Source organism: Pristiophorus japonicus, chromosome 5, assembly GCF_044704955.1.
Source record: "Pristiophorus japonicus isolate sPriJap1 chromosome 5, sPriJap1.hap1, whole genome shotgun sequence".
Taxonomy (NCBI): Eukaryota; Metazoa; Chordata; class Chondrichthyes; family Pristiophoridae; genus Pristiophorus; species Pristiophorus japonicus.
The window spans coordinates 157530514-158107229 of record NC_091981.1 but is presented as its reverse complement, the minus strand read 5'-3'; the positions used below and the strand labels follow the sequence as shown (position 1 = coordinate 158107229).

The 576716-nt window shown below is 46.7% G+C and overlaps 1 protein-coding gene and 2 pseudogenes across 1 annotated transcript; 2 read left to right on the top strand and 1 right to left on the bottom strand.

Moving 5' to 3' along the window:
• The first annotated feature begins 96092 nt into the window (after nt 1-96092).
• On the top strand, nt 96093-99448 carry LOC139264117 (neurexophilin-1-like). The gene is made up of 2 exons (XM_070880209.1): nt 96093-96149; nt 98687-99448. Exons 1-2 carry the CDS (start codon nt 96093-96095, stop codon nt 99446-99448), a joined length of 819 nt encoding a protein of 272 aa, XP_070736310.1.
• Nucleotides 99449-173510: 74062 nt separating this feature from the next.
• On the bottom strand, nt 173511-173748 carry LOC139264918 (U2 spliceosomal RNA; annotated as a pseudogene).
• Nucleotides 173749-295045: 121297 nt separating this feature from the next.
• On the top strand, nt 295046-295164 carry LOC139264920 (5S ribosomal RNA; annotated as a pseudogene).
• Nucleotides 295165-576716: the final 281552 nt, after the last annotated feature.

Genomic DNA, 576716 nt, shown 5'->3' with positions numbered 1-576716 from the left:
ACACTGCCACCCAGCTTAGTGTCATCTGGAAACTTGGAGATATTACACTCAATTCCTTCATCTAAATCATTAATGTATATTGTAAACAGCTGGGGTTCCAGCACTGAGCCCTGCGGCACTCCACTAGTCACTGCCTGCCATTCTGAAAAGGACCTGTTTATCCTGACTCTCTGCTTCCTGCCTGCCAACCAGTTCTCGATCCACGTCAGTACATTACCCCCAATATTATGTGCTTTAATTTTGCACACCAATCTCATGTGTGGGACCTTGTCAAAAGCCTTTTGAAAGTCCAAATACACCACATCCACTGGTTCTCCCTTGTCCACTCTACTAGTTACATCCTCAAAAAATTCTAGAAGATTTGTCAAGCATGATTTCCGTTTCATAAATCCATGCTGACTTGGACCAATCCTGTCACTGATTTCCAAATGCACTGCTAATTGATTCCAACATTTTCCCCACTACTGAAGTCAGGCTAACCAGTGTATAATTACCTGTTTTCTCTCTCCCTCCTTTTTTAAATGTGGTGTACATTAGCTTTCCTCCAGTCCATAGGAACTGATCCAGAGTCGATAGACTGTTGGAAAATGATCACCAATGCATCCACTATTTCTAGGGCCACTTCCTTAAGTACTCTGGGATGCAAACTATTAGGCCCCGGGGATTTATTGGCCTTCAATCCCATCAATTTCCCGCCTAATAAGGATTTCCTTCAGTTCCTCCTTCTCACTAGACCCTCGGTCCCCTAGTATTTCTGAAGGTTATTTGTGTCTTCCTTCGTGAAGACAGAACCAAAGTATTTATTCAACTGGTCTGCCATTGTATAGAATAGTATAGATACATTCAATAGTATAGATACATTTAAGGGGAAGCTAGATAAGGATATAAGGGAAAAGGGAATAGAGGGTTATGCTGATAGAGTTAGGTGTGGAAGGATGGGAGGAAGCTCGAGTGAAGCATAAATGTCGGCATGGATTTGTTGGGCTGAATGGCTTGTTTCTGTGCTGTATATTCTATGTATTTCTATGTAACTTGTCGTCATAATTTAACCCTTTAAACCCTGGTATCTTTCTGGTGAATCTGTGCTGTACTCCTTCCAAGGCCAAAATATCTTTTCTGAGGATCGGTGCCTAAAATTGAACGCATTACTCCAGATGGTGTCTGACCAAGGCTCTGTACACTGAAGCATTGCTTCCTTGTTTTTGAATTCCAATCCTTTTGAGATAAAGGGCGACATTCCATTGGCCTTTTTGATTACTTTTTGTACCAGTGCATTAGCTTTTAGTGATTTGTGTACATGGACACCTAAATCCCTTTGTTGCTCCACATTTCTTTGCCTCTCACCATTAAGAAACGATTCTGATTTATCTTTATCAGCTCAAACTTCATTAGATCAACAGTGGATGACCTCATGCTTCCCCACGTTGAACTCCATCTGCTATAGTTTTGCCCACTCACTTAGTCTGCGTATGTCCCTTTCCAACTTCCTGCTCCCATAGCTTGGCACTAAATGCCATGTCACATCCATTAAGCAGTGCCTTCTGAAAACTGGGCTCCATTACATACTCACGCTAATTGCCTTAATGGGAAATCACCCACAACAAAGATAAGGAAGTACCTCCTCAATCCCCCATGGCTCATGCAACAGTCATCAGGCTATCTCAGAACCTCATGCCATTGTAGATGAAGCAGCATCCAAAATAGTTGGCATTTTTTGTACGCAACACAGCATTCCCATTGACAAAGGCATGAATATGGAGAGGCGAGATAACCATGGCTAAATTGAAGATGTTTCCAAGTGGGAAAACCATTCTGTACTGAAAGATGAATCGCCATTGGCTGCAGAGAGCAACAAGAATGATGAATCAACTGCTTTTTCACCCAAGTCCATCAATAAGAATACAAGTTTACAGGACATTAAAGTTAGAACCTTGGGTTGATCAAGCTGTAAAATAAACTAATGGAATTCCCTAGAAGAGCCTGCCAATCACCTGGCTTCAACTTCTAGAAGTTCTTCCATTTCTAGGTATAGAATGTAAAAGCCAAGCGGTAATGATGAGCTTATATAAAATCATAAGACCTCAGTTAGAATACTGTGTACAATATTGGGCTCCATACTTTCCGAAGGATATTGGGGCACTCTCTCTCTCTCTCTAGCACAATGCAGAGTCACTAAGATGCGACCTAGTATGAGGTAATATAAATATGAAGAAAGACTTGAAAAATGGAGTGTTTTTTATTATAACAGCGCAAAGTACGGGGCAATATGATAGAACTGTTTAAAATTGTGAAAGGATGTGACAGGATAGATAGAAACAGACTGTTTCTAGTAGTTGAGGGGGCTAGAACAAGAGACCTTAGAAACAAGATTATTTGCAAAAGATTTATAACAGGGAGCAAGAGAAACTTCTTTACACAGAGAGTTGTGAGACTGTGGAATTCACTTCCAGGGTTTAGTAGTTGAGGAAAAAACTAACCAACATTCAAGATTAGACAGATGAAGGAAAAAGGGGTGAAGGGAAATGGAAACAGGCCAGGTAAATGTGATTAGAACTATTTGGGTTAGGCTGAATGACCTGTTTCAATGTTGTGACTTCCATATGGGTGCTGACATGCCCTGTAAAAATCCAGCAAATTATTCACAGTAATACTCATCCCAAATCTTTAATTCCCAGGCACCTAAACTGTGTAACTCATCATCCATTATCAGTATGGACAAGCTTCAGTCTTCTCCAACAGAACCTGTTGGTCTTCTAGATATATTTCCATTTCTAGGACACTTGTTACAATCTTGGTGTCATCTTACACAGCCATCATTATCCCATCACTCCCCACACCAAATATTAAGCAATATTAATGTATGTTTACCATATAAGAACATAAGAACATAAGAATTAGGAACAGGAGTAGGCCATCTAGCCCCTCGAGCCTGCTCCGCCATTCAACAAGATCATGGTTGATCTGGCCGTGGACTCAGCTCCACTTACCCGCCCGCTCCCCATAACCTTTAATTCCCTTATTGGTTAAAAATCTATCTATCTGTGATTTGAATACATTCAATGAGCTAGCCTCAACTGCTTCCCTGGGCAGAGAATTCCACAGATTCACAACCCTCTGGGAGAAAAAAATTCCTTCTCAACTCGGTTTTAAATTGGCTCCCCATATTTTGAGGCTGTGCCCCCTAGTTCTAGTCTCCCCGACCAGTGGAAACAACCTCTCTGCTTCTATCTTGTCTATCCCTTTCATTATTTTAAATGTTTCTATAAAATCACCTCTCATCCTTCTGAACTCCAACGAGTAAAGACCCAGTCTACTCAATCTATCATCATCTCTGGAATCAGCCTAGTGAATCGTCTCTGTACCTCCTCCAAAGCTAGTATATCCTTCCTTAAGTAAGGTGACCAAAACGGCACGCAGTACTCCAGGTGCGGCCTCAACAATACCCTGTACAGTTGCAGCAGGACCTCCCTGCTTTTGTACCCCATCCCTCTCACAATGAAGGCCAACATTCCATTCGCCTTCCTGATTACCTGCTGCACCTGCAAACTAACTTTTTGGGATTCATGCACAAGGACCCCCAGGTCCCTCTGCACCGCAGCATGTTGTAATTTCTCCCCATTCAAATAATATTCCCTTTTACTGTTTTTTTTTCCAAGGTGGATGACCTCACATTTTCCGACATTGTATTCCATCTGCCAAACCTTAGCCCATTCGTTTAACCTATCTAAATCTCTTTGCAGCCTCTCTGTGTCCTCTACATAACCCGCTTTCCCACTAATCTTTGTGCCATCTGCAAATTTTGTTACACTTCACTCTGTCCCCTCTTCCAGGTCATCTATGTATATTGTAAACAGTTGTGGTCCCAGCATCGATCCCTGTGGCACACCATTAACCACTGATTTCCAACCCGAAAAGGACCCATTTATCCCGACTCTCTGTTTTCTGTTAGCCAGCCAATTCTCTATCCATGCTAATACATTTCCTCTGACTCCGCGTACCTTTATCTTCTGCAGTAACCTTTTCTGTGGCACCTTATCGAATGCCTTTTGGAAATCTAAATACACCACATCCATCGGTACACTTCTATCCACCATGCTCGTTATATCCTCAAAGAATTGCAGTAAATTAGTTAAACATGATTTCCCCTTCATAAATCCATGTTGCGTCTGCTTGATTGCACTATTACTATCTAGATGTCCCGCTATTTCTTCCTTAATGATAGTTTCAAGCATTTTCCCCACTACAGATGTTAAACTAACCGGCCTATAGTTACCTGTCTTTTGTCTGCCCACTTTTTTAAACAGAGGCGTTACATTAGCTGCTTTCCAATCCGCTGGTACCTCCCCAGAGTCCAGAGAATTTTGGTAGATTATAATGAATGCATCTGCTATAATTTCCACCATCACTTTTAATACCCTGGGATGCATTTTATCAGGACCAGGGGACTTGTCTACCTTGAGATCCATTAGCCTGTCCAGCACTACCCCCCTAGTGATAGTGATTGTCTCAAGGTCCTCCCTTCCCACATTCCCGTGACCAGCAATTTTTGGCATGGCTTTTGTGTCTTCCACTGTGAAGACCGAGGCAAAATAATTGTTTAAGGTCTCAGCCATTTCCACATTTCCCATTATTAAATCCCCCTTCTCATCTTCTAAGGGACCAACATTTACTTTAGTCACTCTTTTCCGTTTTATATATTGGTAAAAGATTTTACTATCCGTTTTTATGTTTTGCGCAAGTTTACTTTCGTAATCTATCTTTCCTTTCTTTATTGCTTTCTTAGTCATTCTTTGCTGTCATTTAAAATTTTTCCAATCTTCTAGTTTCCCACTAATCTTGGCTACCTTATATGCATTGGTTTTTAATTTGATACTCTCCTTTATTTCCTTGGTTATCCACGGCTGGTTATCCCTTCTCTTACCGCCCTTCTTTTTCACTGGAATATATTTTTGTTGAGCACTATGAAAGAGCTCCTTAAAAGTCCTCCACTGTTCCTCAATTGTGCCACCGTTTAGTCTATATTCCCAGTCTACTTTAGCCAACTCTGCCCTCATCCCACTGTAGTCCCCTTTGTTTAAGCATAGTACGCTCATTTGAGACACTACTTTTTTCTGACATCAATTTTGATCCACCGGCATCAGTCCTAGTAGTCTGAAATGTTGTTATGTTGATATAAACGTTACGTAAGGAATTCCATAGAATTACATAGAATGTGCACCACAGATACAGGCCATTTGTTCTAACAGGTCAATACCAGCGTTTATGCTCCACACGGGCTTCCTCGCACCCCTCTTCATCTCATCCTATCAGGATATCCTTTTATTTATTTCTTCCTCATGTATTTATCTAATTTCCTCTTAAATGCATCTATACTATTCACCTCAACTACTCCTTGTGGTAACAAGTTCTATATTCTAACCACTCGCTGGATAAAAAGGTTTCTTCTGGATTCCCTATTGGATATATTAGTGACTATCATACTTCTGGCCCCTAGTTTTATCCTCCCCACAAGGGGAGACATCTTCTCTAGATCTACCCTATCAAACCCTTTCAGAATTTTAAAGACCTCTATCAGGCCACCCCTCAGCCTTCTCCTTTCCAGAGAAAAGAGCCCCAGCCTGTTTAATCTGTCCTGATAGGTATAACCTCTCAGTTCTGGTATCACCTTTGTAATGTTCAAGTGCCATATCTGTAGTACTCTGTGATCTCTGAATTGCTGCCAATGTGAGTGCCAACCACATTTGGAGTGACAGCAAATGAGGCATGTGCTTGTGGTCTGCAGTGTTCTCTGTGAGTAAAGCCTGATACAGTGAAATGAGCTCTTTAAAGATCTCCTGCCCAATTATCTGTAGTCCTTGAGTGTGGCAGATTGCGCTTGGCCTGTCAACATTCCTATATTTGTTTTCCTCTCTCTAGTTAAAGAGCACACACAACATCCTTTCCACATGATTATTATGTCAATAGTTATCTACACACATAATACAATCAAAACAGATTACATTGTACAGCATGCAAATACCACAGTGTGGTGGCAGGTCTTCAGTCTTGGCAACATCAGTGCCCAATAGTGTTTCATGGCCAATGGGAGTCACCATGCCATTCGCAAACTCATTTGCGCCCCATTAGCATCCCCGGGGGGCTAATGGAAGGTGCAAATGCACCCAATTTCTCCCCCAGTGTGTACTATATTAATACACGGTGGTTGTGCTGCCTGCTATATTTATGTGACTTTTATTTGCGTTTAAGTGCTCTTTGCACTTGATGAAACCAAGTGCTCTACATCTCATGTTTATTTGTACACTTTTTAATGGTAACTAAATTATTCCTCTGTTTGAACATAGTTTTTAACATATACCGCTCATTTTTTGATCCTCTGCATTTTACATAGAATTATATAGAATCTCATCATCATAGGCAGTTTCTCGAAATCGAGGAAGATTTTCTTCCACTTTAAAAGTGAGTTCTCAGGTGACTGTACAGTCCAATACAGGAATTACACTTGCTGTCACAGGTGGGACAGACAGTGGTTGAAGGAAAAGGTGGGTGGGGAGTCTGGTTTGCTGCACGCTCCTTCCGCTGCCTGTGCTTGTTTTTTGCATGCTCTCGACGACAAGACTCGAGGTGCTCAGCGCCCTCCCGGATGCTCTTCCTCCACTTAGGGCGGTCTTGGGGCCAGGGATTCCCAGGTGTCGGTGGGGGATGTTGCACTTTATCAAGGAGGCTTTGATGGTGCCCTTGAAACGTTTCCTCTGCCCACCCAGAGCTCGCTTGCTGTGTAGGAGTTCCGAATAGAGTGCTTGCTTTGGAAGTCTTGTGTCGGGCATGCGGACAATGTGGCCTGCCCAACGGAACTGGTCGAGTATGGTCAGTGTTTCGATGCTGAGGATGTTGGCCTGATCGAGGACACAGAAATAGGACATTCAACCCAACTTGTCGATGCTGGTATTTGTACTCCACATGAGAATCTTCCCACTCTAATTACCTTTCCTGTACCCTCCCCCCCGCGCCCCCCGCCCCTGTGTCCTTCTATTCCCTTCTCCCTCATGTATGCCTTAAATCTTCCCTTAAATGCATCAATATCACCTGCTTAAACCATTCCATGTGGCAGCAGATTCCACATTCTCACCACTCTCTGATTAAAGAAATTTCTCTTAAGTTTTTTATTTGATTTGTTAGTGGCTATTTTATATTTATCTCCACTTTGTTCTGGATTTGCCCACAAATGAATTAATTTCTCAATGTCCACCCTATCAAATCCCTTCATAATTTTTAAGAGCTCTATCAGATCTCCTGTTAGTGTCTTTTCTGTTCCACAGAAAAGAGGCCCAGCCTGCTCAATCTTTCCTGATAGTTGTATCCTTTCAATTCTGGTAACATCTTTGTAAATCTCTTCTGTACTTTCTCTAGTGCTTCAATATTGTTTTTGTATTATGGAAATCAGAACTGCACACAGGACGCTAAATGTGGTCTAACAAAGGTACTATATAAATTTAATATTACCTCCCTATTATGTATTTTATTCATCTAGAAATAAACCCCAGTGCTTTGTTTCCACTCATTGGGACTGAAATTGCCCCTTTCCTTAAGGCCTCTTAACACCGGAAAGCGGCTGACACACTGTGGAATGCAATGGCCGCCATTATCAAAATTCCACTTCTGTGTTATCCTGGCTGCGACCACTCCCCCCTACCGCTCCGGTGCTGCCGGTCTGTGTTAAGTGCATCATCACGCACCGCCGATCTACACTCCACCGACGGCAAAATTCCACCATGAAAATCTTCGGCCCACCCGAACGTGCCAAAACAAGCTTTCTCGCGGTGGTCCAGTGAGGCTGAGGCCTTCTGTAATGGTGGCATGGCTCCCCTTAAAGGGGAGGACCTACTGCCTCTGCTGCCATGTTTTTTTTGTTGGCCGACTGCCATGTCAGGCTGACAATTATGCCCCCGAGTTCGGCTGGGCCTGGCACCCAAGAGGATTCTTGGGTAATTCCCCCCCCCCCCCACCCCCAACCCCACCTCAAGATAGAATAACCTCCTGGCACCAACTGTCTTGACTCACATATGAATAATTGTAACATGGATGAGGTACTGGAGAGCTACCAGTGCACATGGAACAGCATTCAATATGGGCCAGCACCTACAGAAGGGAAGAGGAGAGGAGAAAATTAGAAAACAAAAGTTTGTTTAAATTGTGAGCCCTGATGATATCAGGAAGAACTAATGCTGAGCCCAACAACATAACTGAACTCAATGAATATACACAGCTGAAATTTGAAGCTTCCCGAGTTAATTGGCTTTCTATACTAATGTTAGATCAGCATCCTCATGCTGTCTGATTTCTGCTGGCTAGTTTCCCTGATATCATTGGAGTTCATTTATCAAATGTATAATTTTTTATATTGACAAATACAATCAGATAAAACCTAAGATATGATTAGACAGGTCCTGATGACAAGATTCCGTCTTTAAGTATTCTTAATATATACATTTCAATAGCTAAAATAACATTATTTTGACCACTTGATCTCCTAATATTTTATTCAGATAATTTCCCCTTCCTATTGATATTTGATTCACACTGTGATCTTTTAGTCAAGAGACTAAGAGTTACTGCTTTCTATGAGCTCTTTTAGTGTATTTTAAATTGATAACATATCATACATTATTCATATTTTGCAATTATTTTATTTGAATGAATTAAGGTGATTAAAATGATAATGGATTCAGTAGGGTAGGTACAGAGAAATTATTTCCTCTGATAGGGGAATCCAAATCAAGAGGGCATAATCTTAATATTAGAATTAGGACATTTAGGAGTGAAATCAGAAAGCATTTTTTCACACAAAGGGTACTGGAAATCTGGAACTCTCTCTTTCAAAGGTTGTGGATGCTAGGCCAATTTAAATTTTCAAGATTCAGATTGATAGATTTTTGTTAGGTAAGGTTATCAAGGGATATGGATTAAAGATAGATAATTGGAGTTGAGGTACAGATCAGCCATGATCTAATTGAATGGCTCAGGCTGAATGGCCTACTCCTGTTCCTATGCTCCTAATTGCATTGTGAAAGATTGTTACTGCTAGGTGTAACTCCAAAACTAACAGAGATCAGTGATATGAAAACAGAAAATGCCAGAAATGCTCAGCAGATCAGACAGCATCGTTAACTCGGTTTCTCTCTCCACAGATGCTGCCTGACTTGATGAGCATTTCCAGCATTTTCAGTTTTTGTTTCAGATTTCCAGCATCTGCAGTATTAGAGATCAGTGATTGTTGATTTTGAATGAATAAAATCAACATATTGTTGACATGCCAATTGCTGGAAATAGGCAATTGAAAACTTAAGTGTGATATGAAAACAAAATTTGCATCGATCAATTGCACAACATTTGCAACTATTTTATGAATGAAATGTTAGTTATTTCAGATTGAATCACAAACTGTAAGAAATAAAAATCAACAGTGTAAACTGAGATTGGCATACAGCCAAGTATATGGAAATTGGTATCTTAAAGATGATACAAATATTCCAGTTGATTCTAACTGTGCCCTACCATCTCCATTCTCATATACTTCAATAAGTAAAAATTACAAGTGTTGTGCTCTTGGTAGTGCCCAATCAACACAGCTCCCCTTTGTACGCTGCCACCAGGAAGGGAACTGATATGTAGAAGGGAGTCTCATCGACACAGTTGAGGATCCCAGTCTCTCAGCATCTGTACTTCAAGCATCTGCCTGATCCCTTCCCAAATTTGCTGGTATCAAATGCCAATCTCTTCAGATTCATATCCTTGAGGACTGCATTCACCCAGTGTGAATATACAAGTAACCATGGCAAGTTAGTGAGCTTCTTTGCTACTAACAGTGCTGACAAAGCAATTCTGTGTGAACATTAATAAACATATAATAATAAAATCATAGAATTTGGAGCACAAGTGGGAGCTACCTGACCCGTCGCACCTATGTCAATGCTAGCTCTTCAATTAATCCCATTTCGATGTCATATCTTAGGATGATTATTGATGGTTACGTCATCTATCTTGGCTACAGTAATTGTCACCATATCCCAATAGAGAGATGTTTGGATAGTGTTATAGTGTGTGAAGGGGGTGCTCTATTCTGAGTCACATTGCTAATGTGTACTCTTCAGCAAGTGGCATAACTGAACTATTCTACACGATGTATAAAAGAATATGTGAAAGATCGTTAATTGAATTAATTTTATTCATACACTGATGGAGGCTTTTGACGACTGTAGATTAATTGAAATGCAAGAGTTGAACCTCTAATCCTCCTTTCAGATCCTTTCTGTTTTGCTAATTATACTGTCTCCCATTTTGCACCAGATCTTTCAAGCTTTGGCTATGAAGTGAGCTTAATTAGTTTTTTTTCTGGATAACATTCTCAAATTCTGAGGAACCCAGGCTGTTTACTAGCTCAGAAGTAGTTCGTAACTGACATCTGGAGTTGGAAGAATCTATAAAATTGAATAGCTCATTTAATTGTTGGAATGATTGGAGAAATTCTTCTAGCTAAGCATCCACAACATAGCTACCTTCTTGCTCAAATATGGAACAATCATAAAATTAGGCTTCCCCACAGAGAGCCACCATAGAATGTAAAATAACTATTAGTTGAATGTAGAATAAGTCCTTCAGGATATAATGTTGGTGGGTACTGCATTCTTCCAGCTCCATCCTTTATGAGAGGGAAACTGCTCCTCGAATTATTGGGGTATGGATGCCCAGTGAAAGAATTCTGGATCAAGTATGCCCAATAGTCCCCCACCCCACAATGGTTCTGTCTATCTGCAGCTTGATTAAACTTAATCTAGATGATCTATCTTTCATAGAAAATTCACAAACATTAGTTTGATTTTCCTGGGAATTACATTACGAATTTATACTGATACGTCCTTACTACACAGTATAAATGCACACGAGGCCCATGCTTGAGAGAAGGTCAGTCTGTGACCTGTCCTTTATTCCTTAGCACTCCAGTGATGAAGGTGGGTGGAGCTTCCCCTTTTATACCTGAAGGTCCAGGTTAGGAGTGTCTCCCACCTAGTGGTCATTGTTCTCACAGTGTACAACTTAGGTCAGATTATACATGGGTTACAATGCTGGTTGAATACATGACATCACCTCCCCACCAAAGTCTTATTGGGATCACAGGTTGAGTCTCTCTGGTGGTTTACGCTCTCTTGTAGAGCGCCTGAGTTGGGGCTCCAGTTGCTGGGCGCTGGCCTGAGTGTCTGCTGTTTGCAGTGCCTCAGGCCTGTCCAGATTGCCCACAGTGACTGGGCTCTCCTCCCTTTGGTTCGAGTGTTCGGTCACCTGTGGTGGAGTGAACTCTACATCGTGTTCTTCCTCTGCTTCTTCTATGGGGTTGCTGAACCTCCTTTTTGTTTGATCCACGTGTTTGCGGCAGATTTGTCCATTGGTAAGTTTAACTACCAGAATCCTATTTCCCTCTTTGGCAATCACAATTCCTGCGAGCCATTTGGGCCCTGCAGCATAGTTGAGGACAAAAACAGGATCATTTACATCAACACATCGCGCCCTCGCATTCCTGTCATGGTAGTCACATTGTGGCTGGCGCCTGCTCGCGACAATTTCTTTCATGGTGCGGTGTATAAGGAATAGCCGGGTTTTGAGCGTCCTTTTCATTAGCAGCTCTGCGGGTGGAACCCCTGTGAGCGAGTGTGGTCGGGATCTATAGGCCAACAGGAGGCGTGATAAGCGCCTTTGTAGGGAACCCCCTTGGATTCTGAGCATCCCCTGTTTGATTATCTGCATTGCTCGTTCTGCCTGGCCGTTTGAGGCCGGCTTGAACGGTGCCGTTCTGACATGGTTAATTCCATTGCCTGCCATGAAGTCTTGGAATTCAGTGCTTGTGAAGCACGGGCCATTGTCGCTGACCAAGACGTCCGGTAGACCGTGGGCGGCGAACATTGCCCATAGACTTTCTACCGTGGCAGAGGATGTGCTTGAATTTAAAATGTCACACTCGGTCCATTTGGAGTAGGTGTCTACTACAACCAAAAACATTTTTCCCATGAAAGAACCTGCATAGTCCACATGGATGCGTGACCAAGGCTTGGCGGGCCATGGCCAGGGGCTAAGGGGAGCTTCCCTGGGCGCATTGCCCAGCTGTTGCACCTGCGAACACAAAGTTCCAGATCTGCGTCTATCCCTGGCCACCAAACGTGTGACCTGGCAATTGCCTTCATCATGACAATGCCCGGGTGCTCATTGTGGAGTTCTCTGATGAACATCTCTCTGTCCATCTGGGGCATGACTACGCGGTTTCCCCACAGTAGGCAATCGGCCTGAATCGAGAGTTCATCCTTGCGCCTGTGAAATGGTTTAAATTCCTCAGGGCATGCCCTGTACGTGGCTGTCCAGTCCCCATTCAGGACACATTTCTTGACTAGAGACAATAGCGGGTCTCTCTTTGTCCAGACTTTAATCTGACAGGCTGTCACGGGTGAGCCTTCGCTTCTGAAAGCTTCAACAGCCATGACCATCTCAGCAGCATGCTCGGTAGCCCCCTCAGTGGTGTCTAGTGGGAGCCTGCTGAGTGCATCGGCGCAGTTTTCAGTGCCCGGTCTGTGCCAAATTGTAGTTGTAGGCGGCTAACGTGAGTGCCCACCTCTGTATGCGGGCCGATGCATTTGCATTCATGGCCTTGTTGTCGACCAAAAGGGACGTTAGGGGTTTGTGATCTGTCTCCAGCTCAAATTTCCTGCCAAACAGGTACTGGTGCATTTTCTTTACCGCATATACACATGTGAGCGCCTCCTTTTCTACCATCCCGTAACCCCTTTCCTCCTGGGACAGACTCTTGGAGGCATAAGCTACCGGCTGTAACTGACCCTTGGCATTCACATGCTGCAACACACACCCGACACCATAGGACGATGCATCGCACGTGAACACAAGTTTCTTACATGGGTCGTATAGTGTTAACAGAGTGTTGGAACATAACAAATTGCATGCTCTATTAAAAACCCTTTACTGGCTGTCCCCCCAGACCCATTCGCGACCTTTGCGTAGGAGCACGTGTAGCGGCTCTAGCAGCGTGCTCAATTTGGGAAGAAAGTTACCAAAATAGTTCAGGAGCCCCAGGAACGAATGAAGCTCCGTCGTGTTATGGGGTCTGGGTGCTCTCTGGATCGCTTCCGTCTTGGATGCAGTAGGGCTGATCCCGGCTGCTGCTACCCTCAGCCCCAGGAATTCCACCTCTGGAGCTAGTAAGACGCAGTTCGCCTTTTTCAGTCGCAGCCCTACCCGGTCCAGTCTGCGTAGCACCTCCTCCAGGTTGTGGAGGTGTTCTTCAGTATCGTAACCCGTGATGAGGATGTCGTCCTGAAAAAACACCGTCCCTGGAATCGACCTGAGGAGGCTTTCCATATTTCGTTGGAAGATCGCGGCGGCCGAGCGAATCCCGAACGGACATCTGTTATACTCAAACAACCCCCTGTGTGTTGTGATGGTGGTCAGCTTCTTCGACTCACTCACCAGCTCCTGGGTCATGTAACCTGAGGTTAGGTCCAATTTTGAAAAAAGTTTGCCACCGGATAGCGTCGCAAAGAGGTCCACCACTCTCGTTAGCGGGTACTGGTCTTGGAGTGACACCCGATTGATGGTGGCCTTGTAATCACCACATATCCTGACCAACCCATCCGCCTTGAGCACCGGCACGATCGGGTTCGCCCAGTCACTGAATTCGACTGGCGAGATGATGCCTTCCCTCAGCAGGCGGTCCAATTCGCCTTCTATCTTTTCTCACATCATGTACGGCGCCGCTCTGGCCTTGTGGTGTACTGGCCTGGCGTCCGGGTTTATGTGAATCACTACCTTGGCCCCCATAAAAGTGCCGATGCCGGGTTGAAATAATGAGTCAAATTTGTCCAGGATCTGTGAGCATGATACTCGCTCCACAGAGGAAATTGCATTGACATCACCCCATTTCCAGTTCATGACAGCAAGCCAACTCCTCCCCAGTAGTGCGGGACCGTCCCCTGGGACAATCCAGAGTGGCAACCTGTTCTCTGAATCTTTGTGGGTCACGACTACCATGGCGCTGCCTAGCACCGGAATGATCTCCTTTGTGTAAGTCCGTAGCTATGCGTCAATCGGCGATAATTTTGGCCTCCTGGCCTTGGACGCCCACAACTTTTCGAACTGTTTGATACCCATCAGGGACTGGCTGGCCCCCGTATCTAGCTCCATTGATACTGGGATGCCATTGAGGAGCACTTTCATCATTATCGGTGGCGTCCTGGTGTATGAACTGTATACATGCTCCACATGAACTCGCTGAACTTCAGCTTCCAGCGATTTCCCCCAGCGTACATTTCTGCAATTTCTGCAGGTGTTTTGCTCATCTCTGCAAACTCCGGCTGCATTTGTGCCTCCACGCCTCCAACATGAGCTGCTGTTGGAAACAAAAGGTCCCTTGCCAGTCGATCATCCCTGACTGCCCCTGCGACTGTCCTTGAGTGCGCCATTAACAGGTGTTGATGGCCCCATTACTGGCTGCATTGTCCCTTGCAATGGCGTGAATCACCGTTCAACTTGCCATTGTCCCTGTCGAACTCCCCCTCTGGGTTCGACTATATGTTGGGGCTTGTCCGACTGCCCTTATCTGCCTGGAGAACTGTGTGCTGCTTTAACAATGTTGAATCTCTGTCCCAACCATTCCTTAACACAGTACCTCTCGTCTGTTCTGCTAGTGGCCATGCTCGCGTGGTTTAAATCCCAGTTTCTCGTCGCCATTGATACGTCCTTACTATACAGTATAAATGCACACGAGGCCCATGCTTGAGAGAAGGTCAGTCTGTGACCTGTCCTTTATTCCTTAGCACTCCAGTGATGAAGGTGGGTGGAGCTTCCCCTTTTATACCTGAAGGTCCAGGTTAGTAATGTCTCCCACCTAGTGGTCATTGTTCTCACAGTGTACAACTTAGGTCAGATTATACATGGATTACAATGCTGGTTGAATACATGACATATACGTTACCCAGTAATGAGAGTGTGAGAACTTTTCATCTCTCAAGGCCTTTCCAAATGCCTTACAGTATTTGGAAACAGCTGAAGTGCCTGGCATGCTAATATCTAATAAACATTTGGGCTTGGTAAATTATTATACTCAATTAGACTATCCTTTAGAGAACCATGTACAAGCATACTCTGCAGCCTTACTGTGCAGACACCTGCCATTTAATGAAACGGGTAACCTTGAAATAATCCAGAATTAAAGTTATTAGATAAGTGAAGGAGGATCATGGGTTCTGTAACAGCAGTAATATATAATTTATTTGTAAGCGTAGCTTGTGCTCTTTACCCCTTAGCTATATGCATTAAATGCTAGGGTCTCTACTTCTGGCAATTATAGGGACTTCCAATGCAGCCAAAAACAATAATGGAGAAAGCAAGGATCCTTGCCATGTGTTTGCCCAACTCAAACAAAGAGGAGATGATACCGTTTATTATAATTGAAAGAACTTGCCTTTAATTACCTCAGGATATTCAAAAGTGCATTATAGCCCATGAAATACTTTTGAACTGTTGTCACTGTTGTAACATAGGGAAACATAGCAGCCAATTGTCCCACAAACAACAATGAGATAAACGACCATATAATGCACCTTTTGGTGGGTATTGGTTGCAAAATAAATGTTGGCCAGGACACCTGTCCTGCTCTTTTTCAAATAGTACCGTGGGCAGATGGGGCTTTACTTCAACATCTCATTTGAAATGCATCACTCCCTTAGCATGGCACTCGAGTCTCAGCCCAGATTAAGTGTTCTAGTGTCTGCAGTGGAGCTTTGAATCCATGATCTTCAGACGCATAGGCAAGAGTGCTACCACTGAGCGAAGGCTGTCATCTAATGGAACTGTATGCAAAGTTCATATCTACCTCTACTGGAGCTAGCAAGAAAAAGCAAGAGCAAATGCTGAAATCCTGAAAAAGAAAAGGTGCTGGAATACATAGGAGGTTTGCCAAGATCTCAAAAGAGACGAGACATCTGCTATGTACTGCCAGCATTTTCTGTTTCTATTTCTGAGTAAATTAGGGCTGAATACAAATTTCTCCAGTGTATCAAACATATACTTACACATGAATTTATTGAGCACCTTTTGATGGTTGGATACTTAAAATCCAACAGAAAATGAGCAAGCTTCCTCAGGGTGTTAGAAGAGTAACAATCTTGCATGAATCCCACCAGATCACAGTGTTATAATATACATAAATGGATCTATTGGATAGGCAAGTACCTTGGCCAGTATTTTACAGTTGCTGTTAAACAGCAAATTCAGCACATTGTTACTGCAGAGTGTGGGTTCCTTCCCTTTTTTGTGCCAACACTGAAATTAAAGTTACCAAATACATTTGAGAATTGGCACCCTGGTAAATCAGGTAAAGCCCTTCTATAATATTGGATCTAATGTAGACAGGAAGTTTTTGTCGAATTCTACAGAGTGTTCATTTGAGTCAGTTGATTTGCCTCCTCAAAAGCTTCACGTTGCTTTTTGCACCTCAGCTAGTTCTATAGGAGGGTTCAACTGATTACACAGTAATTGATATAGCTTTATCAAACTCAAGAAATCCTGTGCAGTCTGTGCAGTTCAGAATCTATAAATTTCATGGAATCCTGGTTAATTTTAATAGAATCCATCTGTTGTTACTCTACTTTGTTCAACTATTTTAGTTGCGCACTTTAAACAAATGCCCCCTGCAAGGGGGGGGGGGTCACACTCCAAAATACATTTTTTATCCAGTGTCACTTTTTTTTGGTGGGGTGGGGGGGGGTGTGGTTTAGAGCACTAAAAACAGAAATTATACAAATGTCCCCTGGCTAAAGGTGGGGGGGGGGGGAGGGGGGCGGGGGGGGGTCACTAAAACCGGCAAATTAAACAAATGAAATTTTAAACTTAAATGATAAATTTAAAATTTGGTTGCCGGGGGCGATGATACACTCCAGTCCCTCCGGCGCTCACCTCTCATGAGCGTACTGGTGAACACCACGTGCTCCAAGTCCAGGGACACCCTGGCTCGGATGTAACCGCAGAAGAGAGGCAGGCAGTTGGGCTGAATGACCCCCTCGACCGCATGCTGCCTGGACCGGCTGATGGCCCCCTTGGCCATGCCCAGGTGCAGTCCTACGAGGAGGTCTTCGGACCTACCCGCTCCCCTCCGCACAGGGTGCCCAAAGATCAGGAGTGTGGGACTGAAGTGCAACCAGAATTTGAGGAGCAGCCCCTTCAAATAATGGAACAGGGGCTGCAACCTCGCACATTCGATAAAAACATGGAACACGGACTCCTTCAGACCTCAGAAATTGCAGGCAGCCTGGGAACCCGTGAACCGCCTTAAAAACCTATTGCACGGGACTACTCCGTGCACCACCCTCCAGGCCAAGTCCTCAATAAATAGTGGGAGGACTCCCGCATAGAGAGAAATTCCATTGGGGAGACCCGCCTCCTCCGGGCGGCAAGATGGTGCGCCATGGCATGTCTGGACGGCAGACGAGGATGGCAAGATGGAGCATATGCAAGAGCAGCCCGTACAGGAAACCCCTCCGCGCAGAACTGAAAGACACGGAGGGGATTTCCCCGAGGAAGTTCAAGTTGTGAGGCGCCGGCTCCCGAGAGAGGTTTTGGGGCTTGGCGCCGATGAGGAATTCCGTCCGGACGGGGGTCAGTTCGGATGGGATCTCCCCATGTGCTTGAGCCTCTACTCTATTCATAATCACTAGCATTGCTGCAGCTGATTTCGGTTATTTCAATGGTTCAATCAGCAATTTTCCTGCTTACCTCCCTGGTCAAAGAATCATTGCCTAGCCTAAAACAAAATGCATCTGATAGTTCAGGTCAATAGTGTAGTTAAGGGTGTGTTTAGCCTTCTGAGCTCTCTGAGTGTTTTTTTCTGAATGAGAAGCTTTGTGCTGCATTGGCAGCTGGTGGACCTGAGCTCACAGCATGGCCAGTTTCTCTGCTTTCTCTTTTTGGCTGAATAATAGCTTAAAACATGTATCCACACTGCTGCCTTGGGGGCTTCCCACAGAATGTGCAGTTTGTCTTGGCACTCACGCAATCTGAAGATGGTAAAAGTTTAGGGCTGATTTTATGAAACTGTGCATAGAGGAGAACCTTGCCCACTAGGAGTTTAAATTGGATGGTAAACTACTGGGATTGCACCAACATTTTCTCAATATGCGCTTCCAGCAGGCAAGGCTGCTGACTGGGAATACACTTTTAGTCCAGTGGTCACTCTTGTGGGTTTGCTGTGGCAGCAAGTAATGCCCCAGTTCAGTTCAATTTCCAGTTTGGAAGATTATGGAATCCCTTCGATTGAATGGAGATTGCTCCTTCTGGATAGATTCTCCAAACAATCCAGATTATTATCTGCTACCATCGTCTTCTCTTTTAGCATATCGATCACCTTCATGGTCTCGAAACAGTCTTTCATGCAAGGTTGCTGCACATTCAAACTTTGCAATCCTCATTCTTTACATAGGATTATATAAGATATACAACACAGAAACAGGCCATTCGCACAACCAGTCCACGCCAGCGTTTATGCTCCACTTGAGACTCCTCCCATTTTTCCTCATCTAAATCTATCAACACAACTCTTCATTCCCTTCTCCCTCATATGCTTGTCTAGCCTCCCCTTAAATGCATCAATAATATTTGCTTCAACCACTCCCTGTGGTAGTGAGTTCCACATTCTCACCACTCTTTGGCTAAAGAACTTTCTTCTGAATTCCCTGTTTGATTTTTTGGTGACTATCTTATATTGATGGCCTTTAGTTATGCCCTTCCCCACAAGTGGAAACATTTTCTCTGTATCCACTATATCAAAACCTTTCATAATTTTAGGTCACCCTTCAGCCTTTTTCAAGAGAAAAGAGACACAGCCCGTTCATCCTTTCCTGATATGTATACCCTTGCATTTCTGGTATCATCCTTGTAAATCTTCTCTGCACCCTCTTTTTTATAATATGGCGACCAGAACTGTACGCAGTACTCTAAGTGTGGTCTAACCAAGGTTCAATACAGGTTTAGCATAACTTCCCTGCATTTCAATTCTATCCCTCTAGAAATAAACCCTAGTGCTTGATTTTCTTTTTTATGGCCTTGCTAACCTGTGTCACTACCTTTAGTGATTTGTGTATTCGTACTCCGAGATCCTTTTGTTCCTCTACACCACCTAGACTCTCACCCTCCAAGTAATAAGTGACCTCCCTATTCTTCTTACCAAAATATATTACCACACATTTATCTATGTTGAACTTCATTTGCCAATTATATGCCCATTCTGTAAGTTTATTAATGTCCTCCTGTAATTTGTTGAAATCCTCCTCGGTATTGCCAATTTGGTGTCATCCACAAATTTAGAAATTGTGTTTTCGATTCCAAAGTCTAAATTGTTAATATAAATTGTGAACAACAGTGGTCCCAGCACTGATCCTTGTGGTACACCACTACCCACCTTCAGCCACTGTGAATAGCTACCCTTTACATCTATTCTCTGCTTTCTATCTTGAAGCCAGCTAGCTATCCATTCTGCTACTTGTCCCCTGACTCCGCATTCTCTGATGTTGCTCATCGGTCTATTATGTGGTATCTTATTGAAGGCATTTTGAAAATCTTGATAAAGTACATCTACTGCATTACCATTACTCTCTCTGTTACCGCTTCCAAAAATTCAATGAGGTTGGTCAAGCAAAAGTTTCCCTTTTGAAATCCATGTGGACTATTCATTATTATATTTTTGGTTTCTACATGTTCTTCTATTTTCTCCTTTAGTAGTGATTCCATTATTTTTCCTACCGCCAATGTTAAGCTGACTGGTCTATACTTCTCTGGACTTGTTCTTATTCTGTTGTTATTTGTTATTGGCCCTGAAATTCCAGTCGGAGGCTTCCTTCGGACGAACGCCTCCGACCCGAAATGTCTCTACGAATGTACCTGGTGATCCCAGAGGCGCCTTGGGATTCTGGTCGGAGGCCTTCTTTCCACACGTTTCGCAGTGCGTCCACATCTTCTAGATATGGACGGAGAAGCTGGAGTCACGTGGGCCTGGACAATCAATCATGGTACAGTATTCTCATTGATAATAATGGGAACTCCGATTTTATGAGTTTCCATTACTAGCAATGAGAATAACCCCCTAAAAACCCCAAACACACCATAATAAATTAAAAAAACACCTCATATTTAAAATTAACTGAAATTAAAATTAATTAAATGTTTTCGAAAAAAAAATATATTTTTTGGATTTAAAAAAAATGTGTTTTAATAGGGTTTAAAATAAACTTACCTTAATGGACAGGGTTTTTACTATAAAAATGTGTATTTAAATTTAATTTCTAGATGTTTTAAAACTCTTACACTGGTAAAAGTAGGCTATGCAGCTGCTTTTATCAGGCATAAGAGTTTGAAGGACATTCGCTGGGCAAGAGATGGACAAATCGCCCAATCTCGCCTGCGCGGATGTCCTCCTCCCGGAGTTGTGGAAGATCTGCCAAGAGATATCTTGAGACTCAGTGACGATGAAGGAACGACGATATATTTCCAAGTCAGAATGGTGTGTAACTTGGGAGGGGAACTTGCAGTTGTTGGTGATCCCTTGCGCCTGCTGCTCTTGTCTGTCTAGGTGATGGAGGTCGCGGGTTTGGGAGGTGCTGTTGAAGAAGCTGTGGTGAGTTGCTGCAGTGCATCTTACAGATAGTACACACTGCAGCCACGGTATGCTGGTTGAGGGAGTGAATGTTGAAGGTGGTGGATGGGGTGCCAATCAAACGGGCTGCTTTGTCTTGGATGGTGTTGAGTTTCTTGAGTGTTGTTGGAGCTGCACTTATCTAGGCAAGTGGAGAGTATTCCATCACACTCCTGACTTGTGCCTTGTAGATGGTGGAAAGGGTTTGAGGAGTCAGGAGGTGAGACACTTGCCACAGAATACCCAGCATCTGGCCCACTCTTGTTGCACAGTAGTTATCTGGCTGGTCCATGATGACCCCCAGGATGTTGATGGTGGGGGATTCGGCAATGATAATGCCATTGAATGTCAAAGGGAGGTGGTTAGACTCTCGCTTGTTGGAGATGGTCATTGCCTGGCACTTGTGTGGTGTGAATGTTACTTGCCACTTATCAGCCCAAGCCTGAATGTCGCCCAGGTCTTGCTTCTTGCGGGCATGGACTGTTTCATTTTCTGAGGAGTTGCGAATGGAACTGAACATTGGGCGATCATCAACGAACATCCATACTTCTGACCTCATGATGGAGGGAATGTATGAAGTAATTGCATAGCTTTGTTACATTGTACTTACAGGAGAATATTTTGTTATATTGACATGATTGCACACATGCAGGAACCAATGTATTGTTTTGTGTTATGCCCTGAAGTTTGCGTGGATCAGAGGCATGTTAAAGATCCTGCCAGATAGAGAGGGGCACTGCAAAATTAAGTATTGCTCTTCATGATACATTAAGAAGGGATTATTAGTTTGTAGCCTTATTTTGAATTGGCCAGTTTTTATCATTTAAGGGATGGTCTGGATGTATAGGGATGTCTGGATATAGGCTTTCAGGAAAAGACTACCTGGTACAGAAATACAGGTCGAGTCCACCCATGATCTGTTCTAACTGGCACATCTAAGTAAGTTCCTGATGAAACAAGGTACAAGGCATGTTGCTCCTAAAGATATTTCAGCCTGTGAAAAGAAACTAAATACATATAAATTGACATCCCCCTTGTGGCCAAAATATAAAAGAAATGTTTGTCTCTCATGTCTTGTAACAGACACAGCTTGTCTTCTGCTCTAATTCTTTTCGTCTTCCCTCAATCTGTCATATTTTTCTCTCTACGGCTTTCAAATTTTCTCCCACTGTTTCTGTATCTCTGACTACAATTGTTTTTAACACTATTCTCTCTCACTTTTTCTGCACGTATCTCCTTCCAATTATCTCCTGGCTTTTCTGTATATTTCTCACTCTCTCTGAATGGCTTTCACAGCTTCTCTTCTATTCTGTCTGTCTCTCTGTCTGTCTGCCTCTTTTTTTCTCACCTTCCATAAATATCTGGAGCAACATAGGAATGTACAAGACCAGAAAAAACTATTGCAATCAATTTAGCAAGTCCCAGAGATAGGGCTAGAACCTCCACTTTTTTTGCCTGCTTAACGGCCACTTAACGCCCATTTTACTGCTGAAATGATGAAAAACGCCCAGATGTCGCCCATTTTGTCACAAAATGGAAACTGATAGGCTTTTTTAGAAGACTTATCGCCGAACGTTATTTTTCTAATGGGCTTAACGCTGAGAAAAAATATTCCCGCCCGCCCACTTTTTTTGGGCGGTATCAGCAGAATGGGTGAATTCAACACCCACATTATCGCTCAGCGTTACTTTCCTCACGGAATTAACGCTGAGATTCAATATTAACGCCCGGCGACTATTTTTTGTTATAAAGAGCATATTTACCCAAACTAGCAGCCATGGAGATCACCCACCGTCAATTTCACCACTTCGCACACATATCGCCCACAGTATTGCTCGTTCAAAAAACCGCCCAAAAAAAGGGGCACTAACTGGAACGAATCACAGCGTTATGGATGCCATGTTATAGATCACATGCCACGTCCTTTAAAAGGCTGCTGTGCATCAACCTCGGCGGAGTTTGGATGTACTCTGCAGATCGCTAGAGTTGATGTGAACATCTCTGAAAACATCTTGATCACACTGTGACCGATTGGAATTGAAGAGGTGTGCTCGTCGGGACATTCCTTGTTTGTGTGCAATTGGTGGCAGACAGAGAGCTACTGCAATGCAGTCTGTCCTTTCTCACCCTCTCTTGGTGACCAAATACATGCAGCAGACTCGACATCACCGAAGGAAGGCTGCACTGCATTATGTGCCCAATATAAGAAGTGACAGACAGATGAGGAGGACCAGACGTTACACCCCCCCACAAGTACAAGGAGAAGCATTCCTACCTCGACTTGCCTGACACCACCTGACTTCGGAGACTGTGCTTCCACAAAGAGGTTATCACTGAGGAATGCCAGCTGATAAGGGCGGATTTGAAGCCTGCCAGCACCATCAGAACTGCAATGTCCGTCGAGGCCAAAGTCACCGTAGCACTGTCGTTCTATGCCTCGGGTTCTTTTCAGGCCACAGCTGGCGACATTTGCGGACATTCTCAGCATGCCACACATCGCTGCATTAGACAGGTCACTGAAGCCCTGTACACACACAGGAGGGAACTTGATCAGCTTCCTATGACCAGGGAGGCACAGAGTGAGAGGGCTCGAGGTTTCTCCAGAATTGCAAACTTCCCCAAGGTGCAGGGAGCAACAGACTGAACGCACATCGCATTGCGGGCATCTTTTCAGGATGCTGAGGTTGACAGGAGCCGGAAAGGATTCCACTCTCTGAATGTCCAGCTGGTTGTCGACCACCAGCAAATTATACTGGCAGTGAATGCTCAATTTATGGGCAGCAACCATGATGCGCACATCCTGTGTAAGAGCACTGTATCTGACTTGTTTAACAATGAGCCACATGGTCAACGCTGGATGCCTGGGGACAAAGGATATGGCCTCACCACCTGGCTGATCACCCCCCCTGCTTGCCTGCATGACACCCACACAGAGGCCGAGGGGCGATTCAACGAGAGCCACAGAGCAACTCGCAATATTGTGGAGAAAACCATTGGAGTGCTGAAGCAGCGCTTCAGATTCCTGGACCACTTAGGAGGCGAGCTCCAATACCACCCTGAGCAGGTAGCTCAATTCATGATGGTCTGCTCAGAATTTGGCTATCAGGAGGGGACAAGAATTGCCTGATGAGTCTGACAGTCCACCTCACTAGAGAGAGGAAGAGGAGGATGAGGAGGCGGATGCTGACATTGGGCCAGACAATCAGGCTGACGCTGAAGCCATGCCCCCGTCCCCCTGTAGACCGTACGTCAGGAGCTCATCAATGATCACTTTGCCTGAAACAACGTTGGTGTTATTTCCATGGCTGACACACTGCTGGGTGTGCAGGTCATACATCAATGCTGGGCATCACCTTGGTGACCATTAAAGTTTATGGTTGATTGAAGTTAAGTGTGATTATACCCTTTGATGTTAAGGAATCACCAGTGTGTAATGGTACAGCTATCTGAGCCAATGTGCTGCAAGATTTTGTTAAATAAAAAACATTTAAACCCTACATTAGTCTGAAATCATCAGTATTTCTGTACAAACCAACTCTTCTCTCCCTCCCCCCCCCCCACCCCCGCTTCTCCTCCCCACCTCTACCCCTTACCCTCCTGACTCCAAGCCGCCTGGCTCAGGGGGTCCTCAGGCGATGCTTCATTGGGGGGGGGGTGGTGGGGGGGGTGGTTGGTGACGGCCGAAGCGCTGCTTGGACGGATACGGTAGAGGACGGTCCCGAGGTGGGAATGTGCTCCAAGCCAGAAGCAAGATGTTGCTGCTGGCTCTCATGTGTGGTTGGTAATGGGGGTGTGTCATCATGGGGTGCAGTGTGGCGATCCGAGACCATTGGAGCCCTCTGCCATCAGTGTTCCTGGCTACCAGCTCCAGCGCCTCCTCCATCCCTTCCATTTTATATGTTATTTGTTGGACCAAAAACTTGATGCAAACTATGTTCTTGGTGCTTAGTGGGCTTTTTGCTGCTGGTGAATCTCCCTTGTGCCTCCTACAACAGCCAGACAAGCACACACCACACCCACACACACTTTCAATGGCTCTGAGCTCCCTCTCTCTCTATCTCCTCTTCTGCGCATGTCATGGTGACCCTTAACCTCCAAAATCGCGGGAATCGAGCGTTGCCACGCCGTTGCTAAAGATGGCCACACTTTACGACAGAAGGTCAGAAAAATTTAACGCGACTGCCCATTTGATATTGCTCGCGGTAACGCCCATTTTCAAAAATGTAAACGAGGTATTTTGAGAATGGGCAAGAAGCCAGCGATCTGAAAACCCTTTTTTAACGCCCATGCCAGAAATAACGCCCATTTTTGGGCGCTAAGCTCAAAAGTGCCGGTTCTAGACCATAAGCACTGTACTTCAACCCTTTGATAGCTACATCATTGATGTTGTCTCTCCTATGATGTGAAGGAGGGAGTGAGGAGAGGAGTAATAGTTTGTGAGGAAGTGGCAACTTGGATACTCATAATCTCTCTCTCTGTTTCAATCTTTCATAAAACATATCCACCGACATAAACACAAAGGTTCACACTTACAAACATGTTTATATATATTTTTAGAAACACATGCGCACTATCAATTATAAGTTTTAAAAAGAATTCTGCACTTAAATCTGGATTGGTGGTAATTTAAGAGAGATTGACCCTTATGTTTCTTGACCCCTGATCCTTTTTGCTCCTTCCTATACCCAACCATACAGGATCCATTGCTAAGTAAAGAAGAACTCAAATCAGAAACTCACACATTACTAAGTGTTAATGTTTCAACACTAGGAAGAGCAGGAGCAGAGGCAACAAGAAAAATATTATTCAAGGTAGCTAGAGGCTGTTGAACAGTTGGTGTTAATGGGATGGCTGGTGACTACAGCCATTTGGGATTGGTTGGACAGGAAACTGCCAAGTTGGATTAGTGTTCGGTTGAGCAGGGCAGGCAGATGTGGTAGACTTTGGTTGCGCAGAGTGGTTTGGTCAGACATAGAGTAAAAAATAAAAATTAAAGAGAAGATTAAAAAATGGCTGCTTTGTGTGTTCTTGTCAGGATCCGATTAGCTGTTGCTAACAATGTGAGACTACCAACCAATCATAGAATCACAGAATTTCACAGCAAAGAAACACTTCATTCATGCCATTAAATCTGCATTGATATTGTCTCCACATGAGCCACCTTGTCTAATCCAAGTCTCCTGCTTTCTATCATATCCTTTAATATCCTGCTTTTTCAAGCGATTATCTAATTCTCTTTAAAAAGAATTTATAGACTCAGGTTCAACAAGCAATTTTGGGATTTGATTGGTCCATGGTATCACATGATTAGCATGGTAATGCTGATAGTTCTCTACAATTTTATAATATTAAAATATTACAGACACAAAGGCGAAGAATTTCTGCTTTGGACGCAATCGGCGCTCCAGGTGCAAATTGAGCTCAAAATTCATCTAGTTTTCAAAAGTTTTTCTTTGCTCAAATTTCCAGTTAAATTAATTTGCATATCACTAAACATGATATCTGCCATGAACCAGGGCAATTGGGCAGCGTTTTAGAACAAAATTGAAATAAAATTGTTTTTGCATTAAAAGATATTCCTTGATATATTTAAGAGTGGTAAACTGATGCAGTTATATTAATACAGCTGAAAATGGGTTTATCACAAAAAAGAAGTATTATTAATTAGAGTGCCTAGTCCTCTACCTGTGAGCAACCCGGTTTTAAATAACTGAAAATGACTTTAAAAAACGATACAGAATAATTTACTAGTTACACTGGTATACAGTTGTCAGTTTCTTAGTGAATTAAAACAAAAATTAAAAGCTTTTAAAAGGTGTCTATAAGTGTCCTTGCACCTAAAAGAAACAGCTCAATTGTAAGAACCTCTTCGAAGGGTCACAAATGTGTGCAATTAATGGAGAAGTGCAATGGTGGTTAGTTGGATCTGGGGGCATGGCCAGTTCTGTGGACGGAGCTGGCTCCTAGTGCAATGGGGTAAAAATATGGATGGTTAGCGCCACCTGTTACTGCCAGATTTGGGGAATAAATGGCGACTGCCGCTCTTCCGCCTGCTGCTGGCGAGTCCCATGGCAGCTGCCATTTTCAGGTGCCGACAGCGCTGCCGACACCAGCGCATGCCAACATTATGTAAATGATGCAGATCGTGACATCAGTGAGTTTGCAACGCGCACTTGATGCCTGATCTACGAATTTCGACTTTGCCGCTCCACTTACTGGCATGCCTTAAATGCGACCAGCTGAGCAAGCATTGACAATCAGGAAGGAGGCTCCAGCAATGGTATTAAAGTGATCACCAGCAACAACTTGCACCTGACATGTTTCTGCAATTTAACTGGCTGTGTGCAACTTTCTGAAACTACAACAGCTTTATTAACTTCTTTCAAGGTTCTAAGGTAACAGGTAGTGTTGTTGCAAGTGGAGAATGTCTTCATCCTTATTTAAAAGCTTCTGCTCACAGCACTTGCTTATAGTCATGGGTGCTCTATGCTTAGGGAGGGGGTCTGCCAGTATCTTAGGGAGAGGGAGCGAAGGCAGCAAAGGAGATGAGAAGGTGCACACAAAGGAAGGAGGAGGAGGGCCAGGAGGACTCTCAACAGGAGGCTTTACCCACCTAGGATCTTCAGATAGCATTTCTCTTAAGCGAGGAGCAGTGTATTAGGAGCTGGTCACAGAACTCTGCCACCTCCGGCAACCAGACCTGCACCCTCAGAGCAGGGCATCCACAGCTCTCCCAGTGGCAGTCAAGGTCACCGTGGCCCTCAATTCTTCGCCAGCAGACCATTCCAGTCTGTAGCTGGAGACATAGCTAATAACTCACAGTTTGTCATCCATTGCTGAATCTGAGGCTCTCTACTCTAGGAGAAGGGAGCACGTTTTCTTCTCTCTGAGCAGGGAGAAGCACGATTAGTGCACATGTGGATTTGCCAGGATAGCGGGCTTCCCTATTGTAATGTATATAATGACTCGAAAGATTTGTTACTGTAAACTCACTCAGGTGCAAATCTGGTTCAACTTTATTCGTGACCAAAGTGTGCACATGACATGGTAGTCACTCTTATATGCCAGGGCCCGCACACACGCGCGTACAGCCCGATGACCTCTAGTGTCTAGTGACCCCAAGCATCAATACATAATAACATCCCCCTTCAAGATCTTAGTTTCAATCTTTTTACAAATTAAGACGTTCTGGGGCTTTTCGCTCATGAGGTGATCGTCTCAGTTCAACTCCAGTTCTGGGCGAGTGTTCTGAGTCAGCTATGACTGGAGGCTGAGTAACCGATCTGATGGGAGTGGTAATGACCCTATCAGAGACTGAAAGTCCAGATTCAGTAATGAGAGCAGAGTCTTCTGATGAATGAACATTGGTTAGTTGGTCACTGACTGCATCTTCCTCAACCGGTACCGGTTCATCCTTGTGCTGCAGTTTTATCTGATCAACATGTTTCCTGCATGTTTGCCCATTCTTGAGCATGACAATAAACACTCTGTTACCCTCCTTGGCTGTAACGAATATGATATAATTGGGATTACGGAGGCATGGCTCCAGGATGACCAAGGCTGGGAACTCAATATCCAGGGGTATTCAACATTCAGGAAGGATAGACAGAAAGGAAAAGGAGGTGGGGTAGCGTTGCTGGTTAAAGAGGAAATTAACGCAATAGTAAGGAAGGACATTAGCTTGGATGATGTGGAATCTATATGGATAGAGCTGCGGAATACCAAAGGGCAGAAAAAGCTAGTGGGAGTTGTGCACAGAGCACCAAACAGTAGTAGTGAGGTTGGGGACAGCATCAAACAAGAAATTAGGGATGCATGCAATAAAGGTACAGCAGTTATCATGGGCGACTTTAATCTACATATAGATTGGCCTAACCAAACTAGTAGCAATACGGTGGAGGAGGATTTCCTAGAGTGTATTAGGGATAGTTTTCTAGACCAATATGTTGAGGAACCAACTAGAGGGCTAGCCATCCTAGGCTGGGTGATGTGTAATGAGAAAGAACTAATTAGCAATCTTGTTGTGCGAGGCCCCTTGGGGAAGAGTTACCATGATATGATAGAATTCTTTGTTAAGATGGAGAGTGAAACAGTTAATTCAGAGACCAAGGTCCTGAACTTAAGGAAAGGTAACTTCGATGGTATTAGACGTGAATTGGTGAGAATAGACTGGCGAATGATACTTAAAGGGTTGACGGTGGATAGGCAATGGCAAACATTTACAGATCACATGGATGAACGTCAACAATTGTACATCCCTGTCTGGAGTAAAAACAAAATGGGGAAGGTGGCTCAACCGTGGCCAAAAAAGGAAATTAAGGATAGTGTTAAATCCAAGGAAGAGGTATATAAATTGGCCAGAAAAAGCAGCAAACCTGAGGACTGGGAGAAATTTAGAATCAGCAGAGGAGGACTAAGGGTTTAATTAGGAAGGGGAAAATAGAGTATGAGAGGAAGCTTGCTGGGAACATAAAAACTGACTGCAAAAGCTTCTATAGATATGTGAAGAGAAAAAGATTAGTGAAGACAAACGTAGGTCCCTTACAATCAGAATCAGGTGAATTTATAATGGGGAACAAAGAAATAGCAGACCAATTGAACAAATACTTTGGTTCTGTCTTCATGAAGGAAGACACATATAACCTTCTGGAAATACTAGGGGACCAAGAGTCTAGCGAGAAGGAGGAACTGAAGGAAATTCTTATTCGTCAGGAAATTGTGTTAGGGAACTTGATGGGATTGAAGGCCGATAAATCCGCGGGGCCTGATAGTCTGCATCCCAGAGTCATTAAGGAAGTGGCCTGGAAATAGTGGATGCATTGGTGATCACTTTCCAACAGCCTATCGACTCTGGGTCAGTTCCGATGGACTGGAGGGTAGCTAATGTAACATCACTTTTTAAAAAAGGAGGGAGAGAGAAAACGGGGAATTAGCCTGACATCAGTAGTGGGGAAAATGTTGGAATCAGTTATTAAAGATGTAATAGCAGCTCATTTGGAAAGCAGTGACAGGATAGGTCCAAGTCAGCATGGATTTATGAAAGGGAAATCATGCTTGACAAATCTTCTAGAACTTTTTGAAGATGTAACTAATAGAGTGGACAAGGGAGAACCAGTGGATGTGGTGTATTTGGACTTTCAAAAGGCTTTTGACAAGGTCCCACACAAGAGATTAGTGTGCAAAATTAAAGCACATGGTATTGGGGGTAATGTATTGACGTGGATAGAGAACTGGTTAGCAGACAGGAAGCAGAGTGTCGGGATAAACGGCAGTGACTAGTGGGGTGCCGCAGGGCTCAGTGCTGGGACCCCAGCTATATGCAATATATATCAATGATTTAGATGAAGGAATTGAGTATAATATCTCCAAGTTTGCAGATGACACTAGGCTGGGTGGCAGTCTGAGCTGTGAGGAGGATGCTAAGAGGCTGCAGGGTGACTTGGACAGGTTAGGTGAGTGAGCAATGCATGGCAGATGCAGTATAATGTGGATAAATGTGAGGTTATGCACTTTAGTGGCAAAAACACGAAGGCAGGATATTATCTGAATGGCGGCAGATTAGAAAAAGAGGAGGTGCCACGAGACCTGGGTGTCATGGTACATCAGTTATTGAAAGTTGGCATGCAGGTACAGCAGGCGGTGAAGAAGGCAAATGGTATGTTGGCCTTCATAGCTAGGGGATTTGAGTATCGGAGCAGGGAGGTCTTACTGCAGTTGTACAGGGCCTTGGTGAGGCATCACCTGGAATATTGTGTTCAAATTTGATCTCCTAATCTGAGGAAGGACGTTCTTACTATTGAGGGAGTGCAGCGAAGGTTCACCAGACTGATTCCCGGGATGGTGGGAGTGACATATGAGGAGAGACTGGATCGACTGGGCCTGTATTCACTGGAATTTAGAAGAATGAGAGGAGATCTCATAGAAACATATGAAATTCTGACGGGACTGGACACGTTAGATGCATAAAGAATGTTCCCAAAGTTGGGGAAGTCCAGAACCAGGGGTCACAGTCTAAGGATAAGGGGCAAGCCATTTAGGACCGAGATAAGGAGAAACTTCTTCACTCAGAGAGATGTTAACCTCTGGAATTCTCTACCGCAGAGAGTTGTTGATGCCAGTTCATTAGATATATTCAAGAGGGAGTTAGATATGGCCCTGATGGCTAAAGGGATCAAGAGGTATGGAGAGAAAGCAGGAAAGGGGTACTGAGGTGAATGATCAGCCATGATCTTATTGAATGGTGGTTCAGGCTCGAAGGGCTGAATGGCCTACTCTTGCACCTATTTTTCTATTTTTTCTATGTTTCTATGTAGCCGTACTGATGATCCACTTTGGACCGTGATCATAATTCAGCACATAAACTGGATCGTTGGCAGAGATGTCACGTGACACAGCAACACGATCATGATACCATTGCTGATTTTGACGTCTGTTTTCAAAATGATCATTCAAATCAGGATCGACAAGAGAAAGCTTGGTCTTGAGACTTCCCTTCATCAGTAGTTTAGCAGGGGAGACCCCGCTAAGTGTGTGAGATCTTATCCTGTAACTAAGCAATATACATGACAAACGAGTCTGCAGTGAGCCCTGAGTCACCCGTTTCATGCTTTGCTTGATCGTTTGAACCACACCCTCTGCTTGACCATTAGACGCAGGTTTGAATGGAGCTGACCTTACATGTCTGCTACCATTGAGTTTCATGAACTTCTGAAGCTCAAGACTTATGAAGCAAGATCCGTTGTCGCTCACAACAATGTCAGACAAAACATGAGTAGCAAACATGACACGAAGACTCTCAATAGTAGCTGTGGATGTACTGGATGACATAATAACACACTCTATCCACTTTGAATATGCTTCCACCACAACAAAAAACATCTTTCCCAGGAAAGGGCCCGCAAAATCGAAGTGTACCATGGTTTGGATGGCCGTGACCAAAGACTCAGCGGAGATTCCGCTGGTACTTTTCTTAGCTGCATGCAAGTGTTGCACTGATGCACACATGATTCCAGATCAGAGTCAATTCCAGGCCACCAAACATGAGCCCTGGCAATAGCTTTCATCATGATGATACCAGGATGAGTGCTATGTAGTTCACGTACAAATTTTTCTCTGCCTTTCTTCGACATAACAACACGATTGCCCCACAGTAGACAACCTGACTGAATGTATAGTTCATCTTTGTGGCAGTTGTAAGGTTTGGTCTCATCACACATTTCCATAGGTGTTGCAGACCAATCACCACTGAGGACCCAACATTTCACAACCGATAAAATAGGATCATGGCTTGTCCAGATCCTCACTTGTTGAGCAGTGACAGGAGTTCCTTCACACTCAAAAGCATCCATTACTAACAGTGTGGGCAATGGCAGACGACTCAGTGCATCGGCATAATTCTCAGTGCCAGGTCTATGATCAATAACATAATCATAGGCAGACAATGCCCACCTCTGGATACAGGATGATGCATTGGTATTAATACCTTTGTTTTCCGAAAACACTGAAATGAGTGACTTATGATTCGTTTTGAGTTCAAAACGAAGACCAGACAAGTTCTGATGCATCTTTTTGACCCCATACACACAGGCCAAAGCTTCTTTTTCTACTATGCTGTAAGCTCTTTCCATCTTTGATAAACTTTTTGAAGCATACGCAGCATGTGTAGCTTACCCGACTCATTTGCTTGTTGGAGTACACTGCCAATCCCATATGATGAAGCATCACAGGCCAATACAAGATACTTACACGGATCATAGTGAACAAGCAGCTTGTTTGAACAGAGCAGATTCTTGGCTTTTTCAAAAGCTCTATCTTGAGGTACACCCAAGACCCAGTTGTCGCCTTTTCTGACCAGCATGTGCAGTGGCTCGAATAAACTGCTCAATCTGGGTAAGAAATTACCGAAGTAGCTGAGTAGCCCAAGGGATGAACGCAGCTCCATCACCTTCTGAGGTCTGGGTGCATTTTTGATTGCCTTGGTTTTCGAATCAGTAGGTCTTCTTCCCCAGGAATTCAACTTCAGGTGCCATGAAGACACACTTCGAACGTTTCAGCCTGAGTCCCACTTCGTCCAGACGATGGAGGACTTCTTCAAGATTGTTCAAATGTTCAGCAGTGTCGCAACCTGTGACCAGAATGTCATCTTGAAACACGACGGTTCTAGGAACAGACTTCAGTCGACTCTCCATGTTCCTCTGAAATATGGCTGCAGCGGAACAGATTCTAAAAGGACACATGTTGTAGACAAACAGTCCTTTATGGGTGTTGATGCAGGTAAGTTTCTTTGAAGTGTCGACAAGCTCCTATGTCATACAGGCCGACGTCAGATCCAGTTTAGTGAACGACATTCCACCAGCTAGCATGGCAAACAGGTCATCAGCCTTCGGTAGCGGATACTGATCGTGTTTCAAAAATCGGTTAATCGTAACCTTGTAGTCTCCACAGATCCTGACAGTGCCATCACTCTTTAACACAGGGACGATAGGACTGGCCTATTCGTTAAATTCGACTGGTGATATGACCCCTTCACGTTGGAGTCTGTCAAGCTCAATTTCGACCTTCTCCCTCATCATGTATGGAACAGACCAAGCTTTATGATAGACAGGTCTTGCATCAGAATCCAGGTGAATCTGCACCTTGGCTCCAGTAAAATTGACAATGCCCGGTTCAAATAAAGAAGGAAACTTCTTCAGCACTTGAGCCCACGAAGTGTCATCCACCGAGGACAACGCTTTGATACCATTCCAGTTCCACTTGATTCTCTCGAGCCAATTCCTGCCGAACAGTGTTGGACCATTGCTTGGGATGATCCATAATGGTAAATCGTGTACTACACCGTCATATGACACCTTGACTACTGCATTGCCAATCACCGGTATGAGTTCCTTAGTGTAAGTACACAACTTGGCATGACTGGACTCAGCTTAGGCTTCACAGCCTCAGTGTCCCACAGCTTGTCGAATGTCCTTTGGCTCATTATCGACTGACTCGCACCCGTGTCCAGCTCCATTGATACACTATTCAGCTTCACATTAAGCATTATCGGTTGGCTCTTTGGCAGGAATGAATACAGGCCGTACACTTCCTCTTTGAGTATCTTGGGTTGCATATCCGGGCTGGCACTGGACTGGTCATCATCATCAATGTGATGAGCAGCAGCACACTTGCTCAGTTGTGGACATATTTGCTGAAGATGCCCACTTTCGGACAGCCTTTACAGATGTACTGTTTAAACCGACACTGGTGAGGCGGATGATAGCTCCCATAATACCAACACGGTGAAATCGGATTCGTACCAGTTGGCGGACTTTGAGCAGCTTCAGGTTTCACATAAGCAGTTGAGTAGGCCCTGCCATAAGCAGCTCTGCCAGACGATAATCTTGTTTACAGTACTTGCCGTGAAGCTCTGACTCTTCGATGATATCTGCCTTAAATTATCATTAGTCACCGTGCATGCCTGGGCAGTGCGATGGCCTTGCTCAAATTCTGCAGCCAATAATTTCTGAAGGATCACATCATGGTTGATGCCTATCACGAAGAAATCTCGCAGCTTGTCTTCCAACGCGTTTCCGAACTTACACGGCTCAGCCAGACGTTTTAGGTCGGCGACGAATCCCGACACATCCTGGCTCTCAGCACGAACATGCATGTAGAAGCGATAGCGTGAGATGATGATTCCCTCTTTTGGCTTGAGATGTTCACGCACCAGAGCGCACAAATCCCCATACTCTTTGTCCGTTGGATATGCAGGCAAGAGAAGATTCTTTATGAGGCCATAAATTTTTGAACCACAAACGGTGAGGAAAACCGCCCTGCGCCTAACTGCGTCACCAGCTTCCTCCATTTTGTTGGCCACGAAATACTGATCGATAAAATCTGCCCAATCCTCGCCATCCACGAATCTCTCCAGAATTCTAATGGTGCCCATTGTGCATGCGAAGGCTCTTAAGTTACCTCGTCGCCAAATGTAATGTATATAATGACTCGAAAGACTTGTTACTGTAAACTCACTCAGATGCAAACCTGGTTCAACTTTATTTGTGCCCAAATTGCGTACATGACATGACACTCGCTCTTATATACCAGGGCCCACGCACACGTGCGTACAGCCCGATGACCTCCGACAGTGGTGCCCCCTGGTGTCTAGTGACCCCAAGCATCAATACATAGCACCTATGGTGCAGGGTGCCATCGACTGCACCCATGTGGCTTTGCAGGCACTGCATAACAATTCTGAGATCTTTTGTAACCGCAAAAGCTACCACTCACTTAATGTGCAGCTGTTGTGCGACAGTGCTTCCTGATGGTCAATGCTCACTATCTTGGCAGCAGTCATGATACCTTCATCCTGCATTAGTCTGGTATGCTAGAAATCTACCAGCCACCACATGAAACTCGAGCGTGGCTACTTGGATAGAAGAGCTATCCATTCTGCACCTGGCTGATGACTCCCCTTCACAACCCCACCACTTATGCCCAGCACTCATATAATGAGAGCCATGCTTCCACCAGGAAAGTCATAGAACAGACTATCGGGCTATTGAAGCAACAGTTCCACTGTCTTGACCGCTTGGGAGGAGCCCTCCAGTAATCAGTGGAGTGAGTGTCCCATATCATGGTGGTCTGCGGCATGCTTCACAGCTTAGCCATCATGAGGGTGCAGCCCTTGCCACCAGGGATTGTGGGACCACCTCAGGAGGAGGAGGAAGAGGAAGAGGACAAGGAGGAAGGGAGGAAGCAGGCAGCCAATTCCCCTTCCAGTCGGACTGTTCCTGAATGCCTCATCAGACTCCGATTCCAATGAAAGGAAACCCCAGTTGCTCACCATAGCCCCATCTTATCATCCCTCTGTTGGAATATCACAGTGTCCTCCTGGGCACAAAGCTGAAATTAGAACCACCACAAAAGGTTCTAAACAAAATGAATACATTTATCAAAAATCAATTTACACATATGATATCAACTAATGACCCTAGTGCAATCCCTTAGTGCCTGTTGTTCGGATGCCCTTTCCTGATCTAGTGCTCCCAAGCAGAGCTCCCCCAGAGGTTGCATCATGGCTGGTGGAATGCTGATGACTTTCCGTGGGGAAGACTTCAGATAGCCTTGCAGGATGACTTCGAGCAGCTCTGGAATGTTGTCATCTTGAGAGAGGACAGCAGGGTCCAACTCCAATGACCCACTGCCACTCCTCTGGGGCGCTGCCTCAGCATTCCTAGCAATCTTTGGAGCACAGATTGCTGGGTTGCTGCAAGGTGCAACGGCAAGCCCCAGTCGACACTGGTAAACCCAGCCATGATGGGAGGAATCTGCGCTTGGATAACATCAAGCTGAGAGTGGTCTGCACTGCCACTGCAGCACTAAGATGTTGGGTCACTTCTGCCTGTGCTGCAATGACAGCCATGACACTGCCCATCACATGCACCCTCACCTCTGGGTCGACATGGTCTCTCCAGGAGTTTTCCATCATTTCCAGCCTGGAAATCCTGGGCTCCTAGATCTGCACAAAGTCCCGTGAAAGGTTGGAGGTGGATTCCTTCATGCTCCTTGACATTGCCAAGAGGGACATTGCTGGCTTGCCACTGCACCTAGTAATTTGGTGTGCATGCCCATCACCTTCTTCTCATCCTCATCTGAGTCCTGTGCAGCAAAACTCGCACACGAACTCGCCCTCCGGGGAGTTGGCACCCAAACTACCCTTTCCCCCTGGCCTTGCTGTAGTCCACTCGTGCCCTGCGCAGATCCCACTTCTACATTAGCCTCTAAAGTACACTCAGTGCCAGTTTCTGAGCTGGTGTCTGAGAGTGAGCGATGCAGTAACGCTGTGCCTTAAGAACATAAGAACATAAGAAATAGGAACAGGAGTAGGCCATACGACCCCTCGAGCCTGCTCCGCCATTCAATAAGATCATGGCTGATCTGATCATGGACTCAACTCCACTTTCCCGCCCGCTCCCCATAATCTCTTATCCCCTTATCGTTCAGAAAACAGTCTATTTCTGCCTTAAATTTATTCAATGTCCCAGCTTCCACAGCTCTCTGAGGCAGCAAATTCCACAGATTTACAATCCTCTGAGAGAAGAAATTCCTCCTCATCTCTGTTTTAAATGGGCGGCCCTTTATTCTAAGATCATACCCTCTAGTTCTAGTCTCCCCCATCAGTGGAAACATCCTCTCTGCATCCACCTTGTCAAGCCCCCTCATAATCTTATACTTTTCGATAAGATCTCCTCTCATTCTTCTGAATTCCAATGAGTAACGGCTCAACCTACTCACCCTTTCCTCATAAGTCAACCCCCTCATCCCCGGAATCAACCTAGTGAACCTTCTCTGACCTGCCTCCAAAGCAAGAATATCCTTTCGTAAATATGGAAACCAAAACTGCACGCAGTATTCCAGGTGTGGCCTCACCAATACCCTGTATAACTGCAGCAAGACTTCCCTGCTTTTATACTCCATCCATTTGCAATAAAGGCCAAGATACCATTGGCCTTCCTGATCACTTGCTGTACCTGCATACTAACCTTTTGTGTTTCATGCACAAATACCCCCAGGTCCCGCTGTACTGCAGCACTTTGAAATCTTTCTCCAATTAAATAATAACTTGTTCTACACCCCACTCGCTGTCCTTCATCATCTTGGGGACAGGCTGGTCTGGTGCTTGTTCTTGATTAGCTAAAAGCAGATATGCATGCATACAGCATCAGCAGCTTGAAAGTGAGATGTGATTGTGGGATGAGGGAGAAGTGGGATGTGAGAAGAAGAATTAGGAATGACCATACTGTTGTTATCCCCAAGGGCTTTAACCTCACCGGTTGCCATGGCCTCTATGATCTGCTGCCCAATGATCTCCAGCACTCTCTCCTCCAGCTTGCTACGGTCCTGGACAGCAGCTTATCCCCTGCCTGTCTGCTGCTCCTCCCTCCTTGGCCTGCAAGAGAAAGAAAAGTGTGTGACTGAGAGTGGTGCAATGTGTTTGAGTATTGTGCCTGCTATAGCTGAATAGCTGTCAATGTGTGCAAGGTGTGAGATGTGGGTGTGTGTGTTGCAGCAGTGGTAAGGCAATTAGGGTAAAGTAAAGCTATGATTATGAGGTCTGAGTGGTGATAGGTGAGTGCTGGGAGTATGGTGTATTGAGCAGCGTGTGAGGCTTGTGGTACAGATGGTGGGATGTAACATTTGCTGAAGCCATCACTCACCTTGACCTGCTGTGTGAGGTCATTAAACTTCTTACGGCACTGGATGGCTGACCTGGGGACCACAGTGCTTGCCATCACATGTCCAGCTATCTCCTGCCAGAGCTTTTGAAATATATGGGGCGAGGACTTCCTGCCAGTTAGCGGGATCAGGACAGCCTGCCTCTTATTCATGGCCACCACCAGTGCCTTAAGAGCCGCATCTGAGAATCTGCGGGCTCTCTCCTTGTGATGAGGATCAGGCATCTACTTCTGCTAGCGCTGAGATCAAGACTATAATCATGTTAATGAGGACTGAGCATGAATTTTGCCTGCTACCTAGATCACTTTTACCTGGCGCAACTTAACTTCGTTGGGCCATGACACCGCCTGTTTTGTGACCATGTCCAATTTCTAAGCCCTTGTTTTTTAACCAGCGCAAAAGATTGCAAATTGCGCTGAAAAATCCAGCACAAGCTAGCTCTGCCCAAAATATTTATCATCGATCTCCGTTTGAACTTGGATCAATGTAACTGGTGGCAGGAAGCAGAGACATGATGCAAGTCAGAAACTGTAATGGAGAATGTCGGATATGTGCATGGGTGCTGATTTACCAACATTTGCAACTTTTGATTTATTTCATTATGGTGCTGAATAGTTCAGAATTTCTATTTTAATAAAACATGCATCAACATTTTTCAGAGCTAAAAACAGACCTACATTGTTGATATCATTTTTCTTGCTTATGGCATGGCAGCATAACAGATTTGTAGCGCTTAAAGTGATTATGTAAAGACCACTAAGAAGTTAGGTCACAGCTGATGGCAGACATAAACTTGATATGTCACGCCAAATTACGCAGATATAATAATGCCACCTGCCTCTCTGAATGCTAATGTAATATGAAAATAAGGAATGTGTTTTTCAGGCACAGTTTGTTAATCTGTGCAAGAGAGGAACTTTCAACAATGTTTTATTCACTCCAAAAGCTTTTATTTACAGCCATCCATTGTTTTTTTTAATCTTCCTTCTAAAGTATAGAAATTCAATTATATATGAATATAATGAATTACAATTGAATCTGAGATTTATCTCTTATGTTGAAGCTGCTGGTTATTAAGGTAAGTAATGTCACATTATCACTGGAACTTGATGAATCTTTTAATGTGATAGTGATGTTAGATGTACATTTCAAATAGCTTTTGTTGAAATTCACTAAATACAATGCAAATAGTTATTCTTCTAAAAAGCTTTTAAATGTTACCTCGGTTCTATACAAAGAAAAGTGATGCTTAAGAATACATTGATTTTAAACTGTGATCAGTATGTGTCTATTATTTTTGTTTCTGTAAATGCAGTAAATTCAAGGTTGATTTAACAAGAAAATGCATGTCAATCATTGCATTAATTTAGTAGAAATGGCTCATTTTAAAATTTATTTTGTGCTATGGTTGCCACGAAAAAACCTGAAAACAAATGTTGACTTTTATTATAACAGTTTATTTCCATATAGATTTCAGAAAACATATATCATGAGCTGACATGCTTACTGAATAACACCCCCAATGGCTCAGCTGGTTACTGAGCTAATCAGACCAGAATGGTCCCAGGTTCACTCGCTGGTCGGTGTTGAGTCAACTAATTTCAGCCTGGGTACTGATTGGAGTGCTGCAATTGGCTTTCAGTGCTCCTCGATTAGGAAAACAACAACAAGCCAAGGTTCCTGATCACTATCCAGAAACCCTTGCAGCAAGTGCACATAATAGCCCTGAATTCGCAGCCCCTACTGGTGCGACGAGTTGCGCATGCGCCCGTTGGGGGCCCCTCAAGTTCCAGGTTTAGGTATGCAAAGCGCATGCGCCTAGACCCGGAACTTGCGATCTGTCAAGTATCCTCTTGACAGATCGCATGCATCCAGAAGAAAACGTCTTCCTTTGCCCAACTTCTGCCCAGCGAATGCCCTTGAAATTCTTACGAAGGCCAGCTTTTATCAGCGTAAGACTCTTAAAGGACAGAAAATAATTTTTTTTCAATATTTTAAACATTTTTAGACCCTTTAAAATTTATTTTTCAAAAAATTAAATTTTGTTTTAAATAATTAATTAAATTCCATTTTGATTATTTTTAAATAGGTGATGTTTAAAAAAAATGCATTTTAAGTTCTTGTGTGTTTTTGGGATATTCTCATTCATACTTATGATGGGTTCCGTATATATGGAATTCACCATAAGTATGAATGAGGATCCCCTATTTTGATTGGTTGGGCCGTTCGCTGTCATCCCTTGGACGTGTACGAAGATTGTGGATTTGGATTAACATTAAGTTTGGCTGGGAAGCAACCTGTGGTCAGATAGCCTGTGATAGTCATTGCTAAGGGTCACACATAATGATTGGCCACTTGAGTGAGGTGCCAGAGGCCAACAGGGGCACATGAACCCATACTCAATAAGGAGCTTCAAGAGAGGGAAGGGCGAAGGGATGAGATTAGCAATACAACTATGTGCATTAGCAGGTGCGAGCTGCTGCCTCCTACTTCATAATATTTTTTCTTATAGTTAGCCTTGGCATGAGTGAAGCACATTGATTTTGATGATTCACTTGCACTGTCCAGTCTTCTGAAAACCAGGGCTTAATGTGTATGTGTGTGTGTGTGTGTGTGTGTGTGTGTGTATGTTATGTCACTATGTTTGTGTGCTGGTCCTCTGAGTTTCAGGAGAAGATAGAGTGCCAAGTGTATGCTTATGCTAAATGAAACAAAGATTGATGGTATAGTAAATAGTGTAGACAGGAGCATAAAATTACAGGGAGACATTGATAGATTAATTGAGTGGGCAAAACTGTGGCAGATGGATTTCAACACAGGCATGTGTGAGGTCATCCATTTTGGATATTGAAAAAGGAATAGATCCAAGTATTACTTAAATGGTGAAAAGCTAGGAGCAGTGGTGGTCAGAAGAGATTTAGAGGTTTATGCACGCAGATCATTAAAATCAAGTGGTCAGGAACCAAAATAATCAAAAAGTCTAATAGAATGTTAGCCTTTATAACTAGAGGGCTAGAATATAAAGGGAGGAAGTTTTTCTTCAGCTATCAAAAGCCCTGGTTAGACCACGTCTGGAGTACTGTGTACAGTTCTGGGCACCACCCCTTAGAAAGGATATATTAACCTTGGAAGGAGTGCAGCATAGATTCACCAGAATGTTACCAGGGATTAAATGGTTAGATTATGAGAGATTACATAAACTAGGCTTGTATTCGCTGGAATATAAAAGGCTAAGGGGTGATTTGACTGAAGTTTTTAGTATTTTGAAAGGAATTGACAGGGTAAATAGAAAGAAACATTTTCCGCTGGCAGGGAAGTCTAGGACAAGGGGACTTTTGTACTTTTATCACGAGAACTACCTGAGAATGGTAGACAGATTACTAGCTTGTGTCCTGGACTGTGGCAAAGAGTATAGATGCATATGTGAAGAGCCCGTTGTCATAGTGCTGAGCTGGCTTAGTTAGGCATGCATAACCTATGGCGCCCCTGACAAAAAAAGTCACCAGCCACCTCTGATAATGATATTGGTAGAATTGGAAGCAGACAGACAGACAGGCATCTGCATTATTTTAGCTGCTGGAGATAAATAGCTGGAATGTAAGTGTGCACTTCAACTGAAGCATCAATGCAAAACATTTTAGCTTCACACCAACACTGCCATTACAGTGTAAATGCAGCCTGAATCCTGCATCAGGGCCCAACCTGACACTGGAACCAAGCTGCAGGAGATAGTCTCAGTGCACTTCATTTGGGAATCAATTTGCCACTTGCCACCTGATTTTTTTTAAAGTTAAAAGTTGAAATAAAAACAGGGCTTACAACAATACATTGGGAACATGGGAATAATCTAATGATAAATAAAGATGTGCATTTATAAAGTGGGCCTGCTGTGTGTGTCATGCTACAAAATTGTATGTGCGTCATCTCCAACATAGCTACAGGAAACCCGTGGCAGACTCAAATAAAGACATGTGAGATTGATGTAGGTAGGTTGTTTTGTATAGAGGTCCCAGGACCCGACTGTAACATAGGAGAGCTTTAATTCAGATCCGCTCAAAAGTGGCTTATTCTTAACTTTTCTGGGATTAAAGTGTAGGGAAATAGACACATGCACGAGTAATTATTATGTAACATCAAACATCCTATTTATACATACCATAAATAGTCTAGATTTATGTCTCAGGTCCAAGATCCAATCAATAATGCTCAGGACTCATAAAGCTGAAGCAGACTTTCCTTTCTTAAAAAGAGATTTTGAAATTCCTGTTTTCTCTCAGAAAGCTCCAAATGAAGACAAGAATCACCATCTCTTCATCAAATCTGTCAATCAAAAATTTCAGGCAGAGCCATTGTTATAATTTGCACCCCCCAGTTTCCTCTTTTTCAGCCATAATTGCCTTGGTGATGGGCACCATTGTGCCACGAGAGTTTGATTTTATTCAGTAGCAAGAGATTCATAATCACCTTCTTGAGTAGGTTATTAACCTATGGTTAGAATTAAGACTCACTCCACCAGGGCAAACATTTAAAACTCCATCAGAATGCACAGCAGGAATCCATATTTGACAGGGTAAGGGTCAATTCAAACACTTTTTTGAAACATTTTTGGAAGTCCAAAATTCAGATTCTCTATATCTGAATCTCAAATAGTAAATGAATGAGTTTCTACTAGATTGTTAACATTTCAGATGCATAAATACTAGATATCAGAGACATATATACCTCTACATAGAAACATAGAAACATAGAAAATAGGTGCAGGAGTAGGTCATTCGGCCCTTCGAGCCTGCACCGCCATTCAATGAGTTCATGGCTGAACATGCAACTTCAGTACCCCATTCCTGCTTTCTCGCCATACCCCTTGATCCCCCTAGTAGTACGGACTACATCTAACTCCTTTTTGAATATATTTAGTGAATTGGCCTCAACAGCTTTCTGTGGTAAAGAATTCCACAGGTTCACCCTCTCTGGGTGAAGAAGTTTCTCCTCATCTCGGTCCTAAATGGCTTACCCCTTATCCTTAGACTGTGACCCCTGGTTCTGGACTTCCCCAACATTGTGAACATTCTTCCTGCATCTAACCTGTCTAAACCCATCAGAATTTTAAATGTTTCTATGAGATCCCCTCTCATTCTTCTGAACTCCAGTGAATACAAGCCCAGTTGATCCAGTCTTTCTTGATATGTCAGTCCCACCATCCCGGGAATCAGTCTGGTGAACCTTCGCTGCACTCCCTCAATAGCAAGAATGTCCTTCCTCAAGTTAGAAGACCAAAACTGTACACAATACTCCAGGTGTGGCCTCACCAAGGCCCTGTACAACTGTAGTAACATCTCCCTGCCCCTGTACTCAAATCCCCTTACTACGAAGGCCAACATGCCATTTGCTTTCTTAGCCGCCTGCTGTACCTGCATGCCAACCTTCAATGACTGATGTACCATGACACCCAGGTCTCGTTGCACCTCCCCTTTTCCTAATCTGTCACCATTCAGATAATAGTCTGTCTCTCTGTTTTTACCACCAAAGTGGATAACCTCACATTTATCCACATTATACTTCATCTGCCATGCATTTTCCCACTCACCTAACCTATCCAAGTCACTCTGCAGCCTCTTAGCATCCTCCTCGCAGCTCACAGTGTCATCCGCAAATTTGGAGATATTACATTTAATCCCCTCGTCTAAATCATTAATGTACAATGTAAACAGCTGGGGCCCCAGCACAGAACCTTGTAGTACCCCACTAGTCACTGCCTGCCATTCTGAAAAGTACCCATTTACTCCTATTCTTTGCTTCCTGTCTGCCAATCAGTTCTCAATCCACGTCAGCACACTACCCCCAATCCCATGTGCTTTAACTTTGCACATTAATCTCTTGTGTGGGACCTTGTCAAAAACCTTCTGAAAGTCCAAATACACCACATCAACTGGTTCACCCTTGTCCACTCTACTGGAAACATCCTCAAAAAATTCCAGAAGATTTGTCAAGCATGATTTTCCTTTCACAAATCCATGCTGACTTGGACCTATCATGTCACCTCTTTCCAAATGCGCTACTGTGACATCTTTAATAATTGATTCCATCATTTTACCCACTACCGATATCAGGCTGACCGGTCTATAATTCCCTGTTTTCTCTCTCCCTCCTTTTTTAAAAAGTGGGGTTACATTGGCTACCCTCCACTCCATAGGAACTAATCCAGAGTCTATGGAATGTTGGAAAATGACTGTCAATGTATCCGCTATTTCCAAGGCCATCTACTTCCATCTATCACTGAGCAAGAGACAATCAGATGCATACAGCCACCAAGAATCTGACAGCATTGTTTAGATCCATAATTCAGACAGCATGGGGCAATTTTCATCTGTCTGCTGCCTTCCATTTGGCTGCTTGGGTCCCATACAACCTTTTTGAATAGGCCTTAAAATGGGTGAGCAGCACTTCCACTCGAAATGGGGTGAACCTCATTTCAATATCCAAATGGGAATGCTGTGCCGGTTGACTCCGAGGACACATTCGTGGACCAATGGGAGCAATACTCACCGTGCACTCTCTGCCCACTGTTACTAGGCATTGAGCAGCTTAACTAGCTGTCCTTAAAGGAGCCCCTGCAAACCCACTCAAAAAAACATGGCGGTAAAATTTTGTTTTGAGATATTTGTGGGGTCAGGAGGAGCACGAATACTCCTTCTTACCAACACAAATCTTCTGCCCTTCTCCAAGCCCATCCCCATGATTGTCTCCCTCCCCTTAACTGATTACTTATGCCTCCCCTGCACCCCACCACTAACTCTAATCTCTGAGCTGGCATTATGGAAATGAGTCGCAACCATGAAAATCGTTTGGTCATAGGACAGTTACCATCGGGCAGGTGGGCAGCAGACTTTTGCTGCCCACCTGCTGCCTGATGGAATCAGTCCCTTGAAAAGCACCCCCCATAGATCTGAAACACAAGCCCAATAAACCACAAAGTTTAAACAAATTCAAATCAAATTCAAAGGAAAAAAGTTATACTTGTAGCTTCAGCCAGAGATACTGCCTGTGAAGATATTGCACTTTGTATGTGGATTGCAACATTTTCTGATGTGAATATACAAAGTGTCGTGTATCCACGAAGTTAGTTTTGTGTCTCTGGTATGGGTACTGCCATTTTACTTATGATTCTGACTAAATCCAGATTTAATTGAATTAAGACCAATTTAATTCTTCATGCCCATCAGTACAATTTCGATGGATTTCAATATACCTGGTTTGCTAAATAATATCTGAACACATACACATTGGACGATGGCTGATCATATTCATATTCTGTTCACGTTATGTGCTTGGCTGTGATCTCCTTCAGCTTCAAACAACAGTTCTGGTTTAGATTGGAGAATAGTTTTGAGAGAGATTGTGAGTTTGGCCCTGATATTTACGGAGAGGTGCGGAGTGTGGGGTGTGGGGTATGAGGGCAGTTTAGCGGTCGGAAATCCTAGAAGAACTGTTTTCCCTCAGGTCCTGTCAAATTTAACAGCAGGACCTGGTTACCACTTTTGGAATCCGTTTCAGGGCAACAGCCAGCCAGATTAAGAGACTAGCTGGCTGTCGGGTGGGTAGGCCTTCGGCTCGAGCCAGGGAGCATAGAGGAGAGAGTGAAAAATCGGGGTCAGTGTGGGGACATCAGTGGGGGGGTGGGAGAGGGGAACTGGAGAGATGTGGAGAGAAGGTTGTGGGGCTGGGGGGCTCATGGAGGAGATCGCAGAGTTATCCTTTATTTCAGTTTTCAGCCAATCAAAATCCTTCACTATTTTCATGCATGATCTTCTATTTCTAAACACTTTGAGGGATTATTTAACTCAATCAACAGACAGCGCTGAGAATTGGGGAGGTATTTCCTCTGTACACTATAGGTAACAAAATTATACACCTGTTTATAAAGAAGAGGTTTAACATTTCCTTTAGCATTGTGCACAGAGGAAATTTGCCCCCACAGTGTTATTCGATGGGCTAGATTTTTGACAGGTTTACAACTGGTTTTTCGCCTGAGTTGTACATTTTGCGCCCGGGTGGAAGTTGCGTCAATGGTTTTGCAGCTGCGCTGAAACTTAGCGCTCGCCTGATGCTTTCACTATTTGGCTGGCGTCAATCGGCATGCAATGCTGTGCTATCGTCCCGGGCGGAAAATTCGGCGATATCGCCCAATTTATCATCCAGCCAGGAACCCGCCAGCAAAAACTAGTCAAACCCAGGGCGCAGCCGGTGCTAACGGCGCCATCTTGAAAACGGAGTGGAAGTTCAGTGCATAAAAGGATTTGGAGAAGAAGGCTGCGTTTTACACAGTGAAGTTTTATATGAGTTTATAGTTCGTTTTAAAGGATATTTAAGGACATTTTAAAAAATGGGGGCTATACGATGTCAGTCATTATTCCTGGCTGCTGCATTTATACAGTGTCGAGCTAAAAGAAGGCTTATCGATGAGCATTTTGAGTGTAATCGAAGAGGTCGCAGACTTATGTGGAAGAGGCCTTGCCCCCCCCCATGAGTTTACAGGGAACAACGCTCATACCTGCAGCTCTCTGAGGCACAGTGCATTAGAATGCTGCGCTTCCGAAAAGAGGTGGTCACAGAGATATGCCAGCTCATACAGGCAGACCTATAGCCTGCCAACGGCAATAGGACTGCACTGCCCATCGAGGTGAAGGTGACTGAAGCACTTGCCTTCTATGCCTCCGGCTCCTTTCAGGCATCAGAAGGGAACATATGCTCCATCTCGCAGCACGCTACACATTGCTGCATTCGCCAGGTGACTACTGCACTGTAGGCACACAGGATGGACTTGATAAACTTCCGAATGACCAAGGAGGCACAGAATGAGATGGCTGTAGGTGTTGGACAAATTGCTGGCTTTCTCAAGGTTCAGGGTGCCCTTGACTGTACGCACATCACCTTGCGAGCAACTTTACTCAATCCAGAGGTTTACTGAAACCGAAAGGGATTCCACTCCATGAACATACAGATCGTCTGCAACCATACTCAGCGCATCATGGCAGTCAATGCCCAATATCCAGGGAGCATCCATGATGCTTTCATCTTGCATGAGAGCAGTGTCTCATGTCTGTTCGAGCATCAACCGCACTGCCTCGCCACCTGGCCCAGAACCCTCAGACAGAAGCCAAGCATCGCTATAATGACAGCCATATAGCCACATGCAACATCATCGAACAGACAATTGGAGTGCTCAAGCAGCGCTTCCAATGCCTGGACCACTCTGGAGGCTGCCTGCAATACTCCCCTCAGCAGATCTCTGAATTCATTGTGGTGTGCTGTGTTGTGTTCATACTCTATTTGATTATTGCAGCTCACAGGTCAGACATTAGGACCCTGCGGGAACTAGTCACAGTTGCTGTACTCATGCCGGTTTTGGATTCCATTTTGCGTTCTATAAAAGCACAGTTAAGTTAAGTTACTTTACTCCTGGTTCAATTTGTCAGTTATTTACACGTACACAACATAATTTGGCAACGAGGATGACTCAAATTAACCTTCCTAACCCCCCACCTTTCCTCTCCACACCCGGGGATCCTCCAATTCCATGGCCGAGATGGATAAAAAGTTTTTCTACATACATCACGATGAGTGGGTTAGATGGTGACAACATAACACCAGCTCGCCGCCGTGCAATACTTATCCACTGCTTCGGCACCGAAGTGCAACACACCTTTGGCCAAATTGAAGACACGGAGTCCTACGACAAAACGTTAAGCGCCCAAGAGAACTATTTTGGGCCAAAGAAAAGTATTGTGATAGAGAGATACCAATTCCATCAAAGGGGGCAAGGGAACGGTGAACCAATCAAACAGTACATCATTTCATTAACTGAACTGGCCGCAGTGTGTAACTTTGGAGCACTCACAGAGGAAATGATCAGGGATCAAATGATTGAGAAAACAATGATCCCCTGCATTCGGGAACACTTGCTAATGGAGGATGACAAAATGATGTTGGACAAAGCAACTAATTTGGCCATACAAATCGAATCAGCGCTTTCCGATTCAAAAGCGATCGGATTCCCTGCTCCCCCTGTGCAGCAGACTGCAGCTATAGCCCATGTGCAAGGCGTTCGTCCAAAGCGGAAATCACAGCAGAGACCCAGGGCTAGTAATAAGCCACCAACTACGGATCGCAGGCCTAACTTCCACTGCTTTAACTGTAGGGACAAATCACACTCTACAAAGAGTCCTAACTGTCCTGCACATGGGAAGAAATGCTCTGCATGTGGTAAAATGAACCATTTTGCTAGTGTCTGTCGCTCATTACAGTACATTCAATATGTGGACAATCCCGATAGTGATGAACCCAGTATGGTTTACACCGTTAGTGACATTTCGCACATCGATTCGGGCAAATTCAAGGACTGTGAGGTAAACATTGACAGCACACCCTGCTGCCTCCTTATTGACCTTAGAGCCAAAGTCTCCATATTGAGCGAGGTTGTGTACAAAACCCACTTCACGCTCTGTCAACCGCAGCCTGCAACTTCTACATGTTTACTCCGACTCCAAGATTGAGATATTTGGGGTCATATCTGTCCCGATATATCACAAGGACATAACATTGGGAACTTTTCCCTTCATGTCATGAAGGGACGAAGCCTCATGGGTATTGACCTTTTTGAAAAACCCCAGTTCAAAGTTTATGGGCACACCTGTGTACACGGTGGACTTTCACAAGGTTTGGAGTGAAAATAAAATTCTGCCATCGTCCCCGCGTTGACCCTTCCATCAAACCGGTTATGCAGTGACTTTGCCATCTCCTATTCGTGGTTCATGACCAAATATCCACAGAATTAATGCGACTTGAGTCTCAGGGAATCATTGAGACATCGACTCCTCACCCTGGATCTCGAACTTAGTCATTGCTTGGCGTAAAATGGGGAGATCCACCAATGCATCAACCTGAAAGAGGTCAACAAGGTCATCATCCCCAACAAGTACCCTCTTCCTACCATCGATGAACTGTTTTCAGAATTCCACGGCTCAACAGTTTTTATGAAACTCGACATGTGCCGCAGTTACCTGCAAATATCCCGAGCGGAGGACAGCAAACCGCTCACGGCATTCACGATGCATGATGATGTGTATCAGTATCGATGCATGCCCTACGGACTATCTTCTGCATCAAGTGCATTTCAGAAGATTGTCACTACTATGCTAGCAGACATAGAGGGAGCCCTCAATCTGCTTGATGATATCGTCCTCCATGGATGGACAAAGGAAGAACATGACCAGTAACTTCACGCAGTTATGGCTAGACTTGCTACACATAACATTACACTTCATGCCGATAAGTGTACATTCGCTTCTGGAGAAAATAACTTTCTGGGCTAGAGTCACAGCACAAGGTGCTTGACAACAATGACATGTTCCAGGAAATGCAGGAGGCTGCCAATGTCAAAGAACTTTCATCATTCCTCGGCACTTGCAACTTCTATCTGAAGTTCGTCCCGCACTACATACAAGTTGCTGAGCAAGGACGTCCCTTGGGAATAGACAGATTTTCAGGCTCAGGTATTCACCACGCTTAAGGAAAAAATCACATCCCCTCCTATCCTCGCGCACTTTGATCCGAATGCCACGATGTACGTCACCACGGATGCTGTCACCACAGGCACCACCATGGGTGCTGTGCTCTCGCAATGGATTGACGGCCTGAAACGCCCAGTCACCTTCGCCTCTTGCATGCTCTCGTCTGCAGAACGTAAATACTCTACAGGGGAATGCGAAGCACTCGCTTGCATCTACACATGTGAACGTTGGCACATCTACCTCTATGGCAGGAAATTTACCCTCTGCACGGATCACCAAGCGTTAACTACGCTATTTGCTACAACTGGATCTGGGCACAGACCACTGTGAATCAGCCGACGATCAGATCGCCTTCATCGGTATAACTTTGATGTACAGTATATCGCTGGTAGTCGCAACCATGTAGCTGACATGCTCAGCTGCTCGACACTTGCTTCGGACTCTGGTGCTGACTTGTTCACAGATGACGACACATTTGTCATATCGATCATCACTCGGTCCATCAGAAACCTTGTCTCCTGCGACGAGCTCAAAACCGAATCACAGAGTGATGCTACGCTCCAGCACATGTGCCACTTCCTCCAGACTGAGTGTTCTAAGCAAATTCCAAAAGAGCTGAAAACCTTCCACAGACTTTGCAATGAATTTTCCTTTTGGAATTATGGCTGCCTAGCTCATAGTGATAGTGCAGTAATTCCCAAGTCACTTCAACAGCGCGTTCTCTCATTGGCACACGATGGACACCCTGGCATTGTCCTCATGAAGCAGAGATGTCGCGATTCAGTATGGTGGCCTGGGATTGACACTCGCATCAAGTAGTTCGTCTCACACTGCGAAGCATGCAGTTTGAGCGAAAAGGCCACAAACATCCGACCAGCGCCAATGAAGCCCATTCCATGGCCACAAAGACCATGACAACAACCTTAGTTGGATATCTTCGGACCAGTTGAAGCAGCTCCACAATTCCAGTGTTTCCTTGTTGTAGTACATGACCTGCATTCCATATGGCCCAAAATCGCTACAAGTTCAGTAACCTCATCAATGATTGTCACTATTCTGCAGTGTATGTTCACGAGGTGGAGTCTCCCAGAGGTTATAATCACTGACAATGGACCACAGTTTGTGTCCGACCTGTTTGCGGACTTCCTCACTCGTCATGCTATCGAGCATTGCCTTACTGCACAGTACAATCATCAAAGCAACGGAGGTGTTGAGCAATTTAACCGAGTCACCAAAGAGGGTTTGAAAGCCAACCTCGCAGCAGGCCAAACATCTGACGAAGCGGTTCAAACCATTCTCTGCTCATATCGTTTGACAAAGCACTTGCTGATGGGGAAGACACCCGCTGAGCTCATGATTAGGTGGAATCTTCACTGACTACTGGACATTCTCAAACCCCCAGCTAAACCTAGTGCGAAGATAACCACACTCGCATCCCAGATTTCGGAACGCCAACGAAAAGTGAAGTCATACACTGACACAAAACGACGCGCTCAAAAGCCCCAACTGGAGAACGGAGATTGGGTTAGAGTTAAGCGCCCAAACCATAGTCATAAGCTCGCATCTTCACTTTCGCCTCCAAAACAGATCGGGCAAAAGTTCAGCCCTCGCATCTATGAGCACAATGATGGAACTCGATGGAATGTTCGAAGACTGATCCCAACTCACAGGCCAACAGACCAGCAGGATAGAACAGAGGCACCATTCTGTTTCCCAACCGATAACCTCGATCAAACACCGCAAGCTCCATGCCGATCTCAGCCTTTCAGAACACGACCTGGCTACCTCAAGGACTTTGTCTGTACATAGACTGTGGTTTTAAAAAGGGGGGAAATATGTTGTCTTCATAATCTATTTGTTTGTTACGGCTCACAGGACGGGCATTAGGACCCTGCAGGAGCTATTCACAGTTGCTGTACTCATGGGACTCCATTTTGGGTTCTATAAAAGCACAGTTAAGTTACTTTATCCTGGCTCAGTTTGTCAGTTATTTATGCGTACACAACATGCTGCATGCTGCACAACTTCGCATGAGGAGACAGGGTTTGCTAATGGGGATTGCAGAACCACCTCAGGAGAGAGGAGAGAAAGAGGAGGAGGAGGAGCCTGGTGAGGAACCCATGTCACCACCATCAGCATTTCCACCACAACGACCACCACCACCACCACCACAGGGGAGGCCTCATGCAAAAGCCTTACGTCAGCAGCTCATAATTCAATGCTTTGCTAGAAGAATAAACGGCATGTTTGACCATTGCCTGGCATTCTATCCACCATGTTGACTATTCCCCCTCTTATTCTGCAAATGAGACACTAAACAGGAATGGTTAAGGTGAACAAAAGAATTTAATAAACATTGTAAACTTGTTAAACATCATTTTGAAACTTAAATAAAATTTGAACTTGAACAGAATTTGTAAACTTTTTAAATGTTTATAAAATAACAACTCACCCTAACCCCGCTCCCTCGACATGTGACCCTACCCAAGTTGGCACCAAGACGTCGGGCAGCAAGACGGCCAGAGTCCTGCCTTATTGTGGGTAGAGACCACGGAGACGCCATGTGTGGATCCACTGGAGAAGCTCGGGGTATGGAAGGCCCGGCTTCTGAGTGGTGAGCGCCTGGCTCGGCCTTGCCACTCACAGGTGATGTGGGTCTGGGTGTGACACTGGGGACTGCAGTGTCAAAGATCGAGACCATCAATTGCGTGTGGGCATTGATGGCCTCGGTGGTTTCGCGGCTCGCACGGATAATCTGTGACCCGATCTCTGTCACGTTCGCAGATAGTGCCGCGATGCTTGTGGGAATCTGACCCAATAACTCTAGGAGCTGTCAGGTGAGCTGGACGCTCTCCCTGGACATACCCACCATGTCCAGGTGTACGTCTGCCTGTCTGTCTGCAAACCGGCTTTGCTGACTTACCCTCTGGAGAGACTGCATATGAGATTCAACCCCGGGACTGCATTGCTACACGCGACTTGAACTCAGGGCCTCGGATGGCTGAAAGCCCGAGAATGTTTCATCCTCGGACCCCCCCACCCCCATATCCCCCCGGAGTAGGCTGCTCTGTCCGCTCCTCTCCTTCAAGTTCCTCATCCTCAGCCTTGCCCTCGCCCTCCTCCTCCTCCCCTCCCACATGACAGTCTGACGTTGTGGCTTCCATTGGAGGATGTGGCGCATGCGACTCCTCATCTGAAAATAGAAAACAACAGATGAGTGATTAGCAGCAGGGGAGGGGGCAAGGTGACATGAGTAAGGTCACATAGCACAGGCTCATTTGAAGGACCGCCGCTAATCCATTATATGTAGTCTAGAAAAACTACATCACTTTGCACGAACCCTAGTCCATAGACACTATATCACATTGCCCCAACCCAGCCCAGGGAGTGTGCAGGACTTACCCTCACCATTGAACGGGGGGGTCAGCACCCCCACGGGCAGTTGCGCTCTCTGAGTCATTGATCAGACCGGCCACTCTCTCCTCGATGTCTGTCAGCGGCATGCTTTGGGGTGGACTGCCGCCTGTCCGTCGCTGCTCCCGGCGGTTGTGGGACATCTTTCCCTGCAAAGATGACAATGGGAATGGTTATCAGAGGGCCCTTCTGCTCTTGTGATACACATAGATAGCAATCAAAGCACGTAAAACATACTGTGAGCATTTAATACAGTCTTCTGTTTAATGGCCCTGAAAGTTGCACGTGATTCATGAGGAAGACATCGAAGTACAGAAACATCTTTTAAGATCTCAGAAAGCAATCTTAATAACGTGTAAAGATCATTCATGGCAAATAAGGTGCAACCCTAACCCTAAGCCTACCTATACCAACAGCATGAGAATAAATAGTGTGTCAGATTTAAGTAATGAAGGAGTGCATCAATAAAAATATTACTTATTCTAACGACCCTGCAAAGGTCATTAAACCTCCTATGGGTCCTTCGGATGGCATCGATATAGGAGACCTCCTCAGGTATGCTGGTCCAAATTCTATGAAAAACTGCTGGGCGGGACCCCCTCCTGTTTAATTCTGCCCATCTCCTTTCAACAGCAGTGACAAGGGCCTTGTTTGCCTCACTGCTGAACTTTCTGGCTCTCTGCCTGCTCCTTCCATTGTGAATAAAATCTAAAAATGGCTGATTCAACCCTGGGTGCACTGTGCATGTGCGGGCGCTCCCTGACAGCTGACCAGAGGCGAGGGAAGAAAAAAAAATTGCAAAAATATAAAATTTGCGCATGCATAGAAGGTCATATTTTTTTTTCGGTCGCAAATTTAGTCTCTGTCGCACAAATTCAGTTGTGCAATGCCGGTTTATTGCTATCGCTAATGATCTTCACCATTTGCTGAATTTTGTAAAAAAGGTTTTGCCGCAATTATCACTCGAAAACAGGCAAAATCGCTAAAACATGAAATTCTAGCCCATGGAGTGGTAAAAGTAATAGGTATAACTCATGAGATGCAGAAGTGGGTTAGTAAAAGGATCACATTCTTTTGGATTATAGAATTTCCTCTGCCAAAAGGACCTCTCTTGTTCCAATGTATGGAATGTGTGCTCATTACATCTTAAGAAGCATGCTACTTTAAAAAGATAATCACACTTCCTCAAAATATAAATTTGTTTGGTTAAAATCTAATCACTACCGTAAAATGTACTTATTGTGTTCAAACATGCACATGTATTGGGCCATCTACATTTCTAAATCACATATGCACACACTTCAACATGACAGCTGATCTATCCAAATATTTCCATCCTTGTTATGATCTATGTCTCCTACTGTTTGTTTGGCACTTGTAATTACAGATACTTTTTTTAGGAGAGCTTATTTTTTTTCTCCCAGACTACTTGGCATAATCTAATTTAATCTAATTATAGAATATGTATTTGGTTTTAGTGCCTTAGTACAATTCTAGATATTGAATCATTTTATTCCGGTTTATAGCTGAAAAATGTGTGTAATACATATTGTACATTTATTTGTAACTTTTATTTTGCATTACATGTGGAAGGGAAATGTTTATGTCAATGGACAGAACATGATTGGTATGAAATTTGTACCAGAATCACAGTGCTGCCTTTTGTTGATCAATGCAATCTCTTTTATTGTCTTCTTGAGCACAGGAGACAGTTTTTGGCTCCTGAGCAGATTATGAGCTGAGGCTACAGGCACATAATCAACATACCAAAGTGGCTGGGCACTTTTGGATGAATGAAGGATGTTATTATTGTACGATATTTTAAAAAGAGAAATAAAAATATTGCAACTGCAATTTATTGTGAAGTGCAATAATGCTGCTCTCTTGTAATACCATATTTTGTCAGCAGGTGATGCTAGGAGAAGTGTTCAATTTTAAAAACAATCCATGCCAGCACTTATTTTGTGAGGAAATCTTAAAAAAAAATTAAGTTATCTTTAAGGAGAATTAATACATATTTTATTTATTTTGTGATAATTTTTATGATTATCAGCATGAGTTAACATGAATTGCCAGTTACATTGTGGTGGAAAGGATGAATATCCGGCACCTCGAGGCATGGGAGGCACATGAATCAAATCAGGTACTACCATGCAATGGGTTGGTTATAATTGAATCAGCTATCTGAGCGTGATAAAGGAGCAGTGCCTATGGCGGCGCAGGCTCACCAGGGAATCTGTGACTGAGGTGTGCCACCTGGTTTATGAAGACCTACAGGGATAGTTCACCATCTGCAATACACTCCCAGTGGCAATGAAGGTTGCCAATGCCCTTTGAAGTCACAAGCTTCCAGGCACCCAGAAGCAGTGAGCTGCTTTGCCATATACTGCTCTCCTAAGGTTTAAATTATAGTGCATTCTTGCAAACTACAACTTTCTCCTGAGAGCTGTGTTGTGAATTATACTACCACTTTTGTGTTGATGCAATCGCAAAACTACTTTGCATAGATGTCAGTATAACTGCATCATAAGGAGGTAACTGAAGCCCTGGTGCTGCAGTCACAGTGAGCTCAGTAATTTATGAGGTGATTCCTACTATCACCTTTTCACTTTCAGCATTGCCTGCTGTATCTGCTGCAAATGAGTATGGTGCCCATTGGTGCTCAGATGTATCTTGCTCTACTGATGCATCTGTTACTTCACTAGATTGTTCTTGATCTGTGAAGCGAGCAGATAGTGCATTACGAATATTTAAGCTCACTTACCTATTTGCCCATTTGGGTACTATATTGTACACAAGCGTATAATAATTCATGTAATAACAATCAGTGTGTATGAACAAAGCTCTGGTTAGACCACACCTGGCGTACTGTGAGCAGTTCTGGGCACCACAGCTCAGGAAGGACATATTGGCCTTGGTGGATGTGCAGTGTAGATTTCCCAGAATAATAATTGGACTCCAAGGGTTAAATTATGAGGAGAGATTACACAAACTACGGTTGTATTCCCTGGAATTTAGAAGATTAAGCGATGATTTTGTTATACTCATAATAAATGGTGAGACTGAGTACTGTGTGTAATAAGCAAGTGTGGCCTTATCTCCTTTATTAAGGTTCCAGAGTGCAGGTACCTCGTGGGTGGCCTGCTTATATACTGTGTTCCCAAGGGATGCTGGGATCTCTTGGGACTCCAACAGGTGCGCCCTCTGGTGGTCAGGTGTGATGCAGGTTACAAAGGATGAAATACATAACATCACTCCCCTGTGACGTCAATAGCACACTTATTTACAAGGTGAGACGATCTTGGGCTTTGCGCTCCCTTGTCGATCGTCTCGGTACAAATGCAGATGTGGGTGAGTTGGTCAGTTCTTCACTGGGCTGTTGGGCAGCCGGCCTTGCCGGGCTGCTGGGGATGATAGTTCAGTTTCGTGGTCAACTATGATGTCAGTTGCCACTTGTGTGTGTGTTGGAGGATCAAAGTTGGTGGTGTCCTCTTCGGGTTATTCGTAGCTGTTGGTGAACTGCAATTTGACTTGGTCCAAATGTTTTCTGTACGTTTGTCCATTGGCCAATTTGACCTGAAACACCCTACTCCCCTCTTTGGCTGTGACCGTGCCAGCGAGCCATTTGGGACCATGTCCATACTTGAGCACAAACACAGGATCATTGATCTCAATATCACGTAACAAATTTGCACGGTCATGGTACACACTTTGTTGATGCCGCTTGCCCTCCACGAGATCATGGAGATCAGGGTGGACAAGAGAGAGCCTTGTTTTAAGCGCCCTTTTCATGAGCAGCTCAGCTGGGGGAACCCCGGTGAGTGAATGCAGTCTGGTGCGGTAGCTGAGCAGCACTCGGGACAACCGGGTCTGCAGGGAGCCTTCCGACACATGTTTCAAGCTTTGCTTGATGGTCTGAACTTCCCGTTCTGCCTGACCGTTGGATGCGGGCGAATGGGGCAGATGTGACATGTTTGATCCTGTTGCGGGTCATGAATTCCTTGAATTCAGCACTGGTGAAGCATGGCCCATTGTCGCTGACTAGGACATCAGGCAAGCCGTGTGTGGCAAACATGGCCCGTAGGCTTTCAATGATGGCCGTGGACGTGCTTACAGACATTATTGCACATTCAATCCATTTTGAGTAAGTGTCCACGACAACCAAAAACATTTTGTCTAGGAATGGGCCTGCATAGTCTACATGGATCCTCGACCACGGTTTGGAGGGCCATGACCACAAACTTAGCGGTGCCTCTCTGGGTGCATTGCTCAACTGAGAGCAAGTATTGCACTGGCGCACGCATGACTCTAAATCTGAGTCGATGCCAGGCCACCATTCGTGAAATCGGGCTATGGCTTTCATCATTACGATGCCTGGGTGGGTGTTGTGCAGTTCGCAAATAAATGTGTCTCTGCCTTTCTTGGGCAAGACTATACGATTGCCCCACAAAAGACAGTCCACCTGCAACTCGTCTTTGCATCAGTGGAACGGCTTAATCACTTCCTGCATCTCCACTGGGACACTGGACCAGCTCCCATGGAGGAAACAGTTTTTTACCAAGGACAGTAAATGATCCTGGCTGGTCCAGGTCCTGATCTGGCTGGCCGTAACGGAGGACTCCTCGTTCTCAAATGCCTCCATGACCATGAGCAAGTCCACTGGCTGTGCCATTTCCAAGCCGGTGGTGGGCAATAGTAGCCGACTGAGAGCATCTGCGCAGTTCCCTGTGCCCGGTCTGTGACGGATTACATAGTTATATGCCGACAGCGTGCGCGACCATCTTTGGATGCCGGCAGAGGCATTGGCATTAATCCCTTTGCTCTCAGAGAACAGCGATATGAGGGGTTTGTGGTCTGTTTCAAGCTCGAACTTGAGGCCAAACAAGTACTGGTGCATTTTTTTTACCCTGTAACCGCACACCAGAGCCTCTTTTTCAACCATGCTGTAGGCCCTTTTGGCTTTGGACAAACTCCTGGATGCATACGCAACCGGTTGCAAAATCCCCGAATCATTAGCCTGTTGTAACACACACCCGACCCTGTATGACGACGCATCGCAAGCTAACACTAATCGTTTACATGGATTATACAAGACAAGCAGTTTGTTTAAACACAATACATTTCTGGCTTTCTTAAAGGCAGCCTCTTGTGAATTCCCCCATACCCAGTCATCTCCCTTGCTCAGTAGCGCATGTAGGGGTTCTAGCAGGGAACTTAACCCAGGTAGGAAATTACCGAAATAGTTAAGGAGTCCCAGGAACGACCACAGCTCTGTCACGTTCTGTGGTCGCGGTGCATTCTTGATGGACTCCGTCCTGGCATCGGTGGGTCTGATGCCATCTGCTGTGATTCTCCTTCCTAATAATTTGACATCCTGTGCCACGAAAACACACTTCGAGCATTTCAACCTGAGCCCCACGCGATCCAACTAAGAACCTCCTCCAGATTCTTCAAATGCTCCAAGGTGTCCCGACCTGTAACCAATATGTCGTCCTGGAAGACCACTGTGCAAGGAACTGACTTTAGCAGGCTCTCCATGTTCCACTGGAAAGTTGCCGCGGCCGACCGAATCCCGAACGGGTACCGGTTGTAGATAAACAGACCTTTGTGCGTGTTGATTCAGGTGAGGCCTTTCGAAGACTCCTCCAGTTCTGCGTCATGTAGGCCGAGGTCAGGTCCAGCTTGGTGAACGTCTTCCTTTCAGTCAGGGTCGCAAATAGGTCGTCTGCCTTGGGTAGTGGGTACTGGTCCTGCAGCGAAAAACGGTTAATCGTTACTTTATAGTCCCCGCAAATTCTAACCGTACCGTCCTCCTTGAGTACCAGGACAATCGGACTGAATTCCAACGGCGCGATGATACCTTCATGTTGCAGCCTGTCCAGCTCAATTTCCATTTTTTCACGCATCATGTATGGTACCGCCCGAGCCTTGTGGTGGATGGGTCGCGTACCAGGAACCAAATGGATCTGCACTGACGCCCCCGAGAAGCTTCCAATGCCTGGCTCGAATAACAATGGGAACTTGCTTAGAATCTGGGTACATGAGGAGTCGTCGACAGACAAAAGCGCTCGGATGTCGTCCTAATTCCAGTGGATTTTCCCCAGCCAGCTTCTGCCAAACAACCTGGGGCCATCCCCTGGTACAATCCACAGCGGGAGTTCGTGTACTGCTCCATCATAGGAGACTTTGACTTCTGCACTGCTAATTACAGGGATCAGTTCCTTGGTGTAAGTCCTTAGTGCAGGTGGTGGTGGGTCTGTCAGCTTGCCTTCCTGACCAGAACGGTTGCGAGTCGCTCCCACTCCCTGGTTCTCGAGCTTGGATTTATTAATCAGGATGTGATAAAGTGCAGCAGACAACTGTTTTGTACACAGAAGGTATGGATTTTATTCAAGAAAGCAAATAACACAAATAAACTCCAATAAAAATGTTAAATCTTACAATCTCAAAATGGGGAACACTTTAATACATACACAAGAAGAGATATAGCAGACAAACACCTCCCACCTCCCTATCCCACTTTGTAGCTAAATTAGACTCTAGAGCAACAGGGATAATGCTCACCAATCCTTTCTTTGACAGTTAGGGCTGTTTCGCGGTTTCAGAGTTCTTTGGTTATAGCTGGTTTGCCTTGCCGTACCCTGGATGCGGTAGAAGACTTCTGCTGCATATTGAAAGCAGTTGGGGAGAGTTCTTTTCTCTGATGTCAAGATGTTTCTTCCTGCGTTTTCTCGCCGTGTGCTCTCGATCTTGTTGTTCCAAAGTGCTTGGTCAGAAAAGTTCTTTTTGTAATGGTCAGAACAGAGAGTTTCCTCTTCTCTGTCTTTGTGGTACGATAGGCCCCTCCGTTTATATTCTGAGAGGCTCCTTAATCTTTGCGCCAAATCTAAGGTTTCTTTTGTTTAAGTTTTGCTGCCCAGCTCACTGAAACTTGATTAAGTGTTTTTAATCTGTCATTGATAGACTTTTCTGAGCTGACGATCTCTTGTCAATTGTTGAAATTATCCTTTGGTTTTGAGTCGCAATTGTTAAAGTTAGTTTCTGGTGTCGAGTTGTCTGCCTGGGTCCGAGCTTTCTATGCAGGCCGGAAAGGTGATTAGCATTATGCATGTGTTGGATGGGTTTTGTGCTTGGATTGAAACTGTACTTCCTTGGATTGATTGTTGAAATGTAAATGTCTTCTAGGGGACAGATTTTGAGGGTAAACAGTTCCCCAGACAATTTGATTAGCTCCAATATCCCCAGTCAGCTTGCTTAGCTCCAATATCCAAACTGGCTTTTCAGAGTTTGAACCCACCCCTTTTCTTGCAGCCCTTTTCTCACAGACCCAACATGCACCTTTTAAAAATCCCAAACTTGGTTAAAACTCGTAGATTTCTTAGGATCCCAAACTTTCTGTTTAATTGTCCCAAATCGAATTTCCTTTTCAGTGAGTCCAAACACTGGGGAGGGGGATTTCCACGAATTTTGGAATCTTACAGTCCCCCATTTGACACTCTCGCCACAGAGTGTCATCCTAAGTAAACAAAATTCCTGATTCCCGAGAACCAACCTTCCCCTGTGATTTACCTAGCTAAACCCAAACGTACATTCCCCTTTGAAATGTATTGCTGTTTACAGATAAATTCAGTCATTCCAATTACATTACAGCATAGAGGAGGTCCAACGCCCCTCCATTACTCCAGTTTCACAAAAAATACACAGTAAAACACACATAGTACAAACTTTTTACAACACTTGATCTCTGCGTTTTTACAGCAGGTGGAATCGAAACCGGACCTCACCAGGTGACTGCGATATTTCTGCAGTGTCCTATCATATTTTTTGTTTCCCTCCCTGCTACAATCCTTAAGTTCAGCTAGGGCTCGTCCAGCACCCTCTGGTGCTGGGACCGACGACCTCTGCCTCTCACCCTGCAGATCATACACCATAGATAAAGTATAATCGCGAGCTGGCAGATAACTAAAACGTGGGAAGCTATTCTGATCCCAGCAGGGACCTCTATATTCCTGAAAATAGCCCACCAGGGTGGAACTTTGATCTCCGAAATCTCACTCCCTATCTCAACTGTTTTTTGTTCTAAAGTATAGAAATGTTTCTGTGATACTTCTACAGCTTTCAGTAGGGCGCTCAGATGTTCAGGTAGAGGGGGGATTTCCGAACCAAAATGTGCGACATAGTTTTGCAGGTTTGTTATGTTGTCACTTACAGTGAGGCGATCAGTGGAGGGTTCAGGAATGGGGACAATCCGTCCCTGGGCCACTTGAACTTCTGCCTCGGGTTTGAAGCAAAAACTGCTGTCAAATGCGTTGTCCATGTTGGTAGTGGGGTGCACTGGTGGTGACACAATATGTCCCACCCCCTATGTATGTTACCTGTGGGGGAACATGGTCCTGTGCCATTACCTCCATGGTACAGTTAATAGGCTGTGCGCCAGCAGCTTTAAACCCACACTGTGGCTTAGAATAGGTGTTCAAGAGGGAGTTAGATATGGCCCTTGCGGCTAAGGGGATCGGGGGGTATGGAGATAAAACAGGAAAGGGGTACTGAGGGAGTGATCAGCCATGATCTTATTGAATGGCAGTGCAGGCTCGAAGGGCCGAATAGCCTACTCCTGCACCTATTTTCTATGTTTCTATGTTTCAAGTGTTGGGTCACAGTATTATGTGTGCACCCCGGCTCCGGCATCCGGAGAGGTCGGTACCTGTCATAGCGTGCTCCCACTTTATGACATAAGGTGGGGCCGCTGTGAAACAAACATGTGCACCCCCTTGAATGACCCCAGAGTTCTCCACCCTGTATACTGGTGTGGGTCAGCTGTCCCACCCATGACCGGCATCCTCACAACTATTCCCATGATGGTGTGATTGGAACGCTCGCAATCTACTGGGACAGGATAGGCTTCAGCAGCTAGACGGAGCTGGCATGGGCTTAGCGAATTACTATATGGGTGGAGGACTGCGAGGTGCTTGTTGTTGATCCAGGAGGGGACTAAATCTTGTTTTAAATCCTCCAGGTTGTTACGGCCCTCGGCCAACAACCATGCCCCGTACAGCACACACACCTCATTCCTTGCATCCTGGTCCGAGACATTCCTATCCTCCCATATGAGTGCATTTACTGTTTGTGCATGTCTTTCCAGCTCAGCAATAATTTCTTTTAAATGGACCGTCATAGCCTGGTCCTCGTGTAGCTCTGAGCCTACCACTGTGTTCTCATCCCTTAGGATCTTCCGTAGTTGGTTCTTTACACCATTTATTTGTGTCTGCAGTTCTATATCGTCCATGCTATTTATCACAGAAGATCCTGTATTATATGCAGTGAAAATATCTTTCCAGGTTCCCCTCCTTTGTCTCCCCGTGTCCATAGTGTTCCCAGCGTATAGGGTGTATAAATATGCTTTGACTACATTGCCGAAATCTAATTCATAAAATTTCTTGAACATTTCTCTAAGTAGGGCCTGGTATAGCTGCTCCATCTCCTTCAGGCACCATGCAGGTAAATGCACCTCGGTAAGGTTTAAAATTTCTATAGAAACCTATTTTCTATGTTTCTATAGCAGGAATGGGGTACTGAAGTTGCATGTTCAGCCATGAACTCATTGAATGGCGGTGCAGGCTAGAAGAGCCGAATGGCCTTCTCCTACACCTATTTTCTATGTTTCTATGTTTCTATGTTTCTAAAATAACTGAAGCTACTGCATAGTGTACCCCCTGGTATAACACCTTTTTGGTTGGTACTAACACTAACCCATTCCCTGGTCCCTTGGTGGTGGTAGGACACCTCTCTATCACTGTCCGTACTGTCGGGATCGTGGGCAGGGCTTTCTGGTGCGTGCTACGAATTCGGTGGCGTTGACTGGGAACGGGGAATGTGGGACTGTACACACGTGTAGGCTGGAATTCCACCCCATCCCCTTCTTGGCATCTTGCCATTGCCTGGCGAAGGCAATCGATATGCCTGCGGGACAGACCCTCTCTGATCCCCACATGCATACGTAAATCCCCTGGTCTGACTCCCACCACTTATCCCAACACAAACTCACTCCCCCCTGTGTCTCCGTGATGGTCCGGTAAGTATCGCTACTGAGTCGTTCCCAGTTGGCTCTCTGGTCCCCCGTGTCCTTGCTCAGCTTCCTGATCCACCACCACCTATCCAGGGGACTCTGTACCTTACATGTCAAACACACTCGTTTTCCCTCAGTGACACTGACCCGTGCTGCAACGACCTTTATTCTGGGGCATGGGATGGAGGCCTCCCCATAGGTGAACCCAGCCTGGCTGGAGTATCGAGTAGAGTTAGACCCCAGTCACCCTGGCCACCTTCCCTTATGGAAGTAGACAGCGAGCTCCTCCACACCCGGTGTGCCACCCCCAGTAGTAACGATCGGTGCTCTCTCTCCCGAGCACCCATAAATGAGGGATTCCTCCACGTCACCTCGGTCACCAATGCTCACCCCCATTAGGGCGAGCAGGAGCAGGACCCTTTTCATGTCGCTCTCCTTTCTGTAGGGACACACAAAACAGATAGCCCAGCCCTGAGAAAGTTCTTTGGCTTGACAAAAGGGTGATCGAGTTCCAAACTTAAACTTACTTTGTAAAATTTCTAAAATCCTAAGCTTAAACTCCCCAAAATTAAAAAACACCCTTAAAATCATACAGTAAATTATGTACATCCGCCACCCGTCTGCGGGTGGCCAGGCTAATTCCTGCTCTGCTCCTTCCTTTTGTGGTCTCTGGGCAGCTTGTATGGCTGGAGGTAAGTTGGCCTGTACCGCAGGACCCGGAGAGTCCTAACCGGGAGTTTCTCAGAGTCCCAAATGATCGGCGGAATGGCCCCTCCGGTACTACAGCACACTACCCCCTTGTGTAGCTGCTGAGTCTATGTTGTTCCCTGTGGGTTCTGCGCAGCCTATGGCTGCAGGCTGGGGACCCTTGTCCCTAGATTGATCCCTCGCCCTGGACATTCTTTTGCGGGCTGTAACCCTCCCGGGGCTGGACCACTGAAACTGGGTTGCTGGTGTTCAGGGGGTCCTTCTTAGGGCTCCAGCTACTGGGGGTGTGTCCGAGTCCCAAACAATTGGTGGGATAGCCCCTCCAGTAATACAATTCACCGCCCCCATTTGTACGGTCTGTGAGTCTGCAACGTCCCCTGTGGGTCTTCCACAGTCGGAGGCTGCTGGCTGAGGATCCCTGTCCCGAGGACAGTTCAATGCCCCTAATGGTAGCGGGATGGAGAACAACCCAGCCTGTTCGTTCCCTGTGAGACCAACTAGACTGTACGGGACCCCGTTAGATAGAAGTGAGGCGGCTGGGTTATCTGCGTATACAATGGTGCTTGAAGCTCCAGTATCTAGCAGATAGGTCCCCGTCACCTTTTCCACCTCCATCTGAACACACAGTCTCTTCCATGTATCATACTCAAGGGGACACAGGTAGACAGGCTGTGCCGGTTCTAGTCATTGCTTGGTGTTGTACGGGGTGGATGGGGTTTCCCTCCCGATGGCCGTAGCTACCTTCCCTGGGCTGCCCAATACGGACCGGAGCGCGGCCACAAACTCCTCGAAGGAAGAGGGAGAGTTCTACGCTACGGGTCCGGGTCCGGCCTTTTGGGCAGGTGCTGGGGGTTCCTTAGCTACATTATCCTTCCAAGGGTTCCGACAATCCTTTCCCCAATGCCCACTTTTCCCGCACCCAAAACAGTAACGCTTGGTGCCGGAAGAGATACCCACTTCCTGGTGCCATTCCCTCTTTGCTTAGTGGGGCCTTAGCTCATGTACCCACCCCTTGGGTGGGTTCTCCTCCGTCCCTTGGCTGCTCCTAAAAGTCAGGGTTAGTTGCCTAATCACTAACTCCTCGATGGCGTTCGGATCCCTAGGATCGAACCATAGCTCAGCTTTGGCCTTCACGCATGGCAAACTGTTTGCCACCAGGCTGCCGAACCAGTGGGCCCTCTCATCCCATGTCAAGTGATTCCGTTTGAGGGTCCCACTGCAGGCACTCTCATAGACCGGCCACAGCCTGTCTGTGAAAACTGTGGGGTTTCCATCCCTGTTGCATCGTCTTCTCCACTCGGGAGAAGGGACTCCCATCATTTAGACCCATGACTTCCAAGACTTCTTCCTTGACTGCAGTGTATGTACCCTGCCCTCTCTTGCTTTCTGCAGAGAGAGACTGGTATACTCTACTGTCTAGGGAGAATAGGGGCATTTTTGCCGTTTCGGAGTCGTCGCACCCTTCGATGCCTGCCGCTTGGTCTACTTCCAGAAAGTGAACCGAAGGGTCCCCTTTATGGTTGAGCCTGTCCAGGTGGGCTACCATGGTTCTAAGCTGCTGGATGCTGTGGGCGACCACGGAGTTACTTTCGAGGGGCCCTGCTGCCCCACCAAGAGTGGACGCATCGTATTTCTGCTGCCGTACTGGGCACATCGACCCCAGTCCCGGCCCTTGTCGTACTGGTGTCGCTCCCACCTCTCCCTGCTGCCAAGCCGAGTTACAACCCGACGCCGCAGGTGGTGGTGCATCATCCACGTCTGCCCTGCAAACTGTTCACCCCTCCTGCTGCCAGACCGGGATAAGCCCCGGCGCCACAGGTATTCGCCAAACAGTTTCCCCCTGCTCTTCCAGGTCTGCCTGAGCCGTACTCGGGTTTATTAGGCAGAACATGCCTTTGGCCTTGGAAAGAGCAAGGTTCAGACTCTCAAGTTGTTTTTGGCAGGGACCGTGGTCTCCAGTCTCGAAGCATCTGCTGCTTGCTACCTTATAAGTGGCCTGTACATCCCTTAACTTCTCCTCCTGCTCTTTAATTATCCTGGTGAGGCAGGTGTTTTCCTCCCGCAACACCAGTTCTTGACCCTTCGCTTCGGTGACCTGACACTGAAGGTAATCCTGGCAGTTTCTATGGGCCCAAGTTTCCACATGATTCGCGCCTGATTTTTAGGAGCAACTGGTGGAGAACGGACTATTTTAGAAATTGCAATTCTCCACATTTTTTTTTCTGCAGTTCAAGTCAGGTAGAACAGTTCTACTTTAGAACAGAATTTTTTCTTCAAAAGGGGGCGTGTCCGGCCACTGACGCCTGATTTGAAAGTTTCCACAGTGAAAACGTACTCCAAACTAAAGTAGAATGGCGCCAGTGAAGATTTTTGTAGAACTGAAAAAACCTGTTCTACATATTAAAAAATCAGGCGCAGGTTACAAATCAGGTGTCCAGAACGAGGTGGGGGGAGGTGGGGGGGGAGGGGGGGGAAGGGAACTCATTAAATTCGACAATAAATCCTTATTTATACTTCTACAAATATTATACAAATAAATCCAACCTGAATAAACATTTATAAGCCAAATAAAGATTAAATAAACCATCTTCCTACCTGTGTGAAAGTGCTTCAGCCAGGGAGAATTCTGCAGCTGTTCGTGCCGCTGAGCGGGAGGGGGAGGGGGAGAGAGAGAGAGAGAGAGGGGGAGGGAGGGAGAGAGAGAGAGAGAGAGAGAGGGGGAGGGAGAGAGAGAGAGAGAGAGAGGGGGAGGGAGGGAGAGAGGGGGAGGGTGAGGAAGAGAGAGAGAGGGGGAGGGGGGGGGGGGGAGCGGGTGTCGGGTCGGGTCTGGTCGGCGGGGGGGGGGGAGGGGGCGGGGGGAGCGGGTGTCGGGTCCGGTCGGGGGCAGGGGGGGGGGAGCAGGAGCTGGCCGTGGGAGGAGCCTTATTCATGCAGCCCCAGTGAGGCCATTCAGCCAGGGCTAGGGGCTGCGTGCTTCGGGCCCCTCCCACACAGTTCGGCGCCTGGAGCTACTGCACTTGCGTGCCGACTGTAGCGCGCATGTACAGAGGTCCCGGCACTGTTTTCAGCACCGGGACCTGGCTCCGCCCCCCCCCACAGCTCGTGCTGGCTGCGCCGAGGGCCAGAGGACCTGTTAGTAGATGGAGAATACCGAGGATTTTTTTAGGCGCCGTTTTAGGCGCGAAAAACGGGCGCCCAGCTCGGAGGGGCGCCCGTTTTTTTTCTTGTGGAAACTTGGGCCCTATGTGTTTCCACTAACCGTAGTTTCCCTTGCTTTTGCTTGCCTAACTCCTCAAATAATCTCTCCCCTATGATAGCTCTGGCACTCGAGTGTTCCTCGGACTCCCTGAGGTCTGCCTCCAGCGACTCAACTTTCTTGTCCAATTGCTGGACCTGTCGCTGTAGGCAGATTAACCATATTGCTTTCTCCACAGAGCGCTTATGGTCCTTACTCTCAGTCCATTTGGCTGAAGTGTCCACAGGACGCTCAGCGCGCAATAGGCTCAGTACCCATTTCTTTGTTATATTGACTTTGTTGAATATGTAAGAGGAAATCCTCTCTTCCATTTTGCTTCTTTCCTCAACAACAGTGTCTACTGCATCACACCTTTTTGATCAAGCTCCTACCTGGCTCGCATTCTGTAGGGGGTGGTGGGTCTGTCAGCTTGCCTTCCTGACCAGAGCGGTTTCGAGTCGCTCCCACTCCCTGGTTCTCCAGCTTGGATTTAGTAATCAGGATGTGATAATGTGCCGCAGACAACTGTTTTGTACAAAGAAGGTATGGATTTTATTCAAGAAAGCAAATAACACAAATAAACTCCAATAAAATGTAAAATCTTACAATCTTAAAATGGGGAACACTTTAATATATACACAAGAAGAGATATAGCAGAAAAACACCTCCCACCTCCCTATCCCACTTTGTAGCTAAATTAGACTCTAGGGCAACAGGGATAATGCTCACCAATCCTTCCTTTGACAGCTAGGGCTGTTTCGCGGTTTTGGGGTTCTTTGGTTATAGCTGGTTTGCCTTGCCGTATCCTGGATGTGGTAGAAGTCTTCTGCTGTGTATTGAAAGCAGTTGGGGCGAGTTCTTTTCTCTGATGTTGCGATGTTTCTTCCTGCGTTTTCTCGCCGTGTGCTCTCGATCTTGTTGTTCCGAAGTGCTTGGTCAGAAAAGTTCTTTCTGTGATGATCAGAACAGAGAGTTTCCTCTTCTCTGTCTTTGTGGTACGATAGGCCCTCTGTTTATACTCTTTGCACCAAATCTAAGGTTTCTTTTGTTTAAGTTTTGCTGCCCAGCTAACTGAAACTTGATTAAATGTTTTTAATCTGGCGTTGATAGACTTTTCTGAGCTGATGAGCTCTTGTCAATTGTTGAAATTATCCTTTGGTTTTGAGTCGCAATTGTTAAAGTTCATTTCTGGTGTCGAGTTGTCTGCCTGGGTCCGAGCTTTCTATGCAGGCCGGAAAGGTGGTTAGCATTATGCATGTGTTGGATGGGTTTTGTGCTTGGATTGAAACTGTACTTCCTTGGATTGATTGTTGAAATGTAAATGTCTTCTAGGGGGCAGGTTTTGAGGGTAAACAGTTCCCCAGACAATTTGATTAGCTCCAATATCCCCAGACAGCTTGCTTAGCTCCAATATCCAAACTGGCTTTTCAGAGTTTGAACCCACCCCTTTTCTTGCAGCCCTTTTCTCACAGACCCAACATGCACCTTTTAAAAATCCCAAACTTGGTTAAAACTCGTAGATTTCTTCCATGGGCATTTTAGGATCCCAAACTTTCTGTTTAATTGTCCCAAATCAAATTTCCTTTTCAGTGAGTCCAAACACTGGGGAGGGGGATTTCCACGAATTTTGGAATCTTACATTAGTTTAGTGTGAATGTGGCTGAGCTTGGGCCTGTGTGCCTTTTTTCCCCACAGCCTGTTGAAGGCCTTTTTACTCATTATGGACTGACTTGCACCCGTGTCCAGCTCCATAGATACTGGAATGCCGTTCAGTTCAACTTTCAACATTATTGGTGGGCATTTCGTCATGAACGTGTGTACCCTGTACAATTCTGCTTCCTCAGTAAGAGTTTCCAACTCAGTCTGATCCACTGTGGATCAATCTTCCTCTGCAACGTGGTGGTTTGCACGGTTAGCAGGGTTTGCAGCTCACCTGCACATTCGTTGGAGGTGTTCCATTGTTCTGCAGCCATTGCACGCATAGTGCTTAAAGCTGCATTGATGGGGCTGTTGATCACCTCCGCAGTGCCAACAGGGTGTTAACTGCCTCGCATTAACAGATGATGGCGGACTCTGGGTCAATTGAGGTCAGGCCACAACAGCCGGCGTGTACGTTCTGTCATGTACATTTCTGCTCAAAACCTACGTTACTTTATGCACAGTACTGGCCGAAACTTCTTTTTTCTGTGAAATCTACTTGGTGTTGTCGCTGGTGGACATAAATGCCTGGGCTATCGTTATGGCTTTACGCAGATTCGGAGTTTCTACAGTCAACAGTTTGCGAAGGATTGTCTCATGTCCAATGCCCAGTACAAAAAAAGTCTCTGAGCATTTGTTCTAGGAATCCCTCAAACTCACAATATCCTGCGAGACGCCTTAGTTTGGCAAGATAGCTCGCCACTTCCTGGCCTTCCGATTGTTGACACGTGTAGAACCAATATCTCGCCATCAAAACGCTTTTCTTAGGATTTAGGTGCTCCCGGACCAGCGTACACAATTCTTCGTGGGATTTCTCTGTTGGCTTTGTCGGGGCCAGGAGATTCTTCATAAGTTGTTGCCCCACAGACAGTTAGGGGGATCGCCCTTCGTTTGGTGGCGTTCTCGTCCCCTTCCAGCTCGTTGGCCACGAAGTATTGATCAAGTCTCTCCACGAAAGCTTCCCAATCATCCCCTTCTGAGAACTTCTCCAGGATGCTGACTGTTCTTTGCATTTTCGCGCGGTTGTTCATTACCTCGTCGTCAATTGTTAGTCTCACCATTTATTATGAGTGTGAGTACTGTGTATAATGAGCAAGTGTGACCTTAGCTCCTTTATTAAGGTTCCAGAGTGCAGGTACCTCGTGGGTGACCTGCTTATATACTGTGCTCCCAAGGGATGCTGGGATCCCTTGGGACTCCAACAGATGGACCCTCTGGTGGTCAGGTGTAATGCAAGTTACAAAGGGTTAAATACGTAACAGATTTGATAAAAGTTTTCAAGATATCACAGGGAACTGATGAGGTAGATAGCGAGAAACTATCTAGGTCAAGAGGGCATAATCTAAAAACTAGAGCCGGGTCTTTCAGGAGTGAAGTTAGGAAACACTTCTACTCGCAAAGGGTGGTAGAAGTTTGGAACTCACTTCCGCAAATGGCAACTGATGCTTGGTCAATTGTTACTTTTAAATCTGAGAATGATAGATTTTTGTTAACCAAAGGTATTAAGGGATATGGGGCAATGATCTCATTGAATGGCGGAACAGGCTCGAGGGCTAAATGGCCTACTCCTGTTCCCATGTTCCTCTGAACATATTGAGGTAATATATCACCCAAATCATGAAATATCTAATTAATACAATGTTCACTGTGAGTTCTTTGTGGTATTTCATCTGCCACAGACTCAGACATAATAACGGCATGAGGAGAATGGATAGTGCATTGTAAAAAAGATTGAATATAGTACATCTTTATTACTTAAGTAGTGGTCTACGTTGTCGCTGAATATTTATCATGCCTGCATTAGTTGAAAAAGTTGAAGTGTATTGAATAGGGTTAAGCTGGAGTGAGCATGTAAAAAGACTTAATTTTCATTTTAAGACAAATTAACTTGCAATAGATTCCAAAAAGAGAGCAGTTTTGCTTATTGTTTGTGGACCTATAATATATACATCGATTGAGAATCTGATTGTACCTGCCCAGCCTAAAGATTAAACATATGAGGAGTTGGTCCAAGTGGATCAAAGAATATCTGAGCCCAAAGCCGCTCGTTATTGCGGAACAGTTCACATTTAACCAACGAGGCAATGAGATGGTGAAAATATTTCTCAGTTTACGGCGGAACTGAGGAAACTCTAAAACAAGTGATGTCGGCAGGTTTCTCGATGGGGCAATGAGAAACGGCTTTGGCTGCAGTTTGAAGGAAACATCGATACAGAGGAAACTGTTGGTAGAAGAGAGACTCCCTTCTGTTAACGCTCTCGAAATACTTGGGCTGGAGACTGATCCCAGGCATGCCAGTTAGTTACAGGCCGCAGGGTCCAACAGCTCCAGAGTGAACAGAGTTACTCAACGGTGTTGGAGGTAAAAGTAATCATCATCCAGACTGATGTTTTAAGAAACTAATATATTATAAGTGAATGGGATCAGGCCATTTAGCTAAGTGTTGCCGGAACCCAGTAGGTGTCACTAGATTGTAGGCAAAGAAAAGAATACCCCAAGTCTTTTAATAGTACTGTGAGGAATCAACAGAAATAAGACAAAAATCCAGTGTTCATTATGCTAATTCCGATGAGGAACTTGAAGAAGAGACTGTACCACAAGGTGAGATAGATGAGGAAGGGACATGTTTTTCCGTATATTTTGTAATAGGAAAGAGGCAATGTGAAATTGTGGTTTCTGTCTGGATAGAAGGTAAATGTGAATTTGAATTGGAATAGCACTTAATTTTCCGGTCTAAGCACATTTGTTCCCAGCTCCAGATACACTTAGATGGATCTGTAGATCACACCAGTGAAACGGCAAGAAAATTGTACATAAATTCAATTTAAAGCAATCGAGACAATTAAAAGGGGGGTGTCACACTAGGTGCTGAAAAATTCAGAAAGCTTCTGGCATCACAAGCCATCAGCAGTTTTTGTCAAGGCTGAAGGGACAGGAGATTAAGAAGTGGGAGGACACGAGATGGCACAGCCCAGCCCCTCTATTTGATGGTTGCTGAAGTCGGAAAGGTGTTGCATTAGCTGCTTGTGAGGAGGGTTGCCCTCTGTGCACCATCCCATTACAGCTGGCCATTACCATCCTAGCATGCGTCCTTACAACAGATGGTACATCTGTTCTCTGCTCTCTGCTGACCCTACCCCCGAGATCGCAGGACACTCACCGCCATTCCCAGATGGGTTTTCCAGGGCCTTATGAAATGTTTGGTGATATCTTAGTCCAGGAGTGTTCTCCTTGGCCTGTATACTCTGTTTGGAGTTGAGGGCAAGACATTTGTGAGCAAGCCTCCTCCTATTTGCTGGTACTCCACTATGTGCTTCGTGACAAACTCCTCCTCCTCCTCCTCCTCCTCTCAGCAGCCCAAATACAATGGCAGTCCAAGAATAACCTCATTGGAGAGAAAAGGTTGGCTGCCTGCTGGAATACAAGTTAAGAAATCTTCTGTCTGAAACTTTGTGCACTGCTTCCATGATTTTCGTGTGTGACAATTTAGATGAGGAAAGATGGGAGGAGGCTCGAGTGGAACATAAATGGCGGCATGGACTGGTTGGGCCAAATGGCCTGTTTCTGTGCTGCATATCCTATGTAATCCTATGTCGCAGAAATACAATCACTCTTCTCCCTGCTAGAGATCAGAGGATGCTGAAGAGTCCTCTCCAGCCCTGAGTCAGGACAGGGCAATCTGGAGTTGGAGGATCGTGTGGGAAAGTTGTTGTTTTTTGATGAGCAATAGGAAGGGAAGCCGATGGAGGATAAAAAGGAGAACAGGCACAGGCTTAGCTAAGGATTCCCTGGCATCTCATCAGGCGAAGTTCCATGGCATATGAGGATGGAGGATCATGTTGGCATTTCCAATAAGCAAAAGTGCCTCTCCAGTGGGGATGCTGTGCCTCAGATTGTGGGGTCAAACAAACCAGGGCTTCAACTCAGGTAATCGACCAGGGAACGCAGGGAGCCAGATCGCCTCAACTTGCAAATAACTTGTAAATAAGACTTTGGGGGGGGTGGGGTGATGTTATGTATGTATGTAAACCTCACCAATATGTAAGACTTGCCACTAGGGAGCACACCTGTGGGAGACCCAAGGGTCACCTGTGCACCCTGGGGCAAGCAGGTATTAAAGGTGATCCACCATGCTGCTTCCTCGCTCTGGAGTCTGAATAAAGAGACCAAGGTCACAACAGTTTGAGCTTACAATAGTCTTGTGGATTTATTCTGAACATAACAGCCGGGACCTAATAGTAACAGGGAGGCTACCGGCTTCGAGACGCATATGAAGACAGAGGAGTCAACAACATGAGGGGTGGGTCTGCAGAACCGAGTAGCAAGGTTAACAGTGCATGCAGGCCCTTGCAGTGGGTGAGGCTTCAAATGGGAACCTTGCATCTGGCCTCACCCATGTAGAGCATGGATGCTGAAACACTACATTGAGCAGAGAGTTCACATTGAGCTCAGAGCATAGCATGTTGAGAATTCAAATTTAAGATACTCACCCTCACCAGCCGCATCATCTCGTTCCACTTTTGTAGGCATTCAGTGGCTGCCCTGGCCACTGTGTCAATCGCAGAAACTTGTTCTGAGATTTCCCTCCATAGGCCTCTGTGAGTTGGTACCCGCCACCTCTCCAGGGCATCAAAGAGTGCATCCAGGGCAGCATCCGAGAACCAATGGGCATGCTGACGAGCTGCTGCTGCAAGGTCTGCATGCTCATCGTCTGAGTGAATGCGTAGGACGCGAATATACCCACAAGGCATTAAGGCGCCCAATCACTGCCCAATAGAATCCAGTTGGTGCCACTATGTCTGTGGTGCAGCTCCAAATAATGTTCAACGCCCAGATGTTGAGCCCACGCTTAACGGCCCACTTAGTGCTGCGTAGCACCTCCTGTTTAGTGTGCAACGCTGCAATCCACTCTTTAGGCGGCTAAACTTAATTTTGCATTTGGGGCCCGCGCCTAACGCCTGCCATTAAAAATTTATCTCAGCCGCTGACACCGCCTCAAAAATTCGCAGTACCGAATTTCGACCCCTTTGTTTTTTCAAAACTCTTTCAATTCTGGAGGTGTTGAGCAGAACTATTGACATCACACAATGTTAGCCTTGGAGGAAGCTAGTATAATTTACAATGGCACTGAATTTGCGGTCGGCGACATAACTAAGGAATAGGCCGCTGACCGCCGAATGGAATCTGCACTTACCTGCTGCAAATCCCACTTCGAGAAGTTGCTTTGAAATGCTGCGGAGTTGAACGCAATGCAGTGACCTACAGATCCCAGGGGAGCACAGTTGTGTGTAAGCATACCTGGGATCACGAGGGGCAGTGCTCCCTTCACTTCCTGACTCTTAGCCAATCAGGAAACATAGAAATCTCCAATGCAGAATTGCCCCAACTGTTTCTAATTGACTATTGAAGACCTTTTCCTTAGTTTGTGGGTATGCATGACTTTCTGCATGATATTAAACATTCCATTTTTTCATTTTATAATGTGCATTGTGAATCACAAAAGAACTGAATGTGATTAGTAAACACAAATTAAATGCATTTTGTTTATTTATATAATGTTGCTGTTTGGCACAAAGCCTATCCAATGACAGATGATCCCAATAATATCATGAAGCTTATAATGTAATTAATAGCTGACCTTGTTTTATTTTTATTATTCCCACTGCACTTTCCAAAAGAAGTTTTACCTAACACAGTAAATTGAAGTTATTTTGAAGTTTAACCTAAATGCATAGTTATTAAAGTAATTATTAATACTTTAGTGTACTTCAGCAGATAGTTAAATGTTTTACGCCTCTGGACAGGAACTATAAAACTCAATGAGAATGCTTCTTACAGCATAAACCTAGCTCAAAATTAATACCATTTTCTCATCACCCCATCTTTTACGTCATGCAACAGGCTTCTGCGCCTGATTGCACCAGCCGTAAACATTTTCAGAGTAATTAATGCGCAGTAGTTGGGCAATTAGCCCAACTTTTCACCAGCACATCATTTGAATGAGGTCTTGAAAGTCGCAGCAGATTCTCTGTTTGTTCAGAACTTGACCGATCGCAAGTTCAGGATTTAGCATATGTGCAAGCTCATGCAGAAATCCCAAACTTGCGGTCAAATTCAAAGGCGGTATGACAGCTTACTCTGAGAGTACGCCGTCATAACGACCGCAAATTCAGGGTCATTATTTCATCTCTAGCATGTCATAGCACTGGGAAAGCTGGACATTCAGATCCGATTGAATGTTGAAACCACAACATGCTAAACAACTCTGTTGTGACTGTGAGGACATTTTGTACATATTATTTATCGATTTTGTTTTTGGCTTGTGGTTTGTGAATATTTCTTCAAACCATCACTCATTGCCTCTCTGTGCAATGGTTAGTGGGAATAACCTCTCAAGTATCTGGGTTTGTGCTCTGGTCTGAGTCATGCAGAGCCTACAATATTCCCTCCTGATTCTTGGTGTTTTATTTCCAGAGGCATTAGTAGCTTTTTGATACCTCACCAAATTGGTCATTCTTTACGTGTGAGCTTTTGGCAGGCCATTCAACTTTGGTCAGACCAGAGGACCAATAATAAGATATTGGGCACGTGCCACTTTGATTGCAGGAGTGATTCTGCACTCCCAACAGGTAAGCTGTACTCACAGGGAATGCGAGCAGGAAATAGGGCTACAGTGCTGGAGTCCTGAATCTTCAACGCACTATCACTGTGAGCACAGCTCTCTGCCAGTAATGCAGAATTGCAGGATCACATAGCTTCAGGATAATGAGTTTCTATAGTATTGATAGATATACTAGCTTTCAGAAAGATAGCAGCAGTGTAACTTTATTACTGAGAAGCTCCAGCCAATATTCTCTGACTTATAGTGGACAATATTACTGGAGATCTACTAGATATCTTTGAAAATTAGAATATAAATCGTTCCTTCTCAAAACAATGCTTGCCATATATCTTGTTCCAGAATTTTTTTTTTATATCTAAGGTAGAGATTCTTCTTCCTTTGGAGGCAGGTTCACTGTTTTAGGATCAGAATCTGACAGATTTGTAAATAAGAACATAAGAACATAAGAAATAGGAGCAGGTGTAGGCCATACGGCCCCTTAAGCCTGCTCCGCCATTCAATAAGATCATGGTTGATCTGATCTTGGCCTCAACTCCACTTCCCTGCCTGCTCCCCATAACCTTTGACTCCCTTATAGTTTAGGAACCTGTCTATCTCAGCCTTGAATATATTCAATGACCCAGCCTCCACAGATCCCTGGGGTAGAGAATTCCAAAGACTCACGACTCTTTGAGAGAAGAAATTCCTCTTCATCTCTGTCTTAAATCAGTGACCCTTTATTCTGAGACTATGCTCCCTAGTTCTAAATTCCCCCATGAGAGGAAACATCCTCTCAGCATCTACCCTGTCAAGCCCCCTCAGAAACCTGCCAAAGAACTGTTCGGGCCGTCCGGCCCTGCAGAGGAGGATGTCGTCGGGCGGGCGGGCCCCGCCAAGGTTGTCGTCAGGTAGGCCCCATTAAGGAGGTTGTCGGGCGGGCCGGCCCCATTAAGGAGGTTGTCATCGGGCGGGCCCCGCCAAGGTTGTTGTCGGGCGGGCCGAGGATGTCGTTGTCGGGTAGGCCCCTGCCGAGGGTGTTGTCAGGCGGGGCCCCGCTGAGGAGGTTTTCGGGCAAGCCCCACTGAGGTGTTCGGGTGGGCCGACCCCGTCGAGGAGGTGTTCAGGCAGGCGGGGCTCTGCCGAGGAGGTGTTCGGGCGGGCCGGTGGGGGGGCCCTGAGGTAAGGGCAGCGGTAGTGAGGCAAGCGGGGCGAGGCAAGTGGCAGTGAGGCCCTGAGGTCGGCAGAGTCGACGGGTCTGGATTCCGGAACATTTTACGGATTCCAGACGACCCTGCCACCAATTGGTCCGGCATCCGGATTCCAGAACATTCCGGATTCCAGAACTCCGGATTCTCGATGCTGCACCTGTATATCCCTCTTTAAATAAGAGGATCAAAACCGTATGCAGTACTCTAGGGGCTGGACGGTTTTTTGACGTGTTAATGTCGAGCGGCGGATAAATTTAGCGGCGGGAAATGGTTTGCGTCGGCAGCCAAAAGAATGAGCAGCTGTGCCCTGACAGTGGAGTGGAGCACTAAGGGGAGCACTCCACATTTATCTTCGGGTGATAGGCCGAGTGAGCAACTGAATATCCGTTGCTAAAGAGCCGGCTTCGTAGCGCCCTAAGAGAGGCCTCCCTGCGAAAAAAATAATCAGAATCAAAAACACAAAAACCATTCCCTATATATCACTCACCCCAAATAATCTTAAATTGCAAAAAGGGAAAAAAACAATCACACTTGCCTCATGCAGTCATTCCTTCCCTCACCACTGCCAGGACAACACTGCACGCTAGCTTTCTCTGGCGGGGTCATTACGGGGCGCTATGGGTTATGGGTTCAGCGCAAAACAAATTTTGAAAGCTAGTCGATACCGGGGTGGTAACTCTCCGTGCCACCAGTACCAGCACAGTGAAATTGCCGAGCAGATCAAATGCCGGCGCTCGCGGCTGCCAATCCTCGCAAAAGACGGAATTGCAGCGAATTTCCAGCCCTTTGTTTGGTCTTACCAACGCCCTGTAGAGTTGTAGCAAGACTTCCCGACTTTTATACTCCATCCCCCTTTGCAATAAAGGCCAACATTCTATTTGCCTTCCTAATTACTTGCTGTACCTGCATACTAACTATTTGTGTTTTATGTACGACGACATCCAGATCCTTTTTCACCGCAGCATTATGTAGTCTTTCTCCATTTAAATAATATTTAGATTTTCTATTCTTCCTAACAAAGTGGATAACCTCACATTTTCCCACATTATAATCCATTGCCAAATTTTTGCCCACTCACTTAGTCTACCTATATCCCTGTGCAGACTCTTTGGGCTGGATTTTTGATTTTGCCATATTCGGGAGAAAACGGAGGCAGGGTGGGAAAATTACTGCCTGGGTAATGTTTGCGCTGTTTAGGAAAATGTTGCTATCTGGGCCCTGCTCCAGCAGAGCAAAGGGAAGCGTTGTATAACTTTTGCGTTGCAAAAATGGGAACCTCAACAACTAAAGTGCGGGGCCACCCCGCCCCACCCCCTCCACCCATCACTTTGCTGCAATCCCACTGACACAAAGCAGTCCTACAACCAAACATTGGTCCCCATCAATTCACGTCTTCCCATTCACCAACAAGCAACTGAAAAGGCGAGTTGCCACCCGGCAACCAAGAATTGCCAACATGGGAAAGGGGTGTAGAGTAATACATTTTAAGTTATTCTACTAAACAACAGAAATGTAACAACATAACATTTTGTTAAACACCCATGTGCACACCCTTGTGGAACAAAAAAGCTATACTCTTTCTTTTCCTACCACTTCTACAAGGTGCAAACCTTCTGGCTTCAGCAGAGGTAGAGGTTAGCTGCTCAGATCCATGCTCTGACTTTTGGGATCCTCTTGGCCAATGGCCTCTGGGTATTGAATCCCGTGAGGGCCCCCGCAAAGACTGTTCCACCTGCACCTGTGCAGGGGCAGACTTGTCCATTGGGAGATGAGGCAGCATGTCAGGTAGTGACTGAGGGAGGGTTATTGGGTGAGAAGTGGGAACGCTTTGAGTGGAGTCCTCACTTTCTTGTCCCTTTCACCATCATCCCTTTCATGGGCCAGCCAGACTTCACTCCGACCACTCTGCTGGATAGTAGCTTGGTGCAGATCGTCCTGTAAGGCCGAGGCTAAGGTATCCGTCATCCTATTTTAGGCAGTAGATATGTTGGCATCCAAAGTCTACATGACCGTGATCGAGGCCTGCATTGATTGCCAGATTGATGTTCCACGGAGTTGGCCAATCTATACATGGAAGAAGGCACCCTTGCAATGCCCTGTGACTTCGATCTTCTCATGTTTGAGGCGGACTCCTCTATTATCTCTGCAGTTCTGGACAGTGTGCATGGAAGGCCTGTCAGTATGTTGCAGATTTTCTGCTGCCCTTCATTGATTATCCATTTTATCGATGGATCCTGAGGTACAGCATCTGTGTCCAGCTGGGCAGTCTGGACTCTCCAGAGCTGACCCTGTCACCACTGTCTGCTCTTCTACATTTGTGAACCGAGTCATCAGATGAAATCCCAAATAACTGGCAAACTGCATCCACCGAAGTGTGAGTATCTGCGCTGGTGCATGTGCAGCATGCGTCCTGTGACAGTGCACCCTCAGAAGGAATCAGCTTGTCTGAGAGTTCGTTGTCCGGGAGGTCCACCGACTGCTGCTGTGAAGGCTTTGGTGGAGAGTGAAGATACAAATTAGTCCTGGCAAGGTAAGAATTTGTAACTTAGCATTATTAAGTTGATCATATTTCACTCATTGCTGAAACTAAGTCAACATGATTGAGTGTTGTATGACATGTGGGTCACTGATATTTAATTCTGCCACCAGGTAGCTGTGAGGTCTCAATTTCTTCATCTTCACTGGACAAGGGCACTGAAACGCCACTAATCTCCACCCGATATCGCAGCCCCCCCCACCCCACCCTGCTCCAAATTTGCATAACTCCAAAATAATGACCGTGGAGTAAAGGTATTCCAGTTGATTAAAGAAGCAAATGTCTAATGCAGTAATATACTTCCAGTATTGATCAGCATTTTATACTACTTTTATAAGATTCACTTATGCCCTTCACTTTTACCAAGGAGGCAGACAAACAAGCAAGAGACTTTCTTTGGGACGTTCTGTGCGACCAAGCGGTAGCATTTAACAGTAGATCATAAGAGCAAACACTTTCCCATTTTTTCTTCCCAATCGTCACTTGTCAAATCAAGTGGGTGGTTTGTCAATATGTGGAAACGGACTGCTAAAATGTTGCATAATTATTTATAAACCAAAGCATTGTAAACGGATTGCCAGAAATAAATAAATATGGTGGTCATTTGCTCATCCAGCAAGGGCAATCAATGACCTGCAAATAAATTAGCAGGTGAGTTAGTCTGAAGTGTGTTAGTACATCCAAGAAACAGCAGCACTGACATTTATCTGGTGGATAAATACATTACAGCTCCATCTTTAACACTTTCTTTGGCAACTAGACAATAGGGGGTGAAATTGCTTTGCACCCCATTTGGGGGGCGATAACATTCGGGAGATGGGACATTCTGCGGCAGGCACATAAGTCCCGCCCCGCTCGAAAAATTTGGCTTACCACCCCTGAAGGGAAGTGGAGTGCAAAATAACACGCTCCACTTCCGTTCTGGGACGATAGTACAGCGGACGGGTCAGGAGCGGGACGCAGCGCTACGCACTGGGCCGAGTAAGAGGAGCATTTCCCTTCATTAAAGGGAAGGGTCCAAGCTGCAAACTCTGCAGTTAAGAAATGGGCCTCCCGGGACTAACGGGGAGCGGGGGTGCTGTACCAACAGCCCGGCACTCAAGCCACCTCCCCTTTAAGTAGTACCCTGCGAGTGGCCTGCAGCCTGGTTCGCGACCCCTGAAGCTGTCACTGACATCGCCTGGCGTAGCTCCCCAATTTTTGTTTCAGGGTGAAAAATGGTTGCTGCGCACGGTGATGACGTCGTCGCTGCCAGTGCAGCGGAGCAGGGCGCTACGCTTTACCACCACCGCTAAACGCCCAGGAATTTAGCAGGAGTCGTTAGCGGTGCTGCACTCGGATGAAAACTTGTTTGCGCCTCCCGTTAGCACCCCTAAAGAGCTTTATGTTGCCTTCATAGTTCACCCCCCACCCCCCTTTACAGAGCTAACTATATTTCAGCAGTGATGAGAGCAGGCAGCCCTTGTTGCACTGCCCACTCACATTGCTGTGAAGTGTGGCAAGGCAGAACGCTACACATGCTTACTGGCTATTGGCTTCCGACTCTGGCTAGTTTTTGCTGATTGCGATGAACTGATGGAACCATCAACACTTTGCAATCAGTAGAAATTGAAAGGAGGTCAGCTGTGGCACTAGATCTTTGAAAATGTTTAATTTAAAAAGTGAGCCTTCTACTGTGGCAGTTGTTTTGCTTTTGAACAAAAGGAAATGAAACAAGACCACCCCTTGGAGCCGATCTTATCAGCACCAATAGCAGCCTGCACTGGCAGCTTTATACAACTCTGCTGCTACCTGGCCAATGCAAACACCAAAGGTTCAGCATAAATCTGCCATAAGAACATATCAGTTATATACTTTAATATGTTCTATTAAGGAGGAAGTCGTAAACAATAGATGTTATAGTGGTCTTGTGAGAGTACGATAGAGAGATACTACTGCATATTAAAGCATCTTTTATTATTCTGCAGTAAAATTATGTAGTAACACTTTCTTGTCAATGATGAGATTTTCAACTGTTAAATATAAGGGCTTGGATTTTGCGATAGGAATAACGGTGAGGCTATCAACACTGACTGCTATAGAGGAGTAAATCGGACGGCAACTTCTGGCACATGTGCAGTTAAATGCGGAAATCAGGAAGCTGCTGTCCAAGTTATCTTGCTCCTTGTTGAGAAACTCCGCATTCACATACATGCAACAGAATGAAGTTGTGGTACTTACCCATGAGATATCTACTAAACATGCCCTAAAAATTTAGGGTTGTCCATTCACGTGTAATTTAAATTTTTAGCATTGTGATATATCTTAATTACTGCCAAACAACCTCTCTGGGACTGAAAATGTACTTTTAAAAATGTGGAGTCTCATTCCTTCAAATTTTAATTATTGTTAAAGATTTAAAAACATTAATTTTTTGTAACCTTTTCTTTCTGTCTCTTTTATCTCTCTCTCGTAATCCTATCTTTCTTTCCCTCTCTTTATTTTGCTTTCTGGACATGATTTTTCATTGAATTAAATATTCAAACTGACACTTTCTGGTTCAGACTGCGTGGCTCTGTAAAGCTACTTCAATCTGATTGGTTAATGAGATACACAGTTGCTTGACCTATCCACACTAGTCCCAGATCCTCTGTAGAGGGCGCCATGCTGTTTTGGCTCTCTAATAACCACAATCATAGTGTTAAGGCCCACAGAATGTCTGTGGGCTAGTGTAAGTGCAATGAAGGGTATACGCCGTTTGTTCGCCGCTGACTGCAAAATCTGGCCAACATTTTCAGAAAATGAAGTTGGGTAATAAATAGTCTTTGTGTCATTTAGTCTCCCTTCTCCTAAGTGATACTTAGAATTATATTGTACCGACTGTGATTTATTCTAGTTGGGGAAAGACATGTTCCATGAGGTACTGAGTGTAGGCAAAATAAATATTATAATGGCAAGACAGTTTTTATTAGAAGAGGACATTTTGATGCACAAGCAGTAGGATGTTAAACATCCATGTTAGTGCAAGTTATAGCGGAACTGTTCTGGACATATTTATTTCTTGCATAATATTGTTAACAAGAAGAAAATAAAATCAGATTTAGAAACAATTTTTTGGTGGATACTGGAAGTAAACTAAATTTACAAATCTGATCAGTAATTGCATTTTATTCTAATTGACTGCACAAAATTCAAACATTAGTAGCTGAAGGTACAACAGTAGACAAAGTACAGTGCACTGGAAGAGGTATGAAAAATGCTATAAAGACAGGGAATTTTAGTAGTTCGCAAATGGTTTATTTTCTCCCTGACCCGGAGGTGCTGCTTTTGTTGCTGATCAACTCCACTTGTAGCATTATGATAATATAAGAACACAAAAATTAGGAGCAGGAGAAGGCCATATGGCCCCTCGAGCCTGCTCACCATTCAATAAGATCATGGTTAAACTTCTACATCAAATCCACTTTCCTGCCCCATCCACATATTCCTTAATTCCCCTAGAGTCCAACAAAATATCGCAGCTTTGAATATACTCAACAACTCAGCTCTTTGGGGCAGAGAATTCTAAAGATTCACAACCCTTAGTGAAAAAACTCATCCTCATCTCAGTCTTAAAAGGCTGAACCCTTATCCTGAGACTATGTCCCCCAGTATGAGGCTCTCCATCCATGGGAATCAATCTCTCAACATCTATCCTGTCAATACCCCTCAGAATCTTATATGTTTCAATGAGATCAGCTCTCATTCTGCTAAAATCCAGAAAGTATAGGCCCAACCTACGTAATCTCTCCTCATAGGATATCCCTCTCACCCTCTCATCCCAGGGATCAATTTAGTGAATCGTGGGGCGAGGGGCCACTACTGCGTCACCGGGGATGCGGGGTGCCGTGGTCGTAGCCCAGCACAGAGGTGGAATGCCAAGCTGCACCATCCTGGGGTCACTAATGGGAGGCACAAATGATGCAAATTTCTCTCCCTCTGAAACCTAAATCTCTCTGAACACCAACATTTAATAGTTTCTCACCATTTAAAAAATATTCTGTTTTCCCATTCTTCCAACCAAAGTAAATAACCTCTCATTTCCCCACATTATACTCTATCTGTCACCTTATTTCCCACTCACTTAACCTGCCCACATCCCTTTTCAGACTCTTTGTTTCCTCCTCACAGGTTACTTTCCCACCTAGCTTTGTATTGTCAGCAAACTTGGATACACAGCACTTGGTCACTTCATCTAAGTCATTAATATAGATTGTACATAGCTGAGGCCCAAGCATTGATCCTTACGGCACCCCATTAGTTCCAGTCTGCCAACCTGAAAATTACCCGTTTATCCCTACTGTCCATTAACCAATCCTCTATCCATGCTAATACATTACCCCCAACCCTATGAGCCCTTATGTGGCATAACAACATTTTATGTGGTACCACTGATAGGGGAGACTAGAACTAGGGGGCATAATCTTAGAATAAGGGGCCCCCCATTTAAAACTGAGCTGAGGAAGAATTTCTTCTCTCAGAGGGTTGTAAATCTGTGGAATTCACTGCTTCAGAGAGCTGTGGAAGTTAGGTCATTGAATAAATTTAAGACAGAGATAGACAGTTTCTTAATCGATAAGGGAACAAGGGGCTATGGGGAGTGGGCAGGGAAGTGGACCTGAGTCCATGATCGGATCAGCCATGATTGTAGTAAATGACGGAGCAGGCTTGAGGGGCTATATAATCTACTCCTGCTCCTATTTCTTGTGTTCTTATGTTCTTATGTTATCGAAATCCAAATATACTTTATCCAGCCTTTTAGAAATCCAAATATACTGCATCCACTGATTCCCCTTGTAAGGTTCGAAAATCCACGGCCACATTTTATTGGAATACCCTAAGGACAAGAAAACTAAAAGGGATCGTCCTATACATTTTAAATGAACATTTTTGGCCAAGTAGTGCACTGTTGTTTTAACTCTATGTATTTTAAATGAACATTTTTGGCCAAGTAAAATCCTCAAACCAGGCAGGCTGGGAAACGTGTGGGCGGATACAGACATTGTGGAGTCTGGCTCACAAGCGAGACAGAGACACTGGCCAATGGGGGAAAAGTGCATACTGGCAGGCCAATCAGGGGTCGAGTCGGGCCTGAAGCGGGGAAATCCTCAACCAATGGGGACCACCCAGCCCAGTTTGAAAATATGACTCACACCTAATCAAATTATGAATGTGGACCATTATCTACCTAATCAATATGGACAGTGGACAATAGCCCTGAGATCACTGCGGTGATTGTAACAGTCCTGGGAGTCAATGGACCAGCAGACGTTGAGGCACCAATGTGCACTGAAATAATACTTCTGTCCTCACACCTACCTGCACCTGTGACATCTTCTGATTACATTGTGGAGTCTGGCTCACAAGCGAGACAGAGGCACTGGCCAATGGGGGAAAAGTGCATTCTGGCAGGCCAATCAGGGGTCGAGTCGGGCCTGAAGTGGGGAAATCCTCAACCAATGGGGACTACCTGGCCCAGTTTGAAAATATGACTCACCCGAATCAAATTATGAACATCTTCTGATTAAACATTCAAAGCTATCTCCCTGCCCAAACTTACACAATTGGGTACAAATATAGGACCTAGAGAACCACTGGGAGAACAGAGAGGAAGCCGCTGGAGCAGTGAGGAAGGAGAGAAGCCGTTGGAGCAGTAGGAGAAGGAGTCGAGAAGCAGTAGCAGTCACAGACCGACAGAAACTGAGAGAGAACGGAGACGGACTGTTACCGGCTGGGAGACCTACCATCGAACGGGCCCTGGACTATACTTGTGTGCAGAATATACAACCCAACTACCGAGAGGCCCAACATCGTCTCAAGAAGCCGAGCCGCACACCGAACATCGCTCCGAGGCCAACCAGCTGAAGAACCAGAGACCGAAGTAACTGGGAGAGGCAACATTCACTCCAGCTACCCCGTAAACCAACCATCCTAAGGCTAAAAGGAATAACTGTCAAAAAGGGATCGTAAGTATTATCCTGGTGTTTTCTTTTCCCAACTGTCAGCCTAGGTCAGTCAGGTAAAAAGGGGGGTGGGGGTGGTGTTAGAACTGTCTAGTAAAGGTAAAATTGTGTAAGGTTTTCGTTGTGTCCGTTTCTTCCCATAGATTTTCATAGTTAAGTGTGTGTCAGATATGTGTTTTGATGAAGTTTGACCTTGTTGGAAACTTACTGTGGTTAATAAATTGGACTTACTCAGTTTTTTTTTGTTCCAAGTACTACTTGTCTCTGAGTGTTTTGTTTTCCCTTGTGGAAGCTCATAATCCACCAAAATTCTGAGCTTAGAACCAGATAGGGGTGCTAGGGCACTTCGCAACCGCCAGTTTAGTGGTCAGCGAGCCATAAGCTGCTGGACCATCCCCTAGAAGGGACAGAGAGGCCCAATACACCAACAGCCACCAAAGACCCCCATAATTGGGCAGAGCAAAATCCCCTACACCCTTAATCTACCCTGCTAGTTACATTTTAAAAAACTCTAATAAATTTGTCAAACACGATTTCCCTTTCATAAAACCATGTTGACTTTGCCGAATCATATTATGATTTTCTAAGTACCCTGTTAGGCACTTCCTTAATAATGGATTCCAACATTTTCCCATTGACTGATGTCAGGCTAACTGGCCTGTAGTTCCCTGTTTTCTCTCTCCCGCCTTTCTTGAATAGCGCGGTTACATTTGCCACCTTCCAATTCACTGGGACCACTCCAGAATCTAGGGAATTTTGGAAGATCACAACCAATACATCCACTACCTCTGCAGTCACCTCTTTTAGAACCCGAGGATGTAGGCCACCAGGTCCAGGGGATTTGTTGGCTTTTAGTCCCATTAGTTTTTCTAATACTTTTTCTCTACTGATATTAATTACCTTAAGTTCCTCACCCTCATTAAACCCTCGGTTCCCCACTATTTATGGTATGCTTTTCTACAGTGTTCTATTGTGAAGACAGATACAAAATATTTGTTTAAAGTCTCTGTCATTTCCTTATACCCCATTATAAGTTCACCTGTCTCAGTCTCCAAGGGGCCAATTATTACTTTTGCTACTCTCTTCCTTTTTACAGACTTGTAGAAACTCTTACAATCTGTTTTTATATTTCTTGCTAATTTACTCATATTTTATTTTCTAACTTTCTATCAATTTTTTGGTGATCTGTTGATAGTTTCTAAAGCTCTCCCAATCCTCAGGCTTAATACTATTCTTCGCAACATTATAAGCCTCTTCTTTTAATCTAATACTATCCTTAACTTTTTTCGTTAGCCACGGATGGATCACTTTTCCAGTAGATTTTTTATTTTTCAATGGAGTTCTTGAGATTGTTTTATAAGAAGATTCAATCACAGCAGTCTTTTAGTATTTGTGTTAATTTAACATCTGTTTAATTTTTTTGTTTACCTTCTTGATTGGTTTTATAAACACTAGAATAATCGCTAAGAATATTATAATGGCACAAGGAAGTACTTAAGAATATTATAATGGTGCAAGAAAGCACTTATCTCTATATTAAAAGTACTTTCTCGTGATCTTGTTCCACTTGCTAAAATCACTTGGCTAACATCATGCTGCTCTAGAGCACTGCAGAAAATCTCAAGAAGGTTGATGTTTCTGTGTGTTGCACTAAATTAGATAATGAACTAGTTATCTGAGCAAGGAACAGGTTTTGTAGCAAAGCACTGAATCAGTTAGAAGGAAAATTCTGCTGCTTTGCACCTCCTGTTAGCGCCTGCGGAGCGTTTTGGGGTGCTAGGTGGTTACCAACTGGGTGTGGTGAATTCAGCGACGCCCGCGGAACTCCCTGTCGGTTTTGTGCTGGTTCTAGCACTTATTGCCTCGATCTCCAGTGCCCTGTAGATCGTGACATCTATAAGTACGCAGTGCCCCGTTACCGCCCCGGATCTGAAATTCGCTCCCGCCCACATTGCCAGGCGTCAACAACGACAACTGCAGGAGGCATTGTCACCTCAGCTGGCTTCTTGGGGAGCGATAATTAAAGGCAGTGTGGTCAGGTAAGCCAAACTTTATTCTTTGCACCAGTCTGGTGGCAGCTGAATGTTTGTGATGCCTCATTGCCACGCGATGCCTCAGCCCACCACTCTCAGAGTGATTGGGGCTGTAATGGGAGTCGCGCAGGTCCCGTGGCCCCATAAAAATAATAATAAGAATATTGCAACCCAACATTGACCCTTCCCTTTAAGCGAGGGAAGGAACTTCTGATGCCGGTAGCCGGGCACTGCACAATATTATTCAGCGTTCTGCTGCTACTGCCCCTCTCACACACTTTAGCGCCCTAACAGAAGTGGTAGTGCTTGATTTAGCACTCCACATCTCTCTCGGAGCGCTAAAGCCAAAGCTCCCGGGATCAAAAAAAGACTATCGCCTGCCAATACATTTCTCTGTTTTCAAAAAGTTATCACCCTAAGTGGGGGGGCAATGGAATTTCTCGCTCTTAGATTTTGCAGTGTGTACAATCTATCTTCCAAACAGCTTTCATGATTCTATTATACCATAGCAGGTTAAATTACAATTCAGACCTTCTAATGTCAGTATTAATCTGCAATAATCATGAAAGGGTAACATTCATCTTAAGACATATACGTTTCACGTTGCAGCGCAGCGACAGCCGCAGGAAAAATGCAGAGAACAGCGCCAGCCCTTATACATGGCCTTCTTTGACCTTACAAAGACCTTTGACACTGTCAACCACGAGGGTCTGTGGAGCCTCCTCCTTCGTTTCGGATGCCCCCAAAAGTACGCCACTATCCTCCGCGTGCTCCACGACGACATGCAGGCCGTGATCCTTACCAACGGATCCATCACAGACCCAATCCAAGTCCAGACTGGGGTCAAGCAGGGCTGCGTCATAGCCCCAACCCTCTTCTCAATCTTCCTCGCTGCCATGCTCCAGCTCACAGCTGACAAGCTCCCCACTGGAGTGGAACTAAACTACAGAACCGGTGGGAAGCTGTTCAATCTTCGCTGTCTCCAGGCCAGGTCCAAGACCACCCCAACGTCGTCGAGCTACATTATGTGGACGACGCCTGCGTCTGTGCACACACAAAGGCTGAACTCCAGGACATAGTTGACATATTAACTGAGGCATACGAAAGCATGGGCCTTAGGCTAAACATCCGTAATACAAAGGTCCTCCACCAGCCTGTCCTCGCCGCACAGCACTGCCCCCAAGACATCAGGATCCACGGCACGGCCCTGGACAACGCGGACTACTTCCCTTATCTTGGGAGCCTCCTATCAACAAGAACAGACATTGACGACGAGATCCAACACCGCCACCAGTGCGCCAGTGCAGCCTTCGGCCGCCTGAGGAAAAGAGTGTTTGAAGACCAGGCCCTCAAAACTGTCACCAAGCTCATGGTCTACAGGGCCCTCCTGTATGGCTCAGAGACGTGGACCATGTACAGTAGACACCTTAAGTCGCTGGAGAAATACCGCCAATGATATCTCCGCAAGATCCTACAAATCCCCTGGGAGGACAGATGCACCAACGTTAGCGTCCTCATCCAGGCCAATGTCCCCAGCATTGAAGCACTGACCACACTTGATCAGCTCTGCTGGGCAGGCCACATAGTTCGCATGCCAGACACGAGACTCCCAAAGCAAGCGCTCTACTCAAAACTTGTCCACGACAAACGAGCCAAAGGTAGGCAGCGGAAACGTTACAAGGACACCCTCAAAGCCTCCCTGATAAAGTGCGACATCCTCACTGACACGTGGGAGTCCCTGGCCAAAGACCGCCCTAAGTGGAGGAAGTGCATCCGAGAGGGCGCTGAGCCTCTTGAGTCTCATCGCCGAGAGCATGCAGAAATCAAGCGCAGGCAGCGGAAGGAGCATACGGCAAACCAAGACTCCCAACCCACCCTTTCCTTCAACCACTGTCTGTCCCACCTGTGACAGAGACTGTGATTCTCATACTGGACTGTACAGCCAGCTAAGAACTCATGCTAAGAGTGGAAGTAAGTCTTCCTGATTCCGAGGGACTGCCTATGATGATGATCATGTTAATTACACAAACAAAAGACACATGTAGTTTTGATTTTTGGCTACAAAATGTGGCTGCTGGCATTACCAAATACTATGGCCTGAATTCATGCGGTGGGATAACAACGTACACCCAGAATTCCTATCTCCACTATTTTACTGGAAATATTAATCTGTTTAACGTGGTTAATGACTCAGCAAAATAGTGGAAAGAATTTCAATTAAATGCATTAAGTGTTACTCTGTTTGTATATTGGCCCTGAAATTGCGGTCGTGGTCTAACTAAGGAATACACTGCCGACTTTCGAAAGAAATCCGCACTTACCAGGTGCATGGTCCCCGTCAAAAACTTGAGTTGTTTCGCTGTGGAGTTGAGTGCAGCTTAGTGGCCCACGGATCCCAGGGGCGCACCGTGTGTGTATGCGTACCTGGAATCATGTGGGCAGTGCGCCAATCAGAAAACAGAAATCTCCGATGCCCAACATCAATAAAATCTTAAATTAAACTATGTGAATATTGATTTGAATTGAGGACTTATCACTCCCACTGTAAATCACTGAGAATCATTATTACATTCAAGGTAAACTGAAAAGGAGTAGTTTTTGTAAGATAAACGCGGTCCCTTTTCAAGGGATCATTCCAGTTTTACTTACATAAAGTGAAATGAATAAAAGACACAATGGTAAAGAATTAGTAGGCAGCAAATCTTGTTTCAACAATATCCAATTACTTTATTATGCAAAAAGTCTGGTGGCTGGGAATAATTCGTAATCAGAATGGTAGAGAGCAGAGTGAGAACAGTACAAAGTAATGGCAATGTTTGTATGGCAATACAAAGCTACACTGCCCCCACCCCCCGCCGACCCCCCCCGCCTCAACACTGAGCAAGCAGGCTCCTGCGCCTGTTTACACCAGCTGTAAAATTTTCATGCGTAATTGCTGGGCAGTTGGTGGGCAATTAGACAAACTCTGCGCCAGCAAAAAGGATTTCACAGTCCCGGGGATGATCTGTCAATTTAGAACTTGACAGATCGCCAGTTTGGGATTTAGAGCATACCGACTGCAAATTCTGACCCATCATGGTATAATTTGAGGGCAATCGAATTATTGTAGCAGAGCCCTTCATTTTCTTCATGTCTCGTATACTAGAAAGGAGCTGGTTATTGTTATGTATGGAGAAAGAGTCAGACTGAACACTGTGAGCTCAAAGTAAAGTGTGACCTTAGTTTTTTATTGCAGGTCTCCAGAGTGCCTCTCCAACCTGTGAGGCCTCCTTAAATACCTGTGCTCCCAAGGGATTATGGGATCCCTTGGGACTCCAGGGGATGAGCCCTCTGGTGGCTGTACAGAGTAAATACAGCCGCCAGAGTAAATACTCCCTCCCAAAGTCAGTAGTCTAACTATTTACAATGTGAGTCGATCTGGGGCCCTTCTTGTCCTGGTTGATCGTCTCGGTGTGAAAGCTGGTATTGTTGAATCATTTGTTGGGCCCTTGCTGGGCTGCTGTGCAGTTGGCCTTGCTGGGCTGCCTGGTGTGTTTGGTCCTGCTGGGCTGTTGTGGATGTGGGTTCTGCTTCGTGATCAACCGTGGTGCCGGTTGCCACTAGTGTGTATGTTGGGGGATCAAAAAAAGTAGAGTCCAAGGTGGGTTGCTCAGGATAGTCCGTGAATCTGAGTTTGATTTGGTCCAAGTATTTCAGGTGAATGAGTCCATTTGAAAGATTGACCTGAAACACCCTGCTCCCATCTTTAGCCATGACAGTGCTGGGAAACCACTTGGGACCTTGTCCATTAATTCAATACAAATACAGGATCATTGATTTCAATCTCGCGTGACACATTTGCGCTACCATGGTATGTACTTTGATGAAGCTGCCTGCTCTCTACCTATTCATGTAGATCAGGGTGAACTAACGAGAGCCTTGTCTTAAGTGCTCGTTTCATGAGCAGTTCAGTAGGTGGGATCCCAGTGAGCGAGTGGGGTTTCATGCGGTAGCTAAGCAGGACTCGGGATAGGTGAGTCTGCAGTGAGCCTTCAGTTACCCTCTTCAAGACTTGCTTGATGGTCTCCACTGCTCTCTCTGCCTGACCATTGGACGCTGGTTTGAACGGGGCAGATGTGACATGTTTGATCCCATTACGAGTGATGAATTCTTTGAACTCAGCACTGGTAAAACATGGCCCATTGTTGCTCACCGGGACATCGGGTAGGCCGTGTGTGGCAAACATGACCCATAGGCTTTCAGTAGTGGCAGTGGACTTGCTAGACGACATTATCTCACGTTCAATCCATTTGGAGTACACGTCTACAACCACAAGGAATATTTTACCCAAGAATGGGCCTGCATAGTCAATGTGTACCCTAGACCACGGTTTGGAGGGCCAAGGCCAAAAACTTAGCGGCACCTCCCTGGGTATATTGCTTAGCTGTGAGTATGTATTACATCTGTGAATGCAGGACTCTAAGTCCACATCGATATAGGCCACCACATGTGGGATCTGGCTATCGCTTTCATCATTACGATGCCTGTGTGGGTACTGTGGAGGTCATTGATGAAGGTGTCTCTGCCCTTCTTGGGGACCACTACTCGATTGCCCCACAGAAGGCAGTCTGCCTGTATAGACATTTCATCTTTGCGCCGCTGGAATGGCTTTAACTCTTCCTGCATTTCCACTGGGACACTGGACCAGCTCCCGTGAAGCACACAGCTTTTGACTAGGGATAATAAGGGTTCCTGGCTCGTCCAGGTTTTGATCTGCTGGGCAGTGACGGGTGATTGCTCACTCTCAAATGCTTCCATAACCTTGGCTAAATCTGCGGGCTGCGCCATTTCCACCCCCATGGTGGGCAATGGTAGCCTACTGAGAGCATCGGCGCAGTTTTCTGTGCTTGACCTGTGGTGGATGGCGTAGTTGTATGCGGACAATGTGAGCACCCATCTCTGGATGCGGGCCGATGCATTGGTATTCATCCCTTTACTCTCGGAAACAGGGATATGAGTGGCTTATGGTCAGTTTCCAATTCGAATTTTAGCCCAAACAGGTATTGATGCATTTTCTTTACCCCATAGACACACGCTAACGCTTCTTTCTCAATCATGCTGTAGGCTCTCTCAGCCTTAGACAGACTCCTGGATCCATAAGCAACCGGTTGCAGTTTCCCAAAATCATTAGCTTGTTGCAATACACACCCATCGCCATATGACGACGCATCACATGCTAGTACCAAATGCTTACATGGATCATACAACACAAGCAATTTGTTTGAGCATAACAATTTTCTTGCTTTTACAAAGGCATTTTCTTGGCTATTGCCCCAATCCCATTCGTCTCCTTTTCGTAGTAAGACATGCAGTGGTTCTAACAGTGTGCTGAGACCCGGTAAGAAGTTACCAAAGTAGTTCAGGAGTTACAGAAATGACCGCAGCTCCGCCACGTTCTGTGGCCTCGGTGCGTTCTCGATTGTCTCCGTCTTCGCATTGGTGGGCCTGATGCTGCCCGCCACAATCTTCCTTCCCAAGAACTCTACTTCAGACGCCTGGAAAACGCAATTCGAGTGTTTTAACCAGAGCCCCATGCGGTTGAGTCAACTAAGAACCTCCTCCAGATTCTGTAGATGCTCGACTGTGTTCCGACCTGTGAGCAAGATGTCGTCCTGGAAGACCACGGTGTGCGGGACTAACTTCAGTAAGCTTTGCATGTTTCTCTGGAATATTGCCGCCACTGATCGAATGCCAAACGGGCATCTGTTATAAACAAAAATACCTTTGTGCGTGTTCATGCAGGTGAGGCCTTTCGATGATTCCTCCAGTTCCTGCATCATGTAGGCTGAAGTCAGATCCAGCTTCGTGAATGTCTTTCCTCCCGCCAGCGTTGCAAAGAGGTCGTCAGCCTTTGGTAGTGGGTATTGGTCCTGCAGGGAGAAACGATTGATAGTTACTTTGTAATCGCCACAGATTCTGATGGTGCCGTCATCCTTGAGGACAGTAACGATTGGGCTGGCTCACTCGTTGAACTTGATCGGTGAAATGATGCTCTCTCATTGCAGCCGGTCTAGCTCGATCTCTACCCTTTCTCTCATCATGTTCGGTACTGCTCTCGCCTTGTGATGGATGGTTTGTGCCCTCGGAATTAGGTGGATCTTCACTTTTGCTCCTTGGAATTTTCTGATGCCTGGTTCAAAACAGCGAAGGGAACTTGTTTAAGATCTGGGCACACGAAGTGTCGTCAGCAGGCGATAGTGCTTGGAATTCGTCCCAGTTCCAGCGTATCTTTCCCAGCCAGCTCCTGCCGAGGAGTGTGGAACCATCGCCCGGTACCACCCAGAGTGGTAGCTTGTGCACTGCTCCATCGTAGGAGACCTTTAAGGTAGTAATGTCGATTACAGGAATCAGTTCTTTCGTGTAAGTTCTTAGTTTCGTATGAATTGGAATTAAGACTGGCCATGAGGCCTTGTTGCACCACAATCTTTCGAAAGTCTTTTTGCCCATGATGGACTGGCTCCCGCCCGTGTCCAGTTCCATTGACACTGGGAGCCCATTTAGTTCAACATTCAGCATTATCGGGGGATAATTTGTAGTGAATGTGTGCACCCCCTGTACTCTGCCTCCTCAGTCTGAGGCTCTGGCTCATCGTGATCCTCCGTGGATCTGTCCTCTTCTGCAACATGGTGGTTTGCAGGTTTAACAGGATTAGCAGATCGCCTGCACATACTTTGGAGGTGTCGCATTGTTCCATAGCCCTTGCAAACATACCCTTTGAATCGGCATGAATGGAAATGATGATCAGCCCCGCAGTGCCAACAAGGTGTTAATGGCCTTGCATTCATCACCCTTGATGATGGACTCTGAGACATTTGCGGACGTGCAGCTGCAGGCATGTGTGACCTGCCCTGTACGTTGCGATTCAAAAACAACATCACTTTGTTCACAGTACGTGTAGCAGCACTTGTGTGCTGAGAGATTTGCTTAGTATTGTCACTGGTGGCAATCAACGCCTGGGCTATTGCTATGGCCTTACTCAAGGTTGGGGTCTCTACAGTCAAAAGTTTGCGAAGTATGGTTTCGTGGCCAATGCCAAGTACGAAAAAGTCTCTGAGCATGTGCATGTGCTCCAAATGTCCTTCAAATTTGTAATGTCCTGCAAGGCGTCTTAGCTCGGCGACATAGCTCGCCATTTCCTGGCCTTCAGACCTTTTGTAGGTGTAGAACCGGTACCTCGCCATCAGAATGCTTTCCTTCGGGTTCAAATGTTCTCGGACCAGTGTGCACAAATCATCGTACGATTTCTCCGTGGTTTTCGCTGGAGTGAGCAGATTCTTCATGAGGCCATATGTTGGTGCCCCACAGACGGTGAGGAGGATCGCCCTTCATTTGGCAGCGTTCTCTTCCCCATCTAGCTTGTTGGCCACGAAGTATTGGTCGAGTCGCTCCACAAAAGTTTCCCAATCATCTCCTCTCGGAGAATTTCTCCAGGATGCTCACTGTTCTCTGCATCTTTCGGTTCGCTTATCTGTATCTCGTTACCAATTGTTATTTCTGGAGAAAGAGTCAGACTGAACACTGTGAGCTCAAAGTAAATTATGACCGTAGTCTTTTATTACAGGTCTCCAAAGTGCCTCTCCAACCTGTGAGACCTCCTTAAATACCTGTGCTCCCCAGGGATTATGGGATCACTTGGGACTCCAGGGGATGAACTCTCTGATAGCTGTACAGAGTAAATACAAGTTTACATATATAACAGATATGATTTAGTGTTCAACCATTAACAAGGCATTTAGATGAAGATCAGAAAATTGATCAGAGATCAAAGATCAGAGATCAGAGATCAGGGAATCAGAGATTGCATAACCGTAGACTGAATTTAAATGTAAAAATGTAATGAACGGAGCAGTTCAATTTGAAAATAGTTCTTCCTTCTCTCACCAGAGTTTTGTTCTCCTTTAATAGCCCACATCTACCGACTTACACGCTGCATACATTAGATAATATTGTTTTAATATTGATTTAATGATCAGGTAAATTCTTCCTTCTGCTGAGTTAGCAGCTTTCTCCTCCTTCCCGACCACCTGGGCAATTTTGTAAGGTGGTGTCCCTCTGGCAGCTGCCTCCCCTTCCTGTAATTTTCCAAGACTGACTCGACAGCAGCTTCTTCTTTTCTGCAACTTCCTGCAGCTTTGAAAGGGAGCCGCTTTGCACCCTCAGGAGTTTGTCATTGCTGATGAAATTGTTAGTTCTTTGAATCTGCAACTGATTGTTCAATTGGATTTCTGTATCCCATTTTCAGGAGTCCAGTATTGGATTCAACAAATCAGTTGGACAAAAATTAATGCTGTAAATATATTATGCATTAAAATGTTTGTAGTATGTTTTGAAAGTATTTTATGGTACAATATTTATAACATTTTATTTTGCCATCTAGTGTCAGACATCCATAGTGCAACAATCTTTATATAATTGATATTTTAATATTACATTGAATTGACACCTTATTTGCAAACATTTGCTATATAATTGAAATATCAACCATCCATTTGACAGACAGGCATATGAGCAGTCTAAACACTGTTCTTCAATCATGTTTGCTTGAATGTAAAACAAGAAAACGTTTGCTGCCCTCTTCATCTTCTTCTGCTCCCTGAGGGCTGTGTGGAGTTTCTATACCTGAAATGGAAGAATGGGACAAGTGTTAGCATTTAGTGGCATGAGTAAGCAGTGACAGATGAGTGGCTTCTGATAGTAGCAGCAATTTGTCATGCATCGTGTGAGACTTAAGTGAGAAGGGAGGGAGGGGAAGATTGTTTAAAATCCTGCAGGACTTTTTCTCCAGCTTTGCCTGGCTCCACTCTCCTGCCCTCTCCTGTCCATCATCTGTTCTTCCAGTGGTGACAGCACATGGATGTAGAGGAGGCAGACCCTTTCTCCTGGGGCTGCCTGCTCCCTGTTATTGTGTGTGAACTTGGCCTGCAGGAATGAAGGAAGTGTGCGAGTGTGAGGGTGATTTGAGGACATGCATGTCAGGATAGAATAGTATTGCTGGTGTGTGAAAGATGACAGAGGTGTGAGAAGGTGAAGGCAGTAATGGTGAGGAGAGTAGCAGATGCAGATTGCTGCAGTAGAAGTAGAAGGAGGTGGAATGAAGTGTGCTGCAGTGATTGTAGGTGAGTGCTGGTAATCAGGAGCAGCAAGGTTTGAGAATGCTGGGGCTACAGGTAATGCAGGGCTAAACAGAAAGTAATAAGTTAGCGGGCTTACCTTAGGCTCCTAGTGAGGTCATTGATCTTCTTCCTGTACTGCAGCCATATCCCGGGGACGATGCTCTGGCAATGCCACCTCTGCCTACACATGTCAGGCAGGTTGCCTGGAAATCTTCCTGATGCCTGGTGGAAACAACATGTCCTGCTCCTGCCAGCCTCCTCCACCAAAACCGCCAAAGCAGCATCAGAAATGAGGGGTCCTTGCAGCTTCTGCTGTGGCCGTCATTGTCCACAATCTTCAGTGACTGTTGCTGGCAGACAAACCATTTAATAGATGCACGCTGATTTTAAAAGGTATCAGCAAGGTGCGATATTGGCGCCCCTAATTATACGAGCTGCTAATGAACAGAGGGAATAACGCTGGCAGCCCGCCTATTTTATTTTAATTAATGAGGGGGCTGAATGTGGAGCCTTTGTTGTATCCCACGTAATCGGTTGCATACTGCTGATGACAGTGCATAAAATTGTGCTAAAAGCAATTTTGACCTCTTTTTTTTGGACTGAATAATAATAATTGTGAATTTTGCAAGATTACAAAATATAAAAAGACGAGGAAACTTCATCTTAGCTCATCCAACAAGAAAAAAGTATTTACTCTCACTGTCATCATGTTGAATGATTCTAAGATTATCATCTCCACTATCCGACCCACTGCATTATTCTAATAGGTGCCAGACTAGGCTTGTGGCAGGTGGTGAGAGAACCAACACGAGGGAAAAACCTACTTAACCCCATCTTCACCAATCTACCTGTCGCAGATGCATCTGTCCATGACAGTATTGGTAGGAGTGATCACCGCACAGTCGTTGTGGAGACAAAGTCCCATCTTCACAATGAGGACACCCTCCATCGTGTTGTGTGGCACTACCATCGTGCTAAATGGGATAGATTCAGAATAGATCTAACAGCGCAAAACTGGACATCCATGAGGCACTGTGGCCCATCAGCAGCAGTAGAATTGTATTCCACCACAATCTGTAACCTCATGGCCCGGCATATCACTCACCCCACCACTACCATCAAGCCAGGGGACCAAACCTGTTTCAATGAGGAATGCAGAAGAGCATGCCAAGAGCAGCACCAGGCATACCTAAAAATGAGGTGCCAACTTGGCTACAACACAGGACTACATGTATGTAGAAGCAGCATGCCAAAAACTTGGCTAAGTGAACCCACAACTAACAGATCAGATCAAAGCTCTGCAGTCCTTCCACATCCAATCGTGAATGGTGGTGGACTCAACAAGCTCGAATAGACCTACATCCTAGGGTTTTAAAAGAGATAGTGGATGAATTGATTGTCATCTTCCAAAATCCATAGATTCCAGAATGGTTCGCATGGATTGGAAGGTAGCAAATGTAACCCCACTATTTAAAAAAGATGGGAGAGAGAAAACGGGGAACTACAGACCAGTTAGCCTGACATCAGTAGTAGAGAAAATGTTAGAATCTATTATTAAGGACGTGTTAATGGGGTACTTAGAAAATAATAATAGGATTAACATAAGAACATAAGAAATAGGAGGAGTAGGCCATTTGGCCCTTTGATCCTGCTCTGCCATTCAATAAGATCATGGCTGATCTGATCATGGAATCAGCTCCACTTCGCTGCCCGCTCCCCATAACCCTTTATTTCCTTATCGCTCAAAAATCTGTCTATCCCCACCTTAAATATATTCAATGATCCAGGCTCCACAGCTTTCTGGGGCAGAGAATTCCACAGATTTACAACCCTTTGATTGGGCTGAGTCAGCACAGATTTATGAAAGGGAAACTGTTAAGAGTTTTTTGAGATTTTAACTAGCAGAATAGTCAGACCCGATACACAACTTTATGTTCATTTAGTAAATTTTTTAACACTTCTTTAGTCCTGTATAATTGCATAAATCATGGTGTTTGCTTAGCACAGTTGGTAGCACATCCACTTTTGAGTCAGAAGATTGTGGGCTCAAGCCCTTTTCCAGCACTGGAACACAAAATCTCCGTGCAGCACTGAGAAAGTGCTGCATGTTCAAACTGCTATCCTTTGGATGAGGTGTTAAGCAAATGGTTAATATGCCTGTTCCAGTGATTCAGGTGCATGTTAAAGATTCAGAGATTCAATATTCAAAGAACAGGGAGTTCACCCCATGTCCTAGCCAACATTCCTTCCTCAACCAACACAGCACTTTCATCTTATTGCTTTGCAGGATCTTGCTGTGTTTAGAATGATTGCTACATTTGTCTACATAATAGTCACTTCAAAGTAATACATTTTATTTGAAACACTTGGAGATATTTCTGAAAGTTGTGATCAGGTCCTATATAAATACAAGTCTTTTTGTAATTACTATTATGAGTAAAATGATATTATTGGCATAGCAAATGGGACTGTGTACTGATATTCCTTACATTTGTTGAACAAAATCTCATCATTACCTTTTTTTTCATAATTATAGGTTACTTGTGTTCATGGAAATAATCCTCAAAAATCAGAACTTCTAAAAGCTGGCAACCCTAAGAATACGCAAAAGCACATATGGACAGAAAGCAGCAAAGATCTGTCTATTAGCCGCCTGCTTTCACAGACATTATCTGGCAAAGAGAATGCTACTGCTGTGGATCTGCACTATGAAACTCCAGTACCTTATTCTGACCAGGATATATGGGATTGGTTGCGAAATGCTTCAGATCAGAAGGAGCCCCGCCCTCGACCTAAGAGACGACCTATAGTCAAAACGGGAAAGTTTAAGAAAATGTTCGGCTGGGGAGACTTTCATTCCAACATCAAAACCGTCAAGCTAAACCTACTCATAACAGGCAAAATAGTAGACCACGGGAACGGTACCTTTAGTGTCTACTTCCGTCACAATTCCACTGGCCAGGGGAATGTTTCTGTCAGCCTGGTGCCCCCTACAAAAATTGTGGAATTTGACTTGGCTCAACAGACGGTGATTGATGCCAAAGATTCGAAGACATTTAACTGCCGCATTGAGTACGAGAAAGTGGACAAGGCGAAGAAGACTACGCTTTGCAACTATGATCCATCCAAAACTTGTTACCAGGAGCAGACTCAAAGCCACGTGTCATGGCTCTGCTCCAAACCCTTTAAAGTCATATGTATTTATATTTCATTTTACAGTACAGATTATAAACTAGTGCAGAAAGTGTGTCCAGATTACAATTACCACAGTGACACTCCTTACTTCCCCTCTGGCTGAGGGTGACATGATTGAAGTCTGAGAAAGCGGTTATTGTAATTATGTTATTGTAATGAATTCTATATCTTCGTCTTCATTTGTATGAATGGTTTGTACTGTATATAGTTTATCCAGTGTTATTTGAGCTACCTATGAACATTAACGTAACTGTCTCTCTTGCTTGTTTATGGTTTAAAGAACAAATGAAATGAAATTAAAAATAACCTTTTATTTGTGTAGCCGTTATAGCTTACAACAAACTCATGTACAAAAATACAATTATTAAGATTAATGTAACTGGTGAAGGAACAATTTAAGAGGTATACATATACCATATTACTCATCGTCTGTATTAAAGTATTTTATTTCTGAAAGATATGATATGTAAATAGGAATAAAATACTAAAAGATTTCAGTTTGAAAATGTGGATACACTCCAGTGATGTCACATTAATAATTCGTGCACCCTTTCAAGGACTTTCTTTCGTTGATGATGTGTATATGTGGTGCTTCTGCCTCAGGATCTTATCCTGATGGATTTTGCAGAGTGAGGCAGACTCCCAGACAAACACAAATGTCCACTCAGAACAAACACTTGGCATCATTGCTGATACAACTACTTCCACTGGGGACTTATAGATGATTTTTTGCATGGTGACACATGCCACAAAGTTAGCTGCTGCTACATTGGTATTTGACCAATATATTCAACCGCAGCCAAAGCTGACTAAGCTGAATCCAGCCAAGTTTTTCAAGCAACTATTCTCAGAAACAGACTGCAAAAGCACAGCATGTAGCACCTTACTGTCCCACTTTACATTGCAATTGAAATTGTACACAAATCTATCATTATTTAAATGTGGAACTAGGGTCCATTCATTAATGCTCTGACCAAAAATCCTGTTGTCTTTTAGCAAGACACATTATTAAGTTATCAGCGATTTGCTAAACATATTAAAAAAGTATAATGTTGGTAAAGAAGCCCAGTTGAGACAGGAGGAAGGTCAGAGGGATAGATCTTGACTTTGAGTGATAATGTAAAATGAGTTACAGCAAGTTGGCAGTGTGTTTTGCATCTCTCCTGATTTTTATTTTCATTGACTTCACTGGAAATAAACATCAGAAAAGTTGTAAAACAGGCTGCTGACTCACGATCACACATTTTACATTATTGGACAAAGTCAAGATCTACCGCAGAGCATGGTACAGAATCACTAACTATGACACAACCATTGGTTTAATTTCTTAAAAATATTTGATATTGATATACACAGAAAATTCTGGTATTCTAAAAAATTAATTATTTTTCTTGATGAATTATTATTTCATCCACTATAGGTTGGCTTCTACTTCAGTGTTAGTGTGTCAATAAGACATAAACAATCAGTTAAAATTGTTTGATGGGAAAATAATTAAAAAGCAGAAGTGAAGTGACTCGATGGGCATTGTGCACCTGTGGCGCGATCAGTTCACTTCGCTCATAATGCAAGGCCAGCGAATTTACATATTTAGGTGGTGTCCTCACACATGATGCATTGGCAGAACACCAGAGTTGCATTGGCAGTTATCGGGCATCAGCAATTGTTAAATGGCTGCTCGTTGCCCTTAAAATAATAGAACAGTCCAAAATCCAAGATTGGGCGCTGCAGGGCATAGAAAAGGAGATCCTGCAATGAATGGCTGCCCTCTCTGGAGAAGAAGGCCACCCAGCAATAAATAGTAAAATTTTCTCACCAGACCTCCTCCAAAGCTCCTATTTCATATGGACACTGATCATCTAGAACTTTGCTCAGCTGCCCCAGGTGGATTAAGGGGCTTCCCCAGTATTTGCACTAAGCACAGTTGCCTGGAACCGTGGTAGAAGAGCAGTGCAACCCCCAGAAAAATGGAGTAAGCGGCGAAAAAGGGCTATTTGTAATGTTTCTCCAAGGCTTCCAACTAACTTCCACCAAAGTTCTGGTGGGAGATCAGGAGAACCTGCGGAAGTTCTCCCCAAGGCTATCGTGAGCTTGCACAGATTCTAACGGGTCAAAATTCCCCCGTTGTGTGCCTCACGTTAGTGCCTCCGGGGAGGGCCGGGGGGGAGGGGGAAACTAACGAGACATGAACCTGTTTTCGCCTGGGGCAGGGGGGCATTACCGGCTCTTGCAGAATTGCACAGGTGTTAGCGGAGGCGAGAGCACGGTAGCATGGTAGCACTGCGCCCTGCCGGTAGTACCCTCGGCCACCGCGCAACCGGCGATGTTGTCATCGGCGTGCGTGGTGACCCCTTTCCGTCTCATGGTGGAAATTGCCCAGCACCCCGCGAAGCTGTCGTGAATCGGGCCGAACTCTGCTCACAGGGCGGAATTTAAACTGGCGCTGTGCCATGCGCCACTGTCTTGGTGTTCTGTGGCATGGTCCAGGCCGCCATCATGCAGCCCAACACTCCGTTTCGGTGCTGGGCTGTGGCCAAGGCACCACCGCGCCCTGGTGCCCCATTGCAGGCCATCAGAGACTGTGCAGAGTTCGCAGAGGCCCTCCCCTTTAACGGAAGGGGAGGGGCGTTGAAATGCATCAGTGCTACGTGGAGAGGCCGCGTAGCACTGCCCACCCTGCCCACAGTCAGTCTGCCAACATTCACCTTCTAGGCTCATATGTGAAGAAGAGCCATTTAGGTAAGGTACCACAGGGGTTTTCGTGCCTGAGGAACTGTACCCCCAGCATGAACCAAAATCTTCTAAGAGCAGGTGACACTAAAAAACACAGGAAACAATCATTTATTATTAATGCGTTATAATTATTGAGTTTGTAATATATACCTTGCATTGACAAATGGCTTCTTTGGAGACTGAAAATTATATCTAACTGACTATAGTTTTTTTAATAGAAAAAAGGTTTAAGTGAAACTAGCAAAAGAAGAGGTGGTTCAAACTTTTAACAAATTAACATTAAAGTTAGGATTACAACTTAAAAATAATGAACTAAAATTTTGACATTATTTACACAAATTAACAAGATCCCAGTGACTAAATGATATCAATGTTCTTGAACAATAAATTAAAAAGCTGCCTTTCTTTGATCAAAGCATAAATATTTATATATTTTAAAAAGAAACTTGGCTTTGAAATTATGCAGTGAGATAATTGCCTTGAATTTCTCCCGATCTCCTGCTGTTTCTTTGGTGGAACACCTGGAGAAACCTTCCAGTCCAAAAAACAACTACTAACCACTATTCTCCATTTTCTGATCTTTCCAATTGTAGCTAGAGCAGCTCCAGCAATAGCTTCACTTCACATCTCTACACCTCTGGAGTCTCCCAAGGATTCATCCTTGGCATCCTCTCTCTCATCTACATGCGGTCTTTAATGATATCATCCAGAGATATGCGAGCAGCTTCCCCATGTGTCCCCTCTCCCCCCACCATCTCTCTGTTCTCCTGACTCTGGCCTTTTTTGCATACCACCTCCCTTGGTCCCACCATTGGCGGCCATGCCTCCAGCTGTCTAGAACCCATGCTCTGAAATACCTATGCTAAACTCTGCCATCTCTCCTCCTGTAACATACTCTTTACAGCCCACTTCATTGACCAAGCTTTTCATCACCCATACTAGGGAAAGACATTCGGCTGCTTTGCACCTCCCATTAGTGCCTGGGGGAGGGGGGTGGGGGGAGGGTGCGGTAACGGAGCGCTAAGGAGTTAGCGACCGGGCACGGCAAATTTAGCGACACCTGCGAAGTACAGTGCCAGTTTAGTGCTGGTGCTAACACTTACCGCCTGAGTCTCTATAACACCTCGCAGATTGTGACATCATAAAGTGCGCAGCGCCCTGTTACCGCCCCGGATGTGAAATTAGCTCCCGACCCCAGCTGTATTGCCGGGCTTGAACAATGGCAGGAAGCGGAGGCATTGTCACCTCGCCTGGCTGCTTGGTGAGTGCTAATTAAAGGCTGTGGTATTCAGGTAGGCCAACCTTTATTTTTTGCACCAATCTGGTCCTGCTTGAAAGTTTTTGATGCTTCATCATTGCTGCAAGATGTCCAAGCCCTCCACTCTCTGAGAGTGTTTGGGGCTGTAATGACAGTCCCACAGGTCGCCTGGCAACACAGGACTGAGCACCAGCATTGGCCCTTCTCTTTAAGCGAGGGAAGCAGCCGCTGACGCCAATATCATTACACTCCACATTGTTCCGTGCTCTGCCGTTACCACCCTGCTCTCGCACTATAGCACTCTAAGAGAAGTGGTTAGCGCTTGATTTAGCACTCCACTCCGTCCTGGAGTGCTAAAGCTGAATTTCCCAGGAGCAGAAAATCATTATTACCTGGCGGTACTTTTCCGAGATTTCAAAAGTTATCGCCCCAAACACTACGGAATTTCTAGCCACTAATATTTCCTCCTTGATCCGGCATCTACTTTTGGCTGATTACACCTCTGTGATGCTCCTTGGGATGTTTTTCTACATTAAAAATACCACATTAATGTCGTTTTTGTTGTTTAGCCAATGTCCTATAATGCTGTTACATTCCCTTTAATGCCGTATGCTGATGAGCTCCATGTCCTAAAGCATCATCTTCTTTAGTGTTTTCCTTCCCCGTTCCCCAAACGCCCCAACTCTTCAAGATTTCCATTAGATTTAATGGGACTTGACTAACCAGTTTAGGTGCTTCGAGTGAAAATAGTTACATTCCAAAATCCTAAGAGTTCGACTCCTGCAGCAGAATAATTTTCACAATTGACTCGAAGTCTTATCAGCTGATTGTAGGCCTGCAGACAAAGCCACAGTGAAGCACGCCCATTACAAGTCACATAGTTGCTGCAAACCACTTTTATCTTCACATTTGTCTTATCTCTTTAGCACAGCTCTCAGTCTGGTGAATGCATACATTTCAATGCTGTTATAAACATATTGGTTGATAAATTGCTTCTTGACTGATATGTTTGCCAGTGCACATAAAGATCTGCCAGTTTATTAATGTAGCACATTACACCGTACTGTTAGGTTTCACATAATGACTGTACAGCCATTACTGAATCATGGATTGATGCTGTGGTAAATCCGGAACTGAAGTAATCTCAGTGCCAGTTATAAGCAGGGAAATGACTGAGATGAAGCTACGAGATGTTATCTTGGACAAAACAAATGAAGGAAAAAGGAATAGCTTTAAAGATATACAAAAATAGATAAATGCATGTCTTGTGATGCTCAGAGTAAGAAAATAAACTGGAGGAATTCAAAAAAATTATGCCACAGGAAGATATAGATTTAATATCATGAACAGAAACTTGACTGCAAACTGGACAGGAGTAAAAAATAAAAATCTGGACTGATGTACACAAAAAAGAGGTTCAGGGTCAACGGGGTTGATTTTCATTGCCTTTGCCTGGCATTAATGGGGTGGTAGGGTGGGGGTAACAGTTTCAAAATGGGGACGGTAGCATTACTGTCCTGCAATGGGGCTGGCTCCATTTTGAAAGGAGCCTACCACTGGGTATCCATAACGCCTACCTGTCTCAGGTGATAGGCCCCTTTTAACATGGAAATTGGGGTCCAATCACGAAAATAGGACCTCAATTGCCATTTTTGATTGGAACTGGTCAGAGCATGCACTGTGCAGGATCCAATCAGTTCTGTGGGTGATGGAACTGAAGTGGCCCACCGCAGGTAGTGTCGAATAATCTGGGTTGTTGCCAACCCGTGACCCACATGCTCTGTGATCGCAATCCTCCCCCCCGCCCCCCCCCCCCCAACAAGTTACCTTGCAGGCGGTTGTCCCAGCCTGATCGTGAGGCCTCAATCTGCCGAGTTGTATTGTGGTTGCCTGTTGACGCCTTGCAGCTCGCCTTTCAAATTTAAATGAGGCCAGTGCCTCAAAGTAATGTGGGCCAGCGAAGTTCGCTGGTGGGTCGTCCTTAAGTCAAAATTGACCCCAATATGTTTAGAGATCAAAGGTAAACACAGGATTGTTATATTATTGGGTTTGTACTACAGACTTCCTATTTGTAGGAAGGAAATAGAGGAGGGAAGATCAGGGAGATGAGTAGGAAAGAAAATAAATATTGTTCTCGGAGATTTTAATTACCTATTCATTGATAGGGATGGGGGGAGTAAACAGAGAAAGGGGAATGGAATTCCTAAAACATGAGCAGAACTCCTTCCTCAAGAACTTTGTTCGTATGCTTGCAAATTTAAGTCGATGACAAATATGAGTGAGCACCTCAGGCATGGTGACCTTAATATGATGAACTTTAAGGTGCAAATAGAAAGGAAAAAAGTTATTACAAAAACAAAGGCACCATTTGGGGTAGGGCAGATTTTAGAAAGAAGAGGAATGAGCTAGCTGAAGTGAGGTGGAAAGAAATATTGACACACAGGACAATAGATCAACAGTGGGATTTAAAAAAAAAGCAAAATAAATACATACCATTGAAAAGGAGACTACTTCAAGGTTCAGGATGCTATGGATAAATAAAAAGATGAGAAATAAACTAAAATTGAAGAATAAGGTACAGGGTACATGGGACCTGTAGTATGAGAAAAATATTAAAAGTGAGAATATGATAAAATAAAGAGGAGTTAAAACAGGCAATAGTGTGTGTTTTTGGCCCTAGAGGTTGAGTTTTTGGGCAGGAGGGTTGCCGCAGACGGGATTCGGCCTACCGAATCCAAAACGGAGGTGATCCGTCGTACGTCCAGGCCTGGCAACACATCGGAGTTACGGTCATTTCTGGAACTATTGAACTACTTTGGGAACTTTCTGCCGAACTTAAACACATTGTTTGAGGCACTGCACATGCTCCTGCATAAGGGTTGTGAATGGTTTTGAGGGGACTGTCAAGAACGGGCTTTCAATCGGACGCGGAATCTGCTTTATTCTAACAAGCTGTTGACCTTGTACAACCCCTATGCATCATCCTATGGAGTTGGGTGCGTGTTGCAGCAGAGTAATGATGAGGGCCAACTCCAACCTGTGGCTTATGCCTCCAGGTCGCTCTCCCAGGCAGAACGGTGATCTGGAATTGTTGAAAATGAAGCACTCGCATATGTCTACGGGGTGAAAAAGATGCACCAATACCTTTTCGGCAGAAAGTTCGAGTTGGAAACGGACCACAAACCGTTAACATCCCTGTTGTCCGACAACAAGGCTGTCAATGCCAATGCGTCAGCTCGCATACAGCGGTAGGCCCTCATGCTGGCTGTGTATGACTATACCATACGGCACTGGCCAGGCACCGAAAATTGCGCTGACGCGCTCAGCAGGCTCCCACTGGCCACCGCCCAGGGGGTGTCGGAACAAAGCGCGGAGATGGTCATGGCCGTTGAGGCTTTCGACACCACAGGCTCCCCATCACAGCCCGCCAGATCAAAACCTGGACCAACAGAGATCCCCTCCTATCCCTGATAAAGAAAGGTGTCCTGACCGGGGATTGGGCGCCCGCACACGGAGCATGCCCTGAGGAGGTCAGATCGTTTCACAGACGGATGGATGAGCTCTCCATCCAAGCCGACTGCCTGCTATGGGGCAGCCGGGTAGTCATGCCACAGAAAGAAAGGGAAGCATTCATCAGGGAACTCCACAGCGAGCACCCAGGCATCGTGCTAATTGCCCGGTCACATGTATGGTGGCCGGGAATTGACTCAGACCTGGAACACTGGGTTCGCAGGTGCACGACGTGTTCTCAGCTGGGAAATGTCCCCAGGGAGGCCCCACTCAGCCTGTGGCCCTGGCCCACCAGGCCATGGTCATGTATTCACGTAGACTACGCAGACCCGTTCATGGGAAAAATGTTCCTGATTGTTGTCGATGCATACTCGAAATGGATCGAGTGCATCATATTGAATTCGTGCATGACATCCACCACTGTGTAAAGTCTGCGTACAGTATTTGCGACCCACGGCTTGCCGGACATCCTGGTCAGCGACAATGGCCCGTGTTTCACAAGCTATGAATTCTAGGAGTTTATGTCGGGTAATGGTATCAAACTCGTCAGGACAGCACCGTTCAAGCCGGCTTCCAATGGCCAGGCGGAACGTGCGGTTCAAATCATAAAACAGAGCATGCTCCGGATTCAAGGACTCTTCCTTCAGTACCACCTATCGCGCCTCCTGCTGGCCTATAGGTCCCGCCCGCATTCGCTCACAGGAGTCCCACCCACGGAACTACTCATGAAACGCACGCTTAAATCGCGGCTGTCCCTCATTCACCCAGACCTGTCAGACATTGTTGAGGTCAAGCGCCAGTCCCAAATCGAGTGCCATGATCACAACTCAATGGGGAGAGGCATAGAAATTGATGACCCTGTATTCGTTCTCAATCATGCTTTGGGACCCAAGTAGCTTGAGGGCACTGTAATTGGCAAAGAGGGGAATAGGGTCATAATGGTCAGACTTAACAATGGGCAGATATGCCGCAAACATCTGGACCAAGTAAAGAAAAGGTTCAGCATGGACACTGAGGAACCTGAGGAAGATCATGAGATGTCACCCACACCACCGCCAGTGAACGAGCAACAAGGACATTCACCAGCATGCACAGTCCCTGCGGCCAGCCCGGACAGGCCGTAATCACCTCAGGTGACAGAGACGCATGCCGAGGCCCAACCACCAGAGCCCCAACTGTGGCGTTCCACGAGAGAGCGTCGACCGCCTGAAAGACTTAATCTTTGACCCAAAGACGTTGGGGGGAGGTGATGTCATGTTTGTAACCTTCATATCATTGTAACCTTTATGTAACAACAATGTACACTGTAATACACCTGAGTAATGCACACCTTGGCCACAGGGGGTGAACTTGTGGGAGACACTCCTCACCTGTTCATCCAGGTATATAAATGGAGGTCCCACGCAGAGTCAGCACTTCTTGGTCCTGGGAATAAAGGTTCAGGTCACGTAGTGACCTTGTGTGCAGTACATGCCTCATGTGATTCTATAGTAAGGTGTAAGGACACTACAGGAAACATTCACGATGCTGAGGGAAATAAGGGAGGAAACACTGGAGGCCCTAGAAATGACAGCCTCAAATTTACCACCCTCCCCACCCCTCCATCCATCCCCAGCAGGAATGAAAGGGCTGGGCAAGGGATTAAAATGGCGGAAACGGCGATCCCTCTCTCAACCCGGCACGTTCCCTGCTGGCATGAAATTAACAGCGGTGAGTATCAGGACTGATGAGTCTCTGTTAGATCTCTTAATTTCCAATGAAATACGAACTTCGATTGTAGTTTTAATGTCACTTTATTTTAGCAGTAGTAACAAGCTCTTGGCTTTAAGCCAGGTTTTTGTCCTTCTGATATCACATGGCCAAAATGGCTGTATTTATACTGGGTTCAATTTACAGAAAAGAACTCGCCTTCTTTGATCTTATTGGCTCACTACCCAAGATCCTAAAATGTCAAGTTGATTGATGACTTAATGCAACATGCTGAACTGCACGTAGACATGGGAGTCTGTGTTTTCTCAACCTGTCTAAATGCAGCCTGTTTGAATTCTCTATCAATCCCCCCTTTGATTCTTTCACAAACTGAATCATAAAACATCAGGTATCACTGCTTAAACATTCGACAAAATAATTTCATACATGTTAATAGAGTTTCCTTCTAAATTTTGTTGATGTGTTTCGCCACATGTCCGGACTAGTAGCTTCCACACAAATTTACACCAACCCGAGTTCCATCGTGGCCACAATGGAAATCTGGTTTTAGTAGGTTAATTAACCTTATTCCAATTTAATCCAAATCAATATCTTAATTCAACCAGTAAACAACCTTCCCTTAAGCATAACATACCCCTGTGCCCCGTACAGATGGTCTGCTGGGACCTGCAAGGTGTCTCACATGCGGGACAGCAGCTGCAGCCGCCTGGTTGCAACAACATTTAATCAACATAAACAAACAATACAAAAGTAAAATAATTACAACGAATAGAATTAAACCTTCCACCAATGAAGTTCCTATTGAACCTAGCCATTCAGTGGCTCCGCTCCACAAAGTGAATGATGGGGGTTGCTTAACTTTTTCTACCTCCTTTTGGATATGCTCCGTTAAGTGGGTAATTTCTTCGGAGCTATCCGGGATATATGTGCAACACTCAGTTCTGAGTAGGGTGCAAGTACCTCCCTTTTCAGCCAGGATGTAATCAAGGGCCAGTCTATTCTGTAGGGCTACTGTGCGGATTGCTACTATTTCTGCATTGATTTTAACTAGGGCCTCTGAGGTATCATTGGCTACCTGTTCCACAACGGATGCCATGTTAATGGATTCCCTTGCCAGTCTGGCGGTCCCATACCTGGGGATCAGAATGGCAAAGAACCTCTCTGTTCCTGTGATAGCTCTCTTAGGTCGGTGTAAATGTTCCGACAGTGATTTTATATGATACATATAAGGCACAATGTAGGCTAAATAGCAGAATCCCGTCCAATTCTGGGGTAGCCAAGGGTAGGCCTTGTGGCCACACACCCAATAGGTGCCATTATAGGCAATGAAGGTTTGCTGTTTCTTTGTCAGCAACACGCCGGGGCCTGTCCAGGCTTTTCCATCTGTTTTATTCAGAATCCCCGTTACGTTAAAAATTCCCACATCGGCCCAGTTTGGACGGTTCCGTGGCTTGATTATATTATAATTCCGGGAGTAGTTACTATACCCCATATTTTGGCCTCCTTTAATGTTTCTAATCAGACAGAACGATTCCCCCGGTCTTCCTATTCCCGTTGTATTAGTGATCACAAAAAATGGGGGCCGTTTGGAATTATTGTAGCACGGTTGGTATCCCCCTTCAAAGGTCGTCAGATTGTAACCTGCTGACTTCCATTTACGTGCCCAGTTTTCTGTATCCTGAAACGCATTGCCTGTTTTGTTTTGATTAATTATCCACTCAGCCATTTCTGAGATATTCAAGGGAACTGGCCTCAAGGGAATCCCTCCCTTTGAGTGAATAGGAATATGCGCACACACCCAACAACTAGAAATGTTACCTTGTTTGGCATAAATGTATGACATATATAAAAAGGTATTTACATGTAATTCCCTTGTTACCCTACTATTTCCGTTTGGTGCAGAGGATCGGCTAGTAAGAAGTAGGCCTATGCCTAGAATACCGACAATCAGTAATACAGTAAATTTATACATTTTGCAAAAAGTAATTGTCCTTATTAGATTTCAGCTTCAGTTACGGGTGCTTGTTTAACGTGTGAAGCATGGATCCAGGCTTTCTTTCCTTGGACTTTAACAGCTGCCTGGGTGGTCAATAACACTTGATAAGGTGCCTCCCACTTGGCACCCAAAGGTTCTTTATGCAACTTTTTCACATACACCCAGACTCCCGGGATGATGTTGTGTCCTCCTTTGGGTGGATTACCCCAAGCTGCCGATACCTGTCGGGAAACAGAACTAATAGCATTGGTTAAGTTCTGACAGTATGATAACAAAGTGTCACTCATTAAGTGAACATCAGCTTTCCGTAAATCGATAGTTCCTGGCAGCGACATTGGTCTTCCTGTTATAATTTCAAATGGGCTTAGACCTGTAGTTCTGTTCGGGGTTGCCTTAATGCTACATAGCACTATTGGTAGTGCCTGGGGCCATGGTGTTCCTTCTTGGTGATATTTGGTGAGCCATTGTTTCAGAGTTCGATTCATTTGCTCTACTTGTCCTGATGATTGTGGATGATAAGGACAGTGTAAATCCCACGTAATGTTCAGTAACCTACAGACTTCTTGGCAGACAGCACCTGTGAAGTGTGTTCCCTGATCTGAGTCAATGCTACTCGGGACTCCCCATCGGGGAATGTAATCCTTACACAAGACCTTTGCAGTGTGATTGGCTGTGGCTCTTTTAGTTGGGACAGCTTCTACCCATCTAGAGAATTTGTCGACCATGGCAAGAATGTTAGTGTATCCTTGGCATGAAGGAAGAGATATATAATCAACCTGCAGATGCTGGAATGGTCCGACAGGGGCAGGGGGCCTCAGTTGGGGCATTACCGTGATGGGTCCAGAATTATTTTTCTGGCAGACCACACAGCGGTCTGCTACCAGCTGGGCATGTTTTTTAAATCCCCGACCCCACCAGCTTTTCTGGAACCATGCCGTCATCTGTTGTGAGGCCAAGTGTCCCCACGAGTGGATCTGTTGGACTAAAAAAGGCATAAGTGCTTGTGGCGCGACTGGCTTGTCAGTAACTCTTTGTCTCCAGACACCATCTTCACATAGCTTAATTCCTGCCTCAATCCATGTCCATTTTTCCTCTCGGGAGCACTCGCCTTGCATTGTTTGAAGGTCTCGTGTTAGAGTCCTGAGTGCTTTCAATCTGCACATCTGTGTTGGTTCTTCTGGGGGAACGCCCTGTGAGGTGACATCTTTAGCTTCCTGGTCGGCTAGGGCATTTCCCTGTGCTTCTCTGGTATTTTCCTTGGTATGGGCCTTACACTTCAGGATGGACACATCCTGAGGTAATTGTATGGCCTCTAGTAAGTCTCGGACTTCTTTTCCATTTCGGATAGGTGTACCAGCAGCAGTGAGGAATCCTCTTTTCTGCCATAACAGACCAAAGTTGTGAACAACTCCAAAAGCATAACGCGAATCTGTGTAGACATTAGCTGTCTGTCCTTCTGCTATTTGACATGCTTCTGACAGGGCCCGTAACTCGGCCTGTTGTGCTGACGTTCCTGAGGGTAAACATCCTTTTGCCACTACGTCATATAAGGTTGTAACTGCCCATCCTGCTTTTCTGGTACCATTGTCAACAAAGGAGGAACCATCTGTAAACAGGATGAGGTCTGTGTTGTGCAGAGGCTCCTCTGCTGCTAAGGCTGCTTCTTCTGTTTCTTTTAAAATCTCCACGCAGTCATGCTCTTCACATTCTCCCCACTCTTGCTCCCTCGATTCTGACATCGGGAGCATAGTTGTGTGATTAACTGGGCTGGCCCGGACGATATGGAGATTAGGAGCTTCCAAAACTGTTGTCCAGCGGGTCCATCTAGCTGCCGTCACCTGAGACATTCTAGTCATAGACAGCAAAGCATGTACGGTGTGGGGACACTTGACAATCAGCTTTTGGTCGAGGACTAGACCCGCAGTGATCATTACCGCTCGACATGTAGCTTCATGGCCCTGAGGCAACTTCCCCATCCAAGGGCTACCACATCCAGTTTTGCCGAATAATAGCCAATAGGTCTTTGCCGATCCCCATGTTCTTGTGTCAGTATAGCTGTCATATATCCTTCTTTCTCATGGACAAACAGGATAAATGGCTTCCCACTGTTGGGGATTCCCAGAGCCGGTGCCGAACACAAAGCCTTTTTCAAACTCAGGTAGGCCTCTTGCTGTTCCTTAGTGAGGGTGATGGCTTCTTTCGAGGCACATTTCCCCTTTAAAATATCATTAAATGGCTGAGCAAGCTGTGTGAAGGAGTCAATCCAATTTCTGTTAAAGTTACACAATCCCAAAAAAGACCTTAGTTCCTGAATAGTGGGTTTTTTTTTAGCAGCCCGAATGGCTGCAGTTCTATCCTGGGTAAGTTCTCTCTTTCCTTGTGAAATGTATACAACCTCTTCTTGGGATATTTGTGCTTTGTCGATGCTGGTTTTATGTCCTTTCAGCCAAAGGTGGTCCAGCAAAGCTTGTAAATCTTGTTCATGCTGTTCTTCCGTGTTTGAAGCTAGCAGGATATCGTCTACATATTGGATGACTGTGGATGACAGGGGAGGTAATTCTCGCAAATGGCTTTGTAAAGCCATGTGGAATACCGTAGGGCTGTTGTGGAAACCCTGCGGTAACCGGGTCCAAGTATACTGTTGTCCTTGGACCGTGAAAGCAAACCACTGTCGAACCTCCGGTGCCAGAGGCACCGACCAAAATTCGTTGGCCATATCTATAACCGAGAAATATTTATGTTCCGGTTTGAGGGCATTAAAAATGGTGGAGGGATCTGCGACCAAAGGAGCTTTTTGATCAATACACTGGTTAGCTTTCCTATAATCGACAGTCAAACGCCAAGTCTCATTAGATTTCTGTACCGGCCACACGGGGCTATTGGAGGAGCTATGCGTTTTAATAAGCACCCCTTGTTTCTCCAATTGCTGAATAACCGGTAAGATTCCCGCGATGGCAGTTGGACTGATGGGATACTGTTTAGTGCATGGAGGCTTGGTCCCGGTAAATGACGCAGGCTCCATCTGGAGTAGGCCACAATCGTTCTTATCTTTAGCCCATATCGGGTGTTCCTTCAATTCTTCTTTCTTCAAAGTTCAAATTGACCATTTCACCCGACCATCCTCGAAATGCAACGATGAATCTACTTGGATTAGAACGTCCATTCCAAAAAGGGGTTGATCTACTGGGTCTATCCAGACCGGCGTGGTTAGTTCATGTGGACCCAGCCCTATAAGTACCGGTGTTGCCCTTTTAATTTCCATTTTATGGCCCCCAACTCCATAGGCTGTACGTGCCCTACCATCCAACGGCAAAAAGTCTCCATATTGTAGGGGTAAGCATGTTAATTCCGCCCCTGAGTCTAAAAGACAGTCCACATCCTTATCGCCCACCCTCACAGTTATATATAGCCCATCTCCCCTCTGTTGTATTAGTGCGAGGAGGGGGGCCAGGGTGGGCTCTTATCGTTTTTTCTATTCCAAGTAACTCCTTCTGTTGTTGTATTGTCAGTCGCTTAAATGCTTCTATAAGGTCGTTATCTTGTGCCAAGCCTGGTTTGTTGGCTGAATTGTATCCCTGGCTGCGTCCTCTTCCCCAGCCATGACCTTTCTGTTTTGCCCTGCACGTCTTGGCCCAGTGACCTTCTTTCCCACAATAATGACATTTTCCGGGTAATTTTCCTAATGACTGTTTATCAGAATCCTGGGATTTTCATCCCAAAGCCTGTACAGCTCGGACTTTAGCTCCCATATCCCGATCTAATTGGTTACATCGATCCACCAATGCTGCAAAGGTAGTTCCTCTACCTTCCTAGTCCGGTAACACTACCTTAAGCATTTTGGACAGTTCTGGCTTTAGACCTGCCACGAAAGCTGCTTTCAGGGGTCCAAACACTTGTTCATCCACTTCCTCATCCGTATTATTCTACCCGAATGTTCTAGCCACGTGCATCTAAACCGCTCGTCATACTCCAGGACCTCCTCTGTTCCTTTCTCTTGGCAGGCTGCAATTTTTCCCCAGTCTGTCTTAGCTGGACTGAAGGCTTGCAGCCAGTGTTTAATCGCCTCCCATCCTACGTCTAATTCTTGCTCATCCTGCCCCAAAGCTTCTTCTATCTTGCCGTGCAATTTTCTTCCCTGTGGTTTTGGCACCATTATGGTCAAAATTTGCATTCCGTCCCAGGGATGAAGTTGATATATATTTCTTAAGCGGTCCAATTGGTCCCACGTTTTCACTCCCCCTTTCTTTGGATTGGGCAATTCCTTGGACCATTTATCAATTTTCTCTGGCTCTGCCGGGTCATGAACTAAGTATTCTGCATACACCCTTTTCCTCGTTTTTTTGGTTCCGCCCTCATCCGCAGTCTCTTCTGATTTGACTACAACTCGTCTTTTTTTTCAACGGGGCAAAGCGTACCCCTAATTCTTCATCCTCCGACCCTGTATCGTCGGAGGATTCAGAATCCGTATCTATTCCTCGGTCGTGTCTTCGGGTTTGCACTTTTAATTTATCCAAACATAGGTACCCTGGGAATTGACCAATACATTTTCCTTTTCCTATTACTGTCTCTTGACCTAATGATTTTTTCCATTCTTTAATTTCACCTTTAATATCTTTAACTTCCGCTTCCAGCTTTTCAAGTTCAAGCTTTTTCTGTCACAGCTGTGCACAAACAGCTTGCAATTGATCCTTTCTACTGGTCAGTTCTCGATCATGTTGGGAACGCATTATAATTTCATTCCACTTTCGAATCTGTCCCATAACCGCTAGGGACCATCTGATTCGCTCTTTATTTTTCATATGGGTCGTTTTTCCCCAGACCCTTTTAATCTCGTCGAAGGACCATTGTCCTTTGGAGGTTCCGTACTTTTGTTCGATCTTAATATAGGTTTTAGATAAATTGAATTGTATTCTTTCAACTGTTGGAGGATTTCATCTATCGAAACCTCAGGTGGTGCCTGCCTACCTTTAACAGTTGTAGGCAATTCTTTGCTCTTATCTCCTGCTGCCATAATACTGATTTCTTTACTGGGGTCTCGAGTCGTCGGCTTTCTAGCCGATCAATAGGTCGGTGATTAATTAACTAACACACCGCCGAAGTTAGACGTCGATGGGACCTCGAGCCGCCTACCAACCGGAGGGTTCGCAAACCGGAGGCTTTCGGAATCGCGTAGAAGGAGAGGCGAATTTAGAATTTTGACCGAGGACTTTTATAAAGAGGAGTCCTTACCTCAGTATGTAGGTCCGATGTCCAAAATTCAGTTTCTTCCCTCAGCGATCGTGTTCGTGATGCCAAAATTGTTAGTTCTCTTAATTTCCAATGAAATACGAACTCCGATTGTAGTTTTAATGTCACTTTATTTTAGCAGCAGTAACAAGCTCTTGGCTTTAAGCCAGGTCTTTGTCCTTCTGATATCACATGGCCAAAATGGCTGTATTTATACCGGGTTCAATTTACAGAAAATAACTCGCCTTCTTTGACCTTATTGGCTCAATTAATAGTCTTTTAACCTTTTAATTGGTTCGCTATCCAAGATCCTAAAATGTCAAGTTGATTGATGACTTAATGCAACATGCTGAACTGAACGTAGACATGGGAGTCTGTGTTTTCTCAACCTGTCTAAATGCAGCCTGTTTGAATTCTCTATCAGTTTCCCGCTATAGAGAGGCACATGATATGTAAATCGGGGTCCAATGATGCAATTGTGATGCAATGTTATTTTTACTCGTGCAACACGAGAAGTACGGAGTTCGTGAATATTGCTGGGGAACACTGGCAGGATTGGATCTGCACTACTCAGTGTGCTGGATGTAAAGGGGCCACTATGAGAATACAACTGCAGCAATGGTCTTCAACTGCATTACGAGTTATGATTTTACAGTCAGTGTTGTGTTTCTTTATGAGGATTTTGAACACCTGAACAATATGCACAATGTCCTGGCCACCATACACACCACGCTGAAGAAATGGGTGGGCAAGATGAGGATTTCATCTCTTGGATAAATACTTCTAATTCAGATGAGTAGCTCTACCTCTGGCATGGCTTATGTGCTTAACCAACCATGTTCACCAGAGTGAAATAGTACCAACATGGCATCTGCAATGAAAATCATATGACCTAAGGACCAAGCAACATGGGGGAAATAGCCTGGATTAATATGATTGGTGCTCTGTCTAATGCAGGGCCCATCATCCAAGTAACATTGCTCAGGCAGGACCAACTTGAGAATAGATTGTAGTCAGCTCTGAGGCAATACCTTTAATTCTATATATGGCAACTGATCACTGCAATCCATGAACGGATATTCACCAGCAGTGGCTTAAACAGGGGACACCAGGTATAGGATATTGGAATGCAAGCCAGAAGCCTGTCTTTCATATCAGAACATTGCATCAGAACATGTCATCAAGTTCCCCCTTCAAAAGCAATGAGTCCTGCACAGTGACTGTCTGAGGCTCTCTTTACTTTACCGCTACATTATCAAGGATTACAAATGATCCCTCCATCATACTATGTGAACGAGCTGAAAATCCCAAGTTGGGCAAGCTAGCTTCCACCAGTAGGAAGCAGAGAAAGCATAACCACAGAGCACAGAAATACTTTCCGCCAGTGATTTACAATTACTCAGATTTGAGCCCTGACTGAGTATAGCCTCCCTTGAAGAGATGCGCTCGTACTTTATATAGTGGCCGTGACTCCCACTGAAAATTGCATGTGGGTGGGCGGAATACCAACAGAAGCATCAGTTGGCCGGGAAACCCAGAAGTCTTATGTAAATAAGCCCTCGCTGTTAAAATCCGCCAGGCCTGCATGTCTCTTGAAGTTGTGGACTCTCTTTCCATCCGCCACTTAAAATTGGGGCCTATATTTCAGGGTTCTATTGAGTGTGGATGTGTGCCAGAAGACTGGAGAATGGCCAACATAAAACCCATTGTCAGAAAGGGAGACAATCTGAAAAAAACATTTAATACTAGGAATTCGGTAGCGTGTTGGGGCGTTAAATTTTGAAACGTTGAAAAAGTGGCGCCAGCCACTAATCATTCTCTTCTCCAGCGATATTCAGTTTTAGCATTCCAAGAGGGAATTGGAGAGCTATATCAAGCGCTAATCACTTCTCTTAGGGTGCTAAAGTTCGAGAGCGAGACAGTAGTGGCAGAACGCTAAACAATTTTGAGTGCATTGGTAACAGCATGAGGCTGCTTCCCTCGCTTAAAGGGAAGGGTCAATGATGCTGCACAAGCTGGTTGCCGGCAGTTCTGTTTTGCAAGGTGACCTGCGTGACTGCCATTACAGCCCTAAACACTCTCACAAAGTGAAGGGCTTGGAGATCTTGCACCAGTGAAACATGAAAACTTTGCGCAGGCACCAGATTGGTGCAAATAATAAATGTTGCGTGAGCTGAAAACCATTCTCTTTAGTTACCGCTCCCCAAGCGGCCAGCCGAGTTCACAACGTCTCCTTTTGCTGCTGTTGTCATGGCGAAGCAATACAGCAGGCCGCGAGAGTTAATTTCACATCTGGAGCGGTAACAGGGCGCTGCGCACTTTATGATATCATGATCTGCGAGGCGCTAGAGGCCCAGGCTCTACGATTTAGCGCCAGTACTAAAGCGGAATTGAAGTTCACGGTATCGCTGCATTCGCCATGCCCAGTCGCTAACTCCTTAGCGCCCCATTAGCTATCCCCCCATGCACCAACGGGAGGTGCTAATCTATCGAATTTCTAGCCCTAAATTGCTTCCAGCTGATTGCACTCAACATTTAGGAAACAAATAAAAAAGAAAAGCAGGAAGCCGAGCTATGATTAGTGCTAGCAGTGTGAAAGTGCACCGGCCAATTAATTGCGAGCAGCATCATTTTTCACATTCTGCCATTACAATTAAAAGCGTGCTAGCTTCTAATGTTTTTAGATGACAGTGAAACGCTGAATGGTTGAAAGAAGGGCTTTTGAATGATAATTCCTGGCGTATTAGGTAGAATGTGGGGGTTAATTCAGAAATCTGAAACTCTACTTATTACCTATGGAGAATCATGTTAATACATTCAGGGGGCGAAATTGCCCCGTGCCCTGATTGGGGGTGGTAACTTTCCGGGGCCGGAACTTTGAGCGCCCGGCGCAGAAGTCCTGCCCAGACGCGGAATCGCCCTTACCGCCCCTGAAAGGAAGTCGAGCGCGATCTCACGTACGCCACTTCCTTTGGGGGTGGATCCCGGGGCACTACTATAGTGAATTGATCAGCGCTACGTAGATGACTGATGAATATCTGTTGTCATATTGTTAGAGAAAATTTCAGCTCTATGTATTACAAACAATTGTTTAAATATCAAAACCTTCGGGGGCGAAATTGCCCTGTGCCCCGATTAAGGGCGGTAACTTGCTGGGGTTGGGACTTCCTGCGCCCGGCTGCTGAATTGGGCTTATCATCCCTCAATGGGGCACGATCAAGAACGCTACGCAGATGCTCTTCAACGCCCCTCAACTTCGATTAAAGGGGAGGGCCTCTGTGCACTCCATACGGCCTCTGATGGGCTTCACTAGGCTACCAGGGCAGCATGCGACCCAACACGGAGTGCCGAGCTGCCTGCTAGGGTTGCCATCAACGAAGCGACCCAATAGTCAGCCGACAAAAAAAGATGACAGCCCGGGGTGCTGGTGCCCTCCCCTTTAATCACTGCCCCGAGAGCAGATGTCCGCCAGCTTCGCGACCTGCGAAGCTGTGGTTGAAATCCACTCGCACCAGCCGCGCAGTCCACAGGGGCAGTTTCCCCCGCGGGGCATTAAGGGGTCGCCACGGGACAGTGAGGGGTCACTGCACATGGCAATTATGTCATTGCCGGTTGCGTGATGGCTCTCCCTGGCAATTTCCCAGGAGTCGGTACCGCCCCCATCCTTCGGCTGGAAACTATTAGCCGGAGGTGGTAACGGGGCTATAAAAAGGAGCAATTTCGCCTCCTCATTCTCTTCTGGTGTTTAAAGTGAAGTTTCATTGAGAATATGGGCATGTGGAATAGCCAATCATAGCAGTCATAATGGTCAGGGGTCACTGACCAAAGCTAGATATTCAAATGTGAACTTTTGTAAAGATATAAGCAGAGTTATGTCTTTAAATTTATCTTGTAAACTTCACAGACCATTGAACAAAAGGCATATTGGGCTAGATATTCCACAGCCTGACGTTATTTGATAAATACCGTCATTTTAGTGAAGAAATAAGAATAAAAATGTCACCATTTTTTAAGGGGCTAAATTTGGCCACAAAATATGCCTGTCGTTAAAAAACTGGTGTTGCACGAGGACTCGCGGTAAAAACCGCGATCTTGGCAATTTTAGCCCGAGGCCTATCAACGCCAAAAATACAGGCTCTGGGAGGGAAAAAATATTTTAAAAAATTGCAAAAAACAAAAATCACAAAACATTTACAAGACCCAAGTAATCGCTGCAAAAGAATAAAAAAAGTAAAAACTTTAACTTACCTTTTTTGCAGGTGTTCCTACTAACTTAGGTGTTTCTGAGGCTGCAACACCTGCTTTTCGCGTGCATTTTTTTTTCATCTGAGAACGGGTTCGCCGAATGGCCAAACTTAGGTGGTGCGTTTTTTGCATTGCACCAGGGCGATCCGCTTTTCGGCGACATTTTAAAAACACCATTCTCCAACTTTGGGGAATTTTGTGCACTTCATTTTAAGAACAAAAAAAGCACTTTTAACACGAAAAAAAATCACGTTAAAACATGCGTTAGACTGGGGAAATTCTAGCCCTATAGAGTGATAATCACCGCTTTTCAGTAACTGCTTTTTAATTAGCATTTTACTATGTAGAATTTCGATAAAGTCGTTGGATCAAATAATGAAATGGGTGCCTTGCACTCTTGAATGTCTCCATTGTTCCTTTGTTTAATTTAGGACATTAATGTTACCTAAAAATTAGCCACTGCTGCCAACCTTTAAATCATAAATATTTTAGACCTCCAATATAATCTGCTATACAGCTGTATAACTAACTAGATTTATATTACTATGCAAGAAAAGATATGTCGTCAAAGACCAGAATGATGAATAGCAGCAGATCTGGTCGAACACGAGTAGATTTACCATTTATTACACTGTTCAGTCTAGCGAATGAACAGATGTTTTCTGAGGAGGTTTTCCCTCGATGCTCAGTATTCACTGACATTCATTTCTCTGTTGGAAGGAAATCACAGCCTTGCATTGTTAAGTCAATCTAGGCTTCTGTTACACTTCACCAGGTTAAAATTAACTACTTATTGACAAAGTAGTATTGATAGTGAAAACCAAGCGTTAAACATAAGTTCTGATCTGTTTCAAATATGATTTTAAATCTTCAATGACTAGGGCAATATTCTGCATCAGAGTGTAATCCAGTGAGGGCTGCTAACTCTCTACTTTTATTAGTTTGATAAGTTAATGATTAAAAGTTATTATTTTACTTTCTAAAATATAATTGTTCCAAATCTTGAAAATTATTTCCACAGATAAATTAAGTAAACCCCTTCATTGAAATGTCCTGTCTTTTTCTCTTTGTGCAATCTTCAGGTTTTAACACCCAGGCTGGGCATCATTTAATAATTACTTCCTGATATATATTTTTTTCTCTTTTACTCTTTTCAACATTGATAATATTGGGCCCAGTGGGTGTTGACCCTTCGGGGGCGAAATTGCCCCTTTTTCAGAGGCCCATTAACACCTCCAGAGGTCACCCGAGAAATTCCCCTGGAGTTTGCGGAGGCACTGCCATGGCTCACCATGCCCGTGCATAGCGCCCCGAACAGCCCGCAACCAGAGCTAACGTCACCATCGTGCGTGACGACTCCGCAGCACCGCGCGCCAACCCATTGCGAGACATCCGGGAGGGAGAAAGTTACCTGGACCTCTTGCTCCAGGAGGCAGCCACACCCTCTAGATTAAATACTTTAGAATTGACACGTGGTCAGGGACAGGAGGGTGTGACTGTGAGTGAAGCAGGTAAGGGGATCCAGGAGGTAGTATTGCAGGAGCCTCAGTCCCTGCACTTGTCCAATAGATTTGAGGTTCTTGCAATCCTTGAGGACAAGTGTGCAGACTGCGGGGTGGATGAGCAGACTGACCAAGGCACCGTGGTGCAGAAAGCCATTAAAGTCGGGGGAGTAAAGAGGCAGGTGGTTGTAGTAGGGGACAGTATAGTTAGGGGGATAAATAGGGTTCTCTGCAGCTAAGAACGTGCATCCCGAAGGCTGTGTTGCCTAACCAGTGCCAGGGTAAAGGACATCTCCTCGGGCTGGAGAAGAACTTGGAGTGGGAGGGGGAGGATCCAGTTGTCGTGGTACACATAGGTACCAATGACATAGGTAGGACTAAGAAAGAGGTTCTGCTGAGAGAGTTTGAACAGCTAGGGACTAAATTAAAAAGCAGAACCACAAAGGTAAGAATCTCTGCATTATTACCTGAGCCATGAGCAAATTGGCATAGGGTCAATAAAATCAGGGAGATGAATGCACGGCTCAGAGATTGGAGTGGGAGAAGTGGGTTTCGATTCGTTGGGCACTGCCACCAATACTCGGGAAAGAGAGAGCTGTTCCGTGGGGCCGGACTGCACCTGAACTATACTGAGACCAGAGTTCTAGTGAACTGACTAATTAAGGAGGTAGACAGGGCTTTAAATTAAATAAGGTGGTGGGGGGGGTGCGGGGGTAAGAACTGTCGCAGTAGACAGCAGTCTAGACTGCTGAAGAGAAAAGAAAAGGAAGCAATGCAGGAAAGTGATTGTGGTAAGGATAACCAGATTATGTCAGGAAGGGACAAACAAATGAATGCACTAGCAAATAGGGTCCAGGTAAGAAAAAATAGGGCTATAGTACAAAATAATGTTATGAGGTCTAATAATGTTTAAAAGACAAATCTAAAAGCACGAAGCATTCATAATAAGGTAGCCGAATTAACAGCACAAATAGATGTAAACGGTTATGATATACTTGCAATTACCGAGGCATTGTTGCAGGATGACCAGGATTAAGAGGGTTGAGAAATGAATATCCAAGGATATTCGATATTTAGGAAGGACAGGCAAAAAGGAAGAAGTGGTGGTGTGGTATTGTTAGTAAAGGATGAAATCGAAGCAATAGTGAGAAAGGATATTGACTTAGAAGATCAAGATGTAGAATCAGTCTGGGTGGAGTTAAGGAGCACCATGGGGCAGAAAACATTGATGGGAGTTGTCTATAGGCCTCCAAACAGTAGTGGTAGTGTAGGGGACGGCAACAAACAGGAAATTAGAGATGCATGTAGTAAGGGTACTACAGTAATCGTAGGTGACTTTAATCTACATATAGACTGGCTAAACCAAATTAGTAATAATATTGTGGCAGATGAATTTCTGGAGTGTGTACGAGATGGTTTTTTAGACCAGTATGTTGAGGAACCTACTAGGGAACAGGCTATCCTAGATTGGGTATTGTGTAATGAGAAGTCGGTTAATTAACAGTCTTGTTATGCGGGGTCCTTTAGGGAAGAGTGACCATAACATGATTGAATTTCTTATTAAGCTGGAAAGTGAGTAGTCCAATCCGAAACTAGGGTCCTAAATCTAAACAAAGGAAACTACGAAGGCATGAGGAATGAATTGGCTATGATAGATTGGGAAGATTCATTAAAAGGTATGACAGTAGGTAGGCAATGGCTAACATTTAAGGAATGAATGCATGAATTGCAACAGTTACACATTCCTTTCTGGCGTAAAAACACAAAAGGAAAAGTGGCCCAACCATGGCTAACAAAAGAAATTAAGGATAGTATTAGATCCAAAGAGGAGTTATACAAAGTTGCCAGAAAAAGGAGCAAGCCTGAGAATTGGGAGCAGTTTAGAATTCAGCAAAAAGGGACCAAGAGATTGATTAAGAGGGGAAAAATAAAGTATGAGAGTAAACTTGCAAGCAACATTAAAAACCGACTGCAAAAGTTTCTATAAGTACGTAAAAATAAAAAGATTAGTGAAGACAAATGTAGGCCCTTTACAGACAGAAACATGAGAATTTATAATGGGGAACAAGGCAATGGCAGAACAATTAAATAAATACTTCGGTTCTGTCTTCACGGAAGAGGACACAAATAACGTCCCAGAAATGTTAGGGAACCAAGGGTCTAGTGAGCAAAAGGAATTAAAAGAAATGATTATTAGTAGGAAAATAGTGCTGGAGAAACTAATGGGACTGAAGGCAGATAAATCCCCAGGGCCTGATGATCTGCATTCCAGAGTACTAAAAGAGGTAGCCATGGAAATAGTAAATGAATTGGTGGTCATGTTCCAAAATTCTATAGATTATGGATCAATTCCTGCAGGGAAAGTACAGACCGGTTAGTCTGACATCAGTAGTAGGGAAAATGCTGGAGTCTATTATAAAGGATGTGATAACGGCACACTTAGATAATACCAACGGGATTAAACAAAGTCAACATGGATTTATGAAAGGAAAATCATGTTTGACAAACCTACTGAAGTTTTTTGAGGATGTAACTGATAGAATAGATACGGGAGAACCAGTGGATGTAGTGTATTTGGATTTTCAGAAGACCTTTGATAAAGTCCCACATAAGAGGTTAATGTGCAAAATTAAAGCATATAGGATTGGGGGTAATGTATTGGTATGGATTGAAAATTGGTTAACTGACAGGAAAGAGAGAATAAGAATAAACGGGTCTTTTTTGGGGTGGCGGGCAGTGACTAGTGGGGTACCACAAGGATCAGTGCTTGGGCCCCAGCTATTCACAATATATATAAATGATTTGGATGAGGGAACCAAATGTAATATTTCCAAGTTTGCTGACGACACAAAATTAGATGGAATTGTGAGTTCTGAGGAGGATGCAAAGACGCTGCAAGGTGATTTAGATAGGTTGAGTGAGTGGGCAAACACATGGCAGATGAAATATAATGTGGATAAATGTGAAGTTATCCACTTTGGAAAAACATAAGGACAAAGTATGGTAATGGCGATGTACAGAGGGACCTGGGTGTCCTTGTACAGCAGTCATTGAAAGCAAACATGCAGGTGCAGCAAGCAGTTAAGAAGGCAAATGGTATGTTGGCCTTCATTGCAAGAGGGTTTGAGTACAGGAGCAAGGATGTCTTACTACAGTTATACACGGCCTTGGTGAGAACACACCTGGAGTATTATGTGCAGTTTTGGTCTCCTTACCTAAGAAAGGATATACTTGCCATAGAGAGAGTGCAGCGAAGATTCACCAGACTGATTCCTGGGATTGCAGGACTGTCGTATGAAGAGAGATTAGGTCGACTAGGCCTGTATTCACTAGAGTTTAGAAGAATGAGAGGGGATCTCATTGAAATATATAAAATTCTGACTGGGCTGGATAGACTGGATGCGGAGAGGATGTTTCCCCTGGCTGGGAAGTCTAGAACAAGGGGTCACAGTCTCATGTTACGGGGTAGAAAATTTAGGACCGAGATGAAGAGAAATGTTTTCACTCAGAGGGTGGTGAACCTGTGGAATTCTCTACCACAGAAGGCTGTGGAGGCCAAGTCACTGAATATATTTAAGAGGGAGATAGATAAATTTCTAGAAACAAAAGGCTTCAAGGGGTATGGGAAAAAGCAGGAATATGGTGTTGAGATAGAGGATCAGCCATGATCATATTGAATGGCAGTGCAGACTCGAAGGGCCGAATGGCCTACTACTACTCCTATTTTCTATGTTTCTATGTTTTAACCCGGGCCAGGCGCAGGAAGTCCCACCCTGAACACGTTAACAACCCCAATCGGTGCACAGGCAATTTTGCCCCCGAAGGTTTTGATATTAAAACAGTAGTATGTAATACATAGAGCTGAAATTGTCTCTCACAATATAATGACAGGTAGTCATCAGTCACAAAAGTCAAGTTTTCATTCACACCACTTTTGTGTCAGTTTTGAATTCAGTTACAATATTTATTATTATACTGCATAAAGGAAATCATACAATGAGAATGCTTAAAGTGGCCAGTGGACAGATTTAGAATCATTGGGGCAGATCTCAACTTTGTGTGACGGTGTAAAATGGGTGATAGCTGATCAGCAGCCTATTTTATATCTCTCCCAATTTATATTTCCATTGAAGTCAATAGAAATAAAAAGCTGGAGCGATGTAAAATGGGCTGTCGACTTGCTATTAAATAAAGATCTACTCCATTGGTTCTTTAATTGTGATCTTCAGTCACTGATTTATCCTCACAAATCAATAAAACAATAATTCATTCCACACAATGAAAATTAAAAAATCAATATCACAACGCTTAATAATGACTGGAGTCTCCTGTCTGTGGTAATGTTGCGCCTGGTTACTGCTTATACCTGTAGTAGTGTGGATTTTGTGTTGGTAATCCTACTTTTGTGTAATTATTGCAAGTTCCGACTTTGTGTTAAATTAAACATAGCCATAATGGTTTAGAACACAATGACAAAAACATTAATTGAAACACTAATTCTGCCAAACTGCTATTTTCTGCAATTTTTGTGTGCTAAACAGCTGCACTCTCTATAAGGCACAATGAAGTAGGATTTAATACTTCCTACACATTGTTAAACTAATACTTAGTCATTAATCTCTCTTGCATGTTCTGCTATACATAAAATTGTTGTGATTTATATAACTGTAGGGAATCATTAACATAGTCTGTGATGTAATCCTGGAGGAAATGTCAGAATTGAAACCAGTGCCTGACATATAAAGTGATAGTTACACTGATTATATTAGACTGCAGAGCTGACTTAGGGATAATACTAAATATGACATAAATGGAATTTGTAATATAACTACTTTCTATATGGATACAGTAAGAAAATGAGAATCCCAAGGATAAAGATGCAGCACATTAGAGACTGTAGCAAGTGAAAAAGCTGAGCCCAGAGTGTCCCAGAATCAAAGAACAAATTCCTGATTTAATTTTAAGAAAGGAAGTTGGAAGCTCACCTCTGATTATCACCATAAAATTCTAAAACCTGTTTGCAGTTTGAGGCCACCAATCCTGACAAACACCCTGTGAAAAATCTTTCAAGTGTATGTTACTCCCAAAGCTTGGCAGCCAGTACTATATGAATCTTTAAGGAGAACAAAGTTAGCAATTTTTTGTGCATAAATCACGCTAAAAAAGTATCAAATACATTTGTCAGTTAAAACTGCATCAAATCTGAAAGGGCTATTGCCAGACAAGTGAACTTTGGGAGCCTGACCGAGCCTGGAAAACTTAGATTGTAAATGCTATCGTATTTAATTAACCTTTTGGATTGTGCCAACATGTTATACTTGTAGATAATTTGTTTTTGTTCTCCATGGATTCTTCTATTTCCTTCGAATTAAATAACATATATATGCCTGAAACATGGACTACATGTTAATTTGGTTTTGTACATCACTTTCTAGTATTTACCAGCAATGGAAGTTAGGTTGTGCCTTCTAACAAAGATTGACGGGTTGACTTTTCATTATTCAATTTAATTTTGCATTGACTGATTTAACTTAAAATAGGTGGCCACCAATTGGTTGCATAATTGGTTCCTCCCTCAAAAACAGATTAACTAGTCATTTATTTTACTACTCTTTGTTGGATCTTGCTGCATGCAAAAATAGTTGCCACACTAACTGCATAACAACAGTCACTACACTTCAAAGTGATTCACTGTGTGAAAAACTCTGACAGAAACAATACAGAGATTACATGAATGCAAATCTTTTTTTGAGTTAGTATTATTACAAAACCGGCCCAAACTGATGGACGAGAATCTTCTCTGACTTTTGTGCTTCAATTTTGTTTACGCAATTACACAGTACTATGTGAATTAGGAAATGAGTTTGGACAGACTTAAGTTAGTTCCAGTGGATGTGAGTCCTCAGCATGGGCTCAATTTTCCCTGGTTATTTGCGTCGTTTTTTTGGCGCGTGCTATTTTTTCTGGCGTATTTACTTTTTTCCAAGTTTCCCCTGTGATCTGCGTCGGCGTAACTGACTTAGTTACGATTTTTCAAGGCCAGTTTTCTTTTACGTCATAGGGGGCCTGCCCTCATGCCTGCGCCGTTTTTTTCAATTTTTTGCAGTTTGGCCAAGATTTTTTCCTCCTAGGTCGGAGTATCTGGCCACTTCCGAAAAACCTTCTAGACAGTTTAAAAAAACCAGCGCACATTCACAAATCGGTGCTGAAAGACGCCATTGTTTTTAAATTGAAGATTTTGGAGGGAGTCAAGAACACTGTCAAAATCAATAATAAAGTTCAACTTTTTTTTACCTGTCAATGTAGTCAGTGTAAATTTATTGGATTTCAGAAGTTTTCTCATTTTTTTACTCACTCACACGCCACCACCGAACGTCTTGAAGCAGGGCTGGAGGGCCATAGCTTTGGCCGGCAGAATCATACCCACGCCCGGACACAGGGGCTCGGGGCTCGGCTTCAAAACAAGCTATGGGGGAATGGGGGGGGAGGGGAGAAGAGAGAGAGAACGAGGTGCCGATCGGAAGGCTTCGAGCCAGGGGAGCAAGGTGCCAATCGGAAGCTTTCTGCACTGAAGACTGCAATGAGTGAGGGGGGAGAGAGAGAGAGAAGGGGAAAAGTCACAGGACTGCAATTGGTTAAGGGGGGGGGAAAGAGGAGAAGTCACAAGACCTTTGAGTGTGGTCCATCCATACAGTCCTTGAGGAGAGAACTGCGAACCTGTCCTGCCTGCCTGCTTCCCTGCTATTTTGAGCTTCTTTCAAAGGTTAAATTTAAGTATGGGGGCAATACTGACAATGCCATACCTTGTGCGAGCCTTCTGCATCATGGTGCTACGTAGGAGACAATTGATTCGACTTCATCGCATCAGGAACATCAGAACCCGTAGGGTGCTGGGCAGGAGGCCTTACCCACTTTGAGTATATCGAGACAGACGTTTGTACCTCCACCTGAATGATGCAGACTGTGTCAGAAGGCTGCCTTTCTGCAAATAAATTGTAAGTGAGATCTGTGAGTTGGTCAAAACAGACCTGCAATCTAGAAGCATCAGGAGGACTGCTTTGTCAATTGAAGTGAAGGTTACAGCTGCACTTTCATTCTATTCCTCTGGATCGTTTCAAGCTACAACTGGGAATGTGTGCACCATCTCTCAACATGCAACACATGCCTGCATTTGCCAGGTCACGGCTGCACTGTATGTGCAAAGGAATGACTTCATAAAGTTCCCCATGACTGCCCAAACAATCCATGATAGGGCTATGGGGTTCTCCAGGATTGCTGGCTTCACAAAGGTACAGGGCTGCATTGATTTTACCCACATCGCCTTGCGAACACCTTTGGAGGATTCTGTGATGTACAGGAACAGAAAAGGCTTTCACTCCATTAATGTGCAGCTTGTGTGTGATGACATGTATCATATCAGTCGATGTAAGATACCCTGGGAGCACCCATGATGCGTTCATCCTATGCGACAGTTTTATATCTGCCATGTTTCAGCAGCAGCCAGAAGGGCAGAGCTGGCTACTGGGAGACAAAGGGTACGGCCTCGCCACCTGGCTCATGACGCCCCTACGTGTAACCCGGATGGAAGCTGAACGTGAAAAAACATGTCGCACATTGTGACGCACAGTATCATTAAGAGGACCATTGGCATCTTGAAACAACATTTCCGATGCCTGGACCATTTGGAGGCTACTTGCTGTACTCCCCTGAGATTGTTGGTCAGTTCACTGTTGTGTGCTGCATGCTGCATAGCTTAGCCATCATGAGGCAGCAGCACCTGGTAGTGGAAGACCCACCTGCGGTGAGAGTGGTTGATGATAATGATGTGGAAGATGCAGATGACGAGCAGGAGGAGGAGGAGGACGAGGAGGAGGAGGAGGATGATGAGGATGAGGAAACCATGCAAGTGCCTGAGCACAACGGCGAAGGAGGGCAGGCCATCGTGCCCCTTTAACGATTGCTCGAGCCTTGCACCAGCAGCTCATCTGTGAACGCTTTACTGATTCCTGAGGGCTCAGCAACAACTATTCCACATGGACATGTTTACTGATTGGAGCTGTTCCGTAATGTTGTGTTGTGTTAATGGAACATGATTCAGTTTTAATGTAAAATATATTTTATTCAAAAGTTTCATCATCAACATCATAGGCGGTCCCTCGAACAAGGATGACTTGCTTCCACGAGTTCACAGATGTTTCAATGAAGGACCCAATGTTCCAGTCCTGAACTCCAATTGAGGGGGTGGAAGACACCTGTGCGTGAATTTTTTTAATGTGTGGTGACCGTTGCATACCAGCCACTACATGGGCTTGGCAGAGCTAGGTCTTGGTCCAGTGGCAAGGATTAACCAAGACGATTGGAAACCTGCTCTGCTGCACGGACCTAGCACACACACATATCGCAGTGTGGGTTGGCCCATGCTGCTCCTGGGTCCTCGGCTCTTCTGGGCCCCGTACCCTCATCTGTCGCACCTCCGCCACGATCTCTCGCCACTCCTCTGCCACAAACATTCACCGCATCTCACCACAAACACTTGCCGCTCATCCGCCCCGACCTTCCCACTCCTCTGTACCTGGGTCCTGCTGGTGTTCCCGCCCATGCTCCAAAACGGCGACCAGGGTTTTGATGATGTCACCCAGTCGCCCATCTCAAAATCGTTGCACACTTGGAGCAGCTCGCGCTGGAGGTTGAAGTGGTATGCCACTCCAGCTCTTATACTTGCCGACCTGCGGAGCTGTTCTCTCGATTACAATGTACTTAACTTAACTTTAATAAAATTATTCTTATATCAAACTTTACTTTACTTTAAGATCACTCTTTAAGATCACTTAAAAACTTTCAGATCACTTATAAACTTACATAACTTACAAAAAACTTTAAATTTGAGAACAGTTACAACAGTAACAACAATAACAACAACAGCAGCAAAGAAAGGCTGCACCCACCCATCTCTCCTCCCCCTTATTCTAACACCGCCCGCTGCGCTTGGTCATGGACTCTCCACCACCCCTGCCCACAGGCAGTGGCGCAGTGTTTCTGGGCTTGGTACCAAGTTTATTCCTTCTAATATCTCGGATACTGCGCACCTTTTGAGGATCGTGGGCATCAGCATCAGGCAGCAAGTTGGAGGGCCCGGCTTTGGGCTGTTCAGAGACTGGTGTGGGGATTGGAGTGGGAGTGACAGCTGATTCTGTCAGTGGACGTGGGATCTGGGCATGTTCCCTTATTGCAGCAGTTAACTCCAACATGCCGTCCCTCATGCGCCCTGACAGTGTCTCAACGACCTGTAACCTGCCCTCCTCCATGTTGAGCAAAACTGTCTGAACTACCTGCAACATTCCCTCCCTCATGGTCAGTGACGTGGTTTGCACTACCTCTGACATTCCCTCCCTCATGGCCACTATTCCCTCACTGATGGTCCCGGATATCGTTCCCATTTCCCGTGTCATTGCTGTTACTTCTCCTGACAGTCCTGCTACCTCATTACTCACCCCATTGACGGCGTGCAGGAGTGATCGGGTAAGGTCAATGCTCTCCGTGGTCAATGACATCATCTGAACCACATCTGATACATCCTGCACCTCAGGAGAGCGTGATCAAGCTCTCCTTCCCCTCCTCCCCATGGGTGTGCCTCGCTGCACACCACCACTGGGACCTACAAACTCAGAAGATGGGTCCCTGGGTGTGCCTCGCTGCACCACACCACTGGGACTCGCAACCTCGGAAGGTGGGTCCCTGGGTGTGTCTCACTGCACCACAGCACTGGGACCCGCAACCTGGGAAGGTGTGAAACCATGGAATGTCCCACCAACACCCAAACCACTAGTCACGGAAGGAACCGTCACCTCCATAAGCGGCACCTCCTCCAAAGTCAGTACAACAGTGGGGGCTTCATCCAGCTCCATCCCCTCCCCCTCCCCCTCACCCCCATGGATGGATTGGAAGATGTTCTCCTCTTCAGGCTCGTCCGTGTCTGAATCTTCTTCTGCATTGTCAGGGTTGGCCTCAAGTTCTGCAAAATGTAACAGAACAGTCAAATGGTTAGCAGCAGAGGAGGGGGCAGGGTGGGTGGCATAAGTAGTCTCACACATCGCAGGCCAGGCAGCAGGCTGATTTGAAGGGCCACAATGAATTTGCAGCACTTACCCTCTCCCTCGAGTGTGGGCCCAGCTTGTGCAGTACTGATGGTTTTTCTCCAGGCAGGACCCATCAAAGCAGCGACCCTCTCTTAGAAACATAGACATAGAAACATAGAAAATAGGTGCAGGAGTAGGCCATTCAGCCCTTCGAGCCTGCACCGCCATTCAATGAGTTCATGGCTGAACATGCAACTTCAGTACCCCATTCCTGCTTTCTTGCCATACCCCTTGATCCCCCGAGTAGTAAGGACTTCATCTAACTCCCTTTTGAATATATTTAGTGAATTGGCCTCAACTACTTTCTGTGGTAGAGAATTCCACAGGTTCACCACTCTCTGGGTGAAGAAGTTTCTCCTCATCTCGGTCCTAAATGGCTTACCCCTTATCCTTAGACTGTGACCCCTGATTCTGGACTTCCCCAACATCGGGAACATTCTTCCTGCATCTAACCTGTCTAAACCCGTCAGAATTTTAAACGTTTCTATGAGGTCCCCTCTCATTCTTCTGAACTCCAGTGAATACAAGCCCAGTTGATCCAGTCTTTCTTGATAGGTCAGTCCCACCATCCCGGGAATCAGTCTGGTGAATCTTCGCTGCACTCCCTCAATAGCAAGAATGTCCTTCCTCAAGTTAGGAGACCAAAACTGTACACAATACTCCAGATGTGGCCTCACCAAAGCCCTGTACAACTGTAGCAACACCTCCCTGCGCCTGTACTCAAATCCCCTCGCTATCCCCAAGGGTGTCAGTGGGTGCAGATTTCCTGGGCCTCCTCCTGTTTGAGTTCTTTCCCTTTTATTATGTGCCACCTTCTTCTGCAAAGATATGAAAACCTAACTTTTGAAAGAGGGTGTCTTTCTGCTGGGTGGGACATACAGATGGTCACTTTTACAATTGCAATTGCATTGAATAAATGAAAATATTACTCACACTAACTACTTGACCAAGGTCCTGCCACTTCTTTTTACACTGGTCCCCAAATCTCGTGGTGGTCACCATTGCACAGTAATCTTCTGCAACTTGGTTCCAGCGTTTCTTCATTTCTTTGGGTGAAACTTTTATGTGACCTCTGCTGGTGTCCAGCTCCTGCCATCTGTTCTCAATCACAGTAACTAGTGCCTCCACTTCTTCCTGTAAGAAATTCTTGGTCCTTGCACCGCGTTGCATCTTGTATTGCTGCAGCTACAATTTTTCCAATGCTCTTGCACAGCACTCAATGTTCTCACACACACAACTGGATCTTTAAAAATGGCTGATTGCCAAATAGGAGCTGTACTGCACATGCGCATCCATTGCAACGACGCCAAAAACGTAACTTTTTTTCCCGCATATGCGCAGAAGATGCGGCATCGTTTCTCGGTGCAGGTAGCAGGCTCCACCCCCTGGGGTGACTGGACACGCTGCGCAGCGCCAAATTCGAATTGTACATCGGAGAAACTTTGGCAAATTATTTCTGGCGCATTTCTGGCCTAGAAAAACGGGCGTAACTCTGGCAATACGCAAGAAAACGGGCTTGGGGAAAATTGAGCCCCATGAAACTACCTCTACTTCGACACTAAATTGACATTCTCATTTGCCTTTTCAGAAGCTTGCTTTAATAATCCAGTTGTTGAACCTTCCATTATGCCCATTCTTTCATGGGCATAATGCAAGCTGTGGATTGACTGTCCCCCAAAAATATAAATTCATCGTGCATCCAGTTCCCATTGGATTTTAAGATAAAATGAGGTATGCGTGATGGAAAAGCTGCATCACTTTTTTAACTCAAATTGCCCATTACAAGATTGGGCACCCAAATATTTGGACCTGCACCTGCTGCATGTGAGGCTCCACCATACCAGAAAGGCCTTGAAAAATCATGCCTTATAGCTCATCTGTTGTTGGTCTCTGTGTTGTTCATGTGGACAGCAGAGACCAGTCAGATGCAACATTAGTAAATTCCAGCAGTCAACTTGCTCTGAGCCAAGGGCTGTGCAGTACACGGGGCAGCTTGTCCTTGCCTGTTGCTCTTACTCCTTGGTGTCCAGCCTGCTCCTGATCTTTCTGCCCTTCAATTCTGCAGGCTGCAACCTCTCAATTCTGAAGTCCCATCCTTCCTGCTTATTTCTGTACAGGTGGGTTATTAAATAATATGAAACTGACATCTCTTGTGGCATTGCATGTAGTGAATCAGAGGTCGCTGTTACTAGGGCTGTGGATCTCCACTGAAAGAATTTGGAACATGTAAGAGACCAGCTCAGACATGGTGCAGTGTTTCTGAATTTGCTCCTGGGAAAATAATTAAATCTGTTTTCCTCAATCATGAGTAATGGATAAGTAAATGTGTACTACCACAGTGACATGAATAAATATTGGTCTTAGAATGTCATTAAGGACACTTTATGCCAGTGTAGTGCCCCTGAGCAGGAATTCCACCCGCTGACATTGTCCAACACTGAAACCGTTGTAAACTGTAGATGAGCCGAAATTCTTCAAATTAAAGATTGGAAAGACCAAAGCTGGATATTAGCTTGGAGGCAGGCAAGGAGCGGGGGGCAGGGGGGCGGGGAACCCGGAAGTTCTATTTTCCTGAGTGACTTCTGAGGCGGTTTATGGTTGCCCACTTTTTGCGAGGAAAGTTTTATCCTACAGGTTGTACTGTGGTGTCCCCTATAAGGAATCCATTCCTTATGTTGTAGTTCTTCCAAGGATTTCGCCATTTGTCATCAAGGCTAAGGAGAGATCGCTGAAGGGCTTTGGCGAAGGTCCAAATTGGCCTTCCAGATTTGAGACGGGTTGGTGGTAGGTTGTTCAAGTCTGCCTGGATCGGCATGTCTTTGTTGGTGTAAGGGTTGTATTCTCAGGAGACTGCATATTCATGGTGTAGGTGTGGTGGTGCGATGTTTGCAAGCACGGTGTCGATAAAAGCATACCGGTGATAATTCTCATAGTAGAATTCAGCTGGACATCAACGGATTTGACATGCAGACTTGATAGCCATGTTGGAGAGCAGTACTTCGCTGTAGAGTACACCAGGCGAGTGCTGCCGTGTGGACGGTTTGAGCATCTGCTCCCCATGTGGATCCGCCGAGTTTCTGGATCAAATTGACTATACTCTTTAATTTTTTCCCAAGATGCTAGAGATGTTGTGTATATGACAGGGTGCAATTAGGCGTGACTCCTATATAGGAGGGTTTTTTGGCATGGTTTATCTCTGCGCCGCAGAAAGAGGCTTTCAAGGCTTGGTTTGCTTGATGGGTGTTGAGGTGGAATGTTGAGGTGAAAGTCTTTTGTGGGTTTGGCCGTAGACACCATCGGCGGCAGTAGGTCTCCATCCTCTGTACATTACTGGTCAGGGACTCTTCGGTGATGGACAGATTTGTGTTTTGTGTGGCCAAGGCAATGTCATCAGCGTATACGCACTTGCGGGACTTTGTTTCCGGCAGATCACTGGTATAAATGTGGAATAACATGGGTGGCAGGACACAACCTTGTGGGAGTCCGTTGTTCAATGTTCTATATCTGCTCTTCTGGATGCCAGAGCACACACGGAAGTATCAGTTGCTAAGGCATGGAGGTAAGAAGATGGATCGTTGTTCTGCAGGGTCAAATGGTGGAGAACTTGAAAAGCAGCCCATGCTTCCATACTGCAGTGCTGTAAAGGCACCCAGCTCAAGGATTCAGCCCTTCTCACCTCCTTTCACTAGCTGGGTTTCCTGGGAAACATGGCTGCCTGTGGGTAAAAATAGAATCACTTTTAAAATGAAGGCATGCATTCTCATTAAAATATTTAAATGATCATCCCGCCTCCTGTGAGCGAATTGGTCACCCGCCCATTGTCCCGCCTCCATCAAAACCAGAAGTAGCTGGGTTCGAGGCAGGTTGGGTTCTGTTTCAGATTTCTGGCATTTTATCCTCACTCCCGAACCAAACCCATCCATTTTTGGGGGTTTAAAATTCCCCCCATTGTCTTTGTCCTCCATCACAAACTCCGTACCCTAGCAATCACTTCCATCCCGTTCCCTGTCTAAGGCTGAGCCATGGTGTCCTATTTGGCTCTGTGCTGAGCTCCTGACCCGATATCCTCTCCATCACCAAGACTGCCTAATTCCATCTCTGCAACATCACCCGACTCCATTCCTGCCTCAGCCCATTAGCTGCTGAAACCCTCATCCATACTTTTATAACTTCCAGATGCAACTATTGCAATGCTCCCCTGGCTGGCATCCCATCTTCCACCCTTGAAAAACTTGAGCTCATCTAAAACTCTGCTGCCCGTATCGTAACTTACACAAATGCCCACTCACCCATCACTCCTGTGCTCACTGAACTATATTTTTTCCAAGACCACCAATGTCTCTAATTTAAAATTCTCATCCTCAAATCCTTCCAATGCCTTGGCCCTCCATATGTCTGTAAATTTCTCTAGCCCTACAACTATACTTTCCTCCAACTCTGGCCTCTTGTACATCCCCTACTTCCTTCGCCCCACCATTGACTGTGTAGGCTCTGGAATTCTCTCCCTAAAGCTGTTGTTGTTCAGTTGACAGTCAGGTAGCTGTAATGTATGACTCATGTGTGATTTGTGATACCTGTGAAGCATGTCTTCAAGTGGAGGATAAGGAGGCAGAAAAGAAAAGCACCAGTTCATTGAGATTGACCTTCAGACAATACTGAATGAGATGCAATACGGGAGAGAAAGACTGCTAGGTCATGGGCAGCAACTGCAAAAAAATGTGTTGCACCATGTGGAGGAAGGTGACAGTGAGTGCCACCTCTCTCACCCGAGCTGCCCTCTCACCTTGGGCAGACCAGTGTTGAAAAAATGTCAATGACTTTCTGAGCGCAGGCAAGGTAACAGCGGCTTTTATCATTTTTCTTCTTTATGCACCAACACACTGTTGACACTCTGAAATTAATAGCTGGAGAAGTAACCGTGATCACTGTATTTGTGATTAGGAGGGTCACTAACTTGGAAACTTACAATATGTGTCGCCATCTCCCCGAACAGTAATTACTCTCATGCAGAATTATAAACTCCCTTGCTTCACCTGAACATGGTGGAATCAACAAATCTATTACACCAGCTGAATGATGCCATCTGGGAGACGACACTCAAAAGCTAGCCCTCACCTAGGCCGCAATTTCGCCGACCGAGGCGGGCTCAGTGCGGCCGAGGTAGGTGGCGAGCTGCAACCCCTTTGCTGCCTCCACGATCTTCCCCTGATGGAGCTTGTTAAGTCCGCCCTGTGAGGTTCAAGGCCAATTAAAAGGAAGCAGGTCTGATGATGTCATCTAATGATGCGTCATCAGCCGGTTACCTTAAAGGGACCTTGCCCACATTCATTTTGACAGTTGTGCTGTCAGTGTTCTGCAGCATTGAGATGCTGTAAACACTAACAAGCACTGCACAGAGGTGCACAGCTGCACCCAGGCTCTCCCATGACTCCCTCCATATGCTTGTGGAGGGAGTCACAGCACACAGGGAGGTTCTCTTCCCTTCCAATGGGACCAGTATTGGCCTCCTCCACAGAAGCATGGACTGTAGCTCTTGCGGCAATAGGAAAGAGATTAGACTGTGCCCTGTGGACCAGCTTTCAGACTCTGGGGTCAATGGAAGGTAAAATCGGGCAATGTGTAAAACTTGAAGCCAATCTGATTATTTAATTTCCTGCTGGGCGGATTAGATTAAATTACCACCCAAGGGAAACATATCTGAATATTGGCAGACGAGAAACCTTTTTGGTTCATGCAGGCCACAACATTATGCACAGGGGCCTGGATAAGAATATGGGTCCAATGAATGATTGCTTGGAATCCAGGAAAATCCACTGATGGGTAAAGTTGTGCAGTCCTCTCATACTTCTGTTGTTGGTCAGTGATGAATGCATTGGCTCTGCAAAATAATACATCTGTGACCTCCTTGATGCAGCGATGAACAACAAATGGGCTGACACTATGGAGGTTCTAAGTCCTTGCCTAGAAGAAGCCGAATGTATAAAAAATAATGGCTACGGTGACAGTGACAACTACTAGCACTGCTGTACCTACATTAGATGTTCTCTATAGGTCTTTCTGTAGGAAAAAAAACAGCTCTGTCACTTCCCCCATGAAATATTAGCTTCATAATGTGCTCATCTTCAGTCATTCCCATGTAGCTGTGCCTGGCACAGTTGACCTGATGGGCCGTATAGAGATAGATTTTATGCCTTTCAGGTCACCTAATTCTGCTCTTGCTGGTCTTTGTTAGGCTAATCAAATGCTAGAGGACCACTGAATGCATTTTTCATTTTACACGGATTTTAGTATCTTAAAGTTCTACTCTGCAGGAGTTCCTCTCTCATTAAAGACAAGTGGGATGTTGCCTCTGCTGTATGCTCAATTTATATGGTCATCACATGTGATGCATGAGCCTTTGAATATGGTGCACTTTCCCTTGATGACTTGTAATCTGGCCACAGAGAGAAAGAGAAGGAAAGCGTGTGAGAGCTTTACAGAGGATGCAAGACATGAAGGAAAAGAAAGAGGAGGTAGAGTGAAGGAGAATCTTACAAAAAGTGAGAGATCAAGAGTGAATAAAAGAGCCAGAGACTAACAAATATGCAGAAATGGAGGCAATAATGAGAGGAAGTATTTGTGAGCTGTAGAGAAAGAAAGAGAAAGATAGAAAGAATGGAACAGAAACAGAAAACATAGATGGGAGGTGAAATAAATAGAGGATGGGAGACAAGCAGAGGGACAGTTACAGGGAGAGAGAGATGATATTTATATTATTCCTGTTCATGAGCAATGCCACAGGAGATCAATTTGTTGTAGCAATATACTTTAGAGCTAGGAGATTTATTGGCATTAAACTGCCCCCATGACAACAACTGCTTAGAATGTGGCCTGAGGGATTCAGTATTTATTTAACTTCTCTTCTTAGGCAATCCCTCGGAGTCGAGGATGACTTGCTTCCACACTAAAATTGTTCTCAGGTGACTGATGAGTCCAAAGTGGGACCTACAATCTCTGTCACAGGTGGGGCAGATGGTGGGTGAAGGGGCGTTGATTGAAGGGACGGGTGGGTGGGGTGCTTGGGTTGTCGTGCACTCCCTCCACTGTTTGCGCTTGGCCTTCGCTTACTCCCGGTGAAGAGACTCGAGGTGTTCAGCACCTTCCCGGAAGCTTCTCCTCCACTTTGAGTGGTCTTGGGCCAGAGATCCCCAGGTGTCGGTGGGGATGTTGCACTTTTTCAAGGCGGCTTTGAGGGTGTCCTTGAAGTGTTTCCTCTGTTCACCTGGGGCTCACTTGCCGTGTCAGAGCTTGCTTGTTTTGGGAATCTCGTAATGGTCATGCGGACGATGTGGCCCATCCATCGGAGCTGATCAAGCATGGTTAATGCTTCGATTCTGGGGATGTTGGCCTGAGCGAGAACACTGACGTTGATGTGCCTATCCTGCCAATGGATTTGAAGGATCTTGCAGAAGTCCCAAAAATCTGCTGCCTATCACTTTCTGAACCCCGATGTACAGCACTTTCTATATATTCTAGTTATGTGTTCAAAAAATGGGGACAATTTTCTTGACCACCCCACACCCAGGCACTAAATGAGTGCTGTCCTGTGGAAGCACCTGTCCAGGCCTAAGATGAATATGTGGCTTGAGGAATGGTGCAAGAGGGAGGGATTCAAATTCCTGGGACATTGGAACCGGTTCTGGGGGAGGTGGGACCAGCTGTTTTGTCTTGTTTTTCCTACCAGTGCTGACATTAGAGCAGCTGATAAGGAGTGCGAGAGTAGGAGACGGAGGCCCAGAGACCAGCCCAACCAGCTGCAGACAAAGATAGAGGGGTGCGAAATCGAGAGGTGACGTCACAGCCAAGCTGGTAAGTGGTTGGCTGTTCGACTGGTAAGTATAACTCTCTTTTAGATTGACTTTTAGATTGGTTTAATTGGCAGCGAACTACTAAGTAGCTGCTTGGTGTTTAAGTAAATTTTAGTAAGTAAATTAATTTAAGGGTTAAGTCATGGCAGGAGAGCTCGGACCCATGTCATGCTCCTCCTGTGCTATGTGGGAAATCAGGGACACTTCCAGTGTCCCTGACTACTATGTGTGCAGGAAGTGTGTCCAGCTGCAGCTCCTGACAGAACGCATGTCGGCACTGGAGCTGCGGATGGACTCACTCTGGAGCATGTGCGATGCTGAGAATGTTGTGGATAGTACATTTAGTGAGTTGGTCACATGGCAGGTAAGGGTTAGGACAGATAGTGAATGGGTGACCAAGAGACAAGGCAAGAGCAGGAAGGTAGTGCAGGAGTCCCCTATGATCATCTCCCTCCAAAACAGATGTACCGTTTTGGATACTGTTGACGGAGATGACTTACCAGAGGAAGGCACCAGCAGCCAGGTTCATGGCATCATGGGTGGCTCTGCTGCACAGAAGGGCGGGAAAAAGAGTGGGAGAGCTATAGTGATAGGGGACTCTATTGTAAGGGGAATAGATAGGTGTTTCTGCGGCCGCAACTGAGACTCCAGGATGGTATGTTGCCTCCCTGGTGCTAGGGTCAAGGATGTCTCGGAGCGGCTGCAGAGCATTCTGGAGAGGGAGGGTGAACAGCCAGTTGTCGTGGTACATGTAGGTACCAACGATATAGGTAAGAAGCGGGAAGAGGTCCTACAAGCTGTATTTAGGGAGCCAGGAGTTAAATTAAAAAGTAGGACCTCAAAGGTAGTAATCTCTGGATTGCTACCAGTGCCACATGCTAATCAGAGTAGTGGGAGCAGGATAGTTAGAATAATACGTGGCTTGAGCAGTGGTGCAAGAGGGAGGGATTCAAATTCCTGGGACATTGGAACCAGATCTGGGGGGAAGTGGGACCTGTACAAAAGGGACGGTCTGCACTTGGGCAGGACTGGAACTGATGTCCTGGGGGTAACATTTGCTAATGCAGTCCTGGAGTGTTTATACTAATATGGCAGGGGGATGGGAACCTATGCAGCGAGACAGGGCGAAGTAATATGGAGTCAGAAACAGATGGTAGAAAGGTAAAAAGCAATAGTGGAAGGCCGACTAAACAAAGACAAGAAACAAAAAGGGCCTCACTACATCATAATTCTAAAAGGACAAAGGATGTTAAAAAAACAAGCCTGAAGGCTTTGTGTCTTAATGCAAGGAGTATCCGAAATAAGGCGGACGAATTAACTGTGCTAATAGATGTTAACAGATATGATGTGATTGGGATTACAGAGATGTGGCCCCAGGATGATCAGAGCTGGGAACTCAACATCCAAGGGTATTCAACATTCAGGAAGGATAGAATAAAAGGAAAAGGAGGTGGGGTAGCATTGCTGGTTAATGAGGAGATTAATGCAATAGTTAGGAAGGACATTAGCTTGGATGATGTGGAATCTATATGGGTAGAGCTGCAGAACACCAAAGGGCAAAAAACGTTAATGGGAGTTGTGTACAGACCTCCAAACAGTAGTAGTGATGTTGGGGAGGGTATCAAACAGGAAATTAGGGGTGCATGCAATAAAGGTGCAGCAGTTATCATGGGTGACTTTAATATGCATATAGATTGGGCCAATCAAACTGGAAGCAATACGGCGGAGGAGGATTTCCTGGAGTGCATAAGGGATAGTTTTCTCGACCAATATGTCGAGGAACCAACTAGAGGGGAGGCCATCTTAGACTGGGTATTGTGTAATGAGAGAGGGTTAATTAGCAATCTCGTTGTGCGAGGCCCCTTGGGGAAGAGTGACCATAATATGGTGGAATTCTACATTTGGATGGGGAATGAAACAGTTAATTCAGAGACCATGGTCCAGAACTTAAAGAAGGGTAACTTTGAAGATATGCAGCGTGAATTGGCTAGGATAGATTGGCGAATGATACTTAAGGGGTTGACAGTGGATGGGTAATGGCAGGCATTTAGAGACCGCATGGATGAACTACAACAATTGTGCATCCCTGTCTGGCGTAAAAATAAAAAAGGGAAGGTGGCTCAACCGTGGCTATCAAGGGAAATCAGGGATAGTATTAAAGCCAAGGAAGAGACATAAAAATTGGCCAGAAATAGCAGCGAACCCAGGGACTGGGAGAAATTTAGAACTCAGCAGAGGAAGACAAAGGGTTTGATTAGGGCAGGGAAAATAGAGTACAAGAGGAAGCTTGCAGGGAACATTAAGACGGATTGCAAAAGGTTAGGAAAGACAAATGTAGGTCCCCTACATTTCAGGGGAAGTCATAACGGGGAACAAAGAAATGGCAGGCCAATTGAACAAGTACTTTGGTTCGGTATTCACTAAGGAGGACACAAACAACCTTCTGGATATAAAAGGGGTCAGAGGGTCTAGTAAGAAGGAGGAACTGAGGGAAATCCTTATTAGTCGGGAAATTGTGTTGGGGAAATTGATGGGATTGAAGGCCGATAAATCCCCAGGGCCTGATGGACTGCATCCCAGAGTACTTATAGAGGTGGCCTTGGAAATAGCGGATGCATTGACAGTCATTTTCCAACATTCCATAGACTCTGGATCAGTTCCTATGGAGTGGAGGGTAGCCTCTTCAACAATTGTACTTCCCTGCCTGGCGTAAAAATAAAACGGGGAAGGTGGCTCAACCATGGCTAATAAGGGAAATTAAGGATAGTGTTAAATTCAAGGAAGAGGCCTATAAATTGGCCAGAAAAAGCATCAAACCTAAGGACTGGGAGAAATTTAGAACTCAGCAGAGGAAGACAAAGGGTTTAATTAGGAGGGGAAAATAGAGTATGAGAGTAAGCTTGCCGGGAACATAAAAACTGACTGCAAAAGCTTCTATAGATATGTGAAGAAAAAACTATTTGTCATGTATCTTACATTATTATATATAACTGTATCCTAACATGCTATACATGACTGTAATAAGATATGATCTGTAACCACCAGCATACCTTAACACCAGGGGTGCACTTGCAAGAGAGAGGTATAAAAGGACAGGTCTCAGGCAAGTGCAGCATTCCAGAGCTGTGAAATAAAGGTGCCGGTCCAGAGTGACCTTGACTTTACTACATGCCTTGTGTGAATCTGTACTGAGGGGACAGAACTTTATAGTGGCGACGAGTTACGGGATTACAGAATCCACAGAATGGCGAACAATGGATCAGATGAAAAGTATAATGCGGGAGACAATTGTGAGGACTTTATAGAAAGGCTCCAGCAAAGCTTTGTAACCAAAGACTGGTTAGGCGATGATAAGGCAGACAAGAGAAGAGCCCATCTCTTGACCAGCTGTGGCTCGAAAACATACGCTTTAATGAAGGATCTGTTGGCACCCGAGAAACCCAGCAAGCAAGTCGTTTGAAGAATTGAGCACACTGGTAAGAGCCCACCTGAAGCCAGCAAGCAGCCTACACATAGCCAGACACAGGTTCTACAACTACAGACGCTGTGTGGGCCAGAGCATACCCGACTTCGTGGCAGAACTTCGGAGGTTGGCTAGTTTATGTGAGTTCTCCGATGAACTGATGAGAGAAATGCTGAGGGACTTTTTCATTGAAGGAATAGGCCACGCAGGCATATTCCGAAAGCTCATAGAGACCAAGAACCTGACCTTAGAGGCAGCAGCACTGGTTGCACAGACATTCTTGGTCGGGGAAGAAGAAACGAGGTTGATTTACAATGCAGGTACGACAACTAACGAAATATCGGAACAAGAAGTTCACAGCACTAAACAAGCTGCTACCCCCACACACAGACAAAACCAGGAGAACAGGCTCTCGACAGCAGGCAGAAGCCATCAAGGGCCACAGGAACGGCTGTTCACACCTCATCAACCCACAATGCGAGCAATCAACTACAAACTGAGAGAAGCTCAAGAGAGATCAGCCAGACGCAGTTCATTCTTTGGGAACACTTTGAACAATGGAACAGGTCTGTGCTGGAGGTGTGGGGGTGGGCACTCGTCAAGGGGATGTCGATTTCAGCAGGCTGTTTGCAGAAATTGTGAAAATACAGGGCATTTGGCCCGCATGTGCAAAAAAACGGCAGCTCGGCTGGTATACGAATCGGATGGGTCGGAAAGCGGACCAGAAGATGGTGGGGACAGTACCCGGGACACCGATGTACAGCGGGTCAACACGATCAATGGCCGCTGCTCCTACAACAGGACGCCTTCTATAATGATGAGGGTCCTACTCAATGGGATATCTGTCAACATGGAGCTGGGTACGGGAGCGAGTCAATCTCTCATGGGCGCTCAACAATTTGAACAACTGTGGCCGCATAAAAGAGACAGACCAAAACTCACAAGGGTCGACACCAAACTAAGGACCTATACCAAAGAAATCATACCAGTCCTCGGCAGCGCCATGCTCTCTGTCACACACAAAGGGACAGTGAACCGACTTCCCCTGTGGATTGTCCCTGAAGACCCACCAGCACTGCTGGGGAGAAGCTGGCTGGCAAAACTAAATTGGAAATGAGATGATGTCCATGCCATGTCATTAGAGGAATGGACCTCCTGCTGAACAGTTATAAAGCGATTTGAACATCTCTTTCAGCTAGGTGTAGGCACTTTCAAAGGGGCCAAAGTCAAAATCTACATCACAAAGTATGCTAGACCGGTCCATCACAAGGCCAGAGCTGTACCCTATGTGATGAGGGAAAAGATTGAACACGAACGAGACAGGCTTCTGCGGGAAGGCATTATATCACCTGAGGAATTTAGCGACTGGGCAAGTCCCATCGTCCCAGTCATGAAGCCTGATGGATCCGTACGAATCTGTGGGGACTACAAATCTACCATAAACAGAGTCTCCCTACAGGACCAGTACCCGCTGCCCAGAGCGGAGGACTTATTTGCCACATTGGCTGGAGGTAAACTTTTCTCAAAATTAGACCTCACATCTGCGTATATGACGCAAGAATTGACCGAGGAATCGAAGCTACTCACCATCATCAACACACATCAAGGCCTTTTCATGTACAATCGATGCCCATTCGGCATCAGGTCGGCAGCTGCCATATTCCAGTGCAACATGGAGAGTCTGCTCAAGTCCATCCCGGGGACGGTTGTATTTCAAGACGACATACTTATCACGGGCAGGGACACCGTCTCCCATCTCCGTAATTTGGAGGAAGTACTAAAGTGATTGGATTCGGTAGGCCTACGAGTCAAGAAATCCAAGTGCCTGTTTCTCGCACCCGAGGTTGAATTTTTGGGCAGAAGGATTGCTGCTGATGGAACCCGCCCAATAGAGTCCAAAACAGAAGCAATTCGCCTGGCACCCAGGCCCCGGAATGTCTCAGAACTGCGCGCCTTTCTCGGGCTACTCAATTACTTTGGGAACTTTATGCAGAACTTAAGCACACTGCTGGAGCCTCTCCATGTGCTACTCAGGAAGGGGTGCAATTAGTTTTGGGGGGACGCCCAGGAACACGCCTTCAATAAGGCACGCAACCTTCTGTGTTCCAACAGTGTTTTGACTTTCTTTGATCCAGGTAAAAAGCTAGTTCTCACATGCGATGCGTCAGCGTATGGGGTCGGGTGCGTTTTGCAACATGTCAATAGTGCGGGCAAATTACAACCCATAGCTTATGCCTCCAGGTCACTTTCGCGGGCGGAGCGCGGGTACGGAATGGTCGAGAAGGAGGCGCTCGCGTGCGTGTACGGTGTCAAAAAGATGCACCAATATCTTTTCGGGGCCAAGTTCGCGTTAGAAACCGACCACAAGCCCCTCACGTCCTTCCTATCCGAGGGCAAAGCAATAAACGCCAACGCCTCGGCGCGAATTCAACGGTGGGCACTCATGCTGGCGTCTTACGACTATACCATAAGGCACAGACCAGGCACAGACAACAGTGCCGACGTGCTCAGCAAGCTACCCCTGGCGACCACGGGAGGGTCTGACGAACAGGACTGTGAGATAGTCATGGCAATCAATGCCTTTGAGTCCACAGGTTCGCCCATGACGGCTCACCAAATCAGAGCCTGGACGGCCAGCGACCCCACGTTATCCTTAGTAAAAAGATGTGTCCTAACCGATGACTGGGCAAAGGCTCGCGATGCCTGCCCCGAGGAATTCAAACCCTTTCACGGGCGCATGCATGAGCTATCACAACAAGCAGACTGCCTGATGTGGTGCAGCCAAGTAGTCATGCCTCTTCGAGGCAGAGAGGCATTTGTCCGGGAGCTCCACCGCGAGCACCCGGAGATCGTTCTAATGAAGGCCATCGCCAGATCCCACGTCTGGTGGCCTTGGAGCTCTGCGTCCGAAGGTGCACCATTTGTGCCCAACTCAGCAATGCCCCCAGGAGGCTCCACTGAGCCCCTGGCCCTGGCCTACCAAATCGTGGCCGCGGGTGTATGTAAACTATGCGGGCCCATTCATGGGCAAAATGTTCCTCATAGTTGTAGGTGCATTTTCAAAGTGGATCGAATGCACCATTTTAAACTCGAGCACAACCTCCACCACTGTGGAGAGCCTCGCAATCATGTTTGCAACGCACGGAATCCCTGACATATTGGTCAGTGACAATGGTCCGTGCTTCACCAGCGCAGAATTCTCAGACTTTATAATTGACCACGGCATAAATCACGTCAAGACGGCACCGTTCAAGCTGGCCTCCAACAGCCAGGCGAAGAGAGCAGTGCAAATCATTAAACAAGGCATGCTTAAAATCCAAGGTCCCACGCTGCAGGGTCGCCTGTCGCGACTGCTGCTGGCATACAGATCTCATCCGCACTCATTGACTGGGATGCCCCCCGTGCAACTGTTGATGAAAAGGACTTTAAAAACAAGGCTCTCATTAATCCTCCCAGACATGCACGAAATTGTTGACGCAAAGCGCCGTAAGCTGACTGAGTACAATGACAGAAATTCGAGGGGGAGATGGAATGAGATAGGAGACAAAGTGTTTGTACTGAACTATAGCAGGGGTCCCAAATGGCTTGCAGGGACAGTAACGGGCAAGGAAGGAAACAGGCTACTGGTAGTACAAATGGACAATGGCAAAACCTACCAGAGGCATGTAGACCAAGTCAAAAGCAGATATACCAACAACACTGCGGAACCAGAGGCAGACTACAATGTGGAACTCGCACCACACCTGGTGGACAGACAGAGGGAACAACCTGAGGAAAGGGCAATCCCAACAGACAGCCCAGGCGAGTCAACAACAATCACACCAATTGAAACAGACAGCCCAGGCGAGATACCAGCAACCACACCCAAAGAAAAACAGACACCAAGGCAAACAACTGAACCACAACTCAGACGCTCCACGCGAGAGCATAGACTACCTGAGAGACTGAACCTACAAAGACAGTAAGACCTTGGGGGAGGGTGATGTCATGTATCTTACATTATTATATATAACTGTATCCTAACATGCTATACATGACTGTAATAAGATATGACCTGTAACCACCAGCATACCTTACCACCAGGGGTGCACTTGCAAGAGAGAGGTATAAAAGGAGAGGTCTCAGGCAAGTACAGCATTCCAGAGCTGTGAAATAAAGGTGCAGGTCCAGAGTGACCTTGACTTCACTACATGCCTCGTGTGAATCTGTACTGAGGGGACAGCACTTTACACTATTAGTGAAGACAAATTTAGGTGCCTTGCAGTCCGAATCAGGTGAATTTATAATGGGGAACAAAGAAATGGCAGACCAATTGAAAAAATACTTTGGTTCTGTCTTCACGAAGGTAAACACAAATAACCTTCCAGGAATATTTGGGGACCGAGTGTCTCGTGAGAAGGAGGAACTGAAGGAAATCCTTATTAGGCGGGAAATTGTGTTCGGGAAATTGATGGGATTGAAGGCCGATAAATCCCCAGGGCCTGATAGTCTGCATCCCAGAGTACTTAAGGCAGTGGCCCTAGAAATAGTGGACGCATTGGTGGTCATATCCAACATTCTATAGACTCTGGATCAGTTCCTTTGGATTGGAGGGTAGCTAATGTAACCCCACTTTTTAAAAAATGAGGGAGAGAGAAAATAGGGAATTATAGACTGGTTAGCCTGACATCGGTAGTGGGGAAAATGTTGGAATCAATTATTAAAGATGTAATAGCAGCGCTTTTGGAAAGCAGTGACAGGATCAGTCCAAGTCAGCATGGATTTATGAAAGGGAAATCATGCTTGACAAATCTTCTCGAATTTTTTGAGGATATAACTAGTAGAGTGGATAAGGGAGAATCAGTGGATGTGGTGTATTTGGACTTTCAAAAGGCTTTTGAAAAGGTCCCACACAAGAAATTAGTGTGCAAAATTAAAGCACATGGTATTGGGCGTAATGTATTGATGTGGATGGAGAACTAGTTGGCAGACAGGAAGCAAAGAGTACGAATAAAAGGGTCCTTTTCAGAATGGCAAGCAGTGACTCGTGGTGCACTGCAAGGTTCAGTGCTGGGCCCTCAGCTATTTACAACATACATTAATGATTTGGACGAAGGAATTGAATATAATATCTCCAAGTTTACAGATGACGCTAAGCTGGGTGGCAGTGTGAGCTGTGAGGAGGATGCTAAGAGGCTGCAGGGTGAATTGGACAGGTAGGTGAGTGGGCAAATGCACGGCAGATGCAGTATAATGTGGATAAATGTGAGGTTATCCACTTTGGTGGCAGTCATTGAAAGTTGGCATACAGGTGATGAAGAAGGCAAATGGCATGTTGGCCTTCATAGCGAGAGGATTTGAGTGTAGGAGCAGGGAGGTCTTGCTGCAGTTGTACAGGGCCCTGGTGAGGCCACATCTTGAATATTGTGTACAGTTTTGGTTTCCTAATCTGAGGAAAGATATTCTTGCTATTGAGGGAGTGCAGCGAAGGTTCACCAGACTGATTACCGGGATGGCAGGACTGACATATGAAGAAAGACTGGATCGACTAGGCGCATATTCACTGGAATTTAGAAGAATGAGAGGGGATCTCATCGAAACATATAAAATTCTGACGGGATTGGACATGTTAGATGCAGGAAAAATGTTCCTGATGCTGGGGAAGTCCAGAACCAGGGATAACAGTCTAAGGATAAGGGATAAGCCATTTAGGACCGAGATGAGGAGAAGCTTCTTCACTGAGAGAGTTGTGAACTTATTGAATTCTCTACCACAGAAAGTTGTTGATGCCAGTTCGTTAGATATAATCAAAATGGAGTTAGATGTGGCCCTTCCGGCTAAAGGGATCAAAGGGTATGGAGAAAAAGCAGGAATGGGGTACTGAAGTTGCATGATCAGCTATGATCATGTTGAATAGTGGTGCAGGCTCAAAGGGCCGAATGGCCTATTCCTGCACCTATTTTCTATGTTTCTATGTTTCTAAGATGTGCTCAAGTTCGGTAGGCCGGGCCATCATCAGGATCTTCGGCACAGCTTGCCCATGGTACAGACTTGTGCCTGGAAACAGGGAACAGCCTGCAGCTGTTGTCCTGACCACCAACTTCTCTGCCTTCTGGATGCTGTTGCAGCAGACTCCAAGAGACAAAGATCCAATGGTTCACTGTTTAAAATAAACTATTTGGCTTCCCTTACAGGTTCTCTTCATCTTGTCCCCTGTTACATAAGAACATAAGAACATAAGAAATAGGAGCAGGAGTAGGCCATCAGGCCTCTCAAGCCTGCTCTGCCATTCAATAAAGTCATGGCTGATCTGATCATGGACTCAGCTCCACTTCCCTGTCCATTCCCCAGAACCCCTCATCCCCCCATCGCTCACAAAACTGTCTATTTCCGTCTTAAATTTATTCAATGTCCCAGCTTCCACAGCTCTCTGAGGCAATGAATTCCACAGATTCACAATCCTCTGAGAGAAGAAATTTCTCCTCATCTCTGTTTTAAATGGGTGGCCCCTTATTCTAAGATTATGCTAGTCTCCCCCACCAGTGGAAACATCCTCTCTGCATCCACCTAACCCTAACCCTAACCCTAAGCCTAACCCTAACCCTAACCCTAACCCTAATCCCTCATAATCTTATATCTTTCGATAAGATCACCTCTCATTCTTCTGAATTCCAATGAGTAGAGGCCCAGCCGACTCAACCTTTCCTCATAAGTCAACCCACTCATCCCCGGGATCAACCTAGTGAACCTTCCCTGAACTGCCTCCGCAGCAAGTATATCCTTTCATAAATATGGAAACCAAAACTGCACGCAGTATTCCAGGTGCAGCCTCACCAATACTCTGTACAGCTATAACAAGTCTTCCCTGCTTTTATACTCCATCCCCTTTGCAATAAAGGCCAAGATTCCATTGGCCTTCCTGATCACTTGCTGTACCTGTATACTATCCTTTTTTGTTGCAAGCACATGTACCCCCAGGTCCCGCTGTACTGCAGCACTTTGCAATCTTTCTTCATTTAAATAATAACTTGCTCTTTGATTTTTTCTGCCAAAGTGCATGACCTCACTTTTTCCAACATTATACTCCATCTGCCAAACTCTTGCCCACTCACTTAGCCTGTCTATGTCCTCCTGCAGCCTCTTTATGTCCTCCTTACACATTACCCTTCTTCCCATCTTTGTATCCTCAGCAAACTTGGCTACGTTACACTCAGTCCCCTCTTCCAAGTAGTTAATATAGATTGTAAATAGTTGGGGTCCCAGCCCTGATCCCTGCGGCACCCCACTTGTTACTGATTGCCAACCAGAGAATGAACCATTTATCCCGACTCTCTGTTTTCTGTTTGTCAGCCAATCTTCTATCCATGCTAATACATTACCCCCAACCCCGTGAACTTTTATCTTGTGCAGTAACCTTTTGTGTGGCACCTTGTCAAATGCCTTCTGGAAGTCCAAATACACCACATCCACTGGTTCCCCTTTATCCACCCTGTTTGTTACATCCTCATTGAATTCCAGAAAATTTGTCAAACATGACTTCTCCTTCATAAATCCATGCTGACTTTGCCTGACCAAATTTTGCTTTTCCAAATGTCCTGCTACTGCATCTTTAATATTTAATGGACTCCAACATTTTCCCAACCACAGATGTTAGGCTAACTGGTCTATCGTTTCCTGCTTTTTGTCTGCCTCCTTTTTTGAATAGGGGCGTTTCATTTGCAATTTTCCAATTTGCTGCGACCTCCCCAGAATCCAGGGAATTTTGGTAAATTACAACCAATGCATCCACAATCCTTGCCGTTACTTTTCTTAAGACCCTAGGATGCAAGCCATCAGGTCCAGGGGATTTGTCTGCCTTTAGTCCCATTGTCTTACTGAGCACCGCCTCCTTTGTGATTGTGATTGTGTTAAGTTCCTCCCCCCCTATAGCCCCTTGACTATCCACTGTTGGACTATTGTTAGTGTCCTCTACCATAAAAACTGATACAAAATACTTGTTTAGAGTTTCTGCCATCTCTATGTCCCCCATTACTAATTCCCTGGTCTCATCCTCTAAGGGACCAACATTTACTTTAGCCGCTCTTTTTCTTTTTATATACCTATAGAAACTCTTACTATCTGTTTTTATATTTTGTGCTAGTTTACTTTCATAGTCTATCTTCCTTTTCTTAATCATTTTTTAAGTCATTCTTTGCTGGCTTTTGAAAGCTTCCCAATCTTCTGTCCTCCCACTAGTTTTGACCACTTTGTATGCCCTTGTTTTTAATCGGATACCATCCTTTATTTCTTTAGTTAGCCACGGATGGCTTTCTTTTCTCTTGCACCTTTTCCTCCTTACTGGAATATATTTTTCTTGAGAGTTGTGAAATATCTCTTTAAATGTACACCACTGTTCATCACCGGTCCCACACTTCAATCTGTTTTCCCAGTGCACTTTAGCCAACTCTTGCATCCTTCAGTCTCGGGAAGGGGATTTCTTGGGATGCCACTGCATCACAATCATAGGAAATTGTGGCTGGAGGCTGGATCTGTGCCAACTGTAGGTGCAGGGCTTGGTTCATGCCTAGGGGATGCCCCAGAATGCCTGGGCCAATGTAAAGTGGGCAGTGACCGGGGCACAATGGCTCTCAGTCCCTTTTTTCCAGACCTTTGCACTCAGGAATAAGAATTTTACACTGACAGTCAGGAAAATCATCTCTATGAAGTTAATTCAGGAAGTAGTCCTTTTTCTTTACAGTGTGAAGAGTATTTCATTATCAGCAATACAATAGGTCACCTAATTAAGAGCATGAACCTGGGACTGATATTAATCAATTTGATTATCAAATCCAGTGCATCCAACTGATGCTGCATAATTTGCACTATCATGGCCTCTACCCAACTGATTTATGTTCTGAGGGACGTGAATTACTGTAACTAAAACTTCCAAGAAGATAAAGTTCTGTGAGATTTCTCCCTGACTTCTAAATTAATTTAGTAAAACTCCAGGATATCAATTTAAAATTATAATCCTGACCAGTTTCATTTCACAGATGACATTTCCATGGTCCCAGAAGCAAAAGAACCATTATGTTCCATTAAAGCATTTAATCATCTATGTCCAAGTAAACCTTGCAACCTCCAATCCTATTCTGAACCAGATATTCATCCACCCCTTTTTAAAGGTGTTAATTGACATATTAATAACTACTTTTGATGAGAATCTATTCATCAGCTACTACTCTATCAGAAACAGAATTGAATTTAAATCCCTAGACTGATTAGAACTTTATTAATTTTATACTCATATTGTCTAGTTTTGTGATCATAGTATAAGTTAAATAATCTGCTTCCTGCCTCTCAGCATTTAAAAAAAGCTGCATCATATTCTCAGTCTTATTGTGTCCATTTTGAACAGTTTCCCTCAAAAGGCTTAAGACTTGCCGTCCCAGAATCATCGATGTTGGTTTTCACTGAACCTTTACGATGCATCAATGTTCTTTTGAAGGTTGGCAATTTTGAATTACACATAACATTTTAAATGTGGCCTTTTCGTTATTTGGGGTTAGAGTAATCTGTTTTGATGTTTAATCAGGTGTCCTTAAAGCACATTATAGTACTTGATTAGTCTTGTTGATTACAGCTTTGCATTAACTGGATATTTTCAGTGAACAATCAATAATCACACCTAAATCCTTTCCCTTCTTTACGTATGGACATGTATTCATTGTGTATGCAAGTTTCAAGTTGTTTGCAACAAAACGCATTACGTTCTAATTATTCACATTGAATTCTCACTGCCATTCTTTAACTCACCCACTTAATTTTTCAGATCTCCTTAACTGTGACCAATCTCCCTTGTATTAATGATATGACTTCACAAATTATCACATTTTATAACTTTTTTCTTGCCAACTCGCCCGTCTGGCCATCTGTGCTTCTTTGGCATGGTCCAGGCCACCATCATGCAGCCTGGCACTCCGTTTGGGTGCCGGTCTGCGGCCTCGGGACTACACCGCCCTGTTGGCCCAGTGGAGGCCATTGGAGGTCTGGCAAAGTGGGCAGCGGCCCTCCCCTTTAACCGAAGGGGAGGTGTGTTGAAATGCATCAGCGCTACGCGGAGCATCAGCGCTACGCAGAGCAGCTGCATAGTGCTGACATATGCACCCAAGAACTGCCCTGGAACCCACCCCAACAGGAAGTGGAGCGCTCGACATTGCACTCCACTTCCTGTGCGGGGCGGTAACCGCAATTTTGTGGCTGGGGCGGGACTTCCACGCTGGCCGCAGGAAGTCCCGCGCCGAGTCAGTTACCGTGCTGGCGAATTTTGACCTCTGGAGTGCTAAAAAAAGAAAGAAGAAATAACTTGCACTTATATAGTGCCGTTCATGACCTCAGGAAGTGTCAAAGTGTTTTACAGCCAATGAGATACTTTTTGAAATATAGGCCCCAATATTTACCGAGACATGATCTCGGAGCAGGATGGGGAGGGAGCGGGAAGGAGTTATAGTCGGGAAGCCCAGAAATGCAGGTTTCCTCAAATTCTATTGCGTACTTGAAATGTTTTTGACAGGTTTTTCACTCGACAGCCAGCCTGATTGACATCCGCCTATCTGGCGGGAAAAGCTGTAAGTAGGTTTATTGTTGGTAGGGTGGGGAGAGATGGGGGGTAGTGGACACATCATGGAATTGGGGGGAGTGGAAACATTGAAGGTGATTGGTGGGGTTGGTGATCGCAGGAAGTGTGGAATGAGATTGTACAGCTGGTGGTTTGGACAGATCGTGGGAGGGGCTATGGGTTCACAGGATTTGCTTGTTGGGCCTGGAGGAAACACTCCTACTTCTCCTGGCCCACAAGCAGTGCTATAAAGACAATTACCTTATGGATCCAGCCCTTCTCGCCTCCTTTTACCTGCCGGGTTTCCTGAGGTCTTAAAAGGTTTCAATGACTGACACACCTCCTGAAAGCGGATTGGTCGCCTGCCCCTCGCCTGTCTCCATTAAAACCGGAAGTGAGTGAGTTTGAGGTGAGTTGGGTTCGGATTTGAAATTTTTAACATTTTAACTTCCCATCAGACCCAGACCCACCAGTTTATGGGGGTTACAATTACCCCCATAGTCACTGCAGCTAATTTGTGCATGGTCCCACAAACAGCAATGAGATAATGACCAGATGATCTGTTTTATTGATGTTGTTTGGGGGATTCATAAATATTGTCCAGAACAATTTGTCAAGCAAAGCTTTTGATGTCTGGAACAGTCAAGGGTCTTACAGTGAAGAATTGCTAAACGATAACAGTTTGCTGCACGCTGCTTTGAAAAGACAGACTGAATGGAAAAGGAAGGGGATGAGTAAACCTGATAATAAATTATGACATAAGGACAGTAGTAAGAAAGGATCTTGGCTCAGAAAATCAGGAAGTAGAATCAATATGGGTGGAGATAAGAAATAACAAGCGGCATAAAACACTGGTGGGAGTAATTTGTAAACCACCTCACAGTTGCTACACTGTTGGCAAGAATATTAATCAAGAAATAATAGGAGCTTGTAACAAAAGTAATGCAATAATTGTGGCTGACTTTAATCTTCATATAATTTGGGCAAATCAAATTGGCCAAGGTAGTCTGGAGGATGGGTTCATGGAACAAATTCAAGACAGTTTCCTAGAACAATACGTCATGGAACAAACCAGAGAACAGGCTATTTTAGATCTTATATTTTGCAATGAGACAGGGTTAATTAGTAATCTCATAGTAAAGGATCCTCTGGGGAAGAGTGATCATAATATGATAGAATTTCATATCAATTTGAGAGTGAAAAGCTTAAGCTCACAGCGAGAGTCTTAGGGGGGAAAATTGTTCCTTTTTATAGCCTCGTTAGTGACTCCATGGGGGCAAGGCACTACCGCCTCCCGGGAACTTGCCCAAGAGTTTGCAGAGGCGCTGTGTTGGCAGTGCCACACCCTGCGGTTAGCGCCCCAGCTGCCATGCAACTGGCAATGATGTCATCTCTGTGCACAGTGATCCTTGACTGCCTTGTGCCGACCCCTTCACACCAGTTGGGAGAAATTTCCCTATAAGCCACGAGGCTGGGGTCGGCAGATGTCAACGGCAGCTTCGCAGGTTGCTCTCAGGGCACTCAGTATAGGGGAGGGCGTGAGCGCCTTGGGCTCCCATCTATTTTTGTCAGAAAACTCTCGGGTCGGCTCGATGATGGTGGCCCTAGCATGGTCCAAGCTGCCATTGTGCAGCCCAGTACTCCGTCTTGGGTATCGGGCTGCTGGCCCGGTTACACACTGCCCTGTTGGCTTCTGCGTAGCGCTTGACTCACCTTCCCAGTAGCGCCCCGGGACCCGCCCCCAAAGGAAGTGGAGCGCGTGAGATTGCGCTGCGCTTCCTTTGAGGGGTGGTAAGCCCAATTCAGCAGAGGCGGAGGGAATTGCATACCAGCCGCTAAATTCCACGTCCCAGTAGATTACTGCCACCAATTGGGGCGCGGAGCAATTTCGCCCCCTTAATTAAAGCCAATGACATTGGTATGAGGGGCAAATTGGCTAAGGTAGATTTTGAAATTAGATTAACAGAAATGACAGTAGATAAGCAGTGGCAAACATTTAAAGAAATATTCCAAAATTCTCAAGAATTTTACGTTGCATTGAGAAATAAAAACTGCTTGGAAAAGTGATCCATCCATGGCTAACTAAAGAAGTTGAAGATAGGATCAGGTTAAGAGGCTTCTAATGTTGTGAAGAATAGTAGTAATCCTAAGGATCGGGAGAGCTTTAGAAAGCAACAAAGGATAACCAAAAAGATGGATAAATAGGGAGAAAATAGAATACGAGAGTAAACTAAATATAAAAACAGATCATAAGAACTTCTACAAGTACGTAAAAAGGAAGAGAGTAGCAAAAGTAAACATTGGTCCCTGAGAGACTGAGACAGGAGAAATTATATTGGGGAATAAGGAAACGGCAGAGACTTTAAACAAATATTTAATATCTGTCTTTATAGTAGAAGACACAAAAAGCATGCCAAAATTAATGGTGAAACAAGGGGCTAATCAGAGTGAGGAACCTATAGTAATTAAGATCAATAGAGAAAAAGTACTTGAGAAACTAATGGGTCTAAAAGTAGACAAATCCCCTGGACTTGACGGCCTACATCCTAGGGTTCTAAAAGAAGAGGCTGCAAGAGATTGGATGCATTGGTTGTGTCATGTATTCATGGAGGCAAACACCCAGCCAGAGCTTGCAGGTATCAGCAATATACCTGCAGAAACTGCAACGTCAGCAGTCACTTGGCACGTATGTGCAGGAAGCCTGCAGCCAGGTTGATGTACGAGGAGGATGGACCCAATGTAAGCCCTACGAGGCCAAATAAATACTGGGGGAAATCGCTGGAGGCTGAAGTTCAGCGAGTTAATGTGGAGTACATACACAGTTCATATACCAGGATGCCACCGATAATGATGAAAGTGCTCCTCAATGGCATCCCAGTATTAATGGAGCTAGACACGGGAGCCAGCCAGTCCCTGATGAGTATCAAACAGTTCGAAAGGTTGTGGGTGTCCAAGGCCAGGAGACCAAAATTATTGCCGATTGACACACAGCTACGGACATATACAAAGGAGATCATTCCAGTGCTAGGCAGCGCCACGATAGTCGTGACCCACAAAGATTCGGAGAACAGATTGCCACTCTGGAATGTCCCGGGGGACGGTCCCGCACTACTGGAGAGGAGTTGGCTTACTGTCGTGAACTGGAAATGGGGCGATGTCAATGCAATTTCTTCTGTGGAGCGAGTATCATGCTCACAGGTTCTGGACAAATTTGACTCATTATTTCAACCCGGCATCGGCACTTTCATGGGGGCCAAGGTAGTGATTCACATAAACCCGGACGCCAGGCCAGTACACCACAAGGCCAGAGTGGTGCTGTACGTGATGCGGGAAAAGAAAGAATGCGAATTGGACCGCCTGCTGAGCGAAGGCATCATCTCGCCAGTCGAATTCAGTGACTGGGCGAGCCCGATCGTGCCGGTGCTCAAGGCGGATGGGTCGATCAGGATATGTGGCGATTACAAGGCCACCATCAATCGGGTGTCACTCCAAGACCAGTACCCGCTACCGAGAGCAGAGGATCTCTTTGCGACACTATCTGGTGGCAAAAATTTTTCAAAATTGGACCTGACCTCAGCTTACATGACCCAGGAGCTGGCGAGTGAGTCGAAGAAGCTGACCACCATCACGACACACAAGAGGTTGTTTGAGTACAACAGATGTCCGTTCGGGATTCGCTCGGCCGCCGCAATCTTTCAGCGAAATATGGGAAGCCTCCTCAAGTTGATTCCAATGACGGTGGTTTTTCAAGACGACATCCTCATCATGGGTCGCGATATTGAAGAACACCTCCACAACCTGGAGGAGGTGCTACGCAGACTGGACCGGATAGGGCTGTGACTGAAAAAGGCGAGGTGCGCCTTCTTAGCCCCAGAGGTAGAATTCCTGGGGAGGAGGGTAGCAGCAGACGGAATCAGACCTACTGCGTCCAAAACGGAAGCAATCCAGAGAGCACCCAGACCCCGTAACACAACGGAGCTGCTTTCATTCCTGGGGCTCCTGAATTATTTTGGTAACTTTTTTCCCAAATTGAGCACGCTGTTAGAGCTGCTATACATGCTCCTATGCAAAGGTCGTGATTGGGTCTGGGGGGACAGCCAGGAAAGGGCTTTTGTTAGAGCAGGCAATTTGTTATGCTCCAACAAACTGCTAACGTTATATGACCCGTGTAAGAAGCTTGTTTTAACATATGATGCGTCGTCCTCTGGGGTCGGGTGTGTGTTGCAGCATGTGAATGCCAATGGTCAGTTACAACCGGTAGCTTATGCCTCCAGAAGTCTGTCCCAGGCAGAAAGGGGCTATGGGATGGTAGAAAAGGAAGCGCTAGCATGTGTATATGCTGTAAAAAAAAATGCACCAGTACCTGTTTGGCAGGAAATTTGAGCTGGAGACAGATCACAAGCCCCTAACGTCCCTTTTGACCAACAACAAGGCCATAAATGCGAATGCATCGGCCCGCATACAGAGGTGGGCACTTACGTTAGCCGCCTATGACTACACAATTCGGCACAGACCGGGCACTGAAAACTGTGCCGATGCACTCAGCAGGCTCCCACTAGCCACCACTGAGGGGGCAACTGAGCATGCTGCTGAGATGGTCATGGCTGTTGAAGCTTTCGAAAGCGAAGGCTCACCTGTGACAGCCCGTCAGATTAAAGTCTGGACAAATAAAGACACGCTATTGTCTTTAGTTAAGAAATGTGTCCTGAATGGGGACTGGGCAGCCACGTACGGGGTATGCCCTGAGGAATTTAAACCATTTCATAGGCGCAAAGATGAACTCTCGATTCAGGCTGATTGCCTACTGTGGGGAAACCGAGTAGTCATGCCCCAGATGGGCAGAGAGGTGTTTATCAGAGAACTTCACAATGAGCACCCGGGCATTGTCATGATGAAAGCAATTGCCAGGTCACACATTTGGTGGCCAGGGATAGATGCAGACCTGGAACTCTGAGTTCGCAGGTGCAACACCTGTGTTCAGCTGGGCAACACACCTAGGGAAGCCCCCCTTAGCCCCTGATCTTGATCCGCCAAGCCATGGTCACGCATCCATGTGGACTATGCAGGTCCTTTCATGGGAAAAATGTTTTTGGTTGTAGTAGATGCTTACTCCAAATGGATTGAGTGTGCCATTTTAAATTCAAGCACATCCTCTGCCACGGTAGAACGTCTACGGGCAATGTTCGACGCCCATGGTCTACCGGATGTCTTGGTCAGCGACAATGGCCCGTGCTTCACAAGCACTGAATTCCAGGACTTCATGGCAAGCAATGGAATCAACCATGTCAGAACGGCACCGTTCAAGCCGGCCTCAACTGGCCAGGTGGAACGAGCAGTTGAGATAATCAAATAGGGGATACTCAGAATCCAAAGGGGTTCCCTATAAAGCTGCTTATCACGCCTCCTGTTGGCCAATAGGTCCCGACCACACTCGTTCACAGGGTTCCATCTGCAGAGCTGCTAATGAAAAGGATGCTCAAAACCAGGTTATCCCTTATACACCCCACCATGAAAGAAATTGTTGAGAGCAGGCGTCAGTCACAATGTGACTACCATGACAGGAATGCGAGGGCGCGATGTATTGATGTCAATAACTCTGTTTTTGTCTTTAATTACGCTGCAGGGCCCAAATGGCTTGCAGGCACTGTGATTGCCAAAGAGGGGAATAGGGTTTTGGTAGTTAAACTTACCAATGGACAAATCTGCTGCAAACATGTGGATCAAACTAAAAGGAGGTTCAGCAACCTCATAGAAGAAGCAGAGGAAGAACACGATGTCGAGTTTACTCCACCACAGGTGACCAAACACCGGAACCAAGTGGAGGAGAGCCCAGTCACTGTGGGCAGTCTGGATAGACCTGAGGCACCGCAAACAGCCAGTACCCAACAACCGGAGCCCCAACTCAGGTGCTCTACAAGGGAGCGTAAACCACCAGAGAGACTTAACCTGTGATCCCAGTAAGACTTTGCGGGGGACGTGATGTCATGTATTCAACTATCATTGTAACCCATATATAAGTTGACCTTGAGAACATTGACCACAAGGGGCGAACTTGTGGGAGACACTCCTAACCTAGACTCTCAGGTATAAAAGAGGATGCTCCACCCACCTTCATCACTTGAGGTCTTGGTAATAAAGGTAATTGGTTACAGAGTGACCTTCTCTTAAGTATGGGCCTTGTGTGCATTTATACTGTACAGTAAGGACATATCCGGTTGTGATCTTCTAAAATTCCCTAGATTCTAGAACGGTCCCAATGGATTGGAAGGTAGCAAATGCAACCCCGCTATTCAAGAAAGGAGGGAGAAAGAAAACATTGAACTACAGGGCTGTTAGCCTGGCATCAGTTGTTGGGAAAATTCTGGAATCCATTACTAAGATAGTTGTAACAGGGCACTTTGTTCGAACTTTTTGAGGATGTAACTGGCAGGGTAGATACATAGGATTACATAGAATATACAGCACAGAAGCAAATAATTCGGCAAAATAAGACAATGCCGGCGTTTATGCTCCACTCGACCCTTTCCCATCTTTCCTCATCTAACCCTATCCTCATGACCCTCTATCCCCTTCTCCCCCCATATGCTTATCTATCCTCCCCTTAAATCCATCTATACTATTCACTCCAGCACTCCCGGTGGTAGTGAGTTCCGCATTCTCCTCACTCTCTGGATAAAGAAGTTTCTTCTGAATTCTCTATTTGATTTCTTGGTGATTATCTTTCTAGATGGCCTCTAGTTTTTCCTTTCCCTACAAGGGGAAACACTTTCCTGGTGCCTACTCTATCAAAACCTTTTGTAATTTTAAAGAACTCTATTGGTCACCCCTCAGCATTCTGTTTACCCTATCCTGATATCTATTACCTCGCATTTCTGGTATCATCCTTGTAAATATTTCTTGGACCCTCTCCAGCACCTCTATATCCTTTTTATAATATGGCAACCAGAATTGTACACAGTACTCCAAGTTGAGCATAACGACTCTACTTTTCAATTCTATCCCTCTAGAAATAAACCCGTGTGCTTGGTTTGCTTTTTTCACAGCCTTATTACTTTTAGTGATTTGTGTATTTCTACTCTGAGATCCCTTTGCTCTTCTACCCCATTTAGATTCTTATTTTCCAATTAATATATGACCTCCCTACTTTTCTTACCAAAATGTAATCCCACACATTTATCTGTGTTGAAATTAATTTGCTAAGTATATGCCCATTCTGTCAATTTACTAATATCTTCTTCAAATTTGTTACAGTCCTCTTCAATATTGACTATCCCCCCATTTGGTGTCATCTGCAAATTTAGAAATTGTGTTTTTGAATCCCATGTCTAAATGGTTAATATAAATTGTGAACAGCAGTGGGCCAAGCACTGACCCTTGTGCGACCCCACTTTCCACCTTCTGCCACTCTGAATAGCTACCCTTTACCCGTACTATCTGCTTTCTGTCTTGAAGCCAGCTAACTATCCATTCTGCCTTGATTTCGCATTCTCTGTCCTTATCTATTAGTCTATTTTGTGATACCTTATCGAAGGCCTTTTGGAAACCTAGGTAAATTACATTTACTGCATTACCCTTGTCTACTTTCTCTGTTACCACTTCAAAGAATTAAAGGGGAACTAGTAAATCTCGTATAGTTGGATTTCCAAAAGGCATTCAATAAGGTGTCACATAAAATATTGCTATGCAAGATAAGGGCTCATGGGTTTGGGGGTAATATACTAACATGGATTGAGGATTGGTTAATGGACAGAACACCGATAGTAGAGATTTGAAAACGGGTCATTTTCAGATTGGCAGGCTGTAACTAGTGGGGCGACACAAGGATCAATCCTTGGGCCTCAGTTATTTACAATCTGTTATACTCATAATAAATGGTGAGACTGAGTACTGTGTGCAATGAGCAAGTGTGACCTTAGCTCCTTTATTAAGGTTCCAGAGTGCAGGTACCTCGAGGGTGGCCTGCTTACATACTGTGCTCCCAAGGGATGCTGGGATCCCTTGGGACTCCAACAGGTGGGCCCTCTGGTGGTCAGGTGTAATGCAGGTTACAAAGGGTTAAATACATAACATCACTCCCCCGTGACATCAAAAGTATACTTATTTACAAGGTGAGACGATCTGGGACTTTTCGCTCCCTTGTTGATTGTCTCGGTACAAATGCTGGTATGGGTGAGTTGGTCAGTTCTTCACTGGACTGTTGGGCAGCCGGCCTTGCCGGGTTGCTGGGGATGATGAGTTCAGTTTCGTGGTCAACTATGATGTCAGTTGCCACTTGTGTGTGTGTTGGAGGGTCAGAGTTGGTGGTGTCCTCTTCTGGTTGTTTGCAGCTGTTGGTGAACCACAATTTGATTTGGTCCAAATGTTTTCTGTGCGTTTGTCCATTGGTCAGTTTGACCTGAAACACCCGACTCCCCTCTTTGTCTGTGACCGTGCCAGCGAGCCATTTGGGACCATGTCCATAATTGAGCATAAACACAGAATCATTGATCTGAATATCACGTGAAAAATTTGCGCGGTCATGGTACACACTTTGTTGATGCCGCTTGCCCTCCACGTGATCATGGAGATCAGGGTGGACAAGAGAGAGCCTTGTTTTTAGCGCCCTTTTTATGAGCAGCTCAGCTGGGGGAATCCCAGTGAGTGAGTGGGGTCTGGTGCGGTAGCTGAGCAGCACTCGGGACAACCGGGTCTGCAGGGAGCCTTCCGACACACGTTCAAGCTTTGCTTGATGGTCTGAATTGCCCGTTCTGCCTGGCTGTTGGATGCAGCCTTGAACGGGGCAGATGTGACATGTTTGATCCTGTTGTGGGTCATGAATTCCTTGAATTCAGCACTGGTGAAGCACGACCCATTGTCGCTGACTCGGATATCAGGCAAGCCGTGTGTGGCAAACATGGCTCGTAGGCTTTCAATGCTGGCCTGGATGTGCTTACAGACATTATTGCACATTCAATCCATTTTGAGTAAGCGTCCACAACAACCAAAAACATTTTGTCTAGGAATGGGCCTGCATAGTCTACATGGATCCTCGACCACGGTTTGAATGGCTACAACCACAAACTTAGCGGTGCCTCTCTGGGTGCATTGCTCAACTGAGAGCAAGTGTTGCACTGGCGCACGCATGACTCTAAATCTGAGTCGATGTCAGACCACCACACGTGAGATCTGGCTATGGCTTTCATCATTATGATGCCTGGGTGGGTGTTGTGCAGTTCGCAAATAAATGTGTCTCTGCCTTTCTTGGACAAGACCACGCGATTGCCCCACAAAAGACAGTCTGCCTGCAGGGACAACTCGTCTTTGCATCTGTGGAGCGGCTTAATCGCTTCCTGCATCTCCACTGAGAAACTGGACCAGCTCCCATGGAGGACACAGTTTTTTACCAAGGACAGTAAAGAATCCTGGCTGGTCCAGGTTCTGATCTGGTGGGCCGTAACGGGGGACTTCTCGTTCTCAAATGCCTTCATAACCATGAGCAAGTCCGCTGGCTGTGCCATTTCCACCCCGGTGGTGGGCAATGGTAGCCGACTGAGAGCATCTGTACAGTTGTCTGTGCCCGGTCTGTGACGGATTACATAATTGTATGCCGACAACGTGAGCGCCCATCTTTGGATGCGGGCAGAGGCATTGGTATTAATCCCTTTGTTCTCAGAGAATAGCGATATGAGCGGCTTGTGGTCAGTTTCAAGCTCGAACTTGAGGCCAAATAAATACTGGTGCATTTTTTTACCCCATAAATACACGCCAGAGCCTCTTTTTCAACCATGCTGTAGGCCCTTTCGGCCTTGGACAAACTCCTGGATGCATACGCAACTGGTTGCAAAATCCCCGAATCATTAGCCTGTTGTAAAACACACCCGACCCCATATGATGACGCATCGCAAGCTAACACTAATCGTTTACATGGACAAGCAGTTTGTTAGAACACAATAAATTTCTGGCTTTCTTAAAGGCAGCCTCTTGTGAATTCCCCCAGACCCAGTCGTCTCCCTTGCGCAGTAGCACATGTAGGAGTTCTAGCAGGGTGCTTAACCCAGGTAGGAAATAAACAAAATAGTTAAAGAGTCCCAGGAACAACCGCAGCTCGGTCACGTTCTGTGGTCGCAGCGTATTCTTGATGGCCTCCGTCTTGGCGTCAGTGGGTCTGATGTCGTCTGCTGCGATTCTCCTTCCTATGAATTTGATATCCTGTGCCGGAAAACACACTTCGAGCGTTTCAACCTGAGCCCCACACGATCCAACCGACTAAGAACCTCCTCCAGATTCTTCAAGTGCTACAAGGTGTCCCGACCTGTAACCAACATGTTGTCCTGGAAGACCACTGTGCAAGGAACCGACTTTAGCAGGCTCTCCATGTTCCGCTGGAAGATCGCCGCGGCCGACCGAATCCAGAACGGGCACCGGTTGTAGATGAACAGACCTTCGTGCGTGTTGGTGCAGGTGAGGCCATTCGAAGACTCCTCCAGCTCCTGCGTCATGTAGGCCGAGGTCAGGTCCAGTTTGATGAACATCTTCACTCCAGCCATTGTCGCGAATAGGTCGTCTGCCTTGGGTAGTGGGTACTGGTCCTGCAGCGAAAAATGGTTAATCGTTACTTTATAGTCCCCACAAATTCTAACCGTACCATCCTCCTTCAGTACCGGGACAATCGGACTGGCCCAGATGTTGAATTCCACCGGCGCGATGATTCCTTCACGTCCAGCCTGTCCAGCTCAATTTCTACTTTTTCACGCATCATGTACGGTACAGCCCAAGCCTTGTGGTGGATGGGTTGCGTACCGGGAACCAAATGGATCTGCACTTTCGCCCCTGAGAAGCTTCCAATGCCTGGCTCGAATAACGATGGAAACTTGCTTAGAACCTGGGTACATGAGGCATCGTCGACGGACGAAAGCGTTCGGATGTCGTCCTAGTTCCAGTGGATTTTCCCCAGCCAGCTTCTGCCAAACAACGTGGGGCCATCCCCTGGCACAATCCACAGCGGGAGTTCATGTACTGCTCCATCATAGGAGATTTTGACTTCTGCACTGCTAATTACAGGGATTAGTTCATTGGTGTAAGTCCTTAGTTTAGTGTGAATGGGGCTAAGCTCGGGCCTGTGTGCCTTCTTTCCCCACAACCTGTCGAAGGCCTTTTTACTCATTATGGACTGACTTGCTCCTGTGTCCAGCTCCATGGATACTGGAATGCCATTCAGATCAACTTTCAACATTATTGGTGGGCATTTCGTCATGAATGTGTGTACTTTGTACACTTCTGCCTCCTCCTTCCAACTCAGTCTGATCCACTGTGGATCGATCTTCCTCTGCAACATGGTGGTTTGCTGGGTTTGCAGCTCGCCTGCACATTCATAAGAACATAAGAACATAAGAATTAGGAACAGGAGTAGGCCATCTAGCCCCTCGAGCCTGCTCCGCCATTCAACAAGATCATGGCTGATCTGGCCATGGACTCAGCTCCACTTACCCGCCTGCTCCCCATAACCCTTAATTCCCTTATTGGTTAAAAATCTATCTATCTGTGATTTGAATACATTCAATGAGCTAGCCTCAACTGCTTCTTTAGGCAGAGAATTCCACAGATTCACAACCCTCTGGGAGAAGAAATTCCTTCTCAACTCGGTTTTAAATTGGCTCCCCCATATTTTGAGGCTGTGCCCTCTAGTTCTAGTCTCCCCGACCAGTGGAAACAACCTCTCTGCCTCTATCTTGTCTATCCCTTTCATTATTTTAAATGTTTCTATAAGATCACCCTTCATCCTTCTGAACTCCAACGAGTAAATACCCAGTCTACTCAATCTATCATCATAAGGTAACCCTCTCATCTCCGGAATCAGCCTAGTGAATCATCTCTGTACCCCCTCCAAAGCTAGTATATCCTTCCTTTAGTAAGGTGACGATAACTGCACACAGTACTCCAGGTGCGGCTTCACCAATATACGATACAGTTGCAGCAGGACCTCCCTGCTTTTGTACTCCATTCCTCTCGCAATGAAGGCCAACATTCCATTCACCTTCCTGATTACCTGCTGCACCTGCAAACTAACTTTTTGGGACCCAGGTCCTTCTGTACCGCAGCATGTTGTAATTTCTCCCCATTCAAATAATATTCTCTTTTACTGTTTTTTTTCCAAGGTGGATGACCTCACACTTTCCGACATTGTATTCCATCTGCCAAACCTTAGCCCATTCGCTTAACCTATCTAAATCTCTTTGCAGCCTCTCTGTGTCCTCTACACAACCCGCTTTCCCACTAATCTTAGTGTCATCTGCAAATTTTGTTACACTACACTCTGTCCCCTCTTCCAGGTCATCTATGTATAATGTAAACAGTTGTGGTCCCAGCACCGACCCCTGTGGCACACCACGAACCACCGATTTCCAACCTGAAAAGGACCCATTTATCCCGACTCTCTGCTTTCTGTGAGCCAGCCAATTCTCAATCCATGCTAATACATTTTCTCTGACTCCGCGTACCTTTATCTTCTGCAGTAACCTTTTGTGTGGCACCTTATCGAATGCCTTTTGGAAATCTAAATACACCACTTCCATCGGTACACCTCTATCCACCATGCTCTTTATATCCTCAAAGAATTCCAGTAAATTAGTTAAACATGATTTCCCCTTCATGAATCCATGTTGTGTCTGCTTGATTGCACTATTCCTATCTAGATGTCCCACTATTTCTTCCTTAATGATAGCTTCAAGCATTTTCCCCACTACAGATGTTAAACTAACCGGCCTATAGTTACCTGCCTTTTGTCTGCCCCCTTTTTTAAACAGAGGCGTTACATTAGCTGCTTTCTAATCCGCTGGTACCTCCCCAGAGTCCAGAGAATTTTGGTAGATTATAACGAATGCATCTGCTATAACTTCCGCCATCTCTTTTAATACCCTGGGATGCATTTCATCAGGACCAGGGGACTTGTCTACCTTGAGTCCCATTAGCCTGTCCAGCACTACCCCGTAGTGATAGTGATTATCTCAAGGTCCTCCCTTCCCACATTCCTATGACCAGCAATTTTTGGCATGGTTTTTGTGTCTTCTACTGTGAAGACCGAAGCAAAATAATTGTTTAAGGTCTCAGCCATTTCCACATTTGCCATTATTAAATCCCCCTTCTCATCTTCTAAGGGACCAACATTTACTTTAGTCACTCTTTTCCGTTTTATATATCTGTAAAAGCTTTTACTATCCGTTTTTATTTTTTGCGCAAGTTTACTTTCGTAATCTATCTTTCCTTTCTTTATTGCTTTCTTAGTCATTCTTTGCTGTCGTTTAAAATTTTCCCAATCTTGTAGTTTCCCACTAACCTTGGCCACCTTATACGCATTGGTTTTTAATTTGATACTCTCCTTTATTTCCTTGGTTATCCATGGCTGGTTATCCCTTCTCTTACGGCCATTCTTTTTCACTGGAATATATTTTTGTTGAGCACTATGAAAGAACTCCTTAAAAGTCCTCCACTGTTCCTCAATTGTGCCACCGTTTAGTCTGTGTTTCCAGTCTACTTTAGCCAACTCTGCCGTCATCCCACTGTAGTCCCCTTTGTTTAAGCATAGTACGCTCATTTGAGACACTACTTCCTCACCCTCAATCTGTATTACAAATTCAACCATACTGTGATCACTCATTCCGAGAGGATCTTTTACTCGGAGATCATTTATTATTCCTATCTCATTACACAGGACCAGATCTGTTCTGTAACATACTGTTCTAAGAAACAATTCCTATGCATTCTATGAATTCCTCCTCAAGGCTACTCCGTGCGATTTGATTTGACCAATTGATATGTAGGTTAAAATCCCCCATGATTACTGCCGTTCCTTTTTCACATGCCTCCATTATTCCCTTGATTATTGCCCGCCCCACCGTGAAGTTATTATTTGGGGCCTATAAATTACACCCACCAGTGACTTTTTCCCCTTACTATCTCTAATCTCCACCCACAATGATTCAACATTTTGTTCATTAGAGCCAATATCATCTCTCACAACTGCCCTGATATCATCCTTTATTGACAGAGCTACCCCACCTCCTTTCCCTTCTTGTCTATCTTTCCGAATTGTCAGATACCCCTGTATGTTTAATTTCCAGTCTTAGCCCCCCTGCAACCACATTTCTGTAATGGCCACCAAATCATACTCATTTGTAATGATTTGTGCCGTCCAACTCATTTACTTTATTTCGAATGCTGCGTGCGTTTAGGTAGAGTGTTTTAATACTCGTTTTTAAACCATAATTTTTAGTTTTGACCCCTCCTGCAGCCCCTTTATATTCATACAGATTGTCCTTTCCTATCATGCTGTGGTTTACACTTACCCCAGTGCTGCTCTGCTCTGTTGCCTCCTGCCTTTTGCATTCTTTCTTGGGGTCCTGTTCATCTGCGCTCTCACCCACTCTAACTAGCTCAGAGCCCTCTCCTGGGTTTCGTTGGAGGTGTCCCATTGTTCTGCAACCATTGCACGCATCGTGCTTAAAGCGGCATTGATGGGGCCGATGATCACCTCTGCAACGCCAACATGGTGTTAACTGCCTTGCATTAACAGATGATGTCGGACTCTGGGTCAATTGAAGTCGGGCCATAACAGCCGGCGTGTACGTTCTGTCATGTACATTTCTGTTCAAAACTGACGTTACTTTATGCACAGTACTGGCCGAAACTTCTTTGTTCTGCAAAATCTGCTTGGTGTTGTCGCTGGTGGAGTTTCGACAGTCAACAGTTTGTGAAGGATTGCCTCATGTCCGACGCCCAGTACAAAAAAGTATCTGAGCATTTGTTCTAGGAATTATTCAAACTCACAATGTTCGGCGACGTAGCTCGTGACTTCCTGGCCCTCTGATCGTTGGCACGTGTAGAACCCATATCTCGCCATCAAAATGCTTTCCTTAGGATTTAGGTGCTCCCGGACCAGCATACACAATTCTTCGAAGAATTTCTCTGTTGGTTTTGCCGGGGCCAGGAGATTCTTCATGAGGCCATAGGTTGTTGCCCCACAGACAGTTAGGAGGATCGCCCTTCGTTTGGTGGTGTTCTCGTCCTCTTGCAGCTCATTGGCCAGAAAGTATTGGTCAAGTCGCTCCACGAAGGCCTGAAATCGTCCCCTTCTGAGAACTTCTCCAGGATGCCTACTGTTCTTTGCATTTTTGCGCGGTTGTTCGTTACTTCATCGCGAATTGTTATACTCATAATAAATGGTGAGACTGAGTACTGTGTGTAATGAGCAAGTGTGACCTTAGCTCCTTTATTAAGGTTCCAGAATGCAGGTGCCTCGTGGGTGGCCTGCTTATATATTGTGCTCCCAAGGGATGCTGGGATCCCTTGGGACTCCAACAGGTGGTCAGGTGTAATGCAAGTTACAAAGGGTTAAATACATAACACAATCTATGGAGCTAAATTTGGTCAAATCCTCCACCCGCTCAAGTGCCGCCCAAAGTGCCGCCCAAAGTGCTGCCGATGGCCGCCGAGGTACCGGACGGTACTTTTGGCGGGGTTTTCATCGCCGAAATCCCTCGAAGGTTGGCGGGGAGCAAATGAACAATGTAAGCTGTCAATCTGGGCGGCAGCGGACGGGATGTCTCATTCTCGGCAGCAGAGGTACTTGCCGTCCAAGTGTTGCCGAGGATCGATTTGGGTCCACGGAGGGTCGAAGACCTAAAAATAAAAATCATCAACAAAAAAAACCATCTGAGGACCTTCAGGGGACCCCATCCAGGTAAGTACCTGTAAATAAATAATTTAAAAGCATTCTCCTTACCTTTTTTATAGGATCTTGACACTTACCATTGAGGACAAAGCAGCCTCCACGCAATGGTCCACCACCGTCCGGCCGCTGACTCCAGCCGACTCCCGCCCACACCAATCTGGCATCTCAGTGGGTGGGGCTCTACTTACACACATTGGCCATCCACTGACATTGGCAGGTGCTTCCCGGCGGCTCTCCCTTCCCGCCCGCTCCAGGCCACGTCGAAAGTGCCACTGGGCAGATGTTGCAGAGGAATGTTGGCGGCAGTGGATGGCAGTCAGCAGCAGTGGGCGGTAAATTGATCAATTTTGGCTCTATATTAATGACTTAGATGAAGGGACCGATTGTAATGTATCAAAGTTTGCTGACAATACAAAGCTAGATGGGAAAGTAAGCTTTGAGGCGGACACAAAGAGCTTGCAAAAGGATATAGACAGGTTAAATGAGTGGGCAATAAGATGGCAGATGGATTATAATGTGGGGAAATGTGGGGTTATTCACTTTTGTAGGAATAATAGAAAACAGAATATTTTTAAATGTTGGAAAACTATTAAATGATGGTGCTCAGAGAGATTTAGGTGACCTCGTGCAGGAAACAAAGACGTTAGCTTGCAGGTACAGCATGCATTTAGGAAGGCAAATGGTATGTTGGCCTTTATTGCAAGGGGGTTGGAGTACAAGAGTAAGGAAGTTTTGTAACAATTGAACAGAGCTTTGGTGAGACCACACCTGGAATACTGTGCACAGTTTTGGTCTCCTTTTCTGAGGAACGATATTATTGTGTTCCTGACACAGATGAGACTGCACACAGGGAGGTTAAAGTAACAGTGACTTCAGTCTTTATTAAGACACTCCAGAGTGAGGAACAGGCCTTAGGGGCTGGCTTATATACAGTGCTCCCAAGGGTTGCTGGGATCCCTTGGGACTTCAGGGGATGCACGCCCTCGTGGCGGAACATGGGTGCATGCTTTACAGATACACAACATCACTCCCCCCCCAAAGTCAAAGTGAAAACTATTTACAAGATGAGGCGGTTGGGAGTCTTTCTTTCCCTGGTGGACCGCCTCGGTACAAATGTCTGTTCTGGTGTGTTGGCTGTGCCCTCGCTGGGCTGGCATGTTGTTGGCCCTGCAGGGCTGCTGGGTGAGCCTGGCCTTGCTGGGCTGTTGGACGTGATGGGTTCGATTTCCTGGTCCGGGGTGGTGTCGTTGATCCTTTAGGTGTGTGTTGTGGGCTCAAAAAAGGTGGTGTCTGCTGTGGGTTGTTCAGGGCAGTCTGTGAACCGCAGCCTTGTTTGGTCCAGATGCTTTCTGCAAATTTGTCCATTGTCTAGTTTGACTACAAACACCCTACTCCCTTCTTTAGCTATCACCGCGCCGGCGATCCACTTGGGACCATGTCCATAGTTTAGCACATATACAGGGTCAGTCAGATCAATTTCCCGTGACACAGTGGCGCGACCATCGTTTACATTTTGTTGCTGCCGCCTGCTCTCTACCTGATCATGCAGGTTGGGGAGAACCAGCGAGAGTCTGGTTTTAAGTGTCCTTTTCGTGAGTAGCTCAGCTGGGGGCACCCCTGTGAGTGAGTGGGGTCTTGTGCGGTAGCTGAGCAGTACTTGGGATAGGTGGGTTTGGAGTGAGCCTTCTGTGACTCGTTAGAGGCTCTGTTTGATTGATTGTACTGCCCGCTCTGCCTGGCCATTGGAGGCTGGTTTACACGGGGCCGAGGTGACATGTTTGATTCCATTGCGGGTCATGAATTCTTTAAATTCGGCACTGGTAAAACATGGCCCGTTGTCACTGACCAATATGTCAGGCAAGCCGTGGGTGGCAAACATGGTCCTCAGGCTTTCAATGGTGGCGGTGGCGGTGCTTCCCGACATTATTTCACATTCAATCCATTTTGAAAAAGCATCCACCACCACCAGGAACATTTTACCGAGAAACGGGCCTGCATAGTCGACATGGATCCTTGACCATGGTCTGGAGGGCCAGGACCACAAACTTAGTGGTGCCTCTCTGGGCGCATTGCTCAACTGAGCACACACGCTGCATCGCTGTACACAGAACTCTAAGTCAGAGTCGATACCGGGCCACCACACGTGGGATCTGGCTATCACTTTCATCATTGCTATACCCGGGTGTGTACTGTGGAGATCCGAGATGAATGTCTCCCTGCCCTTTTTGGGTAGCACTACATGGTTACCCCACAACAGGCAGTCTGCCTGAATGGACAGCTTGTCCTTTCGCCGCTGGAACGTCTTGATTAGCTCTTGCATTTCAACAGGGATGCTGGCCCCGCTCCCTTTCAGTACATAGTTTTTTACTAGGGATAGCAGAGGATCTTGGCTGGCCTAAGTCCTAATTTAGCGGGCCGTGACAGGTGATTTATCATTTTCAAACGCTTTTATGACCATCAACAAGTCTGCGGGCTGCGCCACCATCAACAAGTTTGCAGGCTGCGGCATTTCCACCCCCGTGGTGGGCAATGGTCGCCGACTGAGAGGATCTGCACAGTTCTCAGTGCCTGGCCTGTGGCGGATGGTATAGTTATACGCTGGGAGTGCGAGTGCCCACCTTTGTATGCGGGCTGAGGCATTAGTATTTATCCCCTTGTTTTCAGCGAACAGGGATATGAGGGGCTTGTGATCGGTTTCCAGCTCAAATTTTAGGCCAAACAGGTACTGATGCATTTTCTTTACCTCGAACACACACGCTAATGCCTCTTTCTCAATCATGCTGTAAGCCCTCTCGGCCTTTGACAAGCTCCTGGAGGCATAGGCGACAGATTGCAACTTCCCCGCAACGTTAGCTTGTTGTGATACACACCCGACTCCGTATGACGATGCATCACATGCTAGCACAAGTCTTTTACACGGGTTATACAATACAAGCAGCTTGTTGGAGCATAAAATGTTTCTGGCTTTCTCAAAAGCAATTACTTGTTTTTTCCCCCATACCCAGTTCTCACCTTTACGCAATAGCACATGTAGGGGTTCTAAGAGGGTGCTTAACCCTGGTAGGAAGTTACCAAAATAGTCAAGAAGTCCCAGGAACGATCGCAGCTCCGTGACGTTCTGTGGCCTGGGCACGTTCCTGATAGCCTCTGTCTTGGCGTATGTGGGCCGAATGCCGTTCGCCGTGATCTTTCTCCCCAAAAACTCCATTTCTGTTGCCATGAAGATGCATTTCGACCTCTTCAGCCGCAGCCTGACGCGATACAGTCGCTGGAGGACCTCCTCCAGGTTTTGTAGGTGCTCGATGGTGTCCCGACCCGTGACCAATATGTCGTCTTGAAAAACCACCGTGCATGGTACCGACTTGAGTAGGCTCTCCCTGTTTCCCTGGAAGATTGCTGCAGCCGACCGAATTCCAAACGGGCATCTGTTGTAGATGAACAGTCCTTTGTGCGTGTTGATGCAGGTGAGGCCCTTCGAAGACTCCTCCAGCTCCTGCATCATGTAGGCCGAAGTCAGGTCGAGCTTGGTGAACGTTTTGCCGCCTGCCAGTGTTGCAAATAGGTCGTCTGCCTTAGGTAGTGGGTATTGGTCCTGTAGCGAGAAACGATTAATAGTTACTTTATAATCGCCGCAAATCCTGACCGTGCCATCACTTTTGAGTACTGGAACAATTGGGCTGGCCCACTCACTGAACTTCACTGGGGAGATGATGCCCTCACCTTGCAGCCTGTCCAGCTCGATTTCCACTCTCTCCCTCATCATGTGAGGTACCGCTCGCGCCTTGTGGTGAATGGGTCGTGCCTCTGGGACCAAGTGGATCCACACCTTCGCCCTGGAAAAGTTCCTAATGCCTGCTCAAAAAGGGAAGGAAATTTGTTAAGAACCTGGGTATATGTGATAGTGCTCGGATGTCATCCCAGTTCCAGCGGATTTTGCCCAGCCAGCTCCTTCCAAGCAGTGTGGGGCCATCGCCCGGGACAATCCAGAGTGGCACTTCGTGCACCGTGCCCTCATAGGTGACCTTGACCAAGGCGCTGCCCAGGACAGTGATAAGCTCTTTGGTGTATGTTCTCAGTTTCGTGTGGATGGGGCTCAGGGCTGGTCTGAGTGCCTTGTTTTTAATTTTTTTTTAATTTTTAAAAACATTTTTATTCGTTGCCAATCTTTCCAATTCTTTGTCAAATCACAAATGCCAGAGGTCACCTTGCACACATCAAGGATCACTCTGCGCCAATGCTCTTAGCCAAAAGGCCTAGAGCCACTGCACCTTTCCTGGAAGTACTGCAATACCAGGTTCATGCCATGGAGGTGGATGGGTCAGGCCCCCCACACACCTCCGTGGAAGTGGATGGGTCAAGCCACCCCACTCACCTCCTATTTCCAAAAAGCATAGGAGAATCACTTTCCTGATCCAGGGAGAACCACGTTGGGGTCATGGTTACTCCCCTGTCAGGTCAGCCACGCATGATCTTAGCCAAAAGGCCGAGAAGCGGGGTCTGAGTGCCTTGTTGCACCACAGTCTCTCAAACATCTTTTTACTCATGATGGATTGGCTAGCGCCAGTGTCCGGTTCCATGGCTACGGGTAAGCCATTCAATTTTACATTTAGCATTATAGGTGGACATTTTGTCAAAAATGTGTGCACCCCGTGTACTTCAGCATCTGCCTCCTCTCTCTGAGGCTCGAAATTGCTTTGATCCACCATGGACCGATCTTCCTCTGCCACGTGGGGGTTAGCAGGTTTTGAGCTGCAAGCTCATTGGAGGTGCCCTATTGTTCCACAGCTCTTGCAAACATACCCTTTGAAGCGGCATGAATAGGCTAAATGGAAGCCTCCACAACGCCAATAAGGTGTGAATTGCCTTGCATTCATCCTTTGTTGTGGACTCTGAGTCATCTGGGTCACCTGAGGCCTGCTGGCAGTTGCAGACTCGTGGTTTCGGCCCTGTGCATTTCTGCTCACAAACACAGTTCCAGTTAATTTATGAACGTTGCTAGCACTTGTGTGCTGAGAGATTTGTTTGGTGTTATCACTGGTGGACATAAACGCCTGTGTTATCGCAATGGCCTTACTGAGGGTCGGTGTCTCTACAGTCAAAAGTTTTCGTAGGATGGTCTCGTGGCCAATGCCCAGTACAAAAAAGTCTCTGAGCATCTGCTCCAGGTAGCCATCAAACTCACATTGTCCTGCAAGTCACCTTAGCTCGGCGACGTAGCTCGCCACTTCCTGACCTTCAGATCGCTGGCACGTGTAGAACCGATACCTTGCCATCAGCACGCTCTCCCTTGGGTTAAGATGCTCCCGAACCAGTGTATACAGCTCCTCTTACGACTTATCTGTGGGTTTCACTGGAGCCAGAAGATTCTTCATGAGGCTGTAGGTCGGTGCCCCGCAGACTGTGAGGAGGGCCGCTCGCCTTTTTGCAGCGCTTTCTTCTCCGTCCAGCTCGTTGGCTACACAGTACTGGTCTAGCAAAATGTGGGCATCCTGGAGAAGTTCCCAGTCCTCACCCTCCGAGAACTTCTCCAGGATGCCCACATTTTGCTGCATCTTTGCATTGGATTCGTATTCTCATCGCCAGTTATTGTGTTGCTAACACAGATGAGACTGCACACAGGGAGATTAAAGTAACAGTGACCTCAGTCTTTATTAAGACACTCCAGAATGAGGAACAGGCCTTAGGGGTCTGCTTATATACAGTGCTCCCAAGGGATGCTGGGATCCCTGGGACTTCAGGGGATGAGCTCCTTGGTGGCGGAACATGGGTGCATGCTTTACAGATACACAACAGTTTTACTTGCCTTCGAGGCGATGCAACAATAGTTGACTTGATTCATTCCTGGGATGAGAAGATTGTCCTCTGAGGAGAGATTTAATAGATTGGGCCTATATGCTCTGGAGTTTAGAAGAATGAAAGCTGATCTGATTGAAAAATATATAAGATGCTGTTGGGGATCAACAGGGTAGATGCTGAGAGGTTGTTTCCCCTAGTTGGAGAGTCTAGAGTCGGGGGCATAGTCTCAAAATAAGGGGTCGGCCTTTTAAAACCGTGATAAGGAGGAATTTCCTCATTCAGAGGATTCTGTATCTTTCTAATTCTCTACCCCAAAGGGCTGTGGATGCTGAATCATTGAGTATAGTCAAGGCTGAGATAGATTTTTGGGCTCTAGGGGAATGAAGAGATATGGAGACAGGGCAGGAAAGTAGAGCTGATGTCAAGGATCAGCCATGATCTTATTGAATGACGGAACAGACTTGAGGGGCCATATGGCCTACTCCTGCTCCTGATTCTTATGTTCTTATAATATTACAGTGGATAGAGACCTCAGACACCATGGACTTGGATGAAACCATGCGAGTGCACGAGGAGAATGATGCACAGCACCCACCAGCAGCAGGTAGTGGGTTGGGTTGGGTAGGTCTCATTTCCTGGCTGTTCCAATCAGCTCTGGTATTTGACCTTATCATTTTCTATTGGACATGTTACAATCATGGAACTGCTATTTGCTTTATCTGCATGTTTATTTTTGTCGTAGCCATGATCATATTGAATGGCGGTGCAGGCTTGAAGGGCCGAATTGCCTACTACTGCTCCTATTTTCTATGTTTCTATGTTTCTATAGAGAATACATTCTGCTAGGTTTGCTTTTAAAATAAAAATGTTCAATGTTGGAAAGGCACAGCAAATCCATTAACATCTAAAAAGAAAAGAATAGTTAATATTAGTAGAACATTAATCAAAAGTTTAGACATTAACCTGTTTTATCCGCTTTGCAGATGCTGACGGTTTCACTGTGTAATTCCACCATTTTCTGTGTATATTTCATATTTCTAATATTTGCAGTTTTTTCTTTTTATCTGTATTTATTGGGACAGCTGGTGCTTTATTTTCCGTACAATGAAAGAATGGCTAACCAAAATATATTAAAACCAATACATTTTACGAGGCGTTTCTATGCATGTGTTTTGTGTATTTTATGTGGTTTGCTATTACATTGTAATTGTTGAAGTGCTTGGCTAGTAGGTACTACCTGACTGAGGTAGTAGCATTTGGGTGTTTACAGAGCTGAGTGAAAAGCTGCAGGGGATACAGAAGGCTTTCCTCGTGCATATGCAACAAACCTTACATTAGTCCTGGTGTCTCCTTTGTTGTAGTCACTGTGGGTTAGGGTTAGGGTTATGCTAATCCATGCATGCCACTTCTGGAAGGAAATTCCTTATCATCTAGAAAGTGGGCATCTATAAGGTCTTGGAATTCTTCTCTCTGTTCTCTCGGTGAGTTGAAGTTGGCCATAATTGCATCTTGTGGACTCCAAACTAGCAGCGGGAACATTCATGAGAGATTTTTTTTCATTCACGGCATGTGGGTGCATTTATTGCCCATCCCACTTGGAACTCCAGCGGACAACTGACCTTCCTAATGCCTGCCCCCAACCAAGCCTTGGGCTACCTACCATCAAGGACACTACTCAGCCAACATCTCACCGTAGGCAATTAGACTCATACAGCAGTGCCTGGTCTCCAGTTGTCTTGGACGCCCTTGCCGCTGGACCAAGACCTTGCTCAGCTAAGCCCATGTGGTGGCAGGTGTGTAAAAGAACTCACGCACAGGCATCTTCCACTCCGTTAACATGAAGTTCGGGACCTGGAACGTCAGAAGCCTCATGGACAACCCCAACAGCACAGGCCGGAACGCTGCACCACCATAGTTGCCCGGGAACATAGATGCTTTGACATCGACATCGCTGACCTAAGCGAGACCCGGCGGACAGGGGAATTCCAGCTCAAGGAACAAGATGGAGGTTACACCTTTTTTTGGAAAGGAAAGGAAAACCAGAGGAAGAACACCACCTTTACAGAGTCGGCTTCGCCATCAAAAATGAGCTGGTCGACCGCCTCAAAGATTCCCCCTGCAGGGTTAACGAACGCCTCATGACTCTTCGACTCACCCTATCCCGGAATCAATGTGCCACAGTCATTAGTGCGCACGCCCCAACAATTGATGCAATGGATGAGACCAAAGAGGGTTTTTATTCCAACTTCGAAACATCCCTGTCCCGCGTCCCCGCGGGTGACAAACTGATCCTCCTAGGTGACTTCAACGCCAGGGTCGGCAAAGACACAGCCCTCTGGGGAGGTATGATTGGCAGAGAGGGGGTAGGGAAAGCCAACTCCAACGGTACCCTACTCGAGAACATGAACTTCTCATCACCAACACCCTGTTCCGCTAGAGTGACAAATACAAGGCATCGTGGCAACACACTCGTTTCAAACACTGGCACCTGCTCGACTATGTCATCGTCCGAACCAGGGATCACAAGGATGTGCGCATCACCCGCGCCATGACAGGAGCTGACAACAGCTGGATGGATCACCGCCTAATCCGATCCATCATCGACATCAACATAGCCCCAAAGCAGAGGGGACAGCAGAAGCAGTGCCGCAAAAAAGTCAATGCCGGGCACTTAAAGACCCAGCTAAGAGAGCCCTATACAGTCAGCGCCTCACGGCTAACCTGGCGTGCCTTGATGACCCTCTGATGCAGAATGCCCACAGTGCTTGGTCTGCCCTCCAGGTCTCCATAACCAGTGCCTGCGAGAGACACTTAGTCACTCAATCAGAAAACACCAGGACTGGTTTGATGAGAATGATCAGGAGATCCAAGATCTAATAGATCGCAAGCGCAGAGCAATTCTGAGCCTCAAGCAACAACCCAACTCGGGAGCAGTAAAGCAACATTACAGGCGGTTCAAGGCTGAGGTCCAACAAAAAACCCAGGACCTAAAGAACAGGTGGTGAATGGAGAAAGCACAGGAGATACAACATGATGTGTGAGGATTCTTCATTGCAGTCAAGGCCACCTATGGTCCAAACTCCCAAGGCCCCACCCCACTGCTGGCCAAGAACGGGGAAACACTAATCAAGGACACCGAGGCAGTCAGGGCCCGCTGGAAGGAGCACTTTGACGATCTCCTCAATTGAGACTCTGCCTTTGACTCGAGTGTTCTCGACTCCATCCCGCAGCATGCGACCCACCACCACCTCAGTGAAACCCCAACGTTACATGAGATAGGAAAAGCCATAAGACAGCTCAAGAACAACAAGGCTACGGGAGCGGATGGAATTCCTGCTGAAGCGCTAAAGTATGACGGAGAGGCGCTGTTGAAGTGGATACATGACCTCATCTCTCTCATCTGGAGGGAAGAGAGCATGCTGGGAGATCTCAGAGATGCAGTGATTGTGACCACCTTTTTGAAAAGGGGACAAGTCCGACTGCAGCAACTACAGGGGAATCTGCCTGCTATCAGCCACTGGGAAAGTTGTCGCTAGAGTCCTCCTCAACCGTCTTCTCCCTACGGCCGAGGAGCTCCTCCTGGAGTCACAGTGCGGATTTCGTCCCCTACAGGGCACAACGGACATGATCTGTGCAGCGCGACAGCTGCAGGAAAAATGCAGGGAGCAGTGCCATCCCTTATACATGGCCTTCTTCGACTTTACAAAGGCCTTTGACACTGTCAACCGCGAGGGTCTATGGAGCGCCCTCCTCCGTTTCGGATGCCCTCAAAAGTTCATCAACATCCTTTGCCTGCTCCACGACGACATGCAGGCCATGATCCTTACCAATGGATCGATTAAAGACCCAATCCACATCCGGACCGGGGTCAAGCAGAGCTGCGTTATCGCTCCAAAACTCTTCTCAATCTTCCTCGCTGTCATGGTCCACCTCACAGTCAACAAGCTCCCCGCTGGAGTGGAACTAAACTACAGAACCAGTGGGAAGCTGTTTAACCTTCGCCGCCTCCAGGCCAGGTCCAAGATCACCCCAACCTCTGTCGTCAAGCTACAGTACGCAAACGACGCCTGTGTCCACGCACATTCAGAGACTGAACTCCAGGATAATTTCGACGTATTTACTGAGGCATTTAAAAGCATGGGCCTTATGCTAAACATCCTTAAGACAAAGGTCCTCCAGCAACCTGTCCTCACCGCACAGCACTGCCTCCCAGTCGTCAAGATCCACGGGGCGGCCCTGGACAATGTGGACCATTTCCCATACCTCGGGAGCCCCTTATTAACAAAAGCAGACATTGATGAGGAGATTCAACACTGCCTCCAATGCGCCAGTGCAGCCTTCGGCCGCCTGAGCAAAAGAGTGTTTGAAGACCAGGCCCTCAAATCTATCACTAAGCTCATTACATACAGGGCTGTAGTAATACACGTCCTCCTGTATAGCTCAGAGGCATGGACCATGTACAGTAGACACCTCAAGTCACTGGAGAAATACCATCGACGATGCCTCTGCAAGATCTTACAAATCTCCTGGGAGGACAGACGCATCAACATTAGCGTCCTCGACCAGGCCAACATTCTCAGGAATGAAGCACTGACCACACTTGATCAGCTCCGCTGGGCAGGCCATGTTGTCCGCATGCCAGACACGAGACTCCCAAAGCAAGCGCTCTACTCAGAACTCCTTCATGGCAAACGAGGCAAGAGTGGACAGAGGAAACGTTACAAGAACACCCTCAAAGCCTCCCTGATAAAGTGCAATAGCCCCACCAACACCTGGGAGTCCCTGGCGACTTGAGGTGTCTACTGTACATGGTCCTGAGTGGAGGAAGTGCATCCGGGAGGGTGCTGAGGGCCTTGAGTCTAGTCGCCGAGTGCATACAGAAAACAAGCTCCGGCAGCGGAAGGAGCATGCAGCAAACCAGTCCCACCCTCCCTTACCCTCAACAACTGTCTGTCCCACCTGTGACAGGGACTGTGGTTCTCGTATTGGACTGTTCAGCCACCTGTGGACTCATTCTAAGAGTGGGAGCAAGTCTTCCTCGATTCCAAGGGACTGCCTATGATGATGATGACTGTGTCCAAGGCCTGCCCTGCCGAAAACTCTATTATAGATGCCACTGGTGTCATCTGAAAACTGGGGTTTCAGGGGTGGGTGGTGGAGGTGGGGGCACCTTGGCTGCCCCATTGATTTAATTTTTAGGGGGCTTGTAAGTTGGCAAGTAGACTACTTGCCATGCACACACTGCCCATTTTTACCACACATTCAGCAGCCTAAAACAGCCATGGAAATGTTTATTTTGGTGGGGCCAAGAGGAGCAGGAATGCTCCTCTGGGCCTACAAAGAAACTCTGGCCCACTGCTGGCCAGTTTGAGGCCCCCCCCCCATTCCCCCCCCCCACCCCACCTCCCCACCCACCTCCCCGGAGCCCCCTCCCACTTCTCTCCCAGGTCCGAACTGCCAGCCGGCTCAACATTAGGCTGTCTAATTTACCACACTCCCACAACTGAGAAGCCGTATGGTGCCTACAGCTTGCCGGTGGCATTCAAATAAGACCCTAACCAAAAATAGTTCAGAGCACGGACATAGCTTTGGGCCGACAGTGCACCTGATTTGGGAATTAGTCAAAGGCCAGTCCCTATTAGGTCTGTATCCCCAGATTCAGCATGCTGGACCTCTGGCCTGTAAGTGCTTGACTTTTGTCAACAATCCCGACTACCATTACCCCATCATTATCAGTGCTCTGTGACTCACCCTATGTATCCTTCGAGAGCTCACTATGATTTTTTTCCTCTGAACTTTAGTATCTGATTCAAGTGGGGCAATGACATATTTTGATGAGGTGCCCATTTTACAGGCATGGGCACGCCATACTGCTATAGGTACAAAAGAGGCATAAGAACATAAGAACATAAGAACATAGGAAATAGGAGCAGGAGTAGGCCATACGGCCCCTCGAGCCTGCTCCTACATTTAATACGACCATGGCTGATCTGATCATGGACTCAGGTCCACTTCCCCGCCCGCTCTCCATATTCCCTTATCGTTTCAGAAACTGTCTATTTCTGTCTTAACTTTATTCACTGTCCCAGCTTCCACAGCTCTCTGAGGCAGAAAATTCCATTGGTCCACAACCCTCAGAGAAGAAATTTCTCATCTCAGTTTTAAATGGGCGGTCCCTTATTTTAAGATTATGCCCCCTAGTTGTCGTCTCCCCTATCAGCGGAAACATCCTCTCTGCATCCACCTTGTCAAGCCCCCTCATAATCTTGTACGTTTTGATAAGATCACCTCTCATTCTTCTGAATTCCAATGAGTAAGTTGGAAAATATGAGATCATGCACTTTGGCAGAAAAAAAATCAAAGAGCAAGTTATTGTTTAAATGGAGAAAGATTGCAAAGTGCTGCAGTACAGCGGGACCTGGGGATACTTGTACATGAAACACAAAAGGATAGTATGCAGGTACAGCAAGTGATCAGGAAGGCCAATGGAATCTTGGCCTTTATTGCAAAGGGGATGGAGTATAAAAGCAGGGAAGTCTTGCTACAGTTATACAGGGTATTGGTGAGGCCACACCTAGAATACTGCGTGCAGTTTTGGTTTCCATATTTACGAAAGGATATACTTACTTTGGAGGCAGTTCAGAGAAGGTTCTGAATTTCAATGACCTCACACTTTCCACCTACTCAACCTTTCCTCATAAATCAACCCCCTCATCTCTGGAATCAACCTTGTGAACGTTCTTTGCAGATGCAAATAAAGGGCCTAATGCCTGCTTGATGCCTCTTTTCCCTGAACGCAATCGGTGGCGGGCTGGCTCTGTTCAGGAATACCAGGTCTACATACAACCCAACAGACAGTCCTTAAAGGGACCACCAAAGAGGTAGGTTTAAAAAAAATACTTACCTGAACTTAGAGTCAAGAGGTGCAGGAATACTCCTCCCAGCTTCACACTGAAACCATGGGCCACTGCTTGCCACCGCTCACTTCTGTCCACCTACTCGACCCTCCTCCTGATCGTCATCTCAACCCTTATTCAGATCGTTGCCTCGCCACCCCCCCCTTCTCCCGAACAAGTCGCTCTCCAAAGACCTAACTGAGGGTTGCTGCCAGTGACACAGCGGCCTGAAATTTAAATGATCTTTGCTGACGAGCTCATTGAGGATGACAATGAGACATCTGCAGCTCGCCAGACTCATTTAAATGAGGCTCGAGGCTTACTATCAGGTGGGCCTTGGGCCTACCTGTTCTGGTACAGGGATTAATTCCTGCGCAGTTTGCACCGGTCACTAACACAAAGCAATTTCTAGGCCTTGTTGTGCTCATGAATAGTGCTCTTCAGCTGTGTTTTGTAGTCCAATTGAACCTCCTTGCATTTTGAACACATGAAGTGGGATATTAGAAGCACATTTATTCAATTAGGCATTGTGTTGTCATTACATGCAAACTTCCCCCACAACAGACCTTTCACAGTCTCCCTTCTGGAATAACTGAATTATTGGGGGTACAGTAGCACACTGGTAACGTTGGTGGACTAATAATCCGGAGGCCTGGACTATTGATCCAGGGACTTGAGTTCTAATCCCAACACAGCAGCTGGGGAATTTAAATTCAATGAAATAAATCTGGAATAAAAAGCTAATATCTGGCCTATATGTGACTCCAGACCTACAGCAATGTGGTTGACTCTTAACTACCCTCTGAAATTGCCTAGCAGGCCATTCAGTTGTATTACGAAGGCACCACCATCTTCTTGAGGGCAATTAGGGATGGGCAATAAATGCTGCCCTTACCGGCGATGCCCGCATCCTGTGAATGAATTAAAGAAAAATTTGATATTCGTAAGTAGGGGCTGTGCAGATATGATCCACCCGCTGTTAAAAGCAGTGCATGGGGTTATGTATCAGTTTTGTTTATAACCATTGTTATGTATGTAAACATAGTAACTGTGTAAGACTTGCCACCAGAGGGCACAACTGTTGGAGGCCCAAGGATCACCTGCACACCTCATGCAAGGGAATATAAAAGGATGTCTGCCATGCAGCTTGGGCACTCTGGAGTTGTATTAAAGAGACTAAGGTCACATCAGTTTTAGCTCACAGTACTCAGTCTTGTGGAGTTCTTCCATACTTAACAATTGGCGACGAGTAACAGATTACGAACTATCACGCGGACATGGCTGCCGTTGGTATTTTAGAGAGATTTGTAGAGGGTGATCATTGGGAAGCCTTCGTTGAGTGTCTCACCCAGTACTTCGTGGCCAACAAGCTGGATGTGAACGATACAGTATCAAGCACAGGGTGATTCTCCTCACCGTGTGTGGGTCCACAATATACAGCCTCATCAAGAATCTGCTAGCACCGGAGAAACCAACGGAGAAGACATATACAGAGTTGTGTACACTGGTTCAGAACCACCTCAAGCCAAAGGAGAGCGTCTTAATGGCCAGGTATCGCTTCTACACGCAACGCTCCGAGGGCCAGGATGTGGCGAGTTATGTCGCCGACCTGAGATACCTTGCAGGAACTTGCAAATTTGCTGGATTTTTGGGGGAAATGCTGCGGAACTTTTTTGTGCTTGGCATCGGCCACGAGGTCTTTCTTCGCAAACTGCTGTCCGCCGAATCCCTAGACCTGAGCAAGGCCATCACGATAGCCCAGGCATTCATATCCACGAGCGATAATACCAGACAGATATCTTCCCAACATCGAAGCTCACCGGCAAGTATTGTGCATAAAATAATGTCGCTAGCAGGCAGAACTGCATATCGCAGGGCCTACACGTCTGTAGCTGCAAGACCTAGGATGAATCAGAGTCCGCCATTGGGCATGAATGCAAATCCATTAGCACCATGTTGGCGCTGCGGGGGTAATCATCGAGTCCATCAATGTCGATTCAAGCACTACGTGTGCAAAGGCTACGAAACAATGGGGCACCTCCAGCGAATGTGCAAGAGTGCTGCGACTCACCACGTGGCAGAGTCGGCAGAGGATGATCGATCCGGAGCAGATCACGCAGAACAAACAAGAAAGGCAACTCAACCCGAGGAAGAGGTGTATGGGGTACACACCTTCACCACCAAGAGCCTTCCTATTATGCAAAAAGTCAAATTGAATGGTATTCCAGTTTCAATGGAGTTGGACACGGGGGCAAGTCAGTCAATTATGAGCCAGAAGGCTTTTGAGAAATTGTGGGGCAACAAGACACAAAGGCCCAAACTGAGCCCGATTCAGACAAAGCTGCGGACCTACACCAAAGAGCTCATACCAGTCATTGACAGTGCGGCAGTTAAGGTATCGTACGATGGAGCTGTGCATGATTTATCACTGTGGATTGTACCAGGCGATGGCCCAACGTTACTCGGCAGAAGCTGGCTAAGAAAGATTCGATGGAACGGGGACGACATCAAAGCACTATCTTCAGTGGATGATGCCTCATGCGCCCAAGTGCTCAGCAAGTTTCCGTCGCTATTTGAACCAGGCATCGGCAACTTCACAGGCGCCAAAGTACAGATCCACCTAGTCCCCGATGCAAGGCCCATTCATCACAAGGCTCCAGCGGTTCCAGATATGATGAGGGAGAAAGTCGAGATCGAACTGGACAGACTTCAACGAGAGGGAATCATATCCCCAGTCGAGTTCAACGAGTGGGTCAGTCCGATTGTTTCGGTGTTGAAAAGCGATGGCACGGTCAGAATCTGTGGAGACTACAAGGTAACAATCAATAGAGTCTCGTTACAGAACCAGTACCCGCTACCCAAGGCGGATGACCTGTTCGCAACGTTAGCTGGGGGAAAGTCTTTCAACAAGTTGGACCTAACCTCCGCCTACATGACATAGGAGCTGGCTGAATCTTCAAAAAGATTGACATGCATCAACGCATACAAAGGACTGTTTATATACCACAGGCGCCCTTTTGGGATTCGTTCATCTTCCAGAGGAACATGGGAGAGTTTTCTGAAATCGGTTCTGTGCACCGTTGTGTTTCAAGACAACATCCTGATCACCGGTCATAACACCACTGAACACCTGCACAACCTGGAAGAGATTCTAAGTCGACTAGACAGAGTGGGACTCAGGCTGAAATGCTCCAAGTGTGTTTTCTTGGCACCAGAGGTCAAATTTTTGTGGAGAAAGATTATAGCAGATGGCATCACACCCACGAACTCAAAGACAGAGGCCATCAAGAATGCACCCAGACCAAAGAATGTGACGGAGCTGCGTTCGTCCCTGGGACTCCTCAACTATTTTGGTAACTTTCTACCTGGGTTAAGCACTTTGCTGGAACCGTTGCACATGTTGCTACGTAAGGGTGACGACTGGGTTTTGGGTAAATCTCAAGGGACAGCCTTTGAGAAAGCCAGAAACCTACTTTATTCTAATAAGTTACCTGTACTGTATGGCCCGTGTAAACGATTAGTGCTAGCTTGTGACGGATCTTCGTACGGAGTCGGCTGTGTGTTAGAGCAAACCAATGTATCGGGCAAACTTCAACCGGTTTCATACGCGTCTATAAGTCTGTCTAAGGCTGAAAGAACCTACAGTATGGTCAAGAAAGAGGCATTAGTATGTGTATATGGGGTTAAGAAAATGCACCAACACCTATTTGGACTTCGGTTTGAGCTTGAAACCGACCACAAACCACTCATTTCGCTGTTTTCAGAAAACAAAGGTACAAACACCAATGCTTCATCCCGCATCCAAAGATGGGCACTAACATTGTCCGCCTATGACTATGTTATACGCCACAGACCAGGCATTGAGAACTGTGCTGTGCTGATGCCCTCAGTCGGCTACCGGGGTGGAAATGGCGCAGCCCACAGACTTGCTTCTGGTCATGGATGCTGTTGAGAGCGGGGGGTCACCCTTCACTGTTCACCAGATCAGGACCTGGAACAGCCAGGATCCTGTGCTATCACTTGTAAAAAGTTGCATCCTCAATGGGAGCTGGTCGGCCGTTCCCGGGGAAATGCAAGATGAAATTAGGCCATTTCACCGACGCAAAGATGAAATGTCCATCCAGTTGGATTGTGTCTTATAGGGTAATCGCGTGGTTTTTCCAAAAAAAGGCAGGGAAACGTTTACACATGACCTACACAGTACCCACCCTGGCATAGTCATGATGAAGGCTATAGCCAGGTCGCATGTTTGGTGGCCCGGCATTGACTCGGACTTAGAGTCATGCGTACACCAGTGCAACACGTGCTCACAACTGACCAATGCACCAAGGGAGGCTCCATTGAGTCTGTGGTCATGGCCCTCCAAACCGTGGTCCAGGATCCACGTAGATTTTGCTGGCCCCTTTCTCAGAAAGATGTTTTTAGTTGTAGTGGATGCTTACTCTAAATGCGTAATCATGTCATCCAGCACATCCACCGCCACCATTGAAAGCCTCCGGGCTATGTTCACCACCCATGGCTTGCCCGATGTCCTTGTCAGTGACAATGGACCGTGTTTCACCAGCTCGGAATTATACGAGTTTCTGACCTGCAATGACATCAAGCATGTCAGGTCTGCCCCGTTTAAGCCTGCAACCAACAGTCAAGCGGAAAGGGCAGTCGAAACTATCAAGCAGAGCTTGAAACGCGTGATGGAAGGCTCCTTGCTGACCCGCTTATCTCGGGTTCTGCTCAGCTATCAGACGCGACCCCACTCACTCACTGGGGTTCCCCTGCAGAATTTTTAATGAAGAGAGCACTCAAAACCAGGCTCTCCCTAGTCCACCTAGATCAAATGATCATGTGGAAACCCGGCGTCACCGGCAAAACATGTACCACGATCGCGAAGCTGTATCGCGTGACATTGATGTTAATGATCCTGTGTTTGTCCTGAATTACGGTCATGGTCCTAAATGGGTTGCTGGCATTGTCTTGGCCAAGGAAGGGAACAGATTATTTATATTCAAACTATTGAATGGACAAACGTGCAGAAAGCATTTGGATCAGACCAAACTGCGACAACCAGGAACAACTTGAAACATAGAAACATAGAAACATAGAAAATAGGTGCAGGAGTAGGCCATTCGGCCCTTCGAGCCTGCACTACCATTCAATAAGATCATGACTGATCATTCCCTCAGTATCCCTTTCCCGCTTTCTCACCATACCCCTTGATCCCTTTAGCCGTAATGGCCATATCTAACTCCCTCTTGAATATATCCAATGAACTGGCATTAACAACTCTCTGCGATGGGGAATTCCACAGGTTAACAACTCTCTGTGTGAAGAAGTTTCTCCTCATCTCAGTCCTAAATGGCCTACTCCTTATCCTAAGACTGTGTCCCCTGGTTCTGGACTTCCCCATCATCGGGAACATTCTTCCTGCATCTAACCTGTCCAGTCTCGTCAGAATCTTGTAAGTTTCTATGAGATCCCCTCTCATCCTTCTAAACTCCAGTGTATAAAGGCCTAGTTGATCCAGTCTCTCCTCATATGTCAGTCCCGCCATTCCGGGAATTAGTCTGGTGAACCTTCGCTGCACTCCCTCAATAGCAAGAACGTCCTTCCTCAGATTAGGAGACCAAAACTGAACACAATATTCCAGGTGAGGCCTCACCAAGGTCCTCGACTACTGCAGTAAGACCTCCCTGCTCCTATACTCAAATCCCCTAGCTATGAAGGCCAACATACTATTTCCCTTCTTCATCGCCTGCTGTACCTGCATGCCAACTTTCAATGACTGATGAACAATGACACCCAGGTCTCATTGCACCTCCCCCTTTCCTAATCTGCCGCCATTCAGATAATATTCTGTCTTTGTGTTTTTGCCCCCAAAGTGGATAACCTCACATTTATCCACATTATACTGCATCTGCCATGCATTTGCCCATTCACCTAACCTGTCCAAGTCACCCTGCAGCCTCTTAGCATCCTCCTCACAGCTCACACCGCCACCCAGTTTGGTGTCATCTGCAAACTTGGAGATATTACACTCAATTCCTTCATCTAAATCATTAATGTATATTGTAAAGAGCTGGGGTCCCAGCACTGAGCCCTGCGGTACTCCACTAGTCACTGCCTGCCATTCTAAAAAGGACCCGTTTATCCCCACTCTCTGCTTCCTGTCTGCCAAACAGTTCTCTATCCATGTCAGTACATTACCCCCAATACCATGTGCTTTGATTTAGCACACCAATCTCTTGTGTGGGACCTTGTCAAAAGCTTTTTGAAAGTCCAAATACACCATATCCACTGGTACTCCCTTGTCCACTCTACTAGTTACATCCTCAAAAAATTCCAGAAGATTTGTCAAGCATGATTTCCCTTTCATAAAGCCATGCTTACTTGGACCGATCCTATCACTGCTTTCCAAATGCGCTGCTATTTCATCTTTAATAATTGATTCCAACATTTTCCCCACTACTGATGTCAGGCTAACCAGTCTATAATTACCTGCTTTCTCTCTCCCTCCTTTTTTAAACAGCAGTGTTATATTAGCTACCCTCCAGTTCATAGGAACTGATCCAGAGTTGGTAGACTGTTGGAAAATGATCACCAATGCATCCTCTATTTCTATGGCCATTTCCTTAAGTACTCTGGGATGCAGACTATCAGGCCCCGGGGATTTATCGGCCTTCAATCCCATCAATTTCCTTAACAGAATTTTACACTTTATAAGGATATCCTTCAGTTCCTCCTTCTCACTAGACCCTCAATCCCCTAGTATTTCCGGAAGGTTATTTGCGTCTTCCTTCGTGAAAACAGAACCAAAGTATTTGTTTAACTGGTTCGCCATTTCTTTGTTCCCCATTATAAATTCACCTGAATCTAACTGCAAGGGACCTATGTTTGTTTTCACTAATCTTTTTCTCTTCACATATCTATAGACGCTTTTGCAGTCAGTTTTTATGTTCCGAGCAAGCTGCCTCTCATACTCTATTTCCCCCCAAATTAAACCCTTTGTCCTCCTCTGCTGTATTACAAAATTCTCCCAGTCCTCAGGTTTGCTGCTTTTTCTGGCCAATTTATATGCCTCTTCCTTGGCTTTAACACTATCCTTAATTTCCCTTGTTAGCCACGGTTGAGCCACCTACCCTGTTTTTTTTATTCCAGACAGTGATGTACAATTGTTGAAGTTCATCCATGTGATCTTTAAATGTTTGCCATTGCCTATCCACCATCAACATTTTAAGTATCACTCGCCAGTCTATTCTAGCCAATTCACGTCTCATACCATTGAAGTTACCTTTCCCCAAGTTCAGGACCCTAGTCTCTGAATTAACTGTGTCACTCTCCATCTTAATAAAGAATTCTACCATATTATGGTCACTCTTCCCCAAGGGGCCTCGCACAACAAGATTGTTAATTCCTCCTTTCTCATTACACATCACCCAGTCTTGGATGGCCAGCCGTCTAGTTGGTTCCTTGACAAATTGGTCTAGAAAACTGTCTCTAATACACTCCAGGAAATCCTCCTCCACCACATTGCTACCAGTTTGGTTAGTCCAGTCAATATGTAGATTAAAGTCGCCCATGTTAACTGGTGTATCTTTATTGCACGCATCCCTAATTTCTTGTTTGATGCTGTCCCCATCCTCATTACTACTGTTTTGTGGTCTGTACACAACTCCCACAAGCATTTTCTGCCCTTTGGTATTCCGTAGCTCCACCCATACCGATTCCACATCATCCAAGCTAATGTCCTTCCTTAATTTCCTCTTTAACCAGCACCACCAAAGGACATCACCATCATCGATCCATCAACATACACCCAACCAGCAATTGACCTCACTGTCAATCAAGAGGATGAACCCACCATTCTCAACAATGCTGTCAGACCAGCCGTGCCGCAGTGCAGCAATGGTTTGACCAACTCACCCATGCCAGAGTTTGAACTCAGACGATCAACCAGGGAGTGTAGGGCCCCGGATTGTCTCAACTTGTAAATAATTAGTATCAAAGACTTTGGGGAGGAGTGATGTTCTGTATGTAAATATTGTAACTGTGTAAGACTTGCCCCCAGAGGGCACAACTGTTGGAGGCCCAAGGGTCACCTGCACACCTCGTGCAAGGGATTGTAAAAGATTGTCTGCCATGCTGCTTAGGCACTCTGGAGCTGTATTAAAAAGACTAAGGTCACATCAGTTTCAGCTCACAGTACTCAGTCTTGTGGAGTTCTTCCATACTTAGCAGCCATAACAGCAGTGTGGATTAAAATAGAGTGATCGGATCAGTGGAAATTTCCTCCATCCACACTTTCTCTGTACAATCATGCCATGTATAATATAATTTGTACAATTCTTCTATTTGTATAACCCTTCTATAATATTAATTTCCACATACTTGCTAACATTTCTCTTTGTCACTAAAGCACACTTTACACATTTCTTTCTGTTATTATGTGTAGTGCTGTGTTATTGTGCAGCAATATTATTGCCTTGCCATTGTGCTCTTCCTTAAGCCATGTAATTTCTTTCAGACCTCCTGCTTAGTCTTCAGAGTTGTTGACATAGAGCTTACATTGCAAGTTACATATTGGCCCAGATTTGCTGCCAAAATAACGGCGAGTTTAATGGCGCTTGCCATTATTAATGTATAAATCATCCAACAACTTGTGGGAAGGGGTGAATACGTCTTGAATCTCTCTTAATCCAATTTTTCCTTCCCTTTCGTTATTTCTCTTTCTATACCTGATTTGACTCTAATTCATCCGGTTTCCTTCTTGTTGTTCCTCTATTTCTTTCTCAATCTTTCAATCTCATTGGTTAAGGAGATAGACCGTTGGTCCCATCGATCACTAAGGTCCCAGATGCCCTGCTGCCCTCACCGTGCCATTTGCAGCTTGCACTGACAGCAACTTACAGGAGAAAATATTTCTGAGCTGAAGGTTGAGGGAAAAACTAACTGAGTACGTCGTGAAATGCCGCACTCCAGTAAATTCTGGGCCACTATCATGTTAGTTGCTCTGTATCATATTCAAGGGCCATTATTTCAAGGCAAGATGTCATCACATTTCTCCATTACACAAATCTGCCCTTTCTTTGTAGTCACTGAGCCATTTCTGAAAACACTTGAACACTCCAGAGGCAAACTTGTTCATATTTATACTGGCTTAGTGGCCTATTGGTTGTTTCACTAGTATTAAAGGATTATTATTGCAGTGCATCATTATTGGCTAAATATTTATTGGTTACTGTTAATGACATTGTGCTTTCTGGTGTTATGCATTTCAAAACCATGCATTCTTGTGATTTTTCAAACAGGTTGAAAATAATCATGGAAAATGGGAATTTAATCACGTTTTGACCGAGGATGAAAATATGGCGCTTTCTGTTCTCTAAAAAGCACAGGATAGTCATTTGATTTCTTTCCAAGCAGCTTCAGTCACATTGTTTTCCAGCTTTCCATGTCAACTACATTACCATAAGGTCTGCTTCCGCTGTGAGCAGCCATCCGAGGTTTGACCAGGTTTTCAAATCTCAGCCAAGTGCAACATATGCCAGGGAATAGGTGGAAATTCACCCATCTTTCATTTGCAAATATGGTCAAACCACAATAACCATGTTCTTTATATAATATCTTCTTCAGAAAAGAAATGCTGCAGTTATAGTCTAAACATTTTTTTTTGCTGCCTTCAGAATCACAGTAGTTAATATTTTTAATGCCAGTATTTCTACTGAGTTGAATCAGTCAGTTCTTTCAGGAATTCAAAAGCAGAAAACAGCAACAAAATGACAGTCATTACTAGTCAGTTTTCCTGAAACCGATCACTAAAAATGATTCATGGCATTATTAGTGCAGTGACAGTTTCATTACAAACCATTTATTTAATTATCAATACCATGTCCCTATCTATAAAGAAAGCCATATGTTGTATTGTACCTGCAAGTAAAGTTATTTGCATTACTGGGCACCATTTCAATACACAACTGAATTCTGAGTAGGGTTTGTTATATCCTACTACTTGACACTTAGCATACAAGTTTATTAAAGACAATTTATCATAAGCAAATAATGTGGAACTATTTAAGCCCAACATTAAAATAACAAGAGAAATGAGATGCACTTTGCCTTTCCGTCATTGTTCGTAGGTTTATATGTAACCTTTAGGGCTGCTGACCAAGGGCCGTGTGGCTCTTTGCAGGCCGGCACGGACATGATGGGCCGAAATGGCCTCCTACTGCGCTGTAAATTTCTGTGTTTTTATGTACAAGCCATTCACACATTATGTTGTAAGTGCATACTTTTAAGCATTTAATGAAATCATTGAGATAGTTGTGTATCCATGTATGGCAAAAACATTGAACACCTGCTGGTTTTGGGAGTAATTGTACTATGCGACCGAGCATGTCCTTCCAATGTCAATGTGAGAACTAAGTGGTTGATAGTGAGGAGGAAAGCTGTAGACTGCAGGAAGATATCAATGGACTGGCCAGATGGGCAGAAAAGTGACAAATTAAATTCAATCCGGCGAAGTGTGTGGTAATGCATTTGGGGAGGGCTAACAAGGCAAGAGAATACACATTAAATGGTAGGATACTGAGAAGTGTAGAGGAACCGAGGTACCTTGGAGTGCATGTCCACAGTTCCCTAAAGGTAGGTAAGGTGGTTACGAAGGCATATGGAATACTTTCCTTTATTAGCCGAGGCATAGAATATAAGAGCAGGGAGGTTATGCTTGAACTGAATAAAACATTAGTTAGGCCACAGCTAGAGTATTGCGTGCAGTTCTGGTCACTACATTGCAGGAAAGATGTGGTTGTACTACAGAGGGTACAGAGGAGATTTACGAGGATGTTGCCAGGACTGCAGAATATTAGCTATGAGGAAAGATTGGATAAGTTGGGGCTGTTTTCTTTGGAACAGAGGAGGCTGAGGGGAGATTTAATTGAGGTGTATAAAATTATGAGGGGCCTAGAAGGATTAGAGGGGAGTTGAGGGGGATTTTTTTTCACTCAGAGGGTGGTGGAGGTCTGGAACTCACTGTCGTAGAGGCAGAAACACTCAGCACATTTTAAAAGTGTTTGGATTTTACACTTGAAGTGATATAACATGCAAAGCTATGGACCAAGAGCTAGAAAGTGGGATTAGGCCGGACAGTTCTTTTTTGGCCGGCACAGACATGTTGGGCCAAGTGGTGTAAGATTTCTAAATCTCTCTGGGCTTACATTTGACAGTGAGACGATTCTCTTTAAAACAATTGGAACAGTTTATTAAAAACACACACATGCATTTAGCAGCAGTCATCAAATATCCTACAGGTCTACCTTAGTTACAACAGAGATACAATGAGGTTATAATAAAGAGTGATATACATTACGTCCCTTTGGCTGGCTGGTTTGAACACACGTCTTGCTGTTTTAGCTGGTCTTAAAAAGGAATATGTTTTCATGCCGTGTGTCCAAGAGAGAGCAACCTGTGCAGCTTGAGTTTTTAAATCCCCTTAAGTCCATTGTCCCTCTGAAAGCCTCATGATTGGATCTTGGCTCCAGAGCAGCTCCTTATTGGCTCTCCTCACACATGTAGCTATCTGGAGGCCAATACACAAAAGCCATGTGGCATCTTTGAGGGCTCTGTGGGCATCCATTTTGTTTCAACACTAACAGGCCTTTCCGTATAATCTACATTTTTAACATTTATACATACACATAACCAATTTTAATAATTAACAAACTCCCCATCTTGAGGGGGAAATATCCATATTGACCCCTCATATATCATAAACATTGAGGGGGAGAGGAAAAAAAGTGGGTGGCCTGACTTGGTCCCCACCTCGTAAGGTGTATGCCACACGTAGGGGATTTACTATAGTACAATAACATCTCCAGCGGAGACCCTCCCCTTCCTGTATCTTCAGTGCACCGTCGCTTCTCGAAGCACATTGATGATTGATGATGTTCGTGAGTCATGCTGCAGCTCCCGCTTCTCCATCTTCCCTCGGCTTCGGTCGTGACCAGTATCGTCCTGACAATCCTGAGGATCCGAAACATGGTCTGTGGGAAACAAGATCAGAGCAGTATTTACTCTTCGGCAGTTTTTAACTGATTAATGTGAAACCACTTCTTGTACTTAACGCCCTTTTTCCCCGGTAACTGAATCAAATAAACCGCGAAGTTCAATCGGTCTATAATCTTATGTGGTCCCCACCACCTGGGCTCAAAGGCATGCTTCTTTTTCCCATAATTTGGCATCATTACTGAGTCTCCCACTTCATATTCAAAGGGACGTACTTTCTTGTCAAAGTACTTTTTAATTTGTCTTTTTGACTTCCCCAATTTGGTGGCCACAAATCGATTGATCTGATCGGTGTGATCTACCACTTGTTCCAGCCACTTGGAACTACATGGTTTCATTGTCAGGGGACTTGTCCTTGTTAGTGTTAGCTGGCTTGGTGTTCTCATGAGCCTCCCTGTCATGGCCTGATATGGGGAGACCCCTGTTGTTCTATGAGATGTGGACATCATTGCCATTAGCACATTGGCAGCATGTTAGCCCATTGAGTGGGGTGGTCCGCCCACAATTTTTTTAACATTAACTTGAGGGTCCTGTTCCCCCTCTCTGTGGTGTCCTTACACCTAACTATGGAATCACATGAGGCATTTACTGCAGACAAAGTCACTACATGACCTGAACCTTTATTCCCAGTGCTGACCCTGCGTGGGACCTCCCTTTTTATACCTGGATGACCAGGTGAGGAGTGTCTCCCACAAGTTCACCCCCTGTGGTCAAGGTTTGCATTACTCAGGTGTATACAGTGTACAGTGTTGTTACATAAGGGTTACAGTTATGTGAAGGTTATAAACAGGACATCACCTCCCCCCAACGTCTTTGGGTCAAAGATTGAATCTTTCAGGCGGTCGACGCTCTCTCGTGGAGGTTCTGGTGGTTGGGCCTTGGCATGCGTCTCTGTCACCTGAGGTGATTCCGGCCTGTCTGGGCTGGCCGCAGGGACTGTGCATGCTGGTAAATCTCCTTGTTGCTCGTTCACTGGCAGTGGTGTGGGTGACATCTCATGATCTTCCTCAGGTTTCTCAGTGTCCATGCTGAATCTTTTCTTTACTTGGTCCAGATGTTTGCGGCATATCTGCCCATTGTTAAATCTGACCACTATGACCCTATTCCCCTCTTTGCCAATTACTGTACCCTCAAGCCACTTGGGTCCCAAAGCATGATTGAGAACGAATACAGGGTCATCAATTTCTATGTATCTCCCCACTGAGTTGTGATCATGGCACTCGATTTGGGACTGGCGCTTGCCCTCAACAATGTCTGACAGGGCTGGGTGAATGAGGGACAGCCGCGTTTTAAGTGTGCATTTCTTGAGTAGTTCCGCGGGCGGGACTCCCGTGAGCGAATGCGGCCGGGACCTATAGGCCAGCAGGAGGCACGATAGGCGGTACTGAAGGGAGGGTCCTTGAATCCGGAGTATGCCCTGTTTTATGATTTGGACCGTACGTTCCGCATGGCCATTGGAAGCTGGCTTGAACGGTGCTGTCCTGACGTGTTTGATACCATTACCCGACATAAACTCCTGGAATTCATAGCTTGTGAAACACGGGCCATTGTCACTAACCAGGATGTCCAGCAAGCCGTGGGTCGCAAAGACTGTATGCAGACTCTCCACGGTGGTGGATGTCGTGCACAAATTCAATATGATGCACTCGATCCATTTCGAGTATGCATCGACAAAAATTAGGAAAATTTTTCCCATGACCGGGCCCGCGTAGTCTACGTGAATACGTGACCATGGCCTGGTGGGCCAGGGCCACGGGCTGAGTGGGGAGTCCCTGGGGGCATTACCCAGCTGGGCACACGTCGTGCACCTGCAAACCCAGTGTTCCAGGTCTGAGTCAATTCCCGGCCACCATACATGTGACCGGGCAATGGCCTTCATTAGCACGATGCCTGGGTGCTCGCTGTGGAGTTCCCTGATGAATGCTTCCCTTCCTTTCTGTGGCATGACTACCCGGCTGCCCCATAGCAGACAGTCGGCTTGGATGGAGAGCTCATCCATCCGTCTGTGAAACGGTCTGACCTCCTCGGGACACGCTCCGTGTGCGGGCACCCAATCCCCAGTCAGGACACATTTCTTTATCAGGGATAGGAGGGGATCGCTGTTGGTCCAGAGTTTGATCTGGCGGGCTGTAATGGGGGAGCCTGCGGTGTTGAAAGCCTCAGTGGCCATGACCACCTCCGCGCTTTGCTCCGACGCCCCCTCGGTGGTGGCCAGTGGGAGCCTGCTGAGCGCGTCAGCGCAATTTTCAGTGCCTGGCCGGTGCAGTATGGTGTAGTCATACGCAGCCAGCGTGAGAGCCCATCGCTGTATGCGAGCTGACGCATTGGCATTGACAGCCTTGCTGTCAGACAACATGGATGTTAACGGTTTGTGGTCCGTTTCTAACTCGAACCTTCTGCCGAAAAGGTACTGGTGCATCTTTTTCATCCCGCAGACACATGCGAGTGCTTCCTTTTCAACCATCCTATATCCCCGTTCTGTCTGGGAGAGTGACCTGGAGGCATAAGCCACAGGTTGGAGTTGGCCCTCATCATTACTCTGCTGCAACACACACCCAACCCTATTGGATGATGTATCACACGTTAAAACCAGTTTCTTACAGGGGTTGTACAAGGTCAACAGCTTGTTAGAACAAAGCAGATTCCGCACCCGATTGAAAGCCCGTTCTTGACAGTCCCCCAAAACCATTCACAACCCTTACGCAGGAGTACGTGCAGCGGCTCCAACAATGTGCTTAAGTTCGGCAGTAAATTCCCGAAGTAGTTCAATAGTCCCAGAAATGAACGCAACTCTGATGGATTTAAGCAAGCTTTCCATATTCCTCTGGAAGATAGCGGCCGCTGGACGAATGCCAAACGGACACCTGTTGTAAACGAATAGCACCTTGTGCGTAGTAATGGTGGTCAGAAGCTTGGATTCTTCAGCCAGTTCCTGAGTCATGTAGACTGAAGTGAGGTCCAACTTGGTGAACAGCTTGCCACCTGCCAGCGTGGCAAAAAGATCCTCGCAGCATCCTTGGCTGCCCTGTCTGCTCTGGAATTTCCCTCACTATGTGGACCCCCTTTTCTATGGGCTGCTACCTTTCCTATGAAGCAGGGCTGGGATCGCTGTTTAAGGTATGACCAGAGCCGTCGTAACCAGGGCCATAGACCAGAGCCTTACTGTCTATCGTACAATAGTCATTTTTATGGTAGAGGGGCAAGGAGAGCATGGTGTTTATAGCATAGGCACTATCAGACCAAATATTCACGGGTCTATCGGAGGTTTCCTTCACAGCAGTTAGAAGTGCGACGATTTCTGCATATTGTGAAGACTGTCTGTTGCATCTTCGCTGGATGGTTCTTTCTGGCAATACCACAGCATACCCGATGTGAGGGCATCCTTCAATGTGATATGAGGACCCATCGATATAGACATCTGGGGCACCCTGTATGGGCTCTTTCTGCACAGGATGGGTCTCAAAATTAATCAGGGGTAACGGACATTCATGCGAGTCCCCCTCAGAAATTCAGAAATTGTGGCAGCAATATGGTGGGTTTGGAAATGGTATCAATGTCTCCCTCCATAAATTCCAATGTCCATTTGCTGAGGCGCTGCGAGGAAACTAGCGAATCTCCAGGTTTCATCAGTAGTTTCAGAGGTGCGTGTCCGCTGTGCAGGACTGTAGCCTATAACTCAATAAAAGTAAAGTGATGTACCGACCAGGAAACGACCAGTAGGTGGCGCTCGCATGCGGTATACGTTTTTTCTGCCCCCTGCAGGATTCGAGATGCATATATAATGGGCTGTCATCGATGAGCTTGCGTTTGGCACAGAACTGCAGTGAGGCTTTGTTCTGTGGCCCCCAACCTCCAAATGGAAGGGCTGAGTGGGGTCAGGAGGGATCAGAGATGCGGCCTGTATCACTGCAGTTTTTAATTGAGCCACAGACTGGGTGTGAGCATCAGTCCTGGCTGGGCGTATGTCATCATCCTGCAGTTTTATTAAATCATACAGAGGCTTTGCACACTCTGCAAAGCCTGGGATAAAGTTCCTTTGGCCAAACCCAAGAATGATCATAGGGCTGTTTTGGAAGTGGGTAATGGCAGTCGCTGTATTATCTCCACCTTGTGAGAGTCAGAGGATGATCCCTCTGGAGAAATGGACCCTCCTACAAAGGTGATCCGTTCTTTTACTAATTGAGCCTTACGGGGATTCACCTTTAGCCTGGCTTGAGCCAACAATGTCAAAAGTTCGTGCAACAGGGACAGGTGCTCCTCCATGCTGTCAGTTGCCAGCAGTAGGTCGTCTGTGTATTGTAGCAAGCGGGTAGGGCGGGAAAAGTCTTTTAAAATTGCAGCCATTTTGTGGACTATCGTGGGGACATTCTGAAACCCCTGAGGCAGGCATGTCCAGGTGTAGCTCTGTTCCTCAAATGTGAACGCAAATTTGTACTGGTCTTCCCCTTTAACAGGAATACTCCAGAATCCATTGGCAATGTCGAGAGTTGAAAAGTACTTCGAACCAGCAGGAATTTGAGATAATATGGTAGGAGTTTCTCTTACTACCGGTGAACAGGCTGGTGTTACAGAATTTAACTTTCTGTAATCAATAGTCAGTCGCCAGCTGCTATCAGGCTTTTTAACCGGCCATGTGGGTGACTTGGTCATGAAAGTGTCTGCCCTAAGAACACCCTGCTCGACTAGGGATTTTATGGTGTCTTGGATGTAAGAGTGACTCTCCCTTGGGATGGGGTACTGTTTAGTGAATGAGTGAGGGGGTCCCTCAATAGATTCCTCGCCTGCCATTTTTCCACAGACTTGCTTGCATGTGGCAAACATCACTAGATGTTCCTGAATTAGTTTTGCCACAGCTTCATTTTCTCTCCCTGGATACTCAGATGACTTTTTAATAGCAAAAACCGAGTGAGTATCTGAAATTTCTATCACTCCTGCCTTATCTCTCAATCCCATCCAAACACAGTCCTGATTATAATCTATCACCACACCACACTGATCCAACAGATCAGTCCCTAAAATTCCCCTTCTGTCGGGGGTGGTCATCAGCATAGGTGCTAGGACCTTACAGGTGAGGACTCTCAACTGAAGTTCAGTGGCCTTCCCTGTAAATGCGATGGTTATATCACCGTTAAACCCTTTAAGTGTCATATAACCCTTGCCCGCAGCTGCATGGCGTTCAGGGTATGGGATGTGGATGATGGTAACAGCTGAGCCAGTATCGATAAGCATAATCTGCTGTCTGCCCCCTTTTAAGACAACAAGAACTACTGGTCTCCCACTATCATCACGTCAGAACCCCACTTCCGACCAATCTTTGGGGGGCTGAACCCTGTCATAGGGTCGATCCTGGAATGGATCTCTCTAATGAATGTGCATCGGCGATTGTGTGTACCGGTAAATGATTTTGCATTCTCCCCGTGGCAATTTGGGTTTGTATAATTGTTATCAATTTATCCAATCTTTGATCTGTCCCAGAGGGCTTGGATTCGTCCCTCTGGAGGTATCTATGCATTGCATCATGGCTCGGTGCTGATCTGGGTCTGCTGCAATCTTTTGCTAGGTGGACTACCATCTTACAATTAAAACACTGTCCCTTAAAGGGGTAGTTTCGAGATCCCTCCACCGTTGACACTGGTTTATTTGCAGTGGGTGGTGACTTCACCTTTAACTGGTCTTTTACCATCTCCCAGACTATTTGAGCGCTGGTCTCTATATCTGTCCACTGATTGGTGAGCCTCATGGCTATTCCCAGGGTGGTTTTAACTAAAGGGTGGAGTTGGGTCAGGAATATCGCTTTAACTTGTTCCTGATCCTTTCCTACTGTAGCATTTGCGGGTGCCTGGTTCTGCATATGTTGATAGATATCGTACAGGCGATTACTGAAGGCTCAAGGGGTCTCTTCTGGGCGCTGCTTGGTCTGATTAAGCAGAACCACTAAGTTCAAGTTTCGGATCCCTAAATGGTTTAGGATCTCGGTCATGAGTGCATTGGCCGCTGTGGCAGCCTGGAGGACTGCTTCTGGCAGATTATCTTTTAGGGAAGTGGAACAGGCTAAGAAGAGGACTCGTGTTAAGTCCCTTTCTTCCAACTCGGGGTGACCCCCCAGAAATTTGCCCACCTTCTATTAACTTCCAGTGGATCGTCCCCATCATTAATGGGCCCCAACTCGTGGCGACACACCGTGGCATCAGCGTCAGATATGGGCCGTTAGTCAGTATGATTACTGGTGATGTTGCCGTGCGCATTATGTCGTTAAGAAGTGGTTACTACGGCTACGATTGGCTCTTGTGTCTCCAAGGTATCCCATTCTACACCACTCTCCTGGGGATTATACTGACTTCCTTCCTCTTCTCAATCTGTTTCCCCCTTTTCCCCTTCTGCTATCTCTGTTATGGCTCCCCGTGTTACTGCGGATACCAGGGCCTGCTGCTCCCCTAACTTACTTTTTAGCCTCGCTATTTCTAGTTGGCACTGGGAGTGATCTGTCTCCCTACGTGGCATCTTAATGACTTCTCTTAATGCACCTCTAGCATCTTCTATCTCTTGCTGGAGCCTCAAGTTTTCCAATTTATATTTTTTTAACTCTAATTTGTTTTCATTTGCTTCAACAACGGTTGCGGTGGCATTTAAGTTTGAAAGGCTTTGTTGCTGTAGCAGTGAAGCTGCCTGTTCGGCCCCTCTTTCTAATTGCTTAATACTGTGGATTAAGTGGCCAATTTCCTGTCTTAAATGCTGCATTTCTCCCTCTTTCAACTGCTTCACAAGTTGGAGGCCTTCTTCCTTTTGTTGTTTTATACCTTCATTCTCTCTTTCTTTTAACTGAATCTTTTTTACTTGCAGTTCTTTCAAATCTTGTATCACTTTGGCATCTTGCCTCATTAATTCCTCATCTCTCCTGCCACAATAAAAAGCGCTAAATACCACAAGACTGTTTGCCTGTTTTGATCTCAGCTTTCTCCTATCTACCTTCTCCTGGATAATTTTCACCATCTCCCCAAATGACGCAGGTCTACCCTCATGTTGTGCCTGTGCCCTTAACTCTTCTACATCTTGTATCGGGAGCTTTTTGGACAACATCTCCTGATAAACTAGCTCAACATTAATTTTTATTGTTGGCTTTCTGTCCATGACTGATTCCTTCATCCTGTGTCTTTTGAATATAACTACTGGTGGATCCCCACTTAAACAATTCCAACCCACCCCACTTAAACAGTTAAACTATCGAGACGACTCCTCCCCTAAGACTCACTCTCGATCCGTTTAATTGTTTCAATTATAATCGCAACACAGGTTAGAATCGCAACTCCCGAGATTTCCAATTGTTCAAAAAAGAATCATCAAAAAGCTGTCTCGCCAGTTGCCTGCATTCTCCACCAATTTTGTAAGATTTCTAAATCACTCTGGGCTTACATTTGACAGTAAGACGATTCTCTTTAAAACAATTGGAACAGTTTATTAAAAACACACACATGCATTTAACAGCTGTCGTCAAATATCCTACAGGTCTACCTTAGTTACAACAGAGATACAATGAGGTTATAATAAAGAGTGATATACATTACGTCCCTTTGGCTGGCTGGTTTGAACACACGTCTTGCTGTTTTAGCTGGTCTTAAAAAGGAATGTCTTCTCGTGCCATGTGTCCAAGAGAGAGCAACCTGTGTGGCTTGAGTTTTTAAATCCCTTAAGTACGTTGTCTGTCCGAAAGCCTCATGATTGGATCTTGGCTCCAGGGCAGCTCCTTATTGGCTCTCCTCACACATGTGGCTGTCTGGAGGTCAATACACAAAAGCCATGCGGCATCTTTGTGAGCTCAGTGGGCATCCATTTTGTTTCAACACTAACAGGCCTTTCCGTATAATCTACATTTTTATCATTTATACATACACATAATCAATTTTAATAATTAATAAACACTTTTATTCTTACAGTGGTCTCCTTCTGTGCCGTAAACTTCTAAGAATCTATGAAGTATGCGGGCTGGGCATTTGTTGTAGTAGTTTTGAGTTCATAGGTTCCAGTAATGTGGCAACATAAGTGCGAGGGAGAAGAAAGAAGAGAATATGAAATGGATAGATAATGATAAATTTGTCAGGTTCACTTTATACTACATTTGTGTGCCATTGACTGGGCATAGCTTCCCCTGATAGCTCAGTCAGCGTACCATTGTGTGTAGTGCTGACCCTTACAGATTAAAAGGCTCATGTCCAAATTCTGGACTGGCAGTTCACTGATCTTAGCTTGGACAGCAGTTAGGGCTGCTACAGTTTGGCTCAGTGCCCTTAGGGAAGTGAAATTCAGAAACCGTTTTAGTGTACAGAAAATAATCAATTAATCTAACAGAAAGCTGGCCCTTATATTTAGAGGTCTAGAGTACATGGGGTTAGAAGTTATAGTACAGCTACACAAAGCCCTGGTTAACTACACCTGGAGTACTGTGAGCAGTTCTGGGCACCACACCTTAAGAAGAATATATTGACTTTGGAGGTTTACCAGAATGATACCTGAACTTCAAGGGTTAAATTACGAGGCGAGATTACACAAACTATGGTTGTATTCCCTGGAAGTTAGAAGGTTAATGGGTGATCTGATTGAAGTGTTCAAGATGTTAAGGGTAACAGATAGGGTAGATAGAGAGACATTATTTCTGCTGGTTGGGGAGTCTAGGACTAGAGGGCATAGTCTACAAATTAGAATGAGACATTTCAGGAGTGAAATTAGGAAACACTTCTACACACAAAGGGTGGTAGAATTTGGAAGTTTGGAACTCTCTTCTGCAAATGGCAATTGAGCCTAGGTCAATTATTAATTTAAAATCTGAGATTGATAGATTTTTGTTAACCAAAGGTATTAAGGGATATGGGGTAAAGGCCAGTATATGGAGTTAGGTCACAGATCAGCCATGTTCTCATTGAATGGCAGAACAGGCTCGAGGGGCTAAGTGGCCTACTCCTGTTCATAAGAACATAAGAAATAGGAGCAGGAGTAAGCCATTTGGTCCCTCGAGCCTGCTCCGCCATTTAATAAGATCATGGCTGATCTGATCATGGACTCAGCTCCACTTCCCCGCCCGCTCCCCACAACCCTTTATTCCCTTATCGCTCAAAAATCTGTCTGTCTCCACCTTAAGTATATTCAATGACCCAGCCTCCACAACTCTCTGGGGCAGAGAATTTCATAGATTTACAACCCTCTGAGAGAAGAAATTCCTCCTCATCTCAGTTTTAAATGGGCGGCCCCTTATTCTGAGATATTGGGCCAGATATTGGTGGCCCTACCGCCCACTGCCAACTGCTGTCGAGTTTTGCCTCCGGTTTCCTTTCTCTCCCAGTTTTCACTTGGGCTGAAGCAGGAGGGAGGGGAGTACCGCCGCGAACCGCCCACTGACATCTTCTGGTGGCCAAGTAGCGTAAATAGCCTCCCGCCCGCTGAGATGCCAGATTGGTGCGGGCGGGAGCCGGCACCAGCAGGGGGAAGGACCACTGCGTGGAGACTGTTCCAACCCCGACGGTAGATACGAAGAAGGGAAAAAAAGGTTAATGAAAATATTTTAAATGTTTTATTTACAATGACTTACCTGGATGGGGTCCCCTGAAGGTGTTCCGGTATTTTTTGTTTCCTATGATTTTTATTTGCATGTCTTCCACCCTCCCTGGGCCTGACTCCATCCTCGGCGGCACTTGGGCGGCAAGAGCCTTTGCCACTGAGATGGAGAGTTCCCGCCCGCTGCCACCCAGATTGATGTCTTAAGCCGTTGTTTGGCCGCCGGGCAGTACTGCCACCTCTGTTAGAGGAATCTTCCAGGCAAAGTATCGCCCGGTCTCTCGGCGGCCATCTGCGGTCCTGTGGGCGGCACTTGGGCGGGCCTTGGCCTTCACCAATTTCGGCCCTTATGTCCCCTAGTTTTAGTTTCCCCTATGAGTGGAAATATTCTCTCTGCAGCCACCTTGTCGAGCCCCCTCATTATCTTATATGTTCTGAACTCCAATGAGTATAGGCCCAACCTACTCAACCCCCTCATCTTTGCTTCATTATTCTTCATTGCTGCTCATTTTCAAACTGCATTATATAAGGAGGTGAGGATGGTTATTCCTTAGGGCATCACAACCAATCCTGTGCTAACCTGAGACTCACAAATTGGCACACTGGAATATAGGAACAGGGTATTGTGAGGCCACACCTAGCGTACTGGGTACAGTTTTGGTCTCTGTATTTAAGGAAGGATATACTTGCATTGAAGGATGTTCAGAGAAGGTTCACTAGGTTGATTCTGGGGATGAGGGGGTTGACTTATGAAGATAGGTTGAGTAGGTTGGGCCTATATGCATTGGAGTTGAGAAGAATGAGAGGTGATCTTATTGAAACATATAAGATAATGAGGGGGCTCAACAAGGTGGATGCAGGGAGGATATTTCCACTCATAGGGGAAATTAAAACTAGGGGACAAAGGATCAGACTTTCCCTAAAGGCCCTCAATGCCCAATTGCCTGCTAAGAAGCACCGCTAACGTTCGGCGAAAAAAGCTGGCGAGGATTTCCATTTTAAAGTTTAAACTAAGTAAAACTAATCGCCCGGCGAGAAAATGTGTGTCGCACACTCATTGTCGGCGGTTTTCTCGGCGGGTAAGCGGAAAGTTAGCCAAATGGGCAGTCGTTATCGGAATGAACGGTAAGTACAAAAATTTAGTCCGAGGCTGTGGTTGGGCCTAGGGAGCAGAGAAAACTTTAAAAAAAAATTTCATAAAAAAGAAATCGAAATGTACAAAGCATTCCCAAGACAGTTTTAACCCTAATCGGCATTTTAAAATTAAAAAAAAAAAATTAAAGAACCTTTAACTTACCTTTCTTTGCAGGGTCCCTCCTTACCGCCCTGTTTAAGCAGCTTTGACAGGACGGTTCTCTCGCCGATCTGGACATTGGCGGTTGAGGCCAAACTTACCCTGGTGGTTGTTCTCGGCATTGCATGTGGGCAGTTTGATCCTGGCGAGCGTCTTCAGATGTGGGCGATAACATTAAAAAACTTACGTGGAAACTCTTGCCAGGCGGAAAACCAGCTGTAACGCCGAGAAAATCGCCGACAATGAAGCTGAAAGTCTGGCCCATTGTCTCAGAATAAGTGGCCACCCATTTAAAACTGAGATGAGGAGGAATTTCTTCTCTCAGAAGGTTGTAAATCTGTGGAATTCGCTGCCTCAGAGAGCTGTGGAGGCTGGGTCATTGAATAAATTTAAAGCAGAGATAGACAGTTTTTTGAGTGATAACGGAGTAAAGAGTTATGGGGAGCAGGCAGGGAAGTGGAGCTGAGTCCATGATCAGATCAGCCATGATCTTATTGAATTGCAAAGCAGGCTCGAGGGGCCAAATGGCCTACTCCTGCTCCTATTTTTTATGTAGCCCGCTGATGCTACTTTTTTGGCTCAGAAATGAAGTATGGTCCTGCGAGTGAGATACTGGAGAGCTGCTGACACCAATGGAATGGCATCTGCTTAGGAGGCATCATCTGCAGGAGGGGAGAGAAGAACATTAGAATAAAAGGCTAAAATCTTATGCTTGTCCCTAATGTACACGGCCCGGCAGTTTGGAGGCAAAAAGTGAGGCCAGAGTGCTTCAGTTCAATACACAAAAGTCTGGCATTCCCTGCCTAAACCTCTCCACCTCCCTAACCCTCTCCGCCTCTCCGCCTCCCTATCCCTCTCCACCTCTCCGCCTCCCTAAACCTCTCCGCCTCTCTAACCATCTCTAACCCTCTCCCCCTCTCTGACCTCTAACCCTCTCTGCCTCTCTAACCCTCTCTAAACCTCTCTAACCCTCTCTAACCCTCTCTCCCTCTCTAACCCTCTCCTCCTCTCTGACCTTCTTTAACCCTCTCTGCCTCTCTATCCCTCTCTAAACTTCTCTAACCCTCTCTGCCTCTCTAACCCTCTTTAAACCTCTCTAATTCTCTCTAACACTCTCTGCCTCTCTAACCCTCTCTAAACCTCTCTAACCCTCTCTGCCTCTCTAACCATCTCTAAACCTCTCTAATCCCCTCTCCCCCTCTAAGCCTCTCTAACCCTTCCTAATCCTCTCTCCCCCTCTCTAACCCTCTTTACCTCTCCCCTTCTCTAACTTGCTCTAACCCTCCCTAATCCTCTCTCCCTCTCGCTTACCCTCTCTACCTCTTCACCTCTCTAACCCTCTGTAACCCTCTCTAACTTGCCTTCTTTAAGACGCTGTGTAAAACCTGCTTCTTTGACCAAGCTTTTTGTCACCTGTCCTAATAACTCCTTAGTGCCTGGTGTCAAATTTTGTTTGCTAATGCTCCTGTGCAGTGCTGTGGGATGTTTTACTATGTTAAATGCACCCTTCACGAAGGAAGACACAAATAACCTTCCGAAAGTACTAGGGGACTGAGGGTCTTGTGAGAAGGAGGAACTGAAGGATATCCTTATTAGGCGGGAAATTGTGTTAGGGAAATTGATGCGATTGAAAGCCGATAAATCCCCAGGGCCAGAGTACTTAGAGAAGTGGCCCTAGAAATAGTGGATGCATTGGTGATCATTTTCCAACAGTCTATCAACTCTGGATCAGCTCCTATGCACTGGAAGGTAGCTAATGTAACATCACTTTTTAAAAAGGGAGGGAGCGAGAAAGCGGGTAATTATAGACCGGTTAGCCTGACATCAGTAGTGGGGAAAATGTTGGAATCAATTATTAAAGATGTAATAACAGCGCATTTGGAAAGCAGTGACAGGATCGGTCCAAGTCAGCATGGATTTATGAAAGGGAAATCATGCTTGACAAATCTTCTAGAGTTTTTTGAGGATGCAACTAGTAGAGTGGACAAGGGAGAACCAGTGGATGTGGTGTATTTGGACTTTCAAAAGGCTTTTGACAAGGTCCCACACAAGAGATGGGTGTGCTAAATCAAAGCACATGCTATTGGGGGTAATATACTGACGTGGATAGAGAACTGGTTGGCAGACAGGAAGCAGAGAGTCGGGATAAACGGATCCTTTTCAGAATGGCAGGCAGTGACTAGTAGAGTGCCACAGGGCTCAGTGCTGGGACCCCAGCTCTTTACAATATACATTAATGATTTAGATGAAGGAATTGAGTGTAATATCTCCAAGTTTGCAGATGACACAAAGCTGGGTGGCGGTGTAACCTGTGAGGAGGATGCTAAGAGGCTGCAGGGTGACTTGGACAGGTTAGGCGAGTGGGCAAATACATGGCAGATGCAGTATAATGTGGATAAATGTGAGGTTATCCACTTTGGTGGCAAAAACACGAAGGCAGAATATTATCTGAATGGCAGCACATTAGGAAAAGGGGAGGTGCAACGAGACCAGGGTGTCATGGTTCATCAGTCATTGAAAGTTGGCATGCAGGTACAGCAGGCGGTGAAGAAGGCAAATGGTATGTTGGCCTTCATAGCTAGGGAATTTAAGTATAGGAGCAGGGAGGTCTTACTGCAGTTGTACAGGACCTTGGTGAGGCCTCACCTGGAATGTTGTGTTCAGTTTTGATCCCCTAATCTGAGGAAGGACCTTCTTGCTATTGAGGGAGTGCAGCGAAGGTTCACCAGACTGATTCCCGGGATGGAAGGACTGACATATGAGGAGAGACTGGATCAACTGGGCCTTTATCCACTGGAGTTTAGAAGGATGAGAGGGGATCTCATAGAAACATATAAGATTCTGACGGGACTGGACAAGTAGGATGTGGGACGAATGTTCCCGATGTTGGGGAAGTCCAGAACCAGGGGACACAGTCTTAGGATAAGGGGTAGGCCATTTAGGACTGAGATGAGGAGAAACTTCTTCACTCAGAGAGTTGTTAACCTGTGGACTTCCCTGCCGCAGAGAGTTGTTGATGCCAGTTCATTGGTTATATTCAAGAGGGAGTTAGATATGGCCCTTATGGCTAAGGGGATCAAGGCGTATGGAGAGAAAGCGGGAAAGGGGTACTGAGTGAATGATCAGCGATGATCTTATTGAATGGTGGTGCAGGCTCGAAGGGCCAAATGGCCTACTCCTGCACCTATTTTCTATGTTTCTCTGTTTCTAAGCAAGAGTTTGCACCTCATTCATATTCATATGACATCTTACCACAGAAACTTAATTATGGTCATCATTGACCATTATACAGGAAACAGCAATGATTTCTTCCTTGGGCAGCACTAGCATTCTGCATTAGATGGATGGCTCATAGGAAATACCTCTCATGGCAAACTGCAGACATTTAAGAGCTATTACGAGTTAGATTTTGCACTCCCCAGCCCAATTTTCTGGGCAAACTTTTCATGTGCCTGTAATATTTTCAAACGAAGGAGACAGTGTCCCATTGGAAGATTCAGTGGGGCATGCTCTCGGAGTTTCCGGCAACACCGAGCCTTGTGTGTGAATCAGTACAACCCATTTTTGCCTGACTCACAAATTGGAGCTAATAATTGGTTACATAAGAACAAATGCAAAATGAATACAATTGTGATTTATACTTATTCCTTAAGGTTGTAATAAGTTCAATGTTGAAAACATAAAACTGATGTGACAAAATAAAATAAAAATGGCACACAATTTTGTGATAGAAAGAATAAATTGTTACAGAATATGGGCTAGACTTTCCATTATTTTTGCATTGATACCGCCCATTTAACGTCCATTTAAACGCTGAGACGAGGTACAACGCCCAGATAGCACCCATTTAGCAACAAAATGGAAACTAACGCCCATGTATTGCTCATTTATCACCCAGCGGTACTTTCGGCTTGTAGTTAATGCCGAGAATTAATAATACCACCCGCACACTTTTTTTTGCCGTAAAGATCAGAATAGGCGAAACTAACGGCCATAATATCGGCGAGCATTACTTTTAGCACCTCGCTCACATATCGCCGAAAATATCGCTTGCCGAAAAAACCACTGAGAAAAGGTTGAGCTAAACCCAGCGGTATGGACGCCATTTTGTAAATCGGAGGTCGGTTCATAAAAAAGGCTGCTTCAACTTCTGGGGAGTTTTGATGTACTCTGGAGTTCTTTTAAGGTGATCTGAACAAACATCATACTGTGGATGATTTGAATTTATTTTAGGTGTTTTAGTAAGTAAATTTATTGTTTGTGAACAATAGGTATACTACTGATTGTGATTGTAATGGGGCCTGTATTTCTCAGCCTGTCTTGATGACTACACACATGCTGCAGACTGGAGATGGCAGAAGGTATATTCAACAGCATTATGTGCCCAGTCAAAGAGGTGGCAGACTGAGGAAGAGGTCGAGAACTTACACCCCACGCACTTACAGGGAGAAGCGGTCTTACCTGAGACAATGCGCAATAAGATTATGTGAAATAAAAAATATTTAATGAGAATATTTGCACAAAATATTAATTATAACTGTAAAATACACCCCACCCCACCCACCCCACAACAAATTGATAACATTTATATAATTCATTAAATTTTTCACATTTCCAACAAAACTTCATAAACATAGAACACAAATGCAAAAAAACAAGGTACTCCCCTCCGCCTTCCCCCAAACCTCCTAACAAAATAGCAACCACAACATGAAAATACTGTGACCAATACAACACCTGCGGCCATGCATCTCACTTTCCTTCCCCGCCCCCGCTTCTCCTCCCCACCTCTACCCCTTCCCCTTCCCGTCCCGACTCCAAGCTGCCTTGCCGAAGAGTTCCTCAGGCGTTGCTTCTTTGGGCGGGATGACGGCAGATCCGCTGGTTGGCCGGATACGGGAGAGTATGGTTCCGAGGAGGGAACATCCTCCGAGCCAGAAGCAAGATCTTCCTCCTGGCTCGCATGTGTCATTGGCAATGGGGGTACGGCGCCTTGGGGTTCAGTGCTGCGCTCCTGGACCACTGGGAGCCCTCTGGCACCAGTGTTCATGGCTATCACCTCCAGGGCCTCCGTCATCCGCGGCATGTACTTGGTCACGGTAGCGGACATGCTGGCCAGCTGTTGGGGTATGTCCTCCATTGTCTGGAGGATCTGCTGACATATTTGAATACTCCTCTTGGACAAGTGTACCATGTCTCAGCTCATATCTGTCGCTCGTGGAGCAGTCCTGCTGCGTCGAACCAACCTCCGCGGGTTCGGCGCCGTCATGGAGAGACTTGGGGTGCCCTGCGGCAAGGTGCTTGGTCCCGCTATCTCCACGGTGGAGGAGGACATGGCCACAGGAGCACTAGATGTTATCGGGGTTGCATACATTATAGAGCTTGTCGATGCAGGCACCTCAAAGTCGGCACACTCATCAGTGGAGAAGGCACCCTGCAGCTCCATGGGTGAGTTACGGGGCTCCTCAGCACCAGATGGACGATCCCCCGGCGAGTCCCGCGCCGGACCCGCAGCTTCTGGGCTCGCTGGTGTTGCATGGGGCCGCGCTGCTGGCTGAGCAACAAAACATAAATTAGGTTATTAGAGGAGAAGGGGGTGCGAGGGTCACAAGGTGATTCAAACGCTGCACACACGATATGCACGACAAAAGCACTACCGCTATTAAAATCATCACAGACATCACATTTCATGACCATGACCAAATTCTGCATTACAATGGTTTTCATGAGGCCTTCATTATTTAGATAACACTTTTATCAATCATCTATCATATATTATTGGTCGGATATGAGTGGGTGTGGCATCTATTGACTTTACATCACGCAATGGTGTATACTTTACTCACGTGGCATCATACCAGGTTCTGCTGCTGCTTGCGTGGCCGACCGGGGGTGGCTCCCCACTAGTGCCAGTACCCGCTCCTCGATATCTGTCAGCTCGCTGATGACTGGTGGCCCGACACCTCTGCGCCGCTGCTCGGCCCAATTCTTCGAAAGCTTCTTCTGCAAAAGGTAATAACAGCACAACATGGCATGAGATCATTGCGTGAGATCATTGCTAGGTACTGTCACAGAGACTGATATAACACATAACCAACAGATGTAATCATGATTATCATGATAATTATCATTATTTACCTAAGGATGTCTACCGTAAATGCAGGCTTTGAGTGAAACATTCCTGGTATAAGTGCAAAACATCACATCTGATTTTAATCACTCATTACACTTACATTTCAAATTATATAAATATCTAAGTAAATGTAAATAAATATAATACTTACTCTGCTGGATGTGACAAGGTCATTCCAGCACTTTGGCACTGGTTGCCCTCACGCACCTTGTGCGTCGCCGATGAGACCACTTCGGCTATGTCGGCCCAACTCTTCTGGTAAACCTTTGGGGTGGGCTTCCCACGCCCATCCCGGGTCAATTGAACCCAGCGGAACTCCACCTACTGCAGACGGGAGGCATTTGCATCATCGGAGCTCGTTTTCGTCCTCCCACTTCTAGTTCCTCGCCTAGCTCACTGCTCTCGCCAGTGTCCTAACCCTCCAACTCGTGCTGTCTCGCCTCCTCTATGCCTTCCATTTTAATTATATATTTTTTCCCAAAATCTCCGTACAAACAAAGTTATTTGTGCTCTCAATTCTTTTTACTGGTGCTAAATCTGTTTCCTTCCTCCCACAAGAACCGAACAACCACACAACACACGCTTTCAGTTCCTCTCTGCTCCCTTTCTCTCTCTTCTCTTCTGCACATGTATTGATGACCCCTGACCTCCTGAAATGCGGGAAACGACCGTTGCCATGGCGTTGATATGGGCGCCAACATTTTATGGCAGAAGGGCAAAAAAATTAACAGTAACGCCCATTTCACATCGCTCCCGGTAACGCCCATTTTATAAAGTGGAAAGTTGGGGTTTTGAAAATGGGCGATAATCCGGCGATCTCAAAACGCATAATAAACACCAACGCTGGAAATAACACCCATTTTGGGGCGATCTGCACAATAATGGAAAGTCTAGTCCCATATGTTTTATGAAGTGTGGTCCAAAAAAAGAGTGTCTTTGTAAAAAAGACAAACTATTCATTTGTATTTAAGTATGATTTTTCTTATGCTGTTGTTATATTACATCTTTTTTTTGGTAACAAAAGAACATTACAAGCTATTGGTGCTGACCCCAATGCTTGCATAAAGGATGTTCATCTGGAGACCAAAAGATAAAGCAAATCAGGTCACTTTACTGCTACCTGGATGAGAGCAGTTCCAAATCATGGTAAAAATAACAATTGAGATATAGGCCGGTGTTTTCTGGGGTTTGTGCGGGCGCAATCAGAGTCGGGTCGGGTGGGAAATTTGAAATAAGTTGGAGCGGGTTGGGAACCTGCCATCATCCCGCCCACACCATCACCACCATCACCATCTTTACTTAACTTGGGCCGTCATCCGCCCTCGGGTGCCTTTCCCTCGGGTGTGTTTGCCGAGGTGGCAGCGACCTGACCTAAATCTAATCATTATCACCTTGCTGTTGGACCCTTATGCGCCTTTTTTTAGCCTACTTTTCAAATTTTCCTGGACGACCACAGGAATCACGCAGCTCGGGAACCACACCTGTCAACCTGAGGTGGGAGTTGAGTGGCCATTGCTCAAGCTGATTAGTTGACAGCATGAAATGTACGATAAAAGCTCCCACTGACAGCTGATCACTTTCCTCAGGCAGAAGCTGTTGCTGACTGCATTCCCAGCACAGATTTAACTTTCTGCAGGCTGCAAGTGTTTCCAGCAAAGTCACCATCCGGTCTCACCTCATTGGTGGAACCTCTCTCACCATTGACAGATTGCTTCTGTCATCTCCTCTTGACTTGCCATCTATTCCATCAGCATGGGTGCTGTGTTTATACTGTCTCACCTTAGTCCTCAGAATCGAACCACGATGAGCCCCAACACCAGCAGCACCAGGCACACCAGCAGCAGCAACAACAACACCAACAACCTTCTCCTCAACCACCTGATGCTTCACAGGATAGAGGGCATCAGCGCAGGGCTGCACCGCGCCAGAGGCAATACCCCAATACAAGGTATAGAGGCAGAGGATGAGCTTCCTCAACATGACTGAGCAGCAGTGCCAAAGGAGGCTCAAGCTATTGCGCCAGGTGATCAAAGACATTTGCAGATTGCTGGAGCAAGATCTGCTGCCCAGAGGAACAGGTGGGCACACCTTACCAGTGGCTGTCAAAGTCACTAACACCCTCAACTTCTTCGTCTCAGCCACCTTCCAGGGTCTGCAGCAGACATTTGCAGCACCTCGCAGTCGGCCACCGCAAGATGCTTCACACAGGTCACTGATGCCCTCTTTGAAATATCAACTTTGCCACAGATGAAGCCCGTATTACTGAACGGTCGTTTGACTGTGCCACTCTGGCTGACTTTCCACGGGTGCAGGGTGTCATCGACTACACACATGTGGCATTCATCACCCAGGAGTGTTTGTCAACTGCAAGAGCTTCCATTCCCTCAACGTGCAATTTGTCTCCAACCATAGGAAGATGTGTGTGCGCCAAATTCCCTGGCAGCTGCCATGACTCTTTTGTACTGCACCTGTCAACCCTCCCTCAGCTCTTCAATCCTCCAAACAAACTTTCCAACTGGCTACTTGGAGACAAGGGCTATCCACTGAAGATGTGATTCCTGACAACCTTGAGGAGGCCAAGTACTGATGCCGAGGAGAGATATAATGAAAGCCACATTTCCACCAGATGTGTCATAGAGCAGACATGTTCAAAATGCACTTCAGGTGCCTTGACAGACCTGGAGGAGCCCTTCAGTATGCACCAGCCAGAGTCTCCAAAATCAGCATGGTCTTGTGCACCCTACACAACATAGCACAGCAGCGAGGATTAGTGCTGCATGAGGAGCAAGGCTCTGAGCGCACAGCCTCTTCAGAGGAGGAGAAGCATCAGCTGGAAGACGAGGAGGAGCAGGAGCTGGAGGAACCTACAGCCCAGATTCCACCAGCACCTAAGCATATAGCTGCCTGGGAGGCCAGGAATGGCCTCAGCATGGTCAGATTTACTTGACTTTACACAGGACACTCATATGGCTGCCACAGGCTGCGCCAGGTTGGCACCACTGCACAGCAACACCATAAAGCATCCCTACAATGACCAAGCCATTCCTTTCACACTGACCCCTAATGCTGGAGGCACAATTATGTCTCACCATTCACTGCAACTCACTGAGCCACTTCCAAAAGTGCTCATAAATTTGTCAAAGATCAGAAAGTGGTGAAAATAAAGATTTTTATAGTTGAAATCACATTAACACAAATTTGTTTTTAACATTGAATAAAGCATGTACCCTTGTGAATCTACTTGTGTGTCATCTTTTTCTTATGTGTGCATCTACTAGGTGCTAACCCTATGGCTTCAGCAGAGGTAGAGGCAGCATGCTCACTTCCCTGCTGCGACTGCTTAGACACTCTTGGCAGACGTCCTCAGGGTTTTGGAGCCTCTGATGGTCCTGCCAAAGCTTGCTCCTCCTGCGACTGTACAAGGGCAGACTTGGTTATTGCTGTCCGAGGAGACATCTAGGGCTCTGACTGAGGGGGTGGCAGTGGGGGAGGAATGTAAGCACTTTGAGAGGAGCCCACACTTCTATGTCCCCTCTCACCATCATCCCTCTCATGGGCCACCCGCACTTCCCTGCGAAAAGGAGCTAGAGAGCATCTTGCTGATCATCAGTGGGGCCATGATGACCCATATCAATGCTGACATCCCTCCAAGAGAGGAGGTCTATGAGCCTCTGCCATCTATTCTCTATAGATAGCATGTGCTCCTGTGAGTGGCACATTAGCTGCTCCATGCAGGTGGCCATCCTTTTCATGGAAGAATCGAGAGTTGCCATTGCCTGCGACATGGTGGTGCTCTTGTTGGAGATGGACTTCTCCATTCTCTGAACATTTGCAGACATCGCGGTCACAAAACCTGTCAGAGCCTCCTGCATTTCTTGCTGCATCTCTAGGATCGCCCTCTTTTGGGATGACTCCCGAGGCCCGGCGCGTCTGCAACTGAGCAGAGCTGGGAGCGCCCTGTGCCCTCTGGTGAGGAGTCTCCACTGTTGTCCCTGTCTCCGCCATCTGCTCTTGCTCACTTGTGACTTGTGACGGACCAGGTGACAACACTACTCTATCTCGTGTGGGATCTATTGAGATGTGCGTCTCTGTGCTGGTGCTCCAAGCGCTTATGTCTAGTGATGGTGCACCCCCAGAGGCTAGAGCTCCTCTGAGGAGTCATCTTCCTCCTGGACACTGGGGGTGGGGGAGTGGGGGAGTGAGGGGTGGGGATTCTTGTTGGACCTGTGGGAGAGTAAAGAGATGAGTTAGATATGTCATATGAAGAATAGGTACAGATACCATTATGCACATGATCCCCATATGAGTGACTGATGTATGCCATGTAGCTATTTGATATGTAATTCTGTCACCAGGTTGCTGAGATGTCCCCCTGTCTCCTATCTCCGGCTGCTCAGCGAATCCTGATATGCCTTTGGAGGCATTCAACCTCCAGTTCTCGCCCTCTCCTTCTTATTGTGGGCTCTCTTTTCCTTCAAGGAGGGCAAGAAGAGAAGGTTGAGTGAGAGTGACGGAATGAGTGTGACGAATGGGTGGTTTAGATCTTTAGAGGGAGACTATGAATGAGCGGGGTGCCAAAGCCAAATGTCCTCGTTATGTGTTATTAGTTGGTGTGAATGCATTATGATGAGGGTGAGTGTGAGGATGGGTTAGTAAGATGGGGATGTGATAATGTAGATAGAGAGGTATGGATGAAGGTGCAAGGTATGTTGGTGTGTATAAGAATGTGCAGGAGTAGGGTTGGGAAGACAGAGTGACGGGGATGTGCTGAGAGGCACAGCAAGATGAAGTTGAGTGTGGCTTTGTGCTCACATTTCCAGATCCAATTAAATATTTGAAATGTTTCCAGCATTGTACCCAGATCCTCCTCGCCACATCTTTGCTGTTGAGCCCTGCTGCAATTTGGAGCCAGGCTCTTTTCGTCTCCTGGGGAGATCTCTTCTGCCCATTGAAGGGAAGAGGACCTCCCTGCCTGCTCTGACTCCCTCCACATCGGAGAACCTATATTAAGGCTGGCGTGCCTCAGATTTAACCAGCATTTCAAAGTTAACTCTGGTTGACCTTGTTTATCAGGCCTTCGGGAACCCACTAGCTAAAGTAAGATGAAGACTGCTGGATCCAGGAGGTAATTGCCTTTACACTGCCTCATCCACCCCCTGAGATCAGAGACACCCACCCCTCCTAAGACTCCAATCCCCCCCACCCGAGGATTCCGATGCACTACATAAGGCCTGTGAAACCCCCACGATCATGATCATATTGAATGGTGGTGCAGGCTCGAAGGGCTGAATGGCCTACTCCTACACCTATTTTCTATGTTTCTATGATACCTCCGATCGCCTTTCCAGACAACTCCCTCCAGCCCTGATGCTCCTCCAGCCCCAATCCTTCCACACCCCGCCAACCCTGCAGCACTGATCCTCCCCCCTGATGCTGAAGCCCCGATCCTTGCACCCTCCTTGCCCCCACCCTGCTGATGCTGTGGCCCCTATCCTTCCTGGCCCCTGATGCTGCAGCTCCCAATGATCCCCCGGCCCCTAACCCGACCACCCTCCTCTCTCCGGCCTAGTGTCGCAGGCCTACCCTGCCAATCTCTCTATGTGGCTGGCTGCGATGGGAATCAGAGGTTTGAAATGCAAATCAGGGGAAACCCGTTCTCCCGAATTTCCTAACCACTTTCTAGCCATCCCTACCCCATAGCCCCGCTCCCAATTCGCCTTCCTATTAAAATTCCAGCCAATCTATTTCCAGACCTTTCTTCTATGGGTCACCAAGTTGCGATAATTCTTATCGAGGTATGTGAGCCTTTCCTTGGAGATAAAACTGCTAACCAGATGTTGTTTAGTTCTTTTCCTTATTCCTTTGTTGATCACATGTTCTATCCAGTGAATTCCTAGAATTTGTCTCAAGCATCTGTTGTTGAAAATCATCCAAGTCTATTTTCTAATATCATGGATCAGTGCAGAGCTGCAGATGATTCTGATTTTATTTCTGTCTAGTGTTCTTATTGGATGAAATGCTATTAAGATGATTGAATATTACACATAGTACAAGTTGATGCATAATTAATCTTTGTTTCCCTTTTTTTTCTCAGTCTCTTCCTCCTCTTTTCTCTCTTTCCTCTGACCTGATTATGCCACGTTTCATTTGTCCTCTCTCGCTTACTTTGCATTGACATCCTGGCTTTAAAAGATCCCATGGCACTATTTCGAAGAAGACCAGAAGAAATCTCCCCGGTGGCCTGGACTATATTTAACCCTCAATCAATATCACTAAAAATAAAGGATTATCTGGAGTAATGTGCACAGTTTTGGTCTTATATGAGGAAGGACATACTTGCCTTGGAGGCGGTGCAATGAAGGTTTACTAGATTGATTCTTGGGATGAGAGGGAGATTGAATAGATTGGGTCTATACTCTCTGGGGTTTAGAAGAATCAGAGATGATCTCATTGAAACATATAAGATTACATAGGATTACATTACATAGGATATACGACACAGAAACAGATGATCCGGCCCAACCAGTCAATGCCGGTGTTTATGCTCCACTTGCGCTGCCTCCTGTCTTTCCTCATCTAAATCTATTAACATAACCCTCTATTCCTTTCTCCCTCATGCGCTTCTCTTGCCTCCCCTTAAATGCATCTAGACTATTCGCTTCAAACACTCCTTGTGGTAGCAAATTCTACATTTTCACCACTATTTGGGTGAATAATTTTTTTCTGAATTCCCTATTGGATTTCTTGGTGACTATCTTTTATTGATGGCCTCCAGTTATGCTCTTCCCCACAAGTGGAAACATTTTCTCTGTATTCACTCTATCAAAACCTTTCATAATTTTTGTAAGGTGTGGTCCCGGGGGTCAGGTTCACCTCTGACATACTTGAGTGGTTCAAATCGCTCCCACTCCCTTGGGTTCTAGACTCTGGATTTATTTGGGCGATGTGATAAAATGCAAAGGACAACTGGTTTGATGCAAAAGAACTTTGACTTTATTAAGGATAAGAAAATACAATGTCACACTTATAATTACACTAATAAAGAACAGTACTTCACACATTCAAAGGGGTTGCAGTGAAAATGACACCTCCCACCTCCCAAATACCTAATATTGGCTAGGTGAGACTCCAGGGCAGACAGGGACTATGCTTACCAATCCTTTCTGGTCAGTTAGTGGTAGTTCGCGGTTTCTGGGTTCATTGGATTCTGTAGGTTCTGCTTCCCGTACCCCGAACGTCGGAGAGGACTTCTTACTGTGCAATCTTCAGTTGGGTTGAGTCCGCTGATGTGGTAGGACGTGTTTTGGATTTGTGGGGTAAGTACCCGATTTCTTTTGTTAGAAATAGGTTTCAAAGTCCTATTAGATAACGTTTTCACCTGTTGATAGTCAGGCCGAGATTGTAGAGTGGAAACTTTCGATTCTTCGGTTTCTTCCTTGTGAAGTTTTGTTTCGAGGTTGGTCGATCGTGGTGGTTTCAGTGGTACCACATTGGCCGTGGTCGGTTGCTGCCGCGATGGTGATGTTCTTCCTTCCTTTTCGATTTCAGGACGTCGAGGCTGGAGAAGTTAGTTTACAACTGTCGCGTTGGTTTCTCTCCCTTCTTGATGGCATAGGCGTAATATGGCACTAGCACTAGCACAAGCAGTGTCTCTCGAGGCAGCAGCATAAGCAGCATGAAAGCATACCCTTTGTTAAAACAGGGGCCCAGTTATACTGTTTAAGCTGTCCTAATCTTCACACCAAATCAGTCCAGAATTCTTTATTTAATTTTGGCGGGCCCGAGAATTCTTTGTCATATTTTGGCGGGCTCGTTAAAAGTTAAGATGTCTCAGGTGGGCTGATCTTCTAAATCTGTTTCTTGATGGAAATATTAACTTGGTAATCGCAATGTTCTTTGTGCTTGGTTTTTGCATGCAGGCTGGAGTGGGCCTTTTGTTTTTATGCATAGACTGAAAATGGCTTTCCAGGTTCCAGTTGATGGCTGGCCATCTCTGAGTTAATTGTTGCAATGTTAATGTTTCCTGTGGAGAAGGGTTTTCGAGTATCCATTTTCCAGACAATTTACTTTAGTCTCAATGCCCCAGTAACTTTCAATAATCAAAACTGGCTTCTTTGAGAGATAGTTCCTTAGCCCTGCCCATACAGGTTCAATCTTCTTTGTAAAATCCCAAATTCGATTAAAGTTCATAGTCTCTTCCATGTGCACTTTAGGATTTCAAACTTTCTGGTAGATAGCTCCAAATTAAATTTCCTTTCCAATGAGTCCAAACACTGGGGGGAGTTTCCTACAAATGTTGCCCTTCTCTTACAGTCCCCGCTGTGACACTCTACACACTTTGAGTGTCATGCTAGGTAAGCAAAATTCCTGATTTCCCGAGAGTCAACCTTCCCTGTATTTACCAAGCTAAACATTAATGTGCACCCCGCCTTGAAATGCAATGCAGTTTACAGGCGAATACAGTCATTACAATTCGGTCACTGCCTAGAGGAGGCCGACGCCCCTCCTTTACTCGGTTTTCACAGTAAACATAGAAACATAGAAAATAGGTGCAGGAGTAGGCCATTTGGCCCTTCGAGCCTGCATCATCATTCAGTAAGATCATGGCTGATCATTCCCTCAGTACCCCATTCCTGCTTTCTCTCCATACCACTTGATCCCTTTAGCCGTAAGTGCCATATCTAAGTCCCTCTTGAATATATCCAATGAACTGGCATCAACAACTCTCTGCGGTAGGGAATTCTACAGGTTAACAACTCTTTGAGTGAAGAAGTTTCTCCTTATCTCAGTTCTAAATGGCCTACCGCTTATTCTAAGACTATGTCCCCTGGCTTTGGACTTCCCCATCATCGGAAACATTCTTCGCGCATCTAACCTGTCCAGTCCCGTCAGAATTTTATCAGTTTCTATGAGATCCCCTCTCATCCTTCTAAACTCCAGTGTATAAAGGCCCAGTTGATCCAATCTCTCCTCATATGTCAGTCCCGCCATCCCGGGAATCACTCTGCTGAACCTTCGCTGCACTCCCTCAATAGCAAGAATGTCCTTCCTCAGATTAGGAGACCAAAACTGAACACAATATTCTAGGTGCGGCCTCACTAAGGCCCTGTACAACTGCAGTAAGACCTCCCTGCTGCTGTACTCAAATCCCCTAGCTATGAAGGCCAACATACCATATGCCGTCTCCACCGCCTGCTGTACCTGTATGCTAACTTTCAATGACTAATGTACCATGCCACCCAGGTCGCGTTGCACCTCCCCCTTTCCTAATCTGCTGCCATTCAGATAATATTCTGCCTTTGTGTTTTTGCCCCCAAAGTGGATAACCTCACATTTATCCACATTATACTGCATCTTTCATGCATTGGCCCACTCACCTAACCTGTCCAAGTCACATAGAAACATAGAAAATAGGTGCAGGAGTAGGCTATTCGGCCCTTTGAGCCTGCACCACCATTCAATAAGATCATGGCTGATCATTCCCTCAGTACCCCTTTCCTGCTTTCTCTCCATACCCTTTGATCCCTTAGCCATATCTAAGTCCCACTTGAATATATCCAATGAACTGGCATCAACAACTCTCTGCGGCAGGGAATTCCACAGCTTAACAACTCTCTGAGTGAAGAAGTTTCTCCTCATCTCAGTCCTAAATGCCCTACCCCTTATCCTAAGACTGTGTCCCCTGGTTCTGGACTTCCCCAACATCGGGAACATTCTACCCGCATCTAACCTGTCCAGTCCCGTCAGAATCTTATATATTTCTATGAGACCCCCCCTCATCCTTCTAAACTCCAATGTATAAAGGCCCAGTTAATCCAGTCTCTCCTCATATGTCAGTCCTGCCATCCCGGGAATCAGTCTGGTGAACCTTCGCTGCACTCCCTCAGTAGCAAGAACATCCTTCCTCAGATTAGGAGACCAAAAACTGTACACAATATTCCAGGTGAGGCCTCACCAAGGCCCTGTACAACTGCAGTAAGACCTCTCTGCTTCTATACTCAAATCCCCTAGCTATGAAGGCCAACATACCATTTGCCTTCTTCACCGCCTACTGTACCTGCATGCCAACTTTCAATGACTAATGAACCATGACACCCAGGTCTCGTTGCACCTCCCCTTTTCCTAATCTGCCGCCATTCAGATAATATTCTGTCTTCGCGTTTTTGCCCCCAAACTGGATAACCTCACATTTATCCACATTATACTACATCTGCCATACATTTGCCCACTCACCTAATCTGTCCAAGTCACCCTGCAGCCTCCAAGTGTCCCCCTCATAGCTCACACCGCCACCCAGCTTAGTGTCATCTGCAAACTTGGAGATATTACACTCAATTCCTTCATCCAAATCATTGATGTATATTGTAAAGAGCTGGGATTCCAGCACTGAGCTCTGCGGCACTCCACTGGTCATTGCCTGCCATTCTGAAAAGGACCCGTTTATCCCGACTCTCTGCTTCCTGTCTGCCAACCAGTTCTCCATCCACGTCAGTGTATTACTCCAATACCATGTGCTTTGATTTTGTACACCAATCTCTTGTGTGGGACCTTGTCAAAAGCTTTTTGAAAGTCCAAATACACCATATCCACTGGTACTCCCTTGTCCACTCTACTAGTTACATCCTCAAAAAATTCCAGAAGATTTGTCAAGCATGATTTCCCTTTCTTAAATCCATGCTGACTTGGACCGATCATGCTACTGCTTTCCAAATGTGCTGCTATTTCATCCTTAATAATTGATTCCAACATTTTCCCCACTACTGATGTCAGGCTAACTGGTCTATAATTACCCACTTTCTCTCTCCCTCCCGTTTTAAAAAGTGGTGTTACATTAGCTACCCTCCAGTCCATAGAAACTGATCCAGAGTCGATAGACTGTTGGAAAATGATCACCAATGCATCCACTATTTCTATGGCCACTTCTTTAATATTCTAGGATGCAGACTATCAGGCCCCATGGATTTATCGGCCTTCAATTCCATCAATTTTCCTAACACAATTTCCCACTTTATAAGGATATCCTTTAGTTGCTCCTTCTCACTAGACCCTCGGTCTCCTCATATTTCCGGAAGGTTATTTGTGTCTTCCTTCGTGAAAACAGAACCAAAGTATTTGTTTAACTGGTTCACCATTTCTTTGTTCCCCATTATAAATTCACCTGAATCTGACTTCAAGGGACCTACGTTTGTTTTTACTAATCTTTTTCTCTTCACATATCTATAGAAGCTTTTGCAGTCAGTTTTTATGTTCCCAGCAAGCTTCCTCTCATACTCTATTTTTCCACTCCTAACTAAACCCTTTGTCCTTCTCTGCTATATTCGAAAATTCTCCCAGTCCTCAGGTTTGCTGCTTTTTCTGGCCAATTTATATGCCTCTTCCTTGAATTTAACACTATCCTTAATTTCCCTTGTTAGTCACGGCTGAGCCACCTTCCCCGTTTTATTTTTACTCCAGACAGGGATGTATAATTGTTGAAGTTCATCCATGTGATCTTTAAATGTTTGCCATTGCCTATCCACCGTCAACTCTTTAAGTATCACTCACCAGTCTATTCTAGCCAATTAACATCTCATATCATCGAAGTTACCTTTCCCCAAGTTCAGGACCCTAGTCTCTGAATTAACTGTGTCACTCTCCATCTTAATAAAGAATTCTACCATGTTATGGTAACTCTTCCCCAAGGGGTCTCGCACAGCAAGATTGTTAATTAGTCCTGCGCAGGTGCAGACCGTCCAGTTTGTACTGATTCCACCTCCCCCAGAACCGGTTCCAATGTCCCAGGAATTTGAATCCCTCCCTTCTGCACCACTCCTCAAGCCACGTATTCATCTGAGCCATCCTGCGATTCCTACTCTGACTAGCACGTGGCACTGGTAGCAATCCTGAGATTACTACTTTTGAGGTCCTACTTTTTAAATTTAGCTCCTAGCTCCCTAAATTCGTCTCGTAGGACCTCATCCCGTTTTTTTACCTATATCGTTGGTACCTCTATGCACCACAACAACTGGCTGTTTACCCTCCCCCTTCAAAATGTCCTGCACCCGCTCCGAGACATCCTTGACCCTTGCACCAGGGAGGCAAAATACCATCCTGGAATCTCGATTGCAGCCGCAGAAACGTCTATCTATTCCCCTTACAATTGAATCCCCTATCACTATAGCTCACCCACTCTTTTTCCTGCTCTTCTCTGCAGCAAAGCCACCCACGGCACCATGGACTTGGCTGTTGCTGCCCTCCCCTGATGAGTCATCCCCCTTAACAGTACCCAAAGCGGTGTATCTGTTTTATAGGGGGATGACCGCAGGGGGCCCCTGCACCACCTTTCTTCCACTGCTCTTCCTGTTGGTCATCCATCCCCTATCTGGCTGTGTAACCTTTACCTGCAGTAAGACTAACTTACTAAACATGCTATTCACATCATTCTCAGCATCGTGGATACTCCAGAGTTCATCCACCCGTAGCTTCAGTGCCACAATGCGGTCTGTCAGGAGCTGCAGTCGGATACACTTCCTGCATATTTCGTCAAACACATCTTTTAGTACAGTAAAAATAAAAGGTACATAGTCAAACCAGACCTGAAGTAATGCTCTTACAACACTTGATATTTATGTTCCACAGCAGGTAAAATTAAACACAAATTAAACATGGTAGTATGGTGTCACCCCTCCCTGCACGATTCCCAAGTTCGGCCAGGGAGCATGCAGCACCCTTTGGTGCCTGATCTGATGGCCTCTGCATTTCACTCAGCAAGTGAGACACCATAAGTAAAGAATAATCGTGAGTTGACAGATAACTAAAGTGTGGGAAGCGATTCTGATCCAGACTGGGACTTCTATATTTCTGAAAATGTCCCACCAAGGCGGAATTGTAATCTTGAGAATCTTTCTCCCGATCTCAATTGTTTTCTGTTCAAGAGTGTAGAAGTGTTTTTGTGAGATAATTACAGCTTTTAGCAGAGCGGTAAGATGTTCGGGTAGAGGGGGAATTGCATAGCCAAAATGTACAACATAATCCTGCAGGTTTGTAATGTTTTCCTTCACAGTGAGGTGGACAGTGGAGGGTTCAGGAATGGGGACAATCCGTTCCTGGGCCACTTGAACTGATGCCTCGGGTTTGAAGCAAAAACTGCTGTACCTCACCGGACACCAGAAGTGTCCATGTTGGTAGTGGGCGCACTGGTGGTGACACAATATGTCCCACCCCCTATGTATGTTACCTGTGGGGGAACATGGTCTTGTGCCATTACCTCCATGGTACAGTTAATAGGCTGTGCGCCAGCAGCTTTAAACCCACACTGTGACTTTGAATGGGCACTCGAGTACTGGGGACACAGTATTACGTGTGCACCCCGGCTCCGCACCACCAGTGCGCCAGTACCCGTTACAGCGTGCTCCCACTTTATGAAATAGGGTGGGACTGCTGCGAAACAAATGTGGGAACCTCCTTGAATAACTCCAATGTTCTCTACCCGGTATACCGGTGCGGGTCGGGTTGTCCCACCCATGACCGGCATCCTTAGTACTATTCCCATAATGGTGTGGTTAGATTTCCCACAGTCTACTGGGACAGGGTAGGCTTCAGAGGCTAGGCAGAGTTGGCACTTGCTTAGTGAATTACTGTACGGGTGGAGGGCTGCGAGGTGCTTGTTACTGATCCAGGACGGGACTGAACCTTGTTTAAATCCTCCAGGTTTTGCGGCCCTCGCCCAACAACCACGTCCCATTCAGCACGCACACCTCATTCTGTGCAGCCTGGTCTGAAGCATTTCTATCCTCCCGTATGAGTGCATTCACTGTCTGTGCATGTTTTTCCAGCTCAGCTACAATTTCTTTTAAATGGACCGTCATAGCCTGGTCCTCGTGTAGCTCTGAGCCTACTACTGTATTTGCTTGTTTCAGGATTTTCCTCAATTGGTTTTATTGGTCCATTTTTCAGTGTTTGCAGTTCTATATCATCTAGGCTATTTATTAAAGAGATCCTGTATTGTAGGCAGTAAAAACGTCGTTTTTAATGCCCCTTCTAGGTCTCCCTATGCCCATGGTGTCCCTAGCGTTTAGGGTGTATAAATCTGCTTTGTCTACATTCCAAAAGTCTAACTCGTAAAATTTCTTGAACATTTCTCTAAGTAGGGCCTGGTATAGCAGCTCTGCTTCCTTCGGGCACCATGCAGGTAAGTGTACCTCGGTAAGGTTTAAAATAACTGAAGCTACTGCATAGTGTACCCCCTGGTATAACACCTTTTCGGTCGGTACCAATACTAATCCATTCCCTGGTCCCTTGGTCGTGGTTGGACACCTTTCTATTATTGTGCGTATTGGCGGGGTCGTGGGCAGGGGTTTCTTAATGTGTGCTCTTAGTTCGGTGGCGTTAATTGGGAGTGGGGAATGCAGGACCGCACATCCGTGTCGGCTGGAGTCCCACCCCATTCCTTCCCCTTCATCTTGCCATTGCCTGGCGAAGGTGATTGATATGCCTGCAGGGCAAATGTTCTCTGATCCCCACATACAAACGTAACTTCCCTGTTCAGATTCCCACCACTTGTCCCAACACAGTTTTACTCCTCCCCGTGTCTCCGTGATGGTATGGTACGTATCATTACCGAGTCTTTCCCAGTCTGATTCCTGGTCCCACGCATTCTTGCTGAGCTTTCTGAGACACCACCATCTTCCCAGGGGATCCTTTCCTTTGCAAGTCAAACATACACGTTTTCCGTCCGTAACACTGACTTGGGCAGCAACGACCCGTATCCGGAGGCATGGAACTGAGGTCTCCCCGTAGGTAAACCTTTCCTGGCTGGAGTAGTGAATAGAATTAGATCCCAGCCACCCTCATGGGCGTGAACGGCGAGCTCTTCCACACCCTGCAGTCACGATCGGTGCTCCCGCTCCTGAGCACCCAGAAATGAGGGATCTTTCCACGTCTCCTCGGCCACCGCTGCTCATCCTTATCAGGGTGAGCAGGAACAGGACCCTCCTCATGTTGTTCTCTTTCCTGTAGGGGCACAAAAACAGATTGTCCAGCCCTGAGAAAAGCTCTCTGGCTTGACAAAGGTGACCGAGTTCCAATTTGGGCTCATTTCTTCTCAGACACACAATACAGTCTTTAACTGACTGGCTGTCTTATTCGGTTCCCTATGGAACTGATGGCTGCCTTTAACTTTTGTCTCACAGCCGTTTCACTCTTAGCTTACCGGTGCTTCTTTAATAGCTGTATCGGTAGATTCTTCATACTCCCGGCTGTTACCCGGCCTGTGCCTCTTTTAATAGCTGCACAGGTGGATTCTTTCTCTTACCCTTGGATGGGCTTTTACACGTTTTCCCCAATAACTATTACATATGTTCCTATCATTACACAGATAATCCTACGCTATGCTAGATCCTTATAAAACATATTTAAATTTTAAAAGCACATATATATATGTATATCTGCCACCCGTCTCCGGGTGGCCAGGTTAATTCCTGTCCTTCTCCTTTCTCCTCTGGCCTCTGGGTTTCCAGCGGGGCTGGTAGTAAGTCGGCCTGTATCGCAGGACCTGGAGTGTCCTGACCAGACGTGGGTCTGAGTCCCACACTATTGGGGGAATGCTCCCTCCGATGCTGCAGCACACCACTCCTTCGGAGGTGGCTGCATGATTCAGCTTGTCCCCTGGGGGTACTGCCTGGTCGAGGGCTGCTGGCTGGGGACTCCCAATTGGTGGCTGGTCCACCACCATTTTTTTTGGGGTTCCCTCGTTGCCCGAGTCTGCTGGCTGGGTGTCCCTGCTCGCGGGCTGGTCTCTGACCTTAGGTACCCTTTCGCGGCTGGTTCCTTTCCTGGGGCTGAACCATTTAAATTGGGGTGCTGGTGACCACGGTGTCCTTGGCTGTGGTGTGCGGGGAATCATTCTTAAGGCTCTGGCTACTGAGGGTGCTTCCGAGTCCCAAATAATTGGGGGGACAGCTCCTCCAGTAACACAGTCCACCGCCCCTCTAGGTGCAGTCTGTGGGTCTGCCATGTCCCCTGTGGGATTTCCACAGTCGGGGGCTGCTGGCTGGGGGTCCCTGTCTTTAGTACGGTTTACTGTTTTTGGCTGTCCCTTACGTTTAGCTGCAGCCCCTGGGTTGAAAAGTTTGCACTGATTTATGTGGAACCACTTTGTACGGCGGGGCATTTTTATGGCGTAGACCATGGATCTTACCTTGTCGACAATGTGGTACGGTCCCATGTACAGTATCTCAAAGACCCCTACTCGAGCCTAGTTCCTCACCATGACCTGGTCCCCTATCTCCCATTCATGGTGTTTGCAGGGTTCTAGCAGCAGTCAGTTGCTCCGATGCTATTTTCCCATGTTGTTAGCGGCCTGCCAGTGAACCTGTTTAAGGTGTTCAAACAGATTCCTGACAAAGCTATCCCAGCTCCCTTCCATAAGCTAACCTTCCATGAGTACTGGGGCTAACGCATGGGTGGGGGTTCACATGGCTCTGCCGGTCATGAGCTCGTACGGAGAGTACCCCGTGCTCTTTGACTGGCTGGCCCAGATCCCCATGAGGACCAGTGCTAGCACCTCTACCCATCCCTTGGGTGAGTCCCCTGTCTCTTGCGCAGCTTTTCTTTGATAGTGCGGTTTAAACGCTCCACAGGACCGGATGACTGCGGGTTGTAGGCGACATGCTATTTCCCTTTGATGCTGAGTACCTTAAGGGTCTCCTGCATCACCTGCCCGGTGAAGTGACTCCCTTGGTCGGACTCCACGTATTGTGATAGTCCCCATCAAGAGAACACTTCTCTGACCAGGATCCTAGCTGTTCCCAGGGCAGTGGCTGTTCGGCATGGGAAGGCTTCCACCCATTTGGTGAATACGTCCACCAATACTAGGCAGTACTTGTAGCCTCCCTGGGCGATGGGTAGGGGCCCGATGTAATTGATCTGGATCGACTGCCAGGGTCCCTCTACCCTCCTGATATGTCCCATAGACACCTTTCTTTTCTGGGGGTCAGGGTTGTTGGCAGCGCACACCAGTCAGCTGGCGCAGAACTTGCAGACATCTTCCCTGAGTCCCGGCCACCACCCTGCCTGTTCCACCCATTGCCAAGTGGTCTCAGGTCCTACTCCTGGACCCTCATGGGCCAGCTGGAGGAATTCTCTCCGGTGTTGTTGCGGTACTACCCATTGCTCCCCCCCCTGAACAGCATGCCTTATTTAATGACAATTGCCGCGGTGCCGTACGGGCCATCTTCCCTTTCCCCTTTAGCTAGTGTGTTCAGGACAGTTTTGAGGATGGGGTAATGGGTCTGAACTGCTTTTAGGTCCGGGGGCAATGTTACCCCTGCCCTCCCTATCGTCCCAATCCTGCCCCTGACTGCTGCAATGGGGCCTGGGTTGTACGGATCCCAGAGCATGCCCGTGCAGGCACCCTGCTTGGCCAACATGTCATGCTGGTTTCCCTCGCTACAGGGTTCTGTGGTGGAATGTGCCTTCACTTTAAGTATGTAAATATTCCCTTCCTCCCCTACGGCTGTCATGATCTTTTCCAGTAAGGGCTCAATTGCCAGGGGTCACCCATCTGCGGTTGTGTATCCGCGACGGAACCAGATAGCCAGGTATTCCGTACACGAATTGCATGTGAACATACTGTCCGAGCATGGGGTAGGGAATTCTTCGGGATGTGTGACTCCATATACCACCGCAGACAGTTCAGCATGCTGGGCGCTCATAGTGCTGGGGAGTTTAATTGCCAGGGCAATGCCTGTCTCTGGGTCATAAACTCTACATCCTGTGAGTCGTTCACCCGCAGATACCGTGCTTGAACCGTCCACATAGATCTCTCGGCCTGTGGGGTGTAACCCAGCCCGAAAGCCTATGTTAATTTCCCATACCCCTTCTACGGAACACTGGTGGGCTGACTATGGATAGATCATATTGGCTGTGTGTTTTGGCTTGCAGAGACGCTTTATCCTTCGGCCCATTTGAGAGAGGAGCAGGGTCCAGCAGGCAATGCGGGCACTGCTCACTGTCCCATCCTTGATTCTCCCATCCAGGAGCATTTGGGTGGGCGTATGGTGGGTAAGGAGTGTGATAGGAGACCCCCCTGTGAAGATCAGTGATCTTTTCACAGTCCAGTGAGTGGCTAGGAGGTGCCGCTCACAGTTGGAGTATCCTTTCTCCACGTCTGTGACTATCCTGGAGGAGTAGACCAGCGGCCGTGCGACTCTTGGAGCAGTACTGCACTGAGGCTGTCCCCACTGGCTGCTACCGCCAGGAAAAACTCTTTACCCCCATCGATGGCCCCTAGAGCTGATGCGGTCTGCAGGTCTTTCTTGAGTTGGATAAATGCTGCTTCACAATCTTTGTCCCATTCCCACTCCATTCCCTTGTGTAGGAGTCAGAGCAGAGGGGCTGCGGTGGCTGCATAATCCTCAATGAAATCTCTGCAGTACCCTGTTAGCCCTAGAAAAGATCTTACTCCTGTTACTGTGTTGGGGGCTGGTAACTCCTGCACTGCTTCCCTTCTAGCTTTGTCAATGGCTCTTTCCCCAGTCCCAGGAATTTTACTTCCTTCAGGCCGATCTGTGATTTTTTGGGGTTTACTTTTAACCCTTCTTCTTTCAGCAGCTCCAGCAGCTTAGCCAGCAGTGGGCCATGCCCCTCCCCTTCATCGGTGAATAGGAGCAGGTTGTCCACATACTGTACCAACTGCTGGGGTCTGCTGAAGCTCTTTAAACAGTTGGCCATACATTGATGGAAAATACTGGGGCTGTTGTGGAAGCCCTGAGGGAGACAGTTCCAAGTGTCTTGCTGTCCCTTAAAGGTAAACGTAAACTTGTACTGATCTTCCCTTCTTAAAGGTATGGACCAGAACCCGTTAGAAATATCTAGCACCGTGAAGGTGGTCGCGGAGGCTGGGATACTTCCAATGAGGTCGGCGACGGCAGCAACGGTGAGTGCACAGGTGGGGATGTTATGGTTGAGTACTCGATAGTCCACTGTGGCTCTCCAGGAGTTGTCCAGTTTCTTAACCGGCCACAATGGAGAGTTCACATGGATAGCTATTGGAATCAAAACCCACTTAACCAGCGAACCCAAGGCTGTTTCCATGTCAGCCTCTGCCTCCCTGGGGAAGTTGTACTGTTTCTGTGGTCGGGTCATGGGATCCCCATCTATGCTAACCTTGACCCCGTTTATTCTTCCACAGTCGTGTTTGTGAGTGGCAAAAGCTGCAAGGTTTTCCCTCACATAATCTTGGTACTCTATCGGAGTGTTACTGACCAGTGATTCAAGGTGAGTAACCCTCCTTTGGTTTCATGGTGCACACTGTCCCTTTATCCCGTTTTTCTGGGATAACTATCACCTCACTCTCCTGTCCCGTGCAGACTGACCACCAAAGACAGTGGTTTCTTAAATCCACTAGGATCCTGTGGCCTAGGATGAAGTCAGCCCCCAGGATCCCTCTCCCTTCCTGTTCCCACTTCATCAGGACACAAGTCCACTTGGTGTGGAGTGTACCTAAATGAATGGAGAGTGGAACGGAGAATGAGCCAGTCTGCTCAGCGCCTGTGAAACCCACCAAGCTGTAGGGGACCCCGCTAGACAGAGGTGAGGCGGCAGGGTTAGCTGCATAGATGAGGGTGCTTGAACCACCGGTATCCAGCAGGTAAGTCCCTTTCACCTTTTCCACTTCCATCTGAACGGTCGGTCTCCCCCACGCATCATACTCGAGGGAACACAGGTGAACAGGCTGTGCCTGTCCTAGTCACTGTTTTGGTTGGGATGGGGCAGATGGGATTTCGGTACCGGTGGCGGTGGCTATCCTCCCAGGACCATCTAGCATTGTACGGAGCGCAGTTAGGAAGGAATCAAACGAGTCGGGAGGGACTGGCTTCTTGGTCTCGGTCTTTTGGGCAGGTGCTGGAGAACTCTTCCCTGCACTACTCTTCCATGGATTTCTACAATCCTTTATCCAGTGCCCACTCTTTCCACACCCGAAGCAGGTATATTTTGTATCGGAGGGGTTGTCACCTCGTGGCGCCATTCCCTCTTATCCTGACTAGGCCTGACTTCGTGGACCCTTCCCTTGGGTGGGTGCTCTGTCATCCTCTGGCCGTTCCGGTAGGCTAGGGTCAGTTGCCTGACCACTCCCTGTTTGGTGGCCTGGGGATCTCTCGGGTCAAACCAGACCCAAGCCTTGATTCTTATTCGGGGTAAGCTGTTTGCTACCAGATTTCAGAGCCAGTGGGCTCTCACATCCCAACTTAGGTGATTTCGGTTGAGGTCCCTACCACAGGCGCTCTGGTACACCGGCCACAGTCTGTCTGCGAAGGCCTGTGGGGTTTCCCCTGTGAGCTGCACTGTTTTCTCTACTCTGGAGAAGGGACTCCCGTCATTACAGCCCATGGCATCTAAAATGTCTTCCTGGACGGCGGCAAATGTCGTCTGCCCCCTTTTGCTCTCGGCAGAGAGGGACTGGTACAGCTTGCCGTCCAGTGAGAGGAGGAGCATCTTTGTTATCTCGGCATCATCGCATCCGTTAATATCCCCTGCCTGTTCCACTTCCATAAAGTGAACCGAGGGGTCTCCCTTTGGAGTTAGCTTTCCCAGGTGGCTTATCACAACCCTAAACTGTTGGGGAGTATGGGGACTACAAACTGACTTTCCAGGGACCCCTGAGCCCCAGCACCGGTGGGTGGACCAAATGTCTGTTGCCGGACCGTGCATATTGGCCCTGGTTCTGGCTCTTCCTGTTCTGGCTCGCCTACCTCTCCTCCCTGCTACCAAGCCGAGCTGAAACTCGGCACCATAGGTGGTGGTGGTTCGCTATCCTTGTCCGCCCTGCAACTTGTTCGCCCCTCTTGCTGCTGAACCGGTGTAGTCACCGGTGCCACAGATGGTGGTTGAACAGTTTCTTCCTTCTCTTCCAGGCTTACCTGAGCCGTACCCGGGTTTATTAGGCATACCATATCTTTTGCCTTGGACAGAGCAAGGGTTAAACTTTTGATTTGTTGCTGGCAGGGACCGTGGTCTCCTGACTCAAACCCGTTAGAGCTAGCTACTTTATATACTGTCTGTACGTCTCTTAATTCCTCCTCCAGCTCTTTTACTTGTAGGGTGAGGCGAGTGCTTTCCTCCCGCAGTATCTTTTCATTATTTTTAGCCTTGGTAACCAGACATTGAAAATAGTCCTGACTGTTCTTAAACCTTTCCAATGCGAGGAGTATTCGGAACCCAGGAGAGGGCTCTGAGCTAGTTAGAGTGGGTGAGAGCGCAGATGAACAGGACCCCAAGAAAGATTGCAAAAGGCAGGAGGCAACAGAGCAGAGTAGCACTGGGGTAAGTGTAAACCACAAGGTGATAGGAAAGGACAATATGTATGAATATAAAGGGGCTGCAGGAGGGGTCAAAACTAAAAATCATGGTTTAAAAGCTAATATTAAAACACTTTACCTAAAACACGCAGCATTCGAAATAAAGTAAATGAGTTGCCGGCACAAATCATTACAAATGGGTATGATTTGGTAGCTATTACAGGGTGGCCAAGACTGGGAATTAAACATACAGGGGTATCTGACAATTCAGAAGGATAGACAAGAAGGGAAAGGAGGCGGGGTAGCTCTGTTAATAAAGGATGATATCAGGGCAGTTGTGAGAGATGATATTGGCTCTAATGAACAAAATGTTGAATCATTGTGGGTGGAGATTAGAGATAGTAAGGGGAAAAAGTCACTGGTGGGCGTAGTTTATAGGCCCCCAAATAATAACTTCACGGTGGGGCGGACAATAATCAAGGGAATAATAGAGGCATGTGAAAAAGGAATGGCAGTAATAATGGGGGATTTTAACCTACATATCGATTGGTCAAATCAAATCGCACGGGGTAGCCTTGAGGAGGAATTCATAGAATGCATACGGGATTGTTTCTTAGAACAGTATGTTACAGAACCTACGAGGGAGCAAGCTATCTTAGATCTGGTCCTGTGTAATGAGACAGGAATAATAAACGATCTCCTAGTAAAAGATCCTCTTGGAATGAGTGATCACAGTATGGTTGAATTTGTAATACAGATTGAGGGTGAGGAAGTAGTGTCTCAAACGAGCGTACTATGCTTAAACAAAGGGGACTACAGTGGGATGAGGGCAGAGTTAGCTACAGTAGACTTGGGAACACAGACTAAATGGTGGCACAATTGAGGAACAGTGGAGGACTTTTAAGGAGCTCTTTCATAGTGCTCAACAAAAATATATTCCATTGAAAAAGAAGGGCGGTAAGAGAAAGGATAACCAGCCGTGGATAACCAAGGAAATAAAGGAGAGTATCAAATTAAAAACCAATGCATATAAGGTGGCCAAGGTTAGTGGGAAACTAGAAGATTGGGAAAATTTTAAACGACAGCAAAGGATGACAAAGAAAGCAATAAAGAAAGGAAAGATAGATTACGAAAGTAAACTTGCGCAAAACATAAAAACAGATAGTAAAAGCTTTTACCGATATATAAAATGGAAAAGAGTGACTAAAGTAAATGTTGGTCCCTTAGAAGATGAGAAGGGGGATTTAATAATGGGAAATGTGGAAATGGCTGAGACCTTAAACAATTATTTTGCTTCGGTCTTCACAGTGGAAGGCACAAAAACCATGCCAAAAATTGCTGGTCACGGGAATGTGGGAAGAGAGGACCTTGAGACAATCACTATCACTTGGGAGGTAGTGCTGGACAGGCTAATGGGACTCAAGATAGACAAGTCCCCTGGTCCTGATGAAATGCATCCCAGGGTATTAAAAGAGATGGCAGAAGTTATAGCAGATACATTCGTTATAATCTACCAAAATTCTCTGGACTCTGGGGAGGTACCAGCGGATTGGAAAGCAGCTAATGTAACGCCTCTGTTTAAAAAAGGGGGCAGACAAAAGGCAGGTAACTATAGGCCGGTTAGTTTAACATCTGTAGTGGGGAAAATGCTTGAAGCTATCATTAAGGAAGAAATAGCGTGACATCTAGATAGGAATAGTGCAATCAAGCAGACACAGCATGGATTCATGAAGGGGAAATCATGTTTAACTAATTTACTGGAATTCTTTGAGGATATAACGAGCATGGTGGATAGAGGTGTACCGATGGATGTGGTGTATTTAGATTTCCAAAAGGCATTCTATAAGGTGCCACACAAAAGGTTACTGCAGAAGATAAAGGTGCGCGGAGTCAGAGGAAATGTATTCTCATGGATCGAGAATTGGCTGGCTAAAGAAAGCACAGAGTCGGGATAAATGGGTCGTTTTCAGGTTGGAAATCGGTGGTTCATGGTGTGCCACAGGGATCGGTGCTCAACTGTTTACAATATACATAGATGACCTGGAAGAGGGGACAGAGTGTAGTGGAACAAAATTTGCAGATGACACAAAGATTCGTGGGAAAGCGGGTTGTGTAGAGGACACAGAGAGGCTGCAAAGAGATTTAGATAGGTTAAGCGAATGGGCTAAGGTTTGACAGATGGAATACAATGTCGGAAAATGTGAGGTCATCCACCTTGGAAAAAAAACAGTAAAAGGGAATATTATTTGAATGGGGAGAAATTACAACATGCTGCGGTGCAGAGGGACCTAGGGGTCCTTGTGCATGAATCCCAAAAAGTTAGTTTGCAGGTGCAGCAGGTAATCAGGAAGGCGAATGGAATGTTGGCCTTCATTGCGAGAGGGATGGAGTACAAAAGCAGGGAGATCCTGCTGCAACTGTACTGGGTATTGGTGAGGCCGCACCTGGAGTACTGCGTGCAGTTTTGGTCACCTTACTTAAGGAAGGATATACTAGCCTTCGAGGGGGGTACAGAGTCGATTCACGAGGCTGATTCCGGAGATGAGGGGGTTACCTTATGATGATAGATTGAATAGACTGGGTCTTTACTCGTTGGAGTTCAGAAGAATAAGGGGTGATCTTACAGAAACATTTAAAATAATGAAAGTGATAGACAAGATAAAGGCAGAGAGGTTGTTTCCACTGGTCGGGGAGACTAGAACTAGGGGGCACAGCCTCAAAATACTGGGGAGCCAATTTAAAACCGAGTTGAGAAGGAATTTCTTCTCCCAGAGGGTTGTGAATCTGTGGAATTCTCTGCCCAAGGAAGCAGCTGAGGCTAGCTCATTGAATGTATTCAAGTCACAGATAGATAGATTTTTAACCAATAAGGGAATTAAGGGTTATGGGGAGCGGGCGGGTAAGTGGAACTGAGTCCACGGCCAGATCAGCCATGATATTGTTGAATGGTGGAGCAGGCTCGAGGGGCTAGGTGGCCTACTCCTGTTCCTAATTCTTATGTTCTTACGTTCTTATTAGCTGGGTCTTTCCCTGTTTTAGCTTACGGAGTTCTCCCCATAACCTTTCTTTTGCCATAGCCTTTTCCTGTGATGTCTCTGCGCATTCCCATAATTCTGCCTGTACTGACTCAACGTTGTTGTCTAGGAGTAGGACATGTCGCTATAGACAGACCAAACAAATTGCCTTCTCTACTGACTCTTTATGATCCTTGCTTGCTGTCCACTGGGCTGCAGCATCAACTGGATGCTCAGCGCGCAATAGAACAAGCACCCATTTTTTAGTGACATTGACCTTCTTATACACATAGGAGGAAATCCTCTCTTCTATCTTGGTTCTTTTTCCCAAACCAACACTTTCTGTATCACATCCCTTATACCAGAGTCCTGCCACAGTCACCATTTTGTAAGGGGTGATCCTGGGGGTCAGGTTCACCTCTGACCTACTTGAGTGGTTCGAATCGCTGCCACTCCCTTGGGTTCTAGACTCTCGATTTATTTGGGAGATATGATAAAGTGCAAATGACCACTGGTTTGGTGCAAAAGAACTTTGATTTTATTCAGGATAAGAAAATACAATGTCACACTTATAATTACACTAATAAAGAACAGTATATCATATATTCAAAGGGGTTGCAGTGAAAATGATACCTCCGACCTCCCAAATACCTAATACTGGCTAGGTGATACTCCAGGGCAAACAGTGACTATGCTTACCAATCCTTTCTAGTCAGTTAGCGGATTTCGCGGTTTCGGGGTTCATTGGATTCTGTAGGTTCTGCTTGACGTATCCCGAAAGTCGGAGAGGACTTCTTACTGCGCAATCTTCAGTTGGGTTGAGTCCGCTGATGCGGTAAGGCGCGTTTTGGATTTGTGGGGTAAGTACCCATTTTCTTTTGTTCGAAATAGGTTTCAAAGTCCTTTTAAGTAACGTTTTCACCTGTTGGTAGTCAGGCCGAGATTGTAGAGTGGAAACTTTCGATTGTTCGGTTTTTTCCTTGTGAAGTTTTGTTTCGAGGTTGGTCGATCGCGGTGGTTTCAGTGGTACCACATTGGCCGTGGTCGGTTGCTGCCGCGATGGTGATGTTCTTCCTTCCTTTTCGATTTCAGGACGTCGAGGCTGGAGAAGTTAGTTTACAACTGTCGCGTTGGTTTCTCTCCCTTCTTGATGGCATAGGCGTAATATGGCACTAGCACTAGCACAAGCAGTGTCTCTCGAGGCAGTAGCATAAGCAGCATCAAAGCATACCCTTTGTTAAAACAGGGGCCCAGTTATACTGTTCGAGCTGCCCTAATCTTCGCGCCAAAATTCTTTATTTAATTTTGGCGGGCCCGAGAATTTTTGTCATATTTTGGCGGGCTCGTTAAAAGTTAAGATGTCTCAGGTGGGCTGATCTTCTAAATCTGTTTCTTGATGGAAATATTAGCTTGGTAATCACAATGTTCTTTGTGCTTGGTTTTTGCATGCAGGCTGGAGTGGGCCTTTTGTTTTTATGCATAGGCTGAAAATGGCTTTCCAGGTTCCAGTTGATGGCTGGCCATCTCTGAGTTAATTGTTGCAATGTTAATGCTTCCTGTGGAGAAGGGTTTTCGAGTATTCATTTTCCAGACAATTTACTTTAGTCTCAATGCCCTAGGCAGTTTCAATAATCAAACTGGCTTCTTTGAGAGATAGTTCCTTAGCCCTGCCCACACAGGTTCAATCTGCTTTGTAAAATCCCAAATTCGATTAAAGTTCATAGTCTCTTCCATGTGCACTTTAGGATTTCAAACTTTCTGGTAGATAGCTCTAAATTAAATTTCCTTTCCAATGAGTCCAAACACTGGGCGGGGGGTTTATCATGAATTTTGCCCTTCTCTTACATTTTGAAGATCTCTATTAAGTCACCCCTCAATCTTCTTTTTTCAAGAGAAAGGAGACCCAGTCTGTTCATCCTTTCCTGATTATGTATACCCTCGCATTTCTGGTATCATCCTTGTAAATCTTCTCTTCACCCTCTCCAATGCCTCTATATCCTTTTTATAATATGGTGACCAGAAATGTACGAAGTACTCTAAGTGTGGTCTAACCAAGGTTCGATACAGGTTGAGCATAACTTCCCTACTTTTCAATTCTATACCTCTAGAAATAAACCCGAGTGCTTGGTTTGCTTTTTTATGGCCTTGCTAACCTGTGTCACATCTTTTAGTGATTTGTGTATTTGTACTCCGAGATCCATTTGTTCCTCTACCCCACCTAGACTCTCACCCTCCAAGTAATAAGTGACCTCCTTATTCTTCCTACCAAATTGTAATACCTCACATTTATCTGTGTTGAACTTCATTTGCCAATTATATCCCACTCTGCTAGTTTATTAATGTCCTCCTGTAATGTGCTGCAGTCCTCCTCAGTATTGACTATTCCCCCCAATTGAGTGTCATCCGCAAAATTAGAAATTGTGTTTTTGATTCCAAAGTCTAAATCATTAATATTACTTGTGAACAACAGTGGTCCCAGCACTAATCCTTGTGGTACACCACTACCCACCTTCTGCCACTGTAAATAGTTAACTTTTTTCCTTACTCTCTACTTCCAGTCTTGAAGCCACCCAGTTATCCATTCTGCTACTTGTCCCCTGACTCTGCATTCTCTGACCTTGTTCATCAGTCTATTATGGGGTACCTTATTGAAGGCCTTTTGAAAATCTAGATAAATTAGATCTACTGCATTACCATTGTCTATTCTCTCTGTTACCTCTTCAAAAAATTCAATATGGTTGGTCAAGCAAGACTTTATCTTTTGAAATCCATGATGTCTATACATTATTATATTTTTGGTTTCTAGATGTTCTTCTATTTTTTCCTTTATTAGGGATTCCATTATTTTTCCTACCACCGATGTTAAGCTGACTTGTCTATAATTCCCTGGATATGTTCTGACCCCTTCTTAAATCTAAGTATTTCGTTAGCTATCCACCAGTCCTTTGGCACTACATCTTTTTCTAAGGAATTATTAAATATGCATAGCAATGACTCTGCTATCTCTTCTCTAGATGTAAAAAAAATGAGTGGATATAATCTATCCGGACCAAAGGTTTTTTCATCTTTGGGTTTGATTAATTTATTTAATATATCCCCTCTTTTTACTTTAAATGTACTTATCTCATTACTAATCTCATCATCCAATGTCATGTCCATTTGTTTTATCTTCCTGGTAAATACTGAAGCAAAATAATGATTTAATATTTCTGCTGTCTCTCTATCGTTACATGTGGTATTATCCTGTCTATCCCTTAATGGCCCTATTCTCATCCCAACCTTCAACCTTCCTTTTTTATTGATGCGCCTGTAAAATATTTTACTATTTTGTTTTTATGTTCGTTGATAATTTGATTTCATAGTTTCTCTTTGCCTTCCTAATTGCTTTTTTCAATTATCTCCTAATCTTTTCATATTCTCCTTTATCATGCACTCCCCTGCTATCTATGTACTGAATGTATGCCTCTTTCCTTACCCTCAACTGTTCCCTTATGGCTTTATTCATTTTTGGAGTCTCATTAGCGTTTAGTTTGATCTTTCCTTTTAGCGGAATATATTGTTCCTGCATTCAGTTGAACTCCATTTTACCAGGGAGATAAATATTTCAGTATTTATTAGGGAGATAAAATGTTTCCCATTACTTCATTTTTTGCCAATATTTTCCCAAGTTCTATTCTCAGCCCCTCAAAATTAGCTTTATTCCAATCAATTACCCTGGTTTTCGTCATACTTATGTCCTTCTCAATTATCATCTTAAAGTGACTTATATTATGGTCACTATTGCCTAGATGTTCCCCTACTTTTACTTCTCTTATCTGCTCAGGTTAGTTCTGAGGGAGATTGATAGGGTAGATGCTGAGAGGTGGTTTCCTCTGGCTGGAGTGTCTAGGACTAGGGGACATAGTCTCAGGATAATGGGGTCAATCATTTAAGACTGAGATGAGGAGGAATTTCTTCACTCAGATGGCTGTGAATCTTTCAAATGATCTAACCCAAATGGCTGTGGATGCTAAATTGTTGAGTATATTCAAGACTGAGATAGATAGGTTTTTGGACTCTAAGAGAACCAAGGGATATGGAGATAGGGTGAGAAAGTGAAGTTGAGGTAGAAGATCAGCCATGATCTTATTGAATGGTGGAGCAGGCTCAAGGGCCATATGGCCTACTCCTGCTTCTAATTCTTATGGTGATTATCACATTGCTGTTTGTGGGGCCTTACTGTTTGCAAATTGGCTGCCGTGTTTCCTACATTACAACAGTGAGTACAGTTCAAAAGTACTTCCTTGGCTGTAAAGTGGTTTGTGACGTCCTGAGGTCATGAAAGTCGCTACTTAAATGCAAGTCTTTCCATCTTTTTTCTTTCTTTCACTCAATGTTTGCTTACTGCTGGTTATACCTGCTGTTTAAGAAGCCTCCCTGCCTGGCTATACATTCCAATTCTTCTCCACTCAAATGTCTTTGGTGATGGGCGTGGCCTTTACCCACTATGTTCCATCCTCATCTCTCTCCCTCTTCTGTTAACATCTGCTCCATCTTCAAGCCTCTCACCCTGTTCTACCCCTCTTACTTCTCTTTGAAAATCTGGGTGGGGGCGCAGTTGAAATGGACTGTGTGAAATACCCACTCTTCTACTTGGCTGGGATTGTTGCCGACATGGGTTGCACTTACACAGGTTGCAAGGCCCTAATTATTTGAAATTTAAATGTGTTTATATTATTTCTAATCTCATCTTCCGATGTCATGTCCACCTGATTGTCACCCTGGTAAATACGGAAGCAAAATAATTATTTAATGGGCTAGACTTTCCATTTAGCTGGCTATCGCCCCAAAAATGGGTGATGTTCCAGCCTTATGAACATAAGAACATAAGAATTAGGAACAGGAGTAGGCCATCTAGCCCCTCGAGCCTGCCCCGCCATTCAATAAGATCATGGCTGATCTGGTTGTGGACTCAGCTCCACTTACCCGCCCTCTCCCCGTCACCCTTAATTCCCTTATTGGTTAAAAATCTATCTATCTTTGACTTGAAAACATTCAATGAGCTAGCCTCAACTGCTTCCTTGGGCAGAGAATTCCACAGATTCACAACCCTCTGGGAAAAGAAATTATTTCTCAACTCGGTTTTAAATTGGCTCCTCCGTATTTTGAGGCTGTGCCCCCTAGTTCTAGTCTCCCCCACCAATGTAAACAACCTCTCTGCCTCTATCTTGTCTATCCCTTTCATGATTTTAAATGTTTCTATAAGATCACCCCTCATCCTTCTGAACTCCAAGGAGTAAAGACCCAGTCTACTCAATTTATCATCATAAGGTAACCCCTTCATTTCTCGAATCAGCCTAGTGAATCGTCTCTGTACCCCTTCCAAAGCTAGTATATCCTTCCTTAAGTAAGGTGACCAAAACTGCACGCAGTACTCCATGTGCGGCCTTACCAATACCTTATACAGTTGCAGCAAGACCTCCCTGCTTTTGTACTCCATCCCTTTCGCAATGAAGGCCAATATTCCATTTGCCTTCCTGATTACCTGCTGCACCTGCAAACTAACCTTTTGGGATTCATGCACAAGGACCCCCAGGTCCCTTTGCACCACAGCATGTTGTAATTTCTCCCCATTCAAATAATATTCCCTTTTACTGTTTTTTTTCCCAAGGTGGATGACCTCACACTTTCCGACATTGTATTCCATCTGCCAAACCTTAGCCCATTCGCTTAACCTATCCAAATCTCCTTGCAGTCTCTCTGAGTCCTCTACACAACCCGCTTTCCCACTAATCTTAGTGTCATCTGCAAATTTTGTTCCACTACACTCTGTCCTCTCTTCTAGGTCATCTATGTATATTGTAAACAGTTGTGGTCCCAGCACCGATCCCTGTGGCACATTGATTTCCAACCGGAAAAGGACCCATTTATCCCGACTCTCTGCTTTCTGTTCGCCAGCCAATTCTCTATCCATGCTAATACATTTCCTCTGACTCCGCGTACCTTTATCTTCTGTAGTAACCTTTTGTGTGGCACCTTATCGAATGCCTTTTGGAAATCTAAATACACCACATCCATCGGTACACCTCTATCCACCATGCTCGTTATATCCTCAAAGAATTCCAGTAAGTTAGTTAAACATGATTTCCCCTTCATGAATCCATGCTGCGTCTGCTTGATTGCACTATTCCTATCTAGATGTCCCGCTATTTCTTCCTTAATGATAGTTTCAAGCATTTTCCCCACTACAGATGTTAAACTAACTGGCCTGCCTTTTGCCTGCCCCCTTTTTTAAACAGAGGCGTTACATTCACTAAATATATTCAAAAAGGAGTTAGATGAGGTCCTTACTGCTAGGGGGATCAAGGGGTATGGCGAGAAAGCAGGAATGGGGTACTGAAGTTGAATGTTCAGCCATGAACTCATTGAATGGCGGTGCAGGCTAGAAGGGCCGAATGGCCTACTCCTGCACCTATTTTCTATGTTTCTATGTTTCTATTAGCTGCTCTCCAATCCGCTGGTACCTCCCCAGAGTCCAGAGAATTTTGGTAGATTATAACGAATGCATCTGCTATAACTTCAGCCATCTCTTTTAATATCCTGGGATGTATTTCATCAGGACCAGGGGACTTGTCTACCTTCAGTCCCATTAGCCTGTCCAGCACTACTCCCCTTAGCGATGTTTCAACTTTCAGAATCGCTGGAGAAATTTGAGAGATTTGAGAGAGATACAGATAAAAATAGCAGTGTTCAACACAAATACTAATCAATAATATGTCCCTCCTGGAGCAAGAGCAAGAGTCAGCGGAGAGTAGCAAGGATGTGAAGGGGAGGAGGAGGGCCAATCCCTTCTCCGACGAGGCCAACGAGACCCTCGTTGGGGAGGTGCACTCGCTGTGGGCCCAATTAACCCGGGGTGGGCATGGGAAACCTCCACCCCGGGCCTACCGGAAGATTTGGGGCGAGATCGCCAATGTGGTCTCGTTGGCGTCCCACGAGGTGGGGGGGTTGGACCAGTGCCACAAGCACTGGAACATCCTGGTTGCTTTGGCAAGAGTAAATATTAAATAGATTTTAAATTGTAATGATCCACATAATATGTAAATCTCCTGGATTGAATTTAAGCTGGTTATTCTAGCATATATTCTGTGCTAATATCTGGACAGGGCTCTGAACCTGCACCCTTTTTAAGTCTAATTTTGACACTCTTTATGGATTACGTTGGTGGATGGGGCACGACTGAGCAATGAGGGGGTCCGGTGACCTTTACCCAGACTGTGTCAGTCTCTCCGGCTGTTGTCACTTACACAGTGAGCCAGCCTGGGCTCGGGGAGAGCTGCCCTGGCTCACTGTCTGCCCTGGGACACTTTTACATTAGCTCCTGTCATTGCCAAGCTCACCAGCGGTCCTGATTCTCCCCCCACCCCCCTTGCAGGCCCTCAAGGAGATTGTAGTCACGATGTTTTGTGTCAAGCATTCGATTCTAAACACAATCTTATGAAATATTTTATCTGAATATAGATGTTATAACATGTATCAATTGTGGATACAAATCGTATGAGCATATAACGTTGGAACCTGTTGTCTTTCCATGATAGTACCTAGTCAATTAGCTTATACCATGCTCTTGTCACATTTGCAGAGGAAGATATCTAAGAATTGTTCCAAGCAGAGGCGTACCGGAGGAGGCCCTGCTCAACTGCAGCTGGTCAGCGACCTCGAGGAGCGTGCAGCGGCACTTGTGGGCACCCACAGTCGCTCGGCCACCACTCATGGTGGTGCAGATCCCTGCCGTGAGTAATGTGTGAAGCAGTGTTAATTCAAAGTAATGTAACGGCATTTCATTATAATCATCATCATCATAGGTGGTCCCTCGAGCAAGGATGACTTGCTTCCACAAGAGTTCACAGATGTTTCAATGAAGGAAACCGATATTCCAGTCCTGAACTCCAATTGAGGGAGTGGAAGGTGCCTTTGCGTGGATTTTTTTTAACGTGTGGTGACCATTGCACATCAGCCACCACATGGGTTGACAGAGCTAGGCTGTTATCCAGTGGCAAGGGTTAACCAGGACGACTGGAGACCTGCTCTGCATTATAATATATGAATGATGTCATGTTATGCATGCAGCTTCTGTGTTACTCTCAAGCTAACAACATAAGAACATAAGAAATAGGAGCAGGAGCAGGCCATCTGGCCCCTCGAACATGCTCCGCCATTTAATAAGATCAGGTTGATCTGATGTAGGGCTCAGCTCCACTTCCCTGCCCGCTCCCCATAAACCCTCACTCCCTTATCTTTCTGTCTATCTCTGACTGATCCAGCCTCCATAGCTCCCTGGGACAGTGAATTCCACATAGATGTACTACCATATGTACTACCATATGATGCATTAATATGTAACGTCTCTCGGTAACATTTATTGTAGTAGTGCTGCTCCTCCTACAAATGCGAGCGCAGCACAAGAATCATGTGTACCCTTCTGTTCTAATAAACACAATAAGCTCAATTGTGTTTTGCAAGTCGCCCAACTCAACAGGCACAAAGGGAGGCCGCACCTGTCCCATTACAGGTGATCATCACCACGGATGCCGAGGAGGAGACCACTGAGCCAGAGGAGGAGATGGAAGTCACCGAGGAGGATGTCCCTTGCAACCCAGTATCTGTTGTACCTGCGGCCACATCGTCTTCTTCGAAAGAAGAAGTAGCGGGCCCAAGCGGCTTGCAGCAGGCAACCCCAAGTCATCCAATAGTGTCCACACCGACCCCACGGAGGTTGAGCCAGCGAGGTCGGCACGCGCTGCGATGGGCAGGTCCGAATAAGGACATGTTTGTCAACAGAGAGTGTTGACCGAAGTCGAGAGCTCCTCCAGGCGTTTGGCGGGTTGACCGGGAACATTGGCACAATGTCCGCTCACATATTATAGGGTCTGGAGCACATGATTGTGGCAATGGGCCAACAGACCACTGCCATCCATGTCTTGCAGCATGTGATACTGTCGGGAGACAGCACTGCATGCCAAGGTGCCGTCCCACCAACCGCCAGCACAGATGCGAATCAGGAGAAAGTACTTCCTTCTGGCTCGGAAGTCATTTCATACGAAACGTCTTCTCCTCCTCCATCCCTGAGAAGATTCTGCCACCGTCATCCCCCCCACAGCACTAGACCTTGAGGTTGCCTGCTGCAAGCCATCCTGGTCCCATTATCCGATTACAACAGGGGGCTAAGGAACGAGGGGGTATATTAAGATCTGGAGGGAAGCGTGGCCGCAGGTAGGGAGGGGGGTGTTATTGTTGCTATTGTTGCTATTGTTGTTGTTGTATTTTAAATTTATTGTTGGATGACTATTGGGGGTGGGAGAGAGTGTTATTCTTACAGGGAAAAACAATTGTTAAATTGTTAAATTATTTAAATATTTTATTGCATTTTACAATTGTTATGCAGTGTCTTATAATAATGTAAGGTAAGGTAAAACATGAATCCAATTGTTGGAAAACAATGGCCAGGCCATGCAAGGATGAAACGTAATGCAACTGCAACGGTTAGTCTTTCTGTAACTGTAACTATGACTGTAACTGTCACCAATGTAAGTTCATGCAAAGTGTTCATTTATGAGCTGCTGACGCAAGAGTTTTTCATCTGCGTCCCTCCCACGGGGCTTTTCCAGTCTTGTGGGGGGGCGTGGAGGCTTGGGTTTATCGCCAGGCTGATTGTCCTCCCCGAGGTCTTTGTCATCCTCCTCCTCCTCGTCTTCCTCTTGTCCTCTCTCCTGAGGTGGACCGGCAGCCCCATCTGGCAATTGTTGTCCTCTTCTTATAGCTAGGTTATGCAACATGCAGCACACCACAATGAACTCAGTGACCTGGTCAGGGTGGTAATGTAGGTTGCCTCCTGAGTGGTCCAGGCATCTGAAGTGCTGCTTCAGCACTCCAATTGTCTTTTTGACAATATTGCATGTATTGCTTTCATTGTAGCGCTTCTCAACAATTGTACATCCTTGTCTGGCGTAAGAATAAAATAGGGAAGGTGGCTCAGCTGTGGCTAACAAGGGAAATTAGGGAAAGTGTTAAGTCCAAGGAAGAAGCATATAAATTGTCCAGAAAAAGCAGCAAACCTGAGGACCGGGAGCAATTTAGAATTCAGCAGAGGAGGACTAATGGTTTAATTAGGAGGGGGAAAATAGAGTATGAGAGCAAGCTTGCAGGGAACATAACAATGACTGCAAACTCTTCTATAGATATATGAAGAGAAAGAGATTAGTGAAGGCTAATATAGGTCCCTTGCAGTCAGAATCAGGTGAATTCATAATGGGGAACAAGGAAATGGGCGACAAATTGAACAAATACTTTGGTCCTGTCTTTACTAAGGAAGACACGAATAACCTCCTGAAAATACTAGGGGACCGAGGGTCTAGCGAGAAGGGGGAACTGAGGGAAATCCTTGTCAGTCAGGAAATGGTGTTAGGGAAATTGAAGGGACTGAAGGCCGATAAATCCCTAGGGCCTGATAGCCTGCATCCCAGATTACTTAAGGAAGTGGCCCTAGAAATAGTAGATGCATTGGTGGTCATTTTCCAACATTCCATGGACTCTGGATCAGTTCTTATGGATTGGAGGGTAGCTAATGTAACACCACTTTTTAAAAAAGGAGGGAGAGCGAAAACAGGGAATTATAGATCGGTTAGCCTAACATCAGTGGTGGAGAAAATGCTGGAATCAATTATTAAAGATGTAATAGCAGCGCATCTGGAAAGCAGTGACAGGATCGGTCCAAGTCAGCATGGATTTATGAAAGGGAAATCATGCTTGACAAATCTTCTAGAGTTTTTTGAGGATGTAACTAGTAGAGTGGACAAGGGAGAACCAGTGGATGTGGTGTATTTGGACTTTCAAAAGGCTTTTGACAAGGTCCCACACACAAGAGATTGTTGGTGCAAAATTAAGGCACATGGTATTGGGGATAATGTATTGACGTGGATAGAGAACTGGTTGGCAGACAGGAAGCAAAGAGTGGGAATAAACGGGTCATTTTCAGAATGGCAGGCAGTGACTAGTGGGGTGCCGCAGGGTTCAGTGCTGGGACCCCAACTATTTACAACATACATTAATGATTTAGACGAAGGAATTGAAGATAATATCTCCATGGTTTCACATGATACTAAGCTGGGTGGCAGTGGGTCTTCGACAGGTTCAGTGAATGGGCAAATGCATGGCAAATGCAGTATAATGTGGATAAATGTGAGGTTATCCACTTTGTTGCAAAAACAGGAAGGCAGATTATTATCTGAATGGCGACAGATTAGTAAAAGGGAGGTGCAAAGAGACCTGGGTGTCATGGTACATCAGTCATTGAAGGTAGGCATGCAGGTACAACAGGCAGTAAAGAAAGCAAATGGCATGCTGGCCTTCATAGCGAGGGGATTTGAGTATAGGAGCAGGGAGGTCTTATTACAGTTGTACTGGGCCTTGGTGAGACCACACTTTGAGTATTGTGTTCAGTTTTGGTCTCCTAATCTGAGGAAGGACATGCTTGCTATTGAGGGAGTGCAGCAAAGGTCCACCAGATTGATTCCCGGGATGGGAGGACTGACATATGAGGAAAGACTGGATCGGCTAGGCTTATAATCACTGGAATTTATAAGAACGAGAGGGGATCTCATAGAACCTTATAAAATTCTGACGGGACCGGACAGGTTAGATGCAGGTAGACTGCACCCAATGTTGGGGAAGTCCAGAACCAGGGGTCAGAGTCTAAAGATAAGAGGTAAGCCATATAGGACCAAGATGAGGAGAAACTTCTTCACCCAGAGAGTTGTGAACCTGTGGAATTCTCTGCCACAGAAAGTTGTTGAATCCTGTTCGTTGGACATATTCAAAAGGGAGTTAGATGTGGCCCTTATGACTAAAGGGATCAGGGGGTATGGAGAGAAGGCAGGGGTGAGGTACTGAGGTTGCATGATCAGCCATGATCATATTGAATGGTGGTGCAGGCTCGAAGGGCCGAATGGCCTGCTCCTGCACCTATTTTCTATATTTCTATGTTTCTATGTTTCCGTCTGGGGATTATGCAGGTCATGAGCATGCTGGCAAGGCCCTATCCTTTATCCCCCAGCATCCAACCGTGACCTTGTGGCTGACTGTTAAACAGGTCAGAGACAGTGCTCTCACGCAAGATGTGCGCATCATGGATGCTGCCTGGAAAATTAGCATTTACTGCCATGATTATTTGTTGTGTTGAACAACGAGCTGCACATTCAGGGAGTGGAATCTCTTTCGGTTACGTAACACCCCCTCCACATCCTGTAAAGATGCTCTCAGGGCAATGTGCATGCAGTCTATTGCTCCCTGCACCTTGATATTCGCGCGAAACCCAAAGCCCTCCTGGTCTGTGCCTCCCTGGTCATAGGGAAGCTTATAAAGTCCATCCTGCGAGCGTAAATGGCTTGAGTCACCTGTCGAATGGAGCAGCCTGTGGCGTGCTGAGGGATACCACAAACGTCACCAGCTGAGGCCTGTAAGGAGCCCGATGCGTAGAAGGGAAGTGCCGCAGTAACCTGTACCACAACGGGCAGTGTGGTCCCGATGGTGCTGGTAGGCTGCAGATCTCCCTTGATGAGCTGGCATATCTCAGTGATGACCTCCGTTCGGAAGCGCAGCCTCCTAAGGCGCGTGTTATCGGACAAGTTCAGGTGTGATTGCTTTTCCCTGTTAGTGCCTCGGGTGTAAGGTCTCCTCCTCCGCAGCAGTCTGCCACCTCTTTGATTGCTCTTCAATATACCTTCTCCCATCTTCAGTCTGCAGCATGTGATTATTGACCAATACTGGTAGAGAAATTACAGACCCCATCAATATAAATCGCTCTAAATGCCCTTAGATTTGTCCTCAACACTTAAGTGTGATTAGAAGATTGCCAACAGGCAATAAGGCCCTTAAAATCACTCACAAGTTATCTTCTCATAAGCTCCACATGGAAACAGCCTTTTCAATTCCTCCGACGTTCAAAATGACGTCCGTAGTGCCGAGTTCTGCCGAGTAGTGCCAGTGGGGACCAGCTTTTCTCCAGCGATCTCCAGCGATTTTCTCGGTGAGCGATCAGCCCGGCGATGTGTTGGCGATGTGGCGAAAATTGCAGTGGGCGATCACCTCGGCGATGGCAGAATCATGTGTGACGAAAGTTGGGCCGGTGATCAGTGGGCGGCAACTTTCCACTTTTAAGCTAAATGGGCGATAGCCTGCCCATTTGGGCGATAGATGGGCGATAGCCCGGCGATCATCAGGGGAAAGTATAGCCCAATATTTCTGCAATTTCGCTATCGCTGCCTGTGATTTTATCCTGTCCATCCCTTAATGTACCTATTGCCATTCTGACTTTCCTTTTCTTATTTTTGAGTCCGTAAAATATTTTACGATATTGTTTTATTTTCCTTGATAATTTAATTTCGTAGTTTCTCTTTGTCTTTCTAATTGTTTTTTTGACTTTTCTCCTAATCTTATAAGGGAACTTATTGCACCCATTTTCAAGACTGTGACTTGGAGAACATGGAGATCAAAGACTTCTGATCTGTAAAGATATTACATTGTCTGTTGTAGATTTATAGATAGAATCTTTGCAATACTCATAGGGGGTGAAATTGGGTAGTGCCCATATGAGGTGTTAACTTTTAAAAGTTTAAAAAATTAGCACCAGGCGCTAATGATTTCAAATTTTAAAAAATGTTGGCGTTTTCACTCCAAGAAGGAAGTGGAGCACTTAATCAAATGCTCCACTTCCTTCCTGGAACACAATTGGCAGCAGGCGGGCGGTGAGCGGAACAGCGCTGCATACTGGGCCGTGCAGCGCTGTCACGTTGAAAGGCTCCTTCCCTGCCTTAAAAGGGAAGGACCATCTCTGCAGGCTCTGCAAAGGAGAAAAACCTTCCCCTCTCCATGACGGCAGCCACGATCCTGCCCGACCAGCCTGGCACACAAGCAGATTGCCGAGCTGATGGATTGCGGGCAGGAACCCATGAAAAAACTTGCGAGCGAGAAGGTAATTTTTTTTTCCTTATCGCGGCCACCTTTCCTTTAAGCATCGCCCCCGAAGTGCTTGGCTGCCTGATGTATGCCTCCTGCAGCTGTCGGTGTTTTTGCCCGGCGATGCTGCAGGGGGCGGAATGCAATTTCGGGCTCAGGGCTATGCACACGGCGATGATGTCACGATCTCCAGGCGAAGGAGATCGGGGCGCAATGCCATGCCGCCGCAAAACTCCCACCGAATTCAACAGGAGGCGCTGCTATCGCTGCGCCCGGTTGCAAATCCATTTACGCCCCGTTAGCGACCCCCCCGGAGGCACTAATGGGAAGTGCAAAGGAACCCAGTTTCGCCCCCTCTTTAGAATTGCTTTTGGTTTGAGTTAAATCTGGCTGTGATTTTGATCTGTGGAACTGAGTGAATTACCAGAGTAGATCTTTTTGCATAAAGCTAGTTCATGTCGATCTCTGTTGGCTCTTTAGTCTCAAAATAAGCCATCACTGTATCACTAGATAGCGATTATTTGATCTGAAACAGGGCATGGTCATGCTTGTCTTCTTACTTGAGGATATTGGTTAGCACTGTGACTCAGCAATTTAGCCTGTTGGGAATAAAATGGAAACATAAGTATCCATGCCTATAAAACTGCAGACTTTCCACCCATTCCTTGAAGGTGTGGAGGTACACCCAGACCAGCATGTTTTGCATAAGTCTATGGTTGCATGACTGAATAATATCCTGTATTGAGGTAATTTTGCCCACAATAATAGTTGACCTGGGTTGACAATGGTTTTTCTCTGGCTTGATGTATTTGTGTTTGATATTTCTCTGCTGACAAAGAATTATTGCTTAGTTTGCACGTCTACTGTATGACATTTGTCTGGATCAAGTGTTCCTGGCATTTCTAAAAGCTCGTTAATGAGGCACCTTTTCTTCAGGGCTCAGCTGCACCAACTATTAGGTGAGCATCCTCCTATAATCTGTGTGTTGATTCCATAATCTGCATTGAGAAATTAAATTTAGCTGTGTTCAAAGGCATCTACAGATTCACTCTTGTGTATTGCAGCCCATCAAAATATGATTGAATCATATGTTGCATTTTGCTTGGGATTGACATGAACAGTTGGGTTTTCTTAGCCTTCTCAAACTCTGCACCATTTCCAGTGTCAGACAGCGTGCCAAATTTACCTTACTGCTCCATATTGCAAAAGCAAAGCTCTCTTTCATGCATTATTGGTGATATCAACATCTGTCATGGAACAGTCAAACTATTTCACCCATTTCTCCCACTTTGAGGGGGCCAAAGTAGAGTTGTGGTGTCAATCGAATGGAAGTATATGAGTCCATATTACTGGTAGGAATACATTGCTACTTAGTCAGAGATAGTCACATGGGATACACTGGATCTATGGTTATTGACTCATTACAAACACAGGCCTGCAACAAGGTGAAGCCTTAGCACTGTACAAGAGATTCATTAATCATATTGAACTCGTCTTTGAGTCCCTAAAATTATCCACAAATTTATCATTAATATTCTTGAACTATTGTCATCGCTAAGATGTGTTTGTCTTTATAAACACTACTTATTTATTTTCAATAATAGTCTTTGTTTTTTTCAATGAATACAATTAGTCTTTATTCTGACAGAAAACTCCCAGTGCCCTTCTCTGGTATCTGGATACAAGCCGTGATTCATTTCTCAGCTCTAGCCTCCATTGCCTCTCTCTATCAATCAATACCTTTCTTGAATCTCTCTATAATTTATTAAATTCTATGGGAAGTGCTTTTCGGGACTTCATTTTATCGTTCCTCTTAAGCTGCAAATATACCCTCCTATAACACTTTCCCCACCACCCCACCCACCGCATCTCCATTTTATTGAAATCAAAGAGTGGATTCTGGGATTGAGTGCTCCTGAGCAGAAGCAACAATGCAAGGTGCCCAGGTTGGGGAATTGTGGGCAATGTGGTCCATGATTTTCGATCCATTAAAATTAATAGACAGAAAATCAAAGGCTGTAGTTCCTCAATTTCCCAACCTGTGCCGTCTGCACCAGGCCAGGGGTGCCCCATTGCACAATCAGTCATTAAGACTCGCTACACAATTGACTACTCTTACCTAATTCTTTCCCAGGATCTCAAAACTGTGGAACTCTTTACCTGCTGTGAACTTTGCTTCCTCCTATAATCTTCAGTATTTTAAAGCTTGGTACTGTATTACCTAATCACTACTTAATGACTTACACTCCCTTCTCTTTTACTATTTTCAACCGTTATGATGTCCTACACCAGCGACATTAGCCCTTTACCATTTTTCTCCAGTAAAAACTTATTTCCCGAAAAATATTTATCATGATCTTGTTGAGCACACTTATAGCGCTCAATTGTCCCCAGTGATTTGCGCTGTTATTTTGGAACAGGCCGCTTTTTTTGGCCTAAGTTAAAAAACCACAGTTTCCCCGATCAATTTGCACCAGTGTAACTCAGTTAGTTACGATTTTTTTAGGTAAGTTATTTTTTCAGTCAAAGGGGGTGTAACCTGCCATCCACGACAATTCTGACCATTTAGAGAAGTTTGGCCAGCTGAGAGTTACTCCAGTTCTGCTTAGGCCAGCGTATGTGGCCTCTGCAGAAAAATCTCTAGAAAGTTAAGGAAATCGGCGCAGGTAAGGAAATCGGTGCAGGTAAGGAAATCGGTGCAGGTAAGTGCAGCAGATGCCCAGACAGCAGCAGCAGGAGAGATAAGAGAGTGGGGGAGAGAGGTGGAGAGTGGCCGTGGGAGAGAGGGGGAGAGAGGGGGGAGGGGGCGGGTGGAAGCCTTTTGGGTGTAGTTAGGTGCGGGAACCGGGAGGGAGGAGGCCATTCGACCTGGGATGGGGCAGGGGGAGCAAACCGGGAGGCCGCTCAGCCAGGGCTAGGGGTGGGGGAGCGGACCGGGAGGCTGTTCTGTCTGGGCTAGGGACAGGGGAGCGGACCGGTAGGCCACTTGATCTAGGATAGGAGTAGCGGAGTGGACCAGCAAGGCACTCGGGGCTAGGAGGCGGGGGAACCGGAGTGGACCGGGAGTCCCTTCGTCCAGGGCTAGGGGAGGCGGATCAGACCGGCAGCTCACATGGTTGGGGAAGTAGACTGGCAGGTCACTCGGTTGGGGGAGGGGGGGGGACCAGCAGGTCACTTGGTTGGGGGAGGGGGGGGGTGTACCGACAGGTCACTTAGTTGGGGGAGGGGGGGGGTGTACCGACAGGTCACTTAGTTGGGGGAGGGCGGGAGCGGACCGGAAGGTCACTTGGTTGGGGGAGGGGGGAGCGGACCGGAAGGTCACTTGGTTGGGGGAGGGCGGGAGCAGACCGAAAGGTCACTTGGTTGGGGGAGGGGGGAACGGACCGGCAGGTCACTCGGCCAGAGCTAGGGGCGGGGGAGCAGTCGGGAGGTCCATCGGCCTGGGATAGGGGCAGGGTTCGGCACCGTCATCGGGAGGGGTGGGGGGACTTTAATAATTGGAGGTAAGTTGCTGTAATGTATTATAATGTGTTTTTAAGTTGCTGCAATGTATTTTAATTTGTTGCGAGCTGGCTGTATGTTTCACTTTGCAGCCTCAGCCCGCATTTTGAAGGGGGAGGGTAAACAGCCAGTTGTCGTGGCGCATATAGGTACCAACGATATAGGTAACAAACAGGATGAGGTCCTACAAGACAAACTTAGGAGCTAGGAGCTAAATTTAAAAAGTAGGACCTCAAAGGTAGTAATTTCAGGATTGCTACCAGTGTCACGTGCTAGTCAGGGTAGGAATAGCAGCACAGCTCAGATGAATATGTGGTTTGAGGAGTGGTGCAGAAGGGAGGGATTCAAAATCCTGGGACATTGGAACCATTTCTGGGGGAGGTGGGATCAGTACAAACCGGACAGTCTGCACGTGGGCAGGACCAGAACCAATGCCATAGAACATAAGAACATAAGAGCATAAGAATTAGGAAGAGGAGTAGGCCATCTCGCCACTCGAGCCTGCTCCGCTATTCAAAAAGATCATGGCTGATCTGGCCGTGGACTCAGCTCCACTTACCCGCCTGCTCCCCATAACCCTTAATTCCCTTCTTGGTTAAAAATCTATCTAACTGTGACTTGAACACATTCAATGAGCTAGCCTCAACTGCTTCCTTGGGCAGAGAATTCCACAGATTCACAACCCTCTGGGAGAAGAAATTCCTTCTCAACTCGGTTTTAAATTGGCTCCCCCATATTTTGAGGCTGTGCCCCCTAGTTCTAGTCTCCCCGACCAGTGGAAACAACCTCTCTGCCTCTATCTTGTCTATCCCTTTCATTATTTTAAATGTTTCTATAAGATCACCCCTCATCCTTCTGAACTCCAACGAGTAAAGACCCAGTCTACTCAATCTATCATCATAAGGTAACCCCCTCATCTCCGGAATCAGCCTAGTGAATCGTCTCTGTACCCGCTCCAAAGCCAATATATTGTTCCTTAACTAAAGTGACCAAAACTGCATGCAGTACTCCAGGTGCGGCCTCGCCAATACCCTATACAGTTGCAGCAGGACCTCCCTGCTTTTGTACTCCATCCCTCTCGCAATGAAGGCCAACATTCCATTCGCCTTCCTGATTACATGTTGCACCTGCAAACTAACTTTTTGGGATTCGTGCACAAGGACCCCCAGGTCCCGCTGCACCTCAGCATGTTGTAATTTCTCCCCATTCAAATAATATTCCCTTTTACTGTTTTTTTTCCCAAGGTGGATGACCTCACACTTTCCGACATTGTATTCCATCTGCCAAACCTTAGCCCATTCGCTTAACCTATCTAAATCTCTTTGCAGCCTCTCTGTGTCCTCTACACAACCTGCTTTCCCACTAATCTTTGTGTCATCTGCAAATTTTGTTACACTACACTCTGTCCCCTCTTCCAGGTCATCTATGTATATTGTGAACAGTTGTGGTCCCAGCACCGATCCCTGTGGCACACCACTAACCACCGATTTCCAACCCGAAAAGGACCGTTTCATCCCGACTCTCTACTTTCTGTTAGCCAGCCAATTCTCTATCCATGCTAATACATTTCCACTGACTCCGCGTACCTTTATCTTCTGCAGTGACCTTGTGTGTGGCACCTTATCGAATGCCTTTTGAAAATCTAAATACACCACATCCATCGGTACACCTCTATCCACCATGCTCGTTATATCCTCAAAGAATTCCAGTAGATTAGTTAAACATGATTTCCCCTTCATGAATCCATGCTGCGTCTGCTTGATTGCACTATTCCTATCCAGATGTCCCGCTATTTCTTCCTTAATGATAGTTTCAAGCATTTTCCCCACTACAGATGTTAAACTAACCAGCCTATAGTTACCTGCCTTTTGTCTGCCCCCTTTTTTTAACCAGAGGTGTTACATTAGCTGCTTTCCAATCCGCTGGTACATCCCCAGAATCCAGAGAATTTTGGTAGATTATAACGAATGCATCTGCTATAACTTCTGCCATCTCTTTTAATACGCTGGGATACATTTCATCAGGACCAGGGGACTTGTCTACCTTGAGCCCATTAGCCTGTCCAGCGCTACCCCCCTAGTGATAGTGATTGTCTCAAGGTCTCCCTTCCCACATTCCTGTGACCAGCAATTTCTGGCATGGTTTCTGTGTCTTCCACTGTGAAGACCGAAGCAAAATAATTGTTTAAGGTCTCAACCATTTCCACATTTCCCATTATTAAATCCCCCTTCTCCTCTTCTAAGGGACCAACATTTACTTTAGTCATTCTTTTCCGTTTTATACATCTGTAAAAGCTTTTATTATCCGTTTTTATGTTTTGCGCAAGTTTACCTTCGTAATCTATCTTTCCTTTCTTTATTGCTTTCTTAGTCATTCTTTGTTGTCGTTTAAAATTTTCCCAATCTTCTATTTTCCCACTAACCTTGGCCACTTTATACGCATTGGTTTTTAATTTGATACTCTCCTTTATTTCCTTGGTTATCCACGGCTGCTTATCCCTTCTCTTACCGCCCTTCTTTTTCACTGGAATATATTTTTGATGAGCACTATAAAAGAGCTCCTTAAAAGTCCTCCACTGTTCCTCAATTGTGCCACCGTTTAGTCTGTGTTTCCAGTCTACTTTAGCCAACACTGCCCTCATCCCACTGTAGTCCCCTTTGTTTAAGCATAGTATGCTCGTTTGAGACACTACTTCCTCACCCTCAATCTGTATTACAAATTCAACCATACTGTGATCGCTCATTCCTAGAGGATCTTTTACTTGGAGATCGTTTATTATTCCTGTCTCATTATACAGGACCAGATCTAAGATAGCTTTCTCCCTTGTAGGTTCTGTAACATACTGTTCTACGAAACAATCCCGTGTGCATTCTATGAATTCCTCCTCCAGGCTACCCTGTGCGATTTGATTTGACCAATCGATATGTATGTTAAAATCCCCCATGATTACTGCCGTTCCTTTTTCACATGCCTCCATTATTCCCTTGATTATTGTCCACCCCACCGTGAAGTTATTATTTGGGGGCCTATACATTACGCCCACCAGTGGCTTTTTCCCCTTACTATCTCTAATCTCCACCCACAATGATTCAACATTTTGTTCATTCGAGCCAATATCGTCTCTCACAACTGCCCTGATATCATCCTTTATGAACAGAGCTACCACACCTCCTTTCCCTTCTTGTCTATCTTTCCGAATTGTCAGATACCCCTGTATGTTTAATTCCCAGTCTTGGCCACCCTGCAACCACGTTTCTGTAATGGCCACCAAATCATACCCATTTGTAATGATTTGTGCCGTAAACTCATTTACTTTATTTCGAATGCTGCGTGCGTTTAGGTAGAGTGTTTTAATACTAGTTTTTAAACCATGATTTTTAGTTTTGACCCCTCCTGCAGCCCCTTTACATTCAGTGGCCCTTTTTGTTTTTTGCCTTGGGTTTCTCTGCCCTCCACTTTTACTCATCTCCTTTCTGTCTTTTGCTTTTGTCTCCTTTTTGTTTCCCACTGTCTCCCTGCATTGGTTCCCATCTCCCTGCCATATTAGTTTAACTCCTCCCCAATAGCACTAGCAAACACTCCCCCGAGGACATTGGTTCCGGTCCTGCCTAGGTGCAGACTGTCCGGTTTGTACATTCAGGAAGGATAGTCAGAAAGGAAAAGGAGGTGGGGTGGCGTTGTTGGTTAAAGAGGAAATTAACACAATAGTAAGGAAGGACATTAGCTTGGACGATGTGGAATCGGTATGGGTGCAGCTACAGAATACCAAAGGGCAGAAAACGTTAGTGGGAGTTGTGTACAGACCACCAAACAGTAGTAGTGAGGTTGGGGACAGCATCAAACAAGAAATTAGGGATGCGTGCAATAAAGGTACAGCAGTTATTATGGGTGACTTTAATCTACATATTGATTGGGCTAACCAAACTGGTAGCAATGCAGTGGAGGAGGATTTCCTGGAGTGCATTAGGGATGGTTTTCTAGACCAATATGTCGAGGAACCAACTAGAGGGCTGGCCATCCTAGACTGGGTGATGTGTAATGAGAAAGGACTAATTAGTAATCTTGTTGTGCGAGGCCCCTTGGGGAAGAGTGACCATAATATGGCAGAATTCTTTATTAAGATGAAGAGTGACACAGTTAATTCAGAGACTAGGGTTCTGAACTTAAGGAAAGGTAGCTTCGATGGTATGAGATGTGAATTGGCTAGAATAGATTGGCGAATGATACTTAAAGAGTTGACGGTGGATAGGCAATGGCAAACATTTAAAGATCACGTGGATGAATGTCAACAATTGTACATCCCTGCCTGGAGTAAAAATAAAACGGGAAAGGTGGCTCAACTGTGGCTAACAAGGGAAATTAAGGATAGGGTTAAATCCAAGGAATAGGCATATAAATTGGCCAGAAAAAGCAGCAAACCTGATGACTGGGAGAAATTTAGAATTCAGCAGAGGAGGACAAAGGGTTTAATTAGGATGGGGGAAATAGAGTATGAGAGAAAGCTTGCTGGAAACATAAAAACTGACTGCAAAAGCTTCTATAGATATGTGAAGAGAAAAAGATTAGTGAAGACAAATGTAGGTCCCTTGCAGTCAGATTCAGGTGAATTTATAATGGGCAACAAAGAAATGGCAGACCAGTTGAACAAATACTTTGGTTCTGTCTTCATGAAAGAAGACACAAATAACCTTCCAGAAATACTAGGGGACCGAGGGTCTCGTGAGAAGGAGGAACTGAAGGAAATCCTTATTAGGTGGGAAATTGTGTTCGGGAAATTGATGGGATTGAAGGTCGAAAAATCTCCAGGGCCCGATATTCTGCATCCCAGAGTACGTAAGGAAGTGGCCCTAGAAATAGTGGATGCATGGGTGATCATTTTCCAACAGTCTATCGACTCTGGATGGGTTCCTATGGACTGGAGGGTAGCTAATGTAACACCACTTTTTAAGAAAGGAGGGAGAGGGAAAGCGGGTAATTATAGACCAGTTAGCCTGACATCAGTAGTGGGGAAAATGTTGGAATCAATTATTAAAGATGAAATAACAGCGCATTTGGAAAGCAGTGACATGATCGGTCCAAATCAGCATGGATTTATGAAAGAGGAATTATGCTTGGCAAATCTTCTGGAATTTTTTGAGGATGTAACTTGTGGAGTGGACAAGGGAGAACCAGTGGATGTGGTGTATTTGGACTTTCAAAAGGCTTTTGACAAGTTCCCACACAAGAGAGTGCAAAATTAAAGCACATTGTATTGGGGGTAATGTACTGATGTGGATAGAGAACTGATTGGCAGACAGGAAGCAGAGAGTCGGGATAAATGGGTCCTTTTCAGAATGGCAGGCAGTGACTAGTGGGGTGCCGCAGGGCTCAGTGCTGGGACCCCAGCTATTTACAATATACATTAATGATTTAGATGAGGGAATTGAGTGTAATATCTCGAAGTTTGCAGATGACACTAAGCTGGATGATGGTGTGAGCTGTGAGGAAGATGCTAAGAGGTTTCAGGGTGACTTGGACAGGTTAGGTGAGTGGGCAGATACATGGCAGATGCAGTATAATGTGGATAAATGTGAGGTTATCCACTTTGGTGGCAAAAACACGAAGGCAGAATATTATCTGAATGACGGCAGATTAGGAAAAGGGGAGGTGCAACGAGACCTGCGTGTCAAGGTACATTAGTCATTGAAACTTGGCATGCAGGTACAGCAGGCAGTGAAGAAGGCAAATGGTATGTTGGCCTTCATAGCTAGGGGATTTGAGTATAGGAGCGGGCAGGTCTTACTGCAGTTGTACAGGGCCTTGGTGAGGCCTCACCTGGAATACTGTGTTCAGTTTTGGTCTCCTAATCTGAAGAAGGGCGTTCTTGCTATTGAGAAAGTGCAGCGAAGGTTCACCAGACTGATTCCCGAGATGGCAGGACTGACATATAAAGAGAGACTGGATCGACTGGGCCTGTATTCACTGTCGTTTAGAAGGATGAGAGGGGATCTCACAGAAACATATAAAATTCTGACGGGACTGGACAGGTTAGATGCAGGAAGAATGTTCCCAATGTTGGGGCAGTCCAGAACCAGGGGTCACAGTCTAAGGATAAGAGGTAAGCCATTTAGGACTGAGATGAGGAGAAACTTCTTCACTCAGAGAGTTGTTAACCTGTGGCATTCCCTACCGCAGTGAGTTGTTGATGCCAGTTCATTGGATATATTTAAGAGGGAGTTAGATATGGCCCTTACAGCTCAAGGGATCAAGGGGTATGGAGAGAAAGCAGGAAAGTGAGGTGAATGATCAGCCATGATCTTATTGAATGTTGGTGCAGGCTCGGAGGGCTGAATGGCCTACTCCTGCACCTAATTTATATGTTTCTATGTTGCTATGTTCCTGGTTACTGTGGCATCCCGATGTTTTAATGCAGATCAAGGCTCCACCCCTAAAACTAAAGAACAGGTTTGGCTGCGCCAAAATGATGAAATCAAATGGGGAAACTTCTAAAAAAAAAAATTTCCGCACTTGTGCCCCCAAAAACGGGCGCAACTCTTCAAGTACGCCAAAAAAATGCTTTGGGGTCAATTAAGCCCATAGTCAACACCACGTATTATGCAATGGTGGACGTTGATTCATTGCAAAGTTGAATTGGCACTCTTATTTCTCCGAACACACAGTCCTTAATTTGCATGCACCAATGCAGCACCGGTTCTGCAAGTTTAGCAGTGAAAAGCTGAACTCACTGATTTCAGCAGGTGATTTATTCAGTAGTGCTGCTAAAAGCACTCCCTCACACACAGAAATATCAAAAAAATTAAATTACAAGCCCTTGCAGGGGTCCAAGAAACAAATCTTCACTTTTTCTGCAGTCCTTTTAAAAATGGCCGAGTGCCAATGTTTGTTTGAGACTGCGCATGCGCGCACGCTCCAACGCGCACGCGCAGGGTTGCCGGCACCACGAAGGCTAATTTAAATTGTATGCACCGCCTGCTACTTAGAAAATCGGCGCGAGTGTTAGGCTCCGCCCCCTGCTGCGAAAAGCGCGCTGCGCCAAGCAGACATCGAGCTCCAAGGAGCTCGAGAATATCGGAGTTTTTTTTAGGCGCAGTTTTCGGCGCGAAAAACAGCCGCCCAGCTCGGAGGTGCGCCGTTTTCGCCGCGGGATGAAACTTGGGGCCTATGACTGGTACGTTTAGCATGCTTGATTGGTGAATAACTCCATTATCATTGTATCACGCTACTAACAATTTTCAGCTCGCAATTCCTATGTCCCTATGCGTGTGCTATCATAAATGTTTAGGAGCTTAACGTATAACATAAAAGTTGGGATGCAAGTTCTAACACAGAGATAGTCTCTGGTGAGGATTGGTATAATAAAAATGTAACTAGGTTCTTCTGTGGTATAATATACAATAGATGGGATCTTCCCTTTTCACTTTTTGTTTGTGAATTTAAAAATAACATCCCCTTCCTCACGGCTGGTGCAAAACTGATGATTAATTAGACTTGATCTTAAAAAATGTTTTGTTATCTGGGTTTGGGAGTGAAAAATCAGCCAGGGTTCCCATTCATAAGAACATAAGAACATAAGAAATAGGAACAGGAGTAAGCCATACGGCCCCTCCAGCCTGCTCCGCCATTCAATAAAATCATGGCTGATCTGATCTTGGACTCGGGTCCACTTCCCCACCCGCTCTCCATAATCCCTTATCCCCTAACCATTTAAGCAACTGTCTAATTCTGTCTTAAATTTATTCAATGTCCCAGCTTCCACAGCTCTCTGAGGCAGCGAATTCCACAGATATATAACCCTCTGAGAGAAGAAATTTCTCCTCATCTCTGTTTTAAATGGATGGCCCCTTATTCTAAGATCATGCCCTCTAGTTCTAGTCACCCCCGTCAGTGGAAACATCCTCTCTGCATCCACCTTGTCAAGCCCCTTCATAATCTTATACGTTTCAATAAGATCACCTCTCATTCTTCGGAACTCATTCACGGTTGAGCAACGCCCTTCTCAGAAGTACTCCTGTGGTTGTGTCAGGTGATGATATAATTCGGCTTGGCTGTGATGCTCCCACAGTTCAATAGGCTGCCAATGTTCATTGCCAAGGTTTACATGTTGAATGACAGCCAGTTGGGCTGGGTGCTGACAGGCAACTGACTCCTGTGGAACCAATAAACAAGTCATTGCCTTCAGTAGTTTATGGAGTTGGGTGCATTGAGAAATGTCTTGTCAAAAGAGTCAGCAAAAATCATTTGAACAGTGCGACCATAGTCCTGAAAAGGTTAATACAGCTACTAGCAATTTTGTGTCGACTGGCAATGGATCAATCAGGCAAGCGTAGCATATTAAAAGGATTATAGATTAGTAATTAGATGAGCTCTTCGTGAAGGACAGAAAATTTCCCCAAGCACTGCCAAAGGTTAACAGAGATGGAATGTCAATTTTCAAGTTTATAATCCAGTGAAGAGTGGAAAAGTCAGAGGATTTTCAATATAAGATTGAATCTAAACAAAGCTTTAGGATTGGAAGATGGACAGTAACCTATCTTGACTGTTAGAAATTAGTAGCAATGAGGTATGAAATCTACAAACCAAAACCACTGCAAATTTTTTAATGACGTTTACATAAATTGTATTCCTATTGCAGGGCTAAATAAACAGAATTAAATGATCTGAATCTTTTGTACATTCTCTAATGAGACCATAGAAAATGACTGTCCGTCAGAATCTTTATGGAGCAATACAAATTAAGTAACAGCATTCAAATACTTATTTATTTTAAGAAATTATCCAAGGAAAGACTGAGATAACGAAACTATATTTCAAAGCAGCCTGTGATCATTTGATGTCTGACCATAGTTAAGAACTGGAGCCCACAATCGCGTGCTACATCACAAAGCCTTTTGCTAAAATGCAGTTTTCAGTAATTTATGATATCTTCAAAGTGCTGAATTTCTCTGCAGGAATATGTAATTGCTCATTGTAAGCTAATTTGTGAAACATGCTTTGTAGTGGCTCAGCAAAAATTTGGGGAAGCCTGTTTTTTCATTTGTTTGCTTACCCATTTCAAGCAAATGTTGGTGACTCTCATTTCCTGTCTCAGTCAAGTTCCTTGCCAGCTGGGTTGTCACTTTATTAAGCATCTTGTTCATTATATGCTCCATTAAGTTTAAAGGAATACATTTTTATTTTAATGACACTGAAATCTTCATTTGAAGAGGAGTTCTTGCTAACACGGAAATGCTCCTGTCATATTTCCTCACATAAGTAGCACCATAATGGTTAGGTATGTAAACCTGTAATTACCATGTCTAACCACCAGCGGGCTCATCCTGTGGAGTCCCAAGGGATCCCACAATCCCTTGGGAGCACCTGTATATAAGGAGGCCTCACAGGCTGGGGAGACACTCTGAGATCTGCAATAAAGGACTACGGTCACACTTACTTTGAGCTTACAGTAGCTAGTTTGACTCTTTATCGAAGACATAACAACTGGCGACGAGATACAGAAAATGAACCCCAACACAACAATGCAGAGAACTGTGGGCATCCTGGAGAAATTTTCGGAGGGAGATGATTGGGAAATCTTCGTGGAGCGACTTGACCAATACTTCGTGGCCAACGAGCTGGAAGGAGAAGCGAATGCTGCCAAATGAAGGGCAATCCTCCTCACCATTTGCGGGACATCAACGTATGGCCTCATGAAAAACCTGCTCGCTCCAGCAAAACCCACAGGCAAGTCATACGATGAGTTGTGCATACTGGTCCGGGAGCATCTAAACCCGAAGGAAAGCGTTCTGATGGCGAGGTATCGGTTCTACATGTACAAGAGGTTTGAAGGCCAGGAAGTGGCAAGCTGCGTCGCTGAGCTAAGGCGCCTTGCAGGTCATTCCGAATTTGAAGGACACTTGGAGCACATGCTCCAGGATTTCTTTGTACTTGGCATTGGCCATGAAGTAATACATCGCAAACTTTTGACTGTAGAGACCCCAACCTTGAGTAAAGCCATAGCGATAGCCCAGGCGTTTATCGCCACCAGTGACAATACCAAACAAATTTCCCATCACACTAGTGATGCTGCAAGCACTGTGAACAAAGTAACATTGATTTTGAATCGAAATGTACATGGCAGGTCTTGCACACCTGTAGCTGCATGTCCGCAGATGACTCAGAGTCCGCCATCAAGGGTGGTGAATACAAGGCCATTAATACTTTGTTGGCGATGCGGAGGTTATCATCGATTCCATTCAAGCTGCTTCAAAAGATACATTTGCAGGGGCTGTGGAACAATGGGACACCTCCAATGTATGTGCAGGCGAGCTGCAAACCCTGCTAATCCTGCAAACCACCATGATGCAGAGGAGGACAGATCCATGGTGGATCATGATGAACCAGAATCTCAGACTGAGGAGGCAGAGGTATATGGCATGCACACATTTACCACAAAGTGTCCCCTGATAATGATGACAGTTGAATTAAATGGACTCTCGGTGTCTAGGAGATTCTATTGTAAGAGGAATAGATAGATGTTTCTGCAGCCACAATCGAGAGTCCAGGATGGTATGTTGCCTCCCTGGTGCAAGGGTCAAGGATGTCTCGGAGTGGCTGCAGGACATTTTGGAGGGGGAGGGTGAACAGTCAGTTGTCGTGGTGCATATAGGTACCAATGATATAGGTAAAAAATGGATGAGGTCCTACAAGCTGAATTTAGGAAGCTAGGAGTTAAATTAAAAAGTAGGACCTCAAAGGTAGTAATCTCAGGAGTGCTACCAGTGCCACGTGCTAGTCAGAGCAGGAATCGCAGGATAGCTCAGATGAATATGATGCTTGAGGAGTGGTGCAGAAGAAAGAGATTCAAATTCCTGGGACATTGGTACCGGTTCTGGGGGAGGTGGAACCAGTACAAACCGGACAGTCTGCACCTGGGCAGGACCAAAACCAATGTCCGAGGAGGAGTGTTTGCTAGTGCTGTTGGGGAGGGGTTAAACTAATATGACAGGGGGATGGGAACCTATGCAGGGAGACAGAGGGAAGTAGAATGGAGGCAGAAGCAAACGATAGAAAGAAGAAAAGTAAAAGTGGAGGGCAGAGAAACCCAAGGCAAAAATCAAAAAGGGCCACATTGCAGCAAAATTCTAAAGGGGCAAATCCTTATTAGTCAGGAAATTGTGTCAAGAAAATTGATGGGATTGAAGGCCGATAAATCCCCGGGGCCTGATAGTCTGCATCCCAGAGTACTTAAGGAAATGCCCTAGAAATACTGCATTGGTGATCATTTTCCAACAGTGTATCGACTCTGGATCAGTTCCTATGGACTGGAGGGTAGCTAATGTAACACCACTTTTTAAAAAAGGAGGGAGAGAGAAAGCGGGTAATTATAGACCGGTTAGCCTGACATCAGTAGTGGGGAAAATGTTGGAATCAATTATTAAAGATGAAATAGCAGCGCGCTTGGAAAGCAGTGACAAGATTGGTCCAAGTCAGCATGGATTTATGAAAGGGAAATCATGCTTGACAAATCTTCTAGAATTTTTTGAGGATGTAACTAGTAGAGTGGACCAGGGAGTACCAGTGGATGTGGTGTATTTGGACTTTCAAAAGGCTTTTGACAAGGTCCCACACAAGAGATCGGTGTGCAAAATTAAAGCATGTGGTATTGGGGGTAATATACTGAGGTGGATAGAGAACTGGTTGGCAGACAGGAAGCAGAGAGTCGGGATAAATGGATCCTTTTCAGAATGGCAGGCACTGACTACTGGGGTGCCGCAGGGCTCAGTGGTGGGACCCCAGCTATTTACAATATACATTAATGATTTAGATGAGGGAATTGATTGTAATATCTCCAAGTTTGCAGATGACACTAAGTTGGGTGGTGGTGTGAGCTGTGAGGAGGACACTAAAAGGCTGCAGGTTAGGTGAGTGGGCAAATGCATGGCAGATGCAGTATAATGTGGATAAATGTGAGGTTATCCATTTTGGTGGCAAAAACACGAAGGCAGAATATTATCTGAATGGCGGCAGATTAGGAAAAGGGAAGGTGCAACGAGACCTGGATGTCATGGTACATTAGTCATTGAAAGTTGGCAGGCAGTGATGAAGGCAAATGGTACGTTGGCCTTCATAGCTAGGGGATTTGAATATAGGAGCAGGCAGGTCTTACTGCAGTTGTACAGGGCCTTGGTGAGGCCTCACCTGGAATATTGTGTTCAGTTTTGGTCTCCTAATCTGAGGAAGGACGTTCTTTCTATTGATGGATTGCAGCGAAGGTTCACCAGACTGATTCCCAGGATGGCAGGACTGACATATGAGGAGAGACTGGATCGACTGGGCCTGTATTCACTGGAAGGATGAGATGGGATCTCATAGAAACATATAAGATTCTGACAAGACTGGACAGGTTAGATGTAGGAAGAATGTTCCCGATGTTGGGGAAGCCCAGAACTTGGGGACACAGGCTAAGGATAAGGGGTAGGCCATTTCGGACTCAGATGAGGAGATACTTCTTCACTCAGAGTTGTTAACCTGTGGACTTCCCTACTGCAGAGAGTTATTGATGCCAGTTCATTGGATATATTCAAGAGGGAGTTCGATATGGCCCTTACGGCTAAAAGGATCAAAGGGTAGGAGAGAAAGCAGGAAAGGGGTACTGAGGTGAATGATCAGCCATGATCTTATTGAATGGTGGTGCAGGCTCGAAGGGCCGAATGGCCTACTCCTGCAGATATTTTCTATGTTTCTTTGTTTCTATGTCCATGCAGCTGGACACGGGCGCAAGCCAGTCCATAATGAGTAAATAGACTTTCGATAAGTTGTGGTGCAACAAGGCTTCAAGGCCAGTCCTGACTCTCATTCGTACCAAACTTAGAATGTACATAAAGGAACTGATTCCCGTAATTGGCAGTGCTACCATAAAGGTCTCCAATGAGGGAGCGGTGCACTATTTACCACTCTGGGTGGTATCGGACGATGGCCCCATGCTGTTCGGCAGGAGCTGGCTGGGAAAGATACGCTGGAACTGGGACGACGTCCGAGCGTTTCGACCGTCGACGACACTTCGTGTGCCCAGGTCCTAAGCAATTTCCCGTCGCTGTTTGAACTAGGCATCAGGAAGTTCCAAGCAGCAAAAGTGCAGATCTGTTCTCTGAAAATAAAGGTATCAATACCAATGCTTCATCCCGAGGTGGGCACTGACATTATCCGCTTATGATTATGTCATTCGTCATAGACCTGGCACTGAGAATTGTACTGATGCTTTGAGCCGTCTGCCGTTGCCCACACCGGAGGTGGAAACACCACAACTGGCGGACCTATTGTTCGTTATGGATGTTTTTGAGAATGAAGGAACCCCTGTCACGGCTCAACAAGTTAAGACCTGGACCAGTCAGGACCCAATTTTATCAGTGGTGAAGAGTTGCATCCTCAAAGGTGATTGGTCTCCCATACCCAAGCAAATGTGCGAGGTGACCAAACCTTACATTTGTCGCAAAAACAAACTGTCTGTTCAGTCGGATTGTATACTGTGGGGCAATCGTGTTGTTATGTCCAAGAAAGGGAGAGAGAAATTTGTACGTGAGCTACATAGCACACATCCCGGTATTGTAATGATGAAAGCCATTGCCAGGTCTCATGTATGGTGGCCGGGAATTGACTCTGAGCTGGAATCATGTGTGCATCAGTGCAACACTTGCATGCAACTCAGCAAAGCACCAGCGGAATCGCCGCTGAGTTTGTGGTCGTGGCTGTCCAAACCATGGTCCAGGATCCACATAGACTTTGCAGGTCCCTTCCTGGGGAAGATGTTTTTAGTTGTGGTGGATGCATATTCGAAATGGATAGAGTGTATAATCATGTCATCCAGCACATCCACAGCTACCATTGAGAATCTCAGTGTCATGTTCACAACACATGGTCTGCCTGACATCGTTGTTAGCGACAACGGATCATACTTCACCAGTCAGGAGATTCAAGAGTTCATGAAACTCAATGGTATTAAACATGTAAGGTCAGCACCATTCAAGCCTGCATCTAATGGGCAAGCAGAACGTGCTGTCCAAATCATAAAGCAGAGAAGGAAGCGAGTAACCCAAGGGTCACTGCAGACCCGCCTGTCATGCATACTGCTTAGTAACAGAACAAGACCACACACGCTTACCGGGGTTGCGCCTGCTGAACTAATGATGAAGAGAGGTCTTAAGACCAAGCTATCTCTTGTACACCCTGACTTGAATAATCATGTTGAATATAGAAGACATAGTCAGCAAAGGTATCACGATCGCGCAGCTGTATCACCCGATATTTCTGTAAATGATCTGTATTTGTTCTGAATTATGGTCAGGGTCCCAACTGATTTGCTGGTACTGTCATGGCCAAGGAGGGCAACAGAGTATTTATTGTCAAGTTCAAAAATGGGCAAACATGCAGGAAACATATGGATCAGACAAAGCTGCAGCACACAGACGAACAGGAACAGTCGGAGGAAGAGACAGTAGACGACCAACCAACCTACCCCCAGTCATCAGAGGACTCAGTGGTCATCAGTGAATCGGGACTTTCAATCACCGACATGTTCAATGAAAATGGACTTTCAATCCCTGACATGGCCATTGCCACTCCCAACAGGTCAGCCACCCAGCCACCAGTCACAACAGACTCTGAACACTCACCCAAGGCTGGAATTGAACTGAGATGGTCAACCCGGGAGTGTAAAACACCGGACCGTCTCAATTTGTAAAAGACTGTGTTAATATCTCAGAGGGGGGTATTGTCATGTATGTACTTTTGGGATCACTAGCCACTTGATGGCATCACTGTTGGAGGCTATTGGGCTACACGCACGTGTGTGCAGCCCAAGTATAAAAGGCCAGCCATTTTGTATTTTAGTCACTTTGGGCCTTAATAAAGCGGAGCCAAGGTCATACCTCGGAGTTAAACAGTACTCAGTCGAACAGTTATTGCATACACAACAAAAGGGAACATTCCACCTTCCTTCCCCTCCTCTTGCAGTCTCCTCAGCCATCTATACTATGCCAAAAAAAAACTATTTTCATACACAGCTTAGCACAGAATATGCGAGTGCTTTTAGGGCAGACTATTGCTACAGAATAATCAAAATAAGGTGACCTCAGAAAATAATGGACAAAAATTTAAAATCTCACTTTATAATGTTTTGTACCTTGCAAAGCTAGAGGCATTTTACTACAAATTTGAATTGAATAGGACATAAAATTTGATTGAAGTATAAATGATACAGAGAATTCAGTGAGCTCAGCCAATGTGCCATAAAGACCAGAAAGATCTTAGGTTCAATCCCTAATCTGTGCGGAGCTAGCTTTTCTCAGCTGCAATAATGATAGGGGCACTATCATTTTCTTTAATGTCCCTGGTTAGGTTGGGCAAAATCAAACAGGGTTCCCACAACCGATTGCTAGCTAGCAATTCCTGTTGGAAATGCACATGTATAAGGTAGGTATAGAATGGGGCTTGGCTGTGAAACCCTTCATCGTCAAACACACCTACCTACCGACATGCCCACCGAGGCTCACACAGAAATAGCTGCTTGAGCGAGTTAGTGGGTGATGCCCAGCACCCGTGGATTCATATTCAGTAAGGAGAGGATAGCTGGGAGAAAATTGGCAGAAAATAAAGGAAAGATTGGCCCAGAAAAGGAAAGAATGTATTACTTTTAGTAGAGGCTGTCCCGATAACAGAAATAGGCACTGCAACCTTGTAACCACCAGCCCGCCACACCACATCATCATTACCAACAGATGAGCATGTTGGCCAGGCACCAGGAAAACGCACTTCGAGAATTTTAGCCTGAGCCCCACACGATTAAGCCGACTAAGAACCTCCTCCACCTTCTGCAGGTGCTCGACAGTGTCCCGATCTGGAACCAAGATGTCATCCTGGAAGACCACGGTGCGCGGGACCAATTTCAGCAAGCTTTCCATGTTCCTCTGGAATATCGTCGTGGCTGATCGAATCCCAACCAGGCATCTGTCGTAAACGAAGAGACCTTTGTGCGTGTTGATGCAGTTGAGTCCTTTCGATGATTCCTCCAGCTCCTGCGTCATGTAGGCCGAGGTCAAATCCAGCTTCGTGAACGTTTTCCTTCCCGCTAGCGTCGCAAATAGGTCGTCTGCCTTTGGTAGTGGGTATTGATCCTGCAGTGAGAAACAATTGATAGTTACTTTGTAATCACCACAGATTCTGACGGTGCCGTCTCCCTTGAGAACTGGAACAATCGGACTGGCCCATTCATTGAATTCGATCGGCGAAATGATGTCCTCTCGTTGCAGCCTGTCCAGCTCGATCTCCACCCTCTCGCTCATCATGTAAGGTACCACCCTCGCCTTGCGATGGATGGGTCACGCCCCCGGAATCAAATGGATCTACACTTTTGCTCCTTGGAACTTCCCGATGCCTGGTTCGAACAGCGAGGGGAACTTGATTAGGACCTGGGCACATGAGGTGTTATCGCCGGATGAAAGCGCTCGGACGTCGTCCCAGTTCCAGCGTATCTTTCCCAGCCAGCTCCTGCAGAAGATAAAGATACGCGGAGTCAGAGGAAATGTATTAGCATGGATAGAGAATTGGCTGGCTAATAGAAAGCAGAGAGTCGGGATAAATGGGTCCTTTTCGGGTTGGAAATCGATGGTTAGTGGTGTGCCACAGGGATCGGTGCTGGGACCACAACTGTTTACAATATACATAGATGACCTGAAAGAGGGGACAGAGTGTAGTGTAACAAAATTTGCAGATGACACAAAGATTAGTGGGAAAGCAGGTTGTGTAGAGGACACAGAGAGGCTGCAAAGAGATTTGGATAGGTTAAGTGAATGGGCTAAGATTTGGCAGATGGAATACAATGTCGGAAAATGTGAGGTCATCCACCTTGAAAAAAAAACAGTAAAAGGGAATATTATTTGAATGGGGAGAAATTACAACATGCTGTGGTGCAGAGGGACCTGGGGGTCCTTGTGCATGAATCCCAAAAAGTTAGTTTGCAGGTGCAGCAGGTAATCAGGAAGGCGAATGGAATGTTGGCCTTCATTGCGAGAGGGATGGAGCACAAATGCAGGGAGGTCCTGCTGCAACTGTACAGGGTATTGGTGAGGCCGCACCTGGAGTACTGCATGCAGTTTTGGTCACCTTACTTAAGGAAGGATATACTAGCTTTGGAGGGGGTACAGAGACAATTAATTAGGCTGATTCCGGAGATGAGGGGGTTACCTTATGATGATAGATTGAGTAGACTGGGTCTTTACTCGTTGGAGTTCAGAAGGCTGAGGGTTGATCTTCTCGAAACATTTAAAATAATGAAAGGGATAGACAAGATAGAAGCAGAGAGGTTGTTTCCACTGGTCGGGGAGACTAGAACTAGGGGGCACAGCCTCAAAATACGGGGGAGCCAATTTAAAACCGAGTTAAGAAGGAATTTCTTCTCCCAGAGGGTTGTGAATCTGTGGAATTCTCTGCCCAAGGAAGCAGTTGAGGCTAGCTCATTGAATGTATTCAAATCACAGATAGATAGATTTTTAACCAATAAGGGAATTAAGGGTTATGGGGAGTGGGCGGGTAAGTGTCCACGGCTAGATCAGCCATGATCTTGTTGAATGATGGAGCAGGCTCGAGGGGCTAGATGGCCTACTCCTGTTCCTAATTCTTACGTTCTTATGTTCTTATGAACAACGTGGGGCCATCGCCCGGTACCACCCAGAGTGGTAACTCGTGCACCGCTCCATCGTAGGAGACCTTTACGGTAGCACTGCCGATTACGGGAATCAGTTCCTTTTTGTACGTTTTCAGTTTACTATGAATGGGAGTCAGAACTGGCTGCGATTTATCGAAAGTCTTTTTGCTCATTATGGACTGGCTTGCGCCCGTTTCGAGCTCCATGGATACTGGGAGTCCATTTAATTCAACCTTCAGTATTATCGGGGGACACTTTGTGGTAAATGTGTGCACCCCATATACCTCTGCCTCCTCGGTCTGAGGCTCTGGTTCGTCATGATCCACCGTGGATCTGTCCTCCTCTGCAACATGGTGGTTTGCAGGATTAGCAGGGTTTGCAGCTTGCGTGCATATACATTGGAGGTGTTCCATTGTTCCACAGCCCCTGCAAACGTATCCTTTGAAGCGGCATGAATGGAAACGCTAATCACCCCTGCAGCGCCAACAAGGTGTTAATCAGCTTGTATTCACCTCACTTGATGGTAGACTTTGAGTCATCTGCGGACATGCAGCTGCAGGTGTGTAAGTCCTGCCATGTACATTTCGTTTCGAAAACAGCGTTACTTTGTTCACAATACTTGCAGCAGCCTTCGTGTGCTGAGAAATTTGTTTGGTATTGTCACTGGTGGTAATAAACGCCTGGGTTATCACTATGGCTTTACTCAAGATTGGGGTCTCTACAGTCAAAAGTTTGCGAAATATTACTTCACGGCCAATGCCAAGTACAAAGAAGTCCCTGAGCATGTGCTCCAAGTGTCCTTCAAATTCGCAATGTCTTGCCAGGCGCCTTAGCTCGGTGATGTAGCTCGCCACTGCCTGGCCTTCAGACCTCTTGTACATGTGGAACCGATACCTCGCCATCAGAACACTTTCCTTCGGCTTTAGATGCTCCCGGACCAGTGTGCACAACTCATCGTACAACTTGTCTGTGGTTTTGCTGGAGCAAGCAGATTTTTCATGAGGCCATACTTTGGTGCCCTGCAAACGGTGAGGAGAATCGCCCTTCGTTTAGCAGCGTTCGCTTGTCCTTCCAGCTTGTTGCCCACGAATAATTGGTCGAGTCGCTCCACAAAGGTTTACCAATCATCTCCCTCCGAAAATTTCTCCAGGATGCCCACCGTTCTCTGCATTGTTGCAATGGGGTTCGTCATTTGTATCTCGTCGCCAGTTGTTATGTCTTGAATAAAGAGTCAAACTAGATACTGCAAGCTCAAAGTAAGGTGTGACCGTAGTCCTTTATTACAGATCTCAGAGTGCCTCTTCAGCCTGTGAGGCCTCCTTATATACAGGTGCTCCCAAGGGATTGTGGATCCCTTGGGACTCCAGGGGATAAGCCCTCTGGTGGTTAGACATGGTATTTTCGAGTTTACATACATAACACAGCCAATGCACCAAGTGTTTCTGTGTGCATGCTCATCACTTTTTTTCTGTAGGCTGCCCCATTGAAGATGTAATCTGAGGCCCCTGCAGCAGAACTTATGTGCGACCTTACCCTCTGGAGAGCTGACACCTGTGCTACCCTTTCCCCCTAAACTGGCTGCAGCCCATTCATGCCCGGTGGCTCACCATGTACATATCCCGCCTCTATGCTGCTCTCTAAATTATGCACAGTGCCAGTTTCTGAGCTGGTGCATGCAAGTGTGCGATCGAGTGACGTGCCTTTTCTTAACCTTCCCTCTCATCTTGCTCTTCCTGCACTAACTATCCAGGTTGGCGTTCTTGGGGAGGAAAAAAGATGTGTATGCTTACACCATCAGCAGCTTGTAAGTGAGAAGAGATTGTGGGATGAGGGGGAAGTAGGACGTGAGAACGAGGATTAGGTATGAGCATACCATCATTTTCAATGATTTCAGCCTCGCCAATTGCCATAGCCTCAGTCACGGCCGATCCAATAATGTTGAGCATGTGGTTGACTCTTAACTGCCTTCTGAAATGGTCCAGCAAGCCAGTCAGTTGTAAAAAACTGCTACGAGAAACAATAATAAGAATAAAACCGGATGGACCACCCGGCATTGACCTCGGCACCGGCTTCGGACATGACAATGGCTCACTCAGCCCAGTCGACCCTGCAAAGTCCTTCTCACGAACATCTGGGGATGTGTCAAAATTGGGAGAGCCATCACACAGACTAGTCAAGTAACAGCATGACATAGTCATACTCATAAAATCATACCTTTCAACCAATGTCCCACAATCCTCCATCACCATTCCTGGGTATGTCCTATCCCACTGACAGGACAAGACTATCAGATGAGGCGGCACAGTGGTATACAGTCGGGAGGGAGTGTCTCTGGGAGTGCTCAACATTGACTCCAGGCTCCATGAAGTCTCGTGGCTTCAGGTCAAGCATGGGCAAGGAAACCTCCGGCTGATTACCACCTACTGCCCTCTTTACTCTTCCATGTCGAACACCACTTGGAAGAAGCACTGAGGGTAGCAAGGGTACAGAATGTACTCTGGGTGGGGGACTTCAATGTCCATCACCAAGAGTTGCTCGGTAGCACCACTACTGACCGAGCTGGCCGAGTCCTGAAGGACATAGCTGCCGAACTGGGTCTGCGGTGGGTGGTGAGAGAACCAACACGAGGGAAAGATCTACTTGACCTCATCCTCACCAATCGACCTGTCACAGATGCATCTGTCCATGACAGCATTAGAAGAAGTGACCACCGCACAGTCATTGTGGAAACGAAGACCCATCTTCACACTGAGGACACCCTCCATCGTGTTGTGTGGCACTTCCATCATGCCAAATGGAATAGATTCAGAACAGATCTAGCAGCGCAAAATTGGGCATCCATAAGGCGCTGTGGTCCATGATCAGCAGCAGAATTGTATTCCACCACAATCTGTAATCTTATGGTCTGGCATATCCCTCACTCTATCCATCAAGCCAGGGGAGCAATCCTGGTTCAATGAGGAGTGCAGAAGAGCATGACAGGAGCAGCATCAGGCATACCTAAAAATGAGGTGCCAACCTGGGCAAGCCACAATGTAGGACTACATACATGCTAAACAATGAAAGCAGCATGCGATAAACAGAGCTAAGCGATCCCACAATCAACAGATCAGATCAAAGCTCTGCAGTCCTGCCACATCCAGTCGTGAATGGTGGTGTACCATTAAACAACTAATGGGAGGAGGAGGCTCCATGACTATCCCATCCTCAATGATGGCGGAGCCCAGCACGTGAGTGCGAGAGACAAGGCTGAAGCGTTTGCAACCATCTTCAGCCAGAAGTGTCGAGTGGATGATCCATGTCGGTCTCCTCCTGAGTCCCCACCATTACAGAAGCCAGTCTTCAGCCAATTTGATTCACTTCACATGATATCAAAAAATGGCTGAGCGCACTGGATACAGCAAAGGCAATATGCCGCGACAATATCAGAGAAACATAGAAACATAGAAAATAGGTGCAAGATTGGGCCATTCGGCCCTTCGAGCCTGCACCACCATTCAATATGATCATGGCTGATCATGCAACTTTAGGACCCCATTCCTGCTTTCTCTCCATACTCCTTGATCCCTTTAACCGTAAGGGCCACATCTAACTCCCTTTTGAATATATCTAACGAACTGGCCTCAACAACTTTCTGTAGTAGAGAATTCCACAGGTTCACAATTCTCTAAGTGAAGAAGTTTCTCCTCATCTCAGTCCTAAATGGCTTACCCCTTATCCTTAGACCGTGACCCCTGGTTCTGGACTTCCCCTCCCCAAAATCGGGAACTTTCTTCCTGCATCTAACCTGTCCAATCCCGTCAGAATATTATATGTTTCTATAAGATCCCCTCTCATCCTTCTAAACTCCAGTGAATAAAGGCCCAGTCGATCCAATCTCTCCTCAGACGTCAGTCCTGTCATCTCGGGAATCAGTCTGGTGAACCTTCGCTGCACTCCCTCAATAGCAAGAACGTCCTTCCTCAGATTAGGAGACCAAAACTGAACACAATATTCCAAGTGAAGCCTCACCAAGGCCCTGTACAACTGCAGTAAGACCTCCCTGCTCCTATACTCAAATCCCGTAACTATGAAGGCCAACATAACATTTGCCTTCTTCACCGCCTGCTGTACCTGTATGCCAATTTTCAATGACTGATGTACCATGACAGCCAGGTCTCGTTGCACCTCCCTTTTCCTAATCTGTCACCATTCAGGTAATATTCTGCCTTCGTGTTTTTGCCACCAAAGTGGATAACCTCACATTTATCCACATTATACTGCATCTGCCATGCATTTGCCCACTCACCTAACCTGTCCAAGTCACCCTACAGCCTCTGAGCTTCCTCCTCACAGCTCACACCGCCAATCATCTGCAAACTTGGAGATATTACACTCAATTCCTTCATCTAAATCATTAATGTATATTGTAAATAGCTGGGGTCCCAGCACTGAGCCCTGCGGTACCCCACTAGTTGCTGCCTGCCATTCTGAAAAGGACCCGTTTATCCTGACTCTCTGTTTCCTGTCTGCCAATCAGTTCTCTATCCACGTCAGTACATTACCCCCAATACCATGTGCTTTAATTTTGCACACCAATCTCTTGTGTGGGACCTTGTCAAAAGTCTTTTCAAAGTCAAAATACACCACATCCACTGGTTCTCCTTTCTCCACTCTACAAGTTACATCTTCAAAAAATTCTAGAAGATTTGTCAAGCATGATTTCTCTTTAATAAATCCATGCTGACTTGGACCGTTCCTGTTACTGTTTTCCAAATGCGCTGCTATTTCATCTTTAATAATTGATTCCAACATTTTCCCCATGACTGATGTCAGGCTAACCAGTCTATAATTACCTGTTTTCTCTCTCCCTCCTTTCTTAAAAAGTGGTGTTACATTAGCTACCCTCCAGTGCATAGGAACTGATCCAGAGTCTATAGAATGTTGGAAAATGATCACCAATGCATCCACTATTTCTAGGGCCGCTTCCTTACCTACTATGTAATGCAAACTATCAGATCCTTGGGATTTATCGCCCTTCAACTATCAATTTCCCGAACACAATTTCCTGACTAATAAAGATTTCCTTCAGTTCCTCCTTCTCGCTAGACCCTCGGTCCCCTAGTATTTCCGGAAGGTTATTTGTGTCTTCCTTAGTGAAGACAGAACCAAAATATTTGTTCAATTGGTCAGCCATTTCTTTGTTCCCCATTATAAATTCACCTGAATCTGACTGCAAGGGACCTACGTTTGTCTTCACTAATCTTTTTCTCTTCACATATCTATAGAAGCTTATGAGGTCAATTTTTATGTTCCCAGCAAGCTTCCTCTTATACTCTATTTCCCCTTCCTAATTAAATCCTTTGTCTTCCTCTGCTGAATTCTAAATTTCTCCCAGTTCTCAGGTTTGCTGCTTTTTCTGGCCAAGTTATATGTCTCCACCATGGATTTAACACTATCCTTAATTTCCCTTGTTAGCCACAGTTGAGCCACCTTCCCCGTTTTATTTTTACTCCAGACAGGGATGTACAATTGCTGAAGTTCATCCATGTGATCTTTAAATGTTTGCCATTGACTATCCACCATCAACCCTTTAAGTATCATTCGCCAGTCTATTCTAGCCAATTCACACCTCATACCATCGAAGTTACCTTTCCTTAAGTTCAGGACCCTCGTCTCTGACTTAACTGTGTCACTCTCTATCTTAATAAAGAATTCTACCATATTATGGTCACTCTTCTCCAAGGGGCCTCTCACAACAAGATTGCTAATTTGTCCTGTCTCATTACATATCACCCAGTCGAGGATGGCCAGCCCTCTAGTTGGTTCCTCGACATATTGGTCTCGAAAACCATCCCTAATACACTCCAGGAAATCCTCCTCCACCGTATTGTTACCAGTTTGGTTAGCCCAATCAATATGGAGATTAAAGTTGCCCATGAAAACCGCTGTATCTTTATTGCACACATCCCTAATTTCTTGTTTGACGCTGTCCACAACCTCACTACTACTGTTTGGTGCTCTGTACACAACTCACACTAGCGTTTTCTGCCCTTTGGTATTGCGTAGCTCCACCCATACAGATTCCACATCATCCAAGCTAATGTCCTTCCTTACTATTGCGTTACTTTCCTCTTTAACCAGCAATGCCACCCCACCTCCTTTTCCTTTCTGTCTATCCTTCCTAAATTTTGAATCCCCTGGATGTTGAGTTCCCAGCCTTGGTCACCCTGGAGCCATAACTCCGTGCTGCCAATTATATCATATTCGTTACTTGCTGCCTGCGCAGTTAATTCATCCACCTTAATACGAATACTCCTCATATTGAGGCACAGAGCATTCAAGCTTGTCTTTTTAACACACTTTGCCCCTTTAGAATTTTGCTGCAATGTGGCCCTTTTTGCTTTTTGCCTCAGGTTTCTCTGCCCTCCACTTTTACTTTTCTTCTTTCTATCTTTTGCGTCTGCCCCCATTCTACCTCTGTCTTCCTGCATAGGTTGCAATCCCCCTGCCATATTAGTTTAACCCCTCCCCAACAGCACTAGCAAACACTCCCCCTAGGACATTGGTTCCAGTTCTGCCCAGGTGCAGACCGTCCGGTTTGTACTGGTCCCATCTCCCCCAGAACCGGTTCCAATGTCCCAGGAATTTGAATCCCTCCCTTCTGCACTAATCCTCAAGCCACGTATTCATCTGAGCTATCCTGCTATTCCTACTCTGACTAGCACGTGGCACTGGTAGCAATCCTGAGATTACTACCTTTGAGGTCCTACTTTTTAATTTAGCTCCTAGCTCCCTAAATTTGTCTCATAGGACCTCATCCCATTTTTTACCTATATCGTTGGTACCTGTATGCACCATGACAACTGGCTCACCCTCCCCCTTCAAACGTCCTGCAGCCGCTCTGAGACATCCTTGACCCTTGCACCAGGGAGGCAACATACCATCCTAGAGTCTCAATTGCGGCCGCAGAAACGTCTATCTATTCCCCTTACAATAGAATCCCCTACCCCTATAGCTCACCCATTCTTTTTCCTGCCCTCCTGTGCAACAGAGCCACCCACGGTGCCATGGACTTGGCTGCTGCTGCTCTCCCCTGTTGAGTCATCCCCCTCAACAGTACCCAAGCAGTGTATCTGTTTTGCAGGGGGATGACCGCAGGGGACCCCTGCACTACCTTCCTTCCACTGCTCTTCCAGTTGTTCACCCATCCTCTTTCTGGCTGTGTACCCTTTACCTGCGGTAAGATCAACTCACTATTCACGACATCTTCAGCATCACGGATGCTCCAGAGTAAATCCACTCACAGCTCCAGTGCCGCAATTTGGTCTGTCAGTAGCTGCAGCTGGATACACTTCCTGCACATGTAGTCGTCAGGGATATCGTCATCCCCGGCAACCAAATTTTAATTTGATTTTATGTTTTAAAGTTTAATTTGTTTTAATTGCCAGTGTTTTTAGTGTCCCCCTCCCCTTTTATAGGGGGCACTTGGAAAAAATTTTGATTTTAGTGCCCAAAAAACCCCCCCCCAAAAAAACAAAAAAAAAATACAAAAAACCCCCCCCAAAAAAACACAAAAAAATGGCCTTGAAAATGTTTGGAGTGTCCCCCAGATCGGGGGTCACTTGACCGAATGTTTATTTGTCTCCTTTAAAAGAGTTGTAGTCGTCAGGGACACTGCCAGCGTCCCTGACTTCCCACATAGCACACGAGGAGCAATCCACGTGTCCGAGCTCTCCTGCCATGACTTAACCCCTAGATTAACTTAAACAATGATAAAGGTTACCTACTGATAAAAGAAAAGAAAAAGAAGAAAAACTACTCACTAATCACCAGCCAATCACTTACCCCCTTGGCTGTGACGTCACCCTTTGATTTTTTTTTCTACATCTTTTTTGCTTTCTCTCTCTGCAGCTGCATCAGCTGGGCCTCCAACATCCCGCTCCACCTCCTCCTCCGACTCCCCGCTCCACCTCCTCCTCCGACTCCCCGCTGGCCTCCGACATCCCGCTCCACCTCCTCCTCCGACTCCCCGCTCCACCTCCTCCTCCGACTCCCCGCTGGCCTCCGACATCCCGCTCCACCTCCTCCTCCGACTCCCCGCTCCACCTCCTCCTCCGACTCCCCGCTGGCCTCCAACATCCCGCTCCACCTCCTCCTCCGACTCCCCGCTCCACCTCCTCCTCCGACTCCCCGCTGGCCTCCGACATCCCGCTCCACCTCCTCCTCCGACTCCCCGCTCCACCTCCTCCTCCGACTCCCCGCTGGCCTCCGACATCCCGCTCCACCTCCTCCTCCGACTCCCCGCTCCACCTCCTCCTCCGACTCCCCGCTGGCCTCTCCAACATCCCGCTCCACCTCCTCCTCCGACTCCCCGCTCCACCTCCTCCTCCGACTCCCCGCTGGCCTCTCCGACATCCAGCTCCACCTCCTCTGACTCCCCGCTGGCCTCTCCGGCATCCCGCTCCACCTCCTCCTCCGACTCCCCGCTGGCCTCTCCGACATCCCGCTCCACCTCCTCCTCCGACTCCCCACTCTACCTCCTCCTCCGACTCCCCGCTGGCCTCTCCGACATCCCGCTCCACCTCCTCCTCCGACTCCCCGCTGGCCTCTCCGACATCCCGCTCCACCTCCTCCTCCGACTCCCCGCTGGCCTCTCCGACATCCCGCTCCACCTCCTCCTCCGACTCCCCGCTGGCCTCTCCGACGTCCCGCTCCACCTCCTCCTCCGACTCCCCACTCCACCTCCTCCTCCGACTCCCCGCTGGCCTCTCCGACATCCCGCTCCACCTCCTCCTCCGACTCCCCGCTGGCCTCTCCGACGTCCCGCTCTGCCTCCTCCGACTCCCCGCTGACCTCTCCAACGTCCCGCTCCACCTCCTCCTCCGACTCCCCGCTGGCCTCTCCGACATCCCGCTCCACCTCCTCCTCCGACTCCCCGCTGGCCTCTCCGACATCCCGCTCCACCTCCTCCTCCGACTCCCCGCTGGCCTCTCCAACGTCCCGCTCCACCTCCTCCTCCGACTCCCCACTGGCCTCTCCAACGGCTGTTGGGCCTTCTGTAGGCCTCTCCGATGTCCTGCTCTGCCTTCTCCGACTCCCCGTCTCCGAATCCCCCACCATCAACATCCTGGGGGTCACCATTGACCAGAAACTTAACTGGATCACCCACATGAATACTGTAATCACAAGATCTGGTCAGAGGCTGGGTATTCTGTGGCGGGTGTCTCACCTCCTGACTCCCCAAAGCCTTTCCACCATCTACAAGGCACAAGTTAGGAGTGTGATAAAATACTCTTCACTTGCCTGGATGAGTGCAGCTCCAACAACATTCAAGAAGCTCGACACCACCCAGGACAAAGCAACCCACTTGATTGGCACCCCATCCACCACCCGAGACATTCACTCCCTTCACTACTGGCTGCAGTGTGTACCAGCTACAAGATGCACTGCAGCAACTCACCAAGACCTCTCTGACAGCACCTCCCAAACCCACAACCTCTACCACCTTGAAGGACAAAGGGCAGAAGGTGCCTGGGAACACCATCACCTGCAAGTTCCCCCTCCCAGTCACACACCATCCTGACTTGGAAATATGTCGTCATTCTTTCATCGTCACTGGATCAAAATCCTAGAACTCCTTCCCTAACAGCACTGTGGGAGTACCTTCACCACACGGACTTCAGCGGTTCAAGAAGGCGGCTCACCACCACCTTTTCAACGGCAATTAGGGAAGGGCAATAAATGCTGGCTGTGCCAGCGACGCCCACATCCCATGAACATATACAAGAAAAAGGTCTCCTTCAGCTGGGTAAGGATTTGTAGGCTTGCCCAGCCCCCGACAGTTAGCTGTTGCTGCCTGTAGTTGTGAGCCATCTTGCCCTCTAAGAGGTAGGGAAGTGTGTCAGTGAGTGTGGTGCAATGTGTTTGGGCGATGTGCCACCATGTTTCAACAGCTGACAGTGTGTACAAGATGTGAGATGTAGGTGTGAGACTTGCAGCAGTGGTAAGAATGTGAGGATGAGATGATGCTATGAATGTGAGGTATGAGTCGTAATTGATAGAGATTGTTGATAGGTGAGTGATGGGGATGTGGGACATTGAGCAGTGTGTGAGGCTTGTGGTGCAGATGGTGGGAGATGGTTTTTGAAGGTGCATTCACTGACCTTGTGCACTTGTGTGAGGTCATTAAACTTCTTTCAGGACTGGATCCAGGTCCATGGGGCAAGACTGTTGGCAGTGACTGCTTCAGCTATCTGCTCTCACTGCCTTCCGACTGTGTGTCTAAATGGCCTCCTAGCTCCCTGCGAGTAGAAGACCTATCTCTTCCTTTCTGGCCCCTGCACTAAGGTCTCTAGTGCTGCGTCCGAGAACCTTGGTGCCCATTCTGTGCCCTGTTGATCCATTACTCAATCACTTCACAAGCAGTTTCAGCAGCTTCTAAGTGCAGAATGAACTTCACCTTTAAGAGGTGCAGACTGTGTTTAAAAGTGGAGGCTAGCTTTAAATAAAGCTAGCCTCCCATGAACTTCGGCCCCCTGTTGTGTATTCAGCCACTCAGCAGCATGCTCAGCACTGGGATGCACACATCAATCATGGTAATTAGCAGGCCATGGTCATGTGCTGCCTGCATCACTTTGAACAAGCGCGGCCCGATCGCGCATCGTGATCACCTGTTAGTTTTTGTGATTAATCGAATTTTTAGCCCCATGTCTTTTCCTCTCAATTATGCTAATAATGCTGGGAAATGATGAATTTCAGGACCAAGGATATTGCACTGTAAAGATAGGCACATATCAATAAATAAGGTAAGTGGAGTAATATTGAGCTGAAAGAAGTATTAAGATTGAAACATATTAGGACACTGGCTTTTTCATCACAGCAGGGGGTAGTGTAAGGGAAGACAATATAAAAAGCAATGTGCAGCTGTAAGAAGAGCATCAAAGGTTGTTTTATAGCAAAGCTATAGCTCGGGAAAATGCAATGATAGGCAGCAACAGTGTGAAAGGGCAAGGGGCCTCTCATTTCTGTTTGGCAATCGGTTTGAACAACTGGGTGTTCATAAATTATTGTATGGTGTTGCATCCAGCAGGAAGAGAACTATAAAAGAGAATGGTATAAAGAGAATGGTATAAAGAAATGCCATATTTTTACTTAATTAGACAAAAAAAAAAGTATTTTGCTACCTTCCGGACCCTATGGCGTGGGCAGGCTTGGAGGAACCATCTTCTCAGGTCCTCATTAATATCCACGTACGTAGTACGTAAGTTTTGGACATGAAGCTAAACATAACTCTGTATGGTTGATTACAGTGTGTTAAGATTCATGTTTTACCAATAATAAATGAAGTGAATTATCAAATATATTACTGTCTCTAGTTGTACGAACCTGGTTAGTGGGTAAAGGATTTATCCAACAGGAAGGAGTTGGTCGGAGAGCCAGCAGGAGGCTTTCTCAACTGCTGAGCTTTGGGATTGGTGCTGTTCAAGACCTGCATGCAAAAGAATACTGCTTTCTGAGCGCTGTCAGTTCCTGGAGTTCTTTGAGAATGTGTGTGTAAAGTCCTGTCCCCTCAGTACAGATTCACATGAGGCATGTAGTGAAGTCAAGGTCACTCTGGACCTGCACCTTTATTTCACAGCTCTGGAATGTTGCACTTGCCTGAGACCTGCCCTTATATACCTGTCTCTTGCAAGTACACCCCTGGTGGTAAGGTATGCTGGTGGTTACAGGTCATATCTTATTACAGTCATGTATAGCATGTTTGGATACAGTTATATGTAATAATGTAAGATACATGACAGTGTGAAGTGCCTGTACAGAGTTGGCAAGTGTTGAGGAGTGCACTACCAGTACCTGTGCAGTGATGTTGACCGTTCACAGAACCGCAGACCCCCGAGAACATTTAATACTTCGAGGGTGAGATGATCTGCAGGGGAATCTCCTCCCTGCTCCCCCGCCTCCTCCGCCGCCCCCCCCCACTTTAAAAGAGTCATAAGCACAACCAGAAAAACAAGATACTGCGTATGCTGGCTATAGCGGGGGAGGAACTTAACAAAATCACAATCACTAAGGTGGTGGTACTCAGTAAGATAATGGGACTAAAGACAGATAAATCCCCTGGACCTGATGGCTTGCATCCTAGGGTCTTAAGAGAAGTAGCGGCAGGGATTGTGGATGCATTGGTTGTAACTTACCAAAATTCCCTGGATTCTGGGGAGATCCCAGCAGATTGGAAAATTGTAAATGTAACGCCACTATTTAAAAAAGGAGGCAGGAAACTATAGACCAGTTAGCCTAACATCTGTGGTTGGGAAGATGTTGGAGTTCATTATTAAAGAAGCAGTAGCAGGACATTTGGAAAAGCAAACCTCGGTCAGACATGGATTTATGAAGGGGAAGTCATATTTGACAAATTTGCCAGAATTCTTTGAGGATGTAACAAACAGGGTGGATAAAGAGGAACCAGTGGATGTGGTGTATTTGGACATCCAGAAGACATTTGACAAGGTGCCACATAAAAGGTTACTGCACAAGATAAAAGTTCACGGGGTTGGGGGTAATATATTAGCATGGATAGAGGATTGGCTAACTAACGGAGAACAGAGAGTCGGGATAAATAGATAATTCTCTGGTTGGTAATCAGTAACCAGTGGGGTGCCGCAGGGATCAGTGCTGGGACCCCAACTATTTACAATCTATATTAACGACTTGGAGGAAGGGACCGAGAGTAACATAGCCAAGTTTGCTGACGATACAAAGATGGGAGGAAAAGCAATGTGTGAGGAGGACACAAAAAATCTGCAAAAGGACATAGACAGGCTAAGTGAATGGGCAAAAATTTGACAGATGGAGTATAATGTTGAAAAGTGTGAGGTCATGCACTTTGGCAGAAAAAATCAAAGAGCAAGTTATTATTTAAATGAAGAAAGATTGCAAAGTGCTACAGTACAGCGGGACCTGGGGGTACTTATGCACGAAACACAAAAGGTTAGTATGCAGGTACAGCAAGTGATCAGGAAGGCCAATGGAATCTTGGCTTTTATTGCAAAGGGGCTGGAGTATAAAACCAGGGAAGTCTTGCTACAGTTATACAGAGTATTGGTGAGGCCACACCTGGAATACTGCGTGCAGTTTTGGTTTCCATATTTACGAAAGGATATACTTGCTTTGGAGGCAGTTCAGAGAAGGTTCCGCAGATGAGGTGGTTGACTTATGAGGAAAGGTTGAGTAGGTAGGTTGAGTAGGTCTACTCATTGGAATTCAGAAGAATGAGAGGTGATTTTATCGAAATGTATAAGATTATGAGGGGGCTGGACAAGATGAATGCAGAGAGGATGTTTCCACTGATGGGGGAGACTAGAACGAGAGGGCATAATCTTAGAATAAGGGACCACCCATTTAAAAAAGAGATGAGGAGAAATTTCTTCTCTCAGAGGGTTGTGGATCTGTGAAATTCGCTACCTCAAAGAGCTGTGGAAACTGGGACATTGAATAAATTTAAGACAGAAATAGGCAGTTTTTTAAACGATAAGGGGTTATGGGGAGCGTGCAGGGAAGAGGACCTGAGTCCATGATTGGATCAGCCATGATCGTATTAAATGGCGGAGCAGGCTCGAGGGGCCGTATGGCCTACTCCTGCTCCTATTTCTTATGTTCTTAAATCTGAAATACAAACAGAAAATGTTGGAAATACTCAGCAGGTCAGGCAGCATCTGTGGAGAGAGAAACAGAGTTACTATCTCAGGTCAATGACCTTTCATCAGAACTGGAAAAGATTAGAGATATAACAACTTTTTAGCAAATAGAGCAGCAGGAAAAGGAGGGAGGGGAGAAATAACAAAATGGAAGGTCTGTGATTGGGTAGAAGGCAGGAGAGATTAAATGACAAAAGGGATGATGGTGCATGGTGACATGAGATGATAATGGGACAAGTAAAGAAACAAAAGATGGGTGTACAGGAGGTATAAATAGAAATATCAGAATCATCAGCAACAGCTGCCATCCGAAAAAAAGAGCTGAAATTGTTGAACTCACTGCTGAGTCCGGATGCTGTAAAGTGCACAATAGAAAGATGAGGTCTTGTTCCGCGAGCTTACGTTGAGCTTCATTGGAACAGTGTAGGAGACCGAGGACAGAGTGGGAGTGGTCCAAAGAATTAAAGTGACAGGCGACTGGAAGCTCGGAGTCATGCTTGTGCACAGAATGGAGATATTATGTAAAGTGGTCATCCAATCTGCATTTGGTCTCCCCAGTTTAGTAGAGACCACATTGTGAGCAGCGAATACAGTATACTAAATTGAAATAAGTATAAGTAAATCGGTGTTTCACCTGGAAGGAGTGTTTGGGGCCCTTGGTGGGAAGGGAGGTGGTAAGAGGGCGGGTGTTGAATTTGATGCGCTTGTACGGGAAGGTGCCATGGGAAGGGGAGGGTGCTGGGGCTGAGAGATGAATGGACCAATTTGCATATATATAACGACTTTAGCGTAGCAAACATCCGAAGGAGTTCACAAGAGTATTATCAAACAAAATTTGACACCGAGCCAAAGAAGGAGATATCAGGACAGATGACCAAAAGCTTAGTCAAAGAGATAGGTTTAAAAGAGCCTCTTAAAGGAGGAGAGAGAAGTGGAGGGGAGGAGAGGTTTAGAAACATAGAAACATAGAAACATAGAAAGTAGGTGCAAGAGTAGGCCATTCGGCTCTTCGAGCCTGCACCACCATTCAATATGATCATGGCTGATCATGCAAATTCAGTGCCCCATTCCTGCTTTCTCTCCATAGCCCTTGATCCCTTTAGCCGTAAGGGCCACATCTAACTCCCTTTTGAATATATCTAATGAACTGGCCTCAACAACTTTCTGTGGTAGAGAATTCCACAGGTTCACAATTCTCTGGGTGAAAACATTTCTCCTCATCTTGGTCCTAAATGGCTTACCCCTTATCCTTAGACTGTGACTCCTGGTTCTGGACTTCCCCAATATCAGGAATATTCTTCCTGCATCTAACTTGTCCAGTCCCGTCAGAATTTTATATGTTTCTATGAGATCCCCTCTCATCCTTCTAAACTCCAGTGAATATAAGCCTAGTCGCTCCAGTCTTTCTTCATATGTCAGTCCTGCCATCTCGGGAATCAGTCTGGTGAACCTTCATTGCACTCCCTCAATACCAAGAATGTCCTTCCTCAGATTAGGAGACCAAAACTGTACGCAATACTCAAGGTGTGGTCTCACCAAGGCCCTTTACAATTGCAGTAAGACCTCCCTGCTCCTACACTCAAATCCCCTTACTATGAAGGCCAGCATGCCATTTGCTTTCTTTACTGCCTGCTGTACCTACATGCCCAACTTCAATGACTGATATACAATGACACCCAGGTCTTGTCGCATCTCCTCTTTTACTAATCTGTCACCATTCAGATAATAATCTGCCTTCCTGTTTTTGCCACCAAAATGGATAACCTCACACTTATCCACATTATACTGCATCTGCCATGCATTTGTCCATTCACCTAACCTGTCCAAATCCTCCTGCAGCCTCCTAGCATCCTCCTTACAGCTCGCACCGCCACCCAGCTTAGTGTCATCTGCAAACTTGGAGATATTACATTCAATTCCTTCGTCTAAATCATTAATGTATATTGTAAATAGCTGGGTACCCAGCACTGAACCCTGCGGCACCCCACTAGTCACATTCTGAAAAAGACCCATTTATTCCCACTCTTTGCTTCCTGTCTGCCAACCAGTTCTCTATCCACATCAATACATTACCCCAATACCATGTGCCTTAATTTTGCACACTAATCTCTTGTGTGGGACCTTGTCAAAAGCCTTTTGAAAGTCCAAATACACCACATCCACTTGTTCTCCCTTGTCCACTCTACTAGTTACATCCTCAAAAAATTCTAGAAGATTTGTCAAGCATGATTTCCCTTTCATAAATCCATACTGACTTGGACCGATCCTGTTACTGCTTTCCAAATGCGCTGCTATTACATCTTTAATGATTGATTCCAGCATTTTCCCCACCACCAATATCAGGCTAACCGGTCTATAATTCCCTGTTTCCTCTCTCCCTCCTTTTTTGAAAAGTGGGGTTACATTAGCTGCTCTCCAATCCATAGGAACGGAATCAGATTCCATGGAATGTTGGAAAAGGCCCTAGAAATCTACTATTTCTAGGGCCACTTCCTTAGTCTGCATCCCAGAGCACTTATCAGGCCCTGGGGATTTATCGGCCTTCAGACACTTCAATTTCCTTAACACCATTTCCTGACTAATAAGGATTTCCCTCAGTTCCCCCTTCTCAATAGACCCTCGGTCCCCTAGTATTTTCGGGAGGTTATTTGTGTCTTCCTGAGTGAAGACAGAACCAAAGTATTTGTTCAATTGATCTGCCATTTCCTTGTTCCCCATTATGAATTCCCCTGATTCTGACTGCAAGGGACCTACATTAGTCTTCGCTAATCTTTTTCTCTTCACATATCTATAGAAGCTTTTGCAGTCAGTTTTTATGTTCCCTGCAAGCTTACTCTCATACTCTATTTTCCCCCTCCTAATTAAAACCTTAGTCCTCCTCTGTTAAATTCTAAATTTCTCCCAGTCCTCAGGTTTGCTGCTTTTTCTGACCAATTTATATGCCTCTTCCTTGGATTTAACATTTTCCCTAACTTCCCTTGTTAGCCACGGTTGAGCCACCTTCCCTTTTTTATTCTCACGCCACACAGGGATGTACAATTGTTGTAGTACATCCATGTGATATTTAAATGTCTGCCATTGCCTATCCACCGTTAACCCTTTAAGTATCATTCTCCACTCTATCCGAGCCAATTCACATCTCATACCGTCGAAGTTTCCTTTCTTTAAGTTCAGGACTGTAGTCTCTGAATTAACTGTGTCACTCTCCATCTTAATGAAGAATTCTACCATAATATGGTCACTCTTCCCCAAGGGGCCCCGCATGACCAGATTGCTAATTAATCCTCTCTCATTACACAAGACCCAGTCTAGGATGGCCTACTCTATAGTTGGTTCCTCGACATATTGGTCTACAAAACCATCCCTTATACACTTCAGGAAATCCTCCTCCACCATATTGCTACCAGTTTGGTTAGCCCAATCAATATGCAGATTAAAGTCACCCATGATAACTGCTGTATCCTTATTGCACGCGTCCCTAACTTCCTGTTTGATGCCATCCCCAACCTCCCTATTACTGTTTGGTGGTCTGTACACAACTCCTACTAACATTTTCTGCCCTTTGGTGTTTCTCAGCTCTACCCATATAGATTCCACATCATCCATGCTGATGTTTGGGGAGGGAATTCAAGAATTTGTGGCCAAAGCAGATGAAGGCACTGCCACCAATGGTGGAGCGATTAAAATTGGGGATGTGCAAGTTGCCAGATTTGGAAGAGCGCAGAGATTTCAATGTCTTTTAGGGCTGAAGGAGGTTACAGAGATAGGGAGGGGTGAGGCCATGGAGGATTTGAAAACAAGAAAGAGAATTGAAAAATTAAGGCTTTGCCGGACTGGGAGTCAATGTAGGTCAGCGAGCTGAGTTTTGGATGAGGCCGGCCAGGAAAGCATGGAATAGTCAAGTCTATAGGTAAAAAAGGCATGGATGAGGGTTTCAGCAGCAGATGAGCTGGGTCGGAGTCAGGTGATGTTATTGATGTTACTATAAATAAAAGAGTGAAACAGAAATAGTGCAAAAAACTAGGTTTACTTCCAATCATATTTCTGTGAAAAATTTGAGAGGGAACTTGCTTTTTCATGAGGATGAGTGGTGTCTTGTTAAAATTTCACTTGAATTCAAATTAAGGAATGTGATTCTGTTTAGAGTGAACTTTTATCTGTGATCAGACTGAATATAAACTAAAGGCTTCATACAAGTTGGCTCTGAAAAACAATTTCTGAAGCAGATGGTCGTCAACAGTGTGAGCAGAGAGTGCAAAACAAAATCTGCTCATTGTTTCAACACATCAAATAAACAGAACATAGCAAGGTTATCAATGCCATGTTGAGATTGTTACAAATGTTTTTCATTAGTATTTCATAACAATGCCATCATGATAAGTAACTCTTAAGAACATAAGTCACAATATCTATGCAGCCAAACTATGCAGTGCAATCACTAATGGAATATAATGAAATGCAAGAGCACAGACTGAAATACAAATACAATGTAATGAAGCATCTTGAGAACAGCCATAGACCTAGGTTCTGATTCACTGTGACAATGCTAAGAGGGCAGCTAGTGCTTTTTCATAGATTATAATTCAGTTACTGAGGGTGGATAAAGGACTGAAATTGCTTGAGTCAATAAATGTACGGAAAAGCAGACATTCAAAAAAGTGGAAAGGTCCAAAGTCACCAGTTCCTTATGGACACGCTACACTTACCATCTGTCATGTCTCAAATTACTCACATACTCTGTCCCCAAATATTATTTTCTGAAAGAAATCAATGTAATTTCCATTTGACTGAATTAATATTATCTGATTCCACCGTCTCCATAGGGAGCCTAACTGATTATTGCTAATTGATTATGTTTAGAATTTGTCTTTTGATTTGTACTATTCTAAAAATGAATAATAGATGCTAAGAAAAAGATAGGAGAGAAGCAGTTTTGTGCTTGTTGGGGGCTTTTAAGATTATTGAAGGAAATCCTGTGCCATTCACGACTGTCAAATTGAAAAGTAAGACATTTACTGAGTTACTGAACTGAATGAGTGGGAAGATTTCAATATATCACCACAGGCACAAGCCTAAATGGGCATGCTTGGATATGGAGGTCAGTGGGCCCTGCATGTTTTCTAGATGTGTCCCAGTGGCCAAAGCACTCCATTGGGAGCTCAATTTGTAAAACTTACTTGATATGGTAGAGCTTCCACGATGGCTGCACAAGCACTGAATAGGTTCAGAGGATCAGATAATTGGGCAAATGAGCTTTCGTCACATTTTACACCCATTTCCACTGCTCATGATTTTCTGGCTGGTTGTATTTTGAGTGCTTGCACACATTTTCTACCATTGCCTCATTAAACTTCCAAAATAGATTGAAAAATATTCAAATAAATACCTGCTATAATACCTGTTGTGTTTTTTCACTTCAAGGTCCATTTTGAATGCATGCAAATTAAACCTCAAATGTGACAGGGGCCCTTAAAGGTGAACTGATTTTGTATGTTCTTTTTCTTGCAGTACCTATTCGTTAGAAATTTTTTAAAAAAGTGTGTGAAATTTTTTATCCACTGGCAGCAGTCACACTTAACAGAAAGGAAGATGGTTGTGGTTGTTGAAGGTCAATCATCTCAGCCCCAGGACGTCGCTGCAGGAGTTCCTCAGGGCAGTGTCCTAAGCCCAACCATAGAAACATAGAAACATAGAAATTAGGTGCAGGAGTAGGCCATTCGACCCTTCGAGCCTGAACCGCCATTTAATAAGATCATGGCTGATCATTCAACCTCAGTACTCCTTTCCTGCTTTCTCTCCATACCCCTTGATCTCTTTGGCTGTAAGGGCCATATCTAATTCCCTTTTGAATATATCTAACGAACTGGCCTCAACAACTTTCAGTGGTAGAGAATTCCACAGGTTAACCACTCTCTGAGTGAAGAAGTTTCTCCTCATCTCGGTCCTAAATGGCTTACCCCTTATTCTTAGACTGTGACCCCTGGTTCTGGAACTCCCCAGCACCAGGAACATTCTTCCTGCATCTAACCTGTCCAATCCCGTCAGAATTGTATATGTTCCTATGAGATCCCCTCTCATTCTTCTAAATTTCAGTGAATATAAGCCTAGTCGATCCAGTCTTTCTTCATATGTCAGTCTTGCCATCCCAGGAATCAGTCTGTGAACCTTCGCTGCACTCCCTCAATAGCAAGAAAGTCCTTCCTCAGATTAGGAGACGAAAACTGAACATGATATTCTAGGTGTGGCCTCACCAAGGCTCTGTACAACGCAATAAGACCTCCCTGCACCTATACTCAAATCCTCTAGCTATGAAGGCCAACATGCCATTTGCCTTCTTCACCACCTGTTGTACCTGCATGCCAACCTTCAATGACTGATGTATCATGACACCCAGGTCTCGTAGCACCTCCCCTTTTCCTAATCTGTCACCATTCAAATAATATTCTGTCTTCGTGTTTTTGCCACCAAAGTGGATAACCTCATATTTATCTACATTATACTGCATCTGCCATGCATTTGCCCAATCACCTAACCTGTCCAAGTCACCCTGCAGCCTCTTAGCATCCTCCTCACAGCTCACATCGCCACCCAGCTTAGTGTCATCTGCAAATTTGGAGATATTACATTCAATTCCTTCATCTAATACATTGATGTATATTGTAAATAGCTGGGGTCCCAGAACTGAGCCCTGCGGCACCCCACTGGTTACTGCCTGCCATTCTGAAAAGGAGCCATTTATTCCGACCCTCTGCTTCCTGTCTGCCAATCAGTTTTCTATCCATGTCAATACATTACCCCCAATACCATGTGCTTTAATTTTGCACACTAATCTCTTGTGTGGGACCTTGTCAAAGCCTTTTGAAAGGCCAAATACACCACATCCACTGGTTCTCCCTTGTCCACTCTACTAGTTACATCCTCAAAAAATTCTAAAAGATTTGTCAAGCATGATTCATAAATCCATGCTGACTTGGACCAATCCTGTCACTGCTTTCCAAATGCCCTGCTATTTCATCTTTAATAATTGATTCCAACATTTTCCACACCACCGATATCAGGCTCACCGGTCTATAATTCCCTGTTTTCTCGCTCCCTCCTTTTTTAAAAAGTGGGGTTACATTAGCTACCCTCCAGTCCATAGGAACTGATCCAGAATCAATAGACTGTTGGAAAATGATGACCAGTGGATCCACTATTTCTAGGGCCACTTCCTTAAGTACTCTGGATGCAGACTATCAGGCCCTGGGGATTTATCGGCCTTCAATCCCACCAATTTTCCTAACATAATTTCCTGACTAATAGGGATGTCCTCTTCAGCTGCTTCATCAATGACCTTCCCTCCATCATAAGACCAAAAGTGGGGATGTTCGCTGATTTGCAATTCCTCGGATAATGAAGCAGTCCATGCCTGCATGCAGCAAAACCCGGACAACATTCAGGCTTGGGCTGTCAAGTGGAAAGTAACATTTGTGCCACCCAAGTGCCAGACAATGACTATCTTCAACAAGAGAGAGTCTAACCATCACCCCATGACATTCAATGGCATTGCCATCGCCGAACCCCCACCATCAACATCCTGGTGTTCACCATTGACCAGAAACTTAACTGGACCAGCCACATAAATACCATGGTAACAAGAGCAGGTCAGAGGCTGGGTATTCTGTGGTGAGTGTCTCACCTCATGACTCCCCAAAGCCTTTCCACCATCTATAAGGCACAAGTCAGGAATGAGATGGAATAATCTTCTCTTGCCATGATGAGTGCAGCTCCAACAACACTCAAGAGACTCAACACCATCCAGGACAAAGCAGCCCGCTTGAAAGGCACCTCATCCACCACCTTAAGCATTCACTCCCTCCACCACCGATGTACCGTGGCAGCAGTGTGTACCATCTACAAGAAGCTTCTTTAGAAATTATTCATTTTTGGGATGTGGGCATTGCTGTCAAGGCCAGCATTTATTTCCCATCAGTAGTCACCCATTTGATATAACTTAGTGGATTGCAAAGCAACTTCAGCGAGCAATTAAGTGTTAGGCACATAGGTGTGAGCCTGGGGTCAGATATAGACCAGACCAGGCAAGAACACTAGCTTTCCTTCCCTAAAAGATCTTAGTCAACCAGTTGGGTTTTTGCGATAATCCGACAGCTTCATGGTCACTTACTGATGCTAGATTTTTTTTTTAACTGAATTCAAATTCTCAAACTACCATGGTGGAATTTGAATTCATGTTCTCTGGTTTATTAGTTCAGGCCTTTGGATTACTAATCCAATAACATAATCATTACTCTACCCCATCAGTCTCTCAGTGTCCTTAACTACACTGGCTCCCATCACATATTTCATTTACAATTATTGTCCTCGTCTATTGGTTCCTCCCTGACTTATCGCCATTCTAGCTTTGCCATCTCCTCCACCCTATAACCCCTCCCAAATGCTCTGACTCTAGCCTCTGTGCATTCCCCTCCCTTATCCTCACCCTTGGCGATAGAACAGTGAGCCACTTGACTTCTCTCGACATAAACCTCTCCACCTCTCTCCAGCTTGTAGGACAATAGTTTCGTCCTGGATTAATTTGTAGCGGGCAAGAACCGTTAGTTAACACTACCGGCTATTCTCAGAGTTCGACACTGGAAAATAATGACAAGACACCAATAAGTATAGTTCCCACTGTGCGTGGCAGTCTTTACTGAGTCTGATCAACTTGTTATCAACATTACACCCATCAGTCTGTCCCTTGAGCTGCTAAGCTATGTTATAGTTAGTTACCAGTTCCTCAGTTCCCTGTGTGCTCACGATCGTCCCAGTGATCCGCTGACGTGCCGTGATGCACGTCTTCTGATGACTGACCAGGTCACCCTTCATTGAAGGCAGCCATGTTCCCACTCGTCTTTGCTGAGTCTCTGCCTCACTCTCCCTATACACTCACAATCGACCCGGTGGTATGATGGGTTTGTGGAGCACAACCTCTGATGACTGACCACGTCACCTTTCCCTGACGACTGCGGGCTGCTGTTCCGTCGTCTCTGTGTTTTGTCCCTGCCTTTTCTCAGGTGTTGTTTCCATGGCTACCTGCCACCCATCGAATCCTTCCGGACCACTTGCCAGCAGCATCACATTTCCCCGCTCGCTTCATGCTCTTCCAGAGAGTGGTCCAGGATGTGCAAGATGTGCAAGAGTGCTTGTGATCCTTGAGATCCTCTCCAGTTTTTTTATTGTTCCTTATGTGGTATCCTGTTGTAGCTGGTGAGAGCTATTCTTGAGATGTTGTAAGTTAAAGGAACTCATACAGAGTGGCAGATATGTCCCCAACCTGAAGCCCATCCTCGGGGTCAGTAAGTGATATTGGGCTAAAAATTCGATTAGGTCCGAAATAGGCACGGGGAACGGAATGTGTGCTCTGCCCACGCCTGTTGAAATTAATGCAGGCAGCACTTGACTTTGATTGATGTGTACAGCCCAGCGGTGAGTGTGCTGCTGAGTGGCTGAGCATTCAGCAGAGGGCCGAGGTTCATGTGAGGCTAGCTCTATTTAAAGCTAGCTTCCCCTTTTGAAGGCAGTCTGCACTTCTTAAAACTGAGGTGCATTCTGCATTCAGCAGCTGATGGAAGTGCTTGTGAATGTAACTGTGACTGAGTAATGGTTCAACAGGGCAGAGAAAGGGCACCAAGGTTCTCGGATGCAGCACTGGATGCCTTAGCGCAGAGTGTAGAAAGAAGGAGACAGGTCCACTACCCGTAGGGGGCAAGGAGACCCTCAGATACAGTCAGAAGGCACAGATAGCTGAAGGGGACAGAGCCAGCAGTCTTGCCCCGAGGACCTGGATCCAATGCCGAAAGAAGTTCAATGACCTCACACGAGTGCATAAGGTCAGTGAATGCATGTTCCAAAGCTGTCTCCCACCAACTGTACCATTAGGCTCACACACTGCTCAATGCATCACACACCTACCAATGATCTCTATCAATCATGTCGCATTTGTCACATTTATAGCTTCACCTCACCCTCACACACATACCACTGCTCCAAGCCTCACAAGCAAATCTAACACTTTGCACACACTGCCAGCTATTCAACCATGACAGGCACATCACCCAAACACACATACTGGCATACATTCCTTCTCTTACAGGCCAAGATGGCTCATAACTGCAAGCAGCAGCAACTAACCAGTGGGGATTGGGAAAGCCTGCATATCCTAACCCATCTGGAGGAGACCGTGTTCGACATTATTGGATGGGCCGGCACTGAGGCTGTGGCGATTGGTGAGGCTGAAACTGTTGAAGATGACTGTATGCTCATACCTAATGCTCCTGCTCACATTCCACTTCCCCCTCATCCTACAATCTCGTCTCACTGACGAGTTGCTGATGGGGTAAGCATACACATCTTGCTTTTCCCACCCCCCTCACCACAACCCTACCCTTGTGCCTTTCTCCTTTCAGCTACCCAAGGTCACCAAACTGGTCAGCCAATGCAAAAGGAGAAGAAGAGATATGGTCCCTCGATTTAACACTCCCAGGCACCAACTTAGAAAATGGCACTTTGTGAACTTTAGAGGGAAGTATAGAGGCGGCATCTACATGTGGTGAGTCGCTGGATATGAGAAGGCTGCAGCCAGGGCATGGAGAAAGAGCAGCGCTGGTGCCAGCTCTCGAGAGGGTGAATTTGCACATGAGCTCTGATGCACAGCACTCAGATGATGACTTTGATGGAGGATGCCTTCAGAAGAAGGGTGATGGGCACGCACACAGAAATGCTTGGTGCAATGGCAGGCCTGTCAGAAAGCCTATTGTTACTGCCAAGGAGCATGGAGGAGTTCTGCACCAACTTTGCACAGGGTTTTGCGCAGGGCTTGGAGCTCATGATTTCCAGGACGGAAGCCATGGGTGTAATGTATGCACCTGTGAGGATGCTCACAGGTTTGTAGAGCTGTTGCCCTATGGCCACACTAGTCTAAAAACGCCTGATCTCGTCTGATCTCGAACGCTAAACAGAGACAGGCCTGGTTAATACTTGGATGGTAGACCGCCTGGGAATACCAGGTTCCGTAGGCTTTGGGGTCAAGCGCTAGTCATAAACCAGCTGGAGGCCGCTATGCTGAGGTACCGGCTGGTCACTTTCACCCCTCCCCCTGCGTTTGTCACCAAGATACAGAAGAAGCTGGTGGACTTCTTCTGGAACAACAGGAAGCACTGGGTCTCTGCCGCGGTCTTGAGTCTCCCGCTTGAGGAGGGTGGTCAGTCGTTGGTGTGCGTCAGCACCCAGCTAGCGACTTTCTGTCTTCAGACCCTGCAGGGATACCTTTATGTTGAGCCACCTCCAAGGTGGCGTGCGCTGGCGACATATTTCTTCCGCCAGCAGCACGGCCTCAACTACGACACGCAGCTCTTGTTTGTGAGCTTGGGGGGGCGTCAGGACCGCCGTCCAGTGGCTGCCTGTCTTTTACAAGGAACTCCAGAGTCTGGAACAAAGTCTCCAACAAGTGCAGCTCTCCACCGGCTGGAGTGGCGGCCGTCCTGCAGGAGCCACTGCTCGGGAATCCGTACCTCCACGACCGAGGTTTTATGTGGCAGTTGGATGAGAGGGCTGTGGCTGGTGAGGTGACCAGGGTCAGGAACCTGCTCGATGGCGGAGGAGCGGGCTGGATGGCGCCAGACACGCTGGCACGGCGCCTAAATTTGGCCGACGTCCGCCGCGTGGCCGATGCCATCGAGTCGCTAAAAACAGCGCTGGGCCCTGACTCCGTTAGGTGAGTCGAGGAGGCTCAAGCACGTGGGGAAATCCCGTCCAAACTGACCCCTGTCCGGACGGACTTCCTCATCGGCGCCAAACCCCGGAACCTCCCTCGGGAGCTGGCGCCTCACAACTTGAGCCGCCTTGGGGAAATCCCTTCCGTGCCTTTCAGTTCTGCGCGGAGGGGTTTCCTGTACGGGCTGCTCCTGCACACTCTCAACCTTGCCATCCGGACACGCCATGGCGTACCATCTTGCTGTCCGGAGGAGGCGGGGGTCCCCAATTGAGTGCACTCTACGCGGGAGTCCTCCCACTATTTATCGGGGACTTGGCCTGGAGGGTGGTGCACGGTGCAGTCCCGTGCAATAAATATTTAAGCCGGTTCACGGGCTCCCAGGCCGCCTGCAATTTCTGCGGTCTGGAAGAGAACGAGTTCCATGTTTTTATGGAGTGTGAGAGGTTGAAGCCTCTGTTTCATTATTTAAACGGGCTGCTCTTTAATTTCTGGTTGCGCTTCAGTCCCACACTCCTGATCTTTGGGCACCCTGTGTGGAGGGGAGCGGGTAGGTCCGAGGGCCTCCTCGTAGGACTGCTCCTGGGCATGGCCAAGGGTGCCATCAGCTGGTCCAGGCAGTGGGCAGTCGAGGGGGTCGTTCAGCCCGACTGCCTGCCTCTCTTCCGCGCCTACATCCGGGCCAGGGTGTCCTTAGAGATGGAGCACGCAGTATCCACCGGTACGCTCGCGGCCTTCCGCGAGAGGTGGGCGCCGGAGGGACTGGAGTGCATCATCACACCCGGCAACCAAATTTTAATTTGATTTTATATGTTTTAAAGTTTAATTTGTTTTAAATGACGGTTTTAGTGTCCCCCTCCCCTTTTATAGGGGGCACTTGTAAAAATGATCATTTTATTGCCCAAAAAAAGCAAAAAAAAACTACAAAAAAAATACAAACCCCCCCCCCAAAAAAACACAAAAAAGGGTCTTGGGAAATGTTTGGAGTGTCCCCCAGATCGGGGGGCACGATTTAATGTTTAATTTTGTTTACTCCAAAAAGAGTTGTAGAACTGTTGCTGCATCATCACCCCCGGCAACCAAATTTAACTTGATTTTATATGTTTTAAAGTTTAATTTGTTTTTTTGCCGGTTTTAGTGTCCTCCCAGTCAGGGGGCACTTGTATAATTTGCTTCTCGGTGCCCTAAAAAAAAAACACAAAAAAATACACAAAAAAACCCCCCAAAAAAAGGGCACCTGAAAAGTGTTTGGACTGTGTGTCCTCCCCGCCCCCCCCCTTTAATAAGGGGGCACCTGATTTAACATTTATTTTTGTTTTGCAACAAAAGAGTTGTAGAGCTGTTGCATGCCTTTCAGTTCTGCACGGAGAGGATTCCTATACAGGCTGCTCCTGCACACTTTCCACGTTGTCATCCTCATCTGCCCTCTACACACCATGGCATACCATCTTGCCGTCCGGAGGAGGCGGGGGTCCCCGATGGAGTGCACTCTACGTGGGAGTCCTCCCCATATTTATCAGGGACTTGGCCTGGAGGGTGGTGCATGGAGCAGTCCCGTGCAATAAATTTTTAAGTCGGTTCACAGGCTCCCAGGCCGCCTGCAATTTCTGCGGTCTGGAAGAGTCCGTGTTCCACGTTTTTATCGAATGTACAAGGTTGCTGGCCCTGTTCCATTATTTAAAGGGGCTGCTCCTCAATTTCTGGTTGCACTTCAGTCCCACACTCCTGATCTTTGGGCACGCTGTGCGGAGGGGAGCGGGTAGGTCCGAGGGCCTCCTCGTTGAACTGCTTCTGGGCACAGCCAAGGGTGCCATCAGCCGGTCAAGGCAGCGGACAGTCGAGGGGGTCGTTCAGCCTGACTGCCTGCTTCTCTTCCGCGGTTACATCTGAGCCAGGGTGTCCCTGAAGATGGAGCACACGGTGTCCACCGGTACGCTCGCGGCCTTCCGTGAGAGGTGGGTGCGGGAGGAAATGGAGTGCATCATCACCCCCGGCAACTAAATTTTAATTTGATTTTATATGTTTTGAAGTTTAATTTGTTTAAATTGTCGGTTTTAGTGCCCCCTCCTTTTAGCCAGGGGGCACTTGTATAATTTGTGTTTTAGTGCCTTCAAAAAAACACAAGGGGGCACTTGTTTGAAAGTGTTTGGTGTCCCCCCCCCTTTAATCAGGGGGCACTTGATTTTCTGATTGCAAGAAAAAATATTTGTAGAGCTGTTGCGTGCCTTTCAGATCTGTGCAGAGGGGATTCCTGTACGGACTGCTCCTGCACACTCTCCACCTTGCCATTCTCATCTGCCCTCCGGACACACCATGGCGCACCATCTTACCGTCCAGAGGAGGCGGGGGTCCTGAATGGAGTGCACTTTACGCGGGAGTCCTCTCACTATTTATTTATTTATTGGGAACTTGGCCTGGAGGGTGGTGCACGGAGCAGTCCCGTGCAATAAATTTTTAAGTCGGTTCACAGGCTCCCAGGCCGCCTGCAATTTCTGCGGTCTGGAAGAGTCCGTGTTCCATGATTTTAATGAATGTGCGAGGTTGCAGCCCCTGTTCCAATATTTGAAGGGGCTGCTCCTCAAATTCTGGTTGCACTTCAGTCCCACACTCTTGATCTTTGGGCACCCTGTGCGGAGGGGAGCGGGCAGGTCAGAAGGCCTCCTTGTAGGACTGCTCCTGGGCCTGGCCAAGAGGGCCATCAGCCGGTCCAGGCAGCGGGCGGTTGAGGGGGTCGTTCAGCCCGACAGCCTGCGTCTCTTCCACGGTTACATCCGGGCCAGGGTGTCCCTGGAGATGGAGCATGCGGTGTCCACTGGTACGCTCGCGGCCTTCCGCGAGAGGTGGGCGCCGGAGGGACTGGAGTGCATTATCACCCCGGCAACCAAATTTTAATTTGAACCTTTAGTGTCTAAAGTTTAATTTGTTTAAGTTTGTCGGTTTTAGTGCCCCCCTCCCCCTTTAGACAGGGGGCACTTGTATAATTTGTGTACTTAGTGCCCCCCCCCCCAAAAAAAACAAGGGGACATTTGAAAAGTTTTTAGAGTGTGCCCCCCCCCCCCACCTTTAATCAGGGGGCACTTGATTATTAGTTTATAACAAAATAGTTGTAGAGCTGTTCCGTGCCTTTCAGTTCTGCACGGAGGGGTTTCCTGTACGGGCTGCTCTTGCACACTCTCCATGTTGCCATCCTTGTCTGCCGTCCGGACAGGCCATGGCGCACCATCTTGCTGTCCAGAGGAGGCAAGGGTCCCGATTGGAATGCACTCTCCGCGGGAGTACTCCCCTTATTTATTGGGGACTTGGCCTGGAGGGTGGTGCACGGAGCAGTCCCGTGCAATTAGTTTTTAAGTCGGTTCATGGGCTCCCAGGCCGCCTGTAATTTCTGCGGTCTAGAGAAGTCCGTGTTCCATGTATATGTTGAGTGTGCGAGGTTGCAGCCCCTCTTCCAATATTTGGAGGGGCTTCTCCTCAAATTCTGGTTGCGCTTCAGTCCCACACTCTGATCCTTGGGCACCCTGTGCAGAGGGGAGCGGGCAGGTCAGAAGGCCTCCTCGTAGGACTGCTCCTGGCCATCAGCCGGTCCAGGCAGCGGGCGGTCGAGGGGGTCGTTCAGCCCGATTGCCTGCCTCTCTTCTGCGGTTACATCCGAGCCAGGGTGTTCCTGGTGATGGAGCACACAGTATCCACCAGTACGCTTGCGGCCTTCCATGAGAGTTGGGCGCCGGAGGGACTGGAGTGCATCATCACCCCCGGCAACCAAATTTTAATTTGACCATTTAATATTTAAAGTCTCATTTGTTTAATTGTTTGTTTTAGTGCCTCCCCTCTTTGTCCCCACAATCCATCTGTACGAGTCGTTCCCCAATCTTTCCCAATCCGTGGATTCATTACCCGTTGCCTTGTCTGTCTTCCGTAACCACCGCCACCATCCCATGGAGATATTTCCCTAGCATTCTAGGCACACTCGCCTTCCCTTGTTCACCTGTACCTGTTTGGTGGTGATATTTAATTTGGGGCAGGGCACTGATGCTTCACAGAATTTATAACCAGCGTGATTGGAATATTTAATGAAATTTGACCCCAACCAACCTGGCCACTTTCCCTGATGGAAGTGTCGCTATTCGATCAGTGCCCCGTGTTATACCCCCTTGTGTTACGGAGGGCCTGGCTCCTCCCATACACCCGTAAGTAAACGACATTTCTATGTCGCCTCTCTCCATCTGTCCTGATCTGATCAGGATCACCAACAGGCTCAGCCACAGAGCGCATTTCATCCTGCATTGTCAGTTCGTTTCACCTCTGTAAATAAAAGGAAAGAAAAATAGCACCGCTCTGTGTGAGGTCTTCCCTCCACAGGTCAGACTTAAGTTATTTACACATTATACATGCTGTGATTGCTACAATCACCACATCCCCTTTTCCTTTCTACCAGGTTGGGGTTTCTTGCGGCTCGGGGTCGGTATGCGAGGAGGCGTCCAAGGCACCTTAGGTCGGGGTGTGCGACTACTCCTTCTTACCGCTTCACTCTGGGTTTTCTTCATCATCCCACAATATGGGAGGAAAACTTACATTGCTCAAACTCATGATCGTTCCCTGGGCTCTGGTTTGTTTTATTCCCCTCTCCCCGGGTCAAAGCTTGCACTTATTAATGTGGAATCACTTTGTCCGTTTTGGCAGCCTCACTGCGTAAACCATAGGGCTTGCCTTGTCCACTATACTGTATGGCCCCATATATAGTGGTTCAAATGCCCCGACCAGGCAAAATTTCTCACAATGATCTGATCCCCTACCTTCCACTCCTGCACTTTCTGTGGCTCTAACAGCATTCTATTCTTCTGGTGCAGGCTTTCCATATTATTTGCGGCTTCCCAATGTATTTTCCTCAGGGTCTCATGCAGGTCTTTTACGAACCTGTTTGAGCTTCGGTCAGGACCGGTACCAACACATGAGTCGGGGTCCGCATCGCCCTTCCGGTCATCAGCCTATACGGAGAGTGCCCTGTGCTTTTGGAGAGGCTGGCCCTGACGCTCATAAGAACTAGAGGCAGGACCTCGTCCCATTTCTTTGAATCCTCCTCTATCTCCTTCCTGAGCCTTCCCTTTTAAGTCCGGTTCATCCTTTCCACTACACCCAATGATTGGGGATTGTGGGCCACATGCCATTTCCCCTTTATCCCTAAAATTTTCAGGGTGGTCTGCATGACTTGTCCCGTGAAATGACTCCCCTGATCTGATTCCACTATCTGGGGCAGTCCCCATCGGGAGAACACGTCCTTGACTTGGATCTGAGCTCTGTTTAATGCAGTGGCTGTTCGACAAGGGAAGGCCTCAACCCACTTGGAGAAAACGTCCACCAACACCAGACAGAAATTGTTGCCTGCTGTTGCAGTGGGCAGCGGCCCGATGAAGTCTGTTGAGGTGACAAAGATAGCCTGACACTTCTGCTGACTTGCATCATCTTTTATCAATGGACTATTTTGTCCTCCAACTGGATACCATACAGTAAAAGGATCACTGTTTTACAGTACTTACAATACTCAACAATAAATATAAAAGGATATAATTTATTATTCATTGGTCTTCTTGTTGCAAACTGAATAAAGATCACCACAGTTTATAGGGAAAAGACATGACTCTAGCAATTAATTGTGTACAATCGCTCAATCCTTTTTTGATCCTTCTTCATATTTTTTGTTAAATTCAAGCGGGTAGAAATTGGTGTCTATGAGCACCTGAGATTCTTCTTCTTTAAGCAACCCAGCAAATCATGGTGGGAACAGTCAATAAGCATTGAGCTAACCAAATGCTCCTTGTTTGACTGAATGATCTTGATACCATGTGCAAAGACAGCACATGAGTTGTTGCTGGACTCCTTTCACATTCAGGTGACATTTTACATAACAAAGCTTTTTTTTATATGGTGAGTGGATGTTTTGATAAACATCCAATCAGTGAGGGTACAGGATCAAGATTTGGCATTGTGTTGTTGGGGATTAATACCAGATGTGCAATGCTGCAGACTGTTTGACATTAGTTTAAGATCACTGTCACTGAAATAGGGAGGCCAAGAAAATGTGGCCAAGGCATTGGAAGACTTTGCCACCAATGGTAGTGTGAAGGTCAAGAGGAGACCACACAGAAGGCTAGAGTTAGAGGACTGAAAGGCGCAGGGAGGAGATATAAAGCTAAAGCAGTTGCAGTGATAAGGTGGGGCAAAGCCCATGTAGAGATTTGAAGATGATGACAAGGAGTTTAAATTGGAGTACAGGGTGCCAGTGTAGGTCAGCAGAGCTGGTCTCCAGTCATCTTGGATAACCCTTGCCACTGGACCAAGACCTAGCTCTGTCATGCCTGTGTGGTGGCTGGTATGCAATGGCCACCACACATTAAAAAATCCATTCACAGGCATCTTCCACCCTTCAATATGTAGTTTGAGACCTGGAATTTTAGATCCTTCATTGAAACACCTGTGAACTCATCCTTTTTGGCGTGGAAGCAGGTCATCCTCGATACAAGGGACCGCCTATGATGATGATGATGCATGCTCTCTGACATTGTGCATAAGCTCGCTGGCAGGTGGGCCAGTGCACTTAGAAGGCATGTGTGTATTGGCATCAGTCTTCTTATGAATGGTGGGCTCTCGAGTCTTCACCTGCGTCTTCTGTAGCAGGGCTAGGATGAGAGTTCTCCCTCTGGCGAGCTGCATCCTGGGCCACCCTAGCCTCCTGCCCTTGTTCCTGTGCAGTAGTGCTGGGTGCACCTGCATGTGCAAACCCATCTATCCTACTCTCTGAACTTCGAATGGTGCCAGTCTCTGTGCTGGTATCTGTAAGTGTAAAGTTGAGTGATGCTTCCTCTTCTGCAATCCCACCATCGTCTTTCTCTGCCCCAGAGGGCTGTGTGAAGCTTCTAGACCTGAAATGGAAGAAAGGGAAAAGGGTTAGCATTTAGTAAGCATTGGTAAGCAATGACAAATGAGTGGCTTCTGGAAGCAGCTGCAATCTATCATTTACCATGTGTAAGGTGATATTTAATTCAGAAGAGAATGAGGAAAGAAATGGTGGATTGACCTGCGGGATTGTCCTCGAGCCTTGCCAGACACCCCACTTCAGACACAGCCCTAACCACAATGTCCATGACTTGTTCTTCCAGTGGGGATAGCAAACGGATGATCAGGATCCCTTCTTATATGGTTGCCTGCTTTCTGTTATTGTGTGCAAGCTCCTCCTGCAAGAAGGAAGAGATTGTGCTAGTGTTAGTGTAGTGAGATGTTTTGGTGATATGAAAGTCAGGGTAGAATAGTGTTGATGGTGCGAAAGATGGTAGATGTGTGAGGAGGTGAGAGAGGTAATAGTGAGGAGTAGCAGGTGAGAATGCTGCAGAAGGAGGTGGAGTGAAGTGCTGCAATGATTGAATAGGAGTGCTGGTAATCAGGGAAGACAAGGGTTGTGAGTGCTGGGGCAACAGGTAGTGCAAGGCTAAGAGGTGAATAAATAAAGATATGAGTTAGGAGGTTTACCTGAGCTACTGGGGCCATTTAACACCTTCCTGCATTGCAGCTATGTCCTGGGTGTGATGCTTCTGGCACTCACCTGCTCTGCCACTTCTGCCCACTTGTACTGGGCTGCTTGCCTGGATATCTTCCTGCTGCCCAGTGGAAAAATGACTCTTTCTGCTGATCTCCACCACCAATAACTCCAATGCAGCATCAGAAAAATGGAAGGGGATGGTGGGGAGCTTTGTAGCTTTTGACTGAGGTTGTGACATGATTTGGCTTTTACCTGGCTGTCTTACGTGAAATGAGTTTGATCAGTCCAAACCAAATTCTGAGGAGGAATAGGTCCAATAACAGAAACTGTACCAAATCTGGCAGTAAATTTGCAACTTTACAAGTTGACCCAGAAAGGTCACAATGATGACCCAGAAAGGTCACAATGATGGTTCTTGTGGTTCCCCTTTTAAAGTTGGGGTTAAGGCATGTCTTTGGAGCAGAGTAGAGAGAGCTTAACTCTGCAACAAACTATACTATGCTTATGATCGGAATCACTGATGCTGAGGCTGGTGGCCAAAACAGAAAAATGTGTATTTCCAAATGATTATATCCCTTATCTTCTGAACACACAAAAAAAATCACAGATTGTTTTTTGGGCTGAAAAAAAAATACTGACAAGACACATGCCAAAATTAATTTCAAGGCTAGAATCATACTGTGTAATTAATGAGTTGCAGCAAATACAGTTTCAGCTAATAATTAAAAGAGTAATAATGAGAATTCTACTAAAAGAGTAATTGTTGTCAAAACAAAAACATTTTGCAACATCCAACAAAGCTTTGAGCACTGGACGTATAATATAACCTCAGCAGTGCCAACACTGCAATGGGCATGTGCATACATTTTTATTTATTTAAAAATAGAGAGTGAAATGACTTGTTGTAAAAGCTATTGAGGAATCTCTTGCCTAAATTTTCTTGCTCTGAAAATCTGCAGCCTGTAAACTGAGCAGTTACTCTGGCATTAAGCGATTGCTGCCTTTCAATGCTGGTCCTATCAGAGTTTGTGGCATCATCAAGAGTGCCCAATGGACATACAAACGTAAGAACATAAGAAATAGGAGCAGAAGTAGGCCATTTGGCCCCTCGAGCCTGCTCTGCCATTCAATAAGATCATGGCTGATCTGATCATGGACTCAGCTCCACTTCCCTCCCTTCCATAATCCTTTATTCCCTTATCGCTTAAAAATCTGTCTATCACCGCCTTAAAAATATTCAATGACACAGCCTCCAAAACTCTCTGGGGCAGAGAATTCCATAGATTTACAACCCTCTGAGAGAAGAAATTTCTCCTCATCACAGCTTTAAATGGGTGGCCCCTTATTCGAAGACTATGTCCCCTAGTTTTAGTTTCCCATAGATTGGAAATATCTTCTGCATCCACCTTGTCGAGCCCCCTCATTCGCTTATATGTTTCAATAAGATCACCTCTCATTCTACTGAACTCCAATGTGCATAGGCCCAACCTACTCAAACTATCCTCATAAGTCAACCCCCTCATCTCCGGAATCAGCCTAGTGAACGTTCTCTGAGCTGTCTCCAATGCAAGTATATCCTTTCTTAAATACAGAGACTAAAACTGCATGCAGTACTCCAGATGTGGCCTCACCAATACCCTGTACAGTTGTAGCAGAACTGCTCTGCTTTTATACTCTATCCCCCTTGCAATAAAGGCCAACATTCCATTTGCCTTCCTGATTACTTGCTGTACCTGCATACTAACTTTTTGTGCTTCATGCACAAGGACCCCCAGGTCTCTCTGTACTGCAGAACTTTGCAAATTTTCTCCATTTAAATCATAATTTGCTTTTCTATTATTTCTGCCAAAGTGGATAACCTCACATTTCCCCACATTATACTCCATTTGCCAATTTTTTGCCCACTTAGCCTGTCTATATCCATTTGCAGATATTTTGTGTCCTCCTCACAATTTGCTTTCCCACCCATCTTTGTATCTTCAGCAAACTTGGCTACATTACACTCGGTCCCTTCATCCAAGTCATTAATATAGATTGTAAATAGTTGAGGACCCAGCACTGATCCCTGCGGCACCCCACTAGTCACTGTTTGCCAACTGGAAAATGACCCATTTATTCCGACTCTCTGTTTTCTGTTATTTAACCAATCCTCTATCCGTGCTAATATAGTACCCCCAACCCTGTGAGCTTTTATCTTGTGCAGTAACCTTTTATGTGACACATTATCGAATGCCTTCTGGAGATCCAAATACACCACATCCACTGGTTCCCCCTTATCCACCCTACTCGTTACATCCTCAAAGAACTCCAGCAAATTTGTCAAACAGGATTTCCCTTTCATAAAATCAGCTGACTCTGCTTGACTGAATCATGCTTTTCCAAATGTCCTGCTACTGCTTCCTTAATAATGGACTCCAGCATTTTCCCAGTGACAGATGTTAGACTAACTGGTCTATACTTTCTTGCTTTTTGTTTACCTCCTTTTTTAAATAGGGGTGTTACATTTGCAGTTTTCCAATCTGCTGGGACCACCCCAGAGTCCAAGGAATTTTGCTGGATTACAACCAATGCATCCACTATCTCTGCAGCCACTTCTTTTAAGATCCTAGGATGTAAGCCATCAGATCCAGGGACTTGTCCGCCTTTAGTACCATTATTTTACCTAGTACTACTTCATTAGTGATAGTGATTGGATTAGGTTCCTCCCTACCTCTAGCCCCTTGATTATCCACGATTGGGATGTTCTTAGTGTCTTCTACCATGAAGACCGATACAAAATATTTGTTCAATGTCTCTGCCATTTCCCTGTTCTCCATTATTAATTTCCCAGTCTCATCCTCCAGGGGACCAATATTTACTTTAGCCACTCTTTTCCTTTTTATGTACCTGTGGAAACTCTTACTATCTGTTTTGATTTTTCGTGCTAGTTTACTTTCATACTCTGTCTTCCCTCTCAATCATTTTTTTAGTCGTTCTCTGCTGGCTTTTAAAACGTAGGGTTACCAGCTCTGCTTGGACGGTACTCCGGGAGGTTTCATCATACAACCCCCCGCCTCCAGCTGCCCCACCCTCACTGTGCCACCATTGGTCGCCTGACACAGGCGGCACACCGCCTTCCCACACCAATTGGAAAGTGAGCAGACTCTTCGTTACCCAAGTGGATGATTCTTGACTGTAAGTCAAATACCTTTTTTTTTAACCTATCTCCAATATTTTTATAATTAATACATAAAAGTGTTCAAAGAAAATAAAGACAGACACAATTTCTTTTAATGCCCCCATGATTTTTCTCCTGGGTTGCATGCAGCAGTGTCCAAGAGATTAATCTTTAATCCCTGGAGACTCCGGAACAATTCTGGAGGGTTAGTGACAATAAATTGAAATCCAATAGAGGAAAATCTACCCTGACATGCTTTATATAAAATAATTGACAATCAACGGCCCCGAACATAGAGAAGAATTTATACATGTTTACTTACACTGCTTGCGATCGGGAGGCCCAATAGTATTATAGTATTGTGTATTATACTTGAACATATGCATAGCTCACTGACATGTTTATGTCAACATGGTGTATTGCAGGATGGTTTTCTTTAATCATCTGCATTACAAACAGATGGTTGAATGAAGCTTCTTGGGGGGGAAGAGGAACAAAGGATGCAGCTAATGATGCATGCCAATTCCTTTTAACGTTATAATTTATGAAAGCAGTTGTGTTTATTATTTACTTAAAATATTGTATTTGTTCCTTCTACAGTTATTTTGCTGATTAAATATGATTAAGCCCTGTTTTTTGATTATGAACACTCTGTTTTAATTTTGATTCCAAAAAGCCATATATTTACTCAAAGCTGAATTGATTCACTTTTTGACTTGAATTCAGAAAGAAAACAAAACCTGCAAATCAGGAGGCCTACTCTTGTCCTCATTCTGCAATAGATTGCAGAACCACCTCTCTCCAGTTTCAGCTGTGGTGGATTTTGTGTTTCAGGCTGTTCCAAGAACGGATTGTGGTTGAGAATCTCCCTTCCTAATGATAACGTGTCTCTAACTGTAAATTCTACTGTAATTATTGTAGTTAATAAAAATGAAATGAAAATTATGAACCAATACAGTGCAGAAATAAGTATGACATTAATTACATTTTGATGCAGGTTTGAGTGTCAATTTTTAAAAAATGTACATCTGCGAGAACTAGGATGATTGGAGCAGCACAAAGCTTTCCTGTTTGCAATAAATGTTATACCATGCCATTTTGCAGCATTTAGGCTGATTCCCTGCTGATCAATGCCTTAATGGTTGCTAAAGCTTGTGAGGATGAGGAATGCCAAGTAGTTCAATAATATCGCAGGTGCTTGTTTTCTCAACCCTCTATTGTTCACACACAATGAGGAAAGATGCTGCCTAAGCATTTGCTACAACATGCTGCTGAAATTTAAAAGGATATATTAAGTGACCTCTCTTTTATGTACTAGATATTTGTTGCCACAAAAGTAATTTGATCTCAAACATTTTCTTCATGAAAATATATCAAAGCAAACAATTATAAATATTTTTGAATGTACTTATAGGGTCATTCTGATTCTTTTGGAGTAATTAATATTAACCATTTTGCATCAGGTCAGCATTCTTGAATGATGCACTCTCTAAGGTGAGGAATAACAGTGCCAGGTAAAGGAACATCAATTAATAGAATATAGGTTGGTGTCAATTAAAGTGATAAACATTGATCAGTTTTGTATTGGAACTAACATTATTTGCAATTGAATTGAGGCCGATTGCACTCATTTCACTGCACTGCACAGTTCTATTGGCTAACACGGGAAATAATTTTTCAATCTTTAGGAAAAAGAAGAGAGCATAAAGCAAGATATTAAAAAGATCTCAAGGGAAGTAGAGAAATGAAAATTTTGCTATCCATATTTACTGGAAAGAGAGAGTAAATTCAATAATATCCTGTTAAAGCAAAGGAGATACTAAAATTCTCAGAATAAATTAGATGCGTGTGGAAAAGTAGGAGGTAGAATATAGGTCAGGTACAGTGAAAAATTCTGTGCTTGATTGACTATCAATTCTGGTTATTAACAATCCCGCATCAACTGTTGACTATGGTACAAACAAATCAAAGAATATACCGAACCTCAACCTGGGATTGATGTGTATCTCAGGGGAACCACGACATACCACATAGGAAAAGTCACTGCTTCATACTCAACAAAGATTTCTGCAAATGAACAAATGGCAAGATGTTTATTGCCATCAATGCTGCCAAACTGTAGAGTAAACTCAACCTAACTGCAAGTGATGGTGTAAAACTGAGCAGAATTTGCTGCTATAGTAGCAAATAATAACTCATACAGTGATGCATTAATTATTATATATGATGAACATGATTTCTGGTTAATTTCACAAGGCTTTGAGTCAGGTGAAAAATATATCTGTTGCATGTAGAAGAATATTTAACCATCTACTATAGGGTTAATTTCTCTCTAAATATTTGCTGACAAGGTTTCAATAATTTTGCCAACTGCTCGTCCTGGAAAGATTCTGAGAAGCAAGAGTCCATAAGGTAATATCCCTTTCCTGTACAGCTTTAAGTACTGAAGGCAGACATTTCAGAGTTGAATTTATATTGACAATAACCAGGCTAATTGCTCATTTCCAATGTCAAGTATTGAAAGTATTTGAACAAGAGCATTTGTTTGGCTTTAGTCAGACTAGCTGGAGTAATGTTTGAAACCAGAAAGTTCCTACTTAGAGTTCAGGGACACAGCTTGCCTTGGAATATTTTGGCCAGGCTGTAATTTATATCTCCGAAGCTTTTTTCCTGGAGTAGGTTGAAGGAGAAGCTATCTATATAAACTAATATCCAAGTACAGGACTGGCTCCCCAGTGTTGTGTTCGGGATAGTGCTGTCTCGCCAGCAGCATGTGAATGCTGCAGAGTCGGGAGTATAGGCCTCAGCACATTTGGCACTGAACTCCTGATTCTCCGGGCCAAAAGGGTTTCTCTGTTTTGGAGGCCAAGCTTCACATATGCACGGGCCTCATTTGTAGCTCAGAAATGATGTAAATACATGATCACTTGCCCCAGGATGAGTTTCCTCGTGCTTTTCTGCAGAGCGGTCCTTCCATCACGAAAGCTAGATTGCTGTATTAGTGACACTTGCACTTTGGTAGCTGTCTCGATAAGTTGACTTGTGTGCATTATAGCCTGTGCATTTACATTCTCTGCCATTTGCTGATGGTTCTTTGCAAATTTAGCACTCAGCACAAGCATTCCATTGAATCCGTCAATATCTGTCCTGGGTTTGGAGGAGAAAGAGGAGAAAGGACAAGTGGCTGAAATCAAGAGGGAGACAATTTGCCAACATTAGAACTACTGTACCCTTTGCAAGGCGCCATTTGAATACAACCATTGCTCTTACACGCATATTCTTTCATTGTGCTAAAGCCGCAAGGCGCATTTTTCTTGAAGATGGAGGCGGCAGCCAAGGAACAGCAAACAGACGCTGAGGCACCAGAATGTTTCTCTTCTGCTAGGGGGTTTCTTAGTGGAGACACCATCTATAGATGCAGAGGTTAGCCCTGATTCTAGGAACCATGTATCTATTGTTCCTTGTCCTTCAAATAATGTGGGCACTATGATCTGCCCTACAATAAAAGCATCATGTCCAATTCATGTATAGTAGGCATTGATGAGCGTGATAATGTTTTTGTAGCCTGATACCACCTGTTCATTCATTAAATGCAAATGATTTCTGTTCATGAAGGCCATGGGGTTCATATGAAGAGTCCCGACACTCACAGAGGTGCCGTCTGTAATAACCTATGCTTGAAGAAACTCTGCCACTCAGTGACAGTTGTGTCCCCTGTCTAGCTGATACCTACTTTCTATTGGTAAAGTGATGAAGGTGACCCTTTCAAGCATAGCATTTATAGGGGGAATTTTAACTCCCACCTGGGAGCTGCATTGCGAGACTGGGTCCATTTTAATGGCCGTGCCTCTTTTACATCTTATTGGCCAGCTGCCAGGCTAACAGCCATATAAGTTGTGCAGAGGGCTTGAGAGGTTTTGGCATGTGGGAAAGGGGGAGCCCAGGGCGGCAGCGGCCCAAGCTTTTTTTTGTGGGACCTACTTTTATAGGTTACTCACATGTATGTGCAAGGTATTAGCTGAAGATTGAAAGACAAAGCCAAAGCAGGAGGAAGAGGACTGCAGATGATTCACTACAGATATACAGCAGAAGTCTAAATCAGCACATCTCAACAAAGCAAAATAGTTGTATGCAGCAATTTGTAAGTTATAAGTTTTTACATTAACATCATCCAAGGTGTAAGGAGTAATTTTCTGACTTTATACTTCTGGCAGGGAGCCTCACCTTTTGGAAATTTGGACATGCTTGCCAAGATTTTGCAATTATGATTTGCATCATTTTTTAATTACGATGCTAGCTGAGATACTTAAAGGAGTGGTGTCTCAGCTGGACATTGGGCAATTTGGCTCAGTTGGTAGCATTGTTGTGTCTGGGTCAGAAGCTTGTGGCGTCACATTCCATTGCAGGATCTGAGTACATAGTCTAGACTGACACTCCACTGAGGAAATGCTGCACTGTTGGAGGTGCCATTATTTGTATGACACCTTAAACCAAGGTTTTGCCTGGTTGTTCTGGTGGTTCAGGTGGAGGTTATAGATCCCATGCCAATATTCAAAGAAAAGTAGGGACATCCCCCTGTGCACTGGACCACATTCTTCCCTCAATCAACACCGGCAAAAACAGATTAACTGGTCATTCATTTCATTGCTGTTTGTGGAATTGTGCTGTGGGAAAAGTGCCTGCTATGTTTGCTTACAAAACCATAGTCATTGAATTACAAAAGCAATTCTTTGTATATGAAGCACTTTGAATCATTTCTGAGAGAAGTAATAAGCTGATAAATAAATTCAGGGGAAATTGCATTCTATCTCACGTAACTGTGAAGCAAATTCAGTGAAGCTGTGCTCCCGGAACTAGATGGGAATGCGAGTCAGAGATATGGTTATAACATTTATAGCCCAAATTCAATGCCTCCAACTCCTGTTGAGCGAGGCTCTGCTGTGGGAGCACAACCTTGCTGAATTTGTTCTCCTATGTGTATTACCTGTGGATTTATCATAGAGTGTGACCATGCAAGTGTCAACAGTTAACATCACTCATCTTAACATACTGAATAAAAAGGAATACTTAGGGCTGGAAATTCCTTTGGAATTCTCTACCATAGAAAGTTGTTGAGGCCAGTTTGTTAGGTATATTCAAAAGGGAGTTAGATGTGGCCCTTACGGCTAAAGGGATCAAGGGGTATGGAGAGAAAGCAGGAATGGGGTACTAAAGTTGCAAATATGATCAGCCACGATCATATTGAATGGCGGTGCAGGTTCGAAGGGCCGAATGACCTACTCCTGAACCTATTTTCTATGTTTCTATGCTTTCTATGGTTTCCCCAACCTTTCACCCGGTTTGTCGCCGATATTTCGCCGTTTTTGGTGAAAAACGGTGAACCATAAAATTTGTAGAAGGCTTGCACCGGCGGTTTTTAAGTACCACTGGGGAGCGGGCCTCCAGCGTGCAAGGCTCGAAAAAGCGAGTGCTTTTGACAAATATTTGGCTCACAGCGCACCCGTAGATAGGACGAAAAGAAAACGCTTGGGAAAAACCTGCGTTACAGCCCTTGGAACAATGGTAGGTATGAAGACCTGCAAAAGAGGTAAGTTAAAGTTTTAATGTTTTAATTTTTTTGCAGCAATTCAATAGTTAAGTGTCTTGTGAATGTTTTGTGATTTTTTTTTTTTTTTTTTGCAATTTTTTGGGGGGGTGTTATTCCCCCCTCCAGCGGTATCAGCCTCGGAGAAAAGTTGCAGAAAATTCGCAGATTGCGCCACGAATCCTTGTGCAATGCTGAATTTTACCGCTGGGCGCATTTTATCCCAAATGTTAGGCCTTGGAATCATAGCGGAGTCATAGCGGTATTTTTGGTGGAAATTTTATTTCTAGTCATTAGATTCTAAAAAAGTAGGATAAAGTAAAATAACAAAGAAATGATAGGAGGAGTAGACAAGGGCAATGCAGTAGATGTAATATATTTTGATTTTCAAAAGGTCTTTGATAAGTAGTAGTCGGCTTATGACTAAGGTCAGAGAATGTGGCATTATTGTAGCAGAATTGATAGCAAGCTGGCTGCAAAACAGGAAACAGAGAGTAGGGGTTAAGGGTAGTTACTCAGACTGACAAAAGCTTGGAAATGGTATTCCACAGGATTGGTGCTGGGACCATGTTGTTCACCATTTACATAAACCTTCTTCTTAAAGATCAGCCTCTGCTATGTATTCTCACCATTTGAATATAATGCAAGTGGATAGATATGTCATTAAAAGCTGGTAATCTGTAAGTAAATCTATCTCTTTTTATAAAATAGCTGATTTATTGGTGACACCTCCCAAACTGCATCATTTAGTTTGCAACTAAACTAATGACTAACATTCTTTTATTCAGTAACGTCTTCAAAAAAACACAACATGCAGCTTATCGTCAAGACAACAGTGTGGTAATGTATCTCAAAATCAGGGACGTGCATTGTGCTGAAGTTGTCTAATGAAACTCGAAAAGACAGCTTCAAATAGAGATAAACTGCGATAAAAGCTAGAGCTCAAAATATCTGTTTAAAAGGTTCTTTTGTCAAGTATTATTAAAATTACTGACTGTAGGCTTTTAGAATTAAATCTATATTAGTTTCAGGAGTTACTGGAAGCACTCCACTTGACATTTCCACAAAAAAACTGCTCATCAGCATCATTCCATGCAAGTTGGAAAGGTTATTACGACATTGTTACAGTGCATTGCAGATGCAATAATACTGTGCTTCAGTTCAACTAAATAACAAGAGAGAAATGTACTTTTTCAATGAACATCAAAAGAAAGGTTTTAATGAAAAATAGTGTACATATTAATCAAAACAATGCTACAAATATCTCACACCTACTATATTAAAATTACCTTGTATTGTATCCTCAAATAGAATACGTTAACTTGTGTTAGCATAGTTTAGTCAGCACAAGTGACTAAACAGAAAATATCATTTTAGTGCTATTCTTTTTTGAAGTATCAGGTTATAGTCACTCTCAGAGCTCTGTGGGGTTAATATTCCTGGCCCGCCCTCTGCCCTGGTGTACTGTGCCTTCCCAGGCTCTGGTGTATCAGAATGCTCTGTGATCCAATGGAGGCCTATTTCCAGCAGTCCAACAAAAGTGGGAGAAAATTTGAGTGCAGCTGCAGACTTGTGTAGCTGTATTCCTGACCACTGGCTTTGGGATCTCTTGGCTATTGCTGTTAGGCTCCTAAAAAACAAATCTGCTGTGCGAGCTTTAAAAATGTAAAACCCCACCTTCTGGGATCCTCTTCAGCCTTCTGCTGATTCCTCTTCAGACTCTTTAGTCGAAGGAAGTTTCGGAAATAAGACCAATACGGGCTTCTGGAGATCTGGGTGCCCTATGGCCGCAATGACAGGAGAAAGAGTGGGAGGCAGGGAATGAGCCCTCCCACCTCATTAACATTACAGCTCCACCTCAGCCTGGGGAAACACCAGAAATCCCTGGGAAAATGAAAGGGCATGGAGACATGGGTAAATGGAAATGCGTGTTACCCATTTGCAAAAGCCAGGAATATCATTCCTATAAAAGGTCCGATGGGATCTTTACAATATTTTACAACAAATCCTGTATGATTCTAAAGGACAATCACAAATCTAAAAAGAAGGTTTTTTTTTTACAATATTGTGTAGGATTTTATTAGCTCCTGCCCAACAGTTCCATAAAGAAAGCAGGATCTGTCTCTGCAACAATTGTCGACGTTTATATTTTTATTTAGAATAATGCATTTTTAGCAAATGATATTGTTCCACTCTCTACTTAGCTCATTATGTCACATCTGCTCAGTACTGCTCCACCTGACAGCCCTACTGTCTAGGAGAAACCTGGCTGCAAATGTGCACAGAGGGTCCATAACATAGATACATTGCACCACAAGACCAGTCTTCTGTTAATTCATTTCAAAACTCTAAAGGAAGTTTTAGCGAAGAAATATGATGGTTTGTATCTGACCCTGAATTTCCGCAATGACACTTATGCCGTAGTTGAGCCAGAAAGTTACCAGCAGAGGGAGTTACACACAAGCTTCCTGGGCTGGCTCAATTTCAATAAACAGATGTCAGTCCTGGATATCATTCACATGCAAAACCTGTGTAAGCAGCTGAACCCCAGCAAACTTGAGCGCAATAATGGTGTAACCGTTTAAAAGCACTCTGCAGACTTGTGTGTTCAGCACAACCCCAAGAGATTGATAAGTTGCAGCAAATGTTTTCTCTCTCATTTCTGCTCATATCTCTCCACCGCATTGTTAACCCATGTTGGCAGCAGCATGGCAATGCAGGTGGAACCTGTGTCCACTGGACAACTATGTAGAAGAAGTGGGAGCAGAACAGTGACAAGAGTTGGAAGAGAGGAGATACAGTTCTTTGCACTATGCTCATGCAAGCCTGGCAGAGGGAGGTGGCACTGACACTGACTGCCAACTCCCTCATCCTCAGCACTTCAGAACGGTGATTCAAAAATAGGGATGGCAAGGTAACACACACATCAGGGTCTCCCTTTCTTTCTTGTACACCCTAGGCACCATCACACTCTTCATCCTTAAAGTAACGCTTGCACTTCAAATGCTTTGTACTTCTCTCTGGTTAAGGGCATCGACTAACTGCCTAGCCTGCACTATGGCTACACACCTCCTCTAAAACATTAAAGCCGTCTTGCACAACCCCAAAACCTCTTTCTCCACTCATTCACTAGGCTGATTCCGGAGATGAGGGGGTTACCTTATGATGATAGATTGAGTAGATTGGGTCTTTACTCGCTGGAGTTCAGAAGGATGAGGGGTGATCTTATAGAAACATTTAATATAATGAAAGGGATAGACAAGATAGAGACAGAGAGGTTGTTTCCACTGGTCGGGGAGACTAGAACTAGGGGGCACAACCTCAAAATACGGGGGAGCCAATTTAAAACCGAGTTGAGAAGGAATTTCTTCTCCCAGAGGGTTGTGAATCTGTGGAATTCTCTGCCCAAGGAAGCAGTTGAGGCTAGCTCATTGAATGTATTCAAATCACAGATAGATAGATTTTTAACCAATAGGGGAATTAAGGGTTATGGGGAGCAGGCGGATAAGTGGAGCTGAGTCCACGGCCAGATCAGCCATGATCTTGTTGAATGGCGGAGCAGGCTCGAGGGGCTAGATGGCCTACTCCTGTTCCTAATTCTTATGTTCTTATGTTCAACAACCCCCATCTCTCACTTCACCTCTCCCATCACACCGCACACGCCTCCAGTGCCTGCCTTACCTTTATATGTCGATGCAGGAGAAACTGGCACATAGCTTAAGAAAACAGAGGCAGGACACTGTAAGAGGCATCCCAACACTACAACACATCACCTCCCATGAGGACAAGGCTATGGCCTTCACGGGGACACACACAGTCATAACTGTGTCAGAGACCAGGTGAATACAGCACCTACAAAGTCGCTCTACCATCTCTAACTGCGTACACACACACAACCTTCTGCCTCATGTCTCCTTCATCCCGAGGGGATCAAGATCATTCCTCCTCAACATCAGCCATTCTTTCCAGCTGATCCCCCACAGTCAAGCAGGAAGCAGAGGGAGAGGAGGAGGAGGAGGAAGACCTGGTCTTACCCTTTAATCTAGTGCCACAGACTAGAAGCCATGACAATAAGGAAAGTCAAGCCATCCCGACTGGGTCACCTCTGGCTCAAAACCCCTTCCCTAATGACAACCTGGGCCACTAGCTTCCTCTCTCCGCAGGCACCAGCTCAGGGACTTTCACCTAGCGGAATTCCGAAAGTGATAGTGAGAAATTGCCACCGGATAAGCCTCTAAGCACCGGGGAATGTTCCAGAAGAGTGAGAGACGGACGAGGATGTGCCATCTTCCCCATGGAAGTGAAGGGGAAGGTTGCTCCTGACTACAGTTGTGGGATCCAGAACTCATGGGCCGTCGCCTCAAAAGAAGAATGTTCGAGCAACATTAAACCTACATGCAGGCTCAGAGGACAATCTCCCAGGGTATGTGGCAATTGGCAGACGTAGCTGTCGCGTCTACCATCTCTACTTTGTGGAAATACCTCAGAAGAATTTCTCTTCCTTGCATGCAACAATGTATCAAGCGGCAGCTGCATTGACATCTGCAGTAGTTCGCAGATGAGTAGTAGCTAACATGTCTGTACTTATCTGTAGAATAACTCCACGAGGCCTAGTGCTGTTCTTGAACTGCTGTGACCTTCAGCTCTTTATTGTAACCCAGAGTGAGGCAGCAATGTGGTGCCCAGTCTTTTATACAGCCGCTGTCTGGGCCTCCCACAGTTGCACCCTCTAGTGGTACCAGCATGGTATGTACAGAGTATACATATATGACAACATTCCCCCCCCCCCAAATCTTTGATGTGAGTTCGTTACAGGTTGAGGTAATCTGGAACTCTGCGCTCCCTGGTTGATCGTCTGAGTGTCATTTCTGGCATAGGTGAGTTGGTCGGGCCACTGCTGTCTTGCAGCGCTGTTGGTCTGACTGGATGGTTGGAGATGGTGGGATCATCCTCGTAGTTGGCAGCTAGGTCTGTTGCTGATTGGGTGTGGGTAGGTGGATCGCTGAAGGTAAGGTTCTCTCCCGATAGTTCCTGGTTACCTGTAAATCGCAATTTGGTCTGGCCCAAAAGCTTTCTGCACGTTTGTCGGTCAAGCAGTTTGACAGCAAACACTCTATTCCCCTCCTTGGCTAAAACCGTGCCAGTGATCCATTTGGGGCCATGACCATGATTCAGCACAAACACCGGATCGTTTACATGATGTCGCGTGATACAGCTGCGCGATCATGGTACATGTTTTGCCGATAACGCCTGGTTTCCACCTGATCGTTGAGGTCAGGATGGACTAAGGAGAGCCTGGTTTTGAGTGTGATACGTCCTTACTACACAGTATAAATGCACACGAGGCCCATGCTTCAGAGAACGTCAGTCTGTGACCTGTCCTTTATTCCTTAGCACTCAAGTGATGAAGGTGGGTGGAGCTTCCCCTTTTATACCTGAAGGTCCAGGTTAGGAGTGTCTCCCACCTAGTGGTCATTGTTCTCACAACTTAGGTCAGATTATACATGGGTTACAATGCTGGTTGAATACATGACAGAGTGCATGTTTCATTAGTAACTCCACAGGGGGGACCCTGGTAAGCGAGTGCAGTCGTGTCCTGTAATTGATCAGCACCCGGGATAGGCGGGTTTGTAAGGAGCCTTCCATGACATATTTCAAGCTTTGCTTTATGGTTTGGACTGCCCGCTCCGCTTGGCCATTGGATGCAGGCTTGAACGGGGCAGACCTGACATGCTTGGTGCCATTGCGGGTCATGAATTCATTGAATTCTGAGCTGGTGAAACACGGACCATTGTCGCTGAGCAGAATGTCGAGCAAGCCATGGGTGGTGAACATGGCCCTGAGGTTTTCAATGGTGGCGGTGGATGTGCTAGATGCCATTATTACACATTCGATCCATTTAGAGTAGGCAGCCACTACAACGAAGAACATTTTTCTTAGAAATGGGCCCGCATAATCTACATGGATCCTGGACCATGGTTTTGAGGCCCAGGACCACAGACTAAGTGGAGCCACCTTGGAGACATTGCTCAATTGTGCGCAAGTGTTACACTGGCGCATGCACGACTCCAAGTCCGAGTCAATGCCGGCCACCAGATGTGGGACCTGGCAATAGCCTTCATCATGACTATGCCTGAGTGGGCACTGTGTAGGTCGCGTATGAAGGTTGCCCTGCCTTTTTTTGGCAGGACGACGTGGTTGCCCCATAAGAGGTAATCTGATTGAATGGACATTTTGTCTTTACGACGGTGAAACGGCTTTATCTTGTTTTGCATTTCTCTTGGGACCACTGACCAGCCCCCATTGAGGACGCAACTTTTTACAAGATATAACACAGGGTCCTGGTTGGTCCAGGTCCTGATATGGCGGGCCGTTACGGGTGACCCTTCGCTTTCGAAGACGTCCATGACTAGGCACAGGTCTGCGGGCTGCACCATTTCCACCCCGGTGGTGGGCAACAGTAGCCGGCTGAGGGCATCAGCGCAGTTCTCAGTGCCTGGCCTGTGGCGGATCATATAATCGTAGGCCGACAGTGTTAGTGCCCATCTTTGGATTCGCGATGAAGCATTGATGTTTATGCCTTTGCTTTCCAAAAACAGTGAGATTAGGGGCTTGTGGTCGGTTTCTAACTCGAACCTGGGTCAGAACAAATACTGGTGCATTTTTTTTACCTCTGTCTTTGAGTCCGTGGGCCTGATGCCATCTGCTGCAATCTTCCTCCCCAGGAATTCTACCTCTGGCACCAGGAAGACACACTTGGATCATTTCAACCGGAGTCCGACTCTGTTTAGTCGACTTAAAGCCTCTTGTAGGTTGTGCAGGTGTACGGTGGTGTCGCGATCAGTGATTAGGATGTCATCCTGAAATACAACGGTGCGTGGAACCGATTTCAACAGACTCTCCATGTTCCTTTGGAAGGTGGTTGCAGCCAAGCGGATCCCGAACGGGCACCTGTGATACAAAAACAGTCCCTTGTGTGTGTTAATTCACGTTAATTTTTTCAATGACTCAGCCAGCTCCTGGGTCATGTAAGCGGAAGTTAGATCCAGCTTGGTGAATGCCTTTCCCCCTGCTAATGTTGCAAAGAGATAATCAGCTTTGGGTAGTGGGTACTGGTCCTGTAATAAAACTGGTCCTGTTGATTGTTACCTTGTAGTCGCCACAGATTCTGACCATGCCATCGACTTAAGTACCGGAACAATCGGGCTGGCCCACTCGTTGAATTCGACTGGTAATATGATTCCCTCGCATTGGCGATGCCTGGTTCAAATAAGGATGGGAACTTGCTCAGCACTTGAGCACAGGAAGCATCATCCACTGAAGATAGTGCTCTGACGTCTTCCCAGTTCTACCGAATCTTCTCCATCCAGTTTCTGCCAAGCAGCGTTGGCCCGTCGCCTGGTACAACCCACAGTGGCAATTCGTGTATCTCTCCATCATAGGATACTTTTACGTTCGCACTGCCGATAACTGGGATCAGTTCCTTGGTGTAAATGTGCAGCTGCATCTGAATCGGGCTCAGCTTGGATATTTGTTCTTTGTTGTCCCACAGCCTTTCAAATGCCTTCTGGCTCATAAGTGACTGACTTGCCCCCGTGTCCAACTCCATGGAAACAGGAATGCCATTTATCTTGACTTTCATCAGCATGGGGGACTTTTGGTAATGAAGGTGTGCACCCTGTGCACTGCTTTCCCGGGCTGAGTCGCCTCTCTAGCTTGTACTTTATGATCCTTGCAGGATCGGAAACCTCCTGCTGACTCCTCTGCCACGTTATGAGTCGCAGTTCTTCTGCACATTAGTTGTGGATGGCCCTTTTGGCCGCAGCCTTTGCACACATACACACATAGGGCCCAAGTTTCCACATGATTTGCGCCTGATTTTTAGGAGCAACTGGTAGAGAACGGACTATCTTAGAAATCACAATTCACATTTTTTTTTCTGCAGTTCTAGTCAGGTAGAACAGTTCCACTTTGGAACAGAATTTTTTCTTCAAAAGGGGGCGTGTCCGGCCACTGACGCCTGATTTCAAAGTTTCCACAGTGAAAACATACTCCAAACTAACTTCGAATGGAGCAAGTGAAGATTTTTGTAGAACTGAAAAAACCTTGTCTACACATTAAAAAATCAGGCGCAGGTTACAAATTAGGCATCCAGAACGAGGTGGTGGGGGGAGGGGGGGAAGGGAAGTAATTAAATTCTATAATAAATCCTTATTTATACTTCTGCAAATATTATACAAATAAATCCAATCTGAATAAACATTTATAAGCAAAGAAAAGATTAAATAAACCATCTTCCTACCTGTGTGAAAGTGCTTCAGCCATCGTTCGTTTCCGCGGGGGGGGGGAGCCGTTCCGTTCGTTCCCGCGGGTGGGGGAGCCGTTCCGTTCATTCCCGCGGGGAGGGAGGGGGGGAACCGTTCCGTTCGTTCCTGTGGGGGGAGGGGGGGGGGCCGTTCCGTTCGTTCCCGGGGGGGGAGGGGGGGAGCCGTTCTGTTCGTTCCCGCGGAGGGGGAGGGGGGAGAGAGCCGTTCCATTTGTTCCCGACGGCGGGTGGGGGTGGGGAGGGAAACAGCTGCCTCAACTTTCTGAGGCTTCCTGCAGCCTTCTCACTGCTGCAAGAAGTCTCAGTGCTGATCATGGAAGGGCAATGTGCTTTTATTAAAAAATTTTCAAAAAGTAAACAGCTACAAAGAACTACAAAAATGGCCGAGTGCCAATGTTTCCTTCACACTGCGCATGCGCGAACGCTCCAACGCGCACGCGCAGCGTTGCCGGCAGGAAAAAAACTAATTTAAATGGTACCCGCCCTCTCCCACTTACAAAATCGGTGCGAGTGTAGGCTCCGCCCCCCTGGGCGCCGCGCCAGGCAGACAAGGAGCTGCAGGGCGCTCCAGAATAGCGCTTTTTTTTTTTAGGCGCCATTTTAGGCGCGAAAAATGGGCGCCCAGCTCGGAGGGGCGCCCGTTTTTTATCGTGTGGAAACTTGGGCCCATAGTGTCTGAATCGACATAGATGGACCCGATGGTTACCTCCGCAACTCCGGCATGTTAAACAATTCACATTTACACTCCTTGGTGGACTCTGAGTCAGACTAATTCATTGATCAACAGTTATTTTCTGCACAGTACTTGCCAGTGAGTTTTGATTCTGAAAGAATCTCAACGTTGAGGTCGTGAATGCTTGGCTTAAGGTGATGGTCCACTTCACGTCCCGTCCTGTCGCGAAAACCTCCCGCAACGCATTGTTGAGGAGTTCGCCAAATTTGCACGGTTCCGCGAGCCTTCGTAGGTCTGCGACATATTCCGCTAAATCCTGGCCCTCGGTGCGGCGGTGTGTGTAGAGGCGATACCTGGCCAGCAAAACCCGAGTAAAGGCTTCATCTCTGTAAACTTTTCTAAACTACCAACAGCAGCTATCTCTGCCTGTAAGTCCACGCTCTGTTCTTGTCGCCAATTAATATGTCTCTACTTATCTGTAGAATAACCACAAGGTCTAATGGTGTGCTTAAACTGCTGTGACCTTCATCTCTTTATTGTAACCCAGAGTGAGGCAGCAATGTGGTGCCTAGCCTTTTATACATCCACTGCCTGGCCTCCCACAGTTGCACCCTCTAGTGGTACCAGCATGTTATGTAAAGAGTATATGTATATGATAGTAGCCAGGGACCAGTCAGGACCTTCATCTCCATGGAAGCACAGACTTCAGCTCTGGAAGTGTCTGGGAACAGATTGGAGCAAAATATTGAACACAGCTAAATGGTGGTGGGTGAGAGCTGCCCAGAAATACCCTCCACAGATGCAGCCAGCAGCAGCTCCCTCTCAGGAGCTGGCTGCCATGAGTCAGCCTCGTGCGCTTTTGTACTGCATGAGTAGCCAATCACCTCTACTGCTACAGGTCCTCAGTGAGCACTTAGACAAAGCACTTGGATAAAAGATAGGAAGGTTCTGTTAGGCATGAGGGACAAGCAAGGTACTAAGAAAGAATAGGAAATCTTATAGATTAGGCACAATGGGCTGGATTTTCCAGTCTTCTGCGCTCCGGGTTTCACCCCAGAGCAACGACAATGGCGGTGGCGAGGGCCTCAGCGCCGTGCAGAGATCCTCCGGTCCGGTTTTGCGATGGCGCTGAGCAGCACCGCCCGGAAGGGCTGTGCTCGTTGTGCAAGCCTCTGGTCGTGACACTATCACGAGTTTGAGCTCCTGCCCGACCTGTCTGCCCGGAAGTGCGCCCCACAATGACCGCCTGGGAAATCAGGACGGTCCTACGATCCTGTCGGCAAAGAGGTGCGTAATGGACTCCTAAGCTAAGTGTGATTGCTTTTTCTTTAAAATTTTTCAGCGATTTGTGTTGTGCTGGTGTGGGCAATGTTTTGGGAATGCTTTTCTGTTTTTTTTTTTAAAAGGTTCCCTCCCCCCGATGTCTCTCGGAGTGCTCCCGGCCCGCCTCTTTATCTCGGAAGTTTCGCATCCTTGCGCCACTAGAGCTGTACAACGCCTCCCTTAGTCCCACGCCCCCTGACGCAGAGCCCAGATGCCCAAACTTAAATACTAAAGCGCAAACAATTCCCTGCCACTAACTTTCTCGCCCTGTCGCCATTATCGCCCCAAAAACATAAAAACCTAAAATCCAGCCCAATATTTTTCAGTAAATAAAATAAATATTTTGTTTCGAATAAACTGTGCAGTTATCTTCTGCTTTGTTACTTATGGCCACGGCAGTCTTTCAGATGAGGGAGCATTTAATTGCTGCGGTCTTCTTAGTGAAGTCCTGTTGAACTAAAGAGGTCTAATGTGGTGTCACCTGCTTGAGTGGTTAGAAGAAGTTAAGCTGCTATCGCTGCAGTGAATCAGCTGATGAATACCATCCTGCAGAATCTGTCCTCTGATGCCCGTTGCAGTGATGAGTGAGACACGGCCTGGCTTACATCAATGACAAGCTTTTTGTTCCAGCAACGGAACTCGTTCCTATTCACACATATCAGTAGCCATCATGGCACCCTGCACCCTTGGGGAATTCAGCTATTCTTTTTGAAATTACAAGGTATAAGGTTTGTGCCTTTGTCACCTGAGGGCAAAGCCCACATGGAAGCATTTGGCCATTCAATGAAACAGAATGTCACGGGCACGATAGCTCTCTAGCTGCTGTCTCACAGGTGCTCAGTGGGATTCTGGAAGGGCACGGAGCCATAAAAGTTGAGGGATGATGTCAAACTTATTCCCATGTTTAGAGCAGTTGTGGCAGTGAAGCAAATTTGTAAATCTCTGTGATAAACTTGACAGAAATGCCCAGTGACATCCTCAGAGAGGTTCCCATAGGACTGGTGAGGCCTGTACACATGTTGGGGAGGATAGAACCTAGTGGGCTGCTGTCCTCAGCTAAGCTGCCTGATTCCCCTAGACACACTGCTGTTGTATTGTGACCACATAGTGTGGTATGTCCATGGGAAAGCCAACATTTGCACAAAGTCGATTGGAATGCAGGTTTGAGGGTGGAGAAAGTCAGTGGTCCCAAAATTCCTTTCTGGTAAGAAAATAAATCACTACAGGAAAATGAGGTGCAGGCTCCCAGTGGCCCGGACAACATTCCTCCCTCAAACAAACCATCAAAAAAAACTGGCTGGTTGTTAATCTCCCTGTTGTTTGTGGGATGTTAGAAACATAGAAACATAGAAAATAGGTGCAGGAGTAGGCCATTCGGCCCTTCTAGCCTGCACCGCCATTCAATGAGTTCATGGCTGAACATGCAACTTCAGTACCCCATTCCTGCTTTCTCACCATACCCTGTGCACACATTGTTTGCTTACATAACAACATTCACTGCACTTCAAAATAATTAATTGAGCGTGAAGACATTTCGGAAAGACGTTATAAGGCACTTTATAAGTCTCCTTTAAATGGGCAATACCATCAAAAACTTCATAAAATTGCAGGACAATAATAGGAATCTATGTGAATGTGCAATTATCTTGATGATGTTTATCAACTTTAATCTCTAGCACCCAATGCTATCTCTGTTTTCCTGGTGTGTTTTGACTGGGCAGTCACCTTTTCTGTCTAGGTCAACAAATTGCTTAAAAAAGTTCTCATACTTTATCATATAATTCTTGTATCATGAAGTTATTAAATATTAAAGAAACATATGGCTGTAACTGACATTACAATAGCTTCTTCTGTGCTTTTGGATATCAAGATAATAAATGGGTCTGTTCATCTGAGAACTATTTCCCTGCTTCATTTCCCATCAGTGTTTGGCTGATGTCGATTTATAATTCTTTGCAGCATGGCTGACATTCATTTAGCAACAACCTGGCAACTATGGTGTCACCATTTGCACAGTGCACAGTTTGGGAAGTAATTGACCAAAACTGTATTACATATAAATGCTGAGACTTATTGCCAGACATTTTGTAGATTGGTGAGCACTAGTCTGCACTGGCAACATCTAATGCAGACAACGAAGAGCATGAATCTACAATAAGAAACACTGGGCTTTACAGAATGCTACCTCTGAGAGCCTGACAAATAAATGGTTCAGAAAGCAATGGAAACTCTGGACCTGATTTTCACAAAGCATGCAGTGCAAGCAGAACTCGTACTTAGGTTTTATTTAATAGGAATTTGTGTGAGACTATGTTAACATTTAGCATTTATGTTCAACATAACCCTTTCACTAGGTTTGAATGAGGCACAGATGGAGGAACCAAAGTAGCTTTTTAATACAGATAGGGCAGCATGTAAATCGCACTTTAATAATACACAGCATAGTTAATTTGGCAGTTTAGTCTTTATATCATTTCACACATGACTGAGTAAGGCCGTAAGACATTTTGAAGTACAAGTTGGGGTCCTAGTAGGATGCAAAATGCCATTTTAGGACAGTACTGGGTGGAGCGTGAGCCTCACATTCAGCTGACGGTCCAGCCAAGTTGGATCCCATAGGAAAGCTCTATTGTATTTTTGTGCAATGCGAGCTCCACAAATCCAACCTGTATAGGGCAGCCAACCAGCACACTCCACCAGTCTACCAGCCTGTCAGGGGATAAAATATGGTCACTAAAGTGGATACTGAAGGTAGTGAATTGATCTGACACATGGTCCAGATTGAAGGGCTTATCAGTATTAAGAGGTTCTGAGAAATCGGGAGTTCCTCTACCTTATGGTAGGGATTGTAATATATCATAACTTGACCGATTGGATGTAAAACTCGTTTATGTATGTAAAGCACGCTTATACACTCGCTTACAATGGGTTTTAAGAAGGGGAAGCAGAAAAGCTTTCTACACAGCAAAGCTTGATGGTTATTGAACCATCCGTTGTGTTTATTTTAATTCAGATTGATTCAATAACACATTGAACAATAACACAATAACAGATTGAATAACACATCCACCAAGGACAGGAGGGAGTCAACAGTCTATTGTAGCAACATCTGAAGGGATGTTTGGGACCGAGATAGCAAACCCTAGGAAGCAAGGTTAATTTACACATCATGAGGAACTGAGGCAAAGTTGACAACACTGAATAACACATTCCAGAAGGGTGACAAGTGATGGGAGATCGACAGGTGGGGGGAACCATTCAGAGCCAGTCTGATGTAACTTCGCTGATAGCAGTAGGCCAATCGGTGGTTTTGTTGGAGGGTCGCACACCTCGGAAACTGTATAACTGTAGATGTAAAACCTTTGTTCTTAGAAAGGTCATTCGTGAACACTTCCCCTGCATGCTTGAATAAAAACTGGTTGAACCGAGGTTTCGTCTGAGTGATTCCATGGTTGCTATATGGGTGGGGATACAGGCGGGTGTCGATTCCTTATATCAGAGAGTCCACCTTGAAAAAAATAAGTCTTCTTTTTTACCCCAATAATTGGTGCTGTGAGCAGGGTACAGACACTCCGACCCGGATGACCTGTATAAAGAACTAAGAGAAGGTAGTCTGTATAAAGAACTAAGTTATAGTGAACCATGGAAGGACGAAAACTGAGGTAAGATAGGTATATCTCCTGAAGCATGACGGATGACATGGTAATAACAGGGAGAAGCCAGTATTGATCGTGTGTGGCGCAAACAAGAAGGAATACAACCTAAAGGGGTGTGGGTGCCGACTCCAGGATTGTTAAGAAAAACTGGCCAGTGGGTTGGAATGGAGACCAGGGGAGTCTCTGATATATGGACAAGAAGGGCCCTGGGTATAAATGCTAGCAGGAAAGGAGAAAAATAAAACCGACACTTAAGTTGCGGAGGAACCAGATTAAGGAGGCAAGCAGTATTGTTAGTCCGGCTGAACATCAGAGGGGTCCAAGGGCTTGGAAACAGTACACGGAATCTAGTAGAGGGGTAGACAGACCCCAGATGAGAAATAAGTTGCTGAAAGTAAAACCAACACAGAAGCTTCAGCTTTTGTACCGAAAAAGAGAAAGATAAGCTGTGTTGAATGAAAAGTTGGTGTGATTGTCTGTCTTTAAATGAAAGTGTTCATGTGGAAGTTTTCTTGACTGTGGAATATTTGAGGTGGGAGTTAATGAATTTTTCACTTGTCTGAAAGCCAGTCTTCTAAAAGAGAAATTCAGTATTTTTTGTATGTCTATTTTAGCTCCTCCACTTTTCGGACATGGAATGCACAAAGGATGGGTTTGTTTAACAAAAGATAGCACTTCAACCATGGAAGTTACAGTTGCTAAAAGAAAAACAAATTGAACGTTTTAATTGGAGTACAAAAAAAATGACGATTGTCGTATATAGTTTAAATTAACAATTTCTCGGAGTTACAAGCCTTCTGTGATAAAGATGTGTAAAATGTTTGTTAGATATAAAAACTAATTCAGTATTTTTACAGTTCATTGGAAAGGCATCTGAAGAAAGGAGAAAATGGAAACTGGTGTAACTTACTAACATATTGACGATGAAAAAGATAATGGTTTAATTGGATTATTGAGGGTAATTAACCAATGAAATTCAGACTTTCATTGTGGCCACAGTGAAGTTCCGGTTTTGTTTCAAAGTGTGAATATTGGAAAAGAGATAAAAGACACTCTGTGTTGATAATAAAAGTTGCCATTTGGTGGTTTGGAAAATGCTATTTTAAATTACGGGAAAGTTTCTGCTTCAGTAAAAGAGATTTAACTTTCGAGGTTGAAAACCTTTTTAAAAATGCTAGAGAGTTTAGAGGCAATATCGGGAAAGGTTTTTAAAAAAAGAATTACGCAAAGTCACGTAATGACGTCATGCCTTCTTACAAACCTGCAAAGGAGTTAACTCTTTCCACTGACAGCTGTTTTATTTAGTTCACCAAACAACTTTAGCATCGCTGCATTGGAAGTGAATGTTTTCCCACGTGCCAGAAGGAAATTAAATAAATTGTAATGATTAGAATGAATATGGAAAGAGTGAAATAACATATCCAGCATACACCATAACACAAGGAAAAAGACAAATGGCCAAGGATAGCAAAGGAGGCTATTAGATCGATACCAAGCCAGGGACCATGAAAGGGGTTAGACCGTGAAATGCTGAGATGGCCCAACCTATACAGGACTGGTCAAAGGGGGGAAACCCTTCGAAGAGCCAGTGGACTGGGGCCCTAATCAGAAAACAGAGTTTGTAAAGTTAAAACAAGCTCTCGCAAGTGCTCCAGCCCTGGGATTGCCCGACCAGAATAGGCCCTTCCACATCTATACGTACCACAGTAAAGATCATTATTACATACCCAGCATACCTTAGTAGAATTACTTAACACAGGAAGGCTAAAAACAGTATAAGACACATGAAGGGCTAGGTGGGAAGCAATGCTCTTACCCCCCAATGGGATGGTAACAATCATTACGGAGGGAAAGGAGCATCAGTGTAGCCCAACAGGAGAAGACGAGGGAAGTAGTCTGGCTAGTGAAACCCTGCTTGAGGAGGCAGACATGGATCTATATGTAGATGGGTCCCGGCGCTATATCAATGGGACATCACGGGCGGGATGGGCAGTGGTAGATAGCAGCGGGCAGGTTAGAAGGGAAGGACGGCGCGAAGGGGGTCTATCGGCTCAAGTGGCTGAATTGGTGGCTCTCACCGAGGCTCTGAGGCTGGCTAAAGGAAAAAGGAGTAAACATCTACACAGACAGTCAGTATACTTTTGGAGTAGTGCATGATTATATGATAGCCTGGAGTAGACGGGGATACATGACCTCAGGAGGTGGGCCAATAAAACACGAGGATATTATTAAAAAATAAAAGTCAAAACGCACATAAAAATTACCGATCAACACCAACAGGGAAACGCATCGGCAGACGAGGCAGTCAAGTGGGTGACGGAGATAAGTACACTGGCCAGGGAAGCCCAGGTCAGAGCATGTACAATCGGGCCTGAGGAAGTAAACATATTTAAGGTACAGGGAGAATCCACAGGAAAAGGAGGGGTGGAAGCAGAGAGGAGCCCAACAAGGGACCGACGGGATATGGATGAAAGACGGGAATGCATCCAGGGGAGCCTATTAAATTTATACCACTGGTATATCCATACAGTTAGAACCAACATGATAAGCTCGATGTCCAGATGCTGGTGGTGGAAGGGAATGGGTAGATATATAGAGAACCACTGTAGGAGGTGTGTGATATGCGCAAAATCAGCCCCAATCGAAAGGACCCTGGGAAAACTTACAGATAGATATTACTGGACCGTTACCCAGCAACAAGGGGAAACATAGAAACATAGAAAATAGGAGCAGTAGTAGGCCATTCGGCCCTTCGAGTCTGCACCGCCATTCAATATGATCATGGATGATCCCATATCTCAACACCATATTCCCCCGGAAGACATACTGCTTAGTTATAATTGACCAGTTTATGAAGTGGGTAGAAGCTTTCACCATTAGAAATGAAACAGGCCTGCTAGGGATACCATCTGGAATCTTCCAGATTGGTGGAACGAATGAATAGGACCTTTAAAAGCGGCCCTAGCCAAGGCAATCAAAGAGACTGGAAAGGATGGGTAGACAGGATACCCCGAATACTGATGAAACTCAGGGCAACCCCTAGTCAGACAGGACTAACACCCTTTGAACTAATGAGCGGAAAGGCCATGAGACTACCAGAAATCTTGGTTACAGGAAGCGAGGATGTAGGATCTTAGAAAGACAGGATATAGAGATTTGTGATGGAACTCTGTAAGCAGTTTCTTATTTAAAGGCACAGGCTAGAGACCAACAAGTATTCAAGCACTTACAGAATGACACTAAAGAACAGAAGGTCCGACTACTCCAAGTAGGCAGTCAGGTGATGGTGAGAACGGTAAGTGACACGTGTGCCTGTGTAGTTATAAGGCGTATCGGCAAATGGAAACACTGGACCCAGTGGAAAAAACATAGTTAGTAACTAACTGGTGACGACCGGGAAATAATTATTTTTTGCAGGACTCTGGTGCTCTTGGGAACAATGTGGGGTAACTCATCCTCATATCAAGGACAACTGGCTGAGGGACAGCAAGGCCTGTATTACAGGGACTCGGGCGACATTAGTTGTGATAAAGAATCAGGAACGCTGACGGTGATGGTTGGAGCAACAGTGGACTTAAATTGCAGCATTGGACTAACAGGCATAAGACAACATGGCGAGTGGTCGGATCGACAATGGGGATGGACCAATATTGCGGGATTAGTAATTTGGGTGAATGAGATCACGGTGTGTTTTATAACCAGGAAGGGGGAGACAAAGATACTGCACCCGGGGGAAGGGGGTGCAGATGAGGTGCACACCAAATTCTCTGGAGTACCCCATCAAGGGAAGGATAAGTGGAAGTTATGCCCGCTCTCCCAAAGTGCAGACGCCTATAAATGGTGTTGAAGGATTATTCCCCAAGACACCCCCCCAGCACCACCAATGTGTCCAACTATGAACGCTGGGGCAAAAGGGGGATTGGTAATAAGGCAAACCAAGGATTAGATACACTTCAGGGTACGTCAGCGAATAATTACGGTGTTCCTAAACTTAACAGACTTAACCATCCCCAGCTTCTGTGAGTCAAAACCTAAAACCTGACCCTGCGAGCATTTGAAAGCCCTGAATCAAAAACCATGAGGTTTAAAGTTGAAAGAGGGTCAGGTAAAAAGCAGGACCAGGGAAAAAGGGGGATACTAGAAATGGTAGGCGTGGGATACACGGCGGGAGTTGCGACAGTAAACACTATAGAACTGCACACGGTGATCGAGTCGACGCCCTAACACGAACCTTACAGAGATTGCTGGGAGGGATGAGGATAATGAAAGGGTACAGGCACAACTGGGTAGTGGTATGGAAAGGGAATTGTTACAAGTAGCCCACAAGTTGCGAGACCTATTGATGGGCAGAGCGGAAAGAAACTTGAGCAGAACCATACAGACAGAAATAGTATGCGCAGGGTACAGAGCATAGTTACCCAGTGGTATCGAACATAACCTAGAGCAACCTCAAAACTGAAAGGTGCCGGATTAGATAACACTTGATGTATTTACCAACTGGACCTTGAACAAAAACATGACTCATGCCTGTGAGGTGCAGAGAAACAGTCATGACTGGGTCTCAAAGGTCGGATGTGTAACCGGACATTTAAATATATCAGGTTTTGTATTATCTATACCACAGTATGATGTGACAAAGGGAGATCCCCTATACCAAACAAACAATATAGGGGAAATAAGAAATCAAACTCCGTGTGTTACCATGACCTATCCAGATATATAATTAAAGAAAACAACAGTACTAAGAGTCTCAGCATGGATGATTGTTATAAAAATAACCGAGTTGTTTTATGTCGAGATTCAATATGTATGATCAAAGATGACTGTGGATGTGACCAAATAGACCGTGAGTCATCATCATCATAGGCAGTCCCTCGGAATCGAGGAAGACTTGCTTCCACTCCTGAAGTGTGTTCTTTGGTGGCTGAACAGTCTAATACAAGAGCCACAGACTGTGTCACAGATGGGACAGATAGTCGTTGAGGGAAGGGGTGGGGGGACTGGTTTGCCGCATGCTCTTTCCGCTGCCTGCGCTTGATTTCTGCATGCTCTCGGCGTTGAGACTCGAGGCGCTCAGCGCCCTCTCAGATGCACTTCCTCCACTTATGGCGGTCTTGGGCCAGGGACTCCCAGGTGTCAGTGGGGACGTTGCACTTTATCAGTGAGACTTTGAAGGTGACCTTGTAGCATTTCCATTGCCCACCTTTGGCTCATTTGCCATGAAGGAGTTCTGAATAGAGCATTTGCTTTGGGAGTCTCGTGTCTGGCATGCGGACAATGTGGCCTGCCCAGCGGAGCTGATCGAGTGTGGTCAGTGCTTCAATGCTGGGGATGTTAGCATGAATGAGGACGCTGATGTTGATGTGCCTGTCCTCCCAGGGGATTTGTAGGATCTTGCGGAGACGTCGTTGGTGATATTTCTCCAGCAACTTGAGATGTCTACTGTACATGGTCTATATCGCTGAGCCATACAGGAGAGCAGGTATTACTACAGCCTGTAGACCATGAGCTTGGTGGCAGTTTGGAGGGCCTGGTCTTCAAACACTCTTTTCCTCAGGCGGCCGAAGGCTGCACTGGCGCACTGGAGACAGTGTTGGATCTCGTCGTCGATGCCTGCTCTTGTTGATAGGAGGCTCCCGAGATATGGGAAGTGGTCCACGGTGTCAAGGGCCGCGCCATGGATCTTGATGACTGGGGGGCAGTGCTGTGTGGTGCGGACAGGCTGGTGGAGGACCTTTGTCTTACGGATGTTTAGCGTAAGGCGCATGCTTTCGTACGCCTCAGTAAATATGTCTACAATGTCCTGTAGTGCAGTCTCTGTATGTGTGCAGACGCAGGCGTCGTCCGCATACTGTAGCTCAACGACAGAGGTTGGGGTGGTCTTGGATCTAGCCTGGAGACAGCGCAGGTTGAACAGATTCCCACTGGTTCTGTAGTTTAGTTTCACTCCAGTGGGGAGCTTGTTGACTGTGAGGTGGAGCATGGCAGCGAGAAAGATTGAGAAGAGGGTTGGGGCAATGACGCAGCCCTGCTTGACCCTGGTCCAGACATGGATTGGGTCTGTGATGGATCCACTGGTAAGGATCACGGCCTGCATGTCATCATGGAGCAGGCGGAGGATGGTGACGAACTTTTGGGGGCATCCGAAACGGAGGAGGACACTCCATAGACCCTCGCGGTTGACAGTGTCAAAGGCCTTTGTAAGGTCGAAGAAGGCCATATATAAGGACTGGCGCTGTTCCCTGCATTTTCCTGCAGCTGCCGTGCTGCAAAAATCATGTCCGCTGTGTCCCATAGGGGACGAAATCCGCACTGTGACTCCAGGAGGAGCTCTTCGGCCACGGGAAGAAGACGGTTGAGGAGGACTCTAGCGACGATTTTCACAGTGGCTGATAGGGAGATTCCTCTGTAGTTACCACAGTCAGACTTTTTTAAAGATGATCACGATTAATGCATCTCTGAGGTCCCCCAGCATGCTCTCCTCCCTCCAGATGAGGGAGATGAGCTCGTGTATTCGCACCAGCAGTGCTTCTCCGCCATACTTCAATGCCTCAGCAGGAATTCCGTCCGCTCCCGTAGCCTTGTTGTTCTTGAGCTGTTTTATGGCTTTTCCTACCTCGTGCAGCGCTGGGGTCTCACTTAGATGGTGGCGGGTAGCTTGCTGCGGGATGGAGTCAAGAACACTCGAGTCAAAGGCCGGGTCTTGATTAAGGAGATCTTTGAAGTGCTCCTTTCAGCAGGCCCTGACTGCCTCGGTGTCCTTGATGAGTGTTTCCCTGTTCTTGGCCAGCAGTGGGGTGGGGCCTTGGGTGTTGGGCCCGTAGGTGGTCTTGACTGCGGTGAAGAATCCTCGCACATCATGGTTGTCGGCCAGCTGCTGTATCTCCTGTGCTTTCTTCATTCACCACCTAAAGGGAAATCATGCTTGACGAATCTTCTGGAATTTTTTGAGGATGTAACTAGTAGAGTGGACAAGGGAGAACCAGTGGATGTGGTATATTTGGACTTTCAAAAGGCTTTTGTCAAGGTCCCACACGAGATTGGTGTGCAAAGTTAAAGCACATGGTATTGGGGGTAATGTACTGACGTGGATAGAGAACTGGTTGGCAGACAGGAAGCAGAGAGTCTGGATAAACGAGTCCTTTTCAGAATGGCAGGCAGTGACTAGTGGGGTGCCGCAGGACTTAGTGCTGGGACCACAGCTATTAACAATATACATTAATGATTTAGATGAAGGAATTGAGTGCAATATCTCCAAGTTTGCAGATGACACTAAGATGGATGGTGGTGTGAGCTGTGAGGAGGATGCTAAGAGGCTGCAGGGTGACTTGGACAGGTTAGGTGAGTGGGAAAATGCATGGCAGATGCAGTATAATATGGATAAATGTGAGGTTATCCATTTTGGTGGCAAGAACACGAAGGCAGAATATTATCTGAATGATGGCAGATTAGAAAAAGGGGAGGTGCAACGAGACCTGGGTGTCATGGTACATCAGTCATTGAAAGTTGGCATACAGGTTCAGCAGGCGGTGAAGAAGGCAAATGGTATGTTGGCCTTGAAAGCTAGGGGTTTTGAGTATAGGTGCAGGGAGGTCTTACTGCAGTTGTACAGGGCCTTGGTGAGGCCTCACCTGGAATATTGTATATTGTGTTCAGTTTTTGTCTCCTAATCTGAGGAAGGACGGTCTTGCTATTGAAGGAGTGCAGCGAAGTTTCACCAGACTGATTCCCGGGATGGCTGGACTGACATATGAGGAGAGACTGGATCGACTGGGCCTTTATTCACTGGAGTTTAGAAGGATGAGAGGGGATCTCCTAGAAACATATAAAATTCTGACGGGACTGGACAGGTTAGATGCAAAAAGAATGTTCCCGATGTTGGGGAAGTCCAGAACCAGGGGTCACAATCTAAGGATAAGGGGTAAGCCATTTAGGACTGAGATGAGGAGAAACTTCTTCATTCAGAGAGTTGTTAACCTGTGGAATTCCATTCCGCAGAGAGTTGTTGATGCCAGCTCGTTGGATATATTCAAGAGGGAGTTAGATGTGGTCCTTACGGCTAAAGGGATCAAGGGGTATGGAGAGAAAGCAGGAAAGGGGTACTGAGGTGAATGATCAGCCATGATCTTATTGAATGGTGGTGCAGGCTTGAAGGGCCGAATGGCCTACTTCTGCACCTATTTTCTATGTTTCTATGTTTCGATGTTTTTGTTCTTTAGGTCGCGGGTTTTTTGTTGGACCTAAGCCTTGAGCCATCTGTAATGATGTTTTGCTGCTCCCGCATTGGGTTGTTGTTTAAGGCTCAGAAATGCCCTGTGCTTGCGCTCTATTAGCTCTTGGTTCTCCTGATCATTCTCATCAAACCAGGTGTTTTCTGGTTGAGTAACCGAGTGTCTCTTTGCAGGCACTAGTTATGGAGGTCTTGAGGGCAGACCAAGCGCTGTGGGCATTCTGCGTCTCGGGGTTGTCAAGGCACGCCAGGTTAGCTGTGAGGCGCTGGCTGTATAGGGCTCTCTTAGCTGGGTCCTTAAGTGCTCCGGCATTGGCTTTTTTGCGGCACTGCTTCTGCTGTCCCCTCTGCTTTGGGGCTATGTTAATGTCGATGATGAATCGGATTAGGCGGTTGTCCGTCCAGCAGTCGTAAGCTCCTGTCGGGTGATGCGCACATCCTTGCGATCCCTGGCTCGGACGATGACATAGTCGAGCAGGTGCCAGTGTTTGGAGCGAGGGTGTTGCCACGATGCCTTGTATTTGTCCCTCTGGCGGAACAAGGTGTTGGTGATGACAAGTTCATGCTCTAGACATTTTGTCAGGAGCAGGGTACCACTGGAGTTGGCTTTCCCTAACCCCTCTCTGTCAATCACACCCTCCCCGTCCCCCCTAGAGGTCTGTGTCCTTACCAACCCTGGTGTTGAAGTCACTGAGGAGGATCAATTTGTCACCCGTGGGGACGCAGGACAGGGATTTTTTGAGGTTGGTCTAAAAACCCTCTTTGGCCTTATCAGCTGCATCGAGTGTCGGGGCGTACGCACTGATGACTGTGGCACACTGGCTCTGGGATAGAGTGAGTCGAAGAGTCATGAGGCGTTCATTAGCCCTGCAGGGGGAGTCTTTGAGGCAGTCAACCAGCTCGTTTTTGATGGCGAAGCCGACTCCGTGGAGGTGGCGTTCTTCCTCTGGTTTCCCTTTCCAGAAGAAGATGTAACCTCCACCTTGTTCCTTGAACTGGCCTTCCCCTGCCCGCTGGGTCTTGCTTAGGGTGGCGATGTCAATATCAAAGCATCTAAGTTCCCGAGCAACTATGGCGGTGCGGCATTCCGGCCTGTCACTGTTGGGGTTGTCCATGAGAGTCCTGACGTTCCAGGTCCCGAACTTCATGTTAACGGAGTGGAAGATGCCTGTGCGCGAGTTCTTTTAACGTGGGGTGGTCGTTGCACACCGGTTACCACACGGGCTTAGCTGAGCGAGGTTTGATCCAGTGGCAAGGGTGTAGTGTATGTAGGCACCTTTAGTAATGACTCCACGAGGCAGGGTATGGTCTTAAACTCTGCAGGCTTGTAGTCTTTTATTAGCAGCTCCTGAGTGCCTGCCAACAAGCTGTGTGTTTCTTTTTATACTGGGTTACCTGCCGTGTGCAAGTAACCCAGTATAAACAGGCTCTCCAGCAACAACACCCTCTAGTGTACGGGTAAGGTGTGTACCGTACAAGGGCGCATTCAATGTTGCATACTGTGTTACAGACATGACACAGTAAACAGGCATGCATAAACAAAAGTACTCTCCCCCGAGCATTTTTCATATCCTAGTTGTCATGACCAGGGGAGGTGATCAGTGGTGGGCTATGGGAGGTTGTGGTGAGGGTTGTGTGGTTGCCAGGTGTGACCCCTGTACTTGAGGCTGGCCTCGTACGCTTCCCCTCCCTCACACACAAACCAAGTGGGTGTTACTGTTGTGGGATCCCTCGGGGAGGTAGTCACGGCAGCAGTGGGTGGTGTGTATACACCGTGATGTGGGTAGTTGTGGGGTGGTGGGCAGGGCCACAAGACTGGGTGGGCTCCTTGTCCACCAATGGGGATGAGGGTCACGTCATCCCAGGATTTGCCAGGGAAGCTGGAGGGTATTGGCCTCATGCTTCTGGTGTTGGCCTTGGTGGCCAGGGGCTGTAGGGTTGGTCTGATGCCGGTTGCCATTGGTGGTGGCTGGGCTGCCCATTGACCACTGTCCCTGTAGTGGGTCTGCTCCCACTGCCTGTGTGTGTGTCTTGTAAGGGGCATCACATTCATTCCAAAGGTCCAGGATACATGGTCAGGTAGCCTGCTGGACCTGGGGGTCTCCCACAGGGTGATTCCATTGGCATTAGCATGGTCCCTGTAGGACCCAATGTCCTTTGGCAATGTGCGACCGGTATACATGACACCTTGGCTCTGATCACACATAGTCGAGCCTGCATTATACATTCTAGCACTTGCATCACTTTTGGGTGTCCTGGTTTCAACAGACATGGTTACATTAGGCTACAATCTCTATCATTATTGTTAAGCATAATAAACTTGTTCTTAACCTTACTGACACCTGCATTCATCTCATTAGTCACATTAGTTAAACCAGCATCACAATTCATGGTTACATTGCATACATTTTCATACTTGCATCCTTTAATTGCATCTTTAGCTGTAAAGTCCTTGTACTCAAATGGTTGGAACTTCCCCTTTAAATTTTTTTGGTTACCGGTCTCCTTTAAGGGAGCTTTCAAGTTCGATTGGCTGCTCGATATCACATGATGCTCCTCCATGTTGACTCGTGGCATGGAGGAGGCCATTTTGAATGCAGGTCTGCTGCAGCCATTTTGTGGTGTTGTTGCAGGCAGGCTGTGGTGCACTTTTCTTCCACATGCTTGTGGTGCTGCAATCTTTCTGTGGTCTTGCTGCAGGCAGGCTGTGATGGTCTTTTCTTCTACAGCACCACTTTGCCTGATGTGGACCCGGTTCATCCAATTCCTGCCCAGCAGCGTGAGACCGTCGCCGGCTACAATCCACAGGGGGAGTTTGTGCAACACACCGCCCTGGGAGACCTGGACGTCTACACTGCCAACAATTTGGATTTTACCTTTGGTACAGGTGAACAGCTTTGCCTGGACAGGAGACAGTTTTGGTCGAGTGGCAGGATTCCTCCAGATTTTTTCAAAGGTCTTTTGGCTCATCACAGACTGGCTCGCTCCTGTGTCGATCTCCATGGAGACTGGGTCCCCGTCGATGTCCACTTCCATCATCCATGGAGAACTTCCGGTGGAGCAGGTAAAGATTCCATACTCCTCTCCCAGGGTTAGAGCAGCTACATCTTCATCTGTGTCGGAGCCCCGGTGATTAGTCAACTCATCCGAGTGTAAGGTTCAAAAATCCACGGCCGCATTTGAAACACCATAAGGACAAGAAAACTAACATGGGATCGTCCCATACACTAAATGAACATTTTTGGCCATGTAAAAGCAGGCTGGGAAAACGTGTGGGCAGATACAGACATTGTGGAGTCTGGCTCACAAGCGAGACCGAGGCACTGGCCAATGGGGGAAAAGTGCATTCTGGCAGGCCAATCAGGGGTCGAGTCGGGCCTGAAGCGGGGAAATCTTCAACCAATAAGGACTCCCCGGCCCAGTTTGAAAATGACTTCCCCCCCCGCAAATCAAAGTACGAATGTGAGCCATTATCTACCTAATTAATATGGACAATAACTCTGAATCAAAACTATGAATCACTGCACGAATGGCCCACTGACTCCCAGGACTATAACAAAGGACCCACAGACTTTCAGGCACCTATGTGCACTGAAACAATACCCTGGTCCTCACACCTGCGTATACCTGTGACATCTTCTGATTAAATATTCAAAGCTATCTCCCCGTCCAAACTTACACAATGGACCACCCACTGGGTTTGAGCGCAAAAAGACCAGAACTGAATTGAATACAAATATAGGACACAGAACCACCAGAAAGACAGTTGTGGAGAAAAGCAGTTGTGGAAAAAGGGAGTTGTGGACCAAAAAGGAGCTGGGAAGAGTTCACAGGGGAGGAAAGGTGTGGAGAGGAAAAGACTCGCAGGAGTTGTGGAGAAAAACAGTTTGGGGTCAGTTCTTGAAAGGGCTGCTGGTTGCTGGGGGGAAAGGAACTGAGAGAGTTTTACAAACTTTGATTTTGGTCGAGACTAAAAAGCCACGAGCCAACCTCCTGGTTGGTAAGTGGCAGCAGGTGCTGCTGTTAGCCCTGAACACACTGGACAGGGTGAGATTAGCCGAAGCATCAGGCTGGGGCACGCAGAGCTGTGCAGACCTGGACACCTAGTTCAATAACCTGGATTCACAGCTGTAGTCTGACGATAACCGAGGGGCAGATAGAAGAAACCGATGCAACATCGAAGAGGAAAACTGAACAATAACATAAAACCCACCCCAGAGGGACCCCGAGCTGAAATAAGTGCTACAGAACCCCGGAGTTGATAGGATTGAGAGTATAGCCCAAACCCCCTCACAGACTCAATTTAGGAGAGGAATTGGCAGGATGGGTGGGAGTGGGAGGTGTGGTTGTGTGTGAGTGGGATGTTTTAAGCTCTTGATTTCCCCTTCCCTGTGGCGAGATTTTTCGTGCTGTTGAATGAGATTCTGCCATTACTGCTATTTTATGACCTCTTCCTATGCCCTCTATCTTTGTGTTTGCTATTCTAAATAAACAACATTAGCCATTTTGTACTCTTACCCACTGTGTCTGGTGCCTCATTACTCACCCACACTCATAAATCGCACGTACAGAACCCAAGGGGCGTGTGGATTCGAACCCACACCACAAGCTCCCCTTACAGAATGGCGACCACGAAGGGACATGCATTGAGTGAGGGTGAAAAGACAGTCAGTCTTGGTGAAGAGGAGTATAAAATGGAGGGTAGGATTGCCAGGTATGTAACAGCAACGATAAACTGCTCAAGGAAGTGGGTGCAGGCGTTGCTGGAGGCTGAACGGCCTGAGAACGCAGCAGCCAGGTGGACCCAGAGTAAAGATCATAAAAGATCGGTGGAAAAGGCAGTGTGGCTGACTTGCTTTCAGGAGCAAATACAGGTTTTGGACAGGCAGGTAGACGTCTTGCAGACAGAATTAGCTGAGCAGAGAAAGGAGCGAGTGAAGACCAGCAAAGAAAGGGAAAAGCTGGATCAGGATTTAAAGTGGGAGAGGCAGGATAGAGAGAGAGATAGAGAAAGCTATTGCTACCACAGGGAGTACCTTCAGTCCCAGGTAACTGAGGGAAAAGGTCACATCAGGGGATTGCAGGAGGAACTTGCCCAGGCTCAGAACCAGGGAAGGTTGGGGGAGGGTAAGACTCTCCAGCTACAGGCTGCGCTTCAGGCGTGCCACAGCAGGGCAGAGGCGGATCATTGTTCCTTTCAGGAACAAATTGATCGGCTCACCCTGGCTCTGGCTGAAGCCAAAGGAGCTCTCGCCAGAGCAAAAGCTCTGGAAGGGCCCGAGACTCGAATCCCCACCCGGCCCGACACCAAAGCTCTGGCCCTAGCTGAGGCAAAAGCCCTTGGCTGGGCTGAAAGCAAGGCACCCAGTAAAGGAGTGGTGTGCCTTATCAGCCCAGCCGAGATACGGAAGGGGGAGCATAGTGAAACAGGCTGTAGGGAGGAAGAATCCTACAGGCCCTCTCTCACAGCCCCATTGGGGATCCCGGAGGAGAGGCAGGGTGAGATGCTGGAATCTAAACCTCTGGGACCAGCCCCAATGTGCCTCATCAGGCAGAGTAGATTCGGACCACCCACAGTGGATCAGGCTGAGGATCCCCTACAGAACCAGTACGTGGTTCCCCACAGTGCGACTCAGCTGCGGCAGATGGTGGCCCATGTGAATAAACTTACCTGAAAAGGAGACCCCTCTGTCCACTTTATGGAAGTAGAGCAGGTAGGAGACATAAATGACTGCGATGAGGCCGAACGGAGCAAACGGCTCCTGTTCTCTCTGGACCCAGCCCTGTGTCAGGCTCTCTCTGCTGAGAGTAAGAGGGGTCAGTAAACAGTGGCCGCTCTCCAGGAGGATATCCTGGAGGCCATGGGGTTGAACGACGGCTGTCCGTTCGACTGGGTACAGGCCACTGTCCAGAGACCCGGGGAGACCCCCAGGCGTTCGCTGATCGACTGTGGCCAGTGTATGAGAAAGCCAGTGGGGGGGAATTTGGACCGAGCCCAGCTGGATGCACACCGACGTGGTCTCTGGCTGCGTGCATTAGTGGCAAACAGCCTACCTGAGTTGCGCGCCCAGGGCAACCTGTGGTTCGATTTCAGAGACCCTTCAAGCCACAGAGGAGACGGGTTGAGGCAGCTGACCCTCTCTTTTCGCAATGGCAGAATCGGGGGGGAGAAACCCACCAAGGGGAAGGTGTGTGAGATCCGCCCCGGCTCTGATGAGAGAGAGTGGAGGCAAGAAGGGAATTGGCAGGCAGGCAGAGAGGTGGTTTTCTACGGGTATGGGAATGCCGGGATCGGAGGCAGGAAAAGAGAGGTCCACAGGCCCCAACCTCAGCTCCAGTCCCCGCGGCCACAAGCCCTCCCAAGCCAGCTGTGCCCAGCCCCGCCGCACTCGAGGGTCTCCTCGCGGCTCTGCAGGCACTCTTTACCCAGACTGGGAAGGTCGCAGCTGTGACCAGGGGAGAAGTCCCTCAGGCCCAGACCAACACCTCCCAATGACTAGACCCCGAGGAACCCGTGTACCTCTGCCCGGTCACCTATGATGCGTGGAACAGACCACGTGTCATGATGGGGGTTGAGGGGCTCCGGGGGGAGTATCTGCTGGACACAGGGGCCTCGTGCAGCCTGGTTCATGTAGACGACCCGACCACCTCATCCCTATCCAGTGGGATCCCCTACTGCCTAATCAGCTTCACTGGAGAAGAATGCGAGGGCTTCTTCTCCAAACCACTGCAGATACACATAGGCACCCTCCACACCATGTGGAAGTGTGTCCTTCTGCCGTGGGAGGGAGTGGGTAAAGGCATCCTAGGGGCAGATTTCCTTAGCGGCCAGAAAATTCTGGTCGACCTGAGGAACCACTGTCTGAGGGGCACAGCTGACACCGGGGAGGGGGAAGGTACAACAGTCATCCAGGGGAAGCACTGTAAAGCCGAAGGAGGGATATGACCTCGGAGCTCTGGTAGACGGCACCCCGATGATCTATCAGGCTTTTGTGTGGGCCAACCTGGCGGCATTTGCCAGGCATAAGCACGACTGTGGACGGGTAAATGGGGTCGAGGTCAGAATAGATGGGGACCCCATGTCTAAGCCCCAGAAGCAGTATAATTTTCTCAGGGAGGCTGAGGCAGACCTAGAGGTCGCATTGGGATCTCTAGTAAGACAGGGAGTGTTGAGACCAATAGCCACACATGTGAACTCTGCACTTTGGCCGGTTAGGAAACCGGACAATTCTTGGAGGGCCACAGTGGACTACCGAGTCCTCAATAAAAATATCCTGCCTGTGCGCCCACAGTGGCGGCCGTAGCCGACCTAGTTGCAGCCATCCCCGCGTCCGCAGCCGTCTTTACGGTGCTGGACATCTCGAATGGGTTCTGATCCATCCCGCTGCGGCGGGAGGCCCAGTACAAATTCGCCTTTACATTCAAAGGACAGCAGTATACCTGGAACTGTCTTCCCCAGGGCTTCCACAACAGTCTGAGCATTCTTCATCAGTGTATGACCAACTGCCTGAAAGAGTTCAGCAGACCCAGACAGCTAGTCCAGTATGTGGACGACCTCCTGCTATTCTCCGATTCAGAGGAAGAGCACGGTCCCCTGCTGGCAGAGCTGTTGGGACTGCTGCACGAGGAGGGTTTTAAAGTAAACCCTCAGAAGGCACAGATCGGCCAGACAGAGGTAAAATTCCTGGGGCTGACTGTGCGGGCAGCGGAAAGAGCCATTGATGAGGCTAAGAGGAGGGCAGTTCAGGAGTTACTGGCTCCGACTACAGTTACAGGGGTGAGGTCGTTCCTGGGTCTGATCGGTTACTGCAGGGACTTCATTGAGGATTCCGCAGCCATTGCAGCCCCCCTACTCCGCCTCCTGCACAAAGGCGTGGAGTGGGAGTGGGATGAGGGCTGTGATGCAGCGTTTACCCGGCTCAAGGGAGACCTGCAGAAAGCTCCGGCCCTGGGAGCGGTAGATGAGGGCGAGGAATTTTTCCTGGAGGTAGCAGCCAGCGGGGATAGCTTAAGTGCTGTGCTGATGCAACAGCGGCACGGCCAGCTGAGACCGGTGGTCTACTCCTCCAGGGTCCTCACTGAGGTTGAGAGGGGTTACTCAAACTGTGAAAGGCATCTGCTGGCCACCCACTGGACCCTCCTGCTTTCACAGATGGATTTGAGAGTAAAAGGGATGTGTGAGCCCCGACTGGCAGCCAACATGCTATACCCCGGGAAAGCCCACCGTTGCACCGTTGAGGAGGTCTGGGACGTGGACATAGGGCTCTGGGCGGGAATCCTCCCCCACGGCCGGGAGATCTATGTTGACAGGTCCAGCACAGTGGTGGCGGGGGAAAGGCTCACAGGGTGTGGGATTTATGATCCCCAGGCAGGTATTGCCAGGGCCGTAATGCTCCCAAACACCGTGAGCGCCCAGCATGCTGAACTGTCAGCAGTCATGTATGTAGTCACCCACCCCGACGAATTCCCACGGCCCTATACTATCTTTTCAGATAGTATGTTCACCTGCAATGCCTGCACGGAGTACCTAGCCATCTGGTCCCGTTGCAGGTATACATCTGCAGACGGTAAGCCCCTGGCCATAAAACCCCTACTGCAGCACATCATGCAGGCAGTAGGGACTGGGGAAGACATTTGCATTCACAAAGTAAAGGCCCATTACAAACATGAGCCCAGGGCTGCGGGGAACCAAAAGGCAAATCAGCTGGCCAAAGAGGGAGCCCGAACGGGAACCGAGTGGAACCCGCTTGAGGCAGGCCCCATAGCAGCTATCCAGGGTGGACAGGGGACACAAGGGAGCGCAGGGATGACTTTGGCCCCGGACCACCAGCAGGTACAGGCACGAGATCCCGTCCTCAAGTCCGTCATGAACAAGCTGACTGCGGGAGAAAAGGTCGAAGGACCGTACGGAGGCACAGGCATCCATGTTAGGGAGAAAATGTTGTTTAAAGCAGAGCAGTGGATAGTGCCCCAGCAGCACCAGAGGGAGTTCCTTCAGCTGGCCCATGCAGGCCCTGGAGCTGGACACCCCGGACCAGAGGTCACCTGGCAACGGGTGGAACAGGTCGGGTGGTGGCCCCAGCTCCGGAAAGACACTCGGGAGTTTTCCGCGAACTGTCTTGTCTGTGCAACCAATAATCCAGATCCCCAGAAAAGAAAGGTGTCTCTAGGACACGCAAGGAGGGTAGAGGGACCATGGCAATTGATACAAATCGATTACATAGGGCCCCTACCTGTGGCTAAGGAAGGGTACCGGTACTGCCTGGTTTTGGTGGACACTTTCACAAAGTGGGTTGAAGCCTTCCCTTGCCGAACAGCCACAGCAGCGGGGACCGCCAGAATATTGGTTAGGGAGGTGTTCTCCAGGTGGGGACTTCCACAGTACGTGGAGTCCGACCAGGGGAGCCACTTCACGGGACAGGTCATGCAGGCAATGCTTAAGGGGATTGAGGGGAAGTGGCAAGTCGCCTACAACCCCCAGTCTTTGGGGCTAGTATAAAAAGGACCTCGAAAGAAAAACTCAGGAAGGAGACTGGGGATTCCCCGCAGAGGTGGGTGGAGAGGTTGCCCCTGGTTTTGATGGGGATCCGGGCCAGCCAGTCGAAAAGCACGGGGTATTCCCCATACGAGCTCATGACTGGAAGAGCCATGCGAACCCCCACCCATGTACTTGCCCCGGTCCCGACGGAAGCTCAGGTAATCGAGGTGAATAGGGACCGCTTTACCAAGGGTCTGTTGGAGCACCTCAAGCAGATTCACTGGCAGGCGGCCACTAACATGGGGAAGCAGCACCAGACCAACCGATTGCTGCTGGAACTGAGCAAACACCACGAGTGGCAGGTGGGGAACCAGGTCATGGTCCGCAACTTTGCCAGGGTGGGAGTCTTTGAGCCACTATACATGGGGCCTTACAGCATCGTCGACAAGGCAAGCCCCATAGTATATGCGGTCAAGATGCCCCGCCGGGTTAAATGGTTTCACATTAACCAATGTAAACTATTTAACGCCAACAAGGCAAAACATCGTGGGAAAGGACAGCCCGGAGGGATAATCCCGACGGGAAGCCCAGGCCCCCAGCCCAACACTGCAGCCCCACCGATCCCACCACAAGGAGCAGTGAGTTGCTTCACAGGTACAAACTATCCACAGATTTGGGACCCACAGGAAGGGGGATTCCCACCTTACATATGGGACGAGGACTCACCTCCACCCGTTAGGAGATCCGCTCGGACTCCGCAGCCAAGGATGTCACCGTCCCTAGCAGCCTGTTTTACTTTCCCGAGAGATACTAGGGGAAAAGGGCCGTGCAGGGCAGGCAGCCAGTCACTGGACGTGACCCCGCAGACAAGGTCTCCTGACGGGGAAGGGGTTGTACCGGAGGAAGGAGCCGCCGACAGTGAGGAGCCTGTCGGGGCTAGCCTAGCCTTCGGTGCAGAGCCTGCAGGAGAGAGGGTGGCGGCGGGTCCCAGTAGTGAGTAGTCCCTAGAAGAGCAGAGGAAACGCTGTGAGAGTATCAGGTGTGGCTGGTTTTGGGTGGAACCCTTGTACAATCCAAAGCCCTCAGAGGATACGGGAGTCCCCGGCAGTGAGGAGCCTGCCGGGGGAATTTTCGTTGCTCCTGAAGGCAGTGAGCCATCCCTGGAGGGGGTGAGGGGCTGTACCAGCCCAGTAAGCACCACCCGAAGCTCGGGGGACACCTTGGCAGGGGAGACAGAGGGGCCGCGGAGGTCGGTCCGGCCCAAGAGGCCAAAGGAGAGGTGGTCTCCCCCCTACATTCCCCCACATAAAAGGAAAACCAAGGAGCATCCCAGGGATTAGCACAGCCACCCGGGAAGGGTGGCAAGCAGGTTAAAAAGGAGAGCAGTAGGTGTGTACAGATATATATAAAGTTTTCTCTAGTGTAGTGGGGGTCAGGTGGCCTCTGCAATATAAGGAGTATAACAGTGAGGTTTTTGAGCCAATAGGATGGGGGAGCCTGGAACCTCTTGACTCTTTCTCACTTCCTCTTTTGGTGTAAGGTTGTTTGTTTTTTCAAGAATTTATTCGGTGAAACCCCTTGACTTTTTTCTCACTTCCTCTTTTGTGTCAAGTTGCTTTTTTAAGGGTTTGTTGCGGTTTGCGGTTAGACTAATTAGTTGAAATGCCTTGACTTCCACAGCAAAAATAAGCACACACAGTTTAAACCCGTGCAGGGGTACTGTGAGGTGCAGACAGAGGGGAAAATGGGGGAGGGATGAGCCAGGGGCTGAGAGTCTTTAAACCAAATGAGATTTTGTCTTTCAGAAGAGGAACCGTAGATGAGGAAAATCCGGCTCAGGTGCACCTACATCAGAATGTGCATCGGCTACCGGGGAGAGACTGAAGAAGCCATTATTTTTGGATGCTCAGGGGGGCAGGCACTGACCATCACCCACAGGGGAAGGTGGCCAGGTTGGGTGGGGTCCAATTCCACTAGATACTCCAGCCACCCCGGGTTCATGTGTGGGGAAGCATCAGTCTCCTGCCCCAGCATTGAGGTGACCGCATCCCACGTTAGGGTAGTGGTTGGGAAGAGGGTTCACCTGACCGGTAAAGGGCACATCCTGGCAAGGACATGGGAAACCCGACAGCAGATTGGGAAAGACTGGACAACAGCACCTACCAGACCATCACGGGCACCCAGGGGGGAGTGTGTGTGTGTTGGGATAAATGGTGGGAGGCGGAGTTAGGAGTGTATGTGTGCAGGTGGGGATCAGAGAAGATATGCCCGGCAGGCATCTCCATAGCGTTCTCCCGACAGTGGCGGGATGAAGGGGAGGGGATGAGATGGGACCGGAGCATGGTCGCATGCATAGTAAGCCACCCCAGCTCCATCCACGCCACCGAGTTAAGCGCACACCTCTGACAGCCCCTGCCCACAGCCCCGACCGAACCAACTGACACGGACAGATGCCCTACCACCACCCAGGGACCAGGCAGCGGTTTGGTTTTGGTTCCCACGGACAAGCTGCTATACCAGGGGGGTCCACTACGCCGTGGCCTCCATCATCCTAAACCTTACCGAGGTGCACCTACCTGAGTGGTGCCCAAAAGAGACAGAACGCCTCTACCAGGCTCTCCTTCGAGAAATGTTCAGGACATTCTACGAGCTCGATTTTGGCTATTTGAATAAGACTTTGCTGTACAGTCTACAACCCAGAGACAACATTAAACCGAAAAAACACAGAAGAAGGATCTGGAATGATGTTTTTACCGGTTTCAACACCGGGGCATCAATGATTAATAGCATGGACAATTATGTAGCACATTTCGGATACCACATTCCATTTTTTTTACCAGAGTACCTGTCAGATCTGTTCAAAGCAGTACAAAATCCCAGAAACATTACTTCACCCGACAACAACAAAAAACCAGTGTAATACTATGATGTGTGACATTATGTGCTATTATGATTTTGGTGAAGGGTATTGGTTGAGATTTTACATTTTCAGTATTCTATTGATTCCAAATGTATGAACACCATTGGTGTATTTTAATGTTTATCGTGGGTTTAGGTAAGATTTGGGGAAGATTGGCTCTGTGAGAGGGAAAAGGTTTTGCTCCACATTCTGAAAACACCCTGAGACAGAGTGTTTTAATGGGGGGAGTGTAAGGTTCGAAAATCCACGGCCGCATTTGAAACACCTTAAGGACAAGAAAACTAACATGGGATCGTTCCATACACTAAATGAACATTTTTGGCCAAGTAAAAGCAGGCTGGGAAAACGTGTGGGTGGATACAGACATTGTGGAGTCTGGCTCACAAGCGAGAATGAGGCACTGGCCAATGGGGGAAAAGTGCATTCTGGCAGGCCAATCAGGGGTCGAGTCGGGCTTGAAGTGGGGAAATCTTCAACCAATAAGGACTCCCCGGCCCAGTTTGAAAATGACTCCCCCCCCCCCCCCCACCCCACCCCAAATCAAACTACGAATGTGGGCCATTATCTACCTAATTAATATGGACAATAGCTCTGAATCAAAACTATGAATCACTGCAGGAATGGCCCACTGACTCCCAGGACTATAACAAAGGACCCACAGACTTTCAGGCACCTATGTGCACTGAAACAATACCCTGGTCCTCACACCTGCGTGTACCTGTGACATCTTCTGATTAAATATTCAAACCTATCTCCCCGTCCAAACTTACACAATGGACCACCCATTGGGTTTGAGCGCGAAAAGACCAGAACTGAATTGAATACAAATATAGGACACAGAACCACCAGAAAAAGGAGTTGTGGACCAAAAAGGAGTTGTGGGCAGAGTTCACAGGGGAGGAAAGGTATGGAGAGGAAAAGACTTGCAGGAGTTGTGGAGAAAAACAGTTTGGGGTCAGTTCTTGAAAGGGCTGCTGGGGGGGGAAGGAGCTGAGAGAGTTTTGCAAACTTTGATTTTGGTCGAGACTAAAAACCCACGAGCCAACCCCCTGGTTAGTAAGTGGCAGCAGGTGCTGCTGTTAGCCCTGAACACACTGGACAGGGTGAGAATAGCCGCAGCATCAGGCTGGGGCACGCAGAGCTGTGCAGACCTGGACACCTGGTTCAATAACCTGGATTCATAGCTGTAGTCTGGCGATAACCGAGGGGCAGATAGAAGAAACCGACGCAACATCGAAGAGGAAAACTGAACAGCAACATAAAACCCACCCCAGAGGGACCCTGAGCTGAAATAAGTGCTACAGAAACCCGGAGTTGATAGGATTGAGAGTATAGCCCAAACCCCCTCACAGACTCAATTTAGGATAGGAATTGGTAGGAAGGGTGGGAGTGGGAGGTGTGGTTGTGTGTGAGTGGGATGTTTTAAGCTTAATAGAGATTGATTCCGTACTGAATAACACATCCACCAAGGACAGGAGGAAGTCAACAGTCTATTGTAGCAAAATCTGAAGGGATGTTTGGGACCGAGACAGCAAACCCTGGGAAGCAAGGTTAATTCACACATCATGAGGAACTGAGGCAAAGTTGACACCACTGAATAACACATTCCGGAAGGGTGACAAGTGATGGGAGATGGACAGGTGGGGGGAACCATTCAGAGCCAGTCTGATGTAACTTCGCTGATAGCAGTGGGTCAACCGGTGGTTTTGTAGGAGGGTTTCACACCTCGGAAACTGTATAACTGTAGATGTAAAACCTTTGTTCTTAGAAGGTTCATCCGTGAACACTTCCCCTGCATGCTTGAATAAAAACCGGTTGAACTGAGATTTCGTCTGAGTGATTCTGTGTTCGCTATACGGGCGGGGATACAGGCGGGTGTCGATTCCTTATATCAGAGAGTCCACCTTGAAGAAGAGAAGTCTTCTTTTTACCCCAACACAGCCCAATAGTTAAAAACTACCTCAGTCATTTTATTGCACCTGTATTTGGTGCTCTAAACACAATATTATATGATAACCTGGGGCTGGAGCTAACATTTTGTGCCAGTGAACTCACTGGCTGGCTGCCAAGCCTACTCCCCTCTCTCCCCCCCCCCACTGTTGATACCCCTCAAGGCTATCACCACCCTGCTTCATTCCCCTCTCCCCACCCCGCCGGGCCCCTGCCCCCATGCCTGTATTTCACATTCCATAGTACCCTCACCCCCACTAGTTGTATTTCTCTTATCCTAATGTCTGGCTGTTGGATGCCTTAATCCCCCTATGCTTACTGATCTGAATTCCCCTTCTTCAGTATTCTCTTCCTCATCCCCTTCCTCTCTCCCCTCACCTTTCCCTTCCTCTCCTCTGTCTCATCCTCTCCCACTGCCTTCTCCATCCTTTTATACTCCCATTTCCCTCACCTTCTCGCTCTCATCTCATGCTATCCCAGCCCTCTTCTCAATCGCTCTTCTTTTCCCTCTTTTGACCCTTACTCTCTTTGGATGCCTCCTCCTCACCCCCTCCCCCTCCTATGTGTCTCCTCCTTGTCCCGTTCGCATCTCCCTGCTCACCCACATTATTTCCATTAATATTCCACACTCCAACCATGCTGTTGGAAAATGTAAAATTCAAACTGGTTAGATTACCTGTGAGCATCACCATGGGAGTTGACTGTAGTTTTATAAATATCTCAGTACTCGTTAGAAGAAAGTCCAATATTTAGCCATTGATGAATGAAAAGGCATATATACTGAGGTACATGACAAGGGAATAATTACTTTGGCATAAAGTGTAACTATGTACTCAAATTATACAGACTTAATGAAGCCTCAGATATATTCATGTCTTCAGGTTCATCATTGCCATTAATTTGAGTTTTGCTCAAATTATACTGTAGTCAGAACAGTACACTGTCAAAAATGAAAGTTACTTTTGGCTATTTGATAAATGCTTAACACATTCATATTAAATTCCGCTTGCTGCTATTTTAACGGAGGCAAGAACCTGTTCATTTTAAATAGATTGAAACCCCTACCAAAATAGAGAAGAGACAAATTTGAGAGTTGAGTGTTTATATAATAGCCACGCTGATAGGAATTTGCAGGCTATACTCACTGAAAATTGCATTCTTTGACACAATAACAGTTTCCAGGTTGAGTGGCTTTTGGGATCAGCAACAGCCTAAAAAGCAGATAAAGTTGATCTTAATGCACCATTCACGATAAGGGGAATTGTTGTGCGAGATGTTTGAGAAAATTATGTGGTTTTCTTGGTTCTCTTATACTGCAGTTACTCTACAACTTTAGCAGAGGCACAAAATAGTTTGACTTCGCATCGACACTAAAGATGTGGTGTAAATCCGATGGTGCAGTGTAATCCTGGATTCACAGTGTTACACTCATAATAAATGGTCAGACCGAGTACTGTATGTAATGAGCAAGTGTGACCTTAGCTCCTTTATTAAGGTTCCAGAGTGCAGGTACCTCGTGGGTGGCCTGCTTATATACTGTGCTCCCAAGGGATGCTGGGATCCCTTGGGACTCCAACAGGTGGGCCCTCTGGTGGTCAGATGTAATGCAGGTTACAAAGGGTTAAATACATAACATCACTTTCCTGTGAAGTCAACAGTACATTTATTTACAAGTTGAGACGATCTGTGGCTTTGCGCTCCCTTGTCGATCGTCTGGGTGGGTGAGTTGGTCAGTTCTTCACTCGGGGGCTGTTGGACAGCTGTCCTTGCCGCGTTGCTGGGGATGATGAGTTCAGTTTCGTGGTCAACTATGATGTCAGTTGCCACTTGTGTGTGTGTTGGAAGGTCAAAGTTGATGGTGTCCTCTTCGGGTTGATCGTAGCTGTTGGTGAACCACAATTTGATTTGGTCCAAATGTTTTCTGTGCGTTTGTCCATTGGTCAGTTTGATCTGAAGCACCCTACTCCCCTCTTTGGCTGTGATCATGCCAACAAGCCATTTGGGACCATGTCCATAATTGAGCACAAACATAGGATCATTGCTCTCAATATCACGTGACAAATTTGCGTGGTCATGGTACACACTTTGTTGATGCCGCTTGCCCTCCACGTGATCATGGAGATCAGGATGGACAAGAGAGAGCTTTGTCTTTAGCGCCCTTTTTATGAGCAGCTCAGCTGGGGGAACCCCGGTGAGTGAGTGGGGTCTGGTGCAGTAGCTGAGCAGCACTCGGGACAACCGGGTCTGCAGAGAGCCTTCTGACACATGTTTCAAGCTTTGCTCAATGGTCTGAACTGCCCGTTCTGCCTGACCGTTGGATGCAGGCTTGAACGGGGCAGATGTGACATGTTTGACCCTGTTGCGGGTCATGAATTCCTTGAATTCATCACTGGTGAAGCATGGCCCATTGTCGCTGACTTGGACATCAGGCAAGCCGTGCGAGGGAAACATGGCTCGTAGGCTTTCAATGGTGGCCATGGACGTGCTTACAGACATTATTGCACATTCAATCCATTTTGAGTAAGCGTCCACGACAACCAAAAACATTTTGCCTAAGAATGGGCCTGCATAGTCTACATGGATCCTCGACCATGGTTTGGATGGCCACAACCACAAACTTAGCTGTGCCTCTCTGGGTGCATTGCTCAACTGAGAGCAAGTGTTGCACTGGCGCACGCATGACTCTAAATCTGAGTCGATGCCAGGCCACCACATGTGAGATCGGGCTATGGCTTTCATCATTACGATGCCTGGATGGGTGCTGTGCAGTTCGCAAATAAATGTGTCTCTGCCTTTCTTCAGCAAGACCACGCGATTGCCCCACAATAGACAGTCTGCCTGCAGGGACAACTCGTCTTTGCGTTAATCGTTTTGCGTTAATTGCTTCCTGCATCTCCGCTGGGACACTGGATCAGCCCCCATGGAGGACACAGTTTATTACCAAGGACAGTAAAGGATCCTGGCTGGTCCAGGTCCTGATCTGGGGTGGGCCGTAATGGGGGAACTCTCATTCCCAAATGCTTCCATGACCATGAGCAAGTCCGCTGGCTGTGCCATTTCCACCCCGGTGGTGGGCAATGGCAGCCAACTGAGAGCATCTGCGCAGTTCTCTGTGTCTGGTCTGTGGTGGATTACATAATTGTATGCCGACAGCGTGAGCGTCCATCTTTGGATGCGGGCAGAGGCATTGGTATTAATCCCTTTGCTCTCAGAGAACAGTGATATGAGCAGCTTGTGGTCAGTTTCAAGCTCGAACTTGAGGCCAAATAAGTACTGGTGCATTTTTTTACCCCGTAAACGCACACCAGAGCCTCTCTTTCAACCATGCTGTAGGCCCTTTCGGTCTTGGACAAACTCTTGGATCCCCGAATCATTAGCATGTTGTAACACACACCCAACCCCGTATGACGACGCATCGCAAACGAACACTAATCGGTTAAATGGATTATACAAGACAAGCAGTTTGTTAGAGGCAGCCTCTTGTGAATTCCCCCATACCTAGTCATCTCCCTTGTGCAGTAGCGCATGTAGGGGTTTTAGCAGGGTGCTTAACCCAGGTAGGAAATTACCGAAGTAGTTAAGGAGTCCCAGGAACGACCGCAGCTCCGTCACTTCTGTGATCGCGGTGTGGTCTTGATGGCCTCTGTCTTGGTGTTGGTGGGTCTGATGCCGTCTGCTGCGATCCTCCTTCCTAAGAATTCGATGTCCTGTGCCAGGAAAACACACTTAGAGCATTTCAACCTGAGCCCCACGTGATCCAACCGACTAAGAACCTCCTCCAGATTCTTCAAATGTTCCATGGTGTCTCAACCTGTAACCAATATGTTGTCCTGGAAGACCACTGTGCAAGGAAGCGACTTTAGCAGGCTTTCCATGTTCCGCTGGAAGATCGCTGCGGCCGACTGAATCCCGAATGAGCACCAGTTGTAGATAAACAGACCTTTGTGCGTGTTGATGCAGGTGAGGCCTTTCAAAGACTCCTCCAGCTCCTACGTCATATAGTCCAAGGTTAGGTCCAGCTTGGTGAACGTCTTCACTCCAGCCAGGGTCGCAAATAGGTCGTCTGCCTTGGGTAGCGGGTACTGATCCTGCAGCAAAAAATGGTTAATCATTACTTTGTAGTCCCCGCAAATTCTAACCACACCGTCCTCCTTGAGTACTGAGACAGTCGGACTGGCCCAGTCATTGAATTCCACCGGCGCGATGATGCCTTCACGTTGCAGCCTGTCGAGCTCAATTTCCACTTTTTCACGCATCATGTACGGTACCGCCCGAGCCTTGTGGTGGATGGATCGTGTACTGAGAACCAAATGGATCTGCATTTTTTCCCCCGAGAAGCTTCCAATGCCTGGCTCGAATAATGATGGGAACTTGCTTAGAGTCTGGGTACATGAGACGTCATCGACGGACGAAAGCGCTCGGATGTCGTCCCAGTTCCAGCGGATTCTCCCCAGCCAGCTTCTGCCAAACAACGTGGGGCCATCCCCTGGCACAATCCACAGCGGGAGTTCATGTACTGCTCCATCATAGGAGACTTTGACTTCTGCACTGCCAATTACAGGGATTAGTTCCTTGGTGTAAGTCCTTAGTTTAATGTGAATGGGGCTGAGCTTGGGTGTAAGCGGTTTTGATCCAAGCCCAATTGCTCGACGAACGGTTCTAATCGCCCCTGCCTTACGAAAATTCTAGACCCGGGAATTATTATTCAGAGTGTAAATGAAATGAGTCACGGACAGGAATGCTTTGGTGAAAAATCGTACTTATATTTATTTGGTCTAACATATACTGGCTAAAACATGCGCTACTAAACGAAATCACTGTCTCTGTGGAGAATAAAATCCAGGTTACAAACAACATAGATACAGTACAGAAATGAGATGTGGTAACATGCAGTAATTTCCTGGTGGATTCTAACTTCACCCCTACCCATGAATTACCCAGTCGAAGCTCCCTCCCCAGAATAGCCCTGAAAAGCTTCACTTCTGAGAAAACCCTGAGCCCACAGTCTCACCCAGCTTGGGACACTCGCGATCATGCTCACCATTATCCACACAGTTGGTTTCCTCGCTCAGCTCAGCCGTGGGAAGTCATTGCCTGGTTTTCAGTCTCGGCGGCTTCTTCTGCAGAACTGCGGCTTCCTCCTGCACATCGATCTTGGTGGAGCGAGAGCGAGAGGGAGAGAGAGCTCTCTCTAAATACAAGCTGTAAGCTTCACTCCCACCTTCAAGCTACAAGCTTCAAGCTAAAAAATAAAGTAGAAAAGGCCCTGTCTTTATGGGAGTTTTGCAATCCCTATCTTTCCCACCGATCTTTAAAACCCCTTTGTTTCTAAGCACGGGTACTGAGTCAGTGATGGGCCATCCAAATCCAACCCATATGTATTGGGCTGATGGCCCTTAATCTGGGCATCTCTCTGAGCCTTTGTGTTGGAAAAGACCCAGCTCCTATATGGCTGGCCAGGCTAGTGGGTTCATTGTCCTGTTTCTCCTTCTGAGATGGGGGTGAGAAGTGCTTTTGCATATTAGAGAGGCTTTGTCAATGGCATCCCCCCGCCCCCCCCCCTTCCTGGCCGACAGCTCTTTTGTCAGTATTTGTGGCCCCTTCCTTTAGCTGTGACTGGTGGGAAAACCCGTTCTGGATAACTAACATTTCTTTTGTCACAGCTAACTGCCATGTGGCCTCTGGAGTTTTAACAAAACCGTTTTTTTTTCTCACTTCTCTGCACAGGGTGATCTCATCACAAGGAAAATACCCTCAGAAAAACCCATAAAGTCCATGAAATATTCTCGACTGAGTCCATTCTTTAAACAGAAACTTTGCTATCTCTTCAGTCCCCCGTTTGATGCTTTTCTTTCCATAAAGCATCACTTGACGAGAGAGCAAAGTCTCCCACAAGTGAAACTGTTCCCCTGATTTAACGATTTAACCAGAACGATACCCCTTACCGGCTGTCATAGTTCCCTTCTACAGAGTCAAGACATCAGTGAAAACAGCTTCTTAACACATGGTCGGGTTCCACTCCACGAGACGTTACAAAAAACACCGTGCACATCGCACCATACAGCATCGACAGGTGGTAACACATTACAAAATAACAACAGTGTACATCGTGCAATACAGAGTGTGAAACTCTAACCAGAATATACAATACACTTGCTTACAGAACTTTGGTGCATTCCAAGTTTTAGCAGGGAGAAATCATCATCAACATAAATCAATTACACCTCTCCGGGTCTATATAGCACCCCTTGCCACCGCGCTCGGAGCATCTGGCTCCGTCGCCTGCAGCTGGTGTAAAACAAGTAGCCTACAAGCAACAATTGTATAATAACTAATGCATGGGAACAGACGCGGATCCAGGGAGGAATCTCTACACTCGGACTGATGTCCCACCACGGTGGCGAGAAAATCCCCTTGATCTCCTCCCCCAGTTCTACTGTCTATTGCTCTAAAGTGTAAAAATGTTTCTGGGAGAGTTCGACAGCCTTTATTAACTCAGTGAGGTGTTCCGGCAGAAAAGGGATCGGGTACCCGAAATGCTCCACATAGTCCTGGAGATGCGTGAAGATGTTATTCACAGTGAGGTGAATGGTCGAAGGTTCAGGGATGGGAGTAATTTGCTCTTGTGCCACTTGAACCTCAGCCTTGGGTTTGAAACAAAAGCTGCTGTCGTTCACCGGACACCACATGTCCTGGCTGTACTGGTAGCGGAGCGCACTTGTGGTGACACAGTATGTCCCACTCCCCAGGTATGCTACCTGTGGAGGTACGTGATCTGGTGCCATCACTTCCATGGTGCAATTGATAGGTTCCGCACCTGCAGCAGCAAACCTACATTCTGATTGAGCAAAAGCAGTCAAGTGCTGGGGACACAGTATTACGTGTGCACCCCGGCTCTGGCATCCAGAGAGGTCAGTGCCCATCATAGCATGCTCCCACTTTATGACATATGGCGGGACCGCTTTAAAACGAACATGCACTCCTCCACGAATGACCCCGATATTCTCAACCCTGTATACTGGGGTGACCCGCCCATTACCAGCACCTTACTACAATTCCCGTCACTGTATGGTTGGACCACCCGCAATCTACAGGGACATGGTAGGCTTCAGAGGCTAAACGAAGCTGGCACGGGCGCAAAGAATTGTTATATGGGTGCAGCGCGGCGAGATGTTTGATGCTTATCCATGAAGGGACACGACCTTGCCTCAGGTCCTCCAGGTTACTGCGGCCCTCGCCCAGCAACCATGCTCCATACAACACACACACCTCATTCCGTGCAGTCTGCTCCGAGACGTTCCTGTCCTCCCGTATCAAATCATTAAAAGTTTTAGCGTGCCTCTCCAGCTCTGCAATGACCTCCTTTAAATGAACGGTAATTGCCTGGTCCTCATGAAGCTCTGAACCCACCACTGTGTTCTCTTCCCCTAGAATCTTACGCAATTGGTTCTTTAATCCAGTGATCTTCATCTGGAGTTGTCCATCATCCATACTATTAACAATACCCGTTCCTGTACTAAACACTGTGGCTACATCGTTTCAAGTCCCTCTTCTCTACCTCCCGGACCCCCCACTATTCCCAATATTCAGATCATAAAGCTGTTCTTTATCTACATTTCCATAGTCCAGTTCATAAAATTCCTGAAACATCATTTTTAATAGAACTTCATAAAGCTTCTCCGTCTTCTTCAGGCACCACACAGGCAGGTGGACTTCAGTCAGGTTCAGGATCACGGATGCCACGGAGTAGTAAACATTCTGAAACAAAACTTTGTCAGTGGGGATTAACAGCAACCCATTCGCTGGACCCCTGGTGGTGGTGGGTCATCTATCTGCAGTCGTCTGTACCATCGGGGCTCTGGGCGGGGGCTTCCTGGTGTATGAGATGAGCTCTGTGGCATTGATGGTGTTCGGGGGATTTGGGGTCACACAGACATTTGGACTCAAACCCACACAGACAAACAATGTACGCTGGGCCTCAAACGCACACAGACGCTGGGCCTCAAAGCCATGCAGACAAGACATTGGGCCTCGAACCTACGCAGACAAGACATTGGGCCTCAAACGCACACAGACGCTGGGCCTCAAACCCATGCAGACAAGACAGTGGGCCTCGAACCCACACAGACGCTTGGCCTCAAACCCACACAGACGCTGGGCCTCAAACCAATGCAGACAAGACTTACAAGACATGACATGGATCCATTGTTTCTCCTTCCACTACTTTTCTCAACACAATCTCGTATCTTTGGCTCGAGTCGCTCCTATTAAGACAAAAAATGAAATAAAAATATTTTGCACTGTTGGGGCCGCCCCCTCACAGGTCCTTCTCCAGTTATTCACATAGTTTTCATCTTTAAATCAATTTAGCTAAGTCAAATTTTTAACACAAAACCCTATGTCAAGCCTTTGTGATCTAAGTTACTGGAGTTCACACAGCACTGCCCCATCCAGGTTCAAGTTCATCTGCACCTTGAGGTAATTTCCCTATAAATCAATTACACCTCTCCGTAATTGCCTGCTTGAAAGAAAAAGAAAAGAACATCCATTGTGGCTTTTCTAACCGCCCAATAGGTTAATTCATCAAGCTGGTTTTCCCTTATTGTTACTGAGGGAAAACATCCACTCCAACATAACTTAAAATATAACTTCAAAATTTTACAAATGCTCGGAATAATTATTTCATTCTTGACAAGATGTTGCTTTCTGCTGGTACACAGTGTTACCTTTTTTTTTGACAAACACGCATACTAATGAATGGTACCACGCATACCAATAGCTTACACATTTCAATGGTTCTCTATTTCATGCATAATAGCAGCACACAGCCTTTTCTCCACTGGTCAACTTCTTGAATTGGTCGGAAAATTTTTATTTTAAAATACCAAATATATGTGATTGCCTCATGTCCAGAACTAGAGGTTTTTCACACAATTTAAATCAATTAAAAATTCCACCATGGCCATAATGAAAGTTTGGTTTTCCCAGATTAATTAACCTCAATAATTCCAAATTAATTCAAACCAATTTCAAACTAACCAGTGGCAGTTGAAAAAAAACGATACAGACACACACACACTTAAAGACAAGTTACAAACCATCCACATGTTTTTAACTTTAACATTCACACTGAAACATCAGAGATTTTTAGTCCAGCATTCCTCCACCCGTGTCCATAACCTGCTGTAATGCGGCCACTAAAATTTGTACTGGGTCGTCGGCTGCCTTCCTGTGGCTCTGGTTTGCCTCAGTACCCTCGTAACCTGGCTTCCCTCCTTTCGGGAGCCTACAATTCCTGCTCCAGTGTCTCAAATTCCCACAGTTATAACTCTCTTGGGATTGACCCACATTACCTTCCTCTTGTCTCCATTCTTTCTTTTGCCTAAACTCTCCTTTAACTTTGTGCACTCTGCTCCCTACTACCGCCCCAGCGTCTGACTGTGCCTCGGACTCCCTGAGCTCTGCCTCTAACTTACCAACCTGCTCATCTAGCAGTTGGACATGTCTTTGTAGACAGATGAGCCATATTGCCTTTTCAATACTGCCCCTATGCTCCTTGCCCTTTGTCCATTCTGCCGCTGCGTCCACTGGACGCTCAGCAAGCAACAAGCATAGCACCCATTTCTTAGTGATGGTAACCTTAAATACATATGAAGAAATTCCTTCCTCCATTTGGGATCTTTCACCAGAAACGCTGTCCATGACTGATTTACACTCCTTTTACCCGTGTCCTGCAGCGGTCACCAAAGATGTAAGCGGTTTTGATCCTAGCCCAATTGCTAGATGGACGGTTCGAATTGCACCTGCCTTACGAAAGTTCTAGACCCAGGAATTATTATTCAGAGTGTAAATGAAATGAGTCACGGACAGGAATGCTTTGGTGAAAAATCATACTTATATTTATCTGGTCTAACATACACTGGCTAAAACATGCACTACTAAACAAAATCACTGTCTCTATGGAGAATAAAATCCAGGTTACAAACAGCATACATACAGTACAGAAATGAGACGTAGTAACATGCAGTAATTCCCTGGCAGATTCTAACTTCACCCCTACCCATGAATTACCCAGTCGAAGCTCCCTCCCAAGAATAGCCCTGAAAAGCTTCACTTCTGAGAAAACCCTGAGCCCATAGTCTCACCCAGCTTGGGACACTCGCGATGATGCTCACCACTACACACACAGTTGGTTTCCTCGCTCAGCTCAGCAGTGGGAAGTCATTGCCTGGTTTTCAGTCTCGGCGGCTTCTTCTGCAGAACTGCGGCTTCCTCCTGCACATCGATCTTGGTAGAGCGAGAGCGAGAGGGAGAGAGAGCTCTCTCTGGATACAAGCTGTAAGCTTCACTCCCACCTTCAAGCTACAAGCTTCAAGCTAAAACATAAAGTAGAAAAGGCCCTGTCTTTATGGGAGTTTTGCAATCCCTATCTTTCCCACTGATCTTTAAAACCCCTTTGTTTCTAAGCACGGGTACTGAGTCAGTGATGGGCCATCCAACCCATATATATTGGGCTGATGGCCCTTAATCTGGGCATCTCTCTGAGCCTTTGTGTTGGGAAAGACCTGGCTCCTATATGGCTGGCCAGGCTAGTGGGTTCATTGTCCTGTTTCTTCTTCTGAGATGGGGGTGAGAAGTGCTTTTGCATATTAGAGAGGCTTTGTCAATTGCCCCCCCCCCCCCCCCCCCACTCCTGGCCGACAGCTCTTTTGTCAATATTCGTGGCCCCTTCCTTTAGCTGTGACTGGTGGGCAAACCTGTTCTGGATAACTAACATTTCTGTTGTCACAGCGAACTGCCATGCGGCCTCTGGAGTTTTAACAAAACAGTTTTTTTTCTCACTTCTCTGCACAGGGTGATCCCATCACAAGGAAAATACCCTCAGAAAAACCCATAAAGTCCATGAAATATTCTCGACTGAGTCCATTCTTTAAACAGCAACTTTGCAATCTCTTCAGGGCCTCTGTGCCTTCTTTCCCCACAGCCTGCCAAAGGCCTTTTTACTCATTATGGACTGACTTGCCCCCGTGTCCAGCTCCATAGATACTGGAATTCCATTCAGTTCAACTTTCAACATTATTGGTGGGCATTTCGTCGAGAACGTATGTACCCTGTACGCTTCTGTCTCCTCCGTATGAGTTTCCAACTCAGTCTGATCCACTATAGATCGATCTTCCTCTGCAACGTGGTGGTTTTCTGGGTTTGCAGCTCGCCTGCTCATTTGTTGGAGGTGTCCCATTGTTGTGCAACCACATTGCACACATAGTGTTTAAAGCGGCATTGATGGGGCCGATGATCACCTCTGCAGCGCCAACAGGGTGTTAACTGCCTCGCATTAACAGATGGTGGCGGACTCTGGCCACAGCAGCCGGCGTGTACGTTCTGCCCTGTACATTTCTGCTCAAAACCGACGTTACTTTATGCACAGTACTGGCCGAAACTTCTTTGTTCTGTGAAATCTACTTGGTGTTGTCACTGTTGGACATAAATGCCTGGGCTTTCATTACGGCTTAACTCAGATTCGGAGTTTCTACAGTCAACAGTTTGCGAAGGATTGTCACATGTCCGATGCCCAGTACAGAAAAGTCTCTGAGCATTTGTTCTAGGAATCCCTCAAACTCACAATGTCCTGCAAGGCGCCTTAGTTCGGCAAAGTAGCTCACCACTTCCCGACCCTCTGATCGTTGACATGTGTAGAACCAATATCTTGTCATCAAAACGCTTTCCTTAGGATTTAGGTGTTGATTTGCCGGGGCCAGGAAATTCTTCATAAGGCCATAGGTTGTTGCCCCACAGACAGTTAAGAGGATCGCCCTTCGTTTGGTGGCATTCTCAACCCTTCCAGCTCATTGGCCATAAAGTATTGGTCATGTCTCTCCACAAAGGCCTCCCAATCATTCCCTTCTGAGAACTTCTCCAGGATGCTGACTGTTCTTTGCATTTTTGCGCGGTTGTTCGTTACCTCATCGCCAATTGTTACACTCATAATAACTGGTGAGACTGAGTACTGTGTGTATTAAGCAAGTGTGACCTTAGCTCCTTTATTAAGGTTCCAGAGTGCAGGTATCTCGTGGGTGGCCTGTTTATATACTGTGCTCCCAAGGGATGCTGGGATCCCTTGGGACTCCAACATGTGGGCCCTCTGGTGGTCAGGTGTAATGCAAGTTACAAAGGGTTAAATACATAACACACAGATTGAAGCAGAATGGCATTCCCTGGAGGAGGGATTCTCACTCCGCTTTGCTCTGTGATCAGGTCAGGCCCTGAATTAGATTTACACTACAACTCCTTGCTGTCAGTGCAGAGCAAAACAGCTACAGTTGTAGTGTAAATGCTGCTTTAATCTAATTCAGATATGTGGAGAAACAGTCAAGGGAGTTTTAATTAACACCATGATATTCAAATTCCACTTATAGAGCACCTTTTTCCATGCTTTTTTCCTTAACTCCAGTCTGTCCAGAGGCGGTAATCCCTCCACCATCTGAGGCACCTGAACCAGCATAATGTATCAACATAGCCCTGGAATCTGAATAACCCTACAAGTAACAGCAATGTTGCCAATCCTCCTATTGTCTCATATTTCACATCCCACTTTGTAAGTTGTATTGTTCTGAAAAAAAGCTTTCTTCTGAGTACAAGAATTATCACAATAAATGGGGTTGAAGTACAGATCAGCCATGATCTAATTGAATGGTGGAACAGGCTTGAGGGGCTGAATGGCCTACTCTGGTTCCCATGTTCATTGAACAAGAATGGCTGTGATTGGACGGAACTATTATTACAGCACAGGATCGGCAATGCAATTGGAATTTCTTTGCAAGATCTTGAAAACAACAACAACATCAATTTGCATGTATATAGTGCCTTTAACATAGTTTAACATCCCAAGGCACGTCACAGGATAGAAAAAACATTATCAAACACAAGTTGACACCCAGCCACATATTAGGGCATTGGTCAAAGAGGCAGGTTTGCAGAGCATCTTAAAGGAGGAAAGAGAGGTCGAGAGGCGGAGAGGTTTAGGGAGGGGATTCCGGAGTTTAGGGCCTTGGCAGCTGAAGGCACGGCTGCCAATGGTGGAGTGATTAAAATCGGGGATGTTCCAGAGGGTAGAATTGGCGGAATGCTGATATCTCAGGGCATTGTAGGGCTGGAGGAGGTTACAGCAATAGGGAGAGGCGAGGCCATGGAGGGATTTGAAAACAAGGATGAGAATGTTAGAATTGAGGCGTTGCTTAACTGGGAGCCAATGTAGGTCAGAGAGCACAGGGGTGATGGACGAATGGGCCCTGGTGCGAGTTAGGACACGGGCAGCAGAGTTTTGGATGACCTCAAATTTACGGAGGGTAGAACATGAGAGGGCGGCCAGGAGTGTGTTGGAATAGTCAAGTCTAGAAGTAACAAAGGCATGGAAAGCTGTTGAAAATGCAGTACACAGAAGTAATTGCTGCTTTATAATAATTCTGATTCCCAAGCTATAAAAAGGAGTGGGTATTCTTTTGGAAATTGAACAAGACATGCCCGTGCATTCCCAGCAATGCTTTCAACATGAACAATATTTGACAGACCACTTTCTTGTTGAAGTCTGCCGAGGTAGAGTACACGACAAGGAGGCGGAAATGACTTCCCACACACCCTTCTGGTGCGAATTGCAGCTGCTATCACAGTGAAACAGACAGAGCTGTGAGCATCTGCAGGGGCTTAGTGCCCACATGACTGGAACACATGACTGATTGCAGTTCAGTACATTGTAATGGGGAATTTTGCAAAAGTGCAGTTATTAAACTCAGCAGGGGAGATAATCTGAAATGGGATCTTCATCAATCAGATTAACTACTTTCAGAGATGAAGCCAGATGAGACACAGTGTGAGCCTGCATAGATATTTATCAAAAATTGTATTAATAACTACTTTCAACCTTTTTCTGACAGTTTCATCTCTGCTTCCATGTTTAACATTTGAACATCATATGTTTTTGTCAAGATGAGGCTAGTCAGAGCATCAATTAATTAATTCTTTATAACTGTAGATGAGGAAGACTCCAAAGACAGCAAAGTGACATTCCCCGAGGCCACGTGAGCATGGCTGAGTGGGTTTATGTGGGTTTATGTTGTTGCTCAGTACAGTACAAGGAAAGAAATTAAATGAAAATAATTTAATTGTAGATTAACAGCAGCGAGCTGTCTTAAAATATTTCAATAAAGATTTGTTGAAACATTTCAGAATATACGTAATTCTTCATGCTATTCTGACAAGCCATACCAGTAACAAAGAAAAATACAACTGAGAATAGTCTCATTAATAGAAAGGATTTGTGCTTCCTACTGAAAATAAAATCACTTGTGAGGGACCTTTGAGCCTTTTTATTAGTTCTTTTTCTCTGAGCCATCTGCACTCCAGTTTAATGTTAGCTTTATCTGAGAAAGGACAGACATGATTGTATCTAATATTGAACTCATGAACAATACAGAATTGTAATCATATTGATCTGCAACACATGTATGACGCCAATTCTCCACTGACTTCAAATATACACAATAGCTTCTGGATTACATTGGATTAACACATTTCTGATAACCTCCTTTTTCAGTGAAAATTCATTTTTAACCTTGAATTCAAAGAGAACTAATCATTTGAACCCAAACCTTTGTTCTGGTTTGATGTATTTATATTGATCAAATTTGGATTAGAATGGTTTCTACGCCCAGTTTGCTACAGACTCCTCTAGTGCCTTAGCTTTTTCAATAGTTTATTCCTCTTGTAGGCTATGAATAGTTAAGTGGGCTGCATAACTTAAAAAAATCTTTCCTGACTGAAGCTGCCAAATCTGCAGATTCACTGGTACCTAATATGACGATTACAGCATAGTCTGCAATAATAATTATTTATCTGTTTTGAACAGTGTGATATATGTAATTGTAGATTGTATTTCAAAAACTAATAAATTATATTGATATGCAATATTCTTAAACACAGTCATAAATATGATGAAAATCTCTATAGTCGACTCCTTTGTTGATACCTCCTATGTGTTTACAACTGTTAGTATATTTCAATAGTCTAAGATATTATTGTAAGACAATACAGTCCCTTTAACGATATTCCTGTCTAATGATTTTCAACACCAACTACACATATTCCCTTGTTCCTGAAAAGGTAGGTAAATATAGGACAATCTGCAATAAATCATACTTGAACTTTAAACATCAGTAAAAGGTTAGTGACCATGTGTATGTATGGTGAAGGGAATGAAAATGGGCATCCCTTTACATTTATCAATAATTACTGTGTTGCTAACTGAGTGTAATCTTAACTAATTTAAAAATGAACCACAAGACTTCTTGATTTAACTTCAAAACCAATTAAGTTTTATTCAAATACACAGTTGAAACAGATTGCCTGAAAAATTAGAACATTTCAGCCTTTTGCCATTTCTGGGTAATTATTATTTAAGAAAGACTTGCATTTATATAGTGCCTTTCATGAACGAAGGATGTCCCAAAGCACTTAACAGCCAATGAATACAGTGGCAGGACTTAAAGGTAGCATACCGTGATAATGATGCACTAGTGCTACAGACTTTGGCATCTGATTTCTGAATCTATAACAGTATTCCTGGCAATATCCACCTGGGATTAATTCTAATTACTGTTCTTTGCTCTGTTTTGGAAGCTGCCTTTCATAAGTACACCTGCTTTTCAGACCATCGATAAACAATACACAATACAACTGAACATATAATTGCTGAACTTCTCTACCACAGAGAAATAATCTATCAAAGGTTTCCAGATGTCTGAGGAGAAAGTGTAGTAGCAGTAATGTAATGAGCTTCAAATCATCAACAAGAGCACAGAAATTAATTGGAACAGTCTTTAACTGTCTACAGGTTTGAGGCTTCCTGATGGCTCATTTGGTAGTGAAATTGCTCACTGTACAGCTGAGCTGTACAGACAAGGAAGATTCCAGAGACCAGAATTTGCTGTAGCAGGGTATCTAACACTGCCATTAGTTAGACATGCCCATATATCCTTCAGCTCAAAAATGTTTTTCCCACAAAGTTGCTGAACGTGCGAGCTGATAATGGAGCAGTGAGGGAAACAGGACAAGCAACTGTGCAACTCCTTAACCAATCAGATTGAAGATTTGGTAATTAACACAGGAAGGAATGAGAAGGAAGTGTAAATTAGAGTGAGTAGTAGAAAAATTTGGCTCTGTAGTGCCCGATTTCTCGGCGCTATGGGTGCTGTTTTTTTGCCAAAAATGCATCTATGCCACACACGCACACTTTTGGTGCGTGCAGTGCCATCTTGGTGAGGGGAGTAGGGCGGACATCAGGAGTGTGCGCCAGAAGTATGCAGAGTGCACAGATTGTGACGTCAATCAGTTTGCAATGGTGATATACCACCAGCATTGCTATTTTCATCCTCAGCACCGGAGCTAATGCCTTGTATTAACTTTGCACAGCTGGATATGTGTTCAGCATCAGCAAGGATCCTATACCTGTACCAGCAGAATTTAAAGAGATCAGCAACCACTTTAAGGTTAATTGCTGATTGATTTCCAGTTGCTCGGTGTAAGTTTTTGGAACTATTCTGGAGCTTCTAGAAAAGCAAAATACTGCGGATTCTGCAAGTCTGAAATATAAACAGAAAATGCTGGAAACACTCAACAGGTCAGGCTCTGTGGAGAGTGAAACAGAGTAAACGTTTCAGGTCAGTGACCCTTCGTCAGAACTGGAAAATGTTACAAATGTAACAGGTTTTCAACAAGTGCTCCCCTTGTTCAGTCTCTTCCCATCTACATCCGCGACTATTCCAACACCCTCCGCCACTTCAAAACTTTCCAGTTCCCTGGCCTAATCGTCTCCTTTTCACCATGGACATCCAATCCCTCTGCACCTCAATCCCCCTCTCCGCTTCTTCCTGGAACAGAGGCTCAACTAGTCCCCATCCACCAATACCCTCCTCCACCTGGCTGAACTTGTTCTCACATTGAACAATTTCTCCTTTAACTCCACTCATGTCATGTATGTAGCTGCTGTTTGTAGCCACCAGATGGTGTCATTGTTGGAGGCCACTGAGCAGCACGCACATGGTGCTGCTCTAGTATAAACAGCCAGCCATTTTGTGAGTCAGACACTTTGGGCCTAAATAAAGCGGAGCCAAGGTCGTACCTTGCTCAGTTAAACAGTACTCAGTTTGAAACTTTATTGCATACATAACATTTGGCGACGAGAATACAAGAACCTTTGTTTGAAAAATGTGCATGATTGAATTTTTAAAGCGATTCATGGAGGGAGAAGATTGGGCAGACTTTGTGAGCCATTTGAACCCGTACTTCGTGGCCAAAAAAAAGATGCAGATCAGCGCCGGGCCGTGTTCCTCACTGTGTGCGGTTCAAAGATCTACAGTCTGATGAAGAATCTACTCTGCCTAGTGATCCAACAGAGAAAATGTACGAGGAGTTGTGTACATTGGTACGGGAGCACCTCAAGCCAGATGACGGCATCATCATCTTGAGATATAGGTTTTATACACACGTTCAATCGGAGGGCCAGAGCGCGACGTAATTCATTGCCAACCTGAGACGTCTAGCGGGGCCGTGGAAGTTCGGGATGATGTTGGCAGAAATGCTGCGTGACTTCTTTGTTATCGGTATCAACCACGAGGTGATCCTGCGCAAACTTCTGGTGGTGGAGGAGTTGGATTTAAAAAGGGCCATCCAGATCGCTCAATCATGTATGACGATGGACAGGAGTTTAAAGCAAATATCAGTGAAGAACCAAACCTCGGCAAGTACTATAAATGCGATTGATTCGGCTTTCAGCAGAGCGGCACATGCCAGGGCCTATCCGGCCGCATTCGCGAAACCTGTGGCTGCCCAAAGTCCGCCAGTGGGAACGTATCCGACTTCTCCATGTTGGCGTTGTGGGGGAAATCATTGGCACCAGCAGTGCCGATTTAAGCAATATAGTTGCAAAGGCTGTCTGAGAGTGGGGCATCTCCAGTGCAAGTGTCCGCAGATGAGCAAGCGAGCTGCGACACACCATGTGGAGGATGAGAGTGAGACTAGCGCGGATCCGGATATGCAATCCAAGATGCCAGAGGAAGAAATGTATGGACTGTACTCTTTCATAACCAAGAGTAAACTAATTTTGATTAATGTGAAGTTTAACACGATACCGGTATCGATGGAACTGGACACAGGGGCGAGTCAATCGATCATGAACAAGAGGGCATTTAATAAGCTGTGCGATACTAAGATTGTGAGGCCCAGGCTGAGCCCTGTTAACGCCAAGCTGCGCACGTACACCAAAGAACTGATAAAGGTGATTGGCAGTGCACAAATTAATGTGTCGTATAACGGTGCGGTTCACGAGTTTCCACTGTGGATTGTTCCAAGCAATGGCCCAACGCTGCTCGAGAGGAGCTGGTTGGAGAAAATCAGATGCGACTGGAACAACAAAAAGACGCTGGCGTCGGAGGAAGATACATGTGCCCAGTATTGAACAAGTTCCCCTTGCTATTCGAACCGGGTATCGGCAACTTCACGGAAGCCAAGGTGCAGATCCACGTGGATTCAGATGCAAGACCCGTCCATCATAAAGCTCGAGCAGTACCGTATATGATGAGGGAGAAGGTCGAAATTGAACTGGACAGACTCCAGCATGAAGGGATCGTATCACCAGTCGAATTTAATGAATGGGCCAGCCCCATTGTTCCTGTGCTGAAAAGTGCTGGCACAGTCAGAATCTGTGGAGACTACAAGGCTACGATCAACAGGGTTTCGAAACAAGATCAGTACCCGTTACTGAAGGCTGATGGCTTGTTTGCGACGCTAGCCAGAGGGAAGTTGTTCACAAAACTGGACTTGACGTCTGCCTATATGATGCAGGAGTTGGTTGAGACGTCAAAGAGACTTACGTGCATTAACACATACAAAGGACTGTTTATTTACCACAGGTGCCCATTTCAAGTTTGCTTGGCTGCAGCAATATTCCAGAGGAATATGGAAAGTCTACTGAAGTCCGTTCCCAGAACCGTCATGTTCCAAGATGACATCCTGATCACTGGTCGTGACTCCAAGGAACATCTGAGCAACCTGGAAGAGGTTTAACTGCGTTTGGACAGAGTGGGACTCAGACTGAAACGTTCGAGGTGCGTCTTCATGGTACCGGAGGTCGAATTTCTTGGGAAGAAAATCTGACGGCATCAGACCGACTGACGTGAAAACCAAAGCCATCAAGAATGCACCCAAGCCGCAGAACGTGACGGAGCTGCATTCGTTCCTGGGTCTACTCAACTACTTTGGTAACTTCCTACCTAAATTGAGCACCTTACTTGAACCACTGCACATGCTATTGAGAAAAGGCAACAACTGGATGTGGGGCACATTGGAAGACACAGCTTTCGAGAAAGCCACCAATCTGCTTTGTTCGAACAAGCAGCTGGTACATTATGACTGTAGGGTCTCTTATATTCTTAGCAGTTGACGAGACTCGAGTCCGGTGGTAGTATGCAGGCAAACTTTATTGGCTCAGTTACATTCAGTTACATCTTGCAGTTACTAAGAATAAAGAGCACTCTACCGCGTGTTACAGCTTCAGTTATATTCCCTGATTGGCCCCCCTGCTGTTACTGGGGTCAGTTTGTCGACTCCAGACTGGCTGCTGGTTATGACCCAGCTGCCCATTGCAGATAGCAATCGCCTTGGTCATGATGTGATTACCACATCATGCCCCTTCCTCCTGCTGTTCACTGTTTCGCAGCATGTTCCTGTTATCTGGTCGGAACAGCACTTAACCCGGTGACTGTGCTTTGGCCCCAACCACGCTGCAACCTTTTCCATTGTTAGTGAGCACGTACACAGCTACTCTATAATTATAAATTAATCAGGTCCCAGTTAATCAGGTCCCACAATAATTAATCAGGTCCCACAATCCCCCCTTTTATTCCCTCCTTAGCCGGAATCATAATGCCCCGATTATATATATATCCTATTCTTAAGGTGCAGAAGTGAGTGGTGAAAGCCCCCTTCCACATTCCTTATTTCGGGGTTAGTCGTTGTCATCATACGCATAGCTAAACATCTCATCAAAGCAAACAAACAGTATAATGCTACTATTACAGCAAATACAAATATAATTCCTTGTACCAATGAGCGGCCCACAGAGCCTAGCCATCCTGTGACCCTGCTCCACAATGTGGTAACTGGGGATTGTTTCAGCTGTTCTATCTCCTTTTTGATGTGATCTGCTAGGTTGGTGATATCCTCGGAACTATCCGGGATATACGTGCAACATTTGGTGCCGATCAAGGCACATGTCCCCCCCTCTCTCCGCCAGGATAAATCTAAGGCCATTCGGTTTTGTAAGGCCACTGTGCGAATGGCCACCATTTTGGCGTTTATTTTAAGTAGGGCTCCCGCGGTGTCATTAGCCACCTTTTCCAGGACGGATGCCATGTTAATGGACTCCCTTGCTAATTTACCAGTTCCATACCAAGGAACCAAAATGGCGAAGAACCTTTCAGTCTCTGTACTCGCCCGTTTACTCCTTTGTGGAGAAAACAACCCTGGAAGGGAAGTGGAGTGGCGAATGTAGGGTATCACATAACCCACATAACAAGATCCTGTCCAGTACTGTGACAGCCAGGAATAAGCCCTGTGGCCGCAAATAAAGTAGGTACAGTTGTATGGGGAATATCGGCCACCTCCTATCACTACACATCCTTGTGTAAAGTTCTGGCCCGGAGTGGTCTTATTCAGGAAATGCAGGAAGCTCTACATGCTTCCTTTCGTCACATTCATGTTTTGCCTACACGTACTATTCCCCATTTCCTGCCCACCGGTTTGGTTTCTGATCAGACATACCGACCCTTGTGGCCTTCCTATCCCTGATGTGTTAGTGAGGGCCAAGAACGGGGGCTTTAGGGTCTGGTTATAATTGGGCTGATACCACCCCAAAAAGGTGTTTAACCCATAACCCGCCGAATGCCATTCGGCCTTTGGTAATGCCACTTCTTCCCCCAGACTATTGGTCCTGTTCCCGCTCGTACGGTTCTGGCTAAAAAACCATTCCGCCATCTCAGATTCGTTGAGGGGGACCGGTCTCAAAGGAATTCCTCCCTTTGAATGGATAGGTACCTGCGCACATATACAACAACTGGAGATGTTGGCTTCCTTAGCATAGCTATGTGACATGTACATAAAAGTATTTACATGTCGCTCCATGTTACACAGGGGTAGGGTCAGACCCACGAGTACAATCAGTCCAAACATTTTGTTGAGTTCAGAAGTTCAGTTCTTTTAGTCTGTTTCTGACACGGATGCCTGTTTAACGTGTGAGGCGTGGATCCAAGCCTTCTTCCCTTTGATTTTAAACACCGATCGGGTCATCAGTAATACTTGGTACGGTCCTTCCCACTTGGCTCCCAGTGGTATTTTCTTTACGTATACCCAAACTCCTGGGACGATATCGTGTCCTCCCTCCGGGAGTTCCCCCCAAGCCGCTTTTACCTGTTGGGAAGCAGAACTGATAGCATTTGTTAAATTCTGGAATATTCCAACAATGTGTCACTCATCAGGTGACAGCCTGCTTTTCTCAGATCGATGGTCCCTGGGAGAGACATTGGTCTCCCGGTGATCACCTCAAAAGGGCTTCAGCCCGTTGTTCGGTTTGGGGTGGCCCTGTTGCTACACAAGACCATTGGGAGCGCTTGAGGCCACGGGATCCCCTCTTGGTGGTACTTGGCCAGTCGTTGTTTCAAGGTTCGATTCATACGCTCCACTTGGCCTGACGACTGTGGGGTGATAAGGGCAATGTAGATTCCAGGTGATGTTGAGCAATCTGCAGACCTCTCGACACACGGCTCCAGTAAAATGGGTCCCTTGATCAGAGTCAATACTTGCGGGGACTCCCCATCTAGGTACATAGTCTTTACACAGCACCTTAGCCGTGTGCGTGGCGGTGCTCCTTCAGGCGGGTACGGCTTCCACCCACTTAGAGAATCGATCCACAATCACTAAGACGTCCGTATACACCTGATATGGGGCAATGAGATGTAATCGACTTGTAAATCTCGGAAAGGCCCTGCCGGGGCCGGAGGTCGGAGAAGGAGCATTGTCGTGGAGGGCCCGGGGTTATTTTTCTGGCAAGTGACGCACCTGTCCACCGTGGCCTGAGCGTGTTTCCTCAAACCCCGGCCCCACCAGCTCTTCTGGAATCGAGCTGTCATTTGTTGGGGGGCTATGTGCCCCCAGGAGTGTATTTGTTGGGCCAAAAAGGGCATTAGCGCTTGTGGTGCCACTGGTTTTCCTGTCTCAGGCTGCCTCCACATTCCATCTGCCCATAGCTTTATCCCTTCACTTATCCATTCCCATTTTTCCGTCCGGAGACATTCCTCCTGCATTTTTGCCAGGTCCTGTGTCAGCATTTGGATCCCCAGTTGACATACAAGGGTGCCCTTCTCTGGTTCCATTAAGGCGGCTTCCTTAGCTGCCTGGTCAGCCCGTGCGTTCCCTTTAGCCTCATCTGTATTCTCCTTCGTATTGGCCTTGCATTTCAGGATAGATACCTCCTCTGGCAGCAGTAGTGCTTCAAGTACATCGCGGACTTCCGCTCCGTTCTGTATTGGGGTCCCTGCTGCTGTCAAAAATCCTCTCTTCCGCCACAACTGGCCGAAATCATGTGCCACCCCAAAAGCGTACCTGGAGTCCGTGTATATATTAGCTGTTTGTCCCTCGGCTACCCTGCGGGCTTCGGCCAGTGCTCTCAATTCGGCCTGCTGAGCGGAGGTTCCGGCGGGGAGCCCCCCCCCCCCGTTCCTTACCACCTCGTGCAGCGTCGTGACTGCCCAGCCCGCCTTCTGGATTCCATGCTCCACAGATGAGGATCTGTCCGTAAACAGGATCAAGTCCGGACTGGGTAACGGCTCTTCGGCTGCCGCAGCGGATCCTTCTGCTTCTTCATACTGGTCTTCATACCCTTCTTCAGGCAGGGGGAGCATGGTGGCCGGATTAACCAGGCTAGCTCGTACAATATGCAGGTTTGGGGCTTCCAGGACTGTTGTCCATCTGGTCCATCTGGCTGAGGTCACCTGGGTGACCCGGTTCATGGATAGCATACTTTGTACTGTATGGGGACACTTGATGATCAGTTTCTGGTCTAAGACTAATCCCGCCATTACCATTACTGCTCGGCATGCAGCTTCCATGGCCCTCAGGCAACTTCCCCATCCGAGAGCCACTGTGTCCAATTTGGCCGAGTAGTATCCGATGGGCCTCTGTTGGTCCCCATGTTCTTGAGTCAGGATAGCAGTCAAGTATCCTTCTTTTTCATGCACAAATAGGGTGAAGGGCTTCTGGTGTCCGGGATCCCTCGGGCGGGTGCCGTGCACAGGGCCTGTTTCAGTTTTTCAAATGCCTCTTTTTGCTCCTCAGCCAGGGTGATAGCTTCTTTTGAGGTCCATTTTCCTTTTAGCAGGTCATTCAATGGTTGTGCCAATTGCGTGTAGGAGTCCGCCCTGTTCCTATTAAAATTGCACAGACCCTAGAAGGATCGAAGTTCCTGGATTGTGGCAGGCTGTTCAGCCGCACGAATAGCCTCGGTCCTATCCTGGGTCAGTCCCCGCTCTCCCATTGAGATCTTTTGTCCAAGGTAAATTACTTTTTCCTGGGCTATCTGGCCTTGGCCATACTGGCCTTGTATCCCTTTTCGATGAGGTGGTCCAATAAGGTCAGCACGTCTCGTTCATGCTGTTCTTCCGTGGTGGACGCAAGTAGGATATCATCGACATATTGTATGACCGTAGATCCCATCGGGGGTAGCTTCTTTAAGTGACCCTGGAGGGCCATGTGGAACACTGTTGGGCTGTTGTGGAACCCTTGCGGTAGTCGGGTCCAGGTGTATTGCTGTCCCTGTATGGTAAAGGCAAACCACGGCTGCACCTCCGGGGCCAACGGAATTGCCCAGAATCCATTGCCCCATATCAATAACAGAGAAGTACTTGTCCTCCGGTGTCAGAGCCTGAAATATAGTGGAGGGGTCTGCTACCAATAGGGCTTTTTGGTCAATGCACTGGTTGGCCTTCCGGTAGTCCACCGTCATGCGCCAAGTGTCTTTACCCTTATGCACTGGCCACACGGGGCTGTTGGATGAGCTGTGGGTCTTAACTAGTACCCCTTGTTCTTCTAACTGCCCGATGATGGGTAATATTCCTCGGATTGATGTTGGGCTGATCGGGTACTGTTTGGTGCGAGGAGGTGGAGTCCCAGTGAAGGTAACTGGGTCCATTTTAAGCAAGCCACAGTCATGTTTGTCCTCGGCCCATATTGGGTGGTCCCTTTGTTCTTCTCTCTGCAGGGATCGGATCGACCATGTGACTTGGCCATCCTCAAAGTCCAGAGAGGAGTCTATTTTCGTCAAGACATCCATCCCGAGTAGGGGTTGTCCCACCGGTCCCACCTGGACCGATGCGATTACTTCATGTGGTCCCAGAACCAAACACATCGGCTGGGTTCGCTGGAGTATCAGCTTATGGCCTCCGACTCCATGTACCGCACGGGTTGTCCCATCGAGGGGGAATTTATAATTTTCGGGCACACACGTCAATTCTGCCCGTGTGTCCAATAAACAATCAATCTCTTGGTCGCCCACTCCCATACTGACATATAGTCCGTCCCTGCGCTGATGTATTAATGTTAACAGGGTTCCTGCTGGGGAGGGGGTGGGCTCTACGAGTTTTTTGCACACTCCAGCAACTGCAGTTGCTGATCGAAGGAAAGTTCTTTAAACCGCTCCATCACTGACCACCCGTCGGCCTGTTTCTGGCCCGTCCCTGAGCTTCCCTGGTTGTTCTGTTTCTTCGCTCGGCACGATTGGGCCCAATGTCCCTCTTTACCGCAACAGTGGCATTTTCCCGGCAGTCTTCCGGACGTCTGTCCCTCCCGGTCCTTTCGTTTCCATCCAGTTTGCATTACTCAGACCTTTGAAGTTAAATCCCGATCTAACTGGTTACACCGGTCTACCAACTGCGCGAAGGAGGCTCCCCGATTATCCCAATCTGCCAGGGTCGCCTTCACTAATTTCGATAGTTCTGGTTTCAACCCCGCCATAAAAGTAGCCTTCAAGGGTCCGACTCTTTCGTCATCCATCTTCTCCTCATCTTGATGCAGACCCGAATGTTCCAGCAATGTAGACTTGAATCGCTCCTCATACTCGAGTATCTCCTCTGTGCCTTTTTGCTGGCACACTGAAATCTTACTCCAATCCGTCCTTGCCGGCCCGTACTTTCTTAACCACCTTTTCACTTCTCCCCAGGCTGTGTCAATCCCCTGTCCAGTGTCTCCAAGTGCCTCTTTCACTGCCCTCTGGAGTTTACGTTGTCGATCGTCCCAGCACCATGACGGTCAGAATCTGGACTCCGTCCAAAGGATGGAGTGTGTAAATACTTCGCAGTCGATCTAATTGTTCCCAAGTTCTCGCCCCCCACCCCCACCCTTTTTTGGGTGTTGGAGTTCTTTTGACCATTTATCTATTTTTTAGGGTTCCGCGGCTACGTGAACTATCATAGTCTCGTATTTTTGTTTACATTTTTTAGTTCCGCTTTCCGCCTTGGTCGTCGTCTCTACTTTAACTCTCGTTGTTTTTAGTGGGGCTAATATAGGCTAATATCACTGCCGTCCGAGTCCTTGTCGGATGACGAGGAGCCCGAATCCGAATCCGACATCACCACTCCCGCCTGTTGCCTTTCCAGCTGTCGATGTTCTTTCCCCACTTGTGCCAGACTTGGATAGACGGCTTTGTACCACAGATGCGGCCCCTGCGTACTGGCTGCAACCGAATCTTTAATCTCACCCTTCAGTTTAGTTATCTCTTTCCTTTTCTTCTCTATTTTTGAATTTTTCTTGGTCACTTGTTCCCCAAGTGCCCTGATTTGATCTTTAGCAGTAGATTGGCGAATGATACTTAAGGGGTTGACTGTGGATGGACAATGGCAGACATTTAGAGACGGCATGGATGAACTACAACAATTGTACATCACTGTCTGGCGTAAAAATAAAAAAGGGAAGGTGGCTCAACCGTGGCTATCAAGGGAAATCAGGGATAGTATTAAAGCCAAGGAGGTGGCATACAAATTGGCCAGAAATAGCAGTGAACCCGGGGACTGGGAGAAATTTAGAACTCAGCAGAGGAGGACAAAGGGTTTGATTCGGGCAGGGAAAATAGAGTACGAGAGGAAGCTTGCAGGGAACAGTAAGACGGACTGCAAAAGTTTCTATAGATATGTAAAGAGAAAAAGGTTAGTAAAGACAAATGTAGGTCCTCTGCAGTCAGAATCAGGGGAAGTCATAACGGGGAACAAAGAAATGGCAGACCAACTGAACAAGTACTTTGGTTCGGTATTCACTAAGGAGGACACAAACAACCTTCCGGATATAAAAGGGGTCAGAGGGTCTCGTAAGAAGGAGGAACTGAGGCAAATCCTTATTAGTCGGGAAATTGTGTTGGGGAAATTGATGGGATTGAAGGTCGATAAATCCCCAGGGTCTGATGGACTGCATCCCAGAGTACTTAAGGAGGTGGCCTTGGAAATAGCAGATGCATTGACAGTCATTTTCCAACATTCCATAGACTCTGGATCAGTTCCTATGGAGTGGAGGGTAGCCAATGTAACCCCACTTTTTAAAAAAGGAGGGAGAGAGAAAACAGGGAATTATAGACCGGTCAGCCTGACATCAGTAGTGGGTAAAATGATGGAATCAATAATTAAGGATGTCATATCAGCGCATTTGGAAAGAGGTGACATGATAGGTCCAAGTCAGCATGGATTTGTGAAAGGGAAATCATGCTTGACAAATCTTCTGGAATTTTTTGAGGATGTTTCCAGTAGAGTGGACAAGGGAGAACCAGTTGATGTGGTGTATTTGGACTTTCAGAAGGCTTTCGACAAAGTCCCACACAAGAGATTAATGTGGAAAGTTAAAGCACATGGGATTGGGGGTAGTGTGCTGACGTGGATTGAGAACTGGTTGTCAGACAGGAAGCAAAGAGTAGGAGTAAATGGGTACTTTTCAGAATGGCAGGCAGTGACTAGTGGGGTACCGTAAGGTTCTGTGCTGGGGTCCCAGCTGTTTACATTGTACATTAATGATTTAGACGAGGGGATTAAATGTAGTATCTCCAAATTTGCAGATGACACTAAGTTGGGTGGCAGTGTGAGCTGCGAGGAGGATGCTGTGAGGCTGCAGAGCGACTTGGATAGGTTAGGTGAGTGGGCAAATGCATGGCAGATGAAGTATAATGTGGATAAATGTGAGGTTATCCACTTTGGTGGTAAAAACAGAGAGACAGACTATTATCTGAATGGTGACAGATTAGGAAAAGGGGAGGTGCAACGAGACCTGGGTGTCATGGTACATCAGTCATTGAAGGTTGGCATGCAGGTACAGCAGGCGGTTAAGAAAGCAAATGGCTTGTTGGCCTTCATAGCGAGGGGATTTGAGTACAGGGGCAGGGAGGTGTTACTACAGTTGTACAGGGCCTTGGTGAGGCCACACCTGGAGTATTGTGTACATTTTTGGTCTCCTAACTTGAGGAAGGACATTCTTGCTATTGAGGGAGTGCAGCGAAGATTCACCAGACTGATTCCTGGGATGGCGGGACTGACATATCAAGAAAGATTGGATCAACTGGGCTTGTATTCACTGGAGTTCAGAAGAATGAGAGGGGATCTCATAGAAACGTTTAAAATTCTGACGGGTTTGGACAGGTTAGATGCAGGAAGAATGTTCCCAATGTTGGGGAATTCCAGAACCAGGGGTCACAGTCTTAGGATAAGGGGTAAGCTATTTAGGACCGAGATGAGGAGAAACTTCTTCACCCAGAGAGTGGTGAACCTGTGGAATTCTCTACCACAGAAAGTTGTTGAGGCCAATTCACTAAATATATTCAAAAAGGAGTTAGATGTAGTCCTTACTACTAGCGGGATCAAGGGGTATGGCGAGAAAGCAGGAATGGGGTACTGAAGTTGCCTGTTCAGCCATGAACTCATTGAATGGTGGTGCAGGCTCGAAGGGCCGAATGGCCTACTCCTGCACCTATTTTCTATGTTTCTATGTTTCTATGTTTCAGATCCCGATCGAATTGGGACTGGGTCACGATTTCTTTTCTCTGTCGAACTTGGCTCATGATGGCCAGGGACCAGCAGGTCCTTTCTTTATCTTTTATACGCGTGGTTTTCCCCCATACCCTTTTTATATTGTCCAGGGTCCACTGATCCTTAGAGGTTCCGTACTTTTGTTCAATTTCGGCACGTCTTTCGTAAATCAAACCGCTGTTTGATGTATTCCCTGAGGCTTTCTAACACTTCCTCGTCTGTGACCTCCAGTGGGGCCAGCCCTCCTTTTTCAGTCGTGGGACGGTTTTTGTTTTCACCTTCAGCCATTGTGCCGATTTAGAACCTTAGTTGCGGTGGGTGCGAGACGTGGACCTTAAGTCCGGGACAGGACCTTATGTTCTGTCGAGTGGAGAGCTCTCAGTTACGGGGGTCTCGACCTTAATACTACCCACAGGCGGTTCTTTTAAAGATCGCGAGAATGACGCCTGCCGCGAAAGACTTCGGACAAGGACTTTATTTAAGAGGTGTCCTTACCCTCGTGTCGACGTGGATCCGAGGGTCTCCCACCGGCTGACATTCAGCGATCCTGCTGACTACGCCAGAATGTAGGGTCTCTTATATTCTTAGCAGTTGATGAGACCGGTGGTAGTATGCAGGCAAACTTTATTGGCTCAGTTACATTCAGTTACATCTTGCAGTTACTAAGAATAAAGAGCACTCTACCGCGTGTTACAGCTTCAGTTATAGTCGTGAACGTGGGGTTTTCCCATTCCCTGATTGGCCCCCCTGTTGTTCCTGGGGTCAGTTTGTCGACTCCGGACTGGTTGCTGGTTATGACCCAACTGCCCATTGCAGATAACAATCGCCTTGGTCATGATGTGATTACCACATCATGCCCCTTCCTCCTGCTGTTCACTTTTTCGCAGCATGTTCCTGTTATCTGGTCGGAAAAGCACTTAACCTGGTGACTGTGCTTTGGCCCCAACCACGCTGCAACCTTTTCCATTGTTAGTGAGCACGTACACAGCACACAGCTACTCTATAATTATAAATTAATCAGGTCCCAGTTAATCAGGTCCCACAATAGTTAATCAGGTCCCAGGTCCCACTCAGGTCCCAGTTAATCAGGTCCCACAATGACCCATGTAAACATTTAGTTTTGGCCTGTGACACATCATCTTATGGAATTGGTTGCATGTGACAACAAGCCAACAAGCCAATGAGTCGGAGAAAATTCAAAAGTATGTAGCTAAAAGTTTCTCTAAAGCAGAAAGAGCCTAGTGTATGGTAGAAAAAGAAGCTTTAGCGTGTGTGTACGGTGTTAAAAAGATGCATCAATACCTGTTCGGTCTGAGGTTTCAATTAGAGACCGATCACAAGCCGCTCATTTCGTTGTTTTCCGAGTGCAAAGGTATCAATACCAACGCTTTATCCCACATCCAAAGGTGGCCGCTGACATTATCTGCCTATGATTATGCCATTCGCCACAGACCTGGCACAGAGAATTGTGCCGATGTTTTGAGCCGGTTGCCGTTGCCCACACCGGAGATGGAAACGCCACAACCAGCAGATTTAATGTTAATCATGGATGCTTTTGAGAGTGAAGGTACCCCTGTCATGGCTCAACAAGTTAAGACCTGGACCAGTCAGGGGATTGGTCTGCCATTCCAAGCAAATGTGCGAGGAGGCCAAACCGTACATTCATCACAAGGATGAACTGTCTATTCAAGCAGATTGCATATTGTGGGGCAATCGTGTTGCAATGCCTAAGAAAGGGAGAGAGAAGTTCATGCGTGAGTTACACAGCACACATCCTGGTATAGTGATGATGAAGGCCATCGCGAGGTCTCACGTATGCTGGCCAGAAATTGATTCTGACCTGGAAGCATGCGTGCAACAGTGCAACACCTGCATGCAGCTCAGCAAAGCACCAGCGGAATCGCTGCTGAGTCTGTTATCATGGCCATCCAAACCTTGGTCCAGGATCCATGTAGATTTTGCAAGTCCCTTCCTGGGCAAGATGTTTTTAGTGGTGGTGGATGCTTATTCGAAGTGGACAGAATGCATAATCATGTCATCTAGTATGTCCACGGCAACCATAGAGAATCTCAATGTCATGTTCGCGACACATGGTCTGCCTGACATAGCAGTGAGCGACAATGGGTCACACTTCACGAGTCAGGAGTTTCAGGAATTTGTAAAACTTAATGGCATAAAACATAGAAACATAGAAACATAGAAAATAGGTGCAGGAGTAAGCCATTCGGCCGTTCTAGCCTGCACCACCATTCAATGAGTTCATGGCTAAACATGCAACCTCAATACCCCATTCCTGCTTTCTCGCCATACCCCTTGATCCTCCTAGTAGTAAGGACTTCATCTAACTCCTTTTTGAATACATTTAGTGAATTGGTCTCAACAACTTTCTGTGGTAGAGAATTCCACAGGTTCACCACTCTCTGGGTGAAGAAGTTTCTCCTCATCTCAGTCCTAAATGGCTTACCACTTATCCTTAGTCTGTGACCCCTGGTTCAGGACTTCCCCAACATTGGGAACATTCTTCCTGCATCTAACCTGTCTAAACCCGTCAGAATTTTAAACGTTTCTATGAGATCCCCTCTCATTCTTCTGAACTCCAGTGAATACAAGCCCAGTTGATCCAATCTTTCTTGATATGTCAGTCCCGCCATCCCGGGAATCAGTCTGGTGAATCTTCGCTGCACTTCCTCAATAGCAAGAATGTCCTTCCTCAAGTTAGGACATCAAAACTGTACACAATACTCCAGGTGTGGCCTCACCGAGGCCCTGTACAACTGTAGCAATACCTCCCTGCCCCTGTACTCAAATTCCCTCGCTATGAAGGCCAACATGCCATTTGCTTTCTTAACCGCCTGCTGTACCTGCATGCCAACCTTCAATGACTGATGTACCATGACACCCAGGTCTCGTTGCACCTCCCCTTTTCCTAATCTGTCACCATTCAGATAATAGTCTGTCTCTCTGTTTTTACCACCAAAGTGGATAACCTCACATTTATCCACATTATACTTCATCTACCATGCATTTGCCCACTCACCTAACCTATCCAAGTCGCTCTGCAGCCTCATAGCATCCTCCTCGCAGCTCACACTGCCACCCAACTTAGTGTCATGTAAGGTCAACAACGTTCAAGCCTGCATCCAACGGGCAAGCAGAACGTGCAGTACAAATTATCAAGCAAAGCATGAGGAGAGTAACTCAAGGGTCACTGCAGACCCACTTGTCTTGCATACTGCTGATTTACAGGACAAGACCCCACACACTCACAGGGGTCTTGCCTGCTGAACTCATGATGAAAGAGGTCTTAAGACCAAGTTATCTCTTGTATACCCGGATTTAAGTAATCATGTTGAATACAGAAGACAGAGTCAACAAGGGTACCACGATCGCGCAACTGTGTCACGCGAGATTTCTGTTAATGATCCTGTATTTGTGTTGAATTATGGTAAGGATCCCAACTGGATCGCTGGTACAGTCGTGGCCAAGGAGGGCAACAGAGTATTCGTTATTAAGCTCAAGAATGGGAAAACTTTCAGGAAACACATGGATCAAACAAAGCTGAGGCACACAGACAAGCCAGAGCAGTCGGACGAAGAAACCGTCAATGACCAACCAACCTACCAGCAGCCTTCAGTGAACTCAAGGGTCATCAGTGAGCCCGGAATTTCCATCACGGACTTGTTCAATAAAAATGGACTTGCAATTCCTGACATGGTCACTGTCACCCCCAACAAGTCAGCCATCCAGCCATCAGCCACAACATACTCTGCACATTCACCGAAGGTCAGAATCAAACTGAGACGGTCAACCCGGAGCGTAAAGCACCAGATCATCTCAATCTGTGAAAGACTGTGATAAGATCTCAGAGGAGGGCATTGTCATGTATGTACATGCTGTTTGTAGCCACCAGATGGTGTCATTGTTGGAGGCCACTGAGCAGCATGCATATGGTATAAAAGGCCAGCCATTTTTTAGTCAGGCACTTTGGGCCTAAATAAAGCAGTACATTGCTTGGTTAAACAGTACTCAGTTTGAATCTTTATTGCATACATAACAATTCACTTCCTCCAATAAAAGGTGTTGCCATGGGAACCTATATGGGTCCTAGCTTTGCTTGCCTTTTCGTGGGATATGTGGAACATTCTTTGTTCCAGTCCTACCCAGGCCCCCTGCCTCACCTCTTTTTCTGATACATTGATGAGTGTATTGTTACCATTTACTGCTCTTGCCCCGAACTGGAACTTTGCTTCCAACTTCCACCCTTCCCTCACCTTCACATAATCAATGTCCAACTCTTCCCTTCCCTTTCTCTGTCCCATAAATGGAGACTTCTCTGTCTCCATTTTTGCGATAGGCTATCGACCAATATCCACTATAAGCCCAATGACTCACACAGCTACCCTGATTACACTTTCTCCCAGTCCGTTTCCTGTAAGGACTCTATTCCATTCTCCCAATTCCTCCATCCTTGTCGCATCTGTTCTGGCAATGCCACCTTCCATACTAGTGCTTCCAATATGTCTTCCTTTTTCCTCAATTGAGGATTCTGCTCCACCGTGGTTGACAGGACCCTCAACCGTGTCTGTTCCATGGCTGCATTTCTGCTCTCACCCTTCCCCTCCCTCCCAGAACCATGATAGGGTTCCCCTAGTCCTCACCTTCCACCCCACCAGCCTCCACGTTCACCAGATTATCCCTCACCATTTCCACCACCTCCAGCATGATCCCACCATCCCTCCCCTCCCCTCCCCTTTTAGCATTCCAAAGGGGCTGTTCCCTCTGCGACACCCTGGTCCACTCCTCAATCACCCCAACATCCCCTCTCCTTCCAAAGGCACCTCTCCGTGCAAGTGCAGGAGATGCAACACTGGTCCTTTTATCTCCTCTGTTCTCACCGACCAGGGCCCCAAACACTCTCTCCCCCCCAGTCGCTCTCTCTCTCCCCCCCAGTCGCTCTCTCTCTCTCCCCCCCAGTCGCTCTCTCTCTCTCTCTCCCCAGTCTCTCTCTCTCTCCCCCAGTCTTTCTCTCTCTCCCCCCTAGTCTCTCTCTCTCTCTCTCTCCCCCCCCAGTCGCTCTCTCTCTCCCCACCAGTCTCTCTCTCTCTTTCCCCCCCCCAGTCTCTCTCTCTCTCTCTCCCCCAGTCTCTCTCTCTCTCTCCCCCAGTCTCTCTCTCTCCCCCCCCCCCCCCCAGTCTCTCTCTCTCACCACCCCCAGTCTCTCTCTCTCTCCTTCCCCCGTCTCTCTCTCTCCCACTCCCCTCATGGCCGCCCGCCGCTTCTCCAGCCCTACTCTTGGCTGCCTGCCGCTTCTCTCCCCACTTGCTCTCCCGGCCGCCCACGGGCCCTCTTGGGGCCAGATAGATCGGAGGCTCGGCGCTGCCCGGGCCTCAGAGCTGCAGTGGCAACATGATGTTGCGGGGTTGCTCGATGGCACAGCGGAGGCAACGTGGTTGACGGATTGGAGGATGGATTGGCACTGCGGATGGGCGCATGCGCAGAAAAGGGTTAGTGTAAATTGGGCTGGGGGTTGGGGGGGCGGGGAATGGAGTTGGAGACTATTTGTCCTAACATGCGTCGGGATGCACAGAAGGGAAACTTAGTATAAATAGTTACTCCGTGTTCCATTACCATTCCATTTTGCCTTGCACCATCATTCCTTTTCTCATTCAATCTCTCCTGCTTCCACCCTATCAGAGACCTTACCTTTTATTCTTTCCTCCACTCCCCCTTTTCCTGTCTCTGTACTTGCTTAAAATCTGTTACATCTGTAAAATTTTCCAGTTCTGATGAAAGGCCAACAACCTGAAATGGTAACTCTGTTTCTCTCCCCCAGATGCTGCTTGACCTGTTGAGTATTTCCAGCATTTTCTGTTTTTATTTTGGAGCTTTCTAGATTTGTTATAAGTTAGTGAAGTGACAGGGAGTGGGCCTGCAAATGGAGAAGGCCTTGATTCTGACTTCAAGAGTTCTGGTCAGGCCACTTGATCCCAGTCATGGGTGCTCTAGTTGTCACCCCCTTGGCCTGCAGCATAACAGAGAGATGGAGCAGAGGCAGCGATAAAGAGGACAAGCTTCTTCCAGAGAGGGAGAAAGGCTCTCAGCAGGATGCCTTGCCCAGGGTTTTCAGAAAGCAATTCTCTTACCTCCGCCTGAGCCAGGAGCAGTGTCTGAGGCATCTGCATTTTATGAAGGAGGTGCTCACAGAACACAAGATCACAAGAAATAGGAGCAGGAGTAGGCCATTTGACCCCTCGAGCCTGCTCCGCCATTTAATAAGATCATGGCTGATTTGATCATGTACTCAGCTCCACTTCCCTGCCGCTCCCCATAACCATTTATCCTCTTATCGCTCAAAAATATATCTCCGTCTTAAATATATTCAATGACCCAGCCTCCATTCTTTGGGGCAGAGAATTCTACAGATTTATAACCCTTTGAGAGAAGGAATTTCTCCTCATCTCAGTTTTAAATGGGTGGTCCCTTATTCTGAGATTATGCCCCCTAGTTTTAGTTCCCCCTGAGTGGAAATATCCTCTCTGCATCCACCTTGTCGAGCCCTCTCATTATCTTATATATTTCGATAAGATCACCTCTCATTCTTCTGAACTCCAATGTGTATAGTCCCAGTCTACTCAACCTATCTTCATAAGTCAACCCCCTCATCTCCAGAATCAACCAAGTGAATCTTCTCTGAACAGCCTCCAATGCAAGTATATCCTTCCTTAAATACGGAGATCAAAACTGCACGCAGTACTTCAGATGTGGCCTCACCAGTACCCTGTACAGTTGTAGCAGGACTTCTCTGCTTTTATACTCTATCCCCTTTGCAATAAAATCCAACATTGCATTTGCCTTCCTGATTACTTGCTGTACCTGCTTACTAACTTTTTGTGTTTCATGCACAAGGACTCCCAGATCCCTCTGTACTGAAGTACTTTGCAATTTTTCCTCCATTTAAATTATGATTTGCTTTTCTATTTTCTCTGCCAAAATGGATAACCTCACTTTTCCAACATTATAATCCATCTGCCAAATTTTTGTCCACTCACTTAGCCTGTCTATAACTCTTCGTAGATTTTTTGTGTCCTCCTCACAATTTGCTGTCCCACCCATCTTTGTATCATCAGCAAACTTGGCTACATTACACTCGGTCCCTTCATCCAAGTCATTAACATAGATTGTAAATAGTTGAGGCCCCAGCACCGATCCCTGTGGCACCCCATTAGTTACTTTTTGCCATCGGAAAATTACCCGTTTATCCCGACTCTCTGTTTTCTGTTATTTAGCCAATCCTCAATCCATGCTAATATATTACCCCTAACCCCGTGAACTTTTATCTCGTACAGTAATCTTTTATATGGCACCTTACTGAATGCCTTCTGGAAATCCAAATACGCCACATCCACTGGTTCCCCCTTATCCACCCTACTCGTTACATCCTCAAAGAACTCCAGCAAATTTGTCAAACATGATTTTCCTTTCATAACACCAAGCTGACTCTGCTTGATTGAATTATGCTTATCCAAATGTCCTGCTACTGCTTCCTTAATAATGGACTCCAGTATTTTCCCTACGACAGATGTTAGGCTAACCGGTCCATAGTTTCCTGCTTTCTGTCTGCCTCCTTTTTTAAATAGTCGCGTTACATTTTTGATATTCCAATCCGCTGGGACATCCCCAGAATCCAGGGAATCTTGGTAGATTATAACCAATGCATCCACTATCTCTGCAGTCACTTCTTTTAGGACCCTTGGAAGCAAGCCATCAGGTCCAGGAGATTTGTCTGCCTTTAGTCCCATTTTTTTACTGAGTACTATGGGCCCAAATTTCCCCAACCCCTTTTTCCAGTGCACTCTCCCAAGATGAGCTGACTTTGTGTGCTCAAAATGGTGCCAAAAAACTCACTAACGATTCTGGCCGCTCTGCTGTGTGTCCCAGATCCTGGTGCGGCATTTCTCGTGGAGTGGGGGGCGGAGCTATAGCCCTGCACCGAAAACAGTGCCGGTAGCTGCGCGCATGCGCAGTGGAGTCTGCGCACATGCGCAGTAGCTCCTCGCCCTCCCAGTGCGTCCTGCAGGCTGTGAGCCGGATCCGATGCTCGCCGACCCTATCCCTGGCCGAAAGGATGACCTGATGTTCGCTGGCCCTATCCCTGGCCGAAGGGATGACCCAATAATCTTCAACAGCACCTCCCGATAAAACATGGGCCAGCAGGCAGCAGTGTGGCGAGAACATTGCATTTTGTGTGGACACATGTCAAATCGTTATGACCCAACACTGATTAAGTTATCCTTGGAGAGAAGTCCAGTCCCTCGGAGAAGACCCATCTCTCTGAGAGAAGTCCAGTTCCTCGGAGAAAAGGCAAGTCCTTCAGAGAAGTCAAGTCCCTCGAGAGAAATCATGTCCCTCGGGGGTCCGAGTTAGGAAGGTAGGACTTAAGTTATATTTTTTATTTATTTATTTATTTATTTATTCATTGTTTATTTATTATTGATGATGTTTATGCTTCTTTAATGTTATTGTGAAGGTGTTTAGTGCTTTGCAAGATCCTCTGTCCTTCCCTTCCACCCCCCCATCTCTGGCTACCTGCACTGATTTCTTAACTCTCTGCAAGGGTTTTCTGTGCGGCCACAAGTGGCCACATACACTGGCCTAAGTTAGTTTGGAGCAATCATTAGCTGTCCAAACTGGCTTAAATGGCCAAAACAGGTGTAGGTGGCTGGTAATGCCTCCTTTTGAAAAAAAAAACGAAACTAAAAAAAAAAACGAACTAACTCACTTACACTGGCACAAATTGAATGTGCAGAATGGGGATTTTTAAGTTATTCCAGAAAAATCAAGTTGCTCCAAAAAAAATGGAGCAACTCCTGGGCAAATTTGGGCCCTATGTCTTTAGTGATGGTGATTGTATCCCTCCCTATAGCCCCTTGATTATTCCCTATTGGGATGTTTTTTAGTGTCTTCCACCGTGAAGACCGATACGAAATATTTGTTCAAAGTCTCTGCCATTTCTCTGTTCCCCATTATTAATTTCCCAGTCTCATCCTCTAGGGGACCAACATTTACTTTAGCCACTCTTTTCCTTTTTATGTACCTGTAGATACTCTTACTATCTGTTTTTATATTTGAGCAGCGTCGAGGAGGTGCGTGGAGTGGCGTGAGTTCCAGGGTCGGTGAGAGGCCTATAAAGGCCCAACCCGGTGGCAGTCGGGAGCAGCGTCGAGGAGGTGCGTGGAGAGGCCTACTGGTACAGCTACAGGGAGAAGGCAAAAAATAAGTAGAAAGAAACAGAACGGTGACGTCACAGCCAAGGGGGTAAGTGATTGGCTGGTGATTGGTGAGTAGTTTTTCTTTTTTCTCTTCTATAACATTGAGTAAACTTTAGCATTGTTGTTGCTTATCAAAGGGTTAAGTGGCAGGAGAGCTCGGTCACGTGTTATGCTCCTCCTGTACCAAGTGGGAACTCAGGGACGACACCAGTGTTCCTGACGACTACATGTGCGGGAAGTGTATCTGCCTCCAGCTCCTGACGGACCGCGTTGCGGAGTTCGAGCTGAGGGTGGATTCACTCTGGAGCATCCACGATGCTGAGAAGGACATGAGTAGCACGTGTAGCGAGTTGGTCGTACCGCAGGGAAAGGGTCCACAGCCAGATAGGGAATGGAAGACCAGCAGGAAGAGCAGTGCAAGGAAGGTAGTGCAGGGGTCCCCTGCGGTCATCCCCCTGCAAAACAGATACACTGCTTTGGGTACTGTTGGGGGGATGACTCATCAGGGGAGGGCAGCAGCAGCCAAGTTCATGGCACCATGGCTGGCTCTGTTGCACAGGAGGGCAGGAGAGCGATAGTGATAGGGGATTCAATTGTAAGGGGAATAGATAGGCATTACTGCGGCCGCAACCGAGACTCCAGGATGGCATGTTGCCTCCCTGGTGCAAGGGTCAAGGATGTCTCGGAGCGGGTGCAGGACATTCTAAAAAGGGAGGGAGAACAGCCAGTTGTCATGGTGCACATTGGTACCAACGACATAGGTAAAAAAAGGGATGAGATCTTACGAAATGAATTTAAGGAGCTAGGAGCTAAATTAAAAAGTAGGACCTCAAAAGTAGTAATCTCGGGATTGCTACCAGTGCCACGTGCTAGTCAGAGTAGGAAACGCAGGATAGCGCAGATGAATACGTGGCTTGAGCAGTGGTGCAGCAGGGAGGGATTCAAATTCCTGGGGCATTGGAACCGGTTCTGGGGGAGGTGGGACGTGCACCTGGGCAGGACCGGAACCAATGTCCTAGGGGGAGTGTTTGCTCATGCTGTTGGGGAGGAGTTAAACTAATATGGCAGGTGGATGGGAACCAATGCAGGGAGACAGAGGGAAACAAAAAGGAGACAAAAGCAAAAGACAGAAAGGAGATGAGGAAAAGTGGAGGGCAGAAAAACCCAAGGCAAAGAACAAAAAGGGCCACTGTACAGCAAAATTCTAAAAGGACAAAGGGTGTTAAAAAAACAAGCCTGAAGGCTTTGTGTCTTAATGCAAGGAGTATCCGTAATAAGGTGGATGAATTAACTGTGCAAATAGATGTTAACAAATATGATGTGATTGGGATTACAGAGACGTGGCTCCAGGATGATCAGGGCTGGGAACTCAACATCCAGGGGTATTCAACATTCAGGAAGGATAGAATAAAAGTATAAGGAGGTGGGGTAGCATTTCTGGTTAAGGAGGAGATTAATGCAATAGTTAGGAAGGACATTAGCTTGGATGATGTGGAATCTATATGGGTAGAGCTGCAGAATACCAAAGGGCAAAAAACGTTAGTGGAAGTTGTGTACAGACCTCCAAACAGTAGTAGTGATGTTGGGGAGGGCATCAAACAGGAAATTAGGGGTGCATGCAATAAAGGTGCAGCAGTTATAATGGGTGACTTTAATATGCACATAGATTGGGCTAACCAAACTGGAAGCAATACGGTGGAGGAGGATTTCCTGGAGTGCATAAGGGATGGTTTTCGAGACCAATATGTCAAGGAAGCAACTAGGGGGGAGGCCATCTTAGACTGGGTGTTGTGTAATGAAAGAGGATTAATGAGCAATCTCGTTGTGCGAGGCCCCTTGGGGAAGAGTGACCATAATATGGTGGAATTCTGCATTAGGATGGAGAATGAAACAGTTAATTCAGAGACCATGGTCCAGAACTTAAAGAAGGCAAACTTTGAAGGTATGAGGCATGAATTGGCTAGAATAGATTGGCGAATGATACTTAAGGGGTTGACAGTGGATGGGCAATGGCAGACATTTAGAGACCGCATGGATGAACTACAACAATTCCACATTCCTGTCTGGCGTAAAAATAAAAAAAGGGAAGGTGGCTCAACCGCGGCTATCAAGGGAAATCAGGGATAGTATTAAAGCCAAGGAAGTGGCATACAAATTGGCCAGAAATAGCAGCGAACCCGGGGACTGGGAGAAATTTAGAACTCAGCAGAGGAGGACAAAGGGTTTGATTAGGCAGCGAAAATGGAGTACGAGGAGAAGCTTGCAGGGAACATTAAGATGGATTGCAAAAGTTTCCATAGATATGTAAAGAGAAAAAGGTTAGTAAAGACAAACGTAGGTCCCCTGCAGTCAGAATCAGGGGAAGTCATAACGGGGAACAAAGAAATGGCGGACCAATTGAACAAGTACTTTGGTTCGGTATTCACTGAGGAGGACACAAACAACCTTCCGGATATAAAAGGGGTCAGAGGGTCTAGTAAGGAGGAGGAACTGAGGGAAATCCTTATTAGTCGGGAAATTGTGTTGGGGAAATTGATGGGAATGAAGGCTGATAAATCCCCAGGGCCTGATGGACTGCATCCCAGAGTACTTATGGAGGTGGCCTTGGAAATAGCGGATGCATTGACAGTCATTTTCCAACATTCCATTGACTCTGGATCAGTTCCTATGGAGTGGAGGGTAGCCAATGTAACCCCACTTTTTAAAAAAGGAGGGAGAGAGATAACAGGGAATCATAGACCAGTCAGCCTGACATCGATAGTGGGTAAAATGATGGAATCAATTATTAAGGATGTCATAGCAGCGCATTTGGAAAGAGGTGACATGATAGGTCCAAGTCAGCATGGATTTGTGAAAGGGAAATCATGCTTGACAAATCTTCTGGAATTTTTTGAGGATGTTTCCAGTAGAGTGGACAAGGGAGAACCAGTTGATGTGGTATATTTGGACTTTCAGAAGGCTTTCGACAAGGTCCCACACAAGAGATTAATGTGCAAAGTTAAAGCACATGGGATTGGGGGTAGTGTGCTGACATGGATTGAGAACTGGTTGTCAGACAGGAAGCAAAGAGTAGGAGTAAATGGGTACTTTTCAGAATGGCAGGCAGTGACTAGTGGGGTACCACAAGGTTCTGTGCTGGGGCCCCAGCTGTTTACACTGTACATTAATGATTTAGACGAGGGGATTAAATGTAGTATCTCCAAATTTGCGGATGACACTAAGTTGGGTGGCAGTGTGAGCTGCGAGGAGGATGCTATGAGGCTGCAGAGCGACTTGGATAGGTTACGTGAGTGGGCAAATGCATGGCAGATGAAGTATAATGGGGTTAAATGTGAGGTTATCCACTTTGGTGGTAAAAACAGAGAGACAGACTATTATCTGAATGGTGACAGATTAGGAAAATGGGAGGTGCAACAAGACCTGGGTGTCATGGTACATCAGTCATTGAAGGTTGGCATGCAGGTACAGCAGGCGGTTAAGAAAGCAAATGGCATGTTGGCCTTCATAGCGAGGGGATTTCAGTACAGGGGCAGGGAGGTGTTGCTACAGTTGTACAGGGCCTTGGTGAGGCCACACCTGGAGTATTGTGTACAGTTTTGGTCTCCTAACCTGAGGAAGGACATTCTTGCTATTGAGGGAGTGCAGCGAAGGTTCACCAGACTGATTCCCGGGATGGCGGGACTGACCTATCAAGAAAGATTGGATCAACTGGGCTTGTATTCACTGGAGTTCAGAAGAATGAGAGGGGACCTCATAGAAACGTTTAAAATTCTGACGGGTTTAGACAGGTTAGATGCAGGAAGAATGTTCCCAATGTTGGGGAAGTCCAGAACCAGGGGTCACAGTCTAAGGATAAGGGGTAAGCCATTTAGGACCGAGATGAGGAGAAACTTCTTCACCGAGAGTGGTGAACCTGTGGAATTCTCGACCACAGAAAGTTGTTGCGGCCAATTCACTAAATGTATTCAAAAAGGAGTTAGATGAGGTCCTTACTACTAGGGGGATCAAGGGGTATGGCGAGAAAGCAGGAATGGGGTACTGAAGTTGCATGCTCAGCCATGAACTCATTGAATGGCGGTGCAGGCTAGAAGGGCCGAATGGCCTACTCCTGCACCTATTTTCTATGTTTCTATGTTTCTATGCTAGTTTAATTTCATCATCTATCTTCCCTCTTTTTATTATTTTTTTAGTCGTTCTTGCTGGCTTTTAAAAGTTTCCCATTCCTCTGGCCTCCCACTAGTCTTGGCCTCATTGTATGCCCTTGTTTTCAATTTGACACAATCCCTTATTTCCTTAGTTAGCCACAGATGGTTATCCCTTCTCTTACAGTCTTTCCTTCTCATTGGGATATATTTTTGTTGCGAGTTATTAAATATCTCCTTAAATGTCTGCCACTGCTCATCAACACACGCACACTTTAATCTATGTTCTCAGTCCACTTTAACCAACTCTGCCTTCATACATTTGTAGTCTCCTTTATTTAAGCTTCGGACCCTGGTTTGAGATCCAACTTTCTCTCCCTCCAACTGAAATTGAAATTCAACCATGTTATGGTCACTCATTCCGAGAGGATTCTTTACTAGGTGATCGTTTATTAATCCTGTCATTACACAGTACCAGATCTAAGGTAGCTTGCTCCCTGGTTGGTTCTGCAATGTACTGTTCAAGGAAACTGTCCTGGATACACTCTGAACTCTTCCTCAAGGTTACCCTGGCCAATTTGCTTTGTCTAATGAATATGAAGGTTAAAATCGCCTATGATTATTGCCGTTCCTTTTTTACAAGCTTCCATTATTTTTTGATTTATACTCCGTCCGACATCATAGCTGCTGTTAGGGGGCCTATAGACTACGCCCAGCAGTGACTTTTTCCCCTTATTATTCCTTATCTTCACCCAAACTGATTCAACATCTTGATCTTCTGAGCTGATATCGTTTCTCACTAACGCACTGATCTCATCCTTTATTAACAGAGCTGCACCACCTCCTTTTCCTTTCGGTCTGTCCTTCCGAATTTGCAAATACCCCTCAATATTCAGTTCCCTGCCTTGGTCACCTTACAACCACGTCTCTGTAATGGCTATCAGATCATACCCATTTGTATCTATTTGTGCCGTCAACTCATCTATTTTGTTATGAATGCTGCGTGCATTCTGATAAAGAGCTTTTAAATTTGTTTTTATACCACTTTTCCCTGCTTTGACCCCATTTTCTGATTCACTTTTATGTTTATACATTCTGTCTCTTCCTGTCATGTTCTTCCTTTCCCACAGTGCTACCCTGCTCTATTCCCTTCTGCTTATTCTTTGACTTTTTAAATTTTTGCTCACCTGATCTCCGCCCGCCCCTCCCCACTCACTAATTAGTTTGATACCTTCTCTACAGCCCGAGTTATTCGATTCGCCAGGACCCTAGTCCCAGCACAGTCTAAGTGGAATCCGTCACACCGAAACAGCTCTCTCTTACCCCAATACTGCTGCCAGTGCCCCACGAACCAAAACCCATTTATCCACCACCAATCTTTGAGCCACGTGTTTAACTCTCTAATCATATTTACTGGATGCAAATTTGCTCGTGACTCAGGTAATAATCCAGAGATTATTACCGTTGTGCTTCTGCTTTTTAGTTTGGCCCCTAGCTGCTCATACTCCCTCAGCAGAACCTCTTTCTTTGTTCTACCTATGTCATTGGTACCCACCTGGACCACAACAACTGGATCTTCTCCTTCCCACTCCAAGTTCCTCTCCAGCCCAGAGGAGATGTCCTTAACCCTGGCACTGGGCAGACAATACAGCTTTCGGGACTCATGCTCTCGACTGCAGAGAACAGTATCTATCCCCCTAACAATACTGTCTCCTACCACTACAACATCTTTTTAGTCCCACCACTTGAATAGCCCCCTGTACCATGGTGTTGAGTTCAGTTTGCTCATCCTTCCTGCCGTCCCTGCTCTCATCCACACAGGGAGTAAAAGCCTCAACCTGTTGGACAAGATCAAGGGCTGAAGCTCCTGCATCACTACCTCCTGAGTCCCCATACCTGCCTCACTCCGATCACACCATCCTGTCCCTGACCTTGGACCAAATTTGAATGAATGAATCTAAGGGGTGTGACAGCCTCCTGGAACGCAGCGTCCAGGAATCACTTCCCCCTCCCTGATATGTCGCAGTGTCTGAAGCTCGGACTCCAGCTCATCGACACGGAGCCGAAGTTCCTCGAACTGTAGATACCTGCAGCAGATGTGGTCACTGTGGACCTCAATGGGATCAACCAGCTCCCACATGCAACAACAGAAACACAGGGCCTGTCCTACCATCTCTAATGTATTTAGTTTATTAAGTTTGCAGGTTTTGCTTTTAATCCCAGCTCTTAATTCAAACCAATGTCACAGAAAAGAGAGAAAAACTCAGCAAACAATCACTTCCCTTCTCTCCTGTGACATCATATTTTGATTTTGATTCATTTTACTTCTTGATTTCAGGTTGTTTGGTGTTTGGGCCTCGCTGCATAGTGTGTCCCTCCCTCTCACACTGCGAGGTGTGTCCCTCCCTCTCACACTGCGAGGTGTGTCCCTCCCTCTCACACTGCGAGGTGTGTCCCTCCCTCTTCCTCTCACACTGTGAGGTGTGTCCCTCCCTCTCACACTGCGAGGTGTGTCCCTCCCTCTTCCTCTCACACTGTGAGGTGTGTCCCTCCCTCTCACACTGTGAGGTGTGTCCCTCCCTCTTCCTCTCACACTGTGAGGTGTGTCCCTCCCTCTCACACTGCGAGGTGTGTCCCTCCCTCTCACACTGCGAGGTGTGTCCCTCCCTCTTCCTCTCACACTGCGAGGTGTGTCCCTCCCTCTTCCTCTCACACTGTGAGGTGTGTCCCTCCCTCCCTCTCACACTGTGAGGTGTGTCCCTCCCTCTTCCTCTCACACTGCGAGGTGTGTCCCTCCCTCTCCCTCTCACACTGCGGGGTGTGTCCCTCCCTCTCCCTCTCACACTGCGGTGTGTGTCCCTCCCTCTCCCTCTCACAATGTGAGGTGTGTCCCTCCCTCTCCCTCTCACACTGTGAGGTGTGTCCCTCCCTCTCCCTCTGTGAGGTGTGTCCCTCCCTCTCACACTGTGAGGTGTGTCCCTCCCTCTCCCTCTCACACTGTGAGGTGTGTCCCTCCCTCTCCCTCTCACACTGTGAGGTGTGTCCCTCCCTCTCCCTCTCACACTGCGAGGTGTGTCCCTCCCTCTCCCTCTCACACTGTGAGGTGTGTCCCTCCCTCTCCTTCTCACACTGCGGTGTGTGTCCCTCCCTCTCCCTCTCACACTGTGAGGTGTGTCCCTCCCTCTCCCTCTCACACTGTGAGGTGTGTCCCTCCCTCTCCCTCTCACACTGTGAGGTGTGTCCCTCCCTCTCCCTCTCACACTGTGAGGTGTGTCCCTCCCTCTCCCTCTCACACTGTGAGGTGTGTCCCTCCCTCTCACACTGTGAGGTGTGTCCCTCCCTCTCCCTCTCACACTGTGAGGTGTGTTCCTCCCTCTCCCTCTCACACTGTGAGGTGTGTCCCTCCCTCTCCCTCTCACACTGTGAGGTGTGTCCCTCCCTCTCCCTCTCACACTGTGAGGTGTGTCCCTCCCTCTCACACTGTGAGGTGTGTCCCTCCCTCTCACACTGCGAGGTGTGTCCCTCCCTCTTCCTCTCATACTGTGAGGTGTGTCCCTCCCTCTCACACTGCGAGGTGTGTCCCTCCCTCTCACACTGCGAGGTGTGTCCCTCCCTCTTCCTCTCACACTGCGAGGTGTGTCCCTCCCTCTTCCTCTCACACTGTGAGGTGTGTCCCTCCCTCCCTCTCACACTGTGAGGTGTGTCCCTCCCTCTTCCTCTCACACTGCGAGGTGTGTCCCTCCCTCTCCCTCTCACACTGCGGGGTGTGTCCCTCCCTCTCCCTCTCACACTGCGGTGTGTGTCCCTCCCTCTCCCTCTCACACTGTGAGGTGTGTCCCTCCCTCTCCCTCTCACACTGTGAGGTGTGTCCCTCCCTCTCCCTCTCACACTGTGAGGTGTGTCCCTCCCTCTCACACTGTGAGGTGTGTCCCTCCCTCTCCCTCTCACACTGAGAGGTGTGTCCCTCCCTCTCCCTCTCACACTGCGAGGTGTGTCCCTCCCTCTCCCTCTCACACTGTGAGGTGTGTCCCTCCCTCTCCCTCTCACACTGTGAGGTGTGTCCCTCCCTCTCCCTCTCACACTGTGAGGTGTGTCCCTCCCTCTCCCTCTCACACTGTGAGGTGTGTCCCTCCCTCTCCCTCTCACACTGTGAGGTGTGTCCCTCCCTCTCCCTCTCACACTGCGAGGTGTGTCCCTCCCTCTCACACTGCGAGGTGTGTCCCTCCCTCTCACACTGTGAGGTGTGTCCCTCCCTCTCCCTCTCACACTGTGAGGTGTGTCTCTCCCTCTCCCTCTCACACTGTGAGGTGTGTCCCTCCCTCTCACACTGTGAGGTGTGTCCCTCCCTCTCCCTCTCACACTGTGAGGTGTGTCCCTCCCTCTCCCTCTCACACTGTGAGGTGTGTCCCTCCCTCTCACACTGCGAGATGTGTCCCTCCCTCTCCCTCTCACACTGTGAGGTGTGTCCCTCCCTCTCCCTCTCACACTGTGAGATGTGTCCCTCCCTCTCACACTGAGGGGTGTGTCCTCCCTCTCCCTCTCACACTGCGGGGTGTGTCCCTCCCTCTCCCTCTCACACTGCGGGGTGTGTCCCTCCCTCTCCCTCTCACACTGCGGGGTGTGTCCCTCCCTCTCCCTCTCACACTGCGAGGTGTGTCCCTCCCTCTCACACTGCGGGGTGTGTCCCTGAGCTATCCCTCTCGCGCTCATTTGTGGCACTCTAGGCAGGCCACATTGTCCGCATGCCAGACACGAGACTCCCAAAGCAAGCGCTCTACTCGGAACTCCTTCATGTCAAGTGAACCAAAGGTAGGCAGCGGAAATGTTCCAAGGACCCCCTCAACGCCTCCCTGATAAAGTGCAACATCCCCACCGACACCTGGGAGTCCTTGGCCAAAGACTGCCCTAAGTGGAGGAAGTGCATCCGGGAGGGCGCTGAGCACCTTGAGTCTCATCACGGAGAGCATGCAGAAATCAAGCGCAGGCAGCGGAAAGAGCATGCGGCAAACCAGTCCCACCCTCCCTTACCTTCAACGACTATCTGTCCCACCTGTGACAGGGACTGTGATTCTCGTATTGGACTATTCAGTTACCTAAGGTCTCATTTTAAGAGTGGAAGCAAGTCTTCCTCGATTCCGAGTGAGTGCCTATGATGATGACTTTTGTTGTCTGCCGCTGAGGTCGGGTCTCATGCTGTTTTTGAAGACTGCCGCTGCTCCTCTTGCAACCAGCCCTGAAACCTCACACCAGTTCAAGGACAGCGCTGCCAATGGCAGTGAAGATGACTGTGGAAATGAATTACATTGCATCGGGATCTTTCAATGTTGGACCAGGTGACATCTGTAACATTTCACAGTTTGCCGTCAACTGCTGCGTGAGAGATTCCCGTGCCCATTCTCAGATGTATCCACATTTTAGCCCTGTGAATTGAGTGTCAAATCAGATACAAAAAGAGAAATAAAGAGAGGGATATTTCACACTGGTGCCTTCAGGAGAGGAGGGGAGAAAATTGGTCAGTGCAAAAACTGACTACAGCTCCCACCGGCAGCCTCAATAGCTTGGGCGTGGGGGTGCTGTCCCTACCAAGTTTCATTTCAAGCAAATTTGCTGACTTATTTAAACAGCAGCAACTTACATTGATATAGAGGGTAGTTTTAAACCCCAAGAATAGGTGGGTTGGGAGCGGGTAGGGTTACAAAAAATTTGATTTTAAGAGCGGGAGCTTAACCTGACTCCAATGTAGCCACTTCCGGGCTTAATGGAGGCGTGTTTGGATGCTGGCAAGAAATCGGGGATTTCCTAATTGGATGCGGGTGAGTATTTATTGGCACAATACTGTCCTTAGGTGATGGTAATGAGGTATTACATTGTTTTTAAATTGGCTTCAAATTTTACTTGAGCTGGACTGGTTCCCCTGGTCTCGTGAAACTGACCAAGGAAACGGAGGCAAGTTTAAGCAGCAGTCAGGTGGGTATTTAAACTTGTCGTTGTCCCATCTGACCAAACACTCACTTGTTGCAACAGCTGTCTCAGTTCCCTCTGGCAAATGTCTGGTAGAGAGCGCAAGTGTGGTTACAGCTTTTTTCAACCTTTGAGGATTTCAAATTGACAAGATCAGGATGAGAGGTGCCTTGGATGTGTTTTGACAACACATCTGAAGAAGTAGGCCATCATCATCCATGGCACCAAGCAAAAGTCAGGTCCTCATCAGAGTCCATGCTTGTGGTGTAATTCCAGTTGAAACGTTCATCCATTCCGGAACCTATGCTAGGAAGCCCCCTTTGCCCTGGACTCCAGGAAATGATGTCGCAGGAGTCGTGGAGCAAGTGGGACAAGACGTCGCGAAGTTTAAGGTAATGTATTTTGTGATATTCTTAAAGTGCCTGCTTCCCCCATCCCAAAACTAATTGTATTTTAAAAATAGTTTGTGGCCTCTTTTGTAGCAAACATTTTGTTTATCTTAACTGACTGACATATGAGGAGAGACTGGATCGATTGGGCCTGTATTCACTGGAGTTTAGAAGGATGAGAGGGGATCTCATAGAAACATATAAAATTCTGACGGGTTAGATGCAGGAAGAATGTTTCCGATGTTGGGGAAGTCCAGAACTAGGGGACACAGTCTAAGGATAAGGGGTAGGCCATTTAGGACTGAGATGAAGAGAAACGTCTTCACTCCGAGAGTTGTTAACCTGTGGAATTCCCTACCGCAGAGAGTTGTTGATGCCAGTTCATTGGATATATTCAAGAGGGAGTTAGATATGGCCCTTATGGCTAAAGGGATCAAGGGGTATGGAGAGAAAGCAGGAAAGGGGTACTGAGGTGAATGATCAGCCATGATCTTATTGAATGGTGGTGCAGGCTCGAAGGGCCGAATGGCCTACTCCCGCACCTATTTTCTATGTTTCTATGTTTCTATGGTAGCAACGATGTGCTGTGGTGGATCAGCACGTGGTCCACAAGAGGGAGGTTTGCAGCTGGAGGAGGATGAATGAATCCATTACTCATCTCGCAGATGACAAGAACTTAGAGGAGGAGGAGCAGGAGGATGATGGTGGGGCACCCATTGCCAGAACAGCTGCTTACATTGCTGCCCGGGATCCCCCAATATCATGGAAGTTCGCCTACTGTGAAACATAACAAATGAAATCCTGTAGTCTGCTCCCACCACAAGCCCCGATATCACTCCTCCAGCCCTCCCTTTGCACTAAACAGTCCTTCAACCACCCATCCACCCATTGCACATCTGCCAAATATTTTGGCATTCAACATGAAAAAAGTGAAAGCGTGAGTTGACCCTCGGGATCCAATAATGGGCAAGATATGGAAGTGTTGTTAATCAATACATTTTATGTGGCATTAGTAAAAAAAAGGACACATAACTACATAACATTTTGTCAAACATCCACGTGCATACCTTTGGTGAATCACGCCTGTTGTGCAGCTTGGCGATGCGGAACCCGGAAGTTGCAATTAATTGGTACAATTGTGTTGAGATTGCAGATTCCGACCCGCTCGATTGACTTCCCAATTTACCTCATGCAATTCCACCCCCACTCTCTGCCTCCTCAAAATCTGCCTTCAGATTACTATCAGGGCCATAGTGTCTCACATTTTGCTTTTTGGAACCTTGGCCTGTGCAAGTGCTCAGAGAGCGTGGTCTTGCAAAAGTTGAAGAGGCAGCCTTCCAACTCTTTTTAAAATTAAGACAACACAGACCCTGACTTTGACCCCATGCAGTGGCTGGCCTGGCAGGTAAACTCGGCCTCCATTTCGGTGGGACTCCACTGAGCAATCCATCTACCCACCAATAAATAACTTTGAGGAAGGAAAGTTTGGGTTGGGTGTCAGTTGTGGCTCAGTGGGCAGCACACTTGCCCCTGAGTCAGAAAGTTGCGGGTTCAAGTCCCATTCCAAGGACTTGAGCACATAAATCTAGGCTGACATTCCAGTGCAGTGCTGAGAGGTGCCATCTTTCAGATGAGATGTTAAACCGAGGCTCCGTCTGCGCTCTCAGGTGGACATAAAAGATCCCATGGCATATTTCGAAGAAGAGCAGGGGAGTTATCCCCGATGTCCTGCCCAATATTCATCCCTCAATCAATATAACAAAAACAGATTATCTGGTCATTATCACATTGCTGTTTATAGAAGTTTGCTGTGCCCAAATTGGCTGCCGCGTTTCCCACATTACAACAGTGACTACACTTCAAAATTACTTCATTGGCTGTAAAGCGCTTTAAGATGTCAGGTGGTCATGAAAGGGGCTATATAAATGCAAGTCTTTTTTTTTTTTAGGGCATCATGTCTCCGCAGATGTATCCCAATTAATTTTGTCTTCCTACATTACCAACAGTGACTGCACTGCAAAAGTACTTCATTGGCTGTGAAGTACTTTGGGACATTCTGAAGTCATGAAGGGTGCCATAAAAATGCAAGTTCTTTCTATCTTTCTTTGTATTCATGGTGGCGGGGGTGGGGGGTGGGGGGTGGTGTTGTGGGGAGGTGAGATGGGAGATAGAAAAACAAGACCTGTAAGTTCTACAAAAAAACTACCAATCTAAAAATCCAGGCAGAAATGTTGATGAACTATCAGTCTACCTTCTGTTTCAAAATGGGATACACAGTGGCTTCAATTTGATTATTTGATTGGGAGCATAGAAAAGCGTTCAATAATCAAAGAAATATAATATTTGAAATGTACATTCCCGAGAGCAGAAGACCTGGTAATGCACGGTTGCACAAAGACTGCTAAATAAAATAGGTTGGCCCACTTGCTTCAAAGATCAAATCCTAAAACAGCACCAAAAAAGGTCCTAGTGAAATCTAAACTAACCAAACAACACAGATTATAGGTAGGCCAAGTTACTTGTTGCAGGAAGTGTGTTTTACTTATCCAAAGCTCAGAAACCAGCATTTTGATTGCCTCTGGTAGTTTATACGCCAAATTTTGCTAGATGTAAATTTCTGGGGTTAGTGGGAGTCACCTCATTAGCATGGGTCAAGTGGTTTAAGCGTCACTTGGTGTACATCTCTGGGGCCCACTTTTCCCTTGCACATGGAAACTCTGGTGCCCATCTACTTGTGGGAGTGGTTGGCCTGCTCTACCCTATTGGCCCCTTAGCAAGGAGGCTGATCTGTAGAAATGATTTCAAATCTTTGGGGTCTAGGCCACTTGCCTGAATGTGGGGCCCTATGGAGGCTAGTATTCTCCACACTCTCAGTGTAGCAGCCACCAGTTCTACACTGGGTCCAGGAGTGGCAACTCCTGCCGTAAAAGGGTCTTAAGAGAAGTAGCAGCAAGGATTGTGGATGCATTGGCTGTAATTTACCAAAATTCCCTGGATTCTGGGGAGGTCCCAGCAGATTGGAAAACTGCAAATGCCCCTATTTAAAAAAGGAGGCAGACAAAAAGCAGGAAACTATAGACCAGTTAGCCTAACATCTGTGGTTGGGAAAATGTTGGAGTCCATTATTAAAGAAGCAGTAGCAGGACATTTGGAAAAGCAAAATTCGGTCAGGCAGAGTCAGCATGGATTTATGAAGGGAAAGCATGTTTGACAAATTTGCTGGAATTCTTTGAGGATGTAACGAACAGGGTGGATAAAGGGGAACCAGTGGATGTGGTGTATTTGGACTTCCAGAAGGCATTTGACAATAAAAGGTTACTGCACAAGATAAAAGTTCACGGGGCTCGGGGTAATATATTAGCATGGATAGAGGATTAGCTAACTAACAGAGAACAGAGAGGTGAGATAAATGGTTCATTCTCTGATTGGCAACCAATAACTAGTGGGGTGCCGCTGTGATCAGTGCTGGGAGCCCAACTATTTACAATCTATATAAATGACTTGGAAGAAGGGACCGAGTGTAACGTAGCCAAGTTTGCTGACGATACAAAGATGGGAGGAAAAGTAATGTGTGAGGAGAACACAAAAAATCTGCAAAAGGACATAGACAGGCTAAGTGAGTGGGCAAAAATTTGGCAGATAGAATAAAATGTTGGAAAGTATGAGGTCATGCACTTTGGCAGAAAAATCAAAGAGCAAGTTATTATTTAAATGGAGAAAGATTGCTAAGTGCTGCAGTACAGCGGGACCTGGGGGTACTTGTGCACGAAACACAAAAGGATTGTATGCAGGTACAACAAGTGATCAGGAAGGCCAATGGAATCTTGGCCTTTATTGCAAAGGGGATGGAGTATAAAAGCAGGGAAGTCTTGCTACAGCTCTATACGGTATTGCTGAGGCCACACCTGGAATACTGCGTGCAGTATTGGTTTCCATATTTACGAAAGGATATTCTTGCTTTGGAGGCAGTTCAGAGAAGGTTCACTAGGTTGATTCCGGGGATGAGGGGGTTGACTTATGAGGAAAGATTGAGTAGGTTGGGCCTCTACTCATAGAATTCAGAAGAATGAGAGGTGATCTTATCGAAACGTATAAGATTATGAGGGAGCTTGACAAGGTGGATGCAGAGAGGATGTTTCCACTGATGGGGGAGACTAGAACTAGAGGGCATGATCTTAGAATAAGGGGCCGCCCATTTAAAACTGAGATGAGGAGAAATTTCTTCTCTCAGAGGGTTGTAAATCTGTGGAATTTGCTGCCTCAGAGAGGTGTGGATGCTGGGACATTGAATAAATTTAAGACAGAAATAGACAGTTTCTTAAACGATAAGGGGATAAGGGGTTATGGGGAGTGGGCGAGGAAGTGGAGCTGAGTCCATGATCAGATCAGCCATGGTCTTATTGAATGGTGGAGCAGTCTCAAGGGGCCATATGGCCTACTCCTGCTCCTATTTCTTATGAGCTTATGTTCTTATGTTGCCCCTCTACATGTGGTCCTAGCTGTCATTTGTCTTGGAAGGGAAAGAACTTTACACAAAGTCAAAGCTCCCGGAAACTTGGAGACCTGGCCGGGTAGTTTTTCTATAGGTTCCGCTGTGCAACCAGCAGAACCCGATGAAATCTCAGCCCTGATACGTGTAGAAATTTACAGGATTTGTTACAGGAAGTCGGATTATTTCAAGTTACTTAACCCAATTATAGAAACAAATATGGTGACAATGTTTCTTCGAACTGTGGTTCTTCTGACCATTTGGCAAGGTTGCACCTAAACACAGAATAAAATAGTGTCACTGTGATATCCGAAAAAAATAAGTACCTTGGGGGGCGAAATTGCCCCTTTTTATAGCCCCGTTAGCGTAAGACAGTTTTCGCCTGAGGGAGGTGGGGTGCCCATATCCCGGAAAATGACCCGCGAGGTTGCGGAGGCAGTGCCACAGTTAGTGCCCTGGGCCGCCACGCAACCGACGATGGTGGCCCTAGCATGGTCCGGTCCGGCATCGTGCAGCCCAGCACTCCATCTTGGTTGCCAGGCTGTTGGCCCAGTTGCATGCTGCCCTAGTAGGGCAGTGGTCGCCATCAGAGGCCACACAGAGTGCGCAGCGGCCCTCCCCGTTAATTGAAGGGAAGGGATGTTGAGGCATACGTGGAGCATCCACATCGTGTCAAAATTTTCACCCCAGTAGTGCCCCGGACCCGCCCCCAAAGGAAGTGGAGCACCAGAGATTGCACTCCACTTAATTTGAGGGGCGGTAAGCCCAATTAGCGGTGGGGGTGAGACTTCTGCGGCGGGCGCTAAAAGTTCCAGCCCCAGAAGGTTACCGACCCTAATCGTGGCACGGGGCAGTTTCGCCCTCTTGGTGTCCTGAAAAAAAGGCTCATGTAAATGGAGATAAAGAATATTGAGAAAAGGAGGAGCAGGATTTCACAATGTTCACACAGTAAGGTATCTGGGCGATGCAAAATATGAAAAATTGACAAATTTGTGCAAAGAGATTTGCTGGTAGCCACTGGTGAAATGTCTAACAAGTAATTTAAGGTTAAAATTAGAAGCAACAGTGTTGAAATTCAACTCGGGTGGGGACGCAAAACCGATGGTATCACATTTGCTGCCAGTTTACACGCCCTGCCCGATTATCCATTCCATTGAAGAAAATGGGACTGGACGAATCACCGTTAGCATCGGTTTTGCCCTGTCCGAGTCAAATTTCACTCCCACTATTTAAGATGTGAATGGTGATATCTACCGAAATCCCTGTGTACCTTATGCTGCTGCCAATGGATGGATCAGCTTGGCTCAGTGATAGCGCTCTTACCACTGTGTCAGAAGATTGTGTATTCAAACTGCAGTCCACACGAGGGTACATAATCTCGACTGACACTTCAGTACAGTACTGATAGAGTGCTGCATTGTCAGAGGCACTGGGGATAATTTTAACACCCAAGGACGCGTGGGTTGGGGGCGGTTGGGAGGTAAAAACGTTTAAAAATCTCAAATACGACCCCAACACTCCCACATCCAGTTTTAACGGAGGCGGGTTGAGTGGCGGGCGACCAATCCTTTCTCAGAAGGTGGGTTGGTCAGTAAAATCTTTTAAGGAGGCTGCGTGCCTCCATTTTAAAAGGATTTTGATTTTTAACTCATGGAGTTCCACTTTCTTCGGGCTCGGGAATCCTGATAAGTAAAAGGTGACGAGACCGGCTGGATTCATGAGGGAAATGCATTTACATCACTACTTGTTTCCGGGAAGAGCAGGATCATGCCCAACAAGCTAACCTCTTTATAAACCCCGTGATTGGACCCCGCGATCTCTAACTCCCCCACTCCTACGATCTCAGAATTCTCCCTTGATCTCCTACTCCACAACACCCTCAACTTGCAATCTCCTACTCATGGGTTTAAAGGCATCAATGCTCAGACCTCCAGCTCTCTGAGGAGCAGTGTGTGAGAAGGCTGCACTTCCGAAAGGAAGTGCTGACAAAGATATGCCATCTCCTACAGGCAGACTCATGCCGACACCACTATGGAGGCAGCCTTCAATACTCCCCTGAACAGGTATCCAAATGGTGTCCTGCACGTTGCACAACTTGGCCATCATAAGGGACCAGGCATTGCCAGTGGGGATTGTATGCCCACCTCAGGAAGAGGAGGTGTAAGTGGTTTTGCCCTTGGTGGTTTCGAATCACCCCACTCTGACAACAATTCTAGACCCGGGAATTATAGTGGTGAACAGAATACACAGTGATAGACAGATCTTTCGGTCTCAACTGTCACAATGCTTTTATTCAAGATAAAGCACACACCTGCACCCAGTAAAACACACCCTGCTAGTATAAAACAAACAAACACAGTACAATACACAACACTGGCCCATCTGAACAGGCCGCTATCGTGAAGATATATAAAATGGAAAAGAGTGACTAAAGAAAATGTTGGTCCCTTAGAAGATGAGAAGGGGGATTTAATAATGGGAAATGTGGAAATGGCTGAGACCTTAAAGAATTATTTTGCTTCGGTCTTCACAGTGGAAGACACAGAAACCATGCCAGAAATTGCTGGTCACAGGAATGTGGGAAGGGAGGACCTTGAGACAATCACTATCACCTAGAGGGGTAGTGCTGGACAGGCTAATGGGACTCAAGGTAGACAAGTCCCCTGGTCCTGATGAAATGCATCCCAGGGTATTAAAAGAATTGGCGGAAGTTATAGCAGATGCATTCGTTATAATCTACCAAAATTCTCTGGACTCTGGGGAGGTACCAACGGATTGGAAAGCAGCTAATGTAACGCTTCTGTTTAAAAAAGGGGGCAGACAAAAGGCAGGTAACTATAGACCGGTTAGTTTAACATCTGTAGTGGGGAAAATGCTTGAAACTATCATTAAGGAAGAAATAGCGGGACATCTAGATAGGAATAGTGCAATCAAGCAGACACAGCATGGATTCATGAAGGGGAAATCATGTTTAACTAATTTACTGGAATTCTTTGAGGATATAATGAGCATGGTGGATAGAGGTGTACCGATGGATGTGGTGTATTTAGATTTTCAAAAGGCATTCGATAAGGTGCCACACAAAAGTTTACTGCAGAAGATAAAGGTACGCGGAGTCAGAGGAAATGTATTAGCATGGATAGAGAATTGGCTGGCGAACAGAAAGCAGAGAGTCGGGATAAATGGGTCCTTTTCGGGTTGGAAATCGGTGGTTAGTGGTGTGCCACAGGGATCAGTGCTGGGGACCACAACTGTTTACAATATACATAGATGACCTGGAAGAGGGGACAGAGTGTAGTGTAACAAAATTTGCAGATGACACAAAGATTAGTGGGAAAGCGGGTTGTGTAGAGGACACAGAGAAGCTGCAAAGAGATTTAGATAGGTTAAGCGAATGGGCTAAGGTTTGGCAGATGGAATACAATGTCGGAAAGTGCAAGGTCATCCACCTTGGGAAAAAAAACAGTAAAAGGGAATATCATTTGAATGGGGAGAAATTACAACATGCTGCGGTGCAGAGGGACCTGGGGGTTCTTGTGCATGAATCCCAAAAAGTTAGTTTGCAGGTGCAGCAGGTAATCAGGAAGGCGAATGGAATGTTGGCCTTCATTGCGAGAGGGATGGAGTACAAAAGCAGGGAGGTCCTTCTGCAACTGTATAGGGTATTGGTGAGGCTGCACCTGGAGTACTGCGTGCAGTTTTGGTCACCTTACTTAAGGAAGGATCTACTAGCTTTGGAGGGGGTACAGAGACGATTCACGAGGCTGATTCCAGAGATGAGGGGGTTACCTTATGATGATAGATTGAGTAGACTGGGTCTTTACTCGTTGGAAGGATGAGGGGTGATCTTATAGAAACATTTAAAATAATGAAAGGGATAGACAAGATAGAGGCAGAGAGGTTGTTTCCACTGGTAGGGGAGACTAGAACTAGGGGGCACAGCCTCAAAATACAGGGGAGCTAATTTAAAACCGAGTTGAGAAGGAATTTCTTCTCCCAGAGGGTTGTGAATCTGTGGAATTCTCTGCCCAAGGAAGCAGTTGAGGCTAGCTCATTGAATGTATTCAAGTCACAGACAGATAGATTTTTAACCAAGAAGGGAATTAAGGGTTACGGAGAGTGGGCAGGTAAGTGGAGCTGAGTCCACGGCCAGATCAGCTATGATCTTGTTAAATGGCGGAGCAGGCTCGAGGGGCTAGATGGCCTACTGTTCCTAATTCTTATGTTCTTATAAGTATCCATGACTAAAACACCTCTGCTTGGCTCAATAGGGCACCACCGAATCTGTCCAACAGACTGTGCGTACGCCTATGATCCATGCAGAAACCTCCCCACTAAACCCCTAAGGCTTGGTTGGGACACACCACACCCCTTCATGCGGTGTCTTAAGGATGTGTCGGCTGGGATAATGCTCAACAGTTAATCCTCTGGGTTACTTGGCTCTCTTTGCTTGTAACTGGTGGTTTCTTCTCTCCGTCCCAGACGGAGTGCTCAGTCCTTGAGTACGTTGAACGAATTAAGCAAGCGTAGAAGAGGAGAGAGAGAGAGATGGCTGCAAACTGCCGTCTTTTTTACCTGAAAAACGCTTCTGAATTCTCGTGCCAAAAACCAGTCCTTTGCCTAAGGCAGTCCAACTAAAGAGCAATGAATCACATCTTCTGCCTGTGCCTTTGTTACTGGGTTGTTCCTGGGGAAAAAGGCTCCAACAAGTCTGGGTGGCCAAATGGCTTCCTTTGTCCTGAGGTTCCCGCACTCTCAGTCATTTTAATATTTTAGCACTGACCAGTTTACATAGAAACAGAGAAAATAGGTGCAGGAGTAGGCCATACGGCCCTTCGAGCCTGCACCGCCATTCAATAAGATCATGGCTGATCATTCACCTCAGTATCCCTTTCCCGCTTTCTCTCAATACTTCTTGATCCCTTTAGCCGTAAGGGCCATATCTAACTCCCTCTTGAATATATGCAATGAACTGGCATCAACAACTCTCTGCGGTAGGGAATTCAACAGGTTAACAACTCTGAGTGAAGAAGTTTCTCCTCATCTCAGTCCTAAATGGCTTACCCCTTATCCTTAGATTATGTCCCCTGGTTCTGGACTTCCCCAACATCGGGAATATTCTTCCCACATCTAACCTGTCCAGTTCCGACAGAATTTTATATGTTTCTATGAGATCCCCTCTCATCCTTCTAAACTCCAATGTATAAAGACCCAGTTGATCCAGTCTCTCCTCATATGACAGTCCTGCCATCCCTGGAATCAGTCTGGTGAACCTTCGCTGCACTCCCTCAATAGCAAGAATGTCCTTCCTCAGATTAGGAGACCAAAATTGAACACAATATTCCAGTTGAGGCCTTACTGAGGCCCTGCACAACTGCAGTAAGACCTCCCTGCTCCTATACTCAAATCCCCTCGCTATGAATGCCAACATACCATTTGCCTTATTCACCGCATGCTGTACCTGCATGCCAACTTACAATGACTGATGTACCATGACACCCAGGTCTCATTGCACCTCCCCTTTTTCCTAATCTGCTGCCGTTCAGATAATATTCTGCCTTCGTGTTTTTGCCACCAAAGTGGATAAACTCACATTTATCCACATTATACTGCATCTGCCATGTATTTGCCCACTCACCTAACCTGTCCAAGTCACGCTGCAGCCTTTTAGCGTTCTCCTCACAGCTCACACCACCACCCAGCTTAGTGTCATCTGCAAACTTGGAGATATTACACTCAACTCCCTCATCCAAATCATTAATGTATATTCTAAATAGCTGGGGTCCCAACACTGAGCCCTGCGGCACCCCACAAGTCACTGCCTGCCATTCTGAAAAGGATCCGTTTATCTTGATGCTCTGCTTCCTGTCTGCCAACCAGTTCTCTATCCACGTCAGTACACTACCCCCAATACCATGTGCTTTAATTTTCACACCAATCTCTTGTGTGGGACCTTGTCAAAAGCCTTTTGAAAGTCCAAATACACCACATCCACTGGTTCTCCCTTGTCCACTCTACCAATTACATCCTCAAAAAATTCTAGAAGATTAGTCAAGCAGGATTTCCCCTTCATAAATCCATGCTGACTTGGACCAATCCCATCACTGCTTTCCAAATGTGCTGCTATTTCATCTTTAATAATTGATTCCAAAATTATCCCCACTATCGATGTCAGGCTAACCGGTCTATAATTACCCATTTTCTGTCTCCCTCCTTTCTTAAAAAGTGGTGTTACATCAGCTACCCTCCAGTCCATAGGAACTGATCCAGAGTCAATAGACTGTTGGAAAATGATCACCAATGCATTCACTATTTCTAGGGCTATTTCCTTAAGTATTCTGGGATGCAGACCATCAGGCCCCAGGGATTTATCGGCCTTCAATCCCATCAATTTCCCTAACACAATTTCCTGCCTAATAAGGATTTCCTTCAGTTCCTCCTTCTCACTAGACCCTCGGTCCACTCGTATTTCCGGAAGGTTTCGTGAAGACAGAACCAAAGTATTTGTTTTACTGGTCCACAATTTCTTTGTTCCCCATTATAAATTCACCTGAATCTGACTGCAAGGGACCTACGTTTGTTTTCACTAATCGTTTTCTCTTCACATATCTATAGAAGCTTTTGCAGTCAGTTTTTATGTTCCCAGCAGGTTTCCTCTCATACTCTATTTTCCCCTCCTAATTAAACCCTTTGTCCTCCTCTGCTGTATTATAAAATTCTCCCAGTCCTCAGGTTTGCTGTTTTTTTTGGCCAATTTATATGCCTCTTCCTTGGATTTAACACTATTCTTAATTTTCCTTCTTAGCCACAGTTGAGTCACCTTCCCCGTTTTATTTTTACTCCAGACAGGGATGTACAATTGTTGAAGTTCATCCATGTGATCATTAAATTTTTGCCATTGCCTATCCAACGCCAACCCTTTAAGTATCACTCGCCAGTCTATTCTAGCCAATTCATGTCTCATACCATCGAAGTTAACTTTCCTTAAGTTCAGGACCCTAGTTTCTGAATTAACTGTGTCACTCTCCATCTTAATAAAGAATTCTACCATATTATGGTCACTCTTCCCCAAGGGGCCTCGCACAACAACATTGACAATTCGTCCCTTCTCATTACACATCACCCAGTCTAGGATGGCCAGCTCTCCAGTTGGTTCCTCGACATATTGGTCAAGAAAACCATCCCTAATACCCTCCAGGAAATCCTCTTCTACCGCATTGCTACCAGTTTGGTTAGAACAATCAATATGTAGATTAAAGTCGCCCATGATAACTGCTGTACCTTTATTGCACGCATCCCTAATTTCTTGTTTGATACTGTCCCAACCTCACTGCTACTGTTTGGTGGTCTGTACACAACTCCCACTAGCGTTTTCTGCCCTTTGGTATTCCGTAGCTCCACCCATACTGATTCACATCATCCAAGCTAATGTCCTTCCATACTATTGCATTAATTTCCACTTTAACCAGCAATGCCACCCCACCTGCTTTTCCTTTCTGTCTATCCTTCCTAAATGTTGAATACCCCTGGATGTTGAGTTCCTAGCCTTGGTCACCCTGGAGCCATTTCTCTGTGATGCCAATTAAATCATATCCGTTAGCTGCTATCTGCGCAGTTAATTCGTACACCTTATTCTGAATACTTCTCGCACTGAGGCACAGAGCCTTCAGGCTTGTCTTTTTAACACACTTTGCCCCGTTAGAATTTTGCTGTAATGTGGCCCTTTTTGCTTTTTGCCTTGGGTTTGTCTGCCCTCCACTTTTACTTTTCTTCTTTCTATCTTTTGCTTCTGCCCCCATTCTACTTCCCTCTGTCTCCCTGCATAGGTTCCCTTCCCATTGCCATATTAGTTTAACCCCTCGCCAACAGCACTAGCAAACACTCCCCCTCGGACATTGGTTCTGGTCCTGCCCAGGTGCAGACCTGATCTCTCACTGATGGGTTTCCATTACATGACAAAGGGTCCTCCATCAGCCACCTTCCTGCGATTTCAGCCATTGACCAATCCCCGCCCATCTAATGTGTATTCCTGTGGGACATGTCTGGACCTATCCCAGTCCGCTGTCTGCTCTTCTGCAGTAACAGAAAATATGGAAAAGCAATGTCCAAAACTTAAAGTCCAAAATTTTACACTGATGCTGTCGATGTTTACGCCGATTCTTACAGAAGATGATGAAAAGGAGCCTGGCGAGGCCCCCATTTGATAGTGACCCCATCCACGGGCGAGGCATTGTGAGATGCTGCCGGACCAACACTCACATGTCTCCAGCTCGTAATAGATGGCTCCACAAAATGGAGGAAACTGAGGGATGGAGCTAATTCTGGAGACGCTATGTACCCCCATGAAGGCACATCTCGGGTGAACGTTGGAATGATGCACAAGACAATGACAATGATGAGTCATAAATTATGACAATGATGAGTCATAAGTTTTACTACAATAAAGTCACAAAAACACACCCCACTAAAATAAAACCATACAATGTACAACGTTCCTTTGCAGGGCACCAAACAACAATGACATTTCTTTACCACCACAAATTTCGGCTCGGGCTCACAAAGTCCGTTGTGTAATGCCTGACTTAACGCCAATGCTTGTGCAACTTACATTTTTGCTGAAACTTGCAGTCGGAGGCGCAAACTATTTTCAGGCGCTAACTTTAACGCTTCGCCACAATTAACGCCCCGAAATCCAAAAAGCCCAAAATCCAGCCCGTTATGTTATTGGACTACTAATCTAGAGGCCTAGACTGATGATCTGGAGACATGAGTTCAAAATACCACTGTGAATGTTTAAAAATGTATAGAGACATTGAAGTTGAGAACGTGGGAATTGTATAGGGACAGTATAAGCTAACAAAGAATTCATGGAGGAATAGCCATGACATCTCAGACTCGAGACTGCGAAATGTTACAACACTAACACATATTGAAACAAAACCCACAGCTTGGAGAAAAACCTCAAGGTCTTATTAAATCATGTTATTAACCTGAAACATTAACAGAAGGTCTTTGTTTAAAATCAGACCATACTTAGGTCGGCTTATGAGTGGACAAAGGGAAAGAGGGATCAAAAGGGATAGGCTGAACTAGGATGTCACTCTAGCCCTATCTTGTTATCTTTTGCCGAAAATGTATAACCGTCGTCCCTTTACAATGTAACGTCACTTTGTCCGTAGGAAGTGGGTGCGTTCGAACAGACTTGCATTCCTTCTGTCTGATAAGGTCCCCGATCGGGATTTGCTTTTTAAATAAAAGCTTGCTTTGTTTAAAGCACAAACGGTATTCGTTTCAGTAATTTTGCTGAACCAGATTGAGGGAAAAGAATCCACATTTACAGTCGGAGGCGCAAACTATTTTCAGGCGCTAACTTTAACGCTTCGCCACAATTAACGCCCCGAAATCCAAAAAGCCCAAAATCCAGCCCGTTATGTTATTGGACTACTAATCTAGAGGCCTAGACTGATGATCTGGCAGTTAATTAATTAAATAAATCTGGAATAAAAAACTAAATGGGCTGGATTTTCGGGTTTCTCCAATTTTGGTTGAAAACATAAGCGATACGTGAAAATTACCGTTTTCGTTGCGTTACCAATTTAAGACCTAATTTTTGCCACAGAGGGTCAAAACGCAACGAAAAACCGGTCGCAAAGCACCCGGAAATCCAGCCCATTATCAGTACTGTTGTAAAAACCCATTTGCTTCAGCAATGCCATTTCATTCCCTTTGAGGGGAACTTGCTGTAGAGTTGCAAAATTCATGGGAGAACCCCCCAGTGTTTGGACTCATTGGAAAGGAAATTTAATTTGGAACTATCTACCAGAAAGTTTGGCATCCTAAAATGCTTATGGAAGAAATCTACGAGTTTTAACCAAGTTTGGGATTTTTAAAAGATGAATGTTGGATCTGCAAGTAAAGGGGTGGGGTCAATCTCTAAATGGTCGGTTTGGACATTGGAGCTAATCAAATTGTCTGTGAACTGTTTACCCCCGAAACCTGCCCCTAGAAAACATTAGCATTTAAAGAATCGACCACGGAAGAAACATTATTGACCCCACCCAGAGGATACATATTCCAACACCTTTTCAACAGGCATAGAAATATCTGGCTCAGGCCAGACTTTCGGAAGCAAAAAACAGCGCTATCACAATGGACAAGAGCTCATCAACTCAGAAAAGTCTATCAATGCAAGATTAAAACTTAATCAAGTTTCAGTTAGCTGGGCTGCAAAACCTAAACAAAGAACCATGTTTGATTTGGGGACAGATAAGGAAGTCTCTCAAAGTATAATTAAGGCCTGTTTTTACAGCCAGGTCTACACTTGGCTTCTACACCTGCTTCGTATGCTTCAGTCCTGGCAGACTTCAAGACCAGCACACCAGCTTCGTTAACCTGGTTCTTCAGAACATCAACCAAGACAGCATCACAAGTGACCAGGACACCAAGCACGCCGCGGCAGCAAGAGGCTCACGAAACAACCACCAAGATATTACCAGTAACCAAATTGGTAATATTGAGCCTACACGACCAACACTTTCCAAACCGAAGTCAACTCGATGAAAGTCCGAAGATTCACAAGCTGTTTCCACTCTACAAGCTATCCCTGAGCTACCAACGGGTAAAACATTACCTAAAAGAACTTTAAAACCTACTACTGAAGGAAGAAATTGGGTACTTACCCCATAAATCCAATACGCACCATACCGCATCAGTGGACACCACCAACTGAGGAACAAGCAGCAAGAAGTCCTCTCCGACATTCGGTGTATGGCTAGCAGAATCGACAAAATCCAACACACCCCGAAACCGTGACCCATTACTGACTGTCAAGGAAGGATTGGTGAGCATGGTCCCTGAAGCCCCAGCACCTAACCTAGTCAGATAGGGGGAATTGGGAGGTGGGAGGTGTTGTACTGCTGTGTATTCTCTTGTGTTTGAGTAAAGGATTTCCCATTAGAGTGATAAGTTTTCTCTCATTTAAAGTGATAAGTTTTCTCAGTTTTAAAAAAACGTGTATTCATTCTTCTTGAATAAAAACCATACATTTCTTTGTACAGACCAGTTGTCTGCTGTACGTTATCACACCCTGATTAATAAATCCAGGCTTGAGAACCAGGGAGTGGGAGCGATTCACAACCGCTCTGGATCAGGAAGGCAAACTGACCCCACTGACACCACCCCCTACAGAATGTCGAGCCAGGTAGGAGCTTGGTCAAAAGGGTGTGATTCAGCAGACACTGTTTTTGAGGATTTCCTCTTACATATTCAAGAAAGTCAATATAACAAAGAAATGGGTACTGAGCCTATTGTGTGGACGCTTCAGCCAAATGGACTGAGAGTAAGGACCATAAGCGCTCTGTGGAGAAAGCGATATGGTTAGTCTGCCTACACCGACAGGTCCAGCAATTGGACAAGTCGAGTCGCTGGAGGCAGACATCAGGGAGTCCGAGGAACACTCGAGTGTCAGAGCTATCATGGGGGACAGATTATTTGAGGAGTTAGGCAAGCAAAAGCAAGGGAAACTACAGTTAGTGGAAACACAGAGAAACTGCCAGGATTACCTTCAGTGCCAGGTCACCGAAGCGAAGGGTCAAGAACTGGTGTTGCGGGAGGAAAACACCTGCCTCACCAGGATAATTAAAGAGCAGGATGAGAAGTTAAGGGATGTACAGGTCGCTTATAAGGTAGCAAGCAGCAGAGGGTTCGAGACTGGATACCACGGTCCCTGCCAAAAGCAACTTGAGTATCTGAACCTTGCTCTTTCCAAGGCCAAAGGCATGTTCTGCCTAATAAACCCGAGTATGGCTCAGGCAGACCTGGAAGGGCAGGGAGGAACCGTTCGACCAGTACCTGTGGCGCCGGGGCTTATGCCGGTCTGGCAGCAGGAGGGGTGAACAGTTTGCAGGGCAGACGTGGATGATGCACTACCACCTGTGGCGTCGGGTTGTAACTCGGCTTGGCAGCAGGGAGAGGTGGGAGCGACACCAGTACGACAAGGGCCGGGACCGGGGTCGATGTGCCCGTTACAGCAGCAGAAATACGATGCGTCCACTCTCCGCGGGGCAGCAGGGCCCCTCGAAAGAAACTCCGTGGTCCCCCACAGCACCCAGCAGCTTAGAACCATGGTAGCCCACCTGGACAGGCTCAACCATAAATGGGACCCTTCGGTTTACTTTCTGGAAGTAGACCAAGCGGCAGGCATCGAAGGGTGCGACGACTCCGAAACGGCAAAAATGCCCCTATTCTCCCGAGACAGTAGATTGTACCAGTCTCTCTCCACAAACACCAAGAGGGTGAAAAGTACATCTTCAGCCATCCAGGAAGAAATCATGGAGGCTATGGGCCTCAATGATGGAAGTCCCTTCTCCCGAGTGGAGAAGACAATGCAACAGGCAGGGGAAACCCTACAAGCTTTCACAGACAGGCTGTGGCCAGTCTACGAGAGCGCCTGCAGTGGGACCCTCAACCGGGACCAGTTGACCCTGGATGAGAGGACCCACTGGTTCCGGAGCCTGGTGGCAAACAGTGTGCCATGGGTGAAGGCCAAAGCCAAGCTGTGGTTTGATCCTAAGGATCCGAACGCCACCGAGGAGTCAGTGATTAGGCAACTAATCCGAGGGATGGAGGAGAACCCACTCAAGGGGTGGGTACATGAGTTAAGGCCCCACCAAGCAAAGAGGGAATGGCACCAGGAAGGGGGGATTCAAATTCCTGCGGCATTGGAACCGGTTCTGGGGGAGGTGGGACCAGTACAAACCGGACGGTCTGCACCTGGGCAGGACTGGAACCAATGTCATAGGGGGAGTGTTTGCTAGTGCTGCTGGGGAGGAGTTAAACTAATATGGCAGGGGGATGGGAACCAATGCAGGGAGACAGAGGGAAACAAAAAGGAGGCAAAAGCAAAAGACAGAAAGGAGATGAGGAAAAGTGGAGGGCAGAGAAACCCAAGGCAAAGAACAAAAAGGGCCACTGTACAGCAAAATTCGAAAAGGACAAAGGGTGATAAAAAAACAAGCCTGAAGGCTTTGTATCTTAATGCAAGGAGTATCCGTAATAAGGTGGATGAATTAACTGTGCAAATAGATGTTAACAAATATGATGTCATTGGGATTACAGAGACGTGGCTCCAGGATGATCAGGGCTGAGAACTCAACATCCAGGGGTATTCAACATTCAGGAAGGATAGAATAAAAGGAAAAGGAGGTGGGGTAGCATTGCTGGTTAAAGAGGAGATTAATGCAATAGTTAGGAAGGACATTAGCTTGGATGATGTGGAATCTATATGGGTAGAGCTGCAGAACACCAAAGGGCAAAAAACGTTAGTGGGAGCTGTGTACAGACCTCCAAACAGTAGTAGTGATGTTGGGGAGGGCATCAAACAGGAAATTAGGGATGCATGCAATAAGGGTGCAGCAGTTATAATGGGTGACTTTAATATGCACATAAATTGGGCTAACCAAACTGGAAGCAATACAGTGGAAGAGGATTTCCTGGAGTGCATAAGGGATGGTTTTCCAGACCAATATGTCGAGGAACCAACTAGGGGGGAGGCCATCTTAGACTGGGTGTTGTGTAATGAGAGAGGATTAATTAGCAATCTCGTTGTGCGAGGCCCCTTGGGGAAGAGTGACCATAATATGGTGGAATTCTGTATTAGGATGGAGAATGAAACAGTTAATTCATAGACCATGGTCCAGAACTTAAAGAAGGGTAACTTTGAAGGTATGAGGCGTGAATTGGCTAGGATAGATTGGCGAATGATACTTAAGGGGTTGACTGTGGATGAGCAATGGCAGACATTTAGAGACCGCATAGATGAACTACAACAATTGTACATTCCTGTCTGGCGTAAAAATAAAAAAGGGAAGGTGGCTCAACCGTGGCTATCAAGGGAAATCAGGGATAGTATTAAAGCTAAGGAAGTGGCATACAAATTGGCCAGAAATAGCAGCGAACTCGGGGACTGGGAGAAATTTAGAACTCAGCAGAGGAGAACAAAGGGTTTGATTCGGGCAGGGAAAATTGAGTACGAGAAGAAGCTTGCAGGAAACATTAAGACGGAATGCAAAAGTTTCTATAGATATGTAAAGAGAAAAAGATTAGCAAAGACAAACGTAGGTTCCCTGCAGTCAGAATCAGGGGAAGTCATAACGGGGAACAAAGAAATGACGGACCAATTGAACAAGTACTTTGGTTCGGTATTCATGAAGGAGGACACAAACAACCTTCCGGATATAAAAGGGGTCAGAGGGTCTAGTAAGGAGGAGGAACTGAGGGAAATCCTTATTAGTCGGGAAATTGTGTTGGGGAAATTGATGGGATTGAAGGCCGATAAATCCCCAGGGCCTGATGTACTGCATCCCAGAGTGCTTAAGGAGGTGGCATTGGAAATAGTGGATGCATTGACAGTCATTTTCCAACATTCCATTGACTCTGGATCAGTTCCTATGGAGTGGAGGGTAGCCAATGTAACCCCACTTTTTAAAAAAGGAGAGAGAGAAAACTGGGAATTATAGACCGGTCAGCCTGACCTCAGTAGTGGGTAAAATGATGGAATCAATTATTAAGGATGTCATAGCAGTGCATTTGGAAAGAGGTGACATGATCGGTCCAAGTCAGCATGGATTTGTGAAAGGGAAATCATGCTTGACAAATCTTCTGGAATTTTTTGAGGATGTTTCCAATAAAGTGGACAAGGGAGAACCAGTTGATGTGGTATATTTGGACTTTCAGAAGGCTTTCGACAAGGTCCCACACAAGAGATTAATGTGCAAAGATAATGCACATGGGATTGGGGGTAGTGTGCTGACATGGATTGAGAACTGGTTGTCAGACAGGAAGCAAAGAGTAGGAGTAAATGGGTACTTTTCAGAATGGCAGGCAGTGACTAGTGGGGTACCGTAAGGTTCTGTGCTGGGGCCCCAGCTGTTTACACTGTACATTAATGATTTAGACGAGGGGATTAAATGTAGTATCTCCAAATTTGCAGATGACACTAAGTTGGGTGGCAGTGTGAGCTGCGAGGAGGATGCTATGAGGCTGCAGAGTGACTTGGATAGGTTAGGTGAGACGGCAAATGCATGGCAGATCAAGTATAATGTGGATAAATGTGAGGTTATCCACTTTGGTGGTAAAAACAGAGAGACAGACTATTATCTGAATGGTGACAGATTTCGAAAAGGGGAGGTGCAATGAGACCTGTGTGTCATGGTACATCAGTCATTGAAGGTTGGCATGCAGGTACAGCAGGCGGTTAAGAAAGCAAATGGCATGTTGGCCTTCATAGCGAGGGGATTTGAGTACAGGGGCAGGGAGGTGTTGCTACAGTTGTACAGGGCCTTGGTGAGGCCACACCTGGAGTATTGTGTACAGTTTTGGTCTCCTAACTTGAGGAAGGACATTCTTGCTATTAAGGGAGTGCAGCGAAGGTTCACCAGACTGATTCCCGGGATGGCGGGACTGATCTATCAAGAAAGACTGGATCAACTGGGCTTGTATTCACTGGAGTTCAGAAGAATGAGAGGGGACCTCATAGAAACGTTTAAAATTCTGATGGGTTCAGACAGGTTAGATGCAGGAAGAATGTTCCCAATGTTGGGGAAGTCCAGAACCAGGGGTCACAGTCTAAAGATAAGGGGTAAGCTATTTAGGACCGAGATGAGGAGAAACTTCTTCACCCAGAGAGTGGTGAACCTGTGGAATTCTCTACCACTGAAAGTTGTTGAGGCCAATTCACTAAATATATTCAAAAAGGAGTTAGATGAAGTCCTTACTACTCGGGGGATCAAGGGGTATGGCGAGAAAGCAGGAATGGGGTACTGAAGTTGCATGTTCAGCCATGAACTCATTGAATGGCGGTGCAGGCTAGAAGGGCCAAATGGCCTACTCCTGCACCTATTTTTTATGTTTCTATGTTTCTATGTTTCTTCCGACACCAAGCGTAACTTCTTTGGGTGCGGGAAAAGTGGGCATTGGAGAAAGGATTGTAGGAAACCTTGGAAGGATATCGTAGCTAAGGAACCCCCAGCACCTGCCCAAAAGGCCGGACCCGGACGCAGAGCACAGAACTCTCCCTCTTCCTTCGAGGAGTTCTTGGCTACGCTCTGGTCCATATTGGATGGCCCAGGAAAGGTAGCTACGACCATCGGGAGGGAAACCCCATCCACCCCGCCAAATCCCGACCCATGACTAGAACCGGCGCCGCCTGTGTACCTGTGTTCCCTAGAATACGATGCACATAAGGGACTGTGCGTTTAGATGGAGGTGGAGAAGATGACAGGGACCTATCTGCTAGATACTGGAGCCTCAAGCACCATTGTATACGCAGATAAGCCTGCCGCCTCACCTCTATTTGACGGGGTCCCGTACAATCTAGTGGGTCTCACAGGGAACGAACAGGCTGGTTCGCTCTCCACCACGCTACCATTGGGAACAGTGAACCATTCTACGGACAGGGACCCCCAGCCCGCAGCCTTCAGCGGTGAGGGACTCACTGGAGAGGTAGTGGTGGACCGACCACCAACTGAGAGTCCCCAGCCTGCAGCCTCCGGCTGCGCGGAACCCACAGGGAACGACATGGACCCAGCAGCTGCACAGAAGTACCGGAGGGGCCATTCCCCCGATTATCTGGGACTCAGGGAATCCCCCAGTTCTCCGGGTCCTGCGGTACAGACCACCTTACATCCAGCCAGACAAGCTGCCCAGAGGCAGCAAAAGGAAGGAGCGAAACAGGATTTAGCCTGGAGACGGGTGGCGAATGTACATAGCGTTACTGTACGATTTTAAGGGTGTTTTAAATATTTTTGGGAGTTAAGTACAGATTTTAGAAATTAAAAAATTTTAAAGTTCAAGTTGGATTGTAGAACTGGATCACCTTTGCCAAGCCAGAGAACTGTCTTTCTCAAGGGCAAGGCTATCTATTTTGTGTCCCTACAGGGAAGGAACCGTATGATGAGAGGGACTTTGCTCCTGCTCGCCCTAATGGGGGCGAGTATGGGTCATAGAGGTGACATCGAGGAATACGAGGGGGTACACTATGCAGTAGCTTCAGTCATCTTAAACCTTACAGAAGTACACTTACCTACATGGTGCCGAAGGAAACAGAGCAGCTATACCAGGCCCTACTCAGAGAAATGTTCAAGAAATGTTACGAGTTAGATTTTGGCAACGTAGACAAAGTAGATTTATATACCCTACATGCTCGGAACACTATGGGCACAGAGAGACAAGAGGGAGTTAATGCGGGTCAATCCCAAGGGTGTTATAACTGTGGGAATTTGGGACCCTGGAGCAGGAATTGTAGGCTCCCGAAAGGAGGGAAGCCAGGTTACGAGGGTACTGAGGCAAACCAGAGCCACAGGAAGGCAGCTGATGACCCAGTACAAATTTTAGTGGCCGCATTACAGCAGGTTATGGGCACGGGTGGAGGAATGCTGGACTAAAAATCTCTGATGTTTCAGTGTGAATGTTAAAGTTAAAAACATGTGGATGGTTTGTAACTTGTCTTTAAGTGTGTGTGTGTCTGTATCGTTTTTTTTCAACTGCCACTGGTTAGTTTGAAATTGGTTTGAATTAATTTGGAATTGAGGTTAATTAACCTGGAAAAAACAAACTTTCATTATGGCCATGGTGCAATTTTGGTTGATTTAAATTGTGTGAAAAACCTCTAGTTCTGGACATGAGGCAATCACATATATTTGGTATTTTAAAATAAAAATGTTCCGACCAATTCAAGAATGTGACCAGTGGAGAAAAGGCTGTGTGCTGCTATTATGCATGAAGGAGAGAACCATTCAAATGTGTAAGCTATTGGTATGTGTGGTACCATTCATTAGTATGCGTGTTTGTCAAAAAAAAAGGTAACACTCTGTACCAGCAGAAAGCAACATCTTGTCAAGAGTGAAATAATTATTCTGAGCATTTGTAAAATTTTGAAGTTATATTTTAAGTTATGTTGGAGTGGATGTTTTCCCTCAGTAACAGTAAGGGAAAACCAGCTTGATGAATTAACCCATTGGGCGGTTAGAAAAGCCACAATGGATGTTCTTTTCTTTTTCTTTCAAGCAGGCAATTACCGGAGAGGTGTAATTGATTTATAGGGAAATGACCTCAAGGTGCAGATGAACTTGAACCTGGATGGGGCAGTGCTGTGTGAACTCCAGTAATTTAGATCACAAAGGCTGGACATTTGACTTCGCTAAATTGATTTAAAGATGAAAAAATGTGAATAACTGGAGAAGGACCTGTGAGGGGGCGGTCCCAACAGAGCAAAACATTTTTTTCATTTTTTGTCTTAATAGGGATGAATCGAGTTAAAGATACGAGATTGTGTTGAGAAAAGTGGTGGAAGGAGAAACAAGGGATCCATGTCATGTCTTGTCTGCATGGGTTCGAGGCCCAGCGTCTGTGTGGGTTTGAAGCCCAATGTCTTGTCTGCATGGGTTCGAGGCCCAGTGTACATTGTTTGTCTGTTTGAGTTTGAGGCCCAATGTCTGTGTGATCCCAAATCCCCCGAACACCATCAACGCCACAGAGCTCATCTCATACACCAGGATGCCCCTTCCTGCCCAGAGGCCCGACGGTACAGGCGACTGTAGATAGGTGTCCCACCACCACCAGGGGTCTGGAGAATGGGTTGCTGTTAATTCCTACTGTCAAAGTTTTGTTTCAGAACGTTTACTACTCCGTGGCATCCGTGATCCTGAACCTGACTGAAGTCCACCTGCCTGTGTGGTGCCTGAAGAAGACGGAGAAGCTTTATGAAGCTCTGTTAAAAGTGATGTTTCAGGAATTTTATGAACTGGACTATGGACATGTAGATAAAGAACAGCTTTGTGATCTGAATGTTGGGAATAGTGTGGGGTCTTGGAGGCAGAGAAGAGGGACCTGGAACGATGTAGCCAGTGTTCAGTACAGAATGGGTATTGTTAATAGCATGGATGATGGTTTTGCTCGACCAGAATGTGGGTTTGCTTCTGCAGGTGCGGATCCTATCAATTGCACCATGGGAGTGATGGCACCAGAAGACCATGTTCCTCCAGAGGTAGTATATATAGGGGGTGGGACATATTGTGTCACCACCAGTGCGCCCCACTATCAGCAGGTGGTCCGGTCAGTGACAGCAGTTTCTGTTTTAAACTCGAGGCATCAGTTCAAGTGGCCCAGGAACAGATTGTCCCCATTCCCGAACCCTCCGCTGTTCACCTCACTGTGAAGGAAAACATCACAAACCTGCAGGATTATGTTACACATTTTGGCTATGAAATCCCCCCTCGACCCGAACATCTTACCGCCCTACTGAAAGCTGAAGAAGTATCACAGAAACTTTTCTATACTTTAGAACAAAAAACAATTGAGATAGGGGTCGAGATTTCGGAGATCACAGTTCCACCCTGGTGGGATATTTTCAGAAATATAGAGATCCCTACCGGGATCACAATAGCTTCCCATGGTTTAGTTATCTGCCAGCTCGCGACTATTCTTTATCTATGGTGTACTACCTGCAGGGTGAGAGGCAGAGGTCATCGGTCCCAGCATCAGAGGGTGCTGGACGAGCCCTAGCTGAACTTAAGTGTTATATCAGGGAGGAAAACACAAAATATGATAGCACACTGCAGAAAATTCGCAGTCACCCGGTGAGGTCCGGTTTAGATTCCACCTGCTGTAAAGAAAACACAGAGGTCAAGTGTTAAAAGGTATTTACTATGTGTGTTTTACTGTGTATTTTTTGTGAAACTGTTGTAATGGAGGGGCGTTGGACCCCCTTTATGCTGTAATGTAACTTATGACAATTTACCTGTAAACAGTAATACATTTCAAAGGGGAATGTATGTTTGGGTTTAGCTAGGTAAATTACAGGGGAAGGTTGACTCTCGGGAGTCAGGAATTTTGCTCACCTAGCATGACACTCAAGGATGTAGAGTGTCACAGGGGGGACTGTAGAGTTGTAAAATTCATGGGAGAATCCTCCAATGTTTGGACTCATTGGAAAGGAAATTTAATTTGGGACTATCTACCAGAAAGTTTGGCATCCTAAAATGCTTATGGAAGAAATCTACGAGTTTTAACCAAGTTTGGGATTTTTAAAAGGTGAATGTTGGATCTGCAAGAAAAGGGGTGGGGTCAATCTCTAAAAGGCCAGTTTGGACATTGGAGCTAATCAAATTGTCTGGGAACTGTTTACCCCCGAAACCTGCTCCTAGAAAACATTAGCATTTAAAGAATCGACCACGGAAGAAACATTATTGACTCCACCCAGAGGACCCAAACAATAAATACATATTCCAACACCTTTTCAACAGGCATAGAAATATCTGGCTCAGGCCAGACTTCTGGAAGCAAAAAAAACAGTGCTATCACAATGGACAAGAGCTCATCAACTCAGAAAAGTCTATCAATGCCAGATTAAAACTTAATTAAGTTTTAGTTAGCTGGGCTGCAAAACCTAAACAAAGAACCATGGTTGATTTGGGGACAGATAAGGAAGTCTCTCAAAGTATAATTAAGGCCCGTTTTTACAGCCAGGACTACACTTGGCTTCTACACCTGCTTCGTATGCTTCAGACCTGGCAGACTTCAAGACCAGCACACCAGCTTCGTTAACCTGGTTCTTCAGAACATCAACCAAGACAGCATCACAAGCGACCAGGACACCAAGCACGCCGTGGCAGCAAGAGGCTCACGAAACAACCACCAAGATATTACTAGTAACCAAATTGGTAATATTGAGCCTCCACGACCAACGATTTCCAAACCGAAGTCAACTTGACGAAAACCCGAAGATTCGCAAGCTGTTTCCACTTTACAAGCTATCCCTGAGCCACCAACGGGTAAAACATTACATAAAAGAACTTTAAAACCTACTACTGAAGGAAGAAATTGGGTACTTACCCTATAAATCCAATACGCGCCCTACCGTATCAGTGGACACCACCAACTGAGGAACATGCAGCAAGAAGTCCTCTCCGACATTCGGTGTATGGCTAGCAGAATCAACAACATCCAACACACCCCAGACCCGCGACCCATTACCGACTGTCAAGGAAGGATTGGTGAGCATGGTCCCTGAAGCCCCAGAGCCTAACCTCGTCAGATAGGGGGAATTGGGAGGTGGGAGGTGTTGTACTGCTGTGTATTCTCTTGTGTTTGAGTAAAGGATTTCTCATCTAAAGTGATAAGTTTTCTTAGTTTTAATAAAAGGTGTATTCATTCTTCTTGAATAAAAACCATACATTTCTTTGTACAAAACACGCTGTACTTTATCACACCCTGATTAATAAATCCAGCGAGTGGGAGTGACTCGCCACCACTCTAGGTCAGGGAAGGCAAGCTGACCCCACTAACACCACCCCGTACATTGCTGTCCTTACCTGGTCTGGCCTATATGTGACTCCATACCCACAACAATGTGGTTGACTCTTAGCTGTCCTCTGAAATGGCCTCGCAAGCCACTCAGTTGTATAAGGTGGCTCGCCACCACTCTAAGGCAATTAGGGATGGAGCTTGCCAGCGACGCCCCGTATTGTGAATTCATTAAAAAAAATTGGAAGGCATGTTTGCCTACAAAATAACAGTGACTTCACTTCAAATTGGCTTTTTGACATCCTGAAGATATTAAAGGTGTTATGTAAATGTGGTGTCTTGACTAATTTAACTGGAATATCAATGCTGTTTTTGAAAATGTCACCAAGAGTAAGGGATCAAAAACTGGAATCAGAAGCAAGGCCTGGACCTCATGATGGGACACAGAGAAATGCGGTCACAGGATTGAGCAAGCCTTAGTTAGGTTTAAGGACATGGTTTAATTCCTTTTTTCTCAGAACTCCCAAAATAGAAGTCATGCAAAATAGATAGCTATCTTGATAAAGGAATGGCTGCATAATTTAACTGCATATAATATCTATAAATTTCATTAAGCTGACTCAACCCTTATTATTTAATAATATGTTACAGGGAACTGAAATCACAATATGAAAGTATTAATAAGTATATGAAAAATGACATGATATTACATAAGTACTAGCATTTCTGTGATTCAACTGAAATTACTGTGAGCTGTAGAGCATCTTATCTTGCCAAAAAGATATAGGACTACACTATGTTTGCCTGATAATAAACCAATGGCAAGCTATTTAGGAATCCTTTTACTGATCTAATTATTTTAGAAATGTGGCTCATTATTACTAATCCAGTGATGCCTGCCAACCGGCACAATGGACAGAAGGGTCAAATTGATACCATTGCCCTTGATTGATAAGCCACTCAACATACTGAAATACATGATTTTTGACCCCTGACATACGACAAATCTGGAAACCATTGTATATTACTGAATCGTTATTGTAGAATTCAAGGCCCAGAAGTCAATAATGTGTGCAGTAGTGAAGTAGAGCTTCTTGCTGAGGTGCTTATATTTATTTGCATGAGTGGATACATCTAAGGAAATCACTGAGTAGGGATAAAACGTTCAGGCCACATCACCAATAGAGCTGTATAGTATGTTTAATATTCTATCTCATGGCAGTTTGAGAATTTGAATTCAGTTTAAAATAAAATCTAGAATAAAGAGCTGGTATGAATAATATTGGTCATGAAGCTGTTGTAAAAACTCAACAGGTTTAATAACATCTGTTCGGGAAGGACCCTGCCGTCCTTACCTGGTCTGGCCTATATTTGACTCTAATCCCACACCAACGTGCTTGACTATTAACTGCCCTTTGAAGTGGCCGAGCAAGCCACTCAGTTGTATGAAACCTCGACAAAAGAATGATAAGAATAAAACCGACGGATAACTCAGCTGTGACCTAGGCATTGAATTAGGACACAAAGGAACATAGGAACAGGAATTGACCATTCAGCCAAGAACCTGTTCCGCCATTCAGTTAGATTGTGGCTGATCGGTATCTTAACTTCATCTACCCGCCTTGGTTCCATAACCCTTCAAGCCTAACAAAAATCTCTTAATCTCAGTTATGAAATTTTCAATTGACCCCTAGCCTCAACAGCTTTTTGGGGGAGCAAGTTCCAGATTTCCACTACCCTTTGTGTGAAGAAGTGCTTTTTGACATCCCCCCTGAACGGGCTAGCTCTAATTTGAAGGTTATCAAAGAATCTTAGAAAGATACAGTACAAAAGGAGACCCTTCAGCCCATCGTGCCTCTGCCGGCTCTTTGGAAGTCCCACTCCCCTGCTATTTCCCCATTATCCTGCACATTTTTCCCTTCAAATATTTATCCAATTTCCTTTTGAAAGTTATTATTGAATCTGCTTCCACCATCCTTTCAAGCAGTGCATTCAAGATCGTGACAACTCGCTACATAAACATTTTTTTCCTCACTTCGCCTCTGGTTGATTTGCCAAACACCTTAACTCTGTGTCTCCTGGTTATCGACACTTCTGCAACTGGAAACAGTTTCTCCTTATTTACTTTTTCAAAACTCTTCATGATTTTGAACACCTCTATCAAATCTCCTCTTAATTTTCTCTGCTCTAAGGACAACAACCCCAGCTTTGGCAGTCTATCACGTAACTGAAGTTTCTCATCCTTGGAATCATTCTCGTAAATCTTTTCTGCACTCTCTCCAAGGCCTTGGCATCCTTCCTAAAGTATAGTGCCCAGAATTGGCCAGCAATACTCCAGCTGGGGCCTAACTAGTGTATTATAAAGGTTTGTAATGGCTTCCTTGCTTTTGTACTCTATGCCTCTATATTTATCCCTTCTCAACTTATCCTGCCACCTTCAAAGATTTGTGTACGTACACCCCAAGGTATCTCTGTTTCTGCACTCCCTTTAAAATTGTACCATTTAGTTCATATTGCATCTCCTCAATCTTCCTACTAAAATGAATCACTTCACATTTCTCTGTGTTAAATTTCATCTGCCATGTGTCTGCCCATTTTCCAGTCTGTCCATGTCCTCTTGAAGTCTGTTACTATCCTCCTCATTGTTTACTACATTTCAAAGTTTCATGTTATCTGCAAACTTTGAAATTATGCCCTGTACATCCAAGTCCAGGTCATCAATATATATCAAAAAGAACAATAGTCCCAACACTGAACCCTGGGAAACACAATTTTGAATCCATACAACCACTGCCCCTATAATCCAATGGGCTTCAATTTTGCTAACAAGTCTATTATGTGGTATTTTATCAAACACCTTTTGAAAGAACACATACACATTATCGTTATCGATCCTTTCCGTTACTTCATGTTCTAGACTTCTCCACCAGAGGAAGTAGTTTCTCTCTACCTACCCTATCAATTCCTTTGATCATCTTAAATACCTCAATTAGATAATCCCTCAATCTTTTATACTGAAGCCAATACAAGCCTAGTCTATGCAACCTGTCCTCATAATTTAACCCAAAGCACGATTAAAGTACACTCAACCCAGTCAACCCTGCAAAGTCTTCCTCACTAACATCTGGGGACTGGTGCCAAAGTTGGGAGAGCTGTCCCATAGAATATTCACAGAATAAAACCAATCATCCAATGTCCCAGGCTCCTCCATCACCATCTCTGTGTATGTCCTGTCCATCGGCAGGCAGACACAGCAGAGGTGGGAATACAGTAGTATAGAGTCGGGTGGGTGTGGCCCTGGGAGTCCTCGACATCGACTTCGAACCTGATGGAGTCTCATGGGCAAGGAAGTCTGGTGCTAATTACTACCTACTATCCTCCCTCAGCTGATGAATCAATGGTCTTCCATGTTGAACAACACTTGGAGGAATTATTGAGGGTAGCAATGGAACTGAATGTTCTCTGGTCGGGGGACTTCAATGCCCATCACCAAGAGTGGCTCGATAGTACCTGTAGACCGAGGTGGCCAGTCCTGAGGACACAGTTGCCAGACTAGGCATGTGGCAGGTTCAATTCTTTATATTAACCTTAGCTTTTAAGTGAGTTTCTGATTGCAATGTTCAATTAGTAAAAAGAATTCTAATCAGACAGTGCTTTAGCAGATACGCATTCAGCTACGCATTCAGATAAGCATTACACATTGGACTCTAGGGGAATCAAGAGATATGGGGGTAGGGCAGGAAAGTGGAGTTGTAGTCGAAGATCAGCCATGATCTTATCGTATGGCGGAGCAGGCTCGAGGGGCCGAATGACCGACTCCTGTTCCTAATTCTTAAGTTCTTATGCACAAGCTTTTTTTGTCCAGCTTCATCGATATCACAGATATTCTCCAATGGATTAATTCCTTCAAGGACACTAAGATAGAATGTGGGAAGTGAGTACAGTTAAAATTCGAGTTCTAGCAGCTAACTGGATCAGGTAATGTAGAAACATGTGGATTGTCACGTAGCTAAAGTGAAAGAAAGTTATAAAAAATGGGGTGTGAGAATAGATACTTTATAATTCAACAAGGCTTGGCAGTTGACCCCCTCCATCCCGAAATCTGTGATATAGAAACATAGAAAATATGATGAATTCTCTGGTATCTGGAAGAGTAAGTGTCTCAAGTATATGTGTGATTATTATTAACAGTTAACAGTTATCATTGTATGTGGAATTATTGGTAATAAATGTTATCGTATGCTTAATTCCTATGAAAACCAATAAATACCTTTGAAACCTATTATCTTAAGGAATTACTTATAAATTTGTAAGTAAAAACACCTATTCCCTATCAGAACCAACATGAGGGAATAATGTACTTAACTTTGTCCTCACCAATGTACCTGTCGCAGATGCGTCTGTCCATGACGGTATTGGTAGGAGTGACCACCATACAATCCTTGTAGAGACCAACTCGTGTTTTCACACTGAAATGTTATGTGGCACAACAATTGTGATAATTGGGATAGATTAAGAGCAGATCTAACAGCTGAAAACTGGGAATCCATGAGCTGCTGTGGCCTCATGGCCTGGCATATCCCTCTTTCCTCAATCACTGTCAAGCCAGATGACTAACCCTGGTTCACTGAGCAGTGTAGAAGAACATACCTGAAAATGAGGTGCCAATCTGGTGAAGCTACAACACACCTATGTGCATACTAAACTGTGGAAACAGCATGCTATAGACAGAGCTAAATGATCCCACAACCAATGGATCAGATCAAAGAGCTACAACCCTGCCACATCCAGTCGTGAATGGGGGTGGACAATTAAGAAACTAACAGGAGCAGGAGGCTCCATGGGCTGGATTTTTGGCTTGGTTATACCTCTGTTTGCGCCCCGGAGGGGCGGTAAATGGTGTTTCTAGGTGTAATGCCCGGTGTCCAGTTTTTTCTGCCCGGCCGACAAACTCGGCTCAGGGTTCGTGGTGGCGCAAAAACTTACTGCCCCGCTGGCTAGTTTGACTGAGATCATGATGTCAATCATCATGCAACACTTCGCTACCGCCCCGGATGCAAAATTCAGCCCTAACACCACATTTACCGCCCGCCCCAGGAAATGTCTGAAATACCAGGCGTTCCCAGAGTGCAACAGGCAGTATTGGCAGCATATTTAAATGGAGGGATGAGGCTCCTACATCGCAGATCATATTGACTGCAATGGCTGCGCACATCATGCTGCGTGAAGCTCAGACTTGCAAACGGCACTTTTATCTGCCATTACTGTTTCCTTACAACTTCAGTGAGTGAATTTAATGGGGGTTTTACCAGTTCACCAGCTCCATGCTATTGCCAGGCGGCGTCAAGCTAGAAGAAGGGCTGTTGGCCATGTCGGCCCACGGATGAGGAGAGGCCGAAGACATCTAGGGAGGAGGGTTTACCCTCCACGGGTTTACAGGCACCAACGCTCAGACCTCCACCTCTCTGAGAAGCAGTGTGTGAAAAGGCTGCGCTTCCGAAAGGAAGTGGTGACAGAGATCTCCTACAGGCAGACCGATGCCTGAAACGTTCTTGAGGCAGCCTTCGATACTCCTTCAATCTGTATCCGAATTCATTGTGGTGTGCTGCATGTTGCACAACTTAGCCATCATGAGGGGCCAGGCATTGTCAGTGGGGATTACTTGCCCACCTCAGGAGGAGGAGGACGATGAAGAGGGGCCTGGTGAGGCCCCCATTCAATAACCACATCATCCACATCGGGGGAGGCAGTGTGGAGATGCTGCCGGACCAACATTTGCACATCGCCGGCTCATAATGGAGGAAACTGAGGGATGGAGCTAATACTGGACACGCTATGTGCCCTCATAAAGGCACATCTCCAGTGAGCATTGGAATGATACACAAGACACCAAAGGCAAAGGATGAATCAGAAATTTCACTGCAACAAACTAACAAAAACTCCCCCTACCAAAATAAAAGCATACAGTATACAATGTTATGTTGCAGGGCACTAAAACAACCAGACTTTTTTAACGCCGTGATTTTTGGTTGGGGTGCAAAAACTTCCTTGTGTAACACCTGATTTTGTGACCCCGATCGTGGAACCTCATTTTTTGTCGAATTTTGCAGATGAGGGTGCAAACTTTTTCCAGGCGGTATCAGTAGCGCCCCGCCGCCATCTCCGCCCCGAAATCTCAAAAGCCGAAAATCCAGCCGCATGAACTGACCCATCCTCAATGATGGTGGAGACAAGCATGTGAGTGCAAAAGGCAAGGCTCAAGTATTTGCCACCATCTTCAGCCGGAGAGCTCTGGAATTCCCTTCTTAAACCGCTATGCCTCTCCACCTCCTTCTGCTCCTTTCAGATCTTCCTTAAAACCTACCTCTTTGACCAAGCTTTTAGTCAGCACTCTTAGGTGTCTAAATTTGGTTGCTACTGCCAGCTGATACCGCCTGAGTGAGCTGGAAACGGGGTGTGAACGGCTGGCAGCAATGTAAGTGGGGATGCCGCCTGATGGGAAATTCCCTTTTCAAGGGCGTAAAGAATTGCCGCCTTGTTGACTAGCGCCATGGAAATCCTGACATCTGTACGGGTACAATGCCTCCTCGGCACCACTCTCGCCAAATTCACTTTTGCCGCCTCACTTAGTGGCTGGCGGGGAACACGCCACATAAAGTTGGCGTTCACATGTCATTGTAAAGATTCTGGGGCGGTAATTAAAAGGAGTTGCAGCTGGGCCACAGAGGTTGCGTTCGGTGCTGTGTTCTCTCCCCGCAAAGCGCGTAAGTGTTGGCGTGCTGCGACGACTCAGCTTCACAACTAGCATTTTGCAAACATTGGTGGCTTTCAGGTCGGATACATTGGCGACCAGCATATCGCGGCTACATACTGTAACTTAATGGGGGCAGTGATGGCACACCACGTCGTCCAGCGGCGAAGACTTGAAAGGCAACGGGGAATCTAAAACTAGGGAACATTGGGCCCAAATCTGGCCCTCCGGTTTTTTTGGCGCACCTCCGAGCCCGCTGCCGACATTTTACCTCAGAACCAGTGCCAAAAAAAATCCGTCCGATCATGGCCGATTCTCTGAAAACAGTGCCGGGACCTCTGCTCATGCGTGCTGGAGTCTGCGCGCATGTGCAGTAGCTCCTGGCAGGCCGTTTCGGCGAACGCGTGCAGCAGGCAGTGTGGGAGGGGCGAAGCACGCCGTCCCTAGCCCTGGCCGAATGGGCTCCCTCATCAGCGGCCCACTGTTTTCCCTAAGGTAGGATTTCTATTTATTATTTGTTATTTACTGATTGATTTTGGTGCTTTAGGTGCAGGGTTCTTTCTATTTTATTTGTTAATTAATTGCTTATTACTTTTTATGTTTTTTTTGGTGCTTGGTGGTGCTTTAAATGTAGTTACTTGCACCGATTCCTTAACTGTAAGTAAGGTCTTTCTGTGCAGACAAAAGTGGACACATACGCTGCCCTAAGATAGTTTAGTCCAACTTTTTTCTGGCCAAATTGGCATAAATGGTGTAAGTGGCTGGGAACACCCCCTTTTGAAAAAAAAACTGACCGAACAAAAAACCTAACTAACTCACTTACACTGGCACAAATTAAATGGCCATAAAAAGATACACCAGAAAAATCAAATTACACCAAAAAAAAAGGTGCAATTCATGGGGAACTTTGAGCCCATAGTCTCAGAATAAGGGGCCACTCATTTAAAAATGAGATGAGGAGGAATTTCTTTTCTCAGAGGGTTGTAAATCTATGGAATTCTCTGCCCCAGAGAGCTTTGGAGGCTGGGTCATTGAATATATTTCAGGCGGAGATAGACGGATTTTTGAGCGATAAGGGAATAAAGGGTTATGGGAGCGGGCAGGGAAGTGGAGCTGAGTCCATGATCAGATTAGCCATGAGCTTATTAAATGGCGGAGCAGGCTCGAGGGGCCAGTTGGCCTACTCCTGCTTCTATTTCTTATATTCAGGCCAATGTGGGTCACGCCAGAGGAGAGGCACGAGACCTCGGGTCAGGAGGCCATACAGATGGAGGGTTTACCGTTCACATTATTCTTATCTTGATTTGTCCGAGGAGCTGTGCCTAAGAAGGCTATGGTTCTGCAAGGAGGTGATCACCGAACTGTGCCACCTGCTGCAGACATACCTCGCAGCTGACATTGGCACCAGGATCTCACTATCAGTGGCAGTGAAAGTGACAGTTGCCCTCAACTTCTATGCTACCAGCTCCTTCCAGTCTCCTTTAATCGACATATGTAATAACTCACAGTTTGCAGTACATTGCTGCATTCGCCAGGTGACCGACGCTCTCCACAGCCGACGTATGGATTACGTAAAGTTTCACATTTCCAGGCAGAGCCAGGATAGTGGGATTCTTCATGGTTCAGGGGGCCATTGATTGCATGCAAATGGTATTGAGGGTCCCGCCTCACAATGGAGAGGTGTTTTGCAATTGAAAGGGCTACCACTCCCTCAATGTTCAGCTGGTCTGCAATCACAGGCATGATGACATGACAGTCTTCAGGCCTACCATGGCGTCGGCTTGGTGCTCAATGGCTACAACCACCTTAGCCATAGCCCATGCCACCATGTATGAGATCCCATGTTCACTTGAAGCATCCAACATCCATTGGTATCTACCAAGGATGGGCTCAACAGGCTGTTGGGAGGCTGTGCAACAGTTGAGGCGGACTGCTCCATCCTCACAGCTAGTGCATCGATACTCTCGGGCAACCTTGACAATGAACCCAGCAGATCGCTAAGAAAATATAGAAAATAGGTGCAGGAGTAGGCCATTTGACCCTTCGAGCCTGCACCACCATTCAATAAGATTATGGCTGATCATTTCCTCAATACCCCTTTCCTGCTTTCTCTCCATACCCCTTTATCTCTTTAGCTGTAAAGGCCATATCTAACTCCCTCTTGAATATATCCAATGAACTGGCATCAACATAGAAACATAGAAACATAGAAACATAGAAAATAGGTGCAGGCGTAGGCCATTCGGCCCTTCTAGCCTGCACCGCCATTCAATGAGTTCATGGCTGAACATGCAACTTCAGTACCCCATTCCTGCTTTCTCGCCATACCCCTTGATCCCCCTAGTAGTAAAGACTTCATCTAACTCTTTTTTGAATATATTTAGTGAATTGGCCTCAACAACTTTCTGTGGTAGAGAATTCCACAGGTTCACCACTTTCTGGGCGAAGAAGTTCCTCCTCATCTCGGTCCTAAATGGCTTACCCCTTATCCTTAGACTGTGACCCCTGGTTCTGGACTTCCCCTACATTGGGAACATTCTTCCCGCATCGAACCTGTCTAACCCCGTCAGAATTTTAAACGTTTCTATGAGGTCCCCTCTCATTCTTCTGAACTCCAGTGAATACAAGCCCAGTTGATCCAGTCTTTCTTGATAGGTCAGTCCCACCATCCCGGGAATCAGTCTGGTGAACCTTCGTTGCACTCCCTCAATAGCAAGAATGTCCTTTCTCAGGTTAGGAGACCAAAACTTTACACAATACTCCAGGTGTGGCCTCACCAATGCCCTGTACAACTGTAGCAACACCTCCCTGTCCCTGTACTCAAATCCCCTCGCTATGAAGGCCAACATGCCATTTGCTTTCTTAACCGCCTGCTGCACCTGCATGCCAACCTTCAATGATTGATGTACCATGACACCCAGGTCTTGTTGCACCTCCCCTTTTCCGAATCTGTCACCATTCAGATATTAGTCTGTCTCTCTGTTTTTACCACCAAAGTGGATAACCTCACATTTATCCACATTATACTTCATCTGCCATGCATTTGCCCACTCACCTAACCTATCCAAGTCGCTCTGCAGCCTCATAGCATCCTCCTCGCAGCTCACACTGCCACCCAACTTAGTGTCATCCGCAAATGTGGAGATACTACATTTAATCCCCTCGTCTAAATCATTAATGTACAGTGTAAAAAGCTGGGGCCCCAGCACAGAACCTTGCGGTACCCCACTAGTCATTGCCTGCCATTCTGAAAAATCCCCATTTACTCCTACTCTTTGCTTCCTGTCTGACAACCAGTTCTCAATCCATGTCAGCACACTACCCCCAATCCCATGTGCTTTAACTTTGCATATTAATCTCTTGTGTGGGACCTTGTCGAATGCCTTCTGAAAGTCCAAATATACCACATCAACTGGTTCTTCCTTGTCCACTCTACTGGAAACATCCTCAAAAAATTCCAGAAGATTTGTCAAGCATGATTTCCCTTTCACAAATCCATGCTGACTTGGACCTATCATGTCACCTCTTTCCAAATGCACTGCTATGACATCCTTAATAATTGATTCCATTATTTTACCCATTACCGATGTCAGGCTGACCGGTCTATAATTCCCTGTTATCTCTCTCCCTCCTTTTTTAAAAAGTGGGGTTACATTGGCTACCCTCCACTCCATAGGAACTGATCCAGAGTCAATGGAATGTTGGAAAATGACTGTCAATGCATCCACTATTTCCAAGGCCACCTCTTTAAGTACTCTGGGAGGCAGTACATCAGGCCCTGGGGATTTATCGGCCTTCAATCCCATCAATTTCCCCAACACAATTTCCCGACTGATAAGGATTTCCCTCAGTTCCTCCTCCTTACTAGACCCTCCGACCCCTTTTATATCCGGAGGTTGTTTGTGTCCTCCTTAGTGAATACCGAACCAAAGTACTTGTTCAATTGGTCCGCCATTTCTTTGTTCCCCGTTATGACTTCCCCTGATTCTGACTGCAGGGGACCTACGTTTGTCTTTACTAACCTTTTTCTCTTTACATATCTATGGAAACTTTTGCAATCCGTCTTAATGTTCCTTGCCAGCTTCTTCTCCTACTTCATTGTCCCTGCCCTAATCAAACCCTTTGTCCTCCTCTGTTGAGTTCTAAATTTCTCCCAGTCCCCAGGTTCGCTGCTATTTCTGGCCAATTTGCATGCCACTTCCTTGGCTTTAATACTATCACTGATTTCCTTTGATAGCCACGGTTGAGCCACCTTCCCTTTTTTATTTTTACGCCAGACAGGAATGTACAATTGTTGTAGTTCATCCATGCGGTCTCTAAATATCTGCCATTGCCCATCCACAGTCAACCCCTTAAGTATAATTCGCCAATCTATCCTAGCCAATTCACACCTCATACCTTCAAAGTTAGCCTTCTTTAAGTTCTGGACCATGGTCTCTGAATTAACTGTTGCATTCTCCATCCCAATGCAGAATTCCACCATATTATGGTCACTCTTCCCCAAGGGGCCTCGAACAACTCTCTGCGGCAGCAAATTCCACAGGTTAACAACTCTCTGAGTGAAGAAGTTTCTCCTCATCTCAGTCCTAAATGGCCTACCCCTTATCCTAAGACTATGTCCCCTGGTTCTGGACTTCCCCAACATCTGGAACATTCTTCCCGCCTCTAACCTGTCCAGTCCCGTCAGAATCTTATACGTTTCTATGAGATCCCCTCTCATCCTTCTAAACTCCAGTGAATAAAGGCCCAGTTGACCCAGTTTCTCCTCATATGTCAGTCCAGCCATCCCTATAATCAGTCTGGTGAACCTTCGCTGCACTCTCTCAATAGCAAGAATGTCCTTCCTCAGATTAGGAGACAAAAACTGAACACAATATTGTAGGTGAGGCCTCACCAAGGCCCTGTACAACTGCAGTAAGACCTCCCTGCTCCAATACTCAAATCCCCTAGCTATGAAGGCCAACATACCATTTACCTTCTTCACCGCCTGCTGTACCTGCATGCCAACTTTCAATGACTGATGAACCATGACACCCAGGTCTCGTTGCACTTCCCCTTTTCCTAATCTGCCGCCATTCAGATAATATTCTGCCTTCGTGTTTTTGCACCCAAAATGGATAGCCTCATATTTATCCACATTATACTGCATCTGCCATGCATTTGCCCACTCACCTAACCTGTCCAAGTCACCCTGCAGCCTCTGAGGATCCTTCTCACAGCTCACACCGCCACCCAGTTTAGTGTCATCTGCAAACTTGGAGATATTACACTCAATTCCTTCATCTAAATCGTTAATGTATATTGTAAAGAGCTAGGGTCCCAGCACTGAGCCCTGCGGCACTCCACTAGTCACTGCCTGCCATTCTGAAAAGGACCCGTTTATCCCAACTCTCTGCTTCCTGTCAACCAATCAGTTCTCTATCCACGTCAGCACATTAGCCCAAATACCATGTGCTTTGATTTTGCACACCAATCTCTTCCGCTGGACCTTGTCAAAAGCCTTTTGAAAGTCCAAATACACCACATCCACTGGTTCTCCCTTGTCCACTCTGCTAGTTACATCCTCAAAAAATTCTAGAAGATTCGTCAAGCATGATATCCCTTTCATAAATCCATGCTGACTTGGACCGATCCTGTCACTGCTTTCCAAATGCGCTGCTATTTCATTCTTAATGACTGATTCCAACATTTTCCCCACTACTGATGTCAGGCTAACCGGTCTATAATTATCTGTTTTCTCTCTCTCTCCTTTTTTAAAAAGTGGTGTTACATTAGCTACCCTCCAGTTCATAGGAACTGATCCAGAGTCGATAGACTGTTGGGAAATGATCAACAATGCATCCACTATTTCTAGGGCCACTTCTTTAAGTACTCTGGGTTGCAGACTATCAGGCCCCGGGGTTTTATCGGCCTTCAATCCCATCAATTTCCTTAACACAATTACCAGCTTTATAAGGATATCATTGAGTTCCTCCTTCTCACTAGACCCACTGTCCCCTAGTACATTCGGAAGTTTATTTGTGTCTTCCTTCGTGAAGACAGAACCAAAGTATTTATTCAATTGGTCTGCCATTTCTTTGTTCCCCATTATAAATTCACCTGAATCCGACTGCAAGGGACCTATGTTTGTCTTCACTAATCTTTTTCTCTTCACATATCTATAGAAGCTTTTGCAGTCAGTTTTTATGTTCCCAGCAAGCTTCCTCTCGTACTCTATTTTCCCCCTCTTAAATTAAACCCTTTGTCCTCCTCTGTTGAATTCGAAATTTCTCCCAGTCCTCAGGTTTGTTGCTTTTTCGAGCTAATTTATATGCCTCTTCCTTGGTTTTAACACTATCCTTAATTTCCCTTGTTAGCCACGGTTGAGCCACCTTCCCCGTTTTATTTTTACTCCAGACAGGAATGTACAATTGCTAAAGTTCATCCATGTGATCTTTAAATGTTTGCCATTGCTTATCCACCGTCAACCCTTTAAGTATCATTCGCCAGTCTATCCTAGCCAATTCAAGCCTCATACCGTCGAAGTTACCTTTCCTTAAGTTCAGGACCCTAGTTTCCGAATTAACTGTGTCACTCTCCATCTTAATAAAGAATTCTACCATATTATGGTCACTCTTCCCCAAGGGGCCTCGCACAACAAGATTGCTAATTAGTCCCTTCTCATTACACATCACCCAGTCTCGGATGGCCAGCAATCTAATTGGTTCCTCGACATATTGGTCTACAAAACCATCCCTAATACATTCCAGGAAATCCTCCTCCACCACATTGCTACCAATTTGGTTAGCCCAATCAATATGTAGATTAAAGTCACCCATGATAACCGCTGTACCTTTATTGCATGCATCCCTAATTTCTTGTTTGATGCTGTCCGCAACCTCACTACTACTGTTTGGTGGTCTGTACACAACTCCCACTAGCGTTTTCTGCCCTTTGGTATTCCGCAGCTTCACCCACACCAATTCCACATCACCCAAGCTAATGTCCCTCCTTACTATTGCAGTAATTTCTTCTTTAACCAGCAACGCCACCCGCCTCCTTTTCCTCTCTGTCTATCCTTCCTAAATGTTGAATACCCCTGGATGTTGAGTTCCCAGCCTTGGTCACCCTGGAGCCATGTCTCCATGATGCCAATTACATCATATACATTAACTGCTATCGGCACAGTTAATTCGTCCACCTTATTCCGAATACTCCTCGCATTGAGGCACAGAGCCTTCAGGCTTGTCTTTTTAACACACTTTGCTCCTTTAGAATTTTGCTGTAATGTGGCCCTTTTTGTTTTTGTTTTTTGCCTTGGATTTCTCTGCCCTCCACTTTTACTATTCTCCTTTGAATCTTTTGCTTTTGCCTCCATTTTATTTCCCTCTGCCTCCCTCATAGGTTCCCATCCCCCTGCCATGTTAGTTTAACTCCTGCCCAACAGCACTAGCAAACACTTCCCCTAGGATATTGGTTCCGGTCCTGCCCAGGTGCAGACCGTCTGGTTTGTACTGGTCCCACCTCCCCCAGAACCGGTTCCAATGTGCCAGGAATTTGAATCCCTCCCTTCTGCACCACTCCTCAAGCCACGTATTCATCTGAGCTATCCTGCGATTCCTACTCTGACTAGCACGTGGCACTGGTAGCAATCCTGAGATTACTACTTTTGAGGTCCTACTTTTTAATTTAGCTCCTAGCTCCCTACATTCATCTCGTAGGACCTCATCCCGTTTTTTTACCTATATCATTGCTACCTATATGCACCATGACAACTGGCTGTTCACCCTCTCTTTTCAGAATGTCCTGCACCCGCTCCAAGACATCCTTGACCCTTGCACCAGTCAGGCAACATACCACCCAGGAGTCTCAGTTGCGGCCGCAGAAATGTCTATCTATTCCCCTTACAATTGAATCCCCTATCACTATAGCTTTCCCACTCTTTTTCCTGCCCTCCTGTGCAGAAAAACCACCCATGATGCCATGAACTTGGCTGCTGCTGCCCTCCCCTGATGAGTCATCGCCCTCAACAGTACCCAAAATGGTGTATCTGTTTTGCAATACTTAAAAAAGTTCAGTAAATGTTTCGGGACACCCTGCTGGCCGTGAACAGTGCTATATAAATGCAAGTCTTTCTTTTATTTCTTACTTGTAATGTATTATCGCATGGTTTGGTATGAGCATGCTCAGTTCGCTCTGGCCTAATAACATGGGCTTGCAACTCATCGTGTCTCTGTCCTTCAGTTGTTCTACCTACGCATAGTACATTTTGGTGATGAGGATGGGATCCCAAAGCCATCTTTAGGGATCATGGAATGTTCAACATTTGAATGGACAAGTTTAAGGTGAATTTGTGATACCGAACTTAAATTTTTGCACCTGCAGAATCGCCTGTGCTTCACCTTTGCATGTATATGTGCACAGCAATAGCAAGTTGAGTTGCATAGGTACAGAGGTAGTGTGCTGAGTCACTGTTTGATGGGATTAGGACAGTTACGGCTGCACTCAGGGGATTCATCAGAAGCCTCGGTATGTATGACTGAGCTCACGAACCATTCAATTCTTACATTCCGAATGGAGATGTTTTTAGGGCCAATAACATTATTGAGACTGAAGGTGCAATGAGAATGTTCAAGCTCAAATTAAAGTAATTCATGAATGGAAGAAAACAACTTTTCTAACGGAGATCGGACCAGATGTCTATGGAACATTGACAAACCTACTCGTGCAAGGGAAAGTGAAGACATTGTCGAGCATCTTGACCCAAAGCTGTTAGAAATAGCAGAGAGCTATAAGTTTGGTACCAGCAGCCAAAAACAAAATGAAACCATCAGTGAGTACATTGTAGCTCTTAAGAGCCTGTCTTTGCATTGTAACTTCAGCAAATTTTTGGATTGCGTATTGCAAGATAAGTTTGTGTGTGGACTGGTGGATGAGCGCACACAGTCCAAGCTACTGAACACTCCGAATCTAAAGTTTGACATAACATGCAAATTTGCCCCATCTGTGGAGATGGTGTCTAAGAATGCTAATGAGTTCTGTCCAACTCAAGTGACTAGTGCAGCTGAGGTCAACAGTCACAAAGCCACCGCCAAACCTACAGTTGTAAAACCGAGTCAAAAGCATGTCGGTGAGAGCAGTTCAGTGAATTGTTATCGCTGCAATGGAAATCACTCACCTCAGTCCTGTTAATACAGAAATGTGAAGTATTTTTACTGCCAGAAGCAGGGCCATATTTCAACAGCTTGCAGAGGTAGATCTAAAGCAGGAAGTAAAAATCATTCTAATGGCAATGCAGAGCAGCGATAACAAAAAGGAAGAGTTCACAATATTGAAGTGAACACACCTGATGTTGAAGAACTAGGCATCTACAATATCTATGTCACTAGCGATAACGCTCGCAGTCGTGAGAAAGACTTCTGTGCAAAAGTTTTGATCAACAAACAATATGTGTATCGAAATGGCAGCGGACTACTCTATCATGAGTAAGATACATATGAGAGTAAGTTTAATCTAGTACCACTTACAAAGAGTACCATAGAGTTAAAAATCTACTGCGGAGAAATCCTAGAGACATGTGGACAAATGGAATGTACAGTTCAACACTGTTATATATGTGGACTTGTATTTACTCTGTACAGTCACCAGAGGGCTCATCCCCTGGAGTCCCAAGGGATCCCATAATCCCTTGGGAGCACAGGTATTTAAGGAGGCCTCACAGGTTGGAGAGGCAATCTGGAGACCTGCAATAAAAGACTTCGGTCACACTTTACTTTGAGCTCAGTGTTCAGTCTGACGCTTTCTCCATACATAACAACTGGCGACGAGATAAGATAGCGAACCCAAAGAAGCAGAGAACAGTGGGCATCCTGGAGAAATTTTCGGAGGGAGATGATTGGGAAACTTTGTCGCCAATCAGCTAGATGGGGAAGAGAGCGCTGCCAAACGAAGGGCAATCCTCCTCACCGTCTGTGGGGCACCAACGTATGACCTCATGAAGAAACTGCTCACTTCAGTGAAACCCATGGAGAAATCATACGACGATCTGTGCACACTGGTCCAAGAGCATTTGAACCCGAAGGAAAGCATTTTAATGGCGAGGTACCGGTTCTACACTTACAAAAGGTCTGAAGGCCAGGAAGTGGCGAGTTATGTCGCCGAGTTAAGACGCCTTGCAGGACATTGCGAAATTGAAGGATATTTGGAGCACATGCTCAGAGACTTTTTCGTACTTGGCATTGGCCATGAAGTGATACTTCGCAAACCTTTGACTGTAGAGACCCCAACCTTGAGTAAGGCCATAGCGAAAGCCCAGGCGTTCATTGCCACCAACGACAATACCAAACAAATCTCTCAGAACACAAGTGCTGCTACAAGTACCGTGAACAAAGTTATGTTGTTTTCGAATCGTAACGTGCAGGGCAGGTCACACATGCCTGCAGCTGCACGTCCGCAGATGTCTCAGAGTCCACCATCAAGGGTGATGAATGCAAGGCCATTAACACTTTGTTGGCGCTGCGGGGGTGATCATCATTTCCATTCATGCCGCTTCAAAGGGTACGTTTGCAAGGGCTGTGGAAAAATGGGACACCTCCAACGAGTATGCAGGTGAGCTGCAAATCCTGTTAAACCTGCAAACCACCATGTTGCAGAGGAGGACAGATCCACAGAGGATCACGACGAACCAGAGCCTCAGACCGAGGAGACAGAGGAACTAGGGGTGCATACATTCATCACGAATTGTCCCCGATAATGCTGAATGTTGAACTAAATGGACTCCCGGTGTCAATGGAGCTGGACACGGGCGTGAGCCAGTCCATTATGGGCAAAAAGACTTTTGAAAGATTGTGGTACAACAAGGCCTCAAAGCCAGTCTTAACTCCAGTTCGCATGAAATTGAGAACTTATACAAAGGAACTGATTCCTGTAATCGGCAGTGCTACCGTAAAGGTCTCCTACGATGGAGCGGTGCACAAGCTACCACTCTGGGTGGTACCGTGCGATGGTTCCACGCTGCTTGGCAGGAACTGGCTGGGAAAGACACGCAGGAACTGGGACGACATCCGCGCGCTATCGTCCGCTGATGACACTTTGTGTTCCCAGGTCTTAAACAAATTTCCTTCGCTCTTCGAACCAGGCATCGGGAAATTCCAAGGAGCAAAAGTGCAGATTAACCTAATTCCGGGGGCGTGACCCATCCATCACAAGGCGAGAGCAGTACGGTAATGATCCATGTAAGCGTTTGGTAGTAGCATGTGATGCGTTATCATATGGCGTCCGGTGTGTATTGCAATAAGCTAATGATTTCGGGAAACTGCAACCGGTTGCTGAGCATTCAGGAGTCTGTCTAAGGCTGAGAGAGCCTACAGCATGATTGAGAAAGAAGTGTTAGCGTGTGTCTATGGGGTAAAGAAAAGGCATCAATACCTGTTTGGGCTAAAATTCGAATTGGAAACTGACCATAAGCCACTTATATCCCTGTTCTCCGAGAGTAAAGGGATAAATACCAACACATCGGCCCGCATCCAGAGATGGGCGCTCACGTTGTCCAACTACGCCATCCGCCACAGGCCAGGCACAGAAAACTGCGCCGATGCTCTCAGTAGGTTGCCATTGTCCACCATGGGGATGGAAATAGTGCAGCCTGCTGATCTAGCCATGGTTATGGAAGCATTTGAGAGTGAGCAATCACCCATCACTGCCTGGCAGATCAAAACCTGAACAAGCCAGGACCCCTTATTATCTCTAGTCAAAAGCTGTGTGCTTCACGGGAGCTGGTCCAGTGTCCCAGTGGAAATACAGGAAGAGATAAAGCCGTTCCAGCGGCGCAAAGTGAAATGTCTATGCAAACAGACTGCCTTCTGTGGGGCAATCGAGTAGTGGTCCCCAAGAAGGGCAGAGATACCTTCATCAATGATCTCCACAGTACCCACCCAGGCATTGTGATGATGAAAGCGATAGCCAGATCACAGATGTAATACATGCTCGCAGTTAAGCAATGTACCCAGGGAGGCGCCGCTAAGTTTATGGTCTTGGCCCTCCAAACCGTGGTCTGGGGTACACATCGACTATGCCGGCGCGTTCGTGGGTAAAATGTTCCTTGGTGGTTGTAGACACGTACTCCAAGTGGATTATAATGTGAGATAATGTCGGCTAGCACATACGCTGCCACTACTAAAAGCCTGCGGGCCATGTTTGCCACTCATGGCTTACCCGATGTCCTGGTGAGCGACAGTGGGCCATGTTTTTACCAGTGTTGAGTTCAAAGAATTCAGGACCCATAACAGGATCAAACATGTTACATCTGCCCCGTTTAAACCAGCGTTCAATGGTCAGGCAGAGAGAGCAGTGCAAACCATCAAGCAAGGCTTGAAGAGGGTAACTGAAGGCTCACTGCAGACTCGCCTATCCCGAGTCCTGCTTAGCTACCGCACGAGGCCCCACTCACTCACTGGGATCCCACCTGTTGAACTGCTGATGAAAAGAGCACTTAAGACAAGACTCTCGTTAGTTCACCCTGATCTACATGAACAGGTAGAGAGCAGGCGGCTTCAACAAAGTACATACCATGATAGCGCAAACGTGTCACGCGAGATTGAAATCAATGATCCTGTGTTTGTATTGAATTATGGACAAGGTCCCAAGTGGTTTTCCGGCACTGTCATGGCCAAAGATGGGAGCAGGGTGTTTCGGGTCAAACTTTCAAATGGACTCATTCACCGGAAACACTTGGACCAAATTAAACTCAGATTTACGGACTATCCTGAGCAACCCACCTTGGATCCTACCTTTTTTGATCCCCCAACATACACACCAGTGACAACTGGCACCACGGTTGACCACGAAGCAGAACCCATCATCCACAGCAGCCCAGCAGGACCCAACACACCAGGCAGCCCAGCACGGCCAGCTGCACAGCAGCCCAACGAGGGCCCAACAAATGATTCAACAACAGCAGCTTTCACACTGAGACGATCAACCAGGGCAAGATGGGCCCCAGATCGCCTCACATTATAAATAGTTACACTATTGACTTTGGGGGGAAGTGTTGTTATATATGTGAACTTGTATTTACTCTGTACAGTTACCAGAGGGTCCATCCCCTGGAGTCCTAAGGAATCCCATAATCCCTTGGGAGCACAGGTATTTAAGGAGGCCTCACAGGTTGGAGAGGCACTCTGGAGATCTGCAATAAAAGACTAAGGTCAAACTTTACTTTGACATCTCAGGTTCAGTCTGACGCTTTCTCTATACATAACAAACACAATGGCCAGTCAGTCAAGCTGCCTATTATTGTAGTGAGCTATAACAACAGGCCAACTCTCATGTCAAAGGACTGGTTGAAAAAGTTAAAACTAGACTGGAAAAACATTTTCAGTGTAGATGCTTCAAAGAAGCAACTTAACACAATGCTGAACAAGTATGAAAGCATATTCACACACAGTTATGAAGACATCACTGGGTATGACGTGCATATTTGCATCAAGTCCAATGCATGACAAGGCTGGTCCCCTATGTGTTGAAAAGTCAGGTGGAGGAAGTTAGCAAAGCTCAGAGAGTGCAGATTGCGAGTAAAAACTGACAAAAGTGAATGGGCTACCCCGATTTTGGTAGTGCCCAAAGTAGACAAAACTGTTGCTTGTGCGGTGACTACAAAATTACTATCAACCAAGCAGTTGAGGATTAGCAGTACCAATACCTACATCGCAAGATTTGTTTGCAGCTTTCTCTGGGTCAAAGGTTTTCTCCAAGTTTGACCTGTCACATGCTTATGATCAGCTGAATGTTGGCAAAGAGAGTCAACAGTATCTCACCATCAATACACACAACGGACTGTACTCATATACCAAGCTGCCATATGGTGTAAAGTCCCCCCCAAAATCTTACAGACTACAATAGATAAGATTTTGCAAGGAGTTCAAAATTGCTTATGCAATCAAGACGATGTGCTGATTGCAACAAGCAGAGAGAAAGAGAATTTAGTAGTGTTAGATATTGTGCTTCAAAGGCTGAATGTCCACAACGTCAAATTTAAAAGGAGCAAATGTGCTTTTGTGCAGCCTGAGGTTGTGTACTCTGGTCTGAAAGTTGATGTAAATGGCTTGCAACCAGTGAAGGAAAAGGTTGATGCTGTCACCAATGCTCCAAAGCCACATAATGTGTGTGAGTTAAGATCTTTCCTTGGAATGGTCCAGTACTACATTCGTTTCTTTCCTGAGTTAGCGAGTATGTTAGCTCCATGACAAGAGCTACTCAGGAAGGATGTCCAGTGGAAGTAGTCAAATATGTAACAGAATGCTTTCAACGCTTGTAAGAGAAGTCGCTCTAGCGATGCTCTATCTGTGCACTACGACACAGAGCATGAGCTGAAGTTAGCATGTGATGCTTCCAGCTATGGTGTGGGAGCTATCATAAACCACGTAATGGATGACGGCCAAGAGAAACCAATCACATTCGCATTGCGAACCCTTACAGAGAGTGAAAATTGAAAAGGAAGCATTCACTAGATTGTTTGGAATCAAAAAATTTCAACAGTTACTGATCACAAACCGCTCCTAGCAATATTGGGGCCCAAATCTGGCTTCCCTGCAATGGCCGCATCAAGAATGCAACATCGGACAGTATTGTCACAATATGACTACACGATTGAATATAGCACTTCAAAGCAAAACGCAATTGCAGATGCCTTGTCGAGGTTGCCACATGAAGACTCATGTTGGGAATGAAGGTATGATTTTCACACTAGGTGCAGTTGACAAAGACTTTCCCATGAATGCAAGTGAGCTTACAGATGAGACTCAAAAGGACTCAGAACTGAAAAGAGTGTATGAAAACACTTTGAATGGATGGACTGATCAGAGTATAGACACAGAATTGAAACTATTGTGTTCCTAACACAGATGAGGCTGCACGCAGGGAGGTTAAAGTAACAGTGACCTCAGTCTTTATTAAGATACTCCAGAGTGAGGAACAGGCCTTAGGGGCTGCCCTATATACAGTGCTCCCAAGGGATGCTGGGATCCCTTGGGACTTCAGGGGATGCACTCCCTGGTGGCGGAACATGGGAGTGCATGCTTTACAGATACACAACATCACTCGCCCCCAAAGTCAAAGTGAAACTATTTACAAGGTGAGACGGTCGGGAGCCTTTCTTTCCCTGGTGGACCGCCTCGGTACAAATGTCTGTTCTGGTGTGTTGGCTGAGCCCTCGCTGGGCTGGCGTGTTGTTGGCCCTGCAGAGCTGCTGTGTGAGCCTGGCCTTGCTGGGCATTTGGGCGTGATGGGTTCGATTTCCTGGTCCGGGGTGGTGTCGTTGATCCTTTGGGTGTTTATTGCGGACTCGAAAAAGGTGGTGTCTGCTGTAGGTTGTTAAGGGCAGTCTGTGAACCGCAGCATCGTTTGGTCCAGGTGCTTTCTGCAAATTTGTTTATTGTCTGGTTTGACTACAAACACCCTACTCCCTTCTTTAGTTATCACTGTGCTCTCGATCCACTTGGGACCATGTCCATAGTTTAGCACATACACAGGGTCATTCAGATCAATTTCCCGCGACACAGTGGCGCGACCATCGTTTACATTTTGTTGCTGCCGCCTGCTCTCTACCAGATCATGTAGGTTGGGGTGAACCAGTGAGAGTTTGGTTTTAAGTGTCCTTTTCATGAGTAGCTCAGCCGGGGGCACCCCTGTGAGCGAGTGGGGTCTCGTGCAGTAGCTGAGCAGTACTCGGGACAGGCGGGTTTGGAGTGAGCCTTCTGTGACTCGTTTGAGGCTCTGTTTGATTGTTTGTACTGCCCGCTCTGCTTGCCTATTGGAGGCTGGTTTAAACGGGGCCGAGGTGACACGTTTGATCCCATTGCGGGTCATGAGTTCTTTAAATTCGGCACTGGTGAAACATGGCCCGTTGTCACTGACCAGTATGTCAGGCAGGCTGTGGGTGGCAAACATGGCCCTCAGGCTTTCAATGGTGGCGGTGGCGGTGCTTCCCGACATTATTTCACATTTAACCCATTTTGAAAAAGCATCCACCACCACCAGGAACATTTTACCGAGAAACGGACCCACATAGTCAACATGGATCCTCGACCATGGTCTGGAGGGCCAGGATCACAAACTTAGTGGTGTCTCTCTGGGCGCGTTGCTCAACTGAGCACACACGCTGCATTGCCGTACACGGGACTCTAAGTCAGAGTTGATACCGGGCCACCACACGTGGGATCTGGCTATCGCTTTCATCATTACTACACCCGGGTGTGTGCTGTGGAGATCCGAGATGAACGTCTCCCTGCCCTTTTTTGGTAACACTACATGGTTACCCCACAACAGGCAGTCTGCCTGAATGGACAGCTCGTCCTTTCGCCGCTGGAACGGCTTGATTAGCTCTTGCATTTCAATGGGGATACTGGCTCAGCTCCCATTCAGTACACAGTTTTTTATTAGGGACAGCAGAGGATCTTGGCTGGTCCAAACCCTAATCTGGCAGGCCGTGACACGTGATTTATCATTTTCAAACACTTCCATGACCATCAACAAGTCTGTGGGCTGCGCCACCATCAACAAGTTTGCAGGCTGCGCCATTTCCACCCCAGTGGTAAGCAATGGTTGCCGACTGAGAGCATCCGCACAGTTCTCAGTGCCTGGCCCGTGGCGGATGGTATAGTTATACGCTGATAGCGCGAGTGCCCACCTTTGTATGCGGGCTGAGGCATTAGTATTTATCCCCTTGTTTTCAGCGAACAGGAATATGAGGGGCTTGTGATCGGTTTTCAGCTCAAATTTGAGGCCAAACAGGTACTGATGCATTTTCTTTACCCCGAACACACACGCTAATGCCTCTTTCTCAATCATGCTGTCGGCCCTCTCGGCCTTAGACAAGCTCCTGGAGGCATAGGCGACAGATTGCAACTTTCCCGCAACGTTAGCTTGTTGTAATACACACCGGACTCCGTACGACGACGCATCACATGCTAGCACAAGTCTTTTACACGGGTTATACAATACAAGCAGCTTTTTGGAGCATAAAATGTTTCTGGCTTTCTCAAAAGCAATTACTTGCTTTTTTCCCCATTCCCAGTTCTCACCTTTACGCAATAACACATGTCGGGGCTCTAAGAGGGTGCTTAACCCCGGTAGGAAGTTACCAAAATAGTTGAGGAGTCCCAGGAACAACCGCAGCTCCGTGACGTTCTGTGGCCTGGGTGCATTCCTGATAGCCTCTGTCTTGGCGTCTGTCCGCCGCGATCTTTCTCCCCAAAAACTCCACTTCTGTTGCCATGAAGACGCATCGTCAGCCGCAGCCCTACATGATCCAGTCGCTGGACGACCTCCTCCAGGTTTTGTAGGTGCTCGACAGTGTCCCGACCTGTGACCAATATGTTGTGCTGAAAAACCACCATACGCGGTATTGACTTGAGTAGGCTTTCCATGTTTCTCTGGAAGATCGCTGCAGCCGACCGAATTCCAAACGGGCATCTGTTGTCGATGAACAGTCCCTTGTGCGTGTTGATGCCCTTCGAAGACTCCTCCAACTCCTGCATCATATAGGGCGAAGTCAGGTCGAGCTTGGTGAACGTCTTGCCTCCTGCCAGCGTCGCAAATAGGTCGTCTGCCTTAGGTAGCAGGTATTGGTCCTGTAGCGAGAAACGATTAATAGTTACTTTATAATCGCCGCAAATCCTGACCATACCATCATTTTTGAGTACTGGAACAATCGGGCTGGCCCACTCGCTGGATTCCACTGGGGAGATGATGCCCTCGCGTTGCAGCCTGTCCAGCTCGATTTCCACTCTCTCCCTCATCATGTGAGGTACCGCTTGGGCCTTGTGGTGAATGGGTTGTGCCTCTGGGACCAAGTGGATCCGCACCTTCGCCCCAGAAAAGTTTCCAATGCCTGGCTCAAAAAGGGAAGGAAATTTGTTAAGAACCTGGGTACATGAGGTCTCATCAACATGTGATAGCACTCGGATGCCATCCCAGTTCCAGTGGATTTTGCCCAGCCAGCTCCTTCCAAGCAGTGTGGGGCCATCACCCGGGACAATCCAGAGTGGCAGTTCGTGCACCGTGCCCTCGTGGGTGACCTTGACCATGGCGCTGCCCAGGAAAGTGATAAGCTCTTTGGTGTACATTCTCAGTTTCGTGTGGATAGGGCTCAGGGCTGGTCTGAGTGCCTTGTTGCACCACAGTCTCTCAAACATCTTTTTACTCATGATGGATTGGCTAGCGCCAGTGTCCAGTTCCATAGCTACAGGTGAGCCATTCAATTTTACATTTAGCATTAAAGGTGGACATTTTGTCGAAAATGTGTGCACCCCGTGTACTTCAGCATCTGCCTCCTCTCTCTGAGGCTCGAAATTGCTTTGATCCACCATGGACTGATCTTTCTCTGTCATGTGGTGGTCAGCAGGTTTTGCAGGGCTTGCAGCTCGTCTGCAAGCTCGTTGGAGGTGCCCCATTGTTCCACAGCTCTTGCAAACATAACCTTTGAAGCGGCATGAATAGGCTGAATGGAAGCCTCCACAACACCAACAAGGTGTGAATTGCCGTGCATTCATCCTTTGTTGTGGACTCTGAGTCATCTGGGTCACCTGAGGCCTGCTGGCAGTTGCAGACTCGTGGTTTCTGCCCTGTACATTTCTGCTCGCAAACAGAGTTCTAAATTAATTTATGAACATTGCTTGCACTTGTGTGCTGAGAGATTTGTTTGGTGTTATCACTGGTGGACATAAACGCCTGTGCTATCGCAATGGCCTTACTGAGGGTCGGTGTCTCTACAGTCAAAAGTTTTCGTAGGATGGTCTCGTGGCCAATGCCCAGTACAAAAAATCTCTGAGCATTTGCTCCAGGTAGCCATCAAACTCACATTGTCCTGCAAGTCACCTTAGCTCGGCGACGTAGCTCGCCACTTCCTGACCTTCAGATCGCTGGCACGTTTAGAACCGATACATCGCCATCAGCACGCTCTGCCTCGGGTTAAGATGCGCCCGAATCAGTGTACACAGCTCCTCATATGACTTATCTGTGATTTTCACCGGAGCCAGAAGATTCTTCATGAGGCTGTAGGTCGGTGCCCCGCAGACCGTGAGGAGGACCGCTCTCCTTTTTGCAGCGCTTCCTTCTCCGTCCAGCTCGTAGGCTACAAAGTACTGGTCTAGCCGTTTGACATAGGCTTCCCAGTCCTCACCCTCCGAGAACTTCTCCAGGATGCCCACAGTTTGCTGCATCTTTGTGTTGGATTCGTATTCTCGTCACCAGTTATTGTGTTCCTAACACAGATGAGACTGCACACAGGGAGGTTAAAGTAACAGTGACCTCAGTCTTTATTAAGACACTGCAGAGTGAGGAACAGGCCTTAGGGGCCGGCTTATATACAGTGCTCCTAAGGGATGCTGGGATCCCTTGGGACTTCAGGGGATGCGCTCCCTGGTGGCGGAACATGGGAGTGCATGCTTTACAGATGCACAACAGAAATCATTCCATAACCGTCATACTGAATTGTCTTGTGAGCAAGGCTGTATCAAGTGGGCAAACAGAGTGGTGGTACCTACTTCTTTGAGAGATAGAATTCTGTCCGAACTTCATACTGAACATCCAGAGATCACCAGTATGAAATCAATTGCTAGAAGCAAACTGGTTTGGAGAGTGATCTTGAATCACTTGTTAGCAAATGCAGCGTTTGCCAAAATTGTAGAAACAAAGCACCCAAAGCTCCACCTCAACCCTGGTCATGGCCAAAGTAGACCTTTTCAGAGAGTACATGTAGACTTCTGTGAGAAAAGAAATGATTATTTCCTGGTACTTGTCGATAGTCACTCAAAGTGGATTGAACTGAAACACATGCGGTCAAATACTACAACTGAACATACCATAGATGAGTTGAGGTCTCTCTTTGCATGTCATGGCCTACATAAAGAGCTAGTTTCTGACAATGGCCCTCAGTTCCATTCTGCTGTATTCCAAGAATCAAACACACTTTCGTTCCACCATATCATCCAGCTTCAAACGGAACAGCCGAAAGGTCAGTCAGAATAGTGAAAGAAGCTCTCACAAAGCAAGTGTTGCAGAGTTGTTCAGGACTCAGCATGAAACAACATTTGGCAAATTTCTTGCTGAATACAGAACTACACCTGGACACACCCAGCAGAACTCTTGATGAAAAGGAGATTGAGAACACTGAGTCGTGTTCAACTGAATTTGGCCTGAAGAGTTGAACAGAAACAGTTGAGTCAGAAACGTTATTATGACACCAATCAGAAAAAACCCAGCTTCAAATAAATCGAGTGTGTTTGTGTTCTCAGTCCCCCTGTTAAGTCGAGTTCACACACGTGGGATGTAGGAACCATAGTAGAGGTTGGTGGAACCAAGAGATATTTGGTTGAAATTGGTCTCAAAATCTGAAGTGTTCACGTAGATCAAATCATTTCTGCTGGAGATGAACCAAGACATGATCGTGAACTACTTGATCATGAACACATACATGAGTTTGACTCAGTACAGACTTCAGTAACTGAAGTACCAGTTTCAAACAAGTCTGAGATAGAAACAGGATCATCTTTGATTTCGGAACCACAATAAACAGCCAGAAAATTGGTGCAACACCAAACCATCTGTAAAGGGAATTAAGGGTTACGGGGAGCGGGCGGGTAAGTGGAGCTGAGTCCACGGCCAGATCAGCCATGATCTTGTTGAATGGCGGAGCAGGCTCGAGGGGCTAGATGGCCTACTCCTGTTCCTAATTCTTATGTTCTTATGTTCTAAAAGATCAGGCAGGCTCTACAAAAACCTGTTATTAAACTGGATTTGTCGTTCATTTAAAAGGAAAAAGCCAGGCATTATTGTTATGTGGTACATGTAATGCTGGGAAAGGTGGGACCATAGGTTTGTTGTATTTGTGAGGGGAATATATACACTTTTTTAAAATTGCCAAATCACGTGGTTTGGTATGAGCATGCTCAGTTCGCTCTGGCCTAATAAAGCAAATACATGGACTAGCAGTTCATCATGTCACTCTCCGTCATTTATTCTGCCTGCGTATATTACATTACTAATTGGTGCCCAAGAAATGATGCTGCTTTAGGAGTTAAAGAGCTGCAGCTTTTTAAATTGGCAGGCAAACTAATCTGACAAATTGTGAAGACTAAATGGTCTAACAAAAAAATTGGCGGAGCAGGAGCAGCTCTGAGGAAATTCCTACCCTATATCTGCAAAGAGTGCAGATAGTACCTTGGGCCAAGTTTCGGGTGAAGTTGCTCCTGTTTTTTTGGAGCAACTAGTTTAGTTTGGAGTATCTTAGAAATTGCAATTCTCAGCAATTAGTTTGCTCCAGTTCTAGTGAGTTAGTTTAGTTTCGTTTTAGTTCAGTTTTTTTTCAAAAGGGGGCGTTACCAGCCATCTACGCCTGTTTTGCAAGTTTAGGCACCGAAAAGTTACTCTAAACTAACAGAGATAGCGGTGACGGTGGTGGCGGGGGGGGGGGAGTCGGGGGAGGTGGAGGAGGGGGGAAGTGAAGTTAGAGGGAAGTTAGGGGATTTTCCAAAGCATTAAACATTTCACTTTTAAAAATAAAGAACCATCATCAATAATAAATGATAAATAAATCAATAACTCAATAAATAAAAAATAATTTAATAAATCAATAAATAAAAAATAAAAAGTTCCTACCTCACCTACCCGTTCGGGAGCACCGGGACCCGGCCAGGGCTAGGGACTGGTGCTGCAGGCTGGAAATCGGCACTCTGCCCGCTCCAGGAGCCCATTCGACCAGGACTAGGGGCTGCGTGCTTCGGGCCCCTCCCACACAGCCAGCAGCACACAGAATCTGGGGGCCAGGAGCTACTGCGCACGCGCGCAGCTGCCGGCACTCTTTTTGGCCCAGGGCTGCAACTCCGCCCCCTCACTATTGTGCTGCATCGCGCTGACTGCTGAACAGGCCTGCTGCACTCGGAGAATCGGGAGGTAAGTTTTTGGCGCGCTTTTCATTCCACAAAATAGGCGGGCCTCTCGGAGGTGCGCCATTCTAGCGGACATCGGAAACCTGGGCTCCTTGTTTCTGTGATGGGGCAATAGAAGTTCACTCGAAGGGAGAAAGGCAGAGGAGAAGGCTCCTCTTTGGCAGTGAGCAGTCAAAAGGGAAAAGCAGGAGGTGTGTACCACTGCCAACACTAAGAGCAACATCCTGTGCATCTGGAAATAATAGAGAGGAATTCAAGGTCATAACCAGCTGTAAAGTCCTTCCACAATACCACAAATCCACACGAGGCACATTCTATGGACAAGGTCACTCTGTGGCCTGCACCTTTATTCACAGGACCAAGAAGTGGGAACTCCCTTTATATACCTGGATGACCAGGTGAGGAGTGTCTCCCACAAGTTCACCCACTGTGGTCAAGGTGTGCATTTCTCAAGTATATACACTATTGCAGTGTTGTTACATGAAGGTTACATACATGATATCACCTCCCCCCCCTCCCCCCACCCCCCTAACGTCTTATTGGGATCACAGGTTAAGTCTTTCAGGTGGTCTGCGCTCCCTCGTGGAGCGCCGCAGTTGGGGCTCTGGTTGTTGAGTGTCTGTCACCTGTGGTGATTTGGGTCTGTCTGGGCTGACCACAGGGACTGTGCATGCTGCTGAATGTTCTTGTTGCTCGTTCACTGGCGGTGGTGTGAATACCATCTCATGATTTTCCTCAGGTTCCTCAGTGTCCATGCTGAACCTTTTTTTTACTTGGTCCAGATGCTTGCGGCATATCTGCCCATTGATAAGTTTAACCACGATGACCCTATTCCACTCTTTGTCTATTACAGTACTTTCAAGCCATTTGGCCCCCAAAGCGTGATTGAGAACAAATACGAGGTCACCAATTTCTATACATCTCCCCCTTGAATTACGGTCATGGTACTCATTTTGGGACTGGAGCTTGCCTTCAACAAGGTCGGACAAGACAGGATGAATGAGGGACAGCCGAGTTTTGAGTGTACGTTTCATAAGGAGCTCCGCGGGCGGGACCCCCGTGAGCGAGTGCGGTCGGGACCTATAGGCCAGCAGGAGGCGCGATAGGCGGCATTGAAGGGGGGTCCTTCAATCTGGAGCATGCCCTGTTTTATGATTTGGACCGCACGTTCCACCTGGCCATTGGAGGCCGGCTTGAACAGTGCTGTCCTGACATGGTTGATGCCATTACCCGACATAAACTCCCGGAATTCATAGCTAGTGAAACATGGGCCACTATCGCTAACAAGGATGTCCGGCAAACCGTGGGTCGCAAAGATCACACGTAGACTTTCCACAGTGGTGGATGTTGTGCACGAGTTCAAAATGATGCACTCGATCCATTTCGAGTGCGCATCAATCACGATGAGAAACATTTTCCCCGTGAACAGGCCCACGTAGTCGACGTGAATGTGTGACCATGGCCTGGTGGGCCAGGGCTACGGGCTGAGCGGGGCCTCCCTGGGGGCATTTCCCAGCTGAGCACACGTTGTGCACCTGCGAACACAGTGTTCCAGGTCTGAATCAATTCCCGGCCACCAAACGTGTGACCGGGCAATGGCCTTCATCAGCACGATGCCTGGGTGCTCGCTGTGGAGTTCCCTGATAAAAGCTTCCCTGCCCCTCTGGGGCATGACTACCCGGCTGCCCCATAGTAGGCAGTCGGCTTGGATGGAGAACTCATCCATCCGCCTGTGAAACGGTCTGACCTCCTTAGGGCACGTTCCATGTGCGGGCGCCTAATCCCCAGTCAGGACATATTTCTTAATCAAAGATAGGAGGGGATCTCTGTTGGTCCAGATTTTGATCTGGCGGGCTGTGATGGGGGAGCCTGTGCTGCCAAAGGCATCGACAGCCGTGACCATCTCAGCGCTTTGCTCCGCTGCCCCCTCAGTGGTAGCCAGTGGAAGCCTGCTGAGCGCGTCAGCGCAGTTTTCAGTGCCTGGCCGGTGCCGGATGGTGTAGTCATAAGCAGCGAGTGTGAGAGCCCATCGCTGTATGCGAGCTGACGCATTGGCATTGACAGCCTTGCTGTCTGACAGTAGGGATGGTAACGGCTTGTGGTCCATTTCTAATTCGAACCTCCTGCCAAAAGATACTGGTGCATCTTTTTCACCCCATAGACACATGCGAGTGCTTCCTTCTCAACCATCCCATATCCACGTTCTGCTTGAGAGAGCAACCTGGAGGCATAAGCCACAGGTTGGAGTTGGCCCTCAGCATTGCTCTGCTGCAACACGCACCCAACCCCATAGAATGATGCATCACATGTCAGAACCAATTTCTTACAGGGGTTGTACAAGGTCAACAACTTATTTGAACAGAGTCGGTTACACACCCGATTGAAAGCCCGTTCTTGACAGTCCCCCCAAAATCAGTCGCAACCCTTACACAGGAGCACGTGTAATGGCTCCAACAATGTGCTTAAGTTCGGCAGAAAGTTCCCGAAATAGTTCAACAGTCCCAGAAATGAACGCAACACCGATGTGTTGCAGGGCCTGGGCGCTCGTCGAATTGCCTCTGTTTTGGATTCGGTAGGCCGAATCCCGCCTGCAGCAACCCTCCTGCCCAGAAACTCGACCTCGGGAGCCAAAAACACACACTTAGACTTCTTGAGTCGCAGACCTACCCGGTCCAGTCGGCGTAGTACCTCTTCCAGGTTGTGGAGGTGTTCCTCGGTGTCCCGACCCATGATGAGGATATCGTCCTGGAATACAATCGTTCCAGGAATGGATTTGAGCAGGCTTTCCATGTTTCTGTGAAAGATCGCGGCTGCTGATCGAATGCCAAATGGGCACCTGTTGTAAACAAACAGTCCCTTCTGCGTGGTCAGTGATGGTGGTTAGTAGTTTGGATTCGTCGGCCAGTTCTTGGGTCATGTAGGCTGAAGTGAGGTCCAACTTGGTGAACAGCTTGCCGCCTGCCAACGTGGCAAAAAGATCCTCCGCTCTCGGAAGTGGGTATTGGTCTTGTAGGGACACCCGGTTGATAGTGGCCTTGTAGTCGCCACAGATCCTGACCGAGCCATCCGCTTTTAGGACGGGAACAATGGGGCTCGCCCAGTCGCTGAATTCAACAGGCGAGATGATACCCTCTCTCAGCAGACGGTCCAACTCGCTCTCAATTTTCTCCCGCATCACATATGGCATCGCTCTGGCTTTGTGGTGCACTGGTCTGGCGTCCGGGGTGATGCGAATCACTACTTTGGTACCTTTGAACGTCCCGACGTCAGGTTGGAATAGCAACTCAAATTGCTGTAGGACCTGTGAGCATGAACTTCGCTCCACAGATGACATGGCGTGCATATCCCCCCATTTCCAGTTCATCTCAGCTAACCAGCACCTTCCCAACAGTGCGGGATCATTGCCCGGGACAATCCAGAGCAGCAGCTGGTTCACTGATCCATTGTGTGTGACCACCAACATTGCACTGCCTAGCACTGGAATGATTTCTTTGGTGTACGTCCGTAATTGAGTCTCAAAGCGTTCTAGTTTGGGTCAGCTGGCATTGAGTGGCCATAGCTTTTCGAATTGTTGAACGCTCATGAGTGACTGGCTGGCCCCCGTGTCCAGCTCCATGTGTACCGGGATGCCGTTTAATAGAACCTTCATCATCACAGGTGGCGTTTTGGAATATGAGCTGTGAATGTTTGCCACATGAACCCACTGAACTTCAGCATCCATTGATTTGCCCCACGTGTCATCCTGCCTCGCAGACCCCTCTTCTGGTCAATCCGCCTCGTAAATTAGTCTGGTCGCAGGCTTCCTGCACATTCTGGCTAAATGGCCAGTGAAGTTACAATTTCTGCAGACGAACTGTTGAAACCTGCAAGTCCTGGCAGCATGTCTGCCCCCACACCTCCAGCATGAACTGAGATTCCCATTGTTGTGAACAAAAGAACTGTTACCAGGCATTCCTTGCTGATTGTCCCTTTGACTATTCTTGAGCACCCTGTTAGTGGGTATCAATGGCCCCATCCCAGAACACATTGTCCACTGGGATGGCGTAAATGTCTGTTCAGCCTGCCATTGTCTGTATTGAAAACCTGTTCTGGGGTCTATTGCTGCCTGGGGTGTGTCGAGCTGCCCTTGCCTGCCTGCTGGGCTTTGAGTCGCATTTATGATACTGACCCCCTGATCCATCGCCACGTTGGAGTCAGAGTTGCGTGCGTATATTATCTTCAATCGTCTTCTCCCTATGGCTGAAGAGCTCCTCCCAGAGTCACAATGCGGCTTCCGTTCACTAAGGGGTACAACGGACATGATCTTCACCACGCGACAACTACAAGAGAAATGCAGGGAACAGCACTAACCCTTGTACATGGCTTTCTTTGACCTCACAAAGGCCTTTGACACTGTCAATCATGAGGGACTATGGAGCGTCCTCCTCCGTTTCGACTGCCCCCAAAAGTTTGTCACCATCCTCCGCCTGCTCCACGACGACATACAAACCGTGATACTGACCAATGGATCCACCACAGGCCCAATCCACGTCCGGCCCGGGGTCAAGACAAAGGTCCTCCACCAACCTGACCCCGCCACTGAACATTGACCCCCCCGATTATCAAAATCCACAACTCGGCCTTGGACAACGTGGACCATTTTCCATACCTCAGGAGCCTACTATCAGCAAGGGCTGACATCGACAACGAGGTTCAACACCGCCTCCAGTGTGCCAGCTCAGCCTTCGGTCACCTGAGGAAGAGAGTGTTTGAAGACCTGGACCTCAAATCTGGCACCAAGCTTATGGTCTACAGGGCAGTAAGGATACCTGCCCTTCTATATGGCTCAGAGGCGTGGACTATATACCACCGACACCTCAAAGCGCTGAAGAAGTACCACCAGCGCTACCTCCACAAGATCCTACAATACTACTGGGAGAATAGACGCACCAACGTCAGTGTCCTCGTCCAGGCCAACATCCCCAGCATCAAAGTGCTGACCACATTCGATCAGCTGCGTTGGGCGGGCCACATCGTCTGCATGCCTGCCACGAGACTCCTTAAACAAGTGCTCTACTTGGAACTTCTACACAGCAAGCGAGCCCCAGATGGGCAGAAGAAACGCTTCAAGAAAACTGTTATGTATGCATTAAAGGTTCAAACTGAGTGCTGTTTAACTAAGCAAGGTACGACCTTACCTGTGCTTCATTAAGTACCAAAATGGCTGACTCACAAAATGGCTGGCCTTTTATACCTGAGCAGCACCATGTGATGCTGCTCAGTGGCCTCCAACAATGACGCCATCTGGTGGGTACAAACTACATGTACATACATGACAATACCCTCCTCTGAGATCTTATCACAGTCTTTCACAGGTTGAGACGGTCCGGTGCTTTACGCTCCCGGGTTGACCGTCTCAGTTCAATTCCAGCCATGGCTGAGTGTGCAGAGTCTGTTGTGGCTCATCATCATAGGCAGTCCCTCGGAATCAAGGAAGACTTGCTTTCACTCCTGAAGTGAGATCTTTTGTGGCTGAACGGTCCAATACGAGAGTCACAGACCCTGTCACAGCTGGGCCAGATAGTTGTTGAGGGAAGGGGTGGGTGGGACTGGTTCGCCACATGCTCTTTCCGTGTCTGCGCTTGATTTCTGCATGCTCTCGGCATTGAGACTCGAGGTGCTCAGCGCCCTCTCGGATGCACTTCCTCCACTTATGGCGGTCTTGGTCCAGTGACTCCCAGGCGCCAGTGGAGGTGTCGCACTTTATCAGGGAGGCTTTGAGGTTGTCCTTGTAGCATTTCCGCTGCCCACCTTTGGCTTGTTTGCCATGAAGGAGCTCCGAGTAGAGCACTTGCTTTGGGAGTCTCGTGTCTGGCATGCGGACTATGTGGCCTGCCCAGCGGAGTTGAACGAGTGTGGTCAGTGCTTCAATGCTGGGGATGTTAGCCTGAATGAGGATGCTGATGTTGGTGCGCCTGTCCTCCCAGGGGATTTGTAGGATCTTGCGGAGACATCGTTGGTGATATTTCTCCAGCGACTTGAGGTGTCTACTGTACATGGTCCATATGGCAGGGGGAGGGGAACCTATGCAGGGAGACAGAGGGGAATAAAATGGAGGCAGAAACAAAAAATAGAAAAGAGAATAGTAAAAGTGGAGGGCAGAGAAACCCAAGGCCAAAAACAAAAAGGGTCACGACAGCAAAATTCTAAAGGGGCAATGTGTGTTAAAAAGGCAAGCTGGAAGGCTCTGTGCCTCAATGAGAGGAGTATTTAGAATAAAGTGGACGAATTAACTGCGCAGATAGCAGTTAACGGATATGATGTAATTGGTATCACGGAGACATGGCTCCAGGGTGACCAAGGCTGGGAACTCAATATTCACGGTTATTCAACATTTAGGAAGGATAACAGAAAGGAAAAGGAGGCGGGGTGGTGTTGCTGGTGAAAGAGGAAATTAGTGCAATAATAAGGAGGAACATTAGCTTGGACGATGTGGAATCGGTATGGGTGGAGCTGCGGAATACCAAAGGGCAGAAAACATTCGTGGGAGTTGTGTACAGACCAACAAACAGTAGTAGTGAGGTTGGGGACAGCATCAAACAAGAAATAAAGGATGCATGCAATAAAGGTACAGCAGTTATCATGGGCGACCTTAATCTACATATTGATTGGGCTAACCAAACTGGTAGCAATGCGGTGGAGGAGGATTTCCTGGAGTGTATTAGGGATGGTTTTCTAGACCAATATGTTGAGGAACCAACTGGAGAGCTGGCCATCCTAAACTGGGTGATGTATAATGAGAAGGGACGAATTGGCAATGTTGTTGTGCGAGGCCCCTTGGGGAAGAGTGAACATAATATGGTAGAATTCTTTATTATGATGGAGAGTGACATAATTAATTCAGAAACTAGGGTCCTGAACTTAAGGAAAGGTAACTTTGATGGTATGAGGCATGAATTGGCTAGAATAGACTGGCAAATGATACTTAAAGGGTTGACGGTGGATAGGCAATGGAAAACATTTAAAGATCACATGGATGAACTTCAACAATTATATATCCCTGTCTGGAGTAAAAATAAAACGGGCAAGGTGGCTTAACCGTGGCTAACAAGGGAAATTAAGGATACTGTTAAATCCAAGGAAGAGGCATATAAATTGGCCAGAAAAAGCAGCAAACCTGAGGACTAGGAGAAATATAGAATTCAGCAGAGGGGGAAAATAGAGTACGAGAGGAAGCTTGCTGGGAAAATAAAAACCGACTGCAAAAGCTTTTATAGATAAGTGAAGAGAAAAAGATGAGTGAAGACAAACGTAGGTCCCTTGCAGTTGGATTCAGGTGAATTTATAATGGGGAACAAGGAAATGGCAGACAAATTGAACAAATACTTTGCTTCAAAAGTAGTAATCTCAGGATTGCTACCAGTGCCACGTGCTAGTCAGAGTAGGAATCGCAGGATAGCTCAGATGAATACGTGGCTTGAGCAGTGGTGCAGCAGGGAGGGATTCAAATTCCTGGGGTATTGGAACCAGTTCTGGGGGAGGTGGGACCAGTACAAACCGGACGGTCTGCACCTGGGCAGGACTGGAACCAATGTCCTAGGGGGAGTGTTTGCTAGTGCTACTGGGGAGGAGTTAAACTCATATGGCAGGGGGATGGGAACCAATGCAGGGAAACAGAGGGAAACAAAAAGGAGATAAAAGCAAAAGACAGAGAGGAGATGAGGAAAAGTGGAGGGCAGAGAAACCCAAGGCAAAAAACAAAAAGGGCCACTGAATATAAAGGGGCTGCAGGAGGGGTCAAAACTAAAAATCATGGTTTAAAAACTAGTATTAAAACACTCTACCTAAACGCGCGCAGCATTCGAAATAAAGTAAATGAGTTGACGACACAAATCATTACAAATGGGTATGATTTGGTGGCCATTACAGAAACGTGGTTGCAGGGTGGCCAAGACTGGGAATTAAACATACAGGGGTATCTGACAATTCGGAAAGATAGACAAGAAGGGAAAGGAGGTGGGGTAGCTCTGTTAATAAAGAATGATATCAGGGCAGTTGTGAGAGACAATATTGGCTCTAATGAACAAAATGTTGAATCATTGTGGGTGGAGATTGGAGATAGTAAGGGGAAAAAGTCACTGGTGGGTGTAGTTTATAGGCCCCCAAATAATAACTTCACGGTGGGGAGGGCAATAATCAAGGGAATAATGGAGGCATGTGAAAAAGGAACGGCAGTAATCATGGGGGATTTTAACCTACATATCGATTGGTCAAATCAAATCGCACGGGGTAGCCTGGAGGAGGAATTCATAGAATGCATACGGGATTGTTTCTTAGAACAGTATGTTACAGAACCTACAAGGGAGCAAGCTATCTTAGATCTGGTCCTGTGTAATGAGACAGGAATAATAAACGATCTCCTAGTAAAAGATCCTCTCGGAATGAGCGATCACAGTATGGTTGAATTTGTAATACAGATTGAGGATGAGGAAGTAGTGTCTCAAACGAGCGTACTATGCTTAAACAAAGGGGACTACAGTGGGATGAGGGCAGAGTTGGCTAAAGGAGACTGGAAACACAGACTAAACGGTGGCACAATTGAGGAAAAGTGGAGGACTTTTAAGGAGCTCTTTCATAGTGCTCAACAAAAATATATTCCAGTGAAAAAGAAGGGTGGTAAGAGAAGGGATAACCAGCCGTGGATAACCAAGGAAATAAAGGAGAGTATCAAATTAAAAACCAATGCGTATAAGGTGGCCAAGGTTAGTGGGAAACTAGAAGATTGGGAAAATTTTAAATGACAGCAAAGAATGACTAAGAAAGCAATAAAGAAAAGAAAGATAGATTGTGAAGGTAAACTTGCGCAAAACATAAAAACGGATAGTAAAAGCTTTTACAGATATATAAAACGGAAAAGAGTGACGAAAGTAAATGTTGGTCCCTTCTAAGATGAGAAGGGGAAATTAATAATGGGAAATGTGGAAATGGCTGAGACCTTAAACAATTATTTTGCTTCGGTCTTCACAGTGGAAGACACAAAAACCATGCCAAAAATTGCTGGTCACAGGAATGTGGGAAGGGAGGACCTTGAGACAATCACTATCACTAGGGAGGTAGTGCTGGACAGGCTAATGGGACTCAAGGTAGACAAGTCCCCTGGTCCTGATGAAATGCATCCCAGGATATTAAAAGAGATGGCGGAAGTTATAGCAGATGCATTCGTTATAATCTACCAAAATTCTCTGGACTCTGGGGAGGTACCAGCGGATTGGAAAGCAGCTAATGTAACGCCTCTGTTTAAAAAAGGGGGCAGACAAAAGGCAGGTAACTATAGGCCGGTTAGTTTAACATCTGTAGTGGGGAAAATGCTTGAAATTATCATTAAGGAAGAAATAGCGGGACATCTAGATAGGAATAGTGCAATCAAACAGACGCAACATGGATTCATGAAGGGGAAATCATGTTTAACTAATTTACTGGAATTCTTTGAGGATATAACGAGCATGGTGGATAGAGGTGTACTGATGGATGTGGTGTATTTAGATTTCCAAAAGGCATTCGATAAGGTGCCACACAAAAGGTTACTGCAGAAGATAAAGGTACGCGGAGTCAGAGGAAATGTATTAGCATGGATAGAGAATTGGCTGGCGAACAGAAAGCAGAGAGTCGGGATAAATGGGTCCTTTTCGGGTTAGAAATCGGTGGTTAGTGGTGTGCCACAGGGATCGGTGCTGGGACCACAACTGTTTACAATATACATAGATGACCTGGAAGAGGGGACAGAGTGTAGTGTAACAAAATTTGCAGATGACACAAAGATTAGTGGGAAAGCGGGTTGTGTAGAGGACACAGAAAGGCTGCAAAGAGATTTAGATAGGTTAAACGAATGGGCTAAGGTTTGGCAGATGTAATACAATGTCGGAAAGTGTGAGATCATCCACCTTGGGAAAAAAAATAGCAAAAGGGAATATTATTTGAATGGGGAGAAATTACAACATGCTGCGGTGCAGATGTACCTGGGGGTCCTTGTTCATGAATTCCAAAAAGTTAGTTTGCAGGTGCAGCAGGTAATCAGGAAGGCGAATGGAATGTTGGCCTTCATTGCGAGAGGGATGGAGTACAAAAGCAGGGAGGTCCTTCTGCAACTGTATAGGGTATTGGTGAGGCCACACCTGGAGTACTGCGTGCAGTTTTGGTCATCTTACTTAAGGAAGGATATACTAGCTATGGAGGGGGTACAGAGACGATTCACAAGGCTGATTCTGGAGATGAGGGCGTTACCTTATGATGATAGATTGAGTGGACTGTGTCTTTACTCGTTGGAGTTCAGAAGGATGAGGGGTGACCTTATAGAAACATTTAAAATAATGAAAGGGATAGACAAGATAGAGGCAGAGAGGTTGTTTCCACTGGTCGGGGAGACTAGAACTAGGGGGCACAGCCTCAAAATACGGGGGAGCCAATTTAAAACCGAGTTGAGAAGGAATTTCTTCTCCCAGAGGGTTGTGAATCTGTGAAATTCTCTGCCCAAGGAAGCAGTTGAGGCTAGCTCATTGAATGTATTCAAGTCACAGATAGATAGATTTTTAAACAATAAGGGAATTAAGGGTTATGGGGAGCGGGCGGGTAAGTGGAGCTGAGTCCACGGCCAGATCAGCCATGATCTTGTTCAATGGTGGAGCAGGCTCGAGGTGCTAGATGGCCTACTCCTGTTCCTAATTCTTATGTTCTTATGTTCTGTATTCACGAAGGAAGACACAAATAACCTTCTGGATGTACTAGGGGACCGAGGGTCTCGTGAGAAGGAGGAACTGAAGGAAATCCTTATTAGGCAGGAAATTATGTTAGGGAAATTGATGGGATTGAAGGCCGATAAATCCCTGGGGCCTGATAGTCTGCATCCCAGAGTACTTAAGGAAGTAGCCCAAGAAATAATGGATGCATTGGTGATCATTTTCCAACAGTCTATCGACTCTGGATCAGTTCCCATGGACTGAAGGATAGCTAATGTAACACCACTTTTTAAAAAAGGAGGGAGAGAGAAAACCGGTAATTATAGAACGGTTAGCCTGACATCAGTAGTGGGGATAATGTTGGAATCAATCATTAAGAATGAAATAGCAGTGCATTTGGAAAGCAGTGATGGGATCGGTCCAAGTCAGCATGGATTTATGAAAGGGAAATCATACTTGACGAATCTTCTGGAATTTTTTGAGGAGGTAATTAGCAGAGTGGAAAAGGGAGAACCAGTGGATGTGGTGTTTTTGGACTTTCAAAAGGCTTTTGACAAGGTCCGGCGCAAGAGATTGGTGTGCAAATTCAAAGCATATGGTATTGGGGGTAATGTGCTGACATGGATAGGGAACTGGTTGGCAGACAGGAAGCAGAGAGTCGGGATAAACGGGTCCTTTTCAGAATGGCAGGCAGTGACTAGTGGAGTGCCGCAGGGCTCAGTGCTGGGACCCCAGCTATTTACAATATACATCAATGATTTAGATGAAGGAATTGAGTGTAATATCTCCAAGTTTGCAGATGACGCTAAGCTAGGTGGCAGTGTGAGCCATGAAGAGGACGCTAAGAGGCTGCAGGGTGATTGGACAGGTTAGATGAGTGGGCAAATGCATGGCAGATGCAGTATAATGTGGATAAATGTGAGGTTATCCACTTTGGGGGCAAAAACACAAAGGCAGAATATTATCTGAATGGTGGCAGATTTGGAAAGGGGGAGGTGCAATGAGACCTGGGTGTCATGGTTCATCAGTCATTGAAAGTTGGCATGCAGGTACAGCGTGCAGTGAAGAAGGCAAATAGTATGTTGGCCTTCATTGCTAGGGGATTTGAGTACAGGAGCAGGGAGATATTACTGCAATTGTACAGGGCCTTGGTGATTCCTCACCTGGAATATTGCTTTCAGTTTTGGTCTCCTAATCTGAGGAAGGACTTTCTTGTTATTGAGGGAGTGCAGCGAAAGTTCACCAGACTGATTCCAGGGATAGCTGGACTGACATATGAGGAGAGACTGGATCAACTGGGCCTTTATACACTGGAGTTTAGAAGGATGAGAGGGGATCTCATAGAAACGTATAAGATTCTGACGGGACTGGACAGGTTAGATGCGGGAAGAATGTTCCCGATGTTAGGAAAGTCCAGAACCAGGGGACACAGTCTTAGGATAAGGAGTAGGCCATTTAGGACTGAGATGAGGAGAAACTTCTTCACTCAGAGAGTTGTTAATCTGTGGAATTCCCTGCTGAAGAGAGTTGTTGATACCAGTTCATTGGATATATTCAAGAGGGAGTTAGATATGGCCCTTACGGCTAAAGGGGTCAAGGGGTATGGAGAGAAAGTAGGAAAGGGGTACTAAGGTGAATGATCAGCCATGATCTTATTGCATGGTGGTGCAGGCTCGAAGGGCCGAATGGCCTATTCCTGCACCTATTTTCTATGTTTCTATGTTTCTATGTCTCTGAGCCATACAGGAGGGCAGGTATTACTACAGCCCTGTAGACTATGAGGTTGGTGGCAGTTATGAGGGCCTGGTCTTCAAACGCTCTTTTTCTCAGGTGACCGAAGGTTGCACTGGCGCGCAGGAGGTGGTGCTGGATCTCGTTGTTGATGCCTGCTCTTGTTGATAGGAGGCTCCCGAGATATGGGAAGTGGTCCACGGTGTCCAGGGCCGCGCCGTGGATCTTGATGACTGGGGGGCAGTGCTGTGCGGTGAAGACAGGCTGGTGGAGGACCTTTGTCTTACGGATGTTTAGCGTAAGGCCCATGTTTTCGTACACCTCAGTAAATACATCGACTATGTCCTGGAGTTCAGCCTCTGTGTGTGCGCAAACGCAGGTGTCATCCGCGTACTGTAGCTCGACGACAGAGATTGGGGTTGTCTTGTCTCTGGCCTGGAGATGGTCTATGTTGAACAGGTTCCCACTGGTTCTGTAGTTTAGTTCCACTCCAGCGGGGAGCTTGTTGACTGTGAGGTGGAGCATGGCGGCGAGAAAGTTTGAGAAGAGGGTTGGGGCGATGACGCAGCCCTGTTTGACCCCAGTCTGGACATGGAATGGGTCTGTGATGGATCCGTTGGTAAGGATCATGGCCTGCATATCGTCATGGAGGAGGCGGAGGATGGTGATGAACTTTTGGGGGCATCCGAAACAGAGGGGGACATTCCATAGACCCTCGCGGTTGACAGTGTCAAAGGCCTTTGTAAGATCAAAGAAGGTCATGTATAACATAGAAACATAGAAACATAGAAAATAGGTGCAGGAGCAGGCCATTCGGCCCTTCGAGCCTGCACCGCCATTCAATGAGTTCATGGCTGAACATGCAACTTCAGTACCCCATTCCTGCTTTCTCGCCATACCCCTTGATCCCGCTAGTAGTAAGGACTGCATCTAACTCCTTTTGAATATATTTAGTGAATTGGCCTCAACAACTTTCTGTGGTAGAGAATTCCACAGGTTCACCACTCTCTGGGTGAAGAAGTTTCTCCTCATCTCGGTCCTAAATGGCTTACCCCTTATCCTTCGACCCCTGGTTCTGGACTTCCCCAACATTGGGAACATTCTTCCTGCATCTAACCTATCTAAACCTGTCAGAATTTTAAACGTTTCTATGAGACCCCCTCTCATTCTTCTGAACTCCAGTGAATACAAGCCCAGTTGATCCAGTCTTTCTTGATATGTCAGTCCTGCCATCTCGGGAATCAGTCTACTGAACCTTCGCTGCACTCCCTCAATAGCAAGAATGTCCTTCTTCAAGTTAGGAGACCAAAACTGTACACAATACTTCAGGTGTGGCCTCACCAAGGCCCTGTACAACTGTAATAACACCTCCCTGCCTCTGTACTCAAATCCCCTCGCTATGAAGGCCAACATGCCATTTGCTTTCTTAACCGCCTGCTGTATCTGCATGCCAGCCTTCAATGACTGATGTACCATGACACCCAGGTCTCGTTGCACCTCCCCTTTTTATAATCTGTCACCATTCAGATAATAGTCTGTCTCTCTGTTTTTACCACCAAAGTGGATAACCTCACATTTATCCACATTATACTTCATCTGCCATGCATTTGCCCACTCACCTAACCTATCCAAGTCACTCTGCAGTCTCATAGCATCCTCCTCGCAGCTCACACTGCCAACCAACTTAGTGTCATCCGCAAATTTGGAGATACTACCTTTAATCCCCTCGTCTAAATCATTAATGTACAATGTAAACAGCTGGGGCCCCAGCACAGAACTTTGCGGTACCCCACGAGTCACTGCCTGCCATTCTGAAAAGTACCCATTTACTCCTACTCTTTGCTTCCTGTCTGCCAACCAGTTCTCAATCCATGTCAGCACACTAGCCCCCAATCCTTTAACTTTGCACATTAATTTCTTGTGTGGGACTTTGTCGAAAGCCTTCTGAAAGTCCAAATACACCACATCAACTGGTTCTCCCTTGTCCACTCTACTGGAAGCATCCTCAAAAAATTCCAGAAGATTTATCAAGTATGATTTCCCTTTCACAAATCCATGCTGACTTGGACCTATCATGTAACCTCTTTCCAAATGCGCTGCTATGACATCCTTAATAATTGATTCCATCATTTTACCCACTACCGATGTCAGGCTGACCGGTCTATAATTCCCTGTGTTCTCTCTCCCTCCTTTTTTAAAAAGTGGAGTTACATTGGCTACCCTCCACTCGATAGGAACTGATCCAGAGTCAATGGAATGTTGGAAAATGACTGTCAATGCATCCGCTATTTCCAAGGACAACTCCTTAAGTACTCTGGGATGCAGTCCATCAGGCCCTGGGGATTTATCGGCCTTCAATCCCATCAATTTCCCCAACACAATTTCCTGACTAATAAGGATTTGCCTCAGTTCCTCCTCCTTACTAGACCCTCTGACCCCTTTTATATCCGGAAGGTTGTTTGTGTCCTCCTTAGTGAATACCGAACCAAAGTACTTGTTCAATTGGTCTGCCATTTCTTTGTTCCCCGTTATGACTTCCCCTGATTCTGACTGCAGGGGACGTATGTTTGTCTTTACTAAACCTTTTTCTCTTTACATATCTGTAGATGCTTTTGGAGTCTGTTTTAACGTTGCCTGGCATAAGGGCTGGGCTGTTCCCTGCATTTTTCCTGTAGCTGTCACGCTGCAAAAATAACGTCCGCTGTGCCCCATAGGGAACGAAATCTGCACTGCGACTCCGGGAGGAGCTCCTCAGCCATGGGAAGAAGACGGTTGAGGAGGACTGTAGCGGTGACTTTCCCAGGGGCTGATAGCAGGGAGATTCCTCTGTAGTTGCCGCAGTCAGACTTGTCCCCTTTTTTAAAGATGGTCATGCTTACTGCATATCTGAGATCCCCCGGCATGCTCTCCTCCTTCCAGATAATAGAGATGAGATTATGTAATCGCGCCAGCAGTACCTCTCCACCATACTTCAATGCCTCAGCAGGGATTCTGTCCGCCCCTGTAGCCTTGTTGTTTTTTAGCTGTCTTATGGCTTTTTCTACCTCGTGCAGTGTAGGGGTCTCACAGAGATGGTGGTGGGTAGCATGCTGCGGGATGGAGTCAAGAACACTCGAGTCAAAGGCAGAGTCTCGATTGAGGAGATCTTCGAAGTGCTCCTTCCAGCGGGCCCTGACTGCCTCGGTGTCCTTGATGAGTGTTTCCCCATTCTTGGCCAGCAGTGGGGTGGGGCCTTTTGCGTTTGGCCCGTAGGTGGCCTTGACTGCGATGAAGTATCCTCGCACATCATGGTTGTCGGCCAGCTGCTGTATCTCATGTGCTTTCTTCATCCACCACCTGTTCTTTAGGTCACGGGTTTTTTGTTGGACCTCAGCCTTGAGCCGTCTGTAATGCTGTTTTGCTGCTCCCGCATTGGGTTGTTGTTGAAGGCTCAGAAATGCCCTGCGCTTGCGATCTATGAGCTCTTGGATCTCCTGATCATTCTCATCAAACCAGTCCTGGTGTTTCCTGGTTGACTAACCGAGTGTCTCTTTGCAGGCACTGGTTACGGAGGCCTGGAGGGCAGACCAAACGCTGTTGGAATTCTGTGTCTCGGGGTTGTCAAGACACACCAGGTTAGCTGTGAGGCGCTGGCTGTATAGGGCTCTCTTAGCTGGGTCTTTATGTGTCCTGGCATTGACTTTTTTGCGGCACTGCTTCTGCTGCCCCTCTGCTTTGGGGCTATGTTAATGTCGTTGATGGATCGGATTAGGCGGTGGTCCGTCCAGCAGTCGTTAGCTCCCGTCATGGCGTGGGTGAGGCGCACATCCTTGTGATCCTTGGCTCGGACGATGACATAGTCGAGTAGGTGCTAATGCTTGGAGTGAGGATGTTGCCACGATGCCTTGTATTTGTCCCTCTGTCGAAACAAGATGTCGGTGATGACAAGTTCGTGCTCTCGACATTTTGTCAGGAGTAGGATACCGCTGGAGTTGGCTTTCCCTACCCCCTCTCTGCCAATCACACCCCCCAGAGGTCTGCGCCCTTGCCAACCCTGACGTTGAAGTCACCGAGGAGTATCAGTCTGTCTCCCACGGGGTCGCAGGACAGGGATTTTTCGAGGTTAGCGTAAAAACCCTCTTTGGCCTCATCAGTTACATCGAGTGTCGGAGCGTACGCACTGATGACTGTGGCGCACTGGTTCTGGGATAGGGTGAGTTGAAGGGTCAGGACGCGTTCACTCGCCCCGCAGCGGGAGTCTTTGAAGGCGGTCAACCAACTCGTTTTTGATGGCGAAGCCAACTCCGTGGAGGCAGCATTCTTCTTCTGGTTTCCCTTTCCAGAAGAAGGTGTAACCTCCACCTTATTCCTTGAGCTGGCCTTCCCCTTTCCGCCGGATCTTGCTTAGGGCAGCGATGTCGCTATCAAAGCATCTAAGTTCCCGGGCAACTATGGCAGTGCGGCCTTCTGGCCTGTCGCGCACTACACTCCAAAAATCGCCGCCGGGGTGGGAGGTTCCTAGGGAGCTCCTCCACTCCAAACAACTCCCACCAGATCTCGGCAACTTTCCCCCCCACAACTTGCCCCCCTCCCACTTTCTAAAACTCCCCTAACCAAATAGACCCTAATAGGGGATCTCAGCATGTAAACCCAAACCCTTACACCTTACCGTAGTCCCAACCCTGCGAGTCCCACGAGTTCGGACCATTCGGGCCTACCTCAGGCTTCCTACCACATCGCCCATCGACGATCTCTGGCAACCCCCGAAGACCTCCGGCGAGTCCCATGAGTTCGGACCATTCAGGCCTACCGCAGGCTTCCCACCACATCACCCATCGATGTTCCCCGGCGACCTCCGATGACCTCCGGCGTCCCCAGCGACCTCCGACGTCCCCCGGCCGACCTCCGGTGTCCTCCAACGTGGCTGGCGGTTGGATGACTGACTTGTTGGGGATGACATTGGCCATGTCAGGAATTGCAAATCCATTTTTATCGAACAAGTCCGTGATGGAAATTCCGGGTTCACTGATAACCCTTGAGTCCACTGAAAGCTGCTGGTAGGTTGGTTGGTCGTCGACGGTTTCTTCGTCCGACTGCTCTGGCTCATCTGTGTGCCTCAGCTTTGTTTGATCCATGTGTTTCCTGCAAGTTTGCCCATTCTTGAGCTAATAACAAATACTCTGTTGCCCTCCTTGGCCATGACCGTACCAGCGATCCATTTGGGACCCTGACCATAATTCAACACATATTCAGGATCATTAGCAGAAATCTCGCGTGACACCGTTGCGTGATCGTGGTACCCTCGTTGACTCTGTCTTCTGTATTCAACATGATTATTTAAATCCTGGTGTACAAGAGATAACTTGGTCTTAAGACCTCTCTTCATCATGAGTTCAGCAGGCGAGACTCCTGTGAGTATGTGGGGTCTTGTCCTGTAACTCAGCAGTATGCAAGACAAGCGGGTCTGCAGTGACCCTTGGGTTACTCTCCTCATGCTTTGCTTGATAATTTGTACTGCACGTTCTGCTTGCCTGTTGGATGCAGGCTTGAATGGTGCTGACCTTACATGTTTTATACAGTTGAGTTTTACAAACTCCTGAAACTCCTGACTGATGAAGCACGACCCACTGTTGCTCACCACCATGTCAGGCAGACCATGTGTCGCGAACATGACATTGAGATTCTCTATGGCTGCCGTGGACATACTGGATGACATGATTATGCGTTCTATCCACTTCGAGTAAGCATCCACCACCACTAAAAACTGCTTGTCCAGAAAGGGACCTGCAAAATCTACATGGATCCTGGACCAAGGTTTGGATGGCCATGACCACAGACTCAGCGGCGATTCCGCTGGTGCTTTGCTGAGCTGCATGCAGGTGTTGCACTGTTGCACGCATGCTTCCAGCTCAGAATCAATTCCTGGCCACCATATGTGGGACCTGGCGATGGCCTTCATCATCACTATACCCGGATGTGTGCTGTGTAACTCACGCACAAACTTCTCTCTCCCTTTCTGAGGCATTACAACACGATTGCCCCACAATATGCAATCTGCTTGAATGGACAGTTCGTCCTTGCGACGAATGTATGGCTTGGCCTCCTCACACGTTTGCTTATGTATGGCAGACCAATCCCCTTTGTGGACGCAACCCTTTACCACCGATAATATCGGGTCCTGACTGGTCCAGGTCTTGACTTGTTGAGCCGTGACAGGGGTACCTTCACTCTCAAAAGCATCCATGATTAATATTAAATCTGCTGGTTGTGTCATTTCCACCTCCGGTGTGGGCAACGGGAATCAGCTCAAAGCATCGGCACACTTCTCTGTGCCAGGTCTGTGGCGAATGACATAATCATAGGCAGATAATGCCAGCGCCCACCTTTTGGATGCGGGATGAAGTGTTGGTATTGATAGAAACATAGAAACATAGAAAATAGGTGCAAGAGTAGGCCATTCGGCCCTTTGCGCCTGCACTGCCATTCAATAAGATCATGGCTGATCATTCCCTCAGTACCCCTTTGATACCTTTGCTCTCGGAAAACAACAAAATGAGCGGCTTGTGATCGGTCTCTAATTCGAACCTCAGACCGAACAGGTATTGATGCATCTTTTTAACACCGTACACACATGCTAAAGCTTCTTTTTCTACCATGCTATCGGCTCTTTCTGCTTTAACCAAACTTTTGGATACGCGACAGGTTGAAGTTTCCCCAACTCATTAGCTTGTTGTAACACGCAACCAATTCCATATGACGATGCGTCACAGGCCAAAACTAAACTAAACTTTTACATGGGTCATAATGTACCAGCAGCTTGTTCGAGCAAAACAGATTGGTGGCTTTCTTGCGATGCACCCCAAACCCAGTTGTCGCCTTTTCTTAATAGCATGTGCAGTGGTTCTAGTAAGGTGCTCAATTTTGGTAGGAAGTTACCAAAGTAGTTGATTAGACCCAGGAACGAACGCAGCTCTGCCACTTCTGCATTCTTGATGGCTTTGGTTTTCATGTCAGTTGATCTGATGCCATCAGCGGCGATTTTCCTCCCGAGGAATTCAACCTCCGGTGCCATGAAGACAAACTTCGAGCATTTCAGTCTGAGTCCCACTCTATCCAAATGCAGTAGAACCTCTTCCAGGTTGTTCAGATATTCCTTGGAGTCACGATCGGTGATCAGGATGTCATCTTGGAACATGACGGTTCTGGGAACGGACTTCAGTAGACTTTCCATATTCCTCTGGAATATTGCCGCAGCCGAGCAAACTTGAAATGGGCACCTGTGGTAAATAAATAGTCCTTTGTATGTGTTAATGCACGTAAGTCTCTTCGACGTCTCAACCAACTCCTGCATCATATAGGCAGACGTCAAGTCAAGTTGTGAACGACTTCCCTCCGGCTAATATCGCAAACAAGTCATTAGCCTTCGATAACGGGTACTGATCTTGTTTCGAAACCCTGTTGATCGTAGCCTTGTAGTCTCCACAGATTCTGACTGTGCCAGCACTTTTCAGCACAGGAACAAAGGGGCTGGCCCATTCATTAAATTCGACCGGTGATATGATCCCTTCATGCTGGAGTCTGTCCAGTTCAATTTCAACCTTCTCCCTCATGATATACTGCACTGCCCGAGCTTTATGATGGATGGATCTTGTATCTGAGTCCATGTGGATCTGCACCTTGGCTCCCGTGAAGTTGCTGGTACCCGGTTCGAACAGCGAGGGGAACTTGCTCAATACTTGGGCACATGTATCTTCCTCCGACGACTACACCTTTATGTCATTCCAGTCGCATCTGATTTTCTCCAACTAGCTCCTGCTGAGCAACGTTGGGCCAGTGCCTGGAACAATCCACAGCGGTAACTCATGAACCGCACCGTTATACGACACGTTAATTTGTGCACTGCCAATCACCTTTAACAGTTCTTTGGTGTACGTGAGCAGCTTGGCGTTAACAGGGCTCAGCCTGGGCCTCGCAGTCTTAGTATCCCACAGCTTATTAAATGCCTTCTTGTTCATGATCGATTGACTCGCCCCTGTATCCAGTTCCATCAATACCGGTATCCCGTTAAACTACACGTTAATCAAAATTGGTTTACTCTTGGTTATGAAAGAGTACAATCCATACACTTCCTCCTCTGGCATCTCGGATTGCATATCCGGATTCGCGCTAGTCTGACTCTCATCCTCCATGTGGTGTGTCGCAGCTCGCTTGCTCATCTGCAGACACTTGCGCTGGAGATGCCCCACTCTCAGACAGCCTTTGCAACTATAGTGCTTAAATTGGCACTGCTGGTGCCAATGATTTCCCCCACAACGCCAACGCTGAGAAGGCAGATACATTACCGCTGGCGGACTTTGGGCTGTCACAGGTTTCGCGAACGCAGCCGGATAGGCCGAGCCATGTGCCGCTCTGCCGAACACCGAATCAATCGCATTTATAGTACTTGCCGAGGTTTGGTTCTTCACCGACATTTGCTTTAAACTCCTGTCCGTCGTCATACATGATTGAGCGATCTGGATGGCCCTTTTTAAATCCAACTCCTCCACCACCAGAAGTTTGCGCAGGATCACCTCGTGGTTGATACCGATAACAAAGAAGTCCCGCAGCATGTCTGCCAACACCGTCCCGAACTTGCACGGTCCCGCTAGACATCTCAGGTCAGCAACAAATTCCGCCGCGCTCTGGCCGTCCGATCAAACGTGTGTATAAAACTTGAATCTTGAGATGATGATGCCATCATCTGGCTTGAGGTGCTCCCGTACCAATGTACACAACTCCTCGTACGTTTTCTCTGTTGGATCACTAGGCATGAGTAGATTCTTTATCAGAGCATAGATCTTTGAACTACACACAGTGAGGAACATGGCCTGGCACTGATCTGCATCATCAACCCCCTTCATTTTGTTGGCCATGAAGTACTGGTTCAAACAGTTCACTAAGTCTGCCCAATCTTCTCCCTCACGAATCGCTCTAAAAATCCAATCGTACTCATTTTGCAAACAAAGGAGCTTGTATTCTCATCGCCAAATGTTATGTATGCAATAAAGATTCAAGTACTGTTTAACTATGCCTGTGCTGCATTTAGTCCAAAGTGGCTGACTCACAAAATGGCTGGCCTTTTATTCCCGAGCAGCACCATGTGCGTGCTGCTCAGTGGCCTCCAACAATATCACCATCTGGTGGCTACAAACAGCATGTACATACATGACAGACACCCTCAAAGCCTCCGTGATAAAGTGTAACATCCCCACCGGCACCTGGAAATTCCAGGCCCAAACCCGCCCAAATTGGAGGAAGAGCATCTGGGAGGGCGCTGAGCACCTCGAGTCTCATCGCCGAGAGCATGCAGAAACCAAGCACAGACAATGGAAAGAGCGTGCAGCAAACCAGGCTCCCCACCCACCCTTTCCTTTCACCACTGTCTGCCCCACCTGTGACAGAGACTGTAATTCCCGTATTGGACTGTACAGTCACCTGAGAACTCACTTTTAGAGTGGCAGCAAGTCTTCCTGGAAGCAAGTCTTCCAGGAAGCAGTAGTAGGGCATTTGGAAAAGCAAAATTTGGTCAGGCAGAGTCAGCATGGATTTATGAAGGGGAAGTCATGTTTGACAAATTTGCTAGAATTCTTTGAGGATGTAACGAACAGGGTGGATAAAGGGGAACCAGTGGATGTGGTGTATTTGGACTTCCAGAAGGCATTTGACAAGGTGCCACATAAAAGGTTACTGCACAAGATAAAAGTTCACGGGGTTGGGGGAAATATATTAGCATGGATAGAGGATTGGCTAACGAACAGAAAACAGAGAGTCAGGATAAATGGTTCATTCTCAGGTTGGCAATCAGTAACCAGTGGGATGCTGCAGGGATCAGTGCTGGGAACGCAACTATTTATAATCTATATTAACGACTTGGAGGAAGGGACCGAGTGTAACGTAGCCAAGTTTGCCGATGATACAAAGATGGGAGGAAAAGCAATGTGTGAGAAGAACACAAAAAATCTGCAAAAGGACATCGACAGGCTAAGTGAGTGGGCAAAAATTTGGCAGATGGAGTATAATGTTGGCAAGTGTGAGGTCATGCACTTTGGCAGGAAAAATCAAAGAGCAAGTTATTATTTAAATGGAGAAAGATTGCTAAGTGCTGCAGTACAGCGGGACCTGGGGGTACTTGTGCATGAAACACAAAAGGATAGCATGCAGGTACAGCAAGTGATCAGGAAGGCCAATGGAATCTTGGCCTTTATTGCAAAGGGGATAGAGTATAAAATCAGGGAAGTCTTGCTACAGTTGTACATGGTATTGGTGCGGCCACACCTGGGATACTGCGTGCAGTTTTGGTTTCCATATTTAAGAAGGGATATACTTGCTTTGGAGGCAGTTCAGAGAAGGTTCACAAAGTTGATTCCAGAGATGAGGCGGTTGTCTTATGAGGAAAGGTTGAATATGTTGGGCCTCTACTCATTGGAGTTCAGAAGAATGAGAGGTGATCTTATCAAAATGTATAAGATTATGAGGGGGCTGGACAAGGGGGCAGAGAGGATGTTTCCACTGATAGGGGAGACTAGAACTAGAGGGCATAATCTTAGAATAAGGGGCTGCCCATTTAAAACTGAGATGAGGAGAAATTTCTTCTCTCAGAGAGCTGTGGATCTGTGGAATTCGCTGCCCCAGAGAGCTGTGGAAGCTGGGACATTGAATAAATTTAAGGCAGAAATAGACAGTTTCTTAAACGATAAGGGAATAAGGGGTTATGGAGAGCAGGCAGGGAAGTGGACCTGAGTCCATGATCAGATCAGCCATGATCGTATTAAATGGCAGAGCAGGCTCGAGGTGCCGTATGGCCTGCTCTTGCTCCTATTTCTTATGTTCTTATGTTCTTATGGTCGTCGATTTCAAGGAACTGCCTATGATGATGATGAGGAACTTATCTCTTCTTGTAGTTTTGTTGCAGGAGAAGAAAGCCCATTACAAAAGGATTAAACAGGATGAGACCCTGCTAACATGAGCTATCTAACCCAATATGATGAAGAAGTCCTGGATATTCTTGGAAGGGAAGCCATTGAGGGTACTGGAGATGGGAAATGGAGGAGGATTGTTTCTAGCTCAGCATTTATGATAGCCCTGTACTGCTCACCCTTATTCACTTATATACTAAAGCTGTTACTGTGTCACTCTTTCCATTGAAAGCTATATGTAAAGACCCATCACACACACACAAATTATTTTTCCTCTGCTGCATTCCTGCATTTTGATATTGCAAAGTACTGCTAGAATCATTCCCTGAATACCTGCTCTGAGATTACAAATGTGACAAGTTGGAGATTAACACACCATCACTATCAAATTCCTGTTCAGAAATTAACTGGGAAGGACAATTGAAAGGCAAAAATGTTATTGAACAAGTTCATACTAAAAGCATTTTGGGACCAATTTTCTAAATGTTTTGTTGTAAAATCTTTGACGCCTTTACAACAGGGATATAGCCTTCAAGTTGCAGGGTTCTGATTCATAAAACCTTTTCAACATTTTTGTGTGGGACATAAAATTATTTTACTATCATCTAACCTGCATTGTACTGTAAGTAAACATTTAGGCTGAAAATCAGCAATCTGTTTCGTGAGATAGGATACATTTCCATCTTGAGGTTCAGATTTTCATGTGGGACCTGTTTACCTTGGGGTTCGTCCTGTATTCATTCTGATGAAATGCATGATCTGGGTGTGAAGGGCCATTTCCTGCTCACTAGTTTCCTCTGGTATTTGGGACGGATGGTGTAAAATGTTGGAATTCCTGACATTTCTGCCTCCCTTGGACATAAGGGAGTTCAATTTTCAAAGGGGTTTTCCTGATTATCAGCTTTAACGTCTGTCTAAGATCCGTGGGAAACCCGGCAAAGCAACCTAAACAACTTTTCCACTGCTTCTCTGGGCTTTCTGCGGATCTTTCACCGAACTTACAACAAATGATCGGAAAGGCCCCTGTGAAAATTCTGTCATTTGAAGTGCAACTCAGTAGCTCCCCAAAGCATAAGCATTTCTCGAAATATGCAGATACACCTGAGATATGGGCAAATGTTGTTAGGCAGCAAAGACTTCACTTCTGTGGTTTGGTAAGCTCCTGACAGGTTACACCTCTTTTATCTGTTTGTTACACCAACAGATATGGGGCTGAATTTACGCAGGGATCTTCCCAATCATCTGTCATAACTTCGGTGAAATATCTGCAGAAAACCTGAAGTAACTGTGCAAACAGTGTTTAAGTTGCTTTGCCAGGTTTCCCATGGATCTTCCATTGAAGTAACATCAGATGGTCAGGAGAATCTCTGTGGAAATTGAACTCCCTGATATCCAATGGGGGCAGAAATGATGGAAATACCAACACCTTACACCATCTGTTTCATATGCCTGTGCAAACTGGTGAGTAGGAAATGGCCAGGCACTCCTCTTTCACATATGCAAAATAAAATGGCCTAAAACAGCGTCAACATTTCCTTTGCACTACTTCATCATCACCGATGCCCATCTTTTCTGTGCTGATACCTTATTCTGCACAAATGCAAAAAAAAACTCATGACAAAAGTACAAATGAAGTGACTCAACTGATTTCCTCATTTTGTGTGATGTGTGAGTGATCATGGCGATTCCCTTTAGTGCTGATGGATTCTGTGTGATGTCTATCCCCTAATCTATGACTTCTTCAAAGTAGATGTCCGATGAAAGGAGTATGTGTGCTGGCTGACTTGCAAAGTTTTAATGAGAACTAGTTGTGATTCAGGTGGCTCTGTACCCCTTAGTTGTTCCAATGTGATGGCCCTGAAACGGAATCAGTCAAGTCCATTGCTGCTGTGGATGGCTGTTCCTAACCATCTTCTGGCATGTTATCTTCTATGTGCACACAGATATTGAATGGTTGGCTGTGACTTCGCCCTGCGAGATGGCAACCTTATTTGTGCCAACTTCAGATATGGCACTGCTGCTGGGCACTCCTTCAGCAAGTTCACTGATGTGCGTTGGAGTTGACCTCTGGGCAGCAGAGAGTTCTGTGAATCATTGCTTCAAGGTTCTTTCTGTCTGACTACCAGCAATTTGAAATTGAACAAGAGAGTCTCTTACAAATTAGAGCCCAATACCTTTATAGCAGCAGTCTGAGCATTCATGTGCAATTTCCCCACTATACTTATGACTTGTGCTGGAGAGGACGCTGCTAGAGATGCCACAGGAATTGCCAGCTGCTTCATGATAGACTGCAGACAATTGCTCATCCATGACTGCACGGATTCAGCTAGTGGACCCCTCCATACTGATTGCCAGACCTTAGCAAGGTACTTTTCATGACTCTTGTAGATGACTCGACTCAGACAGCAATCTCCTTTAATAAGCAGGCTCTGTGTGGTCTCTACTCCCTTGGTGCTATTATTCCCTATAATATCCAGGCCTCCTGAAATAGCTTGCAGTGCCTAGGACCACCTCCCGTTCTGCTCTGCTCTGCTACATTACGCACCATCTTGTTCTGTAAACAGGTAAATAGTCTTGAGATTTTACAAGCTTAGGTAGCACATATAGTGCCTACCTGCAACACAGACCAGAAATGGTCATGAATCATGCAAGGATTTCCTGTGGTCCCCTTAAGATTTCTGACTATCCACATTTTGAGTTAAAAGTTGCTACTTGTATTTTCCCATATTGCCCCATGAATATGCATAGCAAGCATTCAATGATCTGTTTCCGTCGTAGCAGGACTGCATAGGATAAACCTCTATTAACTGTTAGGAGGCTTCAACATAACATGATTTACGGGCTATGAGGGTACAATTGGTCAGGCATTTACCATTTAAAATTGTTCTTTCGCCATTTCTTCAACAAACCCTTGTGAGGCCAGAATATCTAGACTCTGCCGCAGAAGCAGGAAGCATACTGGTGGTCTTCCAGGCAACAGTTGCCTGCACTTCACATGTCACTATTTGCTCCTTATCATCTTTGCACTCTAACCTTTTGTCAGGTCAGTATCTATTTTCTGACCTGTTTCCAGGTCTGCTGAGTTCTGGAGACTGCATGGGAACAAATTTCACTTGCATCTCTTAAAGCAAATCATGTGAACCCATGACACATGCAGTTTCGATCAGATTTGTTAAGTAAATCCTAGCCTGCTATCCCATATGCAAATATAAGAGTTTAAATACTTCTTTCAACCATTTAACAACTGATCTGCCTGATCAGCCCACAAAGCCCACTTTGGGTGTTATAGTGCACAATTTATTCTTGCAGCTTCAGCCAGCAATATCAGGGGTTATCAAAAAGGAGTAAATGATCCCCAAAACTTTTAGTAATCCACAGCTCAGCACCAAAATTGCCACAATGTCAATGTTAGGCTTACGGGGTAAATCTTACGAGTTAGTGCTTCTGCCTCAGAGTCTTGTGTGACAGCAGCTCATTTTGAGAATTCAGCTGCAGAGGTCAGCATCCATAATTGTTAATTTTAATGGATTCATTAATCTTAATAATATAAAATTGTAAGGGCTGTGAACTGGGTGGGCTGACCTCTGCCCCTAAATTCCCAGTATGAGGCCCAGTTACACAAAGCTCTTCAACAGACCCACTTATAAGAATATTTATCACACTTCAATACTCAAATTGTAATTGTAATTAAGTATTTTGACAATGATGAAGTATCACACAGCATGGTTATTTACTATTCGCATGAAGAGCAAAAAAAACAAAACAAAAAAAATGTTTAGATTTTGCATTTATTGACTGTAAATAGGCAATAAATATAGTCCTGAATCATGAAACTCTGTTATCTCATTGTCATTGACCCTAAAAAAGACAGGAGAAATAAGAAATGTAGACACCTGTACCTTCAGGTAAAACATTCTGCTGTGAATTGGGTACTATTTGGAACTCTTTTTCAGGCAAGTCTTTCCACTGAACAGCTAGCTTAACAAGGCTTCAAGCAAACTCATTTGTTCAGTTTTGAGGTGAATGCTAGGCATTTACCTTCTGAAGTGGGCATTTTTTCTAATTTTTGTCTATTCGCATGTAAAGACCAATGGAGGATAAGATAGCTGGTCTATTGAAAGATAAAATTCATCCAGTTTGTTTTAATTAATAGAGAAAAGTGAGTTTAACTGCCTTCTACATCAAGGTGGCATTTGACTGAATGTTGCACCAAGAAGCCTGAGTGAAACTGAGGTCAATGGAGGTTAATGGAGCCTGCATCCAGATGTCTATAACTCCCAGACTTGGGTTGATAACTGGAAGAAAACATTCATGGCACATAAATGCGAGATAGTGACAATCTCGAAGATCTCCCATTAACCCTCAATGGTACCACCATTGCCAAATCCTCCACCAGCAACGGCTTGAGGGTATACTTGACCAGAAACTTAACTTGACCAGCCATATCAACACCATGGCTACAAGAGTAGGACAGAGGCTTTGACAAATGGCTTACTTCTTGATCTCTCAAAGCCTCTTCACTATTTCAAGGCTTGTCAGGAGTGTGATGGAATATGTATCACTTGGTTGGTTGGTTGCAGCTGCAACAACACTCAAGAAGTTCAATACTTGAAGTTTGATTAGTTTCTCATGCACTTTGGGTAGTTTCCCTTCGCTCTTTGTGCAGCTTGCCATTCCATTTGAATGAGTGTTCAAGAAAATTCATTGTTGAAATGCTCTACTGTTTTTGACCTGAACCAGTTTAGATTAGTTGTACAATAGAGTTTCTCCAAATCAAAATGCAGCCGAGATTTTGCCTGAATTATGGTGGCTCCCTGGCATAATTCAAGCAAAATTTAGCTGAAAATTCTTTAGGAGCTGCTCTGTCGGTTCCCCACTCTCCCTATCATTGCTGGAATTTGCATGCCAGAAATGATGGGAGAGTTACAGTATGTCCGTCCAAACAAGGATGGTTGTAGTATAAAGGTATACAGATTACAGAAACATGTTATCCATAGGCTAGACTTTCCACTTCACATCGCTGGGCTAGTGCACATATATCGCCCAAAAAGGCCTGCTAACGCCCATTTTGACTCAAAAGTGGAAAATTGGGCTGGCACATCGCCGAACAATTGACGTCCCAACTTTCGGCTCACATCGCTGAGGTGATCACTGAGGTGATCGCCCACACATTGCCCAGCCCAACTTTCGGCTCACATCGCTGAGGTGATCGCTGAGGTGATCGCCCACACATTGCCCAGCCCAACTTTTGGCACATTGCCAGGCTGATCGCTCGCTGACAACATCGCTGGAGAATAATTGCTTTTCCCTGGTCTTCCTCACAGACCTCGGCACTACGGATGCCATTTTGAACATCAGAGGAAGAGAGGAGGCTGCTTAAACAAGGGCTTCAATAGTTTGTGAATTATTTAAGGGCCTTTTAAAGATAGATGCACAATTAGACATTTTATTATATTTATATTCATAAGTGATGTTTCATCCTTACTTGGTTTGGGCTTGCCATTGTGTTACAACAGTTGCATTCATGTTTTACTAAAACTTACATTATTAGAAGACACTGCACAACAATTGAAAAGTGAAAGAAAATGGTTTTAATAAAATAACAGCTATTGAACGTTATTTTTAAATTACAAACACAAAAACACCCTCCCACCCTTCCCCCCCAACCACCCCCCCACTTACACCCCAACAGTAAAACAACAATAAAAACACCAACAATAAACAATGTGAACAATATGTACAATATAAAAAAGATTGCACCCCCCTCTCTACCTGTGGCCACGTTTCCCTCCAAATCATGGACCCCCCCCCCGTCTCCTTACCTCACCCACCCATTTTGGTCCCCGGGTACTGCTACGAAGCTGGCATGCAGTGGGCAATGGCAAGACTTCCTGCCATGGTGGGGGGTATGGTGGCATGATCGCCTGTTGGGGGGCTGTTGGAGGGGAAGACAAAACAGGGGGAATCACCTTCTACCACTTGGCGAGCAGACACCCAGGAGAATTCCTCCGTGAACCCCACAAACATCTGGAGCTGCTCACGATTGATCGCGACAGACGACTCCTTGTACAGTCGTATCAGGCTCTCTATGTGATTATCCAGGGTAGGCCTTCGCTCAAGCCACTGACCCGGCCTCTGTGGGGTCTGCGACAGCACCAATGTGCGCCTTGGCGTAGCCAACTGCATGCCACTTGATGCCGCTACCTCTTCGGTGGAAGTTGTGGCCGCAGGTTCAACAGACAGAGGGATGCAAGGGGCATCCTCCTCTGTCTCCAAGTATTCTTCCTCCTCTGGATCGGTCTCCTCTTCTTCGCCACCCGTGGTGAATGACAGATGCATGTGCAGGTGCATGTGAGGGTGTGTCCTCCATTTGCGCCTCTGGAGCTGGGAGACCTGCAAAACACAAGTGAGCTTATTAGAACAGAAGGGATTGTTGCGCCGTGCTGCGTAGGAGGAACAGCACTACTCCAATAAATGTGAGCGAGAGACGTTACATATTAATGCATCATATGGTAGTACATATGGTGGTACATCTATGTGGAATTCACTGTGCCAAAGAGCTGCGGAGGCTGGATCAGTCGCAGATAGACAGAATGATTAGGGAGCGAGGGTGTTTGGGATGCGGACAGAGAAGGGGCCAGATGGCCAGATGGTCTGCTCTTATGTTCTTATGTTCTTATGTTCTTATGTTGTCAACCTGAGAGTAGCACAGAGGCTGCATGCATAACATGACATCATTCGTCTATTCTATTAGAATGAAATAATGTTACATTACTTTAACACTGCTTAACACATTACTCACGTGACACATGGGAGGGCCCGGCAACACCACGGGTGATGACTGCGCGACTGTGGGCCCCTACTAGTGCTGCAGCACGATCCTCAAGGCCGGTCTGTGGCTGTATTACAGCAGGGTCTCCTCCGGTGTGCCTCTGCTGCGCCCGATTATGAGATATCTTACTCTACAAACGTGAAAAGAGCATGGCATAAGCTTATAAGCATAAGGTTATATCATTTATAGACAGCAGCTTCCAACGTTATATGCTAATAGGGTTTATGTCCACAATTGATGCATGGTTATAACAAAGATCAGTGTGTTTCGGAGCTAATGCTTGACACATATATCTCTCTCAAATACAATCTGCATTAAACTCGGCAATGACAGTAGCTAATGTCCAAAATTATCCCAGGCCAGACAGTGAGCAAAGGAAGCTCTCCCCCATTCCACGCTGGGTCCCTGTGTAAGTGACAGCAGCCAGAGAGACTTAAAAAGAGCTCAGGTTCATAGCCCTGTCTAGTTCTTAGTGGGGATGATATATCTTATATATGTTAGAATAATAAGCTTACATTCAATCCAGGAGATTGACAATTATAATTATTCTTAGAATTTGCATCATTACAATATAAAATCGTACTTACTCTTGCTGAAGCAACAAGGCTGTTCCAGCGCTTGCGGCACTGGTCTGATCCCCTGGCTTCGTGGGACGCAGTCGATACGACAGCGGTGATCTCGCTCCATATCTGATGGTACGCCCATGATGCTGGATTCCCACCACACTCCCCGCCGGTCAATTGGGCACCGGTCGTTGGCCTCATCCGAAAAGGGTTTGGACCTCTTCCTCCCCCTTTCCACATCACTAACACTTTCATCATGTCAGACATATTATTTACCTCTCTCTCTACCTCTCTCTCTCTTTTCTCTCTCCGCTCTGTCTCTGCCTTCCTCCTCTCTATCTCTCTCTCTCTCTATCCTCTCTCAATCTCTCTCCCCCTTCTGCGCATGTGTGGATGACCCCTGACCTCCCAAAACGCAGGAAAACATGTCCACCAAAAAAAAAACACGCATGTGTGTGTGAAAGTGTGGGGAGGCTTGATGGACCAGCTGGTATTTTGCTGCCCGTCAATTTTGTATGTTTGTATGTTTATATTTTATGAAAACTGGGCAATAATCAGTCACTATAAATTAGTGGTGATGATCGAATTAATGCAGCTGCATCTGTATTTGTGGCTCACTAAAATGTAAGACATGTTGACATACAGCAGGGCAATGGTGAAGGGATGAGATTGAACTCAGAGACAGAAGGAAGTGAGAATAGGAAACTGAAGTCAAATAATATTCAAGAGAGATTAAATTGAATCCACAGACAGACATTCCTGGCCCAGCTTGTTTGCTTTATCACAGTTTACAGAAACCACTATTACCTGAGATTATTTTACTCATAATTCTCAAAATGCTTCATAAATTATTGCCCTCTTTAATGCTGCATGTAGCAAGGTCCTGACCGATGTCGTCACGGTTCCACATCATTTCCTGCTGAGATCATCTGGTCGCTGTAAAGTGTAAATGAGTTGTAATATCTGCACTGGGTAACAATTTCTGAATTCCTATTGGCTGTGATTGCTTCTTTCGATAATTACTATGCGGCAGAGTCCCATCAGAACATAATTTAAAGTGAGAAATTTTAATTAAGCCGATGTAATACAATAGAATACGAATATTAATCTCAGCATAAATACAGGACATAAAAGGCACTCTTTCTCCTCACATATTATTAGAAACTGTAAATAAAACATATCACCTTGTTGGATTGATGTATTATTTTGTATTCAGCATTTGTCTGTGACATGAATCTTTTGTGAATTGAATGGCCTTTGCAGCCAGCAGATACAGAAATGTACCTACTTAGTGAGCAACTATTATAAAAAAGATTAACAAAAACTGAACAGCAGAAAGTGCAACACCTTGCTTAATGCATTTCAAAGAGAAAACAAAAGTAAAATTAGGTTTTAAATTCAGCAAAATATGGAGGTGGACCATAAGTTCAACAAACAGCCGTAACCCAGGCAATAAACCAAAGCTGGAGATGTCCATGAGCACATCTTATAATATCTCTTATTAAAAAATATTGTCCTGTTGTTTTGTGCTTGTGCAGCTGAGAGATCTCCCTCCACTCACCTCACCTGGCATGACATGCTCGTTTTTCAACAATGCAGAGATACAACAGCAGTGAAAACAATTTAGTGTGACAAAGTAATGATATTGGCAATTCTTCTCATATTGAAGACAAGATGGGGCTTCCTCAGATGCAATTAAGATTTGTATAAAAGCCTTTAATTTCGTGTTGTCAGCTTTAATTGACGGGAATGAGATTGATGAGAAGGTTTGACAGAAAAGTTGCTTCTAGGAAATTACATTGTGCCATGGTGTCAAGTTCAGGACATTGTGACAAATCTCTCATTTTTAATACTTACAGATCTGAGCAGTCACAAGAGGCAGAGACAATACCAGGGCAATAAAACCCTCTCACCACAAGCTTGATGAAAGAAAAGTGGTTTTAGACATTACTCTTATGACAGCTTCAATTCATTTTTTTCTCTAATTTCATGGACAGCAGTGGAACTGCAAGTTGTCAGGTTCTGGTCGAAGAACTAAAACAATCAGTCGAGATTATATTAAAATACTCTCAATGATATTTTCCATTGTTTAAATGTAAGCTTTCTTTATAAATGGAAATCATACAAATTATGAATAAAACAAATGGTATTTTTATCAATAGTGATACTAATATTACATTTGCAAATAATTTGCTGTTGTGTTCATCTTTACAAAGTTTTCTCATCTGGAAAGATATAAAAATGAATAAACAACTTGCATAGTTAATCATCAGCATTAACATATTTCCAAAGCAATCCTGTGAGGTTCTTCAACACAAGCTTTAATTTCTTTTACTGTGTCGTACAGAACCTGACAATCTTCGAGGAGCATTCCAGTGTCCCATATGATCTTCTGATTGTAGCGACCAGGATTGAATTTTCTTTCATAGATTTGTTTTATTCAAAACTGTTGAGTTGAGTTTTAATATAAGGCCCCTTCCACATGTCACAGCATTCACATGCCTCCAGCTCACCTCATTTTCAAAGGTAGACCCTTTCATCATCAAGGTCAAATGGAGTGTTGAGCATAACTTGATGAAAACAATAGACATAAAAGCAGGTTATCACTGAGTCCTAGGGTTCCCAACTCTGGTTGGAGGTATTCCCGAAGGTTTGATCGTGTGACATCCGATTAGGTGATGTCTGACCATGTGACTCCTGACCACGTAACATCTGTAAATGTTATTGCATTTACCAAATAAACATTGGGTCCCTGTAGTTCAGTATCTTTGCTTGTGTTTTCGCAGCAGCAGCTGTTGTGCATTGCAGAAGTTTTCTCTTCTGTGGAACAAAGTCTACCTTTGACAACAAAAGAGTGGGAAAGCTATAGTGGTAGGGGATTCCAATTTAAGGGGAATAGATAGACGTTTCTGCAGCCGCAATCGAGATACCAGGATGGTATGTTGCCTCCTTGGTGCAAGGGTCAAGGATGTCTCGGAGCAGTTGCAGGACATTTTGGAGGGGGAGGGTGAACAGCCAGTTGTCGTGGTGCATATAGTACCAATGATATAGGTAAAAAATGGGATGAGGTCCTACAAGATGAATTTACGGAGCTAGGAGCTAAATTAAAAAGTAGGGCCTCAAAGGTAGTAATCTCAGGATTGCTACCAGTGCCACGTGCTAGTCAGAGTAGGAATCGCAGGATAGCTCAGATAAATACATGGCTTGAGGAGTGGTACAGAAGGGAGGGATTCAAATTCCTGGGACATTGGAACCGGTTCTGGGGGAGGTGGGACCAGTACAAACCAGACGGTCTGCACCTGGGCAGGACCGGAACCAATGTCCTAGGGGGAGTGTTTGCTAGTGCTGTTGGGGAGGAGTTAAACTAATATGGCAGGGGGATGGGAAGCTATGCAGGGAGACAGAGGGAAGTAGAATGGGGGCAGAAGCAAAAGATAGAAAGAAGAAAAGTAAAAGTGGAGGGCAGAGAAACCCAAGGCAAAAATCAAAAAGGGCCACTTTATAGCAAAATTCTAAAGGGGCAAAGTGTGTTAAAAAGACAAGCCTGAAGGATCTGTGCCTCAATGCGAGGAGTATCCATAATAAGGTGGACGAATTAACTGCACAGGCAGCAATTAATGAATATGATATAATTGGCATCATGGAGACATGGCTCCAGGGTGACCAAGGCTGGGAACTCAACATCCAGGGGTATTCAACATTCAGGAAGGAGAGACAGAAAGGAAAAGAAGGTGGGGTAGCATTGCTGGTTAAAGAGGAAATTAACGCAATAGTAAGGAAGGACATTAGCTTGGATGATGTGGAATCTGTATGGTTGGAGCTGCGGAATACCAAAGGGCAGAAAACGCTAGTGGGAGTTGTATACAGACCACAAACAGCAGTAATGAGGTTGGGGACAGTATCAAACAAGAAATTAGGGATGCATGCAATAAAGGTACAGCAGTTATCATGGGCGACTTTAATTTACATATAGATTGGACTAACCAAACTGGTAGCAATAAGGTGGAGGAGGATTTCCTGGAGTGTATTAGGGATGGTTTTCGAGACCAATATGTCGAGGAACCAACTAAAGGGCTGGCCATCCTAGACTGGGTGATGTGTAATGAGAAAGGACTAAGAGTGACCATAATATGGTAGAATTCTTTATTAAGATGGAGAGTGACACAGTTAATTCAGAGACTAGGGTCCTGAACTTAAGGAAAGGTAACTTCGATGGTATGAGATGTGAATTGGCTAATATAGCCTGGCGAATGATACTTAAAGGGTTGACAGCAGATAGAAAATGGCAAACATTTAAAGGTCACATGGATGAGCTTCAACAATTGTACATCGCTGTCTGGAGTAAAAATAAAATGGGGTAGGTGGCTCAACCTGTGGCTAACAAGCGAAATTAAGGAGAGTGTTAATTCCAAGGAGGAGGCATATAAATTGGCCAGAAAAAGCAGCAAACCTGAGGACTGGGAGAACTTTATAATTCAGCAGAGGAGAACAAAGGGTTTAATTAGGAGGTGTAAAATAGAGTATGAGAGGAAGCTTGCTGGGAACATAAAAACTGACTGCAAAAGCTTCTATAGATATGTGAAGAAAAAAGATTAGTGAAGACAAATGTCTTGCAGTCAGATTCAGATGAATTTATAATGGGAACAAAGAAATGGCAGACCAATTGAACAAATACTTTGGTTCTGTCTTCACGAAGGAAGACACAAATAACCTTCCGGAAATACTAGGGTACCGAGGGTCTAGTGAGAAGGTGGAACTGAAGGAAATCCTTATTAGGCGGGAAATTGTGTTAGGGAAATTGATGGGATTGAAGGCAAATAAATCCCCAGGGTCTGATAATCTGCATCCCAGAGTACTTATGAATTGGCCCTCAAAATAGTGGATGCATTGGTGATCATTTTCCAACAGTCTATCGACTCTGGGTCAGTTCCTATGGACTGGAGGGTAGCTAATGTAACACCACTTTTTTAAAAAGGAGGGAGAGAGAAAACGGATAATTATAGGCCGGTTAGCCTGACATCAGTAGTGAGGAAACTTTTGGAATCAATTATTAAGGATGAAATAGCAGCGCATTTGGAAAGCAGTGACAGGATCGGTCCAAGTCAGCATGGACTTATGAAAGGGAAATCATGCTTGACAAATCTTCTTGAATTTTTTCTAACGAGTAGAGTGGACAAGGGAGAACCAGTGGATGTGGTGTATTTGGATTTTCAAAAGGCTTTTGACAAGGTCCCACACAAGAGATTGGTGTGCAAAATTAAAGCACGTGGTATTGGGGGCAATGTATTGATGTGGATAGAGAACTGGTTGGCAGACAGGAAGCAGAGAGTTGGGATAAACGGGTCCTTTTCAGAATGACAGGCAGTGACTAGTGGAGTGCCGCAGGGCTCAGTGCTGGGACCCCAGCTATTTACAATATACATTAATGATTTAGATGAAGGAATTGAGTGTAATATCTCCACGTTTGCAGATGCCACTAAGCTGGGTGGCGGTGTGAGCTGTGAGGAAGAGGCTAAGAGGCTGCAGGATGACTTGGACAGGTTAGGTGAGTGGGCAAATGCATGGCAGATGCAGTATAATGTGGATAAATGTGAGGCTAGCCACTTTGGGGGCAAAAACACGAAAGCATAATATTATCTGAATGGCGGCAGATTAGGAAAAGAGGAGGTGCAATGAGACCTGGGTGTCATGGTACATCAGTCATTGAAAGTTGGCATGCAGGTACAACAGGCGGTGAAGAAGGCAAATGGTATGTTGGCCTTCTTAGCTAGGGGATTTGAGTATAAGAGCAGGGAGGTCTTACTGCAGTTGTACAAGGCCTTGGTGAGGTCTCACCTGGAATATTGTGTTCAGTTTTGGGTATAAGAATAAAGACATCTTATTGCAATTATATAGGGCCCTAGTGAGACCGCAGCTGGACTATTATGTAAATTTTGGTCTCCTCACCTGAGGAAGGATATACTTGCCATAGAGGGAGTGCAATGAAGGTTCACCAGACTGGTCCCTGGGATGGGGAGATTATCCTATGAGTCGAGATTGAGTAGACTAGGGCTATATTCTCTAGAGTTTGAAGAATGAGAGGTGATCTCATTGAAACATACAAAATTCTTACAGGGAAAGACAAGGTAGATGCAGGGAGGATGTTTCCTCTGGCTCGGGTGTCTAGAACCAGGGGTCACAGTCTCAGAATAAGGGGGAGGCCATTTAGGACTGAGATGACAAACTTCTTCACTCAGAGGGTGGTGCATCTTTAGAATTCTCTACCCCAGAGAACTGTGGAGGCTCAGTCTTTGAGTATGTTCAAGACAGAGATCGATAGATATTTGAATATTAAGAGAATGAAGAGAAGTGGGGACAGTCCAGGAATGTGGAATTGAAGTAGAAGATCAACCATCATCTTATTGAATGGCGGAGAAGGCTCAAGGGGCCGAATGTCCTACTCCTGATCCTAATTCTTATGTTGGTACGTTCTTACGTTGAGCTTCATTGGAACAGTACAAGAGGCCTTGGACAGAGAGATCAGAGTTGGAGTGAAGTGGTGAATTAAAGTGACAGGCGACCGGAAGCTTAGGGTCATGCTTGCAAAGCGGTCATTCAATCTGTGTAAGGACAGACAGAAAGGAAAAGGTGGTGGGGTAGCTCTGCTGATAAAGGATGGAATCACTGCAATAGTAAGAAACGATATTGGCTCAAATGATCAGGATGTTGAAACAGTTTGGTGGAGATAAATAATAGTAAGGGGAAAAAGTCACTGGTGCGTGTAGTCTATAGACCCCCTAACAGTAGAAACTCTGTTGGTCGGAATATAAACCAAGAAATAGTGGAGGCTTGTAAAAAGGGAACAGTAATAATCATGGGTGATTTTAACCTCCATGTTGATTGGACAAATCAAATTGGTTAGGATAGCCTTGAGGAAGAGTTTATAGAGTGCATAAGGGACGGGTTTGTGAGCAGTATGTAATGTAAGCAACCAGGGGCAGGCTATCTTAGATCTGGTCCTGTGTAATTCAGGCGGAAGGCAGGAAAGCTGGATCTCAAACCAGAGTACTAAGCTTAAATAAAGGAGACTATGAAGGTATGAGGGTAGAGTTGGCTAAAGTGGATTGGAAAAATAGATTAAAGTGTAGGACGGTTGATGAACAGTGGCGTACCTTTAAGAAGATATTTCATAACTCTCAAGAAAAATATATTCCAGTGAGGAGGAAAGGGTGTAAAAAAAAAGATAGCCATCCGTGGCTAGCTAAAGAAATAAAGGATGGTATCCAATTAAAAACAAAGGACATACAAAGTGGCCAAAACTAGTGGGAGGACAGAAGATTGGGAAGCTTTTATAAGCCAGCAAAGAATGACTATAGTAAACTTGCACCAAATATAAAAACAGATAGCAAGAATTTCTATAGGTATATAAATAGGAAAAGAGTGGCAAAAGTAAATGTTGGTCCCTTAGAGGACGAGACCGGGGAATTAGTAATGGGGAACATGGAGATGGCAGAAACTCTGAACAAATATTTTGCATCAGTCTTTACGGTAGAGGACACTAAAAATATCCCAACATTGGATAGTCAAGGGGCTATGGGGGAGGGGGGGGCGTGAAGAACTTAACACAATCACAATCATTAAGGAGTGGTACTCAGTAAGATAATGGGACTAAAGGCAAATAAATACCCTGGACCTGATGGTTTAAGACCTAGGGTCTTAAGAGAAGTAGCGGCAGGGATAGTGGTTGTAAATTGGTTGTAAATTACCAAAATTCCCTGGATTTTGGCGAGGTCCCAGCAGATTGGAAAACAGCAATTGTAATGCTCCTATTTAAAAAAAGGTGACAGACAAAAAGCAGGAAACTATAAATCAGTTAGCCTAACATCTGTGGTTGGGAAAATGTTGGAGTCCATTATTAAAGAAGCAGTAGCAGGACATTTGGAAAAGCATAATTTTATGAAGGGCAAGTCATGTTTGACAAATTTGCTGGAATTCTTTGAGGATGTAATGGACAGGGTGGATAAGGGGGAACCAGTGGATGTGGTGTATTTGGACTGCCAGAAGGTATTTGGCAAGGTGCCACATAAAAGGTTACTGCACAAGATAAAAGTTTACAGGGTTGGGGTGATATATTAGCATAGATAGAGGATTTGCTAACTAACAGAAAACAGAGAGTCAGAATAAATGGTTCATTCTCGGGTTGGCAATCAGTAATGAGTGGGGTGCCGCAGGGATCAGTGCTGGGACCCCAACTATTCACAATCTATATTAACGATTTGGATGAAGGGATCGAGTGTAACATAGGCAAGTTTGCTGATGATACAAAGATGGGAGGAAAAGCAATGTGTGAGGCGGACACAAAAAATCTGCAAAAGGATATAGACAGGCTAAGTGAGTGGGCAAAAATTTGGCAGATGGAGTATAATGTTGGAAAGTGTGAGGTTATGTACTTTGGCAAAAAAAAATCAAAGAGCACGTTATAGTTTAAATGGAGAAAGATTACAAAGTGCTGTAGTTAAGCGGAACCTGGGGGTCCTAGTGCTTGAAACACAAAAGGTTAGTATGCAGATACAGCAAGAGATCAGGAAGGCCAATGGTATCTTGCCTTTATTGCAAAGGGGATGAAGTAAAAAAGCAGGGAAGTCTTGCTACAGTTATACAATGTATTAGTGAGGCCACACCTAGAATATTGCGTGCAGTTTTGGTTTCCATATCTAAGAAAGTATATACTTGCTTTGGAGGCAGTTCAGAGAAGGTTCACTAAGTTGATTCTGGAGATGAGGGGGTTGACTTATGAGGAAAGGTTGAGTAGGTTGGGTCTCTACTTATTGGAATTCAGAAGAATGAGAGGTGATCTTATCGAAACTTATTAGATTATGAGGGGGCTTGACAAGGTGGATGCAGAGAGGATGCTTCCACTGATCGGGGAGACTAGAACTAGAGGGCATAATCTTAGAATAAGGGGCCACCCATTTAAAACTGAGATGAGGAGGAATTTCTTCTCTCAGAGGGTTATAAATCTGTGGAATTCGCTGCCTCAGAGAGCTGTGGAATCTGGGACATTGAATAAATTTAAGACAGAGATAGACAGTTTCTTAATCGATAAGGGAATAAGGAGTTATAGGGAGCTGGCAGGGAAGTGGACCTGAGTCCATGATCGGATCAGCCATGATCGAATTAAATGGCAGAGCAGGCTCGAGGGGCCGTATGGCCTACACCTGTTCCTATTACTTATGTTCTTATGTTCTTATGGAGTGGAGCAGAGAATTAAAGTGACAGGCGACCGGAAGCTTAGGGTCATGCTTGCAAAGCTGTCACTCAATCTGTGTAAGGTCTCCCCAGTGTAGACAAGACTGCACCATGTGCAGCGAATACAGCATACTAAATTGCAAAAGGTAGAAGTAAATTGATGTTTCACCTGGAAGGAGTGTTTGGGGCACTGGATGGTGGGAAGGAAGGTAATGCATCTCCTGCGCTTGGACAGGAAGGTGCCATGGGAAAGCGACGGGGTGTTGGGGGAGACTGAGGAGTGGACCTGGGTGTCGCGGAGGGAGATGTCCCATCGGAATGCTGAAAGGGGAAGGGATGGAAGATGTGTGTGCTGCTGGGATCATGCTGGAGGTGACGGAAATGGCAGAGGATGATCCATTGAATGTGGAGGCTGGTGGGGTGAAAGGTGAGGACATGGGGATCTCCATTGTGGTTCTGGGAGGGAGAGGAAGGGGTGAGAGCAGAACTGCTGGAAATGGAATGGACACGGTCGAAGGCCATGTCAACCCTGGTAGAGAGGAATCCTCAGTTGAGGAAAAAGGAGGATATATTGGAAGCACTAGCATAGAAGGTGGCATTGTCAGAACAGATTTATTGTGGCTTTATTGACTATTTTATTCATTGTATAGAAAACAATTAATATAATGATGCATATTCCTTTGATTAAATCTTTTGTATACTAATTCCAACAGCCACAGTTAACTAATATTTTTAGTCCTTATCAGAATATCAGACTTTGAGATATATATCTCCAGGACTTTAACTTAAATCTGATTAGTATTTCTAACCCAGACAGTGATTGATTCAGGATAATTATCTGAGAAAAGGAATTAGATTATGGAACAATATCACAAGCAAAATAGTCCCCATTGATCTTTTAATGGCAAACCTTTATTATACTATCCAATGTTAGTAACTTTGAAGTCATTTTCTTATTGGCAAGAATTGACATCCTCCTTTTCACTGCTTGAGACTCTGCAGCAATATACTGACAATATAGATACTTACTAGTACTATTTTCAACTTTGACAGTGGTTAACTGAATGTTGATGTTATTATGTGTCCATTTATCTTAATTACTCTCTGTTATTGTGACTGATATAATGGCCCAGAAATTGCGGTCGGAAAAATTTCTACGAATGTACCTGGTGGTCCGGGAGGAGCGTGGGATTCCAGTGGGGAGGCCTTCTCTTCCCGCGCTGCGAAGCGTGCTCCCGTCCTCCAGGTTCCCATGCAGAAGCTGCAGCCACGTGTGACTGCTCAACCAATCAGGTACAGTATTCCACAGCTTTCTCATTAATAGCAATGAGAACTCCGTAACTACGAGTTCTCATTGCTATTAATGAGAAAAAAAACAAACACACTAAACACCATAATAAAAAATTAAAAACGCACCTCACATAATTAAAATTAATTGAAATTAAAGTTAATAAATGCCTTAGAAAAAAGATATATTTTTCTGATTTTTTCAACAGTTTTGTAATTAGGTTTAAAAATAAACGAGTGGACAGGGTTTTTAACAATAAAATATGTTTTTTTTTAATTTTATTTGACTATATTTTTGTATGTTTTAAAACTCTTATGCCTGTAATAGTAGGCTCTGCACCTGCTTTTATCAGGCTCAAGAGTTTTGAGGACATTTGCTGGGCAAGATATGGGTAAATCCCGCAATCTTGCTCTTGCAAATGTCCTCGCTCCCGAGACGTGTGCAATCTGTCAAGCTCCAGCTTGACAGATCGGAAAAGCCGGTTTGCAGCGCATGCGATTCGCGCCCCGAGAACCGGCTTTTGCGAGGCCTCACTGGGTCCATGCGCTCTTCGTACGGACTCAGTGAGGCTGAAAATTTTGGCCCAGTGTGTTTTCCATCTTGTTCATCAATCCTAAATTAGGTGCATGGTAAGACTTTATCCACTAATTATTAACCCTCCTAATATATGCTATCATTAATGTAATATGAGTGTGATATTTTCCTTGGTACAGTTATTTGCATATAAGAACATAGGAAAAAGGAGCAGGAGTAGGCCATTCGGCCCTTCGAGCCGGCTCCACCATTCAATAAGATCACGGCTGATCTTCTATCTCAACTGCACCTTCGGGCACTATCCCCCTTATCCCTTGGTTTCCTTAGTATCCAATAATCTATTGATCTCTGTTTTGAATATACTCAACAACTGAACATCCACAGCTCTGTGGAGTAGAGAATTCTAAAGATTCACAGCCCTTTGAGTGAAGAAATTTCTCCTCATCTCAGTCCTAAATGGCCGACCCCTTATTCTGAGACTGTGACCCCAAGTTATAGACTTCCCAGATGGCGAAACAGTCTCCAATAAAGAAAAACTTAAAAGAGTTGTCATGATCTGGAATGCACTTTCTGTAAGGGTGGTGGAAGCAGATTCAATCGTAACTTTCAAAAGAGAATTGGATATATACCTGAGAAGGAATTATTTGCAGAGCTATGGGGAATGATCAGGGAAGTGGAACTAATTGGATAGCTCTTTCAAAGAACTGGCACAGGCACGATGTGTTGAATGGTCTCCTTTTGTGCAGTATGATTCGATGGTGTGAAATTGCCCTGTGCCCTGATTGGGGGCGGTAACCAGCTGGGGCCAGGACATTCCACCCCTCAAAGGAAATGGAGTGCAATCTCGCTCGCTCCACTTCCTTTAGAGACAGTTCCCGGGGCGGGGAGTGAAAAGCTACGCCGATGCTCTGCATAGCGTTGAAGCGCTTCATCGCCCCTGCCCTTTGCTTAAAGGGGAGGGCTGCTGTGCCCTCTGCAAGGCCTCTGATGGCCTCCACTAGGAATCAAGGCAGCGTGGGACTAGGCCAGCAGCCCGGCACCAAAAATGGAGTACCAGACCGCACTAATGGCTGCTCGGACCACGCTAAGGCTGCCATACGGGTGCCGACCCAAGAGTAGGCAAACCATTAAAGATGGCGGCGTGGGGCGCTGGCACCTTCCCCTTTAAGTAGCACCCAAGAGCATATGTTGGGCAGCTTTGCGACTCGCGAAGCTGGTGTTGACATCCACTCATACCAGCCTCGTGGTCCGCGGGACAATTTCTCCCGCAGGGCGGTGAGGGGTCGGCGCGCATAGCGATGATGTCATCACCGGTTGCGGGTGGCCCGGAGCACTACCGACTGGGCGTGCACTGCCATGGCAGCGCCTCCACAAACTCCCAGGCAATTTCCCGTGAGCCGGTGGCACCCCCTGCCCTCCCCGGGCGAAAACTCTCTGCCGCCAAGTTACTGCCCCCCCCCCCCCCCGGTGGCACTAACGGGCCTCTAAAATAGGGGCAATTACGGCTCCTATGAGTTTACAGTGCTGAGCAATCCCTTCAGATGTGCTAATATTCTCCCTGGGATGCTGCAAGCTCTATTAACTGATGTAATGCTAAACATACTAATTAGCATGAATGTGGGTCTCATCCCTGATCCCAGGAATACACTGTGGAGGGAAATTTCCACTGTGCAAAATTTATAGTGAAGTCATTAACGTGTTCTTTGAAAATACGTTTATGATCTTGCTATAAATAGCTCATGGAAGACCGTTTTCACAAACATTCTACGGAGTAGGTGCAGATAGTGCCAGTGGCAGTATGGAGCAACTGATTTATCAGATGGAATATAGTTCCTGAAATCTGAAGAAAATTACTCGCTAGAAACAAGGCCATAGTTTTATTATATTTTTTCAATGTGCAGTTTGGAGTATTTTGTTTGATTTATAATAAAAATAGATTCAGTTTATTACATTCTACCACTTTTTATGGATTTGAAATGGAGAACACGTTCAAAGAGACAAGATTTATGGATGATGTTAAGGAATTTGTGGTTCTTTTCTAAGGTTTATGGATATACATTTTGCTCCAGAATTTCTGTTCCTATATCAGACTATTGCGTATAACATAAGCTGAATTTCAACATGTGAACTGATTTTGTTCACCGAGGTCCATTCTTTCATGGCCAGTATTATCTGGAGGTACGCTTATAACCTGTTGAATTTGAAGCTGGAAAGTGTAATAAAGAAGTTTTAAAATGACTACAGATTCATTGGTGATTGCTTTGCAACACTTTCCCTCTGCCCAAGTGTACATAGATAATACAGTATAACTGTTAAAGTATAATGACACTAAACTATGTGATATAAAAAAAGCAGACTGGTCCATTTTTGTTTTTGTGTTGAAATTTATAACATTTGCATTCTGTTAGTGAGTGCCTTATTGAATTGAAAAACAAGTTCTAATGAAATCACATTTTCTTTTGCCTCGCATAAAATGAGACAATGAGCAAATGCAAATAAGACACATTTATTTGCCTTTTTATTATTGTTTTCAGTATTTTTAAAGGGGCGTAGTATTTCATGATATTGTCTTATTGCCTTCTCCTTTCACTGGCTGTATATGTACCATTGACTAATAATACTGTGCAGGTATAAATGTTTAATACTTTTTCTTGTCCTTCAGGTTCAGCTTCAACACAATCTTTTGTTTCTAATAGCTGGACGACAAGAAATTTGATCTGTGTTATTGATTTATCTTGATTTGAAATGTATATAATTAACTTTAATGGAACAAATAGTACTAACCCATTGCTGTGCTTACTTTGGGTAGTCTTCACAATAAAGGATTATACTTTGAAGATACAGTTTTCATCATCTGAATAGTATATTTTTGATATATACACTTTTTATGTTACATTTTTACATTCCAATATTTCCATGTTTCTACATCCCTACTGCCACTTGTTCCAACATACATTTCTTATGTTAAATGCCCATCACAAGTCAGCCGCTTTGCTGTGGAGTTTTAAGCTTCCAAAGCTCAAGCAGTCACGGCCCTGTCTCAAATGACAAATAGTTCAAAACATGATCAGCAGATAATGTGAGCGGGATAACCCTTAAACCAAAAGTTTATATCTTGCTTAACCCTTTGATTATAGAAAGCACTTTTAGCTTTGAAAATACAAACTTGTTTTCCATTATATAACTTCAAAAAATATTTTCTGTAGATTTCCAATGATGAAGATTGCCTTATAGGGGTTCACACAGATTATTTATTGAGATCATTATAGCTTTCAAGTGAATATCATCTTATATTTTATTTTGAAATACAAATAATACTGCATTTCTCAATGGGCAGATGGAATTTGGAGCCACCAATACGTTCCTAAAATCAGGACATGGGGAACAGTTAATGGAAGAAATGTTCATTTTAAATCTGCTCTTAAATAAACTCCGGAAGATGACAGCTGTGCGAATTACTCCAGCTGCCTTTTTATTCTCCACTATGCAGCCAATGGCCCAGAATTTGTGATTGTAATGACACCAAAACTGTCAGCATTTACCATCATTACTCTGTAAAACTGACAGCAACTTCTGATGTCCGCACTTGCGCAATTAAACGTGTAAATCCTGAAGTTGATGTCAGTGATTCTCCGCTCCTCCACAGGGTGTGCTGTTGGGGGCAGAAATTGCCCCTTTCCTTAAGGCCTGTTACCACCGGAAATCAGCAGCCAAGCTGCGGAGTGCAATGGCCTCCAATGTTTTGTGTAATGGCCGCCATTTTTTAAATTCCGCTCCTGTGGTATCTTGGCGGTGACCTGCTCCTCCCCCACTGCTCTGCTGCTGCCGATCCATCCCAAGTGTGTCATTAGAGTGCGCACCGCCGATGTTTCCCCCCAACAGTGAAATTCCGCTGAGAAAATCTTCCTCCCGCCAGGCGGTGTCAAAAGTTGCTTTTCTCAGGTGGTGCAGTGAAGCTGTGGCCTTTTAAAATGGCGATGCGGCTCCCATTAAAGGGAAGAACACACTGCCGCTGTCGTCATTTTTTTTTTGGTCGGCCGACTGCCACGTCCGGCAGACAATTATGCCCTTGGGTTCAGCCGGGTCACCAACAGGCAGCCTGGAATCCCCTCTTGGGTGCCAGGCTACTGGCCCGGCCGAAACCCTCCCAGGTGGCTCAGTGGACCGAACTTTAAAAATCGCGCAGGTTCTCCCCTTTAAATGAAGGGGAGAGCCGTGGTGACGCAGGGCCGTGAAGACTGACAGCGGCGGCCACTCCGCCACCCTTCCAACTTCCGTCTCTCTAGTGTGCTCACCGCTGCTTATCCGCCCCCATTATGACCAACTTCCGGTCGCCGAAAAAAGTGTCAAAGAGTGGAATTTCGCTCAAAAGGCCACTGCATCCACCGTGGCGGTGAAAACGCTAGAAATGGGGTGCTGCACCCCATTTCCGGCGGTGGCCAATTTCGGCCCCTTGAAGTCCTCACAAATGGAAATCTTAGAAATCGCTTGAATTGACGTGAACTTCCACTTTTTAATGCTTTAATCTCACTATAAAACCCCCGGTAAAAGTTAAGCCTTGTTGAATGAGGCGGAACTTAGTTTTTAATGGTGTATTAAGTCATAATTACTGCTGAAGAACCTCTCTGGCCCTGAAAAACGAATTTTATATTTGTGGAATGTCAAATTTCTCCATTATGAAAAATTCCATTGACTATTAAAATAATAAAAACATTTTTAAAGTTTGTTTATGATATTTCAGCTTTTACCTTAATCCCATGTCCCAATCTTTATTTTGCCCTGTGTAAAATGATTAAAAAGTGAAGGATAATCAGTGCGTTTTACTTCCTCTTTTGCTGTCTGAGAATTCTTGTGATTAGACTGTTTGATGACATCATTGTTGCTGGCCACTGGAGATCCCCTAGACTTGGCGCCAGAATGAAATTAACGTTGGAAAAGGTGAAATTCACGCCACAGAGATCGCTCGATCTTTGTGGTCAGCTTCCTTTGAGGTCAGCGGTGTGTGCAAAAATCCAGGCCAATGTTTGCATACTGGGCTGATAGGAGTTGTACAGAATCCTTGCTACGATTGGATTAACTAAGAAAGCTAAAACAAATAGCCCACAGTTCCTTCAAAGGTTTCTGCTTTATAATGGATTAATGTGTTTACTTTTGTAAACTTCAGGTGAATTTATTTTGCCCCACTACAACTCGCATCAACTTTTACAAATATAAGAATTTTACCCAGAGGCTCATGTGGCGTAAAGCCAAATTTTTTATTTATTTGCTGAAGACCCTAAGGTGAGCTTTGACCTTTTCTCGAGAAATGTGGATAAACTAAATTCTCTATTTCTATATTTCCATGCTTTAGAACTAAATTATTAATATCTAGGGCTATGATTCAAAGACACTTTAGAGGTTATTGACAAGTGAACATTTCTACATAGCAGCAATTCCACTAAAAGATTGCAAAAACTTGTTTAAGAGAAATAGTGAATTGAAAACATGACCACAAGAGGAGAAAAGCTTAAGGCTGAATACAATGGAGATAACTGAAAGGAAGATCTAGGAAATCAAATAACCTAACCTAGTTGTTTTATATTCATAAGCTAAAATGAGAGTCTCCACTGTACCACTTGATAGATGACATACCTGTAGTAGTTCACAGTAAGTAATCTGTCAAGGATTGAAAGAAAAGCTGTCAGTGAAATCTTTCTTTCTGACATCTTGAGTAGAGTCATGATTTGTTAATGTAGTTTATGTCAATTCAGCATCTGCGGTAATTTGACAGTGTTTTACAAGTGCAACTTACCAAACAGCCTATGTCGCCTATATCTGAATAAAGGTTTTAGAATTCATTTAATACTGATTCTTTCTATGCATGTCATTCTTTTCACAACATGGGATCGTATACATCTTCTTTTCTTGTGGCCGTGCAGGTCTGCCTGTACCTGCAACTGTTGATATATATGAATTTAAACCACCTGTGCTGTAATGGCAATTTTAATTGCCCACACATGGGGCTCAATTATCCCCAATGATTTGCCCAGTTTTTTTTGGCGCTCTGGTTTTTTGACCTGAGTTAAAAAAGACCAGTTTCCCCAATCAATGTGCGTCAGCGTAACACAGTTAGTTACGATTTTTTTAGATTAGTTTTTGTGTGTCATAGGGGCGTAACCTACCACCTGCGCCAATTCTGGCCATTTAAGCAAGTTTGACCAGCTTCGATTTACTCCAATTTTTCTTAGGATGGCATATGTGGCCTCTGTGGATAAACCTTCTGGTGAGTTAAGAAAATCGGCGCAGGTAAGTAAATCAGCGCAGCAAACACAGTTCTAGGGCCCAGACAGCAGCAGCAGGAGAGGTGAGAGAGGTGAGAATCGGAGAGAGGTGGGGGACATCTTTCGGGCATAGTTAGGAGTGGGGACCGGGAGGGGGAGGCCATTCGGCCTGGGATAGGAGCAGGGACCGGGAGGGGGGAAGCCATTCAGCCTGGGATAGGAGCAGGGACCGGCACCGGCATCAGATGGGGAGAGGGGGTGATAGACTTTTGTCATTACACTTTAATAATTTAATGGAGGTCGGTTGCTGAAATGTATAATGTGCTTGTGCAGATTGCTGTGAGCTGGCTGTATGTTTTACTTTCCAGTCTCAGCCCACAGTGTGCCCCTAGTTACCGTGGTGACCTGATCATTTTGGTGCAGATCTTAGGCTCCACCTCCAAAACTAAAGGACAGGCTAGGCGGCGCCAAAATGAAGAATTCAATGGGGAAACTTGGATGATTTTTGTTTGGTGTATGTGGGCCCCAGAAAAATGGGCGTAACTCTTCAAGTATGCCAAAAAACAGCTTTGGGGAACATTGAGCCCATGGTCTTGACTAACAATCTATGCCACCGCATGTCAACACATGTTGTCAGCACCACTGCTGTGCCGTAAACCTTGTACCTTGTAGCAATGACCAATGCAATGTATGCACCTGTGAGTATACAGAGCTGTTGAAGGTGTGGCCTAATCATTTGGAGCTTGGTGCAGTGAGGGAAGGAGCTCTCTGCTTTTGCTCCTGCCTGAGGCCTGGAGAAGCCTGTGATCACCCCAGGAAGAGGAGGAAGGGGCTTACTACTATTCACCATCCAGAGGGAGGAGGAGAGCAGAATTATCACCTTTATTACTGCTGCAGAGAGTTGGAGAGAAAGGAAAAGAACAACATCCATCCAGTGTGGAAGGAGGGAGAGCCATTATCACTCTTCAGGTGGGTGAACTGGTGCACTCCCTAAAGACTTTGTTTTATTGGTGGGGGGAGGAAAGAAGATAAACTCAAGAGCTGGAACATCACGGGGTGTCTGTGTGTGTGGAAGTGTGTGTGGGGGTCTTGCTAAAAACTAGGCCCCACACTACACTGAAGCACCCCTCCCCCATTGCCTAGCCTGGGTTAGCTGGAGCTACCTGGCTGAAGACTCGTTAATACCTTATTAAGATCATTGGGAGTGCTGTGCCTGGGTGGGTCCAGCTGCCCCAGGTGAAGGCATCTTCTCCCCCCACCCGAAGATCATCCAAAAAACTTTGTTTTGCTTACCATCTGGGGGGTGCACCCCAGCAACACCCACCCAGCACTGTGAGGGGAGACCTGCCCTCAAAGCTTCTCTCTCTCCTCTCTCTTCTCTCTGAGAGCCCCTTTCCTCCTTAAGTAAAAACTATTAAGACAACTGAGCAGAGGGAGCAAGGCCCCTCCCCAATCATCAACTAGGGGAGAGGTGCGCCTCATTAAGAGCACCCTCTGCTCAAACATCAACGAGGCCAGTAAGGCCTATGACTTTGGGGTGAGTCCCTTAAAGGGACCCCGTGATGGCGACCCCATCCACGTCGGTGGCAGGGCCAGCGAGAACGTACGCGCAGATGGCATCTGCATCCACGTGCCTCCTGCTGCCCTGCCACCTTTCAGATTATTAACAAAAAAACACGGGGTCAAGAGCTACACTCACCCCACTATGAACATCGAGGAGTGCGTGCGGGCGATGGCTGGGGTAGTCGGCCCCTCGGCCATTGTCGCAGCCTCCAAGATGTCTGGGAAGGCTGTGTTCTTTCTGGGGTCAGAGCGGGCAGTGTCCCTGGCCCTTGAAAAGGGGCTCACGGTGGGCGGGACGTTCCTGCCGGTGGACCCTCTCGAGGCCACCGCGCAGAGGGTCATTCTTTCGAACGTCCCGCCCTTTGTTCCCGCTGAGCTCCTCCTCCCTCAGCTACACCAACTGGGGGAGGAAAGGTCGGGGATCAACCCCATACCGCTCGGCCTCAGGGAGACCAGCCTGCGCCACATGTTCTCCTTCCGCCGCCAGCTTTTTGTCCGGCTGGCGCGGGAGGAGACGACGGAGGGCACCTTCAACGTGGTGCACGACGGGACTGCCTATCGCGTCTTTCGGATGTCGGATATCGGACGGCATGCCGTGCCGTGCCTGTAGGGAGGTGGGGCACGTTCATAAGAACTGCCCCGCCTCCAAGGCCGCCAAACCACCGAGGGCGGCCAAGGCTGGCGCCGCCGCCACGCCTCCCCCTAGTAGCGTCCGTGTGGGTGCGCGGACATCGTCGGAGGCCTTTGTCTTCACAGCCTCCGGCGGGGGGGAGGGAGGGCGTCCGGGAGGAAGGAAGGCGTGGAGGAAGGCGAGGCACCTCGAGGCGGGTCCCCTCAGTGCGCCAGACAGTTTGATCACCACGCTCGGCCCAACCCTATCACTGGCGAGCGCGGGGTGTCCTGAGCTGTGTTCGGACCACCACCTGGTGTGGGCGGAGCTCGCTTCGCTCCGCGCGAGGACGGGGTCCGCGTACTGGCACTTTAACAACCTGCTGCTGGAGGACGAGCGGTTCCAGGACTCGTTCCGTCGATTCTGGTCCAACTGGAGAAGGAAGCAGGGGGGCTTCCCCTCCTTGAGGCTATGGTGGGACGTGGGCAAGGCTCACATCCGCGTCTTCTGTCAAGAGTACGCGAGGGGGTCGACCAAGAGGCGAGCGGCCAGAGTCGGGCGCCTAGAAAAAGAGGTGCTCGACCTGGAAGCCCGTCTCGGTCAAGTCGTCCAGGACCCGGCCCTGCGGACGGTGTACGAAGCGAAGAAGGCCGCGCTGAAGGACCTGCAGTTCGTCAGGTTCCGAGGCGTGTTCGTGAGGTCGCGGATCCGGTTCCTGCGGGATCTGGACCGCGGCTCCCCCTTCTTCTACTCGCTGGAAAAAAGACAAGGTGTCCGTAAGCAGCTCTTGACGCTGCTGGCTGACGACGGCTCTCTCGTCTCGGATCCGGAGGGCGTCAACAACAGGGTCCGTGAATATTACAGGGCTCTGTTCTCTCCGGATCCGTCCAGCGAGGAAGCGCGTAGAGTTTTGTGGGAGGACCTGCCGAAAGTCAGCTCGGAGGGCGCCGAAAATCTGGAAGCTCCGCTAAGCCTGGCGGAGCTGACCGGCGCACTCGACCGGCTCTCGAGGGGAAAATCCCCGGGGCTGGACGGGCTGACCGTGGAGTTCCACAGGGCGTTCTGGGACATCCTGGGGGGTGACTACGCACGGGTCCTGGGGGAAAGTCTGGCGACCGGGGAGATGCCCCTCTCTTGGCGCAGGGCAGTCATCGTCCTGCTGCCTAAGAAGGGCGATCTCTGCCTCCTTAAGAACTGGCGCCCGGTCTCCCTCCTCAGCACGGACTACAAAATCTTCACCAGGGTGATGTTTGCTCGCCTTGGTGCCGTGCTGGACCACATGATCCACCCCGACCAGTCCTACACGGTTCCGGGCCGGACAATCCACGATAACATCCATCTGGTCTGGGACCTCATCCATCACTCCCAGGAGGCTGGTCTGTCGGTCGCCTTCCTATCCTTCGACCAAGAGAAGGCGTTCGACAGAGTGGATCACGATTATCTGTTCGGAACTCTGCGCACTTTCGGGTTCGGGACGCATTTCGTCGCCCGGATCCGACTTTTGTACGCCGCCGTGGAGTGTCTGATTAAGGTTAACGGGTCCTTGATGGCGCCCCTTTGCTTTGGGAGAGGGGTGCGCCAGGGATGTCCCATGTCCGGCCAGTTATATGCCATCTGCGTGGAGCCTTTCCTGCGCCTCCTGCGGATGAGCTTGACGGGACTGGCTCTGCAAGGGCCGGGCGTTGAGGTCGTCCTCTCAGCTTACGCCGATGACGTGCTCCTCGCGGTAGAGGATCCTGCTGATCTAAGGAGGATGCGTGAGTGCCAGGAGATTTACTCGGCCGCATCCTCCGCCAGGATCAACTGGGAGAACTGTTCCGGACTCCTGGTGGGTCAGTGGCGGGTGGACTTCCTGCCGGAGGAGCTCAGGCCTTTTGCCTGGAGCACGACCCATCTCCTCTATCTGGGAGTCTACCTTAGCCCCGACGAGGAAGCCTGGCCGGCAAACTGGCAAGAGCTGGAGGCCAAGGTCGCCGCTCGCCTAGGGCGCTGGACAGGACTGCTCCGAGTGCTGTCCTACAGGGGTCGAGCGCTAGTCATAAACCAGCTGGTGGCCGCTATGCTGTGGTACTGGCTGGTCACTTTGACCCCTCCCCCCGCGTTTGTCGCCAGGATACAGAAGAAGCTGGTGGACTTCTTCTGGAACAACAGGAAGCACTGGGTCTCTGCCGTGGTCTTGAGTCTCCCGCGTAGGGAGGGCGGTCAGTCGTTGGTGTGCATCAGCGCCCAGCTAGTGACTTTCCGTCTTCAGACCCTGCAGAGATACCTTTACGTTGAGCCCCCTCCTAGGTGGCGTGCGCTGGCGAGGTATTTCTTCTGCCAGCAGCACGGCCTCAACTATGACACGCAGCTCCTGTTTGTGAGCCTGGGGGGCGTCAGGACCGCCGTCCAGGAGCTGCCTGACTTTTACCAGGAACTTATCAGGGTCTGGAACAAAGTCTCCACCAAGCGCAGCTCTCCACCGGCTGGAGTGGCGGCTGTCCTGCAGGAGCCGCTGCTCAGGAATCCGTACCTCCACGACCGAGGTTTTAGGTGGTAGGCGGATGAGAGGGCTGTGGCTGGTGAGGTGACCAGGTTCAGGGACCTGCTCGATGGCGGAGGAGCGGGCTGGATGGCGCCAGACATGCTGTCACGGTGCCTAAATTCGGCTGACGTCCGCCGCGCGGCCGATGCCATCGAGTCGCTGTAAAGAGCTCTGGGCCCTGACTCCGTTAGGTGTGTCGAGGAGGCTCAAGCACGAGGGGAGATCCCGTCCGAACTGACCCCCGTCCGGACGGAATTCCTCATCGGCGCCAAGCCCCGAAACCTACCTCGGGAGCCGGCGCCTCACAACTTGAGCCGCCTCGGGGAAATCCCCTCCGTGCCTTTCAGTTCTGCGCGGAGAGGTTTCCTGTACGGGCTGCTCCTGCACACTCTCAACTTTGCCATCCTCACCGGCCGTCCGGACACGCCATGGCGTACCATCTTGCCGTCCGGAGGAGGCGGGGGTCCCTGATGGAGTGCACTCTACGCGGGAGTCCTCCCATTATTTATCGGGGACTTAGCCTGGAGGGTGGTGCACGGAGCAGTCCCGTGCAATAAATTTTTAAGTCGGTTCATGGGCTCCCAGGCCGCCTGCAATTTCTGCGGTCTGGAAGAGTCCGTGTTCCATGTTTTTATTGAATGCACGAGGTTGCAGCCCCTGTTCCATTATTTAAAGGGGCTGCTCCTCAACTTCTGGTTGCATTTCAGTCCCACACTCCTGATCTTTGGGCACCCTGTGCGGAGGGGAGCGGGTAGGTCCGAGGACCTCCTCGTAGGTCTGCTCCTGGGCACGGCCAAGGGTGCCATCAGCCGGTCCAGGCAGCGGGCGGTCGAGGGGGTCATTCAGCCTGACTGCTTGCCTCTCTTCTGCGCCTACATCCGGGCCAGGGTGTCCTTAGAGATGGAGCACGCGGTGTCCACCGGTACGCTCGCGGCCTTCCGCGAGAGGTGGGCGCCGGAGGGACTGGAGTGCACTATCACCCCCGGCAACCAAATTTTAATTTGATTTTATATGTTTTAAAATTTAATTTGTTTTAATTGCCGGGTGTTTCGTGTCCCCTGCGCCCCCCCCCCCCCCCCCCCCCCGCCCTTTTATCGGGGGCATTTGTAAATTATGGTTTTAGAACCCAAAGAAACCCACAAAAAATCTCCAAAAAAATACAAAAAAAACCAAAAAACAAACAAAAAAGGGCCTTGGGAAATGTTTGGAGTGTCCCCCAGATCGGAGGGCATGTGATTTAATGTTTGTGTTTGCCCCCAAAAGAGTTGCAGAGTTGTTGCATTGTGAGTGGTTTAGCCAGTCATGTGATGTTTACAAGACTCAAGTTGGTTGGGTCTTGGTCATCCACGATAAGATATGCAGTTGTGAGCCTAGTGGATGAACTGGTAATGTGTAGTGTGATGTTAAATCTTTGTTAATAAACCAATGTTCTTAATAACAATGTGTTGCTATGAATTCTTAAGCAAAGAACACTTGAAGCAAATACATTACAGCCATATTGTTCCCTGTCGTGCAAAAGATCTCCTTCGTACTTTCATCAATTAAAAATTAAAATAATGTTTCAAATTCACTGCAAGAGCCAAGTATAAAAGGTGTAAACGTTCACTACAATAACTGTTTACTCTTCAGCCCACAAACAACCTAGTTGAAGTAAATAACAATGTTGCTTAAATAAAAGAAGAAAAAATGGAAGAAAAACAAACAAAGCGATTCTCTGTCATATATGTCCAGTATATGCATACAAATCATATGTTTCTTTTAATGTTCAGCAACCTAGGCAAAGAACCAAGGTCCACACTGTAGGATGTTACCAAGGTTCAAAAGGATAAGATAGAAGATGAGATGAATCAGGCCTAGTGGTTAGGTGACACAAAGCCTTGAAAGTCTGAAATTGTAAAGTGAAGGGAAAGCTGTGAGAGGTGTTCCACAGTTTTCAACAATTATGTACTACACATTTGTACGACTAACAGCATTTAAATGTTTTCTTCTGGGAAAATATTTGTTGTCAAGTACTGAATTCCAAAATATAAACAGAAAATGTTGGAATTATTCAGCAGGTCAGGTCAGGCAGCATCTGTGGAGAGAGAAACTGAGTTAACATTTCAGGTCGGAGACCTTTTGTCAGAACAGGAAAATGTTACAGATGGAACAGGTTTTAAGCAAGTACAGGGATAGGGAAAGAGGGGAGGGGAGGAAAGAACAAAAGGGAAGGTCTGTGATAGGGTGGAAAGCAGGAGAGATTAAATGAAAAGCAGAATCATTACCAGCCAGGTTGTGACCTGAAATTGTTGAACTCGATGTTGAGTCTGGAAGGCTGTAAAGTGCCTGAATTCCAACATGTTCTGAGGTAACAGATTAAATTAAATTTACTGTAGAGCAAGTAATCTGTCAAAAATTGATGGCAAGTAAATGATATTTATCTATTTCCAATAATTATCTTACCAAATTGTATTAAAGTATCACAACCTGGCTGCAATATAAAGAGTAATTGATATTTACCCCTCTATGGATAATTAGTATCAACATCTGTGAGGAAGCATGCTGTGTAAGGATGCAGAGTAAAGGTTTTCATCGTGCACATAAGTTGGATTGATTAAATTAATTTTAAGATTTAAATAGGAATTGGAAAATGATGTGGAAATCCTGTGTGTGTCAATTAAAATATTGCTCAATTTTTCATTGCATAATAATATTATGTTTTAATTTTTGCAGTTTATGAAAACATAATCAAGTTGTGTTCATGTTTCACCCTGGGAGAATATCTGCAATAAGGAAAATATTTGACTATCAGGCTTCACCTTATTAGCAGTTCTTTCCAAAGAAAGCCCAAACCGATGTGTTTCATCACATTATTGTTCTCTAGGGAGCTCAGTCACAATAGAGACTGTAATTAGAAGGGCTCATTAAATTTTGAGATTTTACCTGTAGTTTGGGTTTTATATTAAAAACATTTAAATATACGGAAAATGAAAGATAGTTGCAGCAAACTAATGTTATTAAACAAACTTAAATGGATTCGGGAATGCAAAGGACGTTTGTGCAAAAGATTCTTGTGCCAGAGAAATGGCATAAATGTTGAAAATAAAAGCACAAAATATGGAACAATACGGAGTAACAAAGAACAAATAATTATTTTCCTCATTGCTTGTATATGGGGCTTAGATTTTTCTTTCAATCTATGTACTCAAACAATTCCTAGCCTAATCTTCCAAACTAACCATGTTATAAAACATATATTTATAGGTAATACAGAATCCATTTTCGTGGAGTGTCCAAATAATTTCAAGTATTGCTTATAGGAACTTTCCCCCTCCATTTTTCTCCTCTCCTGTATGTGTTGACTCTGACTGGGGTGTAGTCCTATAGACATTGACCTCACCAGTACCTTGCCCGAGTGGCCATTATTCATGTGAAAACTGGACAGTTATGCTATTAATTTCCAACAGTTGCTCTCCTGAATGTCCGCCATAACTTGAGAGGAAGTTCCACGGAAACCCTGGAGAAGTAGCGCAAAGGCTGTTTACGCCATTTCTCCAGGATTACTACGGATCTTCTACCCAAGTTATGCCAGATGATCAGAGGAATCCCAGGGAAATTTTATCCCCTAGAGTCGATAGGCTACATAACTGTTGAGAGTATCAGCATGGAGTGTTATTTTGTCCTCATCTGACGTGTCCTGGGCAATAAATGCTGGTCTTGCCGGCATCGCCCACATCACAGGAACGAATAATAAAAAAAACTCATTTCCTAAAAGAGTTACTTATATAGCAAACATTTGTGGGAATGTTGACTGAGGCTGAGATATGGGGGGGGGAGGCATTTGGGGTGATTTTGTAGCATCCGGTTTGGGGGCAGTAACAGTCGCAAGGCGGGAGTTCCTATGCCAGGCGCGGAAGTCCCACCCCGCTCACGATATTGGGGTTACCGCTCCCGAGAGCAAGCGGAGCACTAAATAACGTGCTCCACTTGCTCTGTGAAGTGCGAGCAGGGTGGAGGCAAAAGGAGAGGGGCGCAGCGCTATGAGCTGGGATGCATAACACTGCCGTGTAGAAGGGGCACTGCCGTGTAGAAGGGGCTCTCCCCTTCATTAAAGCGCAGGGCCAAGCTACCGATTCTGCGGGTCCTTACCTGGACCTCCAGAGAGCCGGGTGCGACATGGACCCCGCGTTCTATGATGCAACGGGCTGCAACCGGTAAGTTGGCCGATTTTATTTTTGCGAGTGCCACTTCCCCTTTAACTAATGTCCTGCGGGCGGCCTACAGCCCAGTCCGCGCACCCTAAGCTGTCGCTGTCATCGCCAGGACCAGCTTCGGGGGCGCTCCCAAATTCTCGTTCTGGGGTGAAACGGGTCACTGCGCATGATGATCACGTTGTCACCGCTGGCACAGCGGAGTGGGGCACTACAGGTAGCCGCTAAACTCTCGCGGAATTTAGTGCGAGTCATTAGCGATGCCGTGCCAGGGTGAAAAGTCCCCAAAATGACCCAATTTCTCTCGCCAGATAATCAATTATACAACCTCATCAATAAACAATTGACCACAATCAAAATGAGAATGAAGCAGCTAATCCGCGATGGCCCTGATTGCAATGTCGTTCTCCTCATGTCTTCATTTATTCGTAAAATGTGGTATTGATAGCTAATCTGTCAAATACCATCATGTGCTGCTACAGAATGGTTAATTATTTTTGACATACATAATGATAATTATGTTATCATATATAGCACTACATGATATGACAAACATTAACTTCATGTTGAATTTTGTCATTGACTTCCTTGCTGTGTTTCACCTGATCTAATCTCCCTGTTTGCATGTCCTCACACTCAGCACAAACAGAGGATAAGTCACCAAACACAAAAGCAAAATGTGCAAGCTATAAAGGAAGAGAACAAGATGACATTGAAATAATACCCAGACATTGAAAATGTCCAATTGTGCAGTTATGTTTTCAGATATTATATCTGGGATAAAGGAACACAGGAACAGGAGAAGGCCATTCAGCCGCTCGGGCCCATTCCGCCATTCAATGAGATCATGGCTGATCTGTATCCTAACTCCATCTACCCGCCTTGGCCCCATATGCTTTTATCCCTTGGCCAGCAAAAATCTATTGATCGCCGATTGAAAATTAGTAATTGAGCTAGCATCTACTGCTTTTTGTGGGAGAGAATTCTATACTTCTATCACTCTTAACTTCTCTCCTGAATGGCTTGGCTCTGGTTTTAAGTTTATGTCCCTTTGCATTAGACAACCCCACAGTGGGAAATGTTTCTCTCTATCTACCCTATCAATTACTTTCAAATTCCTAAAAACTCCAATAAAATCACCCCTTAACCTTTTATATTCCAGGGAATGCAAACCTAGTTTATGTAATCTCTCCTCATAATTTAACCCTTAGAGCCCTGGTCACATTCTACTGAATCTGTGCTGCACTCCTTCCAAGGATAATATATCCTTTCTAAGGTGCCTAGAACTGTACACACTATGCCAGACGTGGTCTAACCAGGGCCTTGTATAACTGTAGCTAAACCTCCTCCCCTTAATATCCTAGTCCTGTAGTTAAAAGGCTAACATTCAGTTTGCCTTTTTGATTTTTTTGTATCTGATTGCTACATTTTAGTGATCTGTGTCTATGGAAGAGGCCTCTCACCATATTATATATTGTTTGGCAGGATTTAGAAACCAAAACAAAACAATTTATCAGAATTGTTCGTTTAATAACAGAACATCTAACACCTGTGTATTAAATAGGTGTTTCCTATTTGCTGTAGCAGGGTTTCTAACAGTGTCTGCCGTTAGGTAGACTTGCCCGTGCACATTTAGGTTTTTTAATTTTTTGCATGGCAAGTTGCTGAAAGTGCAAGCGGATAAAGCAAGCATAAAGGGCATTTGGGACCCCACTGAGCAGGTCAAACAACTGTGTATCTCCTTAACCAATCAGATTGAATGTAATTACCAGTGCAAGGACTGAGAAGGAAATGCCAATTAGAGTGGCTGAATTCAATGCCAAATCAGATACAAAAAGACAAATAAAGAGAGGGAAAGAAAGATAGGATTAAGAGAGAGAGAATACAGAAAAAGAAAGAAAAAATAACTTTAAAAAAAATCTCCAACAAAAATTAAAACCTGAAGGAATGAGACTCCACACTTGTAATTTTCAGTGTCAGAAATGCTGATTGGCAGTAATTAACACTTATCAACAATGTTCCCTCTAATTTATTTTCTCTGTGCAGTCCCTTTAAATTTGTGTGTGGTATCTCTTCCAGCTTGTGAGCGGCCTGCACCGGACCTCTGGATTAATGTGCAGGCCACGTGCCTGTGCATCTTAGAGAGAATGTTTCTAATCATATTGTTAAAAAGGTACTTAGACTTGAAATGACTTGATTTAAATTTCTGTGGCGAGTTTAGTTCGAATTTACCACACAACTTTATGGTGTTGATTGCATTTCAATGGTGAGCTAGACAGCGATATGCCATTTTCGTGAAGCTAATGGCAGAGTGGCACAACTCATACAGCAATTTTTAGATTTTTCAGTTCAACTGTGCATCTGCCCCTTGCCTGAAGTTGCTGTAGCATTCGTACTTAATCGGTGAGGGCCATTAGCCTCATCGTTATTTTGACAGGAAAATCGGAATGTATTGTCATATTTCTTCAGGCATTGGTTCTGAATAGTAACAGAAACATTTTCAGAAGGAAAGACCAATGTTAATGTATATGATGAATATGATGCAGCAAGTTCCTTACTATGATCTTTGCCAAATCTACTGTGGCGCTCCTGCTTTTATTTTCAAAACTGAATCTACCAGATGGCTCAGTAAAATAGGAAAAATCAGCATGGGGCACAGATTCAGAACCCAAATTAACAGCGTGAGGTAAAATGAACCTGAAACTACTGCAGCCCACATATAAACATTTGCAAGTAAACTCAATTATAGTGGTACTGCACTATGCTAATTGGTTGTGAATGTTGATACTAAAGCTTTTCTGCTTAATTTTTTAATTAAATACCTAGAAGCCCATAATTCTCCTCACTCAGCAATGACGTGCTGCTTCTTTGTGGATATATGGTTGTGAGATACTCCAGCAAGGACTTCAACAAACACACAGAGCTCGGGCTAAAGCACTTCAGATCAAGAAAGCCTGGTGATTAAATCCTACAGTAGAATCATAGGGAGACTTAATCCAGTGAAATGTCATGTTGAGGTTTACAACTTTGCAATCTCATCTTCATCTGCTGGCAAAAGGGCATTGGTTAGTCATCTATTTAATTCTCTTGCTGCTGTGTGTCATTTGGATGTTGAACGAAAATCCCTTGATTCAGTCTGCCATTTCTGACAGTCTCCCTCCAGACCACATTAATCAGCCTTTTAGAGATCAGAATGCAAAGCAGGCTCCTGGTAGCTATGACACCAAATGGAGACATGGAACGGCTGCTCTAAGAAGGTTTGAACAATTCTTATCTATATTTCTTCACACAATAAATATGGCTAAGAAAAACCTTAATATTCTCTTTATAAATGATACCATACATCGAATTGAAAGGACATAAATACTACCACCAACTAATTATACCATCATCCAATCTCTCAAATGCACATTTGGAAAAACAACGCTCACATTTCTATTCAAAATGTGAACACCAAAATGTCAAGCTACAAATTACAGCAAAATTAGGATTTATTTTTACAATAGACCAAAATAGTTAATCTAAAGATATTTGTTGTTGCAGGGGTGAGGGAGGGAACAATTGATTTTAAAAATATTACTTTGCACAAACTGCAGCCCAGGGTCCCTGGACATGCTTTGCCCTTGCTGTATTTAGTGAAATGAAAGAAAGCAGTAGCTGAATGTTCCAAGATGTACTTTTAGCCAACATATAAAATTGGTCTCCAGCACTGCTGTGCACTGTAGCCTAAATTACTGTCAATAAGGTCATCTAACTCAAATGAATTCACACAAAATGGATTTTGCCCATATTATTTAATTAAATATCTCCTGATGATTTATTATCCTAAATTATATGATATGGATGGTTAATTTCTTGATACCAAAAAAGGGTTTTGTAAAAATTGCATGCAATGTATTCTGTAGATCAATTTCTTGTTCCTGTACAGCACAGTAATAATTCCTTGTGTTTTATGGCGCACTTTTTCATTTACAAATCACATTTCTTCATAGCACAAAATGAAGCTGCATGCATGTGAGTGATCAAATTAATCAAAAGGGAAATCACAGCATTTATCCGATTAGATAAGCATTAATATTAGACACAAGAATTTTATTTATACTGTTGTTGCTGCACTGAATATAAGAGTTAATAATAACTTAACCTCCACAATAGATAAGGACACAGGGCCTAACTGTTTGTTTGATACACCCATAGCTAGAATCCTGAGTATGACTGACTAACATAATGGCCCATAATTTGGTGTTAAAATAATGGTTAGGCTAATGACACTCGCTGTTATTTAAATGCAAATACTACAGCAAATTCTGGTGAGGACAGATGGAAGGTTAAGTGCGGAAATCCAAAACTTGCTGTCCAAGATGCGCGCTCCACCGTCAGCTTTGCGAAAATGAAAATGTCAGCTCGCAGTCTGCCTCACCATTGAAATGTATTGAACGGTGTGAAGTTGCTGTATTTGCACACTAGATACTAACTAACTCACCACGGAAAGATAAGTCAAGTCATTTCAAGTCTAAATACCCTTTTAACGATGTAATAAGTGTTAATTAGTGCCAGTCAACTTCTCTGTCACTGAAAATTAACTTTTACAAGCCTGGAGTCTCATTCGTTCAGGTTTTAATTGTTGTTGGATATTTAAAAATGTAAAATTACATTTTTTTTATTCTTCCTTTCTGTCTCTTTGTTCTCTCTCTTAATTTAATCTTTCCTTCTCTTTATTTTTCTTTTTGTACTTGATTTGACATTGAATTTACCTGTGCTAATTTGCACTTCCTTCTCAGTTCTTGCACTGTTAATTTCAAAATCTTTCAATCTGATTGGTTAAGGAGCACACAGTTGCTTTCCCTGTTTGTTCAGGTCCCAGATGCCCAGTACCCATAGCTGCGTTCGTTGTTATCAGCTCACAATTTCAGCAACTTTCCACTGAATTTTTTTAAAAACATAAACTTGCAAGAGCACGCCTAATTGATGGCGGACACAGTTAAATGCCCTGCCACCACAAATTATGGCCTGTAACTATGATAGACAATAAAATAAGACTCATTTTTGCTTTTAGTGCTGTTTACCAGAACAACTTGTACTTTGGTAATTGCCCTTCATATCAAAAATAATCAGTAAGCTTCTACACTGACAATCTGACAGTACTGACTGATATCCTTCCCCAATAACTCTCCCCTGTAGTCCATCCCTGGGGCATTGCTCTCTGCTGGTTCTCCTTTTACCTGATTTAATCCAAGCATTGCCTTCCAATGACTGCTCTTCTCCTACTCACATGATCACCTCTGGTGCTCCTCATGGATCCATCCTTACCCTTCCTCTTCACTATCTACAAATTATCCCTTGGTGATATTATCTGGAAGCATGGAGTCAGCTTCTACATGTATGCTCGTTGTTATGTATGCATGTTTATGTATGTACTGTAACACTAGACCACTGAATGTACATTCACCCTGTATACACTTTACCTGTACCACCAGAGGGTGCTGCTGCTGGTGACCTAAGGGTCACCTGTACACTGCAGGTAACCCTGTATAAAAGGGAGCTCACCTCTTGGTGTCCTCACTCTAGGAGCTGCAATAAAGGACAAAGGTCACTACAGTTCAAGTACTATACCCTTACCTACAACTGGCGATGAGGTTACGAATTTCCATGCACAATATGTCTAACCTAAGCAACTTCCAACAATTTGCTGATGGGGAAGATTGGGATGCCTTTGTGGAAAGGCGAGAACACTTTTTCATCGCGAACAACCTGGCTGGGGACTCACCGGCCTCGCTGGTGAACAAGCGCAGAGCCATCCTGCTCAGCAGTTGTGAGCCCAATGTCCACGGCCTCGTCAGGGACCTGCTAGCCCCAGCGAAGATGACAACCAAGACTTATGCAGGTCTCGTAACTTTAATACAAGAACAACTCAAACCTAAAGAGCGCATCCTCACAGCCCGACACCGGTTCTACACCCACCGGCGGCCCGAAGGCCAAGAAATGACTAAATATGCTGCAGATCTGAGAAGATTGATTGCACCATGTGATTTTGGTGACCACCTCACCGAAGTACTAAGGGACATCGTCGTTATTGGAATCGGCCACGAGGGCCTCCTCCATAAGCTGCTCTCTGCGGACACTATGGTCACCCTGCAAAAGGCAATCAAAGTGAGCCAGGCATTCATGACTTTGGTCTGCGACTCCAAAAGGATGTTCCCGATGTTGGGGAAATCCAGAACCAGGGGACATAGTCGAAGGATAAGGGGTAAGCCATTTAGGACTGAGATGAGAAGAAACCTCTTCACTCAGAGAGTTGTTAACCTGTGGAATTCCCTACTGCAGAGCGTTGTTGATGCCAGTTCATTGGATATATTTAAGAGGGAGTTAGACATGGCCCTTAAGGCTAAAGGGATCAAGGGGTATGGAGAGAAAGCAGGAAAGGGGTACTGAGGTGAATGATCAGCCATGATCTTATTGAATGGTGGTGCAGGCTCGAAGGGCCGAATGGCCTACTCCACCTATTTTCTATGTTTCTATGTTTCCATGTTTCTGTCCTCCAACAGATTACGGGGAGTGCTGAGGCTCCACACCGGGGGAATGGCAGTGGCTCCATGGAGCACAAACCTGCTGTCCTCTCCCAGGGTGACAGATGTCGCCCACCCATCACTGCCACTCCATCATTGCATTTGCTGATACTGATCAGCCAGCCAGCCCAGACTGCTGCCACCCATGCTGAGATGATGCAGTCTGCAGTCAGGCCTTCTTGTCCCAGAGCTGCTCAAGGTCGTTCTACAAGACCATCTGCAGTCTACCCCACTGAAAGTCAGCAGTCTTCCACCAACCATGCTGCAGCCACTGGGGGAGCACTTCGGAGGAGCACGAGGACAAGGAAAGGCACACGGAAGACTGGCACTAAGTGAATGCACAAGGGTAATTAATTTAAGTTTGTATGCAATATGGCATGATTACATTGATAAATTTGGTTTGAAATGTTTATTTTATGGCAGCTTTTAATTTTGCATCGAGGCCGAGTGGGCACTGTGATGGTCAGTGACAGAGGGAAGTAAGGTGTGGGACGGTGGTCGGTGGGGAATTGGGGTTACTGCTATCATACTCAAATTAGTTTTTCACGGACAGCCCGGGAAGAATAGGGCTGTTTAGTTTGTCTCCTCCCTTCCTCTTCCTTCTCTTCCTCTCTTCTTCTTCTTCTTTTCTATTCCTCCTCCTCATACTGCTGCTCCTCAGCTGATCGCCATATAGTTAGAGGCGCCCCCTCATGGTGGCGAGGTTGTGCCACATGCAGCAGACCACCATGAATCTTTACACCCGCTCTGCGGGTCACCTACACAGCGACCCAGACACCGGACATGTTTCAGCATGCAAATGGTCTGCTCTGTCACATTTTGTGTGGCATGTATGTGTGGGCTGCGACCTGGAGTCATGAACCATGACATCAATGGATTGCCCAGTAGTGACCCTTTGGTTTGCCATGGTGGCTCAAGTGTAGGTGGTACATCAGACTGCCGGAGAATGAAGGCATCATGACTGCTGCCAGGATACCGGGCATTGGCCTATATTATTCACTGCCTTTGGTCACACACCAGCTGGATATTGAGGGAGTGAAATCCGTTTTGGTTCTGATAGATGGCAGAGTTGACATGCGGGGCCTGCAAAGCACTGTGCATGCAGACAATGGCCGCTGCACCATGGGGACGCCTGCCGTGCTAGCAAACCTGCATGCTCACTCCACCTGCTGATCTCTGGCAAGATAGAATGAAATGAATTTAGCTCTCTTTGAATAGAGAGCCTCAGTGGCCTCAGTGACCTCCCTTATGCAACAGTGGATGGCAAACTGCGAGATGTTACTAATAGATCCAGCTCCAGGCTGGAAAGAGCCAGACACGTAAACATTCATTGCCATGGTCACCTTCACAGCCACTGGCAATGCGGTCCTTACCCTGCTCTGAGGTTACTGTTGTGGCTGCAGCACGTGGCAGATTCCAGTGAGGACTTTCTTCTTGAAGCTCAGACATCTCACATATTGTTCCTTACTGAGGTTGAAATAGGAGAATTGCTCCCTGAACACCCTGGGCAGATATGACCTCTTGCTGAGAGCCTTTCTCCCCCTTCCTCCTCCCTCTTCCAGCAGCTTGTCTTGCTCTGCATTGCCTCTTCTCATTCTCCCAGTCATGCTGTATTTGAAGGGAATGTCTGGGAGCAACAGACTTGTGCAGCTATCGGCGAGATGAATGGCGAGTACCTTTCCTTCGCCGCTGATTGCAAAATCCGCGTCATTATGTAGTATTCTCCACTCAGCATCCATTGTCAAGGTCTTCGACACCTTGAACTTATAGGCTGGGAGCAACTGGCTTGTGCAGAAGCCTTGAAATCAGCAAAATTTCCTTAAGCACCTGCCACACTACTCCCTGTAGACTTTTGCAACCTGAAAGAGCTATGGTAAGCACCAAACACTTGTAGAATTGTAGCGACAGCCAGAAGAAATCAAGCAGCAACTAACCTGTAGATAGTTGATGGTCCCTTTAAGTAGCACTGATGGGGGGGATCCTTCCTGCTGCTTAACATGTGTTCAGCTGTGCGAGGTTAAGAGACAGCATTGGCAGGAGTATTGAGCTCCAAAATGGCACCACTGGCATCAAATCGGCATTACACACTGTTTGTCGTCAAGATCTGCTCGCTCTACATACATCCAGCAGATATTAGCTGGAACGCGCTAATGCCCTCATCAAGATGACATCCGGCACGATTCCCAGCAGAAGTGTGCATGCACGCACCAGATGCCATTTTGTTCCCCGAATGGCACCCATCAAATAATCGGCGCTACCGAACCCAATTGATTGTCCAGTGGGGTTCAGTGAGGATTCTTCAATCTGATTGGTTGCAGAGCCTTGCAGTTGGTTAGACTGCTCATAGTTGCCTCAGATACCCTTTGGAGAGCACCACAATGGGTCAGATGCCGGATTAGAACAAGTCGCTGCTCAAAAGCCCGAGAAAACTTTGTGAGCAGCGGTCAAGCAAGGTGAACGGCAAATGCCTTTCCTTCGCCACTGACTACAAAATTCCTGTCATTATGTAATATTTTCCACGCAGCATCCATTGTCAAGGTCTTAGACACCTTGAACTTATAGGCTTTTTAAAGCAACTGGGGACTTCCTTCTTCAGTTTTCTGAACAAGCAACATTTTAGTAGATTAACAAAATGAGCCAATAGGAAAATAATCTAATTTCAAGTCACATAATTAACTTGTCAGGCTCACCTACAGACTAACAAATAATGAGCAGCTTAAAAGCTCAATAAAAGGTACTGAGGGGCAAGAGCTCTACTTGCCAAAAAGAAGCAGCCATGGACAATTAAAGAGATGAGGGTTAGCATAAAACTAAAAGAAAAAGCATATAAAAATTCAAAAAATAGCACAGATCGTGGCAAATGGAAAAGATACAAAGAACAGCAAAGGGCCACAAAACAGATAGAGCTAGAAAAATGGGAATATGAAAAGAAACTTGCAAGAATATTAAAATCAATGCCAAGAAATTTTGCAGTTACATTAGAAAAAAGAAGGTAGTCAGGCTCCTTAAAAACTGAAAGCGGTGATATTATTAATAATAAGGCACTGCCGCACATGTTGAATAATTACATTGAGTTAGTATTTACAGTGGAGGAAGAGGATAGCATGCCGGAAATCCCAAGGAAACTAATATTGAATCAGGGACAGGGTCTCAATAAAATTAACATAAGTAAAATAACAATAAATGAAGAAAATAATGGCACTAAAGAGTGACAAATCCCCAGGTCTAGATGGTTTCCATCCCTGGGTTTTAACAGAAGTAGGTGAGCACATTGCAGACACCCTAACTATAACAAAGTTCTCTCGAATCTAGAATCATTCCTTTAGATTGGAAAATTGCACATGTCACTCTGCTATTTAAGAATGGCAAGAGAGGGAAACCAGGGAATTATAGACCAGTTCGCCTAACATCTGTTGCCGTGAAATTTCTATAATCTATACTTTAATTTTCAGTTGATCAGAGAGAGCCAGCATGGATTTGTGAAAGGTAGATCATGCCCGACAAATCTGATTACATTTTGTGAAGAGCTGACTAAAGTAGTGGATAGAGGAATATCTATGGATATTATTTATATGGATTTCCAGAAGGCATTTGATAAAATCTCATATAAGAGACTATTAACTAAGACAGAAGTCCACAAAATTGAGCGCAAATTATTGACTTGGTCCAGAAATTGGCTGAACGGCAGGAGACAGAGAGTAGCGATAATGGGCAAGTACTCTAATTGGCAGGATGTGCCTAGTGGTGTCCCGCAGGGATCTATGTTGGGCCTCCACCTATTCACAGTATTATATCATGACTTAGATGATGGCACAGAAAGTCATATATCTAAATTTGCTGATGACAAAAAGATAGGCGGTATTGTAAGCAGTGTAGATGAAAGCATAAAATTACAAAGCGATATTGATAGATTAAGTGAATAGGCAAAACTGTGGCAAATTGATTTCAATGTAAGCAAATGTGAGGTCATCCACTTTGGACCTAAAAAGGGTAGAACGGGGTACTTTCTAAATGGTAAAAAGCTAAAAACAGTGGAGGTCCAAAGAGACTCAGGAGTCTAGGTACATAGATCATTAAAATGACATGAACAGGTTCAGAAAATAATCAAAAAGCCTAATGGAATGCTGGACTTTATACTAGAGGACTATAATACAAGGGAATAGAAGTTATTCTACAGCTATACAAAACCCTAGTTAGACCACACCTGGAGTACTGTGAGCAGTTCTGGGTAACACAGCTTAGGAAGGATATATTGGCCTTGGAGGGAGTGCAGCGTAGGTTTACCAGAATGATACCTGGACTTCAACGATTAAATTACAATGAGAGATTACACAAATTAGGGTTGTATTCCGTAGAATTTAGAAGGTTAAGGGGTGATCTGATCAAAGTTTTCAGGATATTAAGGGGAACAGATCGGGTAGATAGAAAAAAACTATTTCCGCAGGTTGGGGCGTCTAGGACTAGGGGGCAGTGTCTAAAAATTAGAGCCAGCCCTTTCAGGAATGAAATTAGCAAACACTTCACACAAAGGGTGGTAGAAGTTTGGAACTCTCTTCTGCAAACGGCAATTGATGCTAGGTCAATTGTTAATTTTAAATCTGAGATTGATAGATTTTTGTTAACCAAAGGTATTAAGTGATATAGGCTAAAGGCAAACATATGGAGTTAGGTCGCAGAATAGCCATGATCTCATTGAATGGCAGAGCAGGCTCGACGGGCTGAATGGCCTCCTGTTCCTATGTTCCTATGGTCGAACCCCACTTTAACAAACTTTGGGTGTTTTAGTCCATTTCTGCCAGGGCAAATCAGTTTCTATTATAATGCTCCCTTTGAGACTCATCTTTTCACTGTTGCGAGTGAGCCAGTAGATAATGATTAAATATTGTTAAGTGAAGTAGTCAGACCTGGATTATATATCATTAATGCATGGACTTATCTCCAATAAATGCTTAGTTGGGTTAAGGCCATTCAACATCCTGAAAGACAGAAATTGTCATGTAGCTGATTTAGGTTTACCTGAATGATGATGATGTTGCTTTAACTTTAGGAATAATAATATGCATGAATAGTTTGAAAGAGTGAAAAATGTGGAATGTTCAATGCTTCCCACCATACTCAACAGTCAAAGATTATTTTCTTTTTAAAATGGAGCTTCTCTGTAAGATGATTTTGCAAGTTGATACAGTCTCTTTATGTTGTATTCAATTTATGTAATTAGAAAGACTTTTATTTATAAAGCACTTTATCACATCTTAAGGCACTTCACTTCAAATGAATTATTTTTGAAGTTTATTCACCAACAAATATGCACACAGGACATTTCTACAAAAAGCAAATTAATCTGAGGGAAGAATGTTGGTTTACCAAAAAAACTCTGCTCTTCTTCAAAGAGTGTTGCTGGATTTTTTACATCCACCTATAAAAGCAGGTGGACCCCAATGGTGCACTCCAGATGTAAGTGAGTTAGAAGGGACATCAAGCACGCTCAGACTTGGATACATTGGGTCCCAACCTCTGCGCTCAGTCTCCAGATGGGCATGCTTGGGATAGAACTACCGTCCATCCAAAAATAGTCCCCTATGTCAGGGGGCTGAATCTGGGAAATGAATTCCCATGGCTGTGAGTTTCTTTGGGCCCTGCCTGGTGGAAGAGTAATGGCCATATGAAAGGAGGCATACTGATGATTGGAGAGCTGCAACTGTGGCTCACCTGAGGGTGGGGTTTAAGCCTGGGCCTTGGGTTTGAAGCCTAGAATTAAGGCCCAGAATGGGTTTGAACCCACAAGCTTCTGACTCAGAGGTAAGAGTAATATTAACTGAGCAATGCTAATATTTAAAAAGTGCAGTGCTAAATTTTTAGGTTAGAAATAATAATTACTGATAATAAAAAAGTGATTTTGTAGTGGTATGGAAAGAGAAGATGAGTCTGCACAATGCTTGAAGAGGACATTGTTCTGAAGCACAACCGTTACTTTGTGGAACTCATGTTTAAATACCATGCAGAGAAATGAGATCGAAGAATTGGGGTACTACATTTTTTAGCTGGTTATAAATTAATTCACTTTATATGATTAATATTAAATACCCAGCACACACTGTGCTTAGGAAAAGCAAATACAATTTTCTTGAAGTAAAATGAATAATATAGTTAGATTCTTGTGGTAATGAAATATTCTGTTCTATATTGTAACTGCTGAAAAGATTAAATTGCTGCAATGGTGGGAGGTGTGCCATTATCTGCTGACTCTTTAAGCTTCATTAATTTTGTTGAAGTACAAGCTGTTCTGGACCTGCGAGTGACTTTTTAATGTTTCTCCATATGCATTGATGAAACATGCAAATCTAATCTAACTAACATTTAAGCAATATTTTATCAACCAGAAATAAATTGAGAAAATGTCTATTTGTTTTACGTTCCATATTATCTATAAAGTTATTACTTTTGCCGCTTTTGATTTTCTTTGCAAAATTGTGAATTTCCATCAGTGTGCTATAAATCACTTTCACTATCAAACAATGCAAAAAAATTATAAGCCATCATCATATTGGACCCGACGGCGTTGTGATTTTTTGGTGATTTTTTTTTGTGCTCATCAAGTTGAGTGGTATTATTTAATACTTTTGGTTTTAGGCAGGATCAAGCAATCCCAGATCAAATGCAACATTGTCTGGATGCAGAGTAAGCTGGCTCCATGCTGCCCCACTGTGTCTCAGTCCCAAGTTTAAAAGAGGACACTGGACTGCACCCGTGCAGTATTTCTATTTCCCATAACAACCATATTCATGACACTTCTGAGGGAGACTGCCAAATTAGTACCAATTCGGTGCGGATATTGGACTTGCCACAGATTGCCCAAACGTACCTCAACAAGGACCATTACAGCCAGGGGACTGAGCAGACGATCATTCCATCCATTGGCCTCGGCTTCTAAACCAATTTGTACCAGTGAGAGGGAAATACGCAAACCAACTATAACATCGAGTCCACATATCTTAGTAAAGTTAGATTGTACATAAAATGTACAATTACAAAGAAACACAGAACCAAACATGCCCATTCTTTATATCACAGCGGCAGTGTGAGCATTGTCACGGGGGAGTGAGGAATGTCACAGGGAGTGAGGAACGTCACAGGGAGGGAGGAATCTGACAGGGGGAGCGAGGAAAGTCAGGGGAGTGAGGAATGTCACGGGGGGAGTGAGGAATTTCACGGGGAGTGTGAGGAATATCATGGAAAGGGAGGAATGTCACGGGGAGTGTGAGGAATGTCACGGGGAGTGAGGAATGTCACGGGGAGTGTGAGGAATTTCACGGGGAGTGTGAGGAATGTCATGGAAAGGGAGGAATGTCACGGGGAGTGTGAGAATGTCACGGGGAGTGAGGAATGTCACGGGGAGTGTGAGGAGAGTCACGGGGAGTGAGGAACGTCAAGGAGGAGTGAGGAACATCAAGGGGGAGAGAGGAACATCACGAGGGGAGAGAGGAATGTCACGGGGAGTGAGGAATGTCATGCTGGATGTGAGGAATGTCACGCTGGATGTGAGGAATGTCACGGGGAGTGAGGAATGTCACGGGGAGTGCGAGGAATGTCACGGGGAGTGTGAGGAATGTCACGGGGCGTGAGGAATGTCACAGGGAGTGAGGAATGTCACGGGGAGTGCGAGGAATGTCACGGGGAGTGTGAGGAATGTCACGGGAAGTGAGGAATGTCACGCTGGGTGTGAGGAATGTCACGGGGAGTGTGAGGAATGTCACGGGGAAGTGACGAATGTCAAGGGGAATGTGTGGAATGTCACCGGGAATGTCACGGGGAGTGAGAAATATCACACGGAGTGAAGAATGTCACGAGGAGTGTAGAACGTCACGGGGAGAGAGAGGTATATCATGGGCAGTGAGGAATGTCAAGGGAAGAGCGAGGAATGTCACGGGGAGTGGAATGTCACGGGGAGTGAGGATCGTTGGGAGTGTGAAGAATGTCACAGGGAGTGTAGAACATCACGGGGAGAGAGAGGTATATCATGGGCAGTGAGGAATGTCAAGGAAAGAGCGAGGAATGTCACGGGGAGTGGGATGTCCCGGGGAGTGTGAGGGATGTCATGCGGAGTGTGAGGAATGTCACTGGGAGGGAGGATGTCAAGGGAAGAGCGAGGAATATCACGGGGAGTGAGGAATGTCACAGGGAGTGAGGAATGTCACGGGGAGTGAAGAACGTCACGGGGAGAGAGAGGTATATCATGGGAAGTGAGGAATATCACGGGGAGTGTTAGGAATGTCACGCAGTGTGTGAGGAATGACATGGGGAGAGAGAGGTATATCATGGGAAGTGAGGAATGTCACGGGGAGTGTGAGGAATGTCATGGGAAGGGAGGAATGTCACGTGGAGTGAGGAATTTCACGTTGGGTGTGAGGAATGTCACGGGGAGTGTGAGGAATGTCACTGGGAGTGTGAGGAATGTCACGGGGAGTGTGAGGAATATCTTGGGGAGTGAGGAATGTCACGGGGAGTGTGAGGAATGTCACAGGGAGTGAGGACTGTCGGGAGTATGAAGAATGTCACGGGGTGTGTAGAACGTCACGGGGAGAGAGAGGTATATCATGGGCAGTGAGGAATGTCAAGGGAAGAGCGAGGAATGTCACGGGGAATGGAATGTCACGGGGAGTGAGGATCGTCGGGAGTGTGAAGAATGTCACGGGGAGTGTAGAACGTCACAGGGAGAGAGAGGTATATCATGGGCAGTGAGGAATGTCAAGGGAAGAGTGAGGAATGTCACGGGGAGTGTGAGGAATGTCACGGGGAAGTGACGAATGTCAAGGGGAATGTGTGGAATGTCACTGGGAATGTCACGGGGGACAGGAATGTCACAGGGAGTGAGGAATATCACACGGAGTGAAGAATGTCACGAGGAGAGTGAGGAATGTCACAGGGAGTGAGGAATGTCATGGGGAGTGAGGAATGTCATGGTGAGTGAGAAATGTCACGGGGAGTGTGAGGAATGTCACGCGGGGAGTGAAGAATGTCATGGGGAGTGAGGAATGTCAAGAGGAGAAAGGAATGTCATGGGGATTGTGAGGAAAGTCGCTGGGAGTGAGGAATGTCACGGGGAGTAAGGAATGTCACGGGGGGAGAGAGGAATGACACGGGAAGAGTGTGAAATGTCACGGGGAGTGAGGAATGTCATGGGGAGTGTGAGGAATGTCACTGGGAATGAGAAATGTCACTGGAAGAGTGAGGAATGTCACGGGGGGGTGAGGAATGTCACGGAGTGTGAGGAATGTCACAGGAAGTGAGTAATATCACGGGGAGTGTGAGGAATGTCATGGGGAGAGTGAGGAATATCTTGGGGAGTGAGGAATGTCACGGGGAGTGTGAGGAATGTCACGGGGAGTGAGGACTGTCGGGAGTGTGAAGAATGTCACGGGGAGTGTAGAACATCACGGGGAGAGAGAGGTATATCATGGGCAGTGAGGAATGTCAAGGGAAGAGCGAGGAATGTCACGGGGAGTGGAATTTCACGGGGAGTGTGAGGGATGTCATGCGGAGTGTGAGGAATGTCACTGGGAGGGAGGATGTCAAAGGAAGAGCGAGGAATATCATGGGAAGTGAGGAATGTCACGGGGAGTGTGAGGAATGTCACTGGGAGTGTGAGGAATGTCATGCGGAGTGTGAGGAATGTCACTGGGAGGGAGGAATGTCAAGGGAAGAGCGAGGAATATCACGGGGAGTGAGGAATGTCACAGGGAGTGAGGAATGTCACGGGGAGTGAAGAACGTCACGGGGAGAGAGAGGTATATCATGGGAAGTGAGGAATGTCACGGGGAGTGTGAGGAATGACACGGGGAGAGAGGAATGTCACGTGGAGTGAGGAATTTCACGCTGGGTGTGAGGAATGTCACGGGCAGTGTGAGAAATGTCACTGGGAGTGTGAGGAATGTCACTGGGAGTGTGAGGAATGTCACTGGGAGTGTGAGGAATGTCACGGGGTGTGTGAGGAATATCTTGGGGAGTGAGGAATGTCACGGGGAGTGTGAGGAATGTCACGGGGAGTGAGGACTGTCGGGAGTGTGAAGAATGTCACGGGGAGTGTAGAACGTCACGGGGAGAGAGAGGTATATCATGGGCAGTGAGGAATGTCAAGGGAAGAGCGAGGAATATCACGGGGAGTGGAATGTCACGGGGAGTGTGAGGAATTTCATGGGAAGGGAGGAATGTCACAGGAAGTGAGGAATGTCACGCTGGGTGTGAGGAACGTCACGGGGAGTGAGGAACATCACAGGGAGTGAGGAATGTCAAGGGGGAGTGAGGAATGTCAAGGGGGAGTGAGGAATGTCAAGTAAAGTGAGGAATATCACGGGGAGTGAGGAATGTCATGGGGAGTGAGGAATATCATGGGGAGTAAGGAATGTCACGGGGAGTATGAGGAATGTCTTGGGGAGTGCGGAATATCGGTGAGTTAGGAATGTCAAGGGGAGAAAAGTATGTCATGGGGATTGTGAGGAGTGTCGCTGGGAGTGAGGAATTCCGCTGGGAGTGAGGAATGTCGCTGGGAGTGAAGAATGTCATGGGGAGTATGAGGAATGTTACGGGGAGTGAGGAATATCACGGGGAATGAGGAATGTCACGGGGAGTGTGAGGAATGTCACGGGGACTGTGAGGAATGTCACGCGGAGTGAGGAATTTTGCGGGTGATGTGAGGAATGTGACGGGGAGTGATGTATGTGACAGGGAGTGAGGAATGTCACGAGGAGTGATGAATGTCATGCTGGGAGAGTGAGGAATGTCACAGGGAGTGAGGAATGGCACGGGGAGTGAGGAATGTCACGGGGAGTGATGAACATCATGGGGGAGTGAGGACTGTCATGGGGAGTGTAAGGAATGCCACGGGGAGTACTGAACAACATGGGTGAGTGAGGAATGTCACGGAGAGTTTGAGGAATATCACGGGGAGTGAGGAATGTCACGGGGTGTGTGAGGAATGTCACGGGGAGCAAGGAATGTCACGGCGGGAGTGAGGAATGTCACGGGGAGAGAAACATCATGGGGGCAGTGAGGAATGTCAGGGGAGTGAGGAATGCCATGGGAAGTGTGAGGAATGTCATGCTGCAAATGAGGAATGTCAAAGGGAGTGAGGAATGTCACGGGGAGTGAGGAGTGTCACGGGGAGTGTGAGGAATGTCACGGGGATTGTGAAGAATGTCAGCAGGAGTGATGAATCTCACGCTGGGCGTGTGAAGAATGTCACGGGCAATAATGACCGTCATGGGGAGTGAGGAATGTCATGGGGAGTGTGAGGAATGTCACAGGGAGTCTGAGGAATGTCACGGGGAGTGAGGAATGTCACGGGGAGTGAGGAACGTCACGGGGAGTGTGAGGAATTTCAGGGGGAGTGCGAGGATTGTCATGGGGAGTCTGAGGAATGTCACTGGAAGTGATGAACGTCACGGGGAGTGAGGAATGTCACGGTGAGTCTGAGGAATGTCACGGGGAGTGAAGAATGTCACAGGGAATGAGGAATGTCACGGTGTGGAAGGAATGTCACGGTGCATGTGAGGAATGTCAGGGGGAGTGTGAGGAATATCACAGGAAGTGTGAGGAAGGTCACGGGGAGTGAGGAAAGTCACATGGCGTGAAGAATGTCACAGAGAGTGTGAGGAATGTCACGGGGAGTGAGGAACGTCACGGAGATTGAGGGAAGTCATGCAGAGTAAGGAATATCGCGGTGAGTGTGCGGAATGTCATGGAGAGTGAGGAATGTCACCGGGAGTGAGGCAAGTCACGGGGAGTGAGGAATGTTACAGTGAGTGTGAGGAATGTCACGGGGAGTCTGAGGAATGTCACTGGGATCGATGAATGTCACGGGGAGTGAGGAATGACACGGGGAGTGATGAATGTCACGGGGAGTGAGGAATGACACGGGGAGTGATGAATGTCACGGGGATTGTGAGGAATATCACGGGGATTGTGAGGAATATCACGGGGTGCGAGGAATGTCATGGTGTGAGGAATGTCACGGGGAGTGTGAGGAATGTTACAGGGACTGTGAGGAATATCACGGGGATTGAGGAATGTCATGGGAAGTGAGGAATGTCACGGGGAGTGTTAGGAATGTCACGGGGAGTGTTAGCAATGTCACGGCGAATGTGAGAAATATCATGGGGAGTGAGGAATGTCATGGGCGGAGTCAGGAATGTCATGGGGAGTGTGGAATGTCACGCTGCGAGTGTGGAATGTTATGCTGGGAGTGAGGAATGTCACTGGGAGTGCAAGGAATGTCATGGGGAGTCTGAGGAATGTCACTGGGATAGATGAATGTCACGGGGAGTGAGGAATGACATGGGGAGTGATGAATGTCACGGGGGAGAGAGGCATGTTACGGGGAGTGTGAGGAATATCACGGGGTGTGAGGAATATCACGGGATGTGAGGAATGTCATTGGGGTGTGAGGAATGTCACAGGGAGTGTGCGGAATGTTACGGGGAGTGTGAGGAATATCATGGGGATTGAGGAATGTCATGGGGAGTGAGCAATGTCATGAGGAGTGAGGAATGTCACGGGGAGTGTGGAATGTCACGCTGCGAGTGTGGAATGTCATGCTGGGAGTGAGGAAAGTCACGGGGAGTGAAGAATGTCATGGAAGTGAGGAATGTCACAGCAGGAGTGAGGAATGTCACTGGGATTGATGAACATCATGGGGAGTGAGGAATGTCACGGGGAGTGTGAGGAATGTCACCAGGTGTGATGAACATCATGGGGGAGTGAGGAATGTCACGGGGAGTGTGAGGAATGTCACGGGAAGTGAGGAATGTCGTAGCGGGAGTAAGGAATGTCACGGGGAGAGACACATCGCAGCGGGAGTGAAGAATGTCACGGGAATGAGGAATGCCATGGGGAATGTGAGGAATGTCATGCTGCGAATGAAGAATGTCACGGAGAGTGTGGAATGACACGGGGAGTGTGAGGAATGTCAGGGGGAGTGTGAGGAATGTCACGGGGAGTGAGGAATGTCAAGGGGAGTGTGAGGAATGTCACAGGGAGTGAGGAATATCACGGGGAGTGATAAACGTCATGGAAAGTGAGGAATGGCACGGGGAGTAATGAACGTCATAGGGAGTGAGGAATGTCACGGGGAGTGTGAGGAATGTCATGGAGAGTGAGGAATGTCACAGGGAGTGATGAACATCATGGGGAGTGTGAGGAATGTCACGGGGAGTGAGGAATGTCACGGGGATTGAGGGAAATCACGCGGAGTGAGGAATGTCACGGGGTGTGATGAACATCACAGGGAGTGAGGAATGTCACGGGGAGTGAAGAATGTCACAGGGAATGAGGAATGTCACGGTGTGGCAGGAATGTCACGGGGTGTGCGAGGAATGTCAGGTGGATTGTGAGGAATATCATGGGGAGTCTGAGGAATGTCACAGGGAGCGATGAACATCACGGGGAGTGAGGAATGACACGAGGAGTGATGAATGTCACAGTGAGTGAGGAGTTTCAGGGGAGTTTGAGGAATGGCACGGGGAGTGAGGAATGTCACGGGGAGTTTGAGGAATGTCACTGGAGTGAGGAATGTCACGCTGGGAGAGTGAGGAATGTCACAGGGAGTGAGGAATGGCACGGGGAGTGAGGAATGTCACAGGGAATGTGAGGAATGTCACCAGGAGTGAAGAATGTCACGCTGGGAGTGTGATTAACGTCACGGGGAGTAATTAACGTCACGAGGAGTGAGGAATGTCACGGGGAGTGTGAGGAATGTCATGAGGGAGTGATGAACATCATGGGGGAGTGAGGAATGTCACGGAGAGTTTGAGTACTATCACTGGGAGTGAGGAATGTCATGGGTGTGTGAGGAATGTCACGGGGAGCGAGGAATGTCAAGGCAATAGTGAGGAATGTCACAGGGAGAGAAACATCATGGGGGCAGTGAGGAATGTCAGGGGAGTGAGGAATGCCATGGGAAGTGTGAGGAATGTCATGTGGCGAATGAGGAATATCATGGGGAGTAAGGAATGTCACGGGAAGTGAGGAATGTCACGCGGATTGAGGAATGTCACAGGGAGTGTGAGGAATGTCACGGGGAGTGAGGAATGTCACAGCAGTGGGTGAGGAATGTCACAGGGAGAGAAACATCATGGGGGAGTGAGGAATCTCACGGGGTGTTCGAGGAATATCACGGGGAGTGAGGAGTGTCACGGGGAGTGTGAGGAATGTCACGGAGATTGTGAAGAATGTCAGCAGGAGTGATGAATCTCACGCTGGGTGTGTGAAGAATGTCACAGGGAGTTTGAGGAATGTCACAGTGAGTGAGGAATGTCATGGGGAGAGAGGAATGTCACGGTGGGAGTGAGAAATGTCACAGGGAGTGTGAGGAATTTCACAGGGGATGCGAGGAATGTCGCGTGGATTGAAGAATGTCATGGAAGTGAGGCATGTCATGGCAGGAATGAGGAATGTCACGGGGAGCATGAGGAATGCCACAGGGAGTGAGGAATGGCATGCGGAGTGAGGAATGTCACGGCAGGAGTGAGAAATGTCACGGGGAGCATGAGGAATGTCACAGGGAGTGAGGAATGGCATGGGGAGTGAGGAATGTCACGTGGGGAGTGAGGAATATCACAGGGCGTGAGGACTGTCACGGGGAGTGTGAGGAATGTCATGGGGAGTGATGAACGTCATGGGGGAGTGAGGACTGTCATGGGGAGTGTAAGGAATGCCACGGGGAGTGAGGAACATCATAGGGGAGTGAGGAATGTCACAGAGAGTTTGAAGAATGTCACTGGGAGTGAAGAATGTCATGGGGTGTGTGAGGAATGTCACGGAGAGCGAGGAATGTCAAGGCAGGAGTGAGGAATGTCACAGGGAGAGAAACATCATGGGGGCAGTGAGGAATGTCAGCTGAGTGAGGAATGCCATGGGAAGTGTGAGGGATGTCATGCGGCGAATGAGGAATATCACGGGAGTGAGGAATGTCACGGGGAGTGAGGAATGTCACGCGGCTTGAGGAGTGTCACAGGGAGTGTGAGAAATGTCACGGGGCATGAGGAATATCACGGGGAGTGTGAGGAACGACACGGCGAGTGATGAACGTCATGGGGTAGTGAGGAATGTCACGGGGAGTATGAGGAATGTCACGAGGAGCGAGGAATATCACAGCGGGAGTGAGGAATGTCACAGGGAGATAAACATCATGGGGGGAGTGAGGAATGTCACAGGGGAGTGAGGAATGTCACGGGGAGCGAGGAGTGTCACGGGAGTGTGAGGAATGCCACGGGCATTGTGAAGAATGTCAGCAGGAGTGATGAATCTCACGCTGGGAGTGTGAAGAATGTCACAGGGAGTAATGAACGTCATGGGTAGTGTGGAATGTCACGGGGAGTGTGAGGAATGTCACAGGGAGTCTGAGGAATGTCACGGAGAGTGAGGAATGTCATGGGGTGTGATCAACGTCATGGGGAGTGAGGAATGTCACTGGGAGTGTGAGGAATTTCAGGGGGAGTGCGAGAATTGTCACAGGGAGTCTGAGGAATGTCACTGGAAGTGATGAACGTCACGGGGATTGAGGAATGTCACGGGGAGTTTGAGTAATGTCACGGGGAGTGAGGAATGTCACAGGGAGTGAGGAATGTCACGGTGAGTGTGAAGAATGTCACGGGGAGTGAGGAATGTCACTGGGAGTGTGTGGAATGTCACTGGGAGTGTGAGGAATGTCACGGGGATTGAGGAATAGCACTGGGAGTGTGAGGAATGTCACGGGGAGTGAGGAATGTCATGGGGAGAGTGAGGAATGTCACGGGGAGTGAAGAATGTCACGGGGAGTGAGGAAAGTTACGGGGAGTGACGAATGTCACGGGGAGTGAGGAACGTCACAGAGATTGAGGGAAGTCACGCGGAGTAAGGAATGTCACGGAGAGTGAGGAATGTCATGGGGAGTGAGTAATGTCACTGGGAATGTGAGGAATTTCAGGGGGAGTGCGAGAATTGTCACGGAGAGTCTGAGGAATGTCACTGGATGTGATGAACATCACAGGGAGTGAGGAATGTCACGGGGAGTTGAGGAATGACACGGGGCGTGATGAACATCATGGGGGAGTTTGAGGAATGTCACGGGGAGTTTGAGGAATATCACAGGGAGTGAGGAATGTCACGGGGATCGAGGAATATCACAGTGGTAGTTAGGAATGTCACAGGGAGAGAACCATCATGGGGGGAGTGAGGAATGTCACAGGAGAGTGAGGAATGTCATGGGGAGTGAGGAGTGTCACGGGGAGTGTGAGGAGTGCCACGGGGATTGTGAAGAATGTCAGCAGGAGTGATGAATCTCACGCTGGAAGTGTGAAAAATGTCACGAGGAGTAATGAACGTCATGGGGAGTGAGGAATGTCACGGGGAGTGTGAGGAATGTCACAGGGAGTCTGAGAAATGTCACGGGGAGTGAAGAATGTCACGGGGTGTGATGAACGTCATGGGGAGTGAGGAATGTCACTGGGAGTGTGAGGAATTTCAGGGGGAGTGCGAGAATTGTCACGGGGAGTTTGAGGAATGTCACGAGAGTGAGGAATGTCACAGTGAGTGAGGAATTTCACGGGGAGTGAGGAATGTCACGGTGGGAGTGAGAAATGTCACAGGGAGTGAGGAATGGCATGGGGAGTGAGGAATGTCACGTGGGGAGTGAGGAATATCACGGGGCGTGAGGACTGTCACAGGGAGTGTGAGGAATGTCATGGGGAGTGATGAACGTCATGGGGGAGTGAGGACTGTCATGGGGAGTGTAAGGAATGCCACGGGGAGTGAGGAACATCATGGGGGAGTGAGGAATGTCACGGAGAGTTTGAAGAATATCACTGGGAGTGAGGAATGTCATGGGGTGTGTGAGGAATGTCACGGGGAGCGAGGAATGTCAAGACGGGAGTGAGGAATGTCACAGGGAGAGAAACATCATGGGGGCAGTGAGGAATGTCAGGGGAGTGAGGAATGCCATAGGAAGTGTGAGGAATGTCACGCGGCTTGAGGAATGTCACAGGGAGTGTGAGGAATGTCATGGTGAGTGAGGAATGTCACGGGGAGTGAGGAATGTCACAGGGAGATAAACATCATGGGGGGAGTGAGGAATGTCACAGGGGAGTGAGGAATGTCACGGGGAGTGATGAGTGTCACGGGAAGTGTGAGGAATGTCACGGGCATTGTGAAGAATGTCAGTAGGAGTGATGAATCTCACGCTGGGAGTGTGAGGAATGTCACAGGGAGTCTGAGGAATGTCACGGAGAGTGAGGAATGTCATGGGGTGTGATCAACGTCATGGGGAGTGAGGAATGTCACTGGGAGTGTGAGGAATTTCAGGGGGAGTGCGAGAATTGTCACAGGGAGTCTGAGGAATGTCACTGGAAGTGATGAACATCACTGGGAGTGAGGAATGTCACGGGGAGTTTGAGTAATGTCACAGGGGAGTGAGGAATGTCATGGGGAGTGAGGAGTATAACGGGGAGTGTGAGGAATGCCACGGGGATTGTGAAGAAAGTCAGCAGGAGTGATGAATCTCATGCTGGAAGTGTGAAGAATGTCACAGGGAGTAATGAACGTCATGGGGAGTGGGAAATGTCACGGGGAGTGTGAGGAATGTCACAGGGAGTCTGAGGAATGTCACGGGGAGTGAAGAATGTCACAGGGAGTGAGGAATGTCACGGTGAGTGTGAAGAATGTCACGGGGAGTGAGGAATGTCACTGGGAGTGTGTGGAATGTCACTGGGAGTGAGTAATGTCACGGGGATTGAGGAATGTCACTGGGAGTGTGAGGAATGTCACGGGGAGTAAGGAATGTCACGGGGAGAGTGAGGAATGTCACGGGGAGTGAAGAATGTCACGGTGAGTGAGGGAAGTCACGGGGAGTAACGAATGTCACGGGGAGTGAGGAACATCACAGAGATCGAAGGAAGTCACGCGGAGTAAGGAATGTCACGGAGAGTGAGGAATGTCATGGGGAGTGAGGAATGTCACTGGGAGTGTGAGGAATTTCAGGGGGAGTGCGAGAATTGTCACGGAGAGTCTGAAGAATGTCACTGGAAGTGATGAACATCACAGGGAGTGAGGAATGTCACGGGGAGTTTGAGGAATAACACGGGGAGTGATGAACATCATGGGGGAGTTTGAGGAATGTCACGGGGAGTTTGAGGAATATCACGGGGAGTGAGGAATGTCACGGGGAGTGTGAGGAATGTCACGGGGATCGAGGAATATCACAGCGGGAGTTAGGAATATCACAGGGAGAGAACCATCACGGGGGGAGTGAGGAATGTCACAGGGGAGTGAGGAATGTCATGGGGAGTGAGGAGTGTTACGGGGAGTGTGAGGAATGCCACGGGGATTGTGAAGAAAGTCAGCAGGAGTGATGAATCTCACGCTGGAAGTGTGAAGAATGTCACGGGGAGTAACGAACGTCATGGGGAGTGAGGAATGTCACGGGGAGTGTGAGGAATGTCACAGGGAGTCTGAGGAATGTCACGGGGAATGAATAATGTCACGGGGTGTGATGAACGTCATGGGGAGTGAGGAATGTCACTGGGAGTGTGAGGAATTTCAGGGGGAGTGCGAGAATTGTCACGGGGAGTCTGAGGAATGTCACGGGGAGTGAGGAATGTCACGGGGAGTTTGAGGAATGTCACGGGGAGTGAAGAATGTCACAGGAAATGAGGAATGTCACGGTGTGGAAGGAATGTCATGGGGCGTGTGAAGAATGTCAAAGGGAGTGTGAGGAAGGTCACGGGGAGTGAGGAAAGTCACGACAGGAGTGAGGAATATCACGGGGAACATGAGGAATGTCACAAGGAGTGAGGAATGGCATGGGGAGTGAGGAATGTCACTGGGGGAGTGAGGAATGGCACTGGGAGTGAGGAATGTCACAGGGGGAGTGAGGAATGTCACCAGGAGTGAAGAATGTCACGCTGGGAGTATGATTAACGTCACGGGGAGTGAGGAATATCACGGGGAGTGAGGACTGTCACGGGCTGTGTGAGGAATGTCATGGGGAGTGATGAACATCATGGGGGAGTGGGGACTGTCATGGGGAGTGTAAGGAATGCCACGGGGAGTGAGGAACATCATGGGGGAGTGAGGAAAGTCACGGAGAGTTTGAGGAATATCACTGGGAGTGAGGAATGTCATGGGGTGTGTGAGGAATGTCACGGGGAGTGAGGAATGTCAAGGCGGGAGTGAGGAATGTCACAGGGAGAGAAACATCATGGGGGCAGTGAGGAATGTCAGGGGAGTGAGGAATACCATGGGAAGTGTGAGGAATGTCATGCGGTGAATGAGGAATATCACGAGGAGTGAGGAATGTCACGGGGTGTGAGGAATGTCAGGCGGCTTGATGAATGTCACAGGGAGTGTGAGGATTGTCATGGGGAGTGAGGAATGTCACGGGGAGTGAGGAATGTCACGGGGCATGAGGAATGTCACGGGGAGTGTGAGAAATGACACGGCGAGTGATGAACGTCATGGGGGAGTGAGGACTGTCATGTTGAGTGTATGGAATGCCACGGGGAGTGATGAACATCATGGGGGAGTGAGTAATGTCACGGGGAGTTTGAGGAATATCACGGGGAGTGAGGAATGTCACTGGGAGTGTGTGGAATGTCACTGGTAGTATGAGGAATGTCACCGGGATTGAGGAATGTCACTGGGAGTGTGAGGAATGTCACGGGGAGTGAGGAATGTCACGGGGAGAGTGAAGAATGTCACGGGGAGTGAAGAATGTCACGGGGAGTGAGGGAAGTCACGGGGAGTGACGAATGTCACGGGGAGTGAGGAACATCACAGAGATTGAGGTAAGTTACGCAGAGTAAGGAATGTCACGGAGAGTGAGGAATGTCATGGGGAGTGAGGAATGTCACTGGGAGTGTGAGGAATTTCAGTGGGAGTGCGAGAATTGTCATGGAGAGTCTGAGGAATGTCACTGGAAGTGATGCACATCACAGGGAGTGAGGAATGTCACGGGGAGTTTGAGGAATGACACGTGGATTGATGAACATCATGGGGAAGTTTGAGGAATGTCACGGGGTGTGTGAGGAATGTCACGGGGATCGAGGAATATCACAGCGGGAGTTAGGAATGTCACAGGGAGAGAACCATCATGGGGGGAGTGAGGAATGTCACAGGGGAGTGAGGAATGTCATGGGGAGTGAGGAGTGTCACGGGGAGTGTGAGGAATGCCACTGGGAGTGAAGAATGTCACGGGGTGTGATGAATGTCATGGGGAGTGAGGAATGTCACGGGGAGTGTGAGGAATGTCACAGGGAGTCTGAGGAATGTCACGGGGAGTGAAGAATGTCACGGGGAGTGAGGAATGTCACGGGGAGTGAGGAATGTCACGGGGAGTTTGAGGAATGTCACGGGGAGTGAAGAATGTCACAGGGAATGAGGAATGTCACGGTGTGGAAGGAATGTCACGGGGCGTGTGAAGAATGTCACGGGGAGTGTGAAGAATGTAACAGGAAGTGTGAGGAAGGTCACGGGGAGTGAGGAAAGTCACGACAGGAGTGAGCAATATCACGGGGAACATGAGGAATGTCACAAGGAGTGAGTAATGGCACGGGGAGTGAGGAATGTCACTGGGGGAGTGAGGAATGGCACGGGGAGTGAGGAATGTCACAGGGAGTGTGAGGAATTTCATCAGGAGTGAAGAATGTCACGCTGGGAGTGTAATTAACATCACGGGGAGTGAGGAATATCACGGGGAGTGAGGAATGTCATGGGGAGTGATGAACATCATGGGAGAGTGAGGACTGTCATGGGGAGTGTAAGGAATGCCACGGTGAGTGAGGAACATCATGGGGGAGTGAGGAATGTCACGGAGAGTTTGAGGAATATCACTGGGAGTGAGGAATGTCATGGGGTGTGTGAGGAATGTCACGGAGAGCGAGGAATGTCAAGGCGGGAGTGAGGAATGTCACAGGGAGAGAAACATCATGGGGGCAGTGAGGAATGTCAGCTGAGTGAGGAATGCCATGGGAAGTGTGAGGGATGTCATGCGGCGAATGAGGAATATCACGGGAGTGAGGAATGTCACGGGGAGTGAGGAATGTCACGCGGCTTGAGGAGTGTCACAGGGAGTGTGAGGAATGTCACGGGGCATGAGGAATATCACGGGGAGTGTGAGGAATGACACGGCGAGTGATGAACGTCATGGGGTAGTGAGGACTGTCATGGGGAGTGTAAGGAATGCCACGGGGAGTGATGAACATCATGGGGGAGTGAGGAATGTCACGGGGCATTTGAGGAATATCACGGGGAGTGAGGAATGTCACGGGGAGTATGAGGAATGTCACGAGGAGCGAGGAATATCACAGCAGGAGTGAGGAATGTCACAGGGAGATAAACATCATGGGGGGAGTGAGGAATGTCACAGGGGAGTGAGGAATGTCACGGGGAGCGAGGAGTGTCACGGGGAGTGTGAGGAATGCCACGGGCATTGTGAAGAATGTCAGTAGGAGTGATGAATCTCACGCTGGGAGTGTGAAGAATGTCACAGGGAGTCTGAGGAATGTCACGGAGAGTGAGGAATGTCATGGGGTGTGATCAACATCATGGGGAGTGAGGAATGTCACTGGGAGTGTGAGGAATTTCAGGGGGAGTGCGAGAATTGTCACAGGGAGTCTGAGGAATGTCACTGGAAGTGATGAACGTCACGGGGATTGAGGAATGTCACGGGGAGTTTGAGTAATGTCACGGGGAGTGAGGAATGTCACAGGGAGTGAGGAATGTCACGGTGAGTGTGAAGAATGTCACGGGGAGTGAGGAATGTCACTGGGAGTGTGTGGGAATGTCACTGGGAGTGTGAGGAATGTCACGGGGATTGAGGAATATCACTGGGAGTGTGAGGAATGTCACGGGGAGTGAGGAATGTCATGGGGAGAGTGAGGAATGTCACGGGGAGTGAAGAATGTCACGGGGAGTGAGGAAAGTCACGGGGAGTGACGAATGTCACGGGGAGTGAGGAACGTCACGGGGAGTGAGGGAAGTCACGCGGAGTAAGGAATGTCACGGAGAGTGAGGAATGTCATGGGGAGTGAGTAATGTCACTGGGAATGTGAGGAATTTCAGGGGGAGTGCGAGAATTGTCACGGAGAGTCTGAGGAATGTCACTGGATGTGATGAACATCACAGGGAGTGAGGAATGTCACGGGGAGTTTGAGGAATGACACGGGGAGTGATGAACATCATGGGGGAGTTTGAGGAATGTCACGGGGAGTTTGAGGAATATCACAGGGAGTGAGGAATGTCACGGGGATCGAGGAATATCACAGCGGTAGTTAGGAATGTCACAGGGAGAGAATCATCATGGGGGGAGTGAGGAATGTCACAGGAGAGTGAGGAATGTCAAGGGGAGTGAGGAGTGTCACGGGGAGTGTGAGGAGTGCCACGGGAATTGTGAAGAATGTCAGCAGGAGTGATGAATCTCACGCTGGAAGTGTGAAGAATGTCATGAGGAGTAATGAACGTCATGGGGAGTGAGGAATGTCACGGGGAGTGTGAGGAATGTCACAGGGAGTGCGAGAATTGTCACGGGGAGTTTGAGGAATGTCACGAGAGTGAGGAATGTCACAGTGAGTGAGGAATGTCACGGGGAGTGAGGAATGTCACGGTGGGAGTGAGAAATGTCACAGGGAGTGTGAGGAATTTCACAGGGGATGCGAGGAATGTCACGTGGATTGAAGAATGTCATGGAAGTGAGGCATGTCACGGCAGGAGTGAGGAATGTCATGGGGAGCATGAGGAATGTCACAGGGAGTGAGGAATGGCATGGGGAGTGAGGCATGTCACGTGGGGAGTGAGGAATATCACGGGGCGTGAGGACTGTCACAGGGAGTGTGAGGAATGTCATGGGGAGTGATGAATGTCAATGGGGGAGTGAGGACTGTCATGGGGAGTGTAAGGAATGCCACGGGGAGTGAGGAACATCATGGGGGAGTGAGGAATGTCACGGAGAGTTTGAAGAATATCACTGGGAGTGAGGAATGTCATGGGGTGTGTGAGGAATGTCACGGGGAGCGAGGAATGTCAAGGCGGGAGTGAGGAATGTCACAGGGAGAGAAACATCATGGGGGCAGTGAGGAATGTCAGCTGAGTGAGGAATGCCATGGGAAGTGTGAGGGATGTCATGCGGCGAATGAGGAATATCACGGGAGTGAGGAATGTCACGGGGAGTGAGGAATGTCACGCGGCTTGAGGAGTGTCACAGGGAGTGTGAGGAATGTCACGGGGCATGAGGAATATCACGGGGAGTGTGAGGAATGACACGGCGAGTGATGAACATCATGGGGTAGTGAGGACTGTCATGGGGAGTGTAAGGAATGCCACGGGGAGTGATGAACATCATGGGGGAGTGAGTAATGTCACGGGGCATTTGAGGAATATCACGGGGAGTGAGGAATGTCACGGGGAGTATGAGGAATGTCACGAGGAGCGAGGAATATCACAGCGGGAGTGAGGAATGTCACAGGGAGATAAACATCATGGGGGAGTGAGGAATGTCACAGGGGAGTGAGGAATGTCACGGGGAGCGAGGAGTGTCACGGGGAGTGTGAGGAATGCCACGGGCATTGTGAGGAATGTCAGTAGGAGTGATGAATCTCACGCTGGGAGTGTGAAGAATGTCACAGGGAGTAATGAATGTCATGGGTAGTGTGGAATGTCACGGGGAGTGTGAGGAATGTCACAGGGAGTCTGAGGAATGTCACGGAGAGTGAGGAATGTCATGGGGTGTGATCAACGTCATGGGGAGTGAGGAATGTCACTGGGAGTGTGAGGAATTTCAGGGGGAGTGCGAGAATTGTCACAGGGAGTCTGAGGAATGTCACTGGAAGTGATGAACGTCACGGGGATTGAAGAATGTCACGGGGCGTTTGAGTAATGTCACGGGGAGTGAGGAATGTCACAGGGAGTGAGGAATGTCACGGTGAGTGTGAAGAATGTCACGGGGAGTGAGGAATGTCACTGGGAGTGTGTGGAATGTCACTGGGAGTGTGAGGAATGTCACGGGGAGTGAGGAATATCATGGGGAGAGTGACGAATGTCACGGGGAGTGAAGAATGTCACGGGGAGTGAGGAAAGTCACGGGGAGTGAAGAATGTCACTGGGAGTGTGAGGAATGTCACAGGGAGTGAGGAATGTCATGGGGAGTGTGACGAATGTCACGGGGAGTGACGAATGTCACGGGGAGTGAGGAACGTCACGGGGAGTGAGGGAAGTCACGCGGAGTAAGGAATGTCACGGAGAGTGAGGAATGTCATGGGGAGTGAGTAATGTCACTGGGAATGTGAGGAATTTCAGGGGGAGTGCGAGAATTGTCACGGAGAGTCTGAGGAATGTCACTGGATGTGATGAACATCACAGGGAGTGAGGAATGTCACGGGGAGTTTGAGGAATGACACGGGGAGTGATGAACATCATGGGGGAGTTTGAGGAATGTCACGGGGAGTTTGAGGAATATCACAGGGAGTGAGGAATGTCACGGGGATCGAGGAATATCACAGCGGTAGTTAGGAATGTCACAGGGAGAGAACCATCATGGGGGGAGTGAGGAATGTCACAGGAGAGTGAGGAATGTCATGGGGAGTGAGGAGTGTCACGGGGAGTGTGAGGAGTGCCACGGGGATTGTGAAGAATGTCAGCAGGAGTGATGAATCTCACGCTGGAAGTGTGAAGAATGTCATGAGGAGTAATGAACGTCATGGGGAGTGAGGAATGTCACGGGGAGTGTGAGGAATGTCACAGGGAGTCTGAGAAATGTCACGGGGAGTGAAGAATGTCACGGGGTGTGATGAACGTCATGGGGAGTGAGGAATGTCACTGGGAGTGTGAGGAATTTCAGGGGGAGTGCGAGAATTGTCACGGGGAGTTTGAGGAATGTCACGAGAGTGAGGAATGTCACAGTGAGTGAGGAATGTCACGGGGAGTGAGGAATGTCACGGTGGGAGTGAGAAATGTCACAGGGAGTGTGAGGAATTTCACAGGGGATGCGAGGAATGTCACGTGGATTGAAGAATGTCATGGAAGTGAGGCATGTCACGGCAGGAGTGAGGAATGTCATGGGGAGCATGAGGAATGTCACAGGGAGTGAGGAATGGCATGGGGAGTGAGGAATGTCACGTGGGGAGTGAGGAATATCACGGGGCGTGAGGACTGTCACAGGGAGTGTGAGGAATGTCATGGGGAGTGATGAACGTCATGGTGGAGTGAGGACTGTCATGGGGAGTGTAAGGAATGCCACGGGGAGTGAGGAACATCATGGGGGAGTGAGGAATGTCACGGAGAGTTTGAAGAATATCACTGGGAGTGAGGAATGTCATGGGGTGTGTGAGGAATGTCACGGGGAGCGAGGAATGTCAAGACGGGAGTAAGGAATGTCACAGGGAGAGAAACATCATGGGGGCAGTGAGGAATGTCAGGGGAGTGAGGAATGCCATGGGAAGTGTGAGGAATGTCATGCGGCGAATGAGGAATATCACGGGAGTGAGGAATGTCACGGGGAGTGAGGAATGTCACGCGGCTTGAGGAATGTCACAGGGAGTGTGAGGAATGTCACGGTGAGTGAGGAATGTCACGGGGAGTGAGGAATGTCACAGGGAGATAAACATCATGGGGGGAGTGAGGAATGTCACAGGGGAGTGAGGAATGTCACGGGGAGTGAGGAGTGTCACGGGGAGTGTGAGGAATGTCACGGGCATTGTGAAGAATGTCAGCAGGAGTGATGAATCTCACGCTGGGAGTGTGAGGAATGTCACAGGGAGTCTGAGGAATGTCACGGAGAGTGAGGAATGTCATGGGGTGTGATCAACGTCATGGGGAGTGAGGAATGTCACTGGGAGTGAGGAATTTCAGGGGGAGTGCGAGAATTGTCACAGGGAGTCTGAGGAATGTCACTGGAAGTGATGAACGTCACTGGGAGTGAGGAATGTCACGGGGAGTTTGAGTCATGTCACAGGGGAGTGAGGAATGTCATGGGGAGTGAGGAGTATAATGGGAAGTGTGAGGAATGCCACGGGGATTGTGAAGAAAGTCAGCAGGAGTGATGAATCTCACGCTGGAAGTGTGAAGAATGTCACAGGGAGTAATGAACGTTAAGGGGAGTGAGGAATGTCACGGGGAGTGTGAGGAATGTCACAGGGAGTCTGAGGAATGTCACGGGGAGTGAAGAATGTCACAGGGAGTGAGGAATGTCACGGTGAGTGTGAAGAATGTCACGGGGAGTGAGGAATGTCACTGGGAGTGTGTGGAATGTCACTGGGAGTGAGTAATGTCACGGGGATTGAGGAATGTCACTGGGAGTGTGAGGAATGTCACGGGGAGTGAGGAATGTCACGGGGAGAGTGAGGAATGTCACGGGGATTGAAGAATGTCACGGTGAGTGAGGGAAGTCACGGGGAGTGACGAATGTCACGGGGAGTGAGGAACATCACAGAGATCGAAGGAAGTCACGCGGAGTAAGGAATGTCACGGAGTGTGAGGAATGTCATGGGGAGTGAGGAATGTCACTGGGAGTGTGAGGAATTTCAGGGGGAGTGCGAGAATTGTCACGGAGAGTCTGAGGAATGTCACTGGAAGTGATGAACATCACAGGGAGTGAGGAATGTCACGGGGAGTTTGAGGAATGACACGGGGAGTGATGAACATCATGGAGGAGTCTGAGGAATGTCACGGAGAGTGAGGAATGTCACGGGGAGTGAGGAATGTCACGGGGAGTTTGAGGAATGTCACGGGGAGTGAAGAATGTCACAGGGAATGAGGAATGTCACGGTGTGGAAGGAATGTCACGGGGCGTGTGAAGAATGTCACGGGGAGTGTGAAGAATGTAACAGGAAGTGTGAGGAAGGTCACGGGGAGTGAGAAAAGTCACGACAGGAGTGAGGAATATCACGGGGAACATGAGGAATGTCACAAGGAGTGAGTAATGGCACGGGGAGTGAGGAATGTCACTGGGGGAGTGAGGAATGGCACGGGGAGTGAGGAATGTCACAGGGAGTGTGAGGAATTTCACCAGGAGTGAAGAATGTCACGCTGGGAGTGTGATTAACATCACGGGGAGTGAGGAATATCACGGGGAGTGAGGAATGTCATGGGGAGCGATGAACATCATGGGGGAGTGAGGACTGTCATGGGGAGTGTAAGGAATGCCACGGGGAGTGAGGAACATCATGGGGGAGTGAGGAATGTCACGGAGAGTTTGAAGAATATCACTGGGAGTGAGGAATGTCATGGGGTGTGTGAGGAATGTCACGGGGAGCGAGGAATGTCAAGGCGGGAGTGAGGAATGTCACAGGGAGAGAAACATCATGGGGGCAGTGAGGAATGTCAGCTGAGTGAGGAATGCCATGGGAAGTGTGAGGGATGTCATGCGGCGAATGAGGAATATCACGGGAGTGAGGAATGTCACGGGGAGTGAGGAATGTCACGCGGCTTGAGGAGTGTCACAGGGAGTGTGAGGAATGTCACGGGGCATGAGGAATATCACGGGGAGTGTGAGGAATGACACGGCGAGTGATGAACGTCATGGGGTAGTGAGGACTGTCATGGGGCATTTGAGGAATATCACGGGGAGTGAGGAATGTCACAGGGAGTATGAGGAATGTCACGAGGAGCGAGGAATATCACAGCGGGAGTGAGGAATGTCACAGGGAGATAAACATCATGGGGGGAGTGAGGAATGTCACAGGGGAGTGAGGAATGTCACGGGGAGCGAGGAGTGTCACGGGGAGTGTGAGGAATGTCACGGGCATTGTGAAGAATGTCAGTAGGAGTGATGAATCTCACGCTGGGAGTAGGAGGAATGTCACAGGGAGTCTGAGGAATGTCACGGAGCGTGAGGAAAGTCATGGGGTGTGATCAACGTCATGGGGAGTGAGGAATGTCACTGGGAGTGTGAGGAATTTCAGGGGGAGTGCGAGAATTGTCACAGGGAGTCTGAGGAATGTCACTGGAAGTGATGAACGTCACTGGGAGTGAGGAATGTCACGGGGAGTTTGAGTAATGTCACAGGGGAGTGAGGAATGTCATGGGGAGTGAGGAGTATAACGGGGAGTGTGAGGAATGCCACGGGGATTGTGAAGAAAGTCAGCAGGAGTGATGAATCTCACGCTGAAAGTGTGAAGAATGTCACAGGGAGTAATGAACGTCATGGGGAGTGGGAAATGTCACGGGGAGTGTGAGGAATGTCACAGGGAGTCTGAGGAATGTCACGGGGAGTGAAGAATGTCACAGGGAGTGAGGAATGTCACAGTGAGTGTGAAGAATGTCACGGGGAGTGAGTAATGTCACTGGGAGTATGTGGAATGTCACTGGGAGTGAGTAATGTCACGGGGATTGAGGAATGTCACTGGGAGTGTGAGGAATGTCACGGGGAGTGAGGAATGTCACGGGGAGAGTGAGGAATGTCACGGGGAGTGAAGAATGTCACGGTGAGTGAGGGAAGTCACGGGGAGTGATGAATGTCACGGGGAGTGAGGAATGTCATGGGGAGTGAGGAATGTCACTGGGAGTGTGAGGAATTTCAGGGGGAGTGCGAGAATTGTCACGGAGAGTCTGAGGAATGTCACTGGAAGTGATGAACATCACAGGGAGTGAGGAATGTCACGGGGAGTTTGAGGAATGACACGGGGAGTGATGAACATCATGGGGGAGTTTGAGGAATGTCACGGGGAGTTTGAGGAATATCACGGGGAGTGAGGAATGTCATGGGGAGTGTGAGGAATGTCACGGGGATCGAGGAATATCACAGCGGGAGTTAGGAATATCACAGGGAGGGAACCATCACGGGGGGAGTGAGGAATGTCACAGGGGAGTGAGGAATGTCATGGGGAGTGAGGAGTGTCACGGAGAGTGTGAGGAATGCCACGGGGATTGTGAAGAAAGTCAGCAGGAGTGATGAATCTCACGCTGGAAGTGTGAAGAATGTCACGGGGAGTAATGAACGTTATGGGGAGTGAGGAATGTCACGGGGAGTGTGAGGAATGTCACAGGGAGTCTGAGGAATGTCACGGGGAGTGAATAATGTCACGGGGTGTGATGAACGTCATGGGGAGTGAGGAATGTCACTGGGAGTGTGAGGAATTTCAGGGGGAGTGCGAGAATTGTCACGGGGAGTCTGAGGAATGTCACGGAGAGTGAGGAATGTCACGGGGAGTGAGGAATGTCACGGGGAGTTTGAGGAATGTCACGGGGAGTGAAGAATGTCACAGGGAATGAGGAATGTCACGGTGTGGAAGGAATGTCACGGGGCGTGTGAAGAATGTCACGGGGAGTGTGAAGAATGTAACAGGAAGTGTGAGGAAGGTCACGGGGAGTGAGGAAAGTCACGACAGGAGTGAGGAATATCACGGGGAACATGAGGAATGTCACAAGGAGTGAGTAATGGCACGGGGAGTGAGGAATGTCACTGGGGGAGTGAGGAATGGCACGGGGAGTGAGGAATGTCACAGGGAGTGTGAGGAATTTCACCAGGAGTGAAGAATGTCACGCTGGGAGTGTGATTAACATCACGGGGAGTGAGGAATATCACGGGGAGTGAGGAATGTCATGGGGAGTGATGAACATCATGGGGGAGTGAGGACTGTCATGGGGAGTGTAAGGAATGCCACGGGGAGTGAGGAACATCATGGGGGAGTGAGGAATGTCACGGAGAGTTTGAGGAATATCACTGGGAGTGAGGAATGTCATGGGGTGTGTGAGGAATGTCACGGGGCGCGAGGAATGTCAAGGCGGGAGTGAGGAATGTCACAGGGAGAGAAACATCATGGGGGCAGTGAGGAATGTCAGGGGAGTGAGGAATGCCATGGGAAGTGTGAGGGATGTCATGCGGCGAATGAGGAATATCACGGGAGTGAGGAATGTCACGGGGAGTGAGGAATGTCACGCGGTTTGAGGAGTGTCACAGGGAGTGTGAGGAATGTCACGGGGCATGAGGAATATCACGGGGAGTGTGAGGAATGACACGGCGAGTGATGAACGTCATGGGGTAGTGAGGACTGTCATGGGGAGTGTAAGGAATGCCACGGGGAGTGATGAACATCATGGGGGAGTGAGTAATGTCACGGGGCATTTGAGGAATATCACGGGGAGTGAGGAATGTCATGGGGAGTATGAGGAATGTCACGAGGAGCGAGGAATATCACAGCGGGAGTGAGGAATGTCACAGGGAGATAAACATCATGGGGGGAGTGAGGAATGTCACAGGGGAGTGAGGAATGTCACGGGGAGCGAGGAGTGTCACGGGGAGTGTGAGGAATGCCACGGGCATTGTGAAGAATGTCAGTAGGAGTGATGAATCTCACGCTGGGAGTGTGAAGAATGTCACAGGGAGTAATGAACGTCATGGGTAGTGTGGAATGTCACGGGGAGTGTGAGGAATGTCACAGGGAGTCTGAGGAATGTCACGGAGAGTGAGGAATGTCATGGGGTGTGATCAACGTCATGGGGAGTGAGGAATGTCACTGGGAGTGTGAGGAATTTCAGGGGGAGTGCGAGAATTGTCACAGGGAGTCTGAGGAATGTCACTGGACGTGATGAACGTCACGGGGATTGAGGAATGTCACGGGGCGTTTGAGTAATGTCACGGGGAGTGAGGAATGTCACAGGGAGTGAGGAATGTCACGGTGAGTGTGAAGAATGTCACGGGGAGTGAGGAATGTCACTGGGAGTGTGTGGAATGTCACTGGGAGTGTGAGGAATGTCACAGGGATTGAGGAATATTACTGGGAGTGTGAGGAATGTCATGGGGAGTGAGGAATGTCATGGGGAGAGTGACGAATGTCACGGGGAGTGAAGAATGTCACGGGGAGTGAGGAAAGTCACGGGGAGTGACGAATGTCACGGGGAGTGAGGAACGTCACGGGGAGTGAGGGAAGTCACGCGGAGTAAGGAATGTCACGGAGAGTGAGGAATGTCATGGGGAGTCATTGAAGGTTGGCATGCAGGTGCAGCAGGCGGTTAAGAAAGCAAATGGCATGTTGGCCTTCATAGCAAGGGGATTTGAGTACAAGGGCAGGGAGGTGTTGCTACAGTTGTACAGGGCATTGGTGAGGCCACACCTGGAGTATTGTGTACAGTTTTGGTCTCCTAACCTGAGGAAGGACATTCTTGCTATTGAGGGAGTGCAGCGAAGGTTCACCAGACTGATTCCCGGGATGGCGGGACTGACCTATCAAGAAAGACTGGATCAACTGGGCTTGTATTCACTGGAGTTCAGAAGAATGAGAGGGGACCTCATAGAAACATATAAAATTCTGACGGGGTTAGACAGGTTAGATGCAGGAAGAATGTTCCCAATGTTGGGGAAGTCCAGAACCAGGGGTCACAGTCTAAGGATAAGGGGTAAGCCATTTAGGACCGAGATGCGGAGGAACTTCTTCACCCAGAGAGTGGTGAACCTGTGGAATTCTCTACCACAGAAAGTTGTTGAGGCCAATTCACTAAATATATTCAAAAAGGAGTTAGATGAGGTCCTTACTGCTAGGGGGATCAAGGGGTATGGCGAGAAAGCGGGAATGGGGTACTGAAGTTTCATGTTCAGCCATGAACTCATTGAATGGCGGTGCAGGCTAGAAGGGCCGAATGGCCTACTCCTGCACCTATTTTCTATGTTTCTATGTTTCTATGATGAATCTCACGCTGGAAGTGTGAAGAATGTCACGAGGAGTAATGAACGTCATGGGGAGTGAGGAATGTCACGGGGAGTGTGAAGAATGTCACAGGGAGTCTGAGAAATGTCACGGGGAGTGAAGAATGTCACGGGGTGTGATGAACGTCATGGGGAGTGAGGAATGTCACTGGGAGTGTGAGGAATTTCAGGGGGAGTGAGGAATGTCACGGTGGGAGTGAGAAATGTCACAGGGAGTGTGAGGAATTTCACAGGGGATGCGAGGAATGTCACGTGGATTGAAGAATGTCATGGAAGTGAGGCATGTCACGGCAGGAGTGAGGAATGTCACGGGGAGCATGAGGAATGTCACAGGGAGTGAGGAATGGCATGGGGAGTGAGGAATGTCACGTGGGGAGTGAGGAATATCACGGGGCGTGAGGACTGTCACAGGGAGTGTGAGGAATGTCATGGGGAGTGATGAACGTCATGGGGGAGTGAGGACTGTCATGGGGAGTGTAAGGAATGCCACGGGGAGTGAGGAACATCATGGGGGAGTGAGGAATGTCACGGAGAGTTTGAAGAATATCACTGGGAGTGAGGAATGTCATGGGGTGTGTGAGGAATGTCACGGGGAGCGAGGAATGTCAAGACGGGAGTGAGGAATGTCACAGGGAGAGAAACATCATGGGGGCAGTGAGGAATGTCAGGGGAGTGAGGAATGCCATGGGAAGTGTGAGGAATGTCATGCGGCGAATGAGGAATATCACGGGAGTGAGGAATGTCACGGGGAGTGAGGAATGTCACGCGGCTTGAGGAATGTCACAGGGAGTGTGAGGAATGTCACGGTGAGTGAGGAATGTCACGGGGAGTGAGGAATGTCACAGGGAGATAAACATCATGGGGGGAGTGAGGAATGTCACAGGGGAGTGAGGAATGTCACGGGGAGTGAGGAGTGTCACGGGGAGTGTGAGGAATGTCACGGGCATTGTGAAGAATGTCAGCAGGAGTGATGAATCTCACGCTGGGAGTGTGAGGAATGTCACAGGGAGTCTGAGGAATGTCACGGAGAGTGAGGAATGTCATGGGGTGTGATCAACGTCATGGGGAGTGAGGAATGTCACTGGGAGTGTGATCAACGTCATGGGGAGTGAGGAATGTCACTGGGAGTGAGGAATTTCAGGGGGAGTGCGAGAATTGTCACAGGGAGTCTGAGGAATGTCACTGGAAGTGATGAACGTCACTGGGAGTGAGGAATGTCACGGGGAGTTTGAATAATGTCACAGGGGAGTGAGGAATGTCATGGGGAGTGAGGAGTATAACGGGGAGTGTGAGGAATGCCACGGGGATTGTGAAGAAAGTCAGCAGGAGTGATGAATCTCACGCTGGAAGTGTGAAGAATGTCACAGGGAGTAATGAACGTCATGGGGAGTGAGGAATGTCACGGGGAGTGTGAGGAATGTCACAGGGAGTCTGAGGAATGTCACGGGGAGTGAAGAATGTCAGGGAGTGAGGAATGTCACGGTGAGTGTGAAGAATGTCACGGGGAGTGAGGAATGTCACTGGGAGTGTGTGGAATGTCACTGGGAGTGAGTAATGTCACGGGGATTGAGGAATGTCACTGGGAGTGAGGAATGTCACGGGGAGAGTGAGGAATGTCACGGGGAGTGAAGAATGTCACGGTGAGTGAGGGAAGTCACGGGGAGTGACGAATGTCACGGGGAGTGAGGAACATCACAGAGATCGAAGGAAGTCACGCGGAGTAAGGAATGTCACGGAGAGTGAGGAATGTCATGGGGAGTGAGGAATGTCACTGGGAGTGTGAGGAATTTCAGGGGGAGTGCGAGAATTGTCACGGAGAGTCTGAGGAATGTCACTGGAAGTGATGAACATCACAGGGAGTGAGGAATGTCACGGGGAGTTTGAGGAATGACACGGGGAGTGATGAACATCATGGGGGAGTTTGAGGAATGTCACGGGGAGTTTGAGGAATATCACGGGGAGTGAGGAATGTCACGGGGAGTGTGAGGAATGTCACGGGGATCGAGGAATATCACAGCGGGAGTTAGGAATATCACAGGGAGAGAACCATCACGGGGGGAGTGAGGAATGTCACAGGGGAGTGAGGAATGTCATGGGGAGTGAGGAGTGTCACTGGGAGTGTGAGGAATTTCAGGGGGAGTGCGAGAATTGTCACGGGGAGTCTGAGGAATGTCAAAGGGAGTGTCAGGAAGGTCACGGGGAGTGAGGAAAGTCACGACAGGAGTGAGGAATATCACGGGGAACATGAGGAATGTCACAAGGAGTGAGTAATGGCACGGGGAGTGAGGAATGTCACTGGGGGAGTGAGGAATGGCACTGGGAGTGAGGAATGTCACAGGGAGTGTGAGGAATGTCACCAGGAGTGAAGAATGTCACGCTGGGAGTGTGATTAACATCACGGGGAATGAGGAATATCACGGGGAGTGAGGACTGTCACGGGGTGTGTGAGGAATGTCATCGGGAGTGATGAACATCATGGGGGAGTGGGGACTGTCATGGGGAGTGTAAGGAATGCCACGGGGAGTGAGGAACATCATGGGGGAGTGAGGAAAGTCACGGAGAGTTTGAGGAATATCACTGGGAGTGAGGAATGTCATGGGGTGTGTGAGGAATGTCACGGGGAGTGAGGAATGTCAAGGCGGGAGTGAGGAATGTCACAGGGAGAGAAACATCATGGGGGCAGTGAGGAATGTCAGGGGAGTGAGGAATACCATGGGAAGTGTGAGGAATGTCATGCGGTGAATGAGGAATATCACGAGGAGTGAGGAATGTCACGGGGTGTGAGGAATGTCAGGCGGCTTGATGAATGTCACAGGGAGTGTGAGGAATGTCACGGGGAGTGAGGAATGTCACGGGGAGTGAGGAATGTCACGGGGCATGAGGAATGTCACGGGGAGTGTGAGGAATGACACGGCGAGTGATGAACGTCATGGGGGAGTGAGGACTGTCATGGGGACTGTATGGAATGCCACGGGGAGTGATGAACATCATGGGGGAGTGAGTAATGTCATGGGGAGTTTGAGGAATATCACGGGGAGTGAGGAATGTCACTGGGAGTGTGTGGAATTTCACTGGGAGTATGAGGAATGTCACGGGAGAGAGTGAGAAATGTCACGGGGAGTAAAGAATGTCACGGCGAGTGAGGGAAGTCACGGGGAGTGAGGAACGTCACAGAGATTGAGGTAAGTTACGCGGAGTAAGGAATGTCATGGAGAGTGAGGAATGTCATGGGGAGTGAGGAATGTCACTGGGAGTGTGAGGAATTTCAGTGGGAGTGCGAGAATTGTCATGGAGAGTCTGAGCAATGTCACTGGAAGTGATGAACATCACAGGGAGTGAGGAATGTCACGGGGAGTTTGAGGAATGACACGTGGATTGATGAACATCATGGGGAAGTTTGAGGAATGTCACGAGGAGTTTGAGGAATATCACGGGTAGTGAGGAATGTCACGGGGAGTGTGAGGAATGTCACGGGGATCGAGGAATATCACAGCGGGAGTTAGGAATGTCACAGGGAGAGAACCATCATGGGGGAAGTGAGGAATGTCACAGGGGAGTGAGGAATGTCATGGGGAGTGAGGAGTGTCACGGGGAGTGTGAGGAATGCCACGGGGAGTGAAGAATGTCACGGGGTGTGATGAACGTCATGGGGAGTGAGGAATGTCACGGGGTGTGTGAGGAATGTCACAGGGAGTCTGAGGAATGTCACGGGGAGTGAGGAATGTCACGGGGAGTGAGGAATGTCACGGGGAGTTTGAGGAATGTCACGGGGAGTGAAGAATGTCATGGGGAGTGAGAAATGTCACTGGGAGTGTGAGGAATTTCAGGGGGAGTGCGAGAATTGTCACGGAGAGTCTGAGGAATGTCACTGGAAGTGATGAACATCACAGGGACTGAGGAATGTCACGGGGAGTTTGAGGAATGACACGGGGAGTGATGAACATCATGGGGGAGTTTGTGGAATGTCACGGGGAGTTTGAGGAATATCACGGGGAGTGAGGAATGTCACGGGGAGTGTGAGGAATGTCACGGGGATCGAGGAATATCACAGCGGGAGTTAGGAATATCACAGGGAGAGAACCATCACGGGGGGAGTGAGGAATGTCACAGGGGAGTGAGGAATGTCATGGGGAGTGAGGAGTGTCACGGGGAGTGTGAGGAATGCCACGGGGATTGTGAAGAAAGTCAGCAGGAGTGATGAATCTCACGCTGGAAGTGTGAAGAATGTCACGGGGAGTAATGAACGTCATGGGGAGTGAGGAATGTCACGGGGAGTGTGAGGAATGTCACAGGGAGTCTGAGGAATGTCACGGGGAGTGAATAATGTCACGGGGTGTGATGAACGTCATGGGGAGTGAGGAATGTCACTGGGAGTGTGAGGAATTTCAGAGGGAGTGCGAGAATTGTCACGGGGAGTCTGAGGAATGTCACGGAGAGTGAGGAATGTCACGGGGAGTGAGGAATGCCACGGGGAGTTTGAGGAATGTCACGGGGAGTGAAGAATGTCACAGGGAATGAGGAATGTCACGGTGTGGAAGGAATGTCACGGAGCGTGTGAAGAATGTCACGGGGAGTGTGAAGAATGTAACAGGAAGTGTGAGGAAGGTCACGGGGAGTGAGGAAAGTCACGACAGGAGTGAGGAATATCACGGGGAACATGAGGAATGTCACAAGGAGTGAGTAATGGCACGGGGAGTGAGGAATGTCACTGGGGGAGTGAGGAATGGCACGGGGAGTGAGGAATGTCACAGGGAGTGTGAGGAATTTCACCAGGAGTGAAGAATGTCACGCTGGGAGTGTGATTAACATCACGGGGAGTGAGGAATATCACGGGGAGTGAGGAATGTCATGGGGAGTGATGAACATCATGGGGGAGTGAGGACTGTCATGGGGAGTGTAAGGAATGCCACGGGGAGTGAGGAACATCATGGGGGAGTGAGGAATGTCACGGAGAGTTTGAGGAATATCACTGGGAGTGAGGAATGTCATGGGGTGTGTGAGGAATGTCACGGGGAGCGAGGAATGTCAAGGCGGGAGTGAGGAATGTCACAGGGAGAGAAACATCATGGGGGCAGTGAGGAATGTCAGCTGAGTGATGAATGCCATGGGAAGTGTGAGGGATGTCATGCGGCGAATGAGGAATATTACGGGAGTGAGGAATGTCACGGGGAGTGAGGAATGTCACGCGGCTTGAGGAGTGTCACAGGGAGTGTGAGGAATGTCACGGGGCATGAGGAATATCACGGGGAGTGTGAGGAATGACATGGCGAGTGATGAACGTCATGGGGTAGTGAGGACTGTCATGGGGAGTGTAAGGAATGCCACGGGGGGTGATGAACATCATGGGGGAGTGAGTAATGTCACGGGGCATTTGAGGAATATCACGGGGAGTGAGGAATGTCACGGGGAGTATGAGGAATGTCACGAGGAGCGAGGAATATCACAGCGGGAGTGAGGAATGTCACAGGGAGATAAACATCATGGGGGGAGTGAGGAATGTCACAGGGGAGTGAGGAATGTCACGGGGAGCGAGGAGTGTCACGGGGAGTGTGAGGAATGCCACGGGCATTGTGAAGAATGTCAGTAGGAGTGATGAATCTCACGCTGGGAGTGTGAAGAATGTCACAGGGAGTAATGAACGTCATGGGTAGTGTGGAATGTCACGGGGAGTGTGAGGAATGTCACAGGGAGTCTGAGGAATGTCACGGAGAGTGAGGAATGTCATGGCGTGTGATCAACATCATGGGGAGTGAGGAATGTCACTGGGAGTGTGAGGAATTTCAGGGGGAGTGAAGAATGTCACGGGGAGTGAGGAAAGTCACGGGGAGTGAGGAAAGTCACGGGGAGTGAGGAACGTCACGGGGAGTGAGGGAAGTCACGCGGAGTAAGGAATGTCACGGAGAGTGAGGAATGTCATGGGGAGTGAGTAATGTCACTGGGAATGTGAGGAATTTCAGGGGGAGTGCGAGAATTGTCACGGAGAGTCTGAGGAATGTCACTGGATGTGATGAACATGACAGGGAGTGAGGAATGTCACGGGGAGTTTGAGGAATGACACGGGGAGTGATGAACATCATGGGGGAGTTTGAGGAATGTCACGGGGAGTTTGAGGAATATCACAGGGAGTGAGGAATGTCACGGGGATCGAGGAATATCACAGCTGTAGTTAGGAATGTCACAGGGAGAGAACCATCATGGGGGAGTGAGGAATGTCACAGGAGAGTGAGGAATGTCATGGGGAGTGAGGAGTGTCACGGGGAGTGTGAGGAGTGCCACGGGGATTGTGAAGAATGTCAGCAGGAGTGATGAATCTCACGCTGGAAGTGTGAAGAATGTCACGAGGAGTAATGAACGTCATGGGGAGTGAGGAATGTCACGGGGAGTGTGAAGAATGTCACAGGGAGTCTGAGAAATGTCACGGGGAGTGAAGAATGTCACGGGGTGTGATGAACGTCATGGGGAGTGAGGAATGTCACTGGGAGTGTGAGGAATTTCAGGGGGAGTGAGGAATGTCACGGTGGGAGTGAGAAATGTCACAGGGAGTGTGAGGAATTTCACAGGGGATGCGAGGAATGTCACGTGGATTGAAGAATGTCATGGAAGTGAGGCATGTCACGGCAGGAGTGAGGAATGTCACGGGGAGCATGAGGAATGTCACAGGGAGTGAGGAATGGCATGGGGAGTGAGGAATGTCACGTGGGGAGTGAGGAATATCACGGGGCGTGAGGACTGTCACAGGGAGTGTGAGGAATGTCATGGGGAGTGATGAACATCATGGGGGAGTGAGGACTGTCATGGGGAGTGTAAGGAATGCCACGGGGAGTGAGGAACATCATGGGGGAGTGAGGAATGTCACGGAGAGTTTGAAGAATATCACTGGGAGTGAGGAATGTCATGGGGTGTGTGAGGAATGTCACGGGGAGCGAGGAATGTCAAGACGGGAGTGAGGAATGTCACAGGGAGAGAAACATCATGGGGGCAGTGAGGAATGTCAGGGGAGTGAGGAATGCCATGGGAAGTGTGAGGAATGTCATGCGGCGAATGAGGAATATCACGGGAGTGAGGAATGTCACGGGGAGTGAGGAATGTCACGCGGCTTGAGGAATGCCACAGGGAGTGTGAGGAATGTCACGGTGAGTGAGGAATGTCACGGGGAGTGAGGAATGTCACAGGGAGATAAACATCATGGGGGGAGTGAGGAATGTCACAGGGGAGTGAGGAATGTCACGGGGAGTGAGGAGTGTCACGGGGAGTGTGAGGAATGTCACGGGCATTGTGAAGAATGTCAGCAGGAGTGATGAATCTCACGCTGGGAGTGTGAGGAATGTCACAGGGAGTCTGAGGAATGTCACGGAGAGTGAGGAATGTCATGGGGTGTGATCAATGTCATGGGGAGTGAGGAATGTCACTGGGAGTGAGGAATTTCAGGGGGAGTGCGAGAATTGTCACAGGGAGTCTGAGGAATGTCACTGGAAGTGATGAACGTCACTGGGAGTGAGGAATGTCACGGGGAGTTTGAGTAATGTCACAGGGGAGTGAGGAATGTCATGGGGAGTGAGGAGTATAATGGGGAGTGTGAGGAATGCCACGGGGATTGTGAAGAAAGTCAGCAGGAGTGATGAATCTCACGCTGGAAGTGTGAAGAATGTCACAGGGAGTAATGAACGTCATGGGGAGTGAGGAATGTTACGGGGAGTGTGAGGAATGTCACAGGGAGTCTGAGGAATGTCACGGGGAGTGAAGAATGTCACAGGGAGTGAGGAATGTCACGGTGAGTGTGAAGAATGTCACGGGGAGTGAGGAATGTCACTGGGAGTGTGTGGGATGTCACTGGGAGTGAGTAATGTCACGGGGATTGAGGAATGTCACTGGGAGTGAGGAATGTCACGGGGAGAGTGAGGAAAGTCACGGGGAGTGAAGAATGTCACGGTGAGTGAGGGAAGTCACGGGGAGTGAGGAACATCACAGAGATCGAAGGAAGTCACGCGGAGTAAGGAATGTCACGGAGATTGAGGAATGTCATGGGGAGTGAGGAATGTCACTGGGAGTGTGAGGAATTTCAGGGGGAGTGCGAGAATTGTCACGGAGAGTCTGAGGAATGTCACTGGAAGTGATGAACATCACAGGGAGTGAGGAATGTCACGGGGAGTTTGAGGAATGACACGGGGAGTGATGAACATCATGGGGGAGTTTGAGGAATGTCACGGGGAGTTTGAGGAATATCACGGGGAGTGAGGAATGTCACGGGGAGTGTGAGGAATGTCACGGGGATCGAGGAATATCACAGCGGGAGTTAGGAATATCACAGGGAGAGAACCATCACGGGGGGAGTGAGGAATGTCACAGGGGAGTGAGGAATGTCATGGGGAGTGAGGAGTGTCACTGGGAGTGTGAGGAATTTCAGGGGGAGTGCGAGAATTGTCACGGGGAGTCTGAGGAATGTCAAAGGGAGTGTCAGGAAGGTCACGGGGAGTGAGGAAAGTCACGACAGGAGTGAGGAATATCACGGGGAACATGAGGAATGTCACAAGGAGTGAGTAATGGCACGGGGAGTGAGGAATGTCACTGGGGGAGTGAGGAATGGCACTGGGAGTGAGGAATGTCACAGGGAGTGTGAGGAATGTCACCAGGAGTGAAGAAAGTCACGCTGGGAGTGTGATTAACGTCACGGGGAGTGAGGAATATCACGGGGAGTGAGGACTGTCACGGGGTGTGTGAGGAATGTCATCGGGAGTGATGAACATCATGGGGGAGTGGGGACTGTCATGGGGAGTGTAAGGAATGCCACGGGGAGTGAGGAACATCATGGGGGAGTGAGGAAAGTCACGGAGAGTTTGAGGAATATCACTGGGAGTGAGGAATGTCATGGGGTGTGTGAGGAATGTCACGGGGAGTGAGGAATGTCAAGGCGGGAGTGAGGAATGTCACAGGGAGAGAAACATCATGGGGGCAGTGAGGAATGTCAGGGGAGTGAGGAATACCATGGGAAGTGTGAGGAATGTCATGCGGTGAATGAGGAATATCACAAGGAGTGAGGAATGTCACGGGGTGTGAGGAATGTCAGGCGGCTTGATGAATGTCACAGGGAGTGTGAGGAATGTCACGGGGAGTGAGGAATGTCACGGGGCATGAGGAATGTCACGGGGAGTGTGAGGAATGACACGGCGAGTGATGAACGTCATGAGGGAGTGAGGACTGTCATGGGGACTGTATGGAATGCCACGGGGAGTGATGAACATCATGGGGGAGTGAGTAATGTCATGGGGAGTTTGAGGAATATCACGGGAAGTGAGGAATGTCACTGGGAGTGTGTGGAATTTCAGTGGGAGTATGAGGAATGTCACGGGAGAGAGTGAGAAATGTCACGGGGAGTAAAGAATGTCACGGGGAGTGAGGGAAGTCATGGGGAGTGAGGAACGTCACAGAGATTGAGGTAAGTTACGCGGAGTAAGGAATGTCACGGAGAGTGAGGAATGTCATGGGGAGTGAGGAATGTCACTGGGAGTGTGAGGAATTTCAGTGGGAGTGCGAGAATTGTCATGGAGAGTCTGAGCAATGTCACTGGAAGTGATGAACATCACAGGGAGTGAGGAATGTCACGGGGAGTTTGAGGAATGACACGTGGATTGATGAACATCATGGGGAAGTTTGAGGAATGTCACGAGGAGTTTGAGGAATATCACGGGTAGTGAGGAATGTCACGGGGAGTGTGAGGAATGTCACGGGGATCGAGGAATATCACAGCGGGAGTTAGGAATGTCACAGGGAGAGAACCATCATGGGGGAAGTGAGGAATGTCACAGGGGAGTGAGGAATGTCATGGGGAGTGAGGAGTGTCACGGGGAGTGTGAGGAATGCCACGGGGAGTGAAGAATGTCACGGGGTGTGATGAACGTCATGGGGAGTGAGGAATGTCACGGGGTGTGTGAGGAATGTCACAGGGAGTCTGAGGAATGTCACGGGGAGTGAGGAATGTCACGGGGAGTGAGGAATGTCACGGGGAGTTTGAGGAATGTCACGGGGAGTGAAGAATGTCACAGGGAATGAGGAATGTCACTGTGTGGAAGGAATGTCACGGGGCGTGTGAAGAATGTCACGGGGAGTGTGAAGAATGTAACAGGAAGTGTGAGGAAGGTCACGGGGAGTGAGGAAAGTCACGACAGGAGTGAGGAATATCACGGGGAACATGAGGAATGTCACAAGGAGTGAGTAATGGCACGGGGAGTGAGGAATGTCACTGGGGGAGTGAGGAATGGCACGGGGAGTGAGGAATGTCACAGGGAGTGTGAGGAATTTCACCAGGAGTGAAGAATGTCACGCTGGGAGTGTGATTAACATCACGGGGAGTGAGGAATATCACGGGGAGTGAGGAATGTCATGGGAAGTGATGAACATCATGGGGGAGTGAGGACTGTCATGGGGAGTGTAAGGAATGCCACGGGGAGTGAGGAACATCATGGGGGAGTGAGGAATGTCACGGAGAGTTTGAGGAATATCACTGGGAGTGAGGAATGTCATGGGGTGTGTGAGGAATGTCACGGGGAGCGAGGAATGTCAAGGCGGGAGTGAGGAATGTCACAGGGAGAGAAACATCATGGGGGCAGTGAGGAATGTCAGGGGAGTGAGGAATACCATGGGAAGTGTGAGGAATGTCATGCGGCGAATGAGGAATATCACGGGGAGTGAGGAATGTCACGGGGCGTGACGAATGTCACGCGGCTTGAGGAATGTCACAGGGAGTGTGAGGATTGTCACGGGGAGTGAGGAATGTCACGGGGAGTGAGGAAAGTCACGGGGCATGAGGAATGTCACGGGGAGTGTGAGGAATGACAAGGCGTGTGATGAACGTCATGGGGGAGTGAGGACTGTCACGGGGAGTGAGGAATGTCATGGGGAGTGAGGAATGTCACGGGGAGTGTGAGGAATGACACGGCGAGTAATGAACGTCATGGGGGAGTTTGAGGAATGTCACGAGGAGTTTGAGGAATATCGCGGGTAGTGAGGAATGTCACGGGGAGTGTGAGGAATGTCACGGGGATCGAGGAATATCACAGCGGGAGTTAGGAATGTCACAGGGAGAGAACCATCATGGGGGGAGTGAGGAATGTCACAGGGGAGTGAGGAATGTCATGGGGAGTGAGGAGTGTCACGGGGAGTGTGAGGAATGCCACGGGGAGTGAAGAATGTCACGGGGTGTGATGAACGTCATGGGGAGTGAGGAATGTCACGGGGAGTGTGAGGAATGTCACAGGGAGTCTGAGGAATGTCACGGGGAGTGAAGAATGTCACGGGGAGTGAGGAATGTCACGGGGAGTGAGGAATGTCACGGGGAATGAGGAATATCACGGTGTGGAAGGAATGTCACGGGGCGTGTGAAGAATGTCACGGGGAGTGTGAAGACTGTAACAGGAAGTGTGAGGAAGGTCACGGGGAGTGAGGAAAGTCATGACAGGAGTAAGGAATATCACGGGGAACATGAGGAATGTCACAAGGAGTGAGTAATGGCACGGGGAGTGAGGAATGTCACTGGGGGAGTGAGGAATGGCACGGGGAGTGAGGAATGTCACAGGGAGTGTGAGGAATTTCACCAGGAGTGAAGAATGTCACGCTGGGAGTGTGATTAACATCACGGGGAGTGAGGAATATCACGGGGAGTGAGGAATGTCATGGGGAGTGATGAACATCATGGGGGAGTGAGGACTGTCATGGGGAGTGTAAGGAATGCCACGGTGAGTGAGGAACATCATGGGGGAGTGAGGAATGTCACGGAGAGTTTGAGGAATATCACTGGGAGTGAGGAATGTCATGGGGTGTGTGAGGAATGTCACGGGGAGCAAGGAATGTCAAGGCGGGAGTGAGAAATATCACAGGGAGAGAAACATCATGGGGGCAGTGAGGAATGTCAGCTGAGTGAGGAATGCCATGGGAAGTGTGAGGGATGTCATGCGGCGAATGAGGAATATCACGGGAGTGAGGAATGTCACGGGGAGTGAGGAATGTCACGCAGCTTGAGGAGTGTCACAGGGAGTGTGAGGAATGTCACGGGGCATGAGGAATATCACGGGGAGTGTGAGGAATGACACGGCGAGTGATGAACGTCATGGGGAGTATGAGGAATGTCACGAGGAGCGAGGAATATCACAGCGGGAGTGAGGAATGTCACAGGGAGATAAACATCATGGGGGGAGTGAGGAATGTCACAGGGGAGTGAGGAATGTCATTGGGAGTAATGAACATCATGGGGGAGTGAGGACTGTCATGGGGAGTATAAGGAATGCCACGGGGAGTGAGGAACATCATGGGGGAGTGAGGAATGTCACGGAGAGTTTGAGGAATATCACTGGGAGTGAGGAATGTCATGGGGTGTGTGAGGAATGTCACGGGGAGCGAGGAATGTCAAGGCGGGAGTGAGGAATGTCACAGGGAGAGAAACATCATGGGGGCAGTGAGGAATGTCAGGGGAGTGAGGAATGCCATGGGAAGTGTGAGGAATGTCATGCGGCGAATGAGGAATATCACGGGGAGTGAGGAATGTCACGGGGAGTGAGGAATGTCACGCGGCATGAGGAATGTCACGGGGAGTGTGAGGAATGACACGGCGATTGTTGAACGTCATGGGGGAGTGAGGACTGTCATGGGGAGTGTAAGGAATGCCACGGGGAGTGATGAACATCATGGGGGAGTGAGTAATATCACGGGGAGTTTGAGGAATGTCACGGGGAGTGAGGAATGTCACAGGGAGTGAGGAATGTCACAGGGAGTGAGTAATGTCACGGGGTGTTGAGTAATGTCACGAGAGTGAGGAATGTCACGGTGGGAGTGAGAAATCTCACTGGGAGTGTGAGGAATGTCACAGGGAGTGAGGAATGGCATGGTGAGTGAGGAATATCACGGGGGAGTGAGGCATATCACAAGGAGTTTGAGGAATGTCACGGGGAGTGAAGAATGTCACAGGGAATGAGGAATGTCACGGTGTGGCAGGAATATCACGGGGTGTGTGAGGAATGTCAGAGGGAGTGTGAGGAATATCACGGGGAGTCTGAGGAAAGTCACTGGGAGCGATGAACATCACGGGGAGTTTGAGGAATGTCACGGGGAGTGAGGAATGTCACAGGGAGTGAGGAATGTCACGGGAGTGAGGAATGGCACGCTGGGAGTGAGAAATGTCACGGGGAGTGTGAGGAATTTCACAGGGGATGTGAGGAATGTCACGTGGAGTGAAGAATGTCATGGAAGTGAGGCAAGTCACGGCAGGAATGAGGAATGTCATGGGGAGCATGAGGAATATCACAGGGAGTGAGGAACGGCATGGGGAGTGAAGAATGTCACGGGCAGAGTGAGTAATGTCAGGGGGAGTGTGAGGAATATCATGGGGAGTCTGAGGTATGTCATTGGGAGCGATGAACATCACGGGGAGTTTGAGGAATGTCACGGGGAGTTTGACGAATGTCACGGTGAGTGAAGAATGTCACAGGAAATTAGGAATGTCACGATGTGGAAGGAATGTCACGGGGCGTGTGAAGAATGTCACGGGGAGTGTGAAGAATGTAACAGGAAGTGTGAGGAAGGTCACGGGGAGTGAGGAAAGTCACGACAGGAGTGAGGAATATCACAGGGAACATGAGGAATGTCACAAGAAGTGAGGAATGTCACTGGGAGTGTGAGGAATGTCACCAGGAGTGAAGAATGTCACGCTTGGATTGTGATTAACGTCACGGGGAGTTTGAGGAATGTCACGGGGAGTGAGGAATATCACGGGCATGAGGACTGTCACGGGGAGTGTGAGGAATGTCATGGGGAGTGAGGAACATCATGGGGGAGTGAGGAATGTCACGGAGAGTTTGAGGAATATCACTGGGAGTGAGGAATGTCATGGGGTGTGTGAGGAATGTCACGGGGAGCGAGGAATGTCAAGGCGGGAGTGAGGAATGTCACAGGGAGAGAAACATCATGGGGGCAGTGAGGAATGTCAGGAGAGTGAGGAATGCCATGGGAAGTGTGAGGAATATCATGCAGCAAATGAGGAATATCACGGGGAGTGAGGAATGTCACGGGGCGTGAGGAATGTCACGCGGCTTGAGGAATGTCACAGGGAGTGTGAGGAATGTCACAGGGAGTGAGGAATGTCACGGGGCATGAGGAATGTCACGGGGAGTGTGAGGAATGACACGGCGAGTGATGAACGTCATGGGGGAGTGAGGACTGTCATGGGGAGTGTAAGGAATGCCACGGGGAGTGATGAACATCATGGGGGAGTGAGTAATGTCACGGGGAGTGAGGAATGTCACGGGGAGTATGAGGAATGTCACGTGGAGCGAAGAATATCACAGCGGGAGTGAGGAATGTCACAGGGAGAGAAACATGATGGGGGGAGTGAGGAATGTCACAGGGGAGTGAGGAATGTCAGCAGGAGTGAGGAGTGTCACGGGGAGTGTGAGGAATGTCACGGGCATTGTGAAGAATGTCAGCAGGAGTGATGAATCTCACGCTGGGAGTGTGAAGAATGTCACGGGGAGTGATGAACATCATGGGTAGTGTGGAATGTCTCTGGGAGTGCGAGGACTGTCACAGGGAGTCTGAGGAATGTCACGGGGAGTGAGGAATGTCACGGGGTGTGAAGAACGTCATGGGGAGTGAGGAATGTCACTGGGAGTGTGAGGAATTTCAGGGGGAGTGCGAGAATTGTCACAGGGAGTCTGAGGAATGTCACTGGAAGTGATGAACATCACGGGGAGTGAGGAATGTCACGTGGAGTGAAGAATGTCATGGAAGTGAGGCAAGTCACGGCAGGAGTGAGGAATGTCAGGGGGAGCATGAGGAATGTCACAAGGAGTGAGGAATGGCATGGGGAGTGAGGAATGTCACGGGGAGTGTGAGGAATGTCATGGGGGAGTGAGGACTGTCATGGGGAGTGTAAGGAATGCCACGGGGAGTGAGGATCATCATGGGGGAGTGAGGAATGTCAGGGGAGTTTGAGGAATATCACGGGGAGTGAGGAATGTCACGGGGAGTGTGAGGAATGTCACGGGGAGCGAGGAATATCACAGCGGGAGTTCGGAGTGTCACAGGGAGAGAAACATCATGGGGGAGTGAGGAATGTCACAGGGGAGTGAGGAATGTCATGGGGAGTGAGGAGTATAACGGGAAATGTGAGGAATGCCACGGGGATTGTAAAGAATGTCAGCAGGAGTGATGAATCTCAGGCTGGAAGTGTGAAGAATGTCACGGGGAGTAATGAACATCATGGGGGATTGAGTAATGTCACGGGAAGTTTGAGGAATGTCACGGGGAGTGAGGAATGTCACAGGGAGTCTGAGGAATGTCACAGGGAGTGAGGAATGTCACGGGGTGTGAAGAACGTCATGGGGAGTGAGGAATATCACTGGGAGTGTGAGGAATTTCACGGGGAGTGCGAGAATTGTCACAGGGAGTCTGAGGAATGTCACTGGAAGTGATGAACGTCACGGGGAGTGAGGAATGTCACGGGGAGTGAAGAATGTCATGGAAGTGAGGCATGTCACGGCAGGAGTGAGGAATGTCACGGGGAGTGTGAGGAATGTCACAGGGAGTCTGAGGAATGTCACGGGGAGTGAGGAATGTCACGGGGTGTGATGAACGTCATGGGGAGTGAGGAATGTCACTGGGAGTGTGAGGAATTTCAGGGGGAGTGCGAGAATTGTCACGGGGAGTCTGAGGAATGTCACGGGGAGTGAGGAATGTCACGGGGAGTTTAAGGAATGTCACGGGGAGTGAAGAATGTCACAGGAAATTAGGAATGTCACGGTGTGGAAGGAATGTCACGGGGCGTGTGAAGAATATCACGGGGAGTGTGAAGAATGTAACAGGAAGTGTGAGGAAGGTCACGGGGAGTCAGGAAAGTCACGACAGGAGTGAGGAATATCACAGGGAACATGAGGAATGTCACAAGGAGTGAGTAATGGCACGGGGAGTGAGGAATGTCACTGGGGGAGTGAGCAATGGCACGGGGAGTGATGAATGTCACGCTGGGAGTGTGAGGATTGTCACGGTGAGTGAGGAATGTCATGGGAAATGTGAGGAATGGCACGGGTAGTGAGGAATATCACGGGGAGTGAGGAATGTCACGGGGAATGTGAGGAAGATCACCGGGAGTGAGGAATTTCACGCGGAGTGAGGAATGTCATGGGGAGGGAGGAATGTCATGGAGAGTGTGAGGATTGACACGGGGAGTGAGGTATGTCATGGGGATTGAGGAACGTCATGGGGATTGAGGAACATTGCGGGGAGTGAGGAATGTGACAGCCGTGTGAGGAATATCTGCGGGGGGGAGTGAGGAATGTCACCTGGAGTATGAGGAAAGTCACGGGGATTGAGGAATGTCACGGGGAATGTGAGGAAGGTCACCGGGAGTGAGGAATTTCACGCGGAGTGAGGAATGTCATGGGGATTGAGGAATGTCGTGGAGAGTGTGAGGATTGACACGGGGAGTGAGGTATGTCATGGGGATTGAGGAACGTCACGGGGATTGAGGAATGTCATGGGATTGAGGAATATCACGGGGAGAGTGAGGAATGTCACCTGGAGTATGAGGAAAGTCACGGGGATTGAGGAATGTCATGGGATTGAGGAATGTCACGGGGAGAGTGAGGAATGTCACCTGAGTATGAGGAAAGTCACGGGGATTGAGCAATGTCATGGGATTGAGGAATGTCACGGGGAGAGTGAGGAATGTCACCTGGAGTATGAGGAAAGTCACGGGGATTGAGGAATGTCATGGGATTGAGGAATGTCACGGGGAGTGAGGAATGTCACGGGGAGAGTGAGGAATGTCACCTGGAGTATGAGGAAAGTCACGGGGATTGAGGAATGTCATGAGATTGAGGAATGTCACGGGGAGTGAGGAATGTCACGGGGAGAGTGAGGAATGTCACCTGGAGTATGAGGAAAGTCACCTGGGGATTGAGGAATGTCACAGGAGTGAGGAATGTCATGGGAAGTGAGGAATGTCCGGGGAGAGTGAGGACTGTCACAGGGAGTGAGGAATGTCAGGCTGGGAGTGAAGAATGTCACGGAGAGTGAGGAATGTCACGTTGTATGAGGAATGTCACGGGGGGTGTAAGGAATGTCACCAGGAGTGAGGAATGTCATGGGGAGTGAGGATGTCACGAGCATTTTGAGGAATGTCATGGGGAATGCGGAATGTCACGGGGAGTGAGGAATGTCATGGGGAGTGAGGAATGCCACAGGACGAGTCAGGAATGTCACGGGTGTGAGGAATGTCTCGGGGGAGTGAGGAATGTCACGGGGAGAGAAACGTCACGGGGGGAGTGAGGAATGTCACCTGGAGTGTGAGGAATGTCACGGGAAGTGAGGAATGTCATGGGAAGTGGGGAATGTCACGCTGGTAGTGAGGAACATCACGGGGAGTGAGGAATGTCATTGGGAGTGTGAGGATTGTCACGGGAGGGTGATGAACATCATGGGGAAGTGAGGATTGTAACAGGGAGTGAGGAATTTCACGGGGAGTGAGGAATGTCACGGGAGTGAGGAATGTCACGGGGAGTGAGGAATGTCTCGGGGAGTGAGGAATGTCAAGGGGAGTGAGGAATGTCAATGGGAGGATTGTCACAGGGATTTAGGAATGTCTCGGGAGATTGAGGAATGTCACGGGGAGAGAAACGTCATGGGGGGAGTAAGGAATGTCACCTGGAGTGTGAGGAAATTCACAGCGAGTGAGGAATGTCACGGGGAGAGTGAGGACTGTCACAAGGAGTGAGGAATGTAACAGGAAGTGGTGTGAGGATTGTCACGGGGAGTGATGAACATCATGGGGGAGTGAGGAATGTCACGGGGAGTGAGGAATGTAATTGGGAGTGTGAGGAAAGTCACGGGGAGTGAGGAATTTCACGCTGTGAGTGAGGAATGTCACAGGGAGTGTGAAGATTGTCATGGGGAGTGAGGAATGTCACGGGTAGTGAGGAATGTCACAGGATAGAGGAATGTCTCTGGGGGAGTGAGGAATGTCACCTGGAGTATGAAGAAAGTCATGGGGATTGAGGAATGTCATTGGGAGTGAGGGATGTTACGGGGAGTGTGAGGAATGTCATGGGGAGTGAGGAACGTCATGGGGAGTGAGGAATGTAATGGGGAGTGCGGAATATCATAGGGAGTGTAGAATATCACGGGGAGTATGAGGAATGTCGAGGACAGTGTGTGGAATGTCACAGGGAGTGAGGAATGTCACGGGGAGTGTGGAACGTCACGGGGAGTGCGGAATGTCACGGGGAGTGTTGAACGCCATGGGGAGTGAGGAATGTCACGGGGACTGTTAGGAATGTCACGGGAGTGCGGAATGTCACGGGGAGTGAGGAATATCACGTGGAGTGAGGACTGTCATGGGGAGTGAGGAATGTCACGAAGATTTTGAGAAATGTCACGGGGAGTGCGGAATGTCACAGGTTGTGACGAATGTCACGGGGAGTGAGGAATGTCATGCTGGGAGTGAGGAATATCACGGAGTGTGTGAGGAATGTCACGCTGGGAGTGTGAGGATAGTCACGGGGAGTGATGAACATCATGGGGAGTGAGGAATGTCGTGGGGAGTGAGGGATGTCACGGGGAGTGTGAGGAATGTCATGGGGGTGAGGAATGTCACGGTGAGTGAGGAATGTCACGGGGAGTGTGAGGAATGTCACGTGAGTGAGGAATATCACGGGGAGTGAGGAATGTCACGGGGAGTGAGGGATGTCACGGGAAGTGTGAAGAACGTCACGTGGAATGAGGAATATCACGAGGAGTGAGGAATGTCACGGGGAGTGATGAATGTCACGCTGGGAGTGTGAGGATTGTCACGGTGAGTGAGGAATGTCATGGGAAATTTGAGGAATGGCACGGGTAGTGAGGAATGTCACATGGAGTGAGGAATGTCATGGGGAATGTGAGGAAGGTCACCGGGAGTGAGGAATTTCACGTGGAGTGAGGAAAGTCATGGGGAGGGAGGAATGTCATGGAGAGTGTGAGGATTGACACGGGGAGTGAGGTATGTCATGGGGATTGAGGAATGCCACAGGGCGAGTTAGGAATGTCACGGGAGTGAGGAATGTCACGGGAGTGAGGAATGTCTCGGGAGAGTGAGGAATATCACGGGGAGAGAAACGTCACGGGGGGAGTGAGGAATGTCAGCTGGAGTGTGAGGAATGTCACGGGAAGTGAGGAATGTCACGGGGAGAGTGAGGACTGTTGCAAGGAGTGAGCAATATCATGGGAAGTGGGGAATGTCACGCTGGTAGTGAGGCACATCACGGGGAGTGAGGTATGTCATTGGGAGTGTGAGGATTGTCACGGGAGGGTGATGAACATAATGGGGAAGTGAGGAATGTAACAGGGAGTGAGGAATGTCACAGGGATTGAGGAATGTCGCGGGGAGTGAGGGATGTCACGGGGAGTGTGAGGAATGTCATGGGGGTGAGGAATGTCACGGTGAGTGAGGAATGTCACGGGGAGTGTGAGGAACGTCACGTGGAGTGAGGAATATCACGGAGAGTGAGGAATGTCACGGGGAGTGAGGGATGTCACGGGAAGTGTGAAGAACGTCACGTGGAGTGAGGAATATCACGGGAAGTGAAGAATGTCACGGGGAGTGATGAATGTCACGCTGGGAGTGTGAGGATTGTCTCGGTGAGTGAGGAATGTCATGGGAAATGTGAGGAATGTCACGGGTAGTGAGCAATGTCACGGGGTGTGAGGAATGTCACGGGGAATGTGAGGAAGGTCACCGGGAGTGAGGAATGTCATGGGGAGTGAGGAATGTCATGGGGTGTGAGGAATGTCATGGAGAGTGTGAGGATTGACACGGGAAGGTGAGGTATGTCATGGGGATTGAGGAACGTCACGGGGATTGAGGAACATCGCGGGGAGTGAGGAATGTGACAGCCATGTGAGGAATATCTCGGGGGGGAGTGAGGAATGTCACCTGGAGTATGAGGAAAGTCACGGGGATTGAGCAATGTCATGGGATTGAGGAATGTCACGGGGAGAGTGAGGAATGTCATCTGGAGTATGAGGAAAGTCACGGGGATTGAGGAATGTCATGGGATTGAGGAATGTCACGGGGAGTGAGGAATGTCACGGGGAGAGTGAGGAATGTCACCTGGAGTATGAGGAAAGTCACCTGGGGATTGAGGAATGTCACGGGAGTGAGGAATGTCATGGGAAGTGAGGAATGTCACGGGGAGAGTGAGGACTGTCACAGGGAGTGAGGAATGTCTCGGGGGAGTAAGGAACGTCACAGGGAGTGGGGAATGTCAGGCTGAGAGTGAAGAATGTCACGGGGGGTGTAAGGAATGTCACCAGGAGTGAGGAATGTCATGGGGAGTGAGGATGTCACGAGGATTTTGAGGTATGTCATGGGGAGTGCGGAATGTCACGGGGAGTGAGGAATGTCATGGGGAGTGAGGAATGCCACAGGGCGAGTTAGGAATGTCACGGGAGTGAGGAATGTCACGGGAGTGAGGAATGTCTCGGGGGAGTGAGGAATGTCACGGGAAGAGAAACGTCACGGGGGGAGTGAGGAATGTCACCTGGAGTGTGAGGAATGTCACGGGAAGTGAGGAATGTCACGGGGAGAGTGAGGACTGTCACAAGGAGTGAGGAATATCATGAGAAGTGGGGAATGTCACGCTGGTAGTGAGGAACATAACGGGGAGTGAGGAATGTCATTGGGAGTGTGAGGAATGTCACGGGAGGGTGATGAACATCATGGGGAAGTGAGGATTGTAACGGGGAGTGAGGAATTTCACGTGGAGTGAGGACTGTCATGGGGAGTGAGAATGTCAAGAGGATTTTGAGAAATGTCACGGGGAGTGCGGAATGTCACAGGATAGAGGAATGTCTCTGGGGGAGTGAGGAATGTCACCTGGAGTATGAAGAAAGTCATGGGGATTGAGGAATGTCATGGGGAGTGAGGGATGTTACGGGGAGTGTGAGGAACGTCATGGGGAGTGAGGAACGTCATGGGGAGTGAGGAATGTATTGGGGAGTGCGGAATATCATAGGGAGTGAAGAATATCACGGGGAGTATGAGGAATGTTGAGGACAGTGTGTGGAATGTCACAGGGAGTGAGGAATGTCACGGGGAGTGTGGAATGTCACGGGGAGTGCGGAATGTCACGGGGAGTGTTGAACGCCATGGGGAGTGAGGAATGTCACGGGGACTGTTAGGAATGTCACGGGAGTGCGGAATATCACGAGGTGTGAGGAATGTCACGGGGACTGTTAGGAATGTCACGGGGAGTGCGGAATGTCACGGGGAGTGAGGAATATCACGTGGAGTGAGGACTGTCATGGGGAGTGAGGAATGTCACGAAGATTTTGAGAAATGTCACGGGGAGTGCGGAATGTCACGGGTTGTGACGAATGTCACGGGGAGTGAGGAATGTCATGCTGGGAGTGAGGAATATCACGGAGTGTGTGAGGAATGTCACGCTGGGAGTGTGAGGATAGTCACGGGGAGTGATGAACATCATGGGGAGTGAGGAATGTCGCGGGGAGTGAGGGATGTCACGGGGAATGTGAGGAATGTCATGGGGGTGAGGAATGTCACGGTGAGTGAGGAATGTCACGGGGAGTGTGAGGAATGTCACGTGAGTGAGGAATATCACGGGGAGTGAGGAATGTCATGGGGAGTGAGGGATGTCACGGGAAGTGTGAAGAACGTCACGTGGAATGAGGAATATCACGAGGCGTGAGGAATGTCACGGGGAGTGATGAATGTCACGCTGGGAGTGTGAGGATTGTCACGGTGAGTGAGGAATGTCATGGGAAATGTGAGGAATGTCACCTGGAGTATGAAGAAAGTCACGGGGATTGAGGAATGTCATGGGATTGAGGAATGTCACGGGGAGTGAGGAATGTCACGGGGAGAGTGAGAAATGTCACCTGGATTATGAGGAAAATCACCTGGGGATTGAGGAATGTCACGGGAGTGAGGAATGTCGTGGGAAGTGAGGAATGTCACGGGGAGAGTGAGGACTGTCACAGGGAGTGAGGAATGTCTCGGGGGAGTGAGGAACGTCATAGGGAGTGGGGAATGTCAGGCTGGGAGTGAAGAATGTCACGGGGAGTGAGGAATGTCACGGGATATGAGGAATGTCACAGGGGGTGTAAGGAATGTCACCAGGAGTGAGGAATGTCATGGGGAGTGAGGATGTCACGAGGATTTTGAGGAATGTCATGGGGAGTGCAGAATGTCACGGGGAGTGCGGAATGTCACGGGGAGTGAGGAATGTCATGGGGAGTGAGGAATGCCACAGGGCGAGTCAGGAATGTCACGGGAGTGAGGAATGTCACGGGAGTGAGGAATGTCTCGGGGGAGTGAGGAATGTCACGGGGAGAGAAACGTCACGGGGGGAGTGAGGAATGTCACCTGGAGTGTGAGGAGTGTCACCGGAAGTGAGGAATGTCACGGGGAGAGTGAGGACTGTCACAAGGAGTGAGGAATATCATGGGACGTGGGGAATGTCACGCTGGTAGTGAGGAACATCACGGGGAGTGAGGAATGTCATTGGGAGTGTGAGGATTGTCACGGGAGTGTGATGAACATAATGGGGAAGTGAGGAATGTAACAGGGAGTGAGGAATTTCACGGGGAGTGAGGAATGTCACAGTGAGTGAGGAATGTCACGGGGAGTAAGGAATGTCAAGGGGAGTGAGGAATGTCAATGGGAGGAATGTCACAGGGATTTAGGAATGTCTCGGGGGATTGAGGAATGTCACGGGGAGAGAAACGTCACGGGGGGAGTAAGGAATATCACCTGGAGTGTGAGGAAATTCACAGGGAGTGAGGAAAGTCACGGGGAGAGTGAGGACTGTCACAAGGAGTGAGGAATGTCACAGGAAGTGCTGTGAGGATTGTCACAGGGATTGATGAACATCATGTGGGAGTGAGGAATGTAATGGGGGAGTATGAGGAAAGTCACGGGGAGTGAGGAATTTCACGCTGTGAGTGAGGAATGTCACAGGGAGTGTGAGGATTGTCATGGGGAGTGAGGACTGTCACGGGGAGTGAGGAATGTCACAGGGATAGAGGAATGTCTCTGGGGGAGTGAGGAATGTCACCTGGAGTATGAGGAAAGTCATGGGGATTGAGGAATGTCATGGGGAGTGAGGGATGTTACGGGGAGTGTGTGGAACGTCATGGGGAGTGAGGAACGTCATGGGAAGTGAGGAATGTAATGGGGAGTGCGGAATATCACGGGAGTGCGGAATATCACGCGGTGTGAGGAATGTCACGGGGACTGTTAGGAATGTCACGGGGAGTGCGGAATGCCACGGGGAGTGAGGAATATCACGTGGAGTGAGGACTGTCATGGGGAGTGAGAATGTCAAGAGGATTTTGAGAAATGTCACGGGGAGTGCGGAATGTCACAGGATAGAGGAATGTCTCTGGGGGAGTGAGGAATGTCACCTGGAGTATGAAGAAAGTCATGGGGATTGAGGAATGTCATTGGGAGTGAGGGATGTTACGGGGAGTGAGGAATATCACGTGGAGTGAGGACTGTCATGGGGAGTGAGGAATGTCACGAAGATTTTGAGAAATGTCACGGGGAGTGCGGAATGTCACAGGTTGTGACGAATGTCACGGGGAGTGAGGAATGTCATGCTGGGAGTGAGGAATATCACGGAGTGTGTGAGGAATGTCACGCTGGGAGTGTGAGGATAGTCACGGGGAGTGATGAACATCATGGGGAGTGAGGAATGTCGTGGGGAGTGAGGGATGTCACAGGGAGTGTGAGGAATGTCATGGGGGTGAGGAATGTCACGGTGAGTGAGGAATGTCACGGGGAGTGTGCGGAATGTCACGTGAGTGAGGAATATCACGGGGAGTGAGGAATGTCACGGGGAGTGAGGGATGTCACGGGAAGTGTGAAGAACGTCACGTGGAATGAGGAATATCACGAGGAGTGAGGAATGTCACGGGGAGTGATGAATGTCACGCTGGGAGTGTGAGGATTGTCACGGTGAGTGAGGAATGTCATGGGAAATGTGAGGAATGGCACGGGTAGTGAGGAATGTCACATGGAGTGAGGAATGTCATGGGGAATGTGAGGAAGGTCACCGGGAGTGAGGAATTTCACATGGAGTGAGGAAAGTCATGGGGAGGGAGGAATGTCATGGAGAGTGTGAGGATTGACACGGGGAGTGAGGTATGTCATGGGGATTGAGGAATGCCACAGGGCGAGTTAGGAATGTCACGGGAGTGAGGAATGTCACGGGAGTGAGGAATGTCTCGGGAGAGTGAGGAATATCACGGGGAGAGAAACGTCACGGGGGGAGTGAGGAATGTCAGCTGGAGTGTGAGGAATGTCACGGGAAGTGAGGAATGTCACGGGGAGAGTGAGGACTGTTGCAAGGAGTGAGCAATATCATGGGAAGTGGGGAATGTCACGCTGGTAGTGAGGCACATCACGGGGAGTGAGGTATGTCATTGGGAGTGTGAGGATTGTCACGGGAGGGTGATGAACATAATGGGGAAGTGAGGAATGTAACAGGGAGTGAGGAATGTCACAGGGATTGAGGAATGTCGCGGGGAGTGAGGGATGTCACGGGGAGTGTGAGGAATGTCATGGGGGTGAGGAATGTCACGGTGAGTGAGGAATGTCACGGGGAGTGTGAGGAACGTCACGTGGAGTGAGGAATATCACGGAGAGTGAGGAATGTCACGGGGAGTGAGGGATGTCACGGGAAGTGTGAAGAACGTCACGTGGAGTGAGGAATATCACGGGAAGTGAAGAATGTCACGGGGAGTGATGAATGTCACGCTGGGAGTGTGAGGATTGTCTCGGTGAGTGAGGAATGTCATGGGAAATGTGAGGAATGTCACGGGTAGTGAGCAATGTCACGGGGTGTGAGGAATGTCACGGGGAATGTGAGGAAGGTCACCGGGAGTGAGGAATGTCATGGGGAGTGAGGAATGTCATGGGGTGTGAGGAATGTCATGGAGAGTGTGAGGATTGACACGGGGAGGTGAGGTATGTCATGGGGATTGAGGAACGTCACGGGGATTGAGGAACATCGCGGGGAGTGAGGAATGTGACAGCCGTGTGAGGAATATCTCGGGGGGGAGTGAGGAATGTCACCTGGAGTATGAGGAAAGTCACGGGGATTGAGCAATGTCATGGGATTGAGGAATGTCACGGGGAGAGTGAGGAATGTCACCTGGAGTATGAGGAAAGTCACGGGGATTGAGGAATGTCATGGGATTGAGGAATGTCACGGGGAGTGAGGAATGTCACGGGGAGAGTGAGGAATGTCACCTGGAGTATGAGGAAAGTCACCTGGGGATTGAGGAATGTCACGGGAGTGAGGAATGTCATGGGAAGTGAGGAATGTCACGGGGAGAGTGAGGACTGTCACAGGGAGTGAGGAATGTCTCGGGGGAGTAAGGAACGTCACAGGGAGTGGGGAATGTCAGGCTGAGAGTGAAGAATGTCACGGGGGGTGTAAGGAATGTCACCAGGAGTGAGGAATGTCATGGGGAGTGAGGATGTCACGAGGATTTTGAGGTATGTCATGGGGAGTGCGGAATGTCACGGGGAGTGAGGAATGTCATGGGGAATGAGGAATGCCACAGGGCGAGTTAGGAATGTCACGGGAGTGAGGAATGTCACGGGAGTGAGGAATGTCTCGGGGGAGTGAGGAATGTCACGGGAAGAGAAACGTCACGGGGGGAGTGAGGAATGTCACCTGGAGTGTGAGGAATGTCACGGGAAGTGAGGAATGTCACGGGGAGAGTGAGGACTGTCACAAGGAGTGAGGAATATCATGAGAAGTGGGGAATGTCACGCTGGTAGTGAGGAACATAACGGGGAGTGAGGAATGTCATTGGGAGTGTGAGGAATGTCACGGGAGGGTGATGAACATCATGGGGAAGTGAGGATTGTAACGGGGAGTGAGGAATTTCACGTGGAGTGAGGACTGTCATGGGGAGTGAGAATGTCAAGAGGATTTTGAGAAATGTCACGGGGAGTGCGGAATGTCACAGGATAGAGGAATGTCTCTGGGGGAGTGAGGAATGTCACCTGGAGTATGAAGAAAGTCATGGGGATTGAGGAATGTCATGGGGAGTGAGGGATGTTACGGGGAGTGTGAGGAACGTCATGGAGAGTGAGGAACGTCATGGGGAGTGAGGAATGTATTGGGGAGTGCGGAATATCATAGGGAGTGAAGAATATCACGGGGAGTATGAGGAATGTTGAGGACAGTGTGTGGAATGTCACAGGGAGTGAGGAATGTCACGGGGAGTGTGGAATGTCACGGGGAGTGCGGAATGTCACGGGGAGTGTTGAACGCCATGGGGAGTGAGGAATGTCACGGGGACTGTTAGGAATGTCACGGGAGTGCGGAATATCACGAGGTGTGAGGAATGTCACGGGGACTGTTAGGAATGTCACGGGGAGTGCGGAATGTCACGGGGAGTGAGGAATATCACGTGGAGTGAGGACTGTCATGGGGAGTGAGGAATGTCACGAAGATTTTGAGAAATGTCACGGGGAGTGCGGAATGTCACGGGTTGTGACGAATGTCACGGGGAGTGAGGAATGTCATGCTGGGAGTGAGGAATATCACGGAGTGTGTGAGGAATGTCACGCTGGGAGTGTGAGGATAGTCACGGGGAGTGATGAACATCATGGGGAGTGAGGAATGTCGCGGGGAGTGAGGGATGTCACGGGGAATGTGAGGAATGTCATGGGGGTGAGGAATGTCACGGTGAGTGAGGAATGTCACGGGGAGTGTGAGGAATGTCACGTGAGTGAGGAATATCACGGAGAGTGAGGAATGTCACGGGGAGTGAGGGATGTCACGGGAAGTGTGAAGAACGTCACGTGGAATGAGGAATATCACGAGGCGTGAGGAATGTCACGGGGAGTGATGAATGTCACGCTGGGAGTGTGAGGATTGTCACGGTGAGTGAGGAATGTCATGGGAAATGTGAGGAATGTCACCTGGAGTATGAAGAAAGTCACGGGGATTGAGGAATGTCATGGGATTGAGGAATGTCACGGGGAGTGAGGAATGTCACGGGGAGAGTGAGAAATGTCACCTGGATTATGAGGAAAATCACCTGGGGATTGAGGAATGTCACGGGAGTGAGGAATGTCGTGGGAAGTGAGGAATGTCACGGGGAGAGTGAGGACTGTCACAGGGAGTGAGGAATGTCTCGGGGGAGTGAGGAACGTCACAGGGAGTGGGGAATGTCAGGCTGGGAGTGAAGAATGTCACGGGGAGTGAGGAATGTCACGGGATATGAGGAATGTCACAGGGGGTGTAAGGAATGTCACCAGGAGTGAGGAATGTCATGGGGAGTGAGGATGTCACGAGGATTTTGAGGAATGTCATGGGGAGTGCAGAATGTCACGGGGAGTGCGGAATGTCACGGGGAGTGAGGAATGTCATGGGGAGTGAGGAATGCCACAGGGCGAGTCAGGAATGTCACGGGAGTGAGGAATGTCACGGGAGTGAGGAATGTCTCGGGGGAGTGAGGAATGTCACGGGGAGAGAAACGTCACGGGGGGAGTGAGGAATGTCACCTGGAGTGTGAGGAGTGTCACCGGAAGTGAGGAATGTCACGGGGAGAGTGAGGACTGTCACAAGGAGTGAGGAATATCATGGGACGTGGGGAATGTCACGCTGGTAGTGAGGAACATCACGGGGAGTGAGGAATGTCATTGGGAGTGTGAGGATTGTCACGGGAGTGTGATGAACATAATGGGGAAGTGAGGAATGTAACAGGGAGTGAGGAATTTCACGGGGAGTGAGGAATGTCACAGTGAGTGAGGAATGTCACGGGGAGTAAGGAATGTCAAGGGGAGTGAGGAATGTCAATGGGAGGAATGTCACCGGGATTTAGGAATGTCTCGGGGGATTGAGGAATGTCACGGGGAGAGAAACGTCACGGGGGGAGTAAGGAATATCACCTGGAGTGTGAGGAAATTCACAGGGAGTGAGGAAAGTCACAGGGAGAGTGAGGACTGTCACAAGGAGTGAGGAATGTCACAGGAAGTGCTGTGAGGATTGTCACAGGGATTGATGAACATCATGTGGGAGTGAGGAATGTCACGGGGAGTGAGGAATGTAATGGGGGAGTATGAGGAAAGTCACGGGGAGTGAGGAATTTCACGCTGTGAGTGAGGAATGTCACAGGGAGTGTGAGGATTGTCATGGGGAGTGAGGACTGTCACGGGGAGTGAGGAATGTCACAGGGATAGAGGAATGTCTCTGGGGGAGTGAGGAATGTCACCTGGAGTATGAGGAAAGTCATGGGGATTGAGGAATGTCATGGGGAGTGAGGGATGTTACGGGGAGTGTGTGGCACGTCATGGGGAGTGAGGAACGTCATGGGAAGTGAGGAATGTAATGGGGAGTGCGGAATATCACGGGAGTGCGGAATATCACGCGGTGTGAGGAATGTCACGGGGACTGTTAGGAATGTCACGGGGAGTGCGGAATGCCACGGGGAGTGAGGAATATCACGTGGAGTGAGGACTGTCATGGGGAGTGAGAATGTCAAGAGGATTTTGAGAAATGTCACGGGGAGTGCGGAATGTCACAGGATAGAGGAATGTCTCTGGGGGAGTGAGGAATGTCACCTGGAGTATGAAGAAAGTCATGGGGATTGAGGAATGTCATGGGGAGTGAGGGATGTTACGGGGAGTGTGAGGAACGTCATGGGGAGTGAGGAACGTCATGGGGAGTGAGGAATGTATTGGGGAGTGCGGAATATCATAGGGAGTGAAGAATATCACGGGGAGTATGAGGAATGTTGAGGACAGTGTGTGGAATGTCACAGGGAGTGAGGAATGTCACGGGGAGTGTGGAATGTCACAGGGAGTGCGGAATGTCACGGGGAGTGTTGAACGCCATGGGGAGTGAGGAATGTCACGGGGACTGTTAGGAATGTCACGGGAGTGCGGAATATCACGAGGTGTGAGGAATGTCACGGGGACTGTTAGGAATGTCACGGGGAGTGCGGAATGTCACGGGGAGTGAGGAATATCACGTGGAGTGAGGATTGTCATGGGGAGTGAGGAATGTCACGAAGATTTTGAGAAATGTCACGGGGAGTGCGGAATGTCACGGGTTGTGACGAATGTCACGGGGAGTGAGGAATGTCATGCTGGGAGTGAGGAATATCACGGAGTGTGTGAGGAATGTCACGCTGGGAGTGTGAGGATAGTCACGGGGAGTGATGAACATCATGGGGAGTGAGGAATGTCGCGGGGACTGAGGGATGTCACGGGGAATGTGAGGAATGTCATGGGGGTGAGGAATGTCACGGTGAGTGAGGAATGTCTCGGGGAGTGTGAGGAATGTCACGTGAGTGAGGAATATCACGGGGAGTGAGGAATGTCACGGGAAGTGAGGGATGTCACGGGAAGTGTGAAGAACGTCACGTGGAATGAGGAATATCACGAGGCGTGAGGAATGTCACGGGGAGTGATGAATGTCACGCTGGGAGTGTGAGGATTGTCACGGTGAGTGAGGAATGTCATGGGAAATGTGAGGAATGTCACCTGGAGTATGAAGAAAGTCACGGGGATTGAGGAATGTCATGGGATTGAGGAATGTCACGGGGAGTGAGGAATGTCACGGGGAGAGTGAGAAATGTCACCTGGATTATGAGGAAAATCACCTGGGGATTGAGGAATGTCACGGGAGTGAGGAATGTCGTGGGAAGTGAGGAATGTCACGGGGAGAGTGAGGACTGTCACAGGGAGTGAGGAATGTCTCGGGGGAGTGAGGAACGTCACAGGGAGTGGGGAATGTCAGGCTGGGAGTGAAGAATGTCACGGGGAGTGAGGAATGTCACGGGATATGAGGAATGTCACAGGGGGTGTAAGGAATGTCACCAGGAGTGAGGAATGTCATGGGGAGTGAGGATGTCACGAGGATTTTGAGGAATGTCATGGGGAGTGCAGAATGTCACGGGGAGTGCGGAATGTCACGGGGAGTGAGGAATGTCATGGGGAGTGAGGAATGCCACAGGGCGAGTCAGGAATGTCACGGGAGTGAGGAATGTCACGGGAGTGAGGAATGTCTCGGGGGAGTGAGGAATGTCACGGGGAGAGAAACGTCACGGGGGGAGTGAGGAATGTCACCTGGAGTGTGAGGAGTGTCACCGGAAGTGAGGAATGTCACGGGGAGAGTGAGGACTGTCACAAGGAGTGAGGAATATCATGGGACGTGGGGAATGTCACGCTGGTAGTGAGGAACATCACGGGGAGTGAGGAATGTCATTGGGAGTGTGAGGATTGTCACGGGAGTGTGATGAACATAATGGGGAAGTGAGGAATGTAACAGGGAGTGAGGAATTTCACGGGGAGTGAGGAATGTCACAGTGAGTGAGGAATGTCACGGGGAGTAAGGAATGTCAAGGGGAGTGAGGAATGTCAATGGGAGGAATGTCACAGGGATTTAGGAATGTCTC

Coding starts and splice junctions, on each gene's coding strand:
- LOC139264117 (XM_070880209.1), top strand. CDS start 96,093: ATGCAGATTGCTGCAGTAGAAGTAGAAGGAGGTGGAATGAAGTGTGCT. Junction 96,150..98,686: donor TGAAGTGTGCTGCAGTGATT/GTAGGTGAGTGC, acceptor TCATAATTATAG/GTTACTTGTGTTCATGGAAA.